General features: G+C 41.6%; 1 protein-coding gene across 1 annotated transcript; it reads right to left on the reverse strand.

The window, feature by feature from the left end:
- Positions 1–4,731: 4,731 nt before the first annotated feature.
- LOC140200616 (protein diaphanous homolog 1-like) lies at positions 4,732–465,103 on the reverse strand. The gene is made up of 28 exons (XM_072264176.1): positions 464,530–465,103; positions 371,494–371,520; positions 364,480–364,629; positions 345,561–345,662; positions 340,342–340,472; positions 330,285–330,371; positions 326,156–326,216; positions 323,833–323,972; positions 319,785–319,893; positions 317,667–317,777; positions 316,869–316,988; positions 302,445–302,560; positions 275,330–275,445; positions 275,050–275,114; positions 267,661–267,840; positions 234,016–234,618; positions 222,683–222,797; positions 197,935–197,945; positions 122,311–122,404; positions 121,720–121,814; positions 114,268–114,369; positions 109,805–110,044; positions 104,246–104,375; positions 99,242–99,367; positions 78,249–78,412; positions 77,015–77,147; positions 39,458–39,547; positions 4,732–10,315 (listed from the first exon to the last, which is right to left on the reverse strand). The coding sequence occupies exons 1-28, from the start codon at positions 464,632–464,634 to the stop codon at positions 10,143–10,145; spliced, it is 3,696 nt and encodes a 1,231-aa protein (XP_072120277.1). The 5' UTR covers positions 464,635–465,103; the 3' UTR covers positions 4,732–10,142.
- Positions 465,104–576,716: the final 111,613 nt, after the last annotated feature.

Here is a 576,716-nt window from a genome sequence, read left to right on the forward strand (position 1 = left end):
GTTTGCTTTATTTATTTACAGACATATCATGGAACAGACCTTTCCGGCCCAACGAGCCGTACTGGCCAGCAACCCACCTATTTAACCGTAGCCTAGTTACAGGACAATTTGTGACCAATTGACCTACTAACTAGTACATCTTTGTACTTTGGGAGGAAATCAAAGCACCCGGAGGAAACCCAAGCACGGGGAGAACATAGGAACTCCTTACAGATAGCTCCAGAAATGAATTCCGACCACTGCCCCCAGCTGTAATTTATTATATACTTTTATTTTTTGTTTATTGAGATACAGCATGGAATAGGCCCTTTGAGTCGCGCCACCCAGCAACCTCCAATTTAACTCTAGCCTAATCACGAGACAATTTACAATGACCAATTAACCTACTAACCAGTACATCTTTGGACTTTGGGAGGAAACCAGAACACTTGAAGAAAACCCATGTGGTCAAAGGGAGAACGTACAAACTCGTACAGACAGCGGCGGGAATTGAACCTGGCTGCTGGTACTGTAAACCACATTGCTAACCACTAAGCTATTGTCTTTCTACTTATTGTTTTTTTTATGCTTCATCAGATCCAGAGTAACAATCATTTTGTTCTCCTTAAACAATAAACAATCCTGAATCTTGAATCACCACCACACCATCATTCTGGATTTTCTTACTGAGCCACACCAGGGTTTTGCTATGTTTCTGCTCTGTTGTGTGAACAGTGTGTGTACAGCTTTAACAAGGTGTAATTACAGTCATGAGCACCAGGCAACATAATTGCTTGATGCATTCAGCAACTCAGCTTTAGAATAACCATCTGAAGTTGCTGAAAATATCTTGAGAGGATATGACATGATTTGCTTCTGCTGAGTATGACTGTCTGCTAATCATAGTGAAATGTTCCCTGAGCATCCTGATGAGTTACAATTCAAAGGAAGGGGAGACGTTCAGTGTACCGTGGTAATGAAATTATCTGTGTGGATGGCATGCAAAACAAAGTTTTTCACTATACCTTGGTCCATGAGACAATAGTAAACCAATTTCAAAGTTCAAAAGAATTGTATACAAGGGGTCCAAAGCATTGTTGAGGATCCCTACCACTCACCCCTCAATCCCTTTAACTCACTGCCGTCAGGAAGGAAATACAGGGGCATCAGGACTAGGACTGCTAGACTGGGTAGCAGCTTCTTCCCTCAGGCTGCGGAAGATTCCTACCACCTATCCAACAATCTCTTTGACTCAACACTGTCAGGAGTGAGGTACAGGAGCATCAAGACCAGGGCTGGGTAACAGCTTCTACCACCGGGTTATGAGACTAATGAATACCCTGTCACCACTGAGGTTTCATCATTACAACAGCGCGCTGCTTACTTGTGCTGTGCACTTCACATGCATTTTGAATGATATTTTTGTGGTAATATTTTCTTTTATGTATTGTGGGTGTTTCGTTGTCCTAAGGAAAGTTGTTTGGTTTGGTTGTACACATGAACAGTCAGATGACAATAAGGTTGAACTACTGATATCACTTACCACCAGTGTTTCAGGTCCAAGTCAGAATCAGCTTTATTACCACTGACATATGATGGGAAATTTTTTGCTTTCTGGTGGAGGTACAGTGCAATATATAAAAAAAAATTCTATAAGTTACAAAAAAAAGAGAAAAATCAGAATAATGAAGTAGTCATGATGGGTTTGTGGACCATTCAGAAATTTGATAGTGCAGGAGCAGAAGCTGTTCTTAAAGTGTTGAGTGTGGGTCTTCAGGCTATTATACCTACTCCCTGATGGTAGTAATGAGAAGGGGGCCTGTCTCAGACGATGAGGATTATTAATGATGGATGCCATCTTCTTGTTGGCATGATGAATGATGCTCATTAGATCAGATCAGATTAGATTATGAGGACACGCAGTCCTCCTTTATTGTCATTTAGTAATGCATGCATTAAGAAATGATACAATATTCCTTCAATGTCCTGATATCACAGAAGCATAGGACAGACCAAGACTGGAAAACTAACAAAAACCACATCATTGTAACATATAGTTACAACAGTGCAACAATACCATAACTTGATGAAGAACAGGCCATGGCACAGTAAAAAAGTTCAAAGTCTCTCGAAAGTCCCACATCTCACGCAGACAGGAGAGGAAAGAAAACTCTCCCTGCCATGCCCGACCACAGTCTGACTCTGAGTCGTCCAAAAACTTCGAGCTCTGATCAGCCTTCCGACACCAAGTACTGAGCACCATCTCTATCCGAACGCTTTGACCCCCGCCCCGGTCACCAGCAGCAGGCAAAGCCAGGGATTTTGGGGCCTTCCCTCCAGAGATTCTCGATCGCCCAGTAACAACGGCAGCGAACCAGCATTTCAGAAATTTCTCCGGATGTTCCTCTGTGCTTTCATGTCTGTCTCCATCAAATCAGAATTGTCCACGGCCCCTATTTAACAGATACGATATTATTTCACCGGAGAGCTGCACGCACTGCTCATATGGTGATTTAAGAATAAAATCCCACTGTGAATATCAAACCCACATCGCAGAATGTGGCAATTGAAGAGAATGACAAAGGAAATGTACTGAGGGTTCCCTTTAGCAGCAAAATGTGCAAATGTAGATAAGGTCAAAATCCACAAAAATATTTCTCAGGTTGACAGGATTGGAGGCGATGGTGGTGGCAATTGAATATTTTGGCAATACCAGCTACACAACAGCAAACCGCATACACTCAGTGGCCACTTCATTAGGTACAGGCGTGGAACCCGCTATGGTCTTCTGCTTTTGTAGCTTGTCCACTTCAAAGTTTGACGTGCTGTGCATTGTGTGGTTATTTGAGTTTCTGTTACTTTTTTGTCAGCTTGAACCAGTGTGGCCAATTTCCTCTGACCTCTCTCATTACCAAGGCATTTTTACTTAAAGTCCTGCTCACTGTATGTTTTTTGGTTTTTACACCATTCTCTGCAAACTCTAGATTGTTGTGTGTGAAAATCGCAGCAGATAAGCAGTTTCTGAGGTACTCAAGCCACTCCATCAGACACCTAATAAAATTGACACTGAGTGTAGAACACTGATGGGAGAGGTGAGGGTGAAGGCAAGAGTGTGCAGGAGTGCAAGTGCCAATGCTGTAACAAATGGCTCAGGAATGATCACCACATGGAAGAAACCAGCAGTTGAAGGGGTAGGAATAGAAAGGGTTAATAACTGGTGGTAACCTTCTGAATACAGCTGATGCTAATGTGGTAACAGGGAACCACTCACAAGGTTCATTAGAGAATGGGATGCACCAAGGTACCGAAGGTGTGATTCCTAATGAAGACTCTCAGCCTGAAATGTTGACTGTTTATTCCTCTCCATTTGACTGCTTGACTTGCTGTGTTCCTCCAGCATTTTGGATGTGTTAATCTGGATTTCCAGCATCTTCAGAATCTCTTGTGTTACTGAAGCTTGATTATTATGTTATCATAGCCATTATTGTTCTGGCTGAGATTAGATTTAAGGTAGACTTGCAGATTTTTTTTTAGTCAGTAACCAAAACTAAGTTTTACTGATATAAGTTTTACTGTCTTCTCCTATCATTTTGGATCTCCCCCTCCCCCTTTCAAATCCCTTACTCACTCTTCCTTCAGTTAGTCCTGACGAAGGGTCTCCGCCTGAAACGTCGACTGCACCTCTTCCTAGAGATGCTGCCTGGCCTGCTGCGTTCACCAGCAACTTTTATGTTCCTCTACTGTAAAGATGAAGCCACACTCAGGTTGGAGGAACAACACCTTAGATTCTGTCTGGGTAGCCTCCAACCTGATGGCATGAACATCGACTTCTCTAACTTCCGCTAATGCCCCACCTGCCCCTCATACCCCGTTACTTATTTTTATACACACATTCTTTCTCTCACTCTCCTTTTTCTCCCTCTGAATATACCCCTTGCCCATCCTCTGGGTCCCCCCCCCCTTGTCTTTCTTCCCAGACCTCCTGTCCCATGATCCTCTCGTATCCCTTTTGCCAATCACCTGTACAGCTCTTGGCTCCATCCCTCCCCCTCCCCCTCCCCCTCTCAAATCCCTTACTCACTCTTCCTTCAGTTAGTCCTGACGAAGGGTCTTGGCCTGAAACGTCGACTGCACCTCTTCCTAGAGATGCTGCGTTCACCAGCAACTTTGATGTGTGTTGCTTGATTTTCCAGCATCTGCAGAATTCCTGTTGTTTACTGATATTAAGTTTTCTTTGTAAGCATGAACGTAGAGAAGTGTATAAATCCTGTTCAGGTAGATCAGCTTTGTCTGGTCTCCTGGTGTGCACAAGTTTCAATAATTCACCCTTTATATACATTGCCCTACTCATGACTTGATAGAGGTGTACAAGATGATAAGAGGCATAGATCACGGAGCTTTTTCCCATGGTGAAAATGATTAATTCAAGAGGCATAATTTTGAGGTGATTGGAGGAAAGTATGGGGGGGGGGGTCAGTATTTTTACACAGAGAGCGGTGGGTACTTGGAAAGCACTGCCAAGGGAAGTGACAGACAATGATACACAAGGGACATTTAATAGATAGGTAAATGGATGATAGAACAATAGAGAACTATGAAGGAGGGAAGGGTTAGATTGATAGTAGATAAGGTTCAAAGTTCAATGCAGTATCAAGGGCCAAAAGGCACGTGATACACTTTTCTATGACCAGCCTTAAAGACAGTCAGGCACTAAGACACCACAGTCCAAAATACAAAACAATGCAATTTGATAGAATAGTTCTTTATTTACAATCTGAATCACACATTTGATAAAATTATGTTGCAACGCAAAACGAAATGAATTGCTATTAAAAAAATTCTTCCGAGAAAAAGAAACAATATATTTTATATTGCCATTTTCAAAACAATCCTAGCAGAGTCTCAGCTTTGGCTCATATAGCCTTTGTGTCTGCACTCTAAAATTATTTGTAATGACTTCTTACATCTGATTGTGTAGTCCAAAGACACGAATGTATGAGGGCTTACGTTTCTTATCGCAAACATTCTGAACAACTACTTCCAAGTTGTTTTACAAAACAGACATTCATTTAACTTCCAGTTCCATTGACAGTGCAACGGACAAATAATGCACATTTAATTCTTGCATTCCAGTGGTAATGTGACAAGGTAACATGGAAAGGAACTAGCCCTATTACTGATACATAGAGCATCCTTGTGGGAGTTTCCAGCTATCAGTCTCCTCTCTGACCTGCAAATTTACTTCTAGCCAAAGTGTAAAGAGACAATCTCCATTATAAAGAAAAAAAAGTGGTTTGACAAATACTTCTATATATATATATATATAATATCCCTGAGTAACATAACACTGAAAATCCATCTGCACATGTTACCCCTGGACAAATAATAAAGCATTTGGAAATGCTATAATTGCTTATATTATCTAGTTCCTAATGAATTTTCTTTTCAATTGGACCCAAATAACAATTAGATATCTTAACATGTAGTCTTGATGCCATATCTTAGTAATATTGAGAACCATACTCCAAAGCTGATGATGGGAGCAGTGACTTCTTGGGCAGTTTACATAACTCTATCATCCAGTCACTACTATTACATTACTTAATCACACTGCATTAACTTTCCATTGAATGCTTTTTAGTTGTAGGAAGAGACATGGAACAGAGAGGTACATGCCTGCAGAAAATAATTCAGAGTTCCATTCCTCCTCACAACCCCTCTATCTCCTCCGCCATAGCTAATGAATTACAAGGCCACTTGGTGCATTTTTCGTAAACCTGCTTTCAGTTTTGTAACTCTAATCTTTAGATGATTACAGTGCGAAGAAATAACATCAATCTGGTTGTTTCCTTGGAAACATAGCTTGTTCTACACAGGATAATTTCCTGAACCATGATGCTAAAATATTAAGACGGGAGAATAAAATTCACAACACTGTGGTCATCTTAAATACAAAAAAAAAATCCACAAACTGGGAATGTGACATTCTTTCTCAAAAGCAATAAAAATTCATAATCAGCTGACCAGCAACTTCCGCTAGATTATGCATGTTCAGAAAAAAAGAGCTGGTATAAGCAGATTTAAATAATTTGCATATTATGAAATAGATGTAGGAAGTTAAATAACAATTTAAACTCTATAAGAAGGAATGATTAATCCTCTGCAGATCTTTAATTGCAATAAAATAATGCCAGCCCAGGCACCAATAATACATAACCATGATGTGAAATTATCTACAATCTATATTAGTGAATAAGCAGTAAGTAAATGTATAAACCTACAGGACTCTCACTTACACGAAATGCACTTAGTTCTGCTCTTTCAAAGAGCAACAATTAGAATGATTAAAAAGTTGTCTAAGGTTTCTTCCTGCCGCACCCACCTGCATAACGAACACATTTGGAACTATACTGAGATTCTTATTTTTATACCACATTTTCTTATGGTTACCTCTATCCTAAAGTACTTAAGAACATTTTAACTCAAGAACTCAAGAACCACAGCTATATTTACAGATTCCTAAGTTTCAGCAGGACTTTCACATCACTTAGTGCAGGTTCTTGATGCAGTCTGGTATATCCTGTGATCAGTGTGTAGAGGTCTTGGGGGTAACACAAAATCTTAGTGCTAATGCTTGCTGCAGGACTCGCTCATTTCTAGACCTGGCAAAGGTGCTGTAAGGACTGCCGTTGCTAAATGCACATACTAACACCTTTCAGAATGGAGCAGGACCACCTTAAACAGAAAGGGAGTAATCCTTATGTAATCTGCACTATGGTTTAATCCACCCTGAGAAAACACCATTCCTGAACGTCTCCTGTGCATAAAGACTTATTATGATAGAAGCCAGTGTACTATCATTTGCACAGTTATATAGTGATCTATAGATTCTGTCAGAATCTAGTTATTATAAGAACCACTGCGTCAGATGTGCTGATAATAATCATACCTGGCTGCTGATACATAGATATCAACAACACCATCAGCTTCCCACAGACGTGAAGATAAAACATGCACAATGAACAGTATATGCACCAATTTCGTAGCACCTGATATCCATTTGTAAACATTTGCTCAATTATATTATTATTGGGTGATCTGCCATGGACCAATACCATTAAGCAAGGGGTAGGTGGACCCCAGGTTGGGAACTCCAGGTTGCCATAGTAGCAAGTGCATCACCTGATTATCTGGACAGCAAGGCTGTAGACACTGTCCTGACCTAAATAGGAACAAAGATACTGGCACAGAATTAACACATTAGCTTCAGAAATCACACAGCAGCTAAGAGGGCCATGATTTGGACAGTGGCAGAGAAAATATGTATGTAAAGTCCAGATTCACAAGGACTGTGTAACATTTATGAAAACATTATTCCAAGTGCTGATGAAACTTCATAGTGTAAGTCCATCTAAACATGGATTAGTACACTGAGGATCAAGAGGCAATACTGAAGTTGTTTCAATTTGGGGGAAAAATTATTTCATGACAATACAAGTTACCTTGCAAATAGAACTGATCAAAAATGGGGAAGAAATTTCATTTGCATCTGTTCTCAAATACTACATTTGGTATTAAATTGACTATTCACATTGACTATTATTCAAACCAGCAGCTACTTGTGGAATTGTATGAAACAATTAAATTTGCTCAAGTCAGACTTGACCAAGTGTTTCATAACCATTGCCACTGAGTCAAAAGGTGTCTTATTACTCCGGTACTGGCCTCTCTTTTCCTAGTGACCTCGGAGAGGTAATGGAAATCTATGGTACTTGATCAGTGAACCTGTATGAAAGGTGAAGAAATCTGTTGGGTTTGTTGCATAGGCCTAGTGGGAAATGATGCAAGATTGGCTTTTAGTTGTCTATTGCTACATCAACCATTTTTCAGAGATTTTTAAAAATTATTTGCAAATGTTTTCAAATACATCAGTTTTATAAAAGAGTGCAAACATAGATTTTTGTTAATGGAAGGAATGTCGCTTAAACTGCTGCAAGCGATGGTGAAGTAGCTTCAGTTGCTAATATCTGGATGACAACACCGTCAAGAAATAGAATTAGTCTGTGGAAGTTAGTAGGCAGTGGCTGTTTGCAACACAACAACTCCTTGGCAAAATATTTAATGTCTTTTTTTCCTCAGCCAGAATAGCTCAAGTGTACGTTTATTTAAAATATAGGAAGATCCTCTTAAGCACAAAGGTTCAACTTCTTCAGTTCTTTTTATATAAAAAATAAATTCTGTAGGAATTTCTTCTACTCGAAGGTGGTGGTTAATAGGTCATGTGATATGAACATACAAATGCTCAAAGAATATTTTCAAAGATGTTATATATAACAGAAAAAGACAGGCACAGCAAATACATCTGGCAATAAATGCCCCAAAGTTTGTCTACACTTACAGTAGTAAAATCCTATGAATCTGAAGACAACCCCATTACTTCAGTTAGATGGGTCTCAGCAGAGATTAAAATAGAACAGATACAGCAGTACTTTATTTCAATTAGGACTTCAAGTCCATCTCAAATTCATTAGCAGCTGCTCCTGTGCAATCTATTATTGATCAACCTCAATTGGACATGATAGAACCTTACCAAAAAAATATTCATAGCAATGATACTGTTTTGGATAAATAATAAACACACCTTACAGTTCAGCTTCCTTCAGTTCCAGTCTCCTTTTAGCTGTTTCCTAATAATCAGCATTTATGAGGTAATTTTGCTGGTTCATTTCCATTTCCCAATTAGGAATCACCCACAACGTGGATCTGCAGTTTTTGTCCGTGGAGGGAGGAATGGTCCTTGAAGATCTAATAATATTTTTGCAGGGAATCTTGAGAATTGCAACTTAACAATAGATATGTTTATAGTTTGTCTAAAAAAAATCCTTGTCCGCATGAAAATCTTCAAACTTGACAGGATGTTAAAGACGGTACTTAGCATTAACAAATGGAGCAGAAATCATGCTTTAATAAATTTTCATTTAGATGAATCTGATGATATATCACATAGGAAAACAATAATACTTCAGGAGCTGCCTGTCCTTTAGATTTCACCACTAAAAAGGTGCAAGAAGAACACCTAGAGGGAACTGCTTGGAACATTAAATTAAACTTGACTAATCACTAGAAAAGGTTTTCCTATACTACATTTGAATGAAATAATGATTTAACCACTGGAATTTAAGGTAGTATCTCCCCTTTTGGCACCAGAACATTTATTATTCCTCCCTCTGTCAACCATAGCAGTTCCAACTTGTGATCTTTATCACAGTGGAAATGATCCCATGTTGTGCACTGAGCAGTTCTAAGAAAATCAATGTGCAAAAGCAAGAAACAGATACCATTTCCGAATTGTCTGTCCCATGACAACAAACTAAGTGAGAAGAGGGATGAGAGAAAAGTATTAATGGAGAAGCAGTAATACTTAAAAATTATCTTCCAGCTTACTTTTGAAAACTGCTAAAACAAATCTGGTTTCTGCTGTGTAACATTCTGACTGTCATTAATAGTGAAAGCATTTTAGCTGTCCACATAAACAGATTTGTTCTTTTTCCCCCATTATAACTCGTTATGAGCTATTCATACTTTAATTCACACTTCAATGCATTATCAGGTTTTATACTGTGTACAATATTAATTTCCACTTGTGGTCTATGATACAGGAAGCAGTCACAATCAACTAAAATATTGTACAATATTAATAATGTGCATAGCGAGACCTAGCAATTTATTTTAAGTGGCCCGTGAGGTTGATGTGCAATTTTTTGTTTAAATCTCAGTAACCAGTCAAGAATAAAACCCAAAGATGGAAATCAATGATATGTTGTAAAGGTGAAAACAAATAACCAATGGAAAACCATTTTGGCTCTTCAAGACAAAATCTGCACCGCAGCATTGCTAAAACCAATATTTAGAAACTGTATTATGCATTGGCATCTCAACCATTCTGCTCACTACCCCAAATCCTCACAATCTGTTTTAAATCTACATAAAGAAAAATCGCCTGTGCACTCTTGGGGTAGTGCCATTGTTTCCAGGTGAGATACAAGTAGTCCAGAAAAAAAAATTCAACTGTAGCACATTCAGATTCAGAGTTTAAACAAGCATCATGCCAAAACATCGGCTTTATGGCACTGTATTTTAAATTCCAGATACTTCCTATGGATTTAGTTGGAGCGAGTGAGAATGTCTTCCAGCATCTCATCCTTTTCCACTGGTGGCACGGTATTTTTCTCTTCCGCCATCATCTTCTGTTTTTTACTTACAGTTTGAGTGATGGCATCATCCTTGGTGAGTTCTTTGGCAAGAACAGACGTCATAGCATTGCCTCTTCGATTAGCTGCAGAGATAGTAAACACAGAATGTCATTGCAAAATGCACTCATTGGTCACTACATTAGGTACACCCAAACACCTGCTCGTTAATAGAAACATAACTAGCCAATCATGTGGCAGCAGTTCAAGGCATAAAGACATGGTCAAGAAGTTCAGTTATTGTTCAGACTAAACATCAGAATGGGGATGAAATGTGACCTAAGTGACTTTGACAGGGTAGTCAGAAACCACTGATCTCCTGGGATTTTCACACACAACTGTCTCTAGAGGTCAGAGAATGGTGCGAAGAAGAAAAAAAATTCCTGTGGGCAGTAGTTCTGTGGGCAAAAATGCCTTGTTAATGAGAGAATGACCACATTGGTTCAAGCTGACAGGAAGGTAATTTAAATAACCTCTTGTTACACCAACAGAATGCAGAAGAGACCCTCTTAATGCACAACGCAGTGAACCTTGAAGTGGATGGACTACAGCAGAAGACCACAAACCTTTATCTAGAGGCCACTTTATCAGGTACAGGAGGTAAATAATAATGAAGAGGCCACTGCATGTAGAACTCGGTAGTCTTTGCAATTGGAGATATGACTCCATGGAGATCCCAATATTACAGAAGTGATATTGGGATCAGTACCAGTTAGAGACCTTAAAACAATCACAACTTACTGTCAACTGCGACAACTATAAGACAACAACTGACAACCAAATATTACAGATGAAGCTGACAACAAAGACATTACTTTTGACTACTGTAAAGTCCAATGGGAAATTATATGTGTAATCACTGTAACTCTGGCGTTAATTGATCTGGGACACACACATCCAAAGAGTTACAATGGGTATACAACACACAAAATGCTGGAGGAGCTCAGCAGGTCAGGCAGCATCTACGGAGAAGAATAAATATTTAATGTTTCAGGCTGAGACCTTCATCAGTACTTAAAGTACCAGCACTCATCAATTTATGGAAAATTGCCTCATCAACTGAGGTGTTCATACTAGCGTCTGCTGCTCTTGCCAACATCACACTCTTTGATTCAATGGCTTAAGAAATTCTCCTACAGTTGATTACATTAAAAATTCTTGTACAAGCTTGTTGTGACCCTCAGCGAGCTAACAGCCCTTACTCCAAGGACCAAGTGGTGACAATATTATCAAATAGCGTCACCACCCAATGACAAAACCCTTCATCAGGTCCTGATGAAGCACCTTGGCCTGTAACACCAACTGTTTATTCCTCTCCATAGATGCTGCCTGACCTGCTGAGCTCCTCCAACGTTTTGTGTGTGTTGTATACTCTGGATTTCCAACATCTGCAGAATCCCTTGTGCTTTATCCCTCCAACCTTTTACACACAGCGCTATCATTTCCTGCAATTTAGCTGCCACACATTAAGAAATTTGGAATGAGCACTTCTTGTCACCATTGTTTATATCAGCGAGCAGGTGAATAATTATATTTGTTTCACTGATGAGGCCTGTCAAAGTTAATACACTATCAATATAAATAGAGGTTGCTTTTAACCACAATACTCACAGAGTTGGAAATAACATGCAGGCATTGACAAATTGTTAAGAGATACTGCCAGTAAAAAGTGCTGGGAGTTAGAATGTGAGTAGGGGAGGAGAAACAAGTTTAGGTGAGCAAAACCATACGTCACTCCATTTCGGGAAAAAAATTCTCACTGTCCTTGGCTTCCAGAACAAACTGGACAAAATCATAACATTATGTCAGCCAAATACCAGAATAAATAATATACATAATCAAATCACAGCTTCTGTGCTTCTGTGCATCTCTTCTCATTTAATCATCATGGTACTTCACATTTCATCACTGTAGAGGCATGTTCAGCCAAATACTCTTATTGCATATCAAAGAATATTAATTCCAGACATTACAGAGACAGAAATGATACTGTAAATTCCTGGTGAGCAATACTGATTTACCATTTCCTCCTGGATGGAGAGATCACTGCACCAGCTTAAAGAGCAGAAGATGCATGCTTGGCAAAGTGAGCATACCATGACCAGACAGGCATTTCAATGTATTGCATCCACTTCTCTAGCACAGATCTATTACCAGTTTATTATATGAACTGCTTATTGGATCAGCTGGTACACAGATTGCTTTCCTGAATGAAATAAGATGAATAACAATTGAGGAGGAGGACCCAAGAAGGTAAAGGAAATTAATAGACTCTTGCAGCTAATTGCTATTAAGTAATCCTTATATGGGGGAAGGACAATTGTCAGATTTGATGTAGATTCTGACAATACATTCATGTCACAATGATCATTTGATGAATCAGTAGAGTGTAGAGCTAATTTTACACTATCCTTCAGTAACCAGAGCACCTACTGTGAGTTGGAGAGCTCCGAGACAGGAGTGGCGTACAGGACTGGGAGCAAAGTTTAAAAGGGGAAAGCTTCGCGGGAACTCTGCTATAACCGGAGCACCAGTCTTGAGTTGGAGAGCAGGGAAGGTTCAGGCATAAAAGGGAGACACTGCGTAGTGGAGTGGTCATCAAAGCAGCTGTCATTAATGGAGCGGGCTGAAGCAGAGTGGTAGGGCTTTGGCTCATTCAGGCTTCGGTGAGGTAAGTGAACTTCATTTTTTCCTTGCATTTTTTTAATTATGAGAGGAAGCTAGTGACTAATATCAAAGAAGATACTAAAATTTTTTTTAAGTATATAAAGGGTAAAAGAGAGTCAAGAGTAGATATAGGACCAATACAAAATGACACGGGAGATATTGTAATGAGAGATGCAGAGATGGCAGAGGAACTGAATGCATATTTTGCACCAGTCTTCACAGTGGAAGATGTCTGTAGTATACCGAACATTCAAGAGTGTCAGGGAAGTGAAGTTTGTGCAGTGAAAATTACGACTGAGTAGGTGCTCAGGAAGCTTAATGGTCTGAGGGTGGATAAATCTCCTGGACCTGATGGAATGCATCCTCAGGTTCTGAAGGAAGTAGCTAGAGAGATTGCGGAAGCATTAACGATGATCTTTCAAGAATTCATAGATTCTGTATTGTACCGGATGACTGGAAAAATGCAAATGTTACTCCGCTATTTAAGAAGGGTGGGAGGCAGCAGAAAGGAAACTATAGACCTGTTAGCCTGACATCAGTAGTTGGGAAGTTGTTGGAATCGATTGTTAGGGAGGAGATTACAGAATACCTGGAGACTCATGACAAGATAGGCCAAAGCCAGCATGGTTTCCTGAAAGGAAAATCCTGCATGACCAACCTACTTCAATTTTTTGAGGAAAGTACAAGCAGGGTAGGCAAAGGAGACGCAGTAGATTTTCAGATGGCCTTTGACAAGGTGCTGCACCTGAGGCTGCTTAGCAAGATAAGAGCCCATGGAATTACAGGGGAGTTACTAGTATGGGTGGAGCATTGGCTGATCAGCAGAAAACAGAGAGTGAGAATAAATGGATCTGATTCTGGCTGGCTGCCTGACTGCTGATTTTTATGATGTATGTCAATGATTTGGACTATGGCATTAATGGATTTGTGGCTAAATTTGCCAATGATACAAAGATAGGTGGAGGAGTGGGTAGTGTTCAGGAAACAGAGCCTGCAGAGTGACTTAGATAGTTCAGGGGAATGGGCAAAGAAGTGACAAATGAAATACAATGTTGGAAAGTGTATGGTCATGCACTTTGGTGTAAGAAATAAATGGGCAGACTATTGTTTAGATTGGGAGAGAATTCAAAATGCAGAGATACAAAGAGACTTGGGAGTCCTTGTGCAAGATACCCTAAAGGTTAACCTCCAGGTTGTGTTGGTGGTGAAGAAGGCGAATGCAGTGTTGGCATTCATTTCTAGAATATAAGAGCCGGGATGTGATGTTGAGACTCTGTAAGGCACTCATGAGTCCACACGGAGTAATGTGTGCAGTTTTGGGCTCCTTATTTTAGAAAGAATATATTGACATTAGAGAGGGTTCAGGGAAGATTCACGTGAGTGATTCCAGGAATGAAAGGGTTACCATATGAGGAACGTCTGGCAATTCTTGGGCTGTATTCTCTGGAGTTCAGGAGAATGAGGGGTGGGGGTGGGGGGGTTCTCATAGAAACATTCTGAATGTTTCTAGGCCGAATGATATGGCAAAGTTATTTCCCACGGTAGGGGAGTCTAGGACAAGTGAGCATGACTTCAGGATTGAAGGACATCCATTTAGAACAGAGATGTAGAGAAATTACTTTAGTCAGAGGGTGGTAAATCTGTGGAATTTGTTGCCACGAGTGGCTGTGGAGGCCAAGACATTGGGTGCATTTAAGAGAAAGATATAGATAGTTTCTTGATTAGCCAGGGCATCAAAGGGTATGGGGAGAAGGCAATGGAGTGGGGATGACTGGAAGAATTGGATCAGCCCATGATTGAATGGCAGAGCAGACTTGATGGGCTGAATGGCCTACTTTGCTCCTATATCTTATGGTTATATGGTCTTCCACATCTATCCCCATTAGGGACACTTCAGAGATTCTTAGATCAACACGAGGATGGGAAAAAAGGGTTAGATTGATCATAGAGTAGGTTGAACGGTCAATACAACATCATGTGCAGAGGGCCTGTAATGCGCTGTACTGATCTATATTCTGTCACTCACATCTGTTGCTTTACCCACTAAGACACAAAGCTCTGGAATTCCTCTCTAAACATCACTATTTCACTGACAATTTTTTTGTTTAAGATACCTTAAAACTTCCCATTTTTGCCAAAGTTCATGGCCATCTACCTTATTTTCAAATTAATGTTCTTATTGCTAACTATAGTTTGCTGATTATCTTGTGAAGTGCTATCAGATGCTTAATTATGTTAGTGAAATTGGAAGATGTTGTAGTAGGCTCAGAGTTGCTAAGTTAGGACCATCTCTGCAAGAGTTCCAATGTGATAGGTGTACATCTGCCACTGAGAATGGCGAACATCTATTAATCTGCTATTCATAACTGTAAGCTGAACTAATTGTGCATTTAGGATTGACATTGTGGTGGTAAGTTACTAATCACCACATACCTTCAACTAATAAATTGTAGGTCGCTCTGCCACCCTAGTGGAGTACGATCTGTATTTGTATTTACTGTATGTGAAACTCTAATTATTATATACTCTCTGTGACCACTTTATTAGGTACACCCGTACAACTGTTCATTAATGCAAACATCTAATCAGCCAATCATGTGGCAGCAACCCAATGCATAAACGCATGCAGACATGGTCAGGAGGTTCAGTTATTGTTTTGGCCAAACATCAGAATGGGGAGAATATGCGATCTAAGTGACTTTGACCGTGGAATGTTTATTGGTGCCAGATGGGATGGTTTGAGTATTTCAGAAATTGCTGATCTCCAGGGATTTTCACGTACAACGGTCTCTGTAGTTTACAGAGAATGGTGTGAGAAACATAAAAACATCCAGTGAGTGGCAGTCCTGTGGGCAAAACTGCTCTGTCTATGATAGAGGCCAGAGAATAGCCAGCTTGGTTCAAGCTGACAGGAAGAGAACAGTAACTCAAATAACAATGTGCTACAACAGGGCAGAAGAGCGTGTCTGGATGAACATGTTGAACCTTGAATAAGATGGGCTACAACAGCAGAAGGCTACACTGGGTTCCACTGCTGTACCTAATAAAGTGGCCAGTGAGTATATTTAAAAGTGGATGGGCTACAGTGGATGTTTTCACTGCAACCCATCCACTTCAAGGTTCAATGTGTTGTGCATTCAGAGATGCTTTACTGCACATCGTTGTTGTGAGTAACATCCTTCCTAGACACCGCGAGGCTATAGATAGTATAAGAATGTAGAAAGGTGGAGCTTAGGAGGGTTAATGGCACCTAACGGCATCTCCTTTGCTTGCATCTCCAGAAACAGCTCTATTTCCATCTTTAATATCTCTATTTTTCCCTTTCAGGATTCTTTTGAAGACCCTGACCTGAAGTTACACACTGACTATGGTTCTTTGCAGGAATGGGACCTGCTCTCGGGGTTCCATAACTGGCCGTTGTTCAGCACGCCAAAGGCTCGGCCTAAGAGTCCAGCTCGAATTCAGAAGCCTAGGATCTCGGGGCTCTGGAGAGGGGCGGATCGAGGGTCATTGTCATAAGACCCGTGTGTCGCCGGGGGAGTCGGGATATCTGTTATGTGCCTGGAGACCTGGGATCTTTGCAATCTTCGGGCACAGAGCTCGAAAAAAGCGACGTAATGGACTTTTAACATCGTAAACAAGTGAGTTGTTTGTTATGACTCCCCGCTCGCTGGGAAAATGGAGACACCTCTTTCTCCCTTATTAAGGAGAGAGGGAACCTGTGGTATGTTGAATGCCAGGTGAAACACAAAGTCTTTGGGGTAACTGCAAGTCAGTGTCTTTGCTATTGCTTTGCCCACGCTGAGTGCTTGCTGGTGGTGCCAATGTTTGCTTTTTTTTTGCCGGTGGGGGGGAGGGGGAATTGTTGCTCACTGCTGTTTACACGCTGAAGTGGGGAGCTAAGCGGGGACTTTGGGGTTCTAACATTTAACTGTTGTTCATTCTTTGGTGCACTCCTCTGTTTTCATGGATGGTTGTGAAGTAAAAGCATTTCAGGATGTATATTGTATACATTTCTCTGACATTAAATCATACCTTTGAACCTTTGAAAGGAGTTGGGAGAAAAGTGTAAGCTTGGAATTTACTTTTATTTTCCTCTCAAATCTGTTTCTTCAAATGTTTTCAAAGGTAATTTCAATCCTTCGATGGCTAAGCCTCATGGCAGGGATACTCCATTATTACCCATGGGACTGAGCAGGGGATTTGGAATAATGCATTAGAGGAAAACAAATCAAATTACAGTAAGGTTGGGAAGGATTTATTAAACAACATACGATCATGGAGGCCAAACATTCAATCTGTCATCCTAGGAGAACCTTGGTTGAAAATGTAAAGCGAGCCACTTCCACACTGACAGATTATCTTTGAGAGTGAGTAATGGAACCATTAACAAACAGGTCCAGAGGTTACATTAGGTATTTAGTAAACACAAATCTTTCTTTTGATTATGTTTGTTAGTAACTGAACCCACAGTAACGGCAGCAGAATAAGGACGACCTGGAATTTATGGACATCAATTGCCAGAGTCCAAGAGTTATACAGTATGGAATAGGCCTTTTGGCCAAGTTCATCCATACCCACTGTAGTACCTTCCTGAGCACGCCCCATTTGTCTGCACTTAGCCCACATCCCCATTGAGAGAAAAAATAAATCAATCATGATCAAAGGGTGGAGCTGACTCAAAGGGCGTAATTCTGCTCCTATGCCTTATGGTCCTATGGTCTAAATAATCGGTACCTTAAAACTGTGATCTTTACCTAGTAAAATGATTGAGGGTGCATGGTAAACTATCTCTATCACCCTCACCTTCAATAGTTAACAACTTAGAATTAGGACATCAGGATGGTTTAACTGGGTGTCAATAGACAAGAGTGGATGATCCTTTTGGATTGTTTTATAGTGATTCCTGCTGCCGACTGTACACCCATTCACTTCAAACAACTAAGAGCTTTGGACCCTTCATGGACAAGTGTTGCCCTGACTTTGTTCGTTTGTGCACATGTCAGCTATCTAGGAAAGATAGGATGGCCCTGGACAGGGTCCCGCAGAGGCTCACAAGAAAGATTCCAGGAATGAAAGGCTGAAAAACTTAACATATGAGGAGCTTCTGGTGTCTTTGGGTCTGTACTTGACGGAGTCCAAAAGGGCTAGGGGAGGTGCGGGGGAGGCAGAACCCTACAGAATACTGAAAAGCATTGCTTCAGCAAGATGGTGTTGAGTCTGTGGAATTCGTTATCACAGTGAGCAGTGGAGGCCATGCCTTTGGGTGCACATAAAGCAGAGATTGATAGGTTCTTGAAGATTAAAGGTAACGGGCAGAAGGCATGGGAATGGGATTGAAAAATATAGCCATGATTGAGCAGTAGAGAAGACTTGATGAGCTAAATAACCTAATTCTGCTCCTGCATCCCATGATTTAAGATTCTGAAGAGCTGTTGGTGTCAATGAAAATACAGTTCAGCAAGTTCAACATGAAGAAAGAAATCCATTGAGGGGGAAAAATCCTTGCTCCACCGAAATGAAACCAACTCACACTAAATAACCAGGGACCCCTAATGACTGATGAGTTTTTATCTACCGGTGGATATTTCAACCTTAACCTGCCAATTGGGATGAATGGGACAATGTACCTGGGGAACTTGATCGAATAATGGTGCTACCCAAAAATAAGGCACCAGAATATTAAAATGACAGGCACCACGTGTAGTATATTTGACTCTTGGTACTTTGACTTGTTACTCAAATGACGTTACTCAAAAACACATTTGCCAGTATTAGTGAAATGGTTAAGATTGTAGAGCAGGGATCTAGAAGAAGCACAAATACATTCTCATTTTCCTTTTACCAGTTCGCTGTCATCACTGATATCAGAGAGAGACAACATTGAGTCTGAAGGAAAGAAAGAAAAAGAAAATGTTATTTATAGTGCAGGAGATTTACAATAGGCACGGAATTAAGATGAGTTTCCAGGATATACTGGTTTTGCTTCAAAAGAAAAGGGAGGGAAAGAAGAAACTATCAACCTGATCAATTGTCATTATCTCAAAAAAAAAAGCTGCATTAGTGTAATCAAATAAAATCTAAAAGGAGTTGTTTCCCCCTCATAACAGGAAAATCATTTAAAATGTCTACACAAGTTGGTGCTAAAAATACCATTTGTAATATAGCAGAAGCACAATAGACACAAACAAATTCAACTACTTTAAGACTAATTACATCCTGTCACTGCGATACTGCAAATTGAGCCAGCTTCATGGAAAGTAGTAACTATCAATGAATATCGCCATTTTCGGTTTACAGAGTCTAATTCGAGTTTCTATTTCTGCCCCACCTAATCTTCATACTTCTCACCTTGTGGAAAGAACAGTTTTACGGGTGTCGACTACTGTACAGTAAGGTGGTAAAATGTTCTTGCACATTTCACTGCATGTCCACTAGTATAATAAATCAGAGTGCAAACATATTCTAAATTTCTTTTGCCAACCTTACAGATTGGTGCTATCCTGGTGCAGATGATTGACTTTGGTTTATGATGATTAAAACTGGATCTTTCATTTTGCTGACATAAACTTGGACAGTTCATCATTTACTACCCTAGAAAATATATAGCAGCATACCCAAAATGCTGGAGGAACACAGTAGGTCTGGTCGCATTTATGGAAGGAAATAACCAGTCAACATTTCGGAGCCTTAGGTCCCACACCACCAAGGTTAGTAACAGTTATTACCCTTGAATCATCAGGCTCTTGAACCAGAGTGGTAACTTTACTCAGCTCAACACAGCACCTGATTCCACAATCCATTGACTCACTTTCAAGGATTTTACAACTCATTTAGAATTTAAATAACACATTTATTTATTATGCTTATTTTCCTATTTGCAGTTTGTCATTTTTTGCACATTGTCTGTATGTCCGTCTTTGTTCATGTGCAGTTTTCACTTATTCTATTGTATCTCTTTGTATCTACTGTGAATGCCCGCTACCAAATGAATCTTAGGGTGACATATGCATACATGATAATAAATTTACTTTTACTCCTGATGAAGGGCCTCAGTTCGAAATAGTGACTGATTATTCCTCTTCATAGACACTGCTTGACCTGCTGATTTCCATCAGCATTTTGTGTGTATTATTCTGGATTTCCAGCACCTGCAGAATCTTTTGTGTCTGTGAAATATACATGTTTGGCAATGGTTCCAGAATTAGTTTCGCAAATGTCACCTTATAAAAGTCCCTTCTTTTGCTTCAGCCCAAAGTACTCTGGCTGCAAAAGTGTCAAAATTATTTAGCTTGCTGGCTAAAATGAGTTAAAATATTCACAGTAATAGCTTAGAAATTACTCTTCTGGTAAGGTCTGATAACATAACATCAAATAATAAGATCATCATAACTGCATCTTTATAGCACTCAAGCTTTGAGAAACTTGTGCAGATTTATAGCTTGTGGAAATGGATAAATAAACAACTTCAATGAATATTTAATAATTACATTCACTGGACATTCAACTCTCTCAGTAATTTTGTTCTCAGTATGTTGGAAATGGAGTTTGAAGAGATTCCACAGTGGCTCTGTTGGAATTCATATTAGAATCGATCTCCAAAGGGCTCCTCAATTAAGGGTTGAAAGATCAAGGTCTTTAATTAATGAAGGATCAAATAAAAAAATATAGTCATGGTTAGTTTCTGTATTGCTCACAGATGTGTGCAGCCACTGACAGACTGCACTAACGGCAGAAATGTGAACTTTAATGGCCTACAGATGCCCAAGGTTAGCTGTTCCATGTGTACCAAAGGGAATTTTTGAGATATATGGATTACATCATCAACTCTACAGTGATTGATTCCGGCACAAAGCACAGTAAGTTGTAGAAAATAAAAATCTGTGCTCATTATTCTTAGGAACAAGACAGTTAAAAATCCATACATAGAAAAGGCAGTACTAGAACCATGCTGACAAATCAGTATTTCTAATATCTTATCCTAAAGTGACAAGTAAATTGGATGTACTGATGAAACTTTGAGGAAAATTTCAGTTACTTACAGTACTGTGCAAATGTCTTAGGCACATGTAAAATGTACAGTGGCATGCAAAAGCTTGGGCACCCCTGGTCCAAATTTCTGTTACTGTGAATAGCTAAGCGAGTAAAAGATAACCTGATTTCCAAAAGGCATAAAGTTAAATATGACACTTTTCTTTAATATTTTAAGCAAGATTGTTTTTTTATTTCCATCTTTTACGGTTTCAAAATAACAAAAAAGGAAAAGGGCCCAAAGCAAAAGTTTGGGCACCCTGCACGGTCAGTACTTAGTAACACCCCGTTTGGCAAGTATCACAGCTTGTAAACGCATTCTGTAGCCAGATAAGAGTCTTTCAATTCTTGTTTGGGGGATTTTTTCCCATTCTTCCTTGCAAAAGGCTTCTAGTTCTAGATTCTTGAGCCGTCTTGCATGCACTGCTCTTTCGAGGTCTATCCACAGATTTTCAGTGATGTTTAGGTCGGGGGACTGTGAGGGCCATGGCAAAACCTTCAGCTTGCGCCTCTTGAGGTAGTCCATTGTGGATTTTGAGGTGTGTTTAGGATCATTATCCTGTGGTAGAAGCCATCCTCTTTTCATCTTCGGCTTTTTTACAGACGGTGTGATGTTTGCTTCCAGAATTTGCTGGTATTTAATTGAATTCATTCTTCCCTCTACCAGTGAAATGTTCCCTGTTGCTCTGCCTCAACACAAGCCCAAAGCATGATCGATTCACCCCCGTGCTTAACAGTTGGAGAGGTGTTCCTTTCATGAAATTCTGCACCTTTTTTTCTCCAAACATACCTTTGCTCATTGCAGCCAAAAAGTTCTATTTAAACTTCACCAGTCCACAGGACTTGTTTCCAAAATGGATCAGGCTTGTTTAGATGTTCCTTTGCAAACTTCTGACACTGAATTTTGTGGTGAGGACGCAGGAAAGACTTTCTTCTGATGACTCTTCCATGAAGGTCATATTTGTGCAGGTGTCGCTGCACAGTAGAACAGTGCACCACCACTCCAGAGTCTGCTAAATCTTCCTGAAGGTATTTTGCAGTCAAACGAGGGTTTTGATTTGCCTTTCTAGCAAACCTACGAGCAGTTCTCTTGGAAAGTTTTCTTGGTCTTCCAGATCTCAACTTGACCTCCATCATTCCTGTTAACTGCCATTTCTTAATTACATTACGAACTGAGGAAACGGCTACCTGAAAACGTTCTGCTATCTTCTTATAGTCTTCTCTTGCGTTGTGGGCATCATTTATTTTAATTTTCAGAGTGCCAGGCAGCTGCTTAGAGGAGCCCATGGCTACTGATTGTTGGGACAAGGTTTGAGGAGTCAGGGTATTTATAAAGCTTTGAAATTTGCATCACCTGGCCTTTCCTAATGATGATTGTGAACAAGACATAACCCGAACAAGCTAATGAAGGTGCCCAAACATTTGCATGGTGCTCCTTTCCTTTTTTTCCCACTCTAAAATTGTACAAAACAAAAATAATACACTAATCTTGCTTAAAATGTTGAAAAGAATGTTTCATCTTTAACTTTATGACTTTTGAAGATCAGATCATCTTCTACTCAATTAACTATTCACAGTAACAGAAATTTTGATCAGGGGTGCCCAAACTTTTGCAAGCCACTGTAAATCTATAAGGTGAAGATGCCTTCAAAACTAATGAGATAAAAAGTTTCTAAATGTAAAGAATACAACTAAATGAAACCTATATTTGGTGTGACCACCCTCTGCCTTTAAAACTGCAACAATTTTCTTAGATACACTGCCCTGCAGTTTTATAAGAAAATCGGCTGGTAGGTTGTTTCCAAGCATCTTGGAGAACCTGGGACAGTTCTACAGATTTTAACTGTCTGACTCACTTCTGTCTCTCCAGATTTTCCCAAACAGCCTCGATGATGTTGAGATCAGGTATGTTGACAATACTGTCTGCAGTATTGTCTGACAGAGAGAAAGAAAAAAGTAAAGATATGAAAAAATGTATTTTGACATGTTCCTGTAATGAGCAGAATTGGGAGTAATAATCTGTGATAATATGGTTTTGGTGTGAAACCACTGAATATTCCGATTATATTATAGGGCACAGAATTTGCTCCTGCATGCTTGAGCTGGAGCCCTGTGTTTACTGAAGTGACACCGGGAAATGTTGGAAGCTCCATACTGAAGTCTTGGCATGTGTCGGAAAAATCTTGGCCTATATAATTCAGTAGAATGAAATATTTATGATACTGTGGGGAAAAAAAAGTGAGCTGAATTCCAGGAGTGGAGAAATAGAAAGATGTGCCCATTTCTTACATCAGCGAGGGGATAAACAGTGCTTTAGTTTATGGAATATGAAGTGAAAGTCTAGAGATGTGAGTCAAATCAAATTAATTTAAATTCAGTTACATAAATCTGGAACTAAAATAATAATTTCAATATATGTAACCATGAAATTTGTAAAAATCCATGTGCCTTACTCATGTCCTTCAGTGAAGAACCCTACGACTAAATAATCAATTTCACAGTGCAACAAGAGCAAACATTGCTGCTATTGCTGCTATTACAAGTTCAACAGCTGGAGTATAGAAAATAATGGGATGTGTGTTTCAGCAGTAGTTGGATGGCTATAATTCTTTTTAGTCCAACAGGAGCGGAGCACAATCTATTCTTTCAATTAGTTCTAAAAACATACACTCAGTAGCTACTTTGTTAGGTATATCTGGTTATTAATGCAAAAGCTAATCATGTGGTAGCGACTCAATTCATTAACAGCATGTAGATATGGTCAAGAGGTTCAATTGTAGTTCAAACCAAACATCAGAATGGTGAAGAAATGTGGTCTAAGTGATTGACTGGGGAATGGTTGTTGGTGCCAGACGGAGTGGCTTGAGTATCTCAGATACTGCTGATCTCCTGGAATTTTCACCCACAACAGTCTAGAGTTTACAAAGAATGGTGCAGAAAACAAATAAAATCATCCAGTAAGTGTCAATTCTCTGGGCAAAAATGCTTTGTTAATCAGAAAGGTCAGAGAAGGATGGTGATTCTAGTTCAAACTGACAGGAAGGTGATGGTAACTCAAATAATGACACATTACAATAGTGGTGTGCAGAAGAACAGCTCTGAAAGCACATGTCAAAGCTTGAAGTGGCTGGACTACAGCAGAAGACCACAAACGTACACTTAGTGGCCACTTTATTAGGTACAGGAGATTCCCAATAAATTGGCCACTGAGTGTAGATGCTAATTAAATTAGTGATGCACATTGAGCAGTGGTGCTGTGATAGACTGGTGGGCAGATGAAAAAGGCTACCAGTGTTTGATGTGAGCTTGCTTGCATGGATTTCCCTCTACCAACTCAATAACAGAGCAATGGGATGCAGTGATAGGTTACATTGTAGATTATTGAGAGAGGAGGAGATGGAGGCATGTTGTGGTTGACAAGAGGCATCACCAGTAAACACATGCAGCAGGATCAGGCCACGTGGGCTTTTATACTTTGTCTGTCATTCAGTAAGAACACAACTCAGGGTAACTTTTCTGGCTGATCGCCATATTGTTTGATTCCTCAGCAGGAAATGGATGTATAGCTCATTCGCTCAGAATCAGTTTCAGATTTATCTATTACATGTACTTCGAAACATATAGTGAAATGTGTCATTGGCGTGAAGACAACAAACCCAAAGGAGTGCTAGGGACCGCCTGCAAGACCCCACACATTCTGGTACTGATCCAGGATGGCCACAATGCTCAGCAGAATAGACAGAACACAACAACCGGAACACACTAAGTCACAGGGCAACAACAATGCAACAAGACACATTGCTTCCTTCCTAGCAGCTGCACAGTTCTACAACCCTAGGACTGGCCACCTTGCCAATTAAAGCATCATGGAAGATTGAAAACATTGAGGTGAGTGCAGACGGTGTTCAGTGCCAACAGCCTCTCACTTGCTGCCAGAGGAAGGTGTCTGCACGTTACAATCTCTCTCTCTTTCTCCCTCACTCTTGCTCGCTGATACCAAGGGAAGGTCCCTGCGTGTGAATAGTCTCTCTCTCTCGATGCTGTTGGAGGACGGTTCTAAAGTTCTGGGTCTGGGTTTGTGGATTGGACTGTAGTTCCTGGTCATTCCTTTTTCTGTTGCTATTTTGGGCAACTGAATCGGGGAGGCCTGTAGATAATGAACACTAACCTAAACTGAACATGGACTCTTTCGATTTAGTGTTTTATATTCTGCGATTGCACTCGTTTTTTTCTTGTTGCCATCTGTGTGATTTTTTTTGCACGTGGGGGGATTGATCTTGTTGCCGTTTGCATGGGGGGGCAATGTTCTTGTCGTTGTTTGCGCGATTTGTTTTTTTTTTGTGCGTGAGGGGATGGAGTTGATGTTTTTCTTTTGAATGGAGTTCCATGGTTTTTTTATTGTTTCATGGCTGTCTGTGGAGAAGAAGAATCTCAGGGTTGTATACTGCATACATATGTTGAAAATAAATGTACTTTGAAACCTCCTTCAGCCTCCAGCAGACTTGTGGATTCACAGACCTAGTCTCTGGTCTCATTCATATCAGATAGGAGATTGAGAACTAAGCACAATAATTTCACTCCACTTTCAACAATTTGAACCCTAATATGAGCAATGGAAAAAAGAACAATCACTAAAATCCCATTGTGCAACAGGACTGTGAAAGCACAAGCTTCATTTAATTAACACAAGAGATACCCTGCAGATGCTGGAAATCCAGAGCAACACACACAAAATGTGAAGCAGCATCTATGGAAACGAATAAACAGTCAGTCAGTGGTTCAGGCCGAGATGCTTCATTATGACTGGAAAAGAAGGGGGAAGAAGCCAGAATAAGAAAGTGGGGGGAGGGAAAGGAGTACTTCATTTTATTTCCATTTGAACAAAATATAATTTATGAGCACTTCCCCTGGAGAATTCTTTAAAGTGAATCATAAAACCAGAGCTGGGTTCTGCAGCAAATTAAAGGCTCCCTCTTGAGTGCAAATGTGCTTTGAACAAAGGCTGCTGTTTCTCAGCTTTGAGGAAACCAGAATCATGGAATCTGATCCTTACATCCTGTACAATAAAAATGCAATTCAACTTATGTAGAAACTGCAAAACAGTGGGATTATTAGTGGGAAATTGCACCCTTTTTAATACATTACATGTGGTGTTTGCTATTTTCAGAGGAGGACTAATGGAATAAGATCTCCAATAGCAACGTAACTACAGAAATCGATTTGTTCCATCCCAATTAACCACACCCTGCAATCACCCAACATTACACTCATTAGTCAGCAAGGACCAAAATCTTGTTAAAACTAAATTGTAAGAAAATTAAGCTATCATTTTGGAATACTGGTTTTCAGATTACAATTTCTTTCAGTGAACAAACTAGAAGAGTTGAACAAATTGCAGTGTGTCAGTTAATTTCTTCACATACTCCACTTTAACAGTGAATTCCATTTGTAAAACCAAATATAAATAAGGCCTCGTGTGAACCATTCTCCAAAAGGTGTTGGCTCATGTTCAGTACGAATGCTATTGGCTCACAGTCACAGTGGGATTTAAGTCCCCCACCACTTCAAAATCTTTATCTCTCTGTTGGGACTTTCTACTATTTTGGTTCTGTAATCTGGAAACTCTTGCACAGATGGGGTAGGTGGTGTTGGGTGGTGATGTCAAAAATGTGTATTCCTTCTGCCGTTTATTGTGCATTGTCGTTGAATAGACTCACGTTTTTCAATACAAATCAGAACACCTTTTCTCCACTTTGAGTAGCTGTGGGCCAGAATAGGGAGAGACATTGTTCGAGGAGGCTTTGAGCACATTCTTGGTTCTTTTTTCCGTGTGCACCTGACAATTTCTTTCTGTGACACAGCTCGGCAGAGTGTGTCTGTTTCATTCAAGTATACAAATGGGATCCTTACTGACAAGGCCTCAACATTGGGTAGAGGTCACCAACATCAATTTGACTAAATTAGGAAGATTTGGCAAAAATAATGTTGGTCATACTTTGCCTTAGAATGCCAACTGCAAGTAATCTAGGTCTCCGAAGCATATAGAATGGCAGAAGTCACTTCTGACAGGCACAAGTTCTGTGACTCTTTTTCTGAAGCGACCAAAGTCTTTGCTGGTGCATTGGAGGTGATGGTGAATGACTGCCTTTGCTGAGGGATGGCTGCTGAGATTTGGGAATTGGTCCACATTTTCCAAGGTCTTGCTGTGTATCTTTATTGTCACAGAGCAGTGACATACAACAATGAACAGGTTGGTAGAGAACCTTTGTCAACTGTTTCCTACACTCCATACATGCTGCCTGACCTGCTGAGTTCTTCCAGAAATTATATTTCAAGCATCTGAAGAATATTTTGCATTTACCATTAGAATAATTATTTGTCTTTCACCATTTCAGTCCCCAGGCAAGCTCGTTGTATGCAAATTGATTGCTGCTGCACTTGCAAAACAAGAAAAGGCATCTTGGTGCATTTGGAGGTCATGAAAGATACTGTATACATTCTCTTTTCCTAAATCTCACTTTACACTGAATCATCAAGTAAAAAGTGAGTGTAATTGCTTGAAGAGTAAGATAAAGGCAAATAAGGTTAGCACATTTAAACCACAGAACACAAAGGCACAGTAGGGACCCTTCAGCCCAACAAGTTGTGCTGACTTTTAACCCAGTCTAAGATCAATTTTGGGTGTATAAGGTGTCAGGGAGGGGTAGCACTTCTGGTGGGGGAACATGTCGCGTCCTTTTCAAGGTGATTGGTCCACCTTTGGACCCCACCTGGCACTCAGCTCTCACCTGTGGCTCCCCGTAGCTGTTCGCATGCGACAGCGGCCACACCCCGGGCAACAGCTTCGTCAAGCCGGCTAAACCAGGTGAGGGTAGCTGACGGGTCTTAGACCCTCAGTGAGATTAGGAGTTGTTTATCCCAGCATGTGAAGACAGACTCCGGCGGATTCAGCAGACGAGACCAATGGGAGGTTCAACAGTCAAGAAGGTGGTCTCTGCAAGCGTCGTGGAACGTATAGAGCACGACAATACACAGAAGACGTCCTGATCATCCACTGCGCCTAGTCCCATCTCCAGCCATCTTGACTCTTGTCTTGCCACTGGATCCAGATGGGAATTGGGAAGAGAGAGTGAGGCTGACGCTGCGCAACCCTCCCTCACTTAAATCCAGATTATGCGCTAGTCTTGACACCATCATCATTAATGGTGTCGAGGTCTTCATCGAAGTCAACGATGGATGAACAAAAAAAATCAATTTAGCCCATCCATCCCCCATAGCTCTCAATTTTTCTCTAATCCATTTGCCTATCTAAGAGTTTCTTAATGCCCCAAATGTATCTGTCTTTATCATCATCCCTAGCAGCGTGGTCCACGAAACCACAACTGTCTCTGTAGCGAACTTACCTCTGACATCCCCCTATACTCTCCTTCAATCACTGTAAAAATTATGCCCCCTTGTTTTAGCTATTTCTGCCTTTGGAAAAAGTGTCTAGCCATGCCTCTTATTATGTTGTATAACTCCGCCAAGTTACATCTTCAAACTTGTTTGCTCCAAAGAGAAAAGCATTTAATTTGAGATCTGCTCAAGGAAAATCAAAGCTTTGTTTTTGGAATCCGAGGGGGGAAAAGAATCAGGGAGCTCTGTGCACTGTGGTGATGTTCATGAATCAGCTTTTTTATATTACTGGAAGCAACATCACAAAGGCAAGAGCAGATGGCCCAGTTTCCTTTCAGCTGGGGTTAGAAGACTGTTCATATTAAACTGGACGATGGCAGGGGTACAAGAAACTGCTTATAACTTTGTTCATGCGGTATTTTGTGACACTTTCGGTCTCATTTCAATAGTCGTGTAGACAAAGTAGGATTATCTGTCTTATTGCACTTTGGCTGACTTTCAGGTCCAAATTTGATTACACAGCTGATGCAAAGGCAAAATTGCTTTGCCGGACTACCATAGAATTAAGAGTATTGGTTCGATGACTGAATAAGCGGCAAATGTAAGTCTTTCATGTGAGTCACAGTAGCATAACGGTATTACAACGCCAGCAATTCAGGTTCAATTCTTGCCACTGTCTGTAAGGAGCTTGTACATTCTCCCTGTGTGGGTTTCTTCCGGATGCTCTGGTTCCCTCTCACAATCCAAAAGGTGCGTGGGTTGTACTCTTTTCCATAGATGCAGCTTGGCCTGCTGAATTCCTCCAGCACTTTGTGTGTTGCTTGGATTTTCAGCATCTGCGGATTTTCTCTCCGCAAATGGGTGTAATTGGGTGGCATGCAATCGTTAATCACATGGGTGTAATTGGGCAGTGTGGGCTCACAGGGTCGGGAGGGCCTGTTACTATGTTATATCACTAAAGAAAACAAATTTAAAAATAAGTACTATAAGTCACATTTTATCAAAACTCAATTTTATCAGCTTCAATTGTCGTGCCAGGCAGAAGAGTATTTGTAGCTGTATTTGGTACATAATGACTTTTGATTCCCAGGTCTGAATCATCAACTCTGATCGCAGATGGATCACAAAATGGACGATCAGTGTGCACAGACAAGCATCAATTTGCTGGTTAACATTGCATCCAACTGGTTGAATTTATTACCTACAACACCGCTTCACTCCATACGGTTTCCTGTTTTTCTTTCTAAGTGCCTTCGGAATTTACTTACCAGATTCTAATTCTTCCTGAAAATAAATTATTCAGTGCAAAATGGTTCAGTGTTCACAACACTTGCACCATAAATCTGTTATCCGACAAAAAAGTGCCTTTGTACCAGCTGTAAACTTTCCTTTCCTTTTGGTTAACAGATTTAACTGAAAGGTCAAGCCAGACATTTCCCCAGACTGCCTTGCTTGTATCAATGCTGTGAATATTATCCTCTGCAGAGAGTCTGCAGACTATTCACTGTCAGGGCATCGCTGAGTAAATTGCACCTGTGTCTGAGCATGCTCGGACTGCTATGCGCCATGGGTGTGGACTGCAGCAATGTCAAATAGCCACAAGGCTGATTGCATGGTGAAATACAGTACTCCAGCCTTTAGTGCTACAGACAACAACTGGAAGCTCTGCATACTAGCATGAACTGCAGTCCCCTGTCTGTTAACTCAGGGCGCCATGGTGACATTCATGAATCAGCTATTTTATGTGACAGAATATTTAACAAATTATTGAAAATCTGGTAGCTGCTTACAAAGCAATTAAACAAGTGCAGACACAGCATAGGTGTTTTGAAAAACTAACTTGCAATGTGCTCTGAATTGTAAATGAAATAAAAAAATCTGTTTGGAAACATTTCTCTACGTTTACTAATAAAAAGATAATTAAAACACAAAAATATATTCTGGCTGCACCATATAATTATTGCACCATCAATGCCTTTAATCTTGTCCCAGCTTGTCCATTCTATTTTATTTTTTATTTATTTTATTTAGAGATACAACTTGGAACAGGCCTTTCCAGCCCACTGAGCCACACTGCCCAGCGACCCACCGATTTAACCTTAGTCTAATCACAGGACAATTTACAATAACTAATTAACCTACAAACTGGTACATTTTTGGACAGTAGGAGGAAACCCATACCCATACAGGAGGAATGTACACATAGTCTTACAGAGGAAGCCAGAGTTGAACTCCGACACCCTGAGTTGTAATTGTGTTGTGCTAACTGCTATGCCTCCGCATCACTCTATCCCAAATAATGGACTGAAAAACAAAGTTGAAGATACCAATAAATCTGTGATAAGAACAGAAATACTGGAAATACATAGGTGATGCAGCAAGGCTTCCCATTTCCAGAATTTTGTTTTTTTTAATACTTTAGAGATGGTGCTATCATAAAGAGAGATCAGGGATCTAAAGCACTAAATAGTTCAGCAAAGACAAAAATGGATTTGAACACAAGATCAAGATTGTGAAGGGGTTGGGCATAACCATTGTTTAAAAATGCAAGTCCAAGGGGCTTCAGCCTAATAAATCTTTGTATTTTGATAAATTTTATAAAAAGAAAGGATGCCATTGTTCCTCCAGTTTGTTTTCTAACCTGCCTAGTATTTCTGGCACAGTCTGGTTTTATTTTACCCATATTCTCTTCTTTCTTCTGAATATCTATATCTGAAGCAACTTTAATCTGCAAAGCTATATAATTAATAAGGATTTAGCTCTTCATAATTTGTGTTATATAGATGTGTGTGTTACACAGGAAAGGGCTTGGATTATACTGATTCTGGTCTGACAGCAACTGGATAGAGGCTATTTTAAAAGGAGACCCGATCTGAGTGTCACATAGAAATTGCAAGTAATCTGCAGAATTCTGTGGTGCAATATAAATCAAGGTTATGTGATGCAGTATTTGTGCTGTCCAGACCCTCTTACAAAAGCTCTCCAATCGGTTTGATGCAGGCAAATGTCTCATCGTTCAATTGGTTGAGTGCTGTAGCTCTGATGACTGTTCTCTTCTTGAGCAATCTCTGATCCCATTAGTACAGACAATTGTACAAACCAATCACAATTTAGATGAACTCTCACTCAGGACATGCCTCCTTCTCATTACTACCATTATGGAGGAGATTCACCAACCTGAAGACACACATTTAACGATTCAGGAATAGCTGCTTCTCCTCTATCATCAGATTTCTGAACTGACATTGAACCCATGAACACTACCTCACTATTTTTTTTCTTTTTTTGCACTGATTATTTAACTTAACTTGTATCTAGATCTACCTAAATATACTTCTTAGTGTAATTTACAGTTTTTATTACGTATTAAAAGGTACTGCTGGCACAAGCAAATTTCATGAGATACAGTATGTCAGTGATATTAAACCTGATTCCGATTCTGAGATAGAGCTGTCAAGAGGTCAGTATTTCTTGCCGTAATATAGCTTCATAGACAGATACAACACAGAAACAGGTCACTCAGCTCACTGAAATCACGCTGGCCATCAGTGATACAGAATACACTGAACCGACATTTATTCCATTCTTTATTCTCACTACATTCTCATACAGCTCCTCCCAGAGTCAACAACTCACTCACACCAGCAGCAGTTTTCAGCAGCCATTTCACTTACTAACTCGCACGTCCTTGATATGTGAGGAAGCTGCAACTTGACAGTATGAACACTGATTTCTCTATCTCCTGGTAATTTCTAACCCCCCCTCCTCTCTTTTCCCATTCCCCATTCTGGCTCTCCTCTTCTCCTCAACTGATCATCTCCCTCTGCTGAGCCTCGATCTGTCCTGTCCTATCAGATTCCTCCTTCTTCAGCCCTTTACCTTTTCACCTATCACCTCCCAGTTTTTCACTTCACCCCCTCTCCCCCACCCATCTACCTTCTCCCTTACCTGGTTTCACTTATCATCTGCCAGCTTACACCAATTCTCCTTCCATTCCCCCCCCCCATCTTGTTATTCTGGCTTCCCAGTCCTGATGAAGGACCTTGCCCTGTAATGTCAACTGTTCCCCTCTTTCATTGGGCAGAAGATACAAATGCCTGAAAACAGTAGCATCAGACTTAAGCAATACACCTAAAAGTTGCTGGTGAATGCAGCAGGCCAGGCAGCATCTCTAGGAAGAGGTACAGTCAATGTTTCCGGTCGAGAGATGTTTCATGGAGAGACAAAATAGGACGATCGACATTTTGGGCTCAAGTCCTGACGATGGATTTCGGCTGAAGCACTGCCTGTTTATTCCTCTACATAGATGCTGCCCACCCTGTTGAGTTGCTCCAGCATTTTGTATGTGTTACAGAGGTTAAGGGTAGTTCTGGAAGACTTATTTTACCCAAAGGGTCACTGAAATCCAGAATGGTACTCTCACCGCATATAGAAAGCATTCAAATAAGCAGCCATGATGGAATGGCGAAGCAGGCTCACGGGCCAAATGGCCTAATTCTGTCCCTATGTCTATGGAAGCCTAAAATCAAATAATTGTAACCTTGTATAGAGAGGAAACAGGATTAATTGTTTTAATGCACAAAGTATGTGATGAACTTCCTATCTACTCAACCAACCTGCTTGAATAGGGCTACTTTGCTTGGTACATTTGTAACAGGGTATCCAAGTTGTGCTACACAAGTTCATGAGGACGAAAATATGATGGGAAACCCTGATAGGACTATGGACTCATGTGAGGTGTGCACAATCTCCACAGTAAATGAAAGGATACCAGTGAAAACTTAGTTTTCAATAGATAAATGAAAGTTACCTTCTTTGAAAGACTACAAAATAGCAACTGGATTCGGAAGCACTCTTGGCAAAGAATGGAGTTTTATTGAAAGGAACATGAATGAGAAAAGCACAGTAACATTCAGTGAGCACGTTGCCATGATTGCTTTTGTGAAAACTGTGATTTTATATCCACTGCAAAAAGATCAAGCAATCCAAACCCTTCTAAATTTAGATTAAGCCAGGTGAGCATTTCTTCAATCATCTGACACCAGAGTTAAGAGGGTTACAGCATGTCGATGATGTTAGAAGGAGCCCGAGGAAATGCATTATGTGTTTTTGCACAGCAGTCTCTGTGCTGAACTGACTCAATTGCACTGTGAAAACGTGACATTATTTAGGTGAATTGGACCTGTCATCATGCTTCCCAGCACTGTATTCAGAATTGTGGCTCTATTTTTTCACATTATTTGCTTCCTACAATGTATCTACTTCAGCCTGCACTCTTCCACACGTACAGTAACCTTGCAGAAAATCTGATTTGCTAATGACCATGCACTCGTCTCTGAGGCAGAAACCCTTTCATTTTAATCTCACTGCCAGAAGTCAGACAAGCAAATCCATCAGGATTATTTATTTAATTATTGCCTGAAAGCCTTTCATAATCTTAATTCTAGTACTATTTATATGCTTTGCTCGTGATGCAGCTGCCTTCCCCCATTGCAGCCATTTGTAATAACACAATAGACTATTGAGAAAGTCACCAGTCCTGATGACTCTCAACTCAATGATTCAGGGAAGATTCTATCGAAGAAATAATGTGCACAATGCCTTACCAGCATGAAATAATCTCGAATGAATGAAATCTATTCATCTTTCAGCTGATTAAAGCACATCTAAAAATCAGATCGAGGCATGCATGATCCAATACAGCTAATCAAACAACCTGCAGCACATTATCTCTCCTCAATATCTGGGATTTATTTTTAATTCATGTGGCCGGTAATGGGACGCTATTACAGCTTGGGAGCTACGGGGTTTGGAGTAAAATTCTGGTGCCACGTGTAAGGAGTTTCTGTATGTCGTCCCCATGGAATATGTAGGTTTTCCCTGGATGTTTTTGTTCCCTCCCACAGTCCAAAGACCTATACGGTAGGTTAATTGGTCACTGTAAATTGTCCTGTGATTAGGTTAGGGTTAAATCAGGGTTGTCTGGGGTTGCTTGACTCAAAGGGCTGGAAGCGGAAGGGTCTGAGCTGTATCACTAAATAAATAAGAAAAGAAATTTGTTCCAGCTTTCGAATAGGAACTCACTGTTCCTCTTAGGACTACATCTTACTCAGAAACTGAATCAGGTTTATTATCACTGATACTTGTTGTGAAATTCATTGTTTGTAGCTGCAGTACAGTGTAATACATAAAGCAGACTACATATTACGATAACAAAAATATTTTAAAAAATGAAGTGGTGCAAAGAGATCAGAATAGTGAGGTAGTGTTCATCGGTTCATTGTTCATTCAGAAATTGGGTGGTGGAGAGAGAAAAGCTGTTCATAAAACGTTGAGTGTGTGCCTTCAGGCTCCTGAGAGGCATTGATCATGTGGATGGCCAGAGGTTTTTTCCCAGGGCTGAAGTGGCTAACACGAGGGGGTATAGTTTTAAGGTGCTTGGAAATAGGTACAGAGGGGATGTCAGGGGTACGTTTTTCACACAGAGAGCGGTGGGTGTGTGGCAACAGTGGTGGAGGCAGACACAATAGGGTCTTTTAAAAGACTCTTTATATAGGTACATGGAGCTTAGAAAAATGGAGGGCTAGGTGGTAGGATAATTCTACGCAGTTTCTCGAGTAGGTTACTTGGTTGGCACAACCAAGGACTTGCAATGTGCTATAGATTTCTATGTTCCTGTACCTCCTCTCTAGTGGTAATAATGAGAAAAGGGCATGTCCTAGGTCAGCCTCTAGCACACATACTGTTTTTCGCCCTGCTGTGTTATTTGTTGAATCAGACAGTGCTAGATTCAGGAAGCTATTTGACTCATTGAGCATGCTCCACCTCTCCCAGTGGACAGCCATCTAGTTAGTCACATTCACCGGCTCTTTCCCTTCAGAAATAAATCATTGTGTACACACACAAATCATCGTTTTCTGCCACCCCTTTAGAACTGCACTTTATCTAATGAGCTTTGCTTCATGTCAAGTTTTTCATTTCTCCTCCAAGGTATTCCGGATGCACTGATTGAAGAGTGGTGAACTTGTGGAATTCATTGCCGCAGGCAGCTGTGGAGGCAAAGTCTTTATGTATATTTAAGGCAGAGGTTAATCGATTCTTGATTGGTCAGGGCATGAAGGAATAAGGGAAAAAACAGGAGACTGGGGCTGTGGGGAAAAATGGATCAGGCATACTGAAATGGCAGAGCAGATTTGATAGGCCAAATGGCTTAATTCTGCTCTTATATCTTATGGTCTTAACTATAGAATATAAAACAGAACAGAGAGATGATATGATAGAGGTGTACAAGATGATAAGATAGGCTAGATAGAGTGAATAGACAGAGACCTTTTTCCCAGGTCAGAAATGTCTGATATGAGAAGGCACAATCTGGAGAAAGTATTGGGGTGGGGGGATGTCATAGGTAAGTTCTTTACACAGAGCGGTGGGTTTACAGAATGCCTCACCAAGGGTGGTAGTAGAGGCAGATACGTTAGGGGCATTTAAACTACTCTTAGACAGGCACTTTAGGAATGAAAGAATGGAGGGCTTCTTAGTAGGGAAAGGCTAAATTGACTACAGAGTATGTTAGAAGGCCAGCACAACATTATGGGCTGAAAGGACTGCACTGTGCATGTTCTATGTATTGCACAGGGACCAACCCTTCAACCCACAATGTCTATATTCACCCTGATACCAAATTAAACTACATTTATCTGCCTGTACATGATCCTTCCATTCCTGCATGTTCATGCACCTGTCAAAATACATCTTAAACTCTACTATTGTGTCTGTTCCCACCACCTCCTTAGCAGTGCCTTCCAGGCACTTAACCACTGTGTGTGAAAAAGAACTTTAACTGTATACCTCCTTTAAATTTCTCCACTCTCACCCTTGAGCTACATCCTCTGGCGTTTGATGTTTAATTCTATGTGTTCTCCTGTTCACAAATCAGCCTTGTGTAAATGCTTGGAAGGGTTTGATGATGTGCTGGATTTACGAAATTATCAGTTCAAATCACATTGGAACTCGTGAAGCTGAATGCATTTGTTAACTTGTGGTCTAGCACATTTTTAAAAATACTATGGCTCATTTATTTCCTTGAAGGTCAGAAAACTGCTATCAAGCCTTAATTTACATTGCTTGGTTGATTCATAATGCCTGTGTAATAGTCTGTCAGGTGAATGAAATATGTCTATTATACTTTTCAATGTTATCACTCATGTTGCTTCACAAAGAGGACTGTGTCAGTTCTAGCCTTTCTACGGTTGAGTATCAAGTCTGTACTAAAGAGCTGTCCAGGCTTGTCTGACCACTTGCTATATGCCTTTGAAAGGAAAATCCTACAAAACTATTGGTCCAATACATCAAGGGTAAAGCCCTCCCAACCACTGAGCACACCTACACATGTAAAACTGTCACAGAAAAGCAGCATCCATCATTACACATCCCCACCACCCAGGTCATGCTCTGTTGTTGCTGCTGCTGCCATCAGGTAGAAGGTATAAGAGCCTCAGGACTTGCACCAGCAGGTTCAAGAATAGTTTCTATTCTTCAGCCATCAGGCTCTTGAATAAAAGGGGATAACATCGCTCATTTTCCCCATCATTGAGATGTTCCCACAACCAATGATCTCACTTTAAGGCTTCCCTCAGCTTTTTTCTCCAGTCCTGCTGAAGGGTTTTGGCCTGAAACATTGACTGTACTCTTTTCCTAGATGCTGCCTGGCCTGCTGAGTTCCTCCAGCATTTTGTGTGTGTTGCGTCTGTATCTCATTTTAAGGACTCCTTATCTCATTATCTCATGTTCTTGTTATTTACTGCTAGTTATTTATATTTGCATTTGCACAGTTTGTTGTCTTCTGCACTCTGGTTGATCTTTCACTGATCCTGTTATAGTTATTACTCTATAGATTTGCTGAGTATACCAGCAGAAAAATGAATCTCACGGTTGTATATGGTGACAATAATGTACTTCGATAATAAATTTTCTTTGAATTTTGAATTGCATATTCAAATTATACGGTAAATGCAAAACTTTCGAGTTTATTTTATTTATTTAGTTTTATTTAGGGATGTAGCACAGTAACAGATCCTTCCAGCCCTACGAGCCCTATATGACCAATTAGTCTACTAACCCATTTGTCTTTGTCTTAAGAATGTGGGAGGAAACGAGAGCATCCAGAGGAAACTCAAACAATCATGGGGGGAGCCTACAAGCTGTTTATAGGCAGCGGCGGAATTAAACCTGGGTCGCTGGTGCTAGAATAGTGTTTTGCTAACTTGTATGCTAACGTGCTACATTAAAATTAAGACAGCAAAATACTGACTTTATGAGCGACTTCACACAGGTCCTGGTTATGCAACCACTGGTGCCAGGCAGACAATCTCTGAAGAGTATTGATAATGGCTGGGGTCACCCATCTTGTAAAGACACTGCCAAGAAGGCAATGGCAAACCATTTCTGAGGAAAAATTTCCACGAGCAACCTTGGTCATGCAAAGACCACAAATGCCCATGTCATATGTGTATCCATTTTTCAGACCCACACATCTCACCCATACACTTACCTATACAGTACATAATGAATGAATGTAGGTCACACAAACAACAAGGAAATTTTGATCTAGTTAACTGTCGCAGTAACACTGATTGAAAGATAAATATTGGGCGGGGAATTCTTGTGGATTATTAAGGCAGGGTAATGTGATCTGTTCATTTAACTGGGTCTATGTTGAATATCTCCTCTGAGAAACATCTTTTTTTCACAATGGAGTCACTGGCTATTAGCTCAAGCAATGACTGGGGCTTGGTCCCAGTCTTCTGAAGCAGCCAATGGCTAAAGGTTGATGATTATCATACTTGTTATGCGGTCTTACAATACAGACAGCAAATAATTAACCACGATGTTTCTTGCCCGCCCCCCCCCCCCACAGTGATGGATTGCAGTGACGATGCTGTTCTCAATATGCTGAAACAGAAAAGTATTAAATATCGATCATCCTTCAAATGTTCCAGGTCAAACTGAAGTTGATTGACAGACCTCTAAATCCAATAATTCTACAAGTTAATTGTGAAGTTACATCCAGAAATAAGCTTATGCTGTTATCTGTAAATTGTAAGTATTAACATACATAATCATAATCAATAGTACTATATCAGGGCATGGCAATCTGAAAAATTTTAACTGATTAAAAGATTGATGTTATTTACATAAAACAGAATCTATTTCCTTTCACCGCATTATGATTGCAGCCTCTCTGTTAAGGGTTGATGTCCTATTTCGTGGAGCTAAACTGGGAGAGAAATGAGATATCAGAGTGTCTGGATAAAGGCTTACATATTTTTGACTGAGATGGGGGAACTATGCATGACAGAGGGCAGTGAACCTTGAGAGCTCTCAACTCCAAAGAGATCTGGAATGGAGTTATTCAGCATGCTTAAGACAGAGGTATTTTCCTTTTAAATATGCCCTGGGGAGATTGAGGTTGATGGGGATCAGCAAGAAAATTGGAGTAGAGAAAGCAATCAGATCAACTGTAACACTGAATTGTGAAGCAGCTTCCAGGGGTCGAATGGTCTGCTTTTGCAGCTGTTGGTAATGCCTTTCTCTGGAACTTGTGACCCAAAGTGAGAATTTCAAAACTGAGATTGGACGAAGAAGAACGCTGAGGTTTAAGGGAAACAAAAATGTGGTTGAAATTCTAATCAAACTGAATCCGACTGAATTGATGTACAGACTGGAGAGGTGACTATTATTAAACATTAGAAATAAAAAGTCGATAACTACCTGAACACTTGACAAATATTTCATTACCTTAACATTAGCAATGTAAAAAAAAAATCAATGTTAAATTGCTAACTGAATTGAGATCAGAGTCTGGAATGCAACATGATTTTTCAAAATCGTCCAGGAAACTTGGAAAAAATTGTGCACTGACTCCAATATTTTGTGGAGGTTAGCTTATCACACGGGCACCAGTAAAGATGTCTTTCCTATTCTCCGGTCAAAATACTGCTGCTCAATATTGCTCAATGAAATTGCCAACAATACCTCATGCAGTCCTTTCAATTAATTATTGTTTAAGTTCTCACAGGAGTGTAGTAACTTTTTTTTATTACAAGGTGGATAGAAAGTAGGTGTTTTGTTCTTACCTGCCTGCCGAGGACCTCTCTTCCGCCTGAAGGCTGCTCCTGACTGAAGAGCCTCCATTAGACTGTCCATCACTCCGGTCTCATCACCCTCTGTGCACAGAACAAAAACAAGCATGAGATGCCAGGCCTGAGTATATACAGCAACACCAAAAGACAAATCTACAGCAATCTTGAACTAACAAACCAATTCAAGAATTACTGTGGTCTTGATTATAAGCAGGCCTTTTGAAAAATCCAAACCGAAGTTAATTAAAATATGACAAAAATTTCCAACGAGATGCTGAATAAATAAATCTATAATTCTGCATGTATTTGTATGAAAACAGACAAATAAAATGACATTGTTTTTCAACAGATTACTCATTTTAACACATTCAGAATTATTGTTGTACACCACAGAAACAAATCTTTTGCCCCGTCATGTCTTCTTAATTTTATTTGGAGATACAGTACTGAACAGACTGTTCCAGCCCTTCAAGTTGTGCAGCCAGCAACCCACTTTAATCCTAGCCTAATCACAGGACAATTCATAATGACCAATTAACCTACTAACCAGTATATCTTTGGACTGTGTGGGGAAACTGGAGCACCCAGAGGAAACCACATGAGCACATGGGAAGAAATGTACAAACTTGCTTAGGAATGCTGGAATTAAACTCCGAATTATGACGACCTAAGCCATAATAGCATTGCACTAACTGCTTCCTAAAGATAGTTTTATTTATTTAGAGATAGCAGGCCCTTCCAGCCCAATTACACCCACGTGACCAAATAACAAGCTAACCTACAAGACTTTGAGGGAGGAAACTGCAGCATCTGGGGGGAAAATTGTGCAGTCAGAGAGGATGAACAAATTCCTTGCAGAGAGTGGTGAAGCTATAATAGCATTATGATAACTACCACGCCACACCATACATGTCTCTACCAAGTGCTTTGCCATTTACACTAATTCCATTTCTGGTATTAGGCCCATTTTCTTCCATGTCTAGCTTATCTAATTGTTTGTCTAAATGCTTATTAGACAAAGTGATTTTATCTGTCTCTACTACCTCCTCTTTGTAGCATGTTCTAGATATCAACTACTGTTGGTGCAAAAAATGTGCCCCTCAGATCTTCATAAAGGGTGTACCTTAGGAGAATAGGTTGAGTGTATTTGGCCTTTTTCCTTGGAGCGATGGAGGATGAGAGGTGACATGACAGAGGTGTATAAGATGATGAGAGGCATTGATTGTGTGGATAACCAGAGGCTTTTTCCCAGGGCTGAAATAGCTAACACAAGGGGGCACAGTTTTAAGGTGCTTGGAAATAGGTACCGAGGGGATGCCAGGGATAAGTTTTTCCACACAGAGAGTGGTAGGTGCGTGGAATGCATTGAAGGCGGCGGCAGTGGAAGCGAATACAATAGGGTCTTTTAAAATGGGGAAGACATAGTTAACCCATTGCTTTACAACACCAACATTCACCAGTAAGGATTCAATTCCCACTGCTGCCTATAACGAGTTTGTGCATTCTCCCAGTGACCACGTGGGCTTCCTCTGCGTGCTTAGGTTTCCTTCCACATTCTAAAGAATATGAATTACGGTTCGTGAGCTGTGGGCATGCTATGTTGGTGCCAGAAGTGCGGCGACTTTTGCAGGCTGCCCAGCACAATCCTTATTGATTTGGTTTGAGATAAACGATGCATTTCACTGTACGTTTTAATGTACATGTGACAAATAAAGCTAATCTAATCTTAATATTAAATCACACAAGACTAGTATTTCATTAAAAAATTAAGAAGCGCTCATGCAGAGGACTGGAGGTATTTGCTGTTCTTTTCTGGAATTTTCTTTTAAGTATTCATTTTTTTGGTATGTGATTGTCACTCCCAAGGCCTATTGTCCTTGAGAAGGTGGTGGTGAACAAACTTCTTCTGCAGCTGATTCCCTTCTGGTGAAAACACACTGATCATGCTGCAGGGAAGGTAGTTCCAGGATTCAAGCCCAGCGATGATAAAGGAACAATTATATATTTCCTAGCCAGGTAGGTCTGTGACGAAGAGGGGAACTAACGGATGGTTGTGTTCCCCTATACCTCTACCTTTCTGCTGCATCATGATAAAGACTGCGAATCAGTGAGGTGCTGCTGAACTGCATTACTTACAAATTGTATGCACTGCTGCCAAGGTGGATGGGTGCCAATGCAAGTGAATAATGGAGGACGATCTGGATCGAGAGCCTCACAGCACTAGGGTCAGGAAAGATTACTACCTTCAACCATCAGGATCTCGAATCAGAAGGAGTAACTTCACTCACCACAACACTGAACTGAACTATGGATTCACTTTCAAGGACTTGTCTCTCATGTCCTCGATATTTATTGCATATTAATTTATTATTGTCATTTTTTCCTTTTGTATTTGCACAATTTATTGTCTTTGTTGCTTTGGTTATTTGTCTTGTGTGCGGTCTTTCATTTACTGTGATTGCATGCAAGAAAATGAATCTCAGGGTTGTACGTATGTGGTGATGTATATGTACTTTGATAACAAATTTACTTTGAACCTTGATACCTAGCCTCTGACTTGTTCTTACAACTACAGTACTCGTCATGCCAGAACAATATTTAAGGCTGATTGTGACATGATTTTTCATTTTAAATCTGTCAATCAAAATGTCAAACACAAAGATCTTTAATCTATCCTGTACAGTGCTGAGTATTATTGCAGGTTCACTCATCTATGCAAGTGAAATGTATTCTATCACATTCCTGATTTGTGGCTTGTGGATAGCCAAAGGCTCTGGGGTGTTGGGGTAAGTCATTTGTGACAGGAAACCCAGCCTCTGACTTGCTCTGACAGCTACAGTACTTGTTTTGTCAGATCAGTATTTCATGGCTGATGGTGAGGTTATTATTAATCTTAAATCTGTTAATCAAAATATCAAGCATATGGGACAATGGTCGATATATAGAGTGATGCTGCTGATCAGTCATATCTCACTGAACAAGAGTAATGGACTGCTGTGAGATTTAAAGAAATTAGCTTTATTTGTCACACGTACATCAAAACATACAGTGAAATATATCATTTGCATCAAATTAAATCATCAGAAATTGTGCTGGGCAGTTTGCAAGTGTCACCACACTTCTGGCACCAACATAGCATGCCCACAATTCATTAACCCCAACGTGCATCTTTGCAACGTGGGAGGAACCCAGAGCACCCTTAAGAACCCCATGCAGTCACGAGGAGAATGTGCAAATTCCTTACAGACAGTGGTGGGAATCGAACCGCGATCTTACAGCAAGGTGCTGAACAGCTTTGCACTAACTGCTACACTGCCGTGATGCCCCCTGCCGTACCAGAGCGGCTGAGTCATAAAGAGAAGCTGGCCAGGCTGGACCCTTATTCCCTGGAGCACAGGAGAGTGAGACGTGACCTCATGGAAGTTTATAAAATGATGAGTGGTATAGATAAGGTGGATGGTTACAGTCTTTTCCCCAGGTTTGGAGAGTACAAATCTCTGTACAGTCTGGCCATTCTCCTCTGACCTCCCTCATTAACAATATATTTTCACCCGCAAAACTGCAGCTCACTGGATTTTTTGTTTTCGTTTTTGCACCATTCTCTAAAAACTGTTGTGCATGAAAACTCCACGAGATCCACCCTGTCTGTACCAACAGTCATTCCATGATCAAAGGCACTTAGATCACATCTCTTCCACATTCTGAAATTTGGTCTGAGCAACAACTGAACCTCTTGACCATGTCTCTATGCTTTTTTTGTATTGAGATACTGCTTCGTAATTAGCTGATTAGATATTTGCATTAACAAGCAGCTGTACAGGTGTACCTAATAAACAGGCCACTGAGTAAATATGAATCACAAGTAAAGTGCAAATCTGCATATTTGACCATCCGTAATGTCAGAAACATCTGTAGAATCAATGATCTTCCAATGAAAGCTAATCAGACAGAAAATTTGCTCATAGCAAAAATTATTGGGAATTCAAAGATCAATTGGCATTTGAAACAAAATGGGGCCTTAGTGAATGTTTTACTGTCAAATGGTGACCAAGATCCATGTATTCCTTGTGCACAGTTTTAGTTCATGTTTGACATTTGTCTCTGGCAGACTATGCACATAATCACAAAGGCATTGAAATTAATGGGGTCTGACAAGTGCTGTAAGGAAACGTAAACCTGTAAGCCATAAGCACAGGCAATTCTGCAGATGCTGGAGATCCAGTACAACACAAACAAAATACTGGAGCAACTCAGCAGGTCAGGCAGCATATGGAAATGAACAAGACCCTTCTTCAGGACTGGAAAGGATGTTGGAGATGCCAGAATCAAAAGGTGGGGGGTGGGAGGGGGAGGAGCTCTAAGGTGATGGGGGAAGCCAGGTGGAAGAAGTGAGAAGCTGTGGAGTGGTAAGTGGAAAAGGTAAAGGGCGGAAGTAGGAATCTGATAAGAGAGGAAAGTGGACCATGGGAAAAAGGGAAGGAGGAGGAGCACCAGGGGGAGGTTATAGACTGGTGAGGAGGAGACGCATGAGGCCACAGTGGAGAACAGAAGAAGAGGGAAAGGGGAGAGGGAAAAAAAATTACTGGAAGGAGAAAAACTGCAAGTTCGAACCATCATTAGAGTAGCTGAAAAGAAAAGGATTGCTCTTTCTATTACAACTCAGTCAGTTTCTTCTGCATTATCAGGACCAATTGTTTTCCGGTTATAAAATCCAATCTTGGCTGCACTCCTAGTATGGAAGCTCTGCCAAGTGTAGTGATGGTCCTGGAATAACACTTGAATCCATATTCAAGTGCAAAGGGGACCAAAATAATTTGTTTCTCTGGACAACAAATGAAAAACAAACTAAGATTAAAAAACACGATAAGAATATAAACACATAAGCTCAAGAGGTACTGCAGATGCTGGAAACCTACAGCGATACACACAATATACTGGAGGCATCCTGGAGTTCAGAGTTCAATTCAGGTGCTGCTCTGTAAGGAGTCTCTGTACGTCCTCTCTGTGGAATGCGTGGGGTTTCTCCGGGTGCTCCGAATTCCTCCCAATATCCAAAGGTATACTGGATAGGTTAATTGGTCATTGTAAATTGCTCTATCATTAGATTAGACCATAAGACCAAGGAGCAGAAGTCGGCCATTCGGCCCATCGAGTCTGCTCCACCATTTTATCATGAGCTGATCCATTCTCCCATTTAGTCCCATTCCCCCGCCTTCTCACCATAACCTTTGGTGCCCTGGCTACTCAGATACCTTATCAATCTCTGCCTTAAATACACCCAATAACTTGGCCTCCACTGCTGCCTGCGGCAACAAATTCCATAGATTCACCACCCTCTGACTAAAAAAAATTTCTTCGCATTTCTGTTTTTAGGGTTAATTGGGGTTGTAGGGTTGCTAGGGCGGCGTGGCTTGAAGGGACAGAAGGGCCTACTCCATACTGTATCAATAAATAACATCAAATTCTCAAATGCTTTTATCTCTTTTATACCCTGGGGCAACAGCAGCAATCCTTCAATACAGGCCAAAAAGGTAATGAAACAGGATTACTATGAATAAAGAGAAGTTCCATATGTCAAATTTCCAAGTTGCAACCTGAGAAAGCCCTTCCCATGAAGGATTAGCCAGACAGTCTCAACGATGCCATCCATCTGTTAGCTGCCCCTTCCCTCACCTAGCAGATGTCATGGTGATAATGGATGTAAACTGTAATTAGAGAGTGCCCTATAATTGCAGACTACCCCTTATAACCTAGAAATGGACTGGTCTTAAACAAAAGGCTACACAGGTTATGGTAAAACGAAAAAGCAAATTAAAACAGCTGCCTCTACACCTCCAGGGTATTGAGTTTCATTGCACAGATTTCTGTTATTCATGGCACATGTCCAATTTAAGGCAACCTCAATTTTGGAAGAAGCTACTTCAGATGGATTCTACAAGTACAAACATACTCGCGCTCAAGGTTTTCTTTAATGGAGTTGTCAAATCTGGGTCCGAGGCTGAAAGGAGCCAGGCCGTCAATTTTCTATCCTTGGCATGCTCATAGCAGTTGTGAACACTTGGTTGCAGGAATTGGCATCAATGCATCTGGGCGAGATGAGGAGGATATGATTACCTTAGGCTGTTAAGCTCACTCATTTGCAGCTTGTGTAGGAACAGGCACATAGAATATCAGTTGATGGAAAAAATATGACTTATTTTATCAAAGTGTTACAGTGATGACGTTAAGTAAATTGAGTCTATTGCTGCTTTTTGCAGAGTAACCCCGTCTGCCCCATTTTTCTGATTTTAAGTCACAGTAATGAGTATAGGAGTTGGGATGTTATGTTAAAGTTATACTATGTTCTATCAAATGAAACCTCAGATAATAGGTGCAGGAGTTAAAATGGTTGACTCCAGAGATGTTTATGTGTTGTGCATTCTTTTATAAATCAGTGTATTAAGTATAGGAATTGGGATGTTATAATGAAGCTATATAAAATGTTGGTGAGGCCAAATCTGGAATAATGTGTATAGTTCTGGTCACCTACATACAGGAAAGATGTCAATAAGATAGAAGGGCTACGGAAAAAAATTACAAGGATGTTGCTGGGACTTGAAAACCTGAGTTATAGAGAAAGGCTGCATAGGTTTTCACTGGAGCATTGGAGAATGAGGAGATATTTGAGAGAGGTATACAAAATTAGGAGAGGTCTCGGTAGGGTAAATGCAAGCAACCTATTTCCACTGAGGTTGGGTGAAACAAGATAAAACTATTCTGAGTAAGAGATCTTTCTCACATCCTCCTTGAATCTTCTGCCCAAAACTTAAAAGCTCGGTGTCCTGGTCCTAGAACCAACTGCAAACGGGAGCTAGCTTCCCTCTGTCAACTCTGTCTAGATCAGCCATAATGTTGTACACCAATTGAAACAACTTTGAGATAGCGCTGGCGATATACTGTGACGTTTTGCAGGCAGCTCACAAATCTACTAGATAAATAGCTTCTGAACTTTTGTCAGTCTTCACTAATGTATGTTTTTCACAAATTCTATTGATTTCTTTAGCTTCCAAGTCTTTGGATATATTTAAGATGGAGGCTGATAGGTTCTTGATTCGTGGAGGCATCAAGAGTTACAGGGAGAAGGCAGGAGAATGAGATTGAGAGGGATAAGAGATTAGCCATGACGTAATAACAGAGAAGACTCAATAGGCCAAATGGTCTAATTTTGCTTTTATATCCTAGGGTCTTGTAACTTATGGAGACAGACACTTAACATTTTAGGAACAGCTTCTTTCCTTCCACCATCAAATTTCTGAACAGACATTGAACACATGAACACTACCTCATTACTTTGATCTCTTTTTGCAATTTAATGTTTAAAATACATTTAGTAATTTATAATACATATTTTTGAGGAAATTACAAGTAGGCTAGACTAGGGAGATGAAGTGGATGTTGTGTATTTGGATTTTCAGAAGGGCTTTGACAAGGTGCCACACATGAGGCTGCTAAACAAGATAAGAGCCCATGGAATTATGGGAAAGTTATATATGTGGATAGAGCGTTGGCTGATTGGCAGGAAACAGAGAGCGGGAATAAAGGGATCTCATTCTGGTTGGCTACCGGTTATCAGTGGTGTTCCACAGGGGTCCGTGTTGGGGCTGCTCCTTTTTACGTTGTACATCGACGATGTGGATTATGGAATAGATGGCTTTGTGGCTAAGTTTGCTGATGATACAAAGATAGGTGGAGGGGCTGGTAGTGCTGAGGAGACAGAGAGTCTGCAGAGAGACTTGGATAGATTGGGAGAATGGGCAAAAAAAGTGGCAAATGAAATACAATGTTGGAAAGTGTATGGTTATACACTTTGGTAGAAGAAATAAACGGGCAGACTATTATTTAATGAGAGGGTTAACATATGAGGAACGTTTGACCGCTCTTGGACTGTATTCCTTGGAGTTTAGAAGAATGAGGGGGGACACCATAGAAATATTTCTAATGTTGAAAGGCATGGACAGTGGATGTGGCAAAGTTGTTTCCCATGGTGGGGGAGTCTAGTACGAGAGGGCATGACTTAAGAACTGAAGGGCGCCCATTCAGAACAGAGATGCGAAGAAATTTTTTAGCCAGAGGGTGGTGAATCTGTGAAATTTGTTGCCACGGGTGGCAATGGAGGTCAAGTAATTGCGTGTATTTAGGGCAGAGATTGATAGGTATCTGAGTAGCCAGGGCATCAAAGGTTATAGCGAGAAGGTGGGGGAGTGGGACTAAATGGGAGAATGGATCAGCTCATGATAAAATGGCGGAGCAGACTTGATGGGCCGAATGGCCAACTTCTGCTCCTTTGTCTTATGGTCTTAATATTATGCATTGCACTCTACTGCAAAACAAATTTCACAACGTATTTCTTAGACAGGTTGATGATAGAAGAATGGAGGAATTGCTTAGGTTAATCTTAGAGTAGGTTAAAAGGACAGCACAATATCGTGGGTCAAAAGGTCTACACTATACTGTTCTAAGTTCTAGGTCAGTGATAATAAAATTGATTCTGATCGTGAACCTAAAAGACTCAAGCTTGTCTGAGGGAATAAATTTGATAATTCTTACATTGAACTAGAGACAGCATAATAATCTGAATATGTTTTTTCAACACTAGACTAGGTCTGAATTGTGTAGGCTGTTGGATTCCATGTGGACTATAGTGAACGTTGGGAAACAGTGGTGTCTATCAGTCAGCACCTTTGGAACACACTGGCTCCATGTAAATCTGAGACTTGTACAGGAATAGCTTGGTGCCTGCTGTTCTCTTTGCTAGCCACAATCAACATTTGCACATTTGGGCTATGGCAATTCACAATGGCAGTTCATCATCATTTTCTCCAGGACAATTAAAAATGACAATAAGTGCTGCTTGTGTCAGGAATGCCTAGATCATGAAAAAGAATTACAAAAATTATCTTGCTGAAACTACCTTTAATTTGATACTCTACTGGGTCTTTAAATTTGATCTTCTATTATGGGCACAACAGCCTCACATTGACACTGCAGAATGCAGAGAGTACGATCAAAAATAGTTTAACTGTCAGTGTTGCTTGTAAGGGAACTAACTGCATTTCATTGAAGTTTTTCTAACTTAGACACTGCATGTTTCTTTCTTGCACAGAATTAGAAGTCAATTATATCTTAGTATGAAGAAGAACACATCTAACAAAACATTAATATCTTTTCAGTCTTCCTGAAATGTTTCAAATCCATCCAAATTTTTCTCTATCAACAAAACTATCTGTCAGCAGCTATTCAAGTATCTGGAATCCACACAACAGCAACAACCTCCATTTCCTGTTTAAAATATGTTTGCATCAGTCACTTGCCAGAGTGAGAAGTGGTGAATTCATCCCACTCTCTTGCACACAGGCGTCTGGGGTGCTGAGAGAAGTGCACTGCCGTGGCGCTTTTTACCAGATGAGACTTTAAACCAATATACCCTCAGTGGCCACTTTATTAGACACACCTGTACATCTGCTCTTAAATGCAAATATCTTATCAGTCTATCATGTGGCTGCAACTCAGTGCATAAAAGCATGCAGACATGGTCAAGAGGTTCAGTTATTCAGACCAAACATCTGAATGGGGAAGAAATGTGATCTAAGTGACTTTGATCAGGGAATGATTGCTGGTGTCTGTTGAGGGTGGTTTTGAGTATTTCGGAAAATGTTGATCTCCTGGGATGTTCATGCACAACAGTCTCTAGAGCTTATAGAGAATGGTGTGAAAAACAAACAAATGAAAAAAAATCCGGTGATCAGCAGTTCAGTGAGCAAAAACACCCTGATGCTGAAAGAGGTCAGAGGTGAATGGCCAGGAAGGTTCAAGCTGACAGTAACTCAGATAACCACGTGTCACAATATCTCCAAATGCACATGTCAAACCTTGAAGTGGATGGGCTACAGGAGCAGAAGTCCATGAACATACACTCAGTGGCCAGTTTATTACGTACGGAGGTACCTCCTGTACCTAATAAAGTGACCACAGTGTATAATCTGCCATCTCGGTTGTCCATAAAAGATCCAACAACACCATTCTGCAAGGGAGTTATCCACACAAAAGTCACAGCCAATGTTTACTCTTCAACATCCTAAAAGCAGGATTTTTCACTGAAGCATTATCATGTTGTTATTTGAGGTGGTGTATTGAATGCAAATCATTTGCCAAATTTATCATGTTACAAAATGACTGCAAAAGTACTCTATTGGTTTCAAATGCTTTGAGACATCGATAATACCATTCATACTCAATTTCAATATCTCATATTCTCATTATTATTTACTGTTTGCAAAATTTGTCTTCTTTTGCACATTAATTGTTTGCCTTTATGTATAGTTATTCATAGATTTTGCTGTACTTCTTTGCTGATGATGACGATGGCGACTCAGGCCTGAGAGGCCAGCATCGGGCATTTTCATGCCTTACAAGGCGCGGAACAAGAGACTGCGTGGGGCACCACTCCTCACACAGGCATTTCGCAGTATTTTTCTTTATTTTACGAGGTCGAGTTGCGAGCTCAACACTCAACCCGGCACGATGGAAAGCGTACTTGGGAACGGCCCGACTGGATTCGAACCCGGGAACCTCCGTTCCGGAGCCCGGCACTGATGTCACTGCGCCACCAGCCGACCATACCTCTTTATTTTCCTGTAATTGCCTGCAAGAAAATGAATCTCAACGTAGTATATGGTGACATATACGTACTTCACAGATAAATTTACTTTGATTTTGAAAACACTATATTAAAAACTCTGAAACCTCTTATCATTTGAAATTGCATTACCTGGGTGTAAACTTGAAAAGTGAATTAGGCTTTCTCACTCAAAGCTATCTTGTACCCTCCTTTGAGAGCAATAACTCAGAAATCTTCCTTACAATTAGAGTTTATACATAGACAAAATTCTGTTTGCTAGTTACGTATCCTAGTGAAAGGTAATACGTGTTTATTTATCTAGGTATACAGTGCGGAAAAGGTCTTTCTGGCCCTTTGAGCCGGACAACGCCACTTCATCTCTAACCTAATCACAGGACAATTTGCAATGACCAATTAACCTACCCAGTATTCCAGGGATGAACCAGGTTAATTCCAGGGATGAAGGGGTTTACCTATGAGGAGAGATTGAGTCGCCTGGGACTATACCCTCTAGAGTTCAGAAGAATGAGCTGGGATCTTATAGAAACGTACAAAATTTTGAAAGGGATAGATAAGATAGAAGTAGGAAAGTTGTTTCCATTGGTAGGTGAGACTAGAACTAGGGGACATTGCCTCAAGATTCAGGGCAGAAGATTTAGGACGGAGATGAGGAGAAACTGTTTTTCCCAGAGAGTGGTGAACCTGTGGAATTCTCTGCCCAGGGAAGCAGTTGAGGCTTCCTCTCTAAATATATTTAAGATACAGTTAGGTAGGTTTTTACATAGTAAGGGAATTAAGAGTTATGGGGAAAAGGCAGGTAGATGGAGCTGAGTTTATGAACAGATCAGCCATGATCTTATTGAATGGCGGGGCAGGCTCAATGGGCCGGATGGCCGACTCCTGCTCCTATTTCTTATGTTCAGTATGTCTTTGGACTGTGGGAGGAAACCGGAGCACCCGGAAGAAAAACCATGCATTCCACGACGGGGATGTACAAACTCTTTACAGAGGACGCCGTGATTGAACTCTGAGCTGCTACGCACTGAGCTACAATAGTGTTGCCTAACTGCTACTCTACCCTGGCACCCATAGTCTTTATGTTCATAAAGAACTCCTGGATGGTAAATGCAGGAGGTAAAATGGTTGACTCCAATGCTGTTTATGTGTAATACATTCTTTCATAAATCAGTGTATTAAGTATAGGAACTGGGATGTTATGCTGAAGATGTATAAAATGTTGGTGAGGCCAAATCTGGAATATAGTGTGCAGTTTTGGTCATCTACCTACAGGAACAATGTCAATAAGATTGAAAGGTTACAGAGAAATTTACTAGAGTGCTGCTGGCAGTTGAGAATCTGAGTTATAGGGAAAGGTTGAATAGGTTGGGATTTTTATCCCTAGAGCACAAGAGATTTGATAGAGGTATACAACATTATGAGGGGTATAGATAGGGTAAATGCAAGCAGCCTTTTTCCACTGAGGAAACTGGAGGTCAAAGGTGAAAAACTGAAAGGGAATCTGAGGGGGAGCTTCATCACTTGGAGTGCGGTGTGAGTGTAGAATGAGCTACAAAAAGTGGTGGATACAGATTTGATCTCTACATTAAAGGGAGGTTTGCATAGGTACATGGATGGGAGGGGTATGGAGGGCTGTGGTCTAGGTGCAGGCTGATGGGATTTGGCAGAATAACAACTTGGCACAGATTGGGTGGACCACAGGGCCCGTTTCTGTGCTGCAGTGTTCTACGACTCATAGTAATAATATAAAATAATTATGCAATTATTATGCTGTTAGGAATGTTTCCTGATACAGATATGCCAGTAATTTGTGTTGGAAACAGATACATTTTTGAGATGAGTTACATCAGTCGTCAGGACATCAGACTAATTGTAACCGGCCTACTAATCAGTACAACAAAACCCCAACATCTTTGTTAAGTCTGGTTGATGACTTAGCGCTCTCCCATAATTTATACGTGCAGAATAAGACATTTCCCAGCTGATGCAAGCAACAACCAACCTCCTTGCAAAAGGCTCCTGGGGACTGTTACTTAGCAACCATCTTTAGCAGTGAAATAGGGAAAGGTTAGTAAATGCAGCATTGTGGAAGATAGGCTGCAGCTAACACACTCAGCAGACCTAAATCATGTACTGTAAAAATTAGCTTTGTCATGTGTACATTGAAACATAGTGAGATGTACCTTTGTGTCAAATCAAATCAGTGAGTATTGTGCTGGAAAGTCCGCAAATGCTGCCACACTTCTGGAGCTAACATAGCATATCTACAACTTACTGACCCGACTCTATATGTCTTTGACCGTGGGAGGAAACCAGAGCACCAAGAAGAAACCAACGTGCTCTCAGGAAGAACATTTAAACTTTTGTACAGAGGGTGCTGGAATTGAACTCCAAACTCAGATTCTCTAAATCTTCACTCTCTCACATTACCCTTCACCCTCTCAACTTATCCATAATAAATACCAGGTAGCCATCTATTATAATCCAATTTTCCAGCACATGCCTCATAGCCTTCAATGCCTTTGTATTTCAAGTGCTGTCTAGATTATTTCATAAATGCCTTTGCAGGTCTCTGCCTGCATCACCCTCTCAAGTAGTGCACTGCAGATTCAAACCACTCTCTGGGTGAAAAACACTCTTCTTCACATGGGCTGCCATGGAAACATAGTGGCTAGTGAGACACTATTAAAGCATGGTGCGCCGGAGCTCAATTCTGGCATCATCTGTAAGGAGTTTGTACGTTCTCCCCTTGGAATGTGTGGGTTTTCTCAGGTCCTCTGGATTCTTCCCACAGTTCAAAGTTTTCCCAGTTAGTTGGTTAATTGGTCATTGTAAATTGTTTCATGACTAGGGTAGGGATTTGCTGAGTGGTGCGGCTCGAAGGGCCTATTTTGTGCTGTGTATCTAAATTTTAAAATCTTAAAAACATCACCACTAAACCTTTTATTTCTTGAATCAAGTAACTCTAATTTCTGTGCACCTCTTAATTCTCACTTGGAACTTGCCCTTCGCTGCTGGCTTTAAACATGATGGTAGAAGAATCCTCCACATCAATGGATTCACGACTGAAAAGATAAATCTTCTCAGTTTTATTTGAAAAGCTGTGTAATAATGGCCCAGACATGTTTCAGAATGCACAGCATCAATCACTGGGAATTCTTTCTGCCTCAAATATCATTAATCTGTTCCCTGTCAAATTCTTGAGATTAACTTTAGGCAAAATTGGATGCCTGAGTTAAAAAAAAAGCATGAAAGAAAAAAAAAACTTGCACAAGACTTTTGTCTGGGCTTGCAGATCCCCTGAAGTTTCAGGCATCCATCTATCACATTGATGTACCCATAATTAAAAGGATTGTTGTAGATTTACAAGATTATAAATGGTGCTTTACAGGTATCAAGAGAAATATAAACCATCTTTTCACAAGCTGTGAAGACAAAGGATGGACTAATCAATAATATTTATGATTATGACAAAAGGTGATGAAAGCTAGTTCCCAATGGTTGGTGAAATTTCAATGAATGGTCACGATGATCACAAAAGGAAGCAAGTTGGAATAAAACTTCTCTACCACTAAGCATCCATGAATCAGTCAATATATTTCTATAAAACGAAGTAGATTGTTGTATGAAAAGAATAACTGCTCTGGATTTCAATTGTGTCTTTCCAGATATCAAGGTATGCCACAGTCAATGAAGTAGTTTCTAAATGTATTCACTGTTATGATATGAGAAATGTGCATGGCAAGGTCTGATAAAAAAGCAACGGTGAGCATGACGAGGTAAATGGTTTCAAAGTTATTTTGAGGAGCAATGAAAAGGGAGAGAACCCTTTTTCCTTCGAATCCTTTTTACGCAGAGAGTGGTGAGTGCGTGGAATGGGCTGTTGGCAACGGTGGTGGAGGCGGATACGATAGGGTCTTTTAAGAGACTCCTGGATAGATACATGGAGCTTAGAAAAATAAAGGGCTATGGGTAACCCTAGGTAATTTCTAAAGTAGGTACAAACGTACATGTTTGGCACAGCATTGTGAGCCGAAGGGCCTGTATTGTGCTGTAGGTTTTCTATGTTTCTAAGATGTCTATCTGAGTTAGACCAATTCTCCTGCATTTGGCCCATATTCTTCTAAACCTTTTCTATCTATGTACATGTTTAAATATCTTTGACACATTGTAACTGTAACCATCCCCACAGCTTCATCTGGAAGTCTGTTCTGTGTACCCAACAACCTTGAAAATGTTCCTCAGATCCATTTAAACCTTCCTCCTCACTCCTTCAATGTACGTCCTCTTCTTTTAGACTCCTCCACACTGGTAAAAAGACCGTGACCATCCACGTTATTTACACCTCTCTTGATTTTATATACCTCTGTAAGGTTGCTGCTTAGCCTTTTTCATTCTATAGACACAAGTTGCAGACTATCCAGCATCTCCTTCATAGCTCAGCCCTTCAGTTCCAGTAACATTCTCACAAATCATTTCTGCACCATTTCCAGCTGAATGAGATCCTTTCTATAGTTAGGGCACCAGAACAGTGCACAATATTCTAATCAAACTCCCAGTCATAAAGTCATGGAGTACTACAGCACAGAAACAGGCCCTTCAGCCCAACTAGTCGGTGCTGAACTGTTACTCTACCTAATACCATTTACCTGCACCTGGAACATAGCCCTTCATGCCCTTCCCATCCATGTACTTATCCAACATCTCTTAGATGGTGCAATTGAACCCAGATCACCACTTCCAGTGGCAACTTGTTCCACAGTGGAACCACCCTCTGAGTGAAGAAGCTCCCCCTCAGGTTCCCATTAAATATTTCAACTTTCACCCTCAACCTGAAACCTTTAGTTCTGGTCTTACCCAGTCTCCACGGAAAGAGCTGACTTGCATTTACCCCATCTATACCCCCTCTTCATTGCTATACCTGTATCAAATCTCCACTCATTCTCCTTCACTCCAGGGAATAAAGTCTTTCCCTATAACTCAGGCCCTCTAGTGACAGCAACATTCTTAAAGATTTTTGCTGTACTCTATCAATCTCTTTAATATATTTACTATATCTCTCAATCCCAATCCATCTTCAGCCTTTTCATTATTGAACTTCCTTCTTCTCAAAATCAGAAGCAAGCAGGTTTGTAGAAAAGTACACAGAGTTCAGTTCCACTTACAACTCTATGGTGAAGTGAAGGAGTCTATAGACATTCGAATTAAAGTTTGAGGGAATGATTTTTTCCAATGAAATAGTCTAACCATATAGTATTGATACTCAGTGGCATTCACATTATTGAATGCTCCATCATTGGCGGGAGGGTATAATTGACCAGAAATCCAACAGGACCAGGTACAAGAATGAAGCTGGTTATAATGATACCTCGACTTTTTTCCACCATTTACATTCCACAAGTTATTAGTGTTATGGAATGCTCTCCACAGCTCCAACAACCTCATAGGCTCCTACTGCGCAGTACAGGACCTTCAGCCTACGAAGTTGTGCCAACCTTATTACCTATTCTGAGATCACTCTACCATTCTCTCCTAAATAGCCCTTCATTTTGCTATCATCTACTGTATCTGCCTGGCAAACTGTTTCTTAAATGTTCCTTTTGTAAGTACCTCTACCACCAACCCTAGCAGGACATTCCATGCACCCTCCACTCTCTGTAGAAAAACTACCTCCAACATCCCCTTATACTTCCCTCCCTTGTATTAGCCATTTCCTGTTGGGAAAGAGTCTCTGGTTATTTACTCAATTTATGCCTCTTATCATTTTGTACACCTCTATCAAGTCATCTCTCACCCTCTTTCACCCCAAATAGAAAAGCCCAAGCTCATTCAACCTCTCCTCATAAAGACAAGCTCTCCAATCCAGGCAGCTTTCTGGTTAAATCACCTCTGCAGCCTCTCGAAAGCTTCTACATCCTTCCTATAATGAAGAGATCAGATTTGAACACAATAGTATAGTTTTATAGAGCTGCAACATTACCTTGTGGCTTTTGAACTCAACAAGCTGATTAACGTTCATGATAAATTTGAATTTTGATTAAGTAATTGCTTGAATGTCCAGGGTGCAGGTACCATGGCCATTCAAAAACCACTGAAAAAGACAATCATAGCTCACACTGTAAGTACTGAGAAGTAATGACATTATCTATGCTCGTATCAATCCAGCCCACTCACTACAGAACTTATGTTCTGTAAGTTCTATAAGACATTGGTGAGGCCTAATTTGGAGTATTGTGCGCAGTTTTAGTCAGCTACCTGCAGAAAAGATGTAAATAAGGTTGAAAGAGTACTGAGAAAATTTACAAGGATGTAGGTGAGACTGGGAGACCTGAGGTACAAGGATAGATTGAATAGGTTAGGACTTTATTCCTCGGAACATAGAAGATTGATGGGAGATTTGACAGAGGTTTACAAAATTTTAAGGGTACAGATAGGGTAAATGCAAAGAATCTTTTTCCACTGGTGTTGGGTGGACTACAACTAGAGATCATGGACTAAGAGTGAAAGGTGAAAAGTTGAAGTGGAACATGAGGAGAAACTTCTTCACTCAGAGGGTGGTGAGAGTGTGGGACGATTGCCAGCACAAGTCATGCATGTGAGCTTGATTTCAACGTTTAAGAGAAGTTTGGATAGCTACCTGGATGGTAGGGCTATGAAGGGCTATGATCCAAGTGCAGGTCGATGGGAGTAGGCTTTTCAAATGGCTTGACATGGACTAGATGGGCTGAAGGGCCTGTTTCTCTGCTGTATTTTTCTATGACTAACTCAGCAAAGTCCTTGAAGGTAATTCTGATAAGATCGTTACTGTTTGAACACAAACAAGCTGAAACAAGATCAGCAGCAGAATTTTTTTTGAATCTACATAACTCACAAAAATTCAGACTTCAGAAGCAGACTGGACACCTACACAATTTCCAGAACATGCCTGCAGCTCTCTTAAGAGCTGCGTTTGATTAGAAGACATTCTGCGCAGTAATAAGAGACTAAAAGGTGCAAAAGAGTCATTACATAAACCTTATTTTTAAAAATGGTCTTGACACATTCAATGCTAATAGACAACCTCTTTAAACAACTGTAAAATTGCACTGGATTCTCAGTACCTGCAGTTAAAGGCACTAGAGTAACTGATCAAATTTGCCATGTAAATCTGATAGAAAGCTCTAACTATTGCAAACCATTTGAAGAATATGCATAAATGTCAGTGCTGTCTAGACAGTCTGCAGCAATGGTATATTTAGAGCTTGTGTGGGATGAATCAATTTTATCAAGTCAAAAAAAATGCCCTTGAAATTAAACTCAGCAGTTAGAGGGCAAGTCACCGGCCACTTCCTTTGCAGATAGCAGCAGCATTATCCCATCTGAATAATGACCCGATTCTTGCTGCAACTGCAGCTGTAATGACAACAGATATATGGATTCAATGTGCAGGGAATTAAAGCTGAAAGTATAGCTAGCTATCTTGAAAACAAATAGTGACATTCTCTTTATTGCAGACTGACGGATTTAGTATCATCTCACATGATGTCTCCATCTTTCCACTCGCCATTGGCCTCAGTGTCCCTTAATTGAACATGCTACTTCTTATCGATGTCCTGCATGACAATTCTTTTTATTAAAGTCAAACATCCACTGCATTTCCCATTTTCTACAGAGATAGTTAATCAAATACAACCTCATTTTTGCTGATTGTCTCCAATTATGGCTGTTAATAATGGCTGAAATGGCTATTACATACTTCTCATTTGAAAGACTTCGATAGTTTGTTGAAACGGCAAGAAATTTGTCTTTAATCTTGTCTTTTACTGTCTTTTTCTGTAATGAGACATTACATTTACCACTTTTCAATCCTTTTCTGTAAACCACTGGGAAAATCATAATCAAAAACTTTTCTTTTAAGATTTCTTCCCCAACTTCAGTCAAGACTTGCAGTCATGAGTAACACACACACACACACACACACACACACACAGTGCTGGAGGAACTCAGCAGGTCAGGCACTATCTATAGAGAGCAATGAACAATCCATTTGCTGGCCAGTCATGAATTTTTTCTTGCAGTAGTATGGTAAGTATAAAGGATTTCTAGAAATGACATCTGGAAGTATAAGAGTCATTCAAAATTGAAGAAGCCATAACCTAGTAAACACTTGCTCAAAGCAGAACAGTAACTTCTGTAAGCAGACCGTACATAAGACAGCATGGAAACACAAGAGCCATTCAGCAGAAAATCCTACAAATGGATTCGGCCCAGTACAAAATCGGTAAAACTTTCCCAACCATTCAGCACATCTACATGCAACGTTGCTGTAAGAAAGCAGCATCCATCATCAAAGATCCTCAATACCAAGGTCATTCTCTTTTCTTGCTGCTGCCACCAGATAGAATGCCTCAGGACTCGCACCACCAGGTTCAAGAACAGTTTTTACCCCACAACCATCACGCCCTTGAACAAAAGGGGATAAATACACTCATTCTACTTCTGGTGTTCCACAACCGACGGTCGCACTTTAAGGACTCTTTATCTTGTTATTTCATGCTCATTATTTATATTGGCATTTGTTGTCTATTGATCCTGTTTACAGTTATTGTTTCATAGATTTGCTAAGTATGCCCACAGGAAAAGAAAGAATCTCAGGGTTGTATGTGGTGACATGTATATACTCTGACAATAAATTTTACTTTGAACTAATACCCAGAAAGCATCCTATTCAGGTGCATCATGGCTTGATATAGCAACTGCTCTGCCTGACACTCCAAGAAACTTCAGAGTTGTGGACACAGTTCAGCACATCTCAGAAACCAGCCTCCCCTCCATGGACTCTCCAGACTTCTTGCTGCCTTTGTAACATAGTCAATGTAATCAAAGACCCCATCAGCCATGGGCATGTTCTCTTCTCCCCCCTCCCATCAGAGAAAAGATACAGAACCCAGGCTCGACAACAGCATCTATCCTATTGTTACTGAATAATGCCCTAATACATTAAAATGATCTCCTGGCCTCAGTCTATCCTGTAATGTCTTGCATCTTATTGTCTGCCTGCACTTTCTCCTGGATATTTTGTGAAGAATGATAAATAATTTCCACTGCTGGAAACAAATTCCATGAATACTCGCTCTTGTTACCTTCAGACAAAGAGACTTAGAGATCCAAATGCTCGAAGATTATCTGTAGAACAGATGGCAAATGGGGAAGTATATTTAAATAGCAAGAAAAAACAGGCAGTACTGTTATTCAAAGCAAATGTTAGAAAAAAATGGAATAGGAGGCTTTTAAAGTTTCAAATTTGTCTTATTCAAAGGAAAGCAGTACATAGTTGTAATGTGGAAAGGGATATAATAGTCTTCGTGCAGTAAGTGCCCAAGCCTGATCACATAGGAAATGCTGGGGGAACTCAGTAGGTCAGACAGCATCTATGGAAATGAATAGAGTCATCTTTATCAGGACTGGAAAGGAAGGTGGAAGAAACTAGAATAATGAGGGGGTACAGAAAAGGAAAATGCAAGCAGGCTTTTTCCACTGAGGGTGGGTGGGACTACAACCAGAAGTCATGGCTTAAGGGTGAAAGGTGAGAAGTTTAAGGGGAACATGAGGGTAAACTTCCTCACTCAGAGGGTCATGAGAGTGCGGAATAAGCTGCCAGCACAAGTGGTGCATGCAAGCTCGATTTCAACGTTTGAGAAGTTTGGATTGGTACGTGGTTGGGAGGCATATGGAGGGCAATGGTCCGGGTGCATTTTGATGGGAGTTGGCAGTTTAAATGGTTTTGGCATGGGCTAGATGGGCTGAAGGGCATGTTTCTGTGCTGTACTTCTCTATGTTTCTGTAAGGTGGTGGATGGAGGTCAAGGATAAAGTAGATGGCATGTGCGGTTTCCTAAGCCTGATTAACTTAAGAAGAACTGACTCCAAAAGAATATCAAGTACTTGTCATCAACAAGGAGCTTTTAAACTTGTCAACATCTTTGTATGGTAAAGTCAATTGTTTAGAATCACGCTTCTCCAGGTCAAAAACTGAATGCAAATTATAAAGTCAGGGAAAAACAAAAACGTAAAACTTACAGAACAAAATTTCATACAATTTCTGTGGAAAAATTATGAAATATTATGATGATTGACTTAATTAGAAAATTAGTTCTTTAGAACAAAAGTGCAGCATTGATTCAGCTTGAAATTTCTTACAAGAGATGTTGGAAACAAAGAACAATTTAAGGCTAACAAGTTAAATTGCAGCAATATCCGGCACATCAATCAATGTAATGTCAAACACCGCAGGGAAAGGACATGCCCATGACATTTAGCAGATTACACAATGGAAGGAAATGGCAAACATTAATTACAATATACTAGCTCAGTATTCACATTGCTTATCAGTTAAGTGTGTGGCTTTCTTTTATTTTTTAAAGAAAATAATCTAAGGAACTGATTTTTCTCACTGCACCATTTCAGAGACTCTGCTAATTTGTACTAAAATGTTGTGGCAAATCTTTCAGTACAAAAGCTGAACTTTGGGATACAATAGGGTACGTGTCCAGCACAAAGAAGCCGGCAGGAAAAATCATCCAGCAAACTGCCTTTGCCAAAAGCTCCCATCTGGAAAGCACTATAGAGCTATTAAAACAAAAAAAACTGGAATGCCATTTTAGAAGCTAATCTGATCAACCATTCTATTTAGCCACCCCACTCCCTCTATCTTTTACTTCAGTTACTGAACTGCACTGTAAACACTTTAAACCATTTTTTATAATGTTGTTTACATTGTAAATACATTCTGGTTTTTATGTATTAATGGACATTTTATTTCATATCATTACTTTAACCTCTAACTTCTTTTTTTTATATATTTCTTTATTCTTTATTATTGTTGAATGTTGGTTTCTGTTGCATGTCACACCCCGACCAACACACCACAGCAAACTCTAATACATGCAAATGCATATGGCAAATAAAGTTGATCCTTGGGCACAAGAGCAATATCATGGCAGGTCTAAAGCAAAACAATTTACAGCCTTTAATTTTACTGTGCGACAGAACTCATCATTCAGGAACTAGAAATTACTAGGTCACAACTATGTGATAAACTCTACCCAATGTACTATTTGTAGCTATGGTGTATCAAGTTCAATTGTCACTCAACCATACACATGAATACAGCTAATCCAAACAGTGTTCCTTCAAGGCCAACGTGCAAAACACAGAACCAACCTTAACACACAGCACATACAGAAAAAATTATAGTTACAAAAAAAAGCTCAATCACAAACAAGAGAAAATCTGCAGATGCTGGAAATCCAAACAACACACTCAAAATGGAGGAACTCAGCAGGCCATGCAATATTTTGTATGTGTTGCAATAATACAGCCCAAGTCCCTGAGTATCATCACCTGTAGACTGATGGTGCGTGGGATGTTGTCCTGGAGCAACATTTCTGTAAGAACAAGCTGCAACAGTTCCTCATCTGCAGATGATTATCCGTTCTGTGTTAAATTTGGTTGGGACCTTTATACTTGAGAACGATTCTTCTGAGAAATTCAAAGCTTTATTAAGTGAGGTGACAACAATAACCCCACATTAAGAAGAGTTGAAAAAAAGTGGAAAGGATAATAGAAAATACAATGCAAAACTTGCAGGTATAATGCCAAGAAGTCCATTTCTTAGGAGAAAGCATGATTCATTGCTGAAACAGATTTTACAGAAGAGATCTATACAGACACTTAGAAAGAGATTGAAAGCTTTATACAAAAAAAGGACAGGAGATCAAAGGCTCAATATTCTCTGTATCTAAGTCTCATGCAGAATAAGACCAGCTAAATCAATACCATCCTGTAATCCTTTCATATCTACAGTAAATTTGAATGCTCAGAAGAAATTAACTCATAACTTCCGAAAGCCTGTTCATCATCTACAATACTGGAGTGTGACGGGGTACTCTCCACTTACTCAGATGAATGCAGTCTCAACGACATTCAAGAAGTAGGACAAAGCAGCCCACTTGATCAACACTCATTGCTCTACCATTCACTCACTCTACCACTGATGGAGCAATTTGTAGCATCTCCAGGATGCATTCGCTAACTCACCATCAACTTACCATGCAGCTTCCACATACGACCTCTACCAGCTAGGACAAGATCAGCAAAAACAGGGGATCAAACACCAACCTGGAGGTTGCTCTCCAAACTGCACTTCACCCTCACTTGGAAATGTGTCACCTTTTCTTTACTGTCACTAGCCATGATCTTGGAACTCTCCCTAACAGCTTTGTGGGGACACTCACACTTCAAGATCTGCAGTTGTTCAAACAGGTGGCACACCACATTTACCTGAAGGGCAAATAAATGCTGCCTCGGCCCCTGTTGTGGAAATTATTCAAGCACACAACTTGGACTCAGACTTCGAAGTAAACAAGAGCTTTATTTGTGATATCATGGGGAGCAGCTCCGCTAACAGTGGGATGCTAACTTCAATGGTTACACATCAAGCAGCTTCTTTCATATGTTTTAGCTATATTGGATTCATGACCAAGAACAGAATGTTCAGTATATATTAGCTGTAGCGACTTAAGCTAGTCCCACATTCAGATAGCTGTGTAATATTAACGCTTTATATCAAGTTGACACTCTTCCCTCACAGACCCAAGAACCCACTTGCCAATATATATATATATAGATAGATAAATGTACTCAGCGGCCACTTTATAAGGTACATCTATATACCTGCTTGTTAATTCAAGCATCTAATCAGCCAAACACGTGGTAGTAACTCAACGCATAAAAGCGTGCAGACATGGTCAAGAGGTTCAGTTGCTGTTCAGACCAAACATTCAGAATATGGAAGAAATGTGATCTCAGTCACTTTGACTGTGGAATGATTGCTGGTGCCAAATGGGGTGGTTTGAGTATCGCAGAACCTGCTGACCTCCTGCAATTTTAACAGTCTCTAAAGATGACAGAGAGTTATGTAAAACCAAATAAAAATCCAGTGGGCAGCAGCTCTTTGGGTGAAAATGCCTTGTTAATGAAAGGTCAGATAAGAATGATAACGGTATTTCAAGCTGACAGGAAGGCGACAGTAAACCAAATAACTGCTGCATATACTACAACACTGGTGTGCAGAAGAGTATCTCTGAATGCATAACACATCGAACCTTGAAGGTGATGGGCTACAGCAGCAGAAGACCATAAACATACACTCATTGGCCACTTCATTAGGTACAGGAGGTACCTAAAAAATTAGCCACTGAGTGTACATTGGTCTGCTAAGAAAAATCCATTCCTATTATGAAAGATCAGCAAATCCTAAAACTGCTCCAATATGCAAAAATACCTTACATACTGAGCATATATAGAAATAAAATGAGGTTGTTCATCCTTCTGAGCCTGTGAAGCAATGCATAATCAGTATTCTAGCTCCACAAAGTTGCCTAGAATCATTCCTACAGTACAAACCCTTGACACAAGTTCTTCTGATCACAGATTTAAAATTATTGAACTAGCACTAATTGACATCTGTGTCCAAACTATCCCACCATACTTTGCATAATTCAATGTATTTTTTAATCTTTCTTGAACAGTTCAGCTCTTTTATAATGGCTCTTATATTTTGACTTAGAAGAGAATCAATGAATCACTACAGTAGGTTATTTGGCCCATCATGTCCATACAAGCTCAATGGAAAAGTAAAACACTCAGCTCCATTGTATAGTTTTACATTGTTTACTATCTGGACTTCCTTTATTTTGGATTCAAATTAACCAATTCACATTTATCTACCCATAAATCGAACTGTTACGTTTTCAGCAACACACATAAAATACTGGAGGAACTCAGTAGGTCAGGCAGCATCCATGGAAATGATCAAGCATTCAACATTGCTGGCCCAGACCACTCATTTAATCTACCACTACAGTTTCATAATTTCATCTGCCAGAAACATTCTGCCTTCTTCCAATGCTTTATTATAGTGGCACAGATGTAGAAAATAACTTATCAATGTGCTATTCCCTTTGGTGGGAAAATAATAAATGGAATCAAAATGAGTGAAATGCAACCTGCATTGTGTTTTTTTCTGACTTGAAATCTTCAGATTCAAATTTATTTATCAAATGTGCATCAAAGCATAGTAAAATGTGTTAATAACTAACACAGCCAAGGATGGCTCGGGCAGGCCACAAGTGTGGCTACATATTCTGGCACCAGCATCGTATGTCCATAATGTTCAGCTGAACAACACAGAACATGATGAGTGACAAAACGACAACAGCAAAGCAAGCCCCTTTCTTCCATCCTACCCACTCCTCCGACCCTCAGACCTCCATTTAGAACTCCAACTCTGGGAACCACTCATCCAGGCTGGTCTGCCACCCCGACATCTGGCTTTCAAATGAGGTGCGGAGGCTTAGACTTTAGCCTGACCTTTAATTCCCCCACATCCTTGTCCCTACACCCCACCATGACTTCTAACACCCTTCTCTGCCCTGAAACCATTCCTATGAACCTAGAAAACGACTAAAAATCAACTAACACAAGAAAATCTGCAGATGCTGGAAATCCAAGGCAACACACACAAAATGCCGGAGGAACTCAGCAGGCAGAGCATCATCTATGGAAAAGAATAAACAGTCAACGTCCAGCAACTTTGATGTGTGTTGTTTGAATTTCCAGCAACTGCAGAATTCCTGTTGTTAACAGTCAACATCTATTCCTTTCCATTGATTCCTCCTGGCCTGTCCAGTTCTTCCATGATTTTGTGTGTGTTGCCTTAAAAATCAACTAAATCTGAGCTGTGACCTCGTCGGAGACCATAGCTCGGCACCATCTTTCACAACGGAACAAAATAAAACACCCAAGGCAAAGCAACACAAGCAGCAACAACAGCAAAAAAAAACCCTTTCTCAACCTCCTACCCATAGAAATGCTCCAGTTGCAGGACTGACCACCTCCAAGCTTCCAGTCCTTGACCCCAGACTCTCTTCATATCCACTACACTGGCTTCAGTGGATAGGACACCTTGAGAGTTTGTTCACTGAGAATTTCACAGATTGTTCTGTTTGATGAAACTAAAAATTTTCCCAAGATTTCTAAGTGGCAACTCACCATCACTCATTTACAACTGTCCCTACAATCATCACTGCCTGTAACACTACAATACAAGAACAGGTTGCATCCACTATTTGGTGATGTCTGCACATGAAAATAAGCTGTCTTAAACAATTACAGTAGCTTGAAAATGGATTAAAAAGCCTCATTCCACTGAAGCAATACACCAATCAGTCAGGTGAAAGGGTGAACAGATATAGGAGAGGAGTAGGAACAGATACATCAAAGGCTAAGCTGAAGCAAGGAGATTTACAGACATTACCCTAATTGGGGTTGAGCATGACTGCAGAGCCTTAAATGCATGATTGCTCTATGTAGCATGGAAGGAGAACCACACTTTCGGAGAAATGGATACAGATACCATGTCCTTTCACAATTTGGGTTGAGGTAAAAAGAATCCATAACACTATTAAGAAAAGCAGGAAAAATTCCATGATCTCCTTGTGGTGCTGTAATTGAGAATGTTAACTCATTAACTGGGTTCAACTTCAAGTTTGCATGTTCTGTCCATGATCGTGTTGATTTCTTCTGGATGTCCTGATGTTCTGCCACATTCCAAAAACGTGTTATTAGTTTAATTGGTTACCATGGATTACCTCTTGGTGCAAATTAATTGGAAAAGTAATAAAAAGGAATGTTATTGCGTATATGCAAAAGAAAATAAATGCAGAGACAGAGGGAAATGGGACTAAGGAGCTTGCTCCCCAAGAGCTGGCCTGTATACAATAGCTGAAAAGTCTCCTTCTGTGTTATAATAAGGTGAAACTGAGAAATCTGAACCCTTACTATCCAGTCAATGGCATTTGCAAACTGGCGGTTAAGCCCCGCTGCAGAGACCCAAATGCATGATTGCTTGGTGTAACATGGAAGGAATGCTGCATTGTTGGAGATATGGATACAGACGGCATGTCATTTCATCAGAAATACAACAGAGTTTATGAAAAAGAAAGAATGGCAAACAACCAATGCGTAAAAGTAGACAAATTGTACAAAATAACAATAAAAACAGATGAATAACACTGAAAACATGAATTGTAGAGTTCTTGAAAATGAGGGTCACAAGGTTGACCATGGGACTGTTTCCTACAAAATGAAAGTGCCATGTACTTCACTGATTACAGAGTGCACCGGTTTGCAATAGATGCCATTTGAAGTCCAGTCACTTTTTCTTTGAATGAGAATTTTTACAGTCATCAACACTAGTGACATGAAAAACAGTTGATTTGAAATTTTGATCACCATCATTATCAACCTTGCATCATACATAAAGTAAAAAGAGATGCAAAAGGCTACTTAGAGCTGAAGAGGAGGCAGATCTCTGGAATTCCCAACCCTATTGGTCTGCAAAGGCTAGATTAATGAAATAGATGTAGATATGATTTTGAAAGAACAGGGAATTGAGGACTCTTGAGAACTGATACAGAAAAGGGGATGAGGTCTGGGGTCAAACAGCTATGATCATATTGAATGGCATGACAGTCTTCAGGGGCTGAGTGGCCTAATCCTGCGCCTATCCCTTATGCACCCAATAAAAGATCGATATGCTCTGTAAAATTGATGTATTCTTAATGAAGTGAATACTAGTAATTGAATTTTTCACATTCTGGTGTGCCTTATGGTAATTATCACTAAAGTATTTCTTAAAATGAACATAAGTCTGCACACAAAAATACTTAATCATCCTTGAAAAGTGAATATAAAAATTAATCTTAAGGAACTTCTAATATATAGCCCAATAAAAAGTGAATAGTTTAAAAAAAATCCAAATGAGGAACTATACAGAGCATTCCTAGTTAACCAGAAAGCATTAGGAAGCCTGCAAGATTAACTTGTGCACTGATGGAAGGGACTGCACAGATGCTGATTTCCAGACAGCCTGTGGCTGTGAATGTCATTTGACATGACAGCTATAAAATTTAAATCACTAAAAGCTTTAAAATAATGCAAAGCCAAATAATCCTGCACTACTGTCAAATACATTACACATATTTTTTTGGAACAATACCTCCGAAAACATTAAAATTATAGTTCTAGAAAATTAATGAAAAATACCTGGGGAGTTAAAAAGTATCTCTCTACCCTCAGGGTAAAACAGCCAATTATTTCAATAAAAGAGACCTTTAGACTCAAAACTCCATGAGCTCCAGATGGTGGATTTCTTTTTTTAAAAAATGCATCTACTTAGTTTGAAGATTTGAGTAGGAGACATCTTGGAATGCTGCATTAGCACAATTAGTTAAAAGTTTTAAAAATTTTGACCAGTCCTAGAACTATTTTAAAAATATTGTTAATTAAAACTTTAAGCAAACAGTTGCCAATACCAGAGTGAGATAGATTATCTGGTTGAGTGGTGTCAACCTTGCACTCAATGTCAGTAAGACCAAGAAATTGACTGTGGATCTCTGGAAGGAGAAGGTGGGGTAAGTCGGGGTAAGTCAAGGGAACATACATCAGTCCTCATCACGGGATCTTAAGTGGAAAGGGCGAACAATTTCAAGTTTCTGGGTGTCAACATCTCTAAAGATCTATCCTGGGTCTAACATATTGATGCAATTACGGAGAAGGCACAACAGCAGCTATATTTCATCAGGAGTTTGATAAGAATTGATACGTTATCAAAGACACTCGAAAAATTCAACAGATGGATTCTGCAGAGCATTCTAACTGGTTGCATCACTGTCTCGTATAGAGGGGCCACTGAACAGGATTGAAAAAAGCTGGAGAAAGTTACAAACTCAGCCAGCTCAATCATGGGCACTAGACTCCCCAGCATCTTCAAAAAGACGATGCCTCAAAAAGGCAGCGTTCATCATTAAGGACTCTCACCATCCAGAACATGCCCTCTTCTCACTGATACCATTACGGAGGAGATAAAGGAGCATGAAGACACACACACTCAGCGTTCTGTGAACAGCTTCTTCCCCTCTGCCATCAGATTTCTGAATGAACAACCCATGTACCAACGTAAACTACCCCACTATTTTTTCCTTTTTTTTTTTGCACTGATTATTTAATTTAAACTTTATATATACAGTCTTAGATATAAAATACATATATAGTGTTCCTAAGACCTTTGCCCAGTACTGTAAGCTGTTTTTATATCATTTACTGCGCAGGTTAATTTTGATTTCATTTGAATAACATCCATCTCCACCTTCTCCTTATTTGCCCTTCAAACAGCAGTATCTGTGGGTCTTAAGTTTTTGTTAATATTGATAAACATCTAGTAGCATTGTACTGCTGCTGCAAAACAACAAATTTCATAAAATTTACCAGTGATATTAAACCTGATTCTGGTTTCTCAATAAAACAGGGTAGGAAGTGTGGCTTCTTGGTCATAAGACCATAAGACATAGGAGCAGAATTAGGCCATTTGGCCCATCGAGTCAACTTTGGCTTTCAATCATGGCTGATCCTTTTTTCCCCTTCTCAGCCCCACTCCCTGTAACCTTTGATGCTGTGTTCAATCAAGACCTTATCAAGTTCTGCCTTAAATACACACAAAAAATTGGCCTTTACAGCTGCCTGTGGTATTAAATTCCACAAATTACCACCATTTTCGAATGGATTGAATTGGGATGCGTTGGTTACAGACTTAGCTAAGGCATATGGTCCACACTGGATGATCAGATCTGCAGTGCATTTTGCATGTTTTTATTGTAGCTGCCTCAGATATAATCGTGCGATCACTTGTTGAGCAAGTTGCTCTCCTAATGGGTTGTCTATTAGTAGATCCTTGGATGGCTGTAGAGGCTGATCCAGGATCCACACATTCTGGTGCAGTGTGGGCGTGGGTAAGTGGTGGCTGTGGTTAGTGGTTGGGTCTTTGGTTGTTCAGTCTCTCCTTTCACAGCTACCGCTTGTTCTCTGCAGCACAGTGTAGGTTATTCTCATGTAGTGCAGCTCCCTCTTCATCAGATTTCTTCCAGGTGTAGCTGTTGAGTGCAATCTTTTCCCAGTTTTTAGATGTAATATTGAATTTCTTCAGGCTGATTTTGATTAATATTTGAAGCGTTTCCTTTGCCCACTAGGGGCTCACTGACCTTCCTTCATCTAGGATCCATTTGGGGACCATCAGTACAGTGGTTAGTATTCCTGCTGGTCATATAGGAGACTAGGGTTCAATTTTCCCACCGGGGAGCCACAGCTATATTCTCCAGCAGCTTGTTTTATATACAGCCCCCTCTGAGTGAAGAAGTTATCCCTCAGGTCACCTCTTAAATCTTTCTCTTCTCACCTTAAACATATGTCCTCTGCCTAAGTTCTCTTTCCCTGAGATTCCTCACCATCCTGAGATTCAAGATAGGGCTTTACTTGGACAAAACAACAATCCCTCCTGTCCATCTGAGACTGGTAACCTGATAAGGAGAAGGTCATGCAGAACTTTCCAGACAGGAATAAAGAGTCAGCATATTGTAATCAGTGTGGAGTCACACAAAGATCAGTTCCTTCCTGTAAATATTATTACTAAGCTAATTATAAATAAGTTACCTATTCAAGATTTTCACAAATCTAGTTTATTCACCACTCTTGAAATACTGTTTTCAGCTCTGGTCCCCTCATTATAGGAAGATTGTGGAAGCTCTAGAAATGGTGCAGAGGAGATTTACCAGGACTAAAGGGCGTGTCTTATGAAGGTAGATTGAGTGAGCTTGGGCTTTTCTCTTTGTAATTAAGGAGGATTAGAGGTGACTTGATAGAGTTGTACAAGATGATAAGAGGCATATATCGAGTGGACCGCTAGAGGCTTTTTCCCAGGGTAGAAATGGCTAATACAATGGCGCTTAATTTTAAGGTGATTGGAGGAAAATATGGGGGCATGTCAGAGTTATTTTTTTAATACAGGGAACTGGGTGCGTGGAATACCCTGCCGGCGTGGTAATAGAGGCAGATACTTTAGTGGTATCCAAAAAAACTCTGAGGATGATAGAAAAATGGGGGCTATGTAGAAGGGAAGAGTTAGATTCATTTTAGAGTAGTTTAAAAGGTCAGCACAACATCATGGGCTCAAGGGTTTGTACTATGTTCTATGTTTTAATTCACTAACTGTCCATTGGGAGTTCAGTTTGATGCTTTGCATTAATAGTCCAGTAACACTGTTGCCACAGCACCTGAACAGGTTAAATGGACAAGGTAAGAGTTTTGCAAATGTCTTCTACAGTGGGGCATACGTTTGATGGTCATCAAGTCAATGAGCTGAATGCCATTCATACTGACAAAGACAGCCTTCCATCCTCAGGGTAAGACAATCCATTATTTCAATTTAAAGTCTACTTTTGGGCTTAAACTTCGATGAGTCAAAATAGCCCTAGTGAACACAGTTGCACTCCAATATGACATTGAGAAACTTGCTGTGGAAATCTTTTAGACATGTTAAATAAATTAAAGTCTGTGGGATTTATTTTCATATCTTCAGTACAAGTGGCCTAGATATTCAGTACTGCAGAACATTATATTGAAACAGATCTATCCTTCCGCGACCATAACTCACTCATCACCAGTTATTATTCAGGTTTTAGAAATAATTTTGCTTAACAAATAGAGTCATTGAAGAGAGTTCAGAGGAAATTCACGAGGATGATTCTGGGAATGAAGGGGTTAATATATGAGGAGCGTTTGACAGCACAGAGTCTAGATCTGTGTATAGCAGTAGTTTTTCCCACAGGAAGACAAAGGGTCGCCACATAGTGCTTGGATAAGAAGGGTAGCAAGGACAAGCAAGGGAACAACAGGCGGATCACTCCAACATCAGTAGTCAGAGGTTTACAGGGGGAATTCTAAGGATCTACAAGTCAGAGCCTGATTAGGAAGAGTGAGTATAGTTCTGTGTGTGGGAAGTCACGCTTAATCAACCTTTTAGACCAGTGATTCCCAATCCATTTTTAGTGCCATGGACAAATATCGTTATGCAAGGGGTCCCAAACCTGCCAAACCCAAGATGGGAACCCCTATTTTAGACCATAACAGCATAAGGCATAGGAGCAGAATACGGTTATTTGGCTCCACCATTCAATCATTTTCCCTCTCAACCCCATTTTCCTGCTTTCACCCCATATTCATTGATGTCCTTACTAATCAAGAACCTATCAATCTCTGCTTTTAATATACCTAAAGACTTGACCTCCACAGCCATCTGTGGCAATGAATTCCATAGATTCACATCCCTCTGGCTAAAGATATTCCTGCTCATCTCTGTTCTAAAGAAACAAACTTCTATTTCGGGGTTCTATTTTGACTTTCCCAGTACTGAGAACATCCTCTCCATGTTCACTCTATCCAAGCCTTTCACTGTTCACTGAGATCTTCCATCATTCGTCTGAGCTCCAGCAAATACAGCCCCAGAACCATCAAATGCTCTTGATATGTTAACCCTTTTGTTCCCAGGATCATCTCCTGAACCTCCTGTGGACCTCTCCAATGCCAGCAAATCCCTTCTTACGTACGGAGCCCAAAACTGCTCACAATATTCCAAATGTGGACTGACCAGTTCCTTATTACCTCCTAGTGCTCATCATTTCCTCCTTGCTTTTATATTTTTGTTCTCTCAAATGAATGCTAACGTTGCATTTGCCTTCCCTAGTACCGACTCAACTTGCAAGTGCATTTGCACCCCCTATTTCTAAATTTGTTCCCCATTTAAAAAATAGTGTATGCCTTTACTGTGGAGCACCACTAATCATAGGCAACCAACCAGAAAAGGCCTCCTTTATTTCCACTCATTGCTTTCTGTCCATGCTAGTATTTATCTTGTCGTACTATGGGCTCCTGTCTGGTTTAGCAGCCTCATGAGTGGTAGTTTCTCCAAGGCCTTTTGAAACTACAAAAGAAAAAGCACCATCCACTGACACTCCTTTGTCTATCCTGGCGACTTTGGTCTATTTTATCATGTGGCACCAAATACCCTGAAACTTCATCCTCACAAATAGATTCCAAAATCTTATCAACCACTGAAGTCAGGCTGGCTGGCCTATAATTTCCTGTCTTTTGCTTCCCTCTCTTTTTAAGCAATGGAGTGACATTTGGAATTATCCAGTGCTACAGAACCATTTGAGAATCTAGAGATTCTTGAAAGATCACTGCTAGTGCTTCCGCAATCTCTTTGGGTACCTGTTTGAGAACCCTGGGGTGTAGTCATCTGCTCGAGGTGATTTACCTACTTTTTGACCTTTCAGCTTCTCAAGCAGCTTCTCCTCAGTAAAAACGACTGCATTCACTTTTGCCCGACACTTTTGAATTTCTGGTATACCGCTAGGGTCTACCACAGGGAAGACTGATGCAAAATATTTATTCAGTTCATTCACCATTTACTTGCTCCCTATTACTACTTCTCCAGCGACATTTTCCAGTGGTCTGATGTCCACTTTTGCTTTTCTTTTACTCTTTTATTTTAAATGAGATATATTCAAAAGAAGCATAAATGGTATTGACACTTGGCCTGCTACAATGTTTGTAGGTGATTGACAAATGGAGTTCATTTTCTTTCTATCCATGGTTCATTTGAGAAACTATGCTTGCTTCATTCTCCTTTGGTTGAAACTGAAAAATTTGATGGGTCAAAGCCCACTTTGTAATATGGTAAAAGCTGAGAAAAGAATGGTCTATGAAGAGTTAAACCTCCTGGTGACATTGCTGTGAGCATTCTCAGCAGCTGACCTTCATTCCCCTTGACATGAGATGCTCGGTTATTGATTGGTACCCTCAACCTCAAAAGGATTTTACTGAAACTAGACTGACTGGGTCTAATTTTAATGAATTATGAGACAAAATATTCTTTTATCGCCAGGAAGTATTGGTGTATGAAACTAAGACTTGCTTCCCCCCTCTCCCAGGTACTGTTGTTTTATATTAAAGCCCCTCAGTTAATAAATCAGCCATGACGGAATGGCGGAGCAGACTCGATCAGCCAAGTGGCTTAATTCTGCTCCTATATCTTATCATCTTCATTCATTTCACATTCTATAATGACAAAAAGAAAAATGGAATGAATGATTCACCACTTTCTGCAATTACTTAAGAAATTGCATAAAAGGAATATAGTTCTTAAACAGTTAAAAAACTTGCAGGCATTGCAAGACAAAGAAATGAATATTCTAAATTATAAAACATTTTAGAGGTATAATTATTACCCAACAACAATGAGATTAACAGAATATTTTAAAATTTAGACTTTAAAGATAATTTGCTATCCCACAAGCTTAACTCTGCAACCCCACCCACTCACCATCATAATCCTCTGCTACCACAATCCTCTGAGAACTGTAGAATAATCTACTGCACTGCTAGGGCAGGGGTAGGCTATAGGGTCTGGGAGGGAGAAAGCACTCTCCATCTTTGCAGAATTCCAACTGTTACACATTTTGTAAGCCAGCTGAATTAAAATGAACTTTAAATGCACTGGAGCACTATCTTAAAAACCCTTTATTCATAAATCCTTTTCATCTTCAAGGGATGTCAGCAGCAAATCATTTTTTTAAGCATTAGATATCAATTTTCCTGCCCATCACCATAGGTTAAGAAAATCATATTTTAACTTGTGTTATATAGCCACCAAAAGTAGAGGCATTTGCAGATATTAGGCTGCAAACAAAACAAAAAAAAATGTTGTGGATTAAAAGCATTTCTGAACAAAGAGGTATCTTTTTTGAGAGTGCCAGGAAGATGCTTTTAAAGCCACGGTTAATCATGGAGTCTGTGGGTGCGGAAATGTAACAAAAGAAAGATTTGTGAATAGAAGAGGGCCACCTTCTGGCAACCAAGTTTATGCAGACTGAGCCACTCCCTTGACAAATTGAAAAGGTTGTGTGATCGCTTGAGAAAGGAACAGAAATGAGGGCAAAACATTTTTAAAAAGGGCCAACATAGTCGAGTGGTCCTTAACACAAACCTTCACAAATTTGAATGCTTGTGTTTTTTTCTTGACCATGGACTTCCTTTGTTCTAACATTGTAATGAATGGAAGACAGAAGATACTGTACTGTTGCTACGTGCACTAACGACCCGCCTCATTTATACAACCTGATTCTGCAATACTCAATCATGTGCACTCGTGCTGCCACCCTCAGGAAAATATAAACCACTACTTTCAAGATTTGTATCAGAAGCAGTATACAGAATGACTAAATAAATAGTATGATTTCTTTAGCCAAGGGGTGGCAATTCTGTGGAATTCATCGAATGGAGAGCTATGGAAGCCATATCATTAAGTATATTTAAAGTGGAGGTTCTCGATTTGTCAGGGCGTCAAAGGTTACAGGCAGAAGGCAGGAGAACAGGGTTGAAAGGGATAATAAATCAGCCATGATGGAATGGCAGAACAGAGGCGATGGGCCAGATTTCCTAATTCTGTTTTTATGTGTTATGATCGTATATAATATTTTTTATGTATTGTACTATACTGCTGCTGCAAAACAACAAATTTCATGACATATGTCATTAATATTAACCCTAATTCAGATTCATACAGGATGGACAAATCACATACAGATAATAAACAATTCTGGTTTCCCTATATTAAATCTCTGAAGGTAAAGAAACAAAATTCTGGGTTTTTTTTTACTAATTAGAGATTGTGAAGTAAGAAATAATCATTATTTTCCTACCAAGTTACCACATGACATAGGGGTTTTAATAAATGTTGCGAATACATTTCTGTGGACATGTTGGCAAAAAAAAAATCACTATTTTACTGTATTGACTTCCCTCTGTTTGAAGGCTGTTTCTATGTTTCCCATTTCACTTGTGCTATCGTCAGCACAATGATGTGCCGCAGTCTCTACATCTTGTCCCTTGACATCTGGCTCCACCCACCCCTTCCAAAGTGTTCGAATGCTGACAGGGGGGATTTTCATTTGCTTTACAGTTCTAGCTGGAAGCTGCATTCAATGTTTAGCACTCTGCAGTACAATCTATTCTGTGGTAATAATCACAGCATGCTTAATCTTACTTCTTTTCTGTTTCGGGCTCACAGTGGTGTGGAGAGAGAGTGCAGTTAAATTAAACACAGTGTGAGACACCAAATGCTTGCAACACTCTGCTCTAGCCTCAGATAGAATGCGGTTAAATAAAATAAATGATGAGAAGAGGTAGCTAAAGTCGGGGTGACAGCAAATTCTGATTTAGATGCACTGCTTTTATCTACATGGAGATGGGTAGGCGAGGGGGGCGGGGGGACAATATGTGTGGGGATTTGGGGAGGAGGAATCCTCCATTTCTTCTCTGATCTGCAATTACAGATGACACTCCCCGTTAGCTCATGGTAGCCACTAATATTATGCAGAACAGCTCCTTTGCTTCCTTGCAGTTTTAATATCAATGCATGAGCAGCGCCATCTTGTGCCTTTTCTCTATATACACACTGCATCACATCACTGTTTTGTAATGATTATTCACAATGAATTTCTGCTGATTCTTTAACACAAATGTAACAAGTTTTCTTTTGTACTTCCTCTAATGGGCAGTGTAGAGAGTGGCATGAGTGTGCAGCAGCTAGTGCAATGCTATTTCAGTGCCAGCGACCTGGTTTCAATTCCTGCTGCTGTCTGTAAGGAGCCTGTACATTCTCACCAAGACCATGTGGGTTTCCTCCAGGTGCTCTGAATCCAAAAAAGGCATACGGCTTAGGGTTAGTAAGTCGTGGGCAAGTCATGTTAGTGCTGGACGTGTGGCAACACTTGCATGATGACCCCAGCATATGCTCGGACTATGTTGGTTGCTGACACAAATGACAATTTCACTCCATCTTTCAATATTTCAATGTACAAGTGACAAATGAAGCTAATCTTCTTTAATTTTTAATGAATTTTTATACCAGTTGGCATCATTATATTCCAGCCACCAAGGTTTAAAATGGCTATCATAAACTGAGGTGGCTGGAACAATATAGCAAGCTCACAGAGTGTGAAGAATCAATAGGTTAATACTTGTACCACTTTCCATATTCAGGAGCTGCTGTTCAATTGAGGCCAATATAAATGCTGAGTTCCACCACTGCCTTCAATGCATCAGCAAAACATTTAGGTGATTTAGTACAAAACTCATGGTGTATAGGGCAGCCAGGATCTGTGCCATCTTATAAGATTCTAGATCCTGAAGTAAAAGAGACCTCTTAGTTACTGGAAAGGGATCATCAACATTGTCTCTGCAAAGTCCTCCAAAGTAAACTAACAGTTCTGTGCCTTCCCAGTTAAATAATTATTGTATGTTCAGCCCATGTTGCCTCACTAGTATGCCTGGCCACTGAATGAGGATGAATTTGAGACTGCTCTTCCATTTGAATCCGAGATAAGCTTTGAGCCAGACATTGTGTCATTGTGTCGGATAACCCAGTCATTGCTGCAACACATCTTTCCCTGAGGCACTACCACAACCGCTGCAAGAACTCTTTCCCACACCTTTTCTCCCTTATCGGCACATGCTGGACATACAAAGTCAACCAAAATGTTCCTATCCGCATTCTAATGTACCAAGCCACGTTCCCTCATCATGCTGTCCTTGCTGGTCAATACATTGCTTCATAGTAGGATAATGCCTCAGTTTTGATATTCTATTCAATTTCAAATCCCTGCACACTTCTCTCTCTCTCCTCTCACATTAACCTTTGCACAATATTAAATTTTCACTGCACAGATTCAAAACAACTTGCTTTGTTTTATCTAAAGATGTCATGCATGGATGAAAATTGTTCTCAATTTTGGTGAATCTGACAACAAAACCAAATGCAGAATTAAAATGTGATTGCAACAAAAAGCTATGGAAAAGAAATGTACAATATAGAAATCCTACCTGCATTTATGTCAATGATGGCATTCTTTTTCAGCTTCTCCTGCCTCTCCTTCTCTGCTTTTTCTTTGGCAAGTTTGGCTTTTTTGATCTTCTCCTCAGCTTCTTTCCGTTTCTTGTTCTCCATGACCGATTGCTGTAAAAGATACAAGGACATTTAAAGATTAAAGTTAAAAGTGCATTTATTATCAAAGTCTATATAAATTATACAACAGGCAGCCACAAAGCAAGAAACCCGAAGGGATCCAATTAAAAAAAAGACCAAGACTATGTGGAGAGAAAGAGAAAAAAAAGCACTCTGAATGAAATTGAGTTCATAGACCCGAATCCCGGAATTGTTGGAGTAGGCCTATAGCCTTTGTCACAGTTGAAAGGTTCATTTTCATTTTATGGTCAAAGTATGCATGTACAATACAACTCTGATATTTGTCTTCTCCAGACAGCCATGAAATACAGAAAAAAAAAACATGGGGCTGTTGAAAGAAAGGACATCAACCTCACACCTCTCCCCCCACCCCCCCCGACCGGCATGAAAAAGAAAAAGAAACAAACCTCGCAAACCCCAAAGCTACCACCCCTCACTTGCACAAAAACTAACAGATAGCCCATCTGGAAAATGGCAGCTAGATAATCTTTATTTGTCATCAATGATCAACACCATCCAAGATGTGCTGAGGGAAGCCCACAAGTGCACCCTGCCGTAGTGGAAGTATTTTCATTGGTAATATTTAAAAGGGAACTGCATTTAACTTTAAGTGAAAATAGTGGAGTGCTATTGATAAAGCACATAAAGATACAGATTTTTGACCTCACAATCTATGTCATTATGATCTTCCACTTTGTTTACCTACACTGCACTTTTGCTGTAGTTGTATGCAAGACAAATTTTTCACTATATATGTGATAATAATAAATTAATACCCGATAACAATATCATAAACCTTGCAAAGCAACAAAGGACCACATCGTCTCCATGTAAGGACAAAATCTCAGTTATGCTTGTGACAAAAGCATGTACTGCTTCTACTCACAGAATAATGTTGACAAAATGATTTTTGTAACAAGCTTAACATACACAGAGTCACTGGGTTCATATCCAATAATTTCCATTGTCTCATGCAGAATCTTAACAATGGAAATGACCGTCTTGAAGGTAGCATTTACCAGACAGGGACAGATGCAAGAAGGCAGTTTGAACTGATGCAATGACATTATCTGTATGCAATGAAGCACTTACCAAAAACATATTCTTGAAGTTGCTGAGATCCCCGAAGAACTCTTCAATTGCCACTTTCTTGGAATCAAAGATATAGTATCGCCCAAGATCTTCAAAGTCCTCCTCCATGGTTTTATGCATATCTGATAATTTTTCAAACTGTTCTTTTGCACCTGTTATAAAACTGTATGGACACTTAAGGAAAAAAAATACCTTGATACAAGACATAAAACATGATTCATTCATGTATAGCCTAATTCCTCAAATTTCAGGTGAGCAGAAAATTTAACACTGATAACTTTATTCAGTTGTCCTTATGAAAGGTAAATTATACAGAGGGCTCCATGATAGTGTTGTAGTTAGCACGACACTTTTACAATTTGGAGTTTGGAATTCAAATCTAACACCATCTGTAAGGAGTCTGTACATGCACCTAGTGGAATGCGTGCATTTTCTCTGGATGCTTTGGTTTCCTCACACAGTCCAAAGACGTACCAATTAGTAGGTTAACTGGTCTCTGTAAATTGTCCCTTGATTAATCTAGGCTGAAATTAGGAGTTGCTGGGCGACGTGGCTTGAAGGGCCTAAAGGGCCTATTCCACGCTGTACTTCTAAATAAATAAAAAAAACAAGTGAACAGATAGTCCAGTGAGAATGCCAATTACAAAACTGCAAACTTAGAAAATGAAAAACACGAGAAATTCTGCAGATGCTGGAAATCCAAAGCAACTCACACAGAGTGCTAGAGGAAGTGAGCACCTTCGCTCCCTCCACCAAAAGCGGTGCTTTCTGTTGGCCAAGCTTTTAATTATGATTCCTATTCTAACAAGTTGGTCCACAGCCTCCTCTTCTGCCATGATGAAGCCACCTTCATGGTGAAGGGGCAACACCTTATATTGCGTCTAGGTAGCCTCCAGACTGATGACATGAAAATCAATTTCTCTTTCTCATAAAAGTATTTTTCCCTTCCCCTCATCTTCTATTTCCCTCTCTGGCCTCTTTCCTCTTCTCACTTTCCCCTGGGTCCCTTTCTCCGATGGTCCACTCTCATCCCCTATCAGATTCCTTCCTCTCCAGCCCCTCACTTTCCCTACCCACCTGACTTCATCCATCACCTTCTAACTATCCTTCTTCCACTCCCCCAAAGTTTTATTCGGATATCTTCCCCATTCCTTTCCAGTCCTGAAGAAGGGCCTCAACCCGAAACAGCAACTGTTTATTCATTGACATCGCTGCTGCCTGACCTGCTGAGTTCCTCTAGTACTTTGTGCGTGTGTTGTTTTAGGAAATGAAACCAGCTTCTCACTTTGATTTTATCGCAATTCCCTTTCTATCTTTTCCCACTGGATTGGATTTACATTCGTTCACTGATGTGTGAATGCATCATTGCTTTTGAAGTATACAGATAGTTTCATCCCCATTTATTGCACAAAGAGCTATTTTTCAGGAAATTGCATTCATTAGCTATAGCTTTGAGAAAGAGCCTATTATACACATTTGGGAAAACCAATTCCTAACAGCTGAATCCCTAACTGATCAGAATTGATATACAATCCAGATGAATAAGTATACTGAATTGGTTATGTTGTTGTAGTTATTAATTATGTAACAGATGTATTACATAACATATATTAAATATTACAGTTTCTGCAAGCAGGTGACATTTACCAAAAGCCAAACAACTCTTGACAGAGTCAGTGATAGCTGCAATCTCAGTGATGACTCAATTAGCATCATAATTAATAATGCAAAATTCACAGAGAAAGTAGGAAGCTTTAATGTGTCAACCCCCCACCCTCCTGTTTATACTGAAAACAATTTCATGAAAATAATGAAATCACAATTGTGGACCATATAAACAGTAAATACTTCAGTCTAATTTTACATCTCTTCTCAGTGCTCCTAAATTACACAAACTCTAGAATAATTACTACTTTGAAAATTCAAGCAAAATCCTTTGAGAAAATTAAATACAAAGACACAGAATAATAGAAAATGACAAATGTCAGGATGATGGAATGAAAAATTTCCAAAGTAGAGATTAAATCAATGAATTTTATCAATGCTGAATCTCGTTAGACAGCATAATACCTTATTTATTTCTGACATTGCTTAAGATGGATTTAAAGTATTCCCTTCTGTATTAATCAAGCTGTATGACATTTAGAAATGATAGAATTCCAACCCTACATACGAGTCCATACCTTCTGTCATACTGGATAGGGTGTTACACACAGGGGTTCAGGTTCATAGTTCACTAAAAGTCACTAAGAAAGTGGACAAGGTGGTGAATGTGGTGTATTGCACGTTCATCTTCACTGGTAAGGGTATTCAGTATAAGAATAAGAAAAAGGATCTTTCTAGAGTCAGAAAGTTGAGCTGCAACTATATAAAACGACAGTCAGATCACACTTGGAGTATTTTGGGCAGTTCTGGTTGCCCCATTTTGTGAAGGCAGCAGGAAGGGTTCAGAAGAAGATTAGAGTGTCTGAGCTGCCTGGATTAGATTATGAGAACACTCAGTCCTCTTTTATTGTCATTTAGAAATGCATACATGCATTAAGAAATGATACAATGTATGTACTACAACGAAAGGTTGCATAAACTTGCGTTGTTCTCCCCAGAGCGCTAGAATCTAAAGGTAGACTTGACAGAGGTTATTTAAATTAAGGGAGACACAGAAAGGGTAAACAGTTGGAATCTTTGCGCTCAGACTGGAAATGTCAGGCACAGAGTGTGTGCTTTAAAGTCTGGGAACAGGAAGGGTCGGGAGCTAGAAAAAAAAACAATAAGGGGCAAATGATTTTTTTTAAAATGCAGAGAGTAGTAGGTCCCTGAAACAGTTTGTGAGGATAGTAGTAGAGTAAGGCACTTTAAGGTGTCTGATTTAACAAATCAGGTGGAGTTTAAGAGGATATTAGATAAACACATGAATATTAAAGAATGAAGAAATATGGATGACACACAGGAGAGGGACACAGATTAAATTGGCATCAAAATAGGCACAACATTGTGGACTGAAAGGACAATTCAGTGATGTACTGTTCTACATTCTATGTTCTTACCTTCTTGTGCTCCTAGGCTATCTTTCTATGTTCTACCAGTAATTTGTCTGTTTTTTATTGGTATGTTGTTGCTGGATAAAAAGTTCTCTTACTATTATTTAAAATATATTAGTTAAAAGAGTAAATCATTAAAAATGCAGACATTTGGACAGCAGTCCTCATCAGAACTCAAACCCCAATTCTAAAAAAAAGGTAGTATTTCTGATTGATAAAATGTATTTGAAAGATATGATAAGAGTATTAGACAGTGAAGCAACACGCCCTTCCATTTAACAGGCCTTTCTAAGCCAGTGAAACACATGGGTAAGAAGTTTCAACAACCATCAAAATCTACAAGGAGTTTAAAGGTCACATTTAAAGTTGACTTTGCCACTAGGAGACAGTATGTCAATGTATGTATCAACAATCAGTTGGTCAAACTACAAATTGACATGGTGTCAGATATCACCATTATTTCCAAACACATAAAACTGTTGCTCATTCCACTTGCAGTGCATCATGTGGACCCCTCCAGCTGATTGGTGAATTGCACTATATGGTGAATGGCAACCAAGTCAATAAGACCCTTAGTCCATAAAATAAAGGAGCAGAATTGGGCCATTTGGCCTATCCAGTCAGCTCCCCTATTTCATCATGATTGATCCATTTTACCTCTCAGCTCTAGTCTCCTGCCTTCTCCCTGTATCCCTTCACGCCTCCTTGACCAATCAAGAATCTATCAACCACTACTTTAAATATGACGGCCTCCACAGCTGCCTGCGGCAACAAATTCTACAGATTCACCACTCTCTGGCTAAAGAAATTCCTCCTCATCTCTGTTCTAATAAGATACCCCTCTATTCTGAGGCTGTGCTCTCTGGTCTTAGACTCCCCCACCCTACGAAATGTCCTCTCCACATCCACTCTATTGAGGTTTCTCCACATTCTGAATTCCAGTGAGTACAGGGTCAGAGCCATCAAACAGTGTTCATATATCAGGCCTTTCAATCCCGGAATCATTTTTGTAAACCTTCTTTGAACCCTCTTCAATGGCAGCACATCCTTTCCAAAACTGCTCACAATACTCCGTGAGGTCTCACTAGTGCTTTACAAAGCCTCAACATTACACCCTTGCTTTGATATTCTAGTCCTCTTGAAATAATGAACGCTAACATCGCATTTACCTTCCTCACCTCCGACTCAACCTGCAAAGTAAACTTTAGGAAATCCTGCAGGAGGACTCCCAATCCCCTTGCACTTCGGAGTTTTGAATCTTCTCTCCATTAATGGTGTGTGTTAACAGATCAGCCAGATCTGACTGTCCTTGGTACTGACTGGACAAGCCTGATCTCTGGAGTATCCCTTTGGATGAGGTCTGTACGAAGACAATGGCCATTCAAGTTATGTTAGTCAACACCATCAGTACGTGAGACCATACAATAACTGCAACAGTACTATGTAACAGTGCTTCAAAGTTGGTTTAGGTTACTGTACCAAAATGCAAACAGAACTCCATCTCCATCCAGACTCAAATCTATTCTTCTGCCCCTTAACTCTGGTACCATATGCAAGCACGGGATGAGCTGCAACAAGCTGGTGTGATCAAATTTGCCAACTACACATATTAGGCAGCTCTGATAGTCACCATCAAGAAAGCCCATAGTACAGTGAGGTTGGGTGCAGACTTCTCAACCGGTCTCAATGCAAATCTGGAAACACACCAGTTCCCCTTAACTGGTACCTGCAGATCTCTTTGTAGAATTGAACAGGGGTCGTTACTTTGCAAAGTGGAACTTTCTCTGGCTGAACAACACCTGCAGGTAAAAGTGGCAGACAAGTCAGAGGAATTTCTCACCATTACAACACGTAAGTGGCGGTTTTCCTTCCTCTGTTTGCCTTTTGGGGTAGAGATGGCTCTTCAATTTTCCAACAGCTTATGGACACCATGCTGAGTGATATTGATGGCATGGCCACTTGTGGGATGCCATCATTGTGATGGGCATGGATCAAATAGAATACCTGGACCACGTTTTGAACAAATTTCAAGAGTTTGGACTGTGATTATGAGTCTCCAACCTGATGGCAAGAACATCGATTTCTTGAACTTCTGGTAATGCCCCCCCCCATCACGATTCCTGATCCCCTTTTCCCATCCTCACTTTGTCTCCTTGCACACCCACCGCCTTCCTCTGGTGCTCCTCCTCTTTTCATTCTTCCATTCCTCATGTCCTCTCCTATTAGATTCCCCCTTCTCCACCCCTGTATCTCTTGCACCAATCAACTTCCCAGCTCTTTTTATCACCCCTCCCCCTCCTGGTTTCACCAATCACCTTGTATTTCCCCCTCCCCTCCTCCCACTTTTAACTGTACTCATCTTTTTTTCTCCAGTCCTGCTGAAGAGTCTTGGCCCAAAGTGGTAACTATACTCTTTTCCATAGATACTGCCTGGCCTGCATTTTGTGTGTGTTTGGATTTCCAGCTTCTGCAGATTTTCTCTTGTTTGTAAATGCAGTCTTCAGTCAAGTATCTGGAATTCTTCATAGATGCGCACGGTTGTCGCCAGGATCCTGAAGACATCATTCCTCTCTTAAAGTTGCCTCTACATCAGATGTCAGCACCATATGATCATTTTTGAGGATGATATAACCATATAACAATTACAGCATGGAAACAGGCCATCTTGGCCCTTCCAGTCCGTGCTGAACTCTTACTCTCACCTAGTCTAAAACTAAAGGGTCTAAAAGTTGACAAATGCTGAGGATCTGAAGACCAGGTTGATCTGTCATTATTCAGCATTCCTTCCAGCAATGCACCAGCTGAGGCAGTCACATAATGCCCTACTCCACAAGTATGCCACGTGGAAATGGTCCAAACAATTCAGAGGCTTTTGACCAGGTGAAGAATATGCTGCCTTAGATATTCTCTTCATGCTGTTCAACCCTAAGTTGCCAATATTCGTCGCAATGGATGGGTCCAACTGTGTGGTGAATGCGGTCAGATCTCATATCTTCCCTTAATAGTTCCAAAAAAAAGCTGTCATACATGCAGCCAGGTCTCTGACCACAGCAGAAAGCAGCTACAGACAAATCAAAAAGGAAGCCTTAGGAATCATCTTTGCTACGATGAAATGACACAAGTTGCTTTACGGCAAGCTCTTCACTTTCCTTATTTATCACAAGCCACTTTGGTCTAAGACGGATCAGAGCAGTAATAGCTGCAGACCCTCTTTTTCAGTGTATCTCCCGATACCTCCTTGATGGACGGTCAGTTAAGATTGAGGAAGATGTCGCAGCTTTCTACTGATGTCATACATTGCTTTCCTGCCTAATGTTTGGAGACAGGAAAGTGATTCTCCGAGCACTTCGACCAGAAGTACTGAAACAATTCCACACTGATCACCCGGGCATCAATCGAATGAAAGTCCTGGCAAGAAGCTTTGTGTTCTGTGCCCTATAGCAACAAAGACTTCAAAGAATCCATGATCCACAACCATGGCCTCAGGCTACCAGACCTTGGAGTTGAGCACCTATTGACTTCGCTCGCCCAGTCAATGGGTGCACCTACCTTGTCCTGGTTGGCAACAATTTCAAAATGACCATAAGTGTTGCCCATGAAGTTAATGACAACAGAGGCTACCATTTAACAGCTGCCGCAGATCTTCAGCTACTTTGGGGTGCCAGAAATACTTGTTTCTGACAATGGCAATCAACTCAGTTCACAGCAGTTTGCTGCATTCTGCCAGAACACCAGAATTATCCACTTCCATTCACCCCATATCATCCACAATCCAACAGCCAAGCAGAGAGGTATGTGGATCCTTTCAAACAGTAGCTTCTGAAATCAAGAGGGGAAGGAGCATCGGCCAAGGCTCCCAAGTCATTTCATTTTAAAAAAATTTTTACTTTTATTGAAGGAATGACACAATACAGAATATGTAATGCATTACATTTTCCTCCATTTTGCTTTTATATCTTACCCTTAAAACAAAATTCCCCTCACCCGCCCTCCCCGACATACCATGGCAGCTGATATATTTACAATACAACACTTCACAAATACAAGCATGGATATTTCACAGCTATACCCCCACATTCCTTCAAGATGAAGGCCCACACACATCCACAACACATCAGATGATCCAGAATACACTCGTATTACAATGCATCAACCACCCTACGAGGTAAACCATATGCGCGTTAAAAGGGGGCAAATCCCCAAATACGATCAAATGCCCTCAACTGGTAGGTAATTCCTTAAGACTCCCAAAATATGACAAGAAAGGTCCCCATTTCAAATAGAACTTTTTCACAGACCCCCTCAGAGTAAATTTAATCTTTTCTAGTTTCAGAAAAAACATTATGTCCTCTAACCAAGCAGCAGCAGATGGGGGAATGGCAGGTTTCCAGAGCAGCAAGATTCTCCCACGGGCTAATAGTGAAGTAAATGCAATGATATCCCACTGGTTTGCATTTAAACCCAAATCATCATCTGCCACACCAAATACTGCTATAAGCGGGCAAGGTCTCAGTATCACCCCCAAAACCTCACTGATAATTTTAAAAACCAGTGCCTAATAAGCCATCAAGCCGAGGGCAAGACCCAAATGTATGCACTAAACCAGCTGGAGAGAAGGAACACCTATCACAGCCAGCGTCTGTCCCAGGGTATATGTCAGCAAGCCTGGCTTTACTTAAATGTACCTTGTGTAAAACTTTAAATTGTATGAGCCCCAGTCTAGCACATGATGACGAGGAATGAACCCTATTCAATGCTTTTGCCAAATATTCCTCAGCCAGATCCATACCAAGGTCATCCTCCCACCTAATCTTAGTTTTGTTTCGATCCTGAACTCCCAAAGACATCAGCTGAGAGTATAGTACAGAGATCAGCCCTTTATCATTAAAGCTAAGAGTGAGTTTTTCCCCATACCATAGCAGGTGATAGATCAGGAAAAGAGGGAAATTTTTCCTTGACAAAGTGGCGAGTCTGCGGGTATTTAAAAAAATGCTTATGTGGAAGTCCATATTTACTGCACAGGTCATCAAAACTATCAAATAGATTATCGGTGTACAAATGCTTAATGCGCATAAGACCGTTCAAGCCCCATTGTCTAAAAACTGAATCGAGTGTAGAGGGGGGAAATAGATGGTTTCTAAGAATGGGACCCAAAACTGAAGCTGATGGGGACTTATAGTGGCTCCCAAGACATTTCTCCTGACATATGAATTACATTGCATCTAAGCCTAAGGGGAAATCTCCAGCTGGATGCTTCCGGGAAGAAAACTTGGCTGTGTTGGGTCCAGTGCTCTATACTGTCCAACATCCGGGACACCAGATGGCCAGGTGTACAAAGGCAGCCACACAGAACTTTGTCGATGGGTGAAGTTATTCAAGCCTGTAGCTGCAGTATGGGCAAGGCCCTTGGGCACCAGGTCAGATTATCAAAAGAATGGGCAATGTGCTCTATGAAGTTATTATAGACAGACAATCCTGGCATTGCCACATCAACCTGTTGCTGCCATGTGCTCCCAAAGGTATAACAGGTTCGTTGAACAAATCATTAAACACAGACCTAAGCTTACATCTTCTCCTGGAAGGGTTCAATTTATCCCGAATGAACCAAACACCAGGACCAGCACAAATGCAAAACATCATCATGACAAGATAGTGACAGCATGCGACCATGAAGAAGGACTGATCGTCTGTTCAAGCCTGTTCTTCCCATCCAAATTAACCCTATAGGTAACCATCTTCAAGAGGGATGTGTTACAGCAAGCCAAAACAACCAACCCTTATTAGTCGGTTGACAACCAATCCCAGGCCGACTTTCACTGATCGCTCGCTGTTCCTAACAATGTCCAGAATGTTCTTGGGTAAACCATTTAAAATGCTGTGCATTATGGACGCACTGTTGAAGCTTTTGTAGCTGTGTGGTTTTACTGAATAAAGGTTTATTTCGTGTTCTGGCTTTGTTCAATCTCCTGCCTCCAAGTCTCACCAGTAGTTATAGGCGAGCAAACACAACACTTCTGAATACTCTATTCAATTTATTTGTGACCTGAAAAATCTTGCCTCAGATGTAAGCAGATTGCGTCATTTCTCTCTTCATAGATCCGTCTGGTTAGAAGACCACCATGTTTTTTATGCCTCTATCAAAAACACTATTGCAAAGATTAGTAAAATGGACAGATTTCATCCACAATATACTCTATGTCACAATGCTTTACACGATAAAGCAGATTTCTAAAATGCTTTAACTGCATAAGGAAAAAAGGAGAAATTAAATCTATTTCTGAATATATGATTTCAAAATTCGCATTTAACAAAATTTGCAATTTTACACACTTTCTGGGAGAAATACCACAAAACCCTATACAAGCATTCAAAATTACTTTTAGTGACTGGAAACTTGATGGAATTCCCCCCCCGCCAATAGAACACCACATACTTACACTATTGCAACACAAGAGATTCTGCAGAAGCTGGAAATCCAGATTAAAACACCCAGCATTTATGGCTGCCTGACCTTATTTCCTCCTGCATTTTGTGTGTCTTACACTATCACACAAAGTGACTTCACCAGTTTCACTTTGGGCACAAGCAGTGTAAAATCTTACATGGAAGAGAAAGAAAAAAAAAGGGACACTGTACAACCATTGATAACATTAACATCAAATTGAAATATTATCTGCATGGATAAAAGAAATTACAAAGATATATGCCAAATAAGTCTTGTATGGAATACACAGTCAAAGAAGTCCAAGGTCTGATATGCAGGTGTGGAATGAGGCTCACTTCTAGAGAAACTTAAGTACAATATTAATAAAGCACTCAGTACTTTTCATAGACATGAATATTTTGCATTATTTATTTCTTGGAAAAGACAAACACTCACTGGTCTCCCAATATACTTTTCACTAATTGTCAGTGCGACACTCAATGGCTCTATTCTTGGCCTCTCCATTTTCAGTCAGGGATAAGTGCATAAAGATATATTCACACTTGTCTTTTCCACACTGCGCAGAATTCAAAAGTCTTTGAGCTAACAAATCTCATTCATGAGTACTCATCCAACTTTCCTTCTTTCTCTTTTCTGAGAGTTTCTTACTCTGTATGTTATTTCCTCTTGTGACTTTGCACTTATATTGCTGTTTGGCTTTTCTCTTATCGAATAATTGGAACGTATGCCATTTCTTTTTGACATTTTCTGTAATTGTAGACTTTGCCTTAAAAGATATATCAGTTCATTCTCTGTCAGAAGTGTGCTATTCATGGCACGATGAGCCTAGACCAATAAAGCATTCAATGATTAGAGAGAGAAGAATTAAAGTGTCCTTTGATAACATGAAAAGAAATACTCTGGAGAAAGCTATTTTTCTGACTGTACTATTCATCAACATCTATGAATAGAATACTGCAATTAAAAGCAGACGTTCATCTTTATAACTGTAAGTACTGGCTGCAGTGGTGACCTTGAAGTTCCTATTGAATGCCACGTTGATTTTCCATCTATTACCAGTTTGACATGTATTTGAGTGACCTTCTGCACTGTTGTAATGAAGCCCGTATCTTCTATTTGTTATATAGCAACCCACTGGGCACTAACTTAAATCCTACAACTTCAGGTGTTTGAATCAAAGCTGACCTAATTTGTTGTACACTCAGTGGCCACTTTATTAGGCATCTCCTGTACCCAATACAGTGACTACTGAGTGTATGTTCATGGTCTTCTGCTGCTATAGCCCATCCACTTCAAGGTTCACCGGGCTGCACGTTCAGAGATGCTCTTCTGCACACTACTGTTGTAATGTGTGGTTATCTGAGTTACTGTGCCTTCCTGTCAGCTTGAACCAGTCTCGCCATTCTCCTGACCTTTCTCATTAACAAGGTGATTTCACCCACAGAAATGCCACTTACTGGATGTTTTTTTTCCTCTTTTCACAATATTCTCTGTAAACTCTGCAGCAGGGGTTCCCATCCTTTTTTACGCCATGGACTCCTACCATTAACTGAGGGATTCATGGACCACAGATTAGAAACCCCTGCTCTAGAGACTGTTATGCATGGAGATCCAGGAGATCCACAGATTCTGAGACAGTCAAACCACCTCCTCTTGCACCAACATTCATTCCACGGTCAAAGTCACTTGGATCATATTTCGTCCCCATTCTAATGTTTGATCTGAACAACAACTAAACCCCTTGACCACATCTGCATACTTTTATACCTTTTATCCACTCTTTGCTTCCTTTCTGCCAACCAATTCTCTATCCACATCAATACCTTACCCCCAATACCGTGTGCTTTAAGTTTGCACACTAATCTCCTGTGCGGGACCTTGTCAAAAGCCTTTTAAAAATCCAAATATACCACATCCACTGGTTCTCCCCTATCCACTCTACTAGTTACATCCTCAAAAAATTCTTTGAGATTCGTCAGACATGATTTTCCTTTCACAAATCCATGCTTTGTCTGATGATTTCACCGCTTTCCAAATGTGCTGTTATCACATCTTTGATAACTAACTCTAGCATTTTCCCCATCACCGATGTTAGGCTAAACGGTCTATAATTCCCCAGTTTCTCTCTCCCTCCTTCTTTAAAAAGCGGGGTTACATTAGCCACCCTCCAATCCTCAGGAACTAGGAATTGAATGCAGCATCTCCAAGTGTGCGGATGACACGGAGCTGGGTGGCAGTGTTAGCTGTGAGGAGGATGTTAAGAGGATGCAGGGTGACTTGGATAGGTTAGGTGAGTGGGCTAATTCATGGCAGATGCAATTTAATGTGGATAAATGTGAGGTTATCCACTTTGGTGGCAAAACAGGAAAGCAAATTATTATCTGAATGGTGGCCGATTAGGAAAAGGGGTGGTGCAACGAGACCTGGGTGTCATTGTACACCAGTCATTGAAAGTGGGCATGCAGGTACAACAGGCAGTGAAAAAGGCGGATGGTATGCTGGCATTCATAGCAAGAGGATTCGAGTACAGGAGCAGGGAGGTACTACTGCAGTTGTACAGGGCCTTGGTGAGACCACACCTGGAGTATTGTGTGCAGTTTTGGTCCCCTAATCTGAGGAAAGACATTCTTGCCATAGAGGGAGTACAAAGAAGGTTCACCAGATTAATTCCTGGGATGGCAAGACTTTCATATGATGAAAGACTGGATCGACTAGGCTTATACTCTCTGGAATTTAGAAGACTGAGGGGGGATCTTATTGAAGCGTATAAAATCCTAAAGGGATTGGACAGGCTAGATGCAGGAAAACTGCTCCTGATGTTGGGGAAGTCCAGAACGAGGGGTCACAGTTTAAGGATAAAGGGGAAGCCTTTTAGGACCGAGATGAGGAAAAACTTCTTCACACAGAGAGTGGTGAATCTGTGGAATTCTCTGCCACAGGAAACAGTTGAGGCCAGTTCATTGGCTATATTTAAGAGGGAGTTAGATATGGCCCTTGTGGCTAAAGGGATCAGGGGGTATGGGGGGAAGGCTGGTACAGGGTTCTGAGTTGGATGATCAGCCATGATCAAACTGAATGGCGGTGCAGGCTCAAAGGACTGAATGGCCTACTCCTGCACCTATTTTCTATGTTTCGATGTTAAGTTGCTGCCACATGATTGGCTAATCAGCATTAACAAAATGTACAGTGGCCACTAAGTTCAGGTCATTCATTCGTACCATTGACTCAGTTTTTCCTGTCTCCATTATTACCTGTGAAGTGCTTCCCCCGACCCTGTGTTGCAGCTCTTACATTCCTTTGTGTTCCTTCTCTGTATTTGCACTTAATGTCCTATCAATTGGATGATTTAACCATATAACAATTGCAGCATGGAAACAGGCCATCTTGGCCCTTCTAGTCCGTGCCGAACGCTTACTCTCACCTAGTCCCATCTACCTGCACTCAGCCCATAACCCTACATTCCTTTACTGTCCATATACCCATCCAATTTTTTTTTAAATGACAAAATCGAACCTGCCCCTACGACTTCTACTGGAAGCTCGTTCCACACAGCTACCACTCTCTGAGTAAAGAAGTTCCCCCTCGTGTTACCCCTAAACTTTTGCCCCTTAACTCTCAACTCATGTCCTCTTGTTTGAATCTTCCCTACTCTCAACGGAAAAAGCCTATCCACGTCAACTCTACCTATCCCCCTCATAATTTTAAATACCTCTATCAAGACCCCCCTCAACTTTCTACGCTCCAAAGAATAAAGACCTAACTTGTTCAACCTTTCTCTGTAACTTGGGTGCTGGAACCCAGGTAACATTCTAGTAAATCTCCTCTGTACTCTCTCTATTTTGTTGACTCTCTATTTTGTTGGCCTGTTCCATTAATGATTTCATTAACAGCTTATCCCCATGGCAACCCTGGCCTCCCTTAGTCCTGTCCAACACCTACCCACCCTTTTGGAGATTAAAACCACTTGGTTTTCTCCTTCTCAGTGAGATGAAAGATCTTTAACCAGAAACATTACCTCTCTCGTCCCACAGATGCTGTCTGACCTGCTGTGTGTTTCCAGCAATTTTTTTTACTCACTTTCCCAAGCCTATCTGCATTTCAATTAGTTCCAATTGATTTATATACCACTGATTCTACTCATTATATACTCATCACACTCGAATCAGCAAAACTGTAACAATTTTGACAGTGCAATGGTGGGTGATTGGCTAAGATCTTTCAAGACTGTAAAAAATTACTTCCTGGTTTCATTCCCACATGTTTTATCTCTAATTTACAAGTTAATTTAACCAAAGAAAACAGTTCCCAAAACGTAATCTGTCAGATAAATCCTGTCACATTGCTGAACTTTCCTTCTGAACTCAATACGGAGCAGACTCGATGGGCCGAATGGCCTAATTATACTCCTCAGCATTATGATCTAACTGAATTTCCCATTTTATGCTTCCTTGAAGACTAAACACCTCTAACTTTTCCAGTTTTGATCAAGGATAATCGGCCTGTTCCATTATTATTTCTTTGTCCACAATTCTATCCTACTAGATAAGAAACTCTAACTTTTACTACAAGATCCCTGTATATCCAGTAAATGCCAAGTCTGCCTTATAAAGACAATAAATATTTTATGTCTTTATAGATATAACAAAATATTAGCTAATTTAGTTAGTGCATCATAACACCTCGGGCTTGTTCCTCTGCTGTACTGTTCAAGGTGTAAGAAAAAGTTTGTGAACCTTTTGCAATGACCAGGTTTTCTTCATTAATTACACACAAAATGTGGTCTGATCTTCATCTTCGTCACAAGAATCAACAAACTTAATCTGCCTAAACTAATAACACAAACAATTGTACTTCTTCTCAATACTGAGCACACCATTTAAACAATCACAGTCTACGGTCAGAAAAGTATGTGAACCTCTGGCGTAATGCCTTCTACAAAGGCTACTTGGAGTCCGGTGTTCCAATGAATGAGATCAGATTAGAGGCGTGGGTTCTAGAGAGGACCTGCCCTATAAAAAAGACACACAAAGTCAGCCTGCTCTTCTCAAGAATAATCTGTTTATGTGTACCATGCGTCGATCAAAACAACTTTCAGAGGACCTTAGCAGAAGAATTATAGAGATGCATGAAACTGGAAAAAGTTACAAAAGCATTTTTAAAGACCTGAGTGTTCATCAGTCCACAGTAAGAGGAATAGTCTACAAATGGAGGAAATTCAGTACTGTTGCTACTTTCCCTTGGAGTGGGCTTCTTGCAAAGATCACACCAAGAGCACAATGTGTAATGCTGAAGGAGGTGAAAAAGAACCCAAGGGTAACAGCAAAAGAACTGCAAAAATTTCTAGAACTTGCTGAAGTCTCTGCTCATGAACAACACTGAATTACAATAGTGTTCATGGAAGGATGCCACGTAGGAAACACTGCACTCCAAAAAAGATAGGTGAGATAAAAGTTGAACTTTCTGGCAGAAATGCACAATGCTATGTTTACGGGAAGCATAGCAATCTACAGCACTTCACAGGCTTTTTGGCCCACAATGTTGTGCAACAATGTAACCTACTCTAGAAACCGCCTAGAGTTTCCCTACCGCACAGCCTTCTAGTTTTCTAAGCTCCATGTACCTAGGTCTCTTAAAAGACCCTATTGTATCCGTCTCTACCACCATCGCTGGCAGTGCATTCCATGCATCCACCACTCTCTGTGTGAAAAGCTTACTTTTGACATCCCTTTGAATCTACTTTCAATCAACTTAAAATTATGCCCCTTTGTGTTAGCCATTTCAGCCCTGGGGAAAAGCCTTCGGCTATCCACACAATCAATGCCTCTCATCACCTTACACACTTCTATCAGGTCACCTCTCATCCTCCATCACTCCAAGAAGAGAAGGCCAAGTTCACTCAACCTATTCCCATAAGGTATGCTCTCCAATCCAGGCAACATCCTTGTAAATCACCTTTGCACTCTCTCTATGGTATCCAGATCTTTTCTGTAATGAGGTGACCAGAACTGAGCACAGTAATCCAAGTGGGGTCTAAATAAGGTCTGATATAGCTGTAACATTACCTCAAGACTCTTGAACTCAATCCCATGGTTATTGAAGGCCAACACACTATATGCCTTCTTAACAACACTGTCAACCTGCGCAGCAGCTTTGAGTGTCCTATGGACTCGTACCTCAAGATCTCACTGATTCCCCACACTGCCAAGAGTCTTACCATTAATATTATATACTGTCTTCAAATTTGACCTACTGAAATGAACCACTTCACACTTTTCTGGGTTGAACTCCATCTGCAATTTCTCAGTTCAGTTCTGCTATTGATGTTGTGTTGTAACTTCTAACAACCCTCCAGACTATCCACAACACCCCCAATTTTTGTGTCATCAGCAAATTTACTAACCCCCCCCTTCTACTTCCTCATGCTGACTATCCCTAAACAGATTATGCCTCCCCAAATGCTCATAAATCCTGCCTCTCAGGATTTTCTCCAACATCTTACCCCACCACTGAAGTAAGATGCACTAGTCCATAATTTCCTGGGTTATCTCTACTCCCTTTCTTGAACAGGAGAACAATGTTTGCAACCTTTCAATCCACTGGTACTTCTCCCATGCCTATTGATGATGCAAAGATCATCACCAGAGGCTCAGCAATCTCCTCCCTCACTTCCCACAGTAGCCTGGGGTACATCTCATCCAGTCCCGGCGACTCATCTAACTTAATACCTTTCAAAAGCTCCAGCATATCCTCTTTCTTAATGTGTATGCACTCAAATGTTTCAGTCCACTGTAAGTCACCCCCACATTGCTAAGGTCCTTTTCACTGGTGAGTACTGAAGCAAAGTATTCATTAAGTACCTCTGCTACCTCCTTCAGCTCCATGCACATGTTTCCACTATCACTCCTGATTGGTCCTATTCCTTCACGTCTTATCCTCTTGCTCTTTACGTACTTGTAGAATGCCTTGTATAATCCTGTTTGCCAGGACCTTTTCATGGCCCCTTCTAGCTCTCCTAATTTCATTCTTGAGCTCCTTCCTTGCACCCTTGTAATTTTCTAGAACTCTGAACCTTTCATAAGCTTTTCTTTTCTTCTTAACTAGATTTTCTACATCCTTTGTACACCATGATTCTTTTACACTACCATCCTTTCCCTGCGTCAATGGAACATACCTATGCAGAACGCCACATTTCTGCTGTGCATTTTCCTGAGAACATCTGCTCCCAAGTTCCTGCTTAATAGCATTATATTTCCCCCTACCCCAATTAACTGTTTTCCCAAATTCTCAGCTCCTATCCCTCTCCAGTGCTATGGTAAAGGAGATAGAATTGTGATCACTACTTCCAAAATACTCTCCCACTGAGACATCTGACACCTTACCAGGTGCATTTTCCAATACCAGATCAAGTACAGCCTCTCCTCTAGTTGGCTTATCTACATATTGCATCAGGAAACCTTCCTGAACACACCTAACAAACTCTACCCCATCTAAACCGGTTGCTCTAAGGAGATGTCAGTCAACATTAGGAAAGTTAAAATCACCCATCACAACAACCCTATTATTTTTACACCATACTAGAATCTGCCTCCCTATCTGCTCCTCGATGTCTCTGTTACTATTGGAGGGTCTATAAAAAACACCCAGTAGAGTTATTGCCCCATTCCTGTGTCTGACTTCCACCCACAATGACTCAGTAGATAATCCCTCCATGACTACCTCCTTTTCTGCAGCCATGATACTATCCCTGATTAACAATGCCATTCCCCTATCTCTTTTGCCTCTCTCCCTGTCCTTCTTTAAACATCTAAAGCCTAGCACACTCAGCAGCCATTCCTGCCCGAGACATCCAAGTCTCTGTAACGGACACAACATCACAGGTCCACATATTGATCCACGCTCAAAGTTCATCTGCCTTGTTTATGATACTCCTTGCATTAAAATAGACACATCTCAAATCATCTGAGTGCATCTCTGCCCTATTATCTGCTTATGCTTCCTCACAAATTCCCTACAACCTGTCTCTACTTGTGCGCCAACTGCCCCATCCTCTGCCTCTTCACTTCGGTTCCCAACCCCCTGCAAATCTAATTTAAACCCTCCCCAATAGCGTTAGCAAACCTCCCTCCAAGGATATTGATTCCCCTCCAGTTCAGGTGCAACACAGTGTTATTGGTCTGGCTGCTGCTGCCTTGCCCAGAAAGGTAACCCCCACCTCCCCTTCAGCAGTATCCAAAGGGGTGTTCCTGTTGCTGAGGGGAATGTCCACAGGAGGACCCTGCACTAACTTCTTTCTCCCTTTATCTCTCACTGTGTTCAACCATCTATTCCCCGAACTCTGCGCTCTGGGTGTAACCACCTGCTCAAAAGTTGATTCTATCAATTGCTCTGCCTCCCGGATCATCCTAAATTCACCCAACTCAGCTCCAGCTCCTTAATGCGGTCTTTTATGAGCTGGAGTTGGCTGCATTTCCCGCAGATGTAGTCATCAGGGAGAACATCAGGATCCAAAAATTTCCACATCCTACAGGGGGAGCATTCCACTGCCATATCTGCCATCCTGCCAGCACTGTACAATGCGCAGCCAAGACCAAATCAGCAATAACGAAAGGAAAAATTAAGCCTTCCAACCTGTTTCTTTGGCCTCAGCTTCTTCTCTTTGAAGCCTCTTGAGTTTGGCCTGACACTCCTACTCTCATCGCTGGCCTACTCGAAACAATGGCCACCCCACTTACCCTTTCTGTAATTTTATTTAATTCGCAGTGCTCTGTTCCCACTGCTGATTGGGCCTCCAGAAAGTCCAAAAACCCCCAAAGCTCTCCTTTTATATAAGCTTCGTCAACCTGAGAGTAAACTCTTCGAAGTGCTCTGCTCCCAATGTTGATGGGGCCTCTGGAAGGGGCACTGCACACCAACAAGCACACCTCATCCCAACAGTGAAGCATGGTGGAAGGAGAACCATGGTTCGGGACTGCTCTGCTGCTTCAGGGCCTGGATAGCTTCCAATCATTGAGGGAACAATGAAATCAAAATTGTATCAAGACATTTTACAGAAGAATGTCAGGGTAGCAGTCCGTCACCTGAAGCTTAATAGAAGTTGGATGATGCAACAAGACAGTGATCTGAAAAGCAAGAGTAAATCAACAGCAGAATGATTTACAAAGAAGGAAATTTGTGTTTTAGAAACCCCAAGTCAGAGACAAGACCTTAACCCAATTGAGATGCTACGGCATGACCTGAAGAGAGCTGTTCACGTCATATCCTAGAAATATTGAAGAATTGAAACGGATTAAAATGGAGGAACTGTCTAAAATTTCTCCTTGCCATTGTGCAAGTCTGATCAGCAGCTACTTGAAATATTTGGTGGAGGTTATTGCTGCTAAAGGAGGTTCTACCTGTTATTAAATACAATGGTTTACATACTTTTTCCAGCCTGGACAGTGAATGATTAAACAATGTGTTCAATAAAGACATGACAAGTATAATTGTTTGTGTGTTATTAGTTTAGGCAGATTATGTTTGTCTGTATGGACTTCAGTAAGGCCTTTGACAAGGTTCGACACGGAAAGTTAGTTAGGAAGGTTCAATCGTTAGGCATTAATATGGAAGTAGTAAAATGGATTCAGCAGTGGCTAGATGGGAGATGCCAGAGAGTAGTGGTGGGTAACTGTGTGTTAGATTGGAGGACGGTGTGTAGTGGTGTGCCTCAAGGATCTGTACTGGGTCCAATGTTGTTTGTAATATATATTAATGATCTAGATGATGGGGTGGTAAATTTGATGAGTAAGTATGCAGATGATACTAAGATAGGTGGTGTTGTGGATGATGAGGTAGGTTTTCAAAACTTGCACAGAGATTTGGGACAGTTAGAAGAGTGGGCTGAAAGATGGCAGATGGGGTTTAATGCTGAAAAATGTGAGGTGCTACATTTTGGTAGAACTAATCAAAATAGGACATACATGGTAAATGGTAGGGCATTAAAGAATGCTTTAGAACAGAGGGATCTAGGAACAATGGTGCATTGTTCCCTGAAGATGGAATCTCATGTGTATAGGGTGGTGAAGAAAGCTTTTGGTTTGCTGGCCTTTATTAATCGGAGCATTAAGTATAGGAGTTGGGATGTAATGTTGAATTTGTATAAGGCATTGGTAAGGCCAAATCTGGAGTATTGTGTACAGTTCTGGTCACCAAATTATAGGAAAGATGTCAATAAAATTGAGAGGATACAGAGGAGGTTTACTAAAATGTTGCCTGGGTTTCATCTCCTAAGTTACAGAGAAAGGTTGAACAAGTTAGGTCTTTATCCTTTGGAACGTAGAAGGTTGAGGGGAGACTTGATAGAGGTGTTTAAAATTATGAGGGGGATTGATAGAGTTGACGTGGTTAGACTTTTTCCATTGAGAGTGGGGAAGGTTCAAACAAGAAGACATGAGTTGAGAGTTAAAGGGCAAAAGTTTAGGGGTAACATGAGAGGGAACTCCTTTACTCAGAGAGTGGTAGCTGTGTGGAACGAGCTTCCAGCAGAAGTGGTTGAGGCAGGTTCGATGTTGTTGTCTAAAGTTAAATTGGATAGATATATGGACAGGAAAGGAATGGAGAGTTATGGGCTGAGAGCAGGCTGGTGGGAATAGGATAGGGTAAGAGTTCGGCACGGACTAGAAGAGCTGAGATGGCCTGTTTCCATGCTGTAATTGTTATATGGTTATTATTGTGACTTAGATGAAGATCAGACCACATTTTATGAGTAATTAATGCAGAAAATCCAGTCACTGCAAAGGGTTTATAAAATTTTTCTTGCAAATGTAAGTGTGCTAATTAAGATATTTCTTTACAAAGAATGTTCTCAAGTAACCTTGCTTTACAAAGGTTAAACTCATCATTTAATAAAATTGCAATATGAAAGCAATATATGTTTATCTGCTACCCAATGCTTTCAGTATCATAAAGTTGGAATTAACCGGAATGAAGAAACCAAGTTCAAGGCTCCATCTCATATTCTGTATTCCATTCTTTTACATCTAACTGCATGATCACTTTCACTCTGGTTTAGTGGATGCTACCCCTTCTGTCAGATTTAACTTCCTCTTGACATGAACATTAAAAGCTGTCCCCCCATTATGATACTGAGTGAAGATTACACGAGTGGATCCTCTGTTTCTTTAGCTGACTCGCAAGACCAAAGATCTGTTAACTTATATGTGCCAAAGCAACATCAGATCACAGAAAAAACAAGGCCAATGTTTATCCCTCCATACACATTACAAGAAAGAAATTAAATTAACTAGCCATTATCAAAATTGTAGAAGATTGTTGGTCATATACAATATAACAGTGAACACTGTTTCAAAATGTAACTTGTTGGCTGTCAAGCATTACAGACATCCTGAAATGAACACGAAAGCTGCTATACAGGTCTTCCTATTTCCTGATTAAAAGTAAGAAACACTGGCAGTAGTAAGGTACTGCCTAGCATGAGAACCAGCTTTAAGTTGGTTTGTTAAAGTAAAAGGATATCGACATTTTCTCTACAAATTTGTCTTGCTCGTCTTTGGATGGTGGGAAACTATCAAGGTCCTTTTGCAGTCTAGTGATGTGCTTCCCCATTTGTTCCAGATTCTTCTGCAGCATTTCTGCTGAAACTGTAGACAAGAAAGATATAGAGTGTCTGTGAACCACTTATTTTACAGCTTCTCAAGTATGCATTGAGTGCAATTACAGGAATAGATCTGAGCTCCAACTATCCTCAGGAAGGAAACCAGCCAAGGTTACTAATTGTCATTCAGTGATTCTAACAGGAAATAACCTAAGTATACAGGTTGTATGAGGAAAGGCTTGTATATCTTGTAAGAGATCTGATATTGCAGATCAGATCTGAAACAATTGCTGGTCCTTGGGAAATACAGATCTGAGGTACACAATCCTGCCTTTTTTTGGAATTCTACATTGAGAAGGCTTTGAAAATCTGGAACTCCCTTTCACAGGTGTGCAAAGTCAATTCATGAGAATGTTTTCAGGACTCAAGGGACTGAATTATAGGGAAAGGTTGGGCAGGATAGGTATTTTATTCATTGAAGCAAAGTAGACCAATGGGTGAACCTGATAGAGCTGTATAAAATCATGAGGGGCATAAATATGATAAATGCACAGTCCCTTTTCCCCCAGGGAAAGAGAATTAAAACTAGAAGGCATAGGTTTCAGCTGAGAGGGGAAAGATTGAAATGGGATATGAGGGACAACATGACTATGCAAAGAAAGTTGACTGAGGCAGCAATAAGAAAACAGTAGGGAAGGTACACGTAGAGGGAAAGGTTATAGATATATCAGTCAAACATAGGCAAATGGGACTAGTTGGACGAGTTGGGTTGAAGGGCCTCTGTATCTGTGCTGTATTACTTTATGAATATGAAATGTCACATGCCTGTGTCAACTGTTAACTTTAAATCAAAGGTTAATAGATTTTTCTTCAACAAGAGGAAGTACATGCGGTTAGGTCATGGATCAGCAACAAATTCACTGAACGATGAACACGTATGAGGAGCAAAATGGCCAACTTCTGTTCCTATATTCACAAACAATCCACAACGGACTAACTGTTAGTTAGTGAGACTTGAGAAGGACAGTGGCACTGTTTACACAGTAGAATTCTGTGACAACAAGAACATAATTTCCAAGAACAAATACACTCTTGACAGTTTTCATATATATTTACTGTCTGGAAGAAGTCACAGAATGGCAAACAGACATGGTTTTTTAACAATTTCCTCACTATTGAAAAGTGTGAATGAAGCAGGGCAAAAGAATTAAAACCAGTCTTCTTCCCATTTGGATAGCTCTGGAGTCTCCTCAGGATCCAGCCTTGACTCTTTACCAAGAAACTACTCCTTGATATTGTTACTTAACACCAGCTGTACATGCAAGATGGTTACATGTACAACTGGTGTTGGATAATGTCACCCTCCAGATCCTCTAAATTTCCAATGCTCTTTCTTCCTAGGGATGATTTTGGGAGCGGCGTGAGAAGTCAGGGCTCAGGCAACCTATCTTGGGATTGGAGGTCTGTCTGGCTGTGTGAGAGGAAGGGATGGGAAGGGAGTTGTTTTGTAGCTGTTGGCTTATTTTATTTTGTTGTTGTTGTTGCTGCTGCTGCTGCTTCTTCTCTTGTTTTGTGGAACGTTGTGGGCATGCTAAGTTGGCACCAGACTGTGTGGTGATATTTGAGGGCTGCACCTTCAGTGTACCGGTTGCTGCTAACACAAACAAAACATTTTACTCTATACTTCAATGTACAAGTGATAAATAAATCTGTATCTGAATTTCTGATCAACTCAATGAGGGGAAAATATCCAACATATAGTAATAGAAAAAAGATAAGCCATAACTCTTGCCCTTATCCACTGCCTCAATCATTGTGTATAATCTTAACTTAAATGGATTGGTTGAACTATATCATTCTATTTTTAGCCCAATCTAACTTCCTGAGCACATCGACTGTATTATCACAACTGCTTACCAAATACGTTGGGGCGGCACGGCTTTGTAGCAGTTAATGTAACGCTACAACTGTGCCAGTGACGTGGGTTCAATTCCACCACTGTCTGTAAGGAGTGTGTTTCCTCCGGGTGCTCTAGTTTCCTTCCACATTCCAAAGGTGTATAGGTTAGTAGGTTAATTGGTCACATGGATGTAATCGGGCAGCGTGGGCTCGTTGGCCTGGAAGTCCCTAATACTATACAGTATCAATCTCAACAACATATCAGGCTGCTTTAAAAATCACTGTATGGCCTCACACTTCTCTGTTCCTGTGATATTTTCCTATGACCTTTTGAATTCAATCATTGAGTTCAGTTCTGGCCTCTTACACATCTGCAATTCCATTACTGCATCAATAGCAACAATATCTTGCATTTTTTAAATATTTGATATGGACATGTGGTGATAACTGTGACAATTGATACTAGCATCGTTCCGGAGGACTGGAAAATTGAAAATGTCACTCCACTCTTCAAGAAAGGAAAGAGGCAGGAGAAAGAAAAACTATAGGCCTGACCTCAGTGGTTGAGAAGATGTTGGATTCAATTGTTAAGGATGTGGTTCCAGGGCACATGATAAAATAGGCTGCAGTCAGCACGGTTTCCTCAAGGGAAATTCTTGCTTGGATTCTTTGCAAAAATAACAAAGAATTGGTGGATGTTATGTAATTGGATTTTCAGAAGGCCTCTGACAAGGTACCATACATGAGACTGCTTAACAAATTAAGAACCCATGGTATTATAGGAAAGATACTAGCATGGACAGAGCATTGGCTGATTGGCAGGAGGCAAGTGTCGGAATAAAGGGAGCCTTTTTTGATTGGCTGCCAGTGACTAGTGGCGTTCCACAGGAGTCTGAGTTGGGGTTGCTTCTTTTTACATTATATGTCAATGATTTGGATGCATTTCCGGCCAGGTTTGTGGACGATATGAAAATAGATGGAGGGGCAGGTAGCTTTGAGGACTAGGGGAGGTTATAGAAAGACTTAGACAGATTCAGAAAATGGGCAAAGTAACAGATGGAATACAGTGCTCAAAAGAGTATGGTCATGCACTTTGCTTAAAGAAATAAAAGGGTAGATTACTTTTTAAATGGAGAGAAAATTCAAAAATCTGAGGTACAAAGGGACTTGGGGGTCCTTGTGCAGGACTCCCTAAAGGTTAATTTGCAGGTTTACTCAGGAAGGCAAATGTGATGTTAGCATTCATTTTGAGAGGACTAGAATATAAAAGCAAGGCTGTAATGTTGAGGCTTTATAAAGTGCGGGTGAGGGCTCACTTGGAGTATTGTGAGCAGTTTTAGGCCCCTTATCTAGGAAAGGATGTGCTAACATTGGGGAGGGTTTATGAAAATGATTCTGGAATTGAAAGACTTGTCATATGAGGAGCGTTTGATGGCTCTGGGCTTCTGCAGACTGGAATTTAGAGGAATGGGGGTGACCTCATTGAAACCTATCAAATATTAAAAGGCTTCAATAGAGTGGATGTGGAAAAGTTGTTTCCTATGCTGTGGGAGTCTAAGACCAGAAGCCAAAACCTTAGAACAGAGGGGCGTCCTATTAGAATGGAGGTGAGGAGGAATTTCTTTAGCCAGAGAATGGTGAATCTGTGGAATTTGTTGCTAAAGGCAGCTGTGGAAGCCAAGTCATTGGGTATATTTAAGGCAGAGGTTAACAGATTCTTTATTAGTCAGGGGATGAAGGGATACAGGGAGAAGGCAGGAGACTGGGGCTGAGGGGGAAAATAGATCAGCCATGATGAAATGGCAGAGCAGACTCGATGGGCCAAATGGCCTAATTTTTCTCCTGTATCTTTTGATCTTATTTACTGTCCATCCCTGCTTGTCCTAAATTGAGGTGTTATGTACTAATTAGCACAACTGGTCCATTGGAAGTCACAGACAAACTATATTTGGGGATTGGTTGAATTTTCTTCCTTGATGGGTGTTGGTTAAGAGGGTGTTTTGTTTACAACAGTTTGGAAGGATTATTATTGTAGTTACCTTTTTTGTTCAATTCCAGATTTACTTAATTACTTGAAATTGAATCCTGTTGACACAGAGTGACTTTGTATCACTGGATCAACGTTTAAGAATGCAGGCTGCTTGCCTAGAACCTTAACCACTGAATTTTCATACCTATTAGGAAGTGGGACCTAAGCCTGCAGTCCATTCTACAAACACCTCTCTAAATCTATCTATACCTGTATCATTGCATGTCTGCTCAGCTGTTCCACAGTTTTTCTTAGGTGACTCACTTATGAGCTGCGGGTTTATAATACCCACAACAAATAACCTTTCTATGTTTTACTAGGTATTGTTGAAACAAGTCAAAAGAAAAATGTTAACGTTTCATTTGAAAAAGAACATTAACCTTTTTGATTTTTCATAGATTAGTCTGGTAATTTTACCCGTTTCTGGAATTGGAGGTGAGATCTCTAGTCACAATATCAAAGCCAGACCTATCAATTTTGTTTACATTTAAGATTTACCTAATTTAATTTTATATTTCAAGAATTGTTTTCCCACTTAGTCAAAAAAGTGTTAAGGCAAAAACAGCACTGAAAGCTCTTGATGGAACCACAGTGAGCCCTAGCGATGATAATTTTTACTGCGAAATGAGTATACTTTAAACCAGTGCTCTGACTTCTAAATAAATTTGCACAAATCCCTGTCAATGTACATCTGTGGAGAGGCTGCTGACATCAGTGGGTTTGCATCAATCTCAAACCGTTGTTTCCTTTTAAAATGATCCAGCATTTTAATAGATATGAGAGAAATCTAAAAGCATTGTGCAATACCAATAAAAACAAACCGTGTACTGGAGGCAGAGTTTTCATTGTTAAGTAGGTCAGAGGCAGAGATGGCTGCCATACCAGTTCTAATCAATGGCTACTCACTTCACAAGATGCATTAGTGGACGACGAGATTAATACTTTCCGGTTATTATGTAGGTCATTCTCTGTTTAAAAGCTTAACAAACTCTTTACCTCGACTTGCTTTTTCCACATGGTTTAGATCTTCAGTGAAGTGAATAACTTCAGGGTACTGTTCTTCACAGGTTTCGGCTAAAAAGTGCATCAGTGTCATCTTCTGATCAGCTGATTTCGTATCCCTCAACTGCAGCAAAAAGAAAGGAGAAAAATATTAACTTTTACTAGGCCATCTCAGAAGGCAGTTACCAATCAACCATCATTCTATAGATTTCTAGTTAGGCAGATCAGATTGTGTAAGAACGGCTAATTCCCTTTCTGACAGGATATGACCAAATAAATGGGGTTTTATAGCAATTCTTGTCACCACTACAGATACCAATACAGTATAATTGAATTTGCTCTGATTTCTTCTCACCAAGTTCTTCTAGGCTTCTAGAATATTAACTAATTATGTAACCACAATTCTATTGTACACTTTTACTACACTTATGTCAAGGGAAAATGAAAACTGGGGCAGCTTTGAAATGCATGCTGATTTACTGCCAGCCTGCTTACACACAAGTTAAAGTTTTCCTACAAGAAATCCATGTTCCATGTAATTTCAATATGTGCTGACATGAGGTAAACAAATAGCAATGTCGTATTTTACTGCCTCCCAAGCTCAAATGTACTGAAGCACTGTAGAAATGTGGCAAAGCCGAAGCATCTATTTCAGTATTTCATTCTTACCGTCTATGTGGGCTACTTGTGTGGGTGTATAAAAGAATCGAGGGAATTAAGTGGGTTATTTTTACCAAGCTTGAAGAGCTCAAGTTAATCAATAAATAATGAGTGAAAGTATTACAAAGCCATTAGCATTCATTACTGGCTTTGTGTGTTCACTCCAATGCACTGGGCATTACCAAGCTCTCCCTTTCTGTTCCTGAATCAAATATGAACCTTAAAATTTCTCCCCCCCCCCACTTTTTCCATTCTGATTCCCACCTCACCTGTCTTCTCCTGAACTGCCCATCACCTCCCTCTGATGGCCCTCTTTTTTCCCTTTCTTTCACGGTCCACTGTCTTCTCCTATCAGATCCCTCCTTCTTCAGCCTCTTCTACCTATCCCCTTTCCAGGTTCTCATTTCATCTCCTCTTCCCCACCCACCAACCTTCCCCTTACTTGGTTTCACCTATCATCTGCCAGCTTGTCCTTTTCCTCCTCTCCTCAACTTCTTGTTTTGGCTTTGCTTCTCCTCCGCCTTTCCATTTCTGATGAAGAGTCGTGAACTAAGTGCAGACTGTTCATTTCTCTCCGCAGATGCTGCCTGACCTGTTGAGTTCCTCCAGCAGTGTATGTGTTACTCAATATTTCCAGCATGTGCAGAATCTCTTGTATTTATCAGTCAAGGTATTTCTTTAGCCAGGGAATGGTGAATCTGTGGAACTATTTGCCAGTCAGCTGTGTTGGCCAAGTCATTGAGTACATTGAAGGCAGAGGTTGACAGATTCCTGACGAGTCAGGGGATGAAGGCATACAGGAAGGCGGCAGGAGACTGGGGTCAAGAGGGAAAATGGATCAGCCGTGATGAATTGGCAGAGCAGAGGCGTTGGGTCCAATGGCCTAATTCAGCTCCTGTATCTTCTAGTCGAATCACAATATTGCACACTCTAACTGCCCTGAAGAAGCCAATGACAACCAACTGTTGGATTAGACTGTTCAATTGTTATTTACTTTGCAGCTTCATAATTAACTGCCTGCTTGTATTTTATATACAACTACTTTACATGCACTTAACTGTTTAGTATGTTTCCTAGTGATCACAGTATGTATATGCAGTTGGTCAGTGTGTACTCCAGTGGTTACAGTCTTTGTGGCATTTGGGAAAGTTCTGGAAGCTTTTCCGGTGTTGCATTATTTGAATAGGGGTTATCTGACTGGTTGACTATTATCTGCAAATTTGAATAGAATATTTCTTAACTATGGTATAAAAGGAGCTGATCACGAGGTCCCACCATCGTTGCTGCTTCTGCCCCTTCTCTTAGAAGACCTCTGTCACTGTCCATTTTCAATTCTCTTTGTCCTATTAGCACTTGATAGAACAATTGTGAAGCAATAAGTTTTATGCCTCTTTTCTGACTTCTGAAAGAACCTTGGATTAAAAACATCAGAATCCAACACAACCTCCTTAGACCACTGAAGATCCTTTAGTGAAGGGGCTGCTATCCTGCCGTTGCTTAAGCTGTGACGAACTACAAAGTACCTCCAAGTCAAGATGGTGAGCGACCTGGAGATGGGGGTGATGTTTCCATGTGCCTGTAGTCTTTGTTGTTCATGGCAATAGAGGTCTTAGAATTGGAAACTGCTGTCAGGATAACCAAGGCAAATAGGTACAGTACATTTTGTAGACGGTAAACACTGCAGCCATTTTGTGCTGCTGGTGAAAGGAATGAATGACTAGGGTGGCAGATGGGATACTCTTCAAGCAGGTGGCTTTGTCCTGAAAAGTGTCAAGCTTCTTCCAAGTGTTGGAAATGCACTCACTTGGGCAAATGAAGTAAATGCCTTCATATCCCTGACTTATAGATGATTCATGAAATATGATGGAAAGGGTTTCATTAATTACCCATCAACAAAAGGTAAAAACATATTAACATACAAACTTTAACAAACATAAAAACATATAGCAACAGGTGGACAAAGATCAAAGTTCAGCAACATAGAACACTACTGCACAGTGCAGGCTCTTTAGCCCACAATGTTGTGCTGGCCTCTTAACTTACTCTAAGATCAAACAAACGCTTCCCTCCAACATAGCCCTCCATCTTTCCATTATCCATGTGTCCATCTAAGAGTTTCTTAAATGTCCTTAATCCAGTGTTTCCCAACCTTTTTTTTTTAAGCCCAAAGCCCCCAAAAGCACTTCCATACTTGCCATCGCTCTCCTAAAGCATCTTCATACTTGCCAACACCCCTCATAAGCACAATATACTTTCCAGCACACCCATAGGGTAAAAATACGTCTACCGCATGCTAACATGAGAAAAACGATTCTGCTTTAAACTTTTATTTGTTTTTAAACCTAGCTTACACAGTACCTGTTACTGTAAAGCATTTTCAATACCAATGTGATCCTTGAACTCGATGGTTTTTAGCAGAGTTGAAATATCTGGTTCAAGTTGTGACAGCAATAACCTCCCCACACGTAACAATATCCAAGCGGTGTATGTTTTTTGAGAGTATGTAGTTCAATGCACTGAAGCCTCTTTCAACAAGGTAGGAGGATGGAAATACAATGAAGAGCAGTTTAACTCTTCTCCAAAGATCAGGAAACTTCGTATGACAGTATAGTCACATACCACAAAAGATGACATTTTTGGAAAACATTTTTGCTTCTTCATCATTCTGAATTTTGATAATTTCTTCTTGCAAGCTCTCTTCCTGTACTTCCACCTTGCAAAGAAATGGGTTAATTACCCACTCTGGAATTTCCAGATCATTCAAATTGTATTGATTCTGAAAATCCTTCCTCAGTAACTGCAGGTATAAGCAGTACACTTCAAATCACCGCCTGTGAAAGAGAGTGCCATACTTTCCATGCAGGGAAATTGTGAGAACATTCTTCTTCCACTGTTTTGTTTTACATATTTCTAATTTTCCATAAAAGTGGACACTGCACTTTTTGCCTGGAGTAAACTGAAATTCTCACTTTGCAGTTTCGCACTTACAATGTTCATTTTGTCACACAGATCAGCTAAGCAAGCCACATCTCCATGTAGAATATCAATCTTGTTTCCCTAACTCTTGATGACTTTGAGAAAAAAGTCAACCATAGTGTCAAAGAGGTCAAAGAAATGTTTTAAGCAGCAGCCTTTTGACAGTCAATGCACTTTAATGTGAAGAAGCAAGCATTCATATTTTTCATTGTTATCTTGGCATAACTGGCAAAATATTCTGCAATTTAATGGATGAGCTACAATTTTGTTGATATCAGGTAGTACAAGAGCCATGCTTAAAAAAAAGTCACTGGCTGAGGTTTTTGGTTGTGAGGGGTTGACAATGAATTATACAATGGATTGCAAACAGACTTGGAATTTCTTTTTTCCTAAGTGCCTCTAAACCAGTATGGCAACCTGTTATACATGGTGCTCCATCTGTTGCAAAAGAAATCACGTTCCTAATCAGAATACTTTTATCCTCAATATACATTTTGAGCTTGTTGTAGATTGACTACTACTGATCTACTGACTCTACGTTGATTTTTTAAAAAACATTTTACAAAAGAGAATTTTCATAAACTTTTCCATTTCTGATAAACCAAACATATGCCATTGGCAATGACTCATTGTCTCACATATTTGACTCATCCAGTTATATCCCAAATTCTGGTTTTTTTCGTAGCTCTGTGCATAGTCGATACTCTTCACTCCTTTCCTCAATACGACAAGCTGTAGAGTTATTACTCAGAGAAATTGATTTTAAAACACTGGTATCCATTTTGAGAACAGTGGTGAGCACTTCTGATACAGCAGGCATTATTAATCTTTCACCAATTGTATGAGATTTTCCACAGTTTGCTATCATTTTGGAAATGTTATAAGAAGCAATGAGAACACTAACAAGGTCATTTTTAACTTTCTTGATAAATGACTCGTGTGTAATGCTTTTCAAATGCTTCTTTCATTTTCTGGAATTGAGTAATACCATAAATAACCTTTTCAGGGTGTCTTTTACGGAAGTCTTCCTACAATCGTAATGGTTTCTTGGCTTTATTAGACAGTACAGTATTACAAATAAGACACATGGGACATCGCTGATCTGATGGGAATAGAATAAAACCATGCTCCAGGTATGTAACATTATATCAATGCACCTTCCACAGTTTCAGTTTCTTAGCAGGATTAGAATTCAAGGCTTCACTGTCTTCAGACTCATAAAAACCGCAGTGTACATATTTATCTATCGTTAACAGGGCTAAATTAAAATAAAAAATTAACACAAACTGGGATTGCTTATTGGATGTTGTTGACGGCAACAAGTTGATACGGCTGGTTACGTCTTGTGCCTCAAGTTAGGGTGTTGCTTACTGCCACCTCCTTCACCCCCCCCCCCACCCAGGATCCTGAATGCCCCCCGACAACTTTTATTTCATAATGTCCCCTTAGGACATGTAACTTCCCCTGTTGGGAATCACTGCCCTAATCTACCTGCCTCTACAACCATTCCCGGCAGGGGCTTCCATGCATCCACCACTCTTTGTGAAGAACTTACTTCTGATATCTGCCCTATACTTTCCTCCAATCACCTTAAAATTCTGCCCCTGCAGTATTAGCATTTCTTCCCTGGGAGAAAGACTCTGGCTATCCCCTCAATCGATGCCTCATATCATCTTGTACACCTCTATTATGCTACTTCAGTCCAAAGAGAAAAGCCCTAGCTTGCTTAGCACCTCCCTTTAGACTTGGAATGGATCTATTTTTTTTTTTTGCTACCCTCCTAATAGATGTAAAAGAGTGTTTTGGGATTCCTCTTAATCCAACTTGCCAAGGACATTTCATGGCTCCATTTAGTTCCTGTTTGAGAAAATTAAATATTAATGTCTGTAATAATTGCACTTCAGCAATACCACTTACTTTACAAAGGTAGCTAATGTTGAATCCAAATGCTCCAGCATTCCGCGATCCTGCATTCATGAAGTTCCCTATCAAAAGGATGATTTCCATTAACTTGGAAAAATTTTCACTGGATCTCACTTCCTCGCAGGCCGCTTTCACTGACACAATGTCAGGCTTAATGTTATTAACTTGCTCCTCAAACTGCAGCTGGAATTGTATTGCATTCAGACGGGATTCCAGGCGGGTCACAGAGCTCATCTGCAATTGTGAAATACAAACGAAGTTCATAAATTAGACAGGAAACTAGAAAATGTGATATTATCATATCTTTGTGACAGTATGTTATCAGAAATGGGCAAACAAATTAGAACAATAGCAACGTAAACCTTAGGGATCATCATGCCATCAGAAGCACTGTCTAAATGTTGCATAGGCATGCACAGCAATTGTCCTTGCAGTTGGCTGCACAAATTCTTAATTTGCAGCAAACTAGGGAAAGCTGTACATGAATTGGCTGCCACATTTCCATCATGAATTTATGAGTTCCTTATTGCTTGGAGAGTATTTTAGAACACTTAAATGCTGAAAATTTTAATTGAACATTAGCATTCTCTTCTCAGAGATATGCTCATTGGTACACAATGTTCCACTGGCCAAGAGATAGCTGTCAAAAGTGCAGTTATTGAAAATATTATGTAACTGCAAGCTCTTTGTTTACTTAATAAAACATTGATAATTATCTTAGAAGATCCTTTCCAAATAATCCTTATTGGAAGCTGCAAGCTCTGGTTATCTATGCTGCCCTCTGTGTTCCAATCATCATGTAGGCTTTCACAAAGCAGATTTATAGCGGAAGACATCAGAGCAGAATTGGGCCATCTGGCCCATGAAGTCTGCTCTGCCATTCCATAATGGCTGATTTAGCATCCCTCCTCAACGTCACTCTTTCATCTTCTCTTCATAACCTTTGATAGCCTTACTAATCAAGAACGTATCAACCTCCACTCAAAATATACCCAATAAATTGTCCTCCGCAGCCTTATGTGGCAAAGAATTCCACACATTCACCACCCGCTAACTAAAGAAATTCCTCTTCATCTCTGTTCTTAAAAGATATCCTTCTATGTCCTCTGGTCCTAGATATACCCACTTATACCCACTGTAGGAAATATCCTCTCCACATTCACTCTATCTAGGCCTTTCAATATTTGATGAGTTTCAATGAGATCCCCCACCCCCATTCTTCTGAACTGCAGCAATGCTCCTCATAAGTTAACACTCTAATTCTCCGGATATTCCTGCCAACCTCCTCTGGAAATTCATCAATGCTAGCACTTCTTTCCTTAGATTAGAGGCACAAAACTCCAAATGTGGTCTGACGAATTTCTCATAAGGTTTCAGCTTAAAACTCTACTTACATTCAACATTCAGCTTTCTGATATGGCAAAGTGTAGTCACCAACATTGGTGGTTGCCTTATGAGGAATGGTTGTAGAGTTTGTAGAGATACTTCTCAATAAAACAGTAATTTCCTGAAAGGTTGTTTCATCTGATTTCAATGCTCAGAACTAGGGTCTATGGACTCAGGATACAGTCGTCCACATAGCACAAAGATGGGAAATAAATTCCTTCATTCAGAGTACTATTAACTGTTTGAAACTCCATTCCAAAGAACTGTGAAAGAATAAGATCACTACCACACAGCACAAGTTCTTTGGCCCATGATATTCTGCTAACCTTTTAGATAGATAGATAGACATACTTTATTGATCCCAAGGGAAATTGGGTTTTGTTACAGTTGCACCAACCAAGAACAGAGTATAAATATAGCTATATAAAACTATAAATAATTAAATAATATGTAAATTATGCCAGATGGAAATAAGTCCAGGACCAGCTTATTGGCTCAGGGTGTCTGACCCTCCAAGGGAGGAGTTGTAAAGTTTGATAGCCACAGGCAGGAATGACTTCCTATGACGCTCAGTGTTGCATCTCGGTGGAATGAGTCTCTGGCTGAGTACTCCTGTGCCCGATCAGTATATTATGTAGTGGATGCGAGACATTGTCCAAGATGGCATGCAACTTGGACAGCATCCTCTTTTCAGACACCACCGTCAGAGAGTCCAGTGCCATTCCCACAACATCACTGGCCTTACGAATGAGTTTGTTGATTCTGTTGGTGTCTGCTACCCTCAGCCTGCTGCCCCAGCACACAACAGCAAACATGATAGCACTGACCACCACAGACTCGTAGAACATCCTCAGCATTGTCTGACAGATGTTAAAGGACCTCAGTCTCCTCAGGAAATAGAGACCCTTCTTGTAGACAGCCTCAGTGTTCTTTGACCAGTCCAGTTTATTGTCAATTCATATCTCCAGGTATTTCTAATCCTCCACCATGTGCACACTGACCCCCTGGATGGAAACAGGGGTCACCGGTGCCTTAGCCCTCCTCAGGTCCACAACCAGCTCCTTAGTCTTTTTCACATTAAGCTGCAGATAATTCTGCTCACACCATGTGACAAAGTTTCCCATCGTAGCCCTGTACTCAGCCTCATCTCCCTTGTTGATGCATCCAACTATGGCAGAGTCATCAGAAAACTTCTGAAGATGGCAAGACTCTGTGCAGTAGTTGAAGTCTGAGGTCTAAGATCAATCTAACCCTGCCCTCCTACATGGACAAAGAAGCTCGAGAACAAAGGGGCTGGATGGAAAAGTGTAGAATCACGTGTGAGTAGGGATGACTAGAGCAAAAATAACAGTTGGTTTATGATGATTAGTTTGCACAATGAAAACTTTTTTCCCTGAAAAATACATGTTGATTTTTTTGTTTGATACATGACTAACAATATTGACTGCAATGGTACCAGGACAATATTTTTGAAATTGTCAGCAGAATGGATATGGACAGCATGTTTCCTGTGGTGGGGGAGTCTAAAACCAGAGGATACAGCTTCAGAATAATCCATTTAGAACAGAGATGAGGAGGAATTTCTTTAGCTAGAGTGTGCTGAATCTGTGGAATTTGTTACCACAGGCAGCTGTGGAGGCCAAGCCATTGGGTATATTTAAGACAGAGGTTGATAAATTCTTGATTAGTCAGGGCATGAAGGGATATGGGGAGAAGGCAGAAGACGGGCTGAGAGGGAAATGGATCAGCTGTGAAGAAATGGTCAAGCAGACTTGATGCACCAAATGGCCTAATTCTGCTCCTATACCTTATGGTCTTATTTTTCACGTTACCTAGGGGTACATGGACACAGACAGGATACTCCCCCCTACAGTTTGTTTTCCTTTAGGCATTCTTGTAAATTCCCTTTACCCCTGTAGATCTAGGTAACCCAAGAATACACTGTAAAATAAAAAGTGACACTGTCTCCACAGCCAAGGAAGCAGAATGATAAGCTTGCCTCAAGTACACACAGGTGGAACTAACTGCTGATTTTTAAAAAGCACATCATTCAAATGAAGTGAAACAAAATTAAATCTTTTTGGGACATTACCAGAGAAAAGATCAAGTGCTCAGCCAGTGGCTTCCTTCAAGCTTTATTTTTCTGAGAGGTATTGAATATCGTCACAATGAAAGTGGATATTTGTTGGAAAGAAATTGATTCCCGATTTTAATATGATGCCAGGCAAGGTTAGTTGAAGATGAGAGGAGCCATAATAAAAGGTGACCGACTGAAAGTATTGCCCTATAGCGCTTCACAGGATTTAATAGCAGATTTTGGCTGGCTGTGACTCAAACAACAGCAGGGAATAATTTTTCTCCAGCATAACTATTATCCTTCTGTGACATTGCAACAAAAAAAAACAAAATCTCATCCGTAGCATAACTTCCTTGACTAATGTTCAAGAATATAGCATTTTTAGTATTCATTGATTATTCATGGGCCAATTTCTGCTCCTGTGCTGATCATGAGTGACGTTTGGTTTGAAAAGACAGCTCCGTTTCGAAAGGCTGTCTTATAAATTAGTACATTTCATGTTGAGTGCAAAGTTAAATTTAATGCAGCTTGAATTCAAGATGCAAGATTCAAGATTGTTTAATGTCATTTCCTGTACACAAGTGTAAAGGAGAACAAAATAATTGTTACTATGGATCCAATGTAGCACAAAAAAAGATAAAGAACACACTAATAAAAAAAACACAATAAATCTAAATTCATAAGATAGCCTTTACACATGGACTGATTGTCCATAAAGTGACGCTAGGTTGTACATGCAGTAACTGACAGAAAATAATAAAGTAGTGGTGAAGTTAGTGGGTGGAGGTGTTGATCAACCTTACCACTTGGAGAAACTAACTGTGTGGATGCTATGTGGCCTCCTCCCTGATGGGAGTAGGACAAACAATATGCAGTATTGCGGAGCCTGATTGATACAAAGGTGAGAAATCAACTTGAGACCGCAACAGTTAGCGAAAGATGACTGCCCGAGAAAAAGAACTGAGTACCATTTTAGTAGTGTAAAAATACATACCACTACTCCAAAACGTTCTGGTTCTGACAGCTCATTGTATTCGTCCTTCAGCTCAAGTAAAGCATTCAATTGCTCCTGTGTAGGAAGCTGCTTAACAAGGTTCTGAAAAGAAGACAGGCGTGTATTATTGTCTACAGTTTGAGCAGTATCTTTAGCGAACACCATCAACATGAATAACTCCACCATGGACAGTTCCAGCCCAGCTGAAAGAGGAGGAGAATTGGGCATGGGACGAGCAACCCCATCCTGTAAAAGCCAAGTGCTACGGAATCACTAACAGAAGCGTCAAAGGCCTCATGCCTGGGAGAGGAGGATACACCAAGAAATTTGGTACATCTGGAGACGCATGAAAGACTGGCCCAAGAAAGGGAACTCTGGCAAGCTACCTTTGGTACCCGATGCCCCAGTAGGGGTGATGGGCTTAAATAAGTACTAGCGTGAATCTTATAAAGCAATATAGTAAACAATAATTTAAACATAATACAACTAATGAAACATGATAATGGTAAACAAAACAATCATGAACAATTCAGTTAAAGTTAATTTCAAATACTCATCATTGCATTTTCAGGCTCATTTAAGCTCCCATGATGATTAGATTAGATTTCACAATATTGCTTTAATATTAAGAACTGCCAACTCATCCATAACATTCATCAGTCAGCTGGTATTATCAAACTCACTTTCTTATATGACATTGTCAAGTGCATTGACTTAAAAAAAAAAAGCTGAACTTAAAAGAATTAAATTGCTGGAAAAACTCAGCATATCAAGCAGCACCTATGGAGAGGGAAACAGAATTAATACTTCATGTTGTCTAGTATCAGTAAAATAATTCCTTTTAAGACCAGTCCTCACATTAAAGAGGTCAAGGCATAGCTTGTCAAGCTTCTTCAAAACTGCTTCCCATTTCATAGATGCTGCCTGACTGGCTGAATGCTTCCAGCATGTTCTGTATTTAGATGAGGTTTCTGGTAACTACAGGTTTATCATTCAACCTCTCACTCAATGTCAGTAAAACAAGAGGGTTGATTGTTGACTTCACGAAAGGGAAAGAGAGCAAACATGCATCAGTCTACATCAGGGGATCAGCGGTGAAGAGAGTAAACAGCTTCAAATTGCAAGACATTAATGGGGGGGGGGGGGGTCTCTTTGAAAACTATCAAATATTGATAGGCCTGAATAGAGGATGCTAAATGCAGAGTTTAGGACCAGAGAATACTGTCGGGGGGTGGGGGGAATGACTAACCGATGAAAGTCACAGTGGTTGGGTTTCTGGCACTGAGTCTGCCTCTATGACTCCGAAGGGAAGGGGGGAAAAGAGGCATGCTGTGGTGATAGGAGATTGTTTAGTTAGGAGTACAAGCAGGAGTTTCTGTGGTGAGAACGAGAATCCTTGATTGTATGTTGCTCCCGGGTGCCAGGGTCTGGAATACCTTGGATCGAGTCCTCAGCATTCTTAAGTGGGAGGGTGAACAGCTAGAAGTCGTGATCCATGTAGGTACCAATGACATGGGTAGGATGAGTGACGAAGTTCTGCATACGGAGTTCAAGGCCAGACCTCCAGGTTTGTGATCTCAGGATGGCTAGGATGGCTAACATGCCACATGCTAGTGAGGCTAGAACTAGGAAGATTATACACTTTAATATGTGGCTAGGGAGTTGGTGTAGGAGGGAGGGCGTAAGATTTTTGGATCATTGGGCTCTCTTCCAGGGAAGGTGGGATCTGTACAGGAGGGACGGTTTGCATCTGAACTGGAGCAGGACTAATATCCTACCGGGAAGGTTTGCTACTCTGCATGGTGGGGATTAAACTAGGTTTGCAGGGGGATGGGAACTACAGTGCCAGAACAGTTAGTGGAGAGGTTGTGGAGGCAGATGTTGGTAAGACCTCAGACAAAGTTAGGAATCAAAAGGTTGAGCATAGTGCGACTAGCGTCCTGACCTGCGTATATTTCAAAACACGAAGTATTGTAGGAAAGGTGGATGACAGTGCTGAAGATGAGGTTTTTGGTTTACAAACAGTGGCAATGTGCAGTGAAGAGAGGCTGTTGATAGGGCAAAATTGCAGTCAACAGGATGGGTTGCAACATAAAAGGAGGAAAAAAATCGAAAATTGTGAATACAGGACTGAAGGTGTTATATTTAAATGTGTGCAGTATATGGAATAAGGTAGATGAACTTGCAGCACAGTTTCAGATTGGCAGGTATGTTGTAGGTATCACTGAATCAAGGCTGAAAGAAGATTATACATGGGAGTTCAATGTCCAAGGATACACATTGAAAGGACAGGCAGGAAGGCAGAGGGGGTGACATTGCTCTGTTGGTAGAAAATGAAATCAAATCATTAGAAGGAGGTGACATAGGGTAAGAAGGCATCAAAACACTGTGGACAGATCAGGGGTAAAAAGACCTTGTTGAGAGTTGTATACAGAACTTGTAGTAAGGATGTGGTCTACAAATTACAATGGCAGACAGAAAGTACACGCCAAAAGGGCAATATTTTAATAGTCATGGGGGATGTCAATATGCAGGTAAATGGAAAAATCAGGTTTCTAGACAGCCTGCGAGTTGGCTTTTTACAGCAGCCATGGTTGAGCCCACTAGGGGAACAGCTATTATGGATTAGGTGTTGTGCAATGAACCAGAATTGATTGGAGAGCTTAAGGTAAAATAACCCTTAGAGGAAAATGACCCTGAAGTTTGAGAAGGAGAAGCTAAAGTCAGACGTATTAGTATTATAATGGAGTAAAGGGAATTACAGAGGCATGAGAGAGGAATTGACCAAAACTGATTGGAAAAGAAATCTGGCAAGGATGACTACAGAACAGCAATGACTGGAATTTCTGGAACCATTTCAGATGGCACGGGATATATACATCCCAAAGAGGAAAAAGTATTCTAAAGGCAAGTTGGCATAACCGTGGCTAACAAGAGAAGTCAAAGCCACATAAAAGCCAAAGATAGGGGATATAAATGAGCAAAAAGATTAGTGAATTAATTAGAAGGCAGAGGATTGGGAAGCTTCTAAAAACCAACAGAAGGCAACTAAAAAAAAAAACAGTAAGAAGATAAAGATGGAATATGAAAGTAAGTTAGCCAATAATATTAAGGAGGACACCAAAAGTTTTTTCAGATGCATAAAGTGTAAAAGAGAAGCAAGAGTGGATATCGTTCAGCTGCAACATGAAGCAGGAGAGGTGGTAATGAGGGAAACAAAATGGCAGATGAACTGAATATGTATTTTACATCAGTCTGAAGTGTGTGAAGTTACCATAACTAGAGAGAAAGGTCTTGGGAAACTGAAAGGTCTGAAGGTAGATAAGTGACCCAGACCAGATAGTGTACACACTACGGTTCTAAAAGAGGTGGGTGAAGAGATCGTGGAGGCATTAGTAATGATCTTTCAAGAATAACTCGATTCTGGAATAGTTCTGGAAGATTGGAACATTGCAAATGCCATTTCACTCTTCAAGAAGGGAGAGAAGCAGAAGAAAGGAAACTGTAGGCCAGTTTGTCTGACCTCAGTGGTTAGGAAGATATTGGAGTTGATTATAAAGGATGAGGTCTCAGGGTACTTGAAGGCACGTGATAAAAGAGGCTGTAGTCAGCATGGTTTTCTCAAGGGAAATTCTTGCCCAACAAATCTTGGTATTCTTTGAAGAAGTAACAAATAGGTTAGACAAAGGAGAATTAGTTGATATTGGGCACTTGGATTTTCAGAAGGCCTTTGACAAGGTGCCACACATGTGGCTGCTTAACAAGCTACAAGCCCATGGTATTACAGGAAAGATCCTAGCTGACTGGCAGGAGGCAAAGAGTGGGAATAAACGGAACCTTTTCTGGTTGGCTGCTGGTGACTAGTGGTGTTGCACAGGGGTCTGTGTTGGGACTGATTCTTTTTATGTTACATGTCAGTGATTTGGATGGTGGAATTGATGGTTTTGTTGCAAAGTTTGCAGATGATATGAAGATAAGTGGAGGGGCAGGTGGTTTTGAGAAAGTTGAGAGGCTACAGAAGAACTTAGATTAGGAGAATGGACAAAGAAATGGCAGATGAAATACAGTGTTGGGAAATGTATGATCATACACTTTAGTAGAAGAAATGAAAGGGCTGACTCTTTTCCAAATGGACAGAAAATATAAAAAACTGAGGCTCAAAAGGACTTGGGAGTCTGAAAGATTAATTTGCAGATTGAGTCAGTAGTGTGGAAGGCAAATGTGACGTTAGCATTCATTTCAAGCGGACTAGAATATAAAAAGCAAGGATGTGATGTTGAGACTTTATGAAGCACTGGTGAGGCCTTGCTTGGAGTATAGTGAGCAGATTTGGACCCCTTATCTTACCAAAGAATGTGGTGAATCTGGACAGGGTTCAAAGGAAGTTCATGAAAATGATTCCAGGATTCAATGACTCATCATATGAAGAGCATTTAATGGTTCTAGGCCTGTATACACTGGAATTCAGAAGAATGAGGGGTAACCTCATTGAAACATATCGAATTGTGAAAGGTCTTGAGAGAGTGGATGTGGAGAGGATGTTTCCGAGGTGGGAGAGTCTAAGACTAGAGGATACAGCCTCAGAATAGAAGGGCATCCTTATAGAATGGAGGTGAGGAGGAATTTATTTAGCCATTAGGAATTTTATTTAGGAATTTATTTGGTGAATCTGTGGAATTCTTTGCCACAGGCAGCTGTGGAGGCCAAGTCTTTATGTATATTTAAGACAGATGTTGATAGGATTCTTGATTGTTCAGGACATGAAGGGACACAGGGAGAAGACAAGAGATTGGGGCTGAGATGAAAATTGGATCCACCATTATGAAATAGCGAAGTAGACTTGGTTCTGCTGATATACCTTCTGGTCTTATGGTCAGAGGGCACAGGCTCAGTATGCAAGGATGTCCTTAGAACAGAGATGAGAGGAATTTCTTTTGCCAGAGGCCGGTGAATCTGTTAAATTCATTGCCACAGACAACTGTGGAGGCCAGCTCATTGGGTATATTTAAGGTGGAGATTAATAGGTTCTCAATTAATAAGGGTGTCAAAGGCTATGGGGAGAAAGTGCAAGTATAGGATTGAGAGGGGTAATAAATCATGCTTGATGGAATGGTGCAGCTCCTAGGTCTTATGATGTTATTAACACACTGGATGACCTGTCCTGAGCCCAGAAGGTTAAGGATGTTTGACTTGTCATCGAACACTCTAATAAGCTTCTACAGGTGTGCTGTTTAAAATATCCAACTTGATTGCATCATGGCTTGGATGGGTAATTCAAGTGCACAGTAATTTAAGTAGAGACAGATTCTGTTCAAATACTTCACAGGCACATTCATCCTCACTGGTAGTATCTGCAGGAGGCACTGCCTTCAGAAGGTAGCATCCATCAAGGATCCTCACTGTTCGTGCCATGCCATCTTTGTGCAACTACCACTGGTAAGGCACAGGTAGGCGCAATTTCTACTTCATTCAACAGTTGTCACCAAAGCAATACAGTAGTCTGCTTCACTTATTTCGAATTCTTCCTCCTTACTGTCCACTCCAGATGAAGGGCCTCAGCCCAAAATGTCAACTATTTATTCCCTGTATAGAGGCTGTCTAACCCACTGAGTTCCTCAGTTTAAGTTAGTAACACACCTACCGACAAGCTAATTAAGTTGAAATTTTAACAGAGGCAGATAACGCATTGTTGGAGCAGGTTGTGAGAGTGATGCCAATGGGAATTATGTACAGTATATCAAAAGACAAGCCACCTCCTGTACATTGACAGCAGAATTCCTGGACCATAGGATTAATGGATTTGCGGCTAAATTTGCTGATAATACAAAGATAGGTGGAGGAGCAGGTACGGATGAGGAAACAAGAGAGCCTGCAGAGAGACTTAGATAGTTTAGGGGAATAGGCAAAGAAGTGGCAGGTGAAATACAATGTTGTAAAGTGTATGGTTATGCACGTTGATGGAAGAAATAAGCAGGCAGACTTTCATTTAGATGGGGAGAAAATTCAAAATTCAGAAATACAAAGGGACTTGGGAGTACTTGTGAAGGATACCCTAAAGGTTAACCTCCAGGCTGAATCAGTGTCGAAGAAGGCAAAAGCAATGTTGGCGTTCACTTCTACAGGTATACAATATAAGAGCAGGGATGTAATGGTGAGACTCTATAAGGCACTTGGGAGTATTGTGTACAGTTTTGGGTTCCTTATTTTAGAAAGGATATACTGACCTTGGAGAGGGTTCAGAGAAGATTCACGAGAATGATTCCAGGAATGTAAGGGTTACTGTATGAGGAACATCTGGCAGCTCTTGGGCTGTATTCCCTGGAGTTCAGGAGAATGGGGGGGGATGTCATAGAAACATTCTGAATGTTAAAAAGGCCTGAACGGATTAGATATGGTAAAGTTATTTCCCATGGTAGGGGAGCCTAGGACAACAGGGCACAACTTCAGGATTGAAGGATGTTCATTTAGAATAGAGATGCAGATAAATTACTTTAATCAGAGGGCGGTAAATCTGTGGAATTTGTTGCCACAAGCGGCTGTGGAGGCCAAGTCACTGGGTGCATTTAAGGCAGAGATAGATAGGTTCTTGATTAGCCAGGGCATCAAAGGGTATGGGGATGACTGGAAGAATTGGATCAGTCCATGATTGAATGGCGGAGTAGACTTGATGGGCCGAATGGCCTACTTCTGCTCCTATATCTCAAGGTCTTATAAGTATTTCATTTAGCAGTTCTGTAAGAGCAGTCTGTTCTGCTTTCAGCCTGTTTGGGTTATAGATGAAAAACAGGGATGTTGAGGAATGCGTGCCATCCGATTAGGATGGTGGAACTAGGGGGCAGGTTTTTTTTGGTGAGGGATACTAAGGTTGGTCTTGGGACTTTTGCTCGGTGGGAGATGAAGAGAGAAGACGCTGGGGAGAACCGATCGTAGGATATGACTCGGTGGGAGGCCCGTTTGTTCGAGATGGATTGCGAGTGACGTTTGGAAGGTGGTGTGTGCTTTCACACAGACCGAGGGCCCAGCGCATGAGTGACAGAGAAGTTCAAAGTGAGCTCCAACTTCTGCACATTTGACTGTTCAGTTACAATGGGCCTTGTGTTTTTTCTTTCTTTTCTTTACTAACTCTTTAGTTAAGTATGCTTCAGAAATATAATTCCTTTAGTCGTATGCAGTGTGGAGCCTGTTAACTCTTGGTATTGAGTTGTAACAGGGTAGCAACTTACACAGCATCCTCACAAACTGCGGTTTGGGGTGGGAGAGCCATCTACAGAGGGACTGGAGTGTGTCTTCCTTAGACTTATGCAGCCAAGGAAACCCAGTGGGGTCTCAGAAATATAGCAACGTGTATTTGGTTACATAAGATTAGTTTAAATGGTTTATACTCATCTCACAATTAGTATCTAGCAAAACTGCTACCGTAAATTAGTTGTAAGAAATATTGCAGACAGTTACCTGGATCAACGATTCTGTTAGAGTTTTCTCGTCCACTTCAAGGATCATTCTTTTTATTTGGTCATATGGCATACGGTTAGAACCCAAGAAGATTGCTACACAAAATAAAACATGTTATATCTATGTGCAGTTTAAATATAAAGTATATTTATATCAAAATTAATTCTGCATCAATTTAAACAATCACGGAAAACCATTCAATAATCATCTTTTAAAGCTGACACCTGGGGCTTAATTCCCATTGCCGCCTATAAGGCGTTTGTACATTGTACCTTCTCCCTGTGACCATATGGCTTTCCTCCTAGTGCTCCAGTTTCCTCCCACATTCCAAAGATGTACAGAGTAGGGTTAGTGAGATGTGGGCATGTTGTGTTGGCGACACCTACCGACTGCCCTGCAAAATCCTCAGTGATTTGACTTGATGCAATACAATGCAATTCACTGTTTTGCTTCCGTGTTTCAATGTGCATGTGATAAATAAAGCAGACCTTTATATCAAACTTGAGAAAAATTCATTAACCTTATTCTGTCAGACCAAAGGTTCATAGATGCATATTAATAAACACTGCAGCATTTTATCAATGTACTTACACAAATTCTGAGCTGTTTTGCCATCCAGCACTTTTAGCTCTTTAACTTTTTTCTTTTGGGTGTTTTTTTTGTCCTCTGTGTCTTGTTGTTCCTTCTTAACTGTGTGTAAAAAGAAATAAGAATAAGTTCAAGTTAAAATGTCATTCAACAATACACATGTATATACTGTAGCATGAATGAATAAAGACAAATGGGACAATAATTATTATTAGTGCCCTTTACATCCCAGTGAAAATAGGTGTTTTAAATTGTAGTACATTTTAAGATCCTTGACGATATTATTTGTGTGGAAACATTTACATTTGAGGGTGTACAATTGTTATTTTCCTTGTATTTTTATTGTAGTTTAACTCTCCTATGCATGCTTGTATTTTTTTAGGATGACCTGTATGCATGTAATTGTTCAATGAATTTTCCAATAATTATGGTACAGCTGCTTCTATATTTTTCTAGAAACTTCTTAGCCTTCAGTAGTAGGTGTCACACCCCTTCAATCTGGCTATTTTATAAGTTAATTGTTCACAATGGAATGGATGACCATAACTGCTTTTCCCTTTGCGCTTTCTTTGCTCTCTCAGTTCCACTCTTGTAATACTTAAAAAACGGACGCCAGCAACAACGTTTATGCCTCATTCTTAACTTCTGAAGAATCTTTGAATCACAAAAGCATCAGGATCCGACAAAGAATTTTCTCTCTTATACTTCCCATGATAGCTAATACCTTTGATAGTAGAAATGTGTGAAGGAGCAAGATTCCCACTTTAGCTTTAAGTCTAAATCAGACCAATCAAGCCCATTCCCTGCCCTTTTCTTGAAGCTTTGAAAATTCAAGAACTTATCTAATTTCCTTCTGTAGGTTATTGTCTCCTTTTAATCAGTGCTTTCGACATTATCTGAACCTGAAATGAAAGGAAAATTCTCATCCTGCTTCTCGTTCTTTTGTCAACTGACAAATTTGTGGCCTCTGACTACCAACCTGTCATGAGAAAATGAAAATAGCTCTCTTTATTGAAAAAAAAATTCACAAAGCTAAAGATCAGTTTCAAATCTCCAAGGGAAACAATGCCAACCTTTCCAGGCACCAGGTGCTCTATCCTATTTTCCATCTGGCAAATCTCTGCCTCACACCCTAGAGCTGCTCAATTCAGTTGTTCCCAGAATGCACAGAACTAAACCTTAGGCATAATTACAAATTTACCAGAATTTAGCATTACTTTCTCCTTTTCTTTTTAATTTTTACCATCACATTTTTCTGAAGTTAAGCAACAAACACACTTCGTATAAAGCAGGTTGAGTTTAATTCACAGGTCAGTCAGCATCTAAGGAAAGGAATAAATTGTCAAAGTTCCGTACACATAACCATCACGAGGACTGGAAAGGAAGGAGAACAACGGACCTGAAATATCGACTGCTTATTCCACCCTATAGATACTGCCTGACCTGCTGTATTCCTCCACCATTTTGCCTGTTACACTGGATTTGCAGCACCTGCAGAATCTCTTGTGTTTGCGTTTAATTAATTGACATCATCAGCCAGAATTCAGAATTAATCTCAGAGCTCCTAGATCATACAGAAGTTAAGTGAAACAACACAATGACATGGGGTTCCTGACCTTGATTGTTTAATTAGATTTGCTGGTAAATGCTGAAACATAGATGTTTGCTGAAAACTGAATTACACTCATGAGGGATACTTTCTCTTGAACGCTCAATCTTGGTTCAGATGAACCACAAAAAACACACAATTGAATGAAAGCATGATAGACAAAATGCTCACACCAGTCTTTGGAATTAGCTTCCGAGATTTTTATTTTCCAAAGGATTAGAGCAGAAATAGTAGCTACCGTGGGGAATGAACTGCAACTAAAAATCAGGAACCACCTGAGCTGTTAAGGTAGGCCACAAATCCACACCTACCCAATTAGTGTAATGTGAGGAATACTTTCTCACCACCAGCAAATGACTCAGAATGACATGCGTAACGCTATCCTTCAGTAACCTGAGACGGTCTTCTGCCACCTTCAAAAGTGATCCGTTAAACTGCAGATTTTTGTCTTCATTCTTTTGTGTATCTGGGCATTGTTGGGAAGGCCAGCATAACTTCCCATCAATAAGTGCCCCTGAAAATGTGGTGGTGAACCGTATCCTGAAACCATTGCAATCCCTTGGGTGAAGGCAGCCCCACTGCTGTTGTGGAAGCGGTTCTAGGATTTAGATTTAATTAGGACAAATGAACATGCACTTTAAAGTCTGTATGCTCTGCAACATGTAACGAAACATGCAGTGGGTGATACACTTGAAATCCTTGTCCTACTATGTTGAAGATGGTGTGGGTTGGGGGCTCTTCTCAGAATGGCCTCTGCATATCATTGTAGTATTCTTTGTGTTGGCACACACAACAGCACTGGTCAGCGATTCAGAATGAATGATTAGATTGGGTGACAAGGTATAACCAAGCTGGATGATATCAAAAGCACAAGAGATTCTGCAGATGCTGGAAATCTTGAGCGACACTAACAAAATACTGGAGGGACAAAAACATCATTGGAGGGGAATAAATCATTGGTCTTTTGGGAAAAGGATGGAGCAGAAGCCAGAATAGACTTCTGTCTATATCAAGCTTTGTTAGAGTGGCTGGATTTTAAATCATCCAAGTATTAGATCACAGTTATTGGTGTCTTTAAGACCAAAGAACTAATTGTGGACTTCAGGAAGGGGTAGTCAAGGGTACACACACCAGTCCTCCAGTCTTTATCAAGGGATCAGCAATGGAAAGAATGAGTAGTTTCAAATTCCAGAGTGTCAACATCTCTGAAGATCTATCCTGGGCCCAACACATTGACACAATAATAAAGGCAGCAAAACAGCAACTATATATCACTAGGAGTTTGAGGAGACTTGGTACGTCACCAAAGATTTGCAGATTCTAACTGTCTGTATCGCCATCTGGTATGGGGAGGGGGCTATTGAACAGGATCAAAAAAAAAGCTGCAGAAAGTTGTAAACAGCCAGCTCCATCATGGGCACTAGCCTCCCCAGCATTGAGGACACCTTCAAAAGGCAATGTCTCAAACAGGTGGCATCCAGCATTACGGACCCCCCCCCATCACCCAGGACATGCCCTCTTCTCATTGCTACCAGGAGCCTGAAGACACACACTCAACATTATAGGAATAGCTTCTCCTCCTCCCCCATCAAATTTCTGAATCCATGAAAATTATCTCACTATTTTCCCTCTTTTTTTTGCAATACTTAATTTAAATTTATAGGTCTTTCAATAGGCAGGGGGCGCAGGATTCACCGATTCACTTAAGGAATTACAAATTCCTTAAGTACTGGTTAGTAGGTTGTATTATAACTAATGAACAGCCCTCCTTGTTAAAATAGAAAGGCATTGACGAAGTACTCTCTTGGGAATCTCCAGCCACCATGTCCTGATGCTGATCTTCACGAAGCCGAATGAGCATTCATTATTGATGTAGAGTGTCATGTAAAGGTTAAATATCACTAGAGACTGAAATCTATTGAAAGGTCCATATAGAATGGACGTAGAGAGGATGTTTCCTATAGTGAGAGAATCTAGGTCCAGAGGGCACAGCCTCAGAATACAATGTCCCTTTAGAACAGAGATGAGGAAGAATTTCTTTAGCCAGGGGGTGGTGAATCTGGAATTCATTGCCACAGATAGCTGTGGAGGCCAAATCATTGGGTACATTTAAAATGGAAGTTGATAGGTGCTGAATTAGTAAGGGCATCAAAGATTACCAGGAGAATGCAGGAGAAAGGGGATAAGAGCTTGCCACAGCAGCATAGCGGTTCGCGCGACACTAGGTGTTGAAGCTTGGAGTTTAATTCCAACATCATCTATAAGGAATTTGTGTGTTCTCCCTGTGAATATGTGGGTTTCCTCTGGGTGCGCTGGTTTCCTCCTACACTCCAAAGATGTACTGATTAGTAGGTTAACTGGACACTGTAAACCTCGTGATTAGGTTGGAGTTAAACTGGGGTTGTCAGGGTTACTGGGCAGTGCAGCTTGAAGGGCCGTAAGGGCCTACTCTATGCTGTATCTCTAAATAAATTTTTTTTAAACCTTCAACTATCAATGTACATTTGATAAATAGATGAATGTGAATCTGAAAGTCACGAGAGTGTAATGGAATATTCTGCAATTGCCTGGTACTTGCAACTCAAAAGCTATTACATCAAAGTATTTCATTTGATCAACATTCTTTTTCCAACCCCAAAGCATCATGTGCTGCATCTCAGGTACACTGTGGCTGCAGTGCATCTAAAAAGTGCCGCCCGCACTACTCCAACAGCCCCTACAAACTTACAACTTTTTCCACCAAGCACATGGAAGTACCATGTTAATACAGCAGTTTTTTTTTCATTTTTGCTGTGTGTAAGGCTTTCAATTACCCACCCAAAACCACTGAGAACATAAGAAATAATCACAGGAGTAAACCACTAGGCATCTCATACCTGCTCTGCCATTTAATACCATGGCTGCTGTGCTTTCCCTCCTTTCATATCCAAAAATATAGCAATTTGTGGTGATTGGCCATGCACAGCCTTCTTGGGAAGAGAATTCTATGTTAAGAACTCACCTCAGTCTTCAATGGACAGTTTCTCATTTTGAGATGCCATCCTTCGATGAAAATACACCCTCCCTACATTTACCCATCAACCCCTTCAAGAATGTTGATTTTTCAATTAGGTCACTTCTTGGTCATTTAAACTCAAGAGGATACAAGATGTCCACTTGATCTCACGTTATAAACCAATAACCAATGCTAGAAATTAACCTGGGAAATCTTTGTTGTAATCTCTGTATTAGCATATTTCCAGGTGCAGTCTCACTATGGCCTTTTATAATTCCCATAAGATACCTTTAAACCCGCATTCAAGTATCATTATATCATAAAAAGTTAGGAGCAGAATTATGCCATTTGGCCCGTCGCATCTACTCCAACATTCAATCATGGCTGATTTATTTTCCCTCACAACCCCATTCTCCTGCTTTTGCCCCATAACCTTTGACACCCTGACTAATCAAGAACCCATCAGCCTTTGCCCTGCAAAAAGTGCAATGCACTACCTGGTATCAATGTTTGCATAACCAGGACTTTTGATGTGCACTAGTTGTTCACACGACCATCCACCACCTGCTCCCATGGTTTCATTGGTGGAGCTAAACAGGTGCTACACCTTGCTCACAGGTGACCTGCAGACTAGCGGAGGGAAGGTTGCACCTTACACCTCCTTTGGCAAAGACAAATCTCCACCCCGTCACCCACTTGTATATATATCTTATTATAATTTATAGTTTTTAATTATGTATTCAATGCTCCGCTGCTGCAAAACAACAAATTACACGACATATACAAGTGATATTACACCTGATCCTGATTAACCTGTTATCTGACAACAAAATTGGACTAGATTCAGATTAGCTTTACTTGTTACAGGTAAATTGAAACACACGGTGAAATTTGCTATTGTAACAATGATCAACACAGTCCGAGGATGAGCTAAGGGTAGCCAACAGTGTCTTCATGCTTCTGGCGCCAACTTAGAATGCCCACAATTTATTAACCCTAAACTGTAGGTCCTTGGAACGTGGGAGGAAACCTGGAGGAAACCCAAATAACACGCAGAGAACATACAACCTCTTTACAGATAGCCGCAGGAATTGAACCCCAACCTTCTAATCACTGGCATTGTAAAGCATTTTGCTAACCGCTTTGCTATCAGAAACGTAATCTTTAACAAGAACTTAAGGCTGTACACGATTTGAACATTTTTTTTTACCAGGGACTGCTTCCCTCTAGTAGCTTTACTCTTTCACTCAAAGCAGCAGGAAGTTCTGGAATATGACCTTTCCAGTGGCCCCTGACAAGGTCAATCCACGACTAAGCAAAAGGAAGTAAAACACAGCACTGTTTTCACCAGGTTTGAGATTCTTTCACTTCAAAAGATGAAACCACATGAAAAAGAAAAACAGATGTGTTATTTGAGACCAAATGCCAGTCAGGCAGCCACCACTGGATTGAGTTACTGCTAAGGCTGTCGGTAATCTCAGAAACTGCGGAAAATAGCTTTCAGAGCCAGATGCAAGCTTCATTCCCCTTTTGTTTTAAATTTTGCCGTCCTCGTATTGAAAGGGCTATTCTTCATGGAACACTGCAGCATTAATGCCACCCAATTTGATCAGCCATTCTTTATTTTTGAGTCTGAGCAGGATGTGTTGACAGATTGAATGCAGTCAAACACAATTCAGTCCTTCATGAGAACGCTGGTATGAAAAACTGGACATTGCTTATCAACAAAATAATCTAGTCTGATTCCACTCCCAACTACATGAAAGCTCACGTCACAGAAGGTAATTATTCATGATTACTAAGGTGCCTTCTTGAAGTGAAGCAAAATAATCAGACAGGAAGCTGGGGCCTGCTGGGTTGTCTGATTGAGTAATGTATTAGACCATAAGGCACAGGAGAAGAATTAGGCCATTCAGCCCATTGAGTCTGCTCCGCCACTCCATCACAGCTGATTTATTATCCCTCTTCAATCCCATTCTCCTGCAATCTTTGATGCCCTTACTAATCTAGAATCTACCAACCTCCCTTTTAAATACACCAAATGACTAGGCCTTGACAGCTGTCTGTGGCAAAGAATTCCACAGGTTCACCACCTCTGACTAAAGAAGTTCCTCCTCATCTCTGTTCTAAAGAAACAGCTCAGAATACAAATACACCTGTATTCTGAGGCTGTACCCTCTAGTCCTAGACACCCCACTATAGGAAATATCTTCTCGACGTCAACATTATCTAGGCCTTTCTGTATCTGGCACACTTAGCACTTGTCATTCCTCCATGTACTTTGAATATAATAATAATCAAATTGCCCATCTTTCACCTTATCAATGGAGTTCAATATACCTATTGCTAATGAGATTTCAGGACGCTGATTCACATTCCACTATCAGCACAAAATCTAGATGGACATTATGTCATAAATGAATCAGACACCTCATTCTGGAATCTTGGTTTGTATAAAACTGTGATTGCGTTCTTTCATGGGACAATATCAAACTGATTTTGAGACAATTCATTCCTCGTAAGGCAGCCTAAATGTTTAAGAAATGAGTTAAATAGTAAATACAAGGATGAAATGCTGAGAGTTTATAAAGTATTGGTCAGACAGCATTTGGAGTATTGCGAGTAGTTTTGGTTCCCTTATTGAAGAAAACATGTGCCGGCATTGGAGAAAGAGTCCAGAGGAGGTTCATGAGAATGATTCCGAGGTTGAAAGGATTAATATAGGAAGAGTTCTTGATGGTTCTCACTGGAGTATCTCATTGAAACCTATCATAATATTGAAAGGCTTAGATAAATCGGATGTGGCGAGGATGTTTCCAATAATGGGACAGCTTCAGAGTACGAAGACATCCTTTTAGAACAGATGAAGAAGAACTTCTTTTAGCCAGAGGGTGGGAATCTGTGGAATTCTTTGCCACAGACAGCTGTGGAGGCCAGGTCATTGGGTATATTTAAAGCGGAGGTTGATAGGTTCTTGACTAGCCAGGGTGTCAGAAGTTTCAGGGAGAAGACACGAGAACGGGGTTGCGATGGAATGGCGGAGCAGACTTGATAGGGTGAATGGTCTAATTCTACTCCTGCGACTTGCAGTGTTATGGTCTTTTGAATATTATCTTTCTTTTCTAATTTTTTCGAAATGAAAAGAACATCAGCATTCTAGTACAATGAGCTTGCCTTGGAATTGAATATGCACAAAGAGAAAAGACAACAAACGAAATGGCCCCCACTTTCATCTAATTCAAAGAGAGGCATTGTGTTCAGGTTGCAATTTAGAAACTGATGAAATGCAATTTATCGAAGATCAAAAAAGAATCCTCAAAGTGCTTCAGTGAAGTATTAGCAAGGGTCAAATCTGGCCCACAGAGGCTGCTTTCTCTCTGCTTCTTCCTTTTAATTAACTAATGGCAGAGCACTTTCTACACCAGTAAATTACTTATATCGTGCAGGTCAGAAAATAAGATTTTAGCTGATTGCTATGTCTCATTTATTAGTCCTTGCAAAAGGAAATTTATAGACAGGTCTGTGCACTCAGGGGAGAGGACGGCTGTTATCTTCATCAAAGCAAAGAGCCTACAAATTCACTTCATTAGAATAAGACAGTGCAGTAGAGCTAAGAAGTCATTAGAATTTCAATTCTTTCCTTAATTAATCCTTCAGACAAGTAGGTCAGAACACTGATATAGAAGGCCAACAGAGATTAACATGAAATCCTATTTCTAACAGTGGAAATTCTATTTTATGATGAACATTGCAAGAGCTCTTGTCAAGCTTAAACTACTCTGGGACATCAGCGGTTTCAAAACTCAAGCATCATAGCAATTAATGCATTTAGAACTTTAATACACTTTAACTTTGTGACAAAGGGAAAATAAGAAAATTCATTAGAAATTTAGAAAACGAAACACGTGAATTCCAACATGCAACATGAGATATTCAAAGTTGGATATACAATGAACTATTGACTCCAACAGAAAAGCTGGCTAACCCCACTGGCATAATATTGCCCTATTTCAACTTTCTATTGAAACTCTCCCGTACTTTCATTATCTCCAGTTCACATAATAGTGGCAATTACGAGGGTTTTAGACAGGCACATGAGCAGCCAGGGAATGGAAAATACTGATCACATGCAAGTAGAGAGATTAGTTGAACTTATAGAGATGAAGAACTGATAGAGCTGAAGGCCTTTCCCTATACCACAGCAACACACACAAAATGTTGCAGGAACTCAGTAGGTGAGGCAGCATTTATAGAAATGGATAAACAGTTGAAATTTTGGGCCAAGACCTGAAAGAGTCTGTTTATTCATTTCTATAAGCATGCTGCCTGACCTGCTGAGTTCCTCCAGCACTTTCGTGTGTTGCTCTGGACTTCCAGCATCTGCAAAATCTCCTCTGTGTCCTTGTACCAAACTATGTTCTATCACTTCAGATAAGCCGGAAGCCTTGTCTTGAGCTTGGAAAGAGATGGTAACACCCAAGCTTCTGGGGCTGCTGACTGGCACTCAGGCTCTAATGACATCTCCCAGCAGGTGACTGTGAGTGAATCTGCATACATTGGGACTGAGCTGACTAATGGCAGGTGGTCACCCTAACTGCCACATTGTAAGAACAACACACACAAAATACAGGAGGAACTCAGTAGGCCGGAGTGCATCCGTGGGAAGAAATAGAGTCAACTTTTTGGGAAGGGATTTGGCATGAAATGTTGACTCTTTATTCCTCCCTATAGATGCTGCCTGACCTGCTGAGTTCTTCTAGCATTCTGAATGTGTTACTCTGGATTTCCAGCATCTGCAGAATCATACAGGCTCACAATACAATTAGTTCTCTGCTATTGTAAAGGGTTAGAATGGAAACTTTTAAAAATATGTACAGACTGTAGTTGATATGCATCTATTTATATTATTTATTTATTTTATTCATGGAACAGGCCCATCCAGCCCATTGAGCTGCACCGCACAGCAACCCAGCTACTTAACCTTAGCCTAATCACCGGACATTTTACAATGACCAATTAACCTACTAACCAGTATGCCTTTAGACAGTGGCAGGATACCAGAGTCTCTGAAGGAAATCCACACCCTCATGAGAAAATCATACGAACTTTCTTACAGGGAATCTGGAATCGAACTCCGAACTCCAATGCTCTGAATTGTAATAGTGCCATGCTAACTGCTACACCACTGTGGCACCCATGGTGGTCTCATTCCACTGCCTTGAATTTAAATTTGAAGTCACCCGAATCATGGTATTCAGCTATTTACAGTGCAGCCAAAAATCAACTTTATACTAATGCAAAATATGCAGCATAATGACTTGCAGACTTTCTGTTCGTTCCAATTATAAATTGGTAGACCAAGTACCAACGGCACGAAAAATTTGAACATACTAATTATTAAAGGCTGCAGGTGCAGAGGAGGAGGCAGAAAATTAATGTATCCAGATGGACTGGGACCCTAGATATCTGGAAGAAATGCCAGCACAGTAACATCCTTGCCAGGATATTTATAATTTGCTCAACAGAGAGAGCCAGTCAAATTATATATACAAAACAAAGTAAAGATTCTAACTGTGTCGTATTTGAAATTATTCCATTTCCTTCAAAAATAGCTTGCGAGAGTATTGACCCCAAAGTATTCTGGAACAAATTATTTGAAACAATTGCTTTTCCACTACTGATCCACACAGCTCTGAATGCATTTCACACTACATAATCCACCGCTGTAATTCTGTGCATTTAGGGAACACTTTCAACGTTGCTGAGATTCAGAGCGCAAATGCCCACTACGACCTAACAGATTGATTAATGCCTTCTGGGAGGAACCATCTGGCAAGCGCTTCTAGTCCACATGTGATTCCACTATAAATCAAATAATTTAAAATAAAGTCTCCTTGCAAGGCTATACCTTCACTGAGTGCTTCTACTGTGCCCTTGTCACGTATACCCAGTAAAGATTAAACAAAAACAACTGATGTAAAATAGGTTTCCGCCCGAAACATTGACAGTACTCTTTTCCTAGGTGCCGCCTGGCCTGCTGAGATCCTCCAGCATTTTGTGTTTGTTGTAATGTGAAACACTATCATAACATTAACAATATTGGTTTGTACACAAGACTGCAATATTCTAATCTCGTGAACCTATTCAATATCAGCTAACATTGGCAACTGAATTCCACATCTGTAACAAAGCATTTTATGATTTATTTGATCTAAGTTCTATTATCCCAATACAAAGAAAGTGCCCTGGTAGTACAGTTCAAAGCTTAAAGGATGGCATGTAAAATTGATGTTTAGCTTGCAATTAAATTGCATTTTTAATATGGTAAAGTATTTCAAAAATACTTAATTGGAACCTCCTTATATAGCACGATGTCGTCAAAACTGTTTCATGCCACTCCTGTGAAACATTCAGGAATGTGTTATGAAAGGACTGATCTAATCTAAGATTTCAATTTGAAATTTATAGACAAGATTCTTCTTTCATTACTAGAGATCTGCATTCAAATAGAATCAGGCCTCATTGCCACAGACTTGTTCCAGGTTAACAAACAAACCACCTAAATGGAATCCAACTAATTCAAAATGGCTCCCTTCCATGTCTATGGTCATGCTGACCCCTCTCAACAAAAAAATGTATTGCACTGTTGAATTTTATAGGAAGGCTCCACCCACACACACACAAATGTTTATTTACCACATCTCACTTAAATGATTTGTTTAGAAAAACTGATTATAACAACTTGGCACTGGCATTAACTTGATGTACTATGACAATAAAGGTGCAAAAAATACTTTATTGTCAAATAATCATACTATATATACACGCTGCAGCTGTGAAGCCATTTCTTTTCCCATCCTGCACAGATGTGGTGCTTAAATCCCTGAAGATTAAACTGCCTAACCTAAAAATGTCAGCGAATTACAGCTCATGCAGTGGAAATTACAACTAATCCTTTCAATCTATGGTGGCCCTTCATAGTAATGCAATTTTTAATCCACATATCTACTCTCTCTAATACAGTGCTCAGTCACGAACCATGCACCAAATGCTTAAAAGAGGTTGATTTATAATATTCTGCAGAGATGATGCGCACACTTTACATCCTTACTAACAATTACACACTTTCATATTGTGGCATTCTGCTGCTGCCAATCTTTGGTAATGATATATGCATGCAGTTACATGTTCCATCATCAAGGACGCCCACCATCCAAAACATACTCTCTTAGACCACAAGACGATAAAATATAGGAGTAGAATTAGGCCATTTAGCCTTTGAGACTGCTCTGCCATTTCATCACAGCAGATCCATTTCCCTCTCAGCTCCAGTCTCCTGCTTTCTCTCCATAAACCTTCAGGCCCTGACTAATCAAGTCTCTTATCACGACTATTATTCTAGTAGGAGGTACTGGAGCCTTAGGTCTCTACTCCCTTTATATCTACGACTATACTGCAACACACAGCTCCAATCCGCTGATCAAATTCACAGATGACATGACATTGACCGACCTTATTTCTAGTGGCAATGAGACAGCCTACAGAGCAGAGATTGACGCCCTGACACAGTGGGGCCAGGATAACAACCTCTCCCTCAATGTCCAAACAACAAAAGGGCTGATTATGGATTACAGGAGGACTGAAGGCAGGCTCGGCCCGATCAACATCACTGGGTCTGTAGTTGAGAGGGTGAGTGGTTTCAGGTTCCCCCGTATACACATCATTGACTGCACATATTGGCTTTGTGGCAAACAAATCACAACGGAATCTCTCCACCTCAGACGACCGAAGTTCAGCATGGACCCTCAAATCCTCAGGGGCACCACTGAGAGCATACTGACCGGCTGTATCACTGCCTGGTACGGGAAATGCACCAACCTTGATTACTGGGCATTGCAGAGAGTGGTATGGACAGCCTAGCACATCTGTGGATGTGAACTTTCTTCCAATGAGGACATTTACAACAGCAGGTGCAGAAAGAAGGCCTGGAAAATCACTGGGGACACCAGTCACCCCAACCATAAACTGTTCCAGCTGTTTCCGTCTGGCAAATGCTACCGCAGCATTAAAGCCAGGACCAACACGCTACGAGACAGCTTCTTTCTACAAGCCATTAGACTTTTAAATTCACGTCTGTATATTGCAATGGAGTCATAATGCAAAGATTTTTACTCCCTCATGTTGTGGGATGGATGTAAGATTTAAATAAATTCTAAATTCAAATTCTATTACCACCAGGTTCAAGGAAAGTTAATGCCCTACAAACATCAGTTTCCTGAACCCGTGTGGATAACAACATTCACCACAACACCAAATTGTTCACTTAACACAACCTATGGACTCGCTTTCAAGGACTCTACAACTCATGTTCTCAACATTTCTTCAGCCACAGGGCAGAGAATCAGTAGGATTCATTGCCATAGGCAGCTCTGGAGCCCAGGTCATTTGAGTATATTTAAAGTGGAGATTAATATGCTCTTAATTAGTTAGGGTGTCAAAGATTACAGGGAGAAGGCTGGAGAATGGGCTTGAGAGGGATAATAAATCAACCAGGATGGAATGGCATACCAGACTTGATGGGCTGAATGGCCTAATTCTGCTCCTATGTCTAATGTTCTTATTATTTACTACATCACAGGAAAAGCCCACACCACCACTGAGCACACAGCTGCAAGGAGCACTGCCCCAGGAAAGCAGTATCCATCATCAACGGCTCCCACGACCCAGACCATGCTCTCTTCTTACTACTACCATCAGGCAGGAGGTACAGATATCTTAGGTCCATAACCACCAGGTTCAGGTACAGTTATTATCTACAAATATCAGGCTCCTGACCAGCATGGATAACTGCACTCACCATAACTCTGAACCGATCCACAACCTACAGTCTCACTTTTAAGGGCTCTATAACTCATGTTCTCAGTGTTATTTATTTATTTTTTATTTGCTCAATTTGTCTTCTTTTGAAATTTGGTTGCTTGTCAGTCTTTATAATTTTATGAAAAACTATACATTACAATGTATTTCTTTATTTTACTGTGAATGCCTGCAAGAAAATAAATCTCAGGGAGGTATATGGTGGCATATATATACTTTGATAATAAATTTACTTCAATTTTGTTAAACACTATATAAAACTTAAAATATATTCTTTGGGTGCTTTACTGAGGCAAGGAAGGGAAAGGAATCTAACCTACAGGCATCTGGTTTCAATAGGAAGTTAATGCACCCTTCATCTCTGAGCCTCAACTCGCTTTTTGTAGTTCTATGATAAGTTTAACATGCTGCTTTGATCTTCCCTTCAAAAGCAATGGTGTGCTTTATGAGTTCCTTTTGGTTTGAAGTCCTTCGACCTAATTGCAAAATATACAAAATATACTGTGGAACATTCTGCAGTTATCCTGCCTTTGAAGCCTTGCAGAATTGCGATGGCATTTCTGAAACTAATTAAAATACATATATAAAGCAATAGTCACACCAACAAGTCTGGGATTCAGTTTATGATGCTGTGTTCACATGGAATCATAATCAGTTTATCACAAATCTACATAAGTTTATTAATTAACCCATGCCCAAAATACAGTGGATTCCGATTAACTGGGGCACATCGGGCCAGTACATTTCAACCCAATTAAATGGTTGCCCCAATTAGCTGAGGTTACATGGAAATAATTAAAAGGGTATTAAAAAATGCAAATCAAGTAAAAAATTATGTATAAAATGAATACAGAACAAATTAGAACACTACCAAAACTACTGCAGTATAAAAGACTGTATTAGGCCCTTACACTTATCAACGGTGGAAGTCATATGTATCGCTTTCATTTGATTATAAATGAACAAAATCAGCGCAGGCGCCTACTGCACGTAATGGACTGCCTTCACTCAATGCTGTCGACGATTACATCCTCCAAATCTTCATTTTCATTGTAACAGTCAAGATGACTGTCGACACTATCAAATTCTCCATACTTTCTAACTTGTTAAGGTAGAAAAACCGTTTCATTTTCACTCCTGGCCCTTTCAGGCATCTCCAAACTTGAATGCTTGCAACTGCAGTGAGCAAAATAGTTCTGAATAGTCTTACTGTTTATTTGTCACTATCAATGACAAAAATCGCTGCTTTTTGAACACGCGCATCTGACACCATTTAAAAACTGGTTCACTTGAAGCCTGATGTTGTTTCTAATGATCACGCAGATGCACATAATTGACGTTAGTTTGAAAATCACAAACGACAAAATCTGCAGATGCTGGGAATCCAAGTAACACACACAAAATGCTGGATGAACTCAGCAGGCTAGCCAGCATCCATGGAAAAAAGTTTGGGTTGAAATATCGACTGTACTTTTTTCCACAGATACTGCCTGGCCTGCTGAGTTCCTCCAGCATTTTTTGTGTGTTACTTAGTTAGAAACTGTTCAGCAACAGGCTCCAGCATATTACCCCAAATAATCGAAGGGAATCCTAACTACTTTCTTGATTAGTTTTTGTACTTTGAGCTGTGCAAATATTTGGCTGCCCTGATTAACCAATGGCCCAGTTAACCAAAATCTATTGTATAACACTTAAAGAAACTCATATAAGATTGACGAAAAAGAATGAGATGTATCTGATGAATGTGGGGAGACCTCATTGAAACCTATCAAATGGTGAAAGGCCTAGATAGAGTGGATGTGGAGAGGATGGCAGGAAGAGGCTAAGACCAGAGAGAACAGCCTCAGAATAGAGGGAGTCCTTTTAGAATGGAGATGAGGAGGAATTTCTTTAGCCAGAGAGTGGTAAATCAACGGAATTCTTTGCTACAGGCAGCTGTGGAGGCAAAGTTTACGTGCGTTTAAGGTAGAGGTTGGCAATTCTTGATTGGCAAGGGCATAAAGGGATACGGGGAGAAGGCAGGAGATAGGGGCTGAGAGGATAATTGGATCAGCCATGATGAAATGGCGCAGCAGACCCAATGGGCTAAATGACCTAATTCTGCTCCTATACCTTATGGACTTATGGTTTAATAGAGAGGCCAGGTGTCAAATCATGTATTGCCTTACCTTCATCTTCCGCTTCATCATCAAACTTCTGAATGCTCCATGAACACTAGCTCACTATTTTACACTCTTTTTGGTGCTATTTATTTTTTATATATTTCTTATTGTAACACTGTAATTTTTAAATATATTACCATGTACTGCTGTAAAACAACAAATTTCCCACCACATGTCAGTGATTATTTATTTATTTTTATTTATTCAGAGGCGCAGTGCAAAACAGGCCCTTCCAACCCAAAGAGTTGCACCACCCGGCAGCCTAACTATTTAACCCCAGCCAAATCAAAGGTCAATTTACAATGGCCAACTAACTGGTATGTCATTGGACTGTCAGAATCCAGAGCACCCGGAGGAAACCCATGCATTCCTGGGAAAGTCATACAAACTTCTTACAGAGGACGCCAGAATTAAACTCCGACCTCCGATGCCTAAGCTGTAATTGAGTCGTGGTAACCGCGTCACTACCGTGGCTGATCCTTTTTCCTTCAGAAGATGTGGTTTTCATTATACGAGCAACTGAGGAGCTCTTCCTGGCTTTACCATAAAGTAGCAAATAAACTTTGGCTGGTTAGTTTTGAAATGTCACTCAGCCTCCATTTAGCACTTCAATGTATGACTAATCCCCATTAGTCGCATCTGCTGTTTAATTGGCACATATGTTAATATCTTGAGACCAAAAGTAAGTTTCCATAATTTACTACATTAGTTGTTTGGAAAAATAAGTATTTTGCAGTTAAGTGAGAGAACAACATTCCTACATGGAATAGAATTCATACATATGAACTAGCAGATCAGGCTGCTAATCTGTGGAGAGTAATAAACAGTCGATATTTTGGATCAAGACCCTTCATCACAAAGGGTCCTTCCTGATTAACTTGTCTTGGCCTGAAAAGTAGACTGTTTATTAACATGAAATACTCCTCTACTGTAAAGATGAAGCCACATTCAGGTTGGAGGAACAACACCTTATATTCCGTCTGGGTAGCCTCCAACCTGATGGCATGAACACTGACTTCTCAAACTTCCGCTAATGCCCCACCTCCCCCCACCGTACCCCATCTGTTATTTATTTATATACACACATTTTTTCTCTCTCTTTCTCTCCTTTTTCTCCCTCTGTCCCTCTGACTAGACCCCTTGCCCATCCTCTGGGTTTTCCCCCCTCCCCTTCTCCCTGGGCCTCCTGTCCCATGATCCTCTCATATCCCTTTTGCCTATCACCTGTCCAGCTCCTGGCTCCATCCCTCCCCCTCCTGTCTTCTCCTATCATTTTGCATCTCCCCCTCCCCCTCCCACTTTCAAATCTCTTACTAGCTCTTCCCTCAGTTAGTCCTGACGAAGGGTCTCGGCCCAAAACGTCGACTGTACCTCTTCCTAGAGATGCTGCCTGGCCTGCTGCGTTCAGCAGCAACTTTGATGTGTGTTGCTGTTTATTAACATGTACAGATGTCCCCGCCTGACATGTTGAGTTCCTCCAGCATTTTCTGGATGTCGCATCTGCAGTACCTCTGTGTTTAGCAGACATGCAAGGCAAACACTACTTTTTTTATGTTGTGAAAATAATGTTATTCTTTGTGGCTTTGGATAAGATAATCAAAATGTAACAAATTGAGATAATAAAGACAAGTATTCATAATGCTTTGGAGACTCAAAAGGCTGTAGAAGATGGAATCTGGATGGAGGAACTCAGCAGGTTGAGCAGCATCTGTGGTGGGGAAGGGATGATCAACACTCTGGTTTCAGCCTGAAATATTGAAGGTGTCTTTCCCAAACTCCAGCCCCCATCCATCACAGAGCCACTGATTCCTCCAGCAGATTGCTTGTGTTGCATGTGCAAAGCCTTGTTGTTCTAATTGCCTGCCCTGCTGATTTAAAATAGAAAAAAATCTTGGCTGGAATGTTGGTTTTCATTAGTTTTCCGGGTAGTCCATCATCAAATGTCAACCATTCAGCCAAAAGGTGACACTTGTGATTGTTCAATGGTAAGTATCACTTAGCAGGAGGCGACCATCTGTTGATTCTGAAGGCGAGCTTCTTCTGTTATTGTCAATTTTGACAGTGATCCTGCTGGATGGGTGCTGGAAATTTGAGCATCAGTGGCAACGCTAAAGAAACGGAGTGTAAGATCATTGACTCTATGTTTGTGCAAAACCTTGCAGAAGATGTGTGAAGGAGAGCAAAATAGTTGTTACTCTGGATCCAATGCAGCAGCAAAAAAATTAGATACGGAATACAAGAGTAATTAAAAAGCACAATAAATATAAATAGATAAGATAGCTTATATACATACATAGATTGTATGTCCATAAAGTGAGGCAAGGCACAGGGGTGTCTTTACACAAGGTGACTGACAGGAAATGATAAAGTAGTGGTGGCTGGGGGTGTGTAAGGGTGGGTTGGTGGATGGAGATGCTGTTCAGCCTTATTGCTTGGGAAAAGTAACTTTTTTTGAATCTGGTGGTCCTGGCATGCACGTCACATAGCCTCCTTCCTACAAACAAGTCCACACACAAGTCCATAGGAAGACCAGTTGAATATAAGTGCTGTTCTCAATTCTAATGTGTACACCATGGAACTTGCCAGAGGGAGGTAAGATGCATGCAACTCAGCAGGTAGGTAACCACAATTTTAATCAAAATAAAGGACCACCTTTGTCCTAGTGACATTTTACTACAAAGCACAATATGAAAGTTATTTATTACAAAGGTCAAAAATCACACACTGACATCGAATGAAATACAGGTATATGAAGACAAATTTGCCCAGGACAGATGCAGTATTTAATGGCAACAACATGCACACTATTGTTAACTATCGAAAATTTAGGAATTCAAATGTAGATCCTCTGGGATTCTATATGCAAAAAAATCTCAAAGACAGCCTCGCTGCAGCTACAGAAAAGAAACAAAAGTTGACACTGAGTTACACAGAAAACCTACAGCACAATATAAGCCCTTCGGCCCACAAAGTTGTGCTGAACATGTCCCTACCTTAGAAATTACTAGGCTTACCTATAGCCCTCTATTTTACGAAGCTCTATGTACCTATCTAAATGTCTCTTGAAAGACCCTATCGTATCTGCCTCCACTACCATTGCCGGCAGCTCATTCCACGCACTCAACACTCTCCGAGTAAAAAAACTTACCCGACATCTCCTCCGTACCTACTCCCCAGCACCGTAAACCGGTGTCCTCTTGTGGCAACTATTTCAGCCCCGGGAAAAAGCCTCTGACTATCCACACAATCAGTGCCCCTCATCATCTCATACACCTCTATCAGGTCATCTCTCATCCTCCGTCGCTCCAAGGAGAAAAGGCCGAGTTCAGTCAACCTATTCTCATAAGGCATGCTCCCCAATCCAGGCAACATACTTGTAAATCTCCTCTGCACCCTTTCTATGGGTTCCATATCCTTCCTGTAGTGAGGCGACCAGAACTGAGCACAGTACTCCAGGTGGGGTCTGACCAGGGTCCAATATAGCTGCAACATTACCTCTCGGCTCCTAAATTCAATTCCCTGATTGATGAAGGCCAATACACCATACGCCTTCTTAACCACAGAGTCTACCTGCGCAGCTGCTCTGGGCGTCCTATGGAAATCATGAAGAGTAAGGGTCCCAGAACAGATCCCTGAGGCACCCCAATGGTGACCGACCTCCATGCAGAATATGACCCGTCTACAACCACTCGTTGCCTTCTGTGGGCAAGCCAGTTCTGGATCCACAAAGCAATGTCCCCTTGGATCTCATGCCTACTTACTTTCAATTGTGTTTCTTTGCATTTGCTTTGAATCTCCACAAAAAAAAAATGAAATCTCAGTATTGTATGTGGTAACATATGGACTTTGATAATAAATTTACTTAGAATTTTGAACTTTAAGACTTCATGTGATTTAAGATGCAAGCAGCAGAGTTGCAGGTAAGGATAAGATTATTTGCAGGGTGGAAGTAACGGATGACTGGATAGCAATTAGAAATAACCTTCCTGTTATTTCTTTCGGAGCAGAGGAAATTTGTTCCCCACACATCTGTCAGACAGCTTAGAATTCCTGCATTTTGCTCAGTTAAATTTCAGGAGAACAGCAGGAAGTGTAATCTGAACAGAAAAAATACTTCACTCAATCACATCGACTGAGGTAAATACATTTAACACAAACACAGAACTATTGGCACCAGTAAAGTGCAAGCAAATTGGAACTGAAATTTTGTTCCAATCCTATTCAGAGATGCTTTGTTTTAGTAAACTCCTAATTATTCATATCCTTTACATAATAATCTTCCACTGGAATGCCTGCAAACAAAGTAAAACATATTTTTTCTAATTCCCAATCTCCAATTAAAAACAGAAAGGAGTTTTAGGACTTCCAAATGCATGTAAATGTAGATAAATTTGATATAAATAGCTCTCCAGGACTCAGTCTTGGAATTCACAATTGGATCCAGATTTAGACTGCACCAGCACTGTTGTCCTTACACGTATTATGTAGCCTGGAAAAGTCAACAGGCGGGTGGGGGTGGTTACAGAGAACTTGAAACAAATAGATCAGGATTGATTAATCCAGGAACTTGGAAAGACTTAGAGAGTAAAGGTAAAATTGCTTGATGCAGAACCATATGAAGCAAAGAGAATTCATGAGCAGTACCTTGGGGAATGATAATAAATATAGACAATTGAATTCTGGGATTTAAAAAAATATGCATATTATTTGAAATCTTGGCTATACTTGTGACTACAGAAAAGTAATGAAAGATCCTAGATATTTTACCAACACATCCACTGTGCTGGACCAAAGTATAATTCTCCATAACAAGGCCTATTTTTAAATACTTTGTTACATCCATCAAAATGCTTTAGCTCAAAAAACATGTCTGTTATCATCCTATAACTCTCATAAAAATATTAAGCCTGATTCAGAAATCATTTTTATAAACGTACATTAAGTAAAAGAATATTTTAAGTCAGCAAAGCGTGAGAGCAGTTTTGAGTTATTAAATGTTGGTGCTTAAAACCTCAGCTTTTAGTAGTCATGGCAACCTATCTAGTAGTTAAAGTACTGTGGCCTCAAGTCCAGATAGATGAGGAAACAAACAGCCAGATTGACAGTAACTGCAGGTTAAATCCCTGGAGAATTTAATTACTTTGAGTCAATGATAACACAATTGCTAATTCTGTTGGCTTTTAACAATCTGTCAGGATGAAAATTATTGTTTTCAAGTTTAAAATGTAGAACCCTCACCGTCATCTGTGAATGAGCAAAATAGGTTATCATTTTGACATAACCATTGACTTGCTCAAATCTTAAAAGTGCACACATACACTCAGTGGCCACTTCATCTTATTTTAGCAATACAATGTGGAGTAGGCTCTTTTGGCCACGCTGCCCCAGCAACCCCCGACAAACTCTAATCTAGTCACAGGACGAATTACAATGGCCAATTAACCAACCAGGTAGGTCTTTGGCCTGTGGGAGGAAAGCAGAGGACCTGAAGAAAGCCCAAGCATTCCACTGGGAGGACGTACAGAGACCCCTTACAGAACGACACTGGAACTGAACTTTAAACTCCAGAATGCCCCAAGCTGTAATTGTGTTGTGCTAACTGTGACGCTGCCATGGGTCCCCATCAGCTACAACTGTTCGTTAATGCAAATATCTAATTAGCCAATCATGTGGCAGCAACTCAATGCATAAAAGCATACAGTTATGTTCAAGAGGTTCAGTTGTTGTTCAGACCAAACATGAGAACGGGCAAGAAATGTGATCTAAGTGACTTTGACTGTGGAATAATTGTTGGTGCCAGATGGGGTGGTTTGAGTATCTCAGAAATTGCTGATCTCCTGGGATTTTCATGCACAAGTCTCTAGAGTTTACAAGGAATGGTGTGAGAAACAAAAGGCATCCAGTGAGCAGCAGTTCTGTGGGTGAAAATGCCTAGTTAATGACAGAGGTCAGAGGAGAATGGCCAGACTGGTTCAAGCGGACAGGAAGGTGACAGTAACTCAAATAATTACATTATAATGGTGGAGTGCAGAAGCGCATCTCTGAATGCACAATATGTCGAACCTTGAAGTGCATGGGCTATAGCAGCAAAAGACCATGAATGTACACTCAGTGGTTACTTTATTAGGTAGAGGAGGTGCATAATAAGGTGGCTACTGAGTGTATATACTGTATACTGACACCAACATTCAAAGGCATGGCAATGCTCTGTTAACAGAATGGATGCTAAATGGATCTTGCAATACAATGCAATGTCAGTCTTGGCGGGGGGGGGGAGGAGGTCACTCAATGAGTTCTACGAAGTATTCTGGAGATCAGCAGCAAAGAAATCCATTGATTATGATGATGCTTTGCATTATCTCACAATAAAGGCCATTGAACTTTGAATTAGGGACTCCTTATTAACCAGCAACCACCATTAGTCATTTGGCATTTCCCTTGATGAGCTGGCCTCTGAATGTACAACAGGATGGCTCATGGGCATAACCACAGGAACAGTAGGGTCAGGCTTCAGGATTCCTTGCCAATGAGTTTTCATCTCTGTTCCCTTGGGCTTGGGAGGATAAGAAAATAAATGCTGCTTTCTCTCCATTGTCCTCTTTGTGAATTGTATGTTGAGGGACAATGTTGAATAACAATGTTCTAACTGTTATTCATTAGTTGGGACATTATTCCATATGGCTTATTGTGTTGGGCATGTGGCCAAGTGGTTAAGGTGTTTGTCTAGTCACCTCAAGGTCGCTAGTTCGAGCCTCAGCTGTGCCAGCAAGGCACTTAACCACACATTGCTCTAGTCTGTGCCCTCTACACTATCCACAACACCACAACCTTTATGTCATCAGCAAATTTCATAACCCATCCCTCCACTCACTCATCCAGGTCATTTATAAAAATCACAAAGAGAAGGGTTCCCAGAACAGATCCCTGAGGCACATTACTGGTCAACGACCTCCATGCAGAATATGACCCATCTACAATCATTCTTTGCTTTCTGTGGGCAAGTCAATTCTGGATCCACAAAGCAAGATCCCCTTGGATCCCATGCCTACTGACTTTCTCAATAAGCCTTGCATGGGGTACCATATCAAATGCCTTGCTGAAATCCATATACATTACATCTACTGCTCTACCTTCATCAGTGTGTTTATTCATATCCTCAAATAATTCAACCAGGCTCATAAGGTATGACCTGCCTTTGATAAAGCCATGCTGACTATTCCTAATCATAATATGCCTCTCCAAATGTTCATATATCCTGCCTGTCAGGACCACTGAAGTAAGACTCACTGGTCTATAATTTCCTGGGCTATCTCTACTCCCTTTCTTGAATAAGGGAATAACATCTGCAACCCTCCAATCCTCCGGAACCTCTCCTGTCCCCATTGATGATGCAAAGATCATCGCCAGAGGCTCAGCCGTCTACCCCCCTCACCTCCCTCAGTAGCCTGGGGTATACCTTGTTCAGTCCCAGTGACTTATCCAACTTGATGCTTTCCAAAAGACCCAGCACATCCTCTTTCTTAATGTCTATATGTTCAAGCTTTTCAGTCCACTGTAGGTCATCCTTACAATCGCCAAGGTCCTTTTCCATAGTGAATACTGAAGCAAAGTATTCATTAAATACCTCTGCTATCTCCTCTGGTTCAAGACACACTTTTCGACTGTCACACTTGATTGGTCCTATTCTCTCACATCTTATCCTCTTGTTCTTCATATACTTACAGAATGCCTTGGGGTTTTCCTTAATCCTGCTCGCCAAGACCTTCTCATGGCCCCTTCCGGCTCTCCTAATTTCATTCTTAAGCTCCTTCCTGCTAGCCTTATAATTTTCTAGATCTCTATCATTACCTAGTTTTTTGAACCTTTCGTGAGCTCTTCTTCTTGACTACATTTTCAACAGCCTTTGTACACCATGGTTCCTGTCTCATTGGAACGTACCTATGCAGAATACCATGCAAATATCCCCTGAACATTTGCCACATTCCTGCCGTACATTTCCCTGAGAACATCTGTGCTCAATTTATGCCTCCAAGTTGCTGCCTGATAGCTTCATGTTTCCACTTACTCCAATTAAATGCTTTTCTAACTTGTCTGTTCCTATCCCTCTCCAATGCTATGGTAAAGGAGATAGAATTGTGTTCACTATCTCCAAACTGCTCTCCCACTGAGACCCCTGACACCTGACCAGGTTCATTTCCCAATACCAGATCAAGTACAGCCTCCCCTCTTGTAAACTTATCTACATATTGTGTCAGGAAACCCTCCTGAACACATCTAACAAACTCCACCCCATCTAAACCCCTTGATCTGGGAAGATGCCAATTAATATTGGGAAAATTAAAATCTCCCACCACGACAACCCTGTTATTATTGCATCCTTCCAGAATTTGTCTCCCTATCTGCTCCTCAAAGTCCCTGTTACTATTGGGTGGTCTATAAAAAACATCCAGTAGAGTTATTGACCTCTTCCTGTTCCTAATTTCCACTCACAGAGACTCAGTAGACAATCCCTCCATGACCTCCTCCTTTTCTGCAGCTGTGGCACTATCTCTGATCAGCAGTGCCACGCCCCCACCTCTTTTGCCTCCCTGTCCTTTCCGAAACATCTAAAACCTGGCACTTGAAGTAACCATTCCTGCCCCTGAGCCATCCAAGTCTCTGTAATGGCTCCTAGTGCTGATCCACGCTCCAAGCTCATCTGCTTTGTTTATAATACTCCTTGCATTAAAATAGACACATCACAAACCATCAGTCTGAGTGAATCCCTTTTCTATCACCTGCTTAGCCTCCCTCTCACACTGTCTCCAAGCTTTCTCGATCTGTGAGCCAACGCCTCTTCCTCTGTCACTTCAGTTTGGTCCCCACCCCCCAGCGATTCTAGTTTAACCTCTCCCCAATAACCTTTGTAAACCTCCCTGCTAGGATATTGGTCCATCTTGGATTCAAGTGCAACCCGTCCTTTTTGTACAGGTCACTCCTGCCCCAAAAGAGGTCCCAATGATCCAGAAATCTGAATCCCTGTCTCCTGCTCCAATCCCTCAGCCACGCATTTATCCTCCACCTCACTCTATTCCTATCCTGGCACAGGCAATAATCCCAAGATTACTACCTTTGAGGTCCTGCTTCTCAACTTCCTTCCTAACTCTTTGTAGTCTGTTTTCAGGACCTCCTCCCTTTTCCTACCTATGTCATTGGTACCAATATGTACCACAACATCCAGCTGTTAATCTTCCCACTTCAGGATGTCATGGATGCGATCAGAAACATCCTGGACCTGGCACCTGGGAGGCAATCTACCATCCACATTTCTTTCCTGCGTCTCCTATCACTGCTGCCATCCTCTTCCTTTTCCTACCTTTCTGAGCCACCAGGCCAGACTCTGTGCCAGAGGCATGGCCACTGTTGTTTCCCCCAGGTAGGTTATCCCCCACAACAGTATTCAAACAGTTCATACAATGTAGTCAACTCAACATATTTGTGGGAGTGAAAATACAGTTAGTGTAAAGCAAGAGTTCTCAATCTTTTTTTATGCCATGAACCATTACCATTAACGAAGGGGTCCGTGGACCCCAGGTTCAGAACCCTTGGTGTGAAGGAGCAGGATTCTGATTGTACGGACCTACCCCAAGCAAGTATCAGCACCTTGTGCAGAGAAAGGGAAAATCAGTGAGATGGATGGTTTAAGAGTACAAAAAAACTGTCTGAATACAAGGCTTTTTTTAAAGAAATTAAAGTACATTTCCTGATTGGTGTTGCATTACAAGTTCTACTTAATGCCTGCAAACTACTTCAGCTTAAATTACAAAATATGGTTACAGGCTGCATCCTGAAATTGGATTGAAAAGTATCACCAATCTCACAAAATGCCAACTGAATTAGATTTTGTAAAGAATCTGGTAAAATCCTATAAAGGAAAATTACTGAACTTTAACTATTCCTTAAAATGTTTTGTTTTAACCACAGCATCAGAAAGAAACCACTACTTTCCTGAAGTCTTTCAGTCCAAAAGCCTCAAAGTAATCATTTGATAGTTCAGTTCATTTGTTAAAAATGGACTAGCACAGTTGCACTCTTAATCTGCATTGTATTAAATTTGTCCAAGCAATTAACAGGCTACTATTGGTTTTAATACATTAGGATCAGGAAACTTCTGGGGTAATAAAATGCCAGACACTGCTTGACACAAGTTTACAAGTGCTTACATATGGAGAGCAAGTAAGGGAAGAATGCTGTAGTATTTCCTTCTATACAAGGGCTGTCAATATTAAACTTATGTAGAAGGTAATATTAAACTCATGGAAATATACCTCCCAAAAAGTCAGTGCCTTGAAAGGAGAAGGGAAGAGGAAATACCTTAGAGCAGTGTGATAATTTTGAACCACAGAATTAGCCTTTAATTTTTACCACCTGGGCTATGTTCCTTAGAACAACAATGGGAAGACATACATAAGCAATATGAAGCCAATGGGAAAAAAAAACTAAGTCTCAGATACATCCAGTGCACATAGAAATAATATGGCTCATTTATTTTGTTAATTTTATAACCTTGCTGAATGGATTTGTTGCTAGCACCAATCTTAAAACATAATAAAAGGTGGATATCATAGGCTTAAAACTGGCCCAGCAAATGTGAAATAGATGAAGGTCGGGTGGAGGGAGTTCTGATTATTCATTCACACTGACAGATGCTTTCCATCTAAGAACATGATTAAGAAAAAAATGAAAGCCATTATTCAGTGCATATGATTATACAGCGTAAATTCATTAATTTTAAATGTTGATGATGATTTACTGCCATCTTCAAACAAATGGAAACTAGCACTGGATATAAGTTCTCATTTTCTGTGTTATTAAATGAACACCATCTGTCTTCAAATTGCACAATATAGAATGACAATGAGTAACTCATATTTCATTCTCTTTCTGAATCGTTTCAGCTGATACTCCAATGTTGTTTGAGCAAATATAGTGCTCATTGAGATAAGATGATATGTTTTCACCTGGTCATAAAAGATCCTGTGGTACTATTTTGAAGAACAGTTGGCAGAACCAGCAGAATCTTAATAAGCCAAATAACTCTTCTCTGTGCTGTTCAGAGTATTGGAATTATTCCCTGTGTATCGCAATCAATAGATTAAAATGGCACAACAAGAGGATGATAAAGAAGGCATTCATTAATCAGGGTGTTGTTGAGTATAACAATTGGGAAGTCATATTGATTAAAATTAGCTTTATTTGTCATGTGTACATTGAAGCAAATATCAAAATGTGTCATTTTGCGTCACTGACCAACACAGTCCAAGGATGGTGCTAGACAGCCTGCATGTGTCATCATGTTTCTGATACCAACATAGTATATTCACTGCTCATATCCCTAATGATACAACTATGGAATATGGGAGGAAATTGGACCTCCCAGAGGAAACCTTGCAGCCATGGGAAGAACGTACAAACTCTTTACAGACCATGGCAGGAATCTAACCCCAATCAGCAATTGCTGGCACTGCAAAGCGGTTGAGCTAACTGTTATGCTACTGTGCCGCCCCTGTATAAAACTTTAGTGCAGTTACATTAGAGGCACTGTATACAATTCCAGTTACTACAATACAGGAAGAATGGAAAGGGCTTTGGGGAAGGTATGGGAGAACTTCACCAGGATATTGTCTGGAGTAGGGAGTGCTAGCTATAAGGAGAAGTTACACAAACTTGGATTGCTTTCTCTGGAGCATTGAGGGCTGAGGGGTAACCAGATTAAAATACATAAAATTATACACTGAATAGTCAGTCTTTTTCCCCAGGATGAGAATGTCAAATTACTAGAGGAAACAGCTTTTAAGGTGAGAGGGGAGAATGTTTAAAAATATTGTAAAGATTAAACAGATTAGCTTCATACGTCACATTCACATCGAAACATACAGTGAAATGTGTTGTTTTGTGTCAATGACCAACACAGTCTAAGGATGGAATGGGACAGCCCACAAGTGTTGCCACGCTTCTGTGCCAACAGAGCATGCCCACAGCTTAAATAACCCCAACCCATACAACATTTGAATGTGAGCGGGTACCAGAGCACCTGGAGGGATCCTATGCAGCCGAGTAGAACGTACGAACTCCTTACAGAAAGTGGGGAAACTGAACCCCAGTCTCTCATTGAAGGCATTGTAACAGCGTTATGCTAATTGCTAACCTATCACGTTACCCTATGTAAATAAATGCGTGTGGAACGCGCTGTCAGGGGAAATGGTGAAAGTAAATATAATGGCAATGCTTCAGGCGGCTTTCAGACAGACACACTAATACACAGGGGATTAAGGGAAATAGATGACATGTAGGTAGATTTGCAATTTAAATTGGTATCATGGTAGGCCAAAGGGCCTGTTCCTGTGCTGTACTACACAGTTCTATCTTCTAATATAACATTTACCCTTATTCTACTTTTCATACCCCATTCTCTCTTTCTCTCAGTTACTTCTCACTGAAGCTCTTTTGTCACTTTTTCCCCTCAATCTTTCTCAACACCCCATCTCCACTGCAATGTCACAGGGACTCGGTCTTCATTGTTTGCAGAGAACATTGGAATCGTGTCCCAGCAAGGAAATTCTTTCCAACTTGAATTACGGTCAGAAGACACTTGAGCAGAATTAGGGCATTTGGCCCATTGAATCTGCCCTGCCATTCTATCATGGCCGATCATCACACACAATTGATATGCTTTTCAAACCCATTCTCCTGCCATTTCCTCGTAACCTTTGACACCCTGACTAATCAAGAACCTCTCAACTTCTACTTTAAATATACCTAATGACTTGGCCTCCACAGCCAACTGTGGCAATGAATTCCACAGATTCACCAGGCTATGCCTAAAAAAATTCCTCCTCATCAGAACAGAGAAATAAAAAGAATGGTGAAGTTCTTTTAAAATCTTAGGTTATTTTTATAGGATCTAGTTACAGTAATATGTTAACGAACTATTTTTCCAAATTCTCCTCCAACTAAAAAAAATACTTTCAGTAAAAAGTATTCCCTTAGGGACCATTGTCACATTAAATCATTTGACCACCTACACTATTGTAATTGTATAGTATAATATTAATGAAAGAATAAATTTAATATGAACCTACATGAACCTGCATGATTTAAGCAATATATAATTCAAAACAGCCTTTTAAAATCATATTCTTTTCGAAGAGAATGTTGGAGTAGATTTACCAAGGAAATAGTTACAGAAGGATAGGACCATAGATAGCTATTCACAATTTAAAATCATAATTTATACAACAGAATCAAATTGCTAAACTTTGATATTAATTTTTGCAAGGACCAGCAGGGAAGTGGTGTGTGGGTACAATTAGTACTGAGGAAGACAGCAACAAATTATTGGAAGGGACTAGAAAGTTGCAAAATGTGCAGGTAATTAGCAATAATGGTTGGCGGGATGGAGATACCTCTCTACCAGAGGTATAAGGTGCTTCTTTCCTCCGCTAGCCTGCTGGTCACCCTTAGGCAAGGTGTAGCATCTGCTTAGACCCCAGATCAGGGTCATATGAAGCCATGGGAGAAGATATGAGTAGCTGATGCACATTCCAAGTCCTGGTTATGTGACTACTGATGTCAGCCTGACAATCTCTGAAGAGTATCGATAATGGCTGTGGTCACCTGTCTTGTAAAGACAATGCCCAGAAGAAGGTAATGGCAAACTGCTTCTGCAGAAAATTTGTCAAGAACAATCACAGTCATGGAAAGAGGCCACTCATTGGAAGAAACAGTTCTAGTTAGGACTGAGGAGCAAATGTATTGTGCAATTCAAATACACCAATCAGTAAATGTTGAGCTCCAGGCTAGAAGATCATTAAAAACAACAACCCAAGCACTGGGGTTTATTTATAGAAAGGCAAAATTCAAAAGCAGGAAACTTGTGCTGAACCTAAATTGAGCCTTAGACTACACAGACTACCAAATACAGTTCTGATTTTCATATCATAAAAAGGATATTATGGAAATGGAAAATATAATTGCATTTCTTTAACCTTCAGCAAGATTTAATAAGTACAATAATCAAATATATAAGTGATAGCATCAGAAAATTATAATGAATTGCAGAGCAATTATGTTTAATCATTTGCTTAATAAATTGAATGTCAAATAATGAATAACACAAAACAAATAAATAATAAATAATATTTGTCAGAGTTGTCCCCATTGGTTTTATAGCAACAGTTTGGGGGCTCCAAAAGAAATCTAAGCAACTACTTAGTACATATGGGGTATAATTGTATAACTGCAAATAACTGTTCCATTGATAAGTAGCAGAGACAACTGTAACACACATCAAAGTTGCTAGTGAACGCAGCAGGCCAGGCAGCATCTGTAGGAAGAGGTGCAGTCGACGTTTCAGGCCGAGACCCTTCGTCAGGACTAACTGAAGGAAGGGTGAGTAAGGGATTTGAAAGTTGGAGGGGGAGGGGGAGATCCAAAATGATGGGAGAAGACAGGAGGGGGAGGGATAGAGCCAAGAGCTGGACAACTGTAATCCACTTTGTGCCATCACAAGTAATCTAAATTACTCCTCAATGTGGAAGACAAAGGGAGAAGTGTCCCACACATCATCACACACAATTGAAAGATTAGGAAAGCTTTGAATTGACGGATGTGTCTCTCTGAATATAGCCCTCTGGGATAAAGGACCACACATTCCACCTTGAGGCAACGTTAACCTCAATAGTTTGAGAACAGTTCATAATCAACGACTTACCTTTGAAGTGCAATCACAGTTGTACTGTATGCTATAGGAATCAGGGCAGCTAATTTGCACAGAACTAATTGTGAGGATACATGGACAGCAAAGAACAGACTGTCCTTTTGCTCTGCAGAAAGGCTGAGGGCTGTGATAGAACCTAAAGACAGTCAATACCTTGAAAGGATTTTCTTTTGATCTGACAATTTTTAAAAAAACAGCAATGAACCATTTTGTCGAGCTTGTAGAGCTATGGCTTCATAGATTCCATGGCTTAGATTTGATCCTGATCCCCCAGTACTGTGTTGCTGGATCTTGATGTTTATGATCCGAAGTTCTTTGGAAGTCAAGAATGAGGAATAAAACTTGTTGCTTACAATTGTTTATTAAGCATTACATGAACAAAACAAGGGGAAAGGAAAGAGAGAAAGAAAGAGCAAAAGATAAAGGGCCTAGTGGCGGGAGAAAGAACAAAAGGAGAGAGAGGAGCAAGAGCAAAAGACAATATGGTTGTCTTCCTGCTGAAGGGTTTCAGCCCGAAGCATCAACTGTATTTTTTTCCCGTATGCTGCCTGGCCTGCTGAGTTCCTCCAGCATTTTGTGTGCGTTGCTTGGATTTCTTATTTTTTTGGCGCGTGCGTGCGTGCATGTGCGATGTTGGCTGGACAATGTCTCTTTCATGCCTTTACAAGACACGACACAGAGCGACAGAAAGAGACTGCGTGGCGTGCCACTCCTCACACAGACATTTTGCAGTATTTTTCGCTTTATCTTACGAGGTCAAGTTGCGATCTCAACACTCAACCCGGCACGGATGGAAAGCATACTCAGGAGCGGACCCGACTGGGTTCGAACCCTGGAACCTCCGTTCCAGAGTCCGGTGCTGATGTCATTGCGCCACCAGCCAGCCCAGTGTTGCTCGGATTTCTAGCATCTGCAAACTTTCTCTTGTTTGTGACAGCATGGTCTGGTCCTTTTACACCAATTTGCTGATAACACATTCCATTAAATTAACAAATAAAACAGCCTATATTCAATTAATAGTATACCTGCAACTGCAATACTAAAAAAAAACATTTATATAGGCAATTATAAAAAAATTACAAACAAATATAAGAAAGTTAAGCTACATGGAAAATAACAATTCCACAATCCAATCCAACAATGCGGAGTTTCCATGTTCTTCCTACAGTTTTATCAAAGTTCAAAGTAAATTTAATATCAAAGTACATAGTTGTCACTATATACAACCGAGATTCATTTTCTTGCAGGCTTACTCAGTAAATCTAAGAACCATAATAGAATCAAGGAAAGACCGCACCAATAAGGCAGACAACCAGCGTGCAAAGGACAACAAACCGTGCAACTCCAATAGTCTTGGTAGTGTCCTAGTCTGTTCTGTATTCATTATATTTCAATTAAATAGGAGCCTGTTGTTTTTATAGCCTTTTAACTATTTCCATGAGAGTTTGGCTAATTGGGACAACCACCTAACAGGGCCAAAATATACTGGTCCTGATGTGTCCCAATATACTAAAATCTACTGAATTGTTGCAGCCATCTCTCCTGCTAGATCTCAGGAACCAGCTTTGTGAATCTCCGCTGCATTCCCTCAAACAGAGGGGCACATTTGTGACTCTCTAATCTGGAAAAACATGGATTCGATGGATTTTTGGAAGATAAATAACGACAGTATCCACCATCTCTGAAGCCACCTCTCTGGCTGCATGACTGTCTGGGATGGAGGGAGTGGGGGCTACTTCATGGGATCGAAAGAAGCTGCAAAAAGTTGTGAACTCAGTCGGCTCCATCATGGGCACTTTTCACTGTAGCATTCAGGACAACTTCAAGGAGCAATGCCTCAAAAAGGCAGCATCCATCATTAAGGATCCACATCGCCCAGGATATGCCCTCTTCTCATTGCTACCATCAGGAAGAAACTTAAAGGTTTAAACCCAATGATTCAGGAACAACTTCTTCCCCTCTGATTTCTGAATGGACATTGACTGAATCCATGAACTTCACTACTTCCTTATTTCTATTTTGCACCACTTATTTAACTATTTTATGTATCTCTCTCTCTCTCACTCACACACAGTACTTAATGTAATTCAGTTTGTATTATGTATTGCATTGTACTGCTGCTACAAAAACAACAATAAATGTCATGACATATTGCAGGTGATATTAATCAGATTCTGATGTTCGAAAACTCTGGAACGTTGATATGTTGGGTCCTCTGTCTCAGCAACTACTCCAGTCCTTCCATTTCATAAATACTAATTCCTTCTCTGCTTTATTCTTGTAGACCTTTGATCCTGTGCTATTTCAGACTGGTTTCTGTCCCTTCATTAACAAATTAAATAAATTGTTCCTTCTGTCTTGTAAGATTTGCACATTTACCCTCACTAATCTTATCTTTTTACAAGCTAATAGAGTCTGTTTTCATGAATCTCTCATTTTCCTCCCAGATTCTATCTTTCCTTTCCTCATCAACTCATTGGTCCTTTGCTGAATTCTAAACTGCTTCTAATCCTCAGGCCTACAGCTATTTCTGACAACTTTATAAGCCTCTTGCTTTTGGTTTAATATCATTGTTAAATTTCTCCTATCTACCATGGACAGATTACTTAGCCTGTTGGATATGTGCCTTAAAGGATTTTTGTATATCACGTATTACTTGTTTAAGTGCACGCCATTGCATATTCACAGTCGGACTTTTTACCACACCAAATGCCATTGCATTGCAACATTTTCAGTTTGTTTTCCACCCTTTTCGAACTCTTCTATAGTGTTAATTTAGATTTTTTTTTACTTCAGGTCTCTGGCAAGGCACTGGGACTTAGAACATTTTGACTTAGATATTGTGACTCACTGCCAACTGATCACAAACACAATCAAAAACAGTTGTTGAAGCTTGTCCAAAATCACATGACAAAGATGAGGTAATATTTGGAATTTCTTCATTCTGCTGTGCATATACTGGACATATAATTTCTCCTAAAGACATTCTGATTTTTTTTTTATTAATCAAAAGTCATAGTCGTGGAACAGTACAGCACAGAAACAGGCCTTTTGGTCCATCTCGTCTGTGCCAGGCCATTTATACTGCCTAGTCGCATTGACCTACACTTGGACCCCAGCCTTCTATATCCCTGCCATTCACGTACCTATCCAAACTTTTATTTGCATATGATGCAAATGAGACAGTTTGTTCTGAGAAGCTTTGTAGAATGAGGCAGTTGGCACATTGCTGCGGAGTCAAACTGTAGCTATTGTTCAATCCTGCAAAATGGCAGTTTGTAAGTCTCTTCTATCCCACCACTAAAATTACACCATTAATCAGCTTTAGTATGTACTGCTACATTCAGTGAACTCTAGGCATCCTTTTCAAGGTTTCTGTACCCTACACACTTCCTAGTATTCTGCTAGCAACCTTGTATTTACCCTCCTCTAATACATTACTTCATACTTGTAACTGGCTTTTGCAGTCACAACATTATTGCGGCAGACAAATTAAGTTTCCTTTTGATGGCCATTGTTTGGATGTTCACAGTGGTGGGACTCAAATGAATGTATTTCAGGACAAATGAAGATGGCTAAACCTATGGCAACATACAAAGCTCTGGAAGAACTCAGCAGGTCAGACAGCAGCTATTACAGATTAGCTTTTATTTGTCACATGTACACAGCTTTATTTGAGTCAATGACCAACACAGTCCAAGATATGCTGGATACATGCAGATCACAAGCGTTGTCATGTTTTGGTGCCAACACAGCATACCCACAGCTTACTAATGTGAATGTGGGAGGAAACTGCTGATTAATCAGGAGAACAAAGGTTACAGTGAGAAGGAAGGAGAATGGGGTTGAGAGGGATAATAAATCAGCCATGATGGAATGGCGGCGCAGACTTAATGAGCCAAATTGGCTTAATTCCACTCTTAAGTCTTATGGTCTAACATAACAAAAAAGTACACATTATAGGGAAATACAAAGTTTTCCTCTTCATCTTGGGAAACCATGCAAATTCATAACCATGCTGTAAATATTCCCTTCATGCCAAAGGAGTTGTCTTCTATGAATAATTATCAACTGTAGGAAAGTGTGCTTAAGAATGGGAAAAGATTTTGCATAAACAAAGGTAAACAGAAAATCCTGTGCTAGTTTATTATAGACATTTGGAATGCTGAACTCAATTCAAACACAGGAAAGTGGTATTTCACAGGAATTCAACAATAGCAGGGGATCATTTCACTGCCCAGTTGTCCATCGGTATGAAAGTCCATCAATCACCAAACCAAGAAAAGCAGACTCCCAACAACAATAAACAATAGAGGCCAAAACAGACATAAAACCTACACCACGACCTCCAGGGCACCCCTCTCATCTCAGGGGATCAGATAACAGTTCTTAATGATACAACTGAGTCCCTTGATATCAGCACAGCTTTGTAATTACTCCCAGCTGTCTACTTTTTTTTTCCATTTCTTTCTTTTTTCCATTTTTGTTCTCCTTTTACACTAGTTAAGTTTTTTTATATCTACTGAATGTAATTTATAGTTTTTTTATTTTTATGTATTACAATATACTGCTGCTGCAAAACACAAATTTCATGACATATGCCAGTGATATTAAACCTGATTTGGATTCTATGCTAAGTCTTTCAAGTGTCTTTCACATTTTGCCTATCCCTTCGTGGCCACCATGTGCACAGAGATAGAACATGGCATAAATGACCTCCTTTGGCTGGGAGGGCAATTCAGACCAGTCCTGGTTCCAATCAGCAGGAAGCACAAACAAGTTTGAGCAGTTAATGTCAACACAGCTATTCCCTGGGGTTAAAAATACTGTGAGGCATTGGTTTTAGAAGCCTGGCAGTAATAAGGTGAAACACATCCCAGCTGTGGTTAACGCATTCAATCTGAATGACCTTCCCTAAAAGCTTCTTTTAGATAAAGCAAAGAAAATGTATTTTAGAAACATACATTATGTGTGTTCAGTGGTTTCTGCCACTCTGCAGCTAGATAAATATGCTGAATAACAGTTCTACAGACACCACTTGCCAATCCAGGGTCAGATCACAGCACTTGATTCACAACAAAAATCAAATCACTCTGGGCTTGTTCCAAAGAAACAAGATGCTCATTAATACACCCATCTTTAAAATCAGGCCTCATAACACCACATGAAGTACTTATTTTATTTAACTTAGAGATACAGCAAGCCCTTGCTGTAGAGATAACAAGCCCTTTTGGCCCCACAAGCTCATAACACCCAATTAAACTCATGTGAGCAATTAACCTACTTACATTCTTAGTATGTAGTAAGAATTCTTACTACTAAACTGTACATTCTAAGTATGTGGTAGGAAACTGAAGCACCCAGAGGAAATCCACAGTCACAGGGATAACATCCAAACTCCTTACAAGGTGCAATGGGAATTGTACCCAGGTTGCTGACACTGTACTAGAGTTATGCTAACGGCTACACTACTCTGCTGTCCAAAAAAGTAAAAAAAAATCATTTTATGAAGTAAATTTACTAGCTAAGTGTAGAAAGCATTCATAGTGTAAGCTGTACATAAAAAAAGTGAGATTACTCTCTAACAAGAAACCATTTCCATGGTTGGACAAACAAGGAGGAATTATGCCAGTCCAGAAATTACTACCAGATTTTTCAGGAGAAAGGTTAGGAATTACCTCCAAACACAAGGAGTTGGAAGAAGACTAGAACATTTTTCTGCAAATGACAATTTATGGAATGTCAACTATGGCTTTGAAATCTGAGATTGATTGTTTTTTTTATAACCAAAAGCAGCAAGGAGTGTAAAGCAAAAGTCGTGTTGGATTAGGGTGTAGAATTGTTTTTTTTGTATTTTCCTTGTAGTTCAAATTTCCAATGTATATTTGTATTTTTATATAGTACCAGTATACATTAACTGTTCACTGATTTTTTCAGCAATATGGTAGAGTAGCTTCTGTATTTTTCTAGAAGCTTTTTAGTTTCCTGTAGCAGGTTCACACCACTGAAATCTGGCTATTTTATAAGTTAACTGTTATCACTAGAATTTTGTTATCTCTTCTCTGAGTATGAGATGACCACAGCTGTTTTTTTCCTTTGTCTTTTCTTTGTTCACTTGTCTTTCTATGTTCATTCTTTGTTCCTGTAATACTCCAAAAAAACAGCCAAAAACAACACTTTTAAGCCTTATTCTTGATTTCTGAAACATCTTTGGATCACAAGAGCATTAGGATCTAACAGCGGGTACATGCAGTTAGTTACACTACATCATGCAATAGTGGAGCAAACTGAAGGAGATAAATGGCCTCCTGTTGTCACTATATTTCAATAATTTGCCCCCATGGCATTGTTGAAAAATGGTAGAGGTTCCATTGGGGAAAGGTAAGAGCAACCAACCAAAAAAAGCCATGGTTTGAAAATGGAGCCATTATATCCAATAGGGAGGACAGAATGAAATAATTTCTTATCTTACTTAGAAGATGATACCTCAAACAGGTGTGAATACTATCACTAAACATTGGCTGGTTGGTTTAAAAAATTGAAGAATTATATTTTACAATTTTAACACAAGCCTGACCACAACTGTAGATTTGCTGCAGCCAAACATATTCATGTGAAACTATATGCTCAAGAAACCATACTCTTTGGAGGAGTGGCTTGAAGTTACAAGAACTAAACAAAATAAAAAAAAACAACCTGGAAATATAATAGACATTTTCAAAACGATGGAAAGATTCATTAAAGTACTTATCATCTAGAAGAAACTATGAGGGCTCATCAGCTTAATGGAGGACAAACGTTGACAGAAACTTGGTTGTGGCAGTTGAAGCAGTGGTCAATGACCCAGACAGACAGAAAGGAGCTGGAAAAGGGCCAGTAATGTCATTAAGCATCCCACCCACACTGCTCATGGACTGTTTGTCCCACTCTTATCAGGAAGGAGACAACACAGCATCCCCGCCAGGACCACCAGACTCAAATACAGTTACTTTCCCTAAGCAGCAAGGCTGATCAACATCTTCACCCACTAACTCACCCTTCCACACCACCAACCACCGCTACTTTATCATTTCCTGCCAGTCTCGTTATGTATAGACTGTCACTTGCTTGTCTATAGTCATGTAATGGACATAAAATCAATCTATATACAGTACAGTGCAAAAGACTTAGGTATATATATTGTGGATTGAGAGTGGGAAGGGGGCAGGGAGAGGGGAATCTGGTTTGCAAAAGGCGAAGGGGGAGGAGAGGGAGTGGGGAAGCACCAGAGAGACATTCTGTAATAATCAATAAACCGATTGTTTGGAATCAAATTATCTTGCCTGGTGTCTCAGGGACGGGTGGGTCTGCACCCATGCCAAACACACCCCTGGCACACCTTCTCTGCCACCTGTCCCACACCCCTCCCGGGACACTCAACTCTCGCCATTCCCAACATCCTTTGCTCCCGCTAGTTTACAAACTCATTCTCCGCTCCCTGTTGACAAGTACAGTACAGTGCAAAAGTCTTGGGCACCCTAGCTATATATATGTGCCTAAGACTTTTACACATTACTGTAATAAGCTATCCTTCGTATTTATATTGTTAGCAGGGTCCCCAACCTTTTATTATGCCATGGACCGAGGAGTCCATGGAACCAAGGTTGGGACCCCTTGTATTATTGTGTTCTTTATCTTATTGTGTTTTTATGGTGCTGCATCGGATCCTGAGTAATAATTATTTTGCTCTCCTTTTGACCTGTGTATTGGAAATGACACTAAACAATCTTGAATCTTGAAAGTACTTGGCGTAAACATTTAAAGAAAATGACGCAAAACCATGGGGTGAGGTTAGAAATGTGATTTTAGAATAAGACTAGGAAGAGCAGGGCTATGGCATTTGAAACTGATTGCACTTATGTTCCCAAATTTTTGTACTGGCTGTGTGGTGGAAAAACAGCATAACAGCACCTCTTTCACATCAGATGGTTGAAGTAGTTTGGTATGGGCCCCCAAATCCTAAGAACTTTCTACAGGGGCACAATTGAGAGCATCCTGACTGGCTGCATCACTGCCTGGTACAGGAACTGTACTTCCCTTAATCACAGGACTCTGCAGAGAGTGGTGCAGACAGTCCAGCGCATCAATAGATGTGAACTTCCCACTATTCAGGACATTTATACAGACAGGTGTGTAAGAAAGGTCCGAAGGATCATTGGGGACCCGAGTCACCCCACCACAAACTGTTCCAGCTACTACCATCCTGCACCGCAGCATAAAAGCCAGGATCAACAGGCTCCGGGACAGCTTCTTCCACCAGGCCATCAGTCTGATTAATCACGCTGATACAATTGCATCTCTATGTTATATTGACTGTCCTGTTGTACATACTTTTTTTTTTACAAATTCTGATAAATTGCACACTGCACATTTAGATGGAGATGTAACATAAAGATTTTTACTCATGTATGAAGGATGTAGGTAATAAAGTCAATTCAATTCAATGACCTAGTGTCAGTATGTATGTACAATCAGCCTACAGTATGTACTTAAGCTAATCTTGTGTGTATATGGTAACACTCCAGACTGAATAGAGACTCAGTGCTGTTATCAGAGCAATACTCAATTCATGCAAATGGGAATGGTATAACACCTTCAGCCATATTGATGGTTCAGGAGTTCACTCACTGTAGGGCTTAGCCTCTGACCTGGTCTTGTAGCCACTGTATTCATTGATGTATGAACGGTGTCCTATTCCTGCTGCATGTAGGCTGTATTTTCTGAGATGTTGTAAAGGGAATAATTTATTCTAAAATTATGATGTTACAATGGAAGGGGGGAGCTGACTAATGAACTAAACAGGTGTAAAGTGGAACAAAATGATTGTTACTCCAGATCTGATGCAGCACAAAAAAAATACAATAAAGCCAAAAAACTCAATAAATATAAAGGTAGTTCTATAAAACATGACGTACAAGTAACTCACAAGTGGCTGTATATACATGAAAATAGAAGTTCTGAGGTTATCTGGGGGGATTATTTTTATTCAGAATGTTCCCTGCTCCCAATGTGAAATGCATATGTCAAATAGTGAAATTTTGTCTAATTTATCATAAAAATTATAGAACTTGAGGAAATTTATTCTTACCTTTGAGCAAGTTTTATTTATGATTTATTGCATGTGGACTTTGTACTGGCAATTATGACCATCTCGAATTCTGACAAGCCCTAACATTGACTACTGCAGTTCTCCTGGTATTACTACTTGAATCAGTTACATTGAAAACAAGAAACAGTACAAAACTAGGACAGGTGCTTCGACTCATGATGTCTGTGCTGTTAATGAGGCCAAATTAAACTAAACTTATCTGCCTGCGTGTGATCCATACTCCCATTCCCTCCATGTTCATGTGCCTGTAAAGGCATCTTAAATGATGTCCACTTCCATCACGACCATGGCAGAATGTTCCTGCAACCTATCACTTGGGTAGCCTACTGATTAGTGTAATGCTATTACAGCTCAGGACATTCCGGAGATCATTTCAGGCACCATCTATAAGGAGTTTGTACATTCTCCCCGTGACCATGTGTGCTCCTTCCAATTGCTCCAGTTTTCTCTTGTGGTCCAAAGATATACTGGTTAGTAGATCATTGTAAATTGACCTGTGAATAGACTAGTGAAAAATATGTAGGCTGCTAGTGGTGTGGCTCATTGAACCAGAAGGGCCTGTTCCACACTGTATCTTTAACTTAATAAAAATTCACATCTTCTTTTAAATTTTACCCTCTCATCTTAAAGCTAAGTTCCAGGATCCAGACACTTCGTGACAGTAGAGCATTTCTAATGCAAGGTAGTTTGCGATTTGGAGGGAAATACAGAAGGTATATTATTATGCATTTGCAATTCTTATTAATTTTGGTAGTAATGTCACAGGTTCGGGAACTTCTGTTGTTGCAGTGGAAATTGAGTGCAATAAAGTTGGACTTCACCTAAACACAAAAAAGGCAGAGTACATGGCGTTTAACAGCGACGAGGGTACTCTCAAGACCGTAAAGAATGATACCATTAAGTCTTTGAGCTTCAAGTACCTTGTGTCAAGTATGATGAGTTCAGAGAAGGACATAAAGATACGGAAGGCATTGGTGTGGAGGGCTATGAACGACATGAAGGGAACCTGGAAGTCGAACCCGACCAGAGGGCTTAAAAAGAGGATCTTCATAGCAGTCATAGAGCCCATTCTCACGTACTGATGTGAGATGTGGACACTCACCAAGACTATGCGAAAATCTCTAGATGGTTGCTATACACGAATGCTCCGGATGACTCTTGAAGTGAGTTGGCAACAGCACATGATGAACATCGAGCTCTATGATGACCTACCGTTGCTCACCACTAAAATCGAGGCGAGAAGACTGCAACTAGTGGGGCACTATCTAGGCCAGCCTGAGCTACCTGCCAGTCTGGTCATCATATGGGAGCCCAAGCATGGGAGGATGAACCCTGGGCGCCCTCCCAAGGCTATGGTCAACACGCTTCTAGAAGACAGCGGCGCGGCTAATGTAGATGAACTGAACACACTGATGAGGGAGAGGGAGAAGTGGAGAGTCCGTCATCGTGCCTGATGCCGGCCCCCAAGGCCTGAGTTGACGTAGTAGTAGTAGCCTGGCTGAATGACTGCAGAGTCCTCTGTGGAAGGTACACAAAGTTCCTGCAGTATTGTTGACTGCGTGTTGTGTTTAGTGTTGTGAATAAGTTACTGAGAGCTGGATTGTAACTTATAGTTTTTATTATTATGTATTGCAATGTACCGCTGCCACAAAACAACAAATTTCACATATGCCAGTGATATTAAACCTGATTTTGATTCTAAAGCTTTGGCTGTGTGCATCTCCATTGAGGCATGATTGAAAATGTGCTCAAAGTGGCTCAAGAGGAGTGAATTCATTTGTCACTCCACTTGTTGCTCCAATAGGTCCTCCACTTAATTGTTTTACTTTAAAAAAAACAATTCCAGCAATTTGTCTCCCATTAGTTTTGTGGCAACTTCAGATAATATCACATTATTTTGCTTATCATTCTCCAGTCTCACGACAGTTGAGGCAATAAATTGCATGAAAAGTAATAAATATAAGAGAAATAGCTCAGCACAACCAAGTAGACAGAAACACCTGATTTAGAACATAAGAACATAAGAAATAGGAACAGGAGTTGGCCATCTAGCCCGTCGAGCCTGCTCTGCCATTCAATAAGATCATGGCTGATCTGACCAAAGATTCATCTTCACCTACCTGCCTTTTCTCCATAACCCTTAATTCTCCTACTACGCAAAAATCTATCCAACCTTGTCTTAAATATATTTACTGAGGTAGCCTCCACTGCTTCATTGATCAGAGAATTCCACAGATTCATCACTCTTTGGGAAAGCAGTTCCTTCTCATCTCCATCCTAAATTTCCTGACCTTGTACTCTTTTCTTCACTACCCAAACTGTAAGCACCCTGAGACTCATAATATGTACACAACCCACCTGTCTCAAATCTTTGCCTTGTAATTAGCTTTTATGCATTTTTTGTGAGATCATACATGCCTTAAACACAAATTGCCGCTGCTCTGGGAGCCAATGGCACACTCAGTGTTAGTACAAAGAAAATTCAAGTTGGACATCAAGGAAAGTTGTTAAATCCAGCTCTTCGTGCTAAGGTAAGGGTTAGCATCTTATGTAAACTGACACTGATAGCACACACGGAATGCTGGATCAAACTCAGCAGGCCAGGCAGCATTAGAGTCTAGAGTCCTTATGAAGAAACGTAGGCTCTTTATTCCTCTCCATAGATGCTGCCTGGCCTGCTAAGTTCCTCAAGCATTTTGTGTTTTGGTACTCTGGATTTCCATCATCTGCAAAATATTGTGTTCATTGAGAGGAGTTTTGTTTTCAAGGGGTCAGAGAGGAGAGGGTGTTGGTGGGTTCGATGGCTGTAACTCTACCCTTAAGGCACTTCATAGGCAGATACTGCAATAACAGCTGCTGGACCACGTACAATCAGTGGGTTGAGGAGACTGTTAACTGATTCTACTTGGATAAGATAGTATTATTTATCAATAAGTACATTCTCTTCTTTTCACACTGCAACAGACAACATTCCCTTAATTTTTTTTTCTCTTCAATGTTTTTCAGTAATGTGCAGTGTGATAAAGTGGTAAACTTCTTACTGATGTGGTGCCATATGGTAGTTATTTCACAGGGTGTAATTATAAATCAGGATCACAGCTGGGAATGTGAGCAGCAAGTTTTCCATGTTAGAATTGTAATTTATTCTTTATGGACATGAGCACTTAATATGTTCATCCATATTCAATTATAAAGCTGGTCCTAAGTTCACACACAATAGTGAATCCAGCTCGAGCCTGACATCCATCTCATCCGACGAAATTTCCATCTGGAAGCACCTTTAGGTACAGTTGTGCTGTTTCTTTTTGAATTTCTGTAAGCCATCAGAGTGTCTAACATTTAGAGAGGATTTCCATGGTATTCAAAAATGAAATGTACAATAATATAATTTGGTGGTGGAAGAAGTGTGCCTTGTAACTGGAAATGGATATATGCCTCTTCCGCCCTTTGAAACTGACATCTTCCTAATTCACAACTCCATGCTGCCTTTTGGTATCATTCACAGAGGTGTTAGTTTCTACAGACATGATGCAAAAACATGGCTCTAACCTCCCACCACCTTTGTCTGCTTCAATATCTCAAAATTTTCAGATGGGTCGCCCAATAGCCAGCATCAGATAAGCTGAGATTTCAAAATTCAAATAAATTAATTATCAAAGTACTTTTGTGTAAATACATACAACCCTGAGAATCATTTTCTTGCAGGAATACTCAATAAATCTATAGAATAATAACAATAACAGAATCAATGAATCATGCCAGCTTAGCCATTCAACCAGTGTGCAAAAGATAACAAACTGCGCAAGTACAACAAGAAAGAAATAATAATATAAATAAACAAGCAATAAATATTGAGAACATGAGATAAAGAGTCCTCGAAAGTGAGTCCATTGGTTGTGGGAACATTTCAGTGATAAGGCAAGTAAACCTGAGTGAAGTTATCCTTTTTGGTTCAATAAGATTTCCTCCAATAAGTCTTTAAAAATTCTGGTAGTTAATACTAATAAAAAGTGTGATGTTTACTTCAAAGTTCAAAGTAAAGTTATTATCAAAGAATGTCGGTATTATTTTCTTGCAGGCATTCACAGTCGAACAAAGAAATACCATAGAATCAATGAAAAGCTAAACACAAAAACTGACAAGTAAGCAAAGTACACATGAACACCAACTGTGCAAATACAAAAAAAAAACAAATAATAATAATAATACTAAGTAAATAAATAATACTAAGAACATAAGCTGTAGAGTCCCCTGAAAGTGGGTCCCTAGATTGTGAAATTAGTTCAGAGTTGAGAAGAGTGAAGTTATCTATGCTGGATCAGGAGCCTGATGATTGAAATAATAACTGAATCTGGTGGTGGATGTGGGACCCAAGGCTGTTGTACCTCTTTCCTGATGGTAGCACCAAGAGGGGATGGTGGGGTCCTTGATGACAGATGCTGCTTTCTTGTGGCAGTGCTCCTTGTAGGTGTGCTCATTATCTTCATTATCAAGAAGTATTCCTGTTTTCCTGCCTTCCTTCTTAGATTATTTCAGATTTTTAAAAAATCTTTCATTGTACAATGCCAGTGTATTATTCATCAAATTATTAGGTTACAACTTTGCTGCATCTATCAAAGTGTAAAGTTAATAGTTAAAAACTGCAGAAAATGTCGACCAGCCCAAAGACATACTGTTTGAACAAAAATGCTTCTTCAAAATCCACAAGTTATATAAACTGTTAAAAAAAATGTCCACTGATTCACCATTCACTTTCTACTGAACAGAATGGGGCTGACTGTTATGCTTCCTATAAAGGAAAATTAAGTATGGAGACACACACAAGATGAGTCAGTGGTGCATTTCAGCAAACAAGACTTGATTTGTAAGATACAGAACAGAGGAACAAAAATCTCTTTATTTAATTACTTAAAATGGAAGATTTTATGTTGTCCACAAAACAGTTGTTTTCCAGGACAGCTGCAATTCAATAGATTTATTTAAAATTTCTTCTTCTACAAATTGCCATAGCAGTAACAGTCTGGTGGGTAAAGTCAATCAAATTATTAACACTGTTTAAGGACTTGGCACTCATTAGTTGGCTGGCTTGAAAATTTTGAAAAGTAAAGCCCATATAATTTTGCAGCTACCATGATACTAATTGTATTTTTTTCTATTTTACTTATGTTCCACTTTAAAAAAAAATCTTCCACTCTTGCTCTTCAGAACCTTAAAGAATTCAGAAAAAATAATGCGGTACATGCCAATTTTGCTGTTTCCTTGCTTTGCCATTTTATGAGTAAGCTAGAGTGTCCTACTTAAGAGAACAAATGTATTAACCTAAGTAACTTGCTAAAGTTAAAGACAGCAGAGATAGGCTTGTAAAAAGAAGACTACCTGAGAAAAAGCATTCAGACATTTTCTTTAGAGGGAGAAGATCAGGATGTACTATTTAGGTCATAAGCAAGTAAAGTAACGTAATGTTTCCTGGACTCAAGCTGTATTGCAAAGACTGGTTACAGATAAAAGCACGTTTTGCCAAGCACTTTGTTCTGATGAAGATAATGCCCCTTTGACACATTGCACAATACCAATCACATTTAATGTCCTCAAAGAGAATCTGGGTTCCCATGGAGAAATGACCAAGATTGTAACCTTTGCTGTGGCATGTTATGTGCCTTGAAAGCTTATTAGTTTATAAGTAACCTAAATAAGCAGCATTTTGAAATGAATTTATTCAGCTGCTCCTTCTTTCTTTTAAAAAACTTTGATACGGAGTGTGCCCTTTGTAATTGCAGGACATGCTCATTTTTAACATCACTGGAAACACGAATGCAAATAAGACATTTAACTTGCAGCTGCAAGTTACTCAATTCATATTCACAGGACTAATAACATGCTTTATGCTGTTCAAAAACCGCTTGTTGAAATTTTTTTTCAGCAGTATTTGTGCCTCCAAATATACACTCAGAGGCCACTCATTAATGCAAATATCTACTCAGTCAATCATGTGGCAGCAACTCAATGCATAAAAGCATGCAGACATGGTGAAGAGTTGTACCTCAGCCTAAACATTAGGATGGGGATGAAATGTGATCTAAGTGACTTTTTGACCCTGGAATACTTGTTAGTGCCAGACAGGTGGATTGAGTATCTCAGTAACTGCTGATCTCCTGGGATTTTCATGTACAACGGTCTCTAGACTTTACAGAGAAAGGTCCAAGGAGCAAAAAAAAATGCAGTGAGCAGCAGTTCTGTGGGTGAAAATGCCTTGTGAATGAGAGAAATTAGAGGAGCATGGCCAGACTGGCTCAAGTTGTCAGGAAGGCAAAGTAACTCAAATAACCACACTTTACAATTATGGTGCACAGACTAGCATCTCTAAGCGCACAGCACGTCGGACCTTGACGTGGATGGGCTACCGCAGAAGAAGACCACACTGGGTTCCAGTCCCGTACTTAATAAAATGGTCTTTGACTGTACTTTTTTAATATGACCTCTAACCTCACAAACCCTCAACCTAGTATCTTCTACTGGCTAGCTTTCAGCTGTTATGTCAATGTACAAAGGAGCTAATTTCAATACACAAAAACTTAATTCTGTGTTCACTCATGCACATCACCAATATTAACCAACTCCATGTCCACTGTAACACATTACAGTCATGGATTTCTGTACTGTTTCTAGAAACTAAGCATTCTACCCACAATCACAACCAGAAAAATCTCACAAAAGAACACCTTTGAAGTCCTAAAAGATAATCAGAGATTTTTGCCTTTTTTTTGAAATCTTTAAACTGTTTCATCAAATTTGCTATTTCTAAAGAGTTTCCTCTCATCTATATGAAAAATAAAATTTAACTCCCAACAATGGGTGCAGTTGACAGATGGGTCTAAAGAGACACCCATCTCACTCAAGGGCAACACACACAATGCTGGAGGAACTCAGCAAGGCAGGCAGCGTCTACGGAAATAAGTATAGTGGATGTTTCGGGCCGAAACCCTTTAGGGTAGATGCTGCCTGGCCTGCTGAGTTCTTATTGTGTGTGTTGCTTGGATTTCCAGCAGCTGCAGATTTTCTCTTGTTTGTAATTTGATTACATCTCTCACTGCAGTTCCAGAGGGGATCACTTCACATTATATTTTTCTGAAAAGTCAGCCAATCATTTTGACTCATTTAAACAGCCATTTCATTTAGGGAGAGTGTATTTATCACCTCCATGACAAAGATTTAAAGGTTCTATCCACACTTTGACAGTTCAATTCTGAATTTTAACTTATTGTAAGATCACAGCTCTGCTCTTTTTGTAGATGATAAACAAAATCAATTGCAACCTGAGATTCAAATTCTTTTCAGGCAGTCACTTGACATCAGAATGACTTAATTCCACTGGAGGTCTGTGGTTTCTAAGGCAGTTAATGAACCCTGTGTGGTATCAGTGAACACTGCAACAGGTGGTATGACTGGAGTTTCAAAGAGCTGATTGGCTTAATGCAGTCTTTACAATCATTGCCACCATATCTTCCTGGAGAAACTCAAAGTGCTCAGTGTCAGGGATGGGCTTGAGAGAGATAATTAATCAACCATGATGGAATGCAGAGCAAATTTGAAGGGGCAAATGGCCTAATTTTGCTTCTCTGTTATATTGTCCTATGGTTTGCTAACATTAAAATACAGGAAATATGCTGATTAACTGGTCAACAGTACCTCCCTCTAAAGAAATTTTGGATTTTGTGGACATCTGGAAGTGTCCATAATTACCTAATCTTTGTTCAATATTGTGCCAGTGTGGCATTTGAACCCTCATCCCCTCCACCCACTGAGATACATGCATCAAAATTACTAGGTTGCTAGGTGGAAACACAAGAAGTTGTAGATGCTGGAATTTGGAACAACACGCAAAAGGTTAAAGAATCTCAGCAAGTCAGGCAACATCTAAGAAAGGAAATGGACAGCCAAGGTCTTAGGTCAAAGTACTTCATCTGGATGGCAAGATAGAGGGGAGATAGCACATATAAAAAAGGAGGAGAGGAGGGGAGGAATAGATAGCAGGCTTATAGGTACATCTGGGTGAGCAGAGGTGATAGGCAGATGTGGGAGGGGAAAGTGGAAATAGCACCATTCATTGGGAAGTGTTAGGTGGAAATCACTGAGGGCTGAAGATGATGGCATCTGACAGGACAGGAAGGTGCAACATGGAATTAAGGGGGGGGGGAGTTGGGGAGAACAGAGGAAAGTATTGAGGTAGGACAAGAATAGGCAAATGAAAAGGAGGAGAAGCAACACTCACAACACGCTGGAGGAACTCACGGACTGACGAAGGGTTCCGGCCCGAAACGTCGACCGATCTTTTCCACGGATGCTGCCTGACCTGCTGAGTTCCTCCAGCGTGTTGTGAATGTTGCTTTGACCCCAGCATCTGCAGATTATTTTGTGTTTAAAAGGAGGAGAAAAGGACTGGATAATGAGAGCTGTGTAGATCATGAGAAGAGAAAAATGGACAGTGGGGATGTATTAGAGTGTTAGATGTGCGTGATCTGATAATTATTATTTCGTTCAAAAATACAAAGAATCAAACAGAAATATTACTAGGGGAGTGAGTGTAAAGTTAAAAATGAAATAGTTATCAAGGAATTCTGGAAATGGATAAGTATCTGAATAGGAAAAATATGTAGATCAGTGAGAAAAGGGAGTAGAGTGAGGAGGAAGTGGAACAAATCAACCAGTTCCTTTGCAGAGCTGGCACGGAGAATGTAGCCCTAATGGCTATCCATCCTATAATATTTTCATTGACTTACTCCAATTCACTTCCTCTGTGCATTTGCCTGCTTGGTAATTGGTGTCATCTCTCTGCTGTTTCTTTTGATGACATTAAACAAGCAGGGAGTTTCCCATCCAAAAGGCAAACCGTTGATGTGGGGTTCAAGCATCTTTCACAAATGCCCTCTGCTATGATTGTTACAGATCTTTCTCTCCCCTACTCCCCCTCAAAATCTGCCTTTTAATTATAATTTCAGGAAATTAAAGGAAAATATCACCCACTGTCTAGTGGATGAAAAATAAGAAAAACCCAGAATTAACAGGGCTATAAGTGCAAGGGGGAGACCTTGATGAAAGGGAAGAAGCCATCAAACAGGATGGATGTGGGAGGGAAAACATTGGGAAAGGACAAGGAGGGTAGCATGAAATAAAACCCCAGTGAGCAAGCAGGGTTGGTAGAATGTGCCTGGCAAGTATCAAGGGATAAACTCAGTGGCCACTTTATTCGGCACCTCCTGTATCTAATGGTTCCTTAAAGTTGTCATCGTTGTGGGAAGTCATGGGGATAAGCTCCCACTACCTACTAAATGCTCCGAATGGCATACATCTCAAATAGCCTCTGACAACCAAGTCCAGCTCCTGGTCTTCACGTGTGGCCCAGGTATTAACCGTTTCTACTGACAGAAGTGGCAAATGCGGGTTACTGACACCTTAAAATTAGTCCCTCCAGACAGATGGGGTTTGCCAGTCATGGTTGGCAGCTTATCTAGATGGAGAAAAGCTCTGATTTCAAACCTCCACTGCCTTGTGGCTACACTCAATCATGGGGAAGGGTTCAGGAGTAAACCCCAAGAAAAGTCTGGAGCTGGAGTCTTAAGGCAGCCCTACGTTGGGTTTATCACTACCTGGCAACCCCTGTAATGCCGCTGGTGCCAAAATGTATCAGTCTCTGCCATTCCTTGAGATTTATATCAGCTGCATGGAGAAAGGGAGCCTGCAGCATGGGCAACAACTTGCTCTCTATGTTGTACTGGCCCAGCTTGCATATTGGCCTGTGTAGGTAGCTAGAACACAACAGCCATGGTCGACCCCGATCAACGAAGGGCCCACCTGTATCTAATAAAAAGGCCATTGAGTGAATGCTCGTGGTCTCGAGCCACTGTAGTCTATCCACTTGAAGATTCAACATATTGTGCGTTCAGAGACGCTCTTCTGCACACCACTGCTGTAATGCTTGGTTATTTGAGTTACTGTCACCTTGAACCAGTCTGGTCATTCTCCTCAGATCTCTCTCATCAGCAAGGTGTTTTTGCCCATCGAACTGCCACTCTTTGGATTTTTTTTTTGTTTCTTGCACCATTCTCTGCAAACTCTACAGTCTGTTGTGCGTGAAAATTCCAGGAGATCAGCAGTTTCAGTGATACTCATGCCACCCCATCTGGTGCTAGTGACAATTCCACTGTCAAAGTGTCTTAGATCACATTTCTTCCCCATTCTGATGTTTGGTCTGAACAATAACCAACCTCTTGACCATGTCTGCGTGCTTTTATGCACAGAGTTATTGCTACATGATTAGATTATTAGATATTTGCATTAATGAGCAGCTGTACAGGTATATTTAATAAAGAAGCCACTGACTGTACAGAGAAAATACGCAGGATGGTTGATCACTCAGAATGTAATAAGCTTAAAGACCTAACAGTTTTTTGACTTTTGTTGAATATTTTTTCACAGGCAAGGATTTTAAAACTTTTTCAACTGGTTTATATATTTTTCTTTAACGAAACTCCTAGGCCTTCACAAATCAAAGGAGATGGGATTTATGCTGAAGTTGTAGAAGACGTCAGTGAGGCCTAATTTGGAGTATTATGTGCAGGTTTAGTCACCTACTTACAGGAAAGATGTAAATAAAGCTGAAAGAGTAGAGAGAAAATTTACAAATGTGTTGCTGGAACTGGAGGACCTGAGTTACATGGAAAAATTTAATAGGTTATTACTTTATTTCTTCGAACTTTGAAGATTGAGGGGAGACTTGATAGAAGTATACAAAATTATGAGGAGTATAGATAGGATAAATGCAAGCAGGCTTTTTCTACTCAGGTTGGGTGGGACTACAATTAGAAGTCATGGGTTAAGAGTGAAAGGTGAAAAGTTTAAGGGGAACATGAGGGGAAATTACTTCACTCATTGGGTTGTGAGAGTGTGGAATGAGCTGCCAGCTCAAGCTCGATTTCAATGTTTAAGAGAAGTTTGGATAAGTACATGGATAGTAGGGATATGGATGGCTATGGTCTGGGTGTAGGTCAATGGGACTAGGCAGTTTAAAATGGTTCAACACAGACTGGATGAGCCGAAGGGCCTGTTTCTGTGCTGTACTTTTATATGACTCCATAATCTCTGGTAGACAAAGGAAACTATCAAAGCTTTTTTTTTTGCTAACTCAGTACCAGACCAAGTCAGGAAAAGCACAATGCAAAGCTTTTTAGCAACATTTGTCCCCTACTGTTCAATCAGATTGGTTCTATTCTGATCTGTTTGCAGGTTCATTATTCTTTTAAACCCTTCCTCATCACACATTCAGTAAAGGCAAATTAGTCAAGCAAAATGATATACAGATTAGTCGGTACCTCTCCTAAACAGTGTTCCATTTAGACAGATTTTACTCCTCAAGGAATTTCAGATTTCAAGGAATTCTGTAACTTTATATGACTTTATTTGACTTATCCACTTAGAGGCTCCCATACAAAAGCTAACAATTTGCAATACTGGCTAGATCAGTCAGCCACAAGCCATGGAGTTTCGGGGAAAAAAACTCAAGAGAACAGTCCATCTTCAGAATCTGATCAGACAGCTCCATTAAACCTTGTAAGATGCAGTAAAAGATCAGCACACTAGCATTTAAATACCATTTTTTTTAGGTTGGAAGCACTCCAAGGCATGGCTGCTACATCTGCATTCAATTACATTATATTAATAGGAGAAAGAAGTCAGCTTTCAATGGAAATATGCTCTCATTCAGCCAAGAATAACACTTTTAGTTCATGAAGGATTAAGCACCTTACAGAAAATGCAAGACTTTCCCTGCTTTAGAAATGGAGGGTGCACGAAGTGTGAGAATATTTGCATCTGCCACTCAGCTTTTGATTCTGAACCCCACTCAGTCCATCATTGGTCATTACTTGTTAGTTAACACCAATGTCAAAAAAGCAACGCTAGAAGAACTCAGCATTTGTGGAGGTAAAAAGTGTAGTCCAATGATTTGGGTTGAGAAAAAAAATCTATTGATCAGCCATCAACGTTCTCCACAGCAATCTTACGAAGAGATTTTCAAAGATTTACCACACTGTGTAAAAAATTCTTCACACCTCAGTCCTGAATGGCTGATTGCTTATTTTGAACCTGGTTCAAGATACCCCAGCAAGGGGAAGCATCATTCCTTTATTTATGCTGTTCAGCCCTGGAAGAAATGTTCATTCTTCAATGAGATCATCTCGCATTCTTTTCAACTCCAATTAAGGAGACCAGATCCATACATAATACTTATGGTCTCAACTCTTTAAAGTTCAAAAAAAATTTGTTATCACAGCACGTACTGCATACGTCACCATATATGTACTATCCTGAGATTCATTTTCTTGCAGGCATTTCCTTGAACCCAAATCCACTTTCAAGAAAGGAAAACATCCCATTTCCCTTCCTAATTACTTTCTGTTCCTGCATACTAACACTGTGATTTGTAGAAGACGCCCACGCCCCTCTGAACACTAATATTTTTCAACTCTTATCATTTAAAAGATGTTCTGCTTTTCTATTCCATTTACCAAAGTAGATGACCTCACATTTTGCTGTAAGATGTTCTACATGCTCTGCTTTCACTTAGTCTGTCCATATCCTTCCACCCAGCCCCTTCATCAAAATGTCTTTCCATTCTCAACAAACAAACTGGCACTCAATAACTAGTTAGAAGTAACTGAAGTATAAGAGATATAAACTGCATATTTTAACAGGCAAAGTAACGTATTTTTTCCCTGCGAGATTACCTTCCCTCAAAGATTTGAAAACTGAATGTATTGCCCCCAATTTTATCCAGGTTTAGATCTAAGAAAGTAAACTGTGAAGCTCTTTGGCCTCTGTGGTCAATAATACATTGGAAGTGTTATCAGCACAACTAGGAATACATCTATAGATTAAGAAAAACGCATTCTATCAAAGAAGGGTCTGAGTCAAAGGATACCAGTCCTCTGTAGTTCTACCTCCATTGATTCAAAGGCTGATGAGAATCAAATAAAAGAGTATTATGTAAAACTACTTTTACTTCCAAGACAGCCCAGAAGCAAATGTAATGTTCCTTCATCAAAACAAATGGCTTTCTTATACAGAAGCTCTTAGTTTGTTCACAGGGATTTAAAATAAGTATGTGCAACTAGGCACCATAAGATGAACGCTTGATGCCAGGGAAACAAACAGCATGAAGCCATTGCAAGGAGGTTACATTATTGTGTAAAAACCACCCAAGAGACTTCAGCAGGCTGCACTCTGAACAAAAACAGAGAAATTATGGAAACAATTAAAGCTATAGTGGTTTAAACTAGATATATAGCATTATTCCCTGAACCTTGTTGATTTTACTAACACAGTTTTTAACTAGGAGGAGGGCTAATGCTTATAGTATTGCCTACTTGTTAAATATACTTGAATATGTATTATTGCCAGGAAATTTTATTGGAGAATGCAGTTAATGATTCAGATGATGGAATTGATGGCCCTGTACCCAAATTTGCGGACAATATGTTGTGGGGCAGGTAGCGTTAAGGAAGCATGGAGTCTGTAGAAGGACTTAGACACATTAGGAGAATGGGCAGAAAAGTGGCAGATAGAATATAGTGTAGGGAAGTGTATAGTCATGCACTTTGGTAGAAGGAATAAAGGTATAGACTATTTTCTAAATGGGAAGAAAATTCTACTATCAGTGGTGCAAAGGATCTTGGGAGTCTTTGTGCAAGATTCCCTAAAGGTTGAATCAATGGTAAAGAAGGCAAATGCAATATTCGCATTAATTTCGAGAGGACAAGAGTATAAGAACAAGGTTGCAATGCTGAAGCTTTATAAGGCATTGGTCAGACCATACGGAGTTTTGTGAGCAATTTTGGGTCCCTCATCTAAGAAAAGACGTACCAGCATTGGAGTGTGTCCAGGCGAGGTTCTCAGAATGTTTTCACAAATGACTAGCTTAATGTTTGAGGATCGTTTGATGGGTCTGGGCCTGTACTCGCTGGGGTTTAGAATAACAGATAGAAAGGCCAAGATAGAGTGGATGTGGAGAGGATGTTTCCTATGGTGGGTAAGTCTAAGACCAGGGAGTACATACTCAGAATATAAGGTGCCCATTTAGGACAGAGATGAGGAAGAATTCCTTTAGCCAGAGGGTGGTGAATCTCTGGAATTCATTGCTACAGAAGGGTTGGAAGGCCAAGTCAATGAGCATATTTAAAGCAAAGGTTGATACTTTCTTGCTTAATCATGGTGTCAAAGGTTATAGAGGGAAAGCAGAAGGAGAATGGGATTGAGAGGGATAATAAATCAGCCATGATGGATTGGTGGAGCAGACTTGATAGGTGCAACAGCCTAACTCTTCTCCTCTGTCCTATGTTTTTATACAGATTTTATGAAAATCAAAATAACTGCATTTGTTGAATCCAAAAATAACATAAAAACAAGAACTTCTGCAGATGCCGTAAATCCAGGGCAACACACAAAATGCTGGAGCAATTCGGCAGGTCAGAGAGCATCTATAGAGAGGAGTTAATGGTTAATGTTTCATAGGAACATAGAAAACCTACAGCACAATAAAGGCCCTTCGGCCCAACAAAACTGTGCTGAACCTGTCCTTACCTTAGAAATTACTTAGGCTTACCCACAGCCCTCTACTTTTCTGAGCTCCATGTACCCATCCAGGAGTTTCTTAAAAGACCCTATTGTATCCGCCTCCACCACCGTCGCCGGCAGCCCATTCCACGCATTCACCACTCTCTGCGTAAAAAAATACCCGACATCTCCTCTGTACCTACTTCCAAGCACCTTAAAACTATGCCCTCTCATGCTAGCCATTCCAGCCCTGGGAAAAAGCCTCTGATTATCCACACGATCAATGCCTCTCATCACCTTATACACCTCTATCAAGTCACCTCTCATCCTCCATCGCTCCAAGGAGAAAAGGCCGAGTTTACACAACCTATTCTCATAAGGCATGCTCCCCAATCCAGGCAACATTCTTGTAAATCTCCTCTGCACCCTTTCTATGGTTTCCACATCCTTCCTGTAGTGAGGCAACCAGAACTGAGCACAGTACTCTAAGTGGGGTCTGACCAGGGTCATATATAGCTGCAACATTACTTCTCGGCTCTTAAACTCAATCCCACGACTGATGAAGGCCAGTGCACCGTATGCTTTCTTAACCACAGAGTCAGCCTGCGCAGTAGCTTTGAGTGTCCTATGGACTCAGACCCCAAGATCCCTCTGATCCGCTACACTGCCAAGAGTCTTACCATTAATACTATATTCTGCCATATTTGACCTACCAAAATGAACCACCTCACACTTATCTGGGTTGAACTCCATCTGCCACTTCTTAGCCCAGTTTTGCATCCTATCAATGTCCTGCTGTAACCTCTGACAGCCCTCCACCCTATCCAAAACACCCCCAACCTCCCACCCCCAATCCAGGTCACTTATAAAAATCACAAGGAGCAAGGGTCCAAGAACATATCTCTGAGGTACACCACTGGTGACTGACCTCCATGCAGAATATGATCCATTGGCAACCACTCTTTGCCTTCTGTGGGCAAGACAGTTCTGGATCAGGCCAAGAAATTTCATCAGGGCATAAAAACTTAAGCACTGAGTGGACAAATGGAAGTGTTTTCACTCATCTCAGCAGCATATGGTAGAATGAGATATACTCCTTTTTCCTACGTTTTCCAAGTCACAGAACACAGATTATTAACAAAATTGTTCATTATATAGAGTGTATCCTTATAAAACACATATTTTCATTGTCTTAAAATTTCTCTCGATACCAAAAAAACACAGAAAGGCAGTTTCATATGCACATGCATCTTAAAATGGGTCATATATCAGATGGAGAAATGAAGAGGTTTCAGAGGGAATTCCATACTACCAGTATGGACCAATCACATGTGGAATGTACAAGAGTTGAAGTTGAGAAGAGGTAGTGTCTTGCAGCATGGGAGTTCATGTTCACAACATATTAAGCAATGCAGTCAATTCCACTTTCAATGCAGTCCATTTCCTGCATCCATGCAAGTTAACTTCCCCAATGCCTATCCCCTTAAGGAACTATTACTCTCCACTTTCAAACTCAGTATTTCCTGGTTCATTACCACTTACCATATAAAGGTGTCTTCCTCTCAGCTCCACTATTTCACTTGCCCAAAACCTTAAATATTTGCTTTCAGTTCTAACAATTTTTATGGAAACAGATTCAAGTTTATTTATCATGTGAACATCGAAACATACAGTGAAATGTGACATTTGCACTAACAACAACCACACCCGAGGGTGCACTGGGGGAAGCATGCAAGTACTACCACACATTGTGGCACCAACATAGCATGCCCACGATATTCAGCAGAGCCACAGCAAGCACAGCACAACACAGAACACAACAAGCAACATTCCACACCTCTGATTATTCCGATCAGACAACTGCTGTGCCTAGCAGATCAAATGCTTAGCTGTTCTCAGCAGACTGGATGTAGTTAAAATAAAATTTGAGTGGTTATTTCATACAATACAATGTCAGCAATAGAATTATGTTCAGGAACAAAATAAGATTAAGAGGCAATTTCTGAACATATTGTCAATATGTCTGCTAACTTTCAAAGAACTATGTACATAATTCCCTAAGGAAGCACTTTGCCTGCAAACTCTTGAAATTGCCCATTCCTTTTCAAAAAATACATCAGCTTACATTTCTCTGATTTAAATTCCATCAGCCACTTGCTTAACCATTCCTCTGGTCTACATTTCATTGCAGCTAACTGATAGCATTTGCACCATTTGCTGTATCATAAATTTTAAAGTTTACTAGATATTGCACTGAACGTCATTATTTTGGCCTGGTACGGTAGTGTAGTAGTTAGCACATGCTTTGCAGAACAGGCAACCAGGGTTCAATTCCCGCCACTGCCTGGACCACGTTCAGGTTTATACGTTCTCCCTAGGACCACGTGGATTTCCTCTGGGCACTCCTGTTTCCTCCCACAGTCCAAAGACATACCAGTTGGTGGGTTAATTGGTCACTGAAAATTGTCCCATGATTAGGCTAGGATTAAATTATGGGATTGTTGAGTGGCATGGCTTGAAGAGCCATAAGAGCCTTTTCCATGCTGTATCCCAATAAATAAATAAGTACATGGGATACTCAGGATTGTGAAGAACAGTCAAAAGGATGGGAGTGCTAAAGACGTCCTGAGGCTTCCATTGGTTAGGTCCATCCTGGATGCTGCATCCTAGTTGTCTGCGATCAGTAAGCAATTCAGGCCATAAGATTGAAGCATTTACAAGAAGTGCCTATTAAGGTAACAGAAGCAGATTTTGTGAACAGTTTTAAGTGTGTTGGATAGGTGGTCAATGATAAGAAATCTACAGGGTTACAAACAAAAAAGAATAATGATATGGAATAAGAATGGAATAAGCTAGAATGTTTTAAAGTTACCAGCAGTAAATACCAATTAATTCCACCGTAAGGAGCTAACTAATCAAGGTCATTTTTCAACAAACATAGAAAAACCGCCTTGTAAAGAATCCAGTCACAAACAAGAGATAATCTGCACATGCTGAAATCTAAGCAACACACACAGGACCTGCCGAAGGGTCTCGGCCCAAAATGTCGACTGTATTCGTTTCCATAGATGCTGCCTGGCCTGCTGAGTTCCTCCACATTTGTGTGTGCATTGCCTTGAAAAGAATTATTGGCATTCCCAGTTGTAAATGGTTACAAAAAGGTTAAATCAAACTGAGGGACACTGATAATTTTCATTTGTATTCTACACCATCACAACGTTACTTCGTAAAGAATCCTTGGACCCACAGAGGGTAACACATGACTTGCATAATGACAAGAAAACAAGACTGAGAAAAACAACTTTTTACAGAGAAAACTGGATTGGTGCATAACAATCAGAGCCTTCACTTTAAAAAGTTGCGGACATGTAAGCAAATGAAGAACATTCAAAACTAGACAAAGTCATGCAGATGCAAATGGCAAGACAGTTCCTAAAGTAAAAAGCTAATTTTTGCCATGCTGCAGCATATCCGTAAGCCAAAGCCTGAAATTGTCATATTAGCAGATCCATATTATATATTAATATTACATCTTTTAATCAGCTATTTTAATTAGAACCTGATTAAATTAAATAAGCAAATTTTTAAAGGAAAATAGATTAAAATTTGTATTGGTAATTAGGTATTCATCAATAACTAATCAACTGCATGTATTCTGCTAATGGGTTATGATCCTTGATAAAAGTCTGAGTATAAAATAAAGAATAAAAATCCAGTTTTCTACAGTATGAGAAATGGATACATCCTTAGCTCCATCGCAATCCAAATACTACTGCAATTGTTGTACAGCATAAATATACTTAAAATCCATAATGAAGCTCACAGTCCCAGTCAGTGAATTGTGTACTTATTCGTGCTGGCCAGCTTCCAGTAACTGACTTGGTGCCAATTCCTTGTGTATGAACTTAGACATAAATTGTTAGCAGGGTACTGAAGTTTAATTCTGTTCATAATTGGCTTCCACAAATACAGGATATTTGTGGAAGCTCACAAATACCAGCTCACAAGATAGTCTGGAAGAATGTCATCTTTATCTTTTCTCTTCCAAAGGGAAAGACCCCAAAAGCCAATTGCAGACTTCACACAAATCCTTAAGGATCAAAGTTGTACTTCATTTGATTCTACATCATTGGCATTCCATCTATTCATCCAGTTGATGAATTTCCAAATGAGTTAGTTTTGTAGTTGTTAAAGACAATTATGGAAGTTTTCTTGTTATTTTTAATCTCTATTCCCTAGATCAAGGAAGAGTCCAGGCAATGACAATGCTGTTTATAAAGATAACAAAATATTTAACTAGAGGCAACTTCTTTGCCTCAACAGGCATGCTCTAAGTCAGGAATTTCCAACCTTTTTTTATGCCACAGACCCTTAGCATTAACCAAGGAGTCTATGAAGCCCAGACTGGGAACCTCTGCTCTATGTTTACCTACTCAAAGCCAGCTTTTAATTCACACCTGTGATGGCAGGACCATTAAGAGCATCTGTTTATTTATTTATTCATTTGTTAGCAGCTGGAAAAGGCCCTTCTGACCCTTCGAGCCATGAAGCCCAGCCACCCCGATTTAACTCAGGCCAATTTACAATGACCAATTAACCCACCAACTGGTACGTCTTTGGACTGTGGGAGGAAACCCGCATGATCATGAGGAAAACATACATACTCCTTACAGGAATTGAACCCAGGTCACTGTCACTGTAATGGCATTACACTAACCACTAACGACCATGCCACCCAAAACAAAATGATTTACATAGTGATCCTAGGGGTACAAGCAAATCTTTGGTCCCAAAAATGGCCAAACAAGTAGATAAGGTGGTAAAGAAGGGATACAGTATACTTGCCTTCATTGGTCAGAGTGCAAAGTATGAGGGTAGGAAGTCATGATGTAAGATCATTTTCTCCAAGTAATCACCCAATTACGTTTGTTCTCTCAACCCCATTCTTTTCTCTCCGATATAAAACATGTTTGCTTTCTCAACTATCCTGATAACAAAATCATTTCCCTCTGCACAGACCCGTTATTTCCAGCATTCTTGATCCTATTTCAGAGATTAAAACATACAGTATCAGATTAAAAAAAAAGATTCAATAAACAGAATCTACCATTTAACAGTTGAATTCAGAGAATCACTGAAGTGATTATTAAATTCATCTCTAAAACTTTTGCTTACGCCTTTCTCAAGGCTGGTATCCAAGACAAAAAGGAAAATGGTTCTCCCACAGAGCAATCAATTATTTATTGCTTTTAAGGAAAAAAAGTGAATTCTTTGTATTTCACCAACCTGAAGTTTCAATTTGTCTGACAGAAACTAATTTGACCTCTTTTTAGGGAAGAGAGCAATACAAAGTAAATTGTGTCAAAGACAGCATAGTTACTGTCATCATTTGTGAGAATAACATGCTCAAACATTATGGTTGTCAGTCACAAAACAATTAGTTATTGTCAGGCACTTCAATTCTTTGATTCCAGGTTGATAGCTATTTGAATGAACTTATTTGTGCACTGGACTGAACAATAAAATAGCAAATATTTCCCAAATATTTTTTTAAAAATGCATACTCTGTGGATACTCTTGTCTTTGGCTACCACCCCACTAGCCTCCGCCTTCAGCACATAATTCTCCATAATTTACGCCACCTCTAAAGGGATCACCCTTCTTCACAGAAAGGGCCTTCCTTTCCTCTACCATCAATGCTGTCTTCACCCATATCTCTTCCATTTTGTGCACATCTGCCCTCACCCCATCCTCCCACTGCCACACCAGGGATAAGATTCCTCATCCTCACCTACCAGCCCACAAGCATTTGTCTTCTCCAGTGGGATCACAACACCAAGCACATCTTTCCCTCCACCCCTCCCCACTTTCTGCTTTCCACAGGGATCGCTCCCTATGCACCTCCCTTGTCCACTCATCCCTCTCCGCTGATCTTCCTGGCACTTATTCTTGCAAGTGGAACAAGTGCCACATGTGCCCCTACACCTCCTCCTTCACTACCATTCAGGGCCCCAAACAGTCCTTCCAGGTGAGGCGACACGTCACCTGTAATCCGTTGGGGTCATCTACTGTAACTGATGCTCCTGGTTTGGCCTCTCGTATATCGGCGTGATCACTTCCCTGAGCCCCTTCACTCTCTCTGCCACATAAAGCAGAATATACCGTTGGCCGCCCATTTCATTTCCACTTCCCATTCTCATTCCAACATGTCAGTCCATGGCCTCCTCTACTGTTGCGATGACACCACACTCAGGTTGGAGGAGCAACATGCTATATTCTGTCAAGGTAGCCTCCAACCTGATGGCATGAACATCGATTTTGTGTGTGATACTCAGTGGCCAGTGAGTCTATGTTCGTGGTCTTCTGCTCCACACTTCAACATGCTATGCGTTCACCATGGCTCTTCCGAACACCATTGTTGTAACATGAACAACAGGAATTCTGCAGATGCTGGAAATTCAAGCAACACACATCAAAGTTGCTGGTGAACGCAACAGGCCAGGCAGCATCTCTAGGAAGAGGTACAGTTGACGTTTCAGGCCAAGACCCTTCGTCAGGACTAACTGAAGGAAGAGTTAGTAAGAGATTTGAAAGTGGGAGGGGGAGGGGGAGATCCAAAATGATAGGAGAAGGGAGATAGATAGATCCTTCTAATAAAGTGTACCTAGTAAAGTGGCCTCTGAATGTGCACATAAACCTGAAAAATTGGAGATCACTTAGCAAAAAGTGTAGAAAGCTGAACAATATTTTTTGGGAAACACCAGGGTATCTTTGTTCAAGACTGCAATAAACCAAAGAACGCTAAATTATTAAATTATAGACTTATGGTCTATGTGCAAAATAAGACAAAACATGCAAACATTTTTAAAAAAGTTAACAAGTAACACTGAGAGCATGAGCAAAAGAGCAAGACCCCTTGAAAGTTGTGGAGTCAGTTCAGTGTTGAGGTGCGTACAGTTATCCATGCTGTTTCGGAAGCCTGACGGGCTAACACTCTCGTACCTCCTACCCAATGGTAGTTGCAAGAAAGCTCTTGCCCAATGGTAGTAGTGAGAAGCTAATACCATCCATGCTGTACAACCCTGAGACTCTGTGGCACTTAATGTCCATGAACTTGAAGACATCCTAATTCTGCTACCCATGTTGGAGGTGAGTTGCAGTGAGAAAGAAAGAAGAAAGGGGAAAGAGGAAATGGATATCTGAAATCAAAACAAATGCTGAAAAAACAGCATATGAGGGAGCATCTGCTTGTCCATCTTGTGTGCAGTCTTTCATTGATTCTGTTGTGTTTCTTTGTACTTATCGTGAATGCTTGTAAGAAAATGAATCTTGGGGTTGCACGTGGTGGCATACATTTACTTTGATACCAATTCTTGTAATTTTTTTTTGAAGTGCAGACCTTCAGTCACATTGTTAAACCCTGCGACTAGCTATGGATGCAGCAATTCTAATTAAAAACCAGTTGCCAATAATACAGAGTTCAACAGAACATCGAAAGACTGACATAATAGCCCATTGAGGGACTTAAGGAAAATGGTTCATCACTAAAATACTAACGCACTGTAAAAGCTGAAACTTCAGACAGATATTCAGAATTGATTTTTTAGGCATACAGTGATTATTTCTCAGCCCAGACAAGGACTTTGAAACAGCTTTGTGACTGCAAGTGGGATCACACTCAGGTTGGAGGAGCAACAAGTTATATTCCATCTGAGTAGCCTCCAACTTGATGCCATGGACATTGATTTCTCAAACTTCCGGTAATGGCACTCCCTCTTCACCATTCCTCATTCCTGTTTCCCTCTGTCACCTTATCTCCTTACTAGTTCATCACCTCCCTCTAGTGCTCCTCCCCCTTTCCCTTCTTACATGGGATTCCCCCCTTCTCCAATCCTTTATTTCTTTCGCCAATAGACTTCCCAGTTTTTCACTTTCCTATCCCAGTATCTTATCCCAGTTTCACCGATCACCTACTACCTTGTACTTTTTCCTCCCCTTCCCACCTTCTTACTCAGACTTCTCCTCTTTCTTTCCCATTCTGATGAAGGGTCTTGGCCTGAAATGCTGACTGTTACTCTTTTCCATAGATGCTACCTAGCCTGCTGAGTTCCTCTATTATTTTGTGTGTGTGTGTGTGTGTGTGTGTGTGTGTTTTTTGCAATGGCATCAAAGTGATCAACTTACTTTTGAGTAAGTTGTAATTGAAGGCTTCAGGTTCTTTCAAGTAACTGATGAGTGACAGATAGCTGGAACTATGTATACATGTCACTGCCACCCTGGAGTTTGCCAACTTCATGATATTCGGAAAACTCAGAAGCAACCTTTCTTAGAATAGCCATTAGGTTTCTTTTCTTTAAGTGTCCTAGTTTACAGCTGGCAATATAAAATTGAGTGCAACCCTTAATAATATATTAGTCATTAATATCAAAGTGAGGTTAGTCTGCTGAATGACAAGACTGGGGTTCGGAGAATTTGTTTCCACTGATGGCACTGCTGAATATTTTAATTTATTTAAAAATTAAAAGCCGAAGAGTTAAGATTAGCTTGAGTCCACCTGTAGATGTTATTAGGGGATACTTTAAAATAGGCACATCAGATGAGATGAACACCGCCCGGTGGATGGACGTAGCGATGGCAGGAGGTGCTGAGGTGGGAGTAGATAAATGTTTAGGGTGGAGATGAAAATTAAACCTTACAAGGAAAGAAACACTTTGCTGAAGATAATGAGAAGACCCATTGTGCAAAAATCTGAAACCTTCTCTGTTCTGGCTGTTTAAGCATTTATTTAAGTGTTGTACATGGAGTTGTACAAGGGGATAATATCACACACCATATCACAGAACTGTTCTAGTACGGACTCACTTTCAAGGACTCTTCATCTTATGTTCTCAATTTTGATTGTTTATATATTTATTATTTCTTCTTTCTTTTTAGAACCATAGAACACTACAGCACAGAAAACAGGACATTCAGCACTTCTAGTCTGTGCCGAAACTTTATTCCGCTAGTCCCATTGACCTGCATCCAGCCCATAACCCTCCAGACCTCTCCCATCCATGTACCTATCCAATTTATTCTTAAAACTTAAGAGTGAGCCTGCATTTACGTCAGATGGCAGCTCGCTCCACACTCCTACCACTCTCTGAGTGAAGAAGTTCCCCCTAATGTTCCCCCTAAACCTTTCCCCTTTCACCTTTTGGTATGTGCAGTTTCTTATCTTTTGCTTATTGCTTGCCTGTTCATCCTGTTGGGTGCAGTCATTCATTGTGTTTATTGTATTTACTGAGAATGGCCACAAGAAAATTAATCTCAGGGTTGTAAATTTAACAAAGGAAGGGCACTATTTATTTTTAGTATAACTAATGGGTAGCATAATGCTATTGCAGTGCCTGCAACTTTGGTTCAATTCTGTCACCATCTGTAAGGGATTTGTACTTCTCTCCATGACCACATGGGTATCCTCTGGGTGCTCCACTGTCCTCCCACTTTCCAAAGATACAGGGTTAATAAATTAATTGGTCACATAGCTGTAATTGGGCAGGTTGAGTTCGCTGGGCCGGAAGGGCCTGTTACTGTGCTGTACCTCTAAGTTTAAAAATAAAATTAAAACATCCACCATTTGAAGCATGTAGTGAGGTTACATGAAAAAAAAAGCTTCTGACAAGGGAGAACATTTAATGCGATTGAAATAAAAATGCGATTATAAAAGCTTAGATTTACACAGAATGACAAGCAGAATACAAAAGAGAACCAGAGAGTTTTACGTTTCCAATGCAACCCTTCATCAGAACCCCTGAGGGTATCATTTTAGAATTAACTTGCCTTTCTTTTTCATATGCTAACTGGCCTACTCTACACTAAATGACTCCGGGGCTTTGGGTCAATAAAATATAGGTTTTACAATAGTTGAAAGCATCTTTCCTGATTTTGTGGTGAAAAGCAGAAAGATCTCTATTTTTCCTCAAATTAAATTAGGAATGAAGCACGATTACCTAAGACTGGTGAATCATGCTCCTGAGCACTGTGGACATTTCCTTGGATACAGGGGCTCTTAAACTGGGTAATTGGCAGTATTAAACATCCCTTTTGTATGAAACATATCATGTGCAGTCTCATATTTTGACAGTCTACAGCCACGTAGCTGCTGACAGTCAATTTTAAATTCCAATTAAAAACTCAAGGTCTTCAAAATAACTTGGCTCAATATTTCTCTTTTTTGACCTACTGTCTCTTATTACTAAACATGTTTTATAGTTGTGCAAAGAACCACAAAGTTTACGTTGAGAATGCAATACAGGAAGGCACAAAACCCATGATCATGTCAGTACTTCCTCAGTAAGCAAGTTTCCCTGAGGTTAATTGTACTGTTTTTTTTCCCTTTCCCCGTCTGCTTGAAGATGCTGACCCTGACCAAGGAACATACACACAGACGTTCCCTGGGAACTCAGCCAACTGGCCTATAATTCATTTGAGACTTGAGTTCAAGAGGACGATTTCACCAGATGCCCGCGCTTCAGACCACTGTAGATGGAATTAATGCACAGGAACAATGATGCTCTAAACACCTCCACAACCAAGACCAACTACATTATCACAGAATGCTAACTTGTTGAGTTATAAAAGACAATATATTTCCTCATGTCAGGATTACAGATGTCTATTTCTTTCTGTGAGTACATGCAAAATTCAAATTACCAGTGTATGATGTAAGCTGCTCATTGTGACCTGCTGAGTTCCTGCAACTATTTTGTGCGCTGCTCAATATGCTCCTCTTTAACTCATACCTCAAACTACCAGCTCCGACTAGGAGTTGAGGATGCCATCATCTTCCTGCTGAACCGTGTCTACGCCCACCTGGACAAGCCAGCAAGCACTGTGAGGGTCATGTTTTTTGACTTTTCCAGCGCGTTCAACACCATCCGCCCTGCTCTGCTGGGGGAGAAGCTGACAGCGATGCAGGTGGATGCTTCCCTGGTATCATGGATTCTTGATTACCTGACTGGCAGACCACAGTACGTGTGCTTGCAACACTGTGTGTCTGACAGAGCGATCAGCAGCACTGGGGCTCCACAGGGGACTGTCTTGTCTCCCTTTCTCTTCACCATTTACACCTCGGACTTCAACTACTGCACAGAGTCTTGTCATCTTCAGAAGTTTTCGGATGACTCTGCCATAGTTGGATGCATCAGCAAGGGAGATGAGGCTAAGTACAGGGCTACGGTAGGAAACTTTGTCACATGGTGCGAGCAGAATTATCTGCAGCTTAATGTGAAAAAGGCTAAGGAGCTGGTGGTAGACCTGAGGAAAGCTAAGGTACCGGTGACCCCTGTTTCCATCCGGGGGTCAGTGTGGACATGGTGGAGGATTACAAATACCTGGGGATACAAATTGACAATAAACTAGACTGGTCAAAGAACACTGAGGCTGTCTACAAGAAGGGACAGAGCCGTCTCTATTTCCTGAGGAGACTGAGGTCCTTTAACATCTGCCAGACAATGCTGAGGATGTTCTACGAGTCTGTGGTGGCCAGTGCTATCATGTTTGCTCTTGTGTGCTGGGGCAGCAGGCTGAGGGTGGCAGACACCAACAGAATCAACAAACTCATTCGTAAGGCCAGTGATGTTGTGGGGATGGAATTGGACTCTCTCACTGTGGTGTCTGAAAAGAGGATGCTGTCTAAGTTGCATGCCATCTTGGTCAATGTCTCCCATCCACTACATAATGTACTGGGTGGGCACAGGAGTACATTCAGCCAGAGACTCATCCCACCGAGATGCAGCACTGAGCGTCATAGGAAGTCATTCCTGCCTGTGGCCATCAAACTTTACAACTCCTCCCTTGGAGGGTCAGACACCCTGAGCAAATAGGCTGGTCCTGGACTTAATTCATAATTTACTGGCATAATTTACATATTACTATTTAACTATTTATGGTTCTATTACTATTTATTATTTATGGAGCAACTGTAACAAAAACCAATTTCCCCCGGGATTAATAAAGTATGACTATGACTGAGAGAGTCTTGTACACAGAAGGCGTGAAGAGTCAGTAAAAAAAAACTGAAGTACAGGATAACAAAATAGTAACTGGTGAAACAAAAGTCTAAATGAAATTAAAAATATTAATCTAGGCCAAAGGGAACATGACTTCCCATTCAAGTCACAAAAACTCAGAATTTCATTGTCTCTGTATCACCACCATTGGGTCAAACACCATTATCCCCAAACGAACAGAACAGAGAAAATAACCTTCATCACGTGGAAAACAGTGTTCCACAATGCAGCTTTTCTCCATCTTTTGAAGAGCAAATAAGGGCGGTCAACGATTGTTGGTTTCTGCTATTGAAATAAAAGACAAACTGGACATTTTGAAACATTTTAACATTTTAATTATTTCTTCCATCATAAAATTTAACTAGGTTTTTAAAATAAGATGGTTTTGATTCCCATGCTTATTCTGTGGAGTACAAGAAGCTAAGTGATAACAGCTGCAGCTTGAAAGAGGGAAGTCTGTACTTCACTTTGCAAATATGGAGTTTTAGAGTCGGCCTAATAACCAAATGCTTCAAATTGGCAGTTTCAAGATTATTTCATTCTTCAGAATTCCTCAGAATTTCATTGTCCCTGTATCACCATCATTGGGTCAAACACCATTATCCCCAAACCAACAGAACAGAGAAAATAACCTTCATCACGTGGAAAACAGTGGTTCCACAATGCAGCTTTTCTCCCTCTTTTGAAGAGCAAATAAGGGCAAGCGCAAAGTTCATGATTGTTACTCCGGATCCAACGCAGCATTAAAAAAAAACAGTGAGCATAAAGAACACAATAAAAACGAATATAAAAGCAATCCTGTGAAACAATGTCTAAGTGACTATTATATACATAGACTGATTGTAACTTTGTAAGTAGCTTGTACGTAGCATCCTTGTAAGTAGCACTACTGATTTAAGTTGATAAAATATCCCAGTTTATATCTGCGTGCTAGGAAATTTGGCATGGAGAAGGGAATATGTTCTGGGTGCCTTCCATCAAGCCACTTCCTTTAGGGTGCCGAGGAGATTTACCACGATGCTGCCTGGATTAGCGAGCATGTCTTAATGAGGGACGATTGAGCGAGCTAGAGCAGGAGTAGTGACTTGAGAGAGGTGCACAAAATAGTTAGAGTGGACAACCGAGACTTTTCCCCAGGGCGGAAATGCCTAATATGAGAAGATATAATTTTAAAGTGATTGGAGGAAATTACGGGGGATGTCAGAGGTAGTTGTTTTTTTCTCACAGAAAGTGGTGGGTCCATGGAATGCACTACCAGGGGTGAGGCAGATACGTCAGAGTCATTCAGGAGACTCTTAGATATGAACATGGATGAAAGAAAAATGGAGGCTATGTGGGAGGAAAGCCTCAGATTAACCTTGCATCAGGGTTAACAGGTTGGCAAAACAGCACGACTCGAAGCTGGATGCAGAAGTGTGTTTGTTGCTTACATTACATGTTTCAATGCACATGTGATGAATAAATCTAAATCTGTACTATTCTATGTTCTATTAGTAGAGAAAAATGAACAGTCAACTTTTCAGATCGAAACCTTAGGAAAGAGGTAGAAATGGGCCATGTTGGGTTGGCAGACAATGAGGTTGGACGCTGAGGTGTTGAGGTTGGCGTGGCATGGGTGACAGTGGCCTCGGTGGAGTTTTGGCCCAGGGATAGGTAAGTGGAAGTATTCAAGAGAAGCTGTTTGTCCTCTGCAAGACAGACGTCAATCCACCAGATTACAATGGTACTGTCTTTGTGGGATTGATATTCTAAATAGGAGGTAGAAACCAAGAGCACAGGACTGGGGAACATCCTGTCAAGTTCCTCCAGTACTTTGTGTGCCGTCTCATGTGTCTGATACTGATACTGGATCCAACTGTTTGACTGTTACTTTCTTCGCAGTTTAACAATTGATAGGTCTTATATGTACGTAACAGTATAGCATGTTTCCTCATGGCCACAGTATGGATATGCAATTGTTTAGTGTGTCCCTAGTCTTTACATTGGTATGATTCAGGAATGTTTTGGAAGTTTCTCTTGATGCTGCATTAATTGAATAAGGATTTTTTCACTGGCTGACTCTTATCTGCAAATTTGAGTAGAAATTTTTTACCTATGGAGTATAAAAAGGCAGCACCATCTTAGTCTCTTGTCTTTAAGTCTTTGTTCTGCCTTCTGTTATGACCTTCTCCTCTAGTTGCTGTCCGTTTCAATTTTCCTTTGTTTTATCAACTCTTAATAAAATGATCATGATGCAACAAGTTTTGTGCCTCTTTCCTGACTTTGGAAAGAACTTTGGATTAAAACATCAGAAACCACCACATATATCAGTGAGATATCATAATTGAACCCCATTAACTTTAATAAACGAAGCCTTTAGTAGTTCATTTGCTGTCATTAAGCAGCAGTAAAAAGCTTCAGTGAAAACAAGGACAGATGAGCATGCAGCGGGAATGCCATGCTAATGTCTCAAAGCCAGCACAGAGCTTTAGAACACCATGAGGAAAGAAATTATGAAAATTTTATGCCCATCTAATGAATACATCAATTAAAATTATAAGTTGTTTCGTGGCTTTTCAGTCAAGAGCAACAATAAGAATATAACTTAATTTTTCATTTTCCCTCCTGCAACCCCCATTATTCATGACAGATGAAGTAAATCAAAGCAGAGTTTTGCCAAACATTAGAGATGGATGAACAGAGGCAAAAGCATTATCCCTCCCCAAGTGTTATTTAGATCCTCAAGAACCACTGCTCTCTGCCACAGTATCAACAACATTCAGCTTAACAAAAAATACAAATGATGTTTATTGCAGTAGGGCTTCTTAAAATTAAAAGTATATAAAGATAAGCATTATATGTCACATGTACAGTACTTCAAATGGTCCAATTCCACCTCCCCCAATCTTCCAGTCACCCCTTAGCAAATCTTGGGTGTAAAACTAATTCCTCAACTCTCTTTAATCCATGTAATTGTTACTTTAAAACAGAGGTCTTCTGGTTTTTGAAAATATCAGTGGTGGTATGGATGGCAATTGCTGCGATTCGTATTGCCTTGAGTGCCATGTTAGTTAGCATTTCATTTCAGAAGGCAGGGAAGGGTCAACATATTATTGTGAATCAAGGGTTATACTCATGCCAGAGAGGATCAGGTGACCCAATCTCTTTCTTTGAAGAACATTAACAAACTAGATAGGTTATTATGGTGTTCTGGTAATTTTTTGACTAATACCATCCTTTTATTTCAGATTTATTTACATTAGATTTATATATTTTTACCATTACCTTTCTGTATTAAATCCTACTTTGGTAAAGTTATACTATGGAACCCTTCAGCACTATCTTACATGTGTTCTTCATTTTGAATTAGCTCTGGATGCATTAAAGCCTTTAGGCATTCTTGTTCTCTGTAGATGCACATGGACTGAAATATCACCACAATGGGTAGACAGCAAGCATCTAAGGCTTGAGAACAGCGGGAGACACACACCAGTTCGGGATGTCCATCTCAACAAATACTGGGAATTAAACGCGATTTTGTCTTTGTTAGTTCCAGAAACATATTCTTTGCCACAATTACATATCATGGGACTGAGACACGGCATTACCAGATAGCCAAAGAAATGTGAAGATCGATATTCTAGAAATAAATATTTTTGCAATGCTGGTACACAAATTATCTGGAAAAGAGGATAGATCAGACTTAAAACTGTGTAAGGAAGCATGTGGAATCTTCAGTTGATATATTGTTATTGTCAGAATTTTTGGCCAACGAATTGCTCTTTATAGAAAATATGTAATTGGTCCTTCTGTAAAGATAATCTTTAGAAAAAAAGGTGGATTTACATTATTATATACTATTTATATCACTGCATAGAACATAGAACAGTACATGCCTTCAGTCGACGATGTGCCAACATTTTAAGCTACTCCAATATCAATCTAATGTTCTCCTCCCACATAGACTCTATTTTTCTTTCATCAACGTGCCTTCAGTTATCCATGAATCTCTTAAATGTCCCTAACATAGAACCAGAGAAATCTACAGCACATCACAGGCCCTTTGGCCCACAATATTGTGCCATGTAAACTGCTCTAGAAGCTGCCTAGAATTTCCCTACTGCATTGCCCTCCATTTTTCTAAGCTCTGCGTACCTGTCTAAGAATCTTAAAAGACCCTATTGTATCCACTTCCACCACTGTCACTGGCAGTGCATTCCATGCACCCACCACTCTCTGTGTGAGAAAAAGCACATCTGCCTCTACCACCATTCTTGGCAGGGTGTTCCAGACACCCACAATTCTTTGTGTAAAAACCTAAACAGCAGTAATTCAAGTTGCTTAAACAAAGTCCATGATTTTGATTGCAAGACTTGGCTGCATAACTGATGACTTGCTATGGAAATGAGTTTTAAGTCCCAAACAGACAGGATCAAACTTCAAAGTAAATTAATTATCAAAGTACATATAAGTCATAACATTGAGATTAATTTTCTTACAGGCATTCACAGTGAACACAAAAAAACAGAAAAGAATCAATGAAAGACCACCCCCAACAGGACGGACAAGCAATATGCAACAGACAACACTGTGCAAATACATAAAGAAAACAAGAATAATTAATAGGCAATAATGATCAAGAATATAAGATGAAGAGTTCTTGAAAGCGAATCTATAGGTTGTGGGAACTGTTCAGTGATGCGACAAGAGAAGTCATCCCCTCTGGTTCAAGAGCCTAACCGTTGAGGGCTAATAACTGTTCCTGAACCTGATGGTGTGGTTTCTGAGGCTCCTGGACCTTCTTCATGATGGTAGCACTGAGAAAAGAGTATGGCCTGGATGGGGAGGATACTTGATAATGGATGCTGCTTTCCTGTGACGGTGCTCCATGTAGGTGTGCTCAGTGGTAAAGAGGGTTTATTCATGATGGACTGGGTTGCATCCACTACTTTTTATGGGCTTTTCTATTTAAGGGCATTGGTCTTTCCAAATCAGGCCGTGATGCACCCAGTCAATATACACATCTATAGAAGTTCATCAAAGTTTTGGATGACATGCCAGTTCTTCACAAACTTCTAAGTAGAGGCACTGTCATACTCATAATGGCACGGACTAGGACAGGTCCTCTGAAATGATCATGTCACTGCAATTATCAATGTACCAACCAGAAGATACGGAAACCTGAAGTCTCATACTATCAGGTTCAGGAACAGCTACTTTACTCCAACAGTCGTGATCTTGAACATATCTGAACAACCCTAACCCTACCACAGCAATGTAATGCTAAGGATGACCTCATGTATGACATGGACACGTCTTTGAATGTGACTTTATTTTGTTTTGCATGATCTTTCTTTTTAAAATTGTATGGTATAATTTCACATAGTATAATTTATATTTTTGTGTGTTGTCTGCACCTACGTGCTGGGGATGCTGCTGCATTGCACCTGCACCTCACCATACTTACGTTATATCTAACCTAAATATCCTTAGTGATGATACACAAAACCAAACATTGTGATTAGTACCCATAAAAAAAAGACCATAAGGTATAGGAGCAGAATTAGGCCATTTGGCCCATCAAGTGTGCTCCATCATTTCATCACAGCTGATCCCTTTTCCCTCTCAGCTCCAATTCTCTTGCTTTCTCCCGTAACCCTTCATGCCCTGACTAATCAAGAATCTATCAAACCCTCCCTTAAATATACCCAATGACTTGGCCTCCATAGCCACCTGTGGCAACAAATTCCACAGATTCACCATTCTCTGGAAATTCGTCCTCATCTCTGTTCTAGAAGGACAACTCCCTATTCTGAGGTTGTGTCTTCTGGTCTTAGACATTGCCACCATAGGAAACATCCTTTCCATATCCATTCTATCAAAGCATTTCACCATTCGAAAGGTTTCAATTATGGGTCACCCCTCATTCTTCTGAATTCCAGTGAAATCAGGCCCAGAACCATCAAATGCTCTTCATATGACAAACCAATTAATCCTGGAAACATTTTCATGAACCTCCTTTGAATCCTCTCCACTTTGAGTATATCCTTTCTAAGACAAGGGGCCCAAAAATGCTCACAATACTCGAAATGAGGTCTGGCCAATACTTTATAAAGTCTCAACATTACATCCTTGCTTTTATGTTCTGGTTTTCTTGAAATGAATGTTAACATCACATTTGCCTTCCTCGCCACAGACTCAACCTACAAATTAACATTTAGGAAATCCTGCACAAGGACCCTAAGACCCTTTGTGCCTCAAATTTTTGTATTTTCTCTCCACTTAGAAAATAACCAACCCTTTCATTTACTCTACCAAAGTACATGACCATACACTTCCCGACACTGCATTCCATCTGCCACTTCTTTGCCCATTCTCCTAATCCAAATCTTTCTGTAGCCTCGCTACTTCCTCAAAACTACCTGCCCCTCCACCTAACCTCGTATTGTGTGCAAACTTTGCAACAAAGCCATCTATTCCATCATCCAAGTCATTGAAACATAACATAAAAAAACGGGTGTTGTGTTGTACAAAAGTTGCAAAAGCAGTAACACTTGAGTTAGTGGTGCATATTCAGTGTGAGAAAATTACAAAAAGCAAAGACAGGAAAGATGCACAATTCCCTAAAGAGATGCTCCTTCATCGAGCAAATGGTGACATCAATTGAGCACATCTGTTCTCATCGTGTTCCAGAATTGCAGAATTAGCAGTGAAGTACTGTGCAGACTATAAAGGATCTTTCTCTCCCTTTCAAAAGTGTGACAAAAGGAGACAAATACTTTTTGTAGCCCCTCTCGCTTCAACGTTTTTCTTTTATAATCAATTACAAGTTGCATCAAAACATTTCTTTGCAGCTCTACAAAGATCAGCTGTCCCTGTTACTACATCACTTTTACATTCCCAACAGAGTCATTTAACCTGAACAGACATTGCACTGCTCCCCAGATGCTGCTAAAATTGGCAGGGGACTAACACACTGAATGGAGACGTTAACAAAAGCAACAGTCCAGAAGATATGTTTATTTAAACCAGACTGCATTCTTCCAATAAGCTACTGAATACACTTAAGTCATCTTCATTTCTCCCATTTGCACAAAGTATTATTTCCATGAATAATGCCCTCATCACCCAAAAAATACTTCCCTTGCAAGCTGTTTTATTTAAAATGGACTGAAAGTTCTTTGTACAAACCAGGTTTGCTTAAAGATTCGAATATAAAGATTATTCTGATGCATAGTTAGAATTTTAAGGTTTTTCTATAAAGAACTGGGATATTTTACATTCAAATGCTCCAAGGCAGTGTTAATCTGATGCAAGATTTGATACATAACTAAAGAGTAGTTTCCCAAGATATTATCAGCAAGGATAATTTAAACCATATGTTATTATAGGTTGTTACAGCCAGGGGTGGTAGTGGGGATAGGCTTCCACTACCTATTAAATGCTCCCAATGACATGCATCTCAAAAAACCTCCGGTAACCAGGTCCATATCCTGGCCTTCACATGTGGCTTAGCTACTAAGCCCATTGAAACCATTTCTATGGACAGGAGAAGGGTCAAAAGTGAGTTACTGGTGCCTAAAAACCAGTTGCATTGGGCAAATAGGCCTCATCAGCCATGGTTGGCAGCTCATCTAGGAGAAGGAAAACTCTGATCTTAAACCTCTGCTGCTATGCCATTATGCCCACTCAAAGCAAAGCCTGGATGAGTAAAAGTCCAGAGCTGGAGTCCCTAAGGTAGTCTTACATTGAGTTCAAAACTGACTGGCAACTCATACGACGCTGCTGGTGCCAAGCTGTATTTATCTCTGCTGTCCCTTTGGGTTCATCAGCTGCGTGGAGAGGGGTGCGCGCAACATGGAAACAGCTCCATATTGTACTGCACTGACTTGCACACCACGTTGACTCGACCAACGGAGGGCCTCAATTTAAACTATCTATTGTCTCTCGCAAGATCCTGGATTCAAACTGTATCAGATTATTTAATTCTAAGATTTGAAGCTGTATTATAAATATTTGCCTTTTGTTTTGCTTAAGGCTATGCGAGCCATTTCATAACTACCCATCCGCTCAACAGTGATCAGCAGCACTGGGGCTCCACAGGGGACTGTCTTGACTCCCTTTTTCTTCACCATTTACACCTCGGACTTCAACTACTGTACAGAGTCTTGTCATCTTCAGAAGTTTTCTGATGACTCTGCCATAGTTGGATGCATCAGCAAGGGAGATGAGGCTGAGTACAGGACTACGGTAGGAAACTTTGTCACATGGTGTGAGCAGAATTATCTGCAGCTTAATGTGAAAAAGACTAATGAGCTAGTGGTAGACCTGAGGAAAGCTAAGGTACCGGTGACCCCTGTTTCCATCCAGGGGGTCAGTGTGGACATGGTGGAGGATTACAAGTACCTGGGGATACAAATTGACAATAAACTGGACTGGTCAAAGAACACTGAGGCTGTCTACAAGGAGGGTCAGAGCCGTCTCTATTTCCTGAGGAGACTGAGGTCCTTTAACATCTGCCGGACGATGCTGAGGATGTTCTACGAGTCTGTGGTGGCCAGTGCTATCATGTTTGCTGCTGTGTGCTGGGGCAACAGGCTGAGGGTAACAGACACCAACAGAATCAACAAACTCATCCGTAAGGCCAGTGATGTTGTGGGGATGGAACTGGACTCTCTGACGGTGGTGTCTGAAAAGAGGATGCTGTCCAAGTTGCATGCCATCTTGGACAATGTCTCCCATCCACTACATAATGTACTGGTTGGGCACAGGAGTACATTCAGCCAGAGACTCGTTCCACCGAGATGCAACACAGAGCGTCATAGGAAGTCATTCCTGCCTGTGGCCATCAAACTTTGCAACTCCTCCCTTGGAGGGTCAGACACCCTGAGCCAATAGGCTGGTCCTGGACTTATTTCCTGGCATAATTTACATATTACTATTTAACTATTTATGGTTTTATTACTATTTAATTACTTATGGTGCAACTGTAACAAAAACCAATTTCCCCCAGGATCAATAAAGTATGACTATGACTAACATATCCACTACTTGGCTTCCTTTACAATTGTTAATGAATAAACATTCAGGTTCAGGCCTGGATTGGCAGTTCAATCAAAAGCTTTACTTCATAAACACACAAGAATAAAAGAAATAGGAACAGGGGTAGACTACACAGCTTTGAACATGTTCTGGCATTCAACGTGTTCATGGCTGACCTGATTTTTGGCTCCACTTCCCTCACTGTTCCCCATATACCGTGATTCTCAATGCCCCCAAATCGACCTTGCTCGTGAAGGTATTAAATAATTTGGTCTCCTTGCCCCTCTGTGGTAAGGTTTAGGAGCAATTTCCATAGCACATCCTAAATTGGTGACACATCATTTTGAATCTCTGCTGTTTGTTCAAAAAAAAACTTGAAGGTACACAAAGCTTTAGAAACAACACCCTTCCCTCCACCATCAAATTTCTGAATGGTCCATGAACTGTACTGTATGTTGGTTAAATTAGGAAGGTGATTGGGAAACAGAAATAAGAGTACTTAGCTTGGAATTAGCTCAGTAGTATTAAGTGCTATTTGGTAATTGGAAAGACTTAATATATACCACTGTGCAAATATCTTCAGCACCTGAGCTATGATGTGTGCCTAAGACTTTTGCACAGTTCTGTATGTGGGGTGGCATGGTGGCGCAACGCTTTACAGCACCAGCTATATGAATGGGGTTCAATTCTAGCTATTGCCTGTAAGGAATTGGCATGTTCTCCCCATTGTTACGTACCCCGTAACCGGGTTGCCAAACCAGCAGAAATGGACCACTTAGTTGGAGTCTGGATTACTGGAACTAAGAAAATTTTATTAAAGAAATAAGCAACACAGTACTCTAATCAAAAGGATATAAATGTAACAGTTTAGCAATGATAAAACACACATGTACACAGAACTAGGATAATAGGATCAATCAAGCTCTATCGCAGTCTAGGAGTAAATGATCAGTTTCAAATGACGCAAAGTTCAGTTCAATTTAGTTCAGTTCGCAGTAATCGCTATTGTGCCGTTGTGCAGGGAGAAAAGAGAGACAGAGAGAGAGCGAATGAATATGCAAATCGGATTCCAAACAGACCTTCGATATTCCTCACAGTTAGCTTTCGGGCGAGCCCTTTGTAATGACTTCTGAGGTCACCGACTGTGACCCCTCCGTTCCAGATATGATCGTTCTTCTGCGGTGAACTCGGCACCCAGGCAAGGGTGGACACACACACCAGGTTCCCGCCGACCATATCTTTCTACCCTGTGCATCTACGGCTGGTCCCGCGACCAGACTCAGAAAACTCTCACCACCTTGTGGGGGTACACCGCTTCCAGGGTCTCGTTACCTCGTGGAGTCGTGTGTCTGTTGCCTCAGCGAACCTGTCCCTTTTTATCCCCCTGCTGGGCTATCGCCTGTCCATCAGACTTCAAACAGTTCAGGGTTCAAAGCCACTGGTCTCTGACAATACTCGGAACCGTGTCCCCTCTCGGTAATCTCTCTCGTCTCTCTCTTATTAGCACCTTGCATGTCCCCCCATTGTCCTCTTATCGGCATCAATCTTCTGATAACTGGTTCTTTTGTCACACCATGGAGACATCTGTTTCCTCCAGGTGCTCCCACATTCCAAAGATGTACAGGTTAGAGTTTGTATATTGTGGGTATGCTATGTTGGTGCCAGATAAGAGGCGACACTTGCAGGCTGCCCACAGTGTATCCCTGCCACAAGTGATGCATTTCACAGTATGCTTCATAGTTTTGATGTACATGAGAAATTTGGATAGGCACATGGAATGGTGGGGGGTGGACGGTAATGGTCTGGGTCGAGGTTGATAGGACTAGGCAGATAGGCCAAAGGGCCTGTTTCTGTGCTGTAGTGTTCTATGATTCTATGACTCTGTGTAACAAATAAAGCCAACTTTAATCTAATCTTAAACTCACAGCTTTCCCTGGACACCACTGAAAGTTATCTATCACCTTGAAAGACTGAAGAAGAATATACAACTTCAGTTAATCAATGACTGAAGGAAAAAAACAACTGCAGAGCCTGGAAATCTGTGCTAAAAACAGAAAATGTTGAGGACACTTAGGTCAGGCTGTACGTGTGGAAAGAGCAAGTTAACACTTTGGGTCTGAGAAATGAAATGAGCTGCATTGAAAGTGACTATACTTAATGCCGCAGTGTTTAATACGGTATAAGGTACTTAATTATTGAACATTTGTTTGCACATTTTTGAATGAAAAACATTTTATTTAATTAAGAAAAGCTTTAATCAACTGGAAAATTATCTGTGTCTCTCTCTCTCTCTCTAAAAATTTGGCTTGCTGCTGAGTTATCTCCAACATCTTAGTTTTATTTCATATTGCCAGCAATTGCAGTTTCTTGCCTTCTTGAAAGCAAAGGTGACTCATGAAAGCAGAAACCTTTGGAGCAGGAGACCACTCAGCCCACTGTCTCTGTGCTGGTTCTGGACAATAGCAATCATCCTTTATTCTAACTCATTTTCTCTGCTAGGCTCTGCTTCTCAAATACTTCTCTCAATTTCAATTACAGTAAATGATAATTGAGATGCAGTGTTTCAACATTTATCTCAGAAAAGCAATTAAAAAGCAGGTGCATCACCACTCAAAATGAGTTTTAAGGAATTTTGTTTTAATTATATAGAACAGGATTTCACACATGAACACTCAAGGATATGAACTCAATCTCTATCACTAAGTATTGTTTTAAACTGAATTTTGCAATAAACCATCTACTGTAACACTTGTCCAACATCAAAGCTCAGGAGAAACTCATTTTATTCAATATTTTCAAACATAGACCATCAAACATTCACTTTTCTTTTCTAGGAATTATAAACCACAGACTGAAGCTGGAGAAAAACCACCACAAAACAGGTTTTTGAAATATCACGTTTTCCATAAATCAAAAACTTCCAGCCTGGGTAGAAACACATTGAATTGGCTTCGAAAAAACATGGTTCAAACAAATTGCATTATGCATCCCATGGTACTTACATAATTCGTATTTGCTAAACAACATTGCACGTTATGAGTTGAAAGTTAACAAAAATTATATACAGGAAATTAAAAAGAAAACAGATGTGAAAAAGAATTGGCATTTTGAAGAAAAAGTTACAAGAGACATCATTCTGAAGACCTTGTCCAAATGTCTAACAAATAAATAGCATGCGAGCAATATTCTGCAACTATGGAAATTTCCCAACTATGATATGATCACGCAGATCACTATTACTTGCTATCTATGATAAAGACCAGAAAATGAAAAGATGAGTATTATACCAAGAGTTACAGTCAGTGGCCACTTTATAACATACAGGAGTGGAATATGGTGGGTGATCCAGTGTTGCTGTAGCCCGTCCACTTCAAGGTTTGACAATCAAAACATGGAGGCACCTTCAACAACACCCACAGTCCTAACAGTCCTGTGATTTTAGTCTCTGAGGCCAACATGAGAGAAACCTGCACCCAAAAGGCTGAGCACTAAAGACCTGTGCTGATCAACTGGCTGGAGTGTTCAGCAATACCTTTAACCTTTTGCTTTGGCAGTCTGAGGTGCCCAGCTGCTTCAAGCAGGCTTCAATTATACAGTTTATTCAAACAAGAAAAAATCTGCAGATGCTGTAAATCCAATTAACACATACAAAACTGAAGGAACTCAACAGGCCAGGCAGCATCTATGGAAAAAAGTATAGTCAATGTTTCAGGCCGAGACCCTTTACATACAGTTTATTCAATTTAGTAGGCCTAAGGACGTGGTAACCTGCCTCAATGATGATTGTCCAGTAGTACATACGTACATCCACTGTGATGAAGTGCATTGAGAGGGAGGTGATGAAAAATATCAACTCCTGAAAAGCGACTTAGATCCACTCCAATTTTCCTACCGTCACAATCGGTCAGCAGCAGTTACCATTCATGGGCTCTTCACTCAATCCTGGAACATCTGGACAGCCAGGGTGCATATATCAGGATGCTCTTCATTGACAACAGTTTGGCATTCAATAACATCATCCTCTCAAAACTAATGAACAGACACCAAGTCCTAGGCAACAACATCTCCTCCACAATCTCCGTCAGCACAGGTGAACCACAAAGTCCCTACTCTACTTGCTTTATACTTATGGCTGTAAGCTCAAGCACAGCTCCAATGCCTTTTCTAAGTTTGCTGACAACATTACTGTCATTGGCTGAATGACTTGACAAATCAGCATATACAAGACCAAAGAGATAACTTCGGGGGGAGGAAACTGGAGGTCATGAGACAGCCAGTCCTCTTCAGGGAATTGAAGTTGGAGAGGCTCAGTAACTTTAAATTCCTCAGAGGATCTGTGCTGGGTCCAACACATAAGTGGCATTATGAAGAAAACACATTAGCACCTTTCTTAGAAGTTTGCGAAGATTCGGCATGTCATCTAAAACTTTGACAAACTTCTATAGGTGTGTGGTGGAGATAATATTGACTAGTGCATCACAGCTTGCTATGGAAACACCAATTTTGAACGGAAAATCCTAGAAAAAGAGGTGGATACAGTCCATTCCATCATTGGTAAATCCCTCCCTACCATTGAGCACATTCAAACGGAGAGCTGTCACAGGAAAGCAGCATTCATCATCAGGGACCCCAACCATCCAAGGCCATGCTCTTATCTCGCTGCTGCCACCAGGAAGAAAGTACAGGACCCACACCATCAGGTTCAAGAACAATTATTACCCCTCAACCATCAGGCTCTTAAACCAGAGGGGATAACTTCACTCAAATTCACTCACCTCACCACTGAACTGTTCCCACAATCTATGGACTCACTTTCAAGGACACTTCCTCTCATGTTTTCGATATTTATTGCTTGCTTACTTGTTTATTTATTTATTTATTATTTCATTCTTTTTGATTTTGCAGTTTCTTGTCTTTTGCACACTGGTTGAATGCTCAGTCGGTATGGTCTTTCATTGACTATTATGGTTATTATTCTATCATGGATTTATTGTGTATGCCTGCAAGAAAATAAATCTCATGGTTGTATATGGTGGGATATGTACTGCGATAATAATTTTACTTTGAACTTTAATTATTTGCTTCTCTTTTGATATACAATAGTCATGTTTTCTCATTTCTAAAGGGCAGTATTGCCTGAAGTCAATTTTAATTGCTCAACCAGCATCACTGACACACACTACCTGATGGTTATTTTACGTAGCTTGGAATATGCAACAGTAATTAGCCTAGTTTTTGTGACTTTAGTGCAATGTCGTATATTGACCAGGGCACTGGGATAACGCTCCAGCTTCCCATCAACATTGTGTCTTAAGAGTCTTTCATGTCCACTTTACTGAGCCAACTTGGGCTCAGTATAACCATACACTACTGATAAAATGGTAATAACAACTTGCACTCTGGGGGAGAAAGAACTAATTTTGCTTTGTATATACCATCATCCAAATCTTACAAATGGTTGAAACAAAGCTCATCACACAAGGATTACCTCATTCATCAGAATAGCTGTGTCTCACTGGCTCTGTCCTATTTTGTTATCCTGCTGAAGTCCTTCAACGAAAAGCTATGTCCAAAAACATAGCTTGTGGTTAGATACTAGATCTTTTTCCAAACACATTTCAATCCATTGTCAAGATGCCAATTGTATTTGCCTCATAAATCTCCCTAAGCGAATCCACTGGGAGGTTGAAGCAAATGTCTACAGGCCCGAATCCGTGTCCAATGGAGGTCTGTCCTGGGTTTAAAGGATTCTGTGTGTGTGTGCGTGTGGGATGGGTGGGAGGAATGAGACTTGTTTTTGCTTTTGTTTGTTGCTTGCTGTGTTCTGTCAAGTATTGTAGGCATGCTGTCTATGTTGGCACCGAAATGTGTTGCGACATTTGCTGGCTGCCCCCAGGACACCCTGTGTGTGTTGGTTGTTATTGCAAACACATTTCACTGTATGTTTCGATGTACACATGACAAATAAACTTGAATCTTGAACAGCGTGAGCTTACAATCTACTTAACTGCTTCAAGGGTTGTACTGGAAATGTGTGTGAATAACATGTCTTTCCCTGTAGGAACCTCAGATTCATGGTCCCTGAAGCAAATGTGGGTCTTTTATCATTAGATTTCCTTAGACTGAAAGCTGAATGCTTCAATATATCAACAATGATTTCACCATGCTAGTAATACTGCAATAAATTACGTATATGCACTATATAAACTATGCTTTCATTCCCTGGAGCACAGAAGGTTAAGGTTCATAAGATCTTTAAAGAAAGTACTTAAGTAGACAAAAAAAAACTTCAGCTTATGTTGAGGACCTTGGACAAGAAGATGTGTCAGATGTTTCCAGCACCTGCAGAATCTCTTGTGTTTTGGACATGAGGACTAACCTTAAAAATCAAAGCCAGCCTGTTCAGAACAAGTTGAGGGAATGATGGAAGTAAGGAAAACTCTCCCATAAGCAGCAGTAGGTTAAGTAGTATAGATAGATTCTGAGTTCCTTGGGTAAATGCTCTGGATTTCTTTGTTCAAGGTAGGCTTATATTGAAAACACAAGATATTATATAGTTGCTGGAAATCCAGAGTAACATTTACAAACTGCTAGAGAAACTCAGCAAGTCAAACAGCATCTATGGAAAGGAATAAAAAGCAAGGGAGAAGAAGCCATAACAAAAAGATGGGGGAGGGGGAAAGTGGATGTGAAGAGGATGGTGCCTTTGGCTGGGGAGTCTAGGACGAGAGGGCAAAGCCTCAAGTTAGAATAAAAGGAGGAATTTCTTTGGCTAAAGGGTGCTGAATCTGTGAAATTCGTTACCACAGGCACTATGAGGTCAGGTCATAGTGCATTTAAGCAGAGATTGATAGGTTCTTGATTGGTCAGTGTGTGAAAAATTGTGGGAAGAAGGCAAGAGAATGGGGTTAAGAGGGAAATGGATCAGCCATAATGAAATGGCCTAATTCTGCTCCTATCTTTTATGGTCTTATGGAGGGGAAGTCCACAAGCTAGAAGGTGATAGATGAAGTCAGGTGGATGGGGGAGGATGGAAAAAGTGAGAAGCTGCGAGGTGATAAGTAAAAAAGATAAAGGGCTGAAGGAAGGAGCAAAAAGAGTGGACCATGGGAGAAAGAGAATGAGAAGAGGCACCAGGCAGAGGTGATAGGTAGGTGAAGTAAAGAGAAGAGGTAAGAGGGGAGCTAGAGTGGGAAATAGAAGAGGAAAGGGGAGAGGGAGCAAATTTACTGCAAGTTAGACAAATCGATGTTCATGCCATCAGGTTGGAGCTACAGATGGAATATGAGGTGTTGCTCCTCCAACCTGAGAGTGACTATACTTATTTTGAAACGCACTTGAATTTGTGATAAACTGCAGAAATTATTTCTATTCTAAATTGACACTGTAATTCTGTATGTTCAAATCAAAAAGTGCAGGGAACATTAGTCAGAGTGTAAACAATTGTAGTTTGTCTCGAAAATATCTACAATGAAAAACAACTTCGCCTTTATACTTCAGTAGAATTTGTTACTCCGTAGAGCACTGCAGGCAATTCATATGATTATGAAATTGCTCCTTCCATGTGACATAACTTTAAATGTACATGGAGCCAATAAATCACCCATGGGACATGGTCTATTTTAGGATCTGTCCCAATTGTGATTCAATGCTAAATTATTTCCCCCTACTCATTCACTGTTTTATTTGGCAATCAAACTTGGCATATCAAGCCCTCATTTTCAAAATAATATCGACAAGTTAGAAGTGTGGCCAAATTGACAAATCATCTCAGTCATAGAATTGCATTACATCATTTCATATGACGGCTTTGTAAACTTAACCTTACAATGGCAGAGTTTAAAAAGAAATACATTTATATCCCAATAATTATAAATATGAATAAATCAATGCAAGCTCCAGATCAGGGCTTTATCAATTGATTAACATACACACAATGCTGGAGGAACACAGCAGGTCAGGTAGCATCTATGGAAAGCAATAAAGAGTCAATGTTTCAGGCCGAGAAATGTCATCAATGTGGTTGCATACACTGGAATTTAGAAGGATGAGAGGGGATCTGATTGAAACATATAAGATTATTAAGAGATTGGACACGCTAGAGGCAGGAAACATATTCTCGATGTTGGGTGAGTCCAGAACCAGAGGCCACAGTTTAAGAATAAGGGGTAGAGAATTTAGAACGGAGTTGAGGAAAAACTTTTTCACACAGAGGGTTGTGGTTCTGTGGAATGCTCTGCCTCAGAAGGCAGTGGAGGCCAGTTCTCTGGATTCTTTCAAAAAAAGAGTTAGATAGAACTCTTAAAGATAGAGGAGTGAAGGGATATGGGGAGAAGGCAGGAATGGGGTACTGATTGTGGATGATCGGCCATGATCACAGTGAATGGTGGTGCTGGCTTGAAGGGCTGAATGGCCTACTCCTGCACCTGTTGTCTATCAATACTGCCACTTGATGAACGATCTCACCTCGAAACATCAACTGACCTTCCTGCCAACCGAAATAGCTTCCTTATTAGAATAAGAATTAGCAATTAGAATAACATTCTTAATAAGAATTGTAAGAATGAATGTCAGAATAAAAATTTGAAGCACCAGTATTAAAATTCCACTTAACCTACTCCAAGGAAGATAATTCCTTCTTTTCTAGTATTTCCCCCACACCCAGGTCTCAGTCTTTGGCATCATTTCTGTTTTAGATTTATTTATCATGTGTACATCAAAACATATAGTGAAATGTGTCACCTGCACTAATAACCTACACACACAAGAATATGCTGGAGGTAGCTCGCAAGTATCGCCACAGATTCCTGTGCCAACACAGAATGTCCAAGATACTTGGCAGTACAACACAGAACACTGCAAGCAGCAAAGCAAGAAGAGTGAAGCAAGCCCTGTTCCTCCTCCTTCCATCCACCCACACAGGCCTCTTCTTCAGCCTCCAGTGGAATTGGAGATTTGCAGACACTGTGCCCCAACTTTGCATATTATGCAAGTACCTGGCATGTTTTAAAGTATCTGAAATCAGGTCTAACCAATGATTTCCAAATTATCAGTATGATTTCATTGCTTTTATACTCTTAGAAACCACTCGAGTCTCTATATATGCAGAGCCACCAAAATTTTACCCATCCATCGCTAAGTGTAAGTATGCGAACCACAGATCTCTGTTAAATGGTACCATTACTTCTCTGGATTCTAGCCTTCAAATTACATGGCTGCACACTACTTTGATGGCTTTCTTGTCAATAGGTCTTGCACTTCAACATTTAGAGAGTGTTCTCCAGGGTGTGGAACTAGAAGGCTGTGAATGGATGTTTCTGTCATCAAGTCTTTTTTGTGGATAAGGAACTAAAAATACAGACAAAAAAATCATTTATGTTTCACTCTTGGATATAGCCTCATTGATCAAACCTTGTGAAATTCCTTGCCAGTGGCCTCACTATTCTGGGTTCTAATGATGAGTAACTGGTTGCTTTCAGACCGTGGGGTGTGATCAATTAACATTGCAATCTACTCGTATTATGGCAAATGTAATCATTAATAACTACTTCAACATCAGGAAATACTGTAACAAGAGGGATGAATGCAGATGGAAAGCCTCCTGTGTGCTTCATCTGACTCAGAAAAAAAAGACAACTTATTAAGCAACAAAATTATCATGTTTTGACAACTAATCAATGTTAGTTAAGAACTCAGTATGATGACAGCATTTAATTTAGTACCATTACCAACACATTATGCTTCAAAGTCACAAGCCTGGCATAGTGAAAACTTCTGAAAGTAAAAACTTTACCATAACTGAAAAATTTGATGCCTTTTAACTTCAAATCTTTTCAATATTGCACCCATGAATGGTATACCTGCAAAGTATATTAATTTTTTAAATTCCCTGCCCCTCAATGGCTCAACCAGTGAATCACATTGAGCGTAGAACAGTACAGCACAGGGACAGGCCCTTGGGCCCACAATGTTGTGCCAAACCAATTAAATTAGTAATGAAATGGCTAACTAAACTAATCTCTTTTGCCTACATAATATCCATTTTCCTCACATTCATGTGACTATCTAAACATCTCCTAAAAGTCTACTGCTTCTGCATCTACCACCAGCCCAGGCAGCGCATTCCAGGCATCCTCCACTCTGTGTAAAAAAAAAAAAAAAAAAAAAAAAAAAAAAATTGTCCCTCACCTTAAATGTATGTCCTCTCGTGTGAGACATTTCAACCCTTGGAAAAAAATATTGCTTGTGCCTCAATCATATAAACCTCTATCAGATCTGCCATCAGTCTCCGACACTCTGGAGAAAACAACCCAAGTCTGTGCAGCCTCTCATTATAGCACATGCCCTCAAATACAGACGACATCACGGTAAACTCCTCTGCACCCTCTCCAAGAGCTTTGACATCCTTCTTATAAAGGGGTGATCAGAACAGTATACGTATAATACTCCAGATGAGGCCTTAGAGTTTTATAAAGCTGAAACATAACTTGCTGATTTTTGAATTCAATGCCTCGACTAATAAAGGAAAGCACGTCATATGCCAGCTTAACCACATGTTGTGTGATAATTTATATGTAGCCCTAGAAACACCTAGGTCTGACCATTCTTGTGGTAGCAATGGTCTAATTCTACCCATGTCATGTTTCCAAAAGAGTCATATATAGTCATACACCAAGCTACATCCTCTGAGACGGATAAAAAAAGATCGGATTGAAAATATTTGGAGAAACAGAACTTCCCAATATTCTAGCTATTCATCACCTGGCTTTGTGAAAAAGGGATTACACGTATGTTATTACTACATTCATACTGGACGCTGTTACTACGTTACTATGCACACAAGAGAAAAGTGGAAAATTTTATTTAGAGATACAGCACAGAATAGGCCCTTCCTGCACTTCAAACCGCACTGCCCAGAAACCCCCGATTTATCTCTAGCCTAATCAATTTACAGTGATCAATTAACTGAGTAATTGGTACATCTTTGGACTGTGAAAGCCCACACATTCCATGGGAAAGACACAGACTCCTTACAGACGACGTTGAGCTTTAATAGTATCACGCTAACTGCAATGCCATGATGGCGCCCATATTTATAAACTAGTGAGAGATCATGCAGTGCTAATATTTAAAGGAACACAGGTGTGCTGGTACACAAATTGTTGAAGATCAACTATGAAAACCATGTTCTTTTCATGCCATTGACGATGAAGGCTTTGGTCCATTATTTAGCTAGATATCAGAAAATACATACGAATCAATGCAAATAATTTGATGTTTTCTTATGAATGCACATTTAGTATTTAAATACTCTACAAACTGTATTCTACAATTTTAGAAATTAAAGTGGACACCACAGTTCAGTACAGGCCCTTCAGCCATGATGCTACGCCGATCTTATAACCTACTCAAAGGTCAATCAAACCCTTCCCTCCTACATAGCCCTCCATTTTCTATCATCCATGCAGCTAAGTTTCTTTAACGTCGCTAATGTGGCTGCAGCTATCAGTACCCCTGGAAGGGTGTTCCACATATCCACCACTCTCTGTGTAAAATAAAACTTACCTGACATCCCCCTATACTTTCTTCCAATCACCTTAAAATTTTGCCCCTTCATATTAGCTATCTTCACCCTAGAAAAAAGTCGCTGGCTATTCACTCAATCTATGCCTCCTTTCATCTTGTACATCTCTATCAAGAGGTGTACAAAATATTAAGTAGTCAAAATTATTTGAAGAACCTCCTCACAAGTTATGATGTCACACAAAATTGATATTACTGTGCTGATGGACAGAAATTTTTAATGGTAGGTTAAATTAATACAATTACCATGAAAATAATGTTCAGAACTGCCTTATGTTCAATAAAACCCATTAGCAGCACTGTACTTAGGCCAGAGTCAATTCCAAAGAAACCCGTGCCCTAGCCAGTAAAAATAACAGGGAGAGGCTTCCCATGAAATCAACTATATCATCACAGACTGACAATTGTCCAATTAGTATGTTATCATTGAAGGTACCAGTCTTCTTTCAAACAGTGTTGCCTGCATGCCCTTCGTTTGATTTCATTAAAAAAAATCATTAAAACTCATCCATATATTGTAAAGATGCAGACAAGATTGAGAAGATTTTTAAGTAACAATGCAAATTATTTACAGAAAATGATGTGAAGATAGTTAAGAATCCTGAAAAAAATCCAGGATTCAAATTAAACTTAAAAAGCCCTTCAGAAATAAATTTCATCTGATGAGTTGCCTTAAAAAAGGCAGAGAGAAGCAGTTGAATGTTTACAACACTTCTGAAATTTGAACCCATTAACTTGCATGTTCCAGTCAATTTCTAAGTTGATAGAACAAGAACACGCACCATTAAGTTTCTGCAACACACACAAAATGCTGGTGGAATGCAGCAGGCCAGGCAGCATCTATAGGAAGAGGTACAGTCGACGTTTCGGACTGAGAGCCTTCGTGAGGATTAACTGAAAGAAGAGATAGTAAGAGATTTGAAAGTGGAAGGGGGAGGGGGAGTTCCGAAATGATAGGAGAAGACAGGAGGGGGAGGGATAGAGCCAAGAGCTGGAAAGGTGATTAGCAAAAGGGATACCAGACTGGAGAGAAGGGAGGGGATCATGGGATGGGAGGCCTTGGGAGAAAGAAAGGGGGAGGGGAGCATCAGAGGAAGATATAGTGAGAGGGAGAAAAAGAGAGAAAGAAAGGGGAAAAAATAAAAAAAAAGGGATGGGGTAAGAAGGGGAGGAGGGGCATTAACGGAAGTTAGAGAAGTCAATGTTCATGCCATCAAGTTGGAGGCTACCCACACCAAATATAAGGTGTTGTTCCTCCAACCTGAGTGTGGCTTCATCTTGACAGTAGAGGAGGCCAAAGGCGGACATATCAGAATGGGACTGGGCCGTGGAATTAAAATGTGTGGCCACTGGGAGATCCTGCTTTCTCTGGTGGACAGAGCATAGGTGTTCAGCGAAACGATCTCCCAGCCTGCGTCGGGTCTCGCCAATATATAGAAGGCCACATCAGGAGCACTGGACGCAGTATATCAGCCCAGCCGACTCACAGGTGAAGTGTTGCCTCACCTGGAAGGACTGACTGGGGCCCTGAATGGTGGTAAGGGAGGAAGTGTAAGGGCATGTGTAGCACTTGTTCCGCTTATAAGGATAAGTGCCAGGAGGGAGATCAGTGGGGAGGGATGGGGGGGGACGAATGGACAAGGGAGTCGCGTAGGTTGCAATCCCTGCAGAAAGCAGAAAGGGAGGGGGAGGGAAAGATGTGCTTAGTGGTGGGATCCCGTTGGAGGTGATTATTAATATATTTTAAATATGAAAGTGTAACATATATTGAATATGTTGAGTTCTTCATATTGTACCACTAAGTTGTGCAGGATGATGATGAAAATGCCAATAGAAATGGGTGAGAAAATGCTACTACCATAAATTTTATCCCTCCATTATCAAATTAATACCATAAGACATAACAGTAGATTTGGGCTATTCAGCCTATCAAATCTGCTCTGCCATACAATCATAACTGATTTATTAATCTTCTCAAACTCATTGTCTTGCCTTCTCCACCTAACCTTTGATACCCTGATTGATCAAGAACCTCCACTTTAAATACACTCAAAGACTTATCCTCCACAGCCATCTGTGGCAATGAATTCCACAAATTCACCAACTTCTGGCTGAAGAAATTCCTTCTCATCTCTGTTGTAAATGGATGTCCCTCTATCCTGAGACTGTGCCTGCTGGTCCTAGACTCTTCTATGACTGGAACTCATCCTCTCCACATTTACTCTATCTGGGCTGTTTTATAGTCAGTAGATTTCAATGAGATTCCCCCTCATTCTTCAGAACTCCTGTGAGTACAGTCCCTGAGTCATCAAATGCATCTCATATGTCAATCCTTTCATTGCCTGAAGCATCCTCATAAAGGAAATGCTGGGACCATCCGTGCCGATTATACATGGCTTGGTGGTGGTCAGAAGTACACCTAAATTAATTTAGTTATATTAAAGGCATGAGTGGTTCCATTCCCTTGTTAAACAGAACTCCATGGACAACACTTAAGATAAATAAATGCTTAAACAGCCAAAACAGAGTAGGTATCAAAATTGTAACGTGATGCACAAATTGCTCATTATATTCACCAAAGTGTCAAGTAAAAAGCCAACAGTGACAGCTCTTAAGCAACAAAAGGGATTCTCTGCCCTGTGCCCTGTGGAGGGGGAAAGAAGGGAAGGAATTCATAATTTGTGTGCAAGTTAAATAGAGTCATACAGCACAGAAACAAGCCTTTTAGCCCCACTCACCCATACTGATTAAGATACCGACTATGCTAGTCTCTCTGACATAGCCAAGTTAGTCCAAAAAGTGAAAAATTTAGTCAAATAATTTTCTAGCCAGTCACTGGAAACATAGCTATATTAAATGAAAGGGTTAATAAAATCAGATTTCAGTTAGTCATAGATAAATACAGCACAGAAGCAGGCCATTTGGCCCACCAAGTTCACGCCGAACCATTTAATCTGCGTAATCTCATTGATTTACCCCAGGCCCATAGCCCTTCATACTCCTGCCAATGTACCTATCCAAACTTCTCTTAAACGTTGAAATTGAGCTCACATGCACAACATGCACGGGTAGTTCATTCTGCACTCTCACAATCCTCTGAGTGAAGAAGTTTCCCCTCATGTTCCCCCTTAAACTTTTCACCTTTCACCCTTAACCAAAGACATCTAGTTGCAGTCCCACCCAACCTCAGTTCCCAGGTTTCTGAAAACACATCTAACAAATGTTAGTTAGTTTACAATTCAAAGTTGTTGAGACAAGGACCACTGCAGACCAATATAATCAGAGTTTAAATAGAAAATATGCACAGGTTCTTCACAGAATGCAAAAAACTGAAAAACAAAGCCATTTTTCCTTGGAATTACAGACTTGTTTTCATGAAAATAAACTCCAAATGTCACAAGTAATTGTATGTATACTCTGGCAACTGCTGATCAAAGTGCTCTGGTACTGTCTAACAATACACACAAAACACTGGAGGAACAAAGCAGGCCAGGCAGTATCTATGGAAAAAAAGCACAGTCGATGTTTTGGGCCGAAACCCTTGGGCAGGACTGGAAACAAAATCTGAGGAGTAGATTGAAAAAGTGAGGGGAGAGGAGGGAGAGTACCTCAGGTACCGGTACTGTCTAAACTATCTGAATATGCTTTTATCAGTCACAAGTTGGCAACACAGAGATAGATTTAAGAGCACAATATAAAAATTTCTGTGTAATTTATGAATCATTAAAGATTGTGAAATTCTGTCAAAAACTGTTCAAACACATTAGTTTAAATTCCCAAGCAAAGGAGACATCCAGGCGACTCTTGTTACTTGTGATGTTTACCTTTGTTGTAAATAAAGGCTAGACGCTTTTGGAACTCTGCAAGCAGCCTTGGTACTGAACCCATCCGATATACATCTTCCTATCACCCACCCTGGTAGGTTTGAGAAATTTGGAGAGCATATTTCATTCCAGACTCACACATTAAGTAGTATTTAGCGGACTAAGGAAACTGTCAAAACTTAACTTTCCTTTTCCTAACTTAGCATCTCACTGTGTTAGGACATGTATAACACAAATTTATTAAAATTCCTATATTCATCCATCCTACATCTAATTCAGTGTTAAATCTATTTAAAAGCTTATGTCATGGATGTGAATGTTGCTCAGTCCTTCGAAATGTACTCATTCTGTTTATAACCCATGCCTAGAGACGACTCAGCCATGTATCATAGAAACTTTGAACCATATGAAAATGCTCCATCCAAAATTTAGCAGAGGTAGTAATCAACTAATCTTAAAGACACTGCCTCTTCATATTGCTGAAAACATGAATTTGACCAGAATACTACATATTCATACTATGAATTGTAGCAATGAAACCTTCAGACTGTTGCCTTAAACTAAACAAGCTGAATTTAACATAGTGGAGCTAATTTATTAATGAGTTAAAAAACTAAATTGCCCAAAATAATTTTCTTCTGTTGAAAACAGAAGAAGTCCTCAGCCCAAAAATCAAAACATAATACATCATAGCTAACTACAATAAACAGCTGTCAGTTGGGAATTCACAGACCACCAGTTTAACAACCAGTGTTAAGATGAAAATTAAACTAAATATAAAATGAAGCTGAAAAAAAGAATTCATTGAAAGGGGGAAAGCGAAGATTCTCCACTTCAACGATCTTGCTTCAAATATTACATTGAATTTTAGGCAGCAAATCCAGGAATATTCATACAATAACCAAACAACATAACAATTAAAATCTCCACAAATCTACATTGGCACCATTGTCTAAGACAAGTCTTAATAAAATTGAGAATAGTTAATTACAGTGATTACAGTGAACTGTTTCTTTTTACATGGTGAAAGAGAAAACCAGACAACTTCACAGAAGTCTGGATGAAGTGTTATTTTGCTATTCCAGGGCGCAGGCCTGGGCAAGGTTGCATGGAAGACTGGCAGTTGCCCATGCTGCAAGTCTCCCCTCTCCACGCCACTGATGTTGTATAAGGGAAGGGTATTAGGACCCATACAGCTTGGCACCGGTGTCGTTGCAGAGCAATGTGTGGTTAAGTGCCTTGCTCAAGGACACAACACGCTGCCTCAGCTGAGGCTCAAACTAGCGACCTTCAGATCACTAGACCGATGCCTTAACCACTTGGCCACGCACCAACACTAATAACAGTAGATTAAATATTCACACAAAATGCTCCACATCAGACTTGGATGCTCTCTTCTTAATTGATAGGTCATTGGAACAATATAGATAACTAAATGTATAAACAATCCGTTAAATACTTAAAAGTCTGGAAGTAACTTGGACAGCATATTTAGTTCCAGGTTCATACATTAAGGAAGAAATAAGGAGGGCTAACTGAAGGCATGAGGTTGCCCTAACAGACAAGGTAAAGGAGAATCCTAAGAGATTCTAAGCGTGGAGTCAAAGGAGATGGTGGAGATCTAAAATGAATTGTTTGCATCTGTATTTACTCAGGAGACGAACACACAGTCTATAGAAGTGAGATACATCGGCATCAACTTCATGGACTCTACACAGATTAGATTAGGAGGTGTTTGCTGCCTTGGCTTGGCAAGGTGTTCCCTCAGACTCTGTGAGAGGATTGGAGGATAGCCAATGTTTAACAGCTCTGCTGTTTAAGAAAAGCTCTAAATGTAAACCAGGAAATTATAGGCTGGTGAGCCTAAAAGTAGTAGGAAAGTCATTGGAAGGTATACTAAGGGAACGAAAATGAGTATTTGTATAGGCAGTGATTTATTAGGGATAGTTAGCATGGCCTTGTGTGTGGTTGGTTGTGTCTAACCAATCTTACAGTTTTTCGAGGACGTTACCAGGAATGTTGATGAAGGCAAGGCAGTGTCTAAATGGACTTTAGCAAGGCATCTGACGAAGTCCCAAATGGGAGGTTGGTCAAGAAGGTTTAGTCGCTTGGCATTCAAAATAGTAGTAAAATGGATTAGACATTGGCTTCGTGGGAGAAGCCAGAGAGAGGTAGTAAATGGTTGCCTCTCTGACTAGAAGCATGCCGCAGGGATCAATCCTGGGTCCGTTGTTGTTCACCATCCATATCAACAATCTGGGTGATTAACTGGATCAGCCAATTTGCAGTTGACACCAAGATTGGGGGTGTAGTGGCCAGCAAAGAAAACTAGAGTTTGCAACAGGATCTGGACCAGCTGGAAAAATGGGCTGAAAAATGGCGAATGGAATTTAATGCAGACAAGCGTGAGAGTTTGAACTTTAGTAGGATCAACCAGGGTAGGTCTTACACAGTGAAAGGTAGAGCACTGAGGAGTAGGGTAGAACAACGAGATCTGGAAATTCATGTCATTGAAAGTGGTATCACAGGTAGATAAGGTTGTAAAGAAAACACATTGGCTTTCGTAAATCAAAGAGTGAGTAAAGAAGATGGGATGGTATGTTGAACTTGTATAAGATGTTGGTGAGACCTAATTTGGAGTATTGTGTACAATAAGGTTGAAAGAATACAGAGAAAATTTACATGGATGTTGCTGGCACTGGAGGACTTGAGTTATAAGGAAAGATTAAACAGGTTAGGACTTTACTCTGGAATGTAGAAAACTGAGGGGAGATTTGATAGAGATATACAAAATTATGAGGGGTAGATGAAAGCAGGTTTTCTCCACTGAAGTTGGTGGGAATACAATTAGAGGTCATGGGTTAAGAGTGAAAGGTGAAAAGTTAAAGGGCAGCATACAGGGAAATTTCTTCACTCATTGGGTTGTGAGAGTGTGGAACAAGCTGCCAGCTCAAGTGGCACTTGCAAGCTCAATTTCAACATTTAAGAGAAGTTCGGAAAGGTACATGGATAGTAGGGGTATGGATGGCTATGGTCTGGGTGCAGGTCAATGGGACTAGGCAGTTTGAAATGGTTCAACACAGTCTAGATGAGCTGAAAAGCTGTACTTTTACATGACTCTATAATCTCTGGTAAACAAAGGAAACTATCAAAACTTGTTTTCTTTTTGCTAACTCAGTACCAGACTAAATTAGGAAAAGCACAATGCAAAGCTTCTTAGCAACATTTGTCCCCTACTGTTCAATCAGATTGGCTCTATTCTGAACTGTTTGCAGGTTCATTATTCTTTTAAACCCTTCCTCATCACACATTCAGTAAAGGCAAATTAAGTCAAGCAAAATGATATATAGATTAGTGGGTATGTCTTCTAGACAGTGTTCCATTTAGACAGATTTTACTCTTCAAGGAATTTCAACATCCAATCCCACATCACTGAAGGATCAGAAAGAATCTCAGAACAACAGGTTTTGAAAAAGAAAACATTTGGCTTACCTTTACTAGCTGCATGATTCATCAGTAGAGAATTGCAAAAGGAGAAAAGAAAAAACATAAAGTCAGTGTCAAGATAGAATGCTGTTAGCTATAGTACATTCAATCTGCATAGTATCATTACTAGGAACTGGATTATTCCAATGTATAGTCTCTGTGGAAGATTTTGCCCATCATCAGTGTAATATTGTCATGATTATGAATCCAGAAACAGAGTTCAAAAAGTCAGCAGAACAAGTTATAAATTTAATTTAATAATATGGCAACTTGCACGCTAACATTAGCGCAAACAGCCAAAACTGATGAATTATCACAAAATGAAAATTTATTTACTCAAGTTATTAAATGCCTACCCCATCTCTCTTTCACGTCATCTAACTCACAGTACATGATTTATAATGCATGCTGGAGTGACCAAGCAATCTTTTCTACTAGACAGACAATTTGTCACTTGAGGGATACCTCCATCACCTCGGCAGGGAAATTAGGAATGCTATAGACCATCCTGGCCTATGAAGAAGTAACAGAAAGTTTTTTCAGGGTTTGGATAACATGTCCAACTGCAAGAAGGAAGCTTCAGTCAGTAGCTGAACCCCAAGGTCGGATACAGAATAAAGGGATCACTATCCTTGGGTTAAATGTTATAAGTGAAATGTTGGCTGTGTATCAGGATATGAGTATTGCATCTATAGTACTTTCCAACAAAGAAAAACCTCTCAGCTTGAAACACTGACTGTTCATTTCTCTCCACAGATGGTGCTGGCTTGCTGAGTTCCTCTTGTGTTTAGTGTGGAACAGGCCTTCTGGCCCAACGAGCTGCACCATCCAGCAACCCACCAATTCAAACCTACCCTAATCACAGGACAGTTTACAATGCCCAATTAACCTATTAACCAGTACGTCTTTGGACTGTGGGAGGAAACCAGAGAACTTGGAGAATAAGTCACAAGGGAAATCAGTGGTTCTTATACCAACCAGCATAACATGAATCACGACCTCAGTATAACAGAACTATGACCACTTTGATCACTTTACCGTACAATGGATTATTTTGTTCTGTGTTCCTTCTTGTAAGAATTGTGTACTCATTTGTTTACAGTACATTCTTCTTGCGAATGCTGCTTAGCTGATGCTATCTAAAACGGTGCTGCAAGTAAGTTTTCATTGCACTTGTGTGTATGAAAATACGCTCATCTTTGGCAATGGATTGTTCTGTGAGCTGCATTGGTTTGATGAACTGAATAATTTGCTTCTATGTCATAAGGAAATACGGAAAGGATTTTGCATGTGCGACATAGGAAGGGTATTGTAGGATTTTAATCAGTTGATAAAAGGATGGTCAATACATTTCCAAGTTGGCATGCTGTGGAAGAGAATATGAACTTGGTCCTGTATGCCTATTGTCTTTGCTTATATCCAGGCAGTGTAGGCTTGGGAGGTGCTGACAAAAAAAAACCTTGGAGACTTGCTATTGCACAATGAACAGGTACACTTTACCACCTGTGCTCAAACCTATTCTGGTACTGCTCCCCAACTTTTCCTTCGGTACATTGACGACTACATTGGTGCTGCTTCCTGCACCCATGCTAAGCTCATCAATTTCATCAACTTTTACTTCAAACTTCCACCCAGCCCTCAAATTCACTTGGTCTATCTCAGACACTTCTCTTCCCTTTCTCGATCTCTCGGTCTCCATCTCCAGAGACAGACTGTCCACTGACATCTTCTACAAGCCCACTGACTCTCATAACTACCTCAATTATACCTCTTCCCACCCCGCCACATGCAAAAATGCCATTCCCTATTCCCAGTTCCTCTGTCTCCGCTGTATCTGCTCCCAGGATGAGGGTTTCCGTTCCAGGACATCTCAAATGTCCTCTTTTTTTTTTTTAAGGATGGTGGTTTCCCTTCTACCGTCATCAATGATGCCCTCACCCACATCTCCTCCATTTCCTGCACTTTGGCCCTCACCCCATCCTCCCGCCACCACAACAGGGACAGAGTTCCCCTTGTCCTCACCTACCACCCCACCAGCCTCCGGATCCAGCACATTATCCTCCACAACTTCCGCCACCTTCAACAGGACCCCACCACTAAGCACATCTTTCCCTCTCCACCCCTCTCCCCTTTCCGCAGGGATCGATCCCTCCGTGACTCCCTTATCCACACGTCCCTCCCCACTGATCTCCCACCCGGCACTTATCCCTGTAAGTGCTACACCTGTCCCTACACCTCCTCTCTTGCCACCATTCAGGGTCCCAAACAGTCCTTCCAGGTGAGGCAACACTTCACTTGAGTCTGTTGGGGTCATCTATTGCATCTGGTGCTCCCGGTGCGGCCTCCTCTACATCAGTGAAACCTGACGCAGATTGGGGGACCGCTTCGTCGAACACCTCCGCTCCGTCCGCCACAACAGACAGGATCTCCCAGTAGCTATCCACTTCAATTCTGTTTCCCACTCCCATTCAGATTTGTCCATACATGGCCTCCCCTACTGCCATGATGAGGCTAAGCTCAGGTTGGAGGATCAACACCTCATATACCGTCTAGGTAGTCTCCAGCCCCTTGGTATGAACATAGAATTCTCCATCTTCCGGTAATTCCCTCCCCCTCCCTTCCTCTATCCCTATTTCACTCTGCCCCCTCCCCCAGCTGCCTATCACCTCCCTCATGGCTCCGCCTCCTTCTACTACCCATTGTGTTTTCCCCTATTCCTTCTTCACCTTTCCTGCCTATCACCTCCCTGCTTCCCCTCCCCCACCCCTTTATCTTTCCCCTTACTGGTTTTTCACCTGGAACCTACCAGCCTTCTCCTTCCCACCCTCCCCCCACCTTCTTTATAGGGCCTCTGCCCCTTCCCCCTACAGTCCTGATGAAGGGTTCCGGCCTGAAACGTTGACTCATCGTTTCCATGGATGCTGCCCGACCTGCTGAGTTCCTCCAGCGTGTTGTGAGTGACACTTTACCACCAGATACCAGCGGGAAGGAAGGAGTGTCTGTTAGAGATACTGGATAGGTATTCCACTTGTGATGTGTGCTTTTGAATTTGTTATGTGGCTTAAAGGACAGCAGTGGTTTAGATTTTGTTTAATAATGAGAGCAATTCAGTTAAGCAACAGCTGCAGGGAGTAAAGGATTTGCCAATGTTTTGCAATAGACAATAGGTGCAGGAGTAGGCCATTCAGCCCTTTGAGCAGCACCGCCATTCACTGTGATCATGGCTGATCATCCACTATCAGTATCCAGTTCCTGCCTTATCCCCATAATCTTGGATTCCGCTATCTTTAAGAGCTCTATCCATCTCTTTCTTGAAAGCATCCAGAGACTTGGCCTCCACAGTCTTCTGGGGCAGAGCATCCTATACATCCACCACTCTCTGGGTGAAACAGTTTTTCTTCAACTCCGTTCTAAATGGCCTACCCCTTATTCTTAAACTGTGGCCTCTGGTTCTGGACTCACCCATCAGCGAGAACATGCTTCCTGCCTCCAGCGTGTCCAGTCCCTTAATAATCTTATATTACTCTTTTGGGTCAAAAGCATGCTTTGGGATTGAGAGTAAAGAGACAATTCAGCCACTATGAAGAGGAGAGGAAGTGTGGTGGGATACGGGCTGGTAGGTGAATGGTGAACTGAGGGGAGATGGATGATGGGCAGATGAAGCCAGGAGGAGAGAGGAGGTGAGGGACACTAGCAGAATTGCAACACATTTCACTCCTTAGTACCTAAGTAATTAAACATAATGTGGAGAAGACAGCACTTGAGTGCTACAGTGAGATAGTATTTTAGTTGCAAAGATTTTTATGGTGCAAGTAATGATTAAATAAATTAACTATGATGCAAGAATGCATTAAGGTCTCCCTGCTTTAACTGAAAATGGAACTTCTTCAAACTGGATAGCAGTTTAAAATTGCACCATCAAGATGATTCCATTACTGAGCTCATGATTTATTTACCATGTAGTTTTCTCACTAAAGCAACTTGCTGAAGAAAATTTTTAATTCTAAGATGGATCTAAGATGTGATGGCTTTACTGACTTGGAAGATGAGCAAGAATGAAACAGGCAGAACATGTGCGGCTGAGAGGAAAATTGGATCAGCCTTGATGAAATGGTGGTGCGGACTCAATGGGCCAGATGGCCGAATTGTGCTCCATTATCTTATGGTCTTATTATGGCAGATTCAAGCGTAAGAAAGCAAATTCAGAGCACAAAGTGGAACCATCCTTTGAAGTCCTTAGACTTGGACTTTGTACGCAATATTATTAAGTTCCTCTCCATGAATTTGTACTGTCAGTTTGTACATCCTGACCTCTTACTTCAATAAATAAGACTGCATCAGCTGGTCTGATGGAAATTTGGAAATTCTAATGTAGATGGAGGGTGGTGAGGTGCAGATATGTCTCTACCAAAGGAGGTGTACGGCGCCCCTTCCCTCCGCTAGCCAGTAGGTCACCCTTGGGCAAGTGCAGCACCAGCTTAGCTCCCGGATCAGGTTCATGTGAAGCCGTGACAGCAGGCGGCAGATGGTCATATGAGCAGCTGGTGCATATCACAAGTGCTGGTTATGTGACCACTAATGAAAGCAGACAATCTCTGAAGAGTATTGATAATAGCTGGGGTCACCGTCTTGTAAAGACACTGCCCAGGAGGTGGCAATGGAAAGCCAGTTCTGTAGAAAAATTTACCAAGAACAATCATGATCGCCACTGCCATATGACACCACACATAAGGAACGAAGGGATGTAGATGGAGACTAGAGTTGAGTGGGATAATAAATCAGCCATGGTGAATGGCAGAACAGACTCAATGGGCTAAATGGCCTAATTCTGTTCCTATGTCTTATGGTCATATCTCAGCCGACAATACACATCAAGTATACAGTGACTTATCAACAAGATAAGATGAACAAAAATTAAGTAATATTAATGGCTGAACAAACTACAGACCGAAGTTGGAATCATCTGTGTTGTCCCAGTGAAATAAAGGAATACCCTCTTTTATTACCACGAGTGATGCGACTCCCAAAATCAGTTCAAGATACACGGAGCAAGTATGAACTGGGCCCTCAAATGGATCATTTTCTGAATGTCAATTCTACTGGTGATTGTGCAGGATTCATCTTTTAATTTAGAAAAATTTAATCACACTAGTTATCTTGCTTAATAATTCAGGTATGGTAGAGAAGTTTAAGAACCTTTGGCAGCAAGCACATAATAATAACATTAACATCAGATAGTAATTAAAGAACAACGCTAACAAAGTCAAACCTTCCCAGTAGAGTTTGAAACATAGTGAAGATAAAACTTTGGGGCGCCATGCTAGTGTAGTGCTTGCAGTGATGCTATTATAGCTCGGGGTGTTACTGAGTTCAAAGTTTAATTCCGGCGACCTCTGTAAGGTTTTCTCTGTGACCGCACTGGTTTCCACCAGGTGCCCCTGTTTCCTCCCACAGTCCAAAGACATACCAGTTAGTTGGTTAATTGGTCATTGGAAATTGTCTTGTGATTAGTTAGGTTGGGACTAAATAGATTGATTGCCGGGGGGCTGTGGCTCATTGGCCTAGAGGGCCTGTTCTGTACTATACCCCAAAAAATAAATAAAAAGATCATTGTGAATCAACTAATTTATGCTTAAAAGGCAATTGGGTCAGTATTTGTTCAAAGGCAAGGTTAAAGTGCATTAATAAAGATTTCTGATCCAGCTGTAATTAAGCACAGCTCCAGGAGTGCTTTCATGAAGTGGGAAGTGAAATGACAACATGCTCTAGGAAAGGGCATGAATAAGGAGTACATAAACACGAGGAATTCTACAGATGCTGGAAATTCAAGCAACACACATCAAAGTTGCTGGTGAACGCAGCAGGCCAGGCAGCATCTTGAGGAAGAGGTACAGTCGATGTTTTGAGCCGAGACCCTTCGTCAGGAAATAAGGAGTACCTTAGCTTTCTGAATTTAGAGATTTGTATCTTGTACTCATGCATCAAAAATTCCAATATCTGGTGTTAGTGAAAGAAGAATTTGAAAACATTAGGTTTGAAGAAACTTCTTCTCAAGGCGACCAGCTTTTCATTCTCAAAAACTCCTGGCCTGAAACACAATACTTCTAAGAACTTGTTATTTTATATGGGTCTAGAAATTGTTCTTGAAATTCAGTTTGGCCAAACTTAAAGTTTGCTTATCATAAATTTAACTCGGATAAATTCAAATCACAGTTAGGGAAAATCAAATTAACCAAAACATTATCAGTAACTTACACTTAGTCTGGGCGGAGAATGCAACAGTGAGTTTTGCAAACAGTTCTTTATTCTCATACTTGTCCTCCTTCACCTTGACCCAGAAACACTTTTCCGTTAAATCTTTAGGCCCAAGCTGGAAGATAAACAAATGAGGAATAACATAGTTGAAAATATGAAAGGGAAAAAAGTCAGTGATCAACAATTGCTAGGTAGAAATATAAATTAGAGAACTGAATTAAACTAATCTCGCAAATTTCTAGATGTACAGTAGAGAGCATTCTGACTGATGGCATCACAGCTGGGGATTTTTAAAATTTATTCATTTATGGGATGTGGGCATTGCCAGCTAAGCCACCATTTATTGCCCATCCCTAGTTACCCTTGAGAAGGTGGTGATGAGCTGCCTTCTTGAACCGCTGCAGTCCCTGAGGTGTAGGTACACCCACAGTGATGTTAGGGAGGAAATTTCATGATTTTGACCCAGCGACAATAAAGGAAAGATGATATATTTCCAAGTCAGGATGGTGAGTGACTTGAAGGGGGATTTCCAAGTGGTAGTGTTCCCAGGTATCTGCTGTTCTCATCCTTCTAGATGGTGGTGGTCGTGGGTCTGGAAGGTGCTGCCTTAGGAACTTTGGTGTGTTGTTGCAGTGTGTTTTGTAGGTAGTATACACTGCTGCAAATATTCGTCCATGCTGGAGGGATTGGATGCTTGTGAAAGTTGCTTCTCAAGTGTTGATGGAGCTGCACTCATCTAGGTAAGTGGCGAGTCTTCCATTACAATCCTGACCTGAGCCTTGTAGATTGTGGACAGGCTTTGGGGAGTCAGAAGGTGAGTTACACGCTGCTCTGGCAGCCACAGTGTTTATATGGCTAGACCAGTTCAGTTTCCTGTCAATGGAAACCCCCGGGATATTGATAGTAGGGGATTCAGTGATGGTGATGCCACTGAATGTCAAGGGACAATGGTTAGATCCTCTCTTGTTGGAGGTGGCCTTTGATTAGCATTTGTGTGGCTCGAATGTTACTTACCACCTCTCAGCCCAAGCCTGGATATCGTCCAGATCCTGCTGCGTTTGGGTATAAACTGCTTCACTATCTGAGGAGACAGGAATGGTGCAGAACACTGTGCAGTCATCTGCGAACATCCCCACTTCTGTGCTTATGTTGGAAGGAAGGTCATTGATGATGCAGCTGAAGATGGTTGGTCCTAGGACACTTTCCTGAGGAACTCCTGCAGTGATGTCCTGAGGATGAGACGATTGACTTCCAACCACCACAACCATCTTCCTTTGTGTCAGATATGATTCCAATCGGTGGAGGGTTCCCCCCCCTAATTTCCACTGACTCCATTTTAGCTAGGCACTTTGATGCCATACTCGGTCAAATGCTGCCTTGATGTTGAGGGCTATCACTCTCATCTCACCTCTGGTATTTAGCTCTTTGGTCTATGTGGCCTGGACAGAACCCGAACTGGGCATCCATAAGCAGGTTATTACTGAGTAGGTGCTGCACGATAGCACTGTTAATGACTCTTTCCATTACTTTGCTGATGATCGCGAGAAGGCTGATAGGGCAGTAAATGGCTGGGTGGGACTTGTCCTGTTTCTTGTGTATAGGATATACCTGGGCAATTTTTCACATTGCTGGGTAGATGCCGGTGTTGTAGCTGTATTGGAACAGCTTGGCTAGTGGTGCAGCACGTACTGGAGCACGTCTTCAGGACTATTGCTGGGATTTCGTCTGGGTCCATAGTCTTCGCAGTATCTAGTGCTTTCAGCTATTTCTTGATATCACGTGGAGAGAACTGGACTGGTTGCATACTTCTCGAGACTTCTGGAGGAGGCCAAGCTGGATCATCTACTCAGCACTTCTGACTGAAGACTGTTGCAAATGCCTCAGCCTTATCTTTTGCACAGGTGTGCTGGGCTCCTCTATCATTGGGGATGAAGATATCTGTCGAACCTCCACCTCCAGTGAGTTGTTTGATTGTCCACCACCATTCATGGCTGTAAGTGACAGGACTACATAGCTTAGATCTGATCCGTTGGTTGTGGGACCACTTAGCTGTCTATTACTTGCTGTTTATAGTATTTAGCATGCAAGTCGTCCTGTACTGTGGCTTCACCGGGGTGATGCCTCATATTGAGGGATGCAGCCTCCAATGTACAGGATTGCAAACGGCTACAGAGGTTTTGCATCCTCAGCCAGCTTCATCATGGGAACAACCTTCCTCACCATCAAGGAGGCCTTCAAGAGGCAGTGCCTCGAGGTGGAGACATCCATTACCAAAGACCTTCACCATCCAGGACATGCCTTCTTCTCATTACTACCATCAGGGAGAAGGTACAGGTGACTGAAGACACACACTCAATGATTTACGAACAGTTCCTTTCCCTCTGCCATCTGTTTTCTGAGTGGTCCATGAACACTTCCTGATTATTAGTTATTTTGCACTATTTATTTTGTAATTTGTAGTAATTTTATGTTCTTGCGCTATACTGCTGGCACAAAACAACAAAGTACAAGGTCTCTGGCCCACCTAGTCTGTGCCAAACTGCCTTCTCCCACTGACCTGCACCAGGACCATAGTCCTCCATACCCCTCCCATCCATGTATCTATCAAAACTACTTGTAAACATTGAAACCAAGCTTGCATGCACCACTTGTGTGAGCAACTCATTGCACACTCTCACCACTCTCTGAGTGAAGAAGTTTCCCCTCAGGTTCCACTTAAACTTTTCACCTTTCACCCTTAACCCATGCCCTCTAATTGTAGCCCCACCCAATTTCAGTGGAAAAAGCCTGCTTGCATTTCAAATGTTCAAAGGTTCAATTTAATGTCAGAGAAATGTATACAATATACTTTGTACATCCTGAAATGCTTTTCCTTCACAAAACATCCACAAAAACAGAGAAGTGTCCCAAAGAATGAATGACAGTTAAACGTGAGAACCCCAAAGTCCCCTGCCAGTTCCTCCCCTCCCACGTGTAAGCAGCAGCGAGCAACAATCCCCCTCCCCCCCACTGTCAAAAAAAAAACGCACCCACCACCGAGTACAAGTGTGAGCTAGGCAATAGCAAAGATACAGATCTTGCAGTTACCCCAAAGACGATCACATTTCATCTGGCATTCAGCAACCCACAGGTTCTCTCTCTCCCTAATAAGGGAGAGGGAGGTGTCCCCCATTTTCACAGAGAGCAGGAGACATAACAACAACCCGCTGGTTTACGATGTTAAAATTTACCCAATCTATACCCCTCATAATTTTGTACACCTCTATCAAATCTCCCCTCAATCATCTACATTGCAAGGAATTAAGTTCTAAGTTATTCAATCATTCCTCATAACTCAGGTCCTCCAGTCCCCGGGAGAACTTTGTAAATTTACTCTGTACTCAGTGATAATAAACCTGATTCTGATTCTTGGAGAGTAACAAATGACAGGAGGTAAAAGCAAGAACTAAACTTATTCAATTATAAAGTACAGACATTAAGGAGCAATCCTACTTTATCATTAGCACAAGCATTTTGCTGAAGCCCCAGTTGTTTTTTCTATTTCCTCGCTTTATCGACTAAGTGAACAAAATCTTCCACACCTTCCAGAAAATTCTGAATTCTACAAAAAATATTTCAGTATCTATTAGAAACATGAACCATCATACCGACTCAATATAAATATTCCATAATGTCTTAAATATCAGTGATTATCTAATGGCCAGAGTTCCTGCAAGCTATTAACTTTTATTATCATTTTCCTCATTAATTTCTCCATAAGTTACAAATCTAGTAATGTATTATATTTTATAATATCAAAAATTTAAATATTTGATTAATTATGTTCAAAGCCAAGCCTGGAAAATAATACTAACATTTGACAGGTTAAGCAACATTCATGGTTAAAAAAAGTGTTAACATATTTCAGAATTTGCTTTTCATTCCAGAGCTACTACTTGACATGTTTAACGTTCCAGGATCTTTTGATTTTTATCTCAGAATTCCACCAGCTGTAGCTATTATTTTGAAAATGAGAATATGATGGAGTCAGTTCAACACGGATTCATTGGAATTCTTTGAGGATGCCTCTAATAGAAGAGGTGAGTATGGAAGGTGCTTCCTGCACCAACATCATGTGGCCTCAACACTAATAACCCTAACCCATACTTCATTGGAACGTGGGAGGAAAATGGAGCACCCGGAGAATGCCCACACAGTCATGGGGAGAATGTACAAACTCCTTACAGACAGCGACTGGAATTGAATCCCGATCTTCCCATCGCTGGCGTTGTTAAAGCCTTACACCAACTGCTACACAACTATGCGTGAATTGAGAGTTGGCAAACAAACAGAAAACCAAGTAGGAATAAACAGTGTCCTCTGTGGTTAGTAGGCTGTGATATGTAGCGTCCAAGAGGAATAGTACTTGGGACCCATATCGATGACTTGGCTGAGAAGACCAAAGGTAATATTTTCATGTTCACTGATGATCCAAAACCAAGTGGGAATGTGAGCAGTGATGGTGATGACGATGATCATGACAGATGAGCTGAGTGAATAGTCAAAATGGAGGAATAAAATGCAGAAAAGTGAGAGGCTATCTACTTGAAAATGCTTGATATTGGAGAGAATTGTTAGATAATGGAGAGAGACACTTGCTTGTTAAAACATAGATGTATCAGCATCGGGACAACCCCCCACCTCCACCTGAGTTTGCCATGGACCTGGGACCTGACTGTTATTTTACACAGTTGCTCATATAGTGAGTTTTAATTTGAAAAAAATTAGTTTGCAGTGCTGTCTCCAGTTGATTTCAGCATTAGGCCAAAAAGAACATCTAATTATCTTGTACTTACAGGTGCAGAAAATGATAAGAGAGATTGATAGAGTGAACAGCTAGCACCTTTGTCCCAGGATGGAAATTGCTAATACGAGAGGGCATAATTGTAAAGTAGTTGGAGGAAAGTATAGGTGAGATGTCAGAGGCAAGTTTCTTTTTTATTACGGTGAGTGATGGGTGCAGGGAACTCACTGCCAGTGGTGGTGGTACAGGCAGATATATTAGAGACATCTAAGAGACTTTTAGAGAGGCACATGGAAGATGAAAAACAAAGGGCTATGTGGAAGGGAAGGGCTTGATTGACCTTGGAGTAAGTTAAAAGGTCAGCACAACATCTTGGGTCGAACGACCTCTACTGAGCTGTACTGTTTAATGTTCTGCTTAATACTCCAGATTTGTCCCAACCAATAACTTAAAAAGTTGCATCATAACTTCCCTGCTCTAACATTCTATGTCCCAGCTAATGACGGTAAGAAGTGCATGTTTTTTTTCCCCAATCACCTATTGAGACATTAGCTTGGTTTGACAAATGAAGAAGGCTGCATTATTTATTTTGTGATTGTCCTTCATTAGCACTAAGTGCTTACTTTAAAATAGTTATTCATTGTCTGTGAATGGTTTTATTTTTATCTGGAGTCATGACATGTTACTTCCAAACCTAACACTTCCCAAACTTGTTGAAGGCAGAAGGTAAAAGTCGATTTCAGTTCACTCTGTGCATAACCATGTTCTACCCTTTCGGGAAGGATAAAGTAGAATGTATTCACAAGACACAAAAAAGAACTAAAGGAGTTATGGTGTGGAATGAGATTGCAGAGATGGGATAAAAGAAAACTATAGATTTATAGAAGGACTTGAAAACAAGAGCAAGCACCTTAAAACCAAGTAGCTTACGGGCAAGCGCCAGTATGTCACAGCAACACAGGCGCTAGGTGAATGAGGCTTTAAATTTGTTAGGATGCAGTTTTGAGTAAGCACAAAAGAACATTGGCTGAAAGATGAACAGACAACCAGATATTTATTAAAGAAGTCAGGTGTAGAAGCAACAGTCCTGGAGGAGAGTTTCAACTGCAGATGACCTGAGCTGGCAACTCTGGTGATAGGACAGATCTGTGAACATCCACAAAATGCTGGAGGAACTCAGCAGGCTAGGCAGTCCCTATGGAAAAAAAACAGTTGATGTTTTGGGCCAAGACCCACAGATGCTTGGATTTCCAGCATCTGTAGATTTTCTCTTGTTTGCGATCTGCGAACATATTCAGCTTAGTGCCAAAGCACTATGGCAGTTGTGATCTACAGACACACATGAATCCGACTGTAGTGTGTTCAAATGATAATGGCCAAAAGGAAGCAACAGATTTAGAAGACAAACAGTGAAACAAAAATCCTTACAGACATCCAGAAATAATAAGATGGCTCAGAGACAGAAAAACATTACATATAGTTGCTGATTATGATCCTGCCAATGAGCAAGTGTAGTATTCAGTCTGATGAAGGGTCTCAACACAGAGTCTTCATTTCCTTCCATAGCTGCTGCTTGACTTGTGAGTTCCTCCAGTATTCCGAAAGTGATACTTCGGATTTCTTGCATTTGCAGCATCTCTTAAGAGCAATATTATGCAGACTGTAAACAGAAATGCTATTAGAATTGAGGAAAGATATTACTGCTGTGGAGGATGTTCAGCAAAGATTTACCAGAGTGATTCCTAAGATGCAGGTCTGATGCTTATACAGATTGGATCAATTAGGTTTAAGAGTTTAGAAGAGCAAGAGGGGATCTCATAGAAACCTACAAAATATTTACAAGGACTGGACAGATTAGATGCAGGATGGAGGTTCCCAATGGCTGGGGAAAGCAGGACCAGGGCACCATAGTTCAAGGATAAGAGCCTTGCTTTTAAAACTGAGATGAGAAGAAATTTCTTCTCCCAGAGAATGGTGAACCTGTGGCATTCTCCACTGTTAAAAACAGTCAAAGCCAAATTAATGGACAAGACACAAGAAATAGCAACAGAATTAGGTCATTTGGCCCTCAAATCTGCTCCACTATTCAAACATGATGGATTTATATTCTCTCTCGACCGCATTCTCCTGCTTTCTCTCCTTAACCTTTGATGCCCTTACCAATCAAGCAACCACCAACATCGGCTTTAAATATACCCAATAACTCGGCCACTACAGCCAACTATGACAAAGAATTCCACAGATTCATTACCCTTAAGGAAGAGTTGCCAATACTTTTCCATAGGCTTAGAGGGATCGATAAATATGGGATAAAGCTGCATCAAGGTACTGAATTGGGATAGTTACTCGTCAATTATGTGCTGTGTCGCATGACATTGTGGTATTTCCATGACCATGACTGTTCTTGGCAAATTTTTCTATGGAAGTAGCTTACCATTACCGTCCTCTGGGCAGCATCTTCACATGACGGGTGACTCTTTACAGATTGTCTGCCTGGCCTCATTGGTCACATAACCAGGACTTGTGACGTGCACCAGCTGCTCATACGACCATACCACCTGCTCATGTGGTTTCTAGTGATCCTGATTGAGGGGGCGAAGTAGGCGCTATGCCTTGCCCAAGGGTGACCTGCAGGCTAGCAGTAGCAAGCAGCACCTTGCGCCTCTTTTGGCAGAGACACATTTCCACCCTGCCACCCATGGGGATGGTCAGCTGTGACAATACTGAGGAGCAGACCTCACACCAAAGATCGAATGGCTTCTCATCTGAAGTTGACGTTTCTATCAACAGGGTAGATTGTCAGCTGTGTTGAAGACCACTGCTGACAAAAGAAGAAATAGGGAGAGAATTCGCCATTCCTTGGGTTTTTATATATAAAAAAGATACACTCAAAATGCTGGAGGAACTCAGCAGGTCAGGCAGCATCTATGGAAAAGAGTGAACAATCCATGTTTCAGGCTGAGAGCCTTCTTCAGGACTGAGAGGGAAAGGGGAAATGCCTGAATTAAAAGGTGAGGCGAGGGGTAAGAGGCTAGCTGAAATGTGATAGGTGAAGCTCAGTGTGTTGGGAAAGGTCAAGGGCTGGAGAAAAAAGAATCTGATAGGGGAGTGGACAATAGGAGAAAGCGAAGGAGGAGGAGACCCAAGGGGGAGTAATAGGCAGGCAAGAAGTAGTAAAAGGTCAGAGTGGAGAATGTACCTTATAGTCGCCAAACAATTGATACTAGAACGTACAATCATCACAGCAATATTTGATTCCACATTTTGTGCTCTCTGGAGTAAAAATCATTAGTAAATATTAAAAATTTAAATTATAAATCATAAATAGAAAATAGAAAATGGAAAGTAAGGTAGTGCAAAAAAAAAACCCGAGAGGCAGGTCCGGGTATTTGGAGGGTACGACCCAGATCCGGGTCAGGATCCGTTCAGCAGTCTTATCACAGTTGGAAAGAAGCTGTTCCCAAATCTGGCTGTACGAGTCTTCAAGCTCCTGAGCCTTCTCCCGGAGGGAAGAGGGACGAAAAGTGTGTTGGCTGGGTGGGTCGTGTCCTTGATTATCCTGGCAGCACTGCTTCGACAGCGTGCGGTGTAAAGTGAGTCCAAGGATGGAAGATTGGTTTGTGTGATGTGCTGCGCCGTGTTCACGATCTTCTGCAGCTTCTTCCGGTCTTGGATAGGACAACTTCCATACCAGGTTGTGATGCACCCTAGAAGAATGCTTTCTACGGTGTATCTATAAAAATTAGTGAGGGTTTTAGGGGACAGGCCAAATTTCTTTAGCTTTCTCAGGAAGTAAAGGCGCTGGTGGGCCTTCTTGGCAGTGGACTCTGCCTGGTTGGACCAAGTCTGGTCATTTGTGATATTGACCCCGAGGAACTTAAAGCTTTTGACCTGTTCCACTTGCGCACCACCGATGTAAATGGGGTCGTGCGGACCACTACTCCTTCTGAAGTCAACAACCAATTCCTTCCTCTTGCTGACGTTAAGGGATAGGTTATTGTCTTCACACCATGCCACCAGGTTCTTAATTTCCTCTCTGTACTCAAACTCATCATTACCCGAGATACAGCCTACAATTGTGGTGTCATCAGCAAACTTATATATTGAGTTTGATGGAAACTTGGCTACACAATCATGGGTGTACAGTGAGTACAGCAGGGAGCTGAGTACACAGACTTGTGAGGCACCGGTGCTAGAGTGATTGTAGAGGAGAGCTTCTCCCCTATTTTTACAGCCTGGGTCCTGTTTGTGAGATGTTGAAGATCCAGCTGCAGATCTGAGTGCTAAGGCCCAGGTTCCGGAGCATAGAAATCAGTTTATTTGGAATGATGGTATTAAAGGCAAAGCTGTAGTCAATGAAAAGGAGTCTTACATATGCTTCTTTATTCCCCAGGTTTCCTAAGGAGGAATGTAAGGCCAGAGAGATGGCATCTCTGTTGACCTGTTGCTCCGGTAGGCGAACTGCAAAGCGTCGAGGTTGACCGGTAGGCTGTGGTTGATGAGTGCCATAACCAATCGCTCAAAGCACTTCATAGCAATTGATGTCTGAGCCACAGGTCGATAGTTATTCAGGCATGCCACCTTGCTCTTCTTTGGCACCGGGATTATTGTTGCCTTCTTAAAACACGAGGGGATCTTAGACTGAAGCAAGGAGCAGTTAAAGATGTCAGCAAACACTCCAGCTAACTCGCTTGCACAGGCCCGGAGAACCCGTCCCGGGACGCCATCTGGGCTCGGCGCCTTCCTTGGATTCATCTTCAGGAAGGCCCTTCTAACATCCTCCTCAGTGACAATGAATCTCGATGCCACCAGGTCCAGTTCATCCGGAGGGAGCGGGATGCTCCTCTTCTGTTCGAATCTTGCGTAGAATACGTTAAGTTCGTCAGGAAGAGAAGCGCCACAGTTATTGATATTCCCAGCCTTTTCTTTGCGCCCAGTAATCTCATTTAGACCCTGCCATAGTCTACTGGCATCCCTCTGGTTAGCCTGGGCTTCCAACTTGCCTCGATATTGCCCTTTGGCGCCCGTAATGGCTTTCCGGAGTTCATGCCTGGATTCCGTGTAGTGACTGGTATCCCCAGACCTAAAAGCCGCAGCTCCAGCCTTCAAAAGGGACTTGAGCTCATAATTCAATAACAGAGGAGGGGGAGGGGGGAAATTTTGCTCACCGGAAGGAGAAATTGATACTCATACTATCAGACTGGAGGATACTCAGATCATATACAAGGTGTTTCTCCTCCACCCTGAAGGTGGCCTTGTCTTGGCACAAGCGGAGGCAATGGATTGACATGTCAGAATGGGAATGAGAATTAGAATTGAAGTGTTTGGCACTGGGAAGTTGCGCTTGTGGTGGATGATGTGTAGGTGTTCGACAAAGTTGACCACCAACTTATGACGCTCTTACCAAGTGTGGAGACACATCGAGATTAACCAACACAATAGATGACCCCAGCAGATTTGCAGGTGAAGCATTGCCTCACCTGGAAGGACTGTTTGGAACTCTGAATGGAGGTGAGAGAGAAGGTGAAAAACAGTTATCTGTGGCTTCGATAAAGACCAAAGCAGGAAACCAGATCCAAGAGAGGTACTATAAATGGGATAACAAGGTGAAAATGGGTCCAGATTTACGAGCAACGCACAAAATGCTGGAGGAACTCAGCAGGCCAGGCAGCACCTAGGAAAAGAGTACAGTTGACGTTTTGGGCTGAAACCATTCGGCAGATTTACGATATGGCAAATTGTTCAAGGATAGGAAAAGATGGTGGAGACTGTAAGTTTAACATCTTCAGATGGTTAGTTTAAGACTGGATTTTCACATTGTATGGATTTGAAAGCTGGGTGTATAAAGTTCAAGTGGAGGGCATAATTAATGATATGCACAGTTATCTTTTTCCCAGGGTTGAAATGTCTAGTACCTGAGGGCATGTATGCATTTAAGGTGGGGGGTGGGGGTCACTTCATAGGAGATGCAAGTTTATTTTAAATACAGAGAGTGGTGGGTGCTTGGAATGTGCTGCTAAGGTGGTGTAGAGACAGATACATTAGGGACTTTTAAGAGACATTTAGACAGGTACATGAATGTGAGGGAAATGAAAGGATATGGACATTGTGTAGGCAGAGGGATTAGTTTCGTTTGTCATGTGATTACAAATTTAATTGGTTAAACACAACATTGTGGACCAAAAGGTCTGCTCCTGTGCTGGACCGTTCTATGTTCCAAGTGACATAAGGCCAAAGAAATTAAGTTTGGTGGTCAGCTGATCAGTTAATAACAGGGTCAAATCTTCAAGAGGCAGAAATAACAGCGAGAAAGGAGAGTGCAAAATGGCATATAGGATGAAAGATTGGATATCAGTATTTGAGGAGGTTAGAATTACAGGGAATCAAAACTGCTATGATTAGTCTCTTGGCACAGACAGAGAAAATTCATACCAATGTGTCATATAAACACATAAAAGCACAACATCTGTACTACCTACCAATGAAGCACCATTAATTACTAACTGCTGCTTCAATTCCAAATAAAACATGTCTTAAAACATCCACTTACTTTTGGCCAGTTTGTCCTTTTGAGTTGAACCTCTGGCTTGTACTCCTTCTTAGGTTCCAAGCCGAAGGGTAAAACTGGGGCAGCTGGAGCACCATAAAGGCCAAATAATCCAGGTGGTGGCGGAGGCATTCCAGGGAATCCTGGAGGTGGTGGCGGTGGCGGAGGTCCTCCTAGGCCCGGTAGCGGAGGCGGTGGGGGAGGTACAACTTGGCCCGGTAGCGGAGGCGGTGGGGGAGGTACAACTTGGCCCGGTAGCGGAGGCGGTGGGGGAGGTACAACTTGGCCCGGTAGCGGAGGCGGTGGGGGAGGTACAACTTGGCCCGGTAGCGGAGGCGGTGGGGGAGGTACAACTTGGCCCGGTAGTGGAGGCGGTGGGGGAGGTACAACTTGGCCCGGTAGCGGAGGCGGTGGGGGAGGTACAACTTGGCCAGGCAATGGAGGAGCTGGTGGTGGCATCTCCTTTTGGCCTTCTGACAAAGATGACGAATCTTGTCCCGGCAAAGGAGGTTCAAGTGGTGGAACAATAACTGGAACAGGCAGTTGTTTTGGAATATTGGCCAGCTCTGTCTTGGCATCTTCCAGTTCCTTGGATAATTGCGTGATCTGTGCAAAAAAAAGATCATGAGCATTGAAATGAAACATGCAATGATTCTGAGCACAGTAAGACTTTTGCAGGAACTTCCTGTCTAGAAATCTCCAAAATAAATACCACTGCAATACCTAGTTTGTCTGTCAAAACATGTATTTTAAAAACTGCTTTCATATCTCTTACAGGCGCCACGGTCGCATAGCAGTTAATGCAATTCTGGTACAGCTCAGGCCATCTGAGCATGGAATTCAATTTCAGCACCTGCTATAAGAAAGTTTGCATGTACCTTCCAATGTGTACGTGGGTTTCCTCCAGGTGTTCTGGTTTCCACCCACAGTCCAAAGACATACCGATTAGTAGGTTAATTGGTCATCATAAATTGTCCTGTGATTAGGTTAGGGTTAAATTGGTGGGGGGGGGGGGGCCTAGGTGGTGCAGCTTGCTCCAGAAGGGCCTGTTCCATGCTATATTTCTAAATAATATAAAATAAAACAGTATACAGCAACAGACATACTTTTCACTGTTGTGATGTCAGAAATGGCGTGAATGATTTGCAAACATTAAGCTCCCCCAAACAGCAAAGTAAAAATGACCAGAGAATCCAATGTGGTGGTGTCAAGAGGGAAATAAAATACCAGGCAGCACACTGGGAATAACACTCCTGCCATAGTTCACAATAAGTGGTTCTGGCCCTGTCCAGCAGATATCAGAAAGGGATACAGAGGAAACACTCGCTTCAACCATCTGATAGAAAAAATGAGGACCACCATGTGAAAGTGATATCTCAATGAGTTGAGTGCAACCAGTCCAGTTAGATAGATAGATAGATAGATATACTTTATTAATCCCGAGGGAAATTTGGTTTCGTTACTTATTGCACATGGGATTTAAGGATCAAGGATCAACTTTATTTGTTATGTATTTACATGTATTAGGAATTTACTGTGGTGTATTGGCATTACATGTAACAAACATCCAACTATTATTAATAATAAAGATTTAATAAATAAAAGTTAAAATGCAGATATGGAATAAAATGTGAATAAATACACAAACACCAGCATGTACTTACAATGTAAACAGCATTATAAAAAATTGCTTAAGGTGTTAACAGTGATCAGATTGAGGTTGATCAGATTTACTGCCAGAGTAAGAAACTTTCAAGATGTTTTTGATGTGATTATTCAGACCTGCAACTCTGAGTGAAGACATTTCTCATCCAATTCTATCTGATCCAATTTTTACCCAAGTCTATGCCCCCATTGGCACGTGGCCAAGTGGTTAAGGCGTTCGTCTAGTGATCTGAAGGTCCATAGTTCGAGCCTTGGCTGAGACAGCGTGTTGTGTCCTTGAGCAAGGCACTTAACTACACATGCTCTGCGACGACACCAGTGCCAAGCTGTATGGGTCCTAATGCCCTTCCCTTGGACAACACTGGTGGCATGGAGAGGGGAGACTTGCAGCATGGGCAACTGCCAGTCTTCCATACAACCTTGCCCAGGCCTGCACCCTGGAAACCTTCCAAGGCGCAAATGCATGGTCTCATGAGACTAACGGATGTCAATAATAAATGTCCCCAAATCCAAGCTCAGCCTGCAGCAAAAAAATCCTCCATTCCAATGAACACAAATTATGAGTGAAAGGTTGTGATGTCCTTTTGTGCCTCTTTGCACAAGGAGTGAAGAGACATCTCTTATACACTTAAAAAACATTAGAAGGGAAAAGATGAAATATGAAAGCAAGCTAGCAAATAATATCAAAGTGGATAGTAAAAGCTTTTTCAAGTACGTTAAAAATAAAAGAGAAGTGAGAGTGGATATAGGACCACTAGAAAATGAGGCAGGGGAAATAATAATGGGGGACAAGGAGATGGCTGATGAACTAAATGAGTATTTTGCATCAGTCTTCACTGTGGAAGACACTAGCAATATGCCTGATGTTGTAGTGTGTGAAGGAAGAGAAGTGGGTGCAGTTACTATCACAAGAGAGATGGGGCTCAAAAAGCTGAAAGGCCTAAAGGTACATAAGTCACCCAGACCAGATGAACTGCACCCTACGATTCTGATATAAGTAGTGTTAGAGATTGTGGTGGCATTAGAAATTATTTTTCAAAAATCATTGGACTCTGGCATGGTGCCAGAGGACTGGAAAATTGCAAATGTCACTCCACTCTTTAAAAAAGGAGGAAAGTAGCATAAAGGAAATTATAGACCAGTTAACCTGACCTCAGTGGTTCGGAAGATGTTAAGAGTCAATTGCTAAGGATGAGATAATGGAGGTCTTGGTACAAAGTTACGAACATCGTTAGAGCATTGGTTGATTGGTAGGAGGCAGTGAATGGGAATAAAAGGATCCTTTTCTGGTTGGCTGCCAGTGACTAGTGGTGTTCCGCAGGGGTTGGTGTTGGGACCACTTCTTTTAATGCTGTATATAAATGAGTTTACAGATGATACGAAGGTTGGTGGAGGGGCAGGTGGTGTTGAGGAAACGGGTAGGATGCAGAATGACTTAGACAGATTAGGAGAATGGGCAAGAAAGTGGCAAATGAAACACAATGTTGGAAAATGCATGGTCTTGCAACTTAGTAGTAGAAATAAATGTGCGAACTATTTTCGAAACTAGTAGAAAATCCAAAAATCTGAGATGCAAAGGGACTTGGGAGTCCTTCTGTAGAACTCCCTAAAGGTTAATTTGCAGGTTGAGTTGGTGGTGAGGAAGGCAAAAGCCATGTTAGTATGAATTTCAGGAGATCTAGAATACAAGAGCAAGAATGTGATGCTGAGGCTTTATAAGACACTAGTGAGGCCTCACCTTGAGTATTGTGAACAATTTTGTGCCCCTCATCTTAGAAAAGATGTGCTGGCATTGGAGAGGGTCCAGAGGAGATTCACAAGGATGATTCCAGGAAAGAAAGGCTTATCAAACAAGGAACGCTTGATGGCTCTGGGTCTGTATTCGCTGGAATTCAGAAGGATGCGAGGGGATCTCATTGAAACTTTTCAAATGTTGAAAGGCCTAGACAGAGTAGAACTGGAAAGGATGTTTCCCATGGTGGGGGAGTCGAGGACAAGAGGGCACGGCTTCAGGATAGAGGGGCGCCCTTTCAAAACAGAGATGTGGAGAAATTTCTTTAGCCAAAGAATGGTGAATTTGTGGAATTTGTTCTCACATGCAGCTGTAGAGGTGAATGGGGTTGAGGAGGAGAAGAAAAAAGGATCAGCCATGACTGAATGTGGAGCAGTCTCAATGGGTCAAATAGCCTAATTCTGCTCCGAAGTCTTATGGTCTTATTACAGGAATTGAAGGGACTCTTACATAGGCACATGGGTGAAAGAAAAATGGGGGGGGTACATGTGGGAGTGAAGGGTTAGATTGACCTTCGAGTAGGTTAAAGGGCCTACTAAAGTTCCCATATAGTGGGACGAATGGCCTATTCTCTGCTGAACTGGTCTACGGTCTTGGTTTATAAATTGATTAGAAAATAGTTTCTTTATGCAATTCATTTAAATAAACTCAATGGCCATGAAGCATAATAGTTTTTGAAATCAACAGGTAGAAAGAGAGACACAAGAAGCTGGAATCTGGAGCAACAAACAATATGCTGCTGGAATTCAGCAGGTCAAGCAGCATCTGTCAGGGAAAGGACTTGATAACATTTTGGGCCAACATTCTTCATCAGGACTGAGGAAGGAGAGAGAAGAGAGCCAGTATAAAGAGAAGAGGGAGAGAGGTGACAAAGGAGCCAATAGTTGTAGTATCATAGCATTGTTTAGAAGGCCTGAGAATAGGGTTGAGAGAGAAAATGAATTAGCCATGACGGAATGGCAGAGCAGACTCAAAGGGCCAAATGGTATAATTCTGTTCTATGTCTTATGTTTATCCGAACAAGGGCAGAAACTTTTGTTTATGTCCATTACCAAGTTGTGTTAATGAATTTTTCTTTACTGAATCATGAAACATCAGACCACTATAGTGGAGGAAATAAAGACTGCAGCACTAAATCCTGAGCAAATGAGGCACCCTCTCAAAGGACACTGTGGTAAATTTTGTTTCAATGCTCCTGGTAATTAATGTGTTGAAATACTGTACTGTGCAAGAGAGAAACTGAACACAGAAGGTTTTGCCAATGCTGGAAATCCAGAGTAACACACAAAATGTACTGGAGCAGCACAGCAGGTCAGGCATCTAGCTTCTCATTCTGGCTTCTGCCCCCTTCCTTTCCAGTCCTGATGAAGGGTCCTCGTCCAAAATATTCACTCTTTATTCCTTTTTATAGATGTTGCCTGACCTGCTGAGTTCCTCCAGCATTTTTCATGTGTTACCAAGCAGAAAATGAACATTTCTGCCTTTTCCCTCAGAATAGCCACTGAAATGATTACTGTAATGAAATCCCTTCAAAACTTATAGTTCACAATAGTTCTGCATGATGACATCAATAGATAACAAGGAAATTAAACCTGCGTACCAGTGGGAGATGGCTGGTTAAACAGATGGTTTCTACTACATGCAAGACCGACAGACCCAGTGTAGTTTTGCATAAGGAATAAGCAAACATTTACTTTACAATGTGATGACTGATTTGCATATCCCATCATCAGCTTCCAATCTTAATATAAGATTGTAAACTGACTTCCGTTTCTAAACATTCCACACAGATTGAAAATTGCAGTCTTTAGAACATGACAAGAGAAAAAGATGGAAGAATTTCATTTAATCATAGGAAAGAAAATGTACAGCTTGGAAAAGAAATTCGTGGAGTTAACTCCAGAGCTGCAAAATGTTTGATGTGAACATAGTCTGTCCAAGCCGGGTTTGTTTCCTTTGGAACAGAAAGGCGAGTTAATAGTGGTGTATAAAGTTATAGAGGGCCAAAATATTAGTAAAATGAAATCTAACTTTCTCTTATGGTGGGAGGGGGAATCAACAATCAAGAGGCACAAACTTAAAAGTATTTGTTAAAATTTTACAGGGGAGGTGATTCTATTTATTTATTTATATAGAGGGGTACAGCGCAGAATAGGCTCTTCCGGCCCTTCAAGTCATGCTGTGCAGCAATCCCCTGATTTAATCCTCGCCTAATCGTGGGACAATTTACAATGACCAATTAATGTCTTTGGACTGTGAGTGGAAGCCTAACCACCCAGAGGAAACTCACGTGGTCACAGGGAGAACATACAAACTCCTTACAGGCAGTGGTGGGAATTGAACCTGGGTTGCTGGTACTGTAAGTGTTGTGCTAACCACTATGCTATCATGCTACCCCAATTCTCAATCACTGTCTGAAAGAGTGGCCAAAGAAATCTTTGACGTATCTGAAATAATGACTCTGCATTTGAAATGCTATAACCTACTAGGGAACAGACCAAAAGATGCACTATGGTAGCATAGCGGTTAGGCACAATGCATTACAGTGCATCAGCTGTAAGAGTGGGATCCAAATCCCGCCGCTGTCTGTGAGGAGTTTGTACCTTCTCCATGTGATCGCCTGGGCTTCCTTTCACATTCTCACAATCCAAAGACGTATGGTTAGGGTGTGCTGTGGACTTGCTACGTTGGTGCCAGAAACGTGGTGATATTTGCAGGCTGCCCAGCACAATGCTCACTGATTTGATTTGATGCAAAGGACATATTTCACTGTATGTTTTGATCTACAGGAGACAAATAAAGCTAATATTTAATCTCTCTTTAGATTTGACTGAGATCAGGCTGAACAGCTCTTCATCAGTTGATGCAGACGCATCAGACCAACTGTCTCACACAAAACAGCTCTGACTGCCTTGCCAAGTAGTTGAGACTATCTGTCCGACCAGCCACGTCCCATTGGTATTTCATTTTCCATGATTTCCGCACGTAGGCCAAGGATGTGCTTACTCCATTAATTTGAAGGGAAATGTACTCGGCATCTTGACCTTGTAGTGGGATTCAAAACTTCTCATGCAAAATAGAAATGTAAACACAGATTGTAGATTTTCAATAGATGGCATTAAACACAGTGGAACATTCAAGATTGTTAAATGTCATTTCCAGTACACAAGTGTAAAGGAGAATGAAATAAATGTAATTCTGGATCCGATACTGCACATAAAAAAGACACAATTGGATTTTTTAAAAACTACAATAAATATTAATACATAAGATAGCTTATTTACATAGGTTGATTGTATGTACATAATCTGAAGCTAGGTACAGGAGTGTCTGTACATAAGGTGACTCTGACAGGAACTGATAAAGCAGTGGCAGTTGGGGTCTGATGGGGCAAGTTGCTGGGTGGAAGTGTTGATCAGCCTTATTGCTTGGGGAAAGATCTGCTGTTTTAGTCTGGTGTCTTGTCACAGATGTTACATTGCCTCCTCCCTGGTGGGTGTGGGACAAACAGTCTAGGAGCAGGTTGGGTGGGATCCTTCATGATATTGCCAGCCTTCTCTTCAGTATGTGTATATATTGAACCAAACAAGATGAAAATAAATCAGCCACGATACAACACAGGGAGGCTAGAGTCATGGGTTTAAAAGGTCTTCTGCAATTTGTTCAAAGCCCACCTTTGGACCGGATACTTGAGGTAAATCTATAACTTCAGATACATAAAGTGTAAAAGAGAGGCGAGAGTGGGTTATGAAAATTATGTTGGAGAGGTAGTAATGGCAGATGAACTAAATAAGTATTTTGCATCAGACTTCACAGTGGAAGACACTAGCAGTATGGTTCCAGGTGTCAGGGGCCATGAAGTGTGTGAAGTTACCATAACTAGAGAGAAGGTTCTTTGGAACCTGAAAGGTCTGAAGGTAGATAAAGCACCTGCACCAGATGGCGTACACCAGAGTTCTGAAAGTGGTGGCTGAAGAGATCATGGAGACATAAGTAATGATCTTCCAAGAATCACTTCCTGAAGAATCAATTCCAAGATTCTGGAATGGTTCTGGAAGACTGGAAAACTGCAAATATCACTCCACTCTTCATGAAGGGAAAGAGGCAGAATAAAGGAAACGATAGGCCAATTAGTCTGACATCAGTCAATTATCAAGGATGAGGTCTCAGGGTACTTGGAGGCACGTGATAAAATAGGCCGCAGTCAGCATGGTTTCTACAAAGGAAAATCTTGTCTGACAAATCTGTTGGAATTCTTTGAAAAAATAACAAGCAGGATAAACAAAGGAGAATCAGTTGAAATTTTCAGAAGGCTTTTGACAAGGTGCAATACACGAGGCTGATTAATAGCTAAGAGCCCATGGCATTACAGGAAAGATTCTAGCATGGATAAAGCAGTGGCTGATTGGTAGAGGACAAAGAGTGGGAATAAAGGGAGCCTTTTCTGGCTTGCTGCCGGTGACTAGTAGTGTTCCACAGCGGTCTGTATTAGGACCGATGTTTTTTTTTTACATTAAATGTCAATGATTTGGAAGATGGAATTGATGGCTCTGTTGCGAAGTTTGTAGACAATATGAAGATAGCTGGAGGGACAGGTAGTTTTTTGAAGTAGAGAGGCTACGGAAGGACAGGTTAGGAGAATGGACAAAGAAATGGCAGATGGAATACATTGTCGGGAAGTGTATGGCCAATCACTGTGGTAGAAGAAATGAAAGAGTTGACTATTTTCTAAATGCAGAGAAAATACAAAAAAATGATGGAAGTGCCTGTGTAGGATTCCCTAAAGGTTAGTTTGCAGGTTGTGTCTGTGATGAGGAAGGCAAATGTAACATTAGCATCCATTTCAAGAGGACTAGAATATAAAAGCAAGGATGATGTTGAGGCTTCATAAAGCATTGGTGATGCCTCGCTTAGAGTATAGTGAGAAGTTTTGGGCCCTTCACTTAGAAAGAATGTGCTGAAACTGAACAGGGTTCAAAGGAGATTCACGAAAATGATTCTAGGATTGAATGGCTTGTGATATGAAGAGCATTTGATGGCTCTGGGCCTATATTCACTGGAATTTATAAGATTGAGGGGTGACCTCATTGAATCTATCGAATGGTGAAAAGCCTTGATTGAGTGGATATGGAGAGGATGTTTCCTATGGTGGGAGCACCCAAGATCAGAGGACACAACCTCAGAATAGAGGGGTGTCCTTTTAGAATGGTGATAAGGAGGAATTTCTTTAGCCAGAGTGGTGAATCTGTGGAATTCTGTGGAATAGGCACCTGTGGAGGCCAAGTCTTTATGTATATTTAAGGCAGAGGCCGATAGGTTCTTAATTGGTCAGGGCATTAAGCGACACAGGGAGAAGGTCTGAGATTGGGGCTGAGAGGAAAATTGGATCAGCCATGATGAAATGACGGAGCAGACTCAGTGGGCCAAATGGCCTAATTCTACTCCTATAACTTTTGTTCTTATGGTCTAAAACCACAATGTCACTCTGCAAATCTTATTGGGTAGGGTCAGTCACATAAAATAATAAAATAATATTTAATAGTGCACAGGGGCGAAAAATATTGATCATGAGGGTTAAAGGCAGAAACCTGGATAGGTATCTGCTTACCTATTATTGCAATTACAGTCAAGACAGCATTCTTCATGCTCTTCCCCAGAATAAAATCTGCAAGCTTTTGTGATTTGCCTTGTTAAATTAATTACATTTTTGGCAGAACACAACTAGGTCACATCATAGGCTTTTTATGTATAGAATAATCTTGAGGGGGGGAACTATTACAATTATATGATCAGTACACACGTAACTAAAGTTTTGGTTAAAGATGGCACTAGTGAAGCACAACGATGACTTGCTGGCAGCAAATAAAACCACTAATTTATTTAATTATCCCACTTCTGCTCGAAAACAATCACTGCAATCAATAACCCACAACTTCCCATTCGGAGTTGGCATACTTGTAGCATGAACCGAAGTCTCAAAGGTGCAGGACAGCTGTGGCGTGGTGTGCATGGGCTGAACTGAGGCAGTGTGTCTCTGTTGTGAGAGCAAGGAATGAACCAATGTTTGGCCATTGCCGGAGTGTGCTTGGAGCCAATTCAAAGCTGCAGGTTCAAGCTGAGGCCCAGGCTCAAGAGCGAGGAACAAGCTGATGTTTGACCGATTTCAGCAGCAGGCCAAATTAGAAAGGTTGGGTACAAGCCAAATCAAGTCGGCAGGTCCCAGGCCTGAGAGTGCATTGAAGTGGAATGGCCCAGATCTGAGTGGGTATCAAAGTGGCATGGCTCGGGTCTGAGAGCGAGGTACAACCTGTTGCTTGCTCAATTTAAATGCTGAGTCAGACCGAAAAGGTCTGGAGGTTGGGGCCAGAGGCAAATATACGAATTAGGAAGAGGGGAAAAAATGATAATTGTATACTTTTCATGGAATGATTACTTCCATACAATTAACATAAGCAGCTGGAAACTGGCTGTATATTAAATTCAGATCTAAAATTGTATGGTCCTGTGCAGTAGCTGGACCTTAGTTGTGTACCTTGTGTTTACATGGTTAAATCTGAACAAATTCCACCAAAAAATAGCTCTATGAAATGACACTTGGCCAAGTATAAGCCCCACCAAGTTTTATCGTCTGTTCAAAGTTGTCAAGGTTTAAAATGCTTGATTGTAAAATTCAAAAACAATTAAATAAACAGGAAAAACTTCAAAAACTTAATTGGAGTGCTTTTTAAAAGCACACTGCAGACATCCCACCCTGCAAAAACTCATTTCAGGGAGGTAGCACCCCCCTCCCCGCCATCGACCTCCAAGGGTGTATGTAATACTTTGTTTAGTGATTTTGTCTAATATATAAACCAAGTTGGGTATATGCAGCAAATGTGACATTAAAATATGTGCTTATATTATAGTATCATGTTTATTCTATTACAACCTTAAGCAAGTCTACAGGGAGTTTGGCCTCTTCACGTAGGATATCAATAGCATAGCTCCTTGGCAGCCAGCCAGCTAGTTCAAATCAGGGGTCCCCAACCTGTTTTGCAACATGGACCGGTTTCATATTGGCAATATTCTTGCGACCAGCTGACCCGGGGGGGGGGGGGGGGGGAAGTAGGGTACAAGGCCAGCACAACATCATGGGATGAAAGGACTCTACTGTCTATATTGTTCTATGTTAACTAGAATAAAACAAAAATAAAAATAAAATAAAAAAAAATAAATTTTAAATAAGTAAATATCTTTTTTTAAATAATAATTACAGATTTGGTGGGCAAACTCCCATGCTTAAATGTTGGAGAATTCAGCACTACCAGAAAGGTAATTTCCAGCAAGGCTCACTCAACACAATCAGAAATTTCACATTCATTCAAAATCCTGACTTAGCAGCACTTCAGCATGTAAATGCTGGGAAGTCCTCAGAAATACCAGTATTTCCCAGAAAGTCCTGGCGTAAAAAACCTTCCCTGCAGTACTTGTGCTGATATGCTTCTAACACCATCTGTTCTCGGTACTTTAATAACAATATCTCTCCTTAACCCAACAAGAAAGGGCTTAAATTGAATCTAGTTACTGACTGTGTCAGTATAATAATAAAAAAGACACTTTCACCTCTCTGCATTCTTGTTGTGAGAAAAAATAAGGTTTCTTTTGACATCTTTTAATTTCCAAAATTGGAAATACCGGATCTCTAGTCATTCTTCCTCACTATACACTGAAGTGTGTCATTCATTACATGTTGACTTTCCCATCTTGCTCCCCAGGCTATTTAAATCTGGTAGAGCTGAAAAGGGAACATAGAACATAGAATAGAACAGCACATTACAGGCCCTTTGGCCCACAACGTTGTGCCGACCTCAAACTCTGCCTCCCATATAACCCCCCCACCTTAAATTCCTCCATATACCTATCTAGTAGTCTCTTAAACTTCATGAGTGTATCTGTCTCCACCACTGACTCAGGCAGTGCATTCCACGCACCAACCACTCTGAGTAAAAAACCTTACTCTAATATCCTCCTTGAACTTCCCACCCCCTACCTTAAAGCCATGTCCTCTTGTATTGAGCAGTGGTGCCCTGGGGAAGAGGTGCTGGCTATCCACTCTATCTATTCCTCCTATTATCTTGTATATCTCTATCATGTCTCCTCTCATCCTCATTCTCTCCAAAGAGTAAAGCCCTAGCTCCCTTAATCTCTCATCATAATGCATACTCTCTAAACCAGGCAGCATCCTGGTAAATCTCCTCTGCACCCTTTCCAATGCTTCCACATCCCTCCTATAGTGAAGCGACCAGAACTGGACACAGTACTCCAAGTGTGGCCTAACGAGGGTTTTATAGAGCTGCATCATTACATCGCGACTCTTAAACTCTATCCCTCGACTTATGGAAGTTAACACCCCATAAGCTTTCTTAGCTACCCTATCCACCTGTGAGGCAACTTTCAGGGATCTGTGGACATGTACCCCCAGATCCCTCTGCTCCCCCACACTACCAAGTATCCTGCCATTTACTTTGTAGTCTGCCTTGGAGTTTGTCCTTCCAAAGTGTACCACCTCACACTTCTCTGGGTCGAACTCCATCTGCCACTTCTCAGCCCACTTCTGCATCCTATCAATGTCTCTCTGCAATCTTCGACAATCCTCTACACTATCTACAACACCACCCACCCTTCTACCCCTACTTCCAGGTCGTTAATAAAAATCACAAAAAGTAGAGGTCCCAGAACAGATCCTTGTGGGACACCACTAGTCACAACCCTCCAATCTGAATGTACTCGCTCCACCACCACCTTCTGCCTTCTGCAGGCAAACCAATTCTGAATTCACCTGGCCAAACTTCCCTGGATCCCATGCCTTCTGACTTTCTGAAAAAGCCTACCATGTGGAACCTTGTCAAATACCTTGCTAAAATCCATGCAGATCACATCCACTGAACTACTCTCATCTATATGCCTGGTCACCGCCTCAAAGAGGCTTATTAGGCACGATCTGCCCTTCACAAAGCCATGCTGACTGTCCCTGATCAGACCATGATTCTCTAAATGCCCTTAGATTCTATCTCTAAGAATCTTTTCCAACAGCTTTCCCACCACAGATGTAAGGCTCACTGGTCTATAATTACCCAGACTATCCCTACTACCTTTTTTGAACAAGGGGACAACAGTCGCCTCCCTCCAATCCTCCGGTACCATTCCCGTGGACAACGAGGACATAAAGATCCTAGCCATAGGCTCAGCAATCTCTTCCCTCACCTCACGGAGCAGCCTGGGGAATATTCCCTCCTGCCCCAGGGACTTATCCGTCCTCACACACACGCTCCAGAACATCAACCTCACTCATATTGTCCTCACCATCATCAAGTTCCCTCTCATTGGCGAATACCAAAGAGAAGTATTCATTGAGGACGTCGCTCACTTCCACAGCCTTCAGGCACATCTTCCCACCTTTATCTCTAATCGGTCCTACCTTCATTCCTGTCATCCTTTTGTTCTTCACATAATTGAAGAATGCCTTGGGGTTTTCCTTTACCCTACTCGCCAAGGCCTTCTCATGCCCCCTTCTTGCTCTTCTCAGCCCCTTCTTAAGCTCCTTTCTTGCTTCCCTATATTCCTCAATAGACCCATCTGATCCTTGCTTCCTAAACCTCATGTATGCTGCCTTCTTCCACCTGACTAGATTTTCCACCTCACTTGTCACCCATAGTTCCTTCACCCTACCATTCTTTATCTTCCTCACCGGGACAAATTTATCCCTAACATCCTGCAAGAGATTTCTAAACATCAACCACATGATCGTAGTACATTTCCCTACAAAAACATCATCCCAATTCACACCCGCAAGTTCTAGCCTTATAGCCTCATAGTTTGCTCTTCCCCAATTAAAAATTTTCCTGTCCTCTCTGATTCCATCCTTTTTCCATGATAATGCTAAAGGCCAGGGAGTGGTGGTCACTGTCCCCCAGATGCTCACCCACTGAGAGATCTGTGACCTGACCTGGTTTGTTACCTAGTACTAGATCTAGTATGGCTTTCCCCCGAGTTAGCCTGTCAACATACTGTGACAGGAATCTGTCCTGGACACACTTTACAAACTCTGCCCCATCTAAACCCTTGGAACTAATCAGGTGCCAATCAATATTACGGAAGTTGAAGTCACCCATGATAACAACCCTGTTATTTTTGCACCTTTCCAAAATCTGCCTCCCAATCTGCTCCTCGGTATCTCTGCTGCTACCGGGGGCCCATAGAATACTCCCAATAGAGTAACTGCTCCCTTCCTGTTCCTGACTTCCACCCATACTGACTCGAAAGAAGATCCTGCTACATTACCCACCCTTTCTGTAGCTGTAATAGTATCCCTGACCAGTAATGCCACTCCTCCTCCCCTTTTCCCCCCTCTCTATCCCTTTTAAAGCACTGAAATCCAGGAATATTAAGAATCCATTCCTGCCCTGGTGCCAGCCAGGTCTCTGTAATGGCCATTACACCATAATTCCATGTTATGTATCCAAGCTCTCAGTTCATCACCTTTGTTCCTGATGCTTCTTGCGTTGAGGAAGGGAGGGAAAGGAAGGCAAAGTGGCCTGAAAGATTAGAACATTGCAAAGGAATGGGGCCAGAAACAATAGAGGGCCAGAGGCACAGAGTGTGGCCCTCTGGGGCACAAGTAGAAAAATCAGGGTTTGTCAGTTGTGTGTGTGGGGGAAGAGAGGGCCAAGGATCAAAGGGAAACATGGTGTCAGGCATCCCCAGTCCAGTAATGCAATGTATTAGGATTTGATAAGGATCGTTATTTAGATTCATAGAACACTGCAGCACAGAAAAAGGCCCTTCAGCTCATCTAGTCCATGTCAAACTATTAATCTGCCTCGTCCCATCAACTTGCACCTAGACTACAGTCCTCGATACTCTTCTCATTCACGTATCTATCTAGCTGTTTATTAAATATTGAAATCAAGCTTGCATCCATCACTTCCACTGGAAGCTTGTTTCACAGTCTTACCACCTTCTGAGTGAAAAGGCTCCCCCTCCATACTCCACATTCCTTTTAAATATTTCACCTTTCACACTTAACCCATGACCTCCAGTTCTACTCTCACCCAACCTCAGTACATTTTCCAGCATCTGCAGAATTCCTCGTGTTTGCGTTTTTAAGCTCAGTACAACAAACTTGCTTCCATTTACCCTATCTATATCCGTTATAATTATGTGTACCTCTCTCAAATCTCCCCTCACTCATCTATGCTCTAGGGAATAAAGTCCTAACCTATTTAAACTTTCTCCAGAACTCAGATATTCGCGACCCAGCAACATCCTTGTAAATTGTATCTGCATTCTTTCAATCTTTCCTGTAGGTAGGTGACTAGAACTGCACACAATAATCAAAGTTAGGTTGCATTAATACCTCACACAACTTCAACATCCCAACTCCTGCACTCAATAGTTTGATTTATGAAGGGAAACTTGCCAAAAGCTCTGTTTATGACCCTATTTACCTGTGACTTCACTTTCAAGGAATTATGGACATTTATTCCCAGATCCCTCTGTTGTACTGTACTCCTCAATGCGGTACCACTCACTGTTTAGGTCCTAATCTTGGGTGTCCTCCCAAAATGCAACACTTCTCACTTGTCTGCATTAAACGCCATCCGCCATTTTTCAGACTACTTTTCCAGCTGGTATAGATCCCAATGCAAGCTTTGAGAGCATTTGTCGCTGTCCGCGCTCCCCCACCACCCCCCTGTCTTAGTGTTATCCGCAAATTTGCTGATTTAGTTTGCCATATTATCATTCAGATTCTTGATATACATAACAAACAATGGATTTAGCACCAATCCCTAAGGCCCACCACTAATCACAGGCCTGCAGTTAGAAAGGCAACCATCTACTACTACTCTGTGGCTTCTCCCACAAAACCAATGTCTAATCCAATGTACTATTTGCCTTGAATGCCAAGTGTCTGAACCTTCTGTACCAACCTCCCATGCAGGACCTTGTCAAAGGCTTTGCTAACATCCATGTAGAATACACCCGCTGCCTTGCCTTCATCAACTTTCCTGGCAATTTCCTCAAAAAATTCCCTAAGATTGACCTGCCTCGCCCAAAGCCATGTTAACTATCCCTAATCAGTTCCTGTCTATCCAAATACTTCAATATCCAGTCCCTTGGAATACCTTCCAATAGCTTACTCACTGCTGGGTTAATTACTAGAAGGCAATTCTAGGCAATATGACCAAATTTCCCCCCTAGAGTTCTCAAAAAGGAGAGCAAAGCCAAAGGTCGAATTCCTGAGCCCACAGGTCAAAGACGGAATTGCTTGTCTGAAGATCAGAGGTCTGAATGTCTGTGAGTCTGGGACAGAGCTGGAGGTTGGAGGCCAAGTGTCTGTGAGTATGAGAGTCTAGGGCCAACGACTGAAGGCAGCCTGGTCCTGGGGTTAAGGGCCTGTGTGAGCAGATGGCTTGCTTTGTTGTTGTTGTCTTGTTTTGTTTTGTTTTTGTTGCTGCTCGTGTTGCTTCACTGAACATTGTGGGCATGCTCTATTGGCGCTGGAATGTATGGCGACACGTGCCGGCTACACGTAGCACATCCCAGTTGTTAACACAATCTCTAACTGCAAAATTATCTGCTTTAGACTTAAATCTATGTCTTGAGGTCTAGCATCCACCTGATTTTCCCTATCTACCTGCTTATTGAAAACCCCATGACTATCGTAACATTGACCCTATTGTATGTCTTTTCTACCTCCCGTTGTAATCTATATCCCACAGCCTGACTACTGTTTGGAGGCCTGTATATAACTCCCATCAGGGTCTTTTACTCTTTCAATACCTTAATTCTCCCAGGGAGTCTACATCTTTCTGTCCTGTGTTATCTCTTTCTCAGTATTTGATTTCATTTTTACCAAGTACCATCCCATCCCCTCTGCCTACCTGCGTGTCCTTTTGGTACAATGTGTGTCCTTCGATGTTAAGCTCTCAACTATGATCTTCTTTCAACCACAAACCAGCAATACACACAATACATTTCACTGTATATTTTGATGTACATGTGATAAATAAATCTATATCCGAAACACAAATCTGAAATTTCTGGAGTGACACAAGACTACCTAGAGATGATCATTGACACACTTCAGTGTGATGAAAAAAAAAATCAGATAATTCTAGAAAGAATTCTGAAATTGAATTTCTAGGCTACAGTTCCCACATCCAAATTCTTTTCGCCATATGAAGTTGATTCTTCCTTGAACTACTGCACCCATTTTTCCCCAGAGCAGAATTTTGGTATGCAGACCAAAGCTAGTTTAGTAATTTACAGCAGATGAAGTAGACCTTGTCAAACATATGGATGGAATGTGATAAAGCTACTTCTTAACGCAATGTGGTTTGCGTCTGGAATATGTGTAGTTCAACAAAAATTTATGGCTTCCAAACACGAAGGCATTTCTCTATTTTGGTCCCACTTTAATAGTGATTTTATTTTCAGCAGTAAGTTTCCCAAATGTCACAAAAGAACCAAAATAACACGCAACAATTGGCCAGATGTCCCTGTCTACTCCCCTGAACTTCATTGATACAATACAAACAATGCTGGAGTCAGAAAAGATTAAGGCACAGCAGATGGAAACCAAGAAGTGTAAAAGCAAGCTCTTGGCTCTCTCTCGGATTAAATGCACTTACGATATGTGATCTAAATGTAAATTTAGCTCATTGTTACATTTGGCAATTGTTAAAGCACAATTGGCCTTTCTAAAAAAAAATGACATTAATGGTTCAAACTCTTGAATTAATTAATTTATTTAGTGATAAAGTGCAGTGTAGGCCCTTCGAGCCACATCATCCCAACAACGCCAATTAATGCGCAGCTCTCTGGTGAAATGATATCGTTTCTGTTAAATAGGGGCCGTGGGCAATTCTGATTTGATGGAGATAGATGTGAAAGCACAGAGGAACATCTGTAGAAATTTCTGAAACGCCAATTCGCTGCCGTTGTTACTGGGCGATCAAGAGCCTTCCGGAGGGAAGACCCCAAAATTCCCAGCTTTGCCTGCTGCTGGCGACCAAGGCTGAGGTCGAAGCGTTTGGCAGAGACAGTGCTCAGTAGTCGGTGTCGGAGGCTCGAAGTTTTCAGACGACTCAGAGTCAGACTGTGGTTGGACATGGCAGGGAGAGTTTTCTTCCTTCTCCCGTCTGTGTGAGATGTGGGACATTCGAGAGACTTTGAACTTTTTTTTCTACTGTGCCATGAACTGTTCTTCATCAAGTTACGGTATTGTTGTACTGTTATAACTATATGTTATAATTATGTGGTTTTTGTTATTTTTTCAGTCTTGGTCTGCCTGCGTTTTTGTGATATCACACTGGAGGAAATATTATATCATTTCTTAATGCATGCATTACTAAATGACAATAAAAGAGGACTGCGTGCCCTCATAATGTAATCTAATCCTAACCTAATCGCGGGACAATTAACAAAAAACAATTAACCTACCCAGTACATCTTTGGACTATGGGAGAAAACCGGAGGATAAGTAGAAAACCTCCCACATTCCATGGAGAGAATATACAGAGAGTCCTTACAGAATGGCATCAGAATTGAACTCCAAACTCCAAAACACCCCGAGCTGCAATAACATTGTGCTAACCGCTACGCCAGGGTTTCCCAGCCTGGGGTGCACAGCCTCATCGGTTAATGGTAGGGTTTCATGACACATAAAAAGTTTGTGAATCCCTGCGCTACACTACCATGGCACCCCGAAGTTCCATTAATAGATTCCAAACGAATGTGGCTACAGCTGGAACATTTATAGAACTGGGTTAGTTAAAAAAAAAAATCAGTGCTACTCTCAGGAGGCTGGTCTTAGTGGTTTAAAGAAACATCTTTCAGGGAATCTCTGTTAAAAAAAAATTTAAGGCATGGCAAGTGATGTAATAGAATGAAATAAGCAATTTAAGTTTAAAAAATAATTAACTTTAATGGATAGATATTTTTAAATGCTTGAAGTTTGGATAGGCACATGGATAGTAGGGTATCAAGGGCTATGGTTCCAGTGCAGGTCAATGAGAGTAGGCAGTTTAAATTGTTTGGCATGGATTAGATGGGCCAAAGGGCCTGGTTCTGTGATGTAGTTCTTTATGACCTTATTTAACTTTAATCGATAGATAACTCAGATAAAGGAGCTGACTACAATTAAGAAGGAGGATAGACTTCTAGTCCTGAGGAGTCTATCTCATGCCAACAGCTGAGAAAATTGCACTGAAACATTACTGGCAAGATTTTTTTCTCATTACAAAGAGGCAGAAAAAAGAAGCGCTGCTCCTGGTCAGTGAATAGAACAGTGCTAATTAAACAATTGTTAAGCAATAAGTGTTGCTGCTCCTTAGTTACATTAGTTCTGGGAATAAAGTACGAATCTTAGGAAGCACACCAGTGGTATCAAAATCAGTTTTTGGTGTTAAAAGTATTAATTCAAGAAGAAAAATGAGATTACTGTTATTCTTAAAGATTTAGCTAAGCACTTTCCATGTTAATAGTACAAATGCACATATATTTAGCAAACTATGTGATTACAATGGTTATGATGCATAGCTGACTGAATTCTCTCTCCATGGTCTGGTTTGGGGGGGAAAACAGGGCAGGAAGAGACCTTACATTCTTGCCACACAAAAGGAAGCTGCCTGGAGGAAAAGGACAAACTCCTAAATTAGTCAAGCACACAGGATGTTGTTTTACAATGCATGAACACCCGTGAGATAATCCACTGCCCGTGCCAGACTTCAATTTGGAACATTAAGTCACACAGAACAGATGGGAAGGGTTTCAGCTGCAGTGGAGGGGAATCCATATGCTGCAGGAGAGGGGGGGGAAGGGGAGATGGGATGTGCTAAATCTGGTCTCAGAGCTGCCTTGGATAAAGATCTAAACGGAAATACAGTAGAGGACGGATATCCAGTCAATTACATGCCAAAATATTGAAGTGTAAACATTAGAGATGTGTGTCCAGATCATAAGCACGAACGGAGTAAATACAGGTCTCAGGTGCATTCCTGTTTGCTCACATTTGATGGCTCTCGGCCTGTACTCGCCGGAGTTTAGAAGAATGAGGGGAAAATCTAATTGAAACTTATTGAATATTGAAAGGCCTAGATACAGTGGATGTGGAGAGGATGCTTCCTATAGAGGAGGAGTCTAGGACGAGAAAAATGTCTACTTAGAACAGAAATGAGGAATTTCTTTAGCCAGAGGTAGTAAATCTGCGGATCTCACTGCCGCAAACAGACATGAGGGCCAAGTCATTGGGTGTAGACACGAGGGCCAAATCATTGAGTATATTTAAAGCAGAGGTTGATATGTTCTTGATTAATCAGACAGTCAAAGGTTATAGCGAGAAGGCAAAAAAAAAAAATCAGCATTGATTAAATGGTGGAGCAGACTGAAAGGACCAACTGGCCAAATTTGAGTTGGAGCATCTACATTTAACCAGCATAATTCTGTACTTCACCTATTTGTGGAATATACTAATCTGCTGTCTGTTTGTTAAGTATATGTGAAAAGAAAGTTTCTATTCTAGCTGAAAAGCAGACCTCATTTTGAAAGCTACTGTACTTTAAAAAAAATGATATAATGCTGAATATAATTTTCCATACTTTGACCATAAAGTGCAACATACCAACATATTGCATCTAAAGGTTTTGGAGGAAAATAGGAGGTATCCTTTTGATATGAATAGGATATTGGTGAGTTAACAGTAAGGGATTAGGCATAAATGGGTTCCTTGCTGGTTGGCAAGATGTAATGAACAGTGTGTCACTGCCATTGCTGCTGGTGTTTTACATGTAAAATTCTAAAATATTATTTGAATGAAAGCATTAACTCTAGTTACTACGTTTAAAGATGAAGATCTTAAACGTGAAGGGAGCTGTAATGTTCTTGTGAATAGTTTGACCAAGGCTTGAATGAAGGTACAGTATGTGATTAGGGAAGCAAACTGAATATTAAGATATATTGCAGAGTCACCATGCTTCAGCATACTTGTATAGCACTGTTATAAGACTAAGTAACAAGCCTCTTGTAAAACAAAATCTACCTCATCATATCCCTGAACCTTATTACACTGCATTTTCTCTGAAAAAGGCACACTATATTTCTGCATTGTTACTGCTTTTCCTTTGTGCTATCTCAATGTACTGATGCCATGAACATCAATTTCCCCCCCTCCTCCCTTCCATTCCCCATTCTTGCTCCCATCTCACGTTTGCTCTTCTCACCACCTGCCCATCACCTCCTTCTGATATTCCTCCTTTCCTGGTCCACTCACTTCTATCAGATTCCTCTTTCTTAAATTGTTAACCTTTTGCACCTACCAGCTCCCAACTTCTCATTTCATTCCCCTGCCCCCACTCATCAGCCTTCCCCCTTACATGGATTCACCTATAACCTTCTAGTTTTAACTCCTCCCCTTCGCCCACAGCATCTTATTCTGGTTTCTTTCCCTTACTTTCCAGTCCTGATGAAGGATCTCAGCCCAAAACACCACCTCTATTCACTGTCTGACCTGATGAGCTCCTCCAACATTTTGTGGGTGTTGCTCAGGATTTCCAGCATCAGCAGAATCTCTTGTACTTGTCTGGACAGGATGCTAAATAAAGCTTTTCAATGTACATGTGACAATAGTACACCAATTTTTGCTTGGGAAATTAAAAAGTGAGGTTGTGCTTTCATTATTTGCTAAGATGACACTAACGCACTATGTAAGTCTTCTTACTTACAGTTCCATTGGATGCAGTACCAAGGTTTACTGCACTGGTATCTGGATTGGTTATCGAATGAGGATGGGTTGGCCTGGAGCTAGCTGGATGAAGGAGACGTTAATTGCAACATTAAGACTCCTGAGGTGTCTTAACAGGATGAATTTGGAGAGAGTAACCCACAAAATGCTGGAGGAACTCAGCGGATTAAGCAACACCTATGGAGTGGAATAAACAGTTGATATTTCAAACTGAGACCTGTGTTTTGTGTGCATTCCTCTGGATTTCAAGTAACTGCGGAATTTCATGTTTATAATGTGGAGTGTGTGTTTCCTCTTTTCTCAAATCCAGAACTAAAGACCACTGCTGAAAATGCATGGGGCAATTTTATTTTTCTCTCTTTCAAAAGATTGTGAATTTTGAAACTTTCTTCACAATGAGTACTGGAGGCAAAGTACTTGAAATAAAAAGGCCAAAAGATGATAAATTCTTATTAATTATCATGTTCTAAGCATCTGCTTTGACTACCATCCAGACAGACCTATCGTTAAGGCCTCCATTGGTCAGGGTCGACCATGGATACTACATCCTCTCTGTCTAGCTACACAAGCTGCTGCCTCTGTTGCAAGTACGCCCTCTCCAAGCATCTGATGAACTCGAAAGAATGGCAGAGGTGGATGCTGTTTGGCACCAGCAGCGTCACAGGAGCTGCCAGTCAGTGTTGAACTCCAAACAGGATAACCTTAGGAACTCCAGCTCTGGATTCTTTCCCTTGGGGTTTACTCCTGACACCTTCCCCATGAGTGGGCACAGCCGCAAGACAGGGGAGGTTCAGGATCAGAGTTTTCCCCAGACTCTTGCCATATGTAATTACTTCAAGGTAGTGGAAAAAATAGAATGTAGAATATAAAAAAGGCGGAGCTTAGGAGGGTTAATGGTGCTTAACGGCAACTCCTTTGCTTGCATCTTCGGAAACAGTTCTATTTCCATCTTTAATATCTCTATTTTTGCCTTTCAGGGTTCTTTTGAAGACCCTGACCTGGAGTTACACGCTGACTACAGTTCTTTGTGGGAATGGGACCCACCCTCGGGTTTTCACAACTGGCTGTTGTTCGGTGCACTAAGGGCTTGGCCTAAGAGCTCCGCTCGCCTTTGGAGGACTGAGTTTCCGTGGCTCGGGGTGGGGGAGGAATCAGAGGTCGGTGTCTGAGCAGAAGACCAGTATGTCATGGGAGATGGAATATCTAACGCTGTGTGCCCAGAGACCCAAGATATTTGGGCAGAACTCGGAAAGAGTGACACAATGGAATTTTAACATCGTAAACCAGCAAGTTGTTTGTTACGTCTCCCCTCTCGCTGTGAAATGGAGACACCTCTTTGTCCCTTATTAGAGAGAGAGAGAGCCTGTGGTATGTCGAATGCCAGGTGAACAATGTAGTCTTTGGAGTACTACAAGTCTGAGTTTTTGCTGTTGCCTTGCTCACGCTTGAGAGCCAGATGATGGGTGCTGATGCTATTTTTTTTGCCGGTAGTTGGTGCTTGCTGCTGCTTACGCACGGGAGTGAGGGGAGCTGGGAGGGCGGACTTTGGGGTTCTAACTTTTAATTGTCATTCATTCTTTGGGAGCTCTCCTCTGTTTTCGTGGATGGTTGCAAAGAAAAAGCATTTAAGGATACATATTGTTTACATTTCTCTGACATTGAATTTACCTTTGAAACCCTTGAGTATGTGCAGTGTGGGAAGAGAAAGTGCAAGGTCTATGACAATGTAAATTGAAAGATCAAGACTTCATCTTTTAGTGTCAGAGAGATCCACTGAAGAATCCAATGACAGTGGGATAGAAGTTGTCCTTAAATCTGGTCTTATCTTCTGAAGGGAGAGAGCAGAAGAGAGAATGGCTAGGGATGGGTCCTTGTTCATATTGGCTTCTCTCGCGGTGCAGTGGGAAGTGTCAACAATGTAACTGAGGGGAGGATGGTTAGTGTGTTGTGTTGGTCAGGGCTGGGTGGATTGGACTTGATGAATTCTCAATAACAAAGGGAGTAATTGATTATAAGGAGTGCATAGGAATGCAGAGCTAAAATTCCAATTAGATCAGCCATAATCTCATTATACAGTGGAGCAGGCAAAAGAGGCCAAGTAGATTCAGATGCACAAATGAAGCTGAATACTGTGGCACATCATGAGTAACAGTCTTTCAACTTCTCCTAATCTAAACTCTGTCCTTGTGCAATACTGACCCATGAGCCATTCTTTAACACTACAGCTTTTTAATCAGATATTCCCATACCGACTGGATCTTATTGTAACATTGTAAAATTAAACACTACTCTCCCTTAAATCATATGATCTCTGGCTAATCATATAATTTTGTAAGTGCCAATTAATGTGACCTTCTGTTGTTAATTCACACTTCAGTGGTAGGAAACTTGTGAGAAGATAAGACATTTTGTCTTGCATGCTCACAGTTGCCCAATGAAAGACATAAATGAATTCCCCTCTCATTCCTCAGACCCCCTGATAAATTTTAAAACAATATTGAAAACTAAAAAAAAAATCAAGCAACAATCTGTGTGAGGACTGATAATGGGCAGAATGGAAGATAATCTCCAAGGTTGAAAATGCAGCAGAGTTTATAAATTGAAATGAAGCAGTTGCTTTGTCAAGATTAACATAGCTAATCTTCCTCTCAAGAAGGAAACATTGAGAAAGACAGAGGGAATCTGCTGAAAGATGTAAGCTACAGAATGAAAATGGCTTGCGTCTGTCAGTCAAAGCAAATAGGAAATTGAAACCGAACCCATAAAAAAGAACAAAACCTCTGCTGTGTGACGTGATCATACATGGTGTTGAGAGACATCTGTAAAAGGCACATGACTGCAATTTCACAGAACTATTAATACCTAATCTTTAATAAAGCTTTGAAAAGAATAATGTCTTGCAGAAACTCAGGCTAGCTATATGTTAACTGACATATAAAACTACACAGTAAACTTCCAGACAATTTTCCACTAGTAGATTAGTAATATGAGAGCAATGTCTATAGAAATGTCTTACTGCTAAACCAAAGTATGTTTAAGGAATCAATTTCCTCTACATGTTGATGACAAGGAGAGTTACATAAAATTTAGAATCTATATACTGACAGCAATACTTGCACAAAATATAAGAAATAAGGTGGATGATCTTGTTGCACTATTATAGTCTGTCGGGTATGATGTTGTGGCCATCACTGAATCGTGGTTGAAGGATGGATGTAGTTGGGACCTGGATGTCCAAGGTTACACATTATATCAGAGCGATAGGAAAGTAGGCAGAGGGGCTGGTGTGGCTCTGCAGGTAAAGAATGGCACCAAATCAGTAGAAAGCTGTGACATAGGATTGGAGCATGTTGAATCCTTGTGGGCTGAGTTAAGAAACTGCAAGGGTAAAAGAACCTTGATGGCAATGATATACAAGCCTCCCAACAGCAGCTGGAACATGGACCACATTACAACGGGAGACAGAATAGACATGTCAAAAGGACAATGTTATGATAGTCATAGGAGGTTTTAACATGCAGGTTGATTGGGAAAATCAGGTTTGGTAATGGATCTCAAGAGAGCGAGTTTGTTGAATGCCTATGACATGACTTTTTAGAGCAGTTTGTTGTTGAGCCTGCTTGGGGATCAGCTATACTGGATTGGGTGCTATGCAATGAACCAGAGGCAATTAGGGAGCTCAAGATAAAAAGAGCCCTAAGGAGCCAGTGATCAAAATAAGATTGAGTTCAACTTAAAATTTGATCGGGAAAAGTCTGATGTGTCAGTATTTCAGTGGAATAAAGAAATTACAGTGGTACGAGAGAGGAGTTGGCCAAAGTAAACTGGAAGGAGATATTTGCAGGGATGACAGCAGAGCAACAATGGTGTGTGTTTCTGGGAAAAATGAGGAAACACAGATGTATTCCAAACACAGAGAAATTCTCAAATGGCAAAACTGTAACACAGTGAATGACAAAGGCAGTCAAAGTTAATGCAAAAGCAAATGAGGGGGCATACAATGAAGCAAAAATGAGCAGGAAGATAGAGGCTTGGGAAGCTTTTAAAAACCTATAGAAAGCAACTAAAAGAATTACTAGGAGGCAGAAGATGAAATATGAAAGCAAACTAGCGAACAATATCAAAATGGACAGTAAAAGCTTTTTCAAGTAAGTAAAAATCAAGAGATGAAAGTGGATATAGGACCGCTAGAAAATGAGGCCGGAGAAATAATAATAAGGGACAAAGAGATGGCAGATAAAGTAAATGAGTATTTTGTTTCAGTCTTCACTGTGGAAGACTCTAGCAGTGTGCCAGGGGTTGAAGCGTGCGAGGGAAGAGAAGTGAGTGCAGTTACTATTACAAGAGAGAAGGTGCTCAAAAAGATAATAGAACTGAGGGTACATAAGTCACCTAGCCCAGATGAACTGCACCCTAGAGTCCTGAAAGAGGTAATGGTAGAGATTGTGGAGGTATTACTAATGATCCTTCAAAAGTCATTGGACTCTGGCATGGTGCTAGAGGACTGGAAAATTGCACGTCACTCCACTAAGAAAGGAGGAAGGCAACAGAAAGGAAGTTATAGACCATTTAGTCTGACTTGTGACTGGGAAGGTGTTAGAGCCGATTGTTAAGGATGAGGTTATGGAATACTTAGTGACACAGGACAGGATAGGACAAAGTCAGCAGGGTTTCCTTAAGGCAAAATCTTGCCTGAGGAACTAGTTGGAATTCTTTGAGGAGATTACAAGGAGGACAGATAAAGAGGATGCAGTGTATGTTGTATATTTAGACTTTCAGAAGGCCTTTGACAAGGTGCCACAGGTGAGGCTGCTTTCCAAGGTATGAACCCATCATCTTACAGAAAAGTTACTGGCATGGTTAGAGCATTGGCTGACTGGTAAGAGGTAGCGAGTTGGAATAAAAGAATCCTTTTCTGGTTGGTTTCCAGTGACTAGTGGCGTTCTGCAGTGGTCGGTGTTGAGATCGCTTCTTATGATGCAGTATATCAGTGATTTAAATGATGGAACAGATGGCTTTGTTGCCATATTTGCAGATGATACAAAAATTGGTGGAGGGGCAAGTAGTATTGTGGAAACAGGTAGGCTGCAGAAGGACAAGACAGATTAGGAGAATGGGCAAGAAAGAGGCAAAGAAATACAATGTTAGAAAATGCATGGTCATGGACTTTGGCAGAAGAAATAAATGTGCAGACTATTTTCGAAATAGGGAGAAAATCCAAAAATCTGAGATGCAAAGGGTCTTGGGAGTCCTTATGCGGAATACCCTAAAGGTCAAACTGCAGGTTGAGTTGGTTGCGAGGACGGCAAGTGCAATGTCAGCATTTATTTCAAGAGTTCTAGAATACAAGAGCAGGGATGTGATGCTGAGGTTTTATGTTGAATTGAAGTGCCTTTATTTCTTACACCCTTCAAGTACATGAGGAGTAAAAATCTTTACGTTATTTTTCTGTCTAAATGTGCAATGTGCAATCATAGTAATTTACAATAATTTATAATAAATTGAACATTCAATGTAATATAGAGTACACTCAAGTCAGTGTGAGTTAATCAGTCTGATGGAAGAAGCTGTCCCAGAGCCTGTTGGTCCTGGCTTTTATGCTGTGGTACCGTTTCCCAGATGGTAGCAGCTGGAATAGATTGTGGTTGGGATGGTTTGGGTCCCCAATGATCCTTCGGGCCCTTTTTACACACCCGTCCTTGTAAAAGTCCTGAATCATAGGAAGTTCACAACTACAGATGTGCTGGGCTGTCCACACCACTCTCTGCAGAGTACTGTGATTAAGGGAGGTACAGTTCCCACACCAGACAGTGATGTAGCCAGTCAGAATGATCTCAATTGTGCCCCTGTAGAAAGTTATTAGGATTTGGGGGCCCATACCAAACTTCCTCAACCATCTGAGGTGAAAGAGGCGCTGTTGTGCCTTTTTCACCCCACAGCTGTTGTGTACAGACCACGAGGTCCTCGGTGATGTTTTATGCCGAGGAACTTGAAGCTGTTCACCCTCTCAACCCCAGATCCATTGATGTCAATAGGGGTTTTCCCATCTCCATTCCTCCTGTAATCCACAACAAGCTCCATTGCGGAAGAAGTTGTTTTTCTGATACCAATGTGTCAGAGAGATGACTTCTTCCTGCAGGTCACCTCATTATTGTTTGAGATAAGTCCAATCAATGTAGTGTTGTTGGCAAATTTAATTAGCAGATTGGAGCTGTGGGTGGCAATACAGTCATGAGTATACACGGAGTAAAGGAGGGGACTCAGTACACAGCCCTGAGGGACTGGTAAAGCTACTAGGGCACTGGTGAGGCCTTGTCTTGATTACTGTGAACAGTTTTGGGGTCCTCACCTAAGAAGAGATATGCTGGCGTTGGAGAGGGCTCAGAGGAGGTTCACAAGGATGATTCCGGAAATGAAAGGATTATCGTACAAGGAACGTTTGATGGTTCTGTGCTCATTGGAATTTAGAAGAATGAGAGGGCATCTCATTGAGACCTTTCGAATGTTGAAAGGCCGAGGCAGAGTAGATGTGGAAAGGATGTTTCCCATGGTGGGGGAGTCTAGGACAAGAGGGCACAGCCTCAGGAGAGAGGATCGTCCATTTAAAACAGAGATACAGAGAAATTTCATTAGCCAGAGGGTGGTGAATTTGTTGAATTTATTACCACAGGTAGCTGTGGAGGCCAGCTCGTTGGGTGTATTTAAGGCAGAGCTTGATAGGTTCTTGATTGGACAATGCATTAAAGGTTACAGGGAGAGGGCCAGGGAGTTGGGGATGAGGGGGGCAAAAAGGATCAGCCATGATTGAATGCTAGAACAGACTCAATGGGCAAAATGGCCTAATTCTGCTCCTGTGCCTTATGGTCTTACAATGGTGGCACAGACAACTGCTGCCTCATGGTCACAGCTGAAATCAATACTTCTGTCTACCCTTCCTGCTGCCTCAGAAAGCAGCCAAAATAATGAAAGATCCCCTCCCACCAGACATCCTCTTCTCCGCGTTCCATCAGGCATTAGATACAAAAGCTTGAAAATACACACCACCAGGCTCAAGGACAGTAATAAGACAGAGGAATGGACCTGTTGTACATTAAGATGAACTCTTCATCTCAGCAGCTTTCTCATTATAGCCCTTGCACATTATTGCTCATCAGCACTATACTTTATCTGTAACTAACTCTCTGTAACATCATATTCTGAATTCAGTTATTTATTTTCGCTTATACTATATCGATGTACTAACGTCTTGAAGTCTCTCCGGATTGCGTGCAAAACTGAGTTTTTCCACTGCACCTCAGTACATGTGTCAATGATAAGCCAATTCCATCTAGTCGAGCATCACAGTGAGAGTGCAGGCAACCACCACTACGGTTCATGTGGAGCATTGCCAAGTTCACTGCAACTAGCAAGTGGTTTCCAAAGGAGACACAATCCAGATATCAAACCTCTGAGGACCAATATTATAAGTGAACTGTAACCACTAAATTACAAAGTGGGTGTGGGGGGGGGGGTGGTGGCAGCTGACGGAAATAGTAAATGTGCAATCTGTTTATTTTAGTTTTGTTTAGAGATACAGCATAGAACAGGCCCTTCCGACCCACCGAGCCACACTGCCCAGCAACTCACTTATTTTAACCTTAGCCTAACCGCAGGACAATTTACAATAACCAGTTAAACTACTAACTGGTGCATCTTTGGAATGGGGGAGGTAAGTGGTGCACCAAGAGGAAATCCACACGTTCACATGGAGGACAGACCAACTCCATACAGGTGACCGTCAGAATTGAACCTCGACGCCCCAAGCAATAATAGCACTGTGCCAACTGCCATGTTACTGCAACACACATCAAAGTTGCTGGTGAACGCAGCAGGCCAGGCAGCATCTCTAGGAAGAGGTACAGTCAACGTTTCGGTTCGAGACCCTTCGTCAGGACTAACCGAAGGAAGAGCTAGTAAGAGATGGGAGCCACCCACTTTCAAATCTCTTACTAGCTCTTCCTTCGGTTAGTCCTGACGAAGGGTCTCGGCCCGAAACATCGACTGTACCTCTTCCTAGAGATGCTGCCTGGCCTGCTGCGTTCACCAGCAACTTTGATGTGTGTTGCTTGAATTTCCAGCATCTGCAGAATTCCTCGTGTTTGCCATGTTACTGTAGTGCCCCTTCTAAGTGACTGTGCAGAAGATAGCAGAGAACAGGAAAACTGATAGTTTGGGAATACCACATTGATGATGGATACAGCTACCGGTTATTAACTGAACTCTGGCCCTCAGTTTTCAGCAATCTTCCCTCAGGCCATAAGATTTTGGAGCAGAATCAGGCCATTTGGCCAATTGAGTCTGCTCCCTGTTGCTGGATTTGATAGCAAGTGATACAACTTATTTCTAAACAGAAAAGATTCTACAGGAGCTGGAATTACAGAGTAACACACAATATGTTGGAAGAACTCAGCAGGTCAGGCAGCATCTATGGAGAGTGATAATCAGTTGATGTGTCAGTCGATCAGCTTTAGTATCACTGACAAATGACTTTGAATGTGTTGTTTTGCATCACCAGCATGGTGCAATATATAAAACTACTATAAATTACAATAAAAGTACATACATACAAAATTAAACTAAATTAAAATTGAACGTCCTGATGAAGGGTTTGTCCCGATAGGTCATCCATTTACTCCACTCCATACATGCTGCCTGACCTGCTGAGCTCCTCCAGCACTCTGTGTGTATTACTCTGAAATAGACTGCTAACCTTGATAACCCATCAACAGATGTTAATATGTGAAAACTACAAAAACGTGTGAGGAGAGAGGTGGATGGGAGGCTTGATAGGTAAAGAACAACTTCACTAACTGAGGAAAAGGACATTTGTAATGGATTAGCCATTGTCCTCAACAGTGAAACAACTGGCTTGAATGCAGAAACCATTTTTGGAGGGCCCACTATTGGTCACACCACTTATGCCTTTCTGAATGAATATTATAACCAGTGAGACAGAGTTCTTAAATCAGTTTTAAACCTAAATTTAATGATCTAATAACTGTATGCTCACATATGGAATTAGTTTTCAGGATATTTATTGCCTCCAAAATGAGATTATTTTTTACAAATGTGCTTATATCTTACCATCCACTAATAATTTTGATATTGGTATTAGCATTGCGTTATTACTGTCACATTAACCAAGATGCAGTGAAAAGCTTGTCTTGTATACTGCTTGTACAAATCAATCAGTTAGACAGTGCATTGAGCCAGTTATATTGATAGAAACAGCACTAACCCAGATATTTAAACTTGATCTGTCATTTAATTCCATTGTGACAGATTTCCTGACATTCATTCAATTTGCTTCATAATAGAAACATAGAAAATAGGTGCAGGAGTAGGCCATTCGGCCCTTCAAGCCGGCACCGCCATTTATTATGATCATGGCTGATCATCCAACTCAGAACTCTGCACCAGTCTTCCCTCCATACCCCCTGATCCCCGTAGCCAAAAGGGCCATATCTAATTCCCTCTTAAATATAGCCAATGAACTGGCCTCAACTGTTTTCTGTGGCAGAGAATTCCACAGATTCACCACTCTCTGTGTGAAGTTTTTCCTAATCTCAGTCCTAAAAGGCTTCCCCCTTATCCTCAAACTGTGAGCCCTCGTTCTGGACTTCCCCAACATCGGGAACAATCTTCCTGCATCTAGCCTGTCCAATCCCTTTAGGATTTTATACGTTTCAATCAGATTCCCCCTCAATCTTCTAAATTCCAACGAGTACAAGCCCAGTTCATCCAGTCTTTCTTCATATGCAAGTCCTGCCATCCCAGGAATCAATCTGGTGAACCTTCTTTGTACTCCCTCTATGGCAAGGATGTCTTTCCTCAGATTAGGGGACCAAAACTGCACACAATACTCCAGGTGTGGTCTCACCAAGGACTTGTACAACTGCAGTAGTACTTCCCTGCTCCTGTACTCGAATCCTCTCGCTATAAATGCCAGCATACCATTCGCCTTTTTCACCGCGCCTGCCGTACCTGCATGCCCACTTTCAATGACTGGTGTATAATGACACCCAGGTCTCATTGCACCTCCCTTTTTGCTAATCGGCCACCATTCAGATAATAATCTGTTTTCCTATTTTTGCCACCAAAGTGGATAACTTCACATTTATCCACATTAAATTGCATCTGCCATGAATTTGTCCACTCAACCAACCTATCCAAGTCACCCTGCATCCTCTTAGCATCCTCCTCACAGCTAACACTGCCGCCCAGCTTCGTGTCATCCGCAAACTTGGAGGTGCTGCATTTATTTCCCTCATCCAAGTCATTAATATATATTGTAAACAACTGGGGTCCCAGCACTGAGCCTTGCGGTACCCCATTAGTCACTGCCTGCCATTCTGAAAAGGTCCCATTTATTCCCACTCTTTGCTTCCTGTCCGCTAACCAATTCTCTATCCACATCAATACCTTACCCCCAATACCGTGTGCTTTAAGTTTGCACACTAATCTCCTGTGTGGGACCTTGTCAAAAGCCTTTTGAAAATCCAAATATACCACATCCACTGGTTCTCCCCTATCCACTCTACTAGTTACATCCTCAAAAAATTCTATGAAATTCGTCAGACATGATTTTCCTTTCACAAATCCATGCTTTGTCCGATGATTTCACTGCTTTCCAAATGTGCTGTTATCACATCTTTGATAACTGACTCTAGCAGTTTCCCCACCACCGACGTTAGGCTAACCCTTCTATAATTCCCCGGTTTCTCTCTCCCTCCTTTTTTAAAAAGTGGGGTTACATTAGCCACCCTCCAATCCTCAGGAACTAGTCCAGAATCTAACGAGTTTTGAAAAATTATCACTAATGCATCCACTATTTCTTGGGCTACTTCCTTAAGCACTCTGGGATGCAGACCATCTGGCCCTGGGGATTTATCTGCCTTTAATCCCTTCAATTTACCTAACACCACTTCCCTACTAACATGTATTTCGCTCATTTCCTCCATTTCACTGGACCCTCTGTCACCTACTATTTCTGGAAGATTATTTATGTCCTCCTTAGTGAAGACAGAACCAAAGTAATTATTCAATTGGTCTGCCATGTCCTTGCTCCCCAATATATATTAATAACCTTACCTGAGGTTGCATGACACTGGAACCAGAGGTCATGGGTTAAAGGTGAAAGGTGAAAGGTGAAATGCTTAAGGGGAACACGTGAGGGGGTATCACTTCATTCAGAGGGTGGTGAGTGTGGAATGAACTGCCAGCAGAAACGGTGGATGCGGGTTCGATTACAACATTTAAGATAAATTTGGATAGGTACACGGATGGAAGGGGTATGGTCAGCTCTGGTCCAGGTGCAGGTTGACAGGACTAGACAGATTAATAGCTTGACACGGACTGAAGTGCCTGTTTCATTGATGAGATGTTCTTTGACTTCTAATAAGAATCTATTGATTAACGTCTGAAAAGCAACAATTCCCACAAGTCTTTTTCTGGGTGAGCCAAAATGTAATTCAGATTTCTACAAAATACTTTTTATTTTACCATCACATATCCTGTTTCAGTCAATTATCTCGCCTGACCCATCTTCCTGCATTTCCCAAAATAGCCAAGTACAGTACTTCTCTAAAGAAACACACAAAATACTGATAGAACTCAGCAGGTCATGCAGCATCCATGGAAACGAATAAACAGTTGACATCTTGGGCTGTGATTGATCCTTCTTCAGGACTGGAAAGGAAGTGGGAAGACACTAGAATAAGGTGGGTAAGGAGGATAGCTGGAAGCTGATAGGTGAAGCCAGATGGGTAGGAAAGGTAAAGGGCTGGAGAGGAAGGAATCTGATAGGAGCACAGGTGAAAGGGGCGGGGTGGGGAGGGGACTCAGAGGGAGGTGACAAGCAGGTGAGAAGAGGTAAAAGGCCAGAGTGGGGAATAGAAGAGGAGGAGATGGGGAGGGAATTTTTTTTTTAAACTGGTAGGAGAAATCAGTATTCATGCCATTAATTTGGTGACTACCCAGATAGAATATAAGGTATAGCTCGCTCACCCTGAGGGTGACCTCATGGTGGCACAACAGGAGGCCATGGACCAACATGTCAGAACGGGAATGGGAATTAAAATGTTTGGCCAGCAGGAAATTCCACTATTGGTGGATGGAGCGTAGGTACCTGACGAAGCATTCCCCCGCCCCCCCCCCCCCCGAATTTATGCCGGGTCTCACCAACGTGTAGGAGGCTGCATCAGGAGCACTGGACACTCTCTAATTAGTACTTCTGTAGTTCTAACCGAACAAATCATTTTTCTTTTTAGATGCCTGTGATCAACCACTGAGAACTGGAAAGCTGGCACACTATTGCACCACTCAGAAGAGTTTACAAAGAGCATGTTATGTACTATATTAAGTGAATTACCTCATCTTTCAGCTTATTAATTTCGCTCTGCAGTTTCTTGTTATCAGTGTCCACCTCGGTTTTATCAGTTTCCAGAATCTGCAGTTTTGTTTGAAGTTCTGAAAGCTTTGATTCAAAATCACTCTCCTTCTTCCTAATCTCCACTTGAAGTTCATGTCGAGTGGTCAGCTCCGAATCAAGCTGTTGGAAAAAATAATTGCAAGAACACTCAATGGCCACTTTATTAGGCACACCTACTCATTAATACAAATATCTGATCAGCCAATCATGTGGCAGCAACTCAATGCAGAAAAGCATGCAGACATGGTTCAAGAGGTTCAGTTGTTGTGAAGAATAAACATCAGAATGGGGAGAAGAAATTTGATCTAAGTGACTTTGACTATGGAATGATTGTTGGTACCATTCGGGTGATTGAGTACCTCAAACTGCTGATCCTCTGGGATTTTCACGCACAGCAATCTCCAAAGTTTACAGTGAATGGTGTGAGAAACAAAAAACACATCCAGAGAGCAACACTTCTGTGAGTGAAAATGTCTTGTTCATGACAGAGGTCAGAGGAGAAAGGCCAAACTGATTCAAGCTGATAGGAAAGGTACGGTAACTCAAGTATCTACATGTAACAATAGTGGTGTGCAAAAGGGCATCCCTGCACACACAACACATTGAACCTTGATGTGGATTAACCAATTTCCCCCAGGATCAATGACTATGATGGGTTACAGCAGAAGCATAAGGACATGTACACAGAGGCCACTATATTAGATACAGGACGTACCAAATAAAGTGGCCACTGAGTGTATATACAAATTAGGTAGCAGAGAAATTTATCATTTTAATTATGATTTTCAAAAAGTTAAATGATTAAGGGCCATTAAGACTGCAATGGAAGGAGCAGTGATGAAAAAGAAGAAAGATAATTTAATGGGTATTAACATGAAAGTCTGTCCGTTCTACTAGTCACTATTTTGGGTTAATACGGGCATAACTGTTCATTCCTGTTGACATGAGGATGTTCAGTAAAGCTCTATGGAAAACAAAAATATAGTGACTGTTACAGGCCAGGAAAGTTGGAGTTTTCATCCAAGCTGTTCGAGGGCATGAGCCAGGACCAAAATTTATAATAAGACACAGCACCCTTGAGCCATAAAAACGGTAAAGAACAGGATAAAATGGTGGTTAACAACTATCCAAGATAGCAGATCGTAGGAAGAGCAAATGGACTGGACTCTACTGAAGCATTCCAATGAACAAAGAGACTCTCATTTTAGAACATCAGAAACCAGGTGGTATGAATGGAACAGAACTCTTGAGTTTATCAATGAAGGGGAAAATAAAGTGAGAAAGTAAATGAGCTGGGAAAATATTCCTCATCTTGGAAATCAAGATGTGTTGAGAGTGTGGAATGAGCTGCCAGCAGAAGTGGTGGATGTGTATTTAATTTCAACATTTAAGAGAAGTTTGGATAAGTACATGGAGAGAAGGGATATGGAGGGCTATGGTCCAAGAGCAGGGCAATTGGACTGGACAGAATAACAGTTTGGTATGGACTAGATGGGCTGAAGGGCCTGCTTCTGTGAGTAGTGTTTTATGACTCATTGACAAGCTGTCAGAAAATAGGTGTTCAAGAGATGCAAGTTATAGAACGATACCAACTAAAGATGTGAGTGGAAAATAAAAAGATGAGACAAAATCAGATTAATTATTCAGGACATACTGTATGTTGTGAAATTTGTTGAACAACATAAAAATTACGAGATTACAAAAACAAAGTGCAAAAGGGAGGGAGAAACAGAAAAGATGGGAAAAGAAAGATAGATAAGCATTAAAAGCATTTGGGAATTTTAACAAAAACCTAGCTGATACAAATTTTTCATTAATGAAAACATGACAATGTAAATGTGTTATTATCTATTCTGATTTGCTTTGGTTCATTACATATTTTCCTCAAAATATGCAGCAAAGCTGCTCATTATGATGTTAGCCACTCTAGTAGCAGTCACATCATTTTCCTATATCATTCCAATGAGGTCAATTCAAGTATGTCCAATTCAATTAAGCCAATTCACAAATAATTTTCCAGTTGACATTTAGATTTTGGCCAGTTTCTCCAGATCACACATTCAATAATGTTCACATCTCATGCTGTTTTAATTCTAATGGCGATGACTGCTTTCATGTCTTGTCGCTCTATTTGGAGGACAGGATAACCTTAACATAAATTACTGCTGAGGCTGCATCAGTGTTTACTGAGCAGGGGAGAAAGCAAAAAGTACAGGTAACAACAGCAATGATCCTGAGCAGAATCAATTTTCCTTAGATATAGCTAAAGCACAAGGAAATATTGCAAAACTGCTGCAGAAAATAGTGGCCAATCGAACAAGTATCAATTAAAATAAGTGCCACAACATACACTCAGTGGCCACTTTATTAGGTATATCTCTAAACCTGCTCCTTAATGCAAATATCTAATCAGCCAATCATGTGGCAGCAATTTAATGCATAAAAGCATGCAGACACGCTCATGACATTCAGTTGTTGTTCAGACCAAACACCAGAATGGGGAAGAAGTATGATGTAACTGACCTTGACCGTGGAATGATTGTTGGTGTCAGATAGTGTTATTTGTTAAAAGGGCAAAGGGACGATTAAAGGCATCATATAGTGCGATCAATATTAAAACTCATGAAAATAAAAGGTCACCGGAAACATGTAGACAAAATTGGCTAGACAAAACTGAACAGAAAACAATGAGCAAATTTGTCTCCGGGGATAGAGGGAGAGAGATTGAGAAAGAGATGAGAGGGGTCAGAAATGGGCCAGGAGAATTTAAGGGCAAGTTGGAGGCAAAGTTGATGAAACTGATGAGCTCAGATGGGTGTACAAAACAGCACCGATGCAGTCAATGTAGTGCAGAAAAAGTTGTGGATCATTACCAGGGAGGCTTGGAACATGGACTGTTCCACATAGCCAACAAAAAGGAATGTCTAGCTGGGACCTACGCTGGTGCCCATGGCTACCCCTTGAGTTTGGATAAAGTGGGAGGAGCCTAAGGAGAAATTGTTGAGGGTGAGGACCAGTTCTGCCAAGCAGAGGAGGTTGGTGGTGATGGGAAACTGGTTGAGTTTTTTTTGTACAGAAAGAAGTGGAGAGCTTTGAGGCTTTCTTGATGGGGGAATAGAAGTGTACGGGGACTGGACATCCATGGTGAAAATGAGGTGGCCAGTGGCAGGGAATTGAAAGTTAAGGAGATTGAGAGCACATGAAGCATTGTGGGATGTCAGTGGGAAGGGACTGAACCAAGGGGGAATAGAATGGAGTTGAGGTATCGAGACACAAGTTCAGTTGGGTGGGAGCAAGCAGAAACAATGGCCCTACTTGGACAGTCAGGGTTGTGGATCTTCAGTTGGAGGTAGAAACAAGCAGTGTGGGGTAAGGGAACTACCAGTTTGGTGGCAGTGGATGAGAGATCTCCAAATTATTGAGGTTAGTAGTGGTGCGGGAGATAGTGGCCTGATATGCAGAGTGGGGTCCTTTTCAAGGGGCAGGTTAAAAGGTGTCCGGGAGTTGCCACCTGGCCTCAAAAAGGTAGAGGTCAGTCTGTCACGCTACAATAACACTCCTTTTGCCTGTAAGTTTGATAGTAAGGTTGGGATTGGTGCGAAGAGTGTTGTGCAGTGCATTCAGAAGGGGGTAAGGTTTGAGGAAGAGAGAGAAGTGTTGAAGTCGAGTCGGTTGATGTCTTAGCAGCAATTCAAGATGAAATGATCCAGAGCAGGCAGATAACTGTAGTGGAGTGCCCAAAAGGAGAAAGAGGGCTGGAGACAGAAGGGGTCATCAGTGGAGGGTGGGATTACTGATCCTGTATAACTTACATACTAGTGGCTTGTAATGAAAGATAGGTGAACTTTGTAGATGAAATGAAACTCAAAGAAAAGCAGTATCAGGTCTTAGCAGAACACAGATGATCTGCTACTTTGGGTTAACACACATCATGGAGAGGGATAGAGAAGCTGGTGAATTCAGACACGAGAATAGTGAGACAGACTGCAGATGCTGGAATCTGAGGCAAAATACAAAATGCTGGAGGAACTCAGTAGGTCAGGCAAATGTCAACCCACTCTTTAAGAAAGGAAGGAGGCAGCAGAAAGGATAGTTAGCAGAATGGGCAGTTAGCCTGACCTCACTGGTTGGGAAGATATTGAAGTTAATTGTTAAGGATGAGGTGATGGAGTACTTGGTGACACAGGACAAGATAAGACAAAATCAGCATGGGTTCCTTAAGGGAAAGTCTTGCCTGACAAACCTGGTGGAATTCATTGAGGAGATTGCGTGTAGGATAGATTAAGGATGCAGTGGATGTTGCATATTTGGATTTTCAGAAGGCCTTTGACAAGGTGCCACAAGTTAACTTGCAGGTTGAGTCAGTGGCGAGGAAGGTAAATGCAATGTTAGCATTCATTTCAAGAGGTCTAGAATATAAGAGAGTAGGGATGTGATGCTGAGGCTTTACAAGGCACTGGTGAGGCCCCAGCTTGAGTATTGTGAACAGTTTTGGTCTCCTTATCCAAGAAAAGTTGTGCTGACATTGGAGAGGGTTCAGAGGAGGTTCAAAATGATGGTTCCAGAATGAAAGGGTTATACAGGGCCCAGACTGCTCTGGGCCTGTTCTCACTGGAATTTAGAAGGATGAAGGGGGATCTGATTGAAATCTACTGAATGCTGAAAGGCCTAGACAGAGTAGATGTGGAAAGGATATTTCCCATGGTGTGAGAGTCTAGATTAGGGGCACAGCCTCAGGATAGAGGGGTATCCATTTAAAACAAAGATGTGGAAAAAGTTCTTTAGCCAGAGGGTGGTAAATTTGAGGAGTCTGGGTGTACTTAAGGCAGAGATTGATAGGTTCTTGATCGGCCACAGCATCAAAGGATACAGGGAGAAGGCTGGGGAGAGGGGCTGTGGAGGAGAAAAAATAAAGGATCAGCCATGACTGAATGGCATAGCAGACTCAATGGGCTAAAAGGCCTAATTCTGCATCTATGTCTTGTGCTCTTATGGAATATTGTGCACAATTCTGGTCACTTGGGTATAGGAAAGATGTAATAAGCTGGAAAGGGCACAGAAATGATTCATCAGGATGATACCACCTTGTGTTGTTAGGAGAGAATGAATTTTTTTTTCATCCTCTACATGACATTATATAGGTAGATAAAATAGAAAGGAACATAGATTATGCTTACAACTTTTAAAAAACATTTCAATGGAGAGGAAATATTTCGAGACGTAGGCCAACTGCAGACAACTAGGGCTGGCTCAGATAGGCATCTTGGTCAGCATGGACAAGATGGGCCAAAGGGCCTGTTTCATACGAGGCAACTCTGACTCTTTGAAAAATAAAATTCTTATAGAAAAGGGCAGCACACTGACACAACTAGCAAAACAGTTGCCTCAGCTATTTGAGTGGGGTTCAATCCTGTTGTCCATTGCTGTCAGCGTGGAGTTCACGCATTCTCCCTGTCACCATTTAGGGTTCCCCAATTTTATTTATTTATTGAGAAACAGTGTGGTACAGGCCCTCTCAGCCCACTGAGCCACGCTGCCCAGCAACCCACTGATATTTAATCCCAGCCTAATCACAGGACAATTTACAATGACCAATTAACGTACAAACTGGCACACCTTTGGATTGTGGGAGAAACCGAAGTATCTGGAGTAAACCCAACAGCACATGTGAAGGACGTTTTCTTACAGAGAATGCCGGGATTGAACTCTGACGCCCTGACCTGTAATAGTGTTGTGCTAACTGCCATGCTACAGTAGCACCCTCCTCTTACATCCTAAATACATACAAGTTGGCAGGTTAGACGACCATGAGAAATTGCCCTAGGGTGTAGGTGAGTGACAGAATCATGCAGTAACTAATGGGAAAAAATAAAACAGAGTTAGCATTAGTGTAGTATTACCTTTAAAAGATACTAAAAGTGAGCTAATGAGCATGTACGAGAGAAGGGATAATACATGTATTAGTGTGGAGAGGAGAGAGTCATGTATTTCTTTTTTGCTCTGTTACTGACAGTGCTCCCAGATAGCTCATGGTTTATGTTAAAACCTCCAGAGACTACTGTGACACAGCTACAATGGAGTGTCCAATTCCAGGCTTTTAAATTTTAAGACAGAATGCTTTTTAGTGTGCATAGAAAAGTCCTCTTTTTAAAATTTAGAATGGGTCCAGAGTGAAAGATCAGAGTTAATTAGAAAGGCTTGAGATCCCTGGCTTATTCTCCATTGACTCCAGAAGGATAAGGAGATTTGGCAAAAATAGTTCTAAACAATTCCGGAACAATAAACAATGACTAAAGGGTCAGCAACCACAAAAGATGACCAGCAAAGAACCAAAGATGTCAGGGTCAGAGGTGAACAGGAAGGCACTACTTCCACTTATAGAGAGGATATTACTTAAGATAATTGGCTGTAAGACAGCAGGTCTATTACTCTACCACCCACCAAGTGAATGAGATCTAAAAACCTACAGACTGAAAGAATTATCAGATTTTCATTGTAGGAAGCTTTAGCAAGAGGTCATGGATACAAAACATCATCCCTTTAACTCATCATGCAGGCTGCCCGACCAACCAAGCAGCCCAAATGTCTTGAGTTTTATTTCAATTTATTTTTTGTTAAATTGTCAATAACCATCAATTCAATGGGACACCAAGGTAGCACAGCGTTTAGCATGATGCCATTACAGCTTGGCGCCTTGGAGCTCGGGTTTCAATTCCATCACTATCTGTAAGGGGTTTGTACACCCTCTCATGACATGCCTGGGTTTCCTCCAGATGCTCCAGTTTCCTCTCACATTCACAAACGTACCAGTTAGCAGGTTAATTGGTCATTGTAAATTGTCCTGTGATTAGGCTAGGGTTAAAAAGGTGGGCTGCTGGGCAGCAGAGCTCGTTGGGTCAAAAATGCATGTTCCACACTGTACCTCTAAATAAAATAAATAAATAAAATATCTTTTTTTATTTTTGAAAGGATAAAATGTGGGAAGTTTGTGTAGAAGTTACAGACCAGAATCACTTTTGCAATGAACTTTGGAGGTGAGTAGCAAGTATGTTGGCACTGAGAGCTGAATTATGATTTTTACTAAAAACATCCCATTCTATTTCCATCCCAATGCGACAGGTAACCTTTTTATTAAACTATTAAATGTAGACATCTTTATATAAAACTATCACCTGGCAGTTAGTTGAAAATTCTGACAGACCTGTAATGAAAGGCTTGAACCACTGACAGCCACGTCATCGGTTGTGAATGGACTTGTCCATCATAGCCTGTATAAAATTGCATTTACCTTCAAAACTAGATTATGTATCTTTTTCCCAGCAGAATTACCTTTTTCTCCAGTTCTGCAGCTTTGGTTTCGCTGATCTGCACTTTGGTTTTGTCAACCATGTTGTCTGAAAAAATAAACCCATCAAAGTGATTTTAGGTTCTTTCAATTTGTCACGGTGCAGTTCTAATACTAGGCCAAATACAAGATGAAAGGAGCACTTTCATTTGTATACGTGACCACATCAACGGTGAGGTCTTCAAAGTGCCGAAACTTAATTATCTTTGCAAACCTGCTGTACAGGCAAAATAAATCAAAGGAAAAAGCTGAACTTATATTTACCTATTAAATGGTCCACATCCAGTGTAAATTTTCTACACTTGAAGTCTGGATCAGCTCCATTTTTCTGCAGGACTACTTGAGACACACATTCATCTAAAAGCTTGTAATACTGAGGCCTAGAAACAAAAAGAAACTTTTAGTTTGATATGGGAGCTGTGCTTGTGTTACTAGACAAGCATCCCGATCAACACACACAAAATGCTAAAGGAGCTCAGCAAGTCAGGCAGCATCTATGGAGTTTAATAAACAGTCAACATTTCAGGCAGAGACCCTTCATCATTAGTATCCTGATGCTTGCATAGTTACTCTGGTGTCAAGACTGAAACCCACCAAGACATTAAAGCAATTTAAATTCAGTTCATTAAACTGGTCTGAAATGAAGAATGAGTATCAGGTATAATGACAATGTAATTACTGAAAACCCAATTAGCTTCAAGCATTTATAATTATACCCAACATCTACTCAGTAGCCATTTTATTTGGTACACCTGCTCATTAATGCAAATATATAATCAGCCAATCATGTGACAGCCAATGCAATGACATGAAGACATGGTCAAGAGGTTTAGTTGTTGTTCAGACCAAACCATAGAAGGGAGAAGAAATGTGATCCAAGTGACTTTGATCGTGGAATGATTGTTGATGTCAGACGGGGTGGTTTGAATATCTCAGAAATTGCTGATCTCCTGGGATTTTCATGCATAACAATCACTATAGTTTACAAAAAAATAGTGTGAAAACAAAAATCCAGTGAGAAGCAATTCTCTGGGTGAAACTCGAGGAAATCTGCAGATACTGGAATTTCAAGCAACACACATAAAGGTTGCTGGTGAACACAGCAGGCCAGGCAGCATTTCGGACCGAGACCCTTCGTCAGGACTAACCGAAAGAACAGCTAGTAAGAGATTTGAAAGAGTTAGTCCTGACGAAGGGTCTCGGTCCGAAACGTCGACCGTACCTCTTCCTAGAGATGCTGCCTGGCCTGCTGCGTTCACCAGCAACTTTTGTGTGTGTCTGGGTGAAACGCCTTGTTAATGAAAGAGGTCAAAGGCCAGACTGGTTCAAGCTAACGGTTCAAGCCCTCCAACAGCATCTCAAATAATTACATTACAATAGTGGCATGCAGAGGAGCATCCCTGAACACACATGTCAAACCTTGACGTGGATGGGTTACAGCAACAGAAAACCATGAAGACACAGAAATACACTCAGTGATCACTTCATTAAGTACACTAGGTACCAAAAAAGTAGCCATTGTGTGTAACAATTACTTGATAATTTTACCTAAAAATTAATAAATTCCCATCTCAATGTATATTAAAAAGAATGCAGATACAGCCAGCCAACTAGCACAGGCATCACAATGTGACCATTGACTGGTTAGTGCAGTCTCATTCATCTGGGGCAACAAATAATATGTTGGGGAAAACACAGTGGGTCAAATGGTGTCTCTGAGGGGAAGGAATAGTTGACGTTCCGGGTCGAAATTGTGCATCAGGACTCTCTGTCAGCATTTTCAGCAGACTCTCTGTTGCTCCAGATTCCAGTATCTGCAGCCACTTGTCTTTTCATTCACTGAAAGCAGGAGGATTGACATGCATGGTGATTAAAGAGGCATACAGGATACCTGCCTTTATCAACGATTTGGATTATGGAATAGATGGCTTTGTGGCTATTTGCTGATGATACGAAGATAGGTGGAGGGGCCGGTAGTGCTGAGGAAACAGAGAGTCTGCAGAGAGACTTGGATAGGTAGGAAGAATGGGCAAAGAAGTGGCAAATGAAATACAATGTTGGAAAGTGTAAGGTTATGCACTTTGGTAGAAGAAATAAATGGGCAGACTATTATTCAAATGGGGAGAGAATTCAAAGTTCTGAGATGCAATGGGACTTGGGCGTCCTCGTGCAGGATACCCTTAAGGTTGACCTCCAGGTTGAGTAGGCGGTGAAGAAGGCGAATGCAATGTTGGCATTCATTTCTAGAGGAATAGAGTTTAGGAGCAGGAATGTGATGTTGAGGCTCTATAAGGCGCTGGTGAGACCCCACTTGGAGTACTGTGGGCAGTTTTGGTCTCCTTATTTAAGAAAGGATGTGCTGACGTTGGAGAGGGTACAGAGAAGATTCACTAGAATGATTCTGGGAATGAGAGGATTAACATATGAGGAACGTTTGTCCGCTCTTGGACTATATTCCTTGGAGTTTAGAAGAATGAGGGGAGACCTCATAGAAACATTTCGAATGTTAAAAGGCATGGACAGAGTGGATATGGCAAAGTTGTTTCCCATGATGGGGGAGTCTAGTACGAGAGGGCATGACTTAAGGATTGAAGGGCACCCATTCAGAACAGAGATGCAAAGAAATTTTTTAGCCAGAGGGTGGTGAATCTATGGAATTTGTTGCCACGGGCAGCAGTGGAGGCCAAGTCATTGGGTGTATTTAAGGCAGAGATTGATAGGTACCTGAGCAGCCAGGGCTTCAAAGGTTATGGTGAGAAGGTGGGGGAGTGGGACTAAATGGGAGAATGGATCAGCTCATGATAAAATGGCAGAGCAGACTCGATGGGCCAAATGGCTGACTTCTGCTCCTTTGTCTTATGGTCTTTATCAGTAAGTTTAACAGAGCAGAGACATCATACTAAATGTATATAAAATTAGATTTGCCATAGCTAGAATTCTGTGCACGTTTGTGGTCAACACACTGAGGGAATGTGTAAAAGCAATCGAGGGAAAGTTGTGAAGATGTTGCCGAGGTGAAGAATTAGCAAAAAGGAAAGAATCTTGATGCTGGGATTTTGTTTGGTTGGAAAAGGCTGACGAGATAAATTACAAGAAGCCTCAATAAAGTAAATAAAATTACCTATTGGCTTTAGAGTGGATAGCAGTGTGGAGATACATCTCTACAAAAGGCGCTCCTTCCCTCTGCTAGCCTGCAGGTCACCCTTGGGCAGGGTGTAGCACCTGCTTAGCCCCCCAATCAGGGTCACTTGAAGCCATGGGAGCAGGTGGTAGATGGTCGTATGAGCAGCTGGTGCACATCACAAGTCCTGGTTATGCGACCACTGACACCAAGCAGACAATCTCTGAAGAGTATTGATAATGGCCGGGGTCACCTTCTTGCAAAGTCACTGCCCAGAAGACGACAAAGGCAAACCACTTCTGCAGAAAAAATTGCCAAGTACAATCATGGTCATAGACCATGATCATCTATGTCATACAACTTGGTGCATGACGATGCGGATAGGCTTACAAGAGCGATAAGTAAATAGCCAGTACAGATTTCAGTGAACAAAGAGGAAAACTGATTTGAGGAAACACTCACTTAATGATTTGTGAGGACTAGAACACACTGGTCAAAAGAGTTTTGGAAGCAGAAATTATCTCCAGATTTAACCAGTCCCTGGATGATGCGTGACCAAGAAACTGCAAGGCAATGAATGAAAGGCTAGAAAGTCCATTGTTGTATTACATGGACATAATGGGTCAAATGGCAGCCTTCTGTCTTGCAAGTTCCTGTTACTAAAGATGTTATTATTTTTAAATAATGTGTACATAATAGAAATGACAACAGATAACTATCCTTATCAATACTCAATGTCCAAAATAGATAGAAATTGAAGTCCTTTGTTCAGCTCCCAAAGCTGTTATTCTGGCAAGTTCTTGTTAACTGAATGTCTTGTGAATGTTATGCCTTAGCGTCTATCAATTCCATCTCGCTACTGCCATGTTGAAAAAGAAAATGGATCACAAGAAAAATGTGTATCCAATGAACATAAAACAGTAGAGCACAGGTATAGCCCTTCAGCTCATGATATTATGCCAAACTAATTAAAATAATCATTCTGTCACCACATAGTCTATATCTCATCTCTCCATTCTCTGTGTAGACATGTGCTTATTTAGAAGCCTCTTAAAAACACCAATGCTGCACTGTAGCATAGGACAGCTTTCCAGAGATCACAGATCAGGGTTCAATTCTCACCACTGCCTTTAAGCAGTTTACACACCCTCCCTGTGGATTTCCTCCAGTTTCCTGCCACATGTAAGGCTCCTTTTCATTGACTACAGCTCTGCCTTTAATACCATCATTCCAAATAAACTGATTCCTAAGCTCCAGAACCTGGGCCTTAGCATTCAGGTCTGCAGCTGGATCGTCAACTTCCTCACAGACAGGACCCAGGCTGTAAAAGTAGGGGAGAAGCTCTCCTCTACAATCACTCTGAGCACTGGTGCCCCACAAGGCTGTGTACTCAGCTCCCTGCTGTACTCACTGTACACCCATGATTGTGTAGCCAAGTTTCCATTGAACTCAATAAATAAGTTTGCTGATGACACCACAATTGTAGGCTGTATCTCGGGTAATGATGAATTTGAGTACAGAGAGGAAATTAAGAACCTGGTGGCATGGTGCGAAGACAATAATCTATCCTTCAACGTCAGCAAGAGGAAGGAATTGGTTGTTGACTTCAGAAGGAGTAGCAGACCACACGACCCAATTTACATCGGTTTACATCGGCAAGTGGAACAGGTCAAAAGCTTTAAGTCCCTCGGGGTCAATATCACAAATGGCCTGACTTGGTCCAACCAGGCAGAGTTCACTGCCAAGAAGGCCCACCAGTACCTTTACTTCCTGAGAAAACTAAAGAAATCTGGCCTGTCCCCTAAAACCCTCACTAATTTTTATAGATGCACCGTAGAAAGCATTCTTCTAGACAACAGACAATAGATAATAGGTGCAGGAGTAGGCCTTTCAGCCCTTCGAGCCAGCACCGCCATTCACTGTGATCATGGCTGATCATCCAGTTCCTGCCTTATCCCCATAACCTTTGATTCTGCCATCTTTAAGAGCTCTATCCATCTCTTCCTTGAAAGCATCCAGAGACTTGGCCTCCACAGCCTTCTGGGGCAGAACATTCCATACATCCACCACTCTCTGGGTGAAAAAGTTTTTCCTCAACTCCGTTCTAAATGGCCTACCCTTATTCTTAAACTGTGGCCTCTGGTTCTGGACTCACCCATCAGCGGGAACATGCCTCCTGCCTCCAGCGTGTCCAATCCTTTAATAATCTTAAATGTTTCAATAAGATCCCCTCTCAGCCTTCTAAATTCCAGAGTATACAAGCCCAGTCGCTCCAATCTTTCGACGTATGACAGTCCCGTCATCCCAGGAATTAACCTTGTGAACCTACGCTACACTCCCTCAATAGCAAGAATGTCCTTCCTCAAATTTGGAGACCAAAACTGCACACAGTACTCCAGGTGTGGTCTCACCAGGGCCCTGTACAGCTGCAGAAGGACATCTTTGCTCTTATACTCAATTCCCCTTGTTATGAAGGCCAGCATGCCATTAGCTTTCTTCACTGCCTGCTGTACCTGCATGCTTGCTTTCAGTGACTAATGTACAAGAACACCTAGATCTTGTACTTCCCCTTTTCCTAACTTGACTCCATTTAGATAATAATCTGCCTTCCTATTCTTACCACCAAAGTGGATAACCTCACATTTATCCACATTAAACTGCATCTGCCATGCATCTGCCCACTCACCCAGCCTGTCCAAGTCACCCTGAATTCTCATAACATCTTCCTCACATTTCACACTGCCACCCAGCTTTGTGTCATCGGCAAATTTGCTAATGTTATGTAACGTTCCGTTATATTGGCTCGTGTATGTCTAGGGGAAATCCCGCCCAGCACCTGCTTCAACACTCCCCTCAGGGTCACTGTTCGCCCGAATCAATCACAAATATCAATCATCAGCCAGCACACCCAGTAAATTTTAACACATACACTTTATAGATATTACTAATTCTATGACATTAATATACATTTGATACAGAGAGGAAAGTAATGGGAAAACAAAAGGCGCCAACACTTATCAAAGTCCAAGTTCTTCGCGTGCTACCGTTGGAGCTCAGTTCGACGTCAGACGACCACCCGAATTCCGTCGACCCACAGCTCGGGACCACCCGGAGTGATCGACCAGAGCCTCTCCGCACGTCCGCCGTCCTCCTCGTCTCTCCTCCGACTCCCCGCCAAAACTCAGTCCACAGTCATATCATACAGCATGGCATCCGAAAACAAAACGATACATAACCACCCATTGGCTAATAGAAACTGGTTATCTCATTTAAAGTAAAACAAACTGTTAGCGCAAACTCTCTGCAGCGTTAAAACACAACAAAGCCGCATTCCACAGATTAACATAACAAAATCGCCATTTTAAATGTAACAAAAGAAAGACCCCGTACAGTTACTTTTAATTCCCTCATCTAAATCATTAATATATATTGTAAACAGCTGTGGTCCCAGCACTGAACCCTGCGGTACCCCACTGGTCACTGCCTGCCATTCTGAAAGGGACTCATTAATCGCTACTCTGTTTTCTGTCAGCCAGCCAATTTTCAATCCATGTCAGTACTCTGCCCCCAATACAATGTGCCCTAATTTTGCCCACTAATCTCCTATGTGGGACTTTATCAAAGGCTTTCTGAAAGTCCAGGTACACTACATCCACTGGCTCTCCCTTGTCCATTTTCATAGTTACATCCTCAAAAAATTCCAGAAGATTAGTCAAGCACGATTTCCCCTTCGTAAATCCATGCTGACTCGGACCGATCTTGTTACTGCTATCCAGATGTGTCGTAATTTCATCTTTTATAATTGACTCCAGCATCTTTCCCACCACCGACATCAGGCTAACCGGTCTATAATTCCCGGTTTTCTCTCTTCCTTCCTTCTTGAAGAGAGGGACAACATTAGCCACCCTCCAATCCACAGGAACTGATTCTGAATCTATAGAACATTGGAAAATGATTACCAATGTGTCCACGATTTCTAAAGCCACCTCCTTAAGTACCCTGGGATGGAGACCATCAGGTCCCAGGGACTTATCAGCCTTCAGACCCAACAGTCTATCCAACACCATTCCTTGCCTAATATAAATTTCCTTCAGTTCATCCATTACCCTAGGTCCTTTGGCTACTATTATATCTGGGAGATTCTTCTAGGGTGCATCACAATCTGGTATGGAAGATGTCCTGTCCAAGACTGAAAGAAGCTGCAGAAGATCGTGAACACGGAACAGCACATCACACGAAGCAATCTTCCATCCTTCGAGTCACTTTACACCGCACGCTGTCGGAGCAGTGCTGCCAGGATAGTCAAGGACACGACCCACCCAGTCAACACACTTTTCGCCCTTCTTCCCTCCGGGAAAAGGCTCAGGAGCTTGAAGACTCATACGGCCAGATTTGGGAACAGCTTCTTTCCAACTGTGATAAGACTGCTGAACGGATCCTAACCTGGATCTGGGCCGTACCCTCCAAATATCTGGATCTGCCTCTCGGTTTTTTTGCACTACCTTACTTTCCATTTTCTATTCATGATGTATAATTTAAATTTTTAATATCTACTAATTTTTTACTATTTTTAATATTTGTAATCCAGGGAGTGGGAAGCTCAGAATCAAATATCGCTGTGATGATTGTACATTCTAGTATCAATTGTTTGACGACAATAAAGTATAAAGTATGCTAAAGAAATATAGGTTAGGGTTAGTGAGTTGTGGACATGCTGCATTGGCATTGGAGGCAAGACTTGTAGGCTGTCCAACAAAATTCTCACTGATTTGATTTAACACGAACGACACCTTTCACTGTATGTTTTGACATAGATACATATTATTATTAAGATATATATACACACACAAAAAATTTTTCCCACATACTCTGCTCATTTACCCAGCACTGGAATGAGACAAAGGAGCTTAACTGTGCCACTGACCCTAGTAACCAATGAGTCATCAGCACTCCAGAGATTACTGTGAATCTGTGAGAACATTCAGCACAAGAGAAGTTTATGCTCCATACAAGTCACTTCCTTGCTGTCTTCAACAAAAGATGTTTTTAAATTCCTCTCTCTCTCCCTCATGTAGATATTTAGTTTCCCCTTCAAGAGCATTCACTTTGACAACTTTGTGGCAAAATTTTTCATATTTTTATTTATTCATGTGTCGCAAAACAACAAATTTCACACTGATAGTGTCAGTGATAACAAACCTGATTCTGATTCATATCACAAATTTGATCATGATGTTTGGCTACCCAGTGCCTGACGGGCTTCTAGAAGGTGTTAAACTGTTCAATCTTCTTTGCTATGTAGTAAAATGCTAAAAGCAAAGAATATTTCTGCACTTTTCAGCAAGTCATCAAGCTGTGCATAGTTGGCGTACCTACTAACCAGACGATCTCCCGAAAAGCTTTAGAAATAAACATTTAATTTAGAACCCACGCTGGTAAACACCCCAAGGCAATCAGTGTTGCAGGTGGTTTGAAGTAAGACACAAATCCTGGCGATCACAGTGAACTATCAACTTATCCTCTGAGAGTTCTGGCGAATGAGCTGATGTGCCAAGACAAGCAAGGGGATAAAATTGGCAGAGAAATGGTGGATGAAATTTAGCAAATGTATGACAAGCATTTCAGAAGAACTGGATACACCTACATACAAATGGTATAGTTTCAAAAGGAACAAAGGAAAGTGAGAGCAGGACAATTTCCAAAGACAAAATGAATTGACTGCTTGTATTTTAAGTAATTATGTATAAACATGAAACAGTTTAGTATGTTTCCTAGTGGTCACAGTATGTATACACAGTTGTTCTGTTTGTCCCCAAGTCATTACACTTGAGTGATTCTGGAAAGCTCTGGAAGCTTCTCTGGTGCTGCATTATTTGAATAGGGGCTTCCCGAATGGCTGACTCTTATCTGCAAGTTTGAGTGGTATGTTTTTCTTATCCATGTGTATAAAAAGAGATGACCATGAGGCAGCGCCATCTTTTAGTCTTTGTTCTGTTACTGTCAGTTTCCCAATTTTTTTTGTTCTATTAGCACTTAATAAAACGATCGTGAAGCAACAAGTTTTGTGTCTTTTTCCTGACTTCCAAAAGAACCTTGGATTAAAATATCAGAATCCAATAGGAGAGAGAGAGAAGTAAATCATCTATTGCAAAGGCATGAGTCATCCTGAGCTTTATAAATAGAAGCATAGAGTACTAAAGCAAGATATGTGAAACCTTTGATCAATCATTGGGGAGGCATCAGCAAGAATATTGCGGCCAGTTCTGGACACCTTATCATTGGAAGGTTATCAAGACCTTGAAAAGGTAGCCTGCATTTACTACAAAAGACACCAAATGCAAGGGATTTCAGTTCAACAGAAATTGAAATGGGATTAAGCAGGGAATGCTAAAGGAAAAAATTGACAGAAGTGTATTGACAATTATAAATGATTTAAGAAAAAAAAACAGGGAAATTATTTCCACCGGAAGGTAAGAAGGTTTTTATATATAAAAAAAGACCCCAGATTTAAGATAATTAGCGAAAGGTACTAGAGGGAAGATGAGAAATTTTATTTATTCTAAGATGTTATGATCTAGAATGCACAAAAGGATGCCGTTTCAATGATGTTCAAAAGGGAAATCATGCAAATAGAACAAGAACATAAAACATTACAGCGCAGTACAGGTCCTTCAGCACACAATGCTGTACTGACCCTTTAACTTACTCTAAGGTCAATCTACCCCTTCCCACCAACATAGTCCTCCATTCTTCTATGATCCCTATACTTATTTAGGAGATTCCTATACGTCCCTGACGTATCTGCCTCTACCACCGTCCCTGCAGCAGGTTTCATGCACCCACCACTCTGTGTAAACAAAAAACTTACCTCTGTCATCACTCATATACTTCCCTCTAATCACCTTAACATTATGCCCCCTCATATTAGCCATTTTCACCCTGTGAAAAAAACTCTGACTATCCACTCTATCTTTGCCCCGTATCATCTTGTACACCTCTATCAAATCACCTCATATCCTCTTTTGCTCCAAAGAGAAAAGCCCTAACCTACTCAGCCTGTCCTCATAAAACATACTCTCGAAACCATGCAGCATCCTGAAAAATCTCCTGTGCACCCTCTATTAGAGAAAATCTACAGGGCTCTGAGAAAGAGCTGGAGAGAATTAGGTAAATAGCTCCTTCAAAGTGCAAGGATGGATGGAATGGCCTCATTTGCTGCAAGATTCTACAATATACAAGAGCAAAGCAAAGGTTCAACGCAGTTTCAGTGAGTGGAATCATTAAATCTGTTTCAAGTTCTGGCCACAACACATCCCTAACTCTGGAAAATCTATATTAATACACTGCAAGGACAGCTGATACAAGCCCTACAGCGATCCTTACGCCAGGAAATAAACGCTAAGCAGTTGAGAGGCAATGACGCAGACCCAATGACAATCTGCAGAACAGAGTCTTTTCGGGAACAGCAGCTTAGATTTTAATTGAGTTGAGAAGTAATGAATCAGGATCCCTTTTCTCTGAATCAATGCAAAGTCATAATGATTGCAGGCACTTGGCTGCAGCTCTTCTGTAAACAGGACGTGGCTGGATGACTAAGATATGAAATCATTTTTCCACATTCAGCTCTAATTTCATTTTAACTACCTGCCCCTGTTCAAGGCAAACATAATTTCCTGGAAGTAATTCCTCTAGCATTATCAAAGCCAAATAAATGACCTCAATATTTTATTTTAAGGTGATTGCAAAGAAGTATAGGGGGGTGGGGGGGGGATGTCACCGGCAAAACACATTGGAGAGGGAGCAGAGGTGGCTCACGAGAGCGATCCCAGGGTTAACACATGAGGCGCAGTTGATGGATCTCTGTCTGCACTCACTGGAGTTTTCAAAAATTGTGTGGGGGGGGGGTGCTCATTGAAACCTATCAAGTATCGAAAGGCCTAGATAGAGTGCAGATGTTTCCCATACTGGAGGGAGTTTAGAACCAGAGGGCCAGACTCAGAATAGAAGATCCCTACAGAATGTAGAGGATGAGGAATCTCTTTAGCCAGAGGGTGGTGAATCTGTGGAATTCATTGCCATGGACAGCTGTGTAAGCAAATTCATTGGGTGTATTTAAAATGGAAGTTGACAGGCTCTTGATTAGTAAGGGAGCCAAAGGTTACAGAGAGAAGGCAGGGTTAATGGGGCTGAGAGAGATCGTCAACTAAACCGCCTAATTCTACTCCCATGTCTTATGTTCTTGTGTTTTGAGATTTTTTTTTAAAATGTAAAGGATGGTGGGTGTGGAATGCCCTGCCAGGGTTGGTTGCAGTGGCAGATACATTACAGGTATTTAAGAAATCCTTAGAGAGGTACATACATGATAGAAATATGGAAGCTATGTGGGAGAAAAGGGCTAGATTTATCTTAGAGTGGTTATAAGGTCAGCACAACAATGTGGGCAGAAAGGCCTGTACTCTGCTGTAGAACAGGGCCTGTACAAAGGACTATATTCTAAGAAGTGTACATTCATAAACAAAACTGTTCTCCCATCTATTCTGACTAACACTGCAGGTTTTATGAATTCACTGCAGATATGTCTCCAAGCTAATAATTAACCCTTAGTCAACATATGTAAACCACCAGCCCAATACTCCATCACTGTCTGTGGGAGACCGGAGACAGCAGATGCTGGAATATGAAGCAACAGTCAGAACGCTGGAGAGACTCAGTGGATTCAACAGCATCCAGATGAAGTAGCTGAGCATGAAATGTCCACTATAAATGTTGCACCACCCAAAGTCCCTCCAGCGCTTCATCTGTTTGTAGGAAGACTCTTTAAGGCAGGATTCCCAGCCTGGGGACCATGGACCCCTTGGTTAATGGTAGGGATCCACGGCATAAAAAAAGTTGAGAACCCCTGCTATAAGGCAATGATGTACTTCTAAACAGCTCCAACAAAGATTTTAAGATTAAAGATTAGGCTTTATTTGTCACATGTACATTGGAACATACAGTGAAATGTGTCAGTTGCATCAACTACCAATGCAGTCTGAAATAATGTTTGGGACAGTCCACAAGTGTCACGCTTCCAGCAGCAACATGGCATGCTCACATTTTTTTAAGTGACACTAATCTGTAAATCTTTGGAATGCATGAGACTACTGAACACCTGGAGGTCAAAAGCAGAATGTGCAAACTCATTATATACAGCGGCAGCGATTGAACTTGGGTTGCTGGTGCTAAAGCATTATGCTGACGTGCTGCACAAGCTAATCAATCTACGTTGGCTTCACTGCAGAACCAAGGTTACCACAAACAGCAGAATCCAGCTATGGGTGACACAGAAAACTCTACTGTATTTGGGGGCCAAGCTCCAAGTCATTGCCCACTACTTCAATGAAAGATAGGCTTTGTGCTTACCATTCATAAAACAAAAGGTCCTGCCCTCAAACCCCCTCCCAAAAACCTGGCTTCGATAAGATGATGGAAAGCTTGGGCCAGCTCTCACATCTCCAGAGTTGGCTCTCAGGGAAGGAAAACAAAACAGTCAAATTCACCATTACTTTCAAGCTTGCCAACAAAGCTATCGATTGTCTAAGGGAAGAGATGTTTCAAGATGAAGATTTCAAACTCAACACAAAGCTGTGGTCGACTGGACAGCAGTGATGTATAACACTCTGGCCCATGGTGCCCGTGCTGACTGTGATGTCTGCCTGCACATGACCCGTATCTCTCTCCATTCACTGCATGTTCAGTTGATTGTCTGAAAGGCTCTAAAACAGCATTTTTGAACTTGCTCCTGGCAGTCCATTTAAGGGGAAAAAAAACTTAGCTTGCACACCTCCTCTAAATGCTTCCCACAACCCCAACCTTAATCCTATGCCCTCCGGTACTCCCCTAGCCCCCCTATATACTGCGGAGATTTAGTCTATTTACAAAGTACCAGAAAACAGTGGAGGGAACTCTCCGCTCTCTTTCATTCATTCTTTCAAATCCACAGCTGAAAAGCACAGCAGGTCACTTCTACTCATAAGTCTGATAACAGACTTCTGAAACACACACATTATTCTGAGCTCCACCACAGTGGGAGACTGCTGGGGGGACAGAGGAAAAGACCTGTGGATATTCTGAAAAGCTTCAACATCGTGGGCTGGCAGGACTTTTCCTGTGCTGTACTGTTCTATGTTCTTCAAATATCTGCAACATTTCATTGAAGTCAAAGTCATCAAACAATACACTCTACACTCTTTCAATCTCCTGTAGATAGGTGACCAGAATTGCAGTCAATACTGCAAACTGTGCCTCACCGATGTCTTATACAACTTCAACATAACACCCCAAATTCTATACTCAATACTTTGATTTATATAGGCCACTGTTCCAAACGTTTTGATCACCGTGACGCCACTTTCAAGGAATTATAGATCTGCATTCCCAGATCCCTCTGTTCTACTGCACTCCTCAGCGCCCTAGCGCTCACCACAGGTCTGATTTGCCATTCCAAAGTGCAACACCTCACATTTGTCTACATTAATTTCTTTGGAAAGTAGGAAGTTAAGTGGCTGTCTTACAGAAGTGTATAAGATCATGAGGGTTACAGATAGAGTGAACAGACACAATCTTTTTCCCCAGAGAAGGTAAACTAAAAACTAGAACGTTCAGGGTTAAGGTGAAAGAGGAAAGATTTAAAAAGGGACCTGAGCAACAACAACAACTCACAGGCAGACAGGGTAAATAGAAGCAGCTTTTTTCCACTGAACTAGAACTAGAGGTCATAGGTTAAGGGTGATAGATGAAATGTTCATGGGGAACAAGGAGTAAATTTTCACTCAAAGGGCGGTGAGTGTGTGGAACAAGCTGGCAGCAGATTGGTTGATGCAGGTTTGATTTCAACATCATAGAGGTTTGGATAAGTACGTGGATGGAAGCGGTATGGAGACCTATAGTTTAGGTACACATTGATCTGACTTGGCAGAATAATTCAGCACAGACTTGATGGGCTGAAGGGCCCACTTCTGTGCTGTGATGCTAAACACAGGGATAGGAGGGAGCAAAATGGGAGCAGCTTGGTGGGCACCATGATGAGTTGGACTGAAGAGCCTGTCTCCATGCTGTATTATTCTCTGATTCCATCCTGAGAATGAAGGGGTTAATATATGGGGAGCATCTGTTGATTCTGGGTCTGTACTGGCTGGAAATGAAAGGCCTAGATAGTGTGGATGAGGAGAGGATGTTTCCTATGGTGGGTGAGTCTAGGATCAGGGCACAGCCTCAGAATAGAAGCATGTTCCTTTAGAACAGAGATGAGGAGGAATTTCTTTAGCCAGAAGGTGCTGAATCTGTAGAATTCATTGCCACAGACAGCTGTGGAGGCTAAGTTATTGGTATGTTTAAAGTGGAGGTTCTTGATTAGTAAAGGAGTCAAAGGTTACAGGGACAAGGCAAGAGAATGTGGTTGAGAAGGATAATAAATGATGGGATGGTGGAGCATGCTCTATGAGCCGAGTGGCCTAATTTTGCTCCTATATCTTATGGTGTTATGGTCTTATCGATTGCCAGGAATCTTTTGACCTTGACCAGTCAAAATGCAGGAGTAGCATTGGGGATAAATTTCAGACAAAGAGTCAATGGGTGGGTGGGGAATTGTGTGAGGCATGATAAATCACAGTCCACTGCACGACAGAGCAGACTGACCTTTCCCAGTTCACACTCACACACAGCAGTCTGCCTCCAATCTTGTACGATTTAAGCTGAAAGCTGTTCCGGATCTCAAGGAGTTAAACAGGAGATTTATTTTCTGCAGCTCAGCAACATGTCCTCAGCCTCACCTCTGCAAAATGTGCGTACATGTTTTTTTTGTTCTCCCATCAGGGTTGAGGTGGCACAAAGAAAAGTCCCGTGGCAAATATTTATCTGTAGGAGTCCCAAAAAAAAAAATCTTCAATTATTGCAAATGTTTATGAAAGGTTAGAGAAGATTTGTGAGCCACAAAGAGAACAAAGGCAGCGAAACTCAACGACTGAGCCATGGACTGATGAGGAAGGGGCTGCTGCAGAGTCGCAAGCTCTCAGAGAACAGCACTCAACTTACACAAAATAACCAGGGTCACACTGATCTCAAAATCAAAACTAAATGATACCTTACAATTTAAAGGGCATTTACTGTAATTTTGCAATATTTGTAATTCTTGATTTAATTTAAAATAACGTTTTTTATAAGATCTGTAGAGGGTTAACGGGGATTTAATCAATCTGTCCCACTTACTGTATAATCTTTCAGTAAGCCTTTACTGACTATTTTCCATTAAATTTGAAGCAGGCAGGAAGATGCAGGGAATGGAGATTGCATACAGTAGTAATGGTGGTTTGTGAGAATACAGAAATATTTATTGCTGCGTGTTGCAAAATGGAGTCTATGCGGAGACCAGGGAGGAAACTGGATCAGAAGCTCACAGGAACATTGTCTGCTTGCTGACATACAAAAAAACATGTGAAAGCATTATCATGGAAAGAAAGAAAAATAAGAAAGGTTTTTAACCTTCCTCATTAATTTACAAAAATATTTTCTTCAAGCCTATAAAGCAGATTGTGGTTTGTCACTGCAGCTGTCCTCATTGTTGAGACCATCTGTTCAGCATTAAGGAGCCTTTTTGCACTCAAATTCAGTAAGATCAACAACATATTGCAGCAAGACACTGTCTGTGGTAACAAATCTACACATAAAAACCAAAGGCAACAATTTCATCTTCAAAAACAGGACACAAAAACAATATTCTTTGTATCCAGAATATATATTTTATATATATTGAGACAACACCCTTTTCCAAAAAATATGCAAGTATGGGGCAACACTGCCACCTACTGTTCCAAAGCAAACAGCACCACAGCTGAGTGGCTTCTGACAGCTGCCTGTCAAAATGAAGCCGTGCCCCCTAGCCCTGCATATATTATTTTTTAAAGCTGGACTGCTGCCTCAGAAATTTTTCAAAAATATCTCTAAAATTGATTAAAACTTATTAAGAAAGGTGTGCATGAAGAATTTACATGAAGATTTCACCAAAATAGCAAAACTGTTATAGTAAATTTCATTGAGGAACGGGATCTGGCTGCATCTAGAGTACTGCATTCAGTTCTGATCGCCCTGTTGCAGGAAGGACATGGAAGCCTTGGAGAGGGTGCAGGAAAGGTTCACCAGGATTTGTCTGAATTAGGGGACATGTGTTATATTGAAAAAGTAGACAATCTAACGTTCTTTCCTCTGGAGCAGCGGAGGCTGAGGAGAGAACGAACTGGAGGTTTTTAAGGTTAAACAGCATAGAGTATCTTTCTCGCCACCCCCGTCCCCAAGGTTTAAATGTTTAATATCAGATGGCTTGCATTTAAGGTGAGTGGGCAAGTTCAAAAGTGATGTGTGGGGGCAAGTTTCTGTTAACATGGAGAGTGGTGGGTGCCTGGAACGTGCTGCCTGGGATGATGGGGGAGGCAAGAATGATAGAGGCAGTCAGGAGACTCTCAGCGAGGCACATGAATGCCCAGAGAATGGGAAGTTATTGGGTAGGCAGAAGGGAAAAGAGCAGGAGGGCTCAGCCACAAGACCATCAGCCAGAGGAAGAACAAAGTAAAGCTAGAAGACACCAGCATATCCTGCAGGGCTTTTAAGTGGCATTTTAAAAAGAGGATAATAACCACTGTGTTGATGTCTTACCCTACCACAGTATGTTCCAACACACCTCAAAGGCCATGAGATACCTCTGAAGCATGGTCAGGGTCAAGTGGGGAAGCTAGACAGCCCAAGTTTGCACACCCGCATCGCCACCACCCAAGGTATCCCCTACAGCAAACTAAAGGCACACACTCAACATTTTAGGAACAGCTCATTTCTCACTACCATCAGATTTCTGAATGATCCATAAGCCCATGAATACCACCTCACTATCTGCCCTCTTTTTGCACCATTATACTTCTTATTGTGACTTATAGTAATATTTTATGTCTTGCACTGTATTGCTGCCATAAAGCAAAAAGAAATTTCACAATACATGTGAATGATAATAAGTTTGATTCTGAATTTTTCTACTCAGCTGGAATGGTTCCATGATGGAGCTGGGACTGAAGGTTCTTTTCTTGGGGCTGAGAAAGTATATCCACAACAGGTCAAGTGTCCCATGTGGTTCAGAGTATAAAAAGTCAAAATATCTCAGGGTACATCAGTAATGGGGTGGACTCAAAAAGTCTGAGGGAAGTAGAATTTACCAGTTTATCAAATATTATTTCATTTAAGGAAACATTATTTCATCTCTTGGATGCAATTTAAAAGGATTTGTCTTTGCCTGTTCTGAAGCACATTATACTGTGATGGAAAATTGTACTGGAGAAATTTAAAATAGTGCAATGCTGCCACCTGCAGGCTCTGTTACTCAATAGCAGTTGATCAAGTGTTTTTAAGTATGGCGTAAAGCCCAATTTATACTTCTGCGTCAAATGTACACCGTAGGTACGACGTAGTCACATACCCTATGCTGTACTCTACGCCATACCCTACGCCGTAGCCTAAGGCACACTTCTCCCAAAATGTGACTACGCGTCGCTGCGAGGCAGACCGCAACAACTGCGATTGGTCCGCTTGGTAACATCGCATTTCCGGTTGCTGCTGCTTCTCCGCCATTTCAGAATTGAGAGAGAAGAAACTCTTGTTCAACATTTATCAGTTCCAACTCCAACATGATGCGCTCAGTGTCAATCGCCATTGTTTGAAGTACAGGAAGAAACTCAACACAGTGGCATAGAAACCCCACCGCCAACTAACGTTTTGGCGGTGAATTGCAGAGCGACGCAGACACACCAACGCACAAGTATAAATGCTCACAACGGTGTAGGCTACAGCGTAGCCCATACGCACAAGTATAAATCAGCCTTTAGAACACACATTGAGCAACTAGGCGACAAAGTGAAATCCATCAGCAGTAACCAAGACCTGAACCACCCCCACTAGCCGCAATCTAACATTGGCTGAAAGGTGTTCTCAAAATTCAAATTACCTCTATGTTACCATATACTACCTTGAGATTTATTTCCTTGGGCATGTTTATAAAAATAACTATACATTAACAAAGACTGACAAACAAATATGCAAAAAAAAGAAACTTTACAAATAAAAAAAACTGAGCATGAGTTGTAAAGAGTCCTTGAAAATAAGTCTCTAGGTCACTGAATTAGTCCAATATGGTGAATGAAGTTATCCACATTGGCTCACGAGCCTGATAGTTGTGTATAATAACTGATCCTGAAACTGTGGTGTGGGAACCTCCTGCCTGATGGTAACAGTGTGATAAGGGCATGGTGGGGCACCTACAATGATGGATGCTGCTTTCTTGTGACAGGGTTCCTATAAACCTATACAGTGCAGATTAGGGCCTTCTGGCTCTTTGAGTCATGCTGCCCCAGCAAACCCCAACAAAATGTGCCCAGTGGTGGGGAGGGCTTTCTCTGTGATGGATTGGGCCATATCCACCACTTTCTGCAGCCTCTTCCATCGCTGGGCATTTGTGGTTCCATGCAAGGCTGTTCAACTGCATGCCCTGGAAACTGAATTTTAATTATTTTCCAAGAAGACGACATATTTTCTTAGCAGTGGAGGAACAGAGGGACCTTCAGGTCCACATCCATAGATCCTTCAAATTTACTGTGCAAGTTGATAAGGTTGTTAAGAAGCTGAATGGTATGTTGGCCTTAATTAGTTGCGGGATTAATTTCAAGAGACTGAGGTAAAGTTGAAGTTCTATAAAACCCTGGCTAGATCATACTTGGAAAAGGGTGTTCAGTTCTGGTCGCCTCATTATAAGCAGAATGTGGAAGCTTTGGAGAGATTTACCAGAATGCTGCCCAGATTAGAAAGCGTATCCTACGAGGATAGGTTGAGCGAGCCAAGGCTCTCTCTTTGGAGCGAAGGAGGATGAGAGGTGACTGGATAGAGGCGTGCAAGCTGATAAGAGGCACAGATCAATTTGATGGGCAGAAACTTCTTCCCAGGGTAGAAATAGCTAAAACCAGGGGGCATAATTTTAATGTGATCGGAGGGAAGTAAAGGGAGAACATCAGAAGCAAGTTTTGTAGTTTGTTTTTTTTTTAAATATACAGAGAGTGGTGGGTGCGTGGAATGCCCTGCCAGGGTGGTGGTAGTAGAGGCAGATACATTAGGAACATCTAACAGACTCTTAGGTAGGTGCTTGCATGATAGACAAATGGAGCACTCTGTGGGAGGGAACGGTTAGATTGATCTTAGAGGAGATTCCAAGGTCAGCAAAGCGCCATGAGCCGAAGGCGTTGTACTGGATTGTGGTGTTCCATGTTCTTTCAAGGTCAGCAGATATCGGCCTTCCCAAACCCTCTGGATATGAGTCACTTGCTCAGTCATTCCAGATGTCAGTCACTGACTTACAGATCAGAACAGATAAAGATGCCAGAAGACGACAATCCAGTCATTACACAATCACCAGCACTGATAGCACTTCTAAAATTTACATTTACTTATTTAAATGAATTTAAACTACCCAGGTGCCAGAGTGAGAAGTGATCTTCTTTCTCTGCATCAGTTATCCAGGCCTGGTCCTCACAGTCTGCTAACATACTACATTATTTGTGGAACTTGCCTCAACTTCATCCTGTGTGCTTGGACAAAAGGAATATTGTATCATCGAAGATATTCAGAAGGAGCAGCAATGACGCACTGTGCCTGCAGTGAACTGCAGCCGTCATAACTGGCCTGAAATGCACTCTGAACAATGAGGGAATGTTTTCCTACAGTCTGAAGTCAATTCATCAGATATTGAATGCTACTGTAGCATACAGAAAAATCTTTTCTTGCCAGATGAAAAGAAAAACAATTTACTGTGTCTGGCGACGGCTGAAAGGAACAAAGTAAAATAAAGACCCATAAAGAATCAAGAGAATAATACATTCATTTTATCCTGGGCAGACATTGCATCATTTAAGACGACAAATGTCTTCACAAATAACACGTACCCTGTGTGTCTTTATAGATAACATGTACTCTCTGTGATCTCCTGGACTGGTTTCAATTGCTGAAGGGGGAAGGGAGGCAGTTGCTGAAGTCTTTTTCCAAGTGTGTTTTGTTTTTTCAGTCTGGGCCTAGGATTTGACAGTGTCCATTTTGCCTGCTTGCATGCATTCTGATTTCTTCCTCCCTGGCACTACAGTGCAGCTGCTATGCTCACATTGCACAAGCTAATTGCACTAATAATTCAACTTAACTGGATAGATGGTGTTTAGAATTCCAGCGATGTCAGGCAGCCTCTCAACCCCATGATTAACTTCAAAGTGTCCAAAATCCTTTCTCTTGTTGGTGCACTCTCCCCTCCTATCAGAATCCTCCTTCAACCACTTACCTTTTCCACCTATCACCTCTCAGCTTTTTACTTCATTCCTTCCTCCCCCACCTACCGACCCCCTCACCTGGTATCATTAACCACCTGCCTGCTTGTGCTCTTTCCCTCCCCCATTTTCTTATTCTAACTCCTTGCTCCTTTCTCTCCAGTCCTGATAAAGGGTCTGGGCCTGAAACTTCTGCTCTTTATTTCTCTCCATGGATGATATCTGATCTGCTGAGTGTCTGTCTGTCTGTTAGTTACTCTGGAATTCACGAATTTGTAGAATCTCATGTTTATGAAGTGCCCACTTTCGCTGCCACCAACATGTCTCAAATATAAAAACCCGCCACTATGTCAACTATTACTCCCACTTTTCGAAGCTGTAACTTCCTCAAAAATTCTTAGCTGCGCTGCTTTTGGACCTACTGTTTGATCCTCTCCTATTACCCCACCCATGTTTATGCAGATGCTGCCAGGACTCGAGGTATGAGTTATGGTGAGAGGCTGAGCAGGTTTGAACTTTATTCGTTGGAGCACTGGAGGAGGGGGTAATCTTATAGATGCGTATAAAATCATGAGGAGCGTAAGTTGGGTGAATGTGTATAGTTTTTTTCCCCCTGGGAAAAATCAAGAACTTCTATAGATTCACAGGAACAAATACCCTGACAAGTTGTATCATGGAAACACCAATACCAAGAATGGAAAAGTCTACATAAAGTGGTTAATACAGCCCACCTCAACACAGGCCCCCCAACCCCCCCTCCCCCCACTGAGCACATTCACAAGGAGTGTTGCCACAAGCAAGCAGCAAACATCATCAAGGACCCCCATCATCCAGGCCATGTTCTCTTCTTGCTACTACCATCAGGCAGGAGGTACAGGAGCCTGAGGTCCCACTCCACCAGGTTCATGGACGGTTATTACCTTCAACCATCAGGCTTCCGAACTGGTGTGGGTAACATCACTGCAGCTTAATGTGAAAAAGACTAAGGAGCTGGTGGTAGACCTGAGGAAAGCTAAGGTACTGGTGACTCCTGTTTCCATCCAGGGGGTCAGTGTGGACATGGTGGAGGATTACAAATACCTGGGGATACGAATTGACGATAAACTGGACTGGTCAAAGAACACTGAGGCTGTCTACAGGAAGGGTCAGAGCCGTCTCTATGTCCTGAGGAGACTGAGGTCCTTTAACAACTGTCAGACGATGCTGAGGATGTTCTACGAGTCTGTGGTGGCCAGTGCTATCATGTTTGCTTTTGTATGCTGGGGCAGCAGGCTGAGGGTAGCAGACACCAACAGAATCAACAAACTCATTCGTAAGGCCAGTGATGTTGTGGGGATGGAACTGGACTCTCTGACGCTGGTGTCGGAAAAGAAGATGCTGTCTAAGTTGCATGCCATCTTGGTCAATGTCTCCCATCCACTACATAATGTACTGGTTGGGCACAGGAGTACATTCCGCCAGAGACTCATTCCACCGAGATGCAACACAGAGCATCATAGGAAGTCATTCCTGCCTGTGGCCATCAAACTTTACAACTCCTCCCTTGGAGGGTCAGACACCCTGAGCCAATAGGCTGGTCCTGGCCTTATTTCCTGGCATAATTTACATATTACTATTTAACTATTTATGGTTTTATTACTATTTATTATTTATGGTGCAACTGTAACAAAAACCAATTTTCCCCGGGATCAATAAAGTATGACTATGACTACTATGACTCACCTCAACACTGAACTGATTCCACAGCCAAAAGACTCAATTTCAAGAACTCTACAACTTATATTCCTGGTATTATTCATTTGTCCATTTACTTATTTATTAACTTGCACAGTTTTCTTTTGCACTTCGGTTGTATATCAACTTTTGTTTATGTATAGTTCTCATCAATTCTGTTGTATTTGTTTATTTTCCTGTAAATGCTTGCAAAAGAAATTAATCTCAAGGCTGACATATATAAACATTGGTAAGAAATTGACTTTGAGTTTGTCTTTGAACTAGAGAGCACACCCAGGCACCTGACTGCCACTGCAACTCAACTTAATAAATCTGATTCTGAGATGAGGATGAATTTCTTTAGCCAGAAGGTGGAGAATCTGTGGAACTTATTGCCACAGATGCTGTGGAGGCAGAGTCATTAGGTATATTGAAAATGGAGGTTGATAGGTTCTTTATTGGTATAGGGGGGAGGGGGTTAGGCTTAGGGTTAGGTTAAAGAGAAGACAGGAAAATGGGATTGAAAGCAAGTGGGGAACAGAATCAATGGGGTGAATGGCCTAATTCTCCTATGTCTTTTGGTCTAGTGTGAGGAGCAAGATTTAATAGGAATACAAGGGGAAATGTTTTCTACCCAGTGAGTGAGCTGCCAGAGGATGTGGTTGAGGTACATCACCATCATCAGGTGCCGTGCCCAGTTTGAGCTTTGACTGCCATGGCCCACACACTCCTGTTTTGGGTCAAGTGGATCAATTCATTGGTATTCATTTCCAGTTCTCTGGCTGCTGTCTCCATCATCATTTGTCTTTGTCTTCCTCTTGCTTTCTTCCCTTCAATCTTTCACATAATTACCGTGCATTCTAACTCCTTTTTCCTAATCACATGTCCAATGAAGTTACGTTGCCTTTTCACGATCTCATACATTAATTCTCTTTTTGTGTTTGCTCTGTTCATGACATCGTTATTCATTTTGTCCATGACATTCTTTGTATCCTCCTCAAAAACCACATCTCTGCTGCTACAATTCATTTCCTCATGTTACTAGATATTGTCCAACACTCTGAGCCATATAACATAACTGGATAAACATAACATTTCATTACTCTGAGGTGGGTTGTCATGCCTAGTTTAGTATTGGCCAGTATACTCTTCATTCTCGTAAAGGTGTCTCTTGCCATCCCTATTCTTCTTTTGACGTCCAAGTCGCACCTGCCATCTGATGTCACCCAGCTTCCTAAGTAGCAAAAGTTCTGTACTTGTTTTATGTCTTCCCCGTTTATTCTCAGCCTGCAGATAGGATTCTCCTTCTCTATGGATATCACCATACATTGTCTTTTTGCAATTGACAGATAGACCCATTTTCGCACTTTGTTCAACAGCTATGTCAATTAAATTTTGTAGTTCTTCCTCCGTACTTGCAATTAAGACAGCGTCATCCGCTTATCTGAAATTATTGATGTTTTCACCACCAACTTTGATTCCCAAGATGTCTCTTATTTTTTGTAATATTGTTTCACTGTACACATTAAATAAGTCAGGGGAGAAAACACACCCTTGTCAAACGTCTCTCTTGACTTTCATAAACTGACTCACTTCTCCATCTATTCTTATTGCGGCAGCTTGTTCCCAGTACAGATTTCTGATTAGGCAGAGGTTGAGGTACACTAACGACATTTAAAAAGACACTTGGATGGTTACAGAGAAGGAAATGGAGCAATCGCAGGCAAATGGTACGAGCTCAGATGGGAATCTTGTACAGCATTGTCCAGTTGGGCTGAAGGGCCTGTTTCCCTGCTGTATGACTTCTACTACCAGCTGCCTTCTGACCTCCAACCAGCTAAAGAACCTGCTCGAAACATAAACAACAGGAATTCTGCAGATGCTGGAAATTCAAGCAACACACATCACAGTTGCTGGTGAACGCAGCAGGCCAAGCAGCATCTGTAGGAAGAGGTGCAGTCGACGTTTCAGGCCGAGACCCTTCGTCAGGACTAAGTTACAGATGCTGCTTGGCCTGCTGCGTTCACCAGCGACTTTGATGTGTGCTGCTCGAAACATACCCCTTTGACGATACATTTGATTATCCATGGAAGTAACAAAAAGTATTGCAAGGTTCTGGGTAACTAGTCGGAGACCCAGACTAACTGGATCACTAAGTGACAGGGCCTGAGGAAAGGCATGACAAAGCCATGGGTCCAATTTTGCATGCACAAGGCAAAGATTTGCAAAAATCACCACTCCTCACAATTCAGGAATAACCTCAAAGATGGATGTACATTGGCATCACAATAGTCAAAAGTTATTGCAGTGACACATTTCTCAAAAAGTAAACGCAACCACTAAATTAGGCAATTCTTTCGAGGGGCAGCAACGAACAAACCTGGATATCCTGACACTCCAAGCAATCCAAACAGAGCTTCACTGGTAGACCAATACTGCCACCCAGTGTTCCATACTATTCACAACAATTAGATCTGAAAACATAACACTCAGTCTTCTATTATCCAAAGTAGAAATTTGGTGTCCATCATCTACTCAATAAATTAACAAAAGTGTTGAATTTTGCTCCCAAATTTTGCCTCTTTTCACCTGCTAGGAAAAGTTTGGAGAAATAAAAGACACAACACCACACATGACAAAATACTAAATGCTGCTGCTGGACTTTTAACTAAAATCAGGATGCAGGAGCACATCGCTCCTGTTCTAGCTACTCTGTATTGGCTTCCTGTATCTTTTAGAACTGATTTTAAAGTTCTTTGTCTTGTTTTTAAAGCTGTTAACTGTATGGGACAGGAGTACATCGCCGAATCACTTTTGTTTTATAATCCTGCTTCAGCTCTCACGACTTCTGCTCATCACTTAAATTTAAACAATCTCCCTCAGAAGATAATTTGCAGGTTAGCTTTTTTGAACTACACTCCTAAACTGTGGAATTCAACAACAAAAACTATAAGGGATGCAGACTCAGTTGACACTTTTAAAGGCCAGCTCAAATCCTATTTATTTAACCTTGCTTTTAATATGGTTTTTATTTTCAGGTTTATTTTTTTTATTTTATTTTCATGTTTGTACTTTTATGCCATTGTAAAGCACTTTGAATTACATCATCTGAATGAAAAGTGCTCTATAAACTTATTATTATTGTTGTATTTTTATTTTTTCTCAGCACAAGCTGGTAAAACCTGAGGTACAGGCATAGCCAAGCACGCTCATTTCTCAATTGCTAGGAATTTCCAGTGTTTAGTATTGTGGCTTTCTGGAGATTTACCTCGATATTGTTGTGTAGCTCTAATTGTTTAATGTTATGGTGTAGTGACTTTAGGATGATACCTGTTGTAGATAATACCCCCCGTTCACGATCCATAGTCTTTCAATTTCCTCTCTAATTATTATTATTAGGGGCTTTCATGCATAACCTCCCAAATCAACCTTGCAAATTTCAGAACAAGGAAAAGTACCAAGAAAAAATACAGTAGGAGCTCATCACATCTCTCTCACAAGTTCAGCACTCCAACTTTTACAACTGGCTCAATAATTCCTTTCTTGGACACACTAGAATCATAAAGCTACAGAACATACAAGCTCCTCAGCCGAAGTCATCCATTCGAACAAAGGTGCTCACCTCAGCAAGTCGAATTTGACTGCGTTAGTCCCATACCCTTCCTATCCCTGAACTGGTCAAAAATATCTTTTAAACATATTTATATATATTTATTCTCTCCTCTCATCATTTCTGCAGGCTGTTCCTTCCATATACATGCCAGCCTCTGTGCTGAAAATCTTAGCCCTTGAGAAAGATCCCCTTTAAAACTTTTCTCTCTCCCTCCAGTTTTAGAGTACAGTACTCTCAGGAAAACACTGTGGCCATCCATCTTATGTAAGCCCCTCCTGATTTAATAAACTTCAATCAGGTCACCCCTCAGCTTCCTGCACCCCAGTGGAAACAGTTCCAACCTCCATTCACTTCTTAAAATCATACAAGCAACACACAAGTAGCATGAAAGATGCACAATGCATCACAGGAGTGTTAATAAAGAAACAAAACGTCAGTTGGTTGGAGATACAGCAACCTATTGTTTTGAATCCTAGCCTAATCACAGGACGATTTACAATGATCAATTAACATACTAAGCAGTAAGTCTTTGGACTGTGGGAGGAAAGCACAGCGCTCAGAGGAAAGCCAAGAAGACACAGGGAAGAACGCACAAACTTCCTAACAGAGGACTTCGGAATTGAACTTCAAACCCTGAAACCCCAAGCATCACGCTCTCCACGGCACGCTAAAATTATATAATTGTAATTGCCTCAGCCACTTCATCTGGCCGCTCATTCATATAGAGACCATCCTCTGCACAAAGAAGTTGTCCCTTGGGTCTCTTAAATCTTTCCCCCTCTCACCCTACACCTATGCCTCTTAGTTTTGCATCCCATACCCTGAGTACAAAATGCTATCCAACATTAACCTATCTCACATTAATTCAGGAGGTAACATGTTGGCGCCAAAAAACGCACACGCCTCTCTCCAAATAGATTGTATTACAACTGTTCTTTCCTTCATAAGCCATCCAGCATCAAAGCACATAGCATAATAGCTGAAGAATAAAGATTAGCTTTTTGTCACATGGACACCAAAACATATAGTGAAAAGTGTCAGCATCAAACCAAATCAGTTTGCCATGCTTCCAGCACCAAAACAGATATGCCCACGACTCACTAACCCTAACCCATACATCTCTAGAATGTGGGAGGAAACTAGAGCACTTGGAGGAAACCCACGTAGTCATGGGGAGAACATCCAATCTCCTTACAGGCAGAAGCAGGAATCAGACCCCAATCTTACAGCAGGGGCTGTGAAGTGTTGTGCAAACCACTATGCCACCATGCATGTTTGGATTACAATGAACTACAGGTACCACTACCATACAAAGGAACGGCAGCAAAAGAGGACAGACCAGAACTACAAGGGAGTACTACGAATTATTTCTTGTGTCAGATGGCTTTGCAAAGAATTATAACCACAAGAGATTCTGCAGATGCTGCAAGTCGAGAGTAACCCCAAAAAAATGTTGGAGGAACTCAGCAGGTCAGGCAGCATCTATGGAAAGGAATATAGAGTCGACGTTTTTCACCGAGATCCTTCATCAGGACCTGAAACATGAAAGGAGTCACCTACCTGGCTTGGTAATCGTTGCGAATCAGAAGTAAATGCTGAAGAATTGACAGGAAGTATTGCTCTGCTTTGGAGTCTTTCACGGTGTTCTGAAGCATTTGGAAGATTTCACTCACATCTGTGAAACTACTGTTAAGGAGACAAGTGGATGACTTTTGACACTCCAGGTGAGAGGGTTTTTCTGGACTCCACATATTAAAACATGCAGCAAGATGACCTCCATGTGCTTGTTTTCACTCTATTCATCCAATAGGGAGACTACTACCTCCTGGTAACAACACAAAAAAACCAGAGAATGAACCAGCCCGACACTGGGCACCGTACTGATCCAGCCTCAGGTCAGCAGTTACAAATGGTACAAACTGCAGTTACTGCTCTTTCTGCTAGTGATGAATATAGATGTTCAAATTCAAAGTGCATCTATTATCATAATATGCATACATTACACAACCTGAGATTGCCTCCTTACAGGCACCAATAAAACAAAGAAACCAAACAGATCCCATTAAAAACCCAATGTGCAAAATAAGTACATATCACTTAAACAATAAAAGAAGGCAAGTAACATTCAGAACTAAAGCTCACAAAACTGAGCTTACAGCCACGAAGCCAGTCATCACTGCAGTCGACATATATAAAATCAGATGTCTATAAAATCATAAGGAGGCACAAATAAGGTAAATGGTCACAGTTGTTCTTTTTTAAAAAACAGGGTCGAAGACGGCATAAGTTTAAGATGAGAAGATTTAAAAAGGACCAGAGGTGTAACTTTTTCCACACAGAGGTTGGTGGGTAAATGGAAGAGGAAGTGGTTGAGGCAGGTACAATATCAACATTCAAGATTTTAGAATTACTGAAACGAGGTAAGACATTGGGACAGGTCATGTATAGGAAAGGTTTAGAGCAGGAGTTCCCAACTTGGGGTCCACTGACCCCTTGCTTAATGGTATTGATCCATGGCACAGAAAGGGTTTGGAACCCCTGGTTTATAAGGATATGGACCAAACACAGGCAAGTGGGACTTACCTTTGCTCATTGCAGCCAAAAAGTTCTATTCAAAAGATTAATGAGCAAAGGTATATTTGGAGAAAAAAGGATGCAGAATTTCATGAAAACAACCCCTCTCCAACTGTTAATCACGGGGGTGGATCGATTATGCTTTGGGCTTGTGTTGCTTGCCAGTGGCATGGGGAACATTTACTGGTAGAGAGAAGAATGAATTCAATTAAATACCTGAAAATTCTGGAAGCAAACATCACACCGTTTGTTAAAAAAAAGCTTAAGATGAAAAGAGGATGGCTTCTACCACAGGATAATGATCCTAAACACACCTCAAAATCCACAATGGACTACCTCAAGAGGCGCAAGCTGAAGGTTTTGCCATGGCCCTCACAGTCCCCGACCTAAACATCATCGAGAATCTGTGGACAGACTTCAAAAGAGCAGTGCATGCAAGATGACCCAAGAATCTCACAGAACCCCTTATATTCTGAGGTTGTGCCCTCTGGTCCTGGACTTCCGCACCATAGGTAGCATCCTCTCCACATCCACTCTATCATGGCCGTTTAATATTTGATAGGTTTCAATGAGATCCCCCCTCATTCTGCTAAACTTCAGCAAGTACAGGCTTACAGCAATCAAACACTCCTCATACCCTCCAATGATAGCACATCTTTTCTTGGCTAATGTACCAAAAAAAGCACTAAGACTCTGAACACTCTACATCTGGAGTTCCCACCCTTTTTTATGCCATGGAACAACACCACTGAGCAAGGGGTGTCTGGGCCCCAGGTTTAGAACCCCTGCTCTAGACTCTCTAGAGCACTACAGCACAGAAAAAGGCCCTTCAGCTCATCTGGTCTGTGTCAAACTACTTTGCCTAGCTCCATAGATCTGCACCTGGATTAGAGTTCATCCAGCATTTTGCGTATGTGTCTTGTTTATGATTATAACCTTTCCTGTCCTTCAATTCCTCTTGTGTGTTGTTTTGTGTGCAATTTCTCTCAGAGTCCATAGCAGCTTTTGTTTCAGTTTCATCATTTGTCTTTGAAAAACAAGTGAGAGCTGGCATTGTGGCCAAATGTATTAAAAATTATAAAAAGGTAAAAACTTATACAAGCGAGGAATTATTTTTCCCTGAACATTCAGCCAGAAGGTAATTGCATTTAAATGGGTTTCTGCCACTATAACAGGTCAGAACAACTTCAGTGTGGGACAGTGTAGTGGAACTAATGAGGCAGCACCATTGAGACACAGGCCTTTCCTCTCTTTATTCAAAATTTAAATTTCTATTCTCAGAGAATGAGCTTTTATTTCAGGTAATTGCGTGTGTGAATCATACACATAATAGGTTGTTTAAAGGATCCAGACTTGAAGCATCCATTATAATCTAACACTATTCTTCAGTGCAAAATTGAGCAAAATATGCACCAATATAATGTCTTTGCAATGTTCTCCCATCATAATTATGTTAAAGACTGCCCAAATCTTGCACCTACAAATATCCACATTGCTCTGTCCATTTACAATCATTATACGCTTCATCTAAATGAGACATTTACTTTCCCAAGGAACAAACAATTACCATCTTTATAGTTCAATCACTTCCCCAAGCTGAAGCTAGTTAAATCTCTGAGAAACAGAACGTTACCTAGTTGCATTACATCCTGTATCTGTGCAGAGGCTGAACTTGTTAACAAAGAAACTGCAAATTTAAAATCTGTGACCATGTTAAAACAGATATGGAGATTTGTTAATTAAATTGGGAAATAAAGATGGGACATGGGCTTAATAATGCAAATTATTCAGATAATTTATTCATGAAGTTGTTGATGCAATCGACACACTTCACTGTATATTTCAATGTGCATGCAACAAATAAAGGTAATCTTTAATCTTTTTGAAGCTAATTTAATCAAAATGTCCCATCCCCTGGAATGCTACATAAAAGCACGTTGTTGAGTTTATCTGCTCTGAGGTTTGCTGATCAACTCTCACAGATGCAAAGGCTGAACAACAGCCAACTTTTATTGGCAAAGAGTAACTCACAGCAATCCATGATAGGTCTTGGTGATTGATTGGGAGCTTGCTTATTTTTCATCTAATATTTCAATTCTTAATGAAGGAAAATAACCTTGAACATAACATTTGTGCAAGCTTATGTCTGCAGGAAATTGGAGAGGCAAGGCATTTGCAAAGCTCAGCCATTTAAAAGATTTAATGTAATGAGGTTGGACAAACTTGTAACACACACAAAATGCTGGTGCAACGCAGCAGGCCAGGCAACTTCCGCCATCTCCAACGGGACCACCAGCCTCCGTGTCCAACATATAATTCTCCGTAACTTCTGCCATCTCCAACTGGATCCCAGCACCAAGCACATCTTTCCCTCCCCCCAACTTGCTGCTTTCCACAGGGATCGCTCCCTACGCGACTCCCTTGTCCATTCGCATCCCCCATCCCTTCCCACTGATCACCCTCCTGGCACTTATCCTTGTAAGCGGAACAAGTGCTACACCTGCGAATCTGGTGTGATATACTGCGTCCGCTGCTCCCCGTGTGGCCTTCTATATATTGGTGAGACCCGACACAGACTGGGAGACTGCTCCGCTGAACACCTATGGTCTGTCTGCCAGAGGAAGCAGGATCTCCCAGTGGCCATACATTTTAATTCCACATCCCATTCTGAAATGTCAATCCATGGCCTCCTCTATTGTAAAGATGAAGCCACACTCAGGTTGGAGGAACAACACCTTACACTTCGTCTGGGTAGCCTCCAACCTGATGGCATGAACATTAATTTCTCTAACTTCCATTAATGCCCCTCCCCCTTTCTTACCCCATCCCCTAATTTATTATTTATTTTCTCTCTCTTTTTCCCTCTCACAAATATTCCTTGCCTATTCTCCATCTTCCTCTGGTGCTCCCCTTCCCCTTTCTTTCTTCTTAGGCCTTCCATCCCATGATACTCTCCCTTCTCCAGCCTTGTATCCCTTTTGCCAATCAACTTCCCAGCTCTTAGCTCCATCCCTCCCCCTCCTGTCTTCTCCTATCATTTCAGGTCTCCCCCTCCTCCTCCCACTTGCAAATCTCTTACTATTTCTTTTTTTCGTTAGTCCTGACAAAAGGTCTCGACCCGAAACATCGACTGTACTTCTTCCCATAGATGCTGCCTGGCCTGCTGCTGTGTTCCACCAGCATTTTGTGTGTGTTGCTTGAATTTCCAGCATCTGCAGATTTCCTCATGTTTGCGTTGGACAAACTTGTGTTGCTTTCTCTGGTGCAGCGGAAGCTGATGGGAGATCTGACAGAGGTTTATAATATTGAGAGACACAGATAGAAAAGGCAGGCAGCTTCTTTTTTCCAGGGTTGAAATGTCTAATTAAACCATGACCATAACACACAGGAGCAGAATTAGGCCATTTGGCCCTTCAAGCCTACTGCATGATTCCCTCTCAATCCCATTCTCCTGCCTTCTTCCCGTAAGCTTTGACCTTCTGACTAAGAACCTATCAACCTTTGTTTTAAATATACTCAATGACTTTGTCTCCACAGCCAGCCATGGCAATGAAACCCATATTCACCACCCTTTAGCTAAAGAAATTCCTTCTCAACTCTGTTCTAAATAACTGTTCCTCTATTCTCAGGCTGTGCCCTCTGGTCTTACACTCACCTACTACAAAAAGTATCCTCTCCCATCCACACTACCTAGGCCTTTTAATATTCAATAGGTTTCAAAGAGATCTCTCCCCATTTTTCTGAACTCCTGAGAGTACAAGCCCACAGCCATCAAATGGTCTTCATATGTTAACCCTTTCATTCCTGAGATCATTCTCATGAACCAATATCAGCATATTTTTTCTTAGATAAGAGGCCCAAAACTATTCACAATACTCCAAGTGTGGTCTGACCATTGCCTTGTAAAGCCTCAGTATCACATCCTTGCTCTTCTATTCTAGTTCTCTTGAAACAAATGCCAGTTACATTTGACTTCCTTACCACCGACTCAACCTGTAAGTTAACTCCCAAGTCCCTTTGCACCTTTCATTTTTGAATGTTCTCCCCATTCAGAAAATAGCCTACACCTTTACTTCTTCTACACAAATGCAGGACCATACATTTCTCTACACTATATTCCATCTTCCACTTCTTTGCCCCTTCTCCCAATCTGTCCAAGTCCTTCTACAGACTTCCTCAACACAACCTGCCCCCCCACCTATCATTATATTGTCTGCAAACTTGGTCTCAAAAGCATCAATTCCATCATCCAAATAGTAGACATATAAAGTGAAAAAAGTGACCTCTGAGGAGCATCACTGGTCATTGACAGGCAACCAAAATAGGCCCTTTTTATTCTGACTCTTTGCTTCTTGCCAATCACACAATCTTCCCTATAATATCATGGCCTCTTATCTTGTTAAGCAGCTCCATGTGTGGCACCTTGTCACAGCTCTTCTGAAAATCCAAGTAAACAACAACCACTGACTGACTCTCCTTTGTCTATCCTGCTTGTTACTTCCTCAAAGAATTCCAACAGATTTGTCAGGCGAGATTTCCTCTGAAGGAAACCACGCTGCCCTACTTTATCATGTGCTTCCAAGTTCCCCGAAACCTCATCCTGAATAATGGACTCCAACATCTTCCTAACCACTGAAGTCAGACTAACTAGCCTATAATTTCCTTCCTTCTGCCTCTCTCCCTTTTTAAAGAGTGGAATGACATTTGCTATTTTCCAGTCCTAGGGAACCATGCCAGAATGTAGTGATTCCTGAAAGATCATTGCTAATGCCTTCACAATCTCTTCAGGTACTTCTTTCAGACCTTACGGTATAGTCTATCTGGTCCAGCTGACTTATCTACCTGCTTTCCAAGCACCTTCTCCTAATTAACAGCAACTACACCCGCTTCTGCCCACTGATATTCGAACTTCTGGCATATTGCTAGTGTCTTCCATAGTGAAGAATCATGAAAAATACTTAAGTTCACCTGCCTGCCATTTTTTTTTTGTCTTCAATGCTGTCTCTCCAGCATCATCTTCCAGTGGTCTAATATCCACTCTCGCCTTTTTTACTCTTTATAAATCTGAAAAAATATTTGGCATCCTCTTTGATATTTTCAGCTAGCTTACCTTCATAATTCATCTTTTCTTTCCTCATGGTATCTTTAGTTGCCTTCGCTTGGTTTTTAAATGCTTCCCAATCCTCTTAGCTTCCCATTAATTCTTGCTATATTATATGCCCACTCTTGCTTTATACTGTCTTTGACTTCCCCGAGTCACCCGTGGTTACCTCATCCTCCTTTCAGAACACTACTTCATCTTTGGAACGTATTTCTGCTTCCCCTTTCTGAATTGCCCCCAGAAACTCCAGTCATTGCTCTTCTGCCATCATCTCTGCTAGTGTCTCCTTCCAATCAAATTTGGCCATCTTCTCTCTCATGTCTCTAACTCCCTTTACTCCACTGTAATACTGAAAGATCTGACTATCTTCTCCCTCTCAAACTATATTTGATCACTGGCTCCTAAGGGTTCCTTTCTCTTAAGCTCCCTAATCAAATCATTGAACAACACTCAATCGAGAATTGTTTATCCCCTAGTGGGCTCAACCACAAGCTTTCTCGCAGGCATTCTGCAAATTCCCTCTCTTAGGATCCAGGACTAACTTGATTTTCACATCGACCTACATATTGAAATCCACCATGCCCGAACATGCCTTTTCACTTTCCCCACTGGAATTCAAATCCCAAATCCAGGCCACTGTTCGTGAGCCTATATATTACTCCCATCAAGGCCTTTACCCTTGCAGTTTCTTAACTTTACCCACAAGAATCCTACATTTCTCAATCCTGTGTCACCTCTTCCTAAGAATTTGATTTTATTTTTTAACCAACAGAGCCACCCCACTCCCTATGCCTACCTGCCTGTCCTTTCAACGCAAGGTGTATCCTTGGTTATTAAGTTCCCAAGAATGATCTTCTTTCAGCCAACTCTCAGTGACGCCCATTACATCATGCCTGCCAATCTCTAACTGCGCTACAAGATCGACCTTATTCCATGTATTGCCTGCATTCAAATTAACACCTTCAGTCCTGTATTCTTCACTCTTTTTGACTTTGTACTCATGTCACACATCAGCTCATCCCACTGATTGCAATTCTGCCCTACCATATGCCTACTAATATGAGGGGGGCAGGCACTTAGATGAGTTGAAAGGAGATGTGAGGGGCAAGTGTTTTTTTTTACACTGAGCGGTGAGTGCCTGGAATGTGCTGCCTGTGGTGGTGGTAGAGGCAAATACATCAGGGATTTTTAAGAAATGTTCAGATAGGCACACGAATGTGAGGGAAATGGAAGGATATGGATGAGGATAAGGTAGGCTGAAGGGATTAGTTTAGTTGGCCATTCGACTACTAATTTAATTGGTTCAGCGCAATATTGTGGGTCGAAGAGCCTGCTCCTGGGCTGTACTGTTCTATGTTCTATCACAAATTGTTCTTCATTTTCTTACTTGTGTTAGTGTTCCTCACTCCCACCCATGCACATACAGTCTTCTAACCCCAAGACCGAAGAGGTCTTCTTCAACCTCTAGTCAGACACACAGTTATTCTAGTGTCTGAGCTGTTGATCCAGTAACGCTCCTGCTGTGCTACTGTAGCCTTACCACACTGACTTAAACCCTCTGAAACTAATTTCATTTGTAACTGAGAGATTATGTCTTTGTTGGAGAACAGCAGTGAGGATTAAACTTTCAGAAAGTACACATATAAAATGTTAACTGGAGTGGAATTTTCAGGAAAAAAATGTAAATCAGACCCAATTTTATCAATTATTTTATGCAAAATAAATTTGCCAATTATACAAATTTCTATTGTTTAATTTTCATTGCACCCTTATATAGAAATCTGGAACAAATTTATTCAGCTTGAGATGCAGCTGAGAGTTCAGAGTTCTGTGTTTCTGCTAAAGCTGGAGAGCAAGGAATTACGTGGAAAGAGACAAGTATCCATTTTGTGCAGGCGCCGCTGTGTTTATGATTTCCAGATCTTTTCTTACCGCAACATGGCTCCAAATGGCAAAAGAAGATGTGAAACAGATGTTTCTATCACTAAATCACAAAAGCGGCAGGCTGTTTTATTTAAAGTGGAGCTCTGCTGTCCTCATCTGGTATACACCTGGAACTGCAATCAGTTGCAACTCAACACTCAACCAGGGCATCAGTAAATTAACTGAGCACAAGAGATTCTGCAGATAATAGAAATCCAGAGTAACCCACATAAAATGCTGAAGAAATGCAGGTCAGGAGGTCTATGGAGAGGTATAAAGAGTTGGATTTGGGCTGAGACCTTTCATTAGAACTGGAAAGGAAGGGGGAAGAAGCCAGTAGAAGGTGAGGAAGGGAAGGAATACAAGCTGGCAGGTATTAGGTGAAGTCAGGTGAGGAGAAGATAGGTGGGTTCGGGAGGGGGTTGAACTGAGAAGCTGTGAGTTGGCAGGTGGAAGAGGTAAAGGGTTAGAGGAGGAATCTGATAGGAGAGGACAGTGGACTTCCTTCAAGATGGCATCAGTGAACAACATGACCAACGGCAACGTCCTGCAGACTGTTCACGTAACTACTACTTTTATTCCTTCTTTCAAATACGATTCTACTACTAACCTGTGTGCAATTGGAACCTGTGATTTACATTTTGACGGTGCATTTTTGGGTCAATAGAGTGATCTGGCACTTTGATCTTTCTGAGGGAGATCGGTGAGGTTGGAAGCAAAGCGTACGGCCTAGAAGCGGGGCACGAACCCATGATCAGCTCCATTGTTTATCCCTGATTGAGGCGTCAAGCAAGATTGAAGTTGATGGAGGCGAGAGTGAAGTGCAAGCGGGAACTTGGCAGCATCTGCCTGCGTTTGACCAGTCTTCCTCCCCCTCCAGCAAGCTGCTATAGGAGGAAAGTGCAGGAGTCTTGAGTTCCAAGTTGCAAGGATTGACTGACAGGCTTGTGGCTGTGGATTCGTTTTAGGGGACTTTGAGGTTCATGTTTCTGGATTCTGGTGATATTTATTTTTTTCTGCTTTTGAGCAGTTTGATTGGGGTGCTTCAGTGAAGACTGGCTCTGCAGTTTGTAGTTAGCTAACATCGTGGCACTGAACTGAACTAAATATCCATGGACTGGTTTGATGTTTGATATTCCACATGTTGTTCACTTCACTTACTTTTTGTCGTTTGCGCAACTTATTCTTTTGCGCGCATTGAATGTTTGATATTTTCTTTGAACAGGTTCCATGGTGTTTCTTTGATTTGTTGCTGCCTGCAGGAGAAGGGATCTCAGAGTTGTATTCTGTATACCTGCTTTGACAATAAATGTACTTTGAACGGTGGGAGAAAGGGAAGGAGGAGGGGCACCAGAGGGAGGAGATAGGCAGGTGAGCAGAAGAGGTAAGATAGGAGCCAGATTGGAGAATGGAAGAGAAGGGAGATGGAAGAGATAGAAACATAGAAAACGTATAGCACAATACAGGCCCTTTCGCCCACAAAGTTGTGCCGAACATGTCCCTACCTTAGAAATTACTAGGCTTACCCATAGCCCACTATTTCTCTAAGCTCCATGTACTTAACCAAAAGTCTTTTAAAAGACCCTATCATATCCGCCTCCACCACCGTTGCCGGCAGTCCATTCCACGCACTCACCACTCTCTGCGTAAAAAAACTTACCCCTGACATCTCCTTTGTACCTACTGCTCAGCACCTTAAACCTGCGACCTCTCGTGGCAGCCATTTCAGCCCTGGGAAAAAGCCTCTGACTATCCACACGATCAATGCCTCTCATCATCTTATACACCTCTGTCAAGTCACCTCTCATCCTCCATTGCTCCAAAGAGAAAAAGCCGAGTTCACTCAACCTGTTTTCATAAGGCATGCTCCCCAATCCAGGCAACATCCTTGTAAATCTCATCTGCACCCTTTCTATGGTTTCCATGTCTTTCCTGTAGTGAGGCGATCAGAACCAAGCACAGTACTCCAAGTGGGGTCTGACCAGGGTCCTATATAGATGCAATATTACCTCTCGGCTCCAAAATACAATTCCATGATTGATGAAGGCCAATACACAATATGCCTTCTTAACCACAGAATCAGCCTGCACAGCTACTTTCAGTATCCTATGGCCTCAGACCCCAAGATCCCTCTGATCCACCACACTGCCAAGAGTCTTACCATTAATACTATATTCTGCCATCAGATTTGTCCTACCAAAATGAAACACTTCACACTTATCTGAGTTGAACTCCATCTGCCACTTCTCACCCCAGTTTTGCATCCTATCAATATCCTGCTGTAACCTCTGACAGCCCTCCACACTATCCACAATACCCCCAACCTTTGTGTCATCAGCAAACTTACTAACCCATCCCTCCACTTCCTCATCCAGGTCATTTATAAAAATCACAAACAGTAAGGGTCCCAGAACAGATCCCTGAGGCACACCACTGGTCACCGACCTCCATGCAGAATATGACCCATCTACAACCACTCTTTGCCTTCTGTGGGCAAGCCAGTTCTGGATCCACAAAGCAATGTCCCCTTGGATCCCATATCGCCTAACTTTCTCAATAATCCTTGCATGGGGTACCTTATCAAATGCCTTGCTAAAATCCATGTACACTACATCTACTACACTTCCTTCATCAATGTGTTTAGTCACATCCTCACAAAATTCAAACAGGCTCATAAGGCACGACCTGCCCTTGACAAAGCCATGCTGACTATTCCTAATCATATTATGCCTCTCCAAATGTTCATAAATCCTGCCTCTCAGGATCTTCTCTATCAACTTACCAACCACTCAAGTAAGACTCACTGGTCTATAATTTCCTGCGCTATCTCTACTCCCTTTCTTGAATAAGGGAACAACATCCTCAACCCTCCAATCCTCCGGAACCTCTCCCGTCCCCATTAATGATGTAAAGATCATTGCCAGAGGCTCAGCAATCTCCTCCCTCACCTCCCACAATAGCCTAGGGTACATCTCATCCGGTCCTGGCGACTTATCCAACTTGATGTTTTCCAAAAGCTCCAGCACATTCTCTTAATATCTACATGCTCAAGCTTTTCAGTCCCCTGCAAATCATCGCTACAATCACCAAGATCCTTTTCCAAACCCTAACCATAACCAAATACTGAAGTATTCATTAAGTACCTCTGCTACTTCCTCCGGTTCCATACACACCTTCCCACTGTCACACTCTATAGGTCCTATTCTTTCACGTCTTATCCTCTTACTCTTCATGTACTTGTAGAATTCCTTGGGGTTTTCCTTAATCCTGCCCGTCAAGGCTTTCTCATGGCCCCTTCTGGCTCTCCTAATTTCCTTCTTAAGCTCCTTCCTGTTAGCATTATAATCTTCTAGATCTCAAACATTACCTAGCTCTCTGAACCTTTCATAAGCTTTTCTTTTCTTCTTGACTAGATTTACTACAGCCTTTGTACACGATGGTTCCTATACCCTACCATAACTTCCGTGTCTCATTGGAACGTACCTATGCAGAACTCCACACAAATATCTCCTGAACATTTGCCACATTTCTTCCATACCTTTCCCTGAGAACATATGTTCCCAATTTAAGTTTCCAAGTTCCTGCCTGATAGCCTCATAATTCCCCTCACTCCAATTAAACACTTTTCTAACTTATCTGTTCCCATCTCTCTCCAATGCTATTGTAAAGGAGATAGAATTATGATCACTATCTCCAAAATGCTCTCCCACTTAGAGATCTGACACCTCACCAGGTTCATTTCCCATTACCAAATCAAGTACTGTCTCTCCTCTTGTAGGCTTATCTACATATTGTGTCAAGAAACCTTCCTGAACACACCTAACAAACTCCACCCCATCTAAACTCCTTGCTCTAGGGAGATGCCAATCAATATTTGGGAAATTAAAATCTCCCACCACGACAAATATGTTATTATTACACCTTTCCAGGATCTGTTTCCCTATCTGCTCCTCAATATCCCCGTTACTATTGGGTGGCCAGTAAAAAACACCCAGTAGGGTTATTGACCCCTTCCTGTTCTTAACCTCCACCCACAGAGACTCCGTAGACAATCCCTCCATGGCATCCACCTTTTCTGCAGCCATGACACTATCTCTGATCAACAATGTCACGCCCCCCACCTCTTTTGCCTCCCTCCCTGTCCTTTCTGAAACATCTAAAACCTGGCACTTGAAGTAACCATATCTGTCCCTGAGCCATCTAAGTCTCTGTAATAGCCACCACATCATAACTCCAAGTGCTGATACACGCTCTAAGCTCATCCGCTTTGTTCGCAATACTGTCCCTTCTCTATCACATGCCTATCCTCCCTCACACACAGTCTCCAAGCTTTCTCTATTTGTGAGGCAACTGCCTCTTCAGTTCGGTTCCCACCCCCCAACAATTCTAGTTTAAACTCTTCCCAGTAGCCTTAGCAAACCTCCCCGCCAGGATATTGGTCCCCCTGGGATTCAAGTGCAACCCGTTCTTTTTGTACAGGTCACACCTGCCCCAAAAGAGGTCCCAATGATCCAGAAATTGGAATCCCTGCCCCCTGCTCCAATCCCTCAGCCATGCATTTACCGTCCACCTCATTCTATTCCTATACTCACTGTCATGTGGCACAGACAGTAATTCCAAGATTACTCCCTTTGTGATCCTGCTTCTCAACTTCCTTCCTAACTCCCTGTAGTCTGTTTTCAGGACCTCTTTCCTTTCCCACCTATGTCATTGGTATTTGATTTTACCAAAAGCTGGAGAAGTGGATGTGCATGCCATCAGGTTGGAGGATACCCAGATGGAATATGAGGTGTTGCTCCTCCAACCTGAGAGTAAACTAAACAAAAACATTAACTATTAACAGCTGATTGGTACATATTGTGCACAACAGCTATTCTATTTGAACTGCATACAATTTTACAAGTTTATCCTTTTTCCCAGAATCCCCTCCAGTAACTTTCCCAGCATAAATGCTCACTGGCTTGTTCTTGCAGCCCTTCCTCAATAAAGCCATGACATTAGCCACTCTCCAGTCTTCTGGGACCTTAGCCATAAGACCATATGAGCAGAATTAGGCTATTTGGTCCATCAAGCCTGCTCTGCCATTTCATCATGGCTGATCCATTTCCTTCTCAACCACAATCTCCTGCCTTCTCCTTGTAACCCTTCGTGTTCTGATTAATCAAGAACCCATCAATCTCTGCCTTAAATATAACCAACCACTTGGCAGTGATTAACAATAATACAAATACTTCTGCAGTTTGTTCTCTGGCTTCGTATAATGTCCTGAGATACACCTGGGGAATTACCCATTTTTATGAACAGTAAGACCACCAGCAAATCTTGTGTAATGAAGATATGTCTCAAGACCTCATTGTTGTCTGCCTTGAATTCCCTGGCATCTCTGACCTTCTCCATAGTAAGTACAGATAAAAACTATTCCTTTAAGACCATATTCATCTCATGTGGCTCCGCACACAGACGACAACATGAATCCTTAATGTGATTTCTTCTCTCCATAGTAACTTTTTGCACTGAGTACACTGCATAGAATCTCCACGGATTCTTTCACCTAATCTGCCAAAGCTATTTCAGAGGATGGCAAAAAAAACATCCCAAAGAGTTCACAGGTTGATTTTTATGTCACTAGAACCCATATTCAAATAGTGGTAAAAAGTTCGACAAGAAAGATGGATTCAAGCTCCTGAGATAATTTCAAAGGCATCAAGAGAAGCACTGAGAAGAAATCGTACAAGAGATAAGAAAGTGAAAATGAATCAGGAGTACAATGGAAAAACTGAGTGAGTTTGAAGTGTGAGAAGCTGATTTTTTTTCCAACAATTTCTGGGAACTGGCATTCCAAGTTCAGGATTTCTTTAAAATAAAAATCTATATAGCAGCCAAGCCTGAGCACTGCATACAAAGTCCTGGCAAATTTTTACTAGTTATTATGTGCAAAAATGAAAGCTCAATCTTGTCTATTGCCAACATTACAGTTGTTCTGCGGAATTGCAAGCATGCACTGCCGATGTGGTCAAACAGGCACTCAGTCATAAACACACAAGAGATTCTGCAGAAGCTACAAATCCAGCAGAACACACACAAAATGCTGGAAGAATTCAGCAGGTCAGGCAGCAACTATGGAAAGGAATAAACAATTGACATATCAGGGTGAGACCCTTCATTGGGACTAGAAAGGAAGGGGAAAGAAGACAGAATAAGGTGACAGGTGAAGCCAGGTGGGTGGGGAAGGCAAGATGGTGAGAAACTGGGAGCTGATAGGTGGAAAAGATGAAGGGCTAGAGAAGGAGGAATCTGATATGGGAGGAGTGTGAACCATGTAAGAAACTCAGTCTGTAGAAAAGCACTCAGTCAGCAGCTTTATCAAGCAACCCTTGAAAAGGATATTCCATTTCTGTTCGAATGTCATCCAGACGGTTCTTCAGATCATCGGAATCTTCCTCCGCGTGTTCATCAAAAACACTCAGCTGCACATAAAGTTCCTCGTTTTCAATTTTCCTCAGTTCCTAAAGAAAGATTATGGTGAGCTTTTTATATGCAGCTAACTGCTTTGAATTTTGAACATTGTACATTCCAGAAGGCCAGGATGTGAGAACTTAAGGAAAATGAGAGATCTGTAAAATGAATGCTCCAGACATGTTGCTTCATTGGTTTTTAGCCGCAGAAATGAAACTTCATGCATGTCAGTGAACTTCACTTACCACTGAATATTGGCAACTTCTAACCCATCATTTGCTGACCCCCAACATCTGCTCATAAAGTTTATTGTCCTTGTTGATCCTGTATACTCATTTTCTCATCAATCTGCACTCACTGACTTACAAACGTTTATACATTGGATCCCAATTTCCCCAAACACCAACTTAAAACTCTAATCAAGGTAGTCAATTCCTGACTTAGGCTCAACGCGCTAGATCTCTGCAAGCTATTCTAGCATTACGACCTCCCAAGAGGCAGCCCCACAAACTCTTTGGGATTTCTGACTGCCATGTTGATATTGCCATCTGAGCCAAAATTTCTGTGTTAAAATCTCTCTCATTGACTTGGCATTTTATCAACTTGCTAAATGTCTCCAAAGCTTTACAAGGTGACCAATCTTTTTTAAAAAATATATATTTTCCTTTAATTGGTGCTCAATTATGCTTACATTGAGGAAATGAAACACTCGAGAAGGAAACACTCACCGGTAAGATCTGATTGAGACCCAGGCGCATGAACTCACTCCGTAGGTGAATTCTGAAGTCAAGTTCGTCAGCAGGAATTATGAGGGCATTAACGAACTGCATGCAAGCCACCTGGACAAGGAGAAAAAAAATTCCAGGCCAACTTTAAATAAACTGGATTATTTATTGATAAAGTTACTCATTATTATAGAATAATTTACTATAAAATGCACATGTTTACCAATGAAACAAGAAAAATAATGGAAATAACATTATACACTAAAGTAGGATTGCAATTACATTGCTACAATTAACCTAGAAAGACAAATGAAGAACTTACAAACATATTTTTTACCATTCCATTAAGATTAAGCTAGTTCTATAAACAACACACATAAAAGTTGCTGGTGAACGCAGCAGGCCAGGCAGCATCTCTAGGAAGAGGTGCAGTCGACGTTTCAGGCTGAGATCCTTCGAAGGCAAGTCCTGACGAAGGGTCTCGGCCTGAAACGTCGACTGCACCTCTTCCTAGAGATGCTGCCTAGCCTGCTGCGTTCACCAGCAACTTTTATGTGTGTTGCTTGAATTTCCAGCATCTGCAGAATTCCTGTTGTTTTAGTTCTATAAACACTTCATTTTCTGATTTATTCCAAAACCCATGATACACAGGTTAAATGGTCTAACTACCATAATAAAGGCTTTGAAGACAATCAAGCCACATCACTTAGTCTCAGGCTGATCCTTCACTCCATCCATCTATACCAAAGGTCACACAAAAAAGTGGTCACTTGGGGAAGGTGCATGAAGATCATGGTATCAAACATCAAACTCGGGGGAGAACAGAAGTTGAAAGGTCAATGTGAAGAGATATAAATCACATAAATATGGGCAAACTTGTTGTTTTAGTTTAATAATATGATAATTCTTGGAGAGTAATCATTGTAGGCAGGACCGGCATTGAGTGCCCATTCCTAATTGCACCAAGGAAATGATCCAAAGACTCAGTTATTTAATCAGTGGAGTCCACACCACAAAGTAGTATCCAATTGATTACCTCTATAACATCCCAGTGGCCAAACATTTTAATTCCCATTCCAACATGTCCTCTCATGCCAACATAAGGCCACCCTCCAGGTGTAGCAGCAACACCTTACCCTGAACACTGACTTCTCTAACTTCTGCTAATGCCCCACCTCCCCCTCATACCCCATCCGTTATTTATATACATTCTTTTTTCTCTCTCCTTTTTCTCCCTCTGACTATACCCCTTGCCCATCCTCTGGGTTTCCCCCCCTCCCCCTTTTCCTTCTCCCTGGGCCTCCTGTCCCATGATCCTCTCATATCCCTTTTGCCAATCAACTGTCCAGTTCTTGGCTCCATCCCTCCCCCTCCTGTCTTCTCCTATCATTTCGGATCTCCCCCTTCCCCTCCCACTTTCTTACTAGCTCTTCCTTCAGTTAGTCCTGACGAAGGGTCTTGGCCTGTAACGTCGACTGTACCTCTTCCTAGAGATGCTGCCTGGCCTGCTGCGTTCACCAGCAACTTTGATGTGTGACATTGTGCTATTAAGCTAGCTGACATGATGCTGTCCAACCCAATCAGAGTATAAAGAATCCATTAAAATATACACACAATCCAAATTCATCATTTTTCCCCTCAAATTTTATTTCCAATTTCACTTAGTGATAAAGCACGGTAACAGGCCCTTCCAGTCCCACGGACCTGCGCTCTCTAATTACATCCATGTCAACAATTTATCTACTAACCCATATATTTCTGGACTGTAGGAAGAAACTGGGGCACCCGGAGGATAGCCACACGGACACAGGGTGAAAGTACAAACTCCTTACAGAGAGTGGTGAAATTGAACCCAGATCACTGGTGCTGCAATAGCGCTAAGCATGCCATTCCACTATACTACCACGCCACCCCTGTTTGGATTGGGATAAAATGGCTCAAAGGCACATAGTGAATCATGTCATCAGGAGATAACAAAGATCAAACATCTTCTGTCTCAAATCACCTCCATTTCTACCATATTCTGCTACAAACAAAAGTAACACCAACCTTCCACCAAAAGAAACACTCAATTTAAAACAGGTTTCTCATTTATCTAATTTGTCTTTTTGCAAGACTTGCCTTCAGCGGTATAGTTTGTTCAGCCTTCAATCCAACCAGCAGAGCTTTAAACCGTTCACTGTCATCCTGCTCTGCTCTCTCTGTCAGTGCCTCCAATACCTTCTCGTGCCTAGAAACAAACAGGGTGGACAAACATCAGTGTTGAAGAGTCTCCAGTCCAGGGATTCCCAACCTGGGATCCACGGTCCATCAGTTAATGGTAAGGCTTCAAGGCATAAAAGAGATTGGGAATCCCTGCTGTACTTCCAATTCCCAATATTCATTAGGTACAACTTCTTAATCTCAGTTTCTTTAACATTCACCCTAATCAAATGACTTTATAAGCAGTTATTCTTCAAAAAAAAAAAAAACCTTTTAAATCAGGATTCTGTGTAATGTTTTATTAAAAGGTTACCTTTGTCACATGTACATTAAAACATACAGTGAAATGCATCACCTGCACCGAGTCAAATTTCAAAATAAATTTACTATTAAGTATAAATATGTCCTCATATAAAACCCTGAGATTCATTTTCTTTTGGGCAAATCATAGTAAATACAAGAAACACAATAGAATCAATGAAAAAACTGCACCCACGAAATGGACAAATAACTAACGTGCAAAAAAAAAACACTGTGGAAATAGAAAAAAAAAGAAACAGTAATAAAAAAGATAATAAGTAATAGATATCAAGAACATGAGATGAACAGTCCATGAAAGCAGGTCTATAGTTCGTAGGAACAGTTCAGTGATGGGGCAAGTGAAATTGAATGAATTTATCCCCTTTGGTTTAGGAGCCTAATGGGTGAGGGATAATAACTGTTCCTGAACCTGGTGGTGCAGATCCTGAAGCTCCTGTACCTTCTTCCTGATGGCAGCAGTGAGATGAGAGCATGGTGGAGGTTCTCGATGAATGATGCTACTTTCCTGTTACAGTGTTCCGTGTAATGTGGTCAATGGTGGCGAGGGATTTCAAGTCAGTGATGATTTTGCTGAGCAATTCGCAAGTGCTGTCATCATTCTGGCATCAACACAGTACTCACAACTCACCGACCCGAGCCCATATTTCTTTGGCATGTGGGAGGAAACTAAAGTATCTGAAGGAAGTCCAAGTGGTCACGGGAGATTGTACAAACTCCTTACAGGCAGCAGAGGGAATTGAACCTCAATCAGCGATCACTGGCACAGTGAAACAATGCACTAACTGCTACAGTGTCACGTGGCCCATGAATGCAAGCAAAAAATTGAGGATTTAAACTGCAATATATGAAACTTAAGGAAGATGGCTGGGACTCCAGTGTAAAGCTTGATTGCTGAAGAAGATTTTGCTCTATGAAATGTTACGCAGAAATAAGATCCAACTGACTAAATGAAGTGGGGACTACTCCCCAAGCTGACAATAGCAGCCAACTCCAACACTCCCAATACTGGAAGTCTTGAAGCACTAAAAGAGGTCAATTTTCATAAATGTCTGGAAAACATTGAAATTACGGTGTATTCGTGTATCTCCATAAAAATACAGCACGTCTCACTACATACCACTGCGATATCTAAAAAGAATTATTTTAGATTCATGCCTCCTGAATCTATGAATTAATATGCCCTATCATTTCTGCAGTCCTTATACAGTACTGTGCAAAAGCCTTAGGTATACATATATAGCTAAGGTGCATAACGCTTTTCACAGTATTGTAGTAATGTTATGTACCACAGTGTACTGTGGCCACAAGCAACAAATTTCATGACATATCTGAGTGATGATAAACCTGATTCTGATATGGGTCTATTGAGGTCTGAGAGTGGGAAGGGGGCAGGGAGACAGGAATCATGGTTAGGAAAAGGAGAAGGGAGAGGGGAAGAAGCAGAAAGCAGCAGAGGGGCATTCTGTAATGATCAATAAAACTATTGTTTAGAATCAAATTATGTTGCCTCGTGTCTCAGGGCTGGGCCCCTGGCATTCCATCAGTAGCCCCCCGGCCACCCTCAGGGTCGCTCGGCTCGCTGTCGTCTAGGGAAACAGTCTTGGCCCCGCCAAACTGGATAATTCGTTTGTGTGGATGCTGTGTGATGTACCCCACCCCGCCCAAATAACAGACAATACACCAGATGCAATTAAATGATTTACAGTTTATAGATATTACTGGAACTATATAATTAAAAGAGAAGAAAATATAAAAGGAAAATAAAAGGTGCCACACTTATCAAAGTCCAATCTCTTCGTGCACAAAAACCGTTGGAGCTCAAGGACCTTCTTCTTCACCGTGTGACCCCCCCTCGGACCACCTCGACCGGCCGCCTGGGACCAACAACGGTGGTCGACCAGACGCTCCAGACAAGTCCGTCTCCGTACCGAATGTCCCGCTCGGGGTCCGACCCCGTTAGCGGACTCACGGCACCCCGTCCATCCTCTGTCTCGCTCTCCCGCCTTCTCCCCCAAAACCCCGCGCATACAGTATCTTCAAATACACCAAAACCATAACAACTATCCCAATTGGTTAATAGCATTCTCCTATCAGACTCTAAAGCAAAAACAAACTGTTAGCGCAAACTTTCTCAGTGTTTAACACAACAAAGCCGCATTCCCCAGATTAACATAACAAAGACGCCATTTTAATTAGCCTCAGCAGTAACATAAAAATCGAAACCCCCTTACACGTCTCTGCCACCTATCCCAAAACCCTCCTGCAACGTTCCACCTTCGCCATTCCCAAAATCCTTTTCTCCCACCAGATTTACAAACTCACTGTCCGCTACACATTGACAAATATACTACTATGCAAAAGTCTTAGGCACCCTAGCTACACAGTCAGAATCAGGTTTAATATCAACGGCTTATGTTATGAAACTTGTTAACTTAGTGGCAGCAATGCAATGCAATACATGATAACATATATAAAAAAAAGTAAATCAATTAAAGATATATATACATATACACACAAACACACATACATATATATATAAAAAATAGTTAAGTTAAAAATAGTACAAAAACAGAAATAATGAAAGTGAAGTAGTGTTATGGGTTCAATGTCTATTTAGGAATCAGATGGCAGAGGAGGAGAAGCTGTTCCTGAATTGCTGAGTGTGTGCCTTCAGGCTTCTGTATCCCTCCTTACTGACGATAACAATGAGAAGAGGGAGGGCATGTCCTGGGTGATGGGGTTCCTTATGGATGCTGCTTTTCTGAGGCAACGCTTCTTGAAGATGTCTCGGATACTACGGAAGCTAGTACCCAAGATGGAGTTAATTTTACAACTTTCTGTAGCTTCTTTTGATCCTGTGCAGTAGCCCCTCCATACCAGACAGTAATGCAGTCTGTCAGAACACTCTCCACGGTACACCTGTAGAGGTTTTTGAGTGTCTTAGGTGACAAACCAAATCTCCTCAAAGTACTAATGAAAGATGGCCACTCTCTTGCCTTCTTTATAGCAGCATTAACAAAATGTCCTTGAGCACACCCACCAGTTGGATGGCATTCCAGGTACTCCATCGGGGCTTGCCACCTTGCAAGAGTTTATGTTTAATGACCCTTATAAACAAAGAGTTTATAAGCCAGAAAACTACCCACTATGGATCATAAATGAAGAAGCCCCTTGGATGAGTGGCGAAACTTCTTCTAGACAACACAGCAAGTTCAGTAGCCTTGATTCACTACTGCTTGATATACAATGACCAGATGATTGAGAACCTTCATGGACAACTTGAGATATTTTCTTGCAGGCATTCATAGAACAAGTAAATACAATAGAATCAATGAAAAACTACAAAGACTCACAAACAACCAATGTAGAAAAGACGACAAACTGTGCAAGTAAAAATAAACGGTAAATAAATAATACTGAGAACACGAGTTGAGGAGTCCATGAAAGTGAGTCCAAAGGCTGAGGAATCAGTTCGGTGTTGAGGTGAGTGAAGTTATCCACACGAGTTCAGCAACCTGATGGTGTTAGTTCAAAGGAGATACACAATGACACAGAATTACATCCAATGGTCCATGGATCAGTGAATCATTTTTGTACATCGCACACAATAGCTGCAATTATTGTTGCGTTTAAGGTGTATGCTTACATGTTGTCAGGGTCCTGCAAGATGCATATAGCAGACAGCAGCTTTACGGCATCAATCATCATGGATGGAGCACCAGGATCAACAGCTTTCACCAGCAACAGAACTCCATCCTCCGATTCCAACATCATTTTTATCCCATGCTGCAATTAAAAGATTAGAGAAAATTATATTCACTCCCATGAAGATCAGAAATGAAAATATATTAGCAAAATCATCACCAGAAATAGATAAAACTTTTTAAAATGAAGAGTCTGCTCCAAAATCATTAGCCATACAATAAAACCTTTCAAGATCTAACTTGCAGCAGTGGAACATACACCAGACTTTTGAAGCTCGTTAGCAAAATGGCAATGACCTCAAAATATACCAGCGTTCAAACTGGGGTAAGTTTTAGTTATCTAACCTTGCAAATTTGCCTTGCCATTCACTATCATGAATATTTTGTGACCTGCTCCCTTTATCCCTTGGCTCATGAAATAGCCCATCTCAGATTTAAAATTAACAATTAACTCAGATTCAGTGAAACTGAATTCAAAATTTTTTGAAATATTTCTTCACTTTGCTCCTGAAGTATCTGGTTCTTTCTTTGACCATGACCCTTGGTCCCAGATTTCCTAACTAGCCGGATGTCTTTCTCCATCTGCCCTGAATATTCTGAAAACTTCAAACACACTTGAACTTTCTAAAGTCCAAGGAATACAACTTTGATCGAATCATGTCTTCTTAAAGTTTAACCCTTAAATGTAAACAGCATTCTAGTAAATCCCTTCAAGCCCAAGATTAACATGAGTTAAGCTAAAGCTGCAACATGATGGTCATGCCCCCTTCTGACTATACTATCAAAGGAGGTACACTAGCCTGAAGAGACGCATTCAATGTTTAAGGAACAAATTTTCCCCTCCTCCATCAGATTTCTGAATGGTCAGTAAACCAGCCCATTAACTAACTCAAGATTTTTTGCTCTCTTTTTGCACTATGTATTTAATTTATTTTAACCATACAACCATATAACAATTACAGCACGGAAACAGGCTATCTCATCCCTTCTAGTCCGTGCCGAACGCTTACTCTCACCTAGTCCCATCTACCTGCACTCAGCCCATAACCCTCCGTTCTTTTCCTGTCCAGATACCTATCCAATTTTTTTTTTTTTTAATGACAAAATCGAACCTGCCTCTACCACTTCTACTGGAAGCACGTTCCACACAGCTACCACTCTCTGAGTAAAGAAGTTCCCCCTTGTGTTACCCCTAAACTTTTGCCCCTTAACTCTCAACTCATGTGCTGTTTGAATCTCCCCTACTCTCAATGGAAAAAGCCTATGTCAACTCTATCTATCCCCCTCATAATTTTAAATATGTCTGTCAAGTCCCCCCCTCAACCTTCCACACTCCAAAGAATAAAGACCTAACTTTTTCAACCTTTCTCTGTAACTTAGGTGCTGAAACCCAGGTAGCATTCTAGTAAATCTTCCTTGTACTCTCTCTATTTTGTTGACATCATTCCTATAATTCGGTAACCAGAACTGTACACAATACTCCAAATTTGGCCTCACCAATGCCTTGTACAATTTTAACATTACATCCCAACTCCTGTACTCAATGCTCTAATTTATAAAGGCCAGCATACGAAAGGTTTTCTTCACCACCCTATCCACATGAGATTCCACCTTCAGGGAACTATGCACCATTATTTCTAGGTCCCTCTGTTCTACTGCATTCCTCAATGCCCTACCATTTACCACGTATGTCCTATTTCGATTAGTCCTACCAAAATGTAGCACCTCACACTTATCAGCATTAAACTCCATCTGCCATCTTTCAGCCCACTCTTCTAACTGGCCTAAATCTCTCTGCAAGCTTTGAAAACCTACTTTATTATCCACGACGCCACCTATCTTAGTATCATCTGCATACTTACTAATCCAATATACCACCCCATCATCCAGATCATTAATGTACATATATATTAATTTATGTACATTTCTTATTGTAATTTATAGCATGCTTTATGTATTGCACTGAACTGCTGCTGCAAAACAACAAATTTCATGACATATGTCAGAGAATATTAAACCTGATCCTGAATCTCTGCAGAAAAAAAAATCCGAAGTTAAAATCTAGTTGAAAGTACTCAGTACTCTGGAGAAGCAGTTAATGACAATCAATACAAATACCATTTCATGCTTGGAATCTCTAACACAGATCAGCAAACACCTAACTGAACAATAAGAACTTCAATATCTTAAAAAACCTACAGTCAGATTCAGTCATTGCAACACTATTTACTCCCATGCAATATACATTAATATTGAAATACTCACCTTGTTGTTCATGAAGGCTTTTAGGCACCGAATAATCTCATGTTGAATTTTATAGTTCAAACTAAAATAAAAAACAATGCAAAAGTAATGTATCATTAACGTGACATTGCGTGCAGAGTTTTTGTTTGAAATTGTGACCAAGTTCGGCCAGTTAACAAAAATGAAAGAGGCTACATTCAGCAAATTTACTAGTATAGTGGATTCTGGTTAATTGGGCAAACGGTTAATCAGAGTAGCCGCTAATTTGGCACAACTCAAAGAAAAAAATCTAATCGAGAAAATAGACTAGTTTCCCTTTATTTGGGATATTATGCCACCTAACTGGGACAGGGGACTGTTCCCTAACAGTTTCTAACTAGTAACACACACAAAATGCTGGTCGAACTCAGCAGGCCAAGTAGCATCTATGGAAAAAAGGAAACAGTCGAGATTTCAGGCCGAGACCCTTCATCAGGATTGGACCTGCCTGCTGAGTTCTTCCAACATTTTGTGAGTATTACTTGTTTTCTAGCATTTGCAGAGTTTCTCGTTTGAGTTCCTAACTAGCGCCAGTTGCGTGCATTTCTGTCGCCATTAGACACTACGGAGTGAACAGGTTTTAACTAGTGTCAGTTATGTGTACTTGTGTTATGTTATCCTTTTGGGCCAATGGAAGCCAATTCAAAAAGCAGCGATTTGTGATAATTTTCTATTTTATTTGTACTTTATGCAGGAAGGCAATGAAGGAAGTCCATTATTTGCACTAGGTGTCTGCACTAATTTTGTTCATTTATAGTCAATCAAAAAAACACAGCAGCGTACACCAGAATTCCTCCACTGAAAACCATCAGAAACTAATAGTTTTATAGTACTGTAGTAGTATTGGTAGTGTTCTAATTTGTTCTGCATTTCATTTAAATGCACAATTTGTTACTCAGTTAAATGGAAGTTTGTCTTCTAATACCAATTAACTACTTCCATGAAACTTTGGCTAATTGGTTCAAAATGTGTCACCATTAACTGGAATCCGCTGTACTTGCTTACTTCCTCGACTCCAAAAACCTTTATCCAACTTAATATTACCTTTGGCAAACACCCTATATGTCCTACTACAAGGAGTTGACCCAAATCAACAATTCCCACCACCGGCAGATGCTACTCAATCTGCTGAGTTCCTCCAGCAGTTTGCTTTCTCTTTGCTCCAAATTCCAGTACCTGCAGTCTCTTGTCCATTTTTTAAGATACTATTATGTACGGAGCCTGCTTGGATCTGGCAATGGCAGTGGTCAGTCCAGCAGTAAATAGCCAGCACACAAGAAAGAAGTGGACGAGAAGCAGACTACCTAGCACCAAAATCCCTCAATCTTTCAAAATACTACTTCCATTTCAAATACTTGGAGCTAAGATTGCATGACTTTCTGGGACAGAAAATTCCAGAGATCCACCAGACTCTGCAAGAAGGAATTCCTACATATCTTGGTTGTAAATGGCCAATCTCCAAACTACATCCCCTCATTCAAGATTCTCCAGCTACTGGAAACATCTTGATATCTACCCTACTATGGTCATTAGTATCACATATTTCAAGAAGATTGCCTCTCATTTTAAATTTCCAGGGATGTTTATGTTAGAGCTTTATTGTCATTGACAAAGACAATGAGATTGCATTCAGTACAAAACAGCATACCAGCAATTCAATTACTAAAAACGCAATTACTGAATTTAAAATAACATCAGTTACTTGGAGTGACATCTAAGTTAGAACTGAATTTAAAACAAACTCTAAAATTGGCATTGCTCAGTTGCAAGACAGCCCGGTGGGGGGAAGAGGAGAGAATCTATCACAAACATGAAAAAAAACTGCAGATGCTAGAAATCCAAGGCAATGCACACAAAATGCTGGAGGAACTCAACAGATCAGACAGCATCTATGGAAAAGAATTAGAAGGTGTAAGGAGGAGAAAGAAGTTAGTTGGAAGGTGATAGGTACAACCAGGTGGGTGGTAAAGGTTAGAAAGGATGTTTTGAAACTAGAGAGGGTTCAAAGGAGATTCACAAAGATGATTCCAGGATAGAATGGCTTGTCATATGAAGAAAATTTGATGGCTCTGGGCCAGTATTCACCAGAATTCAGAAGAATGAGTGAAAGGTCTTGATAGAGTGGATGTGGAGAGGATGCTTCCTATAGTGGGAGAGTCTAAGACTAGAGGGCACAGCCTCAGAACAGAGATGAGGAAGAATTTATTTTACCAGTGGTGAATCTTTGGAATGCTGTGCCATGGGCAGCTGTGGAGGCCAAGTCATTGGGTATACTTAAGACAGATGCTGATAGATTCTTGATTGGTCAGGGCATGAAAGGATATGGGGAGAAGGGAGGGGAATGGGACTGAGAGGAAAATCGGATCAGCCATAATGAAATGGAAGAGCAGACTCAATAGGCCAAATGACCTAATTCTGCTCTTTCATCTTATGAACAAGGGATGCAGAAGAAAGAATATGATGGGATGGGAGAGTGGACAACAGGAAAAAGGGAAGGAGGAGTGGACCCAGGGGGAAGTAATGGGCATGCCATCAGGGTGGAAGGTAACAGACAGATCATAAGGTGTTGCTCCTCCACCCTGAGAATGGCCCCAACTTGGCATAAGAGGAGGCCATAGACTAACATGTCAGAAAGGGAATGGGAATCGGAATTAAAATGTTTGCTCACCGGGAAGTCCCGCTTGTGGTGGATGGTGCAGGAGTGCTTGACGAAGCAGTCCCCCAATTTATGGCAGGTCTCATCAACGAAGAGGCGGCTATTTTGGAGCACCGGGCACAATAGCGACCCAGGCAGATTCAGAGGAGACCCTTCCAGATTCAATCACCTGGAAGGACTGATTGAGGCCCTGAATGTAGGGACGTGGTGTATGGGCAGGTGTAGCACTTACGTTGCTGGTGTGGATAAGCACCTGGAGGGAGATTAGTGGGGAGAGTCGAATGGACAAGGGAATCAGGAAGGGAGCACTCCCTGCAGAAAATAGGGAGTGGGGGTTACTTTTTAATCAGGTCAGGATGTCCGTGCACAGAAATGTTTCTCTATCTCCTGCCGGATGGTAGGAGATTTAACAGGTGATTACTGGGATGGGATGAGTCTATCATGATTTTGCCAGCCTGCAGTAGACATTGTGAGTATTCAATAGTTTTCACATTTGGTAGTTGCATCTCAATGATGTTCTGTGCAGTCCTGATCACTCACTGAAGAACTTTCTAGTCAACCTTGTTGCAGCTAGTGTACCATACTGTCATGTAGTAGGTCAGTAAGCTCTCAGTTACACATTGATGAAGGTGTACCAGCAGCTTTGGGGCATATTTGCTCTCTTTAAACTCCCAAGATAGCAGTGCTGACCCTTCTCTACTACCAAAGAGTGTTAGATATTGACCACCTTTGATAGGATAATCTTCTTATCCCAGCAAACCATTTTGGGACTGCTTCTAATGTTACGACATTCTTTCTTAGCTAAGGGGACCAAAACTGTGTGTGTACTGTGGTGTAGTCTCACAACACTGTGTAATTCAAACTCCAACCTCATTGCAAAAAAAAAAGGCTCATTATACTTAAATCTGATCCCAAAGAAATTTCCCTATATCTACTTGTCACTATGACACAAACTTGCCCTTTTCTGATGTCTTTAGATGTTAATTTGAAGAAAATTCTTAGTGTCCAACTACTGCAGGTGACTCAAGTAGCCATTAAGGCAGACATTTTATTTACTTTTTTTAAACAAAGTAGCAAGTCAGATTAAAGTGGAATTCTACAACACAAGAGACTCTGCAGAAGCTGGAAATACAGAGCTACACACAAAATGCTGAAGGAACTCAGCAAGACAGAAAGCATCATTGGAGGGGAATAAACAGTCAAAGCTTCAGGTCAAGAACCGTCATGAGAAGAAAATTGTGTTCTGTATTTTAAAATCTTTTGCATTATTTTTAAATGTTCCCAGCATTAAGAATGTTTTAAACCAACCAGTTGGAAAAACCAATTGACTGAAAATGACAGTGGAGAAATCTAATGGCAAATTAAAATTATATTCATATGTGGGAGGTGAAATAATAAAGACACTATTAAACATAGTCGTGCAGGAGATTATTCCAAAGTAAGTTAATTATTTACCTTGAAGTGTCCAGTTGTTCATCTTGCTGTCCTTTTAGTATTTCCAATAGTGCTGCTAGTCCCTCTACACCAAAGCTCTGCACCCAACTGGTTAAAAGTGGGGGGGGGGGGGGGGGAAACAGGTTTACACAATCATTATTTATTTATTTATTTAGATACAGTACAGTAATAGGCCCTTCCAACCCTGTGACCCCACGCTGCCCATAAAACCAATTAGGGTACAAACCTGTACGTCCTTGGAATGCGAGAGGAAACCAGAGTGCCCAGAAGAAACCCATGTGGTCAATAGGAGAACATACTAACTCCTTTACAGACAGCAACAGGAATGAACCCAAGTTGCCAACACTGTAATTGTGTCATGTTACTGTGCTACCATCTCCCGAACATTCTTTATTAATCTTTTTGTTGATTTAAGAGGAACATAAATACAAGCAAGAGGAGAATTCTGTCAAATATATATATCAATAACAATACAAACCTAGATTAAGATAGACATCATCAAAATTATAGTGTTAAGCTAGTATATAATATAATAAAAAAAAGAAAACAGCAATTCTCCTCTTATCAGTTCATGAAGAGGAAAGAAAAAAAAATTTAATTTTAAATGAAGAAAAAACCCCCCCACTACACTATACAAAAAAAAAGGGACTGGGCAGTCCATTCTGAGGATACGACCAAAAAAAAAGAAAGACTTTTTGATCAAATCTAAAACTTCGAAAAAAAATTGAAAGAGTAATAAATCAAATTAAATGAAAATATTGAATAAAACGTCGCCAGATTTGCTCAAATTTAAAGCAAGTGTGCGACTTCTTATTTTCCACTTCTTATTTTCTCTAAACCTGAACAGGACATAATGGAGGAGAGCCAATAAAAGACCATAGGTGGATTAGAATCCTTCCACTTTAATAAAATGGCTCTCGCCATCTCCCGAACATTTATAGATACTCACACATAGCTATCACTGAACAAATCCATTGCTTGTTTTTCTTTTCTAGCCTTACTTTCAACTGCACGATGAAAATTACACAAACACTTCTTACAAGTTTTCAATCCTGAACTTCAAACAGATTTGTGAGTGTGTTATTAAGTTTAAGAAACAAAATTTGAATATTTGAGCTCTATGAATTGTGAATAGCCCATCCAGCTTGCATAACATTTGAAGATTAAAGACTAGCTTTATTTGTCACATGTACATTGAAGGATGCAGTGAAATGAATTGTTTGCATCAAATCAAATCATTGAGGCCTGTGCTGATGTAGCCCACAAGAGTTGCCACACTTCAGGCACCAACAGAACACGCCCACAAGTTACTAAACCTGACCATACGTCTTTGGAATGTGGAAAGAAATGGGAGCACCCAGCAGAAGCCGATGCTGTCATGGGGAGAATGAACAAACTCATCATAGGCAGTGGCAGGAACAGAACTGCAATCAGTGATTGTTGGCACTGTAAGTGATGTGTTAACTGTTACACTACCACCCACTCACTATAATTATTTTTAGAAGGGGTTAGTACTAAACACCTGACGTCTGGAGTTTCTTTTGGTGTAGGTGTTGACTTCCATTGGTAAAGCACTGAATGACATAAGATTTATTTAGTACACAACACTGATATACTAAATGTACTTATGGATTTTTTAAAACAGAAATTGGTGTCCTACATTTACTTGAACTATGCTGGATGCATAATTATATATTAACAGTGAAAGGGAAATGAACCATTTCAACATTTTAACAGCTAAATAGATGTGCCTTAATTTTAATATATATATATATATATATATATATATATATGTATGTGTGTGTGTGTGTGTGTGTGTGTACACACAATGTACAGTGCCTATAAAAAGTATTTACACCTCCTTGGAAGTTTGTGTTTTATTGTTTAACAACATTAAATCAGAGTGGATTTAATTTGCTGTTTTGACACTGATCAACAGAAAACTCTTTCATGTCAAAGTGAAAACAGATCTCTACAAAGTGATCTAAATTAATTACAAATATAAAACACAATAATTGATTGCATATGTATTCACCCCCTTCAAGTATTTAGTTTCACCTTTGGCAGCAATTACAGCCTTGACTCTGTGCAGATAGGTCTCTATCAGCTTTGCACATCTGAACACTGCAATTTTTCCCATTCTTCTTCACAAAACTGCTCGAGCTCTGTCAGATTGCATGGGAATCGTCAGTGAACAGCCCTTTTCAAGTCAAGCCACAAAATCTCAATTGAATTCAGGTCTGGACTCTGACTTGGCCCCTCCTGGAAATTAGTTTTGTTTTTAAGCCATTCCTGTCTTTATGCTTGGGGTCATTGACTTGCTGGAAAACAAATCTTCTCCCCAAGTCGCAGTTCTCATGCAGACTGCATCATGTTTTCCTCTAGAATGTCTGTATTTTGCTGCATTCATTTTACTCTCTACCTTCGCAAACCTTCCATGGCCTGTGGCAGTGAAGCATCCCCACAGCATGATGCAGCTACCAGCATGCTTCACGGTGGGTATGGTGTGTTTTTGATAATGTGCAGTGACACATAACATTTAATCTAATGGCCAAAAAGCTCAATTTTGGTTTCATCAGACCCAAACCTTCATACAAACTCTAGCTGAGGTTTCACGTAAGTTTTTTTTTCCCCCCAACAGTGGCTTTCTCTTTGCCACTCTCCCGTAAAGCTGCGACTGGTGAAGCATCCTGGCAACAGTTGTTGTATGTGCGGTCTCTCCCATCTCAGCCAAGGAGGCTTGTAGCTCCTCCAGAGTTGTCATAGGTCTCTTGGTGGGCTCCCTCACTAGTCCCCTTCTTGCATAGCTACTCAGTTTATGAGGACGGCCTGCTCTAGACAGATTTACAGCTGTGCCATTGTTTTCCATTTCTTGATGATTGACTTAACTGTACTCCAAGGGTCATGCACTAACATAGAAATTTTCTTGCATCAATCTCCTGACTTCTTCAATAACCCTTTCGCAGAATTGCTTGTTATGTTCTTTTATCTTCATGGTGCATAGTTTTTGCCAGCATAGTGACTCACTAGGATATGTGGTGTACTTGGATTTTCACAAGGCCTTTGACAAGGTGCCACACATGAGGCTGCTTAGCAGGATAAGAGCCCATGGAGTTACAGGGGAGTTACTAGCATGGGTGGAGCATTGGCTGATCAGCAGAAAACAGAGAGTGGGAATAAAGGGACCCGATTCTGGCTGGCTGCCGGTTACCAGTGGAGTTCCACAGGGACCGCTGCTTTTTACGATGTATGTCAATGATTTGGACTATGGCATTAATGGATTTGTGGCTAAATTTGCCGATGATACAAAGGTAGGTGGAGGAGGGGGTACTGTTGAGGAAACAGAGAGCCTGCAGAGACTTAGATAGTTTAGGGGAATGGGCAAATTGTTAAATGAAATACAATATTGGAAAGTGCATGGTCATGCACTTTGGTGGAAGAAATAAATAGGCAGACCATTATTTAGATGGGGAGAGAATTTAAAATGTAGAGATGCAAAGGGATTTGGGAGTCCTTGTGCAGGATACCCTAAAGGTCAACCTCCAGCTTGAGTTGGTGGTGTAATGTTGGCATTCATTTCTACAGGTATAGAATATAAGAGCAGGGATGTGATGTTGAGCCTCTACAAGGCACTCCTGAGACCACACTTGGGAATATTGTGTGCAGTTTTGGGCTCCTTATTTTAGAAAGGATATATTGACATTGGAGGGAGTTCAGAGAAGATTCACAAGAATGATTCCAGGAATGAAAGGATTACCATATGAAGAATGTCTGGCAGGTTTTGGGCTATATTCCCTGGGGTTCAGGAAAATGAGGGGGGATCTCATAGAAACATTCTGAATGTTAAAAGGCCTGAACAGATTAGATATGGCAAAGTTATTTCCCATGGTAGGGGAGTCCAAGACAAAAGAGCATGACTTGAGGATTGAAGTATGTCCATTTAGAGCAGAGATGTGGAGAAATTACTTTAGTTAGAGGATGGCAAATCTGTGGAATTTGTTTACACGAGCTACTGTGGAGGCCAAGTCATTGGGTGCATTTAAGGCAGAGATAGATAGGTTCTTGATTAACTAGGGCATCAAAGGATATGGAGAGAAGGTAGGGCAGTGGGGATGACTATAATGATTGAATCAGCCTATGATTGAATGGCAGAGCAGACTCGACAGGCCAAATGGCTTACTTCTGCTCCTATATCTTATGGTCTTAATTGTACCTTCCAGATACAGGCGTATTTTTACTACAATCTATTGAAACACCTTGACTGCACATGGTGACCTCTATTTAACGAATGTGATTTCTGAAACCAATTTCCTGTATCAGTGATCATTTGCTGTGTCATATTGAAGGGGGTGAATACTTATGCAATCAACTGCTTTGTGTTTTATAATCTGTAATTAATTTAGATCACTTTGTAGAGATCTGTTTTCACTTTGACACAAAAGGTCTTCTTCTATTGATCAGTGTAAAACAAGCCAAATTAAATCCACTGTGGTTTAATGTTGTAAAACAATAAAGCATGAAACCTTCCAAGGGGTGGTGAATACTTTTTAGAGGCACTGTAAATACTTGGAGTACATACTGCCTGGTACTGCACATGGAGCAAGGAACAATTCTTACAATACCATGTACAGACAATCAACTAAAAAGTGTTTTCGCCTGATAGTACAGATGTTAAGGGTGAAGGTGAACGAAAAGAACCAATATTGTTGGCCCCCAGTGAACTCTAGACTACACCTCATAGGTAAAAACTTAATTCATTCCAACACAATAACTGAAGCACACACTGGGATAAGCCATTCTTACTCCATATGAAATTCTGCAGCTGAATGGAGTCATCACACCAGTTTGATTACCCCATCAAACTATTGTGATTAAGAGCAGTGAAGAGGACTGTAGTAGTGATAGGTGATTCCACAGTTAGAGGAATAATGATGAGATTCTGAGGACACAATAGAGACACCCCGATGTTACGTCGCCTCCCAAGTGCCAGGGTCAGGGATGTCTCGGATTGGGTCCACGGTATTCTAAAGGGGGGAGGGTGAGCAGCCAGAAGTCTTGGAACAAATTGGTGCCAGTGATGTGGGTCGGAAAGGTGAGGAGGTCCTGAAGAGACATCTTAGGGAGCTCAGTAGGAGACAGAAAAGCAGAACATCCAGGGTAGCAATCTCCGGATTGCTGCCTGTGCAATGCGCCAGTGGGGGTGAGAATAGGATAACTTGGCAGATGAATACGTAGCTGAGGAACAGGTACAGGGGGTAGAGGTTCAGATTTGTGGATCACTGGGATCTCTTCTGGGGAAGGTATGATCTGTACAAAGGAATGGGTTACGCCTGAACCCGAGGGGAACCAACATCCTTGCAAGCACCTTTACTAGAGCTGTTCTGAAGGGTTTAAACTAATTTGATAGGGGGAGATGGGAACTGGAGTGAAAGGGCTAGTTAGTTGGATGGGGTAGTTAGTTTACAAACCGAGGCAGCGTGCAGTGAGACTGCTGGCAAGGACAGGGTAATGACAGGGTAAAATTGCATCACCGGGATGAGCTACGATGTAAAAAGGGGACAAAATCGATAAGGATGATAAATACTTGAATGCACGCAATACACGGAATAAGGTGGATGAACCTGCAGCACAGTTACAGATTGGCATCATGTCGTGGCTGAAAGAAGATTACAGCTGGGAGCTTAACATCCAAGAATACACATTCTATCAAGAAGTCAGGCAGGTGGGCAGAAGTGGTGTGGCTCCGTTTGTAAAACTGAAATTAAATCATTAGAAAGAGGTGACATAGGCTTGGAAGGTGTAGAATCATTATGGGTAGAGCTAAGTAACTGCAAAGGTAAAAAGACCTGATGTGAGCTATATACAGACCTCTGAACAGTAGCAAAGATGTGGTGTACAAATTAAAACAGGAGATAGAAAATGCATGTCAAAAGGGCAATGTTATGATAGTCATTGGGGATTTCAATAGGCAGATAGAATGGGAAACTCAATTTGGTAGTGGATCCCAGAGAGGGGAATTTATAGAATACCTGCAAGGTAGTTTTTTAGAAAAAAAAACCGGCTGAGCCTGCAAGGGGAATGGATTCTGATTAGTGTGTTTTGCAATAAACCGGGATTGATCAGAGAGCTTAAGGTGAAAGAACCCTTTGGAGCCAGTGATCATAATATGATAGAATTAGCCCTACAAATTGAGGAGAGACTAAAGTCAGATATATCAACATTACAATGGAGGAAAGGGAGTTACAGAGGCATGAGGGAGGAGCTGGCCGAAATTGATTAGAAGGGATGATGGCAGAGCAACAATAGCTGGAGTTTCTGGGAGCAAATCCGAAGGCACAGGATAGATACATCCTAAAGAAGTAGTAGTATTCTAATGGCAGGATGATGCAAGTATGGCTGACAAGAGAAGTCAAAGCCACCATAAAAGCCAAAGAGAGGGCATATAATGGGAAGTTAGAGGATTGGGAAGCTTTTAAAAAATCAACAGAATGGAACAAAAAAAGTCATAAAGATCATCAGACATAGGAGCAGAATTAGGCCGTTTGGCCCATTAAGACTGCTCCACAACTTCATCATGGCTGATCCAAATTTCCTCTCAGCCCCAATCTCCTGCCTTCTTCCCATATCCCTTCATGCCCCAACCAATCAAGAAGGAAAGGATGGAAAACGAAGGCAAGCTAGCCAATAACATTAAAGACGATACCGAAAGTTTCTTCAGATATATAAACTGTAAAAGAGGTGAGAGTAGATAGCTAGCTGCTGAAAAATGATACTGAATGGGTAGTAATGGGGACAAGAAAATGGCAGATGAACTTAATAAGTATTTTGCATCAGACTTCACTATGAAAGATGCGAGTAGTATGCCGGAAGTTCAAGAGTGTCAGGAGGCAGAAGCCACTGAAATTGCCATTACTAGGAAGAAGGTTCTTGGGAAATTGATAGGTCTGAAGGTTGATAAATCACCTGGACCAGATGGTATACACCCCAGGGTTCAAAAGAGGTGGCTGAAGAGATTATGGAGGCATTAGTAATGAGCTTTCAAGAATCAATAGGTTCTGACATGGTTCCAGAGGAATGGAAAATTACAAATGTCACTCCACTCTTTAGTAAGGGAGCAAAGAAAAAAGGAAATTATTGGTCAGTTAATTTGACATCAGTGGTTGGGAAGATGTTAGGGTTGATTGTTAAGGATTTGGTTTCGGGTTAATTAGAGGCAAATGACAAAATAGGCCCAGTCAGCAGTTTCCTTAAGGGGAAATCTTGCCTGGTAAGTCTGTTGGAATTCTCTGAAGAAATAACAAGCAGGGTAGACTAAGGAGAATTGGTGGGTGTTGTGTACTTGGATTTTCAGAAGGCCTTTGACAAGGTGCCACACAAGACTGCTTAACTAGTTAAGAGCCCATGGTAATACAGGTAAATTAATAGCATTGATAAATCATTGGCTGATTGGCAGGAGGTAAAGAGTGGGAATAAAGGGAGCCGGTAACCAGTCGTGTTCCACAGAAGTGTTGGGTCTGCGTCTTTTCATGTCACATGTCAATGATTTGAATGACAGAATTGATGGATTTGTGGCTAAGTCTGAAGACAATATGAAAATAGGTGGATGGGCAGGTAATGTTGAGGAAGCAGGGAAGCTACAGAGAACTTAGATTAGCAGAATGGGAAAAGAAGTGGCAGATGGAATACAGTGTCAGGAAGTGTTTGGTCATGCGCTTTAGTAGAAGAAATGAAAGCGTAGGCTATTTTCTAAATGGAAAGAAAATTCAAAAATCTGAGGTGCAAAGGGACTTAGCAACCTCATGCAGGATTCTTTAAAGGTTCTCTTGCAGATTGAGAAGGTGGTGTGGAAGGAAATGCAATGTTAGCAGTCATTTTGAGAGGACTAGAACATAAGAGCAAGGATTTAATGTTGAGACTTGTGAGGCACTGGTGAGGCCTCACGGAGTATTGTGAGCAGTTTTGGGTCCTTATCTAAGAAAGGATGTGATGACATTGGAAAGGATTCAGAGGTACTGTGGTTTTTGGTCCCCTAATCTGAGGAAAGACATCCTTGCCATAGAGGGAGTACAAAGGTGGTTCACCAGATTGATTCCTGGGATGGCAGGACTTTCATACGAAGAAAGACTGGATGAACTGGGCTTGTACTCGTTGGAATTTAGAAGATTGAGGGGGGATCTGATTGAAACGTATAAAATCCTAAAGGGATTGGACAGGCTAGATGCAGGAAGATTGTTCTCGATGTTGGGGAAGTCCAGAACAAGGGGTCACAGTTTGAGGATAAAGGGGAAGCCTTTTAGGACCGAGATTAGGAAAAACTTCTTCACACAGAGAGTGGTGAATCTGTGGAATTCTCTGCCACAGGAAACAGTTGAGGCCAGTTCATTGGCTATATTTAAGAGGGAGTTAGATATGGCCCTTGTGGCTACGGGGGTCAGGGGGTATGGAGGGAAGGCTGGGGCGGGGTTCTGAGTTGGATGATCAGCCATGATCATAATAAATGGCGGTGCAGGCTCGAAGGGCCGAATGGCCTACTCCTGCACCTATTTTCTATGTTTCTATGTAAACCATATATATGTTGTAACTGGGCTAACTGTCTGGACACGCCCCTCTGCTGGCTGCCCCTGTGGCTCCTCCCACAGATTCCTGTATAAAGGTGTTTCACCTTGCCCCTCTCCCTCAGTCCAGGGGCAGACACTCACCATGGAGGTCGTATTGTACAGCGAATACCTGTGTATATACATCTATTGATGCTTCTGGACACATCTTCAGTGATGTTCCTGGAATCATAGGGTGTTTCGGGTCTTTCAACATTATACAACCTCCTCCAGGTGACCTAGCTGGGGCTGATCAGACCCCAGCTTGTGTCCAGATGGCTAGCTACTTATAACTCCATGGCTCCCCTCTTTTGAGCCACAGCCATCTCGAGGCCCTCTCTGCCACATCGGTGGTACTGCGGATGGCTCTCCTCTTCCTCTCTCCCTCGATGCCCAAAATGCTGAAGGGTCGAACTAAAGAATGGGCTACGAATACAATAATTGTTGTCATGGCTTGCAGCTTCCTATCAACCCCTCCCTTCGCCGTTGCCTCCAGAATTTGGTTAACACCTTCATCAAACTGCTTCCACGGTGAAGTCATGTTAGCTGCAGGCCATTTGATCTGCCTCCTGTTAGACTTCATGTTAGAGGGATTAGTCTGCAACACTTGGAGGTTCCGGGCACTATGGGGTGACTCCGGGCCTGGCCCCTCCTTCATCTCACCAGGTTGGACACCTGCGCGTTGTGCTGCTCCTGCTCCCGCCAAACACTTCATCCTCGCTTGGTGGATCTTCAAGCCATGATCGTTCTTGCAGATTTTGCCACATGCACACTGCTTCCTCATCGTCGTTTGTTCATTGCCTGGGTCTGATGTCGTTGTGTACCCAACCTCAGTCTTTTGGAGTTATTGAAGGTGCTTCAGGTACACAAAAATTATTCTGGGATTGAAAGGCTAATCATATGAGGAGTGTTTCTGATGGTTCTGGGCCTGTTCTCACTGGAATCCAGAAGAATAAAGGGTGACCTCATTGAAACTTATTGATGTCAGGGGATATTTCCTATGGTGGGGGGGAGCTTAAGACACCACAGAGCACAGCCTCAGAACAGAGTGGCATCCTTTGAGAGTGGAGATGAGGAGGAATTTCTTTAGTCAGACAGTGGTGAATCGGTGAAATTCGTTGCCACAGACAGCTGTGGAGGATGTCATTGATTATATTTAAGGCAGAAGTTAATATATTATTTATTAGTTAGAACATGAAGGGATACAGGGAGAAGACAGGAGATTGGTGCTTTAAGGGAAATGGATCAGTCATGATGAAATGATGGAGTGGTCTCAATGGGCCGAACAGCCTAATTCTGTCCCTATAGTTTATGGTTCGCAAGATTGGAAAACCAAAATTTGTTTTTCTTATCAAGGGAACAACTGTACACCTCAGAATTAAGCCCTGCACTGGATCTGATACCATGCAACACCCATCTGTTTCAGTAATTCATGCTGATCAAAAGCGGATCGTTTTCATTACCTGACTGGGTTATTACTGAGAGAAACCCGTAAAGACTCCAAACAACTGAGCAGCTGCTGGTCTCGTATTCCTGACTTCAAATCCTGAAGGTACATCACTGCTGATCTTGAACTTTCCCTCTTATTTTGACCCTAAAAAGTGTTGAGGGGTGGGGGGAAGACAGGTAAAGAGGGAGAAAAAAAAATCAGATGAGGAAAACTAATATTCTGAATCATTCTTTGCCACTGTCTTTTATTTGATCCTCTGTAAAGACAGTCTGCAGTTCTGCTACCATTTTTGTAAACAACCCTGTCACTTATCACCTATGTCTGACCATTTGCAATGACTCTTAGTTAAGCAAGAATCCTTTGTTAAGCAATGCCTCAGTTTTAAGATTTTAAGATTAGCTTTATTTGTCACATGTACATCAAAAAATTGAAATATACAATGAAATGTGTCATTTTGCGTCAACAAGTACATCCAGGGGCACAGCCTGCACTGAATTATACTCCCCTGCTCAGGAGATCATAGATGGATATGTTACTTCCTTTAGTTAATCACTGGGAAGACTTCATTGTCAACAGACTTTGTCCTTAAAATTTTCCATAGCCTTGCCAATAGCTGTTAACACACACAGAATGTGGAGGAACTGAGATAAGACAGCATCTATGCAGAGGAACTAGCATTAAATGTTTCAGGCCAAGACCCTTCTCAGCAAGAAACACTCACCAACATGATGACTACTATGCATCATAATAGACTGTTTTATTCTAATTGTGTTCTTTCTTGTAAAAATAATGTATTTTTGCTTTTCTTGTGAATGCTGCCTGTATGATGCTATGTTCCCATTATGCTGGTGCAAAATTTTTAAATGCACCACCATACATGTGATTGTCTAACTGAACTTTGACTCATTGTTCCTATCACTGTAAGAATCAATGTACAAGCGGTTGTAATTAGACTTCCACAGAACAATTAAATGTTCTTTCATGCCAGGCACTTAAAAGTCCAGACAATACTGATGGGGCCATGAGAAGGCCTTGGCGGACAGGATTAAGGAAAACCCCAAGGCATTCTACAAGTATGTGAAGAGCAAGAGGATGAGAATAGGACCAATCAAGTGTGACAGTGGAAAAGTGTCTATGGAACCGGAGGAGATGGCAGAGGTACTTAATACTTTGCTTCAGTATTCACTATGGAAAAGGATCTTGGCGATTGTAGGGATGACTTGCAGCAGACTGAAAAGCTTAAGCAAGTGGATATTAAGGAAGAGGATGTGCTGGAGCTTTTGGAAAGCATCAAGTTGGATAGGTAACCGGGACCAGATGGGATGTACTCCAGGCTACTGTGGGAAACGAGGGAGGAGACTGCTGAGCCTCTGGCAATGATCTTTGCAACATCAATGAGGACAGGAGAGGTTCCAAAGGATTGGAGGGTTGCGGATGTTGTTCCCTTATTCAAGAAAGGGAGTAGGGATAGACCAGGAAATTATAGACCAGTGAGTCTTACTTCAGTGGTTGGTAAATTGATGGAGAAGATCCTAAGAGGCAGGATTTATGAGCATTTGGAGGCACAATATGATTAGGAATGGTCAGCATCACTTTGTCAAAGGCAGGTTGTGCCTTATGAGCCTGATTGAATTTTTTGAGAATGTGAGTAAACTTATTGACGAAGGCAGAGCTGTAGATGTAGTGTATATGGATTTCAGCAAGGTATTTAATAAAGTACCCCATGCAAGGCTTATTGAGAAAGTAACGAGGCATGGGATCCAAGGAGACATTGCTTTGTGGATCCAGAACTGGCTTGCCCACAGAAGGCAAAGAGTGGTTGTACACGGGTCATATTCTGCATGGAGGTCGGTGATCAGTGGTGTGCCTCAGCGATCTGTTCTGGGACCCCTACTCTTTGAGATTTTTATAAATGACCTGGATGAGGAAGTGGGGGGATGGGTTAGTAAATTTGCTGCTGACACAAAGGTTGGGGGTGTTGTGGCTAGTGTAGAGGGCCGTCAGAGGTTACAGCGGGACATCGATAGGATACAAAACTGGGCTGAGAGTTCAACCGTGAGGTAGTTCATATTGGTAGGTCAAATATGATGGCAGAATATAGCATTAATGGCAAGACTCTTGGCAATGTGGAGGATTAGAGGGATCTGAGTCTATAGGATACTCAAAGCTGCTACGCAAGTTGACTGTGGTTAAGAAGGCATACGGTGCATTGGCCTTCATCAATCATGGGATTGAGTTTAAGAGCCAAGAGGTAATGTTGCAGCTGTATAGGGTTCTGGTCAGACCACACTTGGAGTACTGTGCTCAGTTCTGGTCGCCCCACTACAGGAAGGACGTGGAAACCATAGAAAGGGTGCAAAGGAGATTTACAAGGATGTTGCCTGGATTCGGGAGCATGCCTTATGAGAATAGGTTGAGTAAACTCGGCCTTTTCTCGTTGGAGCGACAGAGGATGAGAGGTGACCTTATAGAGGTGTACAAGATAATGAGAGGCATTGATCTTTGGATAGTCAGAGGCTTTTTCCCAGGGCTGAAATGGCTAGCATGAGAGGGCATACTTGTAAGGTGCTTGGACAGATGAGAAGTCAGGGGTAAGTTTTTTTTAAAACAGAGTGGTGAGTGCGTGGAATGGGCTGTCAGCAGTGGTGGCGGAGGCGAAAACAATAGGGCCTTTTAAGGGACTCCTGGATGGATACAAGGAGCTTAGAAAAATAGAGGGCTATGGGTAGAGCCTAGGTAGTTCTAAGGTAGGGACATGTTCGGCACATGTTTCATGTATGTTTGCTCTTACCCCATCCTCCCGCTACGCTACCAGGGATAGGGTTCATCTTGTCCTTACCTACCACCCCACCAGTCCAGCACATAATCCTCTGAAACTTCCACCACCAAACACATCTTTCCCTCCCCCCTCCACTTTCTGCTTTCGGCAGGGATCGCTCCCCTACACGACTCTCCATTCGTCCCTCCCCACTGATCTTCCTCCTGGCACTTATCCTTGCAAGGGGAACAAGTGCTACACCTGCCCCTACACCTCCTCCCTCACTACCATTCAGGGCCCTAAATAGTCCTTCCAGGTGAGGCAACACTTCACGTGTGAGTCTGTTCAGTTCATATACTCTGTTCCGTGTTCCCGGTGTGGCCTCTTGTATATCGGTGAGACCTAATGTAGATTGAGAGACTGCTTTGCCGAGCATCTATGCTCCGTACGCCAGAACAAACAGGATCTCCCAGTGGTCACCCATTTTAATTCCACTTCCCATTTCGATATGTCCATCCATGGCCTCCTTCACTGTCTGGATAAGGGCACACTTAGGTTGGAGGAGCAACACCTTATGTTCCATTTGGGTAACCTCCAATCTGATGGCATGAACATCGAAGTCTCAAACTTCCAGTAACCCTCCCTCCCCATTTCACCATTTCCCATCTCATTGTCCCTCTCTCATGTCATCTTCTTGCCCGCCCATGGCCTCCCTCTGGTGTTCCTCCGCCTCCTTTTTTATTTTCTTCCATGGCCTTCTGTCTCTATGACCAATCAACCTCCTAGCTCTTTGCTTCATCCTTCCAAGTTTCGCCTATCACCTGGCATTTCTCTCTCCCCATCTCTCAAATCTACACCTCAGCTTTTTTTCTCCCGTCCTGCCGAAGAGTTTCAACCCAAAATGTCGACTGTACTTTTTTCCATAGATGCTGTCTGGCCTGCTGAGTTCCTCCAGCTTTTTGTGCGTGTTACAGCCAGTAAGTTTTTTTGGATAAGTCTCTATTAGTTTTGCAGATGATGGAGCAATATTTGTCCATTCCTCCTTGCAAAATTGCTCAAGCTATGCCGGGTTAATTGAGGAGTGGTACTGGACAACAATCTTGAGTTCTTGAAGAGATGTTCGATCAGGTTAAGGTTAGGATTCTCACTGGGCCACTCAAGGACATCAATTTTCTTCAATTGAATCCACTCCATGATTGCTTTGGCAGTGTGCTTTGGGTCAAATTCCTTCTGAAAGACGAACTTCTTTCCCAGTTTAAGTTTCCTGGCACAGGCTTGCACGCTTTTATCCCGGATCTCTCTGTATTTAGCAACATTTACCTTCACATTAATCCTGACCAAATGTCCAGCCCCTGCTGCTGAAAAGCATTCCCATAGCCTGATGCTACCTCCACCATTCGTTACAGTAGGGACGGTGTTACCTTGCTGATGCGCAGTATTAAGTTTATGCCACACGTATCGCTTAGCGTTGAGGCCAAAAAGTTCCACTTTAGTCTCATCCAACCACAAGATCTTCTTCCACATCCTTACAGTTTCTCTGAAGTGACACTTTGCAAAGTCTTCACTGGCAAGGATATATTTTTTTTAGCAGCACTTTTGCCATAAATCTAATACCGTGCATCAGCGAGGTAACACCATCCTTACTGTAATGAATGGTGGAGGTAGCATCATGCTATGGGAATGCTTTTCAGAAGCAGGGACTGGACATTGGTTAGGATTGATGGGAAGATGAACACTGCTAAATACAGAGAGATCCTGCTAGCCTCTGCCAGAAAGCTTAAACTTGTACTTGTGACTGTGACAAAACTGAATTTTGATTTTATTATTACCATCATTATAAGTATAATCAGTGTAAGTACACCTTCAACAGAACAATTAAACCCTACTTAGGGATAGATACAAAAAAGTCCAAGTAATCAACGAGTCCAAGTTAGGCTCACACCAAATTGGGTTCGCTAAGTATGAAACAGCTCTTTTGAAAAGCAATCAACCTTGTGTACTTCACTGGATGACAAGAAAGGCCACAGATGATGGAAATCTGGAATGATACAGACAAAATGTTGGAGGAACTCAGCAGGTCAAGCAGCATCCAAGGGAAATGAACAGTCAATGTTTAGGGTCGAGACCTTTCATCAGGACCCTTCATCATTGGTCCAAAACGTCAACTATTCATTTTCATAGAAATATAGAAAACCTACAGCACAAACAAAGCTGTGCTGAACATGTCCTTACCTTATAAATTACCTAGGGTTACCCATTTTCATCCTTAGATGCTTCTTGACCCAAGTTTCTCCAGGATTTTGCATATTATTCCTACACCTCACTGCTTTTTCTCTCTTGGAAAGCTATTATGAATGTAACTAAATGCATTTTACCATGTAAATAACAGATCCCAAAGGGCATCTTAAATAAGTTCAAAAAAAATACACAAAATCTTTAATGCAGCATCAGCAGTAAATATAATTAATGCTTACAGCTTTGGAAGTATGAAGATACTGTGAAACCATTTCTCTCTTTATCATTATGTGTTTGTTCCTCAATGGCTGCTGCTTTTCTTCATTCAAATTCATGTCAATCTATTAAAATAGAAGTAAAAAGACATCACAAATTTTACTTTGTAAATGGACATTTGAAAATGGATATTAACAGATAAAGGATTTTGCTTTCTCCAAAGTAGTTATGTTCAACTTCATTGTCATGTATGTACTACTAAACGAAACATTCCTCCTGACCAACTCTCACAAAATACATAAAGTAATACTCCCACAAATAAATTAACAAACAATAAGGTGCACTTATGACACAAGTCACAAAGTAAGCAGCATATGCTAATAGTGCTTCTTCATTCATGATGAGACGTGGGTGATGTCAGGGAGTTCAGTCGTCTCACGGCCTGGGGGAAGAAGCCATTTCCCATCCCAGCAGTTTTTGTCCTAATGCTACAATACCTCTTCCCTAATGGTAGAGGGTCAAAGAGATTGCTGGACGACTGGGAGGGATTATTTACAATTCTAAGGACCCTGCATATACAGTGCTCCTGATAAACATCTCCAATGGATGGAAGAGAGACCCCGATGACCCTCTTAGCAGTCCTCACAATCCTTTGTAAGGTCTTGCAGTCAGATTCAATTCCCATACCAGACTGTGATACACTCTCAACTGTGCTCCTGTAAAAATTGTTTGGGACAACCTCACTCACCTCCTGTGATTTCTTAGTTAATAAGGTGGCGTTGAGGGACCAGGTGAGATTGTCTGTTATGTGCACTCCTGGAAACCATGCTCCGAACACAGTCCATGGAGTAGGCATTGAAATGTGGTGAGGAATGGTCAGCCTGCACCCTTCTAAAGTCCACAATCAGCTCTTTAATCTTGCCCACACTGACTCAAGTTCTGCTCGCACCATTCTGCCAGCTGCTCTACCTCCTCTTTGCAGGTTCCCATCATCGTTGTTGAGGCCACCGTTGTGCTGTCAGCAAACTTGATGATTTGGTTTGGATTGGTCTAGCAGTACGTTCATGGATCAGCAGCAGGCTGAGCACTCAGCCCTGGGGCAGTGGTGTTCAGCAGGATGCACCTAGAGATGTCACTGCCAACACGGACTGACTGTGGTCTTTCTGACATGAAGTCCAAGATCTTGTTAAGACAGAGGTGTGGAGACCCAATGAGGACAGCTTACAAACCAGCTTTTCAAGGATGATCATATTAAACACTGAGCTGAAGTTGATAAACAGTATGAGGCACCATTTTCCATGTCAGACAGGACAGAGTGGAATACAGTGTACAGAATCATCAGTAGACCGATTTGAGCAATAAGCAAACTGTAAAGGGTCTAATTTGGCATGAAGATGAGATTTAATGCTGTGCACTAGCAGCTACTCAAAGCACTTCATTATTGTTGAGGTCAGTGTCAGTTAAGAGAGGTTACTGTTGCACTCTTGGGCACCGGATTGATGGTAGCTGCCTTGTAGCCTGTGTTCCAGAGAGATGTTGAAGATGTTTGTTCAAACTTTTGTTAGCTAGGCTGCACAGTCCCTCAGCACCTGAGTAGGTAGGTTATCAGGCTCTGCAGCTCTATGTGGGTTGTCCCTGACTAGGGTATAGCTCACCTCAGCTGTGGCCAGATTGGCTGCTCCTTGGGGAGAAGGGACGTGGCTTTCCTCGCTGGCACATTGTTCCAAGCATCAATCCATGTGAGAAAAACATTGAGCCCCATCAGGAAGGGAGCTGTCACTGTCACTGATGTGCAGGGCGGATTTATACGTTATGATCTGAATGCCCTGCAACATGCACCTCGTCTCTGGTGTTACACTAACAGCTGTATATTCTCGGTAAACGCTTATGTTTTGCCTTCTTGACGGCGCAAGAAAGCACAGCTCTTGCTGACCAGAGGTGTGTCTTAATTTGAACGCTGCATCCGAATCTCTCAGTATGCCCAAATCTCTGCTGTCAAGCCTGACTTCTGATTTGCCCTCACACACAGTAGATGTGTTCAATAACAGTGATATTCTTCAATGCACTTCTCTACACAGCCAATCACAGATCCCGTATATTCATCGATGATAAATATGATACTTGGAGGTAGCCACCTCGCTGAACATGTTCCAGTCCACATTTTCAAAACAGCCCTGCAATCCTGAGGTTGCCCCTTCTGGCCAGGACTTTTATTTCCCTTTGAACTGGTTTGACTTGTTTAATCAGTGTCTGTATGCAGGAACTGGCATAACTGATAAACAGAATCAGATTTCATATCACGGCCATATGTCATGAAATTTGCTGTCTTTGTGGCAGCAGTGCATGAAAAATATATTAAAAAATGAATTATTTGGAAAAATGATAAATATATAAAATAATTAAATTAAATAAGTAGTGCAAAACAGAAATTTAAAAAGAGTAGTGAGGTCGTGTTCATGGGTTCAATGTCCATTCAGAAATCGGAGGTCAGAGGGGAAGATGATATCCTGAGCCAACAGGCTGGTCCTGGACTTATTTCCTGGCATAATTTACATATTACTATTTAATTATTTATGGTGCAACTGTAACAAAAACCATTTTCCCCTGGGATCAATAAAGTATGACTAAAGTAAAGTATTCCTAAATTAATGAGTGTACCCAATGAGAATAGGGCACATCCAGGGAGATGCTACCTTTTGAGGCATCGCTCCTTGACGATACCCTGCATAATACCTTCGGCTTGTACAGGAGAGCGAGGATATAATTGATCAAAGTTACAGTGAAGTAGTCACCCCAAAGCTGAGGGAGGCGAGTAGCTGGGTGACCGTCAGGAAAAATGAAAATAGACAGTTAGAGCAGAGCACCCTGTGGCCATTCCCCTCTAAAACAAGTATGCCCCTTTGGATACTCTCGTGGGGATGACCTCCTGGAAGAATGCCATGGCGACCAGATTACAGGCACTGAGCATGGATCCGTGGTGCAGAAGGGAAAGAGAGAGAAGGGAGCAGTAGTGAAAGGAGATTTGATAGTGAGAGGAACAAACAGGAGATTCTGTGAACGTGAACAGGATAGTATCTTGCCTCCCTGGTGCCAGGATCAGGGATGTCTCAGATCGCATCCACAACATTTTGGAGAGGGAGGGAGAGCAGCCAGATGTCAATGAGGTCCTGAAAAGAGAATTCAGAGAGCTAGGTAAAAAGCTGAGAAGCAGAACCTCATGGGTAGTAATTTCTGGATTGCTGGCTGTGCCAAGTGCCAGTGAGGGTAGAAACAGGATGATTTGGCAGATAAATGCGTGATTGAGAAGCTGGTGCAGGGGGCAGGGCTTCAGGTCCTTGGATAATTGGGATCTCTACTGGGGGAGACATGACCTGTTCAAAAATAATGGGTTGCACCTGAACCTCAGGGGGACCAAAATTCTAGTGAGCAGGTTTGTTAGAGCTGTTGGGGAGGGTTGAAACTAACTTGGCAGTGGGGGGTGGGAAGCAGAGTGAAGGGACTCAGGAAAGGACAGATGGTAAAAAAGTAGATAGCGGGCTGTCAGATTATTAGGAAGTGCAAGCAGGTGATGGGACTTAGTTGCAGCCAACGGGCTGAGTATCAAATCATTAGGGATGCAGAGTCAGAAAGGACAGCAAATACAGTACTCAAGGTGTTGTATCTAAAGATGTGTAGTATAAGCAATAAGGTGGATGGTCTTATTGCAATATTACAGATTGCCAGGTATGATGATGTGGCCATCACTGAATCGTGGCTGAAGGAAGGTTGTCGTTGGGAACTGAAAATCCAAGGGAGGGACGGAACGTCGACTCAGACCATGAGAGGCCTGCGTCGGGCATTTTCATGCCTGACAAGGCGCAGGTTGGAAGTCTGTGTGGGGCGCCACTCCTCGCACAGACACTAGAGCAATGTGGTTAAGTGCCTTGCTCAAGGACACAAATATGCTGCCACAGCTGAGGCTCGAACTAGCGACCTTCAGGTCACTAGATGAATGCCTTAACCACTTGGCCATGTGCCCAATGTCCAAGGTTACATCTTATATCTGAAGGAGAGGAAGGTAGGCAGAGGGGGTGGTGTGGCTCTACTGGTAAAGAATGGCATCCAATCAGTAGAAAGATGTGACATAGAATCGGAAGATGTTGAATCCTTGTGGGTTGAGTTAAGAAACTGCAAGGGTAAAAGGACATTGATGGCAGTTATATACAGGCCTCCCAACAGTGGCTGGGTGGTGGACCATAGGTGTGGGCCACTCCACACTTCAGGCAAGGAGAAAGGTAGCATAAGGGAAATTATAGACCAGTTAGCCTGACCACAGTGGTTGGGAAGACATTGGAGTCAATTGTTAAGGATGAGGTGATGGAACACTTGGTGACACAGGACAAGATAGCACATAGTCAGCATGGTTTCCTTCAGGGAAAATCCTGCCTGACAAACCTGTTGGAATTCTTTGAGGAGATTACAAGTAGGATAGATAAAGGGGATACAGTGAATGTTGTATGGTCCAGTGTGTTGGTTCCTCTGGTACTATAAGTGATATGTTGGTAATAATTATTTAGAGACTTTTTCAAGCTGGCCTGATTAAAATCCCCCGAAATGATAGGGAAGGCATCAGGATGCACTACTTCAGGTCTGGTTATTACGTCACTTAGTTCATTTAGAGCCAGTCTGACACTGGCCTGATGTGGGGTGTATATCACTACCAAGATGATCAGTGAAATCTCCCACAGCAGATAAAATGGTGCCATTTGATTGCGAGATGTTCCAGATTGGGTGAGCAGGACTGGGACTGCACCCGCAATGTTTGTACACAAGGAGTTGATCATAAAACTTACTCCACCTCCTCTGCCTTTGAAAGATTCAGCAGTCCTTTCTCAGCAGTGAAGCAATTGAGCTGTATCACTGCATCCAGAATGGCAGGGGATCCAAGACTCCGTGAAACAAAGAACACAACAGGACCTAATATCCCTCTGATACAGAATTCTAACTTTCAGATCTTCTATTTTGTTTGCCTTAGACTGTACATTTGCCAGCAAGATGCTAGGTATTGGGAGTCAATAGCCACTTTTCCTGAGACAAATTTTTAAACCAGTGCGTCATCCTCTCTTCCGCTGACTTAAAGGGGAACTGCGCCAGCAACCACAGCCCATTCAAGTTTCGACGACTTTGACTACCGATAGACTTTTTAAATCACTGTAAAATGATGTTATTAACTGTACAGCCCATAAATGTAGCTGTGGTTTTCAGCTGAAGCAGTCAAAATGGGAATATTTGATAGCTTCCATTGGAGCTGCTCGCACGACTCACATTTTTCATGGTGCTCCGGACAGAGTATACATGGTAGGGGTAAGGAGCGGCTTTGTATGCACAAGGGATATTGGTATAAACCAGAAAGGTACAGGAGCCTCGGAACTCACAGAACCAGCTTCAGGAACAGTTATTATCCCTCAACCATCAAGCTCTTGAACCAAAGGGGATAACTTCACTTGCCCCATCATTGAAATGTACCCACAACCTATGGACTCACTTTTAAGGACTCTTTGCCTCATGTTCTTGATATTTATTGCTTATTTATCATTAATATTTCTTTCTTTCTGTATTTGCACAGATTGTTCTTTTTGACAGTGGTTGAACGCTAAGGTTGATTCTTTTATGGTTATTATTCGATGGATTTATGGAGGATGCCTGCAAGGAATGAATCTCAGGGTTGTATATGGTGACATATATAATATGAACTTTGATAATAAATTCACTTTGAACTTTAATGCATTCTCACCTCTGGTAGCAAAGTCAACATAATAAAAGAATTTCAGCAGGCCGGTTTTTAAGTTAGCATGGTTCAATTCATCAGCAACAATAAAGAAACCACTGGGTGTGCGGTTCACAGATCACTAATAGGCATAGAGCTCATACAGCCATCACCAACATTAGCACAGGGGGCACATATAGAGCCACAATGGCAGTGAACTCTCTCGGTAAATAGAAGGCCCTGCACTTCACTGTTAAAAACTCTACCAGAGACAAATAGTGGGTCATCACAATTGAAGCATTCACACGCCAGTTCTTATTAATGTAGATACATACACCTTCTCTGCTGGTCTTGCCAGAGATCATGGAATTTCTATTTGCCTGAAGAGTTAAAACCGTCTCGTGGATGGCTGCTTCGTGGGTGGTATCCTGGAGCCATGTTTCTGACAAGATGAGGCACAGCAGTCCTTCATCTCACGTTGATTCAGAAACAGTCGCCAGAGTAGGTGTCCAGTTTATTTTCTAGCTTCGAACATTTGAAAGCAGAATTAACAGGACAGTTAGCCTGCAGGGTTTTGCCTTCAGTCTCATAGGACAACCAGCTTTGGTTTCCTTGATCATTGTTTCTGATGCCACTTTCCCTGGGTAGTTGTAACAGATTTCGACACAATACGCAATAAGATAATGCTATGCAGTTCTTGTGTTACTGAGCAACTCACTAGCGAGGTAGACTTGCAGAACTTTGTATTTTCAATAGCCAGCAATATCTTGTGATTATCAGAAAGGAATGAAGGGCGAACAACTACAGCATTATTTGGAGCAGGAGTGGCCATTGCAACTGGGCACGCTGCCATCCTCTCCTCCAGACAAACTTTATCTATGACGCTCTCCCTAATTTTTCTACAAGGCCAACTATTGCTCAGCACACCAGTCACCTCATGTGATTCTGTTCATAAGTTGCCTCGAGCTCTGTAATAGCAGAACCAACACATAACTTTACACAGGACATGCAACACAAAAACACTCCATTTAACCTAAATGGCCTATGTTAGCACTTGCTTAACATGAGCACTCCCTACCCTACCGCCACTCCTACAAGCTTTAACTATCTGGCAGCAATGATTTTCATTCTTTCTTCTTCAATGTGCTATCCATCTGCAACTTAAACACTGACAGAGGGGGTTCCACGTTGTTATCATTCAAAGCACTTAACTTCTCACAGACCACATCTATACAATAACTCAATAACTCTCACAAGTTATAATCTAACAGTACAGATTTTTTACAAACCCTGTAGTACAGCCCAACTATAGACTGTTCTTCTATAACTTGAAGGTTCAGCAGCTCACCTGTTCAACCACTGAACGACCTAGACATTTAAAATCCTTCACACCAAAGTGAGAAGCTGCAATATTCTAGAACACCAAACTTGAGGCGTAATTTTATAATATATATCCCCATTATAGATGTCCTACAATTCTAAATAAAATTAAAACTTATATAAAGGATGAAAGAAAACGCATTAAACTCAAATATGCTGAAGTTATCAGTTGGATGATGTGCAATAATGATCAAAGCTCTGAGAATGAACAAAACTGGAACATTTCAAAGGTTCATTTTATAGTCAAGTATCCTCGTGGCTACCCCTCGAAGTCGAGGATGATGGTCTTCGTTCTGTTGATCTACTTATGGGCTCTCAAGTGGCTTATGAGTCCAATCTTGGCTTTGAAAGTTCTTCCGCATTCAGGACAGGTAGGTCCAGATGGCAGATCGGGCTTTGGTTGTTGTTGCCTCTCTTTCGATTTTCTTCTCTTTTCTTATAATTCTGAACATCTGTCGGCTTTGAAAGTTGCTGTTCCTTCTCGGATGATGGCTTGCCAGTTTCCTGTCCTTGGCATTGGTTTCCCAATTGTTGATGTCGATGTTACATTTCTTCATGTTGGCTTTTAAGACGTCTTTGAATCTCTTCTGTTGTCCGCCTCTTTTACATTTGCCTTCTTTAAGCTGGGAGTAGAAGATGTGTTTCGGCAGACGTTCGTCTTTCATCCAAACAACATGACCACTCCATCTTAGTTGGTTCTTGATGACGTAGGCTTCAATGCTTGTTGTTTTTGCTTCATTTAGCACACTGACATTGGTTCTTCTATCTTCCCAGCTGATATTTAAGATGTTTCGAAGACAGCGTTGATGGAACTTTTCAAGTGCCCTCAGATGTCGTCGGTTTGTTGTCCAGGTTTTTGATGCATACAGGGGCGTTGGGATTACCACTTTGTACACTAACATCGTGGAATTTCCCTGTTAGCAACAGCAGGAGAGATCCTCACCCGCATCATGAACAACCGGCTCAACTCTTTCCTTCCGGAGACACAAGCTGGATTTAGACCATCACGTGGAGCAATCAGAATGATCTTCACAATGCGACAGCTACAAGAAAAATGTCATGAACAACTTCAACCTTTGTATATGGCATTCATTGACCTCACCAAAGCCTTTGACTCAGTACCAAGGGAACTCCTATGGGATGTCCTATCCACCTATGGATGCCTTGAAATGTCAAGTATACCAGTGGTCTCCAAAGCACGTGCTATCGGGCCGTGAGGAAACGATACGATTTGGCTATATGAAGCGATATGGGTCAGCTGCACCTTTCCTCATTCCCTGTCACGCCCACTGTTGAGCATGAATGCATGTGAGGTCATTACGCACACCAGACATCACCCATGCCGGAGGTCATCAGCCGGTATGAGTAAAAAAACAAACGTCGCTTGAGAGTTTCTTTGGAAGAGGACATAAAAGGCCTAACGATGATGATAACGCAGAGACAACTGAGGCAGAGACAGCAAAAAAAAAGAAAGCTTCCTTCAACAGAAAATACGATGAGTCGTACATAAAATACGGCTTTATTGCGACCGGTGACTCGCACGGTCCAAGCTCCCTGTGTCTGATATGTGGAGACAAGCTGTCTAATGAGGCAATGAAGCCCTCAAAACTGCTCCGGCACCTTGAGTCCAAGCACCTTGCACTTAAAGAAAAATCCGTTGAGTTTTTTGGAGCAGAAAAAACGTGAGCAAGCGGGACAGAAGCAAGTGCTGAGAGCCACCACCTCCACGAATGCTGCTGCTCTGGGAGTGTCGTATTTAGTGGCTAGCCGTATTGCTAAGGCTAAGAAGCCTTTCACTGTTGGTGAAGAATTGATTCTGTCTGCTGCCAAGGACATGTGCCGTGAACTGTTGGGAGAAGCTGCAGCTAACAAGATGGCATAGGTTTCCCTTTCAGCTACCACAGTTTCAAGGAGAATTGATGACATAGCGGAGGACATTAAAGCACAACTGTTCGAACGGCTTGAAGAGTCACCATGATATGCTGTCCAGGTCGACGAGGTCTACCAATGTTGACAACAAGGTAACACTGCTAGTTTATGTGCGATATATATTTCAAGACGATGTGCAGGAGGATATGTTGTGTGCACTGCCGCTGCCAACAAACACAACTGGGGCAGAACTATTCAAGTCTTTGAATGACTACATGTCAGGCAAACTGGACTGGTCATTCTGTGTTGGAATATGCACAGACCAGGCTGCAGTTATGACTGGACGGCTGTCTGGTATCACTACCCGAGTCAGAGGTTGCTCCTGAATGCCAGTCTACACACTGTGTCATACACAGGGAAATGCTGGCTAGCTGATAAATGTCACCCGATCTTAACAGCGTATAGAGTGACGTTGTTGGAGTGAGCAATCATGTCAAAGCAAAACCCCCTTAACTCAAGTCTGTTTGAGCAGCTTTGCGAGGAAATGGATGCAGAGTCCAAATGCCTTCTCTTTCACACTGAAGTCAGGTGGCTATCAAGGGGGAAGAGCCCTGGCCAGGGTTTTTGAGTTAAGAGAGCAGCTACAGAGATTTCTTTCAGGAAAAAAGTCACTACTGGCAGCACACTTCAGTGATGAGGAGTGGGTAGCAAAACTCACTTATCTGTGTGACATCTTCGATCTGCTCAATGAACTCAATTTGTCACCTCAGGGGAGAATGACAACTGTCTTCAAGTTGGCAGATAAAGTGTCTGCTTTCAAAGCCAAACTGGAACTGTGGGTACGGCAAGTGGACAGGGACGTATTTGACATTTTCCCAACATTAGCTGGGATTTTGGGAGAGACTGAGGCTGCACTGTCTTTCTCACAGCTGGTATGTGATCACCTAGCTTCGCTGTCGATAGAATTCCAGCGTTACCTCCCAACTGCAAATGACCCAAGACGTGCAAAGGAATGGGTCCATGACTCATTTGTGAATGTTCCCGGTGAATCATCCATGTCAGTGTGGGAAGAAGATCAACTCGAGCTTGCAAACGACAGTGGGCTGAAAAATATGTTTGACCTAACATCTCTGCCGGCATTCTGGATCAAAGTCAAGGCTGAATATCCTGAGGTAGCCACGAAAGCACTGAAAACGTTGCTTCCATTTCCAACATCATACTTTTGTGAAGCAGGATTTTCTGCAATGAATGCAACGAAAATTGCTGAATAGAATGGACATAAGGAACCCCCTTCGAGTATCACTGAACCAATCACCCCTCGATGGAACCATTTTGTTGCAGGGAAACAAACCCAGGGCTCTCACTGATTCAGCGATATTGGTGTGGTACGATCGTTTTATATGTTCTTACGAGGAAAATATGCGCTGTGTGTTTAATATCCAAACGTTACTTAAAATGTTATGATACTATTGAGTTATAAGTGACTTATAATTGACTTATCACTACTGATAAAGGTTAAGGGAATGGGGGATTCTCAGACCCCGGTAAACAATGATTTAAGTACTGACTATGTCTGTGACCGCAGTGTGTTTGAATAACGTCTCACAGCTGCCTTCTTTGGAGCAAGATGATTAAAGTTCGCCGAGATCTACATAGATGTCTCTGGGCTTTTCACACCTTTTGAATTTGACAAAAAGCAGTACCTGATGGAAATTAGACAGCACGTTCCTTTCTTAATTAAAGCATAAACTTGACGGATGTTCTTATCTTTATAATTAAGTTGTGGCTCCAGCAAACCAAAATCTTTTCTTTAATTAAGGTGGCTGGAGTCTCTAATAAATTGATTGTACTTTTGTATCAATAGTCCATTGACTTGGCCGGAATGGTTATCAAACTGATTGTTCTCTATATCAATAGTCCATTGACTTGACCGGAATGGTTATCAAACTGATTGTTCTTTTGTATTGGTGGCCTCATTCTGACAATTCTGACATCGGGCAGTGAACTTGTAGAACTGCCGGGGAGATGAGAAAGGTTCTTTCCCTGATGTCGGGTCCAAGCTCACTCATCAGCTGAGCTCGAAGAAATAAACGGGTGGAAATATAAGTAACGATCTTTATGTGCTGTCGTCATTTGATCCAGCAAAGTTACGTTTACATTTGGTGCCGTGACTCGGATCCCAACATAGGGAACGTCTCTCTGGGCTGAGTAAATGACAGGGGGCTTGAATCGAACACAATTTGAGTAGCAGGCACCCTGAGGTACTTTACCTCTGGCTACTCCTTGTGTCCGACCGAGCATTTTTGCCCCTCGCCCATTGGGACTGGTACCTTGATGGGATCGGACGACCCGTTTGGATACAGAATTTAAGGTAAGCAGTTGTCTCTTTTACATTGCTGTGGGTGACAGGATAGAGCTGGTTGAAATTTGATGATTCGGAAAAGGGGTTGCGCACGTCTCACAATATGGCCGGTTGAAATTTGTAACTAATATGAAACTGGCAGCCCGGTTAAATTCTCACCTTGGCAGCAGAAATATGGTCGGTTGAAATTTAATGAGACAAGTTCAGGATAAAGGAGGAAAGGCCTCCAGAGTACGTGACAGTTGTTTTCTTTTCCACGAGTATTAACGGAAAATAGGTTAGCAGTTTCTGTGAGAATTAAAGGCTGCGGGTGACATTGGGTATTCTGTATTGTTCCTAAGGAAAGAATTGGGACTGGGGACCCCGGTCAGGAGAGGCGGCCACCGCTACCTGACGGATTTGACCATATCAGCTGCTTCCTGATAATATGGCTGGTTGAAATTGATTAAGGGGGAGGCAGGCGGCCTAAATTTCTCACCCAGTGGCTTGTGCCCAGGCCCCTGTGGTGTGTATTCTGTGTCTATAAGCTGTTTGTCTCGTTGGTTTGTTTGTGTTTCGTGTATTTGTGATTCAGGCTACTTGCTTTACTTTGTACAGCACTTTGGTCAACGTGGTTGTTTTTAAAGGTGCTATATACTTGACTTGATAATTAAGAACTGATAAGGGCAATAATGGGACAGGCCCTTGATACAGCTATGTGTGAACAAATACCAGATAAGAAAAGGACCTCAGAGTGTTAAGTGCAGCGCTAGCAAAGTGTGGCCAGCAGGGGAAACAAGCAGTAAATTTAATTTGGGAAAAGAATTATGGTAAAAAGTGGAAATCATTGATTAAAGAATGGAAAGGTAGAGCCTATACTAAATGGAATGGTACCTTACTGGCCAGCTGGAGAAATAATGCAAGTGATAAAGGGTATGTACGGCAGAAGGGACTCCCAAGAGTTGGGGGACACTGCAGGTGGAGTGGAGTGCTAATGGGTAGAAGGGAGAAGAGAGAACGAGAAGCGAAGAAAACAGGCAAAAGCAGATATGGACAGACAGGAAGGTTTAAAATCGGCAGTGCTGCGCGCGAAGATCTAGGGCCAATACAGGATCCCGAACCCATATCTGGCTTACCGACCCTGTTTAAGGACAGTGACCGCGATGAGGATTGTGCACCCACCTTATCCCCCACCTTACCAGAGCCGAGTGCACCCAGTGCTTCCGAACCCCAATCCTCCCAGTATTCAGATACGGTGGCCACTCGGGTAAAACAGCAGCGGCAGGGAAGGGAAGGCTCTCTATACCCTGAGATCCAGAAAGGGAATACCAGGGATTATTCCGAGACAGGGAGGGAAGAATCCAATAAATCCCCAGAGTTAAGGGCTCCACAGAGACAATTGCCTACCCAAATGCTGCCCAGTCCACGAGCAGCTGAGGGACAGCCCTGTCACTCTTGAATGCACCCTGGAAGCCTCAAGAGATGGTAACGATCATGAATTAGGCCCCCGATAGAAAAGAAAAACCAGCACAGTTTGTATGGTATGTCCGCAGTACTATACAAGTGTATAATGTGACCCCGCAAGATTTATTTGGTTTTTGCTGCATGATTTTCTCATCTGATGAGGGGCGGGAATGGAAGGCAGAATTAAGATAACAAACTTATCAGGAACTACCGGCGGGAATCCATAATGAGAATGAACAGACAGACCAGATTATTCAAGCCTTGGAGAGGGCTCTCCAACAACCTGTAAATATCACTAAAGTACTTGAATGCAAACTTAAGCCTGGGAAATCGGGACCAGGCTATTGGGAGCGATTTATGGCCTGCTACGGCAATTTGGCAGAAGACCAAGCCTTTAATAATGGGAATCTGCTCCCTCCAGTTTAATGCCCTACTGCTCAAGTGTTTACCAACTAAATTAGCCAACAGGATTAAAACTAATAATATAGATTGGCCTGACAATGACCGAAATCAAATGCAACGAGCTTTGACATATTACTGGGACCCAGCTTTCCAATCCCGATCAACACCGAAGGGAACAAACATTAAAGGTGAATATGTTCAGCAGGAAAAGGATACTTCCTACCGTGAGTACCACCCCTCAGGAAGAGCCCAATATAATATTGCACGATGCTGCAATTCTAATTCCGTTTATGATGGTATAGGAAAAGGGATACTGGCTATCAGATGCTACAATCACTCTGGGTTCGAAGGCACGGAATGTACATATTCACGTACCCAGCCACTGCAGGTGAAATTCCAAGGGGACCCAATGTGAGGTTTAATTTACAGTCACCACCAGTCTGGGGTGTAATCTAGCAGAGTGAGACCTGCTCTATCTGTTGGAAGTCGAGATGCTATGCACGGACAAGGGTAGTGAACAACCGACCGCCCAGTGGTGGACAGTTCATTTGGATTCCACTTAGTTTGAACCCTCTCTGCCAGAGACAGACCCTAATGTGACTCTGTGCTATGATCCTACAGGGTGCTCCACTGAGGAAACCAGTATTATGCACCCCTCGAGGGACAGAAGTTCCCAGTCACGGTGATTGGAAAGGTTAAAGGAAGAGGGGGCAGTGCATTACTGGCCGAAGTTCCGGATTTCCTTTGGTGACAGACAGGACTGGTGGTTCCCCATACCACCGTTATGCTTTGCCCTGGGTTCAAGCCAAAGAGCCTGGGTTCCTTGCCTACACTCTGACGAAACAAGCCTCCAGCACCAAGGGAGACTGGCGGGACTTGGCCGCGGGCCAACTCCGATACTGGAAGGAGTCAAAGGTGAAGACGGGACATCTGGTAAGACACTCTTTTAATATTGACCGAACCCAAGACATTGTACCCCATCTCTGGGCAATTTCAGGCCATGAAGTCAGTCACACCAACTGCACCCCCACCCCCCAAGATCACTGTGAAAGGAGGACAGACTCTCCCATCCCTTCCGCAATACCCCCTCAAGCCCGAGGCAATGTTTTATGAGGATGGAGGCTCTTTTGTGGATCCAGCAGGAAAATGATGTTCTGGCTATGCGATAAGTGACGACAGTGAAGTAATTGAGCAAGTCTCCTTTGCAGCGACTGTCTCTGCCTAGAAAGCTGAGCTACTTGCTCTGACTCATACTTGAATCTCAGCAATAGACTAGTCTAACAGCGTACTCAGTTCTGATTTTGAAGAATCCACCACAGAACCAATTCTTTGTAGAAGACCTTAAAAAAAAAAGCCAAGTCATAAATGAAGATGACTTGGAAGAGGGAGTCCACAACTATTTGGAACAAAATAAAAAGGGCCTGAACAAGAGCTTCAGTGGAGGAGGCAAAAGTACAAGCCCAAGCTGGAATCCTCTTTGATTAACGTTTTGAATTTTAAAATGAAAAGGCCCGTGGAAAAGAAATCTCAAACAGATTAAAGTGCGAGCTTTTACATAGACTCCCGTTATGCCCTGACCACAGAACTTTGGGGTTTCCTGACTTCCTCTGCCCCCACCCCCCCCATTAGTAATGCTACCTTTTGTAAACAACTTACTCACCGCTTTACAGCTACCTCGAATTTTGGCTATTATTAGATGTGCAGCCCATACTGGGGAATCTAATGAGATATTTAAAGGTAATGCTCGGGCTGGTGCAGCAGTAAAATGGACAGCCTTGGACCCCACACTTTTAGTCCCCTCGGGAGCCCAACAAGTTATTAGACAAAAACCTAAGGACGGGTATGCCAGATATGGGGGAAAATAGGTAAATTCTAGGGGGACGCCCCTGAAGGAGAGCGCAGACTACGGTCCCAAATGGGTTGCCATCTTGAACCTCAGACCAATTTATGGGTAACCCCTGCAGGACAGGTTTGTGTTCCCTCAGTGTTCTTATCCATCTTGATAGATTATGTAAATAATTGTACACATTTGGGCAAGGAGGGAATGGTTAATATCTTGGTGGCGGTGGCACCCTGATTTCCAGCACCCATGTGAAAAATATGAATGCTGAAAAGGGAATGCCTTGTGTTTCCAGAACTACCCCTTTGCCTGGTGGACCTTTTTCTTGTCTGCAACTTGATTTTGTAGAACTACCTAGAGTACATTGTTGTAAATATTGCTTGGTAATATTAGATGTATTTAGCTGAAACAAGCTATACCCACTACTGATAATACTGTAGTAAAAATATTATTGAGAAGTGATCCCCCGTTATGGATTACCTGAATCAACAAGCTCAGACAATGGACCTCATTTTATTGCTAAGATAGGTGAGAAAATCTGTAAAAGAACTGGCAATGAAACAGCAATTTCATTGTGCTCACCATCCAACAGCAGCTGGTAAAGTGGAATGAGCAAATGGAACCTGAAGGAACAAGCTAACTAAACCTATGTAAGAAACTGGGCTAACCTGGCTTAAGGTTTTATCTCTGGCCTTCTTCCACATGAGAATCACACCCTCAGTTAAAATGGAGTTATCCCCCATCGAGCTAATATACGGGAAGCCCATGCGAACCCCATGGGAGTCGGAACTGGCCCGACCTCCCCTTCCTGAAAGGATGGACATGCATACCGTAAGGGAGGAGATGGGAAAATATTTATGCAAGTTAACTAAAACTCTCCGAAGCTTGCATTCACAGGTACGACAGGCAATCGAGACGACGACACCCAGCCTAAGGGTGACTACCCCACCATTGAGCCTGGAGATTTTGTCCTGATTAAGAACTGGGATCGTAAGAAGTCGGAACCGAGGTGAAAAGGACCGTACCAAGTGCTACTGACAACACCTACTGCAGTGAAGGTGGAAGGGCAGCTCCAGTGGATACATCGAACACGTTACTGGCGGAACTGATCTGGACTGAAAAGTGCATTGGTTAATGATGATTTTAATGACCCTAAGGGGACCTGCTCCTGTTTCGGGAGGCCCCCAGGTTAACAATTTTCTGTCCCTCCTACACTAAGCAAGTAGAATGGGGAGCATGTTGGGTATGTTTTGTATCATGTTGCAGAAGCAACAATCTGTTCTTAGAAGTTATCATGTAATGATAAAAAGGAGGGAATGATAAAGTTTAAGGGAATGGGGGATTCCCAGATAATTGTAAACAATGAATTAAGTACTATGTCGTGACTACAGTGTGTTTGAATAACACCTCACAGCTGCCTTCTTTGGAGCAAGATGACTAAAGTTCGCCCAGATCTACGTAGATGTCTCTGGGCTTTTCACACCTTTTGATTTTGACAAAAAGCAGTACCTGATGAAAATTAGACAGAACATTACTTTCTTAATAAAAGCATAAATTTGATGGATGTTCTTATCTTTGTAATTAAGTTGTGGCTCCAGCAAACCAGGTAGGACATTCTTTTCTTTAAGTAAGATGGCTGGAGGGTCTAACAAATTGATTGTACTTTTGTATCAATAGTCCATTGACTTGACTGGAATGGTTATCAAACTAATTGTTCTTTTGTACCGGTGGCCTTATAACTTCTGACAATTCTGACATCGGGCAGTGAACTTGTAGAACCGCTGGGGAGATGAGAAAGGTTCTTTCCCTGAAGTCGGGTCCAAGTTCACTCGCCGGCCGAGCTCGAAGAAATAAACGGGTGAAAAGATAAGTAACAATCTTTTTTGTGCTGTCGTTATTTGACCCAACAAAGTTACGTTTACACTATATTCATGGGAGAAAGATTTGTGCTGTGTGTTTAATATTAAATTCGTTAGATAAACACTTTTAGAAACGAAATTGAGTGTATTAGCCACGTACAAGAGACTTATAGTTTCACCTATATTCCGATCGTGATTAACACCCCTTCCCCCCCCCCCGGGTCAGCCGGTCCACAAGAATATTGTCAATATTAAACCGGTCTGCAGTGCAAAAAAGGTTGGGGACCCCTGAAGTGTACAACTCCGAAATTCTTCAATGCTCCGGGTAGCGATGAAAACAAAAGAAAAAAGCAGCACAATCATCAACCCCCGAATCCCACCTCCCCGCACAACAAAAACAAGAAGATTGGGGGAGAAAAAAAAACAAAGAATATAAAAGCTATAAGACTGAAAAAAGATTTTAATAGTCCAAGTCCACATCCAAACACAGAAAAAACCTGGACAACACTCTCCTCAGCAGTATGCTCTCCCATCTCCTGCAGTGTAGCAGAGCGAACAAAAGACAGGGAGCTAGTGTTCACCCTCCACTTCAATGCTTTAATCACCCTCATCACTTTAGTCGGTGAACAATGGAAGTTTTAATAGGCAAAATGGAGCCAAACAATGGCTTGCGCCCTATTCTGCAGCCTACCCGCTAAGAGGTTCGTGCACGCTGCCTCTTGGAATCCTCTCAGAGATCTCCAAACTTCCGTGCTCGCCTCGATGTTTCAATCACCCATGTCACTTTAATCGGTGAAATGGGGTCAAGCATAGACTCGTGGACCATCCTGTAGCCTTCTCGCCACTAGGTTTGCTCACGCAGCCTCTGCCTCCTGGAATCTCGGAGTCTGCAGAGCACTGAAGCACCCAAACGATCTTCAAGTAGCAAAACATAGTCTCCAACAGTTCAGAATCACATTCAAGATGAGAAACACGTGTAAAAGACATAAAAATGAAAGAGATGGTTCCATGATCTATCCAAAAGATGTTGACCAAAGGAGTATTATACACAGGTAACACTTTGACCAGAACTGAAACGTCCCAACCCAGCAGGGCAAAGGAATTTTAAAAATTCCAGAAAACCATGTTTGGTCATGATTCATTCCTTCCCCAAAAGTGATTGTTCTTACAAAATATCTCACTGTCTCTCCTTCCACTGACAGACCTGTGGACCATTTTCAACGCTCTCTAATGTCAACTTTCAATATTTTGCCTTTATCCTTTCCGAACTTATTCAACACTGGCAGTCTCACAGATTCAAAATGATGCAAATTCAAAGAAGACAAGAAGAATCTGTTCCCCATTATTACATCTCAGTATTGTTTTCTCAGCAGCTTCATTGTTCATTTTTACCCCTCTTATTTTTATACATTTGAATTTTTAAGAATCCTCATTTTTGGTTATTTATTGGCTAAGTTACCTTCATATTTCATCTTTTAATATCTTACTGCTTTGCTAGTTGCCTTCTGCTGATTTTTAAGAGCTTCCCAATTCTCTAGCTCCCAGTAATTTTTGCAATGGCATATGCTTTATTTTGCTTTTGTGCTGTCCTTGACTTCCCACGTCAGCTACAGTTGCCTCATCCTCTATTTAGAATGCTTCTTCTTCATTAGGATGAAATAACCCTGACTTTTATGATTCACTTTTAGAAAACCCAAATAATCCCCCAACCTGCCCCACTCACAGTCATACCCTCTTGCCCCAGATCACAAACTGAGTTCAAAGCAGTTAATCTAATAGGAGAGACTACTTCCTGAAGCACAGCGTTCAGATAACTCTCATTCTCCCTGAAACATCACAGTGTTTAATGCACCAGTGAAAGATAAAACATAATTCAGGTAAGGAGCTTCTCCATTACTACCTGAGATATCAACATGATAATACCAGTAGCAGGTGCCCAACATTTTATACATTTGCTGTAAATTTCCATGGTTTGGACATTACATCATGGTTAAATCTATTTAATATTGAACTGTACAAGGCTAAAGAATGAAGTACCTACCAACATCTGCTCAAACAGTTCGAGGACCTCATCATCAGTGACTCCCGTCAGAACAGAGGACTGAGTTTCATAAATTGAGGCTGATGAGTGTCTTGTGTGAACATTAGGCTTTTCTTTATCCTTCTTTCGTATACTAGTGAACCGTTCAAGCTGCAAGACAAGGTTGGAAAGAATTCAGTGGATTATAATCTCCCTCCTACCCTTTACACAAGTACATCTGAGGTGTTACATACATAGGTGTATGATTTCCTATGTCTTCATTAACCATTAAACCAAAAGACAGACTTAAGACAAAGGTAAGGTAGATGACATAGCGCAGGTAGAGATTGGTAGGGATGACGTTGTGTGCATCACAAAGTCATGGCTGAAAGATCACTGTTGAGAGCCTAACATCGAAGAAAACACATTCTTTCAAAAGGACAGGCAACTAACTAGGCACATGGGGTGGGATGGCACTGTTTGTAAAATCGAAATCAAATACTTCCAAAGAGATCACATAGAATTGGAAGATGTAGAATCCTTGTGGGTAGAATTAAGAAACTGAAAGGGTAAAAAGACCCTAATGAGAGTTGTACACAGACCTCTAAACAGTAGTCAGGATGTGGGATATAGATTACAACAAGTGGTAGAAAGGCATATAATAAGGGCAATGTTAGGGTAGTCATGAAGGACTTTAATAAGCAGGCAGACTGGGAAAAATCAGGTTGGTGCTGGATCCCAAGAGAGGGAATTTGTAGAATGCCTACGAAGTGGCTTTTTAGAGCAGCTTATAGTTGAGCTCACTAGAAGAAAGATAATTCTGAATTGGGTGTTATGTAATGAACCAGATTTGATTAGGGAGCTTAAGGTAAAGGAACCTATCAGAGACTGTAGTCATAATATGATAGAATTTACCCAGCAGTTTGAAAGGGTGAAGATAAAGTCAGATGTATCTGTATTACAGTGGAGTAAAAGGAATTACAGAAGCATTAGAGATAAACTGACCAAAGTTGATTGGAAGGGAACAGTAGCAGGGATGATGGCACAACAGCAGCAGCTGAGTTTCTAGGGGCAACTCAGAAGGCGCAGAATAGATGCGCCCCAAAGATGAAGCTGCTGCACATGAGACTGCTTAACAAGATAAGAGCCCGTGGTACTTATTATAGGAAAGATACTAGCATGGAGAGAAGATTGGCTGACTGGCAGGAGGTAGAGTCAGAATGGGGGGGGGGGGGAGAGGTGTTCTGATTGGCTGCTGTGGACCAGTGGTGTTCTGCAGGAGTTGGTATTGGGAACACATTTCTTTCACATTATATAACAACAATTTCGATGGTTTTATGGCCAAATTTGCAGACGATACAAGGGTAGGTGGAGGGGCAGGTAATGTTGAGGAAGCAGGGAGTCTGCAGAAGGATTTAGACAGATTGGAGGAATGGGCAAAGAGGTGGTAGGTGAAATATCATGTACGGAAGTGCATGGTTATGCACTTTGGTAGAAGGAGTAAGAGCATAGACTACTTCCTAGACAGGTAGAAGATTCAAATATCAGAGGTGTAAAGGGACTTGAGAGGATTCCCTTGCAGGTTGAGCCGATTAGTAAAGTGGTAAGGCAGACAAATGCAATGTTAGCATTCATTTCAAGAGGACTAAAATACAAGAGAAAGGATATAATGCTGAGGCTTTATAAGGCAATAGTCAGAACACACAGTATCACAATTCCTATCTAAAGACCTTGTGAGCAGTTTTCGGCCCCTTATTTAAGAAAAGATGTGCTTGCATTGGAGAGAGCCCAGAGGAGGCTCACGAGAATGTTTCCAAGAATGAAAATGTTAATGTTTGAGGAATGTTTGATGGTTGTGGGTCTGTACTCTTCTAAACTCGAGTTTAGAAGAATGAGGAGGGAATCTCATTAAGGAGATCCCCTCCTCAAGTAGAGATAATGTTTCCTATAGTGGATGAGTCTAGGTCCAAAGGGCACAGCCTCAGAACAGAGGAATGTCCATTCAGAAAAGAGATAAGAAATATCTTAGCCAAAGTGTGATGAACCTGAGGAATTCATTACCATGGATGGCTGCAGAAGCCAAGTCGCTGAGTATATTTAAAGCGGAAGTTGCTCGGTTTGTGAGAAGTCAGGAAGTCAAAGGGTATGGAGGGAAAAGGCCAGAGATGGGAGTTAAGAGGGATAATCTGTCCCTGGCCTAGGCAGTTATCCCCACAAGCTTCAGGATCTCCGCCATCATGCCAGTGCCAAAGCACTCCACTGCCACGGGCCTGAATGACTTCCGTCCAGTTGTACTCACCCCCATCATTGCAAAGTGCTTTGAGAGACTGGTTCTATCACATCTGAAATCCTGTCTGCTCACTACCCTGGACCCCCATCAATTTGCCTATCGCACCAACAGGTCAACAGAGGACACCATCTCCACGGCACTTCACTCTGCCCTGACCCACCTGGACAGCCCCAACTCTTACGTCAGAATGCTGTTCATTGACTTTAGTTTGGCATTCAATACTGTGATCCCTTCCAAGCTGATCGCCAAACTTCGCCAGCTTGGTATCATCCCTCTGCAATTGGACCTTGGACTTTCTGACAAACAGACCCCATTCAGTTAAGTTAGACAACCTCTCTTCCTCCACTCTCACCCTGAACAGTGGTGGGCCTCAAGGCTGTGTGCTGAGCCTTCTTCTGTGCACCCTTTTCACCTATGACTGCGTTCCTGTACATGGTTCGAACTCCATAATCAAGTTCGTAGACGACAGTTAGATAGAGCTCTTAAAGATAGCGGAGTGAAGGGATATGGGGAGAAGGCAGGAAAAGGGTACTGATTGTGGATGATCAGTCATGATTACAGTGAGTGGCGGTACTCGCTCGAAGGGCGGAATGGCCTACTCCTGCACCTATTGGCTATTGTCTATTGACACCACGGTGGTTGACCTGTTCAGAGGGGATGACGAGACGGCCTACAGGGACGAGCTCCAGCACCTGGCCACGTGGTGTGCCCACAACAACCTGGCCCTTAACACCCAGAAGATCAAGCTTCAAATATACCCAGTGACTTAACCTCCACAGCAGTCTCTGGCAATGAATTCCACAGATTCACCACCCTCTGGAAGAAGAAATTCCTCCTCATCTCAGTTCCAAATGAAGGTCCCCCAATTCTGAGACTGTGCCCTCTAGTCCTAGACTCCCCCACTACAGGGAACATCCTCTCCACATCCATTCTATCTAGATCTTTGTACATTTGATAGGTTTCAATAAGCTAACCCCTCATTCTTCGAAACTCCAGTGAGTACAGGCCCAGAGCCTTCAAACACTCTTCATACGTTAACTTGTTCATTCTTGTGTACCTCCTCTGGACTCTCTCCAATGCCAGTATATCTTTCTTTAGATTAGAGGCCCAAAACTAATCACAATACTCCAAGTATGGTCTGACCAATACCTTATGAAGCCTCAGCATTACATCCTTACACTTATATTTTAGCCCTCTTGAAATGTATGCTAACACTACATTTGCCTTCCTTACAAACGACTCAGCCGGCAAGTTACTCTTCAGGATAATCATGCATGCGGACTCCCGAGCCCCTTTGCACCTGACTTCTGAATTTTCTCCCCATTTAGAAAATAGTATACGTCTTTATTTCTTCTACCAAAGAGCATAACCATACACTTCCCACAGTATATTCCATCTGCCACTTTTTTTTGCCAATTCTCATAATCTGCAGAAGTCCTTCTGCAAACTTCCTGCTGCCTCAATACTACCTGCCCCATAAAGAGATAAAGGTGGGAAGATGTGCCCGGAGGCTGTGGAAGTGAGCGAAGTCCTCAATGAATACTTCTCTTCGGTATTCACCAATGAGAGGGAACTTGATGATGGTGAGGACAATATGAGTGAGGTTGATGTTCTGGAGCATGCTGATATTAAGGGAGATGAGGTGCTGGAGTTGTTAAAATACATTAGGACAGATAAGTCCCCAGGGCCTGACGGAATATTCCCCAGGCTGCTCCATGAGGCGAGAGAAGAGATTGCTGAGCCTCTGGCTAGGATCTTTATGTCCTCGTTGTCCACGGGAATGGTACCGGAGGATTGGAGGGAGGCGAATGTTGTTCAAAAAAAGGTAGTAGGTATAGTCCGGGTAATTATAGACCAGTGAGCCTTACGTCTGTGGCGGGAAAGCTGTTGGAAAAGACTCTTAGAGATAGGATCTATAGGCATTTAGAGAATCATGGTCTGATCAGGGACAGTCAGCATGGCTTTGTGAAGGGCAGATCATGTCTAACAAGCCTGATAGAGGTCTTTGAGGAGGTGACCAGGCATATAGATGAGGGTAGTGCAGTGGATGTGATCTATATGGATTTTAGTAAGGCATTTGACAAGGTTCCACACGGTAGGCTTATTCAGAAAGTTAGAAGGCATGGGATCCAGGGAAGTTTGGCCAGGTGGATTCAGAATTGGCTTGCCTGCAGAAGGCAGAGGGTGGTGGTGGAGGGAGTACATTCAGATTGGAGGATTGTAACCAGTGCTGTCCCACAAGGATCTGTTCTGGGACCTCTACTTTTCGTGATTTTTATTAACGACCTGGATGTGGGGGTAGAAGGGTGATTTGGCACGTTTGCAGACGACACAAAGGTTGCTGGTGTTGTAGATAGTGTAGAGGATTTTCAAAGATTGCAGAGAGACATTGGTAGGATGCAGAAGTGGGCTGAGAAGTGGCAGATGGAGTTCAACCCGGAGAAGTGTGACGTGGTACACTTTGGAAGGACAAGTTCCAAGGCAGAGTACAAAGTAAATGGCAGGATACTTGGTAGTGTGGAGGAGCAGAGGGATCTCGGGGTACATGTCCACAGATCCCTGAAAGTTGCCTCACAGGTGGATAGGGTAGTTAAGAAAGCTTATGGGATGTTAGCTTTCATAAGTCGAGGGATAGAGTTTAAGAGTCGCGATGTAATGATGCAGCTCTATAAAACTCTGGTTAGGCCACACTTGGAGTATTGTGTCCAGTTCTGGTCACCTCACTATAGGAAGGATGTGGAAGCATTGGAAAGGGTACAGAGGAGATTTACCAGGATGCTGCCTGGTTTAGAAAGTATGCATTATGATCAGAGATTAAGGGAGCTAGGGCTTTACTCTTTAGAGAGGAGGAGGATGAGAGGAGACATGATAGAGGTGTACAAGATAATAAGAGGAATAGATAGAGTGGATAGCCCAGGTGCCTCTTCCCCCAGGGCACCACTGCTCAATACAAGAGGACATGGCTTTAAGGTAAGGGGTGGGAAGTTCAAGGGGATATTAGAGGAAGGTTTTTTACTCAGAGTGGTTGGTGCGTGGAATGCACTGCCTGAGTTAGTGGTGGAGGCAGATACACTAGTGAAGTTTAAGAGACTACTAGACAGGTATATGGAGGAATCTAAGGTGGGGGCTTATATGGGAGGCAGGGTTTGAGGGTCGGCACAACATTGTGGGCCGAAGGGCCTGTACTGTGCTGTACTATTCTATGTTCTATAACCTATCTTTGTATCATCCAAAAACTTAGCTGCAAAGCCATCAATTCCATTATCCTCTTAAATTGAAACAGTTAATTAAAACTGGTCTGAAAAGCTAGTACTGAGATAACGAAACTACCCTTAACCAATCTGGACTCTTTTAAAGGGCCTTTAGTCTGGCTAACCTGAGGCACATTGGATGATTAGAAGTGGCGCATTGCACCCCAGTGATAATAAGAAAAAAGTAAGCCTACTCATGCAAAAAGTATTAACCAAAAACCAATTTGTAGAAAAAAAAATCTATAACAGGAATTCAAGTAGCTTAGAGCTAGAAATGGGTTTTACTGAGAATAAATCTAAAACTTAGCAATTATTTTTAGCGATTTTATTATTTTGTGCACATCTTTTGGCGAATTGTTATCTTCTTTCACATTAATCTGTTTTCAATTTTAAAAAACGTTCAATGAGTCAAACTAGGAAAGAAGGACTTTTGTCCTGCAGTCGTTCCATAACTGTTCCAATACACGTTTGATACTTGTTTGATCCTGAGGCGCCAGGCCTCTGCACCAGCGGTGCGTCGCAGGTTTTTGCCAGTCAGTTTACAATTGACACTCGTGCCCTACGGAGTTGTGCTTTGTTCGTCCTTTGTGAACATTTGCAGTTTTGTACTTTTTCAAAAATTAAGCCTTGTTTTTACATTCAGTTACCCATCACAGTGCAAAAGAAAATGAGCAAAAGAAAAGCAGAAAGTGATAGTAAGCGTGAATTCAATGAACAGTGGGAAAATGAGTTCTTATTTATAGCGGGTCTGTCAGGAAAACTGTTGTGCATTACTTGTGAAAACAATTTCTCACATAATAGAAGACATGATCTTAATAGACTCTATAAAACACAACATCAGACTGAAATAGAAGGAAAACTGAAGCTAGTGCTTGGGTCTGAGGTACAGAAAGAATATGTGATTAAGAAAAAGAAAGAAATCAAAAGAAGACAAAATATATTTGTTAAATTATGGTAAGTAATGTTTATCTTGTTTTTAGATTAATCAATATATCATGTAAAAATGTAATATATGTCTATATTAACATATTTTTACAAGAATTGAATGGGGGTACAAGGGTTGTATGGCGGATCTGAACTCGTGCGTGAAAAAACTGACACATGGAATGTAAAAGGTTGGCCACCTCTGGGCTAACACAACATTCTGTCCAATACATTTTGGAAATGGAGATGAATAGTGACCTTGTCAGTATATGTACATTCAGAGAACAAATAAAAATCTGGCTGTATAGAGAAGTGGATCAGTTCATATGAACAGAAAATAACATTTTTACTAACGAAGAATGACTGAAAAGTTAATTGCCATTTGCACGAATGCTCCCTCACCTGCTGAGTGCTCCCAGCTGTTCATTTCAATTTACTGGGTATTTATAATCCAAAATCCATTACTAAGTAATAATGCTACAATTCACAGTAATGCATTTATGAATTGCACAGTAGATCACAAAGCTGGAAAAGAAGGAATATAGAAAAATAAAAGCACAGGCCACTTACCTCATCAGGAATCAGTTTCTTAAATGTCTATAGATTGAAAGATAAAATAGAAAGAAAGAGATAAGTTTTTGTCCACCACCAAAAGAGAAATGAAACATCAGAAAACACCCAAGAAACAGCAAAGAAATAGTCTTGCAAAACATTTTCAGCAGTTTTAATGCAATCACACTTATCAACTATACAAAAGCAAGCCCAGGTCACACAAGGGTTTGATCCCAAACAGGTGTAGATGTGCAAAGGAACTTTCCAATCTTGAAAATTCTTTTAAGGTGGCTTAAGTGACTCATCTGTATCCATGTACTTGCCTTGAATACTTATCATTTCATACCCTTGGTCAGTATGACCAACCATCTCAAATTTTATTAACTGATATAACATAACCTGCTCTTCGTGGGTACCAAATTTCAATCAAATTTTGTGCGAAGTAGCACTTGCTAACTTCATTGCTAAAGGACTTGACTGACTTACCCCATGCTTGTCACCAAGTTTCTACATTCCCATTACTTGAACTTATATCACTCTGTTATCCTCTATGTTCCAAGAAATACAAGCTCAGATGGTATACTCTCAGAAATTTCCATGGCCAGAATCCTGGAAATATTTTGGTGAATCTATGACCTTCCTAAGGTGCAGTGGCCAAGAAAGTGCACAGTGCTGAAGTGGTCCATGCACAGCATAATTTTCTCCCTTCAATATTCCAATCTTCCAGTCACAAAAGTAAACTTTGCTTCAGTTTGTCTGATACTCTTCTGTACTTTGAGATTTTGTTGCAATAGCTACTAAATCTCTATAAACTTCCTCTGCTCTTACATTTTCAGCATCATCTGTACTTTCCTCACCAAATGTAGGTGAACCACATACTGTATCTCAGTTTAAACCTACCTACAGTTTCACCCACTTCCTTCATCAAAATGTCTTCAAACATTTTTCCTCCCTACCTGCTCAATTTCATGTCCTACAAATCTTGTGTTACCTGTAAATTTGCACACATTTTTATTGTTTTTCCCCCAGTTGTTAAGAAATAGCAATTAATTGGGTCTCTATAACAGATCCTTGACTGCGCCACCATATATGTGGCAAATTTGTTCTTTATTGCCACGTGTACTGGAGTGCAGTAAGAAGCTCATCTTACATATTGTTCATGTAGATCAACTCATTACACAATGCACTGGGGTAGTGCAAAGAAAAAAAGTTAGATAACAGTGCAGGATAAATTATTACAGTGATGACCACATGAAAATGCCATCTTCTCTCTCTCTCTTCACTTACCAGGTCTCTTATTACTGTCTGCTTTTCAATTCTTTGTTCTACAAACGTATTAACACTTAATACAAGTATCGTGAAGCAACAAGTTTTGTGCCTCTTCTCTGACTTCTGAAAGAACCTGGGATTAAAAAGATTGGAATCCAACAATTGTTTCAGCTTTGTCAGCTATCCATTCTCCATCCCATATCAATGTGTCTCTTCAATTCCGTAAGCATTATTGCAAGCCAATGTTTTAGTGAACTTTATATAAAATGCAGCTGCCAATGTGCTGTCCATCAACTTATTCAAAAAATGTTATTAGTCCTGTTATACATGATTTATCCTTTATAAAAATCACACTAGCTCTATTTACCTCCAGGTTGCCCAAATGTTTTGTTACACTGTGTTTAATAGATTGAAAACCTAATTCACTCTTATGTGAACATCATTGCATTTAAATATTATAAACATTTCTCTAGTCAATCATTATATTTTACTTAATTACAAACGATTAATAAACAAATTAGCTATAACACTAGTGGAGAGATTCATTTTGGGGGGCATTACAGAAAATCTTAGGCACACAGATGATAGAAAAATGGAGGACTGTGTGGGAGGTTGATTGATATAGAGTAAGTTAAAAGGTCGGCACATCTTGGGCCAAGGGCCTGTACTGTGCTGTAATGTTTTGTGTTCTATATCTGCTGCAGTTCAGGACAGCTTCCACCAGGGGGGAGTGATGCACTTTGAGATGCATAAAAGCTTCATAAAAGTATTTCATTTTATTTATAATATTATGTACTTACAAAAATGCATTTCCCCTCCACTACCTGGAAAACACTGTTACCACAACCCCATCTCTCCAAGAGTATTACAGCACACTTTGCTCTGGTTCAGTGGTTGTAAACAGCTCCATATTTATTCTGAAAAGGAAAGCTACTGAACCATATCAACCGACACAATTTTGCTCCCGAACTTGTGCAGTTTTCATTACAAAGTCAGCTGACTTTACTACTTGCTGATTGTGGGCCACTTTTCCCATCCTGAATCAGCAAACTGCAGCTTATTTAATTCTTGAACTTGCCAGGTAGAGTGCATCGAGCTAAATTTCATGCCCTCTATTTGTCACAGCTTTGTGGGCATGCAGAGTTTGCACCAGAAGCATAGCAACAATTACCAGCTGCCCAGCACAATTCTCGCAGATTTGATTTGATGCAAATGGCACATTTCACTGAATGTTTCAATGCATATGTGATAAATCAAGCTAATCCCTTCTCTCCTTAAAACACGTTAGATTCTGCCTGTTCTGCTTTCAATGTCTGACCTGTTCTGTACAAATGTCCTTGTGCATATTCTTATCTTGGCAAGCTGGTGGCAGTGAAAGGGAACTGTGTAGAAAATAACAAAGACAAGACTTGAATCTGGAAGATTAAAATGACTACAGAAAATAAATGTGTGTAGGAACACTATAGGAAGGATGTTGAAGCATTGGAAAGGGTACAGAGAAGATTCACCAGGATGCTGCCTGGTTTAGAGAGTATGCATTATGATCTGGGATTAAGGGAGCTAGGGGTTTACTCTTTGGAGAGAAGGAGGATGAGAGGAGATATGATAGAGGTATACAAGATAGTAAGAGGAATAGATAGAGTGGATAGCCAGCGCCTCTTCCCCAGGGCACCACTGTTCAATACAAGAGGACATGGCTTTAAGGTAAGGGGTGGGAAGTTCAAGGGGGATATTGGAGGAAGGTTTTTTACTCAGAGAGTGGTTGGTGCGTGGAATGCACTGCCTGAGTCAGTGGTGGAGGCAGATACACTCGTGAAGTTTAAGAGACTACTAGACAGGAATATGGAGGAATTTAAGGTGGGGGTTTATATGGGAGGCAGGGTCTGAGGGTCGGTACAACATTGTGGGCCGAAGGGCCTGTACTGTGCTGTACTATTCTATGTTCTATGGTCCAACACGAGCATGGAATGCTCAAAGTTATATAGGTGCGCAGTGGAGTGTATCCTGACTGGCTGCATAACAGCCTGGTATGGAAACTCCAGTGTCCAAAACTGGAAACACCTCCAAAAGTGGTGGATACAGCCCAGTCCATGGCAGGAAAAGCCCTCCCCCGCCATAGATGAAGCCAGGTGGGAAGGAAAGGTAAAGGGCTGGAGAAGGAGGAATCTGGTAGGACAGGAGAGAGGAGAGACTCCTGAACTCTGGTTCCAATGACCATAGACACCCTTAGACCATGAATTACACAGCTTCTAACTCCTGTTCACACGTGGACCTCAGCTGCCACCGCCCCCAGGCCAAGACCTTTCTCGCTGCTATTGGGCTGCTGAGCACTTTGTGTGTGTTACTCTGGATTTCCAGCTCTGCAGACAATCTCGTGTTTAACCTCTTAACCATACACTGAGACACTGGCACATCAATGACTAAACAGATATTTGTATTAATGGGCAGGTGTACAGATGTGCCTGATAAAGTGGACACTTAGTTAAAACAAAACAATTAAAACAAAACTTGTTCACTCATCTGAGCAATAATCACTGATGAGCTGGCTGGACAGAATTTATCATCAAGATGCTATTTGTGGGAGTGAGCAAACTGGGAATCAAAGTCCAGTTAGCTTGACACTAGTAGCAAGAAAACACAGAATATACTTCAAGGGAGTGATAATGAGTTGTTGAGAAGAGTGCGCAGACTGAGTCAAGTCAACGTGGATTAAGAGTCACAGCCGCAAAACAAGGAAACTGGAGACTCAGAACAGGATGCCAATAAATTTCTTCAGAAAGTAGTTCATCTTTCTCCATGAATTATCAGAATCAGGTTTATTATCCAAAACAAAAATTGAACGATTTTTAGGAAGAGATTAAGGGAATAAAGGGATTATGGGTGCTTGTGCATGGAAGCAAAAACTATGATTTGAAAGAATGCCATAGCAGGCCTGAGGAGCGAAATTCTTGCTTCAACTGCAAAAGGAGACATCCGACACCTTCAAGACTTTAGGGGTATCAGGCTAGGCTATTTTTGCAACTGATGGTTATTTCTAGTAATACTGCAACATGCTTTGAATTCACTTTTTTTGTCAAAGAGGTTACACAGTAGAACCTTCATGGTGAAACCAGTAGATTTGAAAGTGAGCACAGGAAACAAAACCCAGCAGCTTTCAAGGAGATTGCAAGAACCAGGGCCCCCATACACCACGAGGTAAACCGTCAAGATTTCCAAATAGTTTAAGAATAGGCTATTGGAGTTTATCTCATTGAAATCTTTCAAATGTTGGAAGGCCAAGACAGAATAGATGTGGAAAGGATGTTTCCCATGGTGGGAGAGTCTAGGCCAAGAGGGCACTGTCTCAGGATAGAAGGGTACCCTTTCAAAACAGAGATGCAGAGAAATTTCTTTATCCAAAGGGTGGTGAATTTGTGGAATTTGTTGCCACATGCAGCTGTGGAGGCCGGGTCACTGGGTGTACTTAAGGAAGAGATTGATAGGCTCTTGATTGGACTGGCATCAAAGGTTACGGGGAGAAGGCCAGGAACTGGTATTGAGTAGGAGATAGAAAAAAGGATCAGCCATGATTGAATGGTGGAGCAGACTCGATGGGCCAAATGGCCTAATTCTGCTCCTATGTCTTATGGTCTTTACTGTACCTAAGTACAGTACCTATGTCTCAGGACACAATTTATTCAGTCACAACAATATAGCCACAATTGAATTGAATTTATTACTTACATCCTTCATTTACATGAGTAAAATTCTTTGTTATATTTCCATCTAAATGTGAAATTTATAGTAGCTTATAATAAATAGTAGGTACAACAGGACAGTCAATATAACACAGAAATACAATTGTACCAGCATGAATTAATCAAGTGGCCTGGTGGAAGACATCCCGGAGTCTGTTGGTCCTGGCCTTTATGCTGCGGTACTGTTTCCTGGAAGGTAGCAGCTGGAACATGTTGTCATTGGGGCGACTCGGGTCTCCAATGATCCTTCAAGGCCCTTTTTACACACCTGTCTTTCTAAATATCCTCAATAGTGGGAAGTTCACATCTACAGATGTGCTGGGCTGTCCGCACCACTCTCTGCAGAGTCCTGCAATTGAGGGAAGTACAGTTCTCATACCAGGCAGTGATGCAGCCAGTCAGGATGCTCTCAATTGTGCCCCTGTAGAAAGTTCTTAGGATATGGGGGCCCATACCAAACTTCTTCAACTGTCTGAGGTGAAAGAGATGCTGTTTGCCTTTTTCACCACATAGCCAGTATGTACAGACCATGTGAGATCCTTGGTGTTGTGTATGTCGAGGAACTTAAAGCTGTTCACTCTCTCAACCACAGAACCATTGATGTGAATAGGGGTTAGCTTGTCTCCATTTCTCCTGTAGTCCACAACCAGCTCCTTTGTTTTTGCGACATTGGAAAAGTTGTTTTCTTGACACTACTGTGTCAGGGTAATGTCTTCTTCTCTGTAGGCTGCCTCATTATTATTTGAGATTAGGCCAATCAGTGCAGTCTTGTCAGCAAATCTAATTGGCAGTTTGGAGCTGTGGGTGGTGACACAGTCATGGGTATTCAGAGAGTAAAGCGTGGGCTTAGGACACAGCCCACAAGGGCACCTGTGTTAAGGGTCAGAGGGGTAGAGGTGAGGGAGTCCACTCTTACCACCTGCCGACAATCTGAAAAGAAGTCCAGGATCCAACTACACAAGGCAGGGTGAAGGCTGAGGTCTCTGAACTTCTTGTCAAGCCTGGAGGGAACAATGGTGCTGAACCGTCAATTACTTGTGTTGGTAGGCGAATTATAGGGGGTCCAGTGTGCGTGGCAGCATGCTGCGGATGTAGTTCTGCCCAGCTTCTTAAAGCATTTGCTTATTATTGAGCGAGCATGACAAGTGCACCAGTCGTTTAGACATGTTACATTGGTCTTTTTGAGTACAGGAACAATGGTGGACATTTTGAAATGTAAATGTAAATACTGCTCGCACAGAATTATTGATCCAGGGTTTCTGGTTTGGATAGACCCTGACCTTTTCCTGGGGGACAACATCCTCGATGCACTTCCAGATGAAACTCGTGATCCCTTCCATGAACTCCACATCCTCATCATGGAAGACATTCCAGTTGACGTCATCAATGCAGTCCTTTAGAATAGAGAGCGATAGGTCAGACCAACAGTGGGCAGTTTTAACTATGGCTGCCTCTTGTTTCAGCTTCTGCCTGTACCTCAGCAGCAGCAAGATGGAGGAGTGGTCAGGTTTTCCAAACGGCAGGTGGAGGAGCACTTTGTAAGCATTGCGGGAGAGTAGCAGTGGTCAAGTAAGCTATCTCCCCGTGTGCTCACCTGGATGTGTTGACAAAACAATCATCCCAATACAGTATAGAACACAGAAAAGCACAGCACAGAAACGAGCCCTTAGGTTCACAGTGCTGTGCCAAACTGATTATATTAGTAATCGGATGCCCAATTAGACTAGTCCCTTCTGCTCACACAATGTCTATGTCTTTCCGTTGCATATTCATGGACCTAGCTAAATGCCTCCACCATTTGCCTCCACCAGCACCCCTCAGTGCATTCCAGTACATCACACCAAAGAAACTTGCCTTTTACATTTCCCTTGAACTCCACTTTAAATGCAAGCCCTCTGGTACCAGGCAGTTCATTCCTAGGAAAGAGATTCTGGCTGTCTACTCATCTATGACATAATCTTATAAACCTCTATTAGATCTCCCCTCTACCTCTACCACTCCACAGAAAACAACAAAACTTTGTCCAATCTCTCAGGGCAAAATCCAGGCAGTATTCCGGTAACCTCTTGTGAAACCCCTGAAAAGCCTCAACAACTCTTCCCTATAATGGGGCAACAAGAATTAAATGTAATACTCCAGATACAATGAAGAATTTTATAAAGCTGCAACTTCCCAATTTTGAACTGAATAAAGGTAAGCATGCCATATGCAAGTAAAATAAAATAAATAATGCAACGCCAACAGAAAAAAGACATTCTGAAGCAATTTCTGAGCCTCATTACTGTACAAAGTAAAGGGCAAAAAATTGAACATTCAGAATCAGAGAAAAGCATCACCAGCGGAACTGTAACATCAAAACCATCCTCTTCAAAAAAATAAATGGGGTCTGCAGAGAAAGAAATCACTCTCTGGAATAGTAGTGGATTCAGACACCACTTAGACAAATAGTTCAAACACAAACCAAGAGCTGTGGGAGATGCCAGAGAGTGGCAGTAGATGGTTGAATAGTGGAGTGCCGCAGGGCTCGGTGCTGGATTTGTTGTTACTTGTCATCTACACCAACAATCTGGATGATAAAGTGGGTACAAAGAAAATCTACAAGGATGTCACTGGGTCTGGAGGACCTGAGCTACAAAGAAAAATTGTATAGGTTAGGGCTTTATTCCTTAGAACATAGAAGACTGAGAGGAGATTTGATAGAGATACACAAAATTATGAGGGGTACAGATAAGTAAATACAAGACGGCTTTTCAACTGAGGATTGGGTGGGACTAAACATAGAAACATAGAAAATAGGTGCAGGAGTAGGCCATTCGGCCCTTCGAGCCTGCACTGCCATTTATTATGATCATGGCTGATCATCCAACTCAGAACTCTGCACCAGCCTTCCCTCCATACCCCCTGACCCCCGTAGCCACAAGGGCCATATCTAACTCCCTCTTAAATATAGCCAATGAACTGGCCTCAACTGTTTCCTGTGGCAGAGAATTCCACAGATTCACCACTCTCTGTGTGAAGAAGTTTTTCCTAATCTCAGTCCTAAAAGGCTTCCCCTTTATCCTCAAACTGTGAGCCCTCGTTCTGGATTTCCCCAACATCGGGAACAATCTTCCTGCATCTAGCCTGTCCAATCCCTTTAGGATTTTATACATTTCAATCAGATCCCCCCTCAATCTTCTAAATTCCAACGAGTACAAGCCTAGTTCATCCAGTCTTTCTTCATATGAAAGCCCTGCCATCCCAGGAATCAATCTGGTGAACCTTCTTTGTACTCCCTATGGCAAGGATGTCTTTCCTCAGATTAGGGGACCAAAACTGCACACAATACTCCAGGTGTGGTCTCACCAAGGCCTTGTACAACTGCAGTAGTACTTCCCTGCTCCTGTACTCGAATCCTCTCGCTATAAATGCCAGCATACCATTCGCCTTTTTCACCGCCTGCTGTACCTGCATGCCCACTTTCAATGACTGGTATATAATGACACCCAGGTCTTGTTGCACCTCCCCTTTTCCTAATCGGCCACCATTCAGATAATAATCTGTTTTCCTATTTTTGCCACCAAAGTGGATAACTTCACATTTATCCACATTAAATTGCATCTGCCATGAATTTGCCCACTCACCCAACCTATCCAAGTCACTCTGCATCCTCTTAGCATCCCCCTCACAGCTAACACTGCCGTCCAGCTTTGTGTCATCCGCAAACTTGGAGATGCTGCATTTAATTCCCTCATCCAAGTCATTAATATATATTGTAAACAACTGGGGTCCCAGCACTGAGCTTTGCGGTACCCCACTAGTCCCTGCCTGCCATTCTGAAAAGGTCCCGTTTATTCCCACTCTTTGCTTCCTGTCTGCTAACCAATTCTCTATCCACATCAATACCTTACCCCCAATACCGTGTGCTTTAAGTTTGTACACTAATCTCCTGTGTGGGACCTTGTCAAAAGCCTTTTGAAAATCCAAATATACCACATCCAATGGTTCTCCCCTATCCACTCTACTAGTTACATCCTCAAAAAATTCTATGAGATTCGCCAGACATGATTTTCCTTTCACAAATCCATGCTGACTTTGTCCGATGATTTCACCGCTTTCCAAAGGTGCTGTTATCATATATTTGATAACTGACTCCAGCAGTTTCCCCACCACCGACGTTAGGCTAACCGGTCTATAATTCCCTGGTTTCTCTCTCCCTCCTTTTTTAAAAAGTGGGGTTACATTAGCCACCCTTCATTCCTCAGGAACTAGTCCAGAATCTAACGAGTTTTGAAAAATTATCACTAATGCATCCACTATTTCTTGGGCTACTTCCTTAAGCACTCTGGGATGCAGACCATCTGGCACTGGGGATTTATCTGCCTTTAATCCCTTCAATTTACCTAACACCACATCCCTACTAACATATATTTCGCTCAGTTCCTCCATCTCACTGGACCCTCTGTCCCCTACTATTTCTGGAAGATTATTTATGTCCTCCTTAGTGAAGACAGAACCAAAGTAATTATTCAATTGGTCTGCCATGTCCTTGCTCCCCATAATCAATTCACCTGTTTCTGTCTGTAGGGGACCTACATTTGTCTTTACCAGTCTTTTCCTTTTTACATACCTATAAAAGCTTTTACAGTCTGTTTTTATGTTCCCTGCCAGTTTTCTCTCATAATCTTTTTTCCCCTTCCTAATTAAGCCCTTTGTCCTCCTCTGCTGAACTCTGAATTTCTCCCAGTCCTCAGGTGAGCCACTTTTTCTGGCTAATTTGTATGCTGCTTCTTTGGAATTGATACTATCCCCTAATTTCTCTTGTCAGCCACGGGTGCACTACCTTCCTTGATTTATTCTTTTGCCAAACTGGGATGAACAATTGTTGTAGTTCATCCATGCAATCTTTAAATGCTTGCCACTGCATATCCACCGTCAATCCTTTAAGTGTCACTTGCCAGTCTATCTTAGCTAATTCATGTCTCATACCTTCAAAGTTACCCCTCTTTAAGTTCAGAACCTTTGTTTCTGAATTAACTATGTCACTCTCCATCTTAATGAAGAATTCCACCATATTATGGTCACTCTTACCCAAGGGGCCTCTCACGACAAGATTGCTAATTAACCCTTCCTCATTGCTCAAAACCCAGTCTAGAATAGCCTGCTCTCTGGTTGGTTCAAAAAACCATCCCGCATACATTCCAAGAAATCCTCTTCCTCAGCACCTTTACCAATTTGGTTCACCCAATCTACATGTAGATTGAAATCACCCATTATAACTGCTGTTCCTTTATTGCACACATTTCTAATTTCCTGTTTAAAACCATCTCCGACCTCACTACTACTGTAGGTGGCCTGTACACAACTCCCACCAGCGTTTTCTGCCCCTTAGTGTTATGCAGACTACAGGTCATGGGTTTAAGGGTAAAAGGGGAACATGAGGGAAAACTTCTTCACTCAGTGGATCGAGTTGCCAGCACAAGTGGTGCATGTGAGCTTGATTTCAACATGTAAGCGAAGTTTAGATAGATACATGGATAGCAGGAGTATGGAGGGTTATGGTCCAATGCAAGTCAATGGGAGTAGACAGTTTAAATGGTTTTGACATGGATGAGATGGGCCAAAGGAACTTTTTCTGTGCTGTACTTTTCTATGGCCAAGGCAAACTGTTGGGGGATTGATAAAGAACAGGGGAATTGAACTGACAAACTTTGGCTTTCATGCACTGAAAAGCAACCTCCAAGTTATAATAAACTGCAAAGAAACACACACAAAATACTGAATGAACACAGGTCAGGCAGCATCTATGGAAAGGATTAAACAGTTGATGTTTTGGGCCAAGACATCTGTCCAGCATTTTGTGTTTGTTACTCGGATCTCCAGCATCTGCAGAATCTCATGTCATAATAAATGCCTTTAGAAAAAGGTATGCTAAGGTATTTTATGCAAATATGGACCTAGCCACATCATTAACTTGACTCCAGTTCTATCAGATTTCAAACTTTAAACGAATTGACATTATGTCAATGTACATTTCGATTGTAACTTTGAGATAACATTTTATATTTACATGAGTACATCAGTACGCCAGTGTTTCATAGGATTATCGAAAAGAAAATCCAGTATGAAAGCACACGGCTGACCAAATAACAATGGAAAATACTAAAAATACATAATAGGTCAGACATGACTTGTGGAATAGATTTTACAGTTCAGGTATCAGGTGATTTTGTTTTCATTTCCCTTAGATGACCAAAAGTCACTACACCATGGCTACAAATGAGGAGGGTTGAGCTTGGGGCTAGCAACCCTATCCTCCAAAAATTCAAAAGTCCTCATCCCTGCACAGGAAGGATCTTCAATGGGCTACACCTTGAAAGACTGAAGGACTGGTCAAGAATAGAGAACTCTGGCAGGCTGCTGTTGGCAGCCTATGCCCCAGCAGGAATAATGGGTTTAAGTCGTCCAAATGTACAATAACAAAATGGTCTTAAGGTGCATATTAAATGAGAGAGACTTAGGCATGGGGCGCCACAACAACACAGCAGTTGGCATGGTGCTATTACAGCATAGGGCATTCCAGTATTCCAGCGCTGTTTTGTAAGGAGTTCTGTGTGTCCTCCCCATGGAATGTGTAGGTTTTCCCCGGGTGCTCTGGTTTCCTCCCACAGTCCAAAGATGTACTGGATAAGTTAACTGGTCATTGTAAATTGTTCTGTGATTAAGTTAGGGTTAGGTTATTAGATTAGATTAGATTAGATTATGAGGACACACAGTCCTCTTTTATTGTCATTTAATAATGCATGCATTAAGAAATGATACAATATTCCTCCGATGTGATATCACAGAAACACAGGACAGACCAAGACTGAAAAACTAACAAAAACCACATAATTATAACATATAGTTACAACAGTGCAACAATACCATAACTTGATGAAGAACAGGCCGTGAGCACAGTAAAAAAGTTCAAAGTCTCTCAAAAGTCCCACATCTCACGGAGACGGGAGAAGGAAGAAAACTCTCCCTGCCATGCCCAACCAGTCCAACTCTGAGTCGTCCGAAAACTTCGAGAGCTCCGATCAGCCCTCCGACACCGAGTACCGAGCACTATCTCTGCTGAACGCTTCGACCCCAGCGTCGGTCGCCAGCAGCAGGCAAAGCCGGGGATTTTTGGGGCCTTCCCTCCAGAGATTCTCGATCGCACAGTAGCAGTGGCAGCGAACTGGGCACTTCAAAAATTTCTCCAGATGTTCCTCTGTGCCTTCTCATGTCTGTCTCCATCAAATCAGAATTGTGCACGGCATCCTACTTACAAATACGATATCATTTCACCGGAGAGCTGCACGCATTTTGTTTGTGGGGTTGCTGGAGTGACAGGGCTTGAAGGGCCGGAAAGGCCTACTCCGTACTGTATCGCTAAATAAACAAATAAAGTATAAACACACAAATTAGGAGGACCTATCAAGACTGCACCACAACTCTACATGATTATACACACAAGAGATTCTGCAGACGCTGGAAATCCAGAGCAACACATAAAATGATGGAGGAACTAAGCAGATCAGGCAGCATTCATGATAGTCTCAGCCCCATGTTCCTTTGCTGCTGTCGGGTTGACAGAGGAGCTGTATATTATGCAATCATCAACAAACATCCACACTCCTAACCATATGACCCAGTGAAAGTCACTTATTTCATCAGCTGAATTAGGACATTGCTTTGAATAACCTTTCACACCCTTCATCATCAGGACTAATTTTCTCTGCCTTAAAAAATTCAAAGATTTTATTCTGATTGCATTCCCATTTGAGGTGCACAGTTCCAGAGATTCATGGAGACACAAGAGACTGCAGATGCTGGAATCTGAAGCAACAGCCAAAATACTGCAGGAGCTCGCTGGGTTGGGCAGCACGCTGGGCGGGGAAAGACATGTTATTTCAGGTCAAGACTGTAAAATTGTAAAATCTGTAAAGTTTTCCATACAGCTTTCAAAGCATTAATGTTCTTCCTTAATGGCATAACTGTTTTTCCCCAAAGCTCTGAAAAGCCTAACATGACAGTGATCTCTGCCCACCAACCTCTAATCTAGGCTAATATTCCTCATACATTCAGAAGCCACTTTATTAGGTATACCTACTCATTAATGCAAACATCTGATCAGCCAATCATGTGGCAGCAACTCAATGCATAAATGTATGCACACATGGTCAAAAGGTTCAGTTGTTCAGACCAAACATCAGAATGGGGTAGTGATGTGATCCGAATGTCCTTGGCTGTGGAATGATTGTTGGTGCCAGATGGGGTGGTTTGAACATTTCAGAAAGTGAAGATCTCCTGGGAGTTTCATACAAAGCAGTCTCTAGAGTTTACAGAGAATGATGGGCAAAAACAAAAGGCATCCAGTGGACAACTCTGAAGGCACAATACATTGAACCTTGAAGTGGATGGACTATAGCAGGGGTCCCCAACCTTTTTTGCATCATGGACCAGTTTATTATTGACAATATTCTTGCGGACCAGCCAACCCGGGGGGGGGGGGGGGGGGTTGCCAATGGACAAGAGCAGCAGTCAAATACCTTGTGTTTACCCCAAGAAACACTACCATGACCATGAAGCCTTGCGCGGGCACCTGTGTGCACATGCGTGACGTGCGCATGCGTCTACGTGCCGATTTTCTCTACAAATCGTTTTTGGCGATTCTGTTCAGTGAAACTACACTATACATAAATTATTTTTACTTTATATAGGCTGTGTATTTATCGTATCATTCCTGCTTTTACTATATGTTAGTGTTATTTTAGGTTTCATGTAACAGCGCATGAAAATAGCAATAAGTCACTTATAAGTCAATAGCATCATAACATTTTAAGTAACGTTTGGATATTAAACACACAGCACATAATTTCCCCGTATGAACATATAGAATCATTGCAACACACCAATATTGCTGAATCAGTGGGAGCCCTGGGCTTGTTTTCCTGCAACGAGACGGTGCCATTGAGGGGTGATGGGAGACAGCGATACTCCAAGGGGGTTCCTTATGTCCAGTCTATTCTGCAATTTAGTTTTCGTTGCATTCATTGCAGAAAAGCCCACTTTGCAGAGATATGATGTTGGAAATGGAAGCAACGTTTTCAGTGCTTTTGTGGCTATCTCAGGATATTTAGCCTTGACTTTGATCCGGAATGCCGGCAGAGATGTTATGTCAAACATACTTTTCTGCCCGTCGTCATTTACAAGCTCAAGGAATTGATCTTCTTCCTGCGCTGACACGGATGACGCGTGGGTAACGCCTGCGTTCAAGTTCAACAGTGGGCGTGACAGGGAATGAGGAAAGGTGCAGCTGACTCATATCGCCAAATCATATCGTTCCCTAGCGGCCCGGTAGCACATGCTTTGCGGCCCGGTAGTTGGGGACCGCTGGACTACAGCAGCAGAAGACCACAAACACATAATTCAGTTGACACTTTTATTAGGTACAGGAGGTACCTAAAGAGTGGCCACCAAGTGTACATTTAAGATTAAATCCAACGTGTTTCCTCACGCAGAGATCAGGACTAAGAAATGGCCTTGGCTGTGCTCTTAAGTTAGTGGTACTGGCAAAAAACACTTTAGTGACAGCTAGTCCATCGTAACACAATGAGCAAGCCTGAATCTTTATCTGAAAGTAATATATTAACAGCCTTGACTGCTTTACCAGTGAAGGGCACAAACCAGTAAAACTATTGGCCACGTATCATGGGAGCCTGATTCACCCGCTTTGTTTATAGATGTTAACATTCACTTCTAGTGCAGGTGATGTCTTTACAAACACCACTTCAGGAACCCAATAACCTATGCCAACATCCATTTGCTATGTTGTCTGAACAATCATTCATCATCCTTCTCTCTGGGAAATTCTGTACTTCATAACTGGCTGCTCATACATGTACTGTAAGTAAATAGTGACCACACACTGCAATTAATACTAATATGTTGTACTTTAGGAATTTCCTGAGAAATGTCTGCATTCTTCTATGCAAAAGTTTGCAACAGATAATGCACTAGTTTCTACACATGAAGGAAATGAAGATGCAAAACAGGTATAAGCAGGAAGGAGAAAAGAGAGAATAATCCAAGAAAACACTTGAGAAGGAAATCAGGAGGGCTAACAGAAGGCATGAGGTTGCTCTAGCACACCAGGTCAAGGAGAAACCCAAAGTTTTCTACAAATATATTAACAGCAAAAAGACAGGAAGGGATAAAATTGGTCCTCTGGAAGATTAAAGTGGTCGTTGATGCATGGAGCTGAAAGAGATGGGTAAACCATAAATGGATTTTTTTGCATCTATATTTACTTGGAAGATGGACTCAGTGACTCGGTCTATAGAAATGAGGCAAGGAAGCAGCAAGTTCATGAACCATATACAGACTACAGAGCAGGCGGTGTTTGCTTTCTTGAAGAAAATTAGAGTGGATAAATCCCAGTGCCTGACAGGGTGTTCCCTCGGCCACAGCTGAAGTGCCAGACGATTGGAGGATAGCCCATGTTGTTCCAAAGACCATAGGATATAGGAGCAGAATTAGGCCATTTGGCCCATTGAGTCTGCTCTGCCATTTCATGGCTGATCCAATTTTCCTCTCAGCCCCTATCTCTTGCCTTCTTCCTGTATCCCTTCATGCCCAGACCAATCAAGAATCTATCAACTCCTGCCTTAAATATACATACAGACTTGGCCTCCACAACTGCCTTTGGCAAAGAATTCCACAGATACCACTCCCTGGCCAAAAATATTCCTCATCTCCATTCTAAAAGGACACCCCTCTATTCTGAGGTTGCGTCCTCTGGTCTTAAGACTCTCGCACCACAGGAAACATACATCCACCCCATCAAGGCCATTTCCCATTCGATAGGTTTCAATGAGGGCATCCCTAATTCTTCTGAGTTCTAGTGAATATAGGCCCAGAGCCATCAAAAGCTCTTCATATGACAAGCCATTTAATCCTGGAATCCTTTTTGTGAACCTCCTTTGAACCCTGTCCAGTTACAGCACATCCTTTCTCGATAAGGGGTCCAAACCTGCTCACAATACTCCCAAGTGAGGCCTCACCAGTTCTTTATAAAGCTTTAACATTACATCTTTGCTTTTACATTCTAGTCCTCTCGACAAGAATGCTAACAATGCATTTGCCTTTCTCACAGACTGAACCTACAAATTAACCTTTATGGATTCCTGCACAAGGACTCCCAAATCCCTTTACACCTCAGTTTTTTTGTACTTTCTCTCCATTTAGAAAATAGTCAACCTTTCAATTCTTCTAATAAAGTTCATGAACATACACTTCCCAACACTGTATTCCATCTGTCATTTCTTTGTCCATTCTCCTAATCTATCTAGGTCCTTCTGTAGCCTTTCTACTTCCTCAGAAAAGTTATTGGAACCAGCTCAGAAGATAGGCAACTTGGTCAGTTTGACAGAGTTGGGCCAAAGGGCCTCGTATATGCCTATAAGTAACTCTGACTGTTCAGGAGACACCTATACTCCCTGTGTATGACAGGACTTAAATATATACTGTACTGGGACTTCCACAGGCCACAAAAGCTGCTGTACAAATGCCGATCTGCTCCAAATTCCAGGGAAAATTTAAATTCCAACCATGCAATGCAGACTTCAGAAAGTGACACACGAAAGCACCGCCAAGATGAAGGCATTGTTGGAAGCTGTGATTTATAAAAATTCACAAGTGATATAGAGGTTGAAGCACAAGTTATGTAGCAAAAAACCAGCAATCTGATCAAGATAACATAGAAAAATCTAAGTTGTGACAAATGCTTCAAATTTACACACATCAACGGAGGGATGGAGCAAAAGTCTGCCACACTCTTCCCAACAATGCTCTATGGATAAAACTGCTTACTCTTGCTCTTGGTCTTTGTCCTTCTGAGAAAGCAACAGTACCAATACACTCAGCAGGTCAGGCAATGAAATCAAAGTATTTTAAATGATTCCTTCAAGTCCTGATCAAGAGCCTCGATCTGAAAAGTCAACTGTTTATTCCTTTCCACAGATTTTGCTTGACCTTCTGAGTTCCTTCAACATTGTATCTGTTACTTTGGATTTCCAGCATCTGCAGAATCTCTTGTGTTTACCAATACATTCATCCCAATTCTGGAACTTTAATTCATGTTTTAATTCCAGCAGCACCAGCAAATTTTGACTGTCTAGGAAAAACAGAACTAATTCTTGACTTGTGTTAAATCAAGGTACAAAAGAATTGGGACATCTTTCATTTCCAGGAAAATCCAGGACACCATTCTGAACATAGCACAGCCAATTTTGCTTTTAATAGAGAAAACCAACAATGTTAAGCTACTCTAATATTAAAGAATAAACACAAGCAATTTTGCAAATGCTGGAAAGCCTGTGCAACACTCACAAAATGCAGGAGAAACTCAGCAAGTCAAGCAGTATCCGTGGAGAATAAATAGTTGTCATTTCAGGCTAAAAATCCTTCATCTGGACTTAAAAGAAAGTCAGAGCCCAGAATAAGGTGGCTGGAGAAGAGTCTTATTATTTCATGTCCTGATCCAAGGTCTTGGCTTGAAGCATTGACTGCTTGTTTATATTCATTCACAGGCGATGCCCAATTTCCAGTGTTTTGTGATGCCCAACATTAAATCCAGAGAAACACACTTATCACCAGGCTTTAGAATCAAATGCAAAAACAAAAGCATCCAATGGGAAAACCTCTGAAGTTGGTGGAAAATGCACCAGCCACTTGACTGGAACTCCTGACAAAAGGCTCAATGGGAATTAACCAAGTTCGGAGAATTCGTCGATGAAATCAAAGTATTTAAAATGATCCAAAGAGTATAAGGTCAAAATAGAGTTTTAAATGTTTTTTGAAGCAAGTTTTTCCACCAGAAGGTGAAAAATATATTTATAAATGTCCATTAAGGCCTCAGGGCTATCCACGTCAACACGATACAGTCACAGTAGTGCAGTTGCTGTAGTCATGAAGGAATTGCAGCCCACAACTTTAACCGAACAGAAATGAGGTAAATTATAAATAGCGCTTTTTTTAAAACATAAATAAAGGGTAAAGCCCAATTAAATTGCACTGCAAGACATCAAGTTGAAAAAAGTTAAGCTCAGACAAGATAATCAAAAGACAGCAACTCTGGCCAGTACTTCACCTAACAACCCCATCAGCCAATCCAAGTAATCCAGCGAAGTGCTCAGCTTCATCTCCAAGGGTTGAGCCAACTGCTCAGGACCAGTTCACAGCGTTTTTACCCCAGTCGCAGAGGGAAAGTACCGGAACTGAGATTTACAAATGATACAATGGTTGAAAATAATCATGCAGCAGCTCCTGTTTCCATTTACAACCCTGGCAGCAATCTGTGGGATTGTTAGTAAGTAAAACATTGTTGTCTCAAAAATGTGATACAAATGGTCCAGATCAGTTCCTCAACTCAGCCAGAAACATCATTTTAGTCAATCCCATTTGCCTGCATTTAATCCATATCCTTCTAAACCTTTCTTATCCAATTGTCTTTTAAATACCATTATTGTACCCAACTAAACTACTTTCTTTGGCAGATCACTCCATACGCTTTACACACTCTGTGTAAAGTTGTTGCCCTTTAGTTCCCTTTTAAATCTTTCCCCTATCAAAATAAATCTACACTCTCTAATTTTTGGTTCCCTGTCTCAGGAAAAAAGACTGTATTCACACTGTGTCTCTCATGATTTCATACAGCTCTAAAGTTACCCTTCAGTCTCCAATGCTCTAATGATTACGTCCGAGCTTGTCTATCCTCTCTTTAACTCAGGCCCTTAAGTCCTGGCACCATTCTCACAAATTGTGTTTCCAGCATAATGATGTCATGCCTATAACAAAGTAACCAAAACTACACTCAATACTCCATCTCGTACAACAGCAATGTAACATTCCAACTCCTATGCCCTGACTGATGAAGGCCAGCATAGCAAATGTCTTCTTCACCACTGTCTATCAGTGATACCATTTTTAGGAAAGATGTGCTCCCAGGTCCCTCTGCCCTACAACACTACCCAGTATCCTACCGAATTCCTAACCTGGTCTGACTTCCCAAAAGTTATTTTACTTCACCCTCCAGATAACTGGCCATATCATTGATCTTCGATATCATTAAAGGCGGCAGTATGCCTCCAACTAATTTTATTGAGTAAAATGCACATCTCAATGTTGTACTGTAGTTCCTTCCTGACATAATTTTCATAGTTCTGACTTGCTAATGTTGGACTTCCAAACATTATTTTCAGACAACTCTGGACATTCTTTTTCAAAACATTGATCACAAGGATTGAATATTATACACCACTGACTGGAAACAAGTAAGTTGCAGTGGTGTGCCTTGGTAGGGTAGCGCAGTGATCCCCAACCACCGCAAAGCATGTGCTACCAGGCCACGAAGAAACGATATGAATCAGCTACACCTTTCCTCATTCCCTGTCACACACTGCTGAACTTGAACATAAGGTTGCCAACTGTCCCGTATTTGCCAGGACATCCCGTATATTGGGCTAAATTGGTTTGTCCCATACGGGACCGCCCTTGCCCCGTATTTCCCCAGCTAAGGTAGAGCATTCCTGTGAAACCTTTCGTGCCAAAATGGCGTAAAGCGAAGAAACAATTACCATTAATCTATATGAGAAAAATTTTTGAGCGTTCCTAGACCCAAAAAAAACCTACCAAATCATACCAAATAACACAAAAACGAAAATAACACCAACATAGTAAAAGCAGGAACGATATGATAAATACACAGCCTATATAAAGTAGAAATAATGTATGTACAGTATAATCGGGACGATCAAGCCAAAACCGATTTGTAGGGAAAAAAATCAACACGTACGCGCATGCGCACGCAGGTGTCCGCGCAAGGCTTCATGGTCATGGTAGTCTTTCCTGGGGTAAACACAAGTGTCCCGGGATTTGACTACTACTTTTGTCCCTTATTTGGGACTGACTGAGTTTAACCCTACTTGAACACCCCCCCCACCCCCCCACCCCAGTCAGCCAGTCCGCAAGAATATTGTCAATATTGAACCAGTCCGCGGTGCAAGAAAGGTTGGGGACCACTGGTGTAGTGGGTGCCACAGTACTGTAGCAGTTAGTACAATACTACTACAGCTTGGGGCATCTGAGCTCCGAGTTCAATTCCAGTGCTGTTTTATAAGGAATTTGTATGCTCTCTCCATGGAGACATGGGTTTCCTGTGGATTTTCTCCCACAGTCCAAAGGCATACCAGTTAGAAGGCTAATTGGTCATTGCAAATTGTCCTGTGGTTAGGCTATGGTTAAATTGATTTGCTGGGCAGTGAGCTCATTAGGCCGGAAGGGCCTGTTCTGTGCCGTATATCCAAATAAATGGGAAAACCATTTGATTCCACTCATACCTATAAATTAAAATGCTATTGATTTATTTATTAATTTAAAATACTATTACTGTACTAGTCTCTTTGGTTCATTGGATTGAATTAACTTTTAAAAAAAATATTAAACTAACAGAGCATCTATTATTGATAAAAATCACGTGCAGCTGGTAGAGCCGCTACCTCACAGATCCAAAGAACTGGGTTTAATCCCTACCCTGGGTGCAGCTTGGGTGGATTTCACAGTTCTTCCTGTGACTGACTGCATGAGTTTAGCCCAGTTTCTCTGGTTTCCTCCCACATCCCAAAGACCTGCGGGTTGGTACGTTAATTGACTGCTGTAAATTGCTGCTCATGCGTAGCTGAGTAGTAGAATACAGGCGTGTTGGTGGGAATATTATGGGAATACCAGTGTAAATGAGTGCATGGTACAGACTCATGGGTTGAAGAGCCACTATCTGCGCTGTATGTCTAAAACAAATTGGGCAGCAGTGATATGACTCCAGAGTTCATCTTGAAGAACAGACTACTCTGAAACTCCAGTTTCCTCTCTCAGTCCAAAGATGTATCTGTTAGTAGGTTAAACTGGCTTGTGATTAGGCTAGGGTTCAATAGATGGTTTGCTGAACAGTATGATCTGTTGGACTGAAGGGGCCTGTTCCACACAGCATCTCTAAATATATAGATACTGTACAGGAAGAACTTCATTCCTTATGTGTCGTGCTTTATGACATGGATGATCGTGGTCTTGATGATTGTTCTTTGCAATTTTTAAAAATTTTTTTTAACAGAAATGGTTTACCATTGCCACCTTCTTTACAAGACTGGTGACCGCTGCCATTATCAATACTCTTCAGAGATTATCTGCCTGGTGTCAGTGGTCGTATAACCAGGACTTGTGATATGCACCAGCTGCACATACAACTATCCACCACCTGCTTCCACGGCTTCATGTGACCCTGACTTGGTGGGGGTAAGCAGGTGATACACCTTGCTCAAGGGTGACCTGCAGGCTAGCGGAGGGACAAAGTACCTTACACCTCCTTTGGTAGAGACTTATCTCCACCCCACGACTCATACAGGAAGAACAGCAATAATTAAACGGCTCCTTATTTAACAAAACTTTAATTTTGCTGCACCTTGTGGTTCAAAAATGCTCCTTCAATAAAACTAACTGCTGACTCTTTACATTCACATGATAAACAGCTGTTCAACAAACTGTGACACTGCAGTTTGAACGCACAGCATAGTTCTAGGCAACAGACTCGTTCATCCATAGCACTTGTTGATAACCATCGGTTCAGCCAGTCTTACACAAAACTCAACTTTTAATTAATTGCTGTACAAAGTCAGTTACCTCCACTCCAACTGAAATAAATGAGTAGAGAGAAAAAAATACATTTCTCTGACAAAGACAATTAACCAGAGGGCCATTAAATCAATCTTTTGTTAATTAGCAAATCAGAAAATGCTGACAAAAATACACAGATTGGTATAACCAAATACACAGAGTGGTCTGCACTGCACACACTAAGACTTGCATCATTCTTCCAAAATAAAATACCTGCACTTTTTTGTCCATATTTTCTAATTGATACAAAATTGTATGGATTTGATAACAAAATATGGACAATATGATTAACTCCTGTCCCCTCTGACATGCTAAGTACATGACTTGTTTCGCACATCAGAAAGAACAAAAGTTTGTCTCATTGCTGTGGGTCACACAAAGGCCAAATTAAGGATGGTAGATTTCCTCTCATCAACATAATGTTTTCTTCATAAGAATTGAGCCATTTCATGTCACCAAAGTATTTATATAATTATTTGAAACAATTACTTGCTTTTTGTTTAATTGAATTAAAACGCTGGAGCATTCAGTTTTGATTTGAAATCATGTTTCTGGGTTCCAGCCAAGATACTAGTGCAGTGATTTAAAAATAATGCATGTGGTGGTTCGGTTCATGGGAAGAAGATCGGTCAACAAGTGAACCAATCACCACCCTGCTCCACCCAAGCAGAGTTAGAGTCTTGGTTTAACTTTCTATCCAAGTGCTATTCCAGAGTTTGCTCAGTAACACACGGACATTTTAAAGAGATAAGGTGCAAAACTGAATAATATAGCCTGAACTCGAGAGAAAATATTCTTTTTCCAAGAAAATTCAATGACTTTTCTCATTGATCATTAGGCAATTTCGTACACAATATGCTATTTTAAATTCATAAACACAAAAGAGGGTCGAAATCCAAAGCATCACACACAAAATGCTGGAGGAACTCAGGTCAGGCAGCATTTATGGAAAATGAAAAACCAGTTGACTTTTCGGGCAGGACTGGAAAGGAAGGGGGAAGACAACAGAATTAAAAGTTGGGAGGGGGAGGGAAGAAGGACAAGCTAGAAAGTGGCAGATGATGAGGTGGGTGGAAATCGTAAAGGGCTGGAGAAAAAAGAATATGATAGGAGAGGGAAGTGAACCATGTGAGAAAGGAAGGAGGAGGGCCACTGGGGGGAGGGGGGTGGTGGTAGTGATAGGCAGGTGAGGAAAATAGATAAGAGGCCAGAGTTAGGGACAGAAGAGGAGGGAAGGGAAAAGATTTTTTAAAAATTACAAGGAATTGATGTTCATACCATTAGGTTCAAAGCTACCTAGATGGGATACGAGGTGTGGCTCCCCCATCCATGTTTGACAAAACCCACTTAATTGTGAAGGCAAACAAGTGGAAATTGGAGGCAAATAAAAATGTTACTTTTTAATTTAGCAACACAGCATTATAACAGGCCCTTCCAGCCCAACGAGCCCACACCAACCAATTGTACCAATGTAAACAGTTAACCTGCTAATCAACATGTCTTTAGAATGTGGAAGGAAACCCATGCAGTCATCGAGAGAATGTAGAAACTCTTTAAAAGAACAAAAGGCATTGAACCCAAGTCACTGGCGCTGTAATAGCATAATGCTAACCAGTACACAAAGAGTAGAGAAAGATTCAGATACTCAAGGAAATATATCTACAGGTATGTATATGACAGAAGGCATAAACATACGGTTATGGAGTACTTTGTGACACATGACAAGATAGTACAAAGTCAGCATGGCTTCCTTAAGGGAAATTCTTGTCAGACAAACCTGTTGGAATTCTTTGAGGAGATTACAAGTAGGATAGATAAAGGGAATGCAGTAGATGTTGTATACTTGGGCTTTCAGAAGGCCTCTGGCAAGGTGCCACACACAAGGCTGCTTACCAAGTTAAGAGCCCATGGTATTACAGGAAAGTTACTGGCATTGTTAAAGCATGATTGGTAAGAGGCAATGAGTGGAAATAAAAGGATTTGTTTCTGATTGGCTGCCAGTGACTAGTGGAGTTCCGCAGGGGTCGGTGTTGGGACCACTTCTTTTTATACTACGTATCAATTACTTAGATGATGGAATAGATTACTTTGATGCCATGTTTGCAGATGATACGAAGATTGTTGGAGGAGCAGGTAGTGTTGAGGAAACAGGTAGGCTGCAGAAGGACTTAGACAGATTAGGAGAATGGGCAAGAGAATGGCAAATGAAATATAATGTTGGAAAATACATGGTCATGCACTTTGGTAGAAGAAATAAGTGTGCAGACTATTTTCTAAAAAGGGAGAAAATCCAAAAATCTGAGATCCAAAGGCACTTGGAAGTCCTTGTGCAGAACATCCTAAAGATTAACTTACAGGAAGAGCCAGTAGTGAGGAAGGTAAATGCCATGTTAATATTCATTTTAAGAGGTCTAGAATATAAGAGCAAGGATGTGATGCTGAGGCTTTATAAGGCACTGGTGAGGCTTCACCTCGAATACTGAGAATAGTTTTGGGCTCCTCATCCACAAAAAGGTGTGTTGACATTGGAGAGGGTTCAGAAGAGTTTCAGAAGTATGATTCTGGGAAAGAAAGGGTTATCATACAAGGAACGTTTGATAGCTCTGGGTCTGTACTCGCTGGAATTTTGAAGGATGGGGGAGATCTCATTGAAACCTTTCGAATGTTGAAAGACCTAGACATGGTAGATGTTGAAAGGATGTTTGCCATGGTGGGGGTGTCCAGGACGAGAGGGCACAACCTCAGGATAGAGGAGTGTCCATTTAAAACAGATGCAGAAAAATTTCTTTAGCTAGAGGGTGGTGAATTTGTGGAATTTATACTACAGGCAGCTATGGAGGCCAGGTTAGTGGGGTATATTAGGACAGAGCATGATAGGTTCTTGATTGGACATGGCATCAAAGGTTACTGGGAGAAGGCTGCAGAGCGGGGCTGAGGAGGGGAAAAAGAAGGATCAACTATGATAGAATGGTGGCGCAGACTTGACAATAGACAATAGGTGCAGGAGTAGGCTATTCGGCCCTTCGAGCCAGCACCACCATTCACTGTGATCATGGCTGATCATCCGCAATCAGTACCTCGTTCCTGCCTTCTCCTCATATTCCTTGACTCCATTATCATTAAGAGCTCTATCTCACTCTTTCTTGAAAGCATCTAGAGAATTGGCTTCCACTGCCTTCTGAGGCAGAGCATTCCACAGATCCACAACTCTGGGTGAAAAAGTTTTTCCTCAACTCCGTTCTAAATGACCTACCACTTATTCTCAAATTGTGGCCTCTGGTTCTGGACTCCCCCAACTTTGGGAACATGTTTCCTGCCTCTAGCGTGTCCAACCCCTTAATAATCTTATATGTTTCAATCAGATCCCCTCTCATCCTTCTAAATTCCAGTGTATGCAACCCCAGTCGCTCCAATCTTTCAATATATGACAGTCCCGCCATCCCGGGAATTAATCTCGTGAACCTCCGCTGCACTCCCTCAATAGCAAGAATGTCCCTCCTCAAATTTGGAGACCAAAACTGTACATAATACTCCAGGTGTGGTCTCACCAGGGCCCTGCACAACTGCAGAAGGACCTCTTTGCTCCTATACTCAACTCCCCTTGTTATGAAGGCCAACACTTGATGGGCCAAATGGCCTAATTCTGCTCCCATGTCCTATGGTGTATGGAGCAGACCATCTTACAAGTCACCCACCCATCCCATCAAGCACGCAAGCACCACCAGCCTCAACTATGGTGAAGTTTGTGGCTTCTTCATTGGCTGCCATGGAACCAGAGTGAAGGGAAACATCCTCAATCACAACAGACATGGTAAGGGTCTTCAGGCAACCCCATGTTATGGTGACAGTGGACTTGGTGCTCATAGAAAATAGCCTGCATTGTGATTAGCCTTAACATAACATTTATTTACACCACGGCAAATAAATTGACATGTCATTACCCTAATTCATGTAGCACCTGCGATCAGGGTTCATCTCCTGTAAGAAGCTTATATGCTCTCCCCATGACTCCACGAGGTTCTTCCGGGTGCTCCAGTTTCCTTCCACATTCTAAAGATGTACTGGTTAGGGTTAATAAATTGTGGGCATGCCTTGGTGGTGCTGGAAGCATGGCAAGCTGCCCACAGCACAACCTTAGACTGAGCTGGTCATTGACACAAACGACGCATTTCAATGTATGTTTTAATGTACATGTGACAAATGAAACTAATTTTAAATCTTTTTAAAGATCTTTCATCTTTACTCAAAATAGATTTTTTAATATATTAAAATCAATAGTGAATCGAAACTATCTCAAAAACCTAGAGATAAACTGAACTAAATGGAAAAACTTATACCAATTACCAAAATTAGCACAGCCATTCAAAGGAACTGTTGTACTATCTACATAACACCCCTGCTTCTGAAATTCCAGTGATGGAAAAGGATTTTTCTGCCAACTGCACTGCAATTGATAGACTAGGAAGTTAGAGATGCTGATACATTAAGTGGATATAACTGATAGTTCTCTATGAAACTGCTAGCAAAAAACAAGCAACACACATAAAAATTGCTGGTGAACACAGCAGGCCGGGCAGCATCTATAGGAAGAGGTACAGTCGACCCTTATGTGGTTACACTTATCATCTTCCAGCTTGTCTCTACTCTTTCCCCTCCCACCTCCATCTGCCTAGCATCCTCCACCTCAGCTAGCTCCACTTTCACCTACCAGCCCATCTCTCCTCCTCCTTCTCACCTCCCAATACTGGCCATCTTCCCTCTGCACTCATGCAAGGTCCTGACCCAAAACATGACCACTCCTTTTGCCTCCACAGATTATGCTTGACCCACTGAGTTCTTACAGCAATTATAGTTTTCACCCTTATGCTTTGTCTACATTCCACATCAGTAGCAAGTCCATTATTTTGTGGGTTCCATGTGCAAGTTCTACCAACTGAAGGGCAAAAAGAAAATTGGACAGATTTTCTAATTGTATAGGTACTCAGATGACTCTTTATTTGGCCATTTGTCAATAGTCTGATGGAATACAATGGACTTTCCTGCTCCTAAATCATCTAAACAGCATGGCTAATCAACACCTCCACCCACTAACCCATCCCTCCTCTTCCCCAACACCACTACTTATGCCTTCTCATAACCTCAGATTTGTGCCCGAATATTGCTGGAACGAAACAGTTTCCACAAGCAGTGAGACTGAACAACACCTTCATTCACTAATCCACCTTTCAACATCCCCACCACCACAACTTTATCATTTCCTGTCAGACTCACCTTATGTGCAGAAACTCCTGTGCCTAGTGTCATTTTATGGATATATAATCAATATATACAAGCAATCTTACATATTTACTTTTAATGTGTTTTTTATTATTGTGTTCTTAATCTTACTGTGTTTTTTTCTGCACTGTATCGGATCCAGAGTAACAATTATTTCATTCTCCTTTGCACTTGAGTATGAGAAAGAACATTAACCAATTATTCCCCCTACTTAAAATCATCCTGAGAGTCATTGCAATAGTGAATGAATCATAGAAAGGTTTCTTCAACTTACATCTTTCATCATAAAGAGTTGAGCCAAAAGCAAAATTATTCTCAAGATTTTGAATCTCAGTTGTCCAGATGCTGATTTCAATTAGTGTTTCCCTTATGTGAAGAGAACCCTTAAGCAGAGCACAATAAAATGAGGTAGTGTCTAGTTCAAAGGTATACAGAACTACCTCAATTTATTCCCTCAAATTTATGCCACATGATTGGACAATGATAGGCAGTCATTGAGAGGTGCTTTAGGAGAGCATGTAATTAAATTCTTAGGAGTGTGTTCAATAGCTACAGATGAATAATTCATGGCCAGTCACATGGAGAGACAACTGCACAGAATAAAGCAAGGCCAAGTAGTAATCCTGAATACCATTAAAATGTTTTAATCATCTATTTTGTGTTGCTCAGTGCAGTAGTTATTTTTTGACAAAATTTCACAGGGTGCTTTCCTAATCTGTGCGCCAGGATATGTCACATAAGCAGTTCTATTGTTAATAAATAGAACACAATGCATCCTGATTGTACTTTCCATGAAGTCCTGCAGCCAGGAAACTTCTGCTAGTCTTCCTCTTAACATTCAACTATTTCCCAAACCACTGATGTACTTAACATTTATTAAAAGACAAAGGAAAAATGCAACATGTCAGTGAATCCTTATTTAAACTCCCAATCTACACATCCTGGAAAATTCATCTTTCTTGTTTGTTCATGAAAGTTGTTGGAACAAACTTGGTCTACATCAGAAATAAATCACATTAAACATTTCCTGTAATATTTTCAGAATATATTCACTGAATGAAATGAAGTGCAACTCCAAGAAAATGTCTACTTAAAAATATCTGTAACTTATGAGAATAATTGATTTACTTACTTTTATTTTATTTAGGGATAAAGAGCGGAACAGTCCTTTCCGGCCCAGCGAGCCGTGTCACAGAGCAACCCACGGATTTAACCCTAGCCTAACCACAGGGCAATTTACAATGACCAACTAACCTACTAATCAGGTCTTTGAACTATGGGAGGAAACCAGAGCACCGGGAGAAAACCCATGTTTTCATAGGGAAGATGTACAAACTCCTTACAAATGACATTGAAAATGAACTCTAGTATCCCGAGCTGTAATAGCATCACACTAACCACTTCGCTACCGTGGCACTCAGAGAAAGCTGATTTTTGGACAAAAGCAGCAAAAACGATGATTTTATTTATAAAGAAATATCTTTGGCACAATTTGGTCATCAGATACTGGTGTAGAATAAAGCCGCTCAACTTCCCAAGACTGTTCTGCCATTCAATCGGATTGTGATGGTGCTTAGATGTAGGGTGCTAAACCAAAACACAACTATTCCTTTGTTTTCCACAGGTGCTACTTGACACATTGAGCTCTTCAAGCAATTTAATTTTTCACCCTTATCCTGATCAGTTGCAAGCTCATTACCTGCTGAGTCACATGTGCAAGTGTACTATCACCTGAAGGAAAACAATCAATTGGAAAGAGTTTATAATTTAATATACAGTACACTCAGTACCACATTACTAGGTACCTCCTGTATCTAACAAAGTGACAACTAAGTGTAAGTTTGCGGTCTTCTACGTCTGTAGTCCATCCACTTCGCACTTTGATGTGTTTTGTATTCAGAGATGTTCTCCTGCACACCACTGCTGGTTATTTCAGTTGCTGACACCTTCCTGTCAGCTTGAACCAGTCTGGCCCTTCTCCTCTGACCTCTCTCATTAGCAAGGCATTTTCACCCACAAAAATGCCGCTCACTGGATTTTCTTTCAGTTTTCCATACCATTCTCTGTAAAGTCTAGAGGCTGTTGTGCATGAAAGTTCCAGGAGGTCAGTAGATTCTGTGATATTCAAACCACCCCATCTGGCACCAACAATCATTCCATGGTCAAAATCACTTAGATCACATCTTCCCCATTCTGATGTATGGTCTGAACAAATAAGCCTCTTGACCATGTCTGAATGTTTTTATGCACTGAGTTGCTGCCACATGGTTAGCTGACAAGATATTTGCATTAATGTGTACAGGTGTGCCAAATAAAGAGGTCACTCATTGCATAATGAAGGATAAACAGAACACCCTCAAGACTATTGAGCTTGAGCATATTAACATGGATTTATGAAAAAAAAACATTTGATAAATGTGCTAGATTTTTGAGCATGAAATATATAGGGAGGACTCATGGATATGATGTATTTGTATTATCAGATGACTTTTGATGAGACACAATATGGATCAATTCGTCATCAACGAACACAGAGCGACAGTAACATACTGACAAATAACGAGAATTGGTTATTGAAAAGATCACCCATGTGGCTATTTCCCTCAATAATAAGTATACCACTTTGGATATTGTTGTGGGGGATGACCTCTCAGAGGAATGTCATGGAGACTGGGTTACTGGCACTGAGCATAGGTCTGTGGTGCAGAAAGGAAAGAGGGAGAAGAGGGGAGCTGTGATGAAAAGGGACTCAATAGTTAGGGAAACAGACAGCAGATTCTATGGACATGAATGGGACACCCAAATGGTATGTGGTCTCCCTTATGCCAGGGTCAGGGACATCTCGGATCTTGTCCACAGCATTTTGGAGAAGGAGGGAGAGCAGCCAGATATCTTGGTACATATTAGTACCAATGACATAGGAAGGAAAAGCAAAGAGAAGTCGTCCTGAAAATTGAATCAAGACAGCTAGGTAGAAAGCTGAGAAGCAGGACCCTCCAGGTAGTAATTCCTGGATTGCTGCCTGTGCCATGTGCCGTGCGCCAGTGAGGGTAGAAACATGATGATGTGGCAGATTAATGCATGGCTGAGATGATGGTGCAGGAGGGGCAGGGCTTCAGGTTCCTGGAACACTGGGAACTCTTCTGGGAAGGTATGACCTGTTCAAAAGTAATGGGTTGCACTTGAACCTGAGGGGGACTAATATTCTCATGGGCAGGTTTGTTAGAGCTGTTGGGGAGTGTTTAAACCAATTTGGCAGGGGGTTGGGAACCAGAGTGAAGGTTTTTAGGATAGGACAAATGGTAAAAATGTAAAGACAGTGTGCACTTGGACTGTCAAGAAGAGCAGGCGAATAATAAGACAAAATTGCAGACAGCAGGGTGAATATCAGTGCACTGGGGACGCAGAATCAGAAAGGGTAGCAAATACAGTACTCAAAGTGCTTTATCTCAATGCATGAAGTACAGGATGAAGGATGATCTTGTTGCACTATTACTGACAGTCAGGTATGATGCTGTGGCCATCAATGAATTGTGGCTGAAGGATAGTTGTAGTTGGGAGCTGAATGTCCAAGGTTACATATTGTGTCAGAGGGATAGGAGGGTAGGCAGAGGGGATGGTGTGGCTCTGCTGGTAAAGAATGGCATCAAATCAGTAGAAAGATGTGATATTGGATCAGAAGATGTTGAATCCTTGTGAGTTGAGTTAAGAAACTGCAAGGGTAAAAGGACCCTTATGGCAGTTATATACAGGCCTCGAAACATTAGCTGGGATGTGGACCACAGATTACAACAGGAAATAGAAAAGGCATGTCAAAAGGGCAATATTATGATAGTCATGAGAGATATCAACATGCATGTCAATTGGGAAAATCAGGTTGGTAATGCATCTCAAGAGAGTGAGTTTCTTGAATGCCGACAAAATGGCTTTTTAGAGCAGTTTGTCATTGAGCCTACCGGGGGTCGGCTATATTGGATTGGGTGTTATATAATGAACTGGAGGTGAATAAGGAGTTTAAGGTAAAAATAACCCTTAAGAGGCAGTAATATGATTAAGTTCAAATTGAAATTTGATTGGGAGAAATTAAAGTCTGACATAGCAGTATTTCAGTGGAGTAAAGGAAATTACAGTATTATGAGAGAGGAGTTGACCAAAGTAAATTGGAAGGAGATGCTGGCAGGGATGACAGTAGAGATCAATAGCGTGAGTTTCTGGGAAAAAGAAGGAAGGTGCTGGACAGATGGATTCCAAAAACAATGAAATACTCAGATGGCAAAATAGTACACTGTGGCTGACAAGGGAAGTCAAAGCTAAGGTAAAAGCAGAAGAGGGCATACAAAGCAAAGATTAGCGGGAAGACAGAGGTTTGGGAAGCTTTTAAAAACCTACAGAGAACAATTAAAAGAATCATTTGGAAGGAAAAGATGAAATATGAAAGCAAGCAGCAAACAATATCAAAGTGGATAGTAAAAGCTTTGTCAATTATGTTAAAAAAAGTGATGAGAGTGGATATAGGACCACTAGAAAATGAAGCCAGAGAAATAATAATGGGGGACAAGGAAATGGCAGATGAACTAAAGAGCATTTTGCATCAGTCTTCACTGTGGAAGACACCAGCACCGTGCCAGGTGTGAAGGGGGTGAGGGAGAGAAGCGAGTGCAGTTAATATTACAAGGGAGCAGGTGCTCAAAAAGCTGAAAAGATCTAAGGGTACATAAGTCACCTGGTCTAGATGAACTACATCCTAGGGTACTGAAAGAGGTAATGGTAAAGATTGTGGAGGCACTAGTAATGACCTTTCAAAAATCATTGGACTCCGGCATGGTGCCAGAAGACTGGAAAATTGCAAGTGTCACTCCACTCTTTAAAAAGGGAGGAAGGCAGCAGAAAGGAAATTATAGTCAAAGATGTTAGAGTCAATTGTTAAGGATGAGGTGATGACACAGGACAAGATAGTACAAAGTCAGCATGGTTCCCTTTAGAGAAAATCCTGCCTGACGAACCAGTTGGAATTCTTTGAGGAAATTACAAGTAGGATTGATAAAGGGAATGTAGTTGATGTTGTATATGTGGACTTCCAGAAGGCCTTTGACAAGGTGCCACATATGAGGCTGCTTACAAAGTTAAGAGCTCAGGGCATACCACGTTGTTGTTCCATTTCAAGCTTAATTATCATTCAACTATACATGAATACCCACGAATACAGCACTCCTCGGGGACCAAGGTGTAACGCAGTACAAACAGTCATACACAGCCTAGCACATATAACGTAGCAGTAAAATACAGTCACACAAAACAATATAATATAGACCAAGTCCCTAAGTGGCACATCCTGTGGATTGATGGAGTGTGAATATTGTCAGCAAGAACAAGCCCTCAGCTCTCTGCAGACATACACACTCATACACATATGAAATTCAGATGGGGTTTAGATGGGGCAGAGTTTGTTACGTGTGTCCAGGATGGATTCCTGTCACAGTATGTGGACAGGCCGACATGTGGGAATGCCATACTAGATCTAGTACTAGGTAATGAACCGGGTCAGGTCACAGATCTCTCAGTGGGTGAGCATCTGGGGGACAGTGACCACCGCTCCCTGGCGTTTAGCATTATCATGGAAAAGGATAGAATCAGAGGGGACAGGAAAATTTTTAATTGGGGAAAGGCAAATTATGAGGCTATAAGACTAGATGCGGGTGTGAACTAGGATGATGTTTTTGCAGGGAAATGTACTATGGACGTGTGGTCAATGTTTAGAGATCTCTTGCAGGATGTTAGGGATAAATCTGTCCCAGTGAGGAAGATAAAGAATGGTAGGATGAAGGAACCATGGGTGACAAGTGAGGTGGAAAATCTAGTCAGGTGGAAGGCGGCAGCATACATGAGGTTTAGGAAGCAAGGATCAGATGGGTCTATTGAGGAATATAGGGAAGCAAGAAAGGAGCTTAAGAAGGGGCTGAGAAGAGCAAGAAGGGGGCATGAGAAGGCCTTGGCGAGTAGGGTAAAGGAAAACCCCAAGGCATTCTTCAATTATGTAAAGAAAAAAAGGATGACAGGAGTGAAGGTAGGACCGATTAGAGAAGAAGGTGGGAAGATGTGCCTGGAGCTGTGGAAGTGAGCGAGGTCCTCAATGAATACTTCTCTTCGGTATTCACCAATGAGAGGGAACTTGATGATGGTGAGGACAATATGAGTGAGGTTGATGTTCTGGAGCATGTTGATATTAAGGGAGAGGAGATGATGGAGTTGTTAAAATACATTAGGACAGATAAGTCCCCGGGGCCTGACGGAATATTCCCCAGACTGCTCCACGAGGCGAGAGAAGAGATTGCTGAGCCTCTGGCTAGGATCTTTATGTCCTCGTTGTCCACGGGGATGGTACCGGAGGATTGGAGGGAGGCAAATGTTGTCCCCTTGTTCAAAAAAGGTAGTAGGGATAGTCCGGGTAATTATAGACCAGTGAGCCTTACGTCTGTGGCGGGAAAGCTGTTGGAAAAGATTCTTAGAGATAGGATCTATAGGCATTTAGAGAATCATGGTCTGATCAGGGACAGTCAGCATGGCTTTGTGAAGGGCAGATCGTGTCTAACAAGCCTGATAGAGTTCTTTGAGGAGGTGACCAGGCATATAGATGAGGGTAGTGCAGTGGATGTGATTTATATGGATTTTAGTAAGGCTTTCGACAAGGTTCCACACGGTAGGCTTATTCAGAAAGTTAGAAGGCATGGGATCCAGGGAAGTTTGGCCAGGTGGATTCAGAATTGGCTTGCCTGCAGAAGGCAGAGGGTGGAGTACATTCAGAGTGGAGGATTGTGACCAGTGCTGTCCCACAAGGATCTGCTCTGGGACCTCTACTTTTCGTGATTTTTATTAACGACCTGGATGTGGGGGTAGAAGGGTGGGTTGGCAAGTTTGCAGATGACACAAAGGTTGGTGGTGTTGTAGATAGTGTAGAGGATTGTTAAAGATTGCAGAGAGACATTGACAGGATGCAGAAGTGGGCTGAGAAGTGGCAGATGGAGATCAACCTGGAGAAGTGTGAGGTGGTTCACTTTGGAAGGACAAACTCCAAGGCAGGGTACAAAGTAAATGGCAGGATACTTGGTAGTGTGGAGGAGCAGAGGGATCTCGGGGTACATGTCCACAGATTCCTGAAAGTTGCCTCACAGGTGGATAGGGTAGTTAAGAAAGCTTATGGGGTGTTAGCTTTCATAAGTCGAGAGATAGAGTTTAAGAGTCGCAATGTAATGATGCAGCTCTATAAAGCTCTGGTTAGGCCACACTTGGAGTACTGTGTCCAGTTCTGGTCACCTCACTATAGGAAGGATGTGGAAGCATTGGAAAGGGGACAGAGGAGATTTACCAGGATGCTGCCTGGTTTAGAAAGTATGCATTATGATCAGAGATTAAGGAAGCTAGGGCTTTACTCTTTGGAGAGGAGGATGATGAGAGGAGATATGATAGAGGTACACAAGATAATAAGAGGAATAGATAGAGTGGATAGCCAGCGCCTCTCCCCCAGGGCACCACTGCTCAATACAAGAGGACATGGCTTTAAGGTAAGGGGTGGGAAGTTCAAGGGGGATATTAAAGGAAGGTTTTTTACTCAGAGAGTGGTTGGTGCGTGGAATGCACTGCCTGAGTCAGTGGTGGAGGCAGATACGCTAGTGAAGTTTAAGAGACTACTAGACAGGTATATGGAGGAATTTAAGGTGGGAGCTTATATGGGAGGCAGAGTTTGAGGGTCGGCACAATATTGTGGGCCGAAGGGCCTGTACTGTGCTGTACTATTCTATGTTCAGCTAGTCTTCGTCCAAACGAACACTGGAGGGGCCTGGATGGTGATCAAAATGGGCACTATGGAGAGGATGTTTCCTGTGGTAGGACAGTCTATAAGATCAGAGGACACAGCCTCAGAATAGAGTAGTGGCCTTTTGGAATGGAGATGAGGAGGAATTTCTTTAGCCAGAGAGTGGTGAACCTGTGGAATTCATTGCCACAGGCAGTTGTGGAGGCTATGGCTACGTCTACACTACACCAGATAATTTTGAAAACGCTGGTTACAAGTAAAAACGATAGGCATCCACACTAATCGTTTTTCAAAATATCTCCATCCACATTAGACGGATATTTGGGCGAATCTCCTCCTACTGGGCATGCGCAGGACACACAGAAAGCAAGCGAAGAGGAAACGGTATACTTGGTGCACGTTTGTCCAGTTACAGAGTAGAAAAACTTAAAAGGAATTGCTCTTGGATCTCACATAGGAGGACTTAAAACTAAAATATACAAATACTGGAGCGTATGGAGGCAACCGACAGGGAGCTCACGAACAATATGACCCGGCTGACAATGAGCATTGAAAAACTGACCAACTCTATTGCATTAATAAAGCACCTTGTTAAATGTATAAAACATGTCTGCATCAGTGTTATCTTGTATTTCCATACAATGTTATATTAGGCTGTTACACATCTATTGTCAGAGAAGTACTTGCATAAATAGGTAAACCACCTTCATACAATCAAGGACAGAAAACAGGGCAAAGTGAGTATACTTATTTATTCAGTAAGCTATGGGTCAAAGTATTTGGTGAGTACATTTCTAACTCTTCTGGCTTCAGTCTCGTTGCCGTCTGTTCTGCAATTGTTAGGTTCTGCAAAGCGCAGAATCAAATATCGCTGTGATGATTGTACGCTCTAGTATCAATTGTTTGGCGACAATAAAGTAGTAATAATAATAATAATAATAATAATAATAATGATAATAATAATAAGAGGAAGAAGAAAACAATGAAATGCCGCGCTGCCGAAATCTGTTGTGGCATGTCATGACAGCGGTTTTAAAAAGCTCCGGTTACCCCGTACACACTGCAACGGATATTAGGCATTTTCAGATTTATTCACTCTGGAGACAGTTTCTGAAAATCTCAGTTTTCGGGAGATGAAAACGTCGTTTTAGTGTGGACAGAGTGTCAAAACGAAGAGAAAAGGCTTCGTTTTCAAAATTATCTGGTATAGTGCAGACATAGCCCAAGTCTTTACGAATACTTAAGGCAGAGATTGTTGATTCTTGATTAAGATTCAAGATTTAAAGATTCAAAAAACTTTATTGTCATTCTGACCATACGTCAGCTCTGCAGGGCAGAATGAGACAGCGTTTTTCAGGAGCAGTACAATCATAACATAACAAACGCAACACTAAATAATAAACATAACAATATATAGTAAAACACAACAGTCACATGTCAGTTAAAATCAAGTTATAAGTGTCCAGTGCAAGTTAAAAGTGTCCAAAGCAGAGTCAGGTAGAGAAACTGTCCATGTAACACCAGAACTCGTTAGTTTTTCCGACATAGTATGCCCTGATGTTAACGAGCATGTCCATGCACGCTGCCATCTTAAAACCTCCCAGTACTGAGGGGAAGATTGATAGTCAAGGCATGAAAGGGTATGCGGAGAAGGCAGGAGACTCAGGCTGAGAGAAATAATGGATCTGCAATGATGAAATGGCAGAGCAAACTCATTGGGCCAAATGGCCTAATACTGCTCCTATATCTTGCGGTCTTATGGAAACATACAGGAACACGTATCATTTGCGACAACAACGAGCAGTCTGAGGATGTGCTGGTGGCAGCCTGCAGGTGTTGCCATGCTCTGGCACCAACATAGAAGGCCCACAACTCACTAACCCCAACCCAGGCATCTTTGGAATGTTGGAAGAAACCCACAGACCCATGGGGAGAATATACAAATTCCTTCCAGTCAGCAGTAGGAATTGAATCCTGTTCGCTAGCACTGTAAAGCATTGTGCTAACCACTACACTGCCACCTAGTTTCATTAACCTTTGTGAAATTTTTGAGGCACTTAATTTTTAAATGACCCATCCTCACCCCTCCATCTTATAAATATATCCCTTTATCTGAGATCCCCGAGGACAATGATGACTCATTCTTTCCATGAGGACCATTAGCGAATCAGAAGGTGTTTTTGATAATCCAGTGCTTTCACAAGAGGGCTGTATCTCCAAAAAAAGCAATGAGCCAGCAATACAGCTCTTTATCTTCCTTCATTAAAAATGATGTTCACATTCTTCTTTCAAAGAATGAAATATTCAGAGTCGAGAGACTGTAGGCAAGGGAGTTGCAGTTTATTAACACTGATGGTGTGAATTGTATATATTGAGCAGCAAATTCTGCTAAGGTTTATTTGTTTTACTTCCATTCAGATTGTCAATGCAACCTCTGCATAAATAAACAAACCATTTTTAAATGAAGAGGAGGAAATAATGACACATGTGTGCACTCACCTCAGAAATTCTAGTTCCTCTTAAATTCACCGCACTCATTTACTGTTATTAATTCTGCCTATTTTCCTCTGAATTTCATGAGTAGCTCAAATGTGCGTGCTGTGGCCACAGCTCATGGTGGCATCAAGTATTATAAGCTAGATACATGTCAGATAAAGCTCTCACTACTCTACCATTAACCACTCTTCAAATTCAAATCTCATCAACAAACGAGACTCACTTTCATTCTGCATGCTGTTTGCTTGCTTTAATTGTTTGCAAAACTCCCCCCCCCCACACACACAATGGAAGTTTGTTGGATTTTTTTAAAAAATAGGTTATTTTGGGTTTCTTGTTCTGTGGCTGCCTGTAAGGAGACAAATCTCAAAGTTCTGTAATGTATACATTATTTCATAATAATTGTACATTGAACTTTGAGACTAGCAACTGCAATATAGGGAAAGTAATCATTTCTGTACTATGCAAACACGAGGAATTCTGCAGATGCTGGAAATTCAAGCAACACACAAAGTTGCTGGTGAACGCAGCAGGTCAGGCAGCATCTCTAGGAAGAAGTACAGTTGATGTTTCAGGCCGGGACACTTCATCAGGACTAACTGAAGGAAGAGCTAGTAAGAGATTTGAAAGTGGGAGGAAGAGGGGAAGATCCAAAATGATAGGAGAAGATAGGAGGGGGAGGGATGGAGCCAAGAGCTGGACAGGTGATTGGCAAAGGGGATATGAGAGGATCATGGGACAGGAGGTCCGGGGAGAAAGACAAAGGGGGAGGGGGGGAAAAACCCAGAGGATGGGCAAGGGGTATAGTCAGAGGGACAGAGGGAGAAAAAGGAGAGACAGAGAGAAAGAATGTGTATATAAATAAATAACGGATGGGGTACGAGGGGGAGATGGGGCATTAGCAGAAATTAGAGAAGTCAATGTTCATGCCATCAGGTTGGAGGCTACCCAAAAGGTGTTGTTCCTCCAACCTGAGTGTGGCTTCATCTTTACAGTAGAAGAGGCCGTGGATAGACATGTCAGAATAGGAACGGGATGTGGAATTAAAATGTGTGGCCACTGGGAGATCCTGCTTTCTCTGGCAGACAGAGCATAGGTGTTCAGCAAAACGATCTCCCAGTCTGGGTCGGGTCTCGTCAATATATAGAAGGCCACATCGGGAGCAATGGACACAGTATATCACCTCAGCCGACTCACAGGTGAAGTGTTGCCTCACCTGGAAGGACTGTTTGGGGCCCTGAATGGTGGTAAGGGAGGAAGTGTAAGGGCATGTGTAGCACTTGTTCTGCTTACAAGGATCAGTGCCAGGAGGGAGATCAGTGGGGAGGGATGGGGGGGACGAATGGACAAGGGAGTCACATAGGGTGCGATTCCTGCGGAAAGCAGGGTGGGGGGGGAAGGAAAGATGTGCTTAGTGGTGGGATCCCGTTGGAGGTGGCGGAAGTTATAGAGAATAATATATTGGACCCGGAGGCTGATGGGGTGGTAGGTGAGGACCAGGGGACCCCTATTCCTAGTGGGGTGGCGGGAGGATGGAGTGAGAGCAGATGTGCATGAAATGGGAGAGATGCGCTTGAGAGCAGAGTTGATGGTGGAGGAAGGGAAGCCCCTTTCTTTAAAAAAGGAGAACATCTTCCTCGTCCTGGAATGAAAAGCCTCATCCTGAGAGCAGATGCGGCGGAGATGGAGGAATTGCGAGAAGGGGATGGCATTTTTGCAAGAGACAGGGTGAGAAGAGGAATAGTCCAGATAGCTGTGAGAGTCAGTAGGCTTATAGTAGACATTCCAGATAGCTGTGATAGTTAATTAAGTTCTATGATAATAGAACCCTGCACAACGCAATACTCTATTTTGCAGACTTCAGAATCAAATCAGGTTTAATATCACTGGCATATGTCATGAAATAAGGTATGTTGCACCAGTACATTGCAATACACAATAACAAAACTAACTATATACTGTAATTAACAGATTAAGTAGTGCAAACATTAAAAAAGAAAAGTAGTGAGGTGTTCGTGGGTTCAATAATCATTCAGAAATCTGATGGCAAAGGGGAATCGTTCCTGAATCGTTGAGTGTGAAGGTTCAGGCTCCTGTACCTCCTCCCTGATGGTGGCAATGCGAAGTGGGCATGTCCTGGGTGACTTGTATAGAAAATTGACAGACTGATTTGTGATTAACAATTCAACTAACATGGAAACATATTTCACACAAGGTCAATGGTGAACAGAGACTATATTTCATCAGTTTGATAAGATTTGGTATGTAACAAAAGACAAGTAAATTTCTACAGATGTACTATGGAGAGCATTCTGACTAGTTGCATCACCTCCTGGTATGGAGGAGCCAATGCACAGGAATAGATAAAGTTGCAAATGGTTGTGAAAACTCAGCCAGCTCCATCATGGGCTTTAGCCTCCCCACCATCGAGGGCATCTTCAAAAAGCAATGCCTCAAAAAGTCAACACCCATTTTTGAGGGGCCTCATCATCCAGAACATGCCTTCTTCTCATTACCACTATCAGGGAGGAGGTACAGGGGTCTGAAGCCACACTCAATATTTTAGAAACAGTTTCTCCTCCCCCCCCCATCACTTTCTGAACAGTCCATGAACCCATGAACAATACCACACTAGTTTGCGCTTTTTGCACAACTTTATTTCTTATTGTAACTTACAGTATTTTGTATGTATTACACTGTACTGCTGCTGCAATACAACAGATTTCAAAACAAGTCAGTGACAATAAACCCAAATCTGAACATCTCAGTAATTCAAACCCCTCGTGAAAGCTGATAATTAAGAATGCAAAACTCTCTGAAACTGCCCCACCCATAAAGGAACTAGTACTAGAGAAATTACTGCATATTTAACATTGTGTGCAATTCCCCTAAGCTACTTTTATATACTACTTACAAAATTAGTCAATCACAAGGCATAAAAAAGCATCTTTCTGTAGTTTTCATTGCACAGGAAGTTGAGGAATGAGAAGACATGCAAAACAAGTTACATCAATGTTCAAACACTTAATTGCATTAAAAGTGATTACTTTTATGCATCAAGAGCACACCACTTTCATCCAACCAGCATTCAAAGCTTGCTGGTGACTGTTTGAATATCTAACCTAAAAGCACCACTTATAGCGTACACTGCAACAAGTCAAAACCACAATTACTCAGAATTTTTATCTTCTGGTACAATATGCTTGTTATCTGTGGCAGTTAACTGCCAAATATTGTCATGCATGAGAAAAAGGCCATTTGAAAAAAGGTTTCCTGCTGAAAATTAAATGCCTTATTTTGTCCATTCTTTGCAGTAATACCTCAAAGCTCTGACCACTTTTGATTCAAGGTGGGACATTAGGATGAAGCAATTAGATTACAATTCAATGATTAAAAATGGTAATAGTAGTTATGCACAAAATGCTAGACAAACTCAGCTGGTCAGGCAGCATCTACAGAAATGAGTAAACAGTCAATGTTTTGGTCAAGACCCTTCTTCAGGGCTGGAAAGGAAGGTAAGGAAGGTTAAAGACACCAGAATTAAAAGTTTGGTTGGGGGTGCGGGGGGAAGGAGGACTAGCATGAAGGCGATAGGTGAAGCCAGGTGGTGGGGGAGGGGTAAAAAGGCATCTTCTCCCTTCCACTCCAGTGTTAACAAAGGTTCTCAGCACGAAATGTCAACTGTTTATTCATTTCCATAGATGCTGCCTAACCTAATGAGTTCCTCCAGCACTGTATGTGTGACCCCAGATTTCTAGCATCTTTAGAATCCCATGTGTTTATAGTAGTTATGCTGTTGTCTAATTATTCTGGGGCTTGGATTAAAAAAAATCATTTAGAAACACTACTCTGAACATTCTCTCTCTTGTTCACTGGTATTATCACTAGAGCATTACAATCACCCAAATAATCCACCAAAGAAAATTCAAGGCTACTTCAACAGTATGTCACAAACTCTTCACCTTAGAACATAAGAACATAAGAAATAGGAGCAGGAGTAGGCCATCCGGCCCATCGAGCCTGCCCCGCCATTCAATAAGAACATGGCTGATCTGTCCGTAAACTCAGCTCCATCTACCTGCCTTTTCCCCATAACCCTTAATTCCCCTATGTAAAAATCAATCTAACTATCTTAAATATATTTAAGTGAAGAAGCCTCAGCTGCTTCCCTGGGTAGAGAATTCCAGATTCACCATTCTCTGGGAAAAACAGTTTCTCCTCATCTCCATCTTAAATCTTCTCCTCTGAATCTGGAGGCAATGTCCTCTAGTTCTAGTCTCACCTACCAATGGAAAGAACTTTCCTGCTTCTACCCATCTATCCCTTTCAAAATTTTGTATGTTTCTATAAGATCGCCTCTCATTCTTCTGAATTCCAAAGAGTATAGTCCCAGGAAACTCAATCTCTCCTCATAGTTTAACCCCTTCAACCCTGGAATCAACCTGGTGAACCTCCTCTGCACTGCCTCCAAAGCCAGTATATCCTTCCTCAAGTATGGAGACCATAACTGCACATAGTACTCCAGGTGTGGTCTCACCAGTACCCTGTATAATTGCAGCATGACTTCCCTACTCTTGAATTCAATCCCTCTAGCAATGGCCAACATTCCGTTTGCCTTCTTAATAACCTGTTGTACCTGCAAGCCAACTTTTTGCGATTCATGCACAAGCACTCCTTAGTCCCTCTGCACAACAGCATGCTGCAATCTTTCACCATTTAAATAATAGCCTGCTCTTCATTATTCGTTCCAAAGTGGATGATCTCGCATTTACCAACGTTGTATTCCATCTGCCAGACCTTGGCCCACTCACTTAACCTATCCATATCCCTCTGCAGACTCTCCACATCCTCTGTACAACTTGCTTTTCCACTCAGTTTAGTGTCAGCGTAGCAAAATTTGCTACGCTACACTCAGTCCCCTCTTCCAAATCATCAATGCAAATGGTAAACAGCTGCAGGATCAGCACCAACCCCTGCGGCACCCCACTCACCACTGACTGACAACCGGAGAAACACCCATTTATACCAACTCTCTGCCTTCTATTGGTTAACCAATCCACTATCTATGCCAATACACTTCCTCCAACTCCATGCATCCATACTTATTCATAAGTCTCTTGTGTGGCACCTTATCGAACGCCTTCTGGAAATCCAAGTATATGACATCCACCTGTTCCCCCCATCCACTGCACTCATTATGTCCTCAAAGAACTCCAGTGAGTTTGTCAAGCAGGACCTGCCCTTTCTGAATCCATGCTGTGTCTGTCTAATGGAACCACTCCTTTCTAAATGTTTCGCTATTTCTTCCTTAGTGACAGCTTCAAGCATTTTCATGACTACAGATGCTAAGCTAACTGGCCTATAGTTGCCCATCTTTTGCCTACATCATTTTTTAAAAAGTGACATGACATTTGCTGTCTTCTAATCTGGCGAGACCTGCCCAGAGTCTAGAGAATTTTGGTAAGTGATTACCAACACGTCCACTATAACCTCCGCCAATTCTTTCAACACCCTGGGATGCATCCCATCAGGACCAGGGGACTTATCTACCTTCAGGCCCTCTAGTTTGCTTTAGTGACAGTGATTTTAATCGAGGTCCTCACCTCCCAATCGTCCATAACATAATTCTTTGGCATATTCGATGTGTCCTCCACCGTGAAGACAGACACAAAATAGTCGTTCAGTTCCTTTTAATATGAAAATTGCAGCAAGTGCCTATACATATCAAGAGCATCATGCTCAATTCTAAAATCATATCGCAGTGACTTCAAAACATATTAATCAATCAAAAATAAAAGGAGGCTGCTGGAAATCTGAAATTAAAAAAATAAAATTCTGCAAATACTTTTGTGTGCGTTGCTACATTTATTATTTAGAAAGACAGTGCAGAACAGGCCCTTCCGGCCAAAGGAGCCATGCCACTGAGCAACCCACCTGTTGAAGCTCAGCCTAATCATGGGTCAATTTACAATGACCAATTAACCCACTAATCAGTACATCTTTGGAATGTGGGAGGAGACAGAAGCATCTGGAGGAAACCCACGCGTCCTCGGGGGTCTGTACAAAAGCCGTATAGACGATTTCAGAATTGAACTCTGACGCCCCAAACTAACTGCTACACTACAACTTATATAAAAAGCGTATTTGAGTAAATACTCCCTTTTCATTCAAGTTGGTACAGTGAATCATGAGAGTCAAATCATCAGAAAAAAATAGCTAGTTCGAAGAGAATTCCTGGCCTATCCTCTCAATGAAAAAGATTGAAAACTATAGGAGAGAGTCTTCCTTCAAGGACACAGCTATGAAAGAAAACTGTTGTAACCAGAAAAAAAATAAAGCAGTCAACCTCAATTTTATAAGAAAAATCTAATAAGGAACTTCACACTACCATATGGAAGATCATTTTCTATTAGTCACCTGCATTTTCTAACTTAAATCACAAAATATCTTTAAGTACTTGGAATATACTATTAGCTGGGCATACATTGCCGTTCCAAATTATTGCTCAAGCCACACAGCAGAGGTAGTTCCTCATTTTCATATAATCTATATAAAATTGTGGAATACAACATTTTATTTATAAAACATTGTTGTGGAACAAACAATCCACAAACAATGGGAAAGGTATTTTTCCCATTTAGATTGCAATTGCTTCTTCCTACTGTTGTATGAAATGGCACAATACTTGCTGATTCCAGAAGAATCACAATTTTTGCTACTTCTCTATTGTGGTTTTTTGCACAGGAAATATCAGCTTCTAACTTTGGGGCTTGGATCTAAAAAAAAATAGTGGGCTTTTACATCCTCTTACCAAGCATACAGTTGTGCAGTGTCATTCAGCCCAAACAGATTAATTCTTATGAGCTGCAATCCAGTCACCGATTCACACAAAATTAAAATACTGAGTCACATATTTATTACCCTTTTTTTTGTAAGAAGAGTTAAGAGTGCAGATAGGCCCTTCTGGCTCCCGAGCAGCGCACCCAGTGAACCCATGGATTTCAGCCCTAGCCTAATGACAGGACAATTTACAATGATCAATTAACCTACTAACCGGTATGTCTTTGGACTGTGGGAAGAAACCCATGCACACATGGGAAGGAACATACAAACTTGCTTGCAGAGGATGTCGGGATTGAACTCTGAACTCTAACGCCCTGAGCTCTAACAGTGCTGTGCTAGCCGCAATACTACCATATTACTTCAAAGTTTCACAGAAAATAAAATTACTCATTTTTAAAACGAGAGATTCTGAGATGCTGGAAATCCAGATCAACACCTTGTTTTTCAAAAAACTACTTTTCTCCCTTAGAACTTCCACCTCTTAATGAATTAGCTCCATAGGAAAGAATAAACTCAGAAGGTCATTTTGCAGTTAACATAGAGTCAGAATCAGATTTATCATCGTCAACATATGATGTGAAGTTTGTTGCTTTGTGGCAGCAGTACAGTGCAAAGACACGAAATCGTCATGAATTTAAAAAATAAATAAATAAATGTCCAAAAATGAAGAATATTGAGGTAGTGTTCATGGGCTGTTCAGAAATCTAGTTTTGCATAGGAGAAGCTGTTCCTAAATCTCTGAGTGAGGTTCTTCTGGTGCCCATATCTCTTGTCTAATGGTAGTAAGGTGAAGAAAAACAGGAATGGCTTCTTCCTCTCTGCTATCAGATTTCTGAATGGACATTGAATGTACCACTGTTGCATAACAACCAACTTCAAAACATATCTTAGTGATATTAAACCTGATTCTGAGGGCATGTCCTAGATAATGAGGACTGAGTGATGCTGCTTCAAGATGCCTTTGATGGCGGGGAGGTGTGCCTGTGATGGAGCTAGTCAAGTCCATAATCTGCTGCACCCACTTGCATTCTTGTGCATTGAAGCTTCCATACCAGGCTATGATGAACCACACAGAATGCTCTCCACCGTACAGCTACAGAAGTTTGTAACAGGCTTTGGTAACATACCAAATCTCAAACTAATGAAGTAGAGCCACTGGGTGATCTCTTAATAGTTGTATTGATGTGTTGGCCTAGGCCAGATCCTCAGAGATGTTGATGCCAAGGAACTTGAAGATGCTCACCCTGTCCACCACCAATCCCTCAATGAAGACTAGCATCTGCTCCCCCAACTTTCCTCTTGTAAAGTAATTGGTCTTGCTGATGCGTACGAGATCGTTAACACACTTTTCATGCCTGTATGCATCCTTGTTCACATCTGCGATTCTGCCAACAGTAGTGTCATTGGCAAATTTATAGATGGTGTTTGGGCTGTACTAAGCCACAGTCATGACCGTAGAAGAGTATAGAGCACTGGGTTAAGCACGTATCCTTGAGGCGCACCTGTACTGATCGTCAATGGGAAGATGTTATTAGTGATCTGCACTGACTGTGGTCTCCTGATGAAGTCAATGTTGCAGAGGATGGTATCAGAGGCCCAGGCTTTGCAGCCTGTTGATTAGTATCGAAGGTATTGCCATTATTCAATTGGAGTAGACAATTGCTATAATTTACAGAAGAGATTCTGCAGGTGCTGGAAACTTTGAACTACACACAAAATGCTGGAGAAACTCTGCCAATATTCCACAGTCTCATCACCCTTTAAGTGTAGAAGTTCCCCCTCCCTTAAACATTTCACCATTCACCCTCAACTTCTGATCTCTAGCTCTATCCTTGCTATCAAGAGTTATAGTATGGGCAGTACTTGAGCTTTCTTGAGCTAAACTTATTGAAAATCTACTTTATCTGCAAATATCCTAACTGCCAAAATTATTGAAGCACCAAGAATGTTAACAACTGTTCCAAGTAACCCAAGCTAAACCTCGAGTAATTAAATTGAAAAGCAACGGCTCAGAAAACCAGCTTCTATGCTCAGCAAAGCATTACTTAATCAGATAAAATCTAAGCCGCTTTAGAGGTAAAATATGCATTTAGTTTTACATAATGCATCTTATTTCTTGCCCTCCAATGACTCACAACCTACACAAATGACTTGCTCTGAACTTTCTGACGTTAGCTATTATGTTGTCAGAAATATAAATGAAGATTAATGACAAATTTTGTGGCTGGATGAATAAATTATTTTCTGTATCCTCCTCAGAAAAATCAGATACATAAAAATCACAGATACTGGATATCCATAATGCATATACTGGGACGCCACAATAGTGTAGCAGTTAGCACAATAGTAATACAGTTCAGAGCTTCAGAATTCAGAATTCAATTCTGGCATCCTCTGTAAGAAGTTTGTACGTTCTTCCTGTGAGTGTGTGGGTTTCCACTGGGTGCTCCGCTTTCCTCACACAGTTCAAAGATGAAATGGTTAATACAGTAGGTTAATTGATCATTGTAAATTGTCCTATGGTCAGGCCAAGGTTAAATAGATGGCTGCTGATCAGTTCGGCTCATTGAACTGGTAGCACCTGTTCTGCATTGTATCTCTAAATTAAAAGTAATTAAAAACATATTGATACATGGATAAGATCCCAGAACTTCTTAAAGGTGTAAGATCAACTCAAGTACTCCATATGAAAATTAATGATACAAGTTGTGTTACTGGATGACTGAAACACAAACTATTCTAACATACCACATGATCAATGACTCATCATTAAATATGGGCAGCATAAATAAACATGAAGGGGTTACTGTTCCAAAATAGAAAATTGTGATTGAAGCCAGCCCTGGTACTATAGACAACGAAGTGCTTCTCAGAGCTGGTTTAACAAACTGGCAACAAAGATACCAATATATCACAAATCCTGAAGGGAAAAAAAACAATTTCTTCAGCTTTTGTGCCCTTAAAATGAATATCAGGGTAGCAAATGGTGCCAAGCTGTATGGGTCCTAATGCCCTTCCCTTGGACAACATTGGTGTCGTGGAGAGGGGAGACTTGCAGCATGGGCAACTGCTGGTCTTCCATACAACCTTGCCCAGGCCTGCGCCCTGGAGAGTGAAGACTTTCCAGGTGCAGATCCATGGTCTCGCAAGACTAACAGATGCCTTTACTAAATGGTGACATATATGTATTTTGATAACAAGTTTATATTGACTATTGAATAGAAAAAGGTATTGATTTACTGTCATGAAACTATTAAGATTTATCACAGAGTAAGATATTAAGCTTAAAATTTAACACATTTCATTTGACACTCCACCCTCTGCAATTCTTTAAACAACCAACACCTTAAAATAACTGGTTACTCAGAAAAACCAAAAGTTTGCCCTATGAGCTCATTCATTGTAACACTCATAACTTGCAACACCATTACACTGTTTTCAGACAACAAAAATGTCCTTACAAAAACTAATCAGCTGATAAGGCTTTTTTTGCTGTATTTGTAATCCACAGCAGGCTTTGCCAACATGAAGCACCATATACAGAACTGTTTGGTGCAGAGAGTGAAGATATTAAGTGCAGAAAATGCTTCAAATACTCATCAAGTTGGACAGTATGTTAAGAGAAACAGTTAATACTTCAGGTCTGAGACCCTTTATCAAGGTTTGATTAAAAAAAAGTCTGACCTGAAATATTAAATGTTTCTCTTTCCACAATGTTGTTTAACCAGCTGTGTTACCAGCTTTTTGTTCTTTTGATTCAGATTTCCATTCACAGAATATCATCGGGGCAAATGAACTTAATTATGCAGTCCATAAATGATTGCAAATGAATAAAATTTGAAAAAATCAGAGAAAGGTTCAAGATTGTTTAATGTCATTTCCAGTGCACAAGTGTAAGGAAAACAAAATAATTGTCACTCCGGATTCAACGCCGCACAAAAAAAACACAATAAGATAAAGAACATAGTAAATATTAATACATGACATTACATAGCTTATACATGTAAATTGTCCATAAAGAGATGCTGGGCACAGGAGTGCACAGAAGGTGACTGACAGGAAATGATGAAGTACCAGTGGGTGGGGACATACATGACTGGGTTAGTGACTGGAGGTGTTGATCAGCCTTGCTGCTTGGGGAAAGTAAATGTTTTTGACCCTGGTAGGTATGTCATTACCAAAGTTCAAAGTTGAAAGTGCATTTATTATCAAAGAATGTATAAATTATGCAACCTTGCAATTTGTTGGCATACAGGCAGTTGCAAAGCGAGAAACCTAAAAGAACCCAATTAAATAAGACCAACGCCCCAGTGCCCAAAGAGAAAGAGAAAAAACAAATGATATAAATAATAGAAGCAATCAACAACAAAATTCCAAACCAAATTAGATCTAAATCCAAGAGTTAACCACCCATTAGTTCCAATAATATTCAGGTACAAATCCCAACTGATTGAAAATAAAACTGTATTAAGACCAATTCAATGTTGTATCACAAACAATGGACACCGATTGAAATGTTATACCTATTAGTTCAAAGTACATACATGTCACCATATACAACTGTGAGATTTGTTTTCTTGTGGGCATACACAACAAGTCTAACAAACACAAAAAAAATCAATGAAAAATTGCAAACAACAGGATGAACAACCAATGTGCAAAAGACAACAAACTGCAAATACTGTACAAAAGAGAAATAATAGATAAGCAATAAATATTGACAATATGAGATGATGACCTTGAAAGTGAGTCTATCGGCTGTGGGAACAGTTCAGTGATGGAGCAAGTCAACTTGAATGAAGTTATCCTCTTTGGTTCAAGAGCCAGATGGTTGAGGGGTAATAACTGTTCCTGAACCTGGTGGTGTGGGTCCTGAGGCTCTTGTACCTTCTTCCTGATGGCAGCAGTGAGAGGAGAGCGTGTCCTTGGTGGTGGGGATCCTTGAAGATGGATATTGATTTTCTGGGATACAGTTGTGCTCAACGGTAGGGAGGGCTTTACGTGTGAGGGGCTGGGGTGTATCCACTACTCTCTGCAGGATTTTCCATTCAAGGGCATTGCTGTTTCTATCCCAGGCCATGATGCAACCAGTCAATATACTCTCCACCACAAATCTACAGAAGATCGTCCAAGTTTTAGGTGTCATGTCGAATCTTTGTTAACTTCTAAGGAAGTAGAGGTGCTAATGTGCTTTCTTTGTAATTGTACTTATGGTGTTGACCCCAGGACAGATCCTCTGAAATGATAACACTGAGAAATTTAAAGTTGCTGACCCTAATATAAAATTAATATTTTATTCACCTTTTCAAAAAGGTCCAATGAGCAAAATTTCATGTTTTCATTTCATAATATTCTGTGAAGTACTTTTACACAGATGAAGTTTATTTTTTAATCATTATTTTATTTGGTTCGATGTTCAGTGATCAGTATTTCAAGTGGTCAATGTCAAGGATCAAGGCCCAAGGGTAAAATTGGAGGCCTGGAAGTCAAGGCCCAAATGACAGAACCTCAAGTCCTCGAACCTGGGTCCTCTGTGGTCGTTGAAAAGCCAATGCTTGCATGCCCGAGTCTGAATCAGAACCTACTGGAGGCTGGAGGCCAAAGATGGGGACCTGTCAGGGGGTTACAGAACAGTGTACATGCATGTGTGAGAGAGAAGAAACAAGGTTCGCTTTGCTGTTATTGTTTTGTTATGGACTGTGTTGCTCTGCTGAGCATTGAGGACATGCTGTGTTAGTACCAGAAAGCGTAGCAACACTTGTGGTCATCCCCCAGCAGACCACTGGGTATGTTGGTTGTTAACGCAAATGACACATTTCACAGTATAACTTGATGTACTATAAACATGATAAATAAACTTGAATCCCTTAAGTATATCCATGACCTCGTTTCTGAAATCTCTTTAATACCCCACAACTCATCTGTAGCAGGCCATACCTTGAATTTTTCTTGTCTTTGGACACCTTAGTGCCTGACAACTCACCGTCAGTGGTCAGATCTCCCTCAATCTAATCTCCAAATCCAAAACTATCCACATCTCATTTTTAAAGGAGGCAGTACGATAAGTTATCGGCTAGCACAATGCTTTTACAGCGCCAGCAATCACTGATTGGGGTCCAATTTCTGCCACAGTCTATAAGGAGCTTGTACATTCTCCCCATAACCATGTGGATTTCCTCTGGATGCTCGTTTCCTTCCCACATTCCAAAGACGTACCTGAGCATGCTATGTTGGTGCCAGAAGTGTGACAACACTCACGGCTCTACTGTGCAAAAGTCTTAGGCGCATATACAATATATAGCTCAGGTGCCTGAAGCTTTCACACAGATCTGTAAATGGCAATGAGGTTCACTCCCTGATGAGCACAAAGCCTTTTGTGCTTCTTGTTAGGGAGTATTCTGGAGTTAAGCGAATAGTGCAGATATTAATTCAAAAAAATAACCAGTCTTCAGTTCCTAATGTAAACTGTAAGCAGTACATTGAAGCTACAGTACTGTACAAAATTAAAATTCTTGGGCACCCTAGCCATATGTGCCTAAAACTTTTGCACAGTACTGTAAATGAAGCACCGATGTATGTTTCAACATTTAAATGTACATGTGACTAATAAAGCTAATCTTTATCTTAAAATTTGACAAAGCTTTTAGTCACCCAGACAGAGAGTGACCTTCATATTCTGTTCTTCATTTCTTTGGATATTTCCCCAGATTAATAGCACAATAATCACAAGGCCTCAAGAAAAAAATGATGCATGTGATAAAGTTTAAAGGAAAGAGGGATTCTCAAGATCCCTGTAAACAATGATTTAAGTACTGACTATGTCTGTGACTGCGGTGTGTTTGAATAATGTCTCACAGCTGCTTTCTTTGGAGCAAGATGATTAAAGTTCGCCCAGATCCACATCAGATGTCCCTGGGCTTTTCACACCTTTTGATTTTGACAAAAAGCAGTACCTGATGGAAATTAGACAGAACATTCCTTTCTTAATTAAAGCATAAATTTGACGGATGTTCTTAACTTTATAATTAAGTTGTGGTTCCAGCAACCCAAGTAGGACATTCTTTTCTTTAATTAAAGTGGCTGGGGTGTCTAATAAATTGATTGTACTTTTGTATCAATAGTCCATTGACTTGACTGGAATATTTATCAAACTGATTGTTCTCTGTATCAATAGTCCATTGACTTGACCAGAATGGTTATCAAACTGATTGTTTTTTTTGTATCGGTGGCCTTATAACTTCTGACAATTCTGACATCGGGCAGTGAACTTGTAGAACCGCCAGGGAGATGAGAAAGAGTCTCTCCCTGATGTCGGGTCTAAGTTCATTTGCCGGCTGAGCTCGGAGAAATAAACTGGTGAAAAGATAAGTAACGATCTTTTTGTGCTGTCGTTATTTAATCCAGGAAAGTTACGTTTACACATGGGTTCAAGCTCAATATTTTACGTTTCTGTATTCCAGTTTCAAGACTGCAAGGTATAAAGTATAGATACGAGAGATTCTACAGATGTTGGAAACCTTGAGCAACACAATGCTGGAGGAACTCAGCAGGTCAGACAGCATCCATGGTGTCCCTGTGGAACACCCCTGGTCACTGACCTTCAGACAGAGTACATCCTCTGCCTTCTATGGACCAGTCAGTTCTCCCTGCAAGCAGAAGTGTTACACCTGTCCATTCACCTCCTCCCTTACATGCCCCAAGCAGTCCTTCCAGGTGAGGCAACACTTCACATGCAAATCTGTTGGGTGTCATCTACTGAATCTGGTGCTCTTAATGCAGCCTCCTCTACATTGGTGAGACCCGAGATCTGACAGATTGGGAGATCACTGTCAGGCACCTCAGCTCCAATTGTCAAGAAAAAAGAAAGAAATTTTCTGGTGGCCAACCATTCCAATTCCTTTCCCCATTCCCGTTCCAACACGTCAGTCTATGGCCTCTTCTTCTGCCAATGATGAGGCTACTCTCAGGTTGGAGGGGCAGCACCCCTTATTCTGTCTAGGCATCCCCCAACCTGATGGCATTAACATCGATTTATTGGACTTCCAGTAATTTTCTTTTCTCCTCATACTTCCCTCTTCATCATTTCCACTCTCTAGCCTATTACTTTTCTCCTCACCCGCCTATTACCTCTACCTGTTGTCCTTCTTTCTCCTATGGTCCACTCTCCTGTCCTCCAGACCTTTACCTTTTCCACTTATCACTTCCCAGCTTCTTTCTTCATTCCCTGCTCCCTCACCCACCTAGCTTCATCTCTCACCTTCTTGCTTGCCCTCCTTCCACTCCCCCCACCACCTTATTCTAGCATCCTTCCCTTTCTTTTCTAGTCCCGATGAACAGTCTCAGCCCGAAACATTGTTTCCATAGATGCTACCTGATCAGCTGAGCTCCTTCAGCATTTTGTATGTTGCTCTGAATCCAAACAGCCAGGTTTCCCTAACAACAGGAATTCTGCAGATGCTGGAAATTTAAGTAACACACAAAGTTGCTGGTGAACACAGCAGGCCAGGCAGCATCTCTAGGAAGAGGTACAGTCGACGTTTCAGGCCGAGACCCTTCGCCAGGACTAACTTGACGAAGGGTCTCGGCCTGAAACGTCGACTGTACCTCTTCCTAGAGATGCTGCCTGGCCTGCTGCGTTCACCAGCAACTTTGATGTGTGTAGCCAGGTTTCCCTGTATCCCATGCCTCCTGACTTTCTGAATGAGAATCTTATCAAACATCTTACTAAAATCCATACACAACATATCCACTACTCCAGGGGTCCCCAACCTTTATTGCACCGCGGACCGGTTTAATATTGACAATATTCTTGTGGACCGGCTGACCGGGGGTGTGGGGGGGGGGGGGGTGTTCAAGTAGGGTTAAACTCACCTCAGCATGTCTTTTACAGTTAGGGTTGCCAACTTTCTCACTCCCAAATAAGGGACAAAAGCAGCAGTCAAATCCCGGGACACTTGTGTTTACCCCAGGAAAGACTACCGTGACCATGAAGCCTTGCGAGGGCACCTGTGTGCGCATGCGCATATGTGCTGATTTTTTTCCACAAATCAGTTTTGGCTTAATCTTCCCGACTATACTGTACATACATTATTTCTTCTTTATATAGGCTGTGCATTTATCATATCATTCCTGCTTTTACTATGTGTTAGTGTTATTTTCCGTTTTATGTGTTATTTAGTATGTTTTGGTAGATTATCTTTTGGGTCTGGGAACTCTCAAAAATTTTTCCCATATAAATTAATGGTAATTGCTTCTTCGCTTTATGCCATTTCAGCATGAAAGGTTTCATAGGAACATTTTACCTTAGCGGGGCAAATACGGGACAACGGCAGTCCCGTATGGGACAAAACAATTTAGCCCAATATACAGAATGTCCCGGCAAATACACGACAGTTGGCAACCCTACATTCAAGTTCAACAGTGCGTGACAGGGAATGAGGAAAGGTGCAGCTGACTCATATCGTTTCTTCGCACCTCTGTAGCACATGCTTTGCAGTCTGGTGGTTGGGGACTGCTACACTACTCTATCTTCAATGTCAAATCAAAGAATTCATGAGGCATGACCTGGCCTTCACAAAGCCATGCCAGTGATCCCTAATCAGCCAATGCTTCGCCAAATCATGGACACTGCAAATTCAATGTCCATCAAACAACAATGCTAAGCCTTTTTCTGGAAGAACCACCTTCTACCATTTCAGCTGTTAGACAAGGTGTCTTAATATTTGATACAACATAATAGTAAGCTGGTGGTGTAAAAGGCTCAAAATGACAACAGTTATTGTACGTTCAAAAGCTTTCCTATTATTCTAAAATAGGTAATGCTGGTTAACATAATTAATCAAAACAGTCATTTGAAGTCACTATAGTGGCAGATATTAAAAAAGTTTGAATTCTGAGCTATATGGACAGTTAGTATAAAAAATATACTGCCCAAATGCTAAAATTAAAATGTGTGGCCACTGGGAGATCCTGCTTTCCCTGGCGGACAGAGCATAGGTGTTCAGCAAAGTGGTCTCCCAGTCTGCGTCGGGTCTCGCCAATATATAAAAGGCCACATCGGGAGCACCGGACGCAGTATATCACCCCAGTCGACTCACAGGTGAAGTGTTGCCTCACCTGGAAGGACTGTTTGGGGCCCTGAATGGTGGTAAGGAGTGGCCCAGAGAAAGCAGGATCTCCCAGTGGCCCATCTACGCTCTGTCCGCCAGAGAAAGCAGGATCTCCCAGTGGCCACACATTTTAATTCCACATCCCATTCCTATTCTGACATGTCTATCCACCGCCTCCTCTACTGTAAAGATGAAGCCACACTCAGGTTGGAGGAACAACACCTTATATTCCGTCTGGGTAGCCTCCAACCTGATGGCATGAACATCGACTTCTCTAACTTCCGCTAGGCCCCACCTCCCCCTCGTACCCCATCTGTTACTTATTTTTATGCACACATTCTTTCTCTCACTCTCCTTTTTCTCTCTCTGTCCCTCTGAATATACCTCTTGCCCATCCTCTGGGCCCCCCCCCCTTGTCTTTCTTCCTAGACCTCCTGTCCCATGATCCTCTCGTATCCCCTTTTGCCTATCACCTGTCCAGCTCTTGGCTCTATCCCTCCCTCTCCTGTCTTCTCCTATCATTTTGGATCTCCCCCTCCCCCTCCAACTTTCAAATCCCTTACTCACTCTTCCTTCAGTTAGTCCTGACGAAGGGTCACGGCCTGAAACGTCGACTGCACCTCTTCCTACAGATGCTGCCTGGCCTGCTGCGTTCACCAGCAACTTTGATGTGTGTTGTCAGTGAAATGTACTGTTTACATTAACAATCAACACAACTTAAGGATGTGCTGGGGGCAGCCTGCAAGTGTTGTCACATATTCCAGCACCAACATAGCATGCCCACAATGTTCAGCAGAACAGCAGCAGCACAATAAGCTTCCTTCCTCCCAATCACACACAGACAGCCCACTAACCCCAAGACAGGCCACCTCTGGGCCTCCCGCAGATGCACAGGAATTGGGCGTCTGACTTCCCCAGTTGACTCAGCCTCAAAGCTTCAGTCATTAGGCCTTGACTAGACTTCTTATTCATGAGCTTCAGTTCCCTACATTCCAAATTCATGTCTCTTATCTACCATAGGTTTGAAATACCAGTTGCAATGAGTTCACAAGTCTATAGTACACTCTGCAATGTTTTGGCCTGCAGACCTTAAGTCACACCAGAAGGTAGACTTTCTATTTACATCTTAATTACTCAAGAACGACTTCACAAGTCACTGCAAGTATGCTATGACTAAACAGTAACTACTTACACTTCTACAGATTTGCCCAGCATGCTGACAGAGAAAGAATTTCAGGGTTGTATGTGGTGACATGCATGTACTCTGATAATAAATTTTACTTTGAACTTTGAGGAGCTGTTAAAGTTTAAATTGTTCTCAATTATATTCTAATTTGCCTTGCATTAATGTGGTACATAGATGATTAGAACTTTGCTACAAGAGGTTTGATATGCATAAGAGCTAGGCAAAATCCTACAAAGATGCTTTCATGTTTGCCTGCAGAGTGACTCTGCCTACTCATCCATCCAAGGAGTTCAAAGGAGAAATTAGTCCTCCTTAAAACAACTGGCAAATTAAAGTTACAGGTGAGAGGATATTAAAGCTATCTTTGAAATAATGCAAAAAAAAAGTTTACAAACTGTACTGACAAACTACCCATGACTGAGAATGCCCAATTCCAATTCCCAAGAACAAACAGTTCTACTTTGACCAGTCCAATGTCCTTTAGAATTTCCTTTTGGTTAACTCATTCATGCTATCTGTATCAATGGTAAATTGAAATCCATCACATTCAATTTCAAATCTTATTCAAGTATCCTGATATTCAGGAACGGTTACTATCCATCACTCAACCATCAGGCTCCTGATCCGGCATGGATAACTTCCAAGTTGCTGGTGAACGCAGCAGGCCAGGCAGCATCTCTAGGAAGAGGTACAGTCGACGTTTCGGGCCAAGACCCTTCGTCAGGCCCGAAACGTCGACTGTACCTCTTCCTAGAGATGCTGCCTGGCCTGCTGTGTTCACCAGCAACTTTGATGTGTGTTGCTTGAATTTCCAGCATCTGCAGAATTCCTCATGTTTACATGGATAACTTCACTCACCCCAGCACTGAACTGATTCCACAACTTGAGGACTCACTTTCAAGGATTCTAACACTCATGTTTTCATTACTTTTTTTTGTATTTGCACAATTTATTGTTTTTTTTCACATTGATTGTCTAATCATCTTTGTGTACAGCTTTTTTCTTGATTCCACTAAGTCTGTATTTTCTGTGAACACCAGCAAGAAAATGAATCTCATGGCATACAGTAAATGTTCCTTGATAATAAATTTACTTTGAACATTGAGTTAGACTGCCAGGATATAGAAATGTTGATATAACAAAACTATTGCTATGGTCACCATAGTCAATAATATGGAAAACTTTAGCAAAATCCATGTATGAGATAATAATCTCTACATTAATAGTGATCTTAATATCATTTTACAAATGTAAACAAATCATTGGACATTCTCATGAAATCCTTCAATTCAGTCCCAGTCATGAGTCATCATTCTTTTCCACCCAAGCATCATGACAATAAAATTCAGTTCCACCCAGCTATTTTTTTCAGTTTTAAAATTACTGCTGAGATCACAGTTTCAAGTTGAACTCAAACATCACCAGTACAATTACAGGCAACTCCCCATTACACAATTGAGATACAGACCTTCTTCGAGGAACACAATGAAAACAATGTTCTTTTTACATGAAGATGTGTCATCTGCAAATGTGTCAAGAATTGAAATGGATCAAAATTATGTTCATTTACTTTTCCTCACAAATTCCACAAAAGCATATTTTATTCCATATCTCAAATCTTTGGGTAGAAAGGGCATGTTTCCATTACCTGAATGGCTGTACTGTGGGAGAGAGCAGGGGTCACCTGCATAGAGGAATGAACTTCAAAAGGGCTGATAATTAACAATAGACAAAAAACTCATAATAACTATGCCCTTGAATTGTCAATCTGATAAACAAACAACAATAATGCACTCTCTAGGCTCTGCAGAAACATTTTAATTAAAGCACATTTTGGTATTCCAGACAACACCAGAGGTCAGGATAGAACTGTGTTAGATGGAAACGTGCAGCAGCAGCATTAACTGCCGCACCAATCTGCAATTCACAACAAGAACTTGAAAGAGATGGATCACTTCCAGATTTCAGAAGCCACCTTTCAAATCCTGACAGACATCAAAGGTGAAATCCACCAGGGTATCCACCGCACCACCATGGATTTGACTGAGGAGGAGAAAAAATGCTTTTGACAATCAAGGCATGACACCCAACACAAAAGTCTACAGTAATTCCTGCCCATTATATCATAGGTATTTTTCCATTCATTTTTGAGCATCACTAGCAAATGAAAAGGTGGTGATTCATATTCTTGTTTCTGATGAAGGTGCTGTTAGGGAAATAGTGGCAAACGAACAGGGATACATTGCCAAGTCAGAATGGTGTGCGACTTGCAGAGAAAGACACAGCAGTCTCTCCACTTTCTGAGGACATTGAGACGTGCAAGTACCCACATCCTAATCAATTTTTACAGGAGCACCATTGACAGGGTCCTGACCAGCTGCATCATCATCTGGTGTGGGAATTGCAAGGCATCTAACCGCAAGACCCTTCAAAGGATTATGAGGACTACTGGGAGGATCATCAGGGTGTCTGCCACCCATCCAAAATATTTATCAGAAGCGCTGCATACAAAAATTATTTTTAAAAGCATACAAAATTATGAAGGATACAAATAGGGTAAATACAAGGAGGCTCCCCCCTCCCCCCCCCCCCCGCAGAGGTTGGAGAGGACTATGTTCAGAGGTCATGGGTTAAGGGTGACAGGTGAAAGGTTTAAGGGGAACATTACTGGAAACTTCTTCACTCAGAGGGTCATGAGAATGTGGAACAAGCTGCCAATGCAAGTGAGCTCATTTTCAAGATTTAAGATAGAGAAATTTGGATAGGTACACAGATGGGAGGGATATGGAGGGCTATTTTCTGTGCTGGATCCATAAAGTCAATGAGTGCTTGGGCTAGTTCTGTACATCAAACTCAATATCCACTGGATGCCCAATGGTGGAAAGAATGGATGTTTAAGATGTTAACAGGATGCTAATCAAGCAGAAACCACAATGACACTGAATCTCTCGAGAGGTGTTGGCACCGCGCTAATCTGGGTAAGATTTCACATCTAATCTGCACTTTCTAGATGGATCCCCAGCCTCTGACCTACTCTTGTATGTCTTATATTTATGTTGGTTGGGACAGTTGAGTTGCTGTTTAATGGCAATTCCCCAGATATTGATGGTGGGCAACCTGACAATGATAATGTCATTGAATACCGTAAGTTTGTGGTTCGAATTTCTCTTTTTGAAGCTGATTATTGCATGCACGTCCGTAGCACAAATTGTATTTGAGAGTTACCAACCCATTATTGAATATCGTCTCAGTCTTGCTACTTCATTTGCTGAAAGGTTGCAAATGGAATTGGATATCAGTGAACATCCCCCATCTCCCATCTTGTGATGGGAGAACTTCAGCACTGATATGAAGCTGGAACAATGGACTTCTGACAACCATAATTCCCTTTCTTGCCTTTAGTAAAACCCCACTGGTTTCCTTGGCTGCGTAAATCTAGGGAATACACACTCCAGTCCCACCAAACCTGTGAGATTGAGACTGCTCTCCCACCCCAAACCCTGGTTTTGTGTGGATGCAGTTTGCTACCCTGTTCCAACTCAGTGTCAAGAAATAACAGACAGCACACTGTATACGACTGAAGGAATTACATTTATGAATCTTAACTAAAGGGTTAGTAAAGAAAAGAAAAACACGAAAGGGCCAATTATAATTAAACAGTCAAATGTGCACAAGTTGAAGAATTTGGGAATTCTTCCCAAAATTCATATTCACCGATTTCAGCCGACCTCGACACCTAACTCCATCAAATCATGGTCCTCCACCGGGTTGAATCCTACAACCGGTTCTCTCCAGCATCTTCCCTCTTCGTCTCCCACCGAACAAAGGACCCAGTTCACATTCCAAAACACCCATCATCTCTAATCATAACCCAAACACTGCTTCTACAAAAAGACCATCACATTAGCAGTGAAACCTTTCCCAGGGTGTTACATAAGTTGTAACTCTAACTACAGTACTGGAATGGCAACCCATCGATCCATCGCCTTCAGGTTTACTGGGGCATCTTGATACCACATGGATGGTATCAATACTGCCTCATTACCATGGACACACACACTTCACCTCCAGATTTCAGCTGTTTGGGCCAAGGCTACAAAAACATTTGGAGCAAGATGACCCCAGCAAAACCCTCTGTGTCACTGAGTATAGGTGAGTAAGTACAGTGTGGTGGCTCTGGAGATAACAAACTTGATTCACTCTGCTGATGATTGAGAGTATGCTCATATAGGGCATTAATTAACCAGACTGGCTTTGTCCTAATCCACTACTTGACATAGCTCTCCATCCCCTAACAATTACCACTGATCAACATCAGACCTCTCCCATTCTAAGCACCTTTGCATTGTAATTAAGGTAAACACCATATCAGAGTGCACATTGTTGTTGACAATGACTTGGAGTGACTTATCTCCCGTCTAGCCAAGAATTATTGATGCAAGACCTTTGCCTGTCTAAAATCAGGCATTACAGCAGCTAGGAATTAAACTGCCTACTTTGAATTACATTACTCCTGATACTCTGATACACTTAGGTCCCTTAATCAAACTTCAGAGTCACAGAGTAACAAAGGAACAGACTCGAAAACCCAATTCAACCATACTGAGCAAGATGCCTGTATCAGCTAGACCTACTTGTCCACATTTGGCCAAAATCCCTCCAATCCTCTTCTTATTGTGCTTGCCTCAAACATTTCCACTGGCAGATTGTTCCATGTACAGACCATCCTCTATACAAGGACATAGATCATGAAAGCAGAATTAGGCTATTCAGCTCATTGAGTCTGCTCCGCCATTCCATCATGATTGATTTATTTTCCCTCCAAATCCCATTCTCTTGCCATCGCCCCATAACTTTTGACACCCTGACTAATCAAGAATATATAAACCTCCGTTTTAAATATACCCAATAACTTTGCCTTCACTGCCATCTATGGCAATGAATTCCAGAAATTCACCACTTTCTGGCTGAAGAAATCCCTCCTAACTTCTATTATAAATAGACATTCCTCTGTTCTGATCCTAGACCTCCCCCCCCCCCCCCCCACAACCCTGCCAATAAGGAAACATCCTTTCCACATCCACTCTATCTAGGCTTTTCAATAGTCAATAGGTTTCAATGAGATCCCCCTCATTCTTCTAAATTCCAGTGAGAACAGGCCCAGAGGCATCAAACGCTCCTTGTACGTTAACTTTTTCATACCCGTAATCATTCTCATGAACCTCCTCTGGACCCACCCCAATGACAACACATCTCTTCTTAGATAAGGGGCCCAAAGCTGCTCACAATACTCTGTGCGGCCCGACCAATGCATTATAAAGCCTCAGTACAGTATCACATCCTTGCTTTTGATTTCTAGTCCCCTCGAAATGAATGCTAACAGTGCATTGCCTTCCTCACCACCAACTCAACCTGCAAGTTACCTTTTAGGGAATCCTGCACGAGAACTTCCAATTCCCTTTGCCCCTCCGATTTCTGAATTTTCTCCCCATTTAGAAGATAGCCCATGCCTTATTCCTTCTAACAGTGCCTACACTATATTCTATCTGCCACTTCTTTGCCCATTCTCCTCAACGGTCTTAGATCTCAAAAACTTCTATAGTTGTACCGTGGAACGCATTCTGACAGGCTGCATCACTGTCTGGTATGGAGGAGCTACTGCACAAGACTGAAGGAAGCTGCAAGAGTAAATCTAGTCAGCTCCATTTGGGCACTAGCCTACAAAGTACCCAAAACATTTTTACGGAGCAGTGTCTCAGAAAGGCAGCGTCCATTATTAAGGACCTCCAGCACCCAGTTAATGCCCTTTTCTCACTGTTACCATCAGGTAGGAGGTACAGAAGCCTGAAGGCACACACTCAGCGATTCAGGAACAGCTTCTTCCTCTCTGCCATCCCATTCCCAAATGGATATTGAAGCTTTGGACACTACTTCACTTTTTTTTTTAAAATATACAATATTTGTTTTTACATTTTTTTTTAAATATATTCAATATACATAATTGATTTACTTGTTTATGTATTATTATATTTTATTTATTTTTCTCTCTGCTAGATTACGAAATGCATTGAACTGCTGCTGCTAAGTTAACAAATTTCACGTTACATGCCGGTGATAATAAACCTGACTCTGACCTTCTGCAGACTGTGCTTCCTCAACATCACCTGCCCCTGTAGCCATCTTCATATCTGCAAATTTTGCTTCCATGTGAAGAGAAGCTGACGGTTGCAGAACATGAATATTCACTGTCAGTTAACCAGAAAAGGCCCATTTTATTGCCACCCTTTGCCTCTTATCAGTCAGATCTTTCCTGTAATACTGTGGGTTTTTAATTTGGTAAGCAGTCTCATATGCGGCACCTTGTCAAATCCCTTCTGAAAATCCAAGTAAATAATATCCACCAACTCTCCTTTGTCTATCCTACCTGCTATTTCCTCAAAGAACTTCCCTTTATGATCACTGGCTCCTAAGGGTTCCTTTACCTTAAGCTCACTACACAACACCCAATGTAGAATTGCCTTTCTCCTAGTCAGCTCAACCAGAAGCTGCTCTAAAAGGCCATCTCATAGAAATTCTACAAATTCCCTCTTGCAGTCCAGCACCAACCTAACTTTCCCAAATTACCTCCATATTGAAATCCCCCAAGATGATCATAACTTTGCCCTTTTTACATTCCTTCTCTATCTCCTGTTATAATTTGTAGCCCACATCCTAGCTACTGTTCAGAGGAGAAAACATAACTCCCATGAGGATCTTTTTTTTTACCCTGGCAGTTTTCAATTTTGCATCTTTCAATCCTATGCCACCTCTTTCTAAGGATTTGATTTCTTTTTTTTTTTAAAAACCAACAGAGCCACCGCTCCACCTCTTCCAATCTGCCTATCACTTCAATACAATGTGTACCCTTGGATGTTAGATTAACTCCAAACAAGACATTAACGTAGACAATAAAGTAAACAACACACGAATGAAGCCGTCCGCCATTGTTGTTGTGTTGGAGGCTGCGTCCAAGGAAACAATGAAATGCCACGCTGTCGCCACCATCTGTTCCGGCACGTCATGACAGCGTTTTTAAAAATAGTCGGTTACCCCGTACACACTACGCTGGCTATTAGGCATTTTAAAGCTCTGTTTTCGGGGGAGGAAAACGCCGTTTCAGTGTGGACGGAGGGTCAAAACGAAGAGAAAAAGCTTCGGTTACGGATTTATCCAGTCTAGTGTGGACGTAGCCAGAGAGTCAGCCCCAGAAAGGCTCAGGTCTCTGGGCATATAGCCAGCAGCAAGCCCACTGCTTCTCCTGTGACGCATCAGGCGGCAACACCAGCCTTTAATCGGCCTGTCTCCAGAGCTACGAAAATCTGGAACCCTGAAGGTACACTCGCCTTCCAAGCCGCATCTTTGAAATATCAAAAAACGGCTGACCGTGAGGCCCTGAGAGCAGGTCCCATTCCCACAAAGAACCGAAGTCTATTGTGTCTTCTATCCTGTTTTCATACTCTTTCCAATTTTTCCCCCATTACACACTTCAACTCATCCCACTGACTACAGTTTTGCCCTATCATTGGCTGTCCTTCCTCACAGTCTCACTATGTATTCGTATACAATCTGCCCCACCGCATCACTCCAGTTCCCAACCCCCAGAGAGGTATGAAGTAGTTGCCCCTCAGATCCCTTTTAAACCTTCCCCCTCTCACATTAAACCTATACCCCCTAATTTTTAATTCTCTTTCCCTGGGATAAAGGCTGTATGCATTCACCCAACCTGTGCCACTCATGATTTAATGTACCTCTCAGTCTCCTAAGCGCCAAGAAATTAAGTCCCAATTTGCCCCACTTCTCCCTCCAATTCAGGTCCTCAAGTCCTAGCTACATTCTTATAAATAGGCATTGGGGAAATAGAAGCAATACACAAAATGCTGGAGGAACTCAGCAGGCCAGGCAGTATCTGTGGAAAAAGAGTACAGTCGACATTTCAGGTCGAGACACTTCATCAGATCTGGGGGGAAAAAATATGAGGAGTCAGAGTTAGAAGATCGGCAGAGAGGAGGAAGAACCACAAAGGAGAGGTGAAACTGGGAAGGACTGGGGGGGGGGGGGGGAGTAAAGAGCTGGGAAATTGATTGGTGGAAGCAATACAGGGCTGGAGAAGGGGGAATCTGATAGGAGAGCACAGAAGGCCATGGAAGAAAGAAGAGGGAACAGCACCAGAGGGAGATGGGCAGGTGAGGAGATGAGGTAAGTGGGAAAAGGGAACGTAGAATGAAGGTGGGGGGGGGGTGGAGAGAAACAGCATCACTGGAAGTTTCAGAAATCAATATTCATGCTATCAGGTTGGAGGATATCCAGATAGAATATAGGTGTTGCTCCTCCAGCCTGAGTGGTGGCCTCCTTGTGACAATGGAGGAGGCCATGAACTCGCATGTCAACATCTTATATTCCAAAAGTATAATGATGTCTACAATTAACAGTTTACATATTCAGATAGCAACAGAACAAAACCAAAGCAAAACCACAAGTAGGGAAATTGGGGTCAAGTCCATAGCTCCCTAAGAGTGTTAATATAATTAGTTAGCCACCAATCCAACACAGAGTGAGCCCTTTCAGACATGCTGCCCAGCAGCCCCACAAGCCTGATTAACCCTAACCTAATCATGGGACAATTTACAGTAACCAGTACGTCTCTGGACAGTAGGAGGAAACAGGAGGGAGCACCCAGGGAAAACTCACCCAATCCACGATTAGAGGCAATACAGAGGCTCCTTACAGAATGGCACCAGAATTGAAGTCTGAACTCCGGAATGCCCTCAGCTGTAATAGCGTCGTGCTAACCCCTAAGTTATGGATACAGTGGTAAAGATGGCATAGAGGCATACTTGCCTTCATTGGTCAGGGTGTTGAATATAAAATCAGAAAGTCAAGTTCTAAATATATAAAGCTTTGATAAGGCCACAAAGTCAAAGACAAGTTTATTGTCATACACACATGTATACGCAGATACAATGGAAAACTTACTTGTAGCATCAGAGGCAGACAGTATTGTATTCATAAGAAAAAGAAGTTATACATTTTTTTTAAAAACAAGAAATCACAATTTAGTGCAGCTCTGGTCACCACATTAAAGGTAGGGTATGCAGGCTTTAGAGAGGGTGCAGAAGAGTTTCACTGGAATGTTACCTAGATTAGACAGCATTTGGAAAGGTTGGACAAACTTGGATCGTTTGATGTGTCAGAGGTTGTGGGGTGAACTGAGAGAAGTTTATTCAACAGAGTAGATAAAGAAACCATGCACAAGACTTCCAGCATGTACAGAATCGCTTGTGTTTAGATAGTCAAAGAGTTATTTCCTCAGGATAAAAATAGCAAATACCAGATAACAGAACTTCAAGGTGAAGAGGGAAAGTTTAAAGCAGATTTACATGGCAAGTTTTAAAATACAGTGTGGTAGATGCCTGGAATACAGTACCAGGGGAAGTTGCATCCGTATCTACTGTGATGAAGTCCTTTGACAGGTTGGTCATACTCAGCACCAGAATAGGTCTACAGTGGATGCAATCTCACTAGCTTTCTACTTGGCCTTGGATCATCTGGACAATAGCAATACCAATAGCTGCTGCTTACTGATTGAAGCTCAGCATTCAATACCATCATGCGCTCAGTACTAATCAACCTCTTCTCATCAAGGTGGTGGTACAGGAGCCTGAAGACACACATTCATTGTTTTAGCTTCTTCCCCATCGCCATCAGATTTCTGAATGGGCAATAAATTCATGTACACTACCTCTTTTTTTTCTTTTTTGCTCTATTTATACTACATGGAGGACACATGAACAGACACAGAAGTGAGGGATTTAGGACTGCATGCAGGCAGAGAAGTTTAATTTAAATTGGTATCATGGTCAGCAGCTAGATTGTAGGCTGAAAATTTCTGCGCTGTATTGTACTATGAAATACATGTTTATTGCCGCTACAGTCAAAGATTGATGGAATAAATTGAACAACTACCCTACTAGCTTCTTATTGAAGATACAAGCAATTAACGGGTCAGGCAGCATCTGAGAAGGTTAATGTTCCTGTTTGATGACCTTTACACAGATTTATAGGAATAAAGTAATTGCAAATAATTAACTTAACTCCACTGTGTATAGTCCCAAACTCAGTTCTGAGAAGGAGGGTTGAGCATGGGGCTAGCAATTCTATCTGGTAAAAACCCAGAGCAAAAGAAAACGCCAAAAGCTCCAAAGACCTCATCCCTGGGAGAGGAAGGATTTTCGAAGATGTGCTACACCTGGGACAACTTCAAAGGCTGGTTCAGGCCAGAGGACTCTTGCAAGTTGCTGTCGACAGCCTATGCCTCAGTAGGAGTGACAGCTCATTTCACACTCTCACGATCCTCGGAGTGAAATTTCCCCTCAAATTCCCCTTGAACATCTCGCCTTTCACCCTTAATCCATGACCTCCAGTTGTAGTCCCACCCAACCTCAGCTGTCTGCAGTGGTGCGTTCATTATGCCCCATCAAGCGGATGCAAAAGTTCCTACTCTTTTGTTAAATCATTATTTCATTTAAACAGCAGGGGGTTTATGTCTGTGATAATAATAAACCTGATTCCTGACTCTGATTCTATCCTGACCAATATTCATCCCTCACTCCTTACCACAACCTTGTAGTAATGAGAAAGGTGTTTGTGGGAATTTGCTGCATTTCTAACATTCCACAGTTGAAATTTGTAAAGCCTTAAGGCCAGTTTATACTTGTGCATCAAATCGATGCCGTAGGTACGGCGTAGCCGTGTACCCTACACTGTAGCCTGACGCACACCTCCCCAAAAATGTAACTAAGTGTCGCGGCGATGCAGACTGCAAGAACTGTGGTTGGTCCACTTGGTAGCATCGCATTTCCTCCTACGCTGCAATAGCTTCCCATTGGGTGACTGAAGGGCAGGGAAGGAACTCTGGCTACGATGCTTTCCATAAAGCATTACAGACCTCCGAAATTACGGAGGACCCTGTGCTTGACGCCAGTTTGTAGCTAGCTGCTACAGCCTGTTGACTTCCACCTGAAGCTAAAACTCGAATGGTGATTGCCAGTCTCTGAGTATACTGATGCGAAATAAATGGTTGGAGACAATGAACCAAATCGTCAAGCCTACCTGCCAACATCCGGAAATATTTGAGATGCATTTCCTCATCCATGTCTCTCAGTGGCCGGACAAGCACAGAAAATTCACCCTCCTTCAGTTTCAATCGCCATTGTTTGAAGTTCGAGTTGCTTCGTGTTTGAGTTTCAACACGAAGAAATTCAACACAGTAGCATAGGAACCCTACCGCCAACTAGCTTTTTGGCGGTGAATTGCAGAGCAACGCAGACACACCAACGCACAAGTATAAATGCTCACAACGGCGTTTGATTATTAATTTAATTGTTTCAGCACAACATTGTGGGACAGAGGGCCTGTTCCTGTGCTGAACTGTTCTAAGTTCCATGCTTCTCGAAAAACTTACTCCTTACCAACATTAAGCAGCCACAACCAGCTAAGGTCTCAATATTCTAACTGTGGCTTCTTGGTCTTCACCCATTTCCACCACACCACCTGAGTCTTCAGACCCAGGAATCTAGATGGCTCTCCCTGTATCTTTCAACCTCCAAAACACTTAAAATCAATCTCAATAACTAATTGTATTCAGCATTCCTAGTTTACATACTCTTTAGATGCATGAAGTAGTGGACTCTGCCTTATACATCATGAGAACATCCCTCCCCACCAATGGTAATATCTACAGGAGACACCGCCTAAAGGCAGCGACATCCATCAAGATCCCTAGCATCCAGACGATGCCACCTTCTCACCACAACCATCAGGCAGGAGGCAAGGAAGCCTGAAGTCCCACACCAGCAGGTTCAAGAACAGCTACTTCCCTTCAACTAACAGGTAAAATTCTAATGACTACAGCTTAGCAACACTATGACCACCTTGCACTAAAATGGACATTTTGTTCTAATCATGTTCTTCCTTGTAAAAAAAAATTGGGTATAATTTATGCATGTTTTTCTTGTGAATGTTACTTAAATAATGCAATGTGCCTGAGATGCTGCCACTTCATTTCTTTATTGCACCTGTGTGTACATGCAATTGTGCTCATGACAATAAACTCACCTTTTCCCTCCCTCCACTACCTTCCATCTTTGTTCAAAATCAACTTTAACTGCAACCAAGAATCAGCAGTCAATTTCCGTTTGAGATACAAGTTAGATAGAAATTAAATACATTCTGCATTAAAGGATTTAATTGGGCCACAGTAAGACGGAAAGCAGAGCAGCAGTGGATGAGTCATTGATCTGACTGGAAATGCGAATAGTGCACTGCTATCATACCTGAAGAGATCATATAATAAATGGAAGAGGGCTTCTTCCACCTTGTACAGAGGGTGGAACATCGAATTAAGTCATTTAAACCAGGGATAGAAGAACAGATCTCTTTAGCCCACTACTGTCAGGAAGGAAGTGCAGGAACATCAGGACTAGGACTGCCAGACTGGTAACAACTTCTTCCACAAACAAGAAGAAATCTGCAGATGCTGGGAATCCAAGCAACACACACAAAATGATGGAGGAACTCTGCAGGCCAGGCAGCAACTAGGAAAGAGTGCAGTCGATGTTTCGGGCCGAAACCCTTCGGCAGGACTGGAGGAAAAAAAACTGAGGAACAACTTCTTCCCTCAGGCTGTGAGACTAATGAATACCCTGCCACCACAAAGGTCTCATCACTAGGCCTATGAGTTGTTTACTGTACTGTGTCCCCGCACATTTTAAATTATATTTTATTAACTTATTTACGGTAACATTTTGTTTTATGTGTGTGATATACGTTTTCTGTGTGCACTGTGGTCCAGAGGAACATCTCTTTGTTTGGTTGTATATACATACAGTCAGATAACAATAAACTTGACTTAATAAAGAATGGGAGGTGCAACACATTCAAAGATTCAGGGAAGTTCAGAACCTGATAGTAATTTGCAAAGCTATCAATATCAAGGTTGGTATTTCAGGGAAGAAAGGTTTTTTTGTGAAAAGGAGGAAGAAATTGTCTGAGGTTAGGCATCGTGTAGAATGTTAGCTATAAAGAAAAAGGAACAGTTGAAGTCGGTGACTGTCAAATTCCAGCATTCCACAAACTCCACATACTCAACATACAATGAATTAACAATGCGCCAAATCCAGTTCTGCCTGGCAGCTATTTCATCTAGTGAAAGCTAGTATCAATAATGGTCCACTAAAAATCTCAGTTCCCAGAATCAAGTACTTGCTAAGCATCAGTTTGCCATGAGCAGAACATTTTTACAGTCTAATGATTACAAGAGCCTTCTTGACTTAAATACTCATCTGCAGAAAAACTCAAGATTTCTTCCTTTAAGCAGGAAAGTTGAACCTTTAAACATACTTATTGCACTGGAACAGACTGTTTTGCCCACCAATTAGGTCAGAATGGCCAACTAAACTAAACTCTTCTGCCTATACAATGTCCATATCCTTCCATTCTTCTTACATACATGTGCCTATCTGAATGTCTCTTAAAAGTCCCTAGTGTATCCATCTGCCTCTATCACCACCCCAGGCAGCACATGCCAAGCACCCACCACTGTTTAAAAAAAACCATGCCCCTCACATCTCCTTACAATTATGTGGTTTTTGTTAGTTTTTCAGTCTTGGTCTGTCCTGTGTTTCTGTGATATCACACCCAAGGAATATTGCATCATTTCTTAATGCATGTATTAAGAGGACTGCGTGTCCTCATAATCTAATGTAATCTCCATCCATCACAGTCCCTGACCCTCCGAATTGAAGTTGTTGCCTCCCCTGTTTCTAACCATGATGTTATTTCATCTATCATTTTCATTCTCTGTCTGCCTCTGCTTCTTTTTCCTTCCAGCTTTCATAGTCATAGTCACACTTTATTGATCCCGGGGGAAATTGGTTTTCGTTACAGTTGCACCATAAATAATTAAATAGTAATATGTAAATTATGCGATGAAATAAGTCCAGGACCAGTCTATGGGCTCAGGGTGTCTGACCCTCCAAGGGAGGAGTTGTAAAGTTTGATGGCCACAGGCAGGAATGACTTCCTCTGGCGCTTTGTGTTGCATCTCGGTGGAATGAGTCTCTGGCTGAATGTACTCCTGTGCCCAACCAGTACATTCTGTAGAGGATGGGAGACATTGTCCAAGATGGCATGCAACTTGGACAGCATCCTCTTTTCAGACACCACCGTCAGAGAGTCCAGTTCCATCCCCACAATATCACTGGCCTTACGAATGAGTTTGTTGATTCTGTTGGTGTCTGCTACCCTCAGCCTGCTGCCCCAGCACACAACAGCAAACATGATAGCACTGGCCAACACAGACTCGTAGAACATCCTCAGCATCGTCCGACAGATGTTAAAGGACCTCAGTCTCCTCAGGAAATAGAGACGGTTCCGACCCTTCCTGTAGACAGTCTCAGTGTTCTTTGACCAGTCCAGTTTACTGTCAATTCGTATCCCCAGGTATTTGTAATCCTCCACCATGTCCACACTGACCACCTGGATGGAAACAGGGGTCACCGGTGCCTTAGCTCTCCTCAGGTCTACCACCAGCTCCTTAGTCTTTTTCACATTAAGCTGCAGATAACTCTGCTCACACTATGTGACAAAGTTTCCTACCGTAGCCCTGTACTCAGCCTCATCTCCCTTGTTGATGCATCCAACTATGGCAGAGTCGTCAGAAAACTTCTGAAGATGGCAAGACTCCATGCAGTAGTTGAAGTCTGAGGTGTAAATGGTGAAGAGAAAGGGAGACAAGACAGTCATAACTAAATGTTCTAATGTCTCTCTTCGCATGATGTGTCCAAAAAATTCTGATTGCCGTTTTCTGATTTTTCTTAAAGTAATGCACGTTTTGTTTTCGTTCTCTGTAGAACTTCGTTGGTTATCCTGTCAGTATATGATATGCATGGCATTCTTCTGAGGAACCACATCTCTGCTGCATTGATTCTTTTTTCCATTGCATTTGTGATGGTCCATGACTCGCAACCATATATCAAAATAGGAAGAATGTAGCAGCTGAGTGTTCCAAGGTGGATGTCAATTGCTATTTTCTTGTTCGTCAGGATGTACTTCATTTCTGTAAATGCTGTTCTTGCCATTGCTATTCTTGCTTTTATGTCTGTTTCGCATTTGCCGTCAGATGTTACCCATGATCCAAGGTACTTGAAGTTGTGAACTTGTTCCAGGATTTCATTTCCCAATACAATCCTACAGTTTGGGATATCAGGTTTCTTTGATATTACTGTTACTTCAGTTTCCTTTTTGTTTAAGGTTAGGCCAAGTCTTTCGCCCTCTGTGTTGATGGTAGATAGTTTCTGTAAATTTACTTCACTGTTTGCTATCAGTACTGTATCTTCCGTATAGCAGAGGCTGTTGATATTGTATCCTCCTATACTTATTTCAGGTAGGTCTTGCATGGTTCTCACTGTACAGGGAGAACAGGTCTGGTGACAGAACACAACCCTGTCTGACTCCTCGCTTTATTGGCTGATATTCACCAATCTTGTTGTCTATCCATATGGGTGCACTTTGTTGCCAGTAGAGATTCCTGATTATTCTTAGATCTTTTCCGCCAATATTAATATCTTTAAGCATTTTCATGATGACTTGGTGCTTCACTGTGTCAAAGGTTTTTGTGTAGTCAATGAAACAGAAGTATAGGTCTTCTTGTACTTCTATTGACCTTTCGATAATATATCTAAGTGGCGTTTGATGTTCGACAAAGACGCACTGTTCTTCACTGATCTCTGGTTTAATTTTATTTCTTATTCGGAGCATGATGATTCTAAGTAGAATTTTTGTGAGGTAGCTCATTAAACTAATTGTTCTGTGTTGCCCACACTCTGTTGCACCTGGTTTCTTTGGCAGTGCAATGAATACTGTCTTTAAAAGATCTTTTTTTTTTATTAAGTGCAATCGTGAACAGCCAGATCAGAAATGCTGATCAAGTCATCTAGTTTCCAAAGAGAACTCTGATAGGCCAGACAGATGGTTCATTGCTGCTCAGCGATAGAACACAAAAAAAATCATGCGGACAATTAAGAAACATTAAAAAATAGTAGAAATACTGGAGTCATGATGATCATGAAGTCTGCTGGAGAAAGACATTTATACGCATGCTGTCCTCCATAATTCAAAGAGATTGAAGGATAAGGTTGCAGTGTGACAAAACATGGCAGGAGCACTTGGAACTAAAAACTAAACCCTACTGGGAGAAAACAGCACCTGTTTTTCCACTACAAGAAAAACACAATGAGAATGGTGTTCATGCAAGGACACCATGGAAGAAACCATTGCTTTCCAAAAAAAAGTTTCTCAAGTTTGCAAAAGAATACCTGGATGTTCTACAATGTTCTACAGTGCTTCTGGGACAATGTTCTGTGGACAGATGAGACAAAAATTGAACTTTTTGGCAGAAGTGCACATTGCTATGTTTGGAGGAAAAAGGGCACTGCACAACAACACCAAAACCTCATCCCAACCATGAAGCATGATGAAAGGAGCATCATGGTTTGGGCAACACACAAAGTTGCTGGTGAACGCAGCAGGCCAGGCAGCATCTCTAGGAAGAGGTACAGTTGACGTTTCAGGCCGAGACCCTTCGTCAGGACTAACTGAAAGAAGAGATAGTAAGAGATTTGAAAGTGGGAGGGGGAGGGGAGATCTAAAATGATAGGAGAAGACAGGAGGGGGAGGGATGGAGCCAAGAGCTGGAAAGTTAATTGGCAAAAGGGATATAAGGCTAAAGAAGGGAGAGGATCATGGGATGGGAGGCCTAGGGAGAAAGAAAGGGGGAGGGGAGCACCAGAGGAAGATGGAGAGCAGGCAAGGAGTTATTCTGAGAGGAACAGAGGGAGAAAAGAGAGAAAGAGAGAAAGGAAAAAAAAATAAATAAGGGATGGGGTAAGAAGGGGAGGAGGGGCATTAACGGAAGTTAGAGAAGTCAATGTTCATGCCATCAGGTTGGAGGCTACCTAGACGAAGCATAAGGTGTTGTTCCTCCAACCTGAGTGTGGCTTCATCTTGACAGTCGAGGAGGCCATGGACAGACATATCAGAATGGGAATGGGACGTGGAATTAAAACGTGTGGCCACTGGGAGATCCTGCTTTCTCTGGCAGACAGAGCGTAGGTGTTCAGCATTAATTTGATATTGGATCTTTTTCTCAATAAATAATTGAACAAGTATAATTTTTTTTGGTGTTATTTATTTAATTGGATTCTCTATCTAGTTTTAGGACTTGAGTGAAGATCTGATCATATTTTAGGTCATACTTGTGCAGAAACAGAGAAAATTCTACAGGGTTCACAAACTTACTAGCACCACTGTACTGTCTGACTGCTCTAACTATTCCTCTCATAATCTTACAAACCTCTCAGACCTCCCCCTCAGCCTCCGACACTCAAGAGAAAACATCCCAAGTTGTCCAAACTCTCACTGGACAAACCACCGAGGTTTTTCTAATCCAGGGCCTCACTACCTTCTAATCCAAGCAGCATCCTGTCAAATCTCTTCTGCACACTCTCTGAACCCTCAATATCCTTCTTATAAGGGGGTGACCAGAATGATATGCAATACACCAGATGCAGCCTAACTGTGAAACTTTACTGGTATACCTATGTGTAGGACCCACAAAACACAATCATTCCCAGAGCAGATTAAAATCAGTATCACAAGAGTGTGGGGAAATGAGATCAATGAAATGGTACCCCTATTAAATTCTACTACAAAAGCCCTAGTTTATCTTGTGCAAATTTAAATACAAAAGATTTCCATGGATATTCCCAAGAATACAGCACAAAACAGTGTACAATCAGTGCATCATCACATCCTTTGAGCAATAATATGGTTTGCACAATGTATAATCCTTGCAGAAATCTCAGTTAATAGCAGTTACTAAATAGCTCCATTCACAAAAACAAAAGAATACTGTAAGAGTTAGAAATCTGAAATAAAATTGCAAGTCATGGACCCTGTACAGGTTAGAGGAGTTTCAAATCACAATCAAGAGAAAATCTGCAGATGCTGGAAATCTGAGCAACACGCACAAAATGCTGGAAGAACTCAGCAGGCCAGGCAGCATCTATGGAAAAAAAGTACAGTCGATGTTTCAGGCTGAAACCCTTTGGCAGGACTGGAGGAAAAAAGTGAGGAGTAGGTTTTAAAAGGTGGGGAGAGAGAAACACCAGGTGATGGGTGAAACCTGGAGGAGGAGGGAGAAGTAAAGAGCTGGGAAGTTGATTGGTGAAAGAGACAGAAAGCCATGGAAGGAAAAAAAGGGCAGGAGGCACCAGAGGGAGGCAATGGGCAGACAAGGGGATAAGGTGAGAGAGGGAAAAGGGGTGGGTAGGGAGCATTATCAAAGTTTGAGAAATCGATGTTCGGCCATCGGATTGGAAGCTACCCAAACAGAATACAGGATGTTGTTCCTCAAACCTAAGTGTGGCCTCATCACGACAGTCGTGGAGGCCATGGATGGACATATCGAAATGAGAATGGGAAGTGGAATTAAAATGGGTAGCCACCGGGAGCCATTTGTTTTGGTGGATGGAGTGTAGATGATTGGCGAAGTGGTCTCCCAATCTACGTCGGGTCTTGCCAATATATAGGAGACCACACCAGGAGTACTGCACACAGTAAGTGACCTCAACAGACTCACAGGTGAAATGTCGCCTCACCTGGAAGGACTGTTTAGGGTGCTGAATGGCAGTGAGGGAAGAGATGCAGAGACAGGTGCAGCACTTGTTGTGCTTGCAAGGATAAGTGCCAGGAGGGAGATCAGTGGGGAGGGACGAACGGACGGACAAGGGAGTTGCAAAGGGAGCGATCCTTGCAGAAAGCAGAAAGTGGAGGGAAGGGAAAGATGTGTTTGGTGGTGGGATTACTCTTACTAGCTCTTCTTTCAGTTAGTCCTGACGAAGGGTCTCGGCCCGAAACGTCGACTGTACCTCTTCCTAGAGATGCTGCCTGGACTGCTGCGTTCACCAGCAACTTTTATGTGTGTTGGTTGTGGGATCCTGTTGGGAAATGGCAGAAGTTTCAGACAGTTATGTGCTGAATGCGGAGGCTGGTGGGGTGGTAGGTGAGGACAAAATGAACCCTATTCCTGGTAGGGTGGCGGCAGGATGGGGTAAGAACAGACATGCGGAAATGGAAGAGATGCACTTGAGGGCAGCGTTGATGGTGGAGGAAGGGAAGCCCCTTTCTTTGTAAAAGGAGGACATCTCCTTCGTTGTAGAATGAAAAGCCTCATCTTGAGAGCAGATGTGGTGAAGACGGAGGAATCAAGAGAAGGGGATGGCGTTTTTACAAGTAAAAGGGTGGGACGAGGTGTAGTCCAGGTAGCTGTAAGAGTCCGTGGGTTTGTAATAGACATTGATGGATAAGCTGTCTCCATAGATACAGTAGATAGGGGCATTAAGCGAGCTTTGGCACATTGGCCTTCATTGATCAAGGTACTGAGTACAGTAGTTGGGATGTTATATTGAAGTTGTACGAGTTGTTGGTGAGCCTTGAAGTTTGAAGTTTTGTGTTTGAAGTTTGAATTTGAGTTTGAAGTTCTGCGCAGTTTTGGTCACCAACCTACAGGAAAGATGTAAATAGAGTACAGAGAAAATTTACAAGCATGTTGCAGGGACTGAAGGACCCTATTTGAAGAATGAGTGGGGTAGAACCTTATTCCCTAGAATGTAGAAGATTGAGGGGAGATTTGATAGAGGTACAGAAAATTATGAGGGGTACATATAGGATAAGTGCAAGTGGGCTTTTTCCACTGAGGTTGGGTGGGACAACTAGAGGTCATGGGTTAAAGGTGAAAGGTAAAGTGTTTAAGGGGAACATGAGGGGAAACTTCTTCACAGGGAGCGGAATGAGCTGCCAGTGCAAGTGATGTATGCAATTTCTATTTCAATGTTCAACAGAATTTGGATAGAAACTGTACATGGAAATACCATAGGAAAATTTGGACTGGGGAAAGAAATGAAAGAGGCAAGAAATGGGTAGAATGGTGCAAGATGAATAATCAGGTCATTATGAATACCTACTTTAAAAACCATCCAAGACGATTGTGGACCTGGAAAGGTCCAGGTGATAGCACCAGAAATCAAATTGACTTTATTACTATAAACTAGGGGTAGGCAACCTACGGCCCACGAGCAAATATCGAGATACTATGCTTATCTGGCCCGCAAGCGATTTTTCCTTATTCTAAGTGTTCCACACAAATGGACATGCATGGCGTCTTGTTACACTGGCCCCAGGTTCCGTTTTGTTCTAAACCAAACACTGGTATATATGAATGACGGGAAGGCTGACTACCTGATTAATATGTATTAGATACTCTCCATGCACGCGCAGGTTTTCAGATGGGATCGTTCAAATTTGTAAACAGAAACAGCGTCACTGTGTTTTAACAAGAAATCCACACTAAATATCCATATTTACATGTGATACGATACTTGTTGTATAACTCGCGTTTCAAAATAAAATCAAAGAAAAAAATTCCAATGGCAATGAATGCAAAACGCAGGAAGGTCGACGCTGAGTGCCGAAAAAGAAGTGAAAGTGAAGGAAATACCCGTGCCAGCCACGAAATCTCAAAATGTACTGCAGAAAAGATGAAGCCTTTTACAAATGGAGAGTTTGTCAAAGAATGTTTACTGGCAGTGGTGGATATTGTTTGTCCTGAAAAGAGATCTTTATTTGCATCTATCAGTCTGTCAGCAAGAACGATCACACAGCGAGTTGAAGAAATGTCAGATGTTAAAAGTTATTTAAGGGATGCCTGCAACAAATTGCATTTTTTTTTCAGTTGCGCTAGATGAGAGTACAGACTTGAGAGACACTGCTCAACTTGCAGTGTTTGTGTGAGGAGTGACCTCAACTTTTCAAATTTTTTGAAGAATTTATTCAATTAATTCCTATGAAGGACACGGTTACTGGAGCAGACATTTTTGAAGCTTTGCTGAACATGATGTCAGAAATGAAACTTAATGTGTCGAAGCTAATTGGCATCACAACTGATAGGGCACCAGCAATGGTGGGACAGAAAAACTAAACTAAGTCTTCTGATTACTAATTGGCATCCTTGGTTAAGCACAAATGATTTTCTAGCATGTATTATTCATTAATTTGAGGCAAAACATAACTAGATGTATTTAAATGGATAATTCCCATATTTCAAGTTTTTACTGGTATTTATCTGGCCCACCGTCCACTCATTAATACGCGAGGCAAAAAGGTTGCCGACCCCTGCTATAAACCAAAGATCTAGAAACTCAGTGACTCAATGCAAAACATGTCCAGGTGCAGACTAATAGTGACTATAACCCAGTAATATGTCATGTAAAAGTAAAACTTAAAAACTAAAGAAGCAAAAACTTGAACAATCCCTTGACTACTAGCAATTAACTAAAGAAGAAATCTTAAGACAAAAATTTACAATTGAAGTAAGGAATAGATTTCAAAGCCTAGAAATAGAATCTGTTGAAGATGATAGCAATCATGTAGAAATGAAGTTTAACTCTCCGAAGGATGCCTTGGTAGAATAGCAAAGTCAGTGATTCCTAAAAAAGAAAAAAAAACACAAAGAATAAATGGATGACAAATGAAATCAAAAATCTAATGGAAGAAAGGAGACTGAAGAAAGCAAATCCTATGGAACATAAGTCCTTAGATAAAAAATTTAAAAGCTTATGTCAAAAAGCCAAAGAAGAGTGGTTAAACCTGGAATGTAAGCAACTAGAAAGAATCCCTATTACTGATCCAAAAAGGGCACATCAACAAATCAAGAATATCAGTGGTAAAAAGCTCCTTTGATCTTCAGGTGGATGTTTGAAAGCAAAGGACGGTACCGTTATCATGCAAAAAGATGAGATTATGAACAGATGGACTGAGTATATTCAGGAATTGCTTGAAGACAATCAAGGTGAAAAACTAGAAATTAAGAAGAACAGTGAAGGTCCAAGTATTTTAAAATCTGAAGTTTGTAATGCAATAAGTAAGATGAAGAAAGGAAAGGCAGTGGTCCTGATGAATTAGTAATAGAACAAATTATTGCCCTTGGAAGATTATGGAATTGAAAAACTTACTGATTTAATCAATGACATTTATGAGACTGGAATAATACCAGAAGAGATTTTTTAAAAAATCAGTATTTATCACTCTTCCTAAGAAACCTGGAGCAACAGAATGTGAATTACATAGGACCATAAGTTTAATGAGTCATATCACTAAGATACAAGCTGAAATAGGTAAAGAACAATGTGGTTTTGTGAAAGACAAAAGTACAAGAAACGTGATATTGATGTTAAGGATACTATCAGAATGAGCTATTCAAGTGCAAAAAGATTTGTTTGTTTTATCAACTACACAAAAGCATTTGATAAAGTGAAGCACAATAAGTTATCCAAAATATTACAGGAATCTCTAGATCTAGATTCGAAAGACCTCCACCTAATCAGAAATCTGTACTGGGAACAAACTGCCACTGTAAGAACAGATGGAGAAGTGAGTCAGTTTACGAAAATCAAGAGAGGCGTTAGACAAGGGTGTGTTTTCTCCCCGATTTGTTTAATGTGTACAGTGAAACAATAATACAAAAAAAAGACATCTTGGGAATCAAAGTTGGAGGTGAAAATATCAATAATTTCAGATATGTGGATGACACTGTTATTTGCAAGAACGGAGGAAGAACTACAAAACTTAATTGATACAGTTGTTGAAGAGAGTGCAAAAATGGGTCTATCAATCGCAAGAAGACAGAATGTGTGGTGATATCCAAAAGGAGGGCGAATCCTATCTGCAGGCTGAGAATAAACGGGGAAGACATAAAACAAGTACAGAACTTTGCTACTTAGGAAGCTGGGTGACATCAGATGGCAGGTGCAACATGGACATCAAAAGAAGAATAGGGATGGCAAAAGACACCTTTACTAGAATGAACGAGTATGATGACCAATACTAAATAAGGCATGACAACCCGCCTCAGAGTACTGAAATGTTACATTTATCCAGCTATGTTACATGGATCAGAATGTTGGACAATACCTAGTAACATGAGGAAATGAATTGAAGCAGCAGCGACGCGGTTTCTGAGGAGGATGCAAAGAATATCATGGACAAAATGAATATCTAACGAGGATGTCATGAACAGAGCAAACACAAAAAGAGAAGTAATGTATGAGATCACGAAAAGGCAACTTAACTACATTGGACATGTGATCGGGAAAGAGGAGTTAGGATGCACAGTAATTATGGGAAAGATTGAAGGGAAGAAAGCAAGAGAAAGGCAAAGACAAATGATGATGGAGACAGCAGCCAGAGAACTGGAAATGAATACCAATGAATTGATCCACTTGACCCGAAACAGGAGTGTGGGGGTCATGGCAGTCAAAGCTCAATCTGGGCATGGCACCTGATGATGATGATGACGGTATATGGATGGGTGGGTGTGGAGGGCTATGGTCCAGGTGCAGGTTGATGGGACCAGGCAGTTTAAATGGTTCAGCATGGATTAGTTGTGTTTAGCCTTCTGATTCTGACTCATCGCTTAAAATCCTAGCCATTCTACACTCATCAAGTTCAAGTTTATTGTCATCTGTCTATACATATCTACAACCAAACAACCTTCCACCCGACCACAGTGCGTCCACAAAACACATCACACACAGCACATAAAACAAAATATTACCACAGATAAGTTAATAAAATATAATTGTAAGTGCATGTAGTGCACGGCACAGGTAAAAAGATTGCCAGCATAGTGACAAGACCTCGGTGGTGGCCTGACTACCTACCCTGCCAAGTTCTCAATGTTTCGCATTTACACAGTTGCTTGCAAAAGTACTCAGTCCTCCCAACCCTTGTTCACATAACTGGATCTTACAACCAAGGATTTTGATCAATTTAACAGAAAATTTTTGTTTGTGAATCACATACTCCTTTTTTCCCCACAGTAAAAATCAAAAACAGGGAAACTTGTAAAGCATGAAAAACCAAAAATTCAAAAATTGAAATGCTAGCAGTTCAAAAGCATTCATCCCCCTTTGCTCAGTACTTAATTGAATAATTTCTTGCAGCTATTACAGCAAGTACTCTCAAACGGGAGAAAATCTGCAGATGCTGGAAATTCAAAGCAATACACACAAAATGCTGGAGGAACTCAGCAGGCCAAGCAGCATCTATGGAAAAGAGCAAACAGTCGACATTTCAGGCAGAGACTCTTCATCAGAACTCCGCGAGTACAGGTGCACATTCCTTTATCTGAAATTCTGAAATCCAAAAAGCTCTGAAAACCGAAGTTTTTTTCGCCAACAGCTGACATCACTCAGGTATGATGTGGCAGCACACAGCAGAGGCCGCCAGACGTCAGTTGTGGCTCAGAGCTCGTACTGGTTACACGTACATTTGCTGTTCGCTGATATTTTGCGTTCACTGTTGACTTGATGTTTAATTTCACTGTGAAAATGTCAAAAAGAGCTGCAGATACCCCTATGGGTAACAATGAGAAAAAGAAGAAAGAATTCTTATTGATAGGTAAGAATTTCTATCAATAACGCAGAAAGTGGAGTTATTGCAGGAGCTTGATCGTGGTGTGTCTGTGTGGCGTCTTACTGAAGAAAATAGTGTCGAAACTACCACTGAATATGATTTAAGTAAACAGAAAGACAAGTTACTGAAGTTTTATAGTGGCAGGGACAGTGACGTTCCACATTTTTTCCACTAAGTCATTTACCATGGGTTTGATTTGGTTCCTTTGAAGCTGTATATTTTTATGTTTTATGGAATGTTTTTGTTGGAAATAAAATTTCTTGTCATTATTCCCGAAACAATACAGTATAACAATTATTTACATAGCATTTACATTGCATTAGGTATTATAAGTAATCTGGAGAAGTTTTAAAGTATACGGGAGGATGTGCGTAGGTTTGGTGCGCCACTGGGTCCTAAACTCCACTGCACAGAGACAGGTTAAATAAGGGACTTGTTTTTTGATATCTGGGGGCGGGGTGGGGGGAGGGGGTCTGAAATCCGAAAAATTCTGAATTCCGAAATGCAACTGGCCCCAAAGATTTCGGATAAGGGATTGTGGACCTGTAGTTTTTTTTTGGATGCTTCTATTAGCTTTGCACAAAGTGATGGGGGAATATTTGCCCATTACTCCTTGCAAAATTGCTCATGCTTTGCTGGGTTAGTTGAGGAGCAGCAATGGACAACAATCATGAGGTCTTGCCAGAGATGTTCAATTGGGTTAAGGTCAAGACTCTGACTGGGCCACTCAAGGACACAAATTTTCTTTACTTAATGCCATTCCAAGGTTGCTCTGGCAGTGTGCTTTGGATCGTTGTCCTGCTGAAGGATTAACTTCCTCCCCTGTTTAAGCTTTCTGGCAGAGGCTAGCAGGTTTTTATCCAGGATCTTTGTATTTAGCAGTACAGTCGGCCCTCCTTATCCGCGAGTTCTGCATACGCGAATTCAACCAACCACGAATCGAGAAAACCCAGAAGTGCTCTTCCAGCACTTGTTGTTCGAGCATGTACAGACTTTTTTTTCTTGTCATTATTCCCTAAACAATACAGTATAACAATTATTTACACAGCATGTACATTCTATTAGATATTATAAGTAATCTAGAGATGATTTAAAGTATACGGGAGGATGTGCGTAGGTTATAGTGGATTGGGATCAAAAAAAAACTGTAAGTTCTCTTACTAAGTCAGAACAGGTACATCCGGTATTATTTAGCGTCAGTTTGTCTTGGTATATAGTATATATTTTACCTTTCTATGCATATAAAACTTAAGAAACGTTATGTTTCAGTGCCGGGCTCGGGAACTTCGATCCAGTGACAGTGACAGATCGCTCCCGAGCGTGCTCTCCATCCATGCCGGGTTGATGTGAGGATCAATAACTCAAAACCCCAAAACCCAATAATTAAACCACTGCACTGCTTAGTAATAACTGTAGCTTTCCTCGGGGCAGGGCCTTTTTCACTTTATCCATTAAAATTGTTCCAATCATTGACCGACTGTAGCTAACGCTTTTCCAATGACCGATGGCATTTCACCTCTTTCCGATCACTTTATTATTTCCACTTTATTTTCAATTGTGATAGTGATTATTTTCGTGAACAGAAACACTGCGTATTCAGAGCTCCGCCGCCGGGTCCTAATGTCCACCGCACTGAGCAAGGTTAAATAAAGTCCACCGCATTGAGACAGGTTGAACAAGGAACTTGAGCATCCGTGATTTTTGGTATCCGTGAGGGGTCCCGGAACCAATCCCTCGCGGATAAGGAGGGCTGACTCTATTCATCTTCCAATCAATCCTGCTGCTGAAAAGCATCCCCATAGCATGATGCCAGTTCCACCATACTTTACAGTAGCGATGGTATTACCCTGCTGATGCTCGGTATTAGACTTGCGCCACATGTACCGCTTAGTATTGAAGCCAAAAGGTTCCACCTTAGTCTCATTCGACCACAAGACCTTCTTCCATATCTTTAAAATATCTTCTAAGTGATGCTTTGCAAAGTCTTTACGAGCAAGGATATATTTCTCATTGAGCAGTACAATTATGATTAATAATTGTAATGATTAAAGAATCTAATTTAAATCCCTGAGAACCAAACCAAAGTCTTGGAATTGATTGGAATTGAAGAATGACTGGGAGCTATATTCACTCTCGTTTAGAGCATGAAGGGACTTTGGCCTGTTCAATACTTCTAGCATGCTTCTTTTACTTCTAATTTCCAGTGTATGGCGCTCATGTTGATTTTCATCAATCTTTTTTTAAAATGAAGCAAACAGAATGTCTGAAATTTAATGTGAATTCTTACCTAGAGTCCACAAGCAGTATTTTGGCAATCATTGCTCCCAGATATTTAATAATAATAGGCATCCATTAGTCTCACCGACCATGGATTTACGCCTTGGAAGGTTTCCAGGGCAGAGGCCTGGGCAAGGTTATACGGAAGACCAGCAGTTGCCCGTGCTGCAAGTCTCCCCTCTCCACGCCACTGATGTTGTCCCAGGGAAGGGCATTAGGACCCATACAGCTTGGCACCGGTGTTGTCCTAGAGCAATATGTGGTTAAGTGCCTTGCTCAAGGACACACACGCTGCCTCAGCCAAGGCTCAAACTAGCGACCTTCAGATCACTAGACGAACACCTTAACCACTTGGCAACGCACCAACACTCCCAGACATTTAAGAGCAATAATATTAGTTAATGTTGGCTTATTCTTGTCCTCAGCTTGTAACATATTGCACTGCAGCAGCAAGAACCTTTTTTCTTATTTATTTACTTATAGATACAGCGTAGAACAGACTCTTCTGGCCCTTCAAGCTACACCACCAACAACCCATCAGTATCCCACCGCTGCACGGAAGGAGCTTGTACATTCTCCCTGTGACCATGTGGGTTTCTTCCAGCGCTCTGGTTCCCTCCCACAGTCCAAAGACCTACCGGTTGGTGGGTTGATTGGTCATTGTAAATTGTCCTGTAATTAGGCTGGAGTTAACTCAGGGAATGCTGGGAAGTGCGGCTGAAAGGGCCTGAGATGCGTATTCCACTGTATACACTATCTCAACAAAATAAAAATAAATAAAACCCTAGTCTAACTCCAGGGCAATTTACAATTGTGGTGATATCACGTGTGAGAACTTGACTGGACAGAGTTCTGAGCATGCGCAGAAATGAGAGAATGATCCAGAAACTGTATGGTAAAAACATGGTTGCTGCTTGCTGTTGTAAATAAAAGTTCTAGGTTTAATTTTCCAGAATATGGTTTGTTCTTAGTAACCCACGGTACGTATAAAGAACACAACATGGTGTCAGAAGTTGGTCTGGAAGAATAATACGGAAATTGGAGAATTGAAGATAATCAAAGGAAAAAAAGAAAGTGAACTTTGTCGTTGTTTGTTAACATCTTTAAAATTGAAGTTTTGCAACCCCTATTGACACTTCAGCTGACTGGAAACGTTGCTGAAAACTGGAAAAGATTTAAACAGCACTTTGAAATTTATTTATTGGCGATCGGAGCAGATAATAAAACGGAAAAAACGAAAGCTGCAATTCTACTCCACGTAATGGGGATGATGCAATTGAGGGATATAACCATTTTACTTTTGAAAATGGAAATAATTTGAACCTAAAAGCAATAATCGACAAATTTGAAGCATTTTGTATACCGAAGCATAATGTGACGTATGAGCGCTATAAATTTTTCAAATGTCGGCAGAGACCTGGTCAAACGATTGATCAATTTGTTAGGGAGTTGAGAAACCACAGTAAAAGATGCAAGTTTGCAGAGCTTACAGACTCTCTCATTAAAGACAGAACTGTTTGCGGCATTCCAGATAATGTTCTGAGAGAAAGACAGTTAGAACAAGATTTGAACTTGGAAAAAGCTGTGGCATTCTGCAAAGCTTCTGGGACCATGATGTCACAGGCAAAAGAGCTTTTTATCGAGAACGGCTGCATAGACGCTGTAAAGCACGAACATATTAGAAAAATATAATGAAGTGACAACGAAACCGACAGAAAGCAAGACATCATCTGAAAGAAAAAGAATTTGTGATCGCTGTGGGCAGCAACATCGACCAAAAAAAGTGTCCAGCGTATGGAAAAATGTGCAATCACTGCGGTAAGAGTAATCATTTCTCACGTTGTTGCAGAAGTAGAAAGGAAATAAAACACGTAAATGCAGTGCTTGAAAATGAACGTGAGGAGTTTTATCTCGATGTGCTTTGTGAAAATAAACAAAGTAAGAATGACTGGACTATTCCATTGCAAGGGAACCAAAACAATATTCTGTTTAAACTAGATACTGGAGCACAAGTAAATGTTCTTGCAGAATCTGAATTTAATGCATTAAAGCCAAGACCAAAGTTACATCAGACAAATATAAAAGTGACTGGGTATTCAGGTGCAGACATTCCAGTTAAAGAAACATGAGTGGCAAAAGTATCACACAAAAATATGGTGCACACGCTTTCATTTGTGGTGGTGCCAAAAAATGTACTGTCAATACTGGGCTTATCTGCCTGTGAGAGACTGAATTTGGAAAAAAGAGCCTTAGTCCTGGACAGTGATACAAAGTCAGAATACAGTGGACAGAGGCTAAACTTGCCGGTACAGTACAATACGGATTTTAAGCCAAAGAGTGACAAGAATCAGGATCCAATTGAAGAAGTGAAAGCACAGGTGAAGGAATTGAGAAGTTTTATTGAAATGATGAAGTCTGAGCATAAAAAAGAGATTACACAGTTAATGAATGAATTGCGATTTCTTCTCAAAGACCTCAAGAAAGAGTTAACTTCAGAGTTTCAGTTAACTGATGCAGACCAGACGAAACATGAAAATAACAACGAAACACAAGAACTGTGTGAACCACTTCGAAGGTTCGTAAACTCCCAGAAATACTGATACAGACATGTTATATTATGCATTTGTTTTGATTAATGTTGCTAATTGTTTTTCTTTTTAAGGAAAGGAAGATGTGGTGACATCAGGTGTCACGTAATTGGACAGAGTTCTGAGCATGTACAGAAATGAGAGAATGATCTAGAAACTGTATGGTGAAAATGTGGTTGCTGTTGTAAATAAAAGTTCTAATTATGTTCTTCCAGAATATGTTTCTTTATGAGTAACCCACTGTACGTATGAAGAACACAACAACAATGAGCAATTAACCTACCAACAAGTGTATCTTTGGACTGTGCAAGGAAACCAAAACACCTGGAGGAAACCCACTTACACACAGTAAGGAATATACACAGTTTCTTACAGAGGACACCACAACTGAATTGCAAATCCTGACACCCCAAGCTATAATAGTGCTGCATTGACTGCTAGACTATCATGGTGGCCATATACACTGTGTATATATGCCAATGATATAATATATTAGAATACATTATCTTTACTCTCTTTGCTGCACTTTGCTCAGAGACCTGAAAACTTTTTCATAAGTGCTTCTGAATAACTACTCAGAGTTACCACTGAACCTGTTTTGACACGTTTCTGATACCACATTCTAGACTGCAACAACCAGCTAGGGAGAATTTAAATTCAGAAGTAACACAGGAAATAAAACTTCATAATGGTCGAATCATACCAAGTTATGAGGCACAAGAAGTCTCCGATGTGTTCTTCAACATCTCTCTTCCCTCAGCCATCAGACCTTTTATGCCTCAACCATCGGGCTCTTGAACCAGAAGGGATAACTACTCAACTTCACTCACCCCAACACTGATTTTTTCCCACAAGCTATGTACTCACTTTCAAGAACTCTTCATCTCATGTTATCAACATTTTTTGCTTATTTATTTATTGTTTTTTTTTCTTTCTTACAGTTTCTGGTCTTTTGCACATTATCCGTCCTGTTGGGTGCAGGTTTTCATTGATTTTACTGTTTCTTGTATTTACTGTGAATGCCTGCAAGAAAATAAATCTCAGGGTTGTATATGGCAGCGATCCCCAACCACCAGGCCGTGGACCGGTACCAGGCCGCAAAGCATGAGCTACCAGGCCACGAGGAAACAATATGAGTCAGCTATACCTTTCCTCATTCTCTGTCACGCACTGTTAAACTTGAACATAGGGTTGCCAACTGTCCCGTATTTGCCCCGCTAAGGTACAGCGTTCCTATGAAACCTTTCATGCCGAGGTGGCGTTAAGCGAAGTAGCAATTACCATTAATTTATATGGGAAAAAATTTTCAGCGTTCCCAAACCTAGAAAATAACCTACCAAATAACACATAAAACCGAAAATAACACCAAGATATAGTGAAATCAGGAATGATATGATAAATACACAGCCTATATAAAGTAGAAATAATGTTTATGTACAGTATAGTCGGGAAGATGAAGGCAAAACCGATTTGTGGGGGAAAAAACTGGCACGTACACGCATGCACATGGCTACGCGCACATCACGCATGCACACACAAGTGCCTGCGCAAGGCTTCATGGTCATGGTAGTCTTTCCTGGGGTGAGGTGTCCTGGGATTTGACTGCTACTTTTGTCCCTTATTTGGGAGTGAGAAAGTTGGCAACCCTAACTGTAAAAGACATGTTGAGGTGAGTTTAACCCTACTTGAACACCGCCCGCCCCCCCCCCCCCCCCCCCGGTCCACAAGAATATTGTCAATATTAAACCAGTCCGCAGTGCAAAAAAGGTTGGGGACCCCTGGTATATGGTAACATATCTGTACATTGATAATAAACTTACTTTGAACTGTGGCCAAACAAGCACAGCCCTGTTTAATCCCATTTCCCATCTTTTAGGTTACAGTCTTGTTTCTTCGGCTCTTCAGGTGATCACTTATGTGTTATTTTTAAATATAAAAACTATGTCTGCCTTCACCACACTTTCCAAGTATATGAAAACACCTTTGTCCAAGAATGGAAAAGGCTACATAAAAAGTGTTGGATACAGCCCAGTAAATCACAGGAATAGCCCTCTCCACCATTTAGTACATTTACAAGGAGCACTGCCACAAGAATGCAGCATCCATCAGTAAGAGCTCACAACATCCAGATCATGCTCTCTTCTCACTACTACTATCATGCAGAAGATACAGAAGCTTATTCCCACACCACTAGGTTCAGGAACAATTATTATCCTACAACCATCAGGTTCCTGAACTAGAATGGATAACTTCACTCACCTCAACTCTGAACTGATTCCACAAGCTATGGACTCGACAAACTCATGTTCTCAGTATTATTTTCTCTATTTGCATAACTTGACATCATTTGCTTGCTGGTTATTTTCCAGTCTTCAATTCTGTATAGTTTTTCATTAATTTTATTGTATTTAGTTTTCTTAAATGCCTGCAAAAAATGAATCTCAAGATAGTACAAGGTGAGATATACGGTATGTACTTTGATCATAAATTTACTTTGGCTTTGAAGTCCATTTCCCTTGTTTATTGTTGAGACAGATAGCCGGGGAGCTGTGTGGTGTAGCAACAGTCCCGGAGAGGCGACACCAGAAGCAGTGTATATATCCCAAGTCCCAAGCGGACACGTATATATATATATATATATACATATATATATATATATATATATATATATATATATATTTGCAGCTTTGTACGTGCTATAGGTGCCACATGCTATGTATAACTGTTGGTCATGTATTTCACAATTGACCCCAGAGGAATACTGTTTCGTTTTGCCTGTTCTTATGGGTATTCATGTACGGCTGAATGACAATTAAACTTGACTAAGTTCTAGACCCTCACTATCTACCAGATAAAACCACCCTAAGAGCAGAAATTTCTCAGCACATTCCTTACCTGTGCAAGATGAGGGTGTGAACTGTTGTTCTTGACATCACACTCAGGGGAAACACCCTCCCCATGTTTAGTCAGTCTAGCCCAAACAGAACTTTAAAAGTTTCAATTCGCCTTTCATTCTTCCAAACTCTACTGAATACAAAACTAGCTGACTGAATCTGTGCGTGGAGGAATGCTGTGGACTGACACTCCTGCAGCCTGGAATGTGCATGTGCTGAGGGACAGAAGCCTGAGGCAGCCACCGCAAGTGCTCATTGGGGAAGGGCCACAGGGTGAGGATCTTCTCCTGCTGTAGAGCGAGGAGGCAGGTTGGGGGGAAGGAAACCCCTCAATTATGATTGTAGTGGTACACCACCCCAGGGACCACATGAGTGACAGCAGTGATATTGATGTGTACGAATGCAATGGAACAGTATGGAAAGCATTGAATATCAATGTAAAGTATGAAAACACAAAGTTTATTCCTGTAAATAATTTATGAATAAAGTTTATTTTGATTTTTAAAAATCAGTTCATGGCATAACCTTGTCATCCAAGGAACCGGTTCAGTTAATTTTTGCTATGCTTCCTTTATAGCAGGAGTTCCCAACTTTTTTAATGCCATGGACCAATACCATTAAGGAAGGGGTACATGAACTCCAGGTTGAGAACAAGATGAGGAGACCAAGACTCCACAAGGTATCATCTCACCTAGCCAATGTATAGCAGTTGTGAGGCATCCTTACTCCTGCACTCAAAATGCCTGTACTATTGTCAGTGACCTAGGGGCACTACTCTCAATAAATATCCAAAGAATGCAGCTTGATTGTAAACTACACATTTCCAAAAGCAGAAAATGCATGGACCCAAATGAAATGCAGAGCTATTTTTTTTAATTTAGAAAATAAAATATGCATAAATGCAAAGGACATCATTCAAATTATAAGCATGAGATATTGCAGATGCTAGAAATCTTCAGCAACACAAAATGCTACAGGAACTCAGCAAGTCAGGCAGCATCTATGGAGAGGAATGAACAAGCAATGTTTCGGTCCAAGAGTTTTCACCTGGACTGGAAGGGAAGGGGGAAGAAGCCAGAAAGAGAAGGTAGGGAGAGGGGAAGGAGTACAAGCTAGAATGTGATGTGTGAAAACAGACGAGGGGAAAAGTAGATGGGTAGGGGAAGAGGGGATTAAGTAAAAAGCTGGAAGGGGATAGATGGAAGAGGTAAGGGGCTGAAGAAGGAATCTGATAGGAGATGACAATGGACATGGAAGAAGGGAGGAAGAGGGGCAGCTGAGGAGAAGAGGTGGTGAGAGGGGAACCAGAATGGAAATCAATGTTCATGCCACTAGATTGGAGGCTACCCAGATGGAATATGAGGTATGGCTCCTCCAACCTGACTATGACACACATGGAATGGGAATGGGAAGTCGATTTGAAATGGGTGGCCAGTGGGAGATCCCGGATTTTGAGGCAGAAGGAGTGAAGTGTTCAATGAAGCGGTCCCCCCAATCTGTATTCTGTATCACTAATATAGAGGAGGCCACACCAGGAGCACTGGATACACTGGCAGACTCGCAGGTGAAATGTCGCCTCACCTGGAAGGACTGTTTGGGCCCTGAATGGAAGTGATGTAAACACTTGACCCACTTGCTGGGATAAGTGTCAGGAGCAGGAGCAGTGGGGAGGGACAAGTGGACAAGGGAACGTAGAGAGAGACCCCTACAGAAAGCAGAGAGTGGGGAGGGAAAGATGTGCTTAGTGGTACAATCTTGCTGGAGGTGGCAATAGTTATGGGAAATGATGTGCTGAACACAGAAGCTAATGGGGTGGTAAAGACAAGGGGAGTCCTAACACTGTTACAGCAGCGGGAGTATGGAGTGGGGGCAGAGGTGCATGAAATGGAAGAGATGTGGGGGCAGAGGTGCATGAAATGGAAGAGATGTGGATGACGGCGGCATTGGAGGTGGAAGACGACAAATTATTTGAAAAAAAGAGAACAACGTACTTGATCTGCAATAGAGAGCCTCGCCCTGAGAGCAGATATGGTGCAGGTAGAGGAAATGAGAAAAGAGGATTAGCACCTTTACAAGTGACATGTTGGGAAGAGGTACAGGAGAAAATGCTTTGAGAAGCAGTGGGTTTATAAAAGATACTGGCAGACAGTCTGCCTCCAGTGATGCAGACAGAGCAATTGAGAAACACCAGAGAAGAGTCAAAGGTGGACAGTTAAATTTGAAGACAGGGTGGAAATTAAAGTCAAAGATGATGAAATTGACCAGCTTAGCATAGGTGCAAAAAGCGGCACCAATGCAGTTGTCCATGTAGCTGAGAAACAGATGGGGAGAGTTACCAGGGAAGGCTTAGAACGTGGACACTATACATAGCCGACAAAAAGGCAGGCATAGCTGGGGCTCATGTGGGTGCCCCATGGCCACACCCTAAGTTTGGAGAAAATGGGAAGAACCAAAAGAAACTCTTGAGGGCAAGAACCAGTCCTGCCAGATGGAGGGTGGTGCTGGAGGAGTGGAACTGGTTAGATCTACTTTTCCAGAAAGAACGAAGGAGAAAGCTTTAAGACCTACATGGAGGAGGATGAAAGGGCTGAGAGACTGGACATCCATACTGAAAACGGGACAAGCAGGGCCATCGGTCGATTAAATGCACAAATGACGCAATTCTGACAACGTACAAGATGCTGACAATACACAGCAATTCAAGACAAATCTGTCGGGAGCTAAGCAGAGTTGGTATTTGTGGTTAATGCTCTATCAGAGCAAATCCACAACAAGGCATTCATAGTGGTTTGCTGCTGTATTAACTTGTGCTATTGGAGCCAGTGGAGATGTCACCTTTCAGCTCCAGTGACCCAGCTCCTATCCTGTACTTCAGTGCTGTCTCTGAAGAACTTGAATGTTCTCCCTCTGACGACATGAATTTGCCTGGGTGCTATGGTTTGCTCCCACATCCCAAAGAGACGCAGTTTGGTAAGTTAACTGGCCACTGTAAATTCATAAGTGACTCAGCTCGGCATACACAGAGCACTTAGCATTGTCAGTGACCCCTCCCGTTTGTTCAAACTCTTTGATCCCCTATCATCAGGTAGGAGGTTCTGCAGCATTATGACTAGGAGTGTTAGGGTGGGAAACAGCTTCTTCCAAGCAGTAAGACTACTGAATGCTTTGGCACCACACAAATCTTATCACACCTGAAGCACCAGCAGCGTTATATAGTTTACTTTCTTAAACTTGTATCATATATGCACCTTATTATTTTTGAATTTATTTCTGGTAATATTATGAGAGTTATCACGTTGGTGTTGGTCACGTTGATCCAGAGGAACGCTGTTTTGTTTGACAGTATACATGTGTATGGTTGAACGACAATTAACTGAACTTGAACTTAAACTTAAACCAGAACACTTGTCACATAGCAGTCAGCGTGACTATTATAGCTTGGGTCATTCCTGTGTTCGGAGTTCATCCCAGCAACATCCTTAACAAGTTCTAGGATCCAGGACATTTTTAAGGAGCAATACCTCAAAAAGGTGGCATCCATCATTAAGGACCCCCATCACCCAGGGTATGCCCTCTTTTCATTGCTATCATCAGGGAGGAGGTACAGGAGCATGAAGGCACACACAATGATTCAGGGGTAGCTTCTTCCCCTCTAGAAACATAGAAAACCTACAGCACAATACAGGCCCTTTGGCCCACAAAGCTGTGCCAAACATGTCCTTATGAGAAATTATCTAAGGTTCCCCATAGTCCTCTATTTTTCTGAGCTCCATATACCTGTCCAGGAGTCTCTTAAAAGAACCTATCGTATCTGCCATCAGATATCCGATAGGACAATGAACCCATGAACACTACCTATTTTGCACTATTTAACTTTTTAATATATACATGCTGTAATTTAGTTTTTTATTTTAATGTATTGCAGTGTACTGCTGCCACATAACAAATCTCACAACATATGCCAACCATATTAAACCTGATTCTTATTCTGTGTTTGTACATTCTCCCCGAGAGTGTGTAGGTTTCCTCCGGGTGCTCTGGTTTCTGCCCACAATCCAAATACTTACTTGGACATTGCAAATTGTCCTGTAATTAGGCTAGTGTTAAATAGGTGGGTTGCTGGACAGTGTGTTGGGTTGGAAGGGCCTGTTCCATGCTGTATCTCTAAATAAATAATCTGAGAGGAATTGTAGGGAAAATGCAGCCATCAGGGTAACTGTTTGAACTGGCAACAACTTTATAAGTTGAGGGTTGTAGGAAAGAAGCTAATAAGGTAAAACTGTGATCGTAACAATGATCCTTAATTTTAAAGGCCAAAATATTCATATTAAAAGACATTACCATACAGTGTAGGAGACAATGGAACAAATTGCCCCAAATGTGTAGCATGAAATTATGATCTATATACTCCTACCTTACTACCATATATACCTCTCAAAAGGTCACATTAAATAAAGTGTGCCAGACAGCTGCTTTTGTAAAGTCCCTGTAACTTTTATCTGAGATTTTCTTTATACTTGACTGGTGCTTACATTGGTGAATGGAAGAACAGAGCACCGGTGTTAGAAAATTTGAAAGAGAAGTGTGTTAAATCAACAGGAAACCAAAGTTTCCTTATATTCAGTTTAGCAAATAAAACCGATGCAATACTTGCAAACTTAAAATTAACAGTGGTCTATATATACACAGCGAAAAACAATGTAATGTACAATTTTTGGGCTGAGTTTGCAAACAGCTGCACGAACTCTGAAATGCAAGTTACAACAATTTGGCCACGTTTTACAATGTGTTGTTTGAACTCCGACAGCACGTGAAAAGTTCTATCTAGAGCAATGTGAAAACGCGCTGCACGCAGGGTGCAGAGCTCCTCAGCAAAAGGAAGTGTTGAAAGCAGAAGCAACCCAACTTTCCTACTACAAGGAAGTCACACAGTCGCGTTACATTCGCAGGACCTCACACCATTTCTACCAATAAGACTGCGCGCTCCTGTCAAATCCAGGGCACCATTGGACTCAATAATATTTCATTGACTTTAGGGTGAGTGGAGAGAGAGAGAGATAGCAAGACCAAGTTTAGTTCTGCCCGAAACCTTTCAAACACTTCACAAGTGTCCGTGACAGGATGGGAACAGTGGGGATAAGTGTTCTCATTGCAGGTTTTACTTTCCCCATATAAATTTAGTTTTAAATAGAAAATTAAAGACTCACAAACTTCGTTTTCTTTTCTCCTTCGTCCAGGCTCTTCTTCACCTTGCCGGACTTCTCCTTAGTCTTAGAAGAACCCGAAGCCTCACTCCTCTGTTGTCCCTCCATCTTCTCGTTTACCTCTCTGCGTGTCTACACGTCTTCTTTTTAATTCCCAGTAAACCGGACGTGTCCTACATGCGGTAGGTGCGCGGGGTCCAACGCTCTCCAGATAATACCAAGGACGCGGGGTCAGCCTCCCCAGGCCGGGGCCTAAGCACGGGTTTCCCGGCTGCGATCCTCACGCAAGCCCACCGCAGCCACCAGCACTGCAAAAAAAGGGACCGGTTTGTTGAAGATAAATTCCCTCCCGGTTCTCAGGACAGTCGCATTCCGCCGCCTTCGGAGCAGAGGAAATTAGTAAACCGGGGTAGAGAGCAGGCGGCGGAAGGATGAGCGTTGCGTCCCATCGAGCGGCGGCGGCAGCACATCCGAAACCGCGCTGTCCCCGGGGCTGAGATTGACAGGAGGGCGGAGCCACAGGTAACCCCCACCGACAAGGGGGCAGGACTAACGAGGCCTCTCAGGAAGGGCGCTGGCGGAGGGGGGGCGCGGCAGCAGGTGGGAAAGGGCGGGGCGGTGAGCGCAGTCCGGAGCCAATAGTCAGGGAGGGGCGGGACTACAGGTGACCTCAACCGAAAATTGAGCGAGGAGGCGGGACCAAGGCCGCATTTCAGGAAGGGCGCGAGCTGCATCAGGTGTCGCTGAGGAGGCGGGGCAGACGTCGGCGGTGAGGGTGGCCCGCAGCCAATGGCATCAGGAAGAGGCGGGGCCACTGCGGCACTGGAGGCGGTGCTAAAAGTATCCACCATAGTCTGCACCTGCGGGGACTAGCTGACATATTGTAAGGGGGTTGAACTCCCCACGTGTAATATTCAACAACGCACAAAATACAGGAGGAACTCAGCAGGTCAGGTAATTTCAGTGAGGGGGCAGTAAGATGCGACTGTTCATTCCTCTACAGACATGCTGCTACACTTGCTAAGTCCCTCCAGCATCTTGAGTTTTGCTCTGGATTTCCAGCATCTGCAGAATATTTTATGTTGCACATGTAATACTGTTCGTTTTACCATAAAACATAGGAGCTAAATTAGACCATTTGGCCGATTGGAGTCTGTGCCACCATTCAATCATGGCTGATCCTTTTTATTTCCCCTCCTTAGCCCTACTCCCTGGCCTTCTCCCCGTAACCTTTGATGCCGTGGCCAGTCTAGAACCTGTCAACCTCTGCCTTAAATACACCCAACGACCTGGCCGTCACAACTGCCTGTGGTAATAAATTCCACAAATTCACAACCCTCTGTCTAAAGAAATTTCTTCACATCTGTTTTAAATGGTCGCCCCTCCATCTTGAGCCTGTGTCCTCTAGTCCTTGACTACCCCACCATGGCAAACAACCTTTCCACATCTACTCTGTCTAGACCTTTCAATATTACAAAGGTTTCAATAAATCCCTCCTCATCCTTCCAAATTCCAGCAACTACAGGTCTAGTGCCATCAAATGTTTCTCATATGATAACCCTTTCATTCCCAAAATCATCCTTGTGAGCCTCCTCTGAACCCTCTCCAATCCCAGCACATCTTTTCTAAGATGAGGAGCCCAAAACTGTTCACAATACTCAAGGTGAGGCCTCACCAGTGCCTTATAAATCCTCAGCATCACATTCCTGCTCTTGTACTCTAGATCTCTTGAAATGAATGCTAACATTGCGTTTGCCTTCCTCAACCACTGACTCAACCTGCAAGTTAACCTTTAGGTTGCACTGTACAAGGACTCCCAAGTCCCTTTGCATCTCAGGTTTTTGGATTTTCTCCCTGTTTAGAAAATAGTCTGCACATTTACTTCTACTACCAAAGTGCATGACCGTCATTTTCCAACATTGTATTTCATTTGCCACTCTCTTACCCATTCTCCTAATCTGTCTAAATCCTTCTGCAGCCTGCCTGTTTCCTCAACACTACCTTCCCCTCTACCTATCTTTGTATCATCTGCAAACTTGGCAACAAAGCCGTCATCTATATCATTGATATACAGCATAAAAAGAAGCAGTCCCAACACCATTGCCTGCGGAACATCATTACTCACTGGCAGCCATCCAGAAAAGGATCCTTTTATTCCCACTCACTGCCTTCTATCAATCTGCCAATGTTCTAAATCTGTGCCAGTAACTTTCCTGAAATACCATGGGCTCTTAACTTTGTTAATAGCCTTATGTGTGGCATCTTGTCAAAGGCCTTATGAAAGTCCAAATTTATATCTTAATTAGTAATTATTGTTAAATACGAATGACCAAATAATTAGTTCATTATTGTCTCTTTATTGATGTTCAGTGATCATCCATCCAGACAGATTATTTCATACACAAGTAAAAAGTTCAAAGTACATTTATTATCGAAGTATGTATACTTTAAATAACAGAGATTGATCTCCTTATAGGCAGCGTGAAACAAACAACCCATTACAAAAAATATGTCCATCAAAGAGAGAAAAAAGCAAATCATGCAAACTGTAAAACAAGCAAACAGCATTCAAAGCTGAAGCTTACAATGCCAGGCATCACAGAAGCTGATTCAGAAGGCCTCGGTCCAGCACAGAGTCGAGATGTCCCCGTGGAGCAGGAAGATGAACTGGACAATCTCTTGCTTCCGGCACCAACAATCTGGCACGGTGCTTAGGTCATTCAAACCTCAGGTTGTTCCTTGACCTCAGGCTCGGGCTCAATCCACTTGATAAGGCCAGCAACTGAGCCTTCCAGTTCAGCTTGACTTTTAAATTGATCAACTCTCAGATCTTTTCTCACCTCAGCTTTCCTCATAGTACAAAATGAAAACAATAACAGAATTCAGAATGTAGTCTTACAGTTAGACAAAAGTGCAGTGCACGTAGATGAATAATGAGCAAGAGCCATGATCAATATGTATAGAGACACCAGGAGATCATCTTTGTCATAGAAAAATTCTTATAACAGTGGTGGGTGGTAGGGTGGAGATACATCTCTATCAAAGGAGGTGTAAGGCACTCTTTCTCTCCACTAGCCTGCAGGTCACCCTTGGGCAAGGTGTAGCACCTGCTCAGCTCCCCCTCCCCCCCCCCACTGATCAGGGTCAGGTGAAGCCATGGGAGCAGGTGGTGGATGGTCGTATGAGCAGCTGGTGCAGATCACAAGTCCTGGTTATGCAGTCACTGACACCAGACAGACCATCTTTGAAGAGCATTGATAATGACTGGTATCACTTGTCTTATAAAGACACTGCCCAGAAGAAGGCAATGGCAAACTACTTCAATAGAAAAATTTGCCAAGAACAATCATGGTCATGAGACCATGACTGCCTACGTCATACGACACCGCACATAATGATGATGAGTTACAGTGGAAGCTGTTCTCGTGCCTGGTAGTGCACTTTCTCAAGCTTTTATGTCTCTGTCCAATGGGAGGAGAGAGAGTGTGTAGAGTCAATTTGGGAGGTTTAATCTGTAACCATTGCTCAATGTGAGGGCAATTCACCTTGCCCCATTTCTCTGCCTCCTCGCATTAAGGGGGATAAGACAGATGGTGTGACCTGGAGCAAAGCAAAACAAAATGCTGGTGGATTTAGGCCAGTCAGGCACATCTGCATCATCAAAGGACTTGATAGATTCCTCCAGCATACTGTTCAGGTCATCGTGCTCCATGAAGGATGTCATTAAACTAGATGTAGGAGCCATGTATCTATTTCTGTATCTGTATTTTATTTTGCGTTGTGTGTTTATTATGAATAGTTCGTCACTTGGGTTGGGGCATGGTAGAAGCGAAGAGCTTAGTTACGTATTCATGCTTTGAATTTAGTTCAGTCTACTTTGGGTAGAATTAGAGGCAGTCAGGAATAATTTTTTTGTTGGCTGTTTAAATATGCTTAAATATACTTGAAAACTCTTGAATATTTTTTAAATATGTTTAAATATGCTAAGAATGTTTATTTCATTATATCTTTTATTTGCATTATTTTTTATTGTTTCAAGATTGTTCATTTTGTTAATTTCTTACTAAATGATCGAACATGTGCTTTGACTGTGGAACTTCATTATTGGATGGATAGTGCATCATACCGTATCTACCACCCGTGCTTAGTCTGCAAGTGGTTTTCGTTCATTTTCAAGTAACCGCTACACCTGAAAAATAACAAAACAGTTTCATTCAATGTTACCAGGAATGGAGGTTTTAAGTCATAAGGAGAGGCTGGATAGACTAGGACATTTTCCTCTGAAGCATCAGAGGGTGAAGAGTGAACATATAGAGCTTTATAAAGTCATGAGGAGCAAAATAAATGGTCACTGTCATGTTTGGGTAGGGGAATGTAAAACTAGAGAGCATGGATTTAAAGTGAGAGGGAACAATTTGGGAGGTGAGTTTTTAAACGCAGAGTGTGGTTGATATAAAATATAGAGTGAGCTGCCAAAAAAAGTGGTACAGGTGAGTACAATAATGATATTTAAGATACTTGGGCAGCCCTGTGGTGAAGAACAGATTAGTGGGATCTGGGGACAAATTGGACCCGCTCAAGAAGACATCTTGGTCAACACAAAATAATCTGCAGATGCTGGGGTCAAAGCAACACTCACAGCATGCTGGAGGAACTCAGCAGGTTGGGCAGCATCCGTGGAAATAACGAGTTGACGTTTCGGGCCGAAACCCTTCGTCGGGACTGTAGAGGGAAGGGGAAGAGGCCCTATAAAGTAGGTGGAGGGAGGGTGGGAAGGAGAAGGCTGGTAGGTTCCAGGTGAAAAACCAGTAGGAAGAAAGATAAGGGGGTGGGAGTGGGGAAGCAGGGAGGTGATAGGCAGGAAAGGTGAAGAAGGAATAGGGGAAAACACAATGGGTAGTAGAAGGAGGTGGAACCATGAGGGAGGTGATAGGCAGCTGGGCAGAGAGGAAAGGGCAGAGTGAAATAGGGATAGGGGAAGGGAGGGGGAGGGAATTACCGGAAATTGGAGAATTCTATGTTCATACCAAGGGGCTGGAGACTACCTAGATGGTATATGAGGTGTTGCTCCTCCAACCTGAGTTTAGCCTCATCATGGCAGTAGAGGAGGCCATGTATGGACATATCCGAATGGGAATGTGAAGCAGAGTTGAAGTGGGTGGCTACCAGGAGATCCTGTCTGTTGTGGCGGACTGAGCGGACGTGCTCAACGGAGCGGTCCCCCAATCTGCGTCGGGTTTCACCGATGCAGAGGAGCCCGCACCGGGAGCACCGGATGCTCTTGGTCATCTTGGATGAGTTGGGCCGAAGGCCTATTTCCATGTTGTATAACTCCAAGAATTTATGACTCAATTGCTGTACAAAAAATCCTCTTTCCATATGAAATTTTGAAAGAAACTGCTGATGCTGGAAACCTGATATCTGAAGAAGATTTCAAGACACAACTGCTTATCTTTCCAAAGAACTTCCAGATGTTACTTTCAGTTGCTTTGTCAGATGGCCTTCGATTTATGTATGCTGTTTCTTAACCCCGTCACCGATGAGAAAAGGGTATCTCCATCTACTCTATTTATAGCCTTTATGAACTTAACCATCCTCTCTCCCAAGAAGAATAACCCCAGCATTTTCCATTAAACCACTTAACCATTATCCCTCTTCTCCAGATATCATTCAGAGCACTGCTAATCTGAGCCCCCTGCCTTGAGCAAGCTGCAAAGGCCAAAGTCCTGACATCCTAGATCTTGGAGACACAAGAAACTGCAGGTGCTGGAATCAACAAACAATCTACTGGAAGAACTCATTGGGTCAAGCAGCATCTGTGGGAGGAAAGGAACTGATGATATTTTAGGTTGAAACCCATCTCTTGTACTCTATACGTCCATTTATAATGACCAGGATCTCATCTGCTTTTTGTACTTGTTTTCTCAACTAGCTACTTATACCAATAAAAACACCTATACTCCCAAATTTCTCTGTCTTTGCATTCATTTTAGAATGATGTATGATAGATTATATTAAGGTTGCCACAGTGGTGTAGCAATTCGCATAATACTTTCCCGTGCCAGCTGTAGAATTCCTGCTGCTGTCTGTTAAGTGTTTGACTGTTCTTCCCATGACTGTGTGGGTTTCCTCCGGATGCCCCAGATTCCTCCCACGTTCCAAAGGCATGCTAGTAGATTTAGTAAGTTGTGGGCATGCTGTGTTGGTGGCACTTGGGAGCCGCTTCTGACACATCCTCAATGCAAGACGATGTATGTTTCAATGTTTCAATGTGCATGTGAGAAATAAAGCCAATGCATTGACCGTTCTCAGTCCTCTTATCAGAACACACACGACACAACTTCCACATTGAGTTTTGCATATGTGCCCTATCAGCCAACTCCACCAGTCTGCCCCTGTCTTCCTGAAGGCATTATTCTTGTCCTTGCAGTTTACGGTACCCTTCCAAGGCTGCTGGCATCTGCAAACCTAGGAATTTCACCTTGTCTGAATTATTAATAAGTTATAAGTTATCCAAAATATTACAGGAATCTCTAGATCTAGATTCGAAAGACCTCCACCTAATCAGAAATCTGTACTGGGAACAAACTGCCACTGTAAGAACAGATGGAGAAGTGAGTCAGTTTACGAAAATCAAGAGAGGCGTTAGACAAGGGTGTGTTTTCTCCCCGATTTGTTTAATGTGTACAGTGAAACAATAATACAAAAAAAAGACATCTTGGGAATCAAAGTTGGAGGTGAAAATATCAATAATTTCAGATATGTGGATGACACTGTTATTTGCAAGAACGGAGGAAGAACTACAAAACTTAATTGATACAGTTGTTGAAGAGAGTGCAAAAATGGGTCTATCAATCGCAAGAAGACAGAATGTGTGGTGATATCCAAAAGGAGGGCGAATCCTATCTGCAGGCTGAGAATAAACGGGGAAGACATAAAACAAGTACAGAACTTTGCTACTTAGGAAGCTGGGTGACATCAGATGGCAGGTGCAACATGGACATCAAAAGAAGAATAGGGATGGCAAAAGACACCTTTACTAGAATGAACGAGTATGATGACCAATACTAAATAAGGCATGACAACCCGCCTCAGAGTACTGAAATGTTACATTTATCCAGCTATGTTACATGGATCAGAATGTTGGACAATACCTAGTAACATGAGGAAATGAATTGAAGCAGCAGCGACGCGGTTTCTGAGGAGGATGCAAAGAATATCATGGACAAAATGAATATCTAACGAGGATGTCATGAACAGAGCAAACACAAAAAGAGAAGTAATGTATGAGATCACGAAAAGGCAACTTAACTACATTGGACATGTGATCGGGAAAGAGGAGTTAGGATGCACAGTAATTATGGGAAAGATTGAAGGGAAGAAAGCAAGAGAAAGGCAAAGACAAATGATGATGGAGACAGCAGCCAGAGAACTGGAAATGAATACCAATGAATTGATCCACTTGACCCGAAACAGGAGTGTGGGGGTCATGGCAGTCAAAGCTCAATCTGGGCATGGCACCTGATGATGATGATGACGGTATATGGATGGGTGGGTGTGGAGGGCTATGGTCCAGGTGCAGGTTGATGGGACCAGGCAGTTTAAATGGTTCAGCATGGATTAGTTGTGTTTAGCCTTCTGATTCTGACTCATCGCTTAAAATCCTAGCCATTCTACACTCATCAAGTTCAAGTTTATTGTCATCTGTCTATACATATCTACAACCAAACAACCTTCCACCCGACCACAGTGCGTCCACAAAACACATCACACACAGCACATAAAACAAAATATTACCACAGATAAGTTAATAAAATATAATTGTAAGTGCATGTAGTGCACGGCACAGGTAAAAAGATTGCCAGCATAGTGACAAGACCTCGGTGGTGGCCTGACTACCTACCCTGCCAAGTTCTCAATGTTTCGCATTTACACAGTTGCTTGCAAAAGTACTCAGTCCTCCCAACCCTTGTTCACATAACTGGATCTTACAACCAAGGATTTTGATCAATTTAACAGAAAATTTTTGTTTGTGAATCACATACTCCTTTTTTCCCCACAGTAAAAATCAAAAACAGGGAAACTTGTAAAGCATGAAAAACCAAAAATTCAAAAATTGAAATGCTAGCAGTTCAAAAGCATTCATCCCCCCTTTGCTCAGTACTTAATTGAATAATTTCTTGCAGCTATTACAGCAAGTACTCTCAAACGGGAGAAAATCTGCAGATGCTGGAAATTCAAAGCAATACACACAAAATGCTGGAGGAACTCAGCAGGCCAAGCAGCATCTATGGAAAAGAGCAAACAGTCGACATTTCAGGCAGAGACTCTTCATCAGAACTCCGCGAGTACAGGTGCACATTCCTTTATCTGAAATTCTGAAATCCAAAAAGCTCTGAAAACCGAAGTTTTTTTCGCCAACAGCTGACATCACTCAGGTATGATGTGGCAGCACACAGCAGAGGCCGCCAGACGTCAGTTGTGGCTCAGAGCTCGTACTGGTTACACGTACATTTGCTGTTCGCTGATATTTTGCGTTCACTGTTGACTTGATGTTTAATTTCACTGTGAAAATGTCAAAAAGAGCTGCAGATACCCCTATGGGTAACAATGAGAAAAAGAAGAAAGAATTCTTATTGATAGGTAAGAATTTCTATCAATAACGCAGAAAGTGGAGTTATTGCAGGAGCTTGATCGTGGTGTGTCTGTGTGGCGTCTTACTGAAGAAAATAGTGTCGAAACTACCACTGAATATGATTTAAGTAAACAGAAAGACAAGTTACTGAAGTTTTATAGTGGCAGGGACAGTGACGTTCCACATTTTTTCCACTAAGTCATTTACCATGGGTTTGATTTGGTTCCTTTGAAGCTGTATATTTTTATGTTTTATGGAATGTTTTTGTTGGAAATAAAATTTCTTGTCATTATTCCCGAAACAATACAGTATAACAATTATTTACATAGCATTTACATTGCATTAGGTATTATAAGTAATCTGGAGAAGTTTTAAAGTATACGGGAGGATGTGCGTAGGTTTGGTGCGCCACTGGGTCCTAAACTCCACTGCACAGAGACAGGTTAAATAAGGGACTTGTTTTTTGATATCTGGGGGCGGGGTGGGGGGAGGGGGTCTGAAATCCGAAAAATTCTGAATTCCGAAATGCAACTGGCCCCAAAGATTTCGGATAAGGGATTGTGGACCTGTAGTTTTTTTTTGGATGCTTCTATTAGCTTTGCACAAAGTGATGGGGGAATATTTGCCCATTACTCCTTGCAAAATTGCTCATGCTTTGCTGGGTTAGTTGAGGAGCAGCAATGGACAACAATCATGAGGTCTTGCCAGAGATGTTCAATTGGGTTAAGGTCAAGACTCTGACTGGGCCACTCAAGGACACAAATTTTCTTTACTTAATGCCATTCCAAGGTTGCTCTGGCAGTGTGCTTTGGATCGTTGTCCTGCTGAAGGATTAACTTCCTCCCCTGTTTAAGCTTTCTGGCAGAGGCTAGCAGGTTTTTATCCAGGATCTTTGTATTTAGCAGTACAGTCGGCCCTCCTTATCCGCGAGTTCTGCATACGCGAATTCAACCAACCACGAATCGAGAAAACCCAGAAGTGCTCTTCCAGCACTTGTTGTTCGAGCATGTACAGACTTTTTTTTCTTGTCATTATTCCCTAAACAATACAGTATAACAATTATTTACACAGCATGTACATTCTATTAGATATTATAAGTAATCTAGAGATGATTTAAAGTATACGGGAGGATGTGCGTAGGTTATAGTGGATTGGGATCAAAAAAAAACTGTAAGTTCTCTTACTAAGTCAGAACAGGTACATCCGGTATTATTTAGCGTCAGTTTGTCTTGGTATATAGTATATATTTTACCTTTCTATGCATATAAAACTTAAGAAACGTTATGTTTCAGTGCCGGGCTCGGGAACTTCGATCCAGTGACAGTGACAGATCGCTCCCGAGCGTGCTCTCCATCCATGCCGGGTTGATGTGAGGATCAATAACTCAAAACCCCAAAACCCAATAATTAAACCACTGCACTGCTTAGTAATAACTGTAGCTTTCCTCGGGGCAGGGCCTTTTTCACTTTATCCATTAAAATTGTTCCAATCATTGACCGACTGTAGCTAACGCTTTTCCAATGACCGATGGCATTTCACCTCTTTCCGATCACTTTATTATTTCCACTTTATTTTCAATTGTGATAGTGATTATTTTCGTGAACAGAAACACTGCGTATTCAGAGCTCCGCCGCCGGGTCCTAATGTCCACCGCACTGAGCAAGGTTAAATAAAGTCCACCGCATTGAGACAGGTTGAACAAGGAACTTGAGCATCCGTGATTTTTGGTATCCGTGAGGGGTCCCGGAACCAATCCCTCGCGGATAAGGAGGGCTGACTCTATTCATCTTCCAATCAATCCTGCTGCTGAAAAGCATCCCCATAGCATGATGCCAGTTCCACCATACTTTACAGTAGCGATGGTATTACCCTGCTGATGCTCGGTATTAGACTTGCGCCACATGTACCGCTTAGTATTGAAGCCAAAAGGTTCCACCTTAGTCTCATTCGACCACAAGACCTTCTTCCATATCTTTAAAATATCTTCTAAGTGATGCTTTGCAAAGTCTTTACGAGCAAGGATATATTTCTCATTGAGCAGTACAATTATGATTAATAATTGTAATGATTAAAGAATCTAATTTAAATCCCTGAGAACCAAACCAAAGTCTTGGAATTGATTGGAATTGAAGAATGACTGGGAGCTATATTCACTCTCGTTTAGAGCATGAAGGGACTTTGGCCTGTTCAATACTTCTAGCATGCTTCTTTTACTTCTAATTTCCAGTGTATGGCGCTCATGTTGATTTTCATCAATCTTTTTTTAAAATGAAGCAAACAGAATGTCTGAAATTTAATGTGAATTCTTACCTAGAGTCCACAAGCAGTATTTTGGCAATCATTGCTCCCAGATATTTAATAATAATAGGCATCCATTAGTCTCACCGACCATGGATTTACGCCTTGGAAGGTTTCCAGGGCAGAGGCCTGGGCAAGGTTATACGGAAGACCAGCAGTTGCCCGTGCTGCAAGTCTCCCCTCTCCACGCCACTGATGTTGTCCCAGGGAAGGGCATTAGGACCCATACAGCTTGGCACCGGTGTTGTCCTAGAGCAATATGTGGTTAAGTGCCTTGCTCAAGGACACACACGCTGCCTCAGCCAAGGCTCAAACTAGCGACCTTCAGATCACTAGACGAACACCTTAACCACTTGGCAACGCACCAACACTCCCAGACATTTAAGAGCAATAATATTAGTTAATGTTGGCTTATTCTTGTCCTCAGCTTGTAACATATTGCACTGCAGCAGCAAGAACCTTTTTTCTTATTTATTTACTTATAGATACAGCGTAGAACAGACTCTTCTGGCCCTTCAAGCTACACCACCAACAACCCATCAGTATCCCACCGCTGCACGGAAGGAGCTTGTACATTCTCCCTGTGACCATGTGGGTTTCTTCCAGCGCTCTGGTTCCCTCCCACAGTCCAAAGACCTACCGGTTGGTGGGTTGATTGGTCATTGTAAATTGTCCTGTAATTAGGCTGGAGTTAACTCAGGGAATGCTGGGAAGTGCGGCTGAAAGGGCCTGAGATGCGTATTCCACTGTATACACTATCTCAACAAAATAAAAATAAATAAAACCCTAGTCTAACTCCAGGGCAATTTACAATTGTGGTGATATCACGTGTGAGAACTTGACTGGACAGAGTTCTGAGCATGCGCAGAAATGAGAGAATGATCCAGAAACTGTATGGTAAAAACATGGTTGCTGCTTGCTGTTGTAAATAAAAGTTCTAGGTTTAATTTTCCAGAATATGGTTTGTTCTTAGTAACCCACGGTACGTATAAAGAACACAACATGGTGTCAGAAGTTGGTCTGGAAGAATAATACGGAAATTGGAGAATTGAAGATAATCAAAGGAAAAAAAGAAAGTGAACTTTGTCGTTGTTTGTTAACATCTTTAAAATTGAAGTTTTGCAACCCCTATTGACACTTCAGCTGACTGGAAACGTTGCTGAAAACTGGAAAAGATTTAAACAGCACTTTGAAATTTATTTATTGGCGATCGGAGCAGATAATAAAACGGAAAAAACGAAAGCTGCAATTCTACTCCACGTAATGGGGATGATGCAATTGAGGGATATAACCATTTTACTTTTGAAAATGGAAATAATTTGAACCTAAAAGCAATAATCGACAAATTTGAAGCATTTTGTATACCGAAGCATAATGTGACGTATGAGCGCTATAAATTTTTCAAATGTCGGCAGAGACCTGGTCAAACGATTGATCAATTTGTTAGGGAGTTGAGAAACCACAGTAAAAGATGCAAGTTTGCAGAGCTTACAGACTCTCTCATTAAAGACAGAACTGTTTGCGGCATTCCAGATAATGTTCTGAGAGAAAGACAGTTAGAACAAGATTTGAACTTGGAAAAAGCTGTGGCATTCTGCAAAGCTTCTGGGACCATGATGTCACAGGCAAAAGAGCTTTTTATCGAGAACGGCTGCATAGACGCTGTAAAGCACGAACATATTAGAAAAATATAATGAAGTGACAACGAAACCGACAGAAAGCAAGACATCATCTGAAAGAAAAAGAATTTGTGATCGCTGTGGGCAGCAACATCGACCAAAAAAAGTGTCCAGCGTATGGAAAAATGTGCAATCACTGCGGTAAGAGTAATCATTTCTCACGTTGTTGCAGAAGTAGAAAGGAAATAAAACACGTAAATGCAGTGCTTGAAAATGAACGTGAGGAGTTTTATCTCGATGTGCTTTGTGAAAATAAACAAAGTAAGAATGACTGGACTATTCCATTGCAAGGGAACCAAAACAATATTCTGTTTAAACTAGATACTGGAGCACAAGTAAATGTTCTTGCAGAATCTGAATTTAATGCATTAAAGCCAAGACCAAAGTTACATCAGACAAATATAAAAGTGACTGGGTATTCAGGTGCAGACATTCCAGTTAAAGAAACATGAGTGGCAAAAGTATCACACAAAAATATGGTGCACACGCTTTCATTTGTGGTGGTGCCAAAAAATGTACTGTCAATACTGGGCTTATCTGCCTGTGAGAGACTGAATTTGGAAAAAAGAGCCTTAGTCCTGGACAGTGATACAAAGTCAGAATACAGTGGACAGAGGCTAAACTTGCCGGTACAGTACAATACGGATTTTAAGCCAAAGAGTGACAAGAATCAGGATCCAATTGAAGAAGTGAAAGCACAGGTGAAGGAATTGAGAAGTTTTATTGAAATGATGAAGTCTGAGCATAAAAAAGAGATTACACAGTTAATGAATGAATTGCGATTTCTTCTCAAAGACCTCAAGAAAGAGTTAACTTCAGAGTTTCAGTTAACTGATGCAGACCAGACGAAACATGAAAATAACAACGAAACACAAGAACTGTGTGAACCACTTCGAAGGTTCGTAAACTCCCAGAAATACTGATACAGACATGTTATATTATGCATTTGTTTTGATTAATGTTGCTAATTGTTTTTCTTTTTAAGGAAAGGAAGATGTGGTGACATCAGGTGTCACGTAATTGGACAGAGTTCTGAGCATGTACAGAAATGAGAGAATGATCTAGAAACTGTATGGTGAAAATGTGGTTGCTGTTGTAAATAAAAGTTCTAATTATGTTCTTCCAGAATATGTTTCTTTATGAGTAACCCACTGTACGTATGAAGAACACAACAACAATGAGCAATTAACCTACCAACAAGTGTATCTTTGGACTGTGCAAGGAAACCAAAACACCTGGAGGAAACCCACTTACACACAGTAAGGAATATACACAGTTTCTTACAGAGGACACCACAACTGAATTGCAAATCCTGACACCCCAAGCTATAATAGTGCTGCATTGACTGCTAGACTATCATGGTGGCCATATACACTGTGTATATATGCCAATGATATAATATATTAGAATACATTATCTTTACTCTCTTTGCTGCACTTTGCTCAGAGACCTGAAAACTTTTTCATAAGTGCTTCTGAATAACTACTCAGAGTTACCACTGAACCTGTTTTGACACGTTTCTGATACCACATTCTAGACTGCAACAACCAGCTAGGGAGAATTTAAATTCAGAAGTAACACAGGAAATAAAACTTCATAATGGTCGAATCATACCAAGTTATGAGGCACAAGAAGTCTCCGATGTGTTCTTCAACATCTCTCTTCCCTCAGCCATCAGACCTTTTATGCCTCAACCATCGGGCTCTTGAACCAGAAGGGATAACTACTCAACTTCACTCACCCCAACACTGATTTTTTCCCACAAGCTATGTACTCACTTTCAAGAACTCTTCATCTCATGTTATCAACATTTTTTGCTTATTTATTTATTGTTTTTTTTTCTTTCTTACAGTTTCTGGTCTTTTGCACATTATCCGTCCTGTTGGGTGCAGGTTTTCATTGATTTTACTGTTTCTTGTATTTACTGTGAATGCCTGCAAGAAAATAAATCTCAGGGTTGTATATGGCAGCGATCCCCAACCACCAGGCCGTGGACCGGTACCAGGCCGCAAAGCATGAGCTACCAGGCCACGAGGAAACAATATGAGTCAGCTATACCTTTCCTCATTCTCTGTCACGCACTGTTAAACTTGAACATAGGGTTGCCAACTGTCCCGTATTTGCCCCGCTAAGGTACAGCGTTCCTATGAAACCTTTCATGCCGAGGTGGCGTTAAGCGAAGTAGCAATTACCATTAATTTATATGGGAAAAAATTTTCAGCGTTCCCAAACCTAGAAAATAACCTACCAAATAACACATAAAACCGAAAATAACACCAAGATATAGTGAAATCAGGAATGATATGATAAATACACAGCCTATATAAAGTAGAAATAATGTTTATGTACAGTATAGTCGGGAAGATGAAGGCAAAACCGATTTGTGGGGGAAAAAACTGGCACGTACACGCATGCACATGGCTACGCGCACATCACGCATGCACACACAAGTGCCTGCGCAAGGCTTCATGGTCATGGTAGTCTTTCCTGGGGTGAGGTGTCCTGGGATTTGACTGCTACTTTTGTCCCTTATTTGGGAGTGAGAAAGTTGGCAACCCTAACTGTAAAAGACATGTTGAGGTGAGTTTAACCCTACTTGAACACCGCCCGCCCCCCCCCCCCCCCCCCCGGTCCACAAGAATATTGTCAATATTAAACCAGTCCGCAGTGCAAAAAAGGTTGGGGACCCCTGGTATATGGTAACATATCTGTACATTGATAATAAACTTACTTTGAACTGTGGCCAAACAAGCACAGCCCTGTTTAATCCCATTTCCCATCTTTTAGGTTACAGTCTTGTTTCTTCGGCTCTTCAGGTGATCACTTATGTGTTATTTTTAAATATAAAAACTATGTCTGCCTTCACCACACTTTCCAAGTATATGAAAACACCTTTGTCCAAGAATGGAAAAGGCTACATAAAAAGTGTTGGATACAGCCCAGTAAATCACAGGAATAGCCCTCTCCACCATTTAGTACATTTACAAGGAGCACTGCCACAAGAATGCAGCATCCATCAGTAAGAGCTCACAACATCCAGATCATGCTCTCTTCTCACTACTACTATCATGCAGAAGATACAGAAGCTTATTCCCACACCACTAGGTTCAGGAACAATTATTATCCTACAACCATCAGGTTCCTGAACTAGAATGGATAACTTCACTCACCTCAACTCTGAACTGATTCCACAAGCTATGGACTCGACAAACTCATGTTCTCAGTATTATTTTCTCTATTTGCATAACTTGACATCATTTGCTTGCTGGTTATTTTCCAGTCTTCAATTCTGTATAGTTTTTCATTAATTTTATTGTATTTAGTTTTCTTAAATGCCTGCAAAAAATGAATCTCAAGATAGTACAAGGTGAGATATACGGTATGTACTTTGATCATAAATTTACTTTGGCTTTGAAGTCCATTTCCCTTGTTTATTGTTGAGACAGATAGCCGGGGAGCTGTGTGGTGTAGCAACAGTCCCGGAGAGGCGACACCAGAAGCAGTGTATATATCCCAAGTCCCAAGCGGACACGTATATATATATATATATATACATATATATATATATATATATATATATATATATATATTTGCAGCTTTGTACGTGCTATAGGTGCCACATGCTATGTATAACTGTTGGTCATGTATTTCACAATTGACCCCAGAGGAATACTGTTTCGTTTTGCCTGTTCTTATGGGTATTCATGTACGGCTGAATGACAATTAAACTTGACTAAGTTCTAGACCCTCACTATCTACCAGATAAAACCACCCTAAGAGCAGAAATTTCTCAGCACATTCCTTACCTGTGCAAGATGAGGGTGTGAACTGTTGTTCTTGACATCACACTCAGGGGAAACACCCTCCCCATGTTTAGTCAGTCTAGCCCAAACAGAACTTTAAAAGTTTCAATTCGCCTTTCATTCTTCCAAACTCTACTGAATACAAAACTAGCTGACTGAATCTGTGCGTGGAGGAATGCTGTGGACTGACACTCCTGCAGCCTGGAATGTGCATGTGCTGAGGGACAGAAGCCTGAGGCAGCCACCGCAAGTGCTCATTGGGGAAGGGCCACAGGGTGAGGATCTTCTCCTGCTGTAGAGCGAGGAGGCAGGTTGGGGGGAAGGAAACCCCTCAATTATGATTGTAGTGGTACACCACCCCAGGGACCACATGAGTGACAGCAGTGATATTGATGTGTACGAATGCAATGGAACAGTATGGAAAGCATTGAATATCAATGTAAAGTATGAAAACACAAAGTTTATTCCTGTAAATAATTTATGAATAAAGTTTATTTTGATTTTTAAAAATCAGTTCATGGCATAACCTTGTCATCCAAGGAACCGGTTCAGTTAATTTTTGCTATGCTTCCTTTATAGCAGGAGTTCCCAACTTTTTTAATGCCATGGACCAATACCATTAAGGAAGGGGTACATGAACTCCAGGTTGAGAACAAGATGAGGAGACCAAGACTCCACAAGGTATCATCTCACCTAGCCAATGTATAGCAGTTGTGAGGCATCCTTACTCCTGCACTCAAAATGCCTGTACTATTGTCAGTGACCTAGGGGCACTACTCTCAATAAATATCCAAAGAATGCAGCTTGATTGTAAACTACACATTTCCAAAAGCAGAAAATGCATGGACCCAAATGAAATGCAGAGCTATTTTTTTTAATTTAGAAAATAAAATATGCATAAATGCAAAGGACATCATTCAAATTATAAGCATGAGATATTGCAGATGCTAGAAATCTTCAGCAACACAAAATGCTACAGGAACTCAGCAAGTCAGGCAGCATCTATGGAGAGGAATGAACAAGCAATGTTTCGGTCCAAGAGTTTTCACCTGGACTGGAAGGGAAGGGGGAAGAAGCCAGAAAGAGAAGGTAGGGAGAGGGGAAGGAGTACAAGCTAGAATGTGATGTGTGAAAACAGACGAGGGGAAAAGTAGATGGGTAGGGGAAGAGGGGATTAAGTAAAAAGCTGGAAGGGGATAGATGGAAGAGGTAAGGGGCTGAAGAAGGAATCTGATAGGAGATGACAATGGACATGGAAGAAGGGAGGAAGAGGGGCAGCTGAGGAGAAGAGGTGGTGAGAGGGGAACCAGAATGGAAATCAATGTTCATGCCACTAGATTGGAGGCTACCCAGATGGAATATGAGGTATGGCTCCTCCAACCTGACTATGACACACATGGAATGGGAATGGGAAGTCGATTTGAAATGGGTGGCCAGTGGGAGATCCCGGATTTTGAGGCAGAAGGAGTGAAGTGTTCAATGAAGCGGTCCCCCCAATCTGTATTCTGTATCACTAATATAGAGGAGGCCACACCAGGAGCACTGGATACACTGGCAGACTCGCAGGTGAAATGTCGCCTCACCTGGAAGGACTGTTTGGGCCCTGAATGGAAGTGATGTAAACACTTGACCCACTTGCTGGGATAAGTGTCAGGAGCAGGAGCAGTGGGGAGGGACAAGTGGACAAGGGAACGTAGAGAGAGACCCCTACAGAAAGCAGAGAGTGGGGAGGGAAAGATGTGCTTAGTGGTACAATCTTGCTGGAGGTGGCAATAGTTATGGGAAATGATGTGCTGAACACAGAAGCTAATGGGGTGGTAAAGACAAGGGGAGTCCTAACACTGTTACAGCAGCGGGAGTATGGAGTGGGGGCAGAGGTGCATGAAATGGAAGAGATGTGGGGGCAGAGGTGCATGAAATGGAAGAGATGTGGATGACGGCGGCATTGGAGGTGGAAGACGACAAATTATTTGAAAAAAAGAGAACAACGTACTTGATCTGCAATAGAGAGCCTCGCCCTGAGAGCAGATATGGTGCAGGTAGAGGAAATGAGAAAAGAGGATTAGCACCTTTACAAGTGACATGTTGGGAAGAGGTACAGGAGAAAATGCTTTGAGAAGCAGTGGGTTTATAAAAGATACTGGCAGACAGTCTGCCTCCAGTGATGCAGACAGAGCAATTGAGAAACACCAGAGAAGAGTCAAAGGTGGACAGTTAAATTTGAAGACAGGGTGGAAATTAAAGTCAAAGATGATGAAATTGACCAGCTTAGCATAGGTGCAAAAAGCGGCACCAATGCAGTTGTCCATGTAGCTGAGAAACAGATGGGGAGAGTTACCAGGGAAGGCTTAGAACGTGGACACTATACATAGCCGACAAAAAGGCAGGCATAGCTGGGGCTCATGTGGGTGCCCCATGGCCACACCCTAAGTTTGGAGAAAATGGGAAGAACCAAAAGAAACTCTTGAGGGCAAGAACCAGTCCTGCCAGATGGAGGGTGGTGCTGGAGGAGTGGAACTGGTTAGATCTACTTTTCCAGAAAGAACGAAGGAGAAAGCTTTAAGACCTACATGGAGGAGGATGAAAGGGCTGAGAGACTGGACATCCATACTGAAAACGGGACAAGCAGGGCCATCGGTCGATTAAATGCACAAATGACGCAATTCTGACAACGTACAAGATGCTGACAATACACAGCAATTCAAGACAAATCTGTCGGGAGCTAAGCAGAGTTGGTATTTGTGGTTAATGCTCTATCAGAGCAAATCCACAACAAGGCATTCATAGTGGTTTGCTGCTGTATTAACTTGTGCTATTGGAGCCAGTGGAGATGTCACCTTTCAGCTCCAGTGACCCAGCTCCTATCCTGTACTTCAGTGCTGTCTCTGAAGAACTTGAATGTTCTCCCTCTGACGACATGAATTTGCCTGGGTGCTATGGTTTGCTCCCACATCCCAAAGAGACGCAGTTTGGTAAGTTAACTGGCCACTGTAAATTCATAAGTGACTCAGCTCGGCATACACAGAGCACTTAGCATTGTCAGTGACCCCTCCCGTTTGTTCAAACTCTTTGATCCCCTATCATCAGGTAGGAGGTTCTGCAGCATTATGACTAGGAGTGTTAGGGTGGGAAACAGCTTCTTCCAAGCAGTAAGACTACTGAATGCTTTGGCACCACACAAATCTTATCACACCTGAAGCACCAGCAGCGTTATATAGTTTACTTTCTTAAACTTGTATCATATATGCACCTTATTATTTTTGAATTTATTTCTGGTAATATTATGAGAGTTATCACGTTGGTGTTGGTCACGTTGATCCAGAGGAACGCTGTTTTGTTTGACAGTATACATGTGTATGGTTGAACGACAATTAACTGAACTTGAACTTAAACTTAAACCAGAACACTTGTCACATAGCAGTCAGCGTGACTATTATAGCTTGGGTCATTCCTGTGTTCGGAGTTCATCCCAGCAACATCCTTAACAAGTTCTAGGATCCAGGACATTTTTAAGGAGCAATACCTCAAAAAGGTGGCATCCATCATTAAGGACCCCCATCACCCAGGGTATGCCCTCTTTTCATTGCTATCATCAGGGAGGAGGTACAGGAGCATGAAGGCACACACAATGATTCAGGGGTAGCTTCTTCCCCTCTAGAAACATAGAAAACCTACAGCACAATACAGGCCCTTTGGCCCACAAAGCTGTGCCAAACATGTCCTTATGAGAAATTATCTAAGGTTCCCCATAGTCCTCTATTTTTCTGAGCTCCATATACCTGTCCAGGAGTCTCTTAAAAGAACCTATCGTATCTGCCATCAGATATCCGATAGGACAATGAACCCATGAACACTACCTATTTTGCACTATTTAACTTTTTAATATATACATGCTGTAATTTAGTTTTTTATTTTAATGTATTGCAGTGTACTGCTGCCACATAACAAATCTCACAACATATGCCAACCATATTAAACCTGATTCTTATTCTGTGTTTGTACATTCTCCCCGAGAGTGTGTAGGTTTCCTCCGGGTGCTCTGGTTTCTGCCCACAATCCAAATACTTACTTGGACATTGCAAATTGTCCTGTAATTAGGCTAGTGTTAAATAGGTGGGTTGCTGGACAGTGTGTTGGGTTGGAAGGGCCTGTTCCATGCTGTATCTCTAAATAAATAATCTGAGAGGAATTGTAGGGAAAATGCAGCCATCAGGGTAACTGTTTGAACTGGCAACAACTTTATAAGTTGAGGGTTGTAGGAAAGAAGCTAATAAGGTAAAACTGTGATCGTAACAATGATCCTTAATTTTAAAGGCCAAAATATTCATATTAAAAGACATTACCATACAGTGTAGGAGACAATGGAACAAATTGCCCCAAATGTGTAGCATGAAATTATGATCTATATACTCCTACCTTACTACCATATATACCTCTCAAAAGGTCACATTAAATAAAGTGTGCCAGACAGCTGCTTTTGTAAAGTCCCTGTAACTTTTATCTGAGATTTTCTTTATACTTGACTGGTGCTTACATTGGTGAATGGAAGAACAGAGCACCGGTGTTAGAAAATTTGAAAGAGAAGTGTGTTAAATCAACAGGAAACCAAAGTTTCCTTATATTCAGTTTAGCAAATAAAACCGATGCAATACTTGCAAACTTAAAATTAACAGTGGTCTATATATACACAGCGAAAAACAATGTAATGTACAATTTTTGGGCTGAGTTTGCAAACAGCTGCACGAACTCTGAAATGCAAGTTACAACAATTTGGCCACGTTTTACAATGTGTTGTTTGAACTCCGACAGCACGTGAAAAGTTCTATCTAGAGCAATGTGAAAACGCGCTGCACGCAGGGTGCAGAGCTCCTCAGCAAAAGGAAGTGTTGAAAGCAGAAGCAACCCAACTTTCCTACTACAAGGAAGTCACACAGTCGCGTTACATTCGCAGGACCTCACACCATTTCTACCAATAAGACTGCGCGCTCCTGTCAAATCCAGGGCACCATTGGACTCAATAATATTTCATTGACTTTAGGGTGAGTGGAGAGAGAGAGAGATAGCAAGACCAAGTTTAGTTCTGCCCGAAACCTTTCAAACACTTCACAAGTGTCCGTGACAGGATGGGAACAGTGGGGATAAGTGTTCTCATTGCAGGTTTTACTTTCCCCATATAAATTTAGTTTTAAATAGAAAATTAAAGACTCACAAACTTCGTTTTCTTTTCTCCTTCGTCCAGGCTCTTCTTCACCTTGCCGGACTTCTCCTTAGTCTTAGAAGAACCCGAAGCCTCACTCCTCTGTTGTCCCTCCATCTTCTCGTTTACCTCTCTGCGTGTCTACACGTCTTCTTTTTAATTCCCAGTAAACCGGACGTGTCCTACATGCGGTAGGTGCGCGGGGTCCAACGCTCTCCAGATAATACCAAGGACGCGGGGTCAGCCTCCCCAGGCCGGGGCCTAAGCACGGGTTTCCCGGCTGCGATCCTCACGCAAGCCCACCGCAGCCACCAGCACTGCAAAAAAAGGGACCGGTTTGTTGAAGATAAATTCCCTCCCGGTTCTCAGGACAGTCGCATTCCGCCGCCTTCGGAGCAGAGGAAATTAGTAAACCGGGGTAGAGAGCAGGCGGCGGAAGGATGAGCGTTGCGTCCCATCGAGCGGCGGCGGCAGCACATCCGAAACCGCGCTGTCCCCGGGGCTGAGATTGACAGGAGGGCGGAGCCACAGGTAACCCCCACCGACAAGGGGGCAGGACTAACGAGGCCTCTCAGGAAGGGCGCTGGCGGAGGGGGGGCGCGGCAGCAGGTGGGAAAGGGCGGGGCGGTGAGCGCAGTCCGGAGCCAATAGTCAGGGAGGGGCGGGACTACAGGTGACCTCAACCGAAAATTGAGCGAGGAGGCGGGACCAAGGCCGCATTTCAGGAAGGGCGCGAGCTGCATCAGGTGTCGCTGAGGAGGCGGGGCAGACGTCGGCGGTGAGGGTGGCCCGCAGCCAATGGCATCAGGAAGAGGCGGGGCCACTGCGGCACTGGAGGCGGTGCTAAAAGTATCCACCATAGTCTGCACCTGCGGGGACTAGCTGACATATTGTAAGGGGGTTGAACTCCCCACGTGTAATATTCAACAACGCACAAAATACAGGAGGAACTCAGCAGGTCAGGTAATTTCAGTGAGGGGGCAGTAAGATGCGACTGTTCATTCCTCTACAGACATGCTGCTACACTTGCTAAGTCCCTCCAGCATCTTGAGTTTTGCTCTGGATTTCCAGCATCTGCAGAATATTTTATGTTGCACATGTAATACTGTTCGTTTTACCATAAAACATAGGAGCTAAATTAGACCATTTGGCCGATTGGAGTCTGTGCCACCATTCAATCATGGCTGATCCTTTTTATTTCCCCTCCTTAGCCCTACTCCCTGGCCTTCTCCCCGTAACCTTTGATGCCGTGGCCAGTCTAGAACCTGTCAACCTCTGCCTTAAATACACCCAACGACCTGGCCGTCACAACTGCCTGTGGTAATAAATTCCACAAATTCACAACCCTCTGTCTAAAGAAATTTCTTCACATCTGTTTTAAATGGTCGCCCCTCCATCTTGAGCCTGTGTCCTCTAGTCCTTGACTACCCCACCATGGCAAACAACCTTTCCACATCTACTCTGTCTAGACCTTTCAATATTACAAAGGTTTCAATAAATCCCTCCTCATCCTTCCAAATTCCAGCAACTACAGGTCTAGTGCCATCAAATGTTTCTCATATGATAACCCTTTCATTCCCAAAATCATCCTTGTGAGCCTCCTCTGAACCCTCTCCAATCCCAGCACATCTTTTCTAAGATGAGGAGCCCAAAACTGTTCACAATACTCAAGGTGAGGCCTCACCAGTGCCTTATAAATCCTCAGCATCACATTCCTGCTCTTGTACTCTAGATCTCTTGAAATGAATGCTAACATTGCGTTTGCCTTCCTCAACCACTGACTCAACCTGCAAGTTAACCTTTAGGTTGCACTGTACAAGGACTCCCAAGTCCCTTTGCATCTCAGGTTTTTGGATTTTCTCCCTGTTTAGAAAATAGTCTGCACATTTACTTCTACTACCAAAGTGCATGACCGTCATTTTCCAACATTGTATTTCATTTGCCACTCTCTTACCCATTCTCCTAATCTGTCTAAATCCTTCTGCAGCCTGCCTGTTTCCTCAACACTACCTTCCCCTCTACCTATCTTTGTATCATCTGCAAACTTGGCAACAAAGCCGTCATCTATATCATTGATATACAGCATAAAAAGAAGCAGTCCCAACACCATTGCCTGCGGAACATCATTACTCACTGGCAGCCATCCAGAAAAGGATCCTTTTATTCCCACTCACTGCCTTCTATCAATCTGCCAATGTTCTAAATCTGTGCCAGTAACTTTCCTGAAATACCATGGGCTCTTAACTTTGTTAATAGCCTTATGTGTGGCATCTTGTCAAAGGCCTTATGAAAGTCCAAATTTATATCTTAATTAGTAATTATTGTTAAATACGAATGACCAAATAATTAGTTCATTATTGTCTCTTTATTGATGTTCAGTGATCATCCATCCAGACAGATTATTTCATACACAAGTAAAAAGTTCAAAGTACATTTATTATCGAAGTATGTATACTTTAAATAACAGAGATTGATCTCCTTATAGGCAGCGTGAAACAAACAACCCATTACAAAAAATATGTCCATCAAAGAGAGAAAAAAGCAAATCATGCAAACTGTAAAACAAGCAAACAGCATTCAAAGCTGAAGCTTACAATGCCAGGCATCACAGAAGCTGATTCAGAAGGCCTCGGTCCAGCACAGAGTCGAGATGTCCCCGTGGAGCAGGAAGATGAACTGGACAATCTCTTGCTTCCGGCACCAACAATCTGGCACGGTGCTTAGGTCATTCAAACCTCAGGTTGTTCCTTGACCTCAGGCTCGGGCTCAATCCACTTGATAAGGCCAGCAACTGAGCCTTCCAGTTCAGCTTGACTTTTAAATTGATCAACTCTCAGATCTTTTCTCACCTCAGCTTTCCTCATAGTACAAAATGAAAACAATAACAGAATTCAGAATGTAGTCTTACAGTTAGACAAAAGTGCAGTGCACGTAGATGAATAATGAGCAAGAGCCATGATCAATATGTATAGAGACACCAGGAGATCATCTTTGTCATAGAAAAATTCTTATAACAGTGGTGGGTGGTAGGGTGGAGATACATCTCTATCAAAGGAGGTGTAAGGCACTCTTTCTCTCCACTAGCCTGCAGGTCACCCTTGGGCAAGGTGTAGCACCTGCTCAGCTCCCCCTCCCCCCCCCCACTGATCAGGGTCAGGTGAAGCCATGGGAGCAGGTGGTGGATGGTCGTATGAGCAGCTGGTGCAGATCACAAGTCCTGGTTATGCAGTCACTGACACCAGACAGACCATCTTTGAAGAGCATTGATAATGACTGGTATCACTTGTCTTATAAAGACACTGCCCAGAAGAAGGCAATGGCAAACTACTTCAATAGAAAAATTTGCCAAGAACAATCATGGTCATGAGACCATGACTGCCTACGTCATACGACACCGCACATAATGATGATGAGTTACAGTGGAAGCTGTTCTCGTGCCTGGTAGTGCACTTTCTCAAGCTTTTATGTCTCTGTCCAATGGGAGGAGAGAGAGTGTGTAGAGTCAATTTGGGAGGTTTAATCTGTAACCATTGCTCAATGTGAGGGCAATTCACCTTGCCCCATTTCTCTGCCTCCTCGCATTAAGGGGGATAAGACAGATGGTGTGACCTGGAGCAAAGCAAAACAAAATGCTGGTGGATTTAGGCCAGTCAGGCACATCTGCATCATCAAAGGACTTGATAGATTCCTCCAGCATACTGTTCAGGTCATCGTGCTCCATGAAGGATGTCATTAAACTAGATGTAGGAGCCATGTATCTATTTCTGTATCTGTATTTTATTTTGCGTTGTGTGTTTATTATGAATAGTTCGTCACTTGGGTTGGGGCATGGTAGAAGCGAAGAGCTTAGTTACGTATTCATGCTTTGAATTTAGTTCAGTCTACTTTGGGTAGAATTAGAGGCAGTCAGGAATAATTTTTTTGTTGGCTGTTTAAATATGCTTAAATATACTTGAAAACTCTTGAATATTTTTTAAATATGTTTAAATATGCTAAGAATGTTTATTTCATTATATCTTTTATTTGCATTATTTTTTATTGTTTCAAGATTGTTCATTTTGTTAATTTCTTACTAAATGATCGAACATGTGCTTTGACTGTGGAACTTCATTATTGGATGGATAGTGCATCATACCGTATCTACCACCCGTGCTTAGTCTGCAAGTGGTTTTCGTTCATTTTCAAGTAACCGCTACACCTGAAAAATAACAAAACAGTTTCATTCAATGTTACCAGGAATGGAGGTTTTAAGTCATAAGGAGAGGCTGGATAGACTAGGACATTTTCCTCTGAAGCATCAGAGGGTGAAGAGTGAACATATAGAGCTTTATAAAGTCATGAGGAGCAAAATAAATGGTCACTGTCATGTTTGGGTAGGGGAATGTAAAACTAGAGAGCATGGATTTAAAGTGAGAGGGAACAATTTGGGAGGTGAGTTTTTAAACGCAGAGTGTGGTTGATATAAAATATAGAGTGAGCTGCCAAAAAAAGTGGTACAGGTGAGTACAATAATGATATTTAAGATACTTGGGCAGCCCTGTGGTGAAGAACAGATTAGTGGGATCTGGGGACAAATTGGACCCGCTCAAGAAGACATCTTGGTCAACACAAAATAATCTGCAGATGCTGGGGTCAAAGCAACACTCACAGCATGCTGGAGGAACTCAGCAGGTTGGGCAGCATCCGTGGAAATAACGAGTTGACGTTTCGGGCCGAAACCCTTCGTCGGGACTGTAGAGGGAAGGGGAAGAGGCCCTATAAAGTAGGTGGAGGGAGGGTGGGAAGGAGAAGGCTGGTAGGTTCCAGGTGAAAAACCAGTAGGAAGAAAGATAAGGGGGTGGGAGTGGGGAAGCAGGGAGGTGATAGGCAGGAAAGGTGAAGAAGGAATAGGGGAAAACACAATGGGTAGTAGAAGGAGGTGGAACCATGAGGGAGGTGATAGGCAGCTGGGCAGAGAGGAAAGGGCAGAGTGAAATAGGGATAGGGGAAGGGAGGGGGAGGGAATTACCGGAAATTGGAGAATTCTATGTTCATACCAAGGGGCTGGAGACTACCTAGATGGTATATGAGGTGTTGCTCCTCCAACCTGAGTTTAGCCTCATCATGGCAGTAGAGGAGGCCATGTATGGACATATCCGAATGGGAATGTGAAGCAGAGTTGAAGTGGGTGGCTACCAGGAGATCCTGTCTGTTGTGGCGGACTGAGCGGACGTGCTCAACGGAGCGGTCCCCCAATCTGCGTCGGGTTTCACCGATGCAGAGGAGCCCGCACCGGGAGCACCGGATGCTCTTGGTCATCTTGGATGAGTTGGGCCGAAGGCCTATTTCCATGTTGTATAACTCCAAGAATTTATGACTCAATTGCTGTACAAAAAATCCTCTTTCCATATGAAATTTTGAAAGAAACTGCTGATGCTGGAAACCTGATATCTGAAGAAGATTTCAAGACACAACTGCTTATCTTTCCAAAGAACTTCCAGATGTTACTTTCAGTTGCTTTGTCAGATGGCCTTCGATTTATGTATGCTGTTTCTTAACCCCGTCACCGATGAGAAAAGGGTATCTCCATCTACTCTATTTATAGCCTTTATGAACTTAACCATCCTCTCTCCCAAGAAGAATAACCCCAGCATTTTCCATTAAACCACTTAACCATTATCCCTCTTCTCCAGATATCATTCAGAGCACTGCTAATCTGAGCCCCCTGCCTTGAGCAAGCTGCAAAGGCCAAAGTCCTGACATCCTAGATCTTGGAGACACAAGAAACTGCAGGTGCTGGAATCAACAAACAATCTACTGGAAGAACTCATTGGGTCAAGCAGCATCTGTGGGAGGAAAGGAACTGATGATATTTTAGGTTGAAACCCATCTCTTGTACTCTATACGTCCATTTATAATGACCAGGATCTCATCTGCTTTTTGTACTTGTTTTCTCAACTAGCTACTTATACCAATAAAAACACCTATACTCCCAAATTTCTCTGTCTTTGCATTCATTTTAGAATGATGTATGATAGATTATATTAAGGTTGCCACAGTGGTGTAGCAATTCGCATAATACTTTCCCGTGCCAGCTGTAGAATTCCTGCTGCTGTCTGTTAAGTGTTTGACTGTTCTTCCCATGACTGTGTGGGTTTCCTCCGGATGCCCCAGATTCCTCCCACGTTCCAAAGGCATGCTAGTAGATTTAGTAAGTTGTGGGCATGCTGTGTTGGTGGCACTTGGGAGCCGCTTCTGACACATCCTCAATGCAAGACGATGTATGTTTCAATGTTTCAATGTGCATGTGAGAAATAAAGCCAATGCATTGACCGTTCTCAGTCCTCTTATCAGAACACACACGACACAACTTCCACATTGAGTTTTGCATATGTGCCCTATCAGCCAACTCCACCAGTCTGCCCCTGTCTTCCTGAAGGCATTATTCTTGTCCTTGCAGTTTACGGTACCCTTCCAAGGCTGCTGGCATCTGCAAACCTAGGAATTTCACCTTGTCTGAATTATTAATTTGTATCCTGAAGAAGTATCATCACATTTTGGGGTGTATGGGGTGTCCTCGGAAGGGTAGCCCCTCTGGTGAAGGGGCTTGTCCTGTCCATTCAGTGGCAGCTCATTTACTTTTGGCACCCACCGCCCACACAGCTGTCCTCTACGGCTCCAAGTAGCTCTTTGCATGCGTGAGCAGCCTCACCCAGGTATACCACTTCAACAGGCAGGGTGAACCGGTCAAGGGTAGCCCGTGGGCCTCATACCTCAGTGAGGTAGGGACATGCCGATCCTTGCATGCAAAGTCAGCTCAGATGGACTGGGCAGATGAGGTCAACAGTGATATCCAGTTGCCAGGGAGGTGGTCCTACAATGCTTCATGGAGAGAGAAGAGCATGACATGGCACAGAAGGAGGCATGGTTATCCACTGCAGCCAAGGAAGACCCCAGTTTTCTGAACTAACTGTAGCACTGGATCCAGATTTCAGAGGTCAATAGGGTGAACCTGCCCTGGTGTAACAGCTTTTCCACTTTAAAAACTCGCCTTCGTGTGGCTCACGTCATCAGAAGAAGTGAACAAATCTTACCACCGTGGTTGCATTTAGCGGACAACCAATCAATCATAATGAAGTATCAACCTTTAGGAAGCTCCATGATACACTTTGATCTGGTCTGACAAACAACATTTTAAGGTCAACAATTCCTTGCTGCTGAACTATTTTCCTTGTCGTTGCAGCCCCTTTATTCCACACCCTTCAGTCTTGTCAACAAGCTTATGATCCAGCAAAAAGTAGTGGATATGGCCCACCCCATCACAGGTAAAGCCTCCCCACCACTGAGCACATCTGCAAGGAGCTTTGTCTTTGGAAAGCAGCATCCATCCACCCTCCAAGCCATGCACTCTCTCACTGTTGCCATCAGAAAAAAGGCACAGGAGCCTCAGGACTCACATCACCAGGTTCAGGAACAGTTACTACAACCATGGCTCTTGAAACAGTGGGGACAGTTTCATTCAACTTCACTCACCCCATCGCTGAACTGTTCCCACAACCTATGGACTCACTTTCAAGAGCTTTTCATCTCATGTTGTCAATATTTATTGCTTATTTATTACTTCTGTTTTGTACAGTATTTGTTGTCTTTTGTACATTTGTTGTTTGTCTGTCCTATGGAGTGTGGTCTTTCATTGATTCTAATATGGTTCTTGGATTTACTGAAACACCTACAAGAACGTGAATCTAGGGGTTGTATGTGGTAAAATACATGTACTTTGATAATAAATTTACTTTAGATTTTGATGTGGCAGCTAATCAAACTCCATACATACCACATTTGCAAAATTAATTCTCATCATAACTTCTTCAAAAAGTCTTCTATCAAGTTAGATATACACAATTTACCTTTAATAAATCAAGGCTGAATTTCCCTTAACAGTTCATGATGTTGCTTTGCTTTAAAACTATCAATTATGCTTTAAAACAGTTCATTACAAAAATAATGTTTAAACCTGGGAACTGCCGGGAATGCTGAGCAGGTAAGGGATGACAGATTTTCAGCATGAAATTTAACTGTTTCCCACTTTCCAGATACTGCCTGACCATTTCCAGCATTTTCTGATTTTTTTTTTGTTTTAAACATCTAGCATCTTCAGTTCTTTATTTCTGTTCAAAAGTTTCAAAGGTATCAAAGGTACATTTAATGTCAGAGAAATGTACATTTGTATAAAATATACATCCTGAAATTGTTCTTCTTCGCAACCATCCATGAAAACAGAGGAGTGTCCCAAAGAATGAATGCAGTTAAATGTTAGAACCCTAAAGCCCCCCCAACTCCTCCCTCCCACACGTAAACAGCAGCAAAGCAAAAATCCCCCCACCCCACCAGCAAAAAAAGCATCAGTGCCCTACCCCCCACCGAGCACTCAAGCGTGCAGCAAAGCATCAATAAAGACACAGACTTGCAGTACCCCAAAGAGTACTCGTTCACCCAGTAATTTGACATACCATAGGCACTCTCTCTCCCTAATAAGGGAAAAAGAGTTACCCCAGTTTCACAGTGAGGGGGGAGACATAACAAATAACTCACTGATTTGTGATGTTAAAAGTCTGTTGCATTGCTGTTTCTGAGCTCTGTGCCCAAAGAACTTGGGTCTCTGAGCACACAGCCAGCAGCCAGCTTGTTGCTTTCGACCTTCCATATACTCATACGACACACCAGATTCCTGCAGAGGCACTGACCTCGAGTCCGCCCACCTCCAGACCCACAAAATCTTGAAGTTCTGAAGGCGCGCTAGTCTTCTAGGCCACAACCTTGGTATATCGAATAGTGGCCAGTCATGAGACCCTAAAAGCAGGTCCCACTCCGCAAAGAACCGAAGTCAGTGTGTAACTCCTGGTCAGGGTCTTCAAAAGAACCCTGAAAGGGAAAAATACAGATACTAAAGATAGAGATACAGCTAATATTCCTAAGATGCAGGCAAAGGAATCACCATTAGGTGCCATCGTTCCCTAAGCTCCTAAGAAATAACTATCTCACTATCTTGAGACAACACTATGTTTTTCACTTTCAAATAATTGCAGCGCAGACATCCACAACACACTACATACCATTTATATTTGCCTGGAAAGAAGATCTGCTTTAAATTTAAAAGATCCTATTACTTTTGGGATGAAGATTAAGATCTTTAAGACATTACGGTTAAAAAAAATTCAAAGTAAATTTATTACCAAAGTACATATATGTCATCATATACTATCTGATTCATTTTCTTGCAAGTGTCCACCATAGAATAAAGAAATTTGTGGATTGATTGATGGGTCCTTCCAGCCCTTTGAGCTATGCTGCCCAGTAATCCCCCCGATTTAACCCTAGCTTAATCACGGGTCAATTTACAATGACCTATGATCATCTTTAGACTGTGGGAGGATACTTGAGCATCCAGAGGAAATCTCTGGGGAGAACATACAAACTCCTTACAGGCAACAGCGGGAATTGAACCCTTGTCGCTGCTACAGTACAATACTGTAAAGTGTTGTGCTAACCACTACGCCACCTTGCTGCACAATACAGTCACTGAAAAACTACACACAAATGCTGACAAGGAACCAATGTGCAAAATGCTACTAATAAATAGGTTATAGTACACTCAGCAATTACCAACTGCTTATATTTTTGCCTTTTAAAGGATTGTTTCTAATAAAATATAGTATCAAATTTTGGTTTATGAATCATACCTCTTCGATCATTGTTTCTCCATTGATTTCAACAGAGACAACACCAACTGAACAGCACATATCATCTCTTCAAACACATATCATCCCTGCAACTACCCACAGTTTTTATCATTTCTCTTTAAAATAATCTACTTTTTGAATTTGATAAAAATAAATGTATTGGTGTTAACACATCTTCTTTCCTTAATAAGGTTCTCCAAAATAAAATAAATTGAAATAAAGTTCGCCTTGGAGTATGAAAATACTGACCTAATTCACAACAACTGTATTCACATTTTTTCCTTTCTTTCTGAAATGCCTTTATTATTCTTAAAGTACTCCCTTACTTGTTTTTTTGATTTTTCATTTTTAAATTGAATGTGCAAGCTTACAAAAACTTTGGAACACAATTAAGAGAAAGGAATTGCATACATTCTCTTACCAGTTGGGGTATTTAACTTGTTCTTTTATCTATGATAAATACAGTCTGTTAGTTCTGTGTGTGTAGGTGTGTTTTTAGTCATTTGATTTCCATCTTGGTACACAAAAGGATACTCCAATTTAGCAGTTTAAGGTCTTGCCTTCACCGAGAGTGCAGAAATCCACTATAATTTTATATTTTCAAAACCCTTTTGTCAAAAGTATAAATAACAACATACTTACTGTGTTTTTCTTCTTTAAAATTATTCCCTCTTAATATACGAGAATAGGCCATCTGTCCATTTACAGTTAAAAAAATCAGCTGCGTATATTTTCCTTTGTTTCATAAATATAAATTTCCCATTCTTTTAAAAGAAAACATTATTTGCACTCTTTGAATGATCCTTTTTCCAAAGTCTACAAATTCTGAGTAATGTATTCAGTATTAAGTACTGTTTAAATAAAACCACTCCCAGCAGTGGCAATATTTTCCCTCCGTAATGAAAAAATATAGTTTTTAGATTATAATAGAACTTTGTTATTATTGTTCAAGATATTGGGGGTAAGGTATTGATGTGGATAGAGAATTGGTTAGCAGACAGGAAGCAAAGAGTGGGAATAAACGGGACCTTTTCAGAATGGCAGGCAGTGACTAGTGGGGTACCGCAAGGCTCTGTGCTGGGACCCCAGTTGTTTACAATATATATTAATGACTTGGACGAGGGAATTAAATGCAGCATCTCCAAGTTTGCGGATGACACGAAGCTGGGCGGCAGTGTTAGCTGTGCGGAAGATGCTAAGAGGATGCAGGGTGACTTGGATAGGTTGGGTGAGTGGACAAATTCATGGCAGATGCAATTTAATGTGGATAAATGTGAAGTTATCCACTTTGGTAGCAAAAATAGGAAAACAGATTATTATCTGAATGGTGGCCGATTAGGAAAAGGGGAGGTGCAACGAGACTGGGTGTCATTATACACCAGTCATTGAAAGTGGGCATGCAGGTACAGCAGGCGGTGAAAAAGGCGAATAGTATGCTGGCATTTATAGCGAGAGGATTTGAGTACAGGAGCAGGGAAGTACTACTGCAGTTGTACAAGGCCTTGGTGAGACCACACCTGGAGTATTGTGTGCAGTTTTGGTCCCCTAATCTGAGGAAAGACATCCTTGCCATAGAGGGAGTACAAAGAAGGTTCACCAGATTGATTCCTGGGATGGCAGGACTTTCATATGAAGAAAGACTGGATGAACTGGGCTTGTACTCGTTGGAATTTAGAAGATTGAGGGGGGATCTGATTGAAACGTATAAAATCCTAAAGGGATTGGACAGGCTAGATGCAGGAAGATTGTTCCCAATGTTGGGGAAGTCCAGAACAAGGGGTCACAGTTTGAGGATAAAGGGGAAGCCTTTTAGGACCGAGATTAGAAAAAACTTAGTCACTCAGAGAGTGGTGAATCTGTGGAATTCTCTGCCACAGGAAGCAGTTGAGGCCAGCACATTGGCTATATTTAAGAGGGAGTTAGATATGGCCCTTGTGGCTACGGGGATCAGGGGATATGGAGGGAAGGCTGGGGTGGGGTTCTGAGTTGGATGATCAGCCATGATCATAATAAATGGCGGTGCAGGCTCGAAGGGCCGAATGGCCTACTCCTGCACCTATTTTCTATGTTTCTATGTTATCTGAATGGTGGCCGATTAGGAAAAGGGGAGGTGCAACGAGACCTGGGTGTCATTATACACCAGTCATTGAAAGTGGGCATGCAGGTACAGCAGGCGGTGAAAAAGGCGAATGGTATGCTGGCATTTATAGCGAGAGGATTCGAGTACAGGAGCAGGGAGGTACTACTGCAGTTGTACAAGGCCTTGGTGAGACCACACCTGGAGTATTGTGTGCAGTTTTGGTCCCCTAATCTGAGGAAAGACATCCTTGCCGTAGAGGGAGTACAAAGAAGGTTCACCAGATTGATTCCTGGGATGGCAGGACTTTCATATGAAGAAAGACTGGATGAACTAGGCTTGTACTCATTGGAATTTAGAAGATTGAGGGAGGATCTGATTGAAACGTATAAAATCCTAAAGGGATTGGACAGGCTAGATGCAGGGGGATTGTTCCCGATGTTGGGGAAGTCCAGAACAAGGGGTCACAATTTGAGGATAAAGGGGAAGCCTTTTAGGACTGAGATTATGAAAAACTTCTTCACACAGAGAGTGGTGAATCTGTGGAATTCTCTGCCACAGGAAACAGTTGAGGCCAGTTCATTGGCTATACTTAAGAGGGAGTTAGATATGGCTCTTGTGGCTACGGGGATCAGGGGGTATGGAGGGAAGGCTGGTGCAGGGTTCTGAGTTGGATGATCAGCCATGATCATACTGAATGGCGGTGCAGGCTCGAAAGGCTGAATGGCCTACTCCTGCACCTACTTTCTATGTTTCTAAGACAATGAGATTGTAGTTGTGTTTTTTTAATCATTCACAATGTTTGCAATGCACTGTCTTAGCGGCTAGGTCCATAATAACATGACAGTTAGTTACTAATGAATTTGCTGATAACTAAATTATTCTGTCAGTTGCTTTATTTACTTCTGTGTTTTTTCACCCTGGCTCCTTTTTTAATTAACACTTTTGCAAACGAAGTCCAGTTTCATGTGAAGTGCAGAATTTTTAAATATCCAAACTTATTTGTACATTTTCAAATCATTCCGTTTTCCCCAGAGGCTTCCAATTCATCCTGAGCACAGGACTAGTTAATCCAATACTTATACAGTAACAAGGTTGGGTAGATTTTTAGCATAGTAAAGGTTAGGCGTGGTGTTTATGTTATCTGCTCTCCCAAGGCAGGGTAAAATGCAGGCTGAGTCAATGATCTGAATCAGAATCAGAATCAGGTTTAATCTCAGTGGCATATGTCAGGAAATTTGTTGTTATGCAGCAGCAGTACACTGCAATATATAAAAATCAAAAGCTGTAAATTACAGTAAATGTATACGCTAAATGAAATAAATAGTGCAAAAGAGAAAGAAGTAATGTTCATGTTCATGTTCAGAAAAAATGTTCATGGATTAATTTCCATTCAGAAATCTGTTGGCAGAGGGAAAGAAACTATTCCTGACTCATTGAATGTGTGCCTTCAGCCTCCTGCAGCTCCTTCCTAACGGTAGCAATGAGAAGAGGGCATGACCTAGGTGATGGGGGTCCTTAATGTCGGATGCCACCTTTTTGAGGCATTTCTCCTTGAAGATGTTCTGGATGCTGGGGAGGCCAGTGCCTACGATGGAACTGACTGAGTTCACAACTTTCTGCAGCTTATTACGATCCCGTGCAGTGGCTTCCCCATACCAGATGGCAATGCAGCCAGTTAGAAAGCTCTTCACGGTACATCTGTAGAAATTTGCAAACGTCTTTGGTGACATATCAAATCTCCTCAAACTCCTGATGAAATATAGCCACTGTCATGCCGTTTTTGTAACTACATCAATATGCTGGGCCTAGGATAAATCCTCGGTGATGATGGCAGCCAGGAACCTGAAATTGCTCACCCTTTCCACTGCTGATGCTTTGAGGAGAACTGATGTATGTTCCTGCGACTTTCTTTTTCTGATGTCCACAATCATTTCCTTGGTCTTACTGACTTTTGAGTGCAAGGTTGCTGCAACAGCACTCAACCAGCTGATCCATCTTGCTCCCATACGCCTCCTCCTCACTATATGAAATTCTGCCATCAAGGGTTGTGCCAGCTGCAAAATTACAGATAGCATTTCAGCTGTGTCTAGCCATTAAGAAGGTGACTCATGCGAGCAGCTCCGATGGAAATCTTCATGATAGGAGGCTGGTTTTCATGATGGACTGAGTATGTCACAACTCTCTGAGAGCTTTTGGAATCTTTGTCAGAGCAGTTGCCATACCAAGATGTGATAGGTTATTTTCTATGATGAACCTATAAAGCCTGGTGTCAATGAGGGCGTGTTGAATATCCTTAGCCTTCTGAGGAACTAGAGGTACTGGTGCATTTTCTCGACCAATCTGTCTACGTGCTTGGACTAGGACATGGAGGGAAAAGTTGGCTTGAACCCACGTCACTAGCTTCTCTATCTCCTTCCTATTTCTCTTTTGCTCCATTTCCTATTAAAAAAAGATGTTATTAACTAGACCCGTTGGCTACCCTGGTGAGATAGGGACATGCCTGTCAGTTCTGGTGGACTGGTCAATGAGATCAACAGTAAGCACCAACAACAAGGAAGGCAGTTCTGCAATGCTTTGTGGAGACTGAAGTGCATGACAAGGCACAGAAAATGTCATCATCATCCACTGCCACCAAAGAAGACCCCAGCTGTAACACTGAACCCAGACGTCCAAGGTTGAGAGAGTGGAACTGCCCCGGTCCAGGTGCTTTTCCACTTTAAAAACACTGCTACATGGGTTTCTTCATGCAGTTCACATAATTAAAAAAAAGCAGAAGAACTGCACAAATCTAATTGTCATTGTTGGATATGACAGATAATTAATAAATCAATCAGTCAATCTAGACAGAGAGCAGAAATTATTTACAAGGATGTTATTAGGACTTGGGACTGAGTTAGAGGGAGAGGTTAGACAAGCCATGAATCTTTCATTTGGAGCATAGGAGATAGAGGGGTGCTGAAGATCATGAGGGGAGTAGATAGGGTGACTTTTCCCAAAGATAAAGAATCAAAAACAGAAGCCATAGGTTTAAAGTGAGAGAGGACAGATTTGACAGGAACTTGTGAACATTTTTTTACACAGATGATGGTACATATGTCAAATGAGCTGCCAGAGGCAGTAGCTGAGGCAGGTACAATAATAACTTTTCAAAGACGGTTGAACAAGTATATAGACTGGAAATGTTTGGAACGTTATGGGCCAAACACTGGCAAATGGAACGGGGTTGGAAGTGCTTCTTGGTTGGCATGAACCAGTTAGGCTGGACGGTGGCAGCGAGGCATAGTGGTTAGTGTGGTGCTTCACAGAATGCAAACTGTAAGACAGCGTTCAATTCCCACCACTGTCTGTAAGGAGTTTGCACATTCTCCCTGTGACTGCATGGGATTTGTCCAGCTGCTCCAGTTTCCTACCATATTCCAAAGACGTATGGGTTAGGTATGAGTTGTCGGCATGCTATGTTTGCACCAGGGGCATGGTGATACCTGCAGGCTGCTCACTGATTTGACTTGGTGCAAATGACTCATTTCACTGTATGTTTCAACGTTCTATACATGAGATATATAAACTAATCTTCATTTACTGTATATTTTTATTTCCATGCTGAATAGCTCATTGACTCTGCTTGAGATAGAGTGAATTTTATGATGGTATGTGAGGTGGAGATATCTCTCTACCAAGGGAGGTGTACATCAGAACATAAGAAATAAGAGCAGGAGTAGGCCTTCTGGCCCATCGAGCCTGCTCCGCCATTCAATAAGATGATGGCTGATCTGGTCATGGACTCATCTCCACCTACCTGGCTTTTCCCCATAACGCTTAATTCCTCTACTATGCAAAAATCTATTCTTCCTTTTTTTAAATATATCTACTGAGGTAGCCTCCACTGCATCATTGGGCAGATAATTCCACAGGTTCACCACTCTCTAAGGAAAGCAGTTCCTCTTCATCTCTGTCCTAAATCTACTCCCCCAAATCTTGAGGCTATGTCCCCTAGTTCTAGTCTCACCTACCAGTGGAAGCAGCTTTCCTGTCTCTATCTTATGCCTTTTCATAATTTTATATATTTCTCCGTTTGTATGTAAGATCTCTTATTCTTCTGAATTCCAGCAAGTACAGTCTCAGGCAACTCAATCTCTTCTCATAGTCTAACCCTCTCATCTCTGGAATTAAATACTCCTTCCCTCCGCTAGCCTACAGGTCACCCTTGTGCAAGGTGTAGCACCTGCTTCGCCCCAAACCAGGGTCACTTGAAGCCATGGGAGCAGGTGGTTGATGGTCAAATGAGCAACTGGTGCATATCACATGTCCTAGTTATGCAACCGCTGACACCAGGCAGACATTCTCTGAAGAGTATTGATAATGGCTAGGGTCACCCGTCTTGTAAGGAAGGTGGCAATGGCATACTACTTCCGTGGAAAAAATTGCCAAGAACAACCATGGTCATGAGACCATTGGTCACCCACGTCTTATGACACAGCACATTAAGATGATGATCATGATGTGTAGCTTGCTGATTAAGCAGCCTGATTTGTTCTAGATGATATTGAACTTCATGTACTGTATATTTTGCGGCTGCATTAATCCAGAAAAAAACAAGAATATTCCATCCTCTTCCTAAATTCCGGCTTGTAAATGAGTCTAAAGAGTCAGGAGATGAGTCAGCCACCTCAGGAAACCCAACCCCTCATCTGCTCTTACATGCACAGTATAAATGTGTCCAGTTCACTCCCTAGTCAGGCATCACATCAGATTAAATGTTAACTGAAAAATATCAGCCGTGTTATTACACAAGCAAAGACTATGAAAGTTGACTTTGTTTCTTTTGATAGGCAGTCATCTAATTAAGTAGAAAATAGCAAGGAGAGAAGTCAGAACATAATGCCTTGTATTTTTTCAATAAATAAAAATATACAACATTTACTTTAACGTGATTGTTGCATGATAAGTTACTGATGTAAGAACAGAAAATGTTGGTAGTAATTTGCTTGACAACTCATTAATTGGGATAAAACCTATGATTTCTGCAACAGAAAAAAATGTAAGAAAGTTTTGAATAATGTGGAACTTCTGCTCCATTAATTATCATGAAAATACTGTGAGGGCGTATGTCAGTGGTACAGAAATCATGTTAATTTTTACTTTTTAAAAAATTTATAGATACAATACAGTAACAACCTCAACCAGCCCAATGAGACCCTGCCACCCAATTGCACCCATGTGAACAATTAACCTATGAACCTGTATGTATTTAGAATGTGGGAGGAAATTGGAGGAAACCCAATGGTCACAAAGAAAATGTACAAGCTCCTTTTAGACAGCAATAGAATTAAACCCTTGCCACCGAGGCTGTAATAGCACCACTCTAACCCCTACGCCCCAGTTAGATTACAAACAGATTATGAGGACACTCAGTCCTCGTTTATTGTCATTTAGAAATGCATGCATTAAGAAATGATACAACGTTCCTCCAGAGTGATATCACAAAAAAAGCAGGACACACCAAATACTAACACTGACAAGACCACATAATTATAACATATAGTTACAGCAGTGCAAAGCAATACCATAATTTGATAAAGAGCAGACCATGGGCATGGTAAAAAAAAGTCTCAAAGTTCCAATTGACTCCCGATAGTCCCAATAGCAGGCGGCAAAAGGGAGAAAATCTCGCTGCCATAAATCTCCAGGCGCCGACAACTGCCAATGCATTGGAAGCACCCGACCACAGCCAACTCTGAGTCCATCCGAAAACTTCGAGCCTCCGACCAGCCCTCCGACACCGAGCACCATCACTGCCGAGCATTTCGACCCTGCCCCGGCCGCCAAGCAACAAGCAAAGCCGAGGACTCAGGGCCTTCTCCTCCGGAGATCCTGGATCACATAGTAGCAGCGGCAGTGAAAAAGACATTTCAGAGGTTTCTCCAGATGTTCCTCAGTTCTCTCACATCTGTCTCCATCAAATCAGAATTGTGCACGGCACCCTACTTGACAGATAACAGATATAATTCACCGGAGTGGCTGCTGCGCGTTGCGTCGCGCCGCCATCTTCTCCTCCTCCTGTGTTACAGATAAGTTTTTTATTCTAATTTGTTATAATTTAACACAGTCAAGCTAAACTTATTCATGAAATTCAATGTTTTACATTCATAAGTTGAAAAACAGCTTTCAATTTAAAATGATTTCATCTTACACTTATACATAATCAAATTACATGGCAGAGCAGCCTTGAAAGTTTGAAAGGCTTCCTCCTGACTCTGTTTGCTGTTTTATGATGTGGAGAACCTGAAAAATGACAACTGAATAAACTTTTCCACCAAAATTCATCAAAACACTTCAATTAACATAAATCTTTACACTAAAAATATACCTATGAAGTCTCATTCTCAGGCTCCTGGACAAAGTTTTGAAGTTAATTTAGTACAAAATCACTTCTCTAAAAAGTAGGAGTATTATCCAAAAAAAAGATTTAGCAGGGCACTCCTGCCGCAGCTTCTCTCTCACTTGAGGCTAAAGATTGGGTAAATTGAGAATTCAAAGTATATCTGTCAAGGAACACGTAATTTGGGATCAGTCCTGTCAGGAACAATCTGCTCTTTGTAAACTTGAACAAATAGGATTTCAGTTATCACTGTGAAGCCCAGCAGAACTTGGGTCAACTATCTGGCATTCATCACGGAAGTCAGAAACTCCTTATTTCCTCTCTAAACATAACAGCATTCATCTATACATTTGAACTGCCCAAATGTTTTAGTGATGTTTACAAGGTTCAAGGCAATAATCTCTTAATTTTACAGGATGGAGAAAGTTAGACTACAAAAGGATATCATAGAGATAAAGATTAGCTTTATTTGTCCACATGTACAGTACATTGAATCATACAGAGTAATGTGCTATTTGCATCAAATCCATCATCAGGGACCCCACTACCCAGGCCATGCTTTTTTCTCACTACTGCCATCAGAAAGAAGGTAGAGAAACCTGGGACTCATGCCTCTGGGTTCTGGAACAGTTTTTACCCTCAACCAAAGGGGATAACTTCACCCAACCTCACTTGACCTATTACTGAATTGTTCCCACAACCTATGGACTCACTTCTAAGGACTCTTCATCTTGTGTTCTCAATATTTATTGCTTATTTATTTATTTATTCTTCTTACTATTATTTCTTTTTCTTCCTTTCATTTTGAATTTACAGTTTGTTGTCTTTTGCACGCTGGTGTCTGCCCTGTTGCTGCAGCCTATATGGTAATTGGATTTATCGAGAGTGTCTGCTAGAAAATGAATCTCAGGGTTGTATATATTGACGTGTATGTACTTTGATAATAAATTTACTTTGGACTTTGAAATCAAATCAGTGAGGATTGTGCTGGGCAGCACAAAATTGTCACCACACTTGTGGCACCAACTCAATAACCTAACTGTACATCTCTGGAATGTGACAGGAAACTGGAGCACTGGGAGGAAACTCAAGTAATCACAGGGAAAACAGACAAACTCCTTTCAGACAGTAGTGGGAACGGAACCCTGATCTTAGAAATGGTGCTGTAATGTGTTGCATTAACTGCCCACATGTTAGAATCCTTAGCTTAACCCCTAGGCAACAAAGATCATCAGAATTGACATGGCAGGTCTCAAAGCTCATTAGGCAGATAACCTTTAAGGGTACAGGTACATATAAGTTGTTATCATATACTCACTTCACCCTAGGACCACTTGGAAATCCTCTTGTACAGTCAAAAGTTAATGCAATAAAGTAAAGCTACATAAATGATTAAAGAAAATCTTCATGGCAGTAAATAGGAAACCAGTTCATTTCTGAAGGCTAAAAACAAAAATTCCACTATGTTTATTCCTATCATGCAGTGGTGGGCACTAGCCTCCCCATCATTAGGGACATCTTCAAAAGATGATACCTCAAAAAGGCGATATCCATCATTAAGGACCCCCCACCCTCAGGACATGTACTGCTGCCATCAGAGAGGAGGAACAGGAGCACCAAGATGCATATTCTACACTTTAGGAACAGATTCTGCACCTCTGCCCTCAGTTTTCTGAATGGATTATGAACCCATGAATACCTCCTCACTATTTTTCTCTATTTTTGCACTATTTATTTATATATTTCTTATACATAATTTATAGTATTGTTCATGTATTGCAATGTAGTGTTGCTGAAAAAAATATATTTCATGACGTACACTCAGTGGTGCTTTACTAAGTATTGAAATGAAGTGACCACTGAGTGTATGTTTGTGGTCTTCTGCTGTTGTAGCCCATCCACTTCAAGATTCGACGTGTTGTGCCAAAGACACAAGACCAAAGAGATGTTAGTAATCTTTAAGCAGGGGCAGGCTGACCACTCCTCACTGCACATAATCGGTTTCTCTGTGGAGAGAATTAGGAGCAACAAGTTTCTGCGAGTGCACATAATGGCCGATCTCACCTGGTCTCTCAACACTACCTCTTTGGTCAAAAAAGGAACAGCAGTGGCTCCATTTCCTGAGATTGAAATCTGAGAGGCTCTCCCACCCCCCATTTTAACCAATTTTTACAAGAGCACTACTGAGGGTGTCCTAACCAGATGCATCACCATCTGGTACAAAAATTGCACGGCAACTGACCGCAAGACCCTACAAAGAATTGTGAGGACTGCTTGAAGTTGAGATGCTCTTCTGCACACTGCTGTAACACGTGGTTATTTGTGTTGCTGTTATCTTCCTATTATCTTGAAGCAGTCTGACCATTCTCCTCTGACCTCTCTCATTAACAAGGCATTTTTGCCTACAGAACTGCCATTTACTGGATGTTCTTTTTATTTTTTGTACCATCCTCTGTAAAATCTAGGGACAGCTAGCTATGAGTGAAAATCCCAGGAAATCAGCAGTGTCTGAGATAATCAAACCACCCCATCTGGTACCAGTAACCATTCCATGGCCAAAGTCACTTAGATCACATTTCTTCCCCGTTCTAACGTTTGTTCGGGATAACAATTGAACCTTGACCATGTCCGCATGCTTTTCTGCATTGAGTTTCTGCAACATAATTAACTGATTAGATATTTGCATTAACAAGCAAGTGTACAGGTGTACCTAATCAAGTGGCTAGTGAGCATATGTCATGAAATTTGTTCTTTTACTGCAGCACTACAGTGTAATGGCTTAAAATTCTAATAAGTTACAGAGATAAAGAAACCCATATCCAGCTTCCTTGAGAAAAGGTGGTGGCTTGAGAAACTGAATGAATTGCAGGGATAGTTCACAATGACAGGGAGTATTCATTCTTGTCAGTGTGAACCGGGAAATACATGCAAATCTAACAGAAAGATTCCTTGTTGGATCAACTTAAACAAAAGGAATGAAGAGGTAGTGTTTACGGGTTTAATGAAATCTCAAAGTTCAAAGTAAAATTATCCTCAAAATATGTATTGTATATGCTACCATATACTACCTGAGATTCGCTTTGTTGCAAGCATTCACAGAACAACAAAGAAATACAATAGAATAAATATTAAACTACACTCAAAGATTGACAAACAACCAATGTGCAAAAGAAGACAAATAGTGCAAATATGTACAAAAAAGCAAATTGTTACATGCTCAAGGAGATCTGTTTTTTTTTTGTGAGAATGATGTAATGGTCTTTTGGAGGTCACCTGATGTGATTTTCCCGCCGATGTGAGGTCATGTGATGACATGTGACCCGTGACTATATAAGGGTCGACCCAGGTTACGCAGTAGGGTTTTGAGTTTGTAGATTTCCAGGTAGAACGTGCTGTATCTCCGTTTCTGTTGCATGTTTGTTTTTGGTGACGCAGTTTCATTTTTAAAACGGAGTGTGCGTTCTGTTGCAAGATACCATTATTATTTGACTGGAAATTTTTGCTAGGTGTGTTGATTTACCCAATACACAGTAGAAGGGAGAGTGAAGAATTTATCGAAGTACAGAATCGAAGGATCGAGAGGAGTCGGCATCGTTTGGCAGTTTAATAAAGGATCGACCTTATTGAGTCTTCGTTGGAGGAGTAGCTACCTGCATCGAGATAACTCTTGCCAAAAAGAGCAAGGAGTTCATGCAAAAAGGTGCTCTCTCTCTCTCTAAAGGAATTTAAAGTCAGTTGATTTAAACTGTTTATTTTTGGCATCGTGAATCCTGTGGACAGAACCAGCAGGAAAGTTGCGTCTGTGAGGAAATCCTTCTCCAGAGAAGTCTTTCCCAATTGAAAGTGTAAATCTGTTGGACTTTCGAAGTTATCGCTTTAAGAACTGTATCTGACTTTATCGCTTTAAGAACTATTTTCGCATTTAACGCTTTAAGAACCAGAGCCGAGTGGCGAGTTGGTGAACGGCTGCATATCTGTTAACTTCCGGTTAAAGTTTTTGTTTGTTTTTTTCCTTATTGTTTATCTGTGTTTAATAAATGTTTGGTTGTTTTTATATAACCTGTCTCGATTGATATTCATTGTTGCCAGTTATGTAACAAAATAATAATAATAAACACACTAGCAAATAAATAATACTGAGAACATGAGTTGTAGAATACTTGAAACTGAGTCCGTAGGTTGTGGAAACTGTTCAGTGTTGAGGTGAGTGGAATTATCCACCCTGGTTCTGGAGCCTGATGGTTGAAGGGTAATAACTACACCTAAAGCTGGTGGTGTAAGTCCCCTGTACTTCCTTCTCGATAACAGCAGCGAGAAGAGAATGTGGCCTGGATGGAGTGGGTCCTTGATGACGGATGCTGCCTTCTTTTGGCAGTGCTCCTTGTAGACGTGCTGAATGGTGTAGATGACAGAGGGGAAAAAGCTGTTCCTGAAACACTGAGTGTGGGTCCTCAGTGGTTGGGAGGATTGTGCCAGTGATGGAATGAGCTCTGCCTACAACCCTCTGCAGACTCTAGTGATCCTGTGCATTGGAACCTCTATACTAGTCTGTGACATAACCAGTCAGAGTGCTCTCTACCATATGAATTGAAAGAGTCTTTGATGATATTTGTTGCATTTGTAAACACAAAGGTTACTGACCTAAGCTGCATTCAGTACAAAGAATGGGAAAAACATGAGTGTGATTCTTGATCATGTCAACCCTCATTTAACTCATCCCTTTATAAGTGAATCATGGTGACTGGTTTTGATAGCTGCAATGAGTATCTGTGTCAATCAACAACCATCGATCTTTTATCATTTATTTACAGATACAACTCAGAACAGGCCCTTCTGGCCCAGTGAGCCGCTGTGCCCAGGAGCCACCTATTTAACCCTAGCCTAATCAAAGAACAATTTACAATGACCAATTAACCTTGTAACTGGTACGTTTTTGGACAGTACCAAAAGTTTTTGGACTGTTTCTTCTAACAGGAGCACCCGGAGGAAACCCATGTGCTCACAGGAACAATGTACAAGCCTCTGTCAGGATTAGGGTCGCCAACTGTCCCGTATTAGCCGGGACATCCTGTATATTGGGCTGAATTGGTTTGTCTTATACGGGACCGCCCTTGTTCCATATTTCCCCCGCTAAGGTAGAGCGTTCCTATGAAACAGTTTGTAAGCCGAAATGGCGTAAAGCGAAGAAGCAATTATCATTAGTTTATATGGGTAAAATTTTTGAGCGTTCCCAGACCCAAAAACTAACCTACAAAATCATACAAAATAACGCATAAAACCTAAAATAACACTAACATATAGTAAAAGCAGGAATGATATGATAAATACACAGCCTATATAAAGTAGAAATAATGTATGTACAGTGTAGTTTCACTTAACAGAATCGGGAAGATTAAGCCAAAACCAATTCGTAGAAAAAAAATCGGCACATACACGCATGCGCACACAGGTGCCCGTGCAAGGCTTCATGGTCATGGTAGTCTTTCTTGGGGTAAACACAAGTGTCCCGTATTTGACTGCTGCTTTTGTCCCTTATTTGGGAGTGAGGAAGTTGGCAACCTCAGTCAGGATTGAACACCAAACTCTGATGCTCTGAGCAGTAACAGTGTCTCACTAACCATAACGCTACTGGAACATATAATGGATACCGTGGTAATTTATTCTTGACCAAGAGGGCTTGGAGGTCAGGGATGTTAGGAGTTTGAGGAAATTTGGTACGTTGTGAAGCAGATGCTACAATTAAAAATGGAAAATGTTAAAATAAAATGTTTAAGAATGTGCAATAAATACAGGGAGGTTTGGATAGGTATGTGGATGAGAGGGGTTTAGAGTGATATGGTCTGGGTGCATGTGGATGGGACTAGTCAGAAAATCAGCTTAACATGGGCTAGATTCAGTCTCAGATTCAGATTCATTTATTTATCGAAACATTCAGTGAAATGCATTGTTTCTGTTAACAGTCAACAAAACCTGAGAAAATGCTGGAGGTAGCCCACGAGAATCGCCAACATTGAATACCCACAATGCTCAGCAGAACACGGCAAGCAACAAAAACAAGCTGCTTTCCTCCATCCTATCCTCTCACCCTCCCACCCTCCCAGCCCCCCACCCCAACTCACACACACACACAGTTCTCCAACCCCACGACAGGCCTCCAGTGGACTCACAGACTTGCAGACAACGGGCCTATAACTTCTCCAGTGAACTTCAGACTCATAGAACAGGGGTTTCAGCCCTCAGACATTTACTTCCAGACTTCAGACAGGCCAATGCATCTGATTTTATTATTGTAGAGCACTGGAATGCAACACTGAATGACCACTTTATTAGGTACACCTGTATAGCTGCTTGTCAATGCAAATATCGAATCAACTAATGTGGCAGCAACTCTATACGGAGAAGCATTCAGACATGGTCAAGAGGTTCAGTTGTTGTTCAGAACAAACATCAGAATGGGGAAGAAATTGTGATTCAAGTGTCTTTGACCGTGGAATGACTGTTGGTGTCAGACGGGGTAATTTGAGTACCTCAAATTGCTGATCTCCTGGGATTTTCACACACAACAGTCTCCGGAGTTCAAAGAAAAACAAAAAGAAACTTCCAGTGTGTGGCAATTCTGTGGGTGAAAACACCTGAATGAAGGAAGTCAGAGAAGTGCCAGAAAGGTTCATGCTGACAGGAAGGTGACAGTAACTCAAATAAACACACGTTACAACAGCGGAGTGCAGAACAGCACCTCTGAATGCACAACTGATTGAACCTTGAGGTGGATGGGCTACAAGCTGCAGAGGACCATAACCATACACTCAGTGGCCACTTTATTAGGAACAGGAGGTACCAGATAAAGCGGCCGCCAAGTGTGCGTCCGCAATCCCTGCATATGAAAGCTTTTAACAAATTCAAGAAGGTCGGTGGATAAACTTTCAGAGATGGACCACGGTGGCCAACAGGCTAACAGGAAATTATCCAGTCACAATAAACAACAGCCACCAGTGGACATTATAATTCATCAGCAGAGGTCAGGGGCAGATACTTTCTATTTATCACAGATTCCACAATTGCCACCAAGAATGACACAGAGAAGATAAAGGATAAATGATTGAAATTTTAAATTGCTTTTTACTTAGGAGGGAAGAGTGTTTATTCTGATAATGCTGGTTGCTAAGAGGTCACTGAGAACATTTAAAATCCTTTATCTATCCAGGGATACCATTACTGTGTGAAAGAAACTAACTTAGAAAAGACAAATTTAATTCTTGATAAGCAGAATGAGAATAATTTACTGGGCTATAGATTTGAGGGAGACATCTCATTTTTCAGGTGCAATAACAATAACATGCATCCAGTAAATTGAGTTGGACGTGGTCCTCATAAGTCTTTCATCAATGTCACTCTGCCACGAGACGGGTCTTGAATTTGGCAACAAAGTGTAGAATTCACATACCATAGAACTGTTACAGCACAGATCAGTCCATCAAACCCATTGACATTGGTTTAGTATTGGCACATTCAAGATTTAACATTGTTTAATGTTATTTCCTGTACACAAGTGTAAAGGAGAACAAAATAGTTGTTACTCCAGATCCAATGCAGCACAAAAAAACACAGTAAGATTAAGAAAACAATAATTAAAAAACAGAACAAATATAAATATATAAGATAGCTTATATAAGAGAAAAAAGCCCTCTTCTCCTTGTTACCGATGGGAAGGAGATACAGATGCCTGAAGACACGCGCTCAACATTTTAGGAACAGCTTCTTCCCCCCTGCCATCCGATTTCTGAATGGACAATGAACCCATGAACAATACCTCATGACTTTTCTTTTCACTTTTTTTTTGCACTACTCATTTTAACCTAACCATTTACTAGACACACACACACACACACACATATATATATATATATATATATATACTTAGTATAATTCAGTTTCTCTACTCTCTATATTTATTTATCATGGATTTCATTGTACTGCTGCTGTAAATTTAACAAATCTCCCGACATATGCTGGTGATATTAAATCTGATTCTGATACGTAGATTGAATGTATGTCCATAAAGTAAAGCTAGGCACAGGAGTGTCTACACATAAGGTGACCGATATGGTTTGTAACTTCAAATTATTAAATTAATTCAAAATGTACAGGAGTCCAAGAATGCGGGTGTAACTTTGTCTTTACTTAAATGGAAGCGCGCACGTATCACGTTGTAGCATGATGATGTGTGTAATTAACAGAATTTTACATATAACCTGTAACTAATTACTTAAACAGACAAGAATGCTTATCAATGAATATGTGTACAAGATTACGGCAATATTATTGAAATATTAAATACAGAACAGTGACTCTGACAGGAAGTGATACAGTAGTGGTGGTTGTGGGTATGGAAGGCTGCGTTAGTGGCTGGAGGTTTTGATTAGCCTCAATGCTCGGGGAAAGTTTTTGAGTTTGGTAGTCTTGGTGTAGATGCTATGTAGCCTCCTCCGTGAGCAAGGTGGTTGGGATCCTTTATGTTGTTGCTGGCACTTTTCTGGGATCTTCCTTTACATACGTCCATGATGGTGGGTGAGCTGGCGCTGGCGATGTGTTGGACGGCTTTGGTCACGCGTTGCAGAGTCTTCCTGTCTGCCGCAGTGCAGTTTCCATACCATGCAGTGATACAGTACGTTAAGGTGCTCTCTACTGTGCATCTGTAGAGTGACATGTATCGAGATACAGTAAAAACGTTTTGTCTTGTGTGCACCTGGTAGATCATGTCCTGCATAATCACCTTGAGGGAGTAAAAAGAAAACAGAATGCAGAATAGAGTGTTGCAATAAAAGAAAACATGCCCTCCATGGATCGAAGTAAAGGACAAGGTCCACAATAGCATAGCCGGTGGGGGGGGGGGGGGTGCGGGGTGGCACAACAGAGTAGTGGGGCATGACGGCATGACACGGTAGCTTAGCAGTTACTGTAGGATAGGGGCCCAATTCCTGCTGCTTGCTACAAGGAGTTTTGTGTATCCTCTCTGTGACAGCATGTTTCCTCCGGGTGCTCCTGTTTCCTCCCATGTTCAAAAGATACAGGATTTGCAGTTAGTGAGTTGTGGGCATGCTATATTGGCACAAGAAGCATGGCGATAGTTGTGGGCTGTCCAGCACAGTCCTTACTGTTTTGATGTGATGCGAAGGATGTATTTCACTTCAATGTACATGTGACAAGTAAAGCAAATCTTTATCGATCCTTATCAGTGGTGGGGATTGTGAAAAATCTCTGCAGCCATCTGTAAGACCTTCATTCTGCCATGTGCTGTTCTCCAAGATGTTCAAGTGAACCAGGGTGACTTTGCAGACAAGCCACTGAAAATTCTCATGCAGGTGCAGTGAGCAAGGAGGATGGGAAGGTGAAGTTTATTACGAAATAATTTGAGTACAAAAGTAGGCATATATTGCAGCAATTAAAATAGGGCATGGAAGGATTATTAGATATAATTTTGGTCTCCTTGCTGTAAAGCAGGAGCTCCCAACTTGGGATCCACTGTCCCCTCCGTATGTGCTGGGGGACCATGGCATAAGCAAGGTTGGGAACCCCTGCTATGAAGGAACTGCTACAATGATTTATCAGGCTGGTTCCTGACATGATTAGAATGTTATATCAAGAGAGATCAAGTAGGCTACAGAATTTGAAAGCATGAGAGATGATGCCACCAAGAGGTACCAAGTACATAGAAGCTTCGATGGGGTGTTTGCTTGCCTGACGAGTGAACATAGAACCTAGAACAGTACAGCCCTTTCAGCCCACAGTGCTGCGCTGAACCAAATAAAATAAGTGAACAAATGGTGCTGTAGTGTCAGACTAGCAGGCACAGTTTCAAACTTGGGCTGGGCTATGTAGGATTGAACCTGCATGAAATTTGTTCACTCAAAGGTGGTGAATCTTTGGAACTTTAAACTTGGGTGCCCAGCTTTGCAAGTGTGGAGACTCAGTCATTGATTGTAATCCATGCAGATTTATGGATATTTTTCAAAGGTTATGGGGTAGAATATCAGTGATAACTTTACTGACTGACAGAACACGGACTGGGAGCCGATTCTTATTTTGTATGTTCAAGTCTCCTCAGTATTCGCCTTTTTAGATACCTCCTGTACCTAGTAAAGTGGCTACTGTGTCTATGTTCATAGTCTTCTGCTGCTATAGACCATCCATTCCAAGGTTTGACATGTCGTGTGTTCAGAGATGCTCTTCTGCACACCAGTCTTGTAACGCATAGTTACTTGAGTTACTGTTACTTCCTGTCATCTTGAGTCAATCTGACCACTCTTCTCTCACTTCCCTCATTAACAAGGCTGTTTTTGTCTTAGAACTGCCGTTAATTGGATTTTTTTTTGTTTTTTGCACTATTCTCTGTAAACTCTGGAGACCGACATGTGTGAAACTCTCAGGAGATTAGCAGTTTATGAGATACTCAAACCACTCAGTCTGGTACCAATTATTCTTCTACAGTCAGTCACATAGATCACATTTCTTCCCCATTCTCATGCTTGACCTGAACCTCTTGACAATGTCTGCATGCTTTTATGTATTGAGTTGCTGCCACATGATTGGCTGGTTAGATATTTGCATCAATGAGCAGGTGTACGGATATACCTAATTAAAGTGGCCAGTGTAGAATTGAATGGCTAGCAAAGAGAGACTGCTCCCTCTGTGGGCCAAAGGCAGACTTGCAAGTACATGATTCTGAATGCATCACTGTTCCTGATGGCTTTGTTTAATAAGGATTTCTCTCTGTATCATTTGCCCGGCACTTCGAATCTGTGCCTTGTAATTTTTACAGAACAGAAACCAGACCTTCAGCCATCCAGTCCATGCTGAACTGGTCTTCTGCCTAGTCCCATCCACCGACCCCTGCACCATATCCCTCGATATCCCTCCCATCCATGTACCTTTTCAAATATTTCTTAAATGTTGCAATTCAACCCTTCTGCCGTCTTTCACTCACTCAATTGCATTTCTTGGATATTCCTACAAGGAAATGAATCTCAGAGTTTTATATGATGACATATATATATATATATATATTCTTTGATAAAAAAAACCTACTTTGAAATTTGAACCATTTCCTCTGACAGCTCATTCCACATACCAATCACCATCTGTGTGAGCAACACTCACAAAATGCTGAAGGAACTTAGCAGGCCAGGCAGCATCTAGGAAAAGAGTACAGTCAAAGTTTTGGCCTGAAACGTTGACTGTACTCTTTCCCTAGATGCTGCCTGACCTGCTGAGTTCTTCCAGCATTTTGTCTGTGTTGCTCAGATTTCCAGCATCTGCAGATTTTCTCTTGTCTGTGATTGGGCCATCTGTGTGAAAAGCTTGCCCTTGGGTAACCTTTAATCTTTTCACCTCTCACCTTCAGCCTCTGTCATTTAGTTTTAGACGCTACCACCCGAGGAAGACAGTGACCATTCATTTTGTCAATGATTAAAATATTTCATATGCTATAAATCTGAAACACACACGGGGTGTAAGTGGGGAGAACCAAGAGCCGATATTTCAGTAGAGCTCAACAGAGCAAACCAGTAAACCCTATTCCTCCATTCTTCCCCATTGACCCTGGAATTATCATCCTCTGTCTGACTCTCGGTTCATTAGTTGATTGACTTTGAACCCTCACCACCCAGGTCATGCTCTCTGCTCTCTGCTGCCATCAGGGAGAAGGTAAGGAGCCACAGGACCCTCCTGTACCTGTGTTTGTTGGACTTACTGAATATTCTCACAAGAAAACAAATCTCATTATACTTGTTCTTTTTTTTTTGCGGCAGCAGTACTATGCAATACATAAAGTCTTAGACACCCTAGCTATACACAGTATATGTGCCTCAGACTTTAACGCAGTTCTGTAATGGGTGGATTCTCAAGTTTGTGGATGAGACCAGACTAGTGGGGTTGTGGACAGTCTAAAGGACCGTTGAAGAATACAGCAGGATATAGGTTAGAAAAGTGTGTGAGCAGAGAAGTGACAGATAGAATTTCATCAGGTCAAGTGTGAGATGTTGCACTTTGGGACGTCAAGTGAAAGGGGAAAGTTTATAGTTAATGATGGAGCCCTTAATAACATTGAGGTACAGAGGGATCATGGGATCCAAGTCTATATTTCACTGAAAGTGGCTATGCATTTGGATAGGAAGGTCAAAATGCTCGCCTTCCTTGGTTGGAGTATTGAGCATAAGGGAAATCATGCTGCAGCTATATAAAATTTAGTCAGACTGCAGTTAGAGTATTGTACGCAGTTCTGATCATCCCCATTATAGGAAGGATCATCAGACTATAGAGAGGGTGCAGAAGATGTTCGCCAGGAAACTCTCTGGACTAATGAGCTATAAGGGGCATACAGTATGTATGAGTGTGGGCACATGGCCAAGTGGTTAAGGCATTCGACTAGCAATCTGAAGGTCGTGAGTTCGAGCCCCAGCCGAGGCAGCGTGTTGTATCTTTGAGCAAGGCACTTAACCACACAGTACTCTGCGACGACACTGGTGCCAAGTTGTATGGGTCCTAATGCCCTTCCCTTGGACAACATCAGTGTCGTGGAGAGGGGAGACTTGCAGCATGGGAAATTGCCTGTCTTCCATACAACCTTGCCCAGGCCTGCGCCCTGGAGAGTGAAGACTTTCCAGGCGCAGATCCATGGTCTCGCAAGACTAACGGATGCCTTAAAAGTATGTATGATACACAGGACAACGACATTTGGCATAAATTAGCATCAGGATTGTGGGCTGAATGGCCTCTCCAGTGTTGTACTCTTCCATGTTCTATGTTGTATGTTCTAAAGCTTCATTACCCCACTCTCCAATGGATGTAAATGATCCAAATTGTACTGTAGAATAACAGGAAAGTTTCCTTAATGCCTGAATTTCAGCTGGTGGTGCAATGGCATCAGTGCTGGACTCCGGAGCGAGGTTCCCAAGCTCGAATCCAAGTCGGGCCACCCCCGGAGCACACTTTCCATCCGTGCCAGGTTGAGCATTGAGCTAGCCACTCGGCCTCTTAAAAAAAAAAGGGTCGAATCAGGAACGTTTATATCGTGACCCGGTTAATCTGAAAGGAGACCAATCCTGACACCATGCGCCAGACAAGAATGGCTGACTGTTTGGTGTAACACGCTTAAAAAAAAAGAGTTGTAAAAAGAATAACTGGTCTCAATATACTGGAATTTGTTCAATAAAAGCTTTTCAATTTCACCCTTGCCAACAAACCTTTATGAATTTCAATTTTTATATTCAAAGTTTTCAATATTTCTAGATGAATGTTCCCTTGTTGTTCTAAAATCTTATTTTCAGAAGTGGAGTAGATTCATTTTATCACCCAATTTAACATTGATAGCATGCACAAGTGCATGTTACCATAAAATGCTGCAATAACTATCCACATGGCACAGTAACTTAAGTAAGTAGCTCTCCTACCTAGCTTAAAACCACAATCACAGTTTACAATAATATCCATATACAACAGTATACATTTTAAGCTGGACATTCACAACAGCAAAAAGGAAGCTCAAAAATAAGATAAAATCAACACAAATAATGTAAGAAAAACTCTATTTTTTACTTAATACGAATTGAAAATGCTGGAAGTACCCATAAAGAGAAACGTTCCAAGACAAGGACCCATCTTGACTAGAAAAGTGAAAAAACAAACATGTTTTGGATGTTTCAAAGTTCAAAGTAAAATTATTGTCACTATATGCAACCCTGAGATTCATTTTCTTGTGGGCAATCTCAATAAATCCAAGAAACACATTGGAATCAAAGAAAGACTGCACCCAACAGGATGAATAACCAACCAATGTGCAAAGGATAGCAAACAGTGCAAGTATGGAAGAGAGAAAATAATAATTATAGTAACTAAATAATTAAAGAAGCAATAAATATTGAGAACATAAAATGAAGAGTCCTTCAAAGTGAGCCCATAGGATGTGGGGACAGTTCAGTGCTGGGGTGAGTGAAGTAAAGAGCCTGATAGTTGAGGGGTGAGAACTTTGGTTCGAGAGTGCTGGGTGCATGCAACGGATCGCGGTAGAGGAAGATACAGTAGGGACATTTAAGAGACTTCTAGATAGGCACATGGATGATAGCAAACTGGAGGGCTATGTGACAGGAAAGGGGTAGATTGATTCAAGATTCAAGATTAAAATGTGTTTTGGATGTTTCAAAATTCAAAGTAAATTTATTATCAAACTGCATACTGTATATGTCACCATATACAACGCTGAGAATTAATTTTCTTGAGGAAGAAGAAGAAGAAAGCCCTTAACTCCTAGTGGAGTCATTGGAACTCCATCATGATGGTGCTTTTTAGCAAACTTTCTTATTTTTATGAGGCCGAGTTGCCAGCTCAACGCTTAGCCCAGCACTGATGGAAAGTGTGCAAGGGAGCCGGCTGGATTCGAACTCAGGAGCCTTCGCTCCAAAGTCCGGTGCTGATGCCACTACACCAGCCAGCCAGCTATTTTCATGAGGCAATCACAGTAAATCCAAGAAACATAACAGGATCAATGAAAGACTGTACCCAATAGGATGGACAAACAACCAATAGGCAAAAGGTTTAAAAAATCTGTGCAAAAATAACAATAATAAATAAATAATCAATAAATATCAAGAACTTGAGATAAAGAGTCTTTGAAAGTGAGTCCATAGGTTGAGGGAACAGTTCAGTGTTGGGGTGAATGAAGTTATCTCCTCTGATTCAAGAGCCTGAGAGTTAAGAGGTAATAATTGTTCCTGAACCTGGTGGCATGGGTCCTAAGGCTCCTGTACTTTCAGTCTGATGGCAGCAGTGAGAAGCAGCATGGCCTGGATGGTGGAGGTACTTGATGGTAGATAAAGCTTTCCTGCGACAACGCTCCATATAGATGTGCTCAATGGTGGGAAGAGCTTTACCCATGATGGACTGGGCTATATACACAACTTTTTGCAGGATTTTCCATACAAGGGTATTGGTCTTTCCATACCAGGCTGGAATGCAACCAGTCTATATACTCTCCACCAGACATCTATAGAAGTTTGTCAAAGTTTGAGATGTCAAAATACATTGCAAAACTTGGAATGGAATGGTAATATAACGGTTAGTTTAATGCTATTACAACAGCATGCCAGCTGTATGATCAGGGTTCAATTCCTGTCGCTGTCTGTAAGGAATTTGTACTTTCTCCCCATGACCATGTAGGTTTCCTGCTACATTCCAAAGATGTATGGGTTAGGATTAGTGAGTTGCGGGCATGCTATGTCGACACCAGAAACGTGGTGATACTTGCCCAGTACAACTCTCAATAATCTGACTTGATGCAAATGATACATTTCACCGTAATGTTTCAATGTGCATGTGATATATAAAGCTAATCTTTTAAAAATCTCTGTTTGTTTCACTTTTCCATTATCTGTAGTATTCTAGTTTCAACTTGCCTTGTTGTCCTCTTCAAGAACGCTAATAGAGACACAAGAGAGTGCAGAAGCTGAAATCTGGGGCCGCAAAAGAGCTGCTGGAGGAACTTAGTGAGTCGATCAGCATCTGTGGAGGGAAAAAGATAGCTGTCATTTTGGGTTGAGACTCTTCATCTAGACTCAAGATAAATGGTGAGATAAAACATCTTGTGCTCTGCTCTGAAGCATATGAGCCTTACTCTTCCTCCTTTATTATTTCAAATGAAATACTTGTACTGCCAAATTGCATAAGGTAGAGTCGTAGTTCAAAGTTCAAAGTAAATTTATTAATTAAGTATGTAAATATTACCATATATAACCTTGAGATGAATTTTTTTCCAGGTATTCACAGGAAAATAAAGAATACAATAGAATTTACAAAAGGCTATGGTGGTTGTCTGCCATATCTGATAAAGACAGGAAATCTATGCTCAAGCTTCTTTAAAGTGGAAAAGCTGTCGCACTGGGACGGCTCCACTCTGTCGACGTCAGAAGTCTGGGTCCAGTGGTACGAACAAGTGTCAGAAACTGAGGTCTTTCCTGGTTGCAGTGGATGACCATGACATCTTCTGTGCCATGTCCCACCTTTCCCACTCCACAGAGTGTTGCAGAAATACCTTCCTGATCATTGGACCTCACAGTAAATCTCATCCGCCCAGTCCACCAGAGCTGATTTCACATGCTAGAACAGGCATGTCCCTATCTCACTGGGGTATGAGGCCCACCGGCTACCCTCACCTGGTTTATTTAGCCCTCCACAGCTACTTGGAGTCACAGGTGAGAGCTGAGTGTCTGGTGGGGACCAGAGGTGAGTGAGCTGCCCCTGAATGGATATGACAAGCCACCATTAGAGGTCCTACCCTTCCCTGGTCACCCCATACACCCCATAAAAGACAATAAATATTGGCGTGCAATACAGCCTTCAACCCATCTCATCATTGCCAACCAGGATGTCTACCTGGGTTACTGTCAATTGTTTCTCTCAGCTTTTTCTATTCACTTACCTGCCCAAGTGTCTTTTAAACATTGTAACGTTTAAAAGACACTTGGCCTCTTTTACACATTGGACATGTGGCGGTCTTTGTTGTGTGTGTTTTTTTGTGAATTCTGTTGCATTACTTTGTTTTCTGAGTGCCTGTGAGAAGATGAATCTCAAGGCTGTATATGGTATACATACTTCGATAATATATTAGAACTTTGAACTTAATTGAACCCTCCTGTATGTTTTCCACTGATAGCTTGTCTCCTACACCCACCACCCTCTGGGTGAACAAGATTCTCCTCAGGGCTATTTTAAATCTTTCCCCTCTCGCCTTAAGCTGACGCCTCTAGATTTCGACTCACCAGTGCAGGAACAAAGGCTGTGACCATCCACCTTATCTACACCTATTCGACCGATTGAGTTTGTTCCGCCATTTGATGATGACTGATCTATTGTCCCTCTTGATGGTGAATGCAGCCCAGTCCATCACAGTCAAAGCCCTCCTCACCATTCAGCACACCTTCAAGGATCGCTGCCACAAGAAAGCAGCATCCATCAGCAAGGATACCAACCATCTAGGTCACGCTCTTTTCTCACTGCTACCATCAGGAGGAAGATACAGGAGCCTTAGGTCCCACACCACCAAGTTTGGGAACATTTATTACCCTACAACCATCAGGCTCCAGAACTAGTCTGGATAACTTCACTCACCCGAACATTAAACTGATTCCACAACCTAAGGACACACTTTCAAGGACTCGACAATTCATGTTCTCAGTAATATTTATTTATATATATATATTTTTGCACATTGGTTGTTTGTCAGTCTTTGTGTGTAGTTCTTCATTGATTCTATTTTATTTCTTTGTTCTACTATGAATGCCTGCAAGAAAAATTGCTTTCATAGTAGTATATGCAGACATATACATACTTTGAAGTTACAATGATCAATTAATCTACTCACTAGCATTTCTGAATTATCTGAATCAGTTCTCTTCTGTTTCCTGATGCCCTATGGATAACTTGATATTTTTAATTTCCTTTTGTTTGCTAACTCAGGGTTAAAGGGATAAAGAAACACAAAGCTGCATTAGATAATGGATAAATGATGTTATTTGACCAGGATTCCAGCAGTAAGCTGGCAAACTGAAAAGAGATAACTGAGTAAATCTCAAGTCAATATTAAATCATTCATCAGCCATATTCACTTGACAGGATGACACTGTTAAATATGCTGTAACAGAATTATTTACTGGATTTTGACTACCATGTAAATATTTCAATTATGACACATTGGCACATTGTGTAAAAGGACTTAGAAAATGTAATTTACATTTTGTGGGAATCACTTAATGTCTGTCGTACCATTGCAATTTTATTCTGTCATGTCGGAGTTTCGTTTTATACAGAAACTAAATCCACAGAAAATGGCCACAGATGATAGAATATTTAGGTTGTTCTTAACTCCATATTTTAGCCAATTTTCTGTAAAACATGAACCTACTTTTCCACTAGATTGATTAGAATAGATATTTTTCCATAGATTTTCAAAATTCATAGAGACAACACTGAATGAGGTTGCAGAAGATATTTATCAGGATAACACACACAAAATGCTGAAGGAACTCAGCAGGCCAGGCAGCATCTATGGAAAGAAATAAGTAGTCTGTGTTTCGGGCCGAGACCCTTCATCACGTCCCTTTAACCATTCAACAGTCCTGAGAAGGGTCTCGGCCCAAAATGTCGGCCATTTATTCCTTTCCATAGATGCTGCCCGACCTACTGAGTTCCTCCAGCATTTTGTGCGTGTTGCCTTGGATTTCCAGCCCCTGCAGATTTTCTCTCATGTTTGAGGCTTACCAGGATGTTTCCTGGATAAGAGGGCTTGTGCCATAATGAGAGGTTGGACAAACATGGGTTGTTTTCTCTGGAGCGGCAGAGGCCAAGGGGAGATCTGATCGAGGTTTATAAGATTGACAGGCATAGATAGAGTAGACAGACGGTATCTTTTTCCCAAGGTTGAAATGTCTAATACCAGAGGGCATGCATTTAAGGTGCGGGGGATAAATTCAAAGGAGACGTGAGAGGTGAGTATTTTTACACAGAGTGTGGTGGGTTCCTAGAATGTGCTGCTGGGGTGGGGATAGAGGCAGAAAGATTAGAGACTCATAAGAGACGTTCAGATCGGCACATGAGTGTGACAAAGATGGAAAGATATGGACATTGTGTAGACAGAAGAGATCAAATGGCTAATTAAACTAAATTGATTTGTCACAACATTGTAGACTGATGGGCCTATTCCTGTGCTGTACTGTTCTTTGTCCTGTGTTCTATGTTTATGTCACTGCAGATGGTTTCTTATTTAAGGGAAGCAATCCTTATTTTATTGGTGGCATTTTCAATCTGATGACTATAGAATTCTTACAAATGTCAACAGTTCATGGTTAAGTGGAAATTCCCACAAGAGTTAAGGGAAATTGAGGGAACACACACCAGTTGTCATCGAGGGAACGGCACTTGAAAGGTGAGCAGTTTCAAGTTCTCAGGAGATCAATGTGCCCAACACATTGATTCAATTACAAAGAAGACACAACAGCGGCTATAGTTCAGTAGGAGATTGAGCAGATTTATTACATCACCAAAGACTCCAGCTAATTTCTACAGAGGTGATGTGGAGAACATTCTGACTGGTTACATCACCATCTGGTATGGAGAGGCCAAGAGTAAAGAATTATATTAAAATAAGTTAGAGGGTAAAGTATGGAAAAGGAATAAAATGTGCACCAATACATAAATACCAGCATGTACTTACAACGTAAACAGCATTATAAACAGTGGTTTAAAGAGTTTTGTCCTGCACTGATTTGTATGTGCTTCAACTTTCCTTCATGCTGAATTCATCAAGAGATGACCCAGCCGAGGAAAAGGCCGAGCTGCATTTTCAGCATATTGCTGCTTTTTGAGCCTCAGGACATCACAGACCTTGTCACAGCCAAAGAAGCGTCTGACGGGTAAGCAGTGTCTTATTCTAGGAAAATGGAAAATATGGAAAAAAGCAGGATTGTACAGAGAGGCATACTCCCATGACTTGCTCTCTTCTCGCAGCTGCCGTAAGGAAGACAGTAAAAGAGCCTCAGGAGTCACACCAGCAGGTTCATGAAGTTATTACCCCTCAGCCATCAGGCTCTCGAACCAAAGGGGATCACTTCACTCAACTTCACATGACCAATCATTGAAATGTTCCTCAGCCCAATGAACTCACTTTCATGGATTCTTCATCTCATGTTCTCGATATTTATTGCTTATTTATTTATTTATTTATTTATTATTCTTTCTTTTGTATTTGCATAATTTGTTGTCTTCTGCAGTCTGGTTGAACACCATAGTTGGGGGATATCTTTCATTGATTCTGTTATGGTTATTAGTCCATAGATTTATTGAGTATACCCATAAGAAAATGAGACTCAGGGTTGTATATCATGACATAAATGTACTTCGATAATAAAATTTACTTTGAATTTAGAGTAATGAGACACTTGAGTAAGAGGCACAGTACATTAATGATGTTATTTGAATTTCTATGTAGTCATTCAAACAGCAATCTCTATGTAGTGATTCTACAAGTACTGAGGAGTATCCTTCAAAGTTCAAAGTTTATCACCAAAGTATGTATATGCCACCACAAACAACAGGAATTCTGCAGATGCTGGAAATTCAAGCAACACACATCAAAGTTGCTGGTGAATGCAGCAGGCCAGGCAGCATCTGTAGGAAGAGGTGCAGTCGACGTTTCAGGCCGAGACCCTTCATCATGTTATCTTGAGATCTATTTTCTTGCAGGCATTCACAGAAGCACAAAGAAATACAGTAGAATCAATTGGAAACTAGACACAAAGAAAGATTGGCAAACTGCCAAAGTGAAAAAGAAGATAAACTGTGCAAATAATAATAATAATAATAAAGTCATAGCAACAAGTAAAGAAAATAGATCAAAGTGTGATAAAGGAAAAACTTTTGACAGAATTTACTTCAAGGCTTATGAAAATCTGCCAAACGGAGTTCAATAGCAGAAATATAATGAAAGGCAACAAACACTTTCACTATACCCATATTGATGTATTCTTTTGGCAAAATATCTTTGTATGAAACCTATTTGGAAAATTTACAAAGAAAGGTAAGAACTGAAATGACAGATTTCAGAAAACATTATGTACACGGGAATATGCTTAGATTAACACTGCCTAGGACAGAAGGGGGAAGAGGAATAACAGACATTAAAAATCTACACAACAGTGAGATAAAATTTTGAAGGATATATTTTCATCAACAAAAACAGGATTCAACACTTCATCTGAGCATACGCCATTCTGATAAGTACACACCACTAAACTTAAATGAGAGCACAACCCAGAAAAATGAAGAAATTACCACTATTGAAGAAAAAGTCAACACATGGAAGAGCACGACCTCCATAGAAGACAACCCCACAATCTGAGCAGACTAAATGTCAAATGCCTGACTCAGAGAAGGGCTCCTTGTGGCATTACAGGACCAGGTGACTACACAAAAAATTATCAAAAATACATAATAAAAGACCGACAAGTTCAAGAACGGTAAATGCCGAAAATGCCAAGGGAAACCAGAAACAGTTCAAGGTATTACAGGATTCCACAACAGTTTAACTCAATCTGATTACTTACACAGGCACAACTGTTACATAACCGGCAACAATGAATATCAATCGAGACAGGTTATATAAAAACAACCAAACATTTATTAAATACGGATAAACAATTTAAAAAAACAAACAAAAACTTTAACTGGAAGTTAGCCGCTATGCAGCTGTTCAACAAATCGCTACTCGGCACTGGTTCTTAAAGTGTTAAATGTGAAAACAGTTCTTAAAGTGGTAAAGCCAGATATAGTTCTTAAAATGGTAAATTCGAAAGTCCAACAGACTTATACGTTCAATTGGGAGAGACTTCTGTGGAGAAGGATTTCTTTATAGATGCGACTTTCCTGTTGGTTCTGTCCAAAAGATTCATGATGCAGGAAATAAACAGTTTAAAACAACTGACCTTACATTCTAGAGAGCACCTTGCATGAACTCTTTTATCTTTTGGCAAGAGTTATCTTCGATGCAGGTCACTACTCCTTCAACAAAGACTCAATAAGGTCGATCCTTTGTTAAACTGCTGAACGATACTGACTCCTCTCAATCCTTTGGGTCCTGTACTTCGATAAAGTCTTCACTCTCCCATACTACTGCTGGAATAAGGTATATCAACACATCTAGCAAGAATTTCCAGTCCAGCACTATTGTACCTTGCAACAGAACGTAACAACCATTTTAAAAATGAAACTGCGTCATAAAAACAAATATGCAACAGAAATGGAGACACAGTACGTTTTAGCTGGGAAACTAAAAACTAAAAACCAACTGCGTCATCTGAGGTCTTCCCTTATATACCCGTGGTGCACATGTCATCACGTGACCTCACATCGGCGGGAAAATTACATCAGTTGACCTCCAAAAGACCATTACATCATTCTCACAAAAGAAATCACAGATCTCCTTGAGGCATGTAACACAATCAAGTGGCAAATGTTATTCGCCAAAATCTTGCCAAAATGCAAACTCATAAAGGAAACCGTACCTTACTATAAATACAAGCCTGATGCTGTTTTAGAGTCAGAATCCCACAAATTATATTATGACTGATCATTTCATGACAGGTAGGGCAATCCATAATAATCATCTGAATATAACAATACAGGATAAACAAGCAAGAGCAACTTACTTAATAGATGTAGCCATTCCACACACACATAACTTACTGAAATTATTAAGTGAAAAATACTGGTAATATGCTGAATTAAAAGAGGAAATTGAAAGACTATGGATCATGAACAGGGTATTAGATTAGATTATGAGAACACTCAGTCCTCTTTTATTGTCATTTAGAAATGCATGCATGCATTAAGAAATGAGACAATGTTCCTCCAGAGTGATATCACAGAAAACAGGACAAACCAAAGACTAACACTGACAGAACCACATAATTATAACATATAATTCCAGCAGTGCAAAACAATACCATAATTTGCCAAATGCATCGCCTCTGATCTGGGCCGACATTTACGTGCTGGGCGGCACCTAATTAATTAGCTTGTTTATTTTGGCTTTTCTTCTTAAAGATGTGCTGGGTGCGTTCCGGCCACTGCTGTACCGCTGCATATTTTGTGGCCCGGAGGTTGGGGACCACTGGATAAGAGTACGGACTGTCGAAAAAATCAATATATGGCACTCGCTCATGATATCCTGATAGCATGGCGGAGGCTCCACGAAAGAAGGCGAAAACGTACAAATTCCATCCAGAATGGGAAGAGGAATTTCTATTTACCTTGGTGAAAGACAAGTGTGTATGTATGTTGTGCCACCAAACATAAGCACTGACTAAAAGAGGGAACCTGGAGCAGCACCACAACACCAACCACCAGAAATTTAAAGACACCTACCCCCCAAAGAGTGCAATTTGTGCCTGGAAAGTTGAGGAGCTGAAATCAGGGTTGAAGGCCCAGCAATTGTTTTTCACAAAACATGCTGCTCAAAATAAGGCTGCTATTGAAGCATCATTCCGTGTAAGTCACCTTTTGGCAAAACACAAGAAGCCTTTTACAGATGGCAATTTATTCAAGGAAGCAATGGCCATTACCGCAGAGACTGTTTTTAATAACTTTAAAAACAAAAACGACATCACAACTGCAATACGTAATATACCGCTTGGCGCTGCAACAGTGACAAGGAGGGTAGAGTCACTGTCAGAGGATATGGGTATTTTTCACTACAATTCGATGAATCCCTGGATTTAATGCAAGCAGCTCAGCTTGTTTGTCAGAATGGCTTTCCAGGATTTTACAACAAAGGAGGACTTCCTCACTCTTCTGCAATTAAAGGAGAGAACGAGAAGTGAGGATATTTACAATGAGTTAAAAAAAAATATGTCCGTGAAAATGACAACCCCATGCATAAACTGGTGGCAGTTACTACTGATGGGGCCCCAGAAATGTGTAGTGTGCGCATTGGTTTTATATCACTAAAAGTCAGTGCCTACTTCGGGTCAACTTATCTATGTGAAATTGCATTTTCACAGATGAAAAATTATTAAATCTAAGTACAGGAGCTGCCTTGCTGACAGACACCTCACAGACTGTCTCAGACTGCTGTCTGTAGTTACGAGCCAAATTCCAGGGAACTAGCAATAAGTATTCAGCCCCAGTCATCAGACTCAGTGCAACAGTCAATTTTTATTCATTTATTTTTCATGTTGAAATAAAATTAAATAATGAAACTTAGAATGAAAGGTGTGAAGTATTGTAATATTCTTAAAGAAAGGTATACTAGTTACAGTGTTTTCTTGTTTGAATTAATTTGAAAGTTTGACAGAAGTATTTTGTGTAATTCAGATACAATTAGCCCAAATAAAAGGCCTCAAATTGTCAGTACAATCTGAGCTGTTTTTTCTCTAAATGTTTTAGTGGGTAGATCTTGCCTTTCACTAAGGTCGAGGTAGGGGATCTTGGGCTTAAGAAGGTTGGTGACCACTACTGTAAATCTTCAGAAAGCCACAACACTAAACACCACTAGAATAGTCCGGAAGTTCCGAGTAAATGAGAAATGAGTGTGCTTGGCTATGTCTGTACCTCAGGTTTTACCAACCTGAGCAGAGAAAAAAATAAATAATAATCATAATAATAAATAAGTAAATAAATAATACCAAGAATATGACTTCTAGAGTCCTTGAAAGTTAGTAATTCACACAATACTGAAGCACTAGGGAATCACATCTGTTTACACAGCAGTCAATTGTCAGTTGCCTAAAGCATGCTGTCTAATATTCTTCAATAGTTAACCACATGACAAAATAACAATGATCTCACCAAAATTAACACCACAGTTACACTTCACATTAATAAACATTTATCACAGTATGAATATTGATCACGACATTCTCATCTGAAGTTCTTCAGGCTCACTGGCTACTGTAATTTTACCTTTAATGCAGGTGTACAGTCACAGGAATTAAAAATGATCTTATTTGTCATATGTACAGCACTGTGTAATAGTCTCATGCTCATATATATATAAGCAATGTTCCCTCTAATTTTTAGTAGTCAGTGTGCGCAAAAATGTTATGTTGTGCAAATTTTTTTCCTGTGACAAAAGTATGTGCGCACTGAATGCGCATATGGGATAGTTTATGTAGGTTTACAAAATATTTGACATAAAACTGCACAGAATAACAACAAAATAACATACATATTTAAGTCATACACACAAAAAATTCTGGTGAACACAGCAGACCAGGCAGCATCTATAGGAAGAGGTACAGTTGACGTTTCGGGCCGAGACCCTTCGTCAGGACTAACTGAAAGAAGAGATAGTAAGAGATTTGAAAGTGAGAGGGGGAGGGGGAGATCCGAAATGATAGGAGAAGACAGGAGGGGGAGGGATGGAGCTAAGAGCTGGAAAGTTGATTGGCAAAAGGGATACGAGGCTGGAGAAGGGAGAGAATCATGGGACGGGAGGCCTAGGGAGAAAGAAAGGGGCGGAGGAAGCCCAGAGGATGGGCAAGGAGTTATAGTGAGGGGAACAGAGGGAGAAAAAAAGGGGAAAGAAAAAAAATCATAATAAATAAAAAAAAATCAATAAAGGATGGGTACGAAGGGGAGGAGGGGCATTAATGAAAGTTAGAGAAGTCAATGTTCATGTCATCAGGTTGGAGATATTTAAGTCACTCAGTTATTTTTTCTCTCTCCTGTCTTTGGCATTTACCCATTCTTTGTAAACTCTATCTCGACTAATATAACTTCTATCCCATCCAAATGACGTTCACCTAAACGGTTTCTCAGCTTGTTTTTGAATTGATTCATTAGGCTAAAACCTCGCTCACAGTCTGTACTAGACACAAGAAAGGTTCCCCCAATGTCTCACCAACTGTGCAAGGTCGCAAAACTGTTTATTTTGAAGTACAAATGCAACCATTTGAACAAAATTTGAAATTGGTTTGGATTTATTTTTTCCTGCATGGAAAATTTGAAATCATTAAACTGTCTAACTATTACAATATTTTCATCTGGAAAATCATGATATTTTAGACATAAGGCATTAACTTGTTCATCGCCAAATGTGTAGTCACAATCTGCAGTTGCGGAGAAATCAAAAGCTGACCATTCTTGTACCTCAACTTTAATCTCCTCTGGGTTTGATCGTTTTCACTCTCACTCATCTGCACTCAACCACAACATGTGTAGCACTCCTGTAACGAGTAATGACAGGTTCTGTTGCCTGAGCTTTTGTACACCGTCCAAATGCGATTTATTTGCCAAATGACACTTCAAAAAGTCAAGTTTCCAAAATTCATCCCACTCCTTTCCACTAGCAAATTCTCTAGGAACTTTCGCACCACGACAATACAAACAGATAACTCCAGTTTCCGAATTATACATAAATATTTCTCATAGCTGAACGTTCATGACCTCATGAGCTTTTGGTGTAACAGTTTCTACTATTTTGTTTAGCCATTCAAGTTTAAACAAATTTGCAGTTCTTTTGCACTTCACGCCCTTCGCTTCTTTTGAATTCAACATAGTGAATCAATATTTTTTCCAATAAAAACTTAGTAAGCTATCTACAGGATTTGAGACAGATCTTTTTAAACTGTACGATATGAACACTATCCGCCAAACATGGCTGCCGCAGTGATGCAGCTGTACAAACTGGAACAGGAAAGGTGAGGTGACGTAAATTAGTGACGTGCATTGTGGTATTTGAAAAACCGACTAACTATTTTTCAGAAACAGTTAGCTAAAAGATTATATTCAATAAGTATAATTATTAACTACTACATTATTTTAGGCAACTAATCTTTTGTGCGCACATTAATTTCCTTTGTGCGCTGGTTGAAAAACGTGTGTGCACGTGCACACGCGCACAGCTTAGAGGGAACTATGGTGATAAGACTTTTGTACGTTTCTATAAACTCAGAGGACACTCTGAGGTGCACCTGTACACCTGCTCATTAATGCAAATATCTAATCAGTCAATCATGTGGCAGCAATTCAATGCATTAAAAGCATGCAGACTTGGTCAAGACATTCAATTGTTGTTCAGACTAAACATCAGAATTAGGAAGAAGTGTGATCCAAGTGAATTTACTACATAAGACCATAAGAAATAGGAGCAGGAGTAGGCCATCTGGCCCATGGAGCCTGCTCAGCCATTCAATAAGATCATGACTGATCTGACATTCAGGATATTTGAGAAACTCTCAGTAAGGCACGTGGATGAAAGAAAAATGAAGAGTTATGTGGGAGAGAAGGGTTAATTGATCTTAGAAGAGATTAAAAGGTTCATTTTGTTTTATTTATCGACAGCGCAAAGTTGGCCCTTCTGGCCCTTTAAGCCATGTCACTCCAGCAACCCCCTACAAACCCGTTTAACTCTAACCTAATCACGGGACAATTTACAATGGCAAATTAACCTACCCAGTATGAGTACAACATTATTGGTAAAAGGGCCTGTACTACACTATAATGTTCTACAGTGACATGCAAAAGTTTGGGCATCCCTGGTCAAAATTTCTGTTACTGTGAATAGTTAAATGAGCAGAAGATGAATTGATCTCCAAAAGTCATAAAGTTAAAGATGAAATATTCTTTTCAACAATTTAAACAAGATTAGTGTATTATTTTTGTTTTGTACAATTTTAGACTGAAAAAAAGGAAAGGAGCACCATGCAAAAGTTTGGGCACACCAAGAGATTTGAGCTCTCATATAACTTTTATCAAGATCTCAGACCTTCATTAGCTTGTTAGGGCTATGACTTGTTCACAGTCGTCGTTAGGAAAGGCCAGGTGATACAAATTTCAAAGCTTTGTAAATACCCTGACTCCTCAAACCTTGTCCCAACAATCGGCAGCCATGGGCTCCTCTAAGCACTCTGAAAATTAAAATAAATGATGCCCACAAAGCAGGAGAAGGCTATAAGAAGATAGCAAAGTGCTTTCAGGTAGCCTTTTCCTCAGTTCATAATGTAATTAAGAAATGGCAGTTAACAGGAATGGTGGAGGTCAAGTTGAGGTCTGGAAGACCAAGAAAACTTTACGAGAGAACTGCTCGTAGGATTGCTAGAAGGGCAAATCAAAACCTCCGTTTGACTGCAAAATACCTTCAGGAAGATTTAGGAGATTCTGGAGTGGTGGTGCACTGTTCTACTGTGCAGCGACACCTGCACAAATATGATCTTCATGGAAGAGTCATCAGAAGAAAACCTTTCCTGCATCCTCACCACAAAATTCAGCATCAGAAGTTTGCAAAGGAACGTCTAAACAAGCCTGGTGCATTTTGGAAACAAGTCCTGTGGACTGCTGAAGTTAAAATAGAACTTTTTGGCTGCAATAAGCAAAGGTATATTTGGAGAAAAAAGGGTGCAGAACTTCATGAAAAGAACATCCCTCCAACTGTTAAGCACAGGGTGGATCGATCATGCTTTGGGCTTGTGTTGCAGCCAGTGGCACGGGGAACGTTTCACTGGTAGAGGGAAGAATTAATTCAATTAAATACCAGCAAATTCTGGAAGCAAGCATCACACCGTCTGTGAAAATGCTGAAGATGAAAAGAGGATGGTTTCTACAACAGGATAATGATCCTAAACACACCTCAAAATCCACAATGGACTACCTCAAGAGGCACAAGCTGAAGGTTTTGCCATGGCCCTCACAGTCCCCCGACCTAAACATCACTGAAAATCTGTGGATAGACCTCGAAAGAGCAGTGCATGCAAGACTGCCCAAGAATCTCACAGAACTAGAAGGCTTTTGCAAGGAAGAATGGGCAAAAATCCCCCAAACAAGAATTGAAAGACTCTTAGCTGGCATTTACAAGCTGTGATACTTGCGAAAGGGGGCGTTACTAACTACCGACCATGCAAGGTGCCCAAACTTTTGGTTCGGGCCCATTTCCTTTTTTGTTATTTTGAAACTGTAAAAGATGGAAATAAAAAAGTAATCTTGCTTAAAGTATTAAAGAAATATGTCATCTTTAACTTTATGCCTTTTGGAAATCAGGTCATCTTTTACTTGCTTAGCTATTCACAGTAACAGAAATTTTGACTGTGGTGCCCAAAATTTTGCATGCCACTGTGTGTTCTAAATGAAATCAGAAATGTAAAGTGAAAGGTGAAAAAGAACAATTGCTTCTTGAGTCCGGGTGATGAGCACCTGTCTCCTGACATGGTGACTGTCTTTGAGTTTAATTGGCAACCATGTCCCAGTGATAGTCTCTGCACCTATGAATCGAGAGCTTGGAGATTCATGCCAGCAAATGGATCAAAAACTTAGGCTGATATGCCAGCACTGTGCTGTCTAAGTGCCAACTTTCTGAAGGGAAACAATTCTCAAGTTGGTTTTGCAGAAGTTCTATGACACTGTTAAGTGGAAGAGAATTGGAGTTCTTTACCAGAGTCAATGATTCATGACCGTACCATCACTTCAAGGATACTTAGCTGTCTGAGGTTATAAAAGACATATTTGGAAATGTAACTTCTCTTTACACAAAGCTAATTATTTCATCAGTTATTTCAGTGTTTTGAGTGTGAACTTGATATCAGCAGAACTAGATGTACCATTTCCTTAATTGTTATAGAAACTATGCTTCAAAAGACAAAGCACAAAGAGGATATCCCAAAATTTTGAATTGTGCTATATGAAAACAAGTTCTTTGTTTCATTAACACAGGGATTCTCCAGATGTTTGGAAGTCTAGAGCAACATGCACAAAATGCTGGAGGAACTTAGCAGGTCAAGCAGCATCTATGGAAATGAATAAGCAGTCAACGTTTTAGGCCGAGACTCTCCTTCAGGACTGGAAAGGAAGGGGGAAGATGCCAGAATAAAAAGTGAGGAGGGGAAGGGGCGCAAGCTGGAAGGTGATAGGTGAAGCCAGGTGGGCGGGAAAGATAAAGAACTGGAGAGGAAGGAATCTGATAGGAGAGGAGAGTGGACAATAGGGAAAAGGAAAGAAGGAGAGACACCAAGGGGAAATGATAGGCAGGTGAGAAGAAGAAGTAAGAGGCCAGAGTGGGGAATAGAAGTAGAGGGAAGGGGGATGGCAAAAAATGTTACCAGAAGAAGAAATCTTGCAATCAGGTTGAGACTACCTAGATGGAATATGAGGTGTTGATTCTTTTGCTTCATTTCTGTTAAGTTCTGGAATAAAAGAAACATCATAAATAATGCTGAATCTTTCCAACTCACTGGACATCAAGAAATATTTCACTAGGAGACTGTCTTTTTTTGAGAAATGTAATATCCCACTCATGGAACTTAAATGGTGGTGGTTACATCAAGATAAAGATAAGTAATGATTAATTTTGCAAAGTAACACGTCAGTTTTCAACTAAATTAAAATGGATTATATCAACTTCAGGCTTTGTGTAAAATAAATTGTTCAGTTCAATGAATGAAGCAGAAATTGTCATCTATTAATTACACAAGTGGGTAAACAAAACACTCATTGGGAAGCAATGAGAAGGGAGAGAATAGAACTGCTTCAGCGAGTTCATCAGTAACACTTTCATTATCTTCTCAATCTGTCACACAATGTAGAAACCCATAGAAGAGAACTTTGGGTAATTTCTCACACCCAAGTATAATAAAAAATTACCAAATAGAGTCATTTGGAAATTGAATGGAGATTGAAAACTTGCTATTTAGACATTGGGGAGCATGTTTCCTACAGTGGAGTGAGTCTAGGACCAGAAGGTACAACCTCAGAATACAAGGATGTCTCTTTCGAACAGAGATGAGGGATTTTTTTAACCAGAGGGTGATAAATTTGTGGAATTCATTGCCACAGATGGCTGTGGAGGCCAAGTCATTGAGTATATTTAAAGGGGAGGTTGATAGATTCTTGATTAGTCAGGGTGTCAAAGGTTACTATCAGCCATGAGGGAATGACAGAACAGGCTCGATGGGCTAAATAGCCTGGTTCCTCTCCTATATCTTATGGTCTTACTGTGATAGAATACATTTAGCATGGTACCATAACACACACAAAATGCTGGAGGAACTCAGCAGGCCAGACAGCATCTATCGAAAAAAGTACAGTCGACGTTTCAGGCCGAGCTCCTTCGGCAGGGCTGGAAAAAAAAACAGATGAGGAGTTAACTACTCCTGCTGAGTTCCTCCAGCATTTTGTGTGTGTTGCTTAGATTTCCAGCACTTGCAGATCTTTCTATTGTTTGTGATATCTCAAGGAATGTTGCTCACACATAAGTGAATTAAGATATTAATTCATGGATTCAAACATATTCATAATTTTACAGACAATGGGAACAAGCACTTCAGCCCACCTCATCAATGCTGACCAAAATGCTAATCCCATTTCCCTTCATTTGGAGCATATCCCTTGAAACCCTTCCATCTACCTGTCCAAATATAATTTAAGTTTGCAATTGCAACTCCACACCAATGAAAGAGATCATACGGATGTAGAGATCTGCTATATTGATTCAGTGTCATTTGTTTCAATGACAACTTGGTAGGTGGGAGACTAAAGATCAAGCATTTAAATAAAATCTGGAATTTAAGCAAATCACAGCGATGGCAAGTGTTCAACTAAAAGATTGTTGTGAAAACCCATATGGATCACCGAAATTCTTCACAGACGCAAACGTGCCGCCTTTAGCCATTCCGGCCAGCACATTGCCCCAGACCCACGATAAGGTGCCCATGATATTCAGCTGGCTTCTCAAAATGCCTTGGGGAGAAGTTGCTATCTTGCTGGCAAAGTTCATGTTCCATGAACCAGTGTTAAGGAAGACATAGGAGCATAATTAGGCCATTCTCTAGCCTCCTCTTCTATTCAAACATGGCTGATTTATTTTCCCTCTCAACCCCATTCTCCTGCCTTCTCCCTGTAACCTTTAACGCTCTGGCTAATTAAGAATTTACCAACCTCTGCTTTAAATGATTTGGCCTTCACAGCCATTTGTGACAATGAATTGCACAGATTCACCACCCTTTGGCTAAAGAAGTTCCTCCTAATCTCTGTTCTAAAGGGACACACTATTCAGAGGATGTATCCCCAGTCCTAAACTCTCAAACTATTGGAAACATCCTCACCATATCCACTCCATCTAAGCTTTTCAATATTTGATAGGTTTCAATGAGATCCCCCCTCGGTCCTCTAAACTCCAGTGATTACAGGTCCAGAGCCATCAAATGCTACTTGCACATTAACCCTTTCATTCGTGGGATCATTCTCATAAGCCTCCTCTGGACCTTTTCCAATGTCAGCAAATCCTTTCTAAGATGAGGGTCCCAAAATATTGGGTGTGAGGATATTTAAATTAAAAGCATACCAAGCTAGAATTTTTCAGTAAGTCAGGCTGAGGAACTCTTAGTGTGAGGCTGAGGGCAGCACAAAATCAGACCATTTAGCCTCACTAATAAACTGCCCATGTTAATAACTTCTCCTATCATTCCTCATCTAAATCTACCAGCTTGACTCTCTATTCCCTTTTCCCTCACTTGCTTACCCTTAAGAACATCTATATTCCACACACTCTCTGGTTTCACGTGCCCACCTCTCTTATTACATTGAACAACAAATTTTTTTTGGAAGTGTTGCTTTCTCAGATTTTTTTTTGATTGACCACTTCAAGCTGAAAATAAATATAATTTCAGACTACTTTTATCACCTAGGATTTGGAGAAACAAGAAATTAACTTTTGTTGAATATAATGTGTTTAATGCATAACAGTGCTTACACTTTGCAATAGTTTAACTAGGCAATAAATGCTTTGTTGATGATTTTCATTTGTACCCTGTGTATGAGGCCCTTGGCTTAAGTGTTCAACAATAATCAGCCAGCATTAATGGATTCCAGTTGTCCTGATACTGTTTCTCCATGACTGTAAGGTGCTGGTGAAACCTTTCACCATGCTCGTCACTGACAACACCAAGGTTTGCAGGGAAGAAGTCTAAATGGGATTGCAGAAAATGAATCTTTAGTGACATGTTGCACTTCATGGTTTTTTTATGCTTGAAGCATGTTGTCAACCAGCTGCACATAGTTTGGTGCTCTGTAGTTGCCAAGACAATTTTCAACAACATCTTTGAATGCCTTTCATGCAATTTTCTCTGGTCCCACTAAAAGTGTTTGAATTGCCTGTCATTGATGAGCTGTTTGATTTGTAGACCAATAAAAATGCCTTCCTTAAGAAAGGACTTTTAGCGAGGTAGATACAAACAAGGTGCAGGATACAGGAAACTAGGTGACAGTCAGGAAGAGGAAAGGGGTTAAGGGGTTAAGGAGCCTTGAGGCCATCCCCCTCAACAACAGGTACATCACTTTGGATATTTTCGTGGGGGGGGTGGGGAGAGTGTTGGAAATGACCTAACAGAAGAAAGTTACAGTGATCGCGTCCCTGGCACTGAGTCTGCCTCTGTGACCCAGATAGGAAGAGAAAAAAGGGGCACACTATGGTGATAGGGAATTCGTTAGTTAGGGGAATGGACAGGGGATTCTGTGGATGAGAACAAGATTCCCGGATGGTATGTTGACTCCTGGGTGCCAGGGTCTGGGATATCAATATTCTTAAGTGGGAGTATGCTCCATATACAGCAGGTACCAATGACATGGGTAGGACAAGTGATGAGGTTCAGCCTAGGGAGTTCAGGGACTTAGGTACAAAGTTAAAAGGCAGGACCTCCAGGGTTGTGATCTTAGGATTGCTAGCCATGCCACGTGCTAGTGAGGCCAGAACTAGGAAGATTATACAGTTTAATAAGTGACTAAGGAATCAGTGTAGGAAGGAGGGCATAAGATTTTTGGTTCATTGGGCTCTCTTCCAAGGAAAGTGGAATGGTTTGCACCTGAACTGGTGTGGGACTAATATTCTAGATGGAATATTTGCTCATGATGCATGCTGGAGTTTAAACTAGAGTTCTTGGGGGATAGGAACCAGAGTGCCAGAACAGTTATTGGAGAGGTTGTGGAGGCAGATGTTGGTAAGACCTCAGACAAAGTTAGGAATCAAAAGCTTGAGCATAGTGCGACTAGTGTCCTGAGCTGCGTATATTTCAATACGGGAAGTATCGCAGAAAAGGCGGATAATAATGCTGAAGATGAGGTAGCTGGATAACAAACAGAAGCAATGTGTAGTGAAGAGAGGCTGTTGATAGGGCAAAATTACAGTCAACAGGATGTGTTGTAATGTAAAAGGCAGACAAAGTCAAAACGGGTGAATAGAAGACTGAAGGTGTTGCATTTGAAAGTGCACAGTATACAGAATAAAGTAGAAGAACTTACAGCACAGGTGCAGATTGACAGATATGATATTGTAGGCATCATTGAATCATGACTGAAATAATATAGTTGGGAGCTTAATGTTCAAGGATACACATCATAATGAAAGGATAGGCAGGAAGGTAGAGGGGGCAGTGTTGCTCCATTGGTAAAAAATGAAATCATATCATTAGAAAGAAGTGACACAGGGTTGTAAGGCATTGGGTCATTGTGGATAGAGCTAAGGAACTGCAAGGGTAAAAAGACACGGACCCCCAAACAGAAGTAAGGATGTGGCCTACAAATTACAACGGGAGACAGAAAATGCATGCCAAAAGGGCAACATTACAATAGTCATTGGGGAACTTTAATATGCAGGTAGATTGGGAAAAATCAAGTTAGTGCTGGATTCCATGGATTGAATGAAATTGATTCCAGGATTGAATGGCTTGTCTTATGAAGAGTTTTTGATGGCTCTGGGCAAGTATTGACTAGAATTCAGAAGAATGAGGGTGACCTCACTGAAACCTATCAAATGGTGAAAGGCCTTGATAGAGTGGATATGGACAGGATATTTCCTATGGTGGAAGAGTAAGATCAGAGGATACAGCCTCAGAATACAGGGGTGTCCTTATAGAATGGAGATAAGGCGGAATTTCTTTCACCAGAGAGTGGAGAATGTGTAGAATTATTTGCCACAGGCAGCTGTGGAGGCCAAGCCTTTATGTATATTTAAGTCAGAGGCTGATAATTTCTTGATTGGTCAGGGCATGAAGGGATACGGGGAGAAGGCAGGAGATTGGGACTGAGAGGGAATCTGGACCAGACTCAATGGGCAAATGGCGTAATTCTGCCTCTATATCTTATGGTCTCATAATCTTACGATCTTAATCTTGGCATGAGTTATTCTGGCCTGAATTATGTCTTGAAATAACAAATATGGACATTTTTTTAAAAATGGTGTGTGACAGGGGAATTTCATGATCAGCTGCCCAAAATCTATAAGATCCAGGAAGCAAAATCTTTGTTGTCGAGTGCTATCAATGTATCATGTTACCATATACTACCTTGAGATTCATTTTCTTGCAGGCATTCAAACAAACAGCCAAGGTGCAGAAGACTAACTGTGCAAGTAATACCGAGAACATGAGCTGTAGAGTCCTTAAAAATGAGTCCTTAGGTTGTGGGATCAGTTCAGTGTTGAGGTGAGTGAAGTTAGCCACGCTAGATTGTTGTAGGGTAATAACTGTTTCTGAACCAGGTGGCGTGGGACCTAAGGCTCTGATACCTCCTGGCTGTTGGTAGCAATGAGAAGAGAGCATGGCCTGGATGGTGGGGGACCCTGATGGATGCTTTTTTCTTGTGGGCATGCTCCTTGTAGATATATTCACTTATATAGTCTTTTGCATTCTTCCTTTGGCTCTGCAGCACTTTCATCGGCAATGTTTTGTCAGAAAGAACTAAATCTTTCTTTTCACAGAGTGTGGGCATCACCAGCAAGGCCACGGTAGCGTGGTAATTAGCATGATGCTATTGCAGCTCAAGGTGTCAGAGTTCAGAGTTCAGTTCTAGCGCTATCTGTAAAGCATCTCTGTAGGTCCTCGTCCTTGCTGTGGAATGCATGGGTTTTTCTCCAGGTGATCCAGCTTCCCTTCACAGTCCAGGTAGGTTAATTAGTCATTGTAAATCGGCCAGGATCCTGAAGAATTCCCGGATTAATATCATCCATAAACCCATAAGGAAGTTCAAATCACAGCTTACGCAGGTCAAAGATGACCTGGGACTCAGGTCAGTTGGCGCCTACAGGATTCCTTGTGAATGCGGAGCAGCATATATCGTCCAGATGGGACTCACGGTGGAAACCCATATCAAGGAGCACAGGAGATGTATCTGTTTGGGTTACCGGAGAAATCAGCAGTAGCAGGACACTGCATTCCCAATGGTCATAGGATTGACTTAGACGGCACAAAACTACTGTGTCGCACCAATGGCTATTGGGACCGTCTGGCAAAGGAAGCCATTGAAATAAAACTAGAGGAAAAGAATTTTAACAAAGACAAAGGTCTCGCTCCAAGTAAGTACTGGAATTTGATTGTAAACAAGGTGGGAGGGAAGAAACCTGATTGGATGAGGAGGGATTGAATCAGGAGGGATGGATGATGAGGGTATAAATACCAGAAGAGTAGACATGTCCAGGCATCAACTCTGATGAATAGCAGAGTTTGTCATCGAAACATCGGTTATAATCAATACCTGTACCCGGCTGGATGCCTGAGAAGAGTTTACTCATTTATTCATTCTTTTTACAATCACTCACGTCAAGTAGGATGTTCATGTAACGGATCTGGTGGATTCTCTTAATGGAGGATGCTTCTGCTTGGCTTTTTTAAAGTGGGGAGTCTGATACACATGCAACCACTACAGAGTCCTTGACAGATCAGTGTCATGTCCAATGGCATGGAATGCAAGATGATTGGGGTCCCTTCACTGCTGTAGCCTTCCTCTGCCTTTGCTGCCATTGTGATGTGCCACCATCTTCCACAAGCTCCACCGGTGAGGTCTTGGTTTGATTGTACTCTGTCTGGAAACTTCCCCTTGACTTACCACCACACAGGAGAACTTACTCACAGCTGAGCGCCAGATGGCTAAACTCCAGATGACATTGCTCTTGGGGTCTCATGAACTCACAAGTCTCTCCACCACAATAATATGACGATCCTTAGAAAAGGATCATGCCAAGCAGAGGATGGAGGGATATACCCATGAACAACACATACAAAATGCTAGAGGAACTCAGCAGATCAGGCAGCATCTATGGAAAAAAGTACAGTTACCTGGTCTGTTGGGTTCCTCCAGCATTTTGTGTGTGTTGCTTGGATTTCCAGCATCTCTTTGTTTGGGATATGCCTACAAAATGGTTTTTAGAGCAGCTTGTGGTTAAGCCCACTAGGAGTAAGGCAATTCTGGGTTAGGTGTTGTGTGATAAACCAAATTTGATTAGGAAGCTTAAGGTAAAGGAATTCTTAGGAGACTCTGATCATAATATGATAGAATTCACCACGCGGTTTGAGAGGGAGTAGATAAAATCAGATGTTTCAGGAATAAAGGGAATTACAGAAGCATGAAAGAGGAGCTGGCCAACGATTATTGGAAGGGGACACTAGCAGGGATGACGGCAGATCAGCAATAGCTGGAGTTTCTGGGGGCAATTTGGAAGGAGTAGGATAGATACATCCAATAGGTTAAGAAGTATTCTGAAGGGAGTATGAGGCAACCGGGGCTGCAAAAGAAGTCAAAGACAGCATAAAAGCAAAAGAGGCATACAATATAGCAAAAATTAGTGGGAAGTTACAGGATTGGGAAGCTTTAAAATAACACCAGGAAGCTCCTAAAAAGCCATAAGGCTGTTGTCAGTGAGCCACTCAACAACAACATCCTCAACTTGAGCTACAAATCTTTTCAACATCTTAAAAAGCCACAAGGGTGAAAAGATGAAATATGAATGCAAGCTAGCCAATAGAATCAAAGAGGGTACTAAAAGTTTCTTCAGATATATGGAGAGAGGCAAGAATGGATATTGGACTGCTGAAGAGGTAATAATGTGGTATAAAGAAGTTGACGATGAATTTGGTAATTACCTTGCATCAGTCTTCATCATGGAAGAAGCTAGCAGTATCCCAGAAATTCAAGTGTCAGAGGGCAGAAGTGAGTGTAGTTGCTATTACTAAGAAGGTGCTTGAGAAGCTGAAATGTCTGAAGGAGTTATGTCATGGGCCAGGTGTAATACCCAATGTTCTGAAAGAGGTAGCTCAAGAGATTTTGGTGGTATTAGTAATGATCTTTCAAGAATCACTAGATTCTGTAATGTTTCCAGAGGACTGGAAAATTGCAAATGTTTCTCCACTCTTTAAGAAGGTAGGGAGGCAGAAAAATGGAAATTATAGACCATTTAGCCTGACTTCAGTGGTTGAGAAGATGTTAGAACACATAATTAAGGATGAGTTTTCGGGGTACTTGGAGGCACGTAATAAAGTAGGCCAAAGTCAGCATGGTCTCCTTAAGTGGAAATCTTGCCTGACAGATCGGTTGGAATTCTTTGAGGAAATAGCAAGCAGGATAAGCAAAGCAGAGTCAGAGGATGTTGTTTACTTAGAATTTGAGAAGGCCTTTGACAACTGGCAGGTGTGTTAAAACATTTTTAATCTTTCCCTCTCCCAGTGTAGAGTGCCCTCCTGCTTCAGGTTATCCACCATTGTCCCTGTACCAAAAATGAGCAAGGTAGCATGCCTGAACAACTGGCATCCTGTCACACTCACCTCAATAATAAGCAAATGCTTTGAGAGGCTGGTCAAGGACTACATCTGCAGCATGCTACCACCCAAACTGGACCTCCTACAATTCGCCTACTGATAAAACCGATCAACAGACGACGCAAAAGCCACTGCTCTACATACTGTCCTTACACATCTGGAGAAGAAGGATGCTTATGTGAGAATGCAGTTCAGCATTCAACACCATCATTCCATCCAGGCCTGACAGGAAGCTCAGAGACCTCAGCCTTGACCCTGCCTTGTGCAGCTGGATCCTGGACTTCCTGTCAGATCGCCGGCAGGTGGTAAGAGTGGGCTCCCTCACCTCCACCTCTCTGACTCTCAACACAGGAGCCCCTCCTTTACTCCCTGTATATTAGGTCCCCTCCTTTACTCCCTGTATACCCATGTCTGTGTCGCCACCCACAGCTCTAATCTGCTAATTAAATTTGCCAATGACACAACATTGATTGGCCTAATCTCAAACAATAACGAGGTGGCCTACAGGGAAGAAGTCAACTCTCTGACACAGCGGTGTCAAGAAAACAACCTCTCCTTCAATGTTGCAAAAACAAAGGAGCTGGTTGTGGATTACAGGAGGAATGGAGACTGGCTAGCTGCTATTGACATCAATGGATCTGGGGTTGAGAGGGTAAACAGCTTTAAATTCCTCAGCATAAACATCATCGACAACCTCACATGGTCTGTATACACCAGCAGTGTGGTGAAAAAGGGATAACAGTGCCTCTTTCACCTCAGAAGGTTGAGGAAGTTTGATATGGATCGCCAAATCCTAAGAACTTTCTACACTGGCACAATTGAGAGCATCATGACTGGCTACATCACTGCCTGCTATGGGAACTGTACCTCCTTTAATCGTAGGATTGTGAACTTCCCATGATTCAGGACATTTACAAAGACAGGTGTGAAAAAAGGCCCCAAAGAATCATTAGGGACCCGAGTCACCCCAACCACAGCTGTGTTGGGACTACTTCTCTTCAGGTTATGCGTTAATGATTTGGGTGATGGAATTAGTGGTTTTGTGGCTACGTTTGCAGATGATACAATGATAGGTGGGGGGGCAGGCAGTGTTGAAGAAGCCGGGAGTCTACAGAAGGACTTAGATTGGGGAACTGGGCAAAGAAGTGGCAGATGGAATATAGTGTAAGGAACTGTACAGTCATGCACTTTGGTAGAAGGAATAAAGACATAGACTATTTTCCGAACAGGGAAAAGATTCAGAAAACAGAGGTGCAAAGAGACTTGGGAATCCCCGTGCAAGATTCCCTAATGGCTAATTTGCAGGTTGAGTCGGTGCAAAAGCAATGTCTTCTGGTCTTATGGATCCTTTGAGGTGTTCCTGTGTTGATCATCAGCGAGGAGGAGGTGTTCTTACCAATCTGTGCTGACTTGCAGTGTTCTGATTCTTCTAGAATGTACTGTCAGAGGAGATGGGAACATCAGACACAATTTGTCATGTTTAAGTGTTCTTCAGAGAGAGTCACTTAAATAGGCAAGGTAGAGTAGGATCTGGTCCTAATGTGGGCATAAATATTAATAGTGACACGTTGGGCAAAGGGCCTATATCTGTGCTGAGCTGTGATAACTGTTTATCACTGTGGGTTGTTAACTTTGCCTCTTTCTCTCTCTCTCTCTCTCTCTCTCTCTCTGTAGATGTAGCCAGACCTGCTACCTTAGAACATAGAACATAGAAATCTACAGCACCTTACAGTTCCTTCGGCTCTCAATGTTGTGCCGACCATATGACCTACTCTAGAACCTGCCTAGAATTTCCCTACCGCATAGCCCTCCGTTTTTTTAAGCTCCATGTAGCTATCCAACAGTCTCTTAAAAGACCCTATTGTATCCGCCTCCACCAGCATTGCCGGCAGAGTATTCCACGCACCCACAACTCTCTGTGTGAAAAACTTACCCCTGATATCCCTTCTGTATCTGCTTCCAGGCACCTCAAAACTTTGTCCCTGCGTGTTAGCATTTCAGCCCTGGGAATAAGCCCCTGGCTATCCACACGATCAATGCCTCTCATCATTTTATGCACCTCTATCAAGTCACCTCTCAGACTGGATTTTCTGTGATTATCCAGTCTTCACCCTCCTGTCTTATTTAAACTAGGCCACTGTGAGTTTTGTCTAACATGAGATCTTGTACAAAGGATCCAGTAAAGGAGAGATTTAGGGATTAACTAAAGAATTGGGGCTATTGACATGGTAATGTATTCATGGAGTATGCGATGCAGAAACTTTATCTGTCACTTGTGCGCAGAAACCTGCTGAATTGTCATTGGCAAGGACACTTCCCACAAATATATCATAAGCAGCAACAATAAAAAGTAGTAATTGGCAATATAGCCTCCCATCCGTGAGTCATAAAACAGTTCAGCTCAGCTCCAGGCTGTTCAACCCATCTAGTCCATGGTGCCCACCCAGCTAAAATCAATTTCCAGTGTTCAGCCTATATCCCTCCAAGACTGGTCCCTCCATGTACCTGTCCAATTGTTTTTAAGATTATGCTCCTTGCCTGCCTCAACCACTTCTTCTGGTAACTCATTCCATATACTCACCACACTTTGTGTGAAAAACTGCAACATGGCGCATCGTAGCGCAGTGACACCATTACAGCCCAGATGTTGTTGGAGTTCCGAGTTCAATTCTGGCATCCTCTGTCAGAAGTTTGTACACGAGCCAGAGAGTGGCGAATCTGTGGAATTCATTGCCACAGGTGGCTTTGGAGGCTAGGTCATTGGTTCATTTAATTATCAAAGTATGTACACAGAAAACAACTCTGAGATTCATCTCACTCACAGAAAATGCTGGTGGAATGCAGCAGGCCAGGCAGCATCCATAGGAAGAAGCACAGTCGACGTTTCAGGCCGAGACCTTCCATTAGGACATTGGCAGATTTCCTCGTGTCTGAGATTCATCTTCTCTCGACAGCCATAAAAATGCAGAAAGAACATGAAAGTTGTTGAAAGAAAAGATATCAAACCCTCTCCAGCACGGGAAACAAAAAGAAACAAACCTTGCAAACCCAAAACCTCCCAACCCCTCCCTCGCACAAAAACTAACAGATTGCCCACCTGGACATGGCAGCTAAAACATCCAATCCCTAACCCTCAAGCCCCTCCCATGTAAAGGCAAAGCTGACAAAAGTGGTGCCGTAGTAGTCTGGCGGACGGACCTCTGCCTCACTGAGGCCAAACTGCAGCTCTCTGACACCTCCTCTTACTTACCCCTGGAACAGGACCCCACCAAACTACATCAAACCATTGTCTCCTGTACCATCACCGCCCTTATCAATTCCGGAGATCTTCCATCCTCAGCCGCTAAACTCATAATTCCCACACCCCGTACTGCTTGGTTTTACCTCCTCCCCAAGATACACAAGCCTGACTGTCCTGGTAGACCCATAGTTTCTGCCTGCTTCTGTCCCACCGAGCTTGTATCTGCCTACCTGGACTCCATCTTGTCATCCATGGTTCAGTCCCTCCCCACCTACATCCGGGATACATCCCATGCCCTCCACCTCTTCAATAACTTCCAGTTCCATGGTCCCAACCGCTTAATTTTCACTATGGATGTCCAATCCTTATACACCTCCCTTCCCCATCAAGAAGGCCTCAAAGCCCTCCGCTACTTTCTGGACAATAGACCTCACCAGTTTCCACCACCACTACCCTCCTCCAGTTGGTGGAACTGGTACTCACACTTAATAACTTCTCTCTTGGCTCTTCCCAGTTTCTTCAGACCAAAGGTGTAGCTATGGGCACTCGCATGGGACCCAGCTACACCTGCCTCTTCGTTGGTTATGAGGAACAGTCTGTGCTCCATACCTATTCTGGTACTGCTCCCCAACTTTTCCTTTGTTACATTGACACCTACATTGGTGCTGCTTCCTGCACCCATGCTGAGCTCGTCAATTTCATCGACTTTACTTCAAACTTCCACCCAACCCTCAAATTCACTCGGTCTATCTTGGATACTTCTCTGCCCTTTCTCGATCTCTCGGTCTCCATCTCTGGAGACAGACTGTCCACTGACATCTTCTACAAGCCCACTGACTCTCATAACTACATTGACTATACCTCTTTCCACCCCGCCACATGCAAAAATGCCATTCTCTATTCCCAGTTTCTCCGTCTCCGCCACATCTGCTCCCAGGATGAGGCTTTCCATTCCAGGACATCTCAAATGCCCTCTTTCTTTAAGGATCGCCGTTTCCCTTATGCTGTCATCAATGATGTCCTCACCTGCATCTCCTCCATTTCCCGCACTTTGGCCCTCACCCCATCCTCTCACCACCACAATAGGGACAGAGTTCCCCTTGTCATAACCTACCACCCCAACAGCCTCTGGATCCAGCACATTATCCTCTGCAACTTTCGCCACCTTCAACAGGACCCCACCACTAAGCACATCTTTCCCTTTCCACCCCTCTCCACTTTCCGCAGGGATCGATCCCTCTGCAACTCCCTGATCCACACGTCCCTCCCCACGGATCTCCCACCCAGCACTTATCCCTGTAAGTGTAAGTGCTACACCTGTCCCTACACCTCATCTCTTGCAACCATTCAGGGCCCCAAACAGTCCTTCCAGGTGAGGCAACACTTCACTTGTGAGACTGTTGGGCTCATCTATTGCATCCGGTGCTCCCGGTGCGGCCTCCTCTACGTCGGTGAAACCCGACGCAGATTGGGGGACCGCTTCGCCGAGCACTTCCGCTCCGTCCGCCACAACAGACGGGATATCCCAGTTGCCACCCACTTCAACTCTGCTTCCCATTCCCATTCGGATATGTCCATACATGGCCTCCTCTACTGCCATGATGAGGCCAAACGCAGGTTGGAGAAGCAACACCTCATATAACGTCTAGGTAGTCTCCAGCCCTTTGGTATGAACATAGAATTCTCCAACTTCCAGTAATTCCCTCTCCCTCCCTTCCCCTATCCCTATGCCCCTCCCCCAGCTGCCTATAACCTCCCTCATGGTTCTGCCTCCTTCTACCACCCATTGTGTTTTCCCCTATTCCTTCTTCACCTTTCCTGCCTATCACCCCCCTGCTTCCCTTCCTCCACCCCTTTATCTTTCCCCTTACTGGTTTTTCACCTGGAACCTACCAGCCTTCTCCTTCCCACCCTCCCCCAAATTCTTTATAGGGCCTCTGCCCCTTCCCTCTTCAGTCCTGACAGTTGCACTCCAAGAAGCACACGGTACTTCACAAATCAACCAACTGATTCCAACGGCATGGAAACCATGACGATTGGAGCTGATGGATTTGTTGCAGCCTTCATCCACCTTCACAACCGTTGAGTTCAAAGTAATTTCGTCCGCCTGTTCCACCGTTGAGGTCTTGGTTGGATTGTACTTTGTCAGGGACCTCGTCCTCGACCTTACCACCATGGGTGACCTTACTAGGAGCATAGCTCCAGACGGCATTGCTCTCGGGATCACAGGACCACACAAGTCTCTCCACTGCGACAAGGTAAGCTCCATGTACCTATCCAGGAGTCCCTTAAATGACCCTATTGTATCCGTCTCCACCACCATCACGGGCACCATTCCATGCACTCACCACTCTCTGCGTAAAAAACTTACCCTTGACATCTCCTCGTACCTACTTCCAAGCACCTTAAAACTGTGCCCTCTCGTGTTAGCCATAGAAGTCGAGTTTCCCGCAGCTGAGGGCAGAGACTTTAAAAAGTTGCTCTCTTTTCTGAGGAGTGAGGGGAAGAAGTTGTTTGATGTAAAAGATCAAATGAATCCATCAGCGGTTGAATTAAATTCTGAGCTCGTTTTAGCTATTACTTCACTGGTTGATAAATGCAGAAGTATATCTGCAGAGAGCCAAAGTTACTGTAGGCTGGGAGTGTTCTCTGGGGTCAAGCCCACACCCGATGGGGAAGAAGAACATGAGGCTTGGGCTGAGTGGACGTCTCATTTACTGGATGAGTGGCCGTGCTCAGATAAAATAGAAAAAACTGCGACCGCGAGAGAGCTTAAAGGGCCCAGCGGCAGATATAATGAGGATCTTCAAGGAAGGAAATCCATTAGCCGCATCAGCTAATTACCTGCAAACTCTGGAAGATGCTTTTGGCACCGCAGAAAATGCTGCCGATCTTAGAATAAAGTTCAGGCACACATTCCAGCTTGAAGGAGAGAAGTTGTCTGCCGAAATTTCAGTCTGGAAAAGCTGCTGCACTGTTTATGCCACAGTGGTGGCATTCAACCGTCTGAGAAATTGCTTGAGGATGGAGCAAGTTGTGAAGGGCGCGCTGTCACGTGATATGATTGCTCTATGTATTCGAATGGCCCACAAGTTGTGCCCTCTTCCCTCTTTTACTGAGTTACTCAGTGAAGCTAGAGAGGAGCAAATGCGATGGAGGAGCAAGAAGCCTCCATTAGTAGAGCAAGGTCCTCGGCCGCTAAAGCGACCCCTGATGCCACACAAGCGGGCGCTTTGTAGGGTATTGTGAAAGGTCTGAAGGCCGAGGTATCTTGAATGATATCAGTTGGTGCTGCCAAGCACGACAAGGCCGATGGGAGGCTAGACCCACCGGTGGGACGTACCAAGGCGAGGGCTGCTACTGAGCGGGGTGCCTTGAACAGGGAAGTGACTGGTGTTTTCTGTTACAACTGTGGAGAAGATGGACATTTCAAGCTGGAGTGTGAGGGACAGGAAAGTCTCAAGAAAGTAGATCAGCGGTCATTCAGGCAGCGAAGAAAAGAGGTAAAACTGTGGAGGGACCCAGTAAAGGGACGAGCTGACAAGTTGGAGAGGATACATTCCTATCGGTGTATCAGGTAAAATACTGCAGTACCAAACACTATTCCTGAAGGTTTAGTGGGACCAAGTTCTGATGTATCCATACGGATTGAAGATGCTTATGCTGGAGTCATACTTGACTCAGGTTCTCAAGTTACTTTGCTTTATAGATCCTTTTAAACTGGTATTTGACACATTTACCATTGAAACCACTCAGTGCCCCTGAGATTTGAGGTTACTTGTCCTTGCAGCTGGAGTTTTCAGAAGTAGATGTTGGAGTAACTGAGACTATTGACAGACCAGTGTTGGTCTGCTGGGATCCCAGTGAAAAGGGTGGAGCTTTCATTCTTGTGGGAACAAATACTGCCGTTGTGAGAAGACTCCTGGGAGCATGCAAGGAGAGAAACGGAGAGAACTTTTTGAAAACCATGTCCATTCATCCTGTGTTCAGAGCTGCTTTTGAGAAGGTACAAGTCCCTCCTAAGCAGCATGATGAGAAGAAATGAAGAATTATGTGATACACCCAGTCTAAACCTGTCATGTTACGTCCTGGAGGAGTAGCTAGAGTGACAGGAGCTCCCGAATTTGCCGGAATGTCCAAGGAATGGAAAAGGAGGTTAACTGAGAAGATGTTGGGATGCAAAAATAGATTTCCTACCGACGAGTTTAATGTTGGTTTCTCCAGAAGCACTTGCCACGCTATGGGAGCAACTGAGGACACCCTTTTCCGAGAGCGGTCTCGCCGGTTAGCACCAGCGGAGGTTGAAGATGTTTGGCAGCACCGGCTTAAACTGACAGAAGTTAAATTCGGCCATGAAACAGCGGGACCTGAGCCACAGGAGGACACGAGTGAAAGACGGGGGGCGGGGGAGGCATCCTCTGGTAGACAGGAAGGTCACAAGGGGTGGTTGAAGCTGGAGGAGCTGAAGATGGGATAAGGAGGTCTTAAAGAGTCAGGACACTCCCAGATAGGCTGGCCTATGCGCCCCAGGGAACAGAGTGTTACGTCTATCCCCCTAGTGAGATATGTCACTACCATTTACAAATGAATTGTGGGAGGTCCTGACGTCACGACAATCCTTTGAAAACTGTGTCAGTAATAAGTAAATAAATAAATAACACAGCATGATGAATGAACTCTTCTCAGGGTTCAAGCCAGGTACAGGTATCGATTATAACTAACGATTCGATGACAAACTGCCATCTTCTTCAGGACTTCATCCTTGAAGAAGATGGCAGAGTTTGTCATTGAAATATTGGCTATAATCAATATCTGAACCTGGCTTGAAGCCCGAGAGGAGTTTATTTGTCATATATGCCAGAAAAGCACCAGATCCTTTTTCAACATAGTATAATATCCCAACTCCTACGCTCAAAGCCTGTACTGATGAAGGCCATTGATGGAGATGGCATTAATCTCATCTCAAGCACGCTGGTTCCTCTCTCACTAAAATCCAAGCTAAACGACGAAAAAGAAGCTGCCTATTATCCACATTTTAAATGCATTGCTGTGGAGGAGCGTGCCGAGTAGAATCCATTTGATCAGCTTTAATTCTGAGAAAGGTGGACCTGACAAACCTTTGTGATGGCGAGAGGTAAGTAACTGTGGAGGCGTAAATGTGAAGGTGTTAAGTTTTTATGAACTAGAAGTGGCGTCACAAGTAGGTCGGGTCTTAGAGGGAGCTTTAGGTACATTGGCATTCATAAGCCACAATACTGAGTACAGGAGATTGGATGATATGCTGAAGGTATATAAAATGTTGGAGAGACATAATTTAGGGTGTTGTGTGCCTACCTGCAAGAAATACAGCTTTAAAATTGAAAGAGTAAAGAAAATTTACAAGGGATGTTCCTGGGGACCTGAGCTATAATGGGAAGGGGTAGTCCCTTTATTCCCTGGAGATTAGGAGAATGAGGGGAGATTTGATAGACGTATACAAAATTACGAATGGTATAGATAGGGCAAATACACGCAGGCTTTTTCCACTGATATCAATTGAAACCAGAATTAGAAGTCATAGGTTAAGAGGAACCTGAGGGTGAACTCTTTCACTCAGAGGGTGGCAAGAGTGTGGAGCAGGCTGCCGGCGGAAATGGTGGACATGGGCACGATTTCAACATTTAAGAGAAGTTTGTATAGGTACATGGATGGGAAGGGTATGGAGAGTGACAGTCAATGGTTCTAGGCAGAATAATAATATAGCACAGACTAGATGGCCCAAAGGGCCTGTTTCTGCACTGTAGTGCCCTGTGACTGTATGACAGTAAGTAGTGAAAACAGGTAATAGAATCAAGGGTTTTAGCTGAACCTTAAGATACACTTTCCTCAGTAATATACACAAATAATAGTTTAATCCATCGACTACCCACCCTACTGGACTCGCAGACTCACAAACATTAGTTAATCCTCAACTTTCGGACTTCTGAAACCAGACTAAAATCATTTTTTCATCAATGCCCATAAATCTATGTCCTCCGTTTACGAACAGTGGAAATAGTATATTTGTGATGGGGTCAAAATACTTAAAGCTTTAGACAGTCTCCAACCGATCCCCATCAAATCTCCGCTCTGTGAAAATAATCCCATTTGTCTCATTCTTCTGTATAACCGAAATGCTTCACACTAAGGATTCAAAAACAATACACTATGAATAAAGATTATGTGCTTGTTTAAAATAACTTCAGTGTTTGTTTTATTTCATTCACCTCCTAAGCTGCAGGTCAATATTCATTACACTGCTAAATTACTCCATCAGGTAATAGATCAGCATCCACTTTGAGAGGACTTGAATACAAAAGCAAGAATATAATATTGAGGCTTTATAAGGCAGTGGTCAGCCCGCACTTGGAGAACTGTGAGCAGCTTTGGGCCTCTTATCTAAGAAAGGATGTGCTGACTTTGGAGAGGGACAAGAGGAGGTTTCCGAGACTGATCCCAGGAATAAAAGGATTAATGTATGAGGACTGTTTGATGTCCCTGGGCCTGTACTCACTGGGCTTTTGAAGAATGAGGAGGGATCTCATTGAAAACTATTGAATACCGATAGAATCCTTCAAAGGGTGGATATGAAGGGGATGTTTCCTATAATGGGGTAGTCTAGGACCAGAGGGCATAATCTCAGAATAAAAGGACGTCTCTTTAGAACACAGATGAGCCGGTGTGTGGTGAATCTGTGGAATTTCATGCCACAGACATCTGTGGAGGCCAAAACATTGGGTATTTTTAAAAGCAGAGATGGAAAGGTTTTTGATTAGTAAGGACATCAAAGTTTATGGGGGAGGGATAATAAATCAGCTATCATTGAATGGCAGAGCAGATTCAATGGGCTGAATGGCCTAACTCTGCTCCTATGGCCACGGTCTTACGTGACTTTAGGCAAATGTCCACAAATGTTATTTGGTACTAAGGCATCATCTAACAGTAACTGCATGGATTTTGTTGGGTAAATAATCTGCATTGACTATTAATAATTCCATCATTTATTTATTCACAGTCTTCCTCAATGAGGTGTTATTGAAATTGTCTGCTTTAAGAGAGCATGAAGCAAGAAATCATTAAGGGTGGTGGGTGGAGTTATGTCCCTACCAAAGGAGGTGTAAGGTGTTCCTTCCCTCCACTAGCCTGCAGGTCACCCTTGGGCAAAGTGTAGCCCCTGCTTAGCACCCCTCCCTCCCGATCAGGGTCATGTGAAGCCACGGGAGCAGGTGGTGGATGGTTGTATGAGCAGCTGGTGTTTATCACAAGTCCTGGTTATGTGACCGCTGATGCTAGGCAGACAATCTCTGAGGAGTATTGATAATGGCCGGTGTCACCCATCTTGTAAAGAGACTGCTAAGAAGAAGGCAATGGCAAACGACTTCTGTAAAAGAATTGCCAGGAACGATCAAGGACAGGGAAAAACTATGATTGCCTACGTCATACGACAGGGCACAGCACATAACAAATGAACGACCTGCTTGTATGTCACGGTGTTCGCTGGCAATATTGGAACCTAAGCATGGAGGAAAGACAAACTCTGATGTAGAGATGGTGGTCAGAGTTTATTCTTAATAATTCCAACAGAACATAAGCGGTTTAGCCAAGCAACACACCCTGTGGGCAATAACCTTTTTAATGAGAGAGATTAGAGGAGAATAGCCAGACTAGTTCAAGCTGATAGAAATACGACAGTAAGTCAAATAGCCACGTGTTACAACCGTGCTATGACAAAAAGCGAGAAGTGACATTCTCAAAACTAGGACCGCACGATTAGCGCTAGTCTGGTGTCTGCTTAAATAATGCAAGTAACACAGAATCCATGGGCCTATCAAAATAATCTCAACAAGCTTAACTACAGTGCACCAGGAGTCACTTGAGAAAAATACAAGGAGCTTCAAACGATTAACAATTCTCACTAAACAGTAATTATCTAATTCAGGTGCTCTAAATACTTCGCAGACCAATCTTCACGACGTCCCACACAGGCCTGAAGAGCTCATTACATCATAATACAAATATCTAATCAGCCAATCATGTGGCAGCAACTCAATGCATAAAAGCATGCAGACATGGTCAAGAAGTTCAGTTGTTGTTCAGAACGAGGAAGAAATGTGATCCAAGTGATTTTGAATGTGGAATGATTGTCGGTGTCAGACAGGGTGGTTTGAGAATCTCAGTAACTGCAGATCTCCCGGGCTTTTCATGCACAACAGTCTTTAGTGTTTACTGAGAAAAACAAAAAAACACTGTGGATGAAAATGCCATGCATTATAACAGTGGTGTGCAGAAGAGCATCTCTGAGTGCATAATACATCGAACCTTGAAGATATTTACAACAACAGTAGACCATGAACATACAGAAATACACTCAGAGGAGACTCTATTAGGTATCTCCTACATCTAATTAAGTGTATTCATACCAACATTTTCCTTGCACTACCCAGCTGAAAGGATTTGATTTGTTGTCTCAAACTAAGATAGTGGGACTGCTGTTAATTGGGACTGATTAGTCAAGTTTCCCTAGACAAGAAATTAAACTACAACACTTCTCCATCTGAAAACAATTATTTTTCTAATTAATGTTGCAAGTATGGAGAGGAATGGACTAAAGCTTTTCATAATTGCTGATAAAAGTAAGATTTCAGAATTCTATTCCACTGTTGATGTGCATTGTGGCTCAGGCGATTTGTTTATGAGACCGCTGGGAATCCATCAGCAACCTTCTTGAAGGGCACTAGATGATAAAGAGGGACAGACCAATTGCCAGTCCCGGACTAAGCAATTTATTGCGATGAAAGGTTTAGGAAGAATGATATTCACTTTTCTTTTCAATGGTGTTATCCAGAGATTGACAGCTTCAGGGTGACTTCTATTCAACTCCAGTGATACATGAAAATCACAACTCGATTTATTGAGGGCGATGTTTCATAAGGAGCACTAAACTTCTGATGATTGGGGGAAATTAATGTTCTCAGACACACATACACATGCAAAATAAAGCATTGCTACCAAGTGCTGGTATCTATGAATGTAGATTAATATTATTCAACACATTTGCAATCTATTACAATTCCTATCCATAAGATAAGTCACATTAAAATGCAATCATTAAATGAGTCCGCGGGAAGTCTCCAGAAACACGACAAAGGGTGGATAGGGCAGGTTTGAAATGTCATGACAAACGCAAGACATTTGTTGTAAAATCCCCTAGTTTAGGGTCAAGGAAAGCAAATCACCTTCCTCTAACTTGAAATTGTGTCTTCCCAAAAAAACCATTTTCATTGGTCCATTCTCTATCGCATAAACAGTTCACTCTTGTCTTTCCTGACTAGCAAAGGAGTTTGGTTTAAAATTGGTAAACTGGGAAATTGGTAAATTGGTTTATCATTGTTATATGTACCATAATACAGTGAAAAAACTTTCTTTTACATGCCACCCGTACAGATTACTTCATTAAAACAATACACTGAGAGAGTACAAATGAAATAATAATGGCGTGTAGAATGAAATGTTAGTGAAAACTCGAATACATACAAGTCAATTCATTCCCACAGTACATTGAGGAAAAACAAGGTAAAAGAATAACCTGATGTTGGTGCTGATAGTTGTTCATCCTGAGCGACAGGCCTATCAGTGGCAACAATAGAGTTCTACGAACTATATAAAAATACAGAAGGGATAAGCAGAGCGGCCATTGTCGGGAGTAGGCCGGTGGTGAGAGTAGAAGCGACAGGCTTTTGCTCAAAAGAGGCTTCGGCTCGGAAGAGGTGTCGGCTCTGTGTAAAGCGTCTGTTAAGGTTTCCTCTTAGATTTTTTTCCCTCTCTTACTGTACCATTTAAATGACTGTGTTGTGCTCTTCGTGCCAGATGTTGGAGAACTGGGAGACCCATGGTCTCCCGGGAAACTACATCTGCATGAAGTGCATCCGGCTGCAGCTCCTTGAAGACCGTGTTTGGGATCTGGAGCAGCAGCTGGATGACCTTCAGCTTGTTTGGGAGAGTGAGGAGATAATCAATCAGAGTTACAGGGAAGTAGTCTCCCCTAAGTTACAGGAGGCGAGTAGCTGAGTGACCATCAGGAGAAATGGAAGTAGGCAGTTAGAGCAGTGCACCCCTGTGGCTATTCCCCTCAAAAATAAGTACCTTGCTTTGCATATTTTTGTGGAGATGAGCTCCCAGGAGAATGCCACAGCAACCTGGCTACAGGCCCTAAGCATGGGTCCGTGGTGAAGGGAAAGAGAGAGAAGAAGGGAGCGGTAGTGATAGGGGATTCGATAGTGAGGGGAACAGACAGGAGATTCTGTGGACTCAAATGGGGCACCCGGATAGTATGTTGCCTCCCAGGTGCCAGAGTCAGGGATATCTCAGATCGCGTCCACAACATTTTGGAGAGGGAGGGAGAGCAGCAGATGTCTTGGTACATCTTGGTACCAATGACATAGGAAGGAAAAGCAATGAGGTCCTGAAAAGAGAATTTAGAGAGCTAGATAGAAAGCTGAGAAGCAGGACCTCCCAGGTAGTATTTTCCGGATTGCTGCCTGTGCCACGCGCCAGCGAGGGTAGGAACAAGATGATTTGGCAGATAAATGCGTGGCTGAGAAGCTGGTGCAGGGGTCAGGGCTTCAGCTCCTTGGATAATTGGGATCTCTACTGCGGGAGGTATGACCTGTTCAAAAATAATGTGTTGCACCTGAACCTGAGGGGGACCAATATTCTCGTGGGCAGGTTTGTTAGAGCTGTTGGGGAGGGTTGAAACTAACTTGGCAGGGGGGTGGGAACCGGAGTGAAGGGACTCAGGAAAGGACAGATGGTAAAAAAGTAAAGATAGCGGGCGGTCAGATTATCAGGAAGGGCAGGCAGGTAATGGGACTTAATTGAAGCCAACAGGCTGAGTATCAAATCATTAGGGATTCAGAATCAGAAAGGATAGCAAATATAGTACTCAAGGTGTTGTATCTAAATGCATGTAGTATAAAAAATAAGGTGGATGATCTTGTTTCAATATTACAGATTGCCAGGAATGATACTGTGGCCATCACTGAATCATGGCTGAAGGATGGTTGTAGTTGGGAGCTGAATGTCGAAGGTACACATTGTATTGGAGGCATAGGAAGGTAGGGAGAGGGGGTGGTGTGGCTCTACTGGTAAAGAATGGCTTCAAATCTGTAGAAAGATGTGACATAGGATCGGAAGATGATAGATCCTTGTGGGTTGAGTTAAGAAACTGCAAGGGTAAAAGGCCATTGATGGCAGTTATATACAGGCCTCCCAACAGTGGCTGGGAGGTGAACCACAGGTTACAACGGGAAATAGAAAAGGCCAGTCAAAAGGGCAATGTTGTGGGAGTCATAGGAGATCTTAACATGCAGGTCGATTGGGAAAATCAGGTTGGTAATGGATTTCAAGAGAGTGAATTTGTTGAATGCCGACAAAATAGCTTTTTAGAGCAGTTTGTCATGGAGCCTACTAGGGGATCAGCTATTCTGGATTGGGTGTTATATAATGAACTGCAGGCGATTAGGGAGCTTAAAATAAAAGAATCCTTAGGAATCAGTGATCACAATATGATTGTGTTCAACTTGAAATTTTATAGGGAGAAAGTAAAGCCTGATGTAGCAGTATTTCAGTGGAGTAAGGGAAATTACAGTGGTATGAGAGAGGAGTTGGACAAGGTAAATTGGAAGGAGCTGCTGGCAGGGATGTCAGTAGAGCAGCAATGGCGTGTGTTTCTGGGAAAAATGAGGAAGGTGCAGGATATGTGTACTCCAAAAATGAAGAAAATAAAATAGTACAACCATGGCTGACAAGGGAAGTCAAAGCTATTGTAAAAGCAAAAGAAAGGGCATATAACAAAGAAAAAATTAGTGGGAAGATAGAGAACTGAGAAGTTTTTAAAAACCTACAGAGAGCAACTAAAAAAATCATTAGAATGGAAAAGATGAAATATGAAAGCAAGCTAGCAAATAATATCAAAGTGGATAGTAGAAGTTTTTTCAAGTATGTTAAAAATAAAAGAGAAATGAGAGTGGATATAGGACCGTGAGAAAATGAGACCTGAAAAATAATAATGGAGGGACAAGGAGATGGCTGATGAATTAAATGAGTATTTTGCGTCAGTCTTCACTGTGGAAGACACTAGCTGTATGCCTGATGTTGTAGTGTGTGAAGGAAAAGAAGTGTGTGCAGTTACTGTTACAAGAGAGAAGGTGCTCAAAAAGCTGAAAGACCTGAAGGAATGTAAGGGGTTTCTTTTTTTTATGTCGCTGCATAGTCTAATTAAAATGGCTTCTTTGTTATGTTATAATTGAAAGGGCTTCTTTATTATGTTAACGGCTGAGAAAATCCTCCCACTAGCAGTTTTTTTTGGATTATCTACTGATAAGGTATTATGAACCAGTTGGGATAGTTGTCATGCTTTTGGTGTGTCTGTAAGATATTGTATGTGCGGGGTTTTGGGGGAGAAGGCGGGAGAGAGAGACAGAGGATGAACCAGGTGCTGTGAGTCCTCTAACAGGGTCGGACCCCGAGCAGGAGTCCGAGGTCCGGGGTGTCGGCGAGGAGAAGAGATGGAGACGGACTCGTGTGGAGCGTCTGGTCGACCACCGTTGTTGGTCCCAGGCGGCCAGTCGAGGTGGTCCGAGGGGTCGCAGGGTGAAGAAGAAGGGTCCTGAGCTCCAACTGTTTTTGCATGAAGAGATTGAACTTTGATACGTGTGGCACCTTTTATTTTCCTTTTATATTTTATTCTCTCTTAATTATATAGTTCCAGTAATATCTATAAACTGTAAATCATTTAATCGTATCTGGTGTATTGTCTGTTATTTGGGCGGGGTGGGGTACATCACACAGCATCCACACAAGCTAATTACCCAGTTTGGCGGGGCCGAGGGCTGCTTCCCTAGACGACAGCGAGCCGAGCGACCCTGAGGCTGGCCAGGGGGCTACAGGTAAATAAGTCACCCAGACCAGAGGAACTGTACCCTAGGGTTCTGAAAAAGGTAGCGTTAGAGATTGTGGCAGCATTAGCTATGATCTTTCAAAAATCACTGGTCTCTGCCATGGTGCCGGGGGACTGAAAAATTGCAAATGTTACTCCACTCTTTAAGAAAGGAGGAAGGCAGCAGAAAGGAAATTATAGACCAGTTAGTCTGACCTCAGTGGTTGGGAAGATGTTGGTGTCAATTGTTAAGGATGAGGTGATGGAGTACTTGGTGACACAGGACAAGATAGTACAAAGTCAGTATGGTTTCCTTCAGGGAAAATCCTGCCTGACAAGCCTGTTGGAATACTTTAAGGAGATTACAAGTAGGATAGATAAAGGGGATGCAGTGGATGTTGGACTTTCAGAAGGCCTTTGACAAGGTGCCACACATGAGGCTGCTTACCAAGTTAAGAGCCCATGGTATTACAGGAAAGTTACTGGCATGGTTAGAGCATTGGCTGATTGGTAGGAAGCAGTGAGTGGGAATAAAATGATCCTTTTCTGTTTGGCTGCCAGTGACTAGTGATGTTCCGCAGGGGTTGCTGTTGGAAACACTTCTTTTTATGCTGTAAATAAATGATTTAGATGATGTAATAGATGGCTTTGTTATCAAGTTTGCAGATGATACGAGGATTGGTGGAGGGGCAGGTAGTGTTGAGGAAACAGATAGGATACAGAAGGTCTTAGACAGATTAAGAGAATGGGCAAGAGAATGGCAAATGAAATACAATGTTGGTAAATGCATGGTTATACACTTTGTTAATAAAAATAAATGTGTGGACTATTTTCTAAATGGGGAGAAAATCCAGGAATCTGAGATGCAGATGGACTTGGGAGTTCTTGTGTAGAACACCCTGAAGGTTAACTTGCAGGCTGAGTAGGTGGTGAGGAAGGCAAATGCCATATTAGCATTCATTTCAAGAGGTCTAGAATATAAGAGCAAGGATGTGATACTGAAGCTTTATGAGACACTGTTGAGGCATCACCTTGAGTATTGTGAATAGTTTTGGGCCCCACATCTTAGAAAAGATGTGCTGGCATTGGAGAGGTTCCAGGGGAGGTTCACAAGTATAATTCCAGGAATGAAAGGGTTATCATACGAGGAACATTTGATGGCTCTGGGTCTGTACTTGCTGGAATTCAGAAGGATGGGGGAGGATCTCATTGAAACCTTTCAAATGTTGAAAGGCCTAGACAGAGTAGATGTGGAAAGGATATTTCCCATGGTGGGGGAGTCTAGGACAAGAGGGCACAGTGTCAGGATAGAGGGGCGCCCTTTCAAAACAGAGATGCGGAGAAATTTCTTTAGCCAAAGGGTGGTGAATTTGCGGAATTTATTGCCACATGCAGCTGTGGAGTCCAGTTTGTTGGGTGTATTTAAGGCAGAGATTGATAGGTTCTGGATTGAACATGGCATCAAAGGTTATGGGGAGAAGGGGACGGGAACTGGGGTTGGGGAGGAGATAAAAAGGATCAGCCATGATTGAATGGCGGAGCAGATTCGATGGGCCAAATGGCCTAATTCTGCTCGTATGTCTTATGGTCTTATGGACAGTGATGGGAAACTTGTGGGAGAGTTTTTAAGGTGGAAAAGGTGTTGCACTGGGGCAGTTCCACTGTCTCAATCTTGTAAGTCTGGGTACAGTAGAACGAACAAGCATCACAAACTGGGGTCTCCACTAATTGCACCGGATGACCATGACATCTTCTGTGCCTCGTCATGCCCTTCTCTCTCCACGGAGCATTGCAGAAGCACCTTCCTAGATGTTGGATCTTACTGTCAATCTTATTCACCCTGTCCGCTGGAGCTGATGTCGCATGCCAGGACAAATATGTCCCTATCTCACACGAGTATGAGGCTGCCGGCTACCCTCACCTGGTTTAACCCACCCATCAAAGCGGTGTACCGGGGTGTTGCTGCTGTCACGAGCAGACATCTAGATGGAGCCACAGGTGAGGGCTGAGTGTCCAGTGGGGATCAAAGGTGAGTGAGCTGCCCCAGAATGGACATGACAAACCCTGTCACTACCCCTCCCTAGACACCCCATACACCCCTTATACTATCTTGTACTATCTCAATGCCATAGAGTGCAAAAGAAAGTATTACAGTTACAGAGAAAGTGCAGTGCACGCAGACAATAAGATGCAAGGCCATTCTGCGGGGCGTCACAGTAGCATAGTGGTTAGCATGATGCTATTACAGCTCCGGGTGTCGGAGTTTGGAGTTTAATTCTGGCATCCTCTTTAAGTGAGTTTGTATGTTCCTTTCTCTCTGAGTGTGGGTTTCCTCCGGGTGCTCCGGTTTCCTCCCACGTTCCAAAGAAGTACTGCTTAGTAGGTTAATTGGTCATTATAAATTATCCTGTGACTAAGCTAAGGTTAAACTGGTGGGTTACTGGGTGACACAGCTTACTAGGTTGGCGTAGCCCATTCCGCACTGCATCGCTAAATAACATAAATTGAAATAAGATAAAAATAACAAGTTAGACTATGAGGTCAGAAGTCCGTCTTACCATAGAATGGGACTGTTCAATATTCTTACAACAGTGGGATGGAATCTGTCCTTTAGCCCGCTGGTATGTGCTTTCTTTCTGGCTTTTTGATTTTCTGCCCAATGGGAGGGGAGATAATGGAGAATATCTGTGGTAGGTGGGATTTTTAATTATTCTGGCAAGTTTACCAGGAAGAATACTTACTTTATACTTTATTGTCGCCAAACAATTGATACTAGAACGTACAATCATCATAGAAATATTTGATTCTGCGCTTCCCGCTCCCTGGATTACAAATCAATAGTAAATACTAAAAATTTAAATTATATATCATAAATAGAAAATAGAAAAATGGAAAGTAAGGTAGTGCAAAAAAACCGAGACGCAGGTCCGAATATTTGGAGGGTACGGCCCAGATCCGGGTCAGGATCCGTTCAGCAGTCTTATCACGGTTGGAAAGAAGCTGTTCCCAAATCTGGCTGTACGAGTCTTCAAGCTCCTGAGCCTTCTCCCGGAGGGAAGAGGGACGAAAAGTGTGTTGGCTGGGTGGGTCGTGTCCTTGATTATCCTGGCAGCACTGCTCCGACAGCATGCGGTGTAAAGTGAGTCCAAGGACGGAAGATTGGTTTGTATGATGTGCTTCGCCATGTTCACAATCTTCTGCAGCTTCTACCGGTCTTGGACAGGACAACTTCCATACCAGGTTGTGATACACCCTATAAGAATGCTTTCTATGGTGCATCTATAAAAATTTGTGAGGGTTTTAGGGGACAGGCCAAATTTCTTTAGTTTTCTCAGGAAGTAAAGGTGCTGGTGGGCCATCTTGGCAGTGGACTCTGCCTGGTTGGACCAAGTCAGGTCATTTGTGATATTGACCTGAGGTACTTAAAGCTTTTGACCTGTTCCACTTGCGCACCACCAATGTAAATTGGGTCGTGCAGTCCGCTACTCCTTCTGAAGTCAACAACCAATTCCTTCGTCTTGCTGACGTTGAGGGATAGGTTATTGTCTTCGCACCATGCCACCAGGTTCTTAATTTCCTCTCTGTATTCAAACTCATCATTACCCGAGATACGGCCTACAATTGTTGTGTCATCAGCAAACTTATATATTGAGTTTGATGGAAACTTGGCTACACAATCATGGGTGTACAGTGAGTACAGCAGGGAGCTGAGTACACAGACTTGTGGGGTACCAGTGCTCAGAGTGATTGTAGAGGAGAGCTTATCCCCTATTTTTACAACCTGGGTCCTGTCTGTGGGGAATTTGAAGATCCAGCTGCAGATCTGAGTGCTAAGGCCCAGGTTCCAGAGTCTAGGAATCAGTTTATTTGGAATGAACGTACTAAAGGCAGAGCTGTAGTCAATGAAAAGGAGCCTTACGTATGCTTCTTTATTTTCCGGACAAAGTCCATGGAGAAGATGCTGCTGTCGTGATATGTGAGCTGTGTCCATCACTCTGCAGTTTCTTGCAGTCACGTGCAGAGGAGTTGCCACATCAATCTGTGTTACATCCCGATAGGTTGCTTTCTATGCTACATTGATATAAATTGGTTATGATCTAAGGGGTCATGTCAAACTTCTTTAGCCCCTTGAAGAAGTAGAGACACTGGTGAGCTTTCTAGGCTGTGGTTTCAATGTGGTTGGATCAAAGTTCAAAGTAAATTTATTATCAAAGAACATATGTCACCATATACAACTCTGAGATTCATTTTCCTGAAGGCATACTGAATAAACCCATAACAGAGTAAGCACCATACTAGAATCAATGAAAGACCGGACTGAGATGGGCTATTGGTGATGTCACTCCTAGGAACTTGTAACTGTCAACTCTTGACCTCAGCACTGTTGATATAAATGGGAGCGTGTGCACCACACCCTACCCTGAAGTTAATAAGCTCTTTTGTCTTGCTGACACAGAAAGCCATGACTGATGAAGGCTAGCATGACAAAAGCTTTCTTCACCACCCTGTTTGTCTACATAAACAACAGGAATTCTGCAGATGCTGGAAATTCAAGCAACACACATCAAAGTTGCTGGTGAACGCAGCAGGCCAGGCAGCGTCTCTAGGAAGAGGCACAGTCGACATTTCAGGCCGAGACCCTTCGTCAGGACTAACTGAAGGAAGAGTGAGTAAGAGATTTGAAAGTTGGAGGGGGAGGGGGAGATCCAAAATGATAGGAGAAGACAGGAGGGGGAAGGATGGAGCCAGGAGCTGGACAGGTGATTGACAAAAGGGGATACGAGAGGATCATGGGACAGGAGGCCCAGGGAGAAAAACAAAGGGGGGGGGAACCCAGAGGATGGGCAAGGGGTTTAGTCAGAGGGACAGAGGGAGAAAAAGGAGAGTGAGAGAAAGAGTGTGTGTATAAAAATAAATTACGGATGGGGTACGAGGGGGAGGTGGGGCATTAGCGGAAGTTAGAGAAGTGGATGTTCATGCCATCAGGTTGGAGGCTACCCAGACGGAATATAAGGTGTTGTTCCTCCAACCTGAGTGTGGCTTCATCTTTACAGCAGAGGAGGCCGTGGATAGACATGTCAGAATGGGAATAGGATGTGGAATTAAAATGTGTGGCCACTGGGAGATCCTGCTTTCTCTGGCGGACAGAGCATAGGTGTTCAGCAAAGCAGTCTCCTAGTTTGCGTCCGGTCTCGCCAATATATAGAAGGCTTTAGCAAAGCGGTCTCCCAGCCTGCGTTGGGTCTCGCCAATATAGAGAAGGCAGGAGACCGCTTTGCTGAAGCCTTCTATATATTGGCGAGACCCGACGCAGACTAGGAGACCGCTTTGCTGAACACCTATGCTCTGTCCGCCAGAGAAAGCAGGATCTCCCAGTGGCCACACATTTTAATTCCACATCCCATTCCCATTCTGACATGTCTATCCACGGCCTCCTCTGCTGTAAAGATGAAGCCACACTCAGGTTGGAGGAACAACACCTTATATTCCGTCTGGGTAGCCTCCAACCTGATGGTATGAACATCCACTTCTCTAACTTCTGCTAATGCCCCACCTCCCCCTCGTACCCCATCCGTTATTTATTTTTATACACACATTCTTTCTCTCACTCTCCTTTTTCTCCCTCTGTCCCTCTGACTATACCCCCTGCCCATCCTCTGGGTTCCCCCCCCTTTGTCTTTCTCCCTGGGCCTCCTGTCCCATGATCCTCTCATATCCCTTTTGCCAATCACCTGTCCAGCTCTTGGCTCCATCCCTCCCCCTCCTGTCTTCTCCTATCATTTTGGTTCTCCCCCTCCCCCTCCAACTTTCAAATCCCTTACTCACTCTTCCTTCAGTTAGTCCTGACGAAGGGTCTCGGCCTGAAACGTTGACTGTACCTCTTCCTGGAGATGCTGCCTGGCCTGCTGCGTTCACCAGCAACTTTGATGTGTGCTGTTTGTCCATATCTTCTCTTTCAGAGAACCGTGTACCTGAGCTTCAAGATCCCTCTCTTCTACAGCACACCCCAGGGCTCTACTGTTCACAGTGGAAGTCCTACTTTGATTTGACTTTCCAAAGTGCAATACCTTACCCTTTTCTGAATCAAACTCCAGTTGCCATTCCTTGGCACACTTACTCAACTGATCAACATCTCTCTGTAATCTTTGATAGTCTCCTTCACTGTTCATTATACTACCTATTTTAATGTTTTCTGCAGACTTCCCAGCCATGCATTGGCATTCTCATCCAAATCATTGATGACAAACAGCAATGGGCCAGGCACGAACACCTGAAGCACTCCATTAGTCAAGGCCTTCACTCTGAGAAGCAAGCTTCCACAATCACCCTCGTTTCTTATCATAGAAACATACATAGAAACATATATAGAAAATAGGTGCATGGGTAGGCCATTCGGCCCTTCGAGCCTGCACCGCCATTTATTATGATCATGGCTGATCATCCAACTCAGAACTCCGCCCCAGCCTTCCCTCCATACCCCCTGACCCCCGTAGCCACAAGGGCCATATTTAACTCCCTCTTAAATATAGCCAATGAACTGGCCTCAACTGTTTCCTGTGGCAGAGAATTCCACAGATTCACCACTCTCTGTGTGAAGAAGTTTTTCCTAATCTCGGTCCTAAAAGGCTTCCCCTCTATCCTCAAACTGTGGCCCCTCGTTCTGGACTTCCCCAACATCGGGAACAATCTTCCTGCATCTAGCCTGTCCAATCCCTTTAGGATCTTATACGTTACAATCAGATCCCCCCTCAATCTTCTAAATTCCAACGAGTACAAGCCCAGTTCATCCAGTCTTTCTTCATATGAAAGTCCTGCCATCCCAGGAATCAATCTGCTGAACCTTCTTTGTACTCCCTCTATGGCAAGGATGTCTTTCCTCAGATTAGGGGACCAAAACTGCACACAATACTCCAGGTGTGGTCTCACCAAGGCCTTGTACAACTGTAGTAGTACCTCCCTGCTCCTGTACTCGAATCCTCTCGCTATAAATGCCAGCATACCATTCGCCTTTTTCACCGCCTGCTGTACCTGCATGCCCACTTTCAATGACTGGTGTATAATGACACCCAGGTCTCGTTGCACCTCCCCTTTTCCTAATCGGCCACCATTCAGATAATAATCTGTTTTCCTATTTTTGCCACCAAAGTGGATAACTTCACATTTATCCACATTAAATTGCATCTGCCATGAATTTGCCCACTCACCCAACCTATCCAAGTCACCCTGCATCCTCTTAGCATCCTCCTCACAGCTAACACTGCCACCCAGCTTCGTGTCATCCGCAAACTTGGAGATGCTGCATTTAATTCCCTCATCCAAGTCATTAATATATATCGTAAACAACTGGGGTCCCAGCACTGAGCCTTGCGGTACCCCACTAGTCACCGCCTGCCATTCTGAAAAGGTCCCGTTTATTCCCACTCTTTGCTTCCTGTCTGCTAACCAACTCTCCACCCACACCAATACCTTACCCGCAATACCGTGTGCTTTAAGTTTGCACACTAATCTCCTGTGTGGGACCTTGTCAAAAGCCTTCTGAAAATCCAAATATACCACATCCATTGGTTCTCCCCTATCCACTCTACTAGTTACATCCTCAAAAAATTCTATGAGATTCGTCAGACATGATTTTCCTTTCACAAATCCATGCTGACTTTGTCCGATCATTTCACCGCTTTCCAAATGTGCTGTTATCACTTCCTTGATAACTGACTCCAGCAGTTTCCCCACCACCGACGTTAGGCTAACCGGTCTATAAATCCCCGGTTTCTCTCTCCCTCCTTTTTTAAAAAGTGGAGTTACATTAGCCACCCTCCAATCCTCAGGAACTAGTCCAGAATCTAATGAGTTTTGAAAAATTATCACTAATGCATCCACTATTTCTTGGGCTACTTCCTTAAGCACCCTGGGATGCAGACCATCTGGCCCTGGGGATTTATCTGCCTTCAATCCCTTCAATTTACCTAACACCACTTCCCTACTAACATGTATTTCGCTCAGTTCCTCCATCTCACTGGACCCTCTGTCCCCTACTATTTCTGGAAGATTATTTATGTCCTCCTTAGTGAAGACAGAACCAAAGTAGTTATTCAATTGGTCTGCCATGTCCTTGCTCCCCATAATCAATTCACCTGTTTCTGTCTGCAGGGGGCCTACATTTGTCTTTACCAGTCTTTTCCTTTTCACATATCTATAAAAGCTTTTACAGTCCGTTTTTATGTTTCCTGCCAGTTTTCTCTCATAATCTTTTTTCCCCTTCCTAATTAAGCCCTTTGTCCTCCTCTGCTGAACTCTGAATTTCTCCCAGTCCTCAGGTGATCCACTTTCTCTGGCTAATTTGTATGCTTCTTCTTTGGAATTGATACTATCCCTAATTTCTCTTGTCAGCCACGGGTGCACTACCTTCCTTGATTTATTCTTTTGCCAAACTGGGATGAACAATTGTTGTAGTTCATCCATGCAACCTTTAAATGCTTGCCATTGCATATCCACCGTCAATCCTTTAAGTGTCATTTGCCAGTCTATCTTAGCTAATTCACGTCTCATACCTTCAAAGTTACCCCTCTTTAAGTTCAGAACCTTTGTTTCTGAATTAACTATGTCACTCTCCATCTTAATGAAGAATTCCACCATATTATGGTCACTCTTACCCAAGGGGCCTCTCACGACAAGATCGCTAATTAACCCTTCCTCATTGCTCAAAACCCAGTCCAGAATAGCCTGCTCTCTAGTTGGTTCCTCGACATGTTGGTTGAAAAAACCATCCCGCATACATTCCAAGAAATCCTCTTCCTCAGCGCCTTTACCAATTTGGTTCACCCAATCTACATGTAGATTGAAGTCACCCATTATAACTGCTGTTCCTTTATTGCACACATTTCTAATTTCCTGTTTAATACCATCTCCGCCCTCACTACTACTGTTAGGTGGCCTGTACACAACTCCCACCAGCGTCTTCTGCCCCTTAGTGTTACGCAGCTCTACCTATATCAATTCCACATCTTCCCGGCTTATGTCCTTCCTTTCTATTGCGTTAATCTCTTCTTTAACCAGCAACGCCACCCCACCTCCCCTTCCTTCATGTCTATCCCTCCTGAATATTGAATATCCCTGAACGTTGAGCTCCCATCCTTGGTCACCCTGGAGCCATGTCTCTGTGATCCCAACTATATCATAATCATTAATAACAATCTGCACTTTCAATTCATCCACCTTATTACGAATGCTCCTTGCATTGACACACAAAGCCTTCAGGCGCTCTTTTACAACTCTCTTAGTCCTTTTACAATTATGCTGAAAAGTGGCCCTCTTTAATGCTTGCCCTGGATTTGTCGGCCTGCCACTTTTACTTTTCTCCATAGTACTTTTTGTTTCTACCCTCACTTTACACCCCTCTGTCTCTCTGCACTGGTTTCCATCCCCCTGTAGTGAACTAACCTCCTCACGCCTAGCCTCTTTAATTTGATTCCCACTCCCCAACCATTCTAGTTTAAAGTCACCTCAGTAGCCCTCGCTAATCTCCCTGCCAGGATATTGGTCCCCCTTGGATTCAGGTGCAACCCGTCCTTTTTGTACAGGTCACGCCTGCGCCAAAAGAGGTCCCAATGATCCAAAAACTTGAATCCCTGCCCCCTGCTCCAATCCCTCAGCCACGCATTTATCCTCCACCTCATTGCATTCCTACTCTCACTGTCGCGTGGCACAGGCAGTAATCCCGAGATTACTACCTTTGCGGTCCTTTTTCTCAACTCCCTTCCTAGCTCCCTATATTCTCCTTTCAGGACCTCATCCCTTTTCCTACCTATGTCATTGGTACCTATATGTACCACGACCTCTGGCTCCTCACCCTCCCACTTCAGGATATCTTGGACACGATCAGAAATATCCTGGACCCTGGCACCAGGGAGGCAAACTACCATCCGGGTCTCTGGACTGCGTCCACAGAATCGCCTATCTGACCCCCTTACTATCGAGTCCCCTATCACAACTGCCCTCCTCTTCCTTGCCCTACCCTTCTGAGCTACAGGGCCAGACTCTGTGCCGGAGGCACGGCCACTGTCGCTTCCCCCAGGTAAGCTGTCCCCCCCAACAGTACTCAAACTGGAGTACTTGTTGTTAAGGGGCACAGCCACTGGGGTACTCCCTATTATCTGACTTTTCCCCTTCCCCCTCCTAACCGTGACCCACTTGTCTGCCTCCCGTGGCCCCGGCGTGACCACCTGCCTGCAACTCCTCTCTATCAACTCCTCACTCTCCCTGACCAGACGAAGGTCATTGAGCTGCAGCTCCAGTTCCGTAACACTGTCCCTTAGGAGCTGCATCTCGATGCACTTGGCGCAGATGTAGACGTCCGGGAGGCTTGGAGACTCCAGGGCCTCCCACATCCGACACTGAGAACAGCAGACTGCCCTCACACTCATACTGCCCCTCTCCTCAAATAACAACAGAAAATGAATGCCAAACCTCCCTCGCCTCGCCTGTTTCCGCCTAAGCCCGTTGAGCCGAAGCCCTTAAGTCTTCACTCTGCTCCCGGCTCACTCCGCAGCCCGCAAACTACGCTGCCCGCTCTATGAGGATCTGTTCCTTTTAAATCTGCCGCGCTGCACAGCCCGACGTCACACGCCTGCGCAGTCCCGCCTCTCAGAACGCCGTTGGAGACAAAAAAAATAACGAAAATTTCAAAAATGTCTTTCTCGGCACTCCCACTCAGACTCTCAGACTCCTTCTTCGAATCAAACCCGAAGCAGGATGTCTGCCCTTTTAAATCTGCCGCGCTGCACAGCCTGACATCACACGCCTGCGCAGTCCCGCCTCTCAGAACGCCGTTGGAGAAAAAAAATAACCAAAATTTCAAAAATGTCTTTCTCGGCACTCCCACTCAGACTCTCAGACTCCTTCTTCGAATCATCAAGCCAATTGAGTGTCCCATTACCCAGCTCTCCTTGGATTATATGTGACCCAGCCTTCCCAAGCAGCTTGCCGCATGGAGGCTTATCAAAGAGCTTACTGAAGTCCGTATCGACCACCACTACCACCATACCTTCATTGGTCAAGATCTCACAAAAAGATTTGACAGAAGCCGAAGAAAAAAATTACCCTAGATGTCCGCGCAGATTTTATTCATTTACAGTCAAGCAAAAGAACATGGCAGTGTACACTGGATGAACTCCTCTGTCAATATCTGTTAGAAATTAATACACAATTTTATAGTACTGTTGTAGTATTGGTATTGTACCAATTTGTTCTGCATTTCATTTAAATATATAATTTATTAATCAGTTAAATGCTACTTGTCCTTTTTTAACCATTTCTATAAAACTGAGAAGAGAGACCATAAGACCATAAGACACAGGAGCAGAATTAGGCCACTCGGCCCATCGAGACTGCTCCATCATTCTATCATGACTGATCCTTCACTCCCCTCCTTAGCCCCATTCCCTGGCTTTCTCCCTGTAAGCTTTGATGCCGTGTCCAATCAAGAGCCTATCAAGCTCTGCCTTAAATACACCCAACGACCTGGGTTATCAGCTGTCTGTGCTAATAAATTCCACAAATTCACCACCCTCTGGCTAAACAAATTTCCCCACATCTCTGTTTTGAAAGGGCACCCCTCTATTTTGAGGCTGTGCCCTTTGAGTCCTAGACTCCCCCACCATGGGAAACATCCTTTCCACATCTACTCTTTCTAGGCCTTTCAACATTCGAAAGGTTTCAATGAGATCCCCCTCATCCTTCTAAATTCCAGCAAGTACAGACCTAGAGCTATCAAACATTCCTCATATGATAACCCTTTCATTTCCAGAGTCATCCGTCTGAACCCTGTCTAACGTCAGCACATCTTTTCTGAGATGAAGAGCCCAAAACTGTTCACAGTACTGAAGACGAGGTCTCACCGGTGCCTTATAAAGCCTGCACTTGTTTTCAAGACCCCTTGAAATGAATGCTAACACTGGATTTCAAAGAGCTACTTTTCCACTTAGGTTCACACCCAAGGTTATAAAGGAAGCACCTTGTCGCAGTTTTTAGGAGTTGGATTGTGACTAATCGCTCCACAGGATTCGTTAACAAGGGTGAATAAAAATGAGGCAGGCACAAGTGCGCTATTATGTGAGTGGGCCAGTGTTGGAGTGGCTTTGTGTCATTAGTTTGGGTGAGGTGACTTTCTCTTTTTCTTCTTTATTCTTCACTTCTTGCCCGTTAGGTCACCACTAGTGCTGTGAGAGTGGCTCCAGGGCAGTGTTTCCTTCTGTGTGCGAGACATCAGAATTCGGGAGACCTCCGGCCTCCTGGATAAGCATATCTGCACCAGGTGCTCTGAATTGTGTCTCCTCAGAGAACATTTAAAGGAACTGGAGCTGCAGCTTGATGACTTTTGACTTGTATGGGAGAATGAGGAGGTGATAGAAAGGAGCTACAAGGAGGTAGCTATGCCTAGGTTGTAGGAGGCAGGTAACTCGGTGACTGTCAGGGGAAGGGAAATGGGGAGCCAGTGCAGAGTACCCCTGCGGCCGTTCCATACCACTTTGGATACTATTGAGAGGGGTGAACTAGCAGGGGTGAGTCGCAGCGACCAGGTCTCTGGCACTGAATCTGGTGCTATGACACAGAAGAGAAGAGACTTGAAGTGGACTGCAGTGTTGATAGGACATTCTATAATCAGAGGAATAGAGAAGAGATTCTGTGGGTGAGATAGAGACACTCAGATGTTATGTTGCCTCCCAGGTGCCAGGGTCAGGGATGTCTCAGAGTGGCATTCTAAAGGGAGAGGGTGAGCAACCAGAAGTCCTGGTACATATTGGCACCAATGACATAGATAGGAAAGGAGAGGGGGCCCTGAAGAAAGATTTTAGAGAGCTAGGTAGAAAGCTGATAAACAGGACCCCTGGGATAGTAATCCCTGGATTGCGGCTTGTGCCACATGCAAGTGAGGATAAGAATAGGATGATCTGGCAGATGACTGTGTGGCTGAGGAACTGGTGCAGGGTGCAGGGGTTCAGATTTATGGGTCATTGGGATCTCTTTTCTTGGCAAAGTATGTCCTATACAAAAGGGACAGGATATACCTGAATCTAAGGGTGACCAATATCCTTGGGGGCAGTTACTAGGTTAATTGGTCATTATAAATTGTCCTGTGATTAGGGTAGGGTTAAATCGGCGGGTTGCTGGGGGGTGGGGGAGACTCATGGGGCTGCAAGGGCCTGTTACGTGCTGTATCGCCAAATAAATATTCTAAGGACTGGAGGGGGTCTAATATCTTTACGGGAAGGTCGGCTAGAGTTGCTTGGGTGGGTTTAAACTAATTTGGAGTGGGAATACGAAGCGGGGTGATAGCGCTGAGGATGAGTTAGTTGGTTTACCAACAGAGGCACTGTGCAGTGAGACTGCTCGTAGGGAGAGGTTCATGATAGGGAAAAGTTGCAGTCAACAGGATGAGTTGCAATGTAAAAGGCGGACAAAATCAAAAAGGACGATGACAGGGCTGGGGGAGTTATACTTGAATGTGCACAGTATATGAAGTAAGGTCAATGAATTTGTCACACAGTTACAGACTGGCAGTTACGACTTCGTGGACATCACTGAATCTTGGCTGAAAGAAGATTATAGCTGGGAGCTTAACGATCAAGGATACACATTGCATTAAAAGACAGGCAGGTAGGCAGAGGGTGTGGTGTGGTGTGGCTCTGTTGGTAACAAATGAAATCAAAATCATTAGAAAGAGGTGACATAGGATCAGATGTGTTTGAATGATTGTGGGTAGAGATAAGAAACTTGAAGGGTAAAAAGACCCTGATGGGAATTATATACAGGCCAGGAGATAGAAAATGCATGTCAAAAGGGCAATGCTACATTTGTCATGGGGGATTTCAATATGCAGGTAGATTGGGAAAATCAGGTTGGTGCTGGATCCCAAGAGGGGGAATTTCTAAAATGCCTATGAGATGGTTTTTTAGAGCGGCTCATGGTTGAGCCCACTAGGAGATCAGCTGCTCTGGATTAGGTGTTGTGTAATGAATCGGAATTGATCAGACAGCTTAAGGTAAAGGAACCCTAACGGGCTAGTGATCATAATAAGATCACCCTGCAACTTGAGAAGGAGAAGCTAAAGTCAGATGTATCAGTATTACTGCGGAGTAAAGGGAATTACAGAGGCATGAGAGAGGAGTTAACCAAAATTGACTGGAAAAGAACTCTGGCAGAGATGATGGCAGAGCAGCAATGGCTAGAATTTCTGGAAGCAATTCAGAAGGCACAGGATATATACATCCCACAGAGGAAGAAGCATTCTAAGGGCAAGGTGATACAACCGTGGCTGACAAGAGAAGTTGAAACCAACATAAAAGCCAAACAGAGGGTATATAATAGAGCAAAAATTAAAGGGAAGTTAGAGATATAGGGAGCCTTTTAAAAAACAACTGAAAGCAATTAAAGTCATAAAGAAGGAAAAGATGGACTGTGAAGGTAAGTTAGCCAATAATATTAAAGAGGATACCATAAGTTTCTTCAGAAACATAAAGAGATGTGAGAGTAAATATCAGACTGCTGGAATACGATGCTGGAAGGTAGTAATGGGGGAGAAGGGAATGGGAAATGTATTTTACGTCAATCTTCACTGTGGATGACACAAGCAGTATGGTGGAAGTTCCAGGTGTCAGGGGTCATGACTAGGGAGGTTCTTGGGAAACTGAAAGATGTGAAGGTAGAGGAGTCAGCTGGACCAGAGAGTGTATACCCAATGTTCTGAAAGAGGTGACTGAAGAGATCATGGAGGCATTAGTAATGATCTTCCAAGAAGCACTAGATGTTTGCATGGTTCCAGGAGACTGGAAAATTGCAAATGTCACTCCACTCAAATGTCACTTCATTAAAGGAAAGAGGCAGCAGAAAGGAAACTATAGGCCAGTTAATTTGACCTCAGTGGATGGGAAGATGTTGGAGTCTGTTGTTAAGAATGTGGTTTCCGGGTACTTGGAGGCACATGATAAAATAGGCGTAGTCAGCATGGTTTCCTCAAGGAAAAATCTGGCCTGACAACTCTTTTGGGATTCTTTGAAGAAGTAACAAGCAGGATAGATAAAGGAGAATTGGTTGACATGTACTTGGATTTTCAGAAGACCTTTGACAAGATCCCACCCATAAAGCTGCTTAGCAAGCTACAAGCCCATGGTATCACAGCAACAATTCTAGCATGGATAAAGCAGTGGCTAGTTGGCAGAAGGCAAAGAGTGGGAATAAAGGGAGCCTTTTCTGGCTGGCTGCTGGTGACTACTGGTGTTCCACAGGGGCCTGAATTGGAACTGAATCTTTTTACGTTGTACGTCAATGATTTGGATGATGGAATTGATGGCTTCGTTGAACAATTTGCAGACAATATGAAGATAGGTGGAGGGGCAGGTAGTTTTGTGGAAGTAGAGAGGTTACAGAAAGTCTTAGACAGACTAGGAGAATGGTCAAAGAAGTGGCAGATGGAATACAGTGTTGGAAAGTGTTTAGCTGAAGGAATAAGAGCATAAACTATTTTCTAAGTGGAGAGAAAATACAAAAATTGGAGGTACAAAGGGATTTGGGAGTCCTTGTTCAGGATTCTCTAAAAGTTAATTTTCAGGTTGAGTCTGTGGCAAGAAAAGCAAATCCGATGTTAGCATTTATTTGGAGAGGGATTTAAGGATGGTCATGAAAATGATTCCAGGATTGAAAGGCTTATCATATGAGGAGCGTTTTTTTGGCTGTGTGGGTCTACTCACTGGATTCAGAAGACTGAGGGGTGATCTAATTGAAAACTACTGAATGCTGAAAGGTTTGATAGAGTGGATGTGGAGAGGATGTTTCCTATGGTGGAGGAGTCTAGGACCAGAGGACTCTGCTTCAGAATAGAGAGACGTCCATTTAGAACAAAGATGAGGAGGAACTTTAGCCAGAGAGTGGTGAATTTGTTGCCACAGGCGGCTGGGGGGGTCATGCCATCGGATATATTTAAGGCAGAGGTTGATAGATTCTTGATCAGTCAGGGCATGAACGGTTACGGGGAGAGGTCAGAAGACTGTGGCTGAGAGGGAAATGGATCAGCCATGATGAAATGGTGGAGAAGACTCAATGGGCCAAATGGCCTAATTCTGCTCTTGTATCTTATGGCTTTACTGTTGTGTGTGATTACACGTGCTGAGTTTTGCACTTTGCTCCCAGAGGAACCATGTTTTATTGATCTGTATACATATATATGGTTCAATGACAATAAATTTGAATTTGAACTTGAATTTAATCTGTGATTAGTAGAAAAGTGAAGCTGTCAGGCCTGCATCTGCTGGCACCTCCCAGTCTCCACTCAGCTAACAGGACTCACCTGCCACTTGTTCCAGACCCATCACCTGCAGCCTATTTAAACCCAGCTTTCATCCACAGTCCTTGTTCACTCGTCAGACCAGCCACCTCAACCAGTTGTACCTAGCTGGCACTCTCCCTGCCTAAAGTTTACCTTGTGGCCTGTTGTGTTTATTTTCTGTTCTCTCTTCTTTGTAGCTCCCGTGTGGTTTGTTATTTTGCGGTCCATCATAACGGTTATTGTGCATTGCTGAATCGCCTCCAGTCAAGCCTCCTCTACATTTCCTGGCAGAAGAGAGGGAACACGGAACAAGAGGCAATGATTGGGAAAGTCAGAACTAAAACCAGAAAGGGATCTCTCCCTTGATGTTTGCTCGAGACCGGGAACTTCAGAAGCCTGGCAGTGGGGCCTAGATCTACCTCCCTTGATTGGCTCCAGATGTTAGGTGCCAACTGGGACCATCATATTTCAAACTGGTCAGTTACTGATGGGTCCCGAGTGTCAGAATCAGAATCAGGTTTAACATCGCCAGCAAACGTTGTGTAAATTTGTTGTTACGCAGCAGCAGTACATAATAAAAACCGTAACTTGCAGTAAGAAGTATACACATATATATATATATTTTTTTTTAAAATAAGTTTTAAATTCAATTTTCAAACTTGATTACATGGAGTAATAATATCTACCCTCCCCCCTCCCATTAACCCTTCCCCCCTGATACATACCCCAACCTAAAAGAAAAGAAGGAAAAAGAAAAAAAACAGAAAAAAAAGAAAGAAAGACTGCCTGGATATTGGAAGGTCTCCACATGCTCCATGGGATTCGAAATAAATTTAATTTATGAATTTGTTTCTTTCCCCAAAGGACCGACATCTTTATCATCGGAGCACCTATATATACCATCCTATCTTTTGTAAATAAGGGTGCCAAATATTCAAAAATGTATCATATTTATTTCTTAAATTATAAGTAATTTTTTCAAGTGGAATACAGCTAAAGATTTCATTATTCCAATGATCCATACTTAAATACGAATCCGATTTCCAAGTGCACATACATCTTTTTAAAAAGTTAAATTAAATTAAGTCGTACAGAAAGAGAAAAAAAGTAGTGAGATCCTTTTCATGGGTTCAATGTGCATTCAGAAATCTGATGGCAAAGAGGGAGAAGCTGTTTCTGAACCATTAGGTGTGGGTCTTCAAGCTCCTGTACTTCCTCCTTGATGGTAGCAATGAGAAGAGGGGCATGTCCTGGGTGAAGGGGGTCTTTGCCTCTATTTTGAGGCACCATTCCTTGACGATGTCCTGAATGCTGGGGAGGCTAGAGCCCAGGGTGGAGCTGGCTGAGCTTACAACTCAGCAAAGGTTCATCAGGGTAACAAAGGTTTTGGATAAAAAGTAGCGAAATGGACATTGACCAACAATAATCGAGCAGAGGCTGAACGTACTGGAGATTATCAACGTTCTACCCAAACTTCCTCACACTTCCCATTAATTCATTGATGAGGCAAAATCCATTTAACATTTTATTGATTTTATTTTTGTTTGCGTTAATTTATCTTTTAACTTTGTTGCCAATCCATACATTGATACTTTTGTCTGTGTCTCCTTCCTTCAGAATCTGTTTGCATCATTTTCTGATACACAGTCGGTCCGTGCGGGCAGCATTGTCTCTTGTCTCATTACGCTGAGCATTGGCGCTCCCCGGGGCTGTGTGCTCAGCCCGCTGCTGTTCACACTGCTGACGCACGACTGTGTCGCAGGATCCAGCTCAAACCG

This window comes from Mobula birostris, chromosome 7, assembly GCF_030028105.1.
Source record: "Mobula birostris isolate sMobBir1 chromosome 7, sMobBir1.hap1, whole genome shotgun sequence".
In the NCBI taxonomy this organism is placed as follows: Eukaryota; Metazoa; Chordata; class Chondrichthyes; order Myliobatiformes; family Myliobatidae; genus Mobula; species Mobula birostris.

Coding starts and splice junctions, on each gene's coding strand:
- LOC140200616 (XM_072264176.1), bottom strand. CDS start 464,634: ATGGAGGGACAACAGAGGAGTGAGGCTTCGGGTTCTTCTAAGACTAAG. Junction 371,521..464,529: donor GAGAAAAGAAAACGAAGTTT/GTGAGTCTTTAA, acceptor TTCAATCTATAG/ACATTTAAGAAACTGATTCC. Junction 110,045..114,267: donor CAGAACGTTTTGGAGTAGTG/GTATGTATTTTT, acceptor TCACAATTGCAG/ATGAGCTCTGTGACCCGCCT.